Consider the following 508,875-nt stretch of genomic DNA (forward strand, 5'->3'; position numbering starts at 1 on the left):
ACTTGCCCACACCGGCCAACAATGTCCCATCTACATTAGTCATAGAGTGATACAGTGTGGAAACAGGCCCTTTGGCCCAACTTGCCCACACAGGCCGACAATGTCCCATCTACACTAGTCATAGCGTGATACAGTGTGGAAACAGGCCCTTCGGCCCAACTTGCCCACACAGGCCAACAATGTCCCATCTAAACTAGTCCCACCTGCCCGCGCTTGGTCCATATCCATCTAAACCTATCCTGTCCTATCCATGTACCTGTCCAACTGTTTCTTAAAATATTGGATAGTCCCAGCCTCAACTACCTCCCCTAGCAGCTTGTTCCATACACCCACCACCTATGTGTGAAAATGTTACCCCTCGAATTCCTATTAAATCTTTCCCCTTCACCTTGAACCTATGTCCTGTGGTCCTCGATTCCCCTACTCTGGGTAAAAGACTCTGTGCATCTACCCGATCTATTCCTCTCATGTTTTTGTACACCTCTATCAGATCTCCCCTCATCCTCCTGCGCTCCATGGAATAGAGACCCAGCCTACTCAACCTCTCCCTATAGCTCACACCCTCTAGTCCTGGCAACATCCTCGTAAATCTTTTCTGAAGATTCTCAAGCTTGACAATATATTTCCTATAACCTGGTGGCCAGAACTGAACACAATATTCTAAATGCGGTTTCACCAACGTCTTATACAACTGCAAGTTCTGTACTCAATACTCTGACTGATGAAGGCCAAAGAGCCAAAAGCCTTTTTGACCACCTTATGTACCTGCGACTCGACCTTCAACAAGGGATTATCCTTATTGATTCCTTAAATAATTATGTTTCCAATTATTTGAATTGACCCGCAGGTGAATTTCTCGTTATTGTACCGGGCGATGGTTTTGTAGCCACTGTAGGTGGAGATGTGGTGTTGGAATGTCAGCTTGTACCAGATATATTGACCAGCAACATGGTCGTGCAGTGGAGGAAGACAGGTCTCATCTCGCCAGTCCTTGTGTACAGACATGGACACAATGACACCCTCGCTCAACACCAGGATTACAGAGCAAGGGCCGAACTGTTTAAAGATGAAGTGACCAAAGGGAACATTTCCCTCAGAATAAAGAACGTAAGAAGGTTTGATGAAGGGGAATATACATGTTCAGTTACAGAGGGAACCGAGTATGAAGGTTCTCAGACTCAACTACAAGTTCGAGGTGAGTAAGTAAAACATCGATGATTGACGATAAATGTAAAACGAACAGATTGTAAAGAGCGTTCACTCAACAATGTTGATTTATAATTACATAATTAAGAACTTGCTGCTGTTGTAATGTTTATATTGAGATGTAACTTGAGTAAATGGAGAAAGGGTTTCATCCCGAAACGTTGCCTGTTTCCTTCGCTCCATAGATGCTGCCTCACCCGCTGTTTCTCCAGCATTTTTGTCTACCTTTGAGTAAATGAAGGGCAGCCATGGGAATGTATTTAACTGGAGTTCCATCACATCTGTCCCAGTGTTTTTCATTGAGGGGAATGGAGAATGGATGTAGGGAAGATGCATCACAGTTGTACAGGATGTTGTTGAGATCTCACCTGGGGCACAGTGTACAGTCTTTGTCTCCTTACTGAAGGAAAAATGTACTTGCCATATGCAGCATATATGTACACACATATATATATATATCCATATATATACTCTCCCTTTGAAACTCCACCTCGTTGCGCTCATTTCCCAAATCAAGGTCAAGTATAATCCCACCGAGCGATGTATTAACTGCCTAGTGTGTCAGGAAACCCTTCTAGATGTATCAAACAAATGCTGCCACATCTAAGTCCTTCCCCAGAGGCATTCAAGGTGAATATTGGTTGGTTGTGGAAGATGACTTCAAATTTCCCAATATTGACCATGAGTGCTACTTCCAGGTGGCCAGATACTTGGATCCCCAGATACCTCCGTTCCACCTCACTATCCAGGTTCCAGCCGTTTACCCTGTCACTTCAGCCTGGATTTAATTACCGAAATGATGAAAACATTCTGCAGGTCAGGCAGCATCTGGGGAGAGAGAAGCAGAGTTGACATTTCTGCTCAATGACTTTCCATTGGAACTAGAAATAATTAGAAATTGTATAAGTATTTTTGCAAGAGGTCAGAACTGCTGTAGCTTTGGGAGCAACAACAGCAGCAGCATAGGGAGATTAGCAAGATATACGACTGATTGGCTCTAGCCCAAGTGGGAGGAGAGAAGTGAAAACAGTTTAAGTACAGGTCAAGGACAGGCAGACTTGACTCAGAACTGCTGTAGCTTTGGGAGCAACAACAGCAGCAGCAGGAGGAGTTAGCAGAAGATACGACTGATTGGCTCTAGCCCAAGTGGGAGGAGAGAAGTGAGTCAGTGCTGGGAAAACAGCTGAACACTGAGGAATTTGGTTGTAAATTGGTAAATCAGGCAATTTATCAGTCAATTTAAGTAAGACTGCTCTTAGGGAGCGGCAGTGAGTGAGCGGCCTTGTGAGGGAAGTGCCCTGTGAGAAAAGTGTGAGTCTTTGGCTCGAGAGTCCCTGTGAGAAAAGTGTGAGTCTTTGGCTCGAGAGTCTTCGGAGAGGAGGCTGAGGAGAGGAGACTACGCAAAACACTGCAGAGGGAGAGACGAAAGAAGGAGATGTCAGGCAAGCTGATTCAGTGTGATGCTTGCAGTATGTGGGAGGTCAAGGACACCGCTAGTGCCTCTGGCTGCTACAAATGCGAAAAGTGCATCCAGGTAGAGCTCCTGAAGGGCCGTGTTGGGGAACTGGAGAAGCAAGTGGATGACCTCCGGTTCGTCCGAGAAACGGAGTCGTTCCTCGACAAGTCCTACAGTACGATTGTTACACCTAAGGTGTAGGTGGGAGACAGTGAGAACAGGAGGGAAGCATGGAATGCCAACGTCCCCGGGGGTTGTACCTCTTGTGAACAGGTTCACCCACTTAGAAGCTGTCGGGACAGAAGAGGTGTTTACACTGGGCGGCGGACTGGCTTGTGATGCGAATAGGGCTGTTGAGCCAAAACCAAAAAGGCCTAAGGCAGGCAACGCCATTGTAGTAGGAGACTCCATTGTGAGAGGTACGGACAGGGGTTTCTGCGGCAACAGACGGGATGCGAGGATGGTGTGCTGCCTTCCTGGTGCCAGGATCCAGGATGTCACGGACAGAGTGCAGAAAATCCTCAAGGGCGAAGGTGAACATCCGGAAGTGGTAGTGCATGTCGGCACAAACGATGTCGGAAAGAAGGGGATGAATATTCTGCAGCGTGACTTTAGAGAGCTCGGAAAAATGCTGAAAAGCAGGACCTCCAGGGTTGTTATCTCCGGTTTGCTTCCAGTTCCTCGTGCTGGCGAGAGCAGGAACAGGGAGATACGGGACCTGAACGTGTGGCTGAGGAACTGGTGCACGGGGCAGGGATTTAGATTCTTAGATCACTGGGATCTGTTTTGGGGTAAGGGGGAACTGTACAAAAGGGACGGATTGCATCTTAACAGGTGTGGGACCAGCATTCTGGCAGGCAGGTTTGCCACTGCTACACGGGTGGTTTTAAACTGAATAAGGGGGGTGGGGTGTCGAATGGGCTAGTGGAGGATGGAGTTAAAGGGAAAGGGTTTCTTAAATGTGTGAGCGTAGAGACAGAGGGGTGTAAAATGAGGGTAGAAGCAATAGGTAGCAAGGTGAAAAGTAAAAGTGGCAGGCCGGAAACTCCAGGGCAAAAATCAAAAAGGGCCACTTTTCAACAAAATTGTATAAGGGGTAAGAGTGTTGTAAAAACAAGCCTGAAGGCTTTGTGTCTCAATGCAAGGAGCATTCGTAATAAGGTGGATGAGTTGAATGTTCAGATAGCTATTAATGACTATGATATAGTTGGGATCACGGAGACGTGGCTCCAGGGAGACCAAGGCTGGGAGCTGAACATCCAGGGATATTCAATATTCAGGAGGGATAGAGAGAAAGGAAAAGGAGGTGGGGTAGCGTTGCTGATTAGAGAGGAGATTAACGCAATGGAAAGGAAGGACATTAGTTTGCAGGATGTGGAATCGGTATGGGTAGAGCTGCGAAACACTAAGGGGCAGAAAACGCTGGTGGGTGTTGTGTACAGGCCACCTAACAGTAGTAGTGAAGTTGGAGATGGTATCAAACAGGAAATTAGAAATGCGTGCGACAAAGGCAAAACCGTTATAATGGGTGACTTCAATCTACATATAGATTGGGTGAATCAAATTGGCAGGGGTGCTGAGGAAGAGGATTTTTTGGAATGTATGCGGGATAGTTATCTAAATCAACATGTAGAGGAACCAACGAGAGAGCAGGCTATTTTAGACTGGGTATTGAGTAATGAGGAAGGGTTAGTTAGCAGTCTTGTTGTACGTGCCCCCTTGGGCAAGAGTGACCATAATATGGTTGAGTTCTTCATTAGGATGGAGAGTGACATTGTTAATTCAGAAACAATGGTTCTGAACTTAAAGAAAGGTAACTTTGAGGGTATGAGACGTGAATTGGCCAAGATTGACTGGCAATTAATTCTAAAAGGGTTGACGGTGGATATGCAATGGAAGACATTTAAAGACTGCATGGATGAACTACAAAAATTGTTCATCCCAGTTTGGCAAAAGAATAAATCAGGGAAGGTAGTGCATCCGTGGATAACAAGGGAAATCAGGGATAGTATCAAAGCGAAGGATGATGCGTACAAATTAGCCAGAAAAAGCAGCATACCGGAGGACTGGGAGAAATTCAGAGACCAGCAGAGGAGGACAAAGGGCTTAATTAGGAAAGGAAAAATAGATTATGAAAGAAAACTGTCAGGGAACATAAAAACTGACTGCAAAAGTTTTTATAGATATGTGAAAAGAAAGAGATTAGTTAAAACAAATGTAGGTCCCTTGCAGTCAGAAACGGGTGAGTTGATCATGGGGAACAAGGATATGGCGGACCAATTGAATAACTACTTTGGTTCCGTCTTCACTAAGGAAGACATAAATAATCTGCCGGAAATAGCAGGGGACCGCGGGTCAAAGGAGTTTGAGGAATTGAGTGAAATCCAGGTTAGCCGGGAAATGGTGTTGGGTAAATTAAATGGATTAAAGGCCGATAAATCCCCAGGGCCAGATAGGCTGCATCCCAGAGTACTTAAGGAAGTAGCTCCAGAAATAGTGGATGCATTAGTAATAATCTTTCAAAACTCTTTAGATTCTGGAGTAGTTCCTGAGGATTGGCGGGTAGCAAACGTAACTCCACTTTTTAAGAAGGGAGGGTGAGAGAAAACGGGGAATTACAGACCAGTTAGTCTAACATCGGTAGTGGGGAAACTGCTAGAGTCAGTTATTAAAGATGGGATAGCAGCACATTTGGAAAGTGGTGAAATCATTGGACAAAGTCAGCATGGATTTACAAAAGGTAAATCATGTCTGACGAATCTTATAGAATTTTTCGAGGATGTAACTAGTAGCGTGGATAGGGGAGAACCAGTGGATGTGGTGTATCTGGGCTTCCAGAAGGCTTTCGACAAGGTCCCACATAAGAGATTAGTTTACAAACTTAAAGCACACGGCATTGGGGGTTCAGTATTGATGTGGATAGAGAACTGGCTGGCAAACAGGAAGCAAAGAGTGGGAGTAAACGGGTCCTTTTCACAATGGCAGGCAGTGACTAGTGGGGTACCGCAAGGCTCAGTGCTGGGACCCCAGCTATTTACAATATATATTAATGATCTGGATGAGGGAATTGAAGGCAATATCTCCAAGTTTGCGGATGACACTAAGCTGGGGGGCAGTGTTAGCTGTGAGGAGGATGCTAGGAGACTGCAAGGTGACTTGGATAGGCTGGGTGAGTGGGCAAATGTTTGGCAGATGCAGTATAATGTGGATAAATGTGAGGTTATCCATTTTGGTGGCAAAAACAGGAAAGCAGACTATTATCTAAATGGTGGCCGACTAGGAAAAGGGGAGATGCAGCGAGACCTGGGTGTCATGGTACACCAGTCATTGAAAGTGGGCATGCAGGTGCAGCAGGCAGTGAAGAAAGCGAATGGTATGTTAGCTTTCATAGCAAAAGGATTTGAGTATAGGAGCAGGGAGGTTCTACTGCAGTTGTATAGGGTCTTGGTGAGACCACACCTGGAGTATTGCGTACAGTTTTGGTCTCCAAATCTGAGGAAGGACATTATTGCCATAGAGGGAGTGCAGAGAAGGTTCACCAGACTGATTCCTGGGATGTCAGGACTGTCTTATGAAGAAAGACTGGATAGACTTGGTTTATACTCTCTAGAATTTAGGAGATTGAGAGGGGATCTTATAGAAACTTACAAAATTCTTAAGGGGTTCGACAGGCTAGATGCAGGAAGATTGCTCCCGATGTTGGGGAAGTCCAGGACAAGGGGTCACAGCTTAAGGACAAGGGGGAAATCCTTTAAAATCGAGATGAGAAGAACTTTTTTCACACAGAGAGTGGTGAACCTCTGGAACTCCCTGCCACAGAGGGTAGTCGAGGCCAGTTCATTGGCTATATTTAAGAGGGAGTTAGATGTGGCCCTTGTGGCTAAGGGGATCAGAGGGTATGGAGAGAAGGCAGGTACGGGATACTGAGTTGGATGATCAGCCATGATCATATTGAATGGCGGTGCAGGCTCGAAGGGCCGAATGGCCTACTCCTGCACCTAATTTCTATGTTTCTATGTTTCTAATCACTCTGACGGGCCCTGGTGCGAAAGTCGATGGCGAAGTCAGCGACCCTCTGGTTCCCCTGGCTCAACCCCAGCAGACCTCCCGCAGCGTCCGGACCCATCGAAACCTCACCGAACACCTTGCGAAGCTGCGCGGCGAAGGCCTGGAGAGAGGAGCAAGCTGGCGTGCGTCGCTCCCATTCAGCCGTTCCCCACAGCCGAGCACTGCCAGTCAGGTGATTAATGGTAAACGCCACTCTCACCGCTTCCTGGGCGAAGGTGTAGGGCTGTAGGGCGAAGAGAATGCAACAGTTCGTGATGAATGGGTTGCAGCCCTCCGGGTCTCCAGCGTAGCGCTCCGGGGTTCCCACCCGGGGCTCAGGTGATGGTCCTGGCGGACCGGGTGCTGGTGCTGTTGGAGCCGGAGGCAAAGCATGGGGTGTAGCCTGGGCGAGGGTGGTCGTCAGCTGTTGGACCTGGGTGGCTAGTGCAACCAATGCTTGCTCTTGGTTTGACACAGCCTGTCGAACCTCGGAGTTGGAGGCAGTGAGCATAGCTTCGTGCTGCAGGAGCGTGTGCTCAATCCTCTCGAAGCGGTTTGACGGAGACGTTGTGTGCGCTGAGTCCATTGTTGGCCAGATTGTACTGTAACGGGTATAGCTTGGACCCAATAGCAGCACAGAATCAGGCAGGTATAGTTGGTAATGAACTTAATTACGACACTGTAACACAGAGTAGTAACACAGGAATGGGTACACCGTACTCACACAGAGGCTCAGGATTGAGCGAGGGTTCCGAAGGGGGGCAGGCAGGAGAGGTAGTCGAGGTAGCGGAAGGTCCGGTAACCAGGAGATCCCACACACGATGCAAACAAACCAGCGAGGGACAGACGAAAGGAGAGTCGATGCCAGGCAGGAAGTCGAGGAGCCGTTGCAGGGATACACCAAACAGCCCAGGAAAGAGGCAGACAGAAACCAGGAGGTCGGGGACAGAAGGCCATGGTCGGGGACAGAAGGCTGAGGTGATATCCGGGAAGACGACAGGACGGAATGGTCAGGGGCAGGCAGGTTCGAATCCGTGTAGTCAGTCTGGAAATCGCTGGAGAGTCTTGCATGAATGCTGAGAACAATCTGGCACTGTGTGAACGGTGAGGAGAGTCTATATACCGGGTTAATAGGTGATCAGAGGCAACTGAGTGCAACAGGTGAGGAGAGTTGGGCTGGTGAGAGGGGAGTGGCAGGCAGGCAGGTGAGGATAAGGAGGGACCGGTGGAAAAGTACTGGGAGGTGAAGTGGATGAGAATGAGGAGAGGGCAGACTGTGACAGCTATAAAACCCTGGATGCAACATAACTTCCTCAAACTCAACAGCGATAAAACAGAATTCCTCCTCATAGGCTCCAAATCCACACTCAGCAAAATCAATAACCCCACTCTCACCATCGACGGCAGCACTGTCTCCCCATCTCCCCAGGTCCGCAACCTTGGCGTGATCTTTGATTCCACCCTCTCCCTTGAGCCTCACATCCGCCATGTCATTAAAACCCCCTTCTTTCATCTCCACAACATTGCCAAACTCAGACCCTCTCTCACACCTCCCGCTGCTGAAAGACTCATCCATGCCTTCATCTCCTCCCGACTGGACTATTGCAACTCACTTCTCCTTGGCATCAGCTCCATCTACATCAACCGACTCCAACTGGTCCAGAACGCAGCCGCCCGACTCATCACCCACACCAAATCCTGGCATCACATCACTCCAGTCCTCAAACAACTTCACTGGCTTCCCATCTCCCACCGGATTACCTACAAAATCCTGGTCCTCACCTACAAAGCCCTCCACCATCTGGCCCACCCATATCTCACTGACCTCCTCTCCCCATACCAACCCTCACGGTCCCTCAGATCCACATCAGCCGGTCTCCTCTCCATCCACAAGTCCAACCTCCGCAGTTTTGGGGACAGAGCCTTCTCCAGGGCAGCTCCCAGGCTGTGGAACTCCCTCCCCCAACTGATCCGCAATTCCGTGTCCCTCAGCATCTTCCAGTCCCGCCTCAAGACCCATCTCTTCACCTTTGCCTATCCTTAGCCCCACGTCCCCCTCCCTTTTCATCTGTGATTGAATTGCCTCATATTGTGTTTTGAATTGAATTCTGTCTTTAATTTGTGTACTAGTCATGTCACTACTATTTATTTCATTCCGCTTACATGTTGTTCCTCTACTTGCTAAATATTTGTAAGGTGTCCTTGAGACTCTTGAAAGTCGCCCGTAAATAAAATGTATTATTATTATTATTACTTTGTATATGTTGGCTCTGTACATAACAATATATGCTTAATAGCATTTTAAATGTTGTAGAAATACAATATGTAAAGATAATTTTTGAAGGTTAACAGAGAACAGGTTTGCAACATTCTGCGATTAGTCCGTGCAATGTCTTTAGTTCCCAGCTCTCAAAACCAGGAATGTTTCGATCTTAAATCCCAAAGTAAAGGCTGAGCTGTTGACTATACTTGGAAATGGTTGAGTTTCTGTTTAAAGCATTAACATGGTTGTAATGTGCATTAATCCAATATACATAAATGTATATTACAAACATATTAATGCTTTAACTGTTATAACTGGATGTACTGTTCACTTGGCTACTTTTTAATCTAATTAACGAGAAGTAGAATTGGGTAGATAATTGAATTTGATTTTAATGTAGATGGGTACAATTGCCAACATAATTTTAATTTTTTAATGGTTCATTTATTATCACGAGGTGGCATTTTCCATTTTATATGATTCACTCTATAATTGTTCAGTATGCACCTTCGGAAAAAGAGAGGACCCGCCTGGAAAAACCTAAGAAAACGCAAGAGCAAAAAGAAGAAAGAATCCTGAAACTGGCGGAAGAGAAAAAACAAAAATGCGAAGAGCTCAAAACGTAAGCACGTGCAAATCTAAATGCAATATTCAAATCTGACGCTCGACGAGCAACAGAATACATTTTGATTTTAAAAAAATGTCTAGATCGTGAATCTAATTATGGACATTTTTTCCCCCGTGTTGCTATTTTACCCTCAGAAATAGCTTATCTTCATCTGTTGGTTAGTTATGACCACACAAATTGTTGTCCTTGCTAATTTTCTTTGACTAAAACAAATCAATAATTCACATTTCTTGCTGGAATCACTACCTTTTGTATGTGGAGTATCTGAATTGTTTAAATGCTTAATTTAAGTTATAAAGTAGGAATTATGTTGCTGCTTCTGGTTCACTCTGTGCACGCTTTTCCACAAAGTTCTGAGTTCAATATGTCCTCCCCTCAGAGAGCGGAAGTTACGGCTGACACCTGTTTTAGAAGCTTGTCCTCCAGTTGAGCAGCAAGAAGCAAAGAAGAAAATAAAATTGAACCAAGTCATGAAAAGGTATTTTATAATCCCAGAGGCCTGCCTGTAGGTAGTTTAATTTGCAATGATAGTATTTCATAGTGTAGGTGGTAGAAGAATTGTGTTGGAATTGATGAGCATGAGAAATGCTGAACAGGTGGGCCAGTACAATTGTATTCTTCTGTTGAATTTTAGTCACCTCAAGGAGCTGGTGTGACATTTTATATCTTGTTGCAGTTGCATGAGGAAAAAATTGCTGACGAGAGTGCAATAAAGATACAAACTGTTAAGAAGGTAACCAGAGATTGCAACAGGTAACCAAAAAAGCTGGAGAAACTCAGCGGGTGCAGCAGCATCTATGGAGCGAAGGAAATGGGCAACGTTTCGGGCCGAACCCCTTCTTCAGACTGATAGGGGGTGGCGGGGAGAAGGAAGGAAAAAGGAGGAGGAGGAGCCCGGGGGCTGGGAGATGGGATGAGACAGCCCGAGGGCTGAGGAAGGGGAGGAGACAGCAAGGGCTAACAAAATTGGGAGAATTCAATGTTCATGCCCGCAGGCTGCAGACTCCCCAAGCGGAATACAAGGCGCTGTTCCTCCAATTTCCGGTGTTGCTCGCTCTGGCCATGGAGGAGACCCAGGACAGAGAGGTCGGATTCGGAGTGGGAGGGGGAGTTGAAGTGCTGAGCCACCGGGAAGTCAGGTAGGTTCTTGCGGACCGAGCGGAGGTGATCGGTGAAACGATCGCCCAACCTCCGCTTGGTCTCACCGATGTAGATCAGCTGACACCTAGAGCAGCGGATGCAATAGATGAGGTTGGAGGAGATGCAGGTGAACCTCTGTCGCACCTGGAACGACTGCTTGGGTCCTTGAATGGAGTCGAGGGGGGAGGTAAAGGGACAGGTGTTGCATTTCTTGCGGTTGCAACGGAAAGTGCCCGGGGATGGGGTGGTACGGGAGGGAAGGGAAGAATTGACAAGGGAGTTGCGGAGGGAGCGGTCTTTGAGGAAGGCAGACATGGGGGGAGATGGGAAGATGTGGCGAGTGGTGGGGTCACGTTGGAGTTGGCGAAATTGACGGAGGATTATTTGTTGTATGTGACGGCTGGTGGGGTGAAAGTTGAGGACTAGGGGGACTCTGCCCTTGTTGCAACAGGTAATATTGCTTTGCTAACCCTTTATGTTCACTGATTAATTTCTCTTTGTATGACTTGCAGATGACACAAATTGATAGAATTGTGGAGCTCCTGAATTGGCTCAATCTGTTTAAAAGGAAGAACACTGGTGTGCCTTCTTGGGTCGCCATAGCCCCTGGTGGCATGGTTATCTCAGTCACTGAGGCCAACGCCTGCAGAGACCCTTCAGGATGGTGAACCTTTGAAAAGGGTCATGTCCTGATATTTTACCTGGCCATTTTCTCAAATGCTGCGTAGACCAACTCCATCGGTCTGAAGAAGGGTTTTGTCCCGAAACGTTGCCTATTTCCTTCGCTCCATAGATGCTGCTGCACCCGCTGAATTTCTCCAGCATTTTTGTCTACCTTAGACCAACTGAAGTCTTTGTGAAATCTTCCATGCTCTCATTTATTTCCTGCCATCAGAAAGGAGGAGTATGATTCTGAAAACCATGACCACCAGGTTTAAGAATAGCTTCTTCCAAAAACCACCAGGCTCTTGAATATTACAAAAGCACCAACGAGACTATGATCTAGAACAGTCTTGGTCACACTAAGGACTTTGGGCTTTTTTGCACTGATATTGTTTTTATTTATTTTTAAATTTTTTGTTTGGTATCCATGAGTACATGGTTTTACAGGCCTGTCCGCTGCTGCAATTAAGAATTTTATTGTTCTGTTGTCGGTACACATGGAAATGAAACACACTTGACACTCTTAACTTTTGAAAGTGGCCACATTCAGGGTAAAAAGACATACGACATTCTGGTTTTAATCGGTTTGCGTCTTCTGTTGCAACTGTGTAAATATTTGGTTCAGCCATATTTGGAATATAGTGTGCAGTTCTGATTACTACATTACTGGAAGGATGCGGAGAAGGTGCTGAAGAGATTCACCAGGACGCTACCTGGATTGAATGAGATGATATATGGAAAGGCAAAAAACTGCAGTTGGTAACATGGATGCAGTTGGTAACATCAGTGAAACATGGTTGCAGGAGGGCTGTGATTGGAAACTAAATATTCCAGTATTTCGTTGCTTCAGGTGTGATAGAATTGGAGGGGCAAGGTGTGGAGGTGTTGCATTGCTAGTCTCGGGCAGATGGGGCTCGTCTGCCTGGGAAGGCAGTCCATCTAGGAGAGGGAAAACCCTGATTTAAAACCTCTACTGCCTTGTGGCCATATGCAGTCATGGAAAAGGCTCCAGGAGTGTAAAATGTGTGCAGGATAGTTTTTTGCAGCAATACATAGAGGTACCTACTAGAGGAGGGGCAGTGCTGGACCTCCTGTTAGGAAATGAGACGGGACAGGTGGCGGAGGTATGCGTTGGGGAGCACCTCGGGTCCAGTGATCACAATACCATTAGTTTCAATATAATTATGAAGAAGGTCAGAACTGGACCTAGGGTTGAGATTTTTGATTGGAGAAAGGCTAACTTTGATGAGATGCGAGATGATTTAAAAGAAGTGAACTGGGACATTTTGTTTTATGGGAAAGATGTAGAAGAGAAATGGAGGACATTTAAAGGGGAAATTTTAAGAGTACAGAATCTTTATGTTCCTGTTCGGTTGAAAGGAAACAGTAAAAATTGGAAAGAGCCCTGGTTTTAAAGAGAAATTGGACATCTTGTTCGGAAAAGAGGGAGATCTATAATAATTATAGGCAGCATGAAGTAAATGAGGTGCTTGAGGAGTATAAGGAATGTAAAAAGAATCTTAAGAAATAAATTAGAAAAGCTAAAAGAAGATATGAGGTTGCTTTGGCAAGTAAGGTGAAAGTAAATCCAAAGGGTTTCTACAGCTATAATAGCAAAAGGAAAACGAGGGATAAAATTGGTCCATTGGAGAGACAGAGTGGACAGCTATCTGCAGAGCCAAAAGAGATGGGGGAGATATTGAACAATTTATTTTCTTCGGTATTCACCAAGGAGAAGGATATTGAATTATGTGAGGTAAGGGAAACTAGTAGAGTAGCTATGGATACTATGAGTTTCAAAGTAAAAGAAGTACTGACACTTTTGAAAAATATAAAAGTGGATAAGTCTCCAGGTCCTGACAGGATATTCCCTAGGACATTGAGGGAAGTTAGTGTAGAAATAGCCGGGGCTATGACAGAAATATTTCAAATGTCATTAGAAACGGGAATAGTCCCCGAGGATTGGCGTACTGTGCATGTTGTTCCATTGTTTAAAAAGGGTTTTAAGAGTAAACCTAGCAATTATAGACCTGTTAGTTTGACTTCAGTGGTGGGCAAATTAATGGAAAAGATACTTAGAGATAATATATATAAGCATCTGGATAAACAGGGTCTGATTAGGAACAGTCAACGTGGATTTGTGCCTGGAAGGTCATGTTTGACTAATCTTCTTGAATTTTTTGAAGAGGTTACTAGGGAAATTGACGAGGATAAAGCAGTGGATGTTGTCTATATGGACTTTAGTAATGCCTTTGACAAGGTTCCTCATGGAAGGTTGGTTAAGAAGGTTCAACTGTTAGGTATAAATGCAGGAATAGCAAGATGGATTCAACAGTGGCTGAATGGGAGAAGCCAGAGGGTAATGGTGGATGGCTGTTTGTCGGGTTGGAGGCAGGTGACTAGTGGGGTGCCTCGGGGATCTGTGTTGGGTCCTTTGTTGTTTGTCATGTACATCGATGATCTGGATGAAGGTGTGGTAAATTGGATTAGTAAGTATGCAGATGATACCAAGATAGGTGGTGTTGTGGATAATGAAGAGGATTTCCAAAGTCTACAGAGTGATTTAGGCCATTTGGAAAAATGGGCTGAAAGATGGTAGATGGAGTTTAATGCTGATAAATGTGAGGTGCTACACCTTGGCAGGACAAATCAAAATAGGACGTACATGGTAAATGGTAGGGAATTGAAGAATACAGTTGAACAGAGGGATCTGGGAATAACCGTGCATAGTTCCTTGAAGGTGGAATCTCATATAGATAGGGTGGTAAAGAAAGCTTTTGGTATGCTAGCCTTTATAAATCAGAGCATTGAGTATATAAGCTGGGGTGTAATGTTAAAATTGTACAAGGCATTGGTGAGACCAAAATCTGGAGTATGGGGTACAATTTTGGTCGCCCAATTATAGGAAGGGTGTCAACAAAATAGAGAGAGTACAGAGGAGATTTACTAGAATGTTGCCTGGGTTTCAACAACTAAGTTACAGAGATAGGTTGAATAAGTTAGGTCTTTATTCTCTGGAGCGCAGAAGGTTAAGGGGGGACTTGATATAGGTCTTAAAAATGATGAGAGGGATAGACAGAGTTGATGTGGACAAGCTTTTCCCTTTGAGAAAAGGGAAGATTCAAACAAGAGGACATGACTTGAGAATTAAGGGACAGATGTTTAGGGGTAACATGAGGGGGAACTTCTTTACTCAGAGAGCGGTAGCGGTGTGGAATGAGCTTCCAGTGGAAGTGGTGGAGGCAGGTTCGTTGGTATAATTTAAAAATAAATTGGATAGGCATATGGATGAGAAGGGAATGGAGGGTTATGGTATGAGTGCAGGCAGGTGGGACTAAGGGAAAAAAGTTGTTCGGCACGGACTTGTAGGGCCGAGATGGCCTGTTTCCGTGCTGTAATTGTTATATGGTTATATGGTAAAAAGTCTGAAATAAATGCAACATTGTGGGAATCGAATGCAACAACTCCAAGTTTGCGGATGACACGAAGCTGGGGGGCAGTGTTAGCTGTGAGGAGGCTGCAAGGTGACTTGGATAGGTTGGGTGAGTGGGCAAATGCATGGCAGATGCAGTATATTGTGGATAAATGTGAGGTTATCCACTTGGGTGTCAAAAACAGGAAAGTAGACTATTATCTGAATGGTGGCCAATTAGGAAAAGGGGAGATGCAACGAGACCTGGGTGTCATGGTACACCAGTCATTGAAAGTAGGCATGCAGGTGCAGCAGGCAGTGAAGAAAGCGAATGGTATGTTAGCATTCATAGCAAAAGGATTTGAGTATAGGAGCAGGGAGATTCTACTGCAGTTGTACAGGGTCTTGGTGAGACCACACCTGGAGTATTGCGTACAGTTTTGGTCTCCAAATCTGAGGAAAGACATTCTTGCCATAGAGGGAGTACAGAGAAGGTTCACCAGACTGATTCCTGGGATGTCAGGACTTTCATATGAAGAAAGACTGGATAGACTCGGCTTGTACTCGCTAGAATTTATAAGATTGATGGGGGATCTTATAGAAACTTACAAGATTCTTACGGGGTTGGACAGGCTAGATGCAGGAATATTGTTCCCGATGTTGGGGAAGTCCAAAACAAGGGATCACAGTTTAAGGATGAGGGGGAAATCTTTTAGGACCGAGATGAGAAAAACATTTTTCACACAGAGAGTGGTGAATCTGTGGAATTATCTGCCACAGAAGGTAGTTGAGGCCAGTTCATTGGCTATATTTAAGAGGGAGTTAGATGTGTCCCTTGTGGCTAAAGGGATCAGGGGGTATGGAGAGAAGGCAGGTACAGGATACTGAGTTGGATGATCAGCCATGATTACATTGAATGGCGGTGCTGGCTCGAAGGGCCGAATGGCCTCCTCCTGCACCTATTTTCTATGTCTCCAAAATACTGAAAATATTGAACAGGTCTAACAGCAATAGAAATGTTTATCCTGATGAAAGATTTAACTTATTTCATTTTAATCTTATGAAGCAAAAATGTTATTTAGCCCCCATACGAATCGGCCATGTCGTGCCTGCCGATATGGGCTTATATTTATGGCAACGGCAACATTCCGATCGATCACATTCCAGAAATAATCAAATTCATTATTTTTTGCAAATTCATGTCATAAGTACATCTAAATCTATATTTTGTGTTATTGTCTATCCATGATCAATATTTACATACTAAATATCCAGACTCCAGTTTTAGTCAGATGTATTGTGCCTAAAGGTATCATTTCTACCTTTTTTCGAAAACTGCAAATAATAACTTGTTTCTGTTAATGCTGTTCAGTGTTTTTTTTTTCTTTACATTTTAAACAGATGTCTCCAAAGAAGAAATGCAAAATTGTCAATCCAAATGTCCAGCAAAAGAGACTGATTGAGACAGCATTCGCAGAGTTGATCTGAATTTGGACTACTCCAAATGTGATGATCTACAAGACATTCTTAATGGGAAAGTAGTGGGCAGAAAGGCATGTCATGTGTGGTTTGAAGAGCAAAAACTTGTAGTTTACAATGCCAACATTGAAAAGTTGAGGAAAAACAAGGTGTTCAGAGTTACAATCTGAGGAGTATGATGATGCTACTGATGATGATATGCCAATGTACCAGCTAGCAACTGATCTTCTCCATAAAGACTTGGTCTTTTGCTAGATATTGCAATTTATTTAACTATCTGTTACAGACTTACAGCATATAATACAATAATATTAAAGTTCTGATCTTGAGAATATTACCTGTTCAACTCATCTGCCATTTCCTTGTTCCCCGTAATAAATTCACTTTTTTCAGTCTTCAAGGGTCCAACTATGGTCTTAACTAATATTTACCTCTTCACATACCTAAAGAAGCTTTTACTATCCTGCTGTGCCATGCTGGGAAAACAGAGGATGAGAAGGAGTTTCTTCCCAGAGGCCATTAGGACAGTAAACTCCTGTGTCACCAGGGACTAACTTACTGTCCCAATTTACTGTTGTGTGGTGTCTTTTTAACATTGCTGATTTTTTCTTTATTTCTCCCACAAATATGCAACTGATTCTGTTCCATTGTGTTTGTAGTTTGTTTTTGAACAAAGTCCGCGAGCATTTGCCACTTATCATATTATTGCACATCTCGTGTGTGTATGTGACGAATAGACTTGACTTGACTTGACTTGATGAGGTGTTTGCGCAGCCCGTGATCAACAAGAACCAGCAAGACTCCGGCCCGCATTGAGGAAGCCTCACCCTGTTTCACTTTCTCCATTTCTGGCTTCCATTTGATGAAAACTTGAGAGGATTTCAACCTCTCTCTGTCTCTGTCTCTGTCTCCCCCGGCGGCCGCTGTTCCCCTGCGGGAGTCCCGGACTCCAGGCTGAAGAAAGCGCTCTGTCTGACGCCGGTTACTTTACTCCGCGCTGTTGCTGGGCGCCGGTGACAGACTCGGTCCCCGGGGGTAAGGAGGGTCCCGGCCGGAGGGAGGGAGGGAGGGGAAGCGGCCGCGCCGGCCGGGGATTGATCAGGTGAGTGGGGTCTCCGGGACAACTCACGGCGCCGGAGCCGCTGGGACAAAGCGATCGATCACTCACCCGTTTGCCAGCGGCATTCGGTGAAAGGGAATCCCCGCTGTCCCGGCCCGGCCCGGCCCACTGCCCCCGGGGCACGGCTCGGTCCCAGGGCCCGGTAGGTTTCCGGGCACGGCTCGGTCCCAGGCCCCGGTAGGTTTCCGGGCACGGCTCGGTCCCAGGCCCCGGTAGGTTTCCGGGCACGGCTCGGTCCCAGGCCGCGGTAGGTTTCCGAAGTCTGGTCGCTCGGGAGCCGGTGCGGGTCAGGGAGGGAGGGAGGGAGGGAGGGAGGGAGGGAGGGAGGGAGGGAGGGAGGGAGGGAGGGAGGGAGGGAGGGAGGGGGCTGTCGGTGACACATCGGGAGAGCTGGCCGGTCACCGGGATTTGTTTAATCCCAGTGGTCACATTCTGTATGTGACGGGCGGGCGGGCGGGATGTGGCCGCGATTGCAAGAAGGGAACTTGATGCTCCACTGTGTGAAACTCTGGGCCGGCGGCGAACACCCGAACACCGAGCGCGGCCGGAGATGCGAGAGTGGGAAGAAACAGATCTGATTTTTAAACTCCTGCCGAAACCGTAAAAGCTGTATAGGTGGGGAAAGGAGGAGCTTCCTCTACATCGGCGGCACGGTAGAGTTGCTGCCTCACGGCGCCAGAGACCCGGGTTCGATCCTGACTACGGGTACAGGGTCTTGGTGAGACTACACCTGGAGTCTTGCGTACAGTTTTGGTCTCCTAATCTGAGGAAAGACATTCTTGCCATAGAGGGATTACAGAGAAGGTTCACCAGACTGATTCCTGGGATGTCAGGACTTTCATATGAAGAAAGACTGGATAGACTCGGTTTGTACTGATTGATGGGGGATCTTATAGAAACTTACAACATTCTTAAGGGGTTGGACAGGCTAGATGCAGGAAGATTGTTCCCGATGTTGGGGAAGTCCAGAACAAGCGGTTTAAGGATAACCATATAACCATATAACAATTACAGCACGGAAACAGGCCATCTCGACCCCTCTAGTCCGTGCCGAACACATAGTCTCCCCTAGTCCCATATACCTGCGCTCAGACCATAACCCTCCATTCCTTTCCCATCCATATAACTATCCAATTTATTTTTAAATGATAAAAACGAACCTGCCTCCACCACCTTCACTGGAAGCTCATTCCACACAGCTACCACTCTCTGCGTAAAGAAGTTCCCCCTCATGTTACCCCTAAACTTCAGTCCCTTAATTCTCAAGTCATGTCCCCTTGTTTGAATCTTCCCTACTCTCAGTGGGAAAAGCTTTTCCACGTCAACTCTGTCTATCCCTCTCATCATTTTAAAAACCTCTATCAAGTCCCCCCTTAACCTTCTGCGCTCCAAAGAATAAAGCCCTAACTTGTTCAACCTTTCTCTGTAACTTAGTAACTAAGAGGGAAATCTTTTAGGACCGCGACGAGGAAAACATTTTTTTACACAGTGAGTAGTGAATCTCTGGAATTCTCTGCCGCAGAAGGTAGGTGAGGCCAGTTCGTTGGCTATATTTAAGAGGGAGTTAGATGTGGCCCTTGTGGCTAAAGGGATCAGGGGGTATGGAGAGAAGGCAGGTACAGGATACTGAGTTGGATGATCAGCCATGATCATATTGAATGGCGGTGCAGGCTGGAAGGGCCGAATGGCCTACTCCTGCACCTATTTTCTATGTTACTGTCTGTACGGAGTTTGTACCTTCTCCCCGTGACCACGTGGGGTTTCACCGAGATCCACACTCCAAAATCGTTGTTGGTTAATAGTCTTGGTATAAGTGTAAATTGTCCATTGGATGTAGGATAGTGCAATGAGAACTAGAGAGGCAACACCTCGTTGTCCAAGAAAGAACAGTAGATGTGGGTAAAATCGAAGGTAGACACAAAATGCTGGAGAAACTCAGCGGGTGAGGCAGCATCTATGGAGAGAAGGAATTGGCGACGTTTCTGCTCGAGACCCTTCTTCAGTCTGAATTGTTCCTCTCCATAGATGCTGCCTCATCCGCTGAGTTTCTCCAGCATGTTGTGTTGACCTCGTTGACCATGCGTTGCCCACAGTGGAATGGACATCCACATTCTAATATCAGGTAACCCTCACAGCAGTGTTTCCGACCTCCATCCTAACCACCTCCCTTCATTCCATTTATATCGCCTTTCCCGAAACTGCCCCTCCATTTCCTCATCACCCAGTTTAATTTCCTCCCCTCCTGATTCCATCTGCCAACTTCCCACATTTCACCCACCGAATCCTCTCCCCCAGCTGCTACTATCAGCCCTTCCTTCACCTCTCCATATGAGTGCCCTTCTGTAACACATTCCGGCACTGGTTCCTCTGTGTTCCTGCTGATCACCGTCCAGTGATGTCACTCTCCCCTCCCCATCTGCTCATCAACTTTCACCTCTTCTCAGCCCACTAAGGGGGTCCTGTCTCACCCCTCCCTCTTTCCTATGCACATCGGCTATCTTCCCTTCCACTCTTTGTTTTAATGTTTGTCTCGACTTGAACCATGGACAATTCTTCTCCCCTTTACCCCCCCCCCCCCCCAACAGATTGTTGTTGCTCCTGATTCGAGTATCTGCAGTCTCCCCTCTGTACCTTGACTTCTCACTGCAGCTCAACACAATGGAGATATTACAGCATTGTCCACTGCTATCCCCCCCGCTCCCTCTCTGGCTCTCTCCTCACCCCCCCAGCTCTCTCCTCAACTCCCCCCCCCAGCTCTCTCCTCAACCCCCCACCCCCAGCTCTCTCCTCAACCCCCCCCCCCACCAGCTCTCTCCTCACCCCCCGCAGCTCTCTCCTCACCCCCCCAGCTCTCTCCTCACCCCCCCCCCCCAGCTCTCCCCACACCCCCCAGCTCTCTCCTCACCCCCCCCAGCTCTCTCCTCACCCCCCCCGCTCTCTCCTCACCCCCCCCCCAGCTCTCTCCTCACCCCCCCAGTTCTCTCCTCACCCCCCAGCTCTCTCCTCACCCCCCCCCAGCTCTCTCCTCACCCCCCCCAGCTCTCTCCTCACCCGCCCCAGCTCTCTCCTCACCCACCCCCCAGCTCTCTCCACCCCCCGCCCCCAGCTCTCTCCTCACTAAAATGTCAGTCCTGGAATTAAGCAGTGCAATTTTCGTGAGTGAAATTTCAGTTTGTGTATGTTTTTGCTAATCTCGATAACTGATTTCTTGTGAATGGATGTACCAGTTAAAATAACAGCAAATTAAATCCTTACTATGAATAATATTCATGTCAATACTCTAGTGAAGCTCCTTTTATTCAATGTTAATCGGCTTTCTCCCTTCAAGACAAACTGTGCCGTGATTTCATCCCAAGATGAAGGGAAGACACAGGATTGTACTGATCCTACTTCTCCAGACAGCAATGATGGGTAAGCTGTGGAATAGTCACTGCAAGAGTCAATCGTGCCATGTTCAGTAGTTTGCACACTCGGTCTAGTCTTGCATGAGTTGAGACTGGGCGGAAACTGGACAGTCAGCAGCCGCGTGGGTCAAGTCGGACATGGTAGTTTCAAAGCCCTTTCTGAGCCATGAGCACAGCTTTAGGCTGATGATGCTGCTCTGTTTTAGCTACTGTCTTTAGTTGTGATGAAACTGTTGACCTGAAGAGCATGTCCCCTGAAGAGGAACGTGTTCGGCTGCCTGAATATTGTTTGTCCTTCAGCAGTGTCACTGAAAGCAAATATCTTGTTGCTATCACGTTGCTGCCTGTGTGAGCTTGTACATTTGGCTTCCTGCATCACAACCGTGATGACACTTCCCTTGGCACCAAATGTCTACTGACGCCTGTTGGGATGTGCTCAGGTTGGCAAATACTCTTCAATTTCTATATTCTTACCTGGATAGATCAGGTGTGGTACATGGATAGGCCAGATGTGGTACATGGATAGGACAGGTGTGTTACATGGATAGAGCAGGTGCGTTACATGGATAGAGCAGGTGTGTTACATCTATAGGACAGGTGTGTTACATGGATAGGACAGGTGTGTTACATGGATAGGACAGGTGTGTTACATGGATAGGACAGGTGTGTTACATGGATAGGACAGGTGTGGTACATGGATAGGACAGGTGTGTTACATGGATTGGACAGGTGTGTTACATGGATAGGACAGGTGTGTTACATGGATAGGACAAGTGTGTTACATGGATAGGACAGGTGTGGTACATGGATAGGGTAGGTGTGGTACATGGATAGGACAGGTGTGGTACATGGATAGGACAGGTGTGGTACATGGATAGGACAGGTGTGGTACATGGATTGGACAGGTTTGGAGGGATATTGACCAAAGGCGGGCAGGTGAGACTAGTGTAGCTGGGACATGTTGGCCAGTGTGGGCAAGTTGGGGTGAATGACCTATTTCCACACAGTATCACTCTACGACTATGACTCTAATTATATGCTGGCCATTTCCAATTGAACAGTCGCACCAACCATTTTCCTACCTCTCCCAATCTGCTCTCTCCATGAAGGATCTATTTACATTATTATACTGTCTGTTTCCATGGCATTCAGCAGCCTCTACTACACAGCTCCATGTGGCGTGTGTTACTGTAGAGTCTGGACACATCAGGCCTGTACTTGCCATTCACACACTAGCTGGCATTTCCCGTTTCCGATTTCCACCATCCACAGGGTTCTTTCCTCTCATTATCACACAGTTCCAGCACTTAAAGCTGGGAAGAGACTGCATGCTTCCCAATTCACCATTTCTCTCCTAAATATTTAAACCTCACATCACACTGATGATCAGTTCTTATCTGGGTTACCCAGTTCTCAATATCCTGCGTGAATCTTCAGTTAACAGATTCAAATTGACTTCAAGGAAAGATAATCCAACTGTCCATGCAAACCTGTCTGCCATTTGTACTCAGTCATGTGTAGAGAGTCTGTATCTTGGTGGGGGAATGTTGGCCGGGACCCTGGGAGAACTCCTTGCTCATTAAATAATGTTCTGAGCTGTTCCATTCCACCACAAGTGCTGGATTCAGAGTATCTTGAACCAGACCCCACCTGCAACGGTCACTGAAGTGTCAGCTCATATTGTGAGCTCTGCTACTGAAGTGACTCTCAAGTGGAGGAGAAGTCAGGCTTTCATTGGGTTTACAAAGTCATGAATGATTTGAAGTGAATCCAGAAACATTTCTTGTTCAGTGTTTGTGGCTGCATTCGAATCACAATTGTGTTTAAATGTGAATCTGTGTTTAAACAATTTCCACTCTGAAATGGCATTAATTTACAAGACATGGGCATTACTGACAATGCCAGCATTTAATGCCCATCTCCATTTGCCTCTGAACCAAGTTGACGGAGGGGGGGGGGGGGGGGCATTTCAGATTATGGATCAAAGTGTACAACATTGCTGCGTGTCTGGGGAATACATACAGTCACAGACTGGGGAAGGGCAGCAGATTTGTTCTTTAAAGGACATTTTTCAACCTGCTTGATTCCTTGGTGTGTGGGAGAGTGAAGGCAGTGTATTCTGTGTACCCCTGACCTGTTTAATTGGTGGGAAAGGAAAGTACACAAGAATATATGGCTATTGAACTGCAGAGGCGAGTTTATACCGAAGGCAGACACAAAATGCTGGAACAACTCACTGGGTCAGGCAGAGGAATAGTTGAGGTTTCAGGTGTAAAATATATGGCAGCAGGTTTCATTATGTATTGATTCTTTCATATGAGCAATATGTCCAGACCAATGATATTTGGAAGAGTTCCAAACTATAACAAAATAATCACATTTACTTTCTTGAAATCGCCAGAACGAAAGATTCTACAAATATTCTGAAGTTTAACCATTGTATTTTCTAGAGGAGTTCTATGTGATTGTGCCGGACTATCCGGTGGTGGCCATGGTGGGTGAAGATGCCCTATTGGAATGTCAGAAGGTACCGGATACATCACTGGACGCTCTGGAGGTCCGATGGTTTACAACGAGCCCGGAGTCACCGGTACATTTATACACCAGCGGCCAGGACAGAGCTGAGGTGCAGGACGAGGCTTATCGAGGGAGGACGGAACTCTTTCGGGAAGAGTTTCCCCATGGAAACGCCTCGCTTAAACTGAAGAGGGTCAAAGTATCAGATGCTGGAATGTACACGTGTTCCATCAGCACCCCCACGTCCCGTCAGCAGGAGGCGCTGCGGCTGCAGGTTGAAGGTGAGTCCCTCTGGTTTACATCAAGGTTTACACCGGGAATGTCAGTAAGCAGCCCCTCACACTGGCATTTTACTGGGAAGTTCAAGGATTGACAGTGCCCGGAACGGAATGGCAACGGTGAGGTTGTGTGTAGGAAGGAACTGCAGATGCAGGTTTACACCGAATGTAGACACAAAATGCTGGAGTAACTCAGCAGGACAGGCAGCATGTGTAGAGAGAAGGAATGGGTGACGTTTCGGGTCGAGACCCTTCTTCAGTCTGGGAATCATGGGAGAGGGAGTGTAGAGATATGGAAGGGTAAGGTGTGAAAAATATAAATCAAAGGGGACGCGGTTCAAGGAGAGAATGTAGAACGGATGATTGTTAGCTGAAGGGGAAGGTGACAACGAGGTGATGGGGCGGTAACGTGGGGGTACCCGGTGACCTATCCGTTGGTGTTCCCACCGCTGCTGTTTCTGTGGCTCTTCATGCCCCGGCATCATCTGCTGCTCACTGACCCAGCACACGGACGGAAAGCCCTTTCGTGGCGAGATACATGTGTACAATACAATACAATACAATACAATACAATACAATACAATACAATTTTATTGTCATTTGAGCCTCAGTGAGGCTCAAACGAAATTCTGTTTCCACAGCCATACAAACAAAGACAATTCCTAGACATACACACAATTTAGTTCACACAAACATCCATCACAGTGGACCCACTGTGATGGAAGGCAAAGTATTTTCTCTCCCCTGTTCTCCATGTCTCTCCCGATGTCGAAGCCCCAGGCGGGCGATGATAAGTCCCATGGCCATTTTAGGCCGTGCCGGGCGATTTACGGCCCTGCTCCTGGTCTAGAAGTCTCGAAGTTGGAGCCCCCGGCGGGCGCTGGAATGTCCCACGGCCATGAAGCCGCGCCGGGCGATGTATGACCCCGCTCCAGGTCGTTCCAAACCCCGCGACACGGGCTGGAGAAGTCGCGTTGCGGGAGCTCCGGGAAGCGGTCTCTCTCTCCCCCCGGACCCGTGAGCTCCCGATGTCCCGGTCCACCGGACCTGCGGCTGCGTTGCTGGAGCCTCCGAGCCCCAGGAGTCGAGTCTCAGCAGCGAGTCACCACCGCTCCCCACGTTCCGAGGCCGGCCAGCCCCAGGATGGTGATTAGTACGCAGCTCCGCAGTCTCCCGAGCCCCCGGGTCGTTCAGGCTGGAGGCCGCTCCACGGTGCTAGGCCCCAACGACAACGGAGACCCGACAGGGAAAAGGTCGGGTCTCCCGGACAGGGAAGAGATTTAAACAGTTTCCCCCCGCCCCCCACATATACACATTTAAAACCAGTATTAAAAAACACCAAACACTACATTTACCTAGACAAAAAATAAAAAAAAGACAGACAGGCTGTAGGGGCCGCTGCAACGGGTGAGTCGCGCCGCCAAGTTGTAACAATCGTGTTTACCGATTACATTTCGATTGCAGGATTTGGACTCCGGCCCTGGATCCGCTTGGAGGAAAGCACCACACAAGGAGTACGTGTGGTGTGTAAGTCGGATGGATGGTTTCCCAAGCCGGACATATGGTGGCTGGATGGGAGTGGACAAGATGTGACAGAACGGTCTGACACATTGTTTACTGAGGACCCCAGCGGGATGTTCACTGTCCACAGTCACATCGATGTCACAAGTGATTCTGTGAACAGGTATTCCTGTTACATATGGAGTAAAACACTGGGGAAAACACGAGAGGCCCATCTCCAGATATCAGATATGTGGGAACCTGGGAAACATTTGACAAAAGCGAGTTCTGAACGACCTTTCACTGCGCTAAAGGCATTAACGTTTGCGTGGACCCACCAGCACTGTACTGCTCTGGGTCTCATTCCCATGGCGCAGCTTTTCTTGTTTGTGCCCAGAGGGTCTCTCACTGCAGAACTATCTGAGACCACAAATAGACACAAAGTGCTGGAATTATTCAGCGGGTCAGGGAGCATCTCTGGCAAAAAAGGATGGGTGATGTTTCGGGTTGGAACCCTTCTTCAGAGATGCTGCTTGACCCGCTGAGATACTCCAGCATTTTGTGAATAAACCAGCATATGCAGTTCCTTCCTACACATTTTATCTGTGGCCACACCTGTCCACTGTCTCCTCTCCACCCTCCACCATCACATCTGTGTCCAGATCTTTGGCCTCTTCTCCGCTTTGCGCTGCCACTGATATCTAACTGTCCATACACCAAACACATTAACATGACCAGACACATTGACCACTTTGCAAAGTGCATCCCTTCTTTCGCAAGGCACGACATCAGTATAAACACTCATAGCCGATGATTTAATTCACCCGTGTAATCTCCATTAGATCGGCATTGAGTTTACTGTGTATAAATGAGATTTATATGTTTAGAATAACAGCCCCGTGTCTGCGGTGCAGTAGTAGCAGGCATGAAAAATCTGAATCTGACTTTCTTCCCTCTGGAGATGCTGCATGACCCACTGAGTTACTCCAGCATTTTGTGTTTGTCTTCGGTTTAAACCAGCATCTGCAGTTCCTTCCTGTTGCTGTTACTAATCTATTTTCATTCACCTGTGTAGATGAGTTCTTTCCTAAAACCAACCCTTGGCTGCTGGTTTTCTGGTTGTTTGTGGCCCTCGTGGTTACGGCTGCTGCTTTCAATATAATGTTGCACAGAAAAGAAGATAAAATGATTAAAGGTGAGAGCCAAGATATGGTGCCGTGTTATTGCATTCAGAAGGTTTATAAAATGTTTATATTTTGTACACAATTTAACATTCACATAAACGTTACATTTGATCACAGCTCCGTAGTTTGACACATCCCGCATGGTAGCTGCTCTGGAATGTTAGATCGCATGGGATCCAAGGAGCGATAGTGGAATGGATAACAAATTGGCTACATGGAAGGAAGCAGAGGGTGATGGTGGAAGGTTGCTTCTTAGACTGGAGACCTGTGACTAGTGGTGTGCCTCAGGGTTCGGTGCTGGGTCCGTTACTGTTTGTCATCTACATCAATGAGATGAGAACATACAGGACAAGATTTACAAGTTTGCTGATGATACACAGTGATTTTGAAGATGGTTGTGAAAAATTGCAGGATCTGGATCGATTGGCCAGGTACCGTGGGATGCAGACCATCCGGCCCCTCCCCCCCCCCACCTTCCGAGTTCTCCAACCAGTCTGACTGTCCCCCTGATTAAACCTTATCTCCGTATGGTTCATTGTCACATTCTCCTGGTTAACAATTATCTGGTATAGTAGTGGCCAGAGGATCTGGGGTGACGGAGGAACTGAAGGAAATCCACATTAGGCAGGAAATGGTGTTGGATAGACTGATGGGACTGAAGGCTGATAAATCCCCAGGGCCTGATGGTCTGCATCCCAGGGTACTTAAGGAAGTGGCTCTAGAAATCGTGGATGCATTGGTGACAATTTTCCAATGTTCTATAGGCTCAGGATCTGTTCCTGTGGATTGGAGGGTAGCTAATGTTATCCCACTTTTTAAGAAAGGCGGGAGAGAGAAAACAGGGAATTAAGGACATTAGCGTGACATCGGTGGTGGGGAAGAAGCTGGAGTGAATTATAAAAGATGAAATAGCCGCACATTTGGATAGCAGTAACACGATCGGTCCGAGTCAGCATGGATTAACAAAGCGGAAATCATGTTTGATTAACCTTCTGGAAATTTTTTGAGGATGTAACTAGGAAAATGGACAAGGGAGAGCCAGTGGATGTAGTGTACCTAGACTTTCAGAAAGCATTTGATAATGTCCCATATTGGGGATTAGTGGGCAAAATTAAGGCACATGGTATTGTGGGTAGAGTGCTGACATGGATAGAAAATTGGTAGACAGGAAACAAAGAGTAGGGATTAACGGGTCCCTTTCAGAATGGCAGGCAGTGATTAGTGGGGTACCGCAAGGCTCGGTGCTGGGGCCAGCAGTGCATAGAGGGGTACCACAAGGCTTGGTGCTGGGACCGCAGCTGTTTACAATATACATCAATGATTTGGATGAAGGGATTCAAAGTAACATCAGCAAATTTGCAGATGACACAAAGCTGGGTGGCAGTGTAAACTGTGAGGAGGATGCTATGAGAATGCAGGGTGACTCGGACAGGTTGGGGGAGCGGGCAGATGCATGGCAGATGCAGTTTAATGTGGATAAATATGAGGTTATCCACTTTGGTAGCAAAAACAGGAAGGCAGATTATTATCTGAATGTGTCAAGTTGGGAAAAGGGGAAGTACAACAGGATCTGGGGGTCCTTGTTCATCAGTCCCTGAAAGTAAGCATGCAGGTACAGCAGGCAGTGAAGAAAACGAATGACATGTTGGCCTATATAACAAGAGGAGTCGAGTATAGGAGCAAAGAGGTATTTCTGCAGTTGTACAAGGCCCTAGTGAGACCACACTTGGCGTATTGTGTGCAGTTTTGGTCCCTTAATTTGAGGAAGGACATTCTTGCTATTGAGGGAGTGCAGCGTAGGTTCACCAGGTTAATTCCCGGGATGGCGCGACTGTCATATGCTGAGAGAATGGAGCGGCTGGGCTTGTATACTCTGGGGTTTAGAAGGATGAGAGAGGATCTCATTGAAACATATAAGATTGTTAAGGATTTGGACACGCTAGAGGCAGGAAACATGTTCCCGATGTTGGGGGAGTCCAGAATCAAGGGCCACAGTTTAAGAATAAGGAGTAAGCCATTTAGAATGGAGACGATGAAACACTTTTTCTCACAGAGAGTAGTGAGTCTGTGGAATTCTCTGCCTCAGAGGGCAGTGGAGGCAGGTTCTCTGGATACTTTCAAGAGAGAGCTAGTTAGGCCTCTTCAAGATAGCGGAGTCGGGGGATATGGGGAGAATGCAGGAACGGGGCACTGATTGGGGATGATCAGCCATGATCATATTGAATGGCAGTGCAGGCTCGAAGGGCCAAATGGCCTACTCCTGCACCTATTGTCATTGTCTATTGTCTATTCTACATTTTCCTTGAACTGCATCTCATTTTATCTCTCGTTTTCACACCTCACCCTTCCTTATCTCTCATTTCCTTGTCCCCTGACTCGCAGTTGGAAGAAGGGTCTCCAATGTTCGCTCAAATCTGGATCAGTTCCGGTGGACTGGAGGGGAGACACTTTTTAAGAAAGGAAGGAGAGAGAAAATGGGGAATTATAGCCCAGTTAGCCTTACATCGGTAGTGGGGAAGTTGCTGGAGTCGATTGTTAAAGATGTTATAGCAACGCTTTTGGAAAGCTGTGACTGGGTCAGTCAAAGTCAGCATGGATTTATGAAGGGGAAATCATGCTTGACTAATCTTCTGGTATTTTTTGAGGATGTAACAAGTAGAATGGATAAGGGAGAGCCAGTAGATGTGGTGTATCTGGACTTTCACAAAGCTTTTGACAAGATCCCACACAAGCGATTAGTGCAAAATTAGAGCACATGGTATTGGGGGTAGGGTATTGACATGGATAGAGAACTGGTTGGCAGACAGGAAGTAAAGAGTAGGAATTAATGGGTCCTTTTCAGAATGGCAGGCACTGACTAATGGGGTGCCGCAAGGCTCGGTGCTGGGACCCCAGTTATTTACAATGTATATAAATGATTTAGACAAGGGAATTAAATGTGACGCCTCCAAGTTTACAGATGACACAAAGCTGGGTGGCAGTGCGAGCTGCGATGAGGATGATATTAGGGTGCAGGGTGACTTGGATAGGTTGAGTGAGTGGGCAGACGCATGGCAGATGCAGTACAATGTGGATAAATGTGAGGTTATTCACTTTGGTGGCAATAACAGGAAGGCAGAATATTGTCAGTATGATGTCAGATTATAAAAAAGGGGAGGTGCAATGAGGCACAGCAGGCAGTGAAGAAAATTAATTGCATGTTGCCCTTCATTGCAAGAGGATTTGAGTTTAGGAGCAAGGAGATCCTACTGTTGTTGTACAGGGCCCTGGTGAGACCACACCTGGAGTATTGTGTGCAGTTTTGGTCTCCAAATTTGAGGAAGGACATTATTCCTATTGTGAGAGTGCAGCGTAGGTTCACCAGGTTAATTCCCGGGATGGCGGGACTGATGTATGATGAAAGAATGGGTCGACTGTTCAAGTTCAAGTGAGTTTATTGTCATGTGTCCCTGATAGGACAATGAAATTCTTGCTTTGCTTCAGCACAACAGAACATAGTAGGCATTTACTACAAAACAGATCAATGTGTCCATATACCATAATATAAATATATACACACATGAATAAATGATGGGCTTGTATTCACTGGAATTTAGTAGGATGGGAGGTGATCTTATCGAAACATATAACATTCTTAAAAGATTGGACAGGCTAGATGCAGGAATTTTTTTCTCGATGTTGGGGGTGTCCAGAACCAGGCGTCACAGTTTAAGAATAAGGGGTGGGCCGTTTAGAACTGAAATGAGGAAAATAATTTACCCGGAGAGTTGTGAATCTGTGTAATTCTCTCCCACAGAAGGCAGTTGAGGCCAATTCATTGGATATTTTCAAGACAGTCGGGTTTAGCTATTAGGGCTAAAGGAGTTAAGGGATATGGGGAAAAAGCTGGAACTGCGTACAGATGTTAGATGATCAGCCATGATCATATTGAATGGCAGTGCTGGCTCAAAGGGCCAAATATCCTATTCCTGCACCTAATTTGCTATGTTTCAATGACCCGAAACGTCACCCATTCCTTCTCTCCAGAGATGCTGCCGGTCCCGCATTTACTCCAGCATTCTTTTTTTAAAATGTTTTTAAAAATTAGAATTACGGTAAGTTACACTAATACACAACACATATGTCTTAATACATTTTTTTTGTACCGCTTCATTTTTTAAGCTTTAAGAAAAAGATAGAAGTAAAGAAAGTAAGGAAAGTGCGCAAGAGTCGTGAAGGTGCAAGAGAGTGTTGAGAAAAAAAAGCCCCTTAGAAAAGAAGTTAGAGAAGGAAGTAAAGAAAGAAAGAAAGTAGACCTTAGAAAAGAAGGAAAAGGAAAAGAGAGACAATCGCTCTATTATAACATTAAACTCCGCAGAAAGGGAACTACCAACCAAGTCTGTTTTTGTTGTTGTTTTTGTTGCCAGATCCTGGTACCATTTATTTATTTATTTATTTATTTATTTTTAAAATTACTATTGCACCTCATGCTTGTAATAGTTCAAAAACGTACACCACGTCTTTTGGAATTGGTCTGCTTTGCCTGCTAAGAGGAATCTCATCTCTTCCAGATGTAGTGTTTCAAACATATCTGATATCCACATTTTTATTGTTCGTGTGGGCGCATTTTTCCAAAATTTAAGTATAAGCTTTTTTCCCATTATTAGCCCATTTACTCCAGCATTCTGTGTCTATCTTGAATCATGGAGGTGTCTTTGAAGTACAATGGCCGGTCATGGTCAGAAGAGACAAGCTCTCTCCGAGCAACGACCAGGTCTTGTTGTTTGAGAAAGGGCTGATCAAGTATAAACATTAGCGTCAGAGCCCAAATGGCACTGTTGTGTATTCCACATCGGTGTGACAAAACCCACAGGTATACGACTGGGCCAACTGAAGGCTCCTCTGGTGGTTTCCTCAGCTCTGCACCACATGGACAGCTGGAGTTACGACTCGAGTTGTTGAACCTCAACATTGAGAACGAGGCGAGAGGAGAAAACCTCAATGAGCCACAGCAGATGGTGCAGAAAGGAAGTAGGGAAATCCCTTTCACACAACCCATGTGAAGGCTGTGGGATTCACTGCCTAAAGGGTGGAGGAAGAGCAAGCCTCGGCACATGGGGAAGGTTATTGGAGGAAGTCTCGGTGTGTAGTGTCCTTGCGGACAGTTGCAGGTAGAGTTTATCTTCATCACCGTCTCCTCTAGCCCTGGTGAATGTGGGGTCCTTGTGCCCCACCTCCCAGCTCAGTGTCTCAATCCAGAGGGCACCGTGTGAATTGTACACTGTTTATGCACAACGTGGAACCTGCTGCCGGCCTCACTCACTGTCATGTTCCTGCTTCTTGTTTTTTCAGAACTGCAGCTGTTTCTCTCTATGGAAGGTAAGATATTTCGGAGACAGCAGAGGAACGGGCCATTCGGCCCAAACTGTCTGATTATGAGAAGCAATGATAGGATAGGTCAACACCTTATTTCCTGCGTTAGGTATCAAAAGTAAGAGGTGATGAGGTGAGAGGGCGATGTTTGCAGAGATCTGAGCATTGATGTTTTAACACAGAGAATGGTTTTGTTATCTGAATCATGTTATCAGAGAACGTGGTGAATCCAGGCAGAGTGACTACACACAGAACAAAACATAGAACATGGAACAGTACAGGAACAGATCCGTCAGACCACGGATAGACACAAAAAGCTGGAGTTACTCAGCGGGACAGGCAGCATCTCTGGAGAGAATGAACCCATTCCTTTTCTCCAGAGACGCAGCCTGTCCACTGAGTTACTTCAGCTTTTTGTGTCTATCCTAGAATCTCCCACTAGTGGAAACATCCTCTCCACATCCACTCTATCCAGGCCTTTCACTATTCTGTACGTTTCAATGAGGTCCCCCCTCATTCTTCTAAACTCCAGCGAGTACAGGCCCAGTGCGGACAAACGCTCATCATAGGTTAACCCACTCATTCCTGGGATCATTCTAGTAAACCTCCTCTGTACCCTCTCCAGATCCAGCACATCCTCCCTCAGATATGGTGCCCAGAATTGCTCCAAATGCAGCCTGTCCAGTGCCTTATAGACCCTCAGCATCACATCCCTAATGTTGTATTCTAGCCCTCTTGAGATAAATGTTATCATTGCTTTTGCTTTCTTCACTACCGATTTGACTTGCAGAGTAACTTTGAGGGAATCCTGCACCAGCTCCCAACTTGCTTTGCACCTCCCATTTCTGGATTCTCTCCCCATTTAGAAAATAGTCTGCGTCTTTATTCCTGCTACCAAAATGCATGACTCCACACTTTGCTACACCGCATTGCATCTGCCACTTCTCTGCCCACTCTCCCAACCTGTCCAGGTTCTTCTGCAGAGTATCTACTTTCTCTACACTACCAGCCCCTCCACCTATTACCGTATCATCCACAAACTTGGCCACAAAGCCTTCAATCCCCTCATCCAAATCAGTAATACACAACGTGAAGAGTATCGGCCCCATCACCGACCCCTGTGGAACTCTGCTAGTCACTGGCAACCAACCAGAAATACCCCCTTTATTGCCACTCTTTGCCTTCTGCCATCCAGCCAACCTGCTATCCATGTTGGTATCTGCCCTTTGATACCATTGGCTCTCATCTTCCTGAGCAGCTTCACGTGTGGCACCTTATCAAAGGCTTTCTGAAAATCTAGTTAAATAACATCCACAAACTCTCCTTTGTCTGTCCTGATGTTTACTTCTACAAAGTATTCCTGCAGATTCGTCAGACAAGACCTCCCCTTCACAAAGCAGTGCTGACTTTGACCTATTTTATCATGAACCAAGTTCTCCGTAAACTCAGCCTTTATAATGGACTCTAAAATCTTACCAACCACCGTAGTCAGACTAACCGGCCTATAGTTCCCAATATTCTGCTTTGTTTCCTTCTTGTACAGTGGGGGTAATATTGGCAAATTTCCAATTGTCTGGAGAACCACTCCTGACTCTAGTGATTCTTGAAATATCACAGATGCTATGTATTATCTATCTATGTATTAATGCCTCCACAATCTCTAAAGCTACCTCTTTCAGAACCCTGGGGTACAGTCTATCCAGTCCAGGTGACTTATCCACCTTCAGCCCTTTCAGCTTCCCAAACACCTCCAGCTTAGTAATAGCCACTGCACTAACTTCCACCCCCTGACTCTCTTGTATTTCAGGCACATTGCTGATGTCTTCCACTGTGAAGACTGTTGCAGAAAGTTCTTTAACTCCTCTGTCATTTCTTTATTCTCCATTATCACGTCTCCTGCATCGTTTTCTAGCTGTCCAACACACACTCTTACATCTTTCTCACTGTTTGTATAACTGAAGAAACTCTTGCTATGCTCTTTTATATTAGTGTCTAACTTACCTTCCTATTTCATCTTTCCTGATCGTATTGACATTTTAGTTACATTCTGTTGTTCTTTAAAAGCTTCCCAATCCTCTGGCTTCCCACTAATCTTTGCAAAGTTATACACCTTCTCTTGTAGTTTTATACATTCCTTAACTTCCCTTGTCAGCCACGGTCACCTCATTCTCCCCCTGGAATCTTTCTTCTTCTTTGGAATGAAAAGATCCTGCATCTTCCAGATTATTCCCTGAAATTCCAGCCATTACTGTTCAACTTACATCCCTGCTCGTGTCCTTTTCCATTCAACTTTGGCCAGCTTCTCCCTCATGCCTCCATAGTCCCTTTTGCCCAACTGCAATACCGACACATCTGATTTCACCTTCTCGCTCTCAAATTGCAGGATGAATCTTATCATATTGTGATCGCTACCTCCTAGTGGTTCCATTACCTCGAGTTCCCTTGTCAAATCCGGTTCATTACACAACACCAAATCCAGAGTTTCATTTTTTGATGGTGGGCTTTATCACAAGCTGCTGTAAGAATCCATCTCGGAGGCATTCTAGAAATTCCCTTTCTTGGGGTCAAGTACCAACCTTCCTGCATATTGAAATCTCCCATCACCACCGTAGTAATGCCTTTCTTACATGCCAATTGTATATTCTAATGTAACTTGTACCCTATATCCTGGTTACTGTTTGGGGTCAGTAGATATCTCTCATTAGAGTCTTTTTACCCTTATAATTACTCAACTCTATCCATAATGAGTCTACATCTACTGATCCCATGCCACCCATCGCAAAGGACTGAATTTCATTCCTTACCAACAGAGCTGCCTCACCCGCCTTGTCCACCTGTCTGTCTGTCTTTCCCATACGACGTATAACCCTGAATATTCAGCTCCCAGCTCCAATCCCCTTGCAGCCACATCTCTGTAATTCCCACAACATCATGCCTACCAATCTGTAACTGTGCTACAAGCTCATCCACTTTATTTCTTATCCTGCACACATTGAAATACAACACCTTTAATTCTGTATTCACCTCCCCTCCTCTCAAACCAATCCCAAAGTTACCTGACCTTACCTTACCTTACTCTCTTATCCCTTCTTTAACTTTCCGTCCTGGATAGGTACAGGAGTAGGCCATTTGGCCCATCGAGCCAGCACCGCCATTCAATGTGATCATGGCTGATCATCCACAATCAGTACCCTGTTCCTGCCTTCTCCCCATATCCCCTGACTCCACTATCATTAAGAGCTCTATCTAACTCTCTCTTGAAAGCATCCAGAGAATTGGCCTCCACTGCCTTCCGTGGCAGAGAATTCCACATTCACAACTCTCTGGGTGAAAACGTTTTTCCTCATCTCCGTTCTAAATAGCCTACCCCTTATTCTTAAACTGTGGCCCTTGGTTCTGGACTCCCCCAACATCGGGAACATGTTTTCTGCCTCTAGCGTGTCCAATCCCTTATTATAATGTTTCAATAAGATATCCTCTCATCCTTCTAAATTCCAGTGAATACAAGCCCAGCCGCTCCATTCTCTCAGCATATGACAGTCCTGCCATCCCGGGAATTAACCTGGTGAACCTACGCTGCACTCCCTCAATAGCAAGAATGTCCTTCCTCAAATTTGGAGACCAAAACTGCACACAATACTCCAGGTGTGGTGTCACCAGGGCTCTGTACCACTGACATAGTGAGAGAGTAGCTACATGATTTATGAAGAAAAATAATAAAATTTGAATTCTATAAATGTCTCCTCTTTATGAAACATTCTAGATAATTGCTTTAGGAGTGGGTTATTTTATTTTCACTGTTGACTTCATTATCTTGGAAGTGACGTGAATGAGAGTTTTTCCTGTTCAATTAAAACTGAAAGGACATAAAAAAGCTGTAAGATACCATTGGTTTAAATATATATGTTTTGCTTATTCAGTAAGACTGTACACATTGGGTAATCTGTGTGGAACAGCTGAATATTATTATGCCTGTACATAATGAAACAGTTCACTGTTCATTAGATTGGCCACTCGCTAATCTCTTTGTACCAATATTGTCAGAACAGATTATTTTATAAAATGCTGCACGTTCATATTGGATGTGACTAATGTAGTAACTTGTGATCAAAATCCAGCTCCAGGCCATTTATTCTACAATGGGTATTATTGCTCTTGTATAACAGATATCATGTAGTGATGTATACAGTTTGCCTGCAGTCTGGTCCCAGCCGGGTTCAAGTGGAGTCTGGTCCCAGCCGGGTACAAGTGGAGTCTGGTCCCAGCCGGGTTCAGGTTGAGTCTGGTCCCAGCCGGGTTCAAGTGGAGTCTGGTCCCAGCCGGGTTCAGGTGGAGTCTGGTCCCAGCCGGGTTCAGGTGGAGTCTGGTCCCAGCCGGGTTCAGGTGGAGTCTGGTCCCAGCCGGGTTCAAGTGGAGTCTGGTCCCAGCCGGGTTCAGGTGGAGTCTGGTCCCAGCCGGGTTCAAGTGGAGTCTGGTCCCAGCCGGGTTCAAGTGGAGTCTGGTCCCAGCCGGGTTCAAGTGGAGTCTGGTCCCAGCCGGGTTCAGGTGGAGTCTGGTCCCAGCCGGGTTCAGGTGGAGTCTGGTCCCAGCCGGGTTCAGGTGGAGTCTGGTCCCAGCCGGGTTCAGGTGGAGTCTGGTCCCAGCCGGGTACAAGTGGAGTCTGGTCCGTCGGAACAGTTCCCTCCTTCCCCAATACTGGGGCCAACATCCCACAGATTCAAATCCACATCTTCCACATCAGTCTTTGATCCATGCGAACAACTCTCTAATCCTCTCAACTCTGTGCCAATTTGCTCTCGGCTCAAGTAGCAACCCAGAGATTATGACCTTCTTGGTTCTGCTGTACAATTTGGTATCTAGCTGATGAAATTCAAGATTGAACCCAGGTCCCTGGAGCTGTGAAGAGCTGCGTCACTGTGCCCCCCTCTCTTTGTTCCTTGCTCCCCGTTGTCATTATTATATTTCCAATTTTATTTGCAGTGTAAATGTGAAATATTTCTGCTTTGTGCAGGATACGGGGTTGAGGAACTAGATTATGGTAAGTACAGGCTGATGTACAATTCAATAAAACCCTCTGCTGTGTGTTATGTCAGCTAAAGCACAGATCATGAATGGTTCAATATAACGTAGAACTGTACAGCACAAGAACAGTCCATTCGGCCCACAATGTCTGTGCAGAACATGGTGCGAAGACCAGCTCTTATCTGCCTGCACATGTTCCACATCCCTCCATTCCCTGTATATCCAGGTGTCTGTCTAAAATGCCACTATGGTATCTGCCTCCACCACTACATCCCAGGTACTGCCCACACTGTGAAAAACAACTTGCCCCACACACATCCATTAACCTTTGCCCCTCTCACCTTAAAGTTATGTCCTCGAGTCTTTGATTATTTTCACCCTGGGAAAAAGATTCTGACTGTCCACCTGTTCTATGCCTGTCATAATTTTATACACTTCTGCCTCAACTACCTCTTCCGACAGCTCGTTCCATAATCCCATCACCCTTTGTGTAAAAGAGTTCCCTCTCAGGTTCCTATTGAATCTCCCCCCCCCCCCCTTACATTAAACCTATCGTTGTTGATTCCCCTACTCTGGGGACGAGACTCTGTGCGTTTACCCGATCTATTCCTCTCACAATACTGCACACCTCTATACGATCACCCCTCATCCTCCTGCGCTATGAGGAATAAAGTCCTAGCCTGCTCAACCTCTCCCTATAGCTCAGGCCCTCGAGTCCTGGCAACATCCTCGTCAATCTGATCTGTACCCTTGTTTAAGAAAGAACTGCAGATGCTGGAAAAATCGAAGGTAGACCAAAATACTGGAGAGATTCAGCGGGTGAGGCTGCATCTATGGAGCGAAGGAATAGGCGACCTTTCAGTGGCGACGTACCTGAAGAGTTGCCTATTGCCTTCGCTCCATAGATGCTGTCTCACCCGCTGAGTTTCTCCAGCAGTTTTGTCTACCTTATCTGTACCCTTTACAGCTTGACAACGTATTTCCTCTAACATGGTGCCCAGAACTGAACACAACTATCCAAATGTGACATCACCAACGTCTTATATATCCGCAGCGTGACCTCCCAACTTATATACTCAATACTGTGACTGATGAAGGCCAATGTGCTGAAACACTTTATGATCACACTATCTACCTGTGACGCCACTTTCAAGGAACTCTGTTACTGAACTCCTACATTAAGTTTGTATTTAATCCTGTATTAAATACCATCAATCATTCCTCAGCCCATCTGCCCAACCGATCAAGATCCTGCTGCAATTTTTGACGACCATCTTCACTATCCACAATACCACCCACTTTTGTGTCATCTACAAACTTGCTAATCATGCCATGTACATTCTCACCCAGATCATTGATATAAGCACAGAACCGTGAGGCTCACCACTAGTCACAGGCCTCCAGTCCGGAAAACAACCTTCCCTCATCACCCTCTGCTTCCCTCCATGAAACCAATGTTCTATCCAATTCGCTATCTCTTCTTGGATCCAATGCGCTCCAACCTCCCTCTGGTTCTACGTTTCTCGCCCCAACTTCAATTATTATCAGATCCATCATTCTCATCCCTTTGTCTTCAGCTCATCACCTCCAGCCTCGGTTCCTGTCTCCACCCTTCTCTCCCACACCTGGTCGTTCTACCAATCACCCCCCCCCACCTGAACCCACCTGACTTGCTCCACCACCTCCCCTCTACTGAACCCACCTGTCTTGCTCCACCCCCTCCCCTCTACTGAACCCACCTGTCTTGCTCCACCCCCTCCCCTCACCTGAACCCACCTGTCTTGCTCCACCCCCTCCCCTCACCTGAACCCACCTGTCTTGCTCCACCCCCCCCCCCTCACCTGAACCCACCTGTCTTGCTCCACCCCCCCTCACCTGAACCCACCTGTCTTGCTCCACCCCCCCCTCACCTGAACCCACCTGTCTTGCTCTACCACCTCCCCTCACCTGAACCCACCTGTCTTGCTCCACCCGCTCCCCTCACCTGAACCCACCTGTCTTGCTCCACCCCCCCCCCCCCTCACCTGAACCCACCTGTCTTGCTCTACCACCTCCCCTCACCTCTACACAGATGCTGCTCTGCCCAATTTATACACACACTGAGAGAGCATTACCAGTGTTGCCCGGTAAATATGTGTATGTTTGTGTGTATGTACACACACTCACACTCTTATACACCCACACACTCTCTCACACACAAGGTCACCGACAAACTCACTCACACTCACGCCCATGCTCATACACACTCACAGACACACTCACACACAAACACAGTCTCACACACACACACACCACATACACACACACACACACAGACACACTCACACAGACACACTCACACAGACACACTCACACAGACACACACACACACACAGACACACTCACTCACTCACCCACACACACTCTGACACACTCACACACTCACACACACACAACATACCCACACACACTCTAATACACACTCACACTCTCTTACTCACAGACACACACACTCACACACTCATAGATGAACAGAGTAAAGTATTTTGCTGTACCCCTTCCCCTGTCTCTTTCTACGGATGGAGCAGAGGGAAGCATGAGAATGAAGAAGTGTCCAGACCCTAGACGTGATCTGTCATTTCCTTACACATGTGTTGCCTGACCCACGGACTTCCTCCAGCTGTTTGTTTTTATTTCTCACCGTTCACCCGCTTCCCGTCCACTTCCACCCCAATTAGGAAACTCCGTGAAACATGTTTTAGTCTATGGGATGTTGGTGGGCGGGAAAACGCCGGGATATCGTCCAGTTGTCCGCCCGCCTGTGCCTGAGGCCGAGCGGCCTCTCCCCCGGTCCCGGGGCCGCGCTGCCCGAGTCTCCCCCCGACCCCCGGGGACTCTCTGATTCTCTGCTTCTCCCCCCAGTCTCCGTCACCCTGGATGTGGAAACAGCGCATGCGCGGCTCGAGGTGTCTGAGGATCGGAAGAGGGTGAGACTGACCGGGACCGTGAGGCGTCTGCCTGACACCGGGAAGAGGTTTACATACTGGGAGTGTGTGCTGGGATCGGAGGGATTCACATCGGGGAGACATTACTGGGAGGTGGAGGTGGCGGGGAGTCGGTGGTGGAGGCTGGGAGTCGCCGCAGAGTCTGTGGAGAGGAAGAGACTGGTCACACTGACCCCGGAGACTGGAGTCTGGAGCATCAGGCGGCTGGATGACGAGTTTGATGCATTCACCTCCCCTCCATCCCCTCTCCCCGCCCGTCCCATCCCCGGGAGGGTGGGAGTTTATCTCAGTTACGAGTCCGGGACAGTTTCATTTTACGACGCGGACACCAAGTCCCATCTCCACACCTTCACTGGGAATAAATTCACGGAGAAACTTTATCCTTTCTTTGAGCCTTGGGATGGCAACTGGCTGAGAATCTGCTCCGGTTCCGCTCCGGGTGTGTAAAAGGGTCGGGTCCCGGGACCGGCGTCAGGAGCGGGGCTCAGGGGCTGTGGGGCAGAAACCCGGTGGACAACAGGTCGGCGCTGAACGAACGGCTCCCATTTAATCCCCAAATTCCGCGTCGTGAAACAAACCCCAGTGAGCGCGGAAATAAAACCAGGGGGAATGTAAATGTGGCCTTGCCGAGGCAGCATGAAGTGTAGACGTGTACAAAATCACGAGAGGAATAGATCGGGTAGATGCACAGAGTCTCTTGCCCAGAGTAGGGGAATCGAGGACCAGAGGACATAGGTTCAAGGTGAAGAGGATAAGATATCTGAGGGGTAACTTTTTCACACAGGTGTATGGTGGGTGTATGGAACAAGCTGCCAGAGGAGGTAGTTGAGGCTGGGACTATCCAATCGTTTATGCAACATTTAGACAGGTACATGGATAGGACAGATTTGGAGGGATATGGATCAAGCGCAGGCAAGTGGGACTAGTGTAGTTGGGACATGTTGGCCGGTGTGGGCAAGTTGGGCCGAAGGGACTGTTTCCATACTGTATCACTCTATGACCAAGAGTCAATGGAAGGGGAGGTTGGTTTGCGCGATGGTCTGGGCTGTGTGCACAGCTCTCAACTGTCACCCATTCCTCCTCTCCATGGATGCTGCCTGTCCCGCTGAGTTACTCCAGCATTCTGTGTCCTTCTTCAGTGTAAACCAGCATCTGCAGTTCCTTCCTACAGATAAAATGCTTTCTGCGGCGCATAGAGTACTAGTGTGATACAGTGTGGAAACAGGCCCTTCGGCCCAACTTGCCCATACTAGCCAACATGCCCCTACTACACTAGTCTTAGAGTGATACAGTGTGGAAACAGGCCCTTCAGCCCAACTTGCCCACACCGGCCAACATGTCCCAGCTACACTGGTCACAGTGTGATACAGTGTGGAAACAGGCCCTTCAGCCCAACTTGCCCACACCGGCCAACAATGTCCCAGCAACACTAGTCACAGAGTGATACAGTGTGGAAACAGGCCCTTCGGCCCAACTTGCCCACACCGGCCAACATGTCCCAGCTACACTAGTCACAGAGTGATACAGTGTGGAAACAGGCCATTCAGCCCAACTTGCCCACACCGGCCAACAATGTCCCAGCTACTCTAGTTACAGAGTGATAGAGCGTGGAAACAGGCCCTTCGGCCCTACTTGCCCATACTAGCCAACAATGTCCCATCTACCTTAGTCATAGAGTGATACAGTGTGGAAACAGGCCCTTCGGCCCTACTTGCCCACACCGGCCAACAATGTCCCATCCACACTAGTCTCAACAAAGCTCTTGTGGCGTCCCCTGGTGGTGAGCCACGCACTGTACATAACCTTCGGCTCTGGATAGACAATAGACAACAGGTGGAGGACTAGGCCATTCGGCCCTTCATGTCCTGGTGACCAGAGCTGGTGGTCACGGGTGCCCCTGGGGATATTTAAGGTGGTAATCACGCACGCGCGCACGGGTTGGTGGGTTTTGTTATATATTTTGATTTTTTATTACACAAATACTTTTATTCAAAAACTAAAAATAAAGATACAGTATTAACACAATCAAAGGCTGCCTATGTTGACAGTTCATCAAATTAATATGACGCCAACTTTATCAACAAACACTCAACCTCCCGCGGCGACCAGCATTCACGGACGGTCTCCAGAGTCCCCGTGGACACCTCGTGTGTGTTCCCTCTCCACACACTGATGGTAACAACAGCGAGGTGAAGCTGCATCCTCCACTCTGCAACTGTGCTCTCTGCCAGCTTCCATCCGTGGCTGTATCCTCAGCCACTGGTCCCCCTCCCCGGGGAACACACACACATATATATACACACGCACATATACACATATATAGTCAAGTCAAGAGAGTTTGTTGTCATGTCTCCCAGATACGACAATGAAATTCTTGCTTGCTGCAGCACAACAGCATATAGTAAGCATAAATACAGAACAGTTCAGTGTGTCTACATAGCATAGACCATATATATACAAATAAATAAACAGATAAAGTGCAATAGGCTGTTATATCATCGGCTGTTACATCAATAGCACATCATCGGCGCCCCGCTCCCTGCCATGGATGCCCTCCACCGAAAACGGTGTCTGAAACGAGCTGGGAAGATCATTAAAGACCCCTCCCACCCCAATCATGGACTGTTTGCCCTCCTCCCATCAGGGAGGCGGTACAGGAGCCTCAGGTCTCGTACCAGTAGGATGAGGAACAGCTTCTACAATCATACCGTCGCATTGCTGAACTCGGAGTCCCGCCGATAGATTCCTCCGGCCGTCCCCATTGTTTAATTATTGTGCATTTTCTATTGTTCTGTATCCTCTTTTTTTTAAATTTCTATATTGCACTACTACGGACTGACGCAAAACTGCATTTCGTTGTACCGATACTCAGTATTTGTGCAATGACATTAAAGTTGAATTGAATTGAATTGAATAGTTCAGAGTTTGTTTAATGGCGAGTTTAATAGCCTGGTGGCTGTGGGGAAGAAGCTGTTCATGAACATGGATGTACCAGATTTCAGGCTCCTGTACCTTCTACCTGATGGCAGTGGAGAGATGGCCAGGATGGCCATAGATGTGGCCCTGGTGGCTAAGGGATCAGAGGGTATGGAGAGAAGGCAGGTACGGGATACTGAGTTGGATGATCAGCCATGATCATATTGAATGGGCCGAATGGCCTACTCCTGCACCTAATTTCTATGTTTCTATGGTGTGTGCCCTTGATGATGCTGGCAGCCTTTTTGAGGCAGCAACTGCGATAGATCCCTTCGATGGTGGGGAGGTCAGAGCCGATGATGGACTGGGCAGTGGTCACAACTTTCTGCATTCTTTTCCGCTCCTAGACGCTGAAGTTGCCGAACCAAGCCACGATGCAACCGGTCAGCATGCTCTCTACTGTGCACCAGTAGAAGTTCGAGAGTGTCCTCTTTGACAAACCAACTCTCCGTAATCTTCTCAGGAAGTAGAGGCGCTGATGTGCTTTCTTTACAATTGCATCAATGTGCTGGGACCAGGAAAGATCTTCGGAAACATGCACGCCCAGGAATTTCTTGACTCATTCCACCATATAAACGGGATTGTGGGTCCCTATCCTAACGCTTCCAAAGTCCACAATCAGTTCCTCGGTGTTGCTGATTTTGAGAGCCAGGTTATAGTGCTGGCACCATTTGGTCAACAGGTTGATCTCACTTCTATACTCTGACTCGTCCCCATCAGTGATTCGTCCCACAACAATGGTGTCCTCGGTGAACTTGATGATGGAGTTCGCACTTTGACCGTCTACATAGTCATGAGTATAGAGCGAGTACAGCAGGGGGCTGAGCACGCAGCCTTGAGGTGCTCCCGTGTGTGTATACACACGCACACGCATATATAAGCACACACACGTACACACATACAGTGGCTTGCAAAAGTATTCATACCCCTTGAACTTTTCCACATTTTGTCACGTTACAACCACAAACGTAAATGTATTTTATTGGGATTTTATGTGATAGACCAACACAAAGTGGCGCATAATTGTGAAGTGGAAGGAAAATGATACATGGTTTTCACATTTTTTTACAAATAAAAAACTGAAAAGTGTGGTGTGCAAAAGTATTTAGCCCCCCCTGAGTCTATACTTTGTTGAACCACCTTTCGCTCCAATTACAGCTACAAGTCTTTTGGGGTATGTCTCTACCAGCTTTGCACATCTGGAGACTGAATTTTTTGCCCATGAATGACTGGGCCATTCTAACACATGAATATGCTTTGATCTAAACCATTCCATTGTAGCTCTGGCTTTATGTTTAGGATCGTTGTCCTGCTGGAAGGTGAACCTCCGCCCCACTCTCAAGTCTTTTGCAGACTCTAACAGGTTTTCTTCCAAGATTGCCCTGTATTTGGCTCCATCCATCTTCCCATCAACTCTGACCAGCTTCCCTGTCCCTGCTGAAGAAAAGCATCCCCACAGCATGATGCTGCCACCACCATGTTTCACAGTGGGGATGGTGTGTTCAGGGTGATGTGCAGTGTTAGTTTTCCGCCACACATAGCGTTTTGCATTTAGGCCAAAAACTTCAATTTTGGTCTCATCTGACCAGAGCATCTTCCTCCACATGTTTGCTGTGTCCTCCATATTGCTTGTGGCAAACTGCAAACGGGACTTCTTACGGCTTTTTTTCAACAATGGCTTTCTTCTTGCCACTCTTCCATAAAGGCCCGATTTGTTGAGTGCACGACTAATAGTTATCCTGTGGACAGATTCTCCCACCTGAGCTGTGGTTCTCTGCAGCTCCTCCATAGTTACCATGGGCCTCTTGGCTGCTTCTCTGATCAATGCTCTCCTTGCCCGGCCTGTCAGTTTAGGTAGACGGCCAGTCTAGGTAGGTTTGCAGTTGTGCCATACTCTTTCCATTTTCGGATGATGAATTGAACAGTGCTCCGTGAGATGTTCAAAGCTTGGGATATTTTTTATAACCTAACCCTGCTTTAAACTTCTCCACAACTTTATCCCTTACCTGTCTGGTGTGTTCCTTGGGCTTCATGATGCTGTTTCTTCACTAATGTTCTCTGACAAACCTCTGAGGCCTTCACAGAACAGCTGTATTTATACTGAGATTAGATTACACACAAGTGGACTACTTTTACTAATTAGATGACTTCAGAAGGCAATTGGATGCACTGGATTTTATTTAGGGGTATCAGAGTAAAGGGGGCTGAATACTTTTGCACGCCACACTTTTCAGTTTTTTATTTGTAAAAAAATTTGAAAACCATGTAGCATTTTCCTTCCACTTCACAATTATGCACCACTTTGTGTTGGTCTATCACATAAAATCCCAATAAAATACATTTACGTTTGTGGTTGTAACGTGACAAAATGTGGAAAAGTTGAAGGGGTATGAACACTTTTGCAAGCCACTGTATATATAAATACACATGCATACACACACACATTTATACACACACACATATATACACACACACATATATATATTCACTCACACATATATATATATATACACACACACACATATATATATATATATACACACACGTGTATGCACACACATTTATAGAAACACGAGTAAATACATATATATATACGCACATATATGTCTGTGAGTGTGTGTGTCTGTGAGTGTGTGTGTCTGTATGTGTGTCTGAGTGAGAGAGTGTGTGTGTGTCTGTGAGTGTGTGTGGCTGTGTGTGTCTGTGAGTGTGTGTGTCTGTAAGTGTGTGTGTGTGTGTGTGTCTGTATGTGTGTCTGTGTGAGAGAGTGTGTGTGTGTGTCTGTGAGTGTGTGTGGCTGTGAGTGTGTGTCTGTGTGTGTGTCTGTGTGTGTGTGTGTGAGTGAGTGTGTGTCTGTGAATGTGTGTGTCTGTGAGTGTGTGTCTGAGTGTGTGAGCGTGTATGAGTGTGTGTGTGTCTGTGTGTGTGTCTGTAAGTGTGTGTGTGTCTGTGTGTGTGAGTGTGTGTGTCTGTGAGTGTGTGTGTGTGTCTGTGAGTGTGTGTCTGTGAGTGTGTGTGTGGGTGTCTGTGAGTGTGTGTGTGTGTGTCTGTGAGTGTGTGTGTGTGGCTGTGTGTGTGTGTCTGTGAGTGTATGTGTGTGAGTGTGTCTGTGAGTGAGTGTGTGAGTGTCTGTTTGTGTGTGCGAGTGTGTGTGTGAGTGAGTGTGTGTGTGAGTGTGTCTGTGAGTGAGTGTGTGTGTATGTTTGTGTGAGTGTGTGTGAGTGAGTGTGTTTGTGAGTGTGTGTGTGAGAGTGAGTGTCTGTGTGAGTGTTTGCGTGTGTCTGTGAGTGTGTGTGAGTGTGTGAGAGTGTGTGTGCGTGTGTGTGTCTGTGAGTGTATGTGTGTGAGTGTGTATGTGAGTGAGTGTGTGTCTGTTTGTGTGTGTGAGTGTGTGTGAGTGTGTGTGTCTGTGAGTGTGTGTCTGTGAGTGTGTGTGTCCGTGAGTGTGTGTCTGTGAGTGTGTGTGTGTGTGTGTTGTTGTGTGTGTGTGTGTGTCTGTGAGTGTGTCTGTGAGTGAGTGTGTGTGTGTGTATGTTTGTGTGTGTGTGTGTATGTGTTTATGTGTGTGTGTGTGAGTGTGTGTGTGAATGTGTGTGTGTGTGAGTGTGTATGTGAGTGAGTTTGTGTGTGTGTGTGTGTCGGGTTGAGGCGTGTTGCTAGGCAACAGTGGGTGGTTGGGCTTCAACTCTCGCGTGGACCGGTCACGTGGTCAGGGGACGACGGTTGGGCGGTTGGAATTCAAACGGTTGGCAGTTGGACCCGGGGACGTGAGGTCTGATGCCGTGTGTGTGTGTGTGTGTGTGACGTGTGTGTGTGTGACGTTGTGTGTGTGTGTGTGTGTGTGACGTATGTGTGTGTGTGACGTGTGTGTGTGTGTGACGTGTGTGACGTGTGTGACGTGTGTGTGTGTGTGACGTGTGTGTGTGTGGTAGAGAGTACAGACGCTGTGAGGGCTGATGCAGAGTTAGCTAGCCATCTATCTATCAAAGATTATAGAGCGGATTATAGATTATAGATCACAAAACGGCGTCGGGAATCACACACGTCATACTAGGCTGTTTTCCGCAGATTGGTGCATCTTGAATCTTGCTCTGTTCTATAGGGAGGTTTCACGGCAGTGGGGTCACGACCCATGACCCGTCCTGTTGCTACGCTACACCAAGTGGATTACACGCGATGAACTGCAGGTAGGCATTTACCATTGTTTCCAACATAGCCGACCCGTTAAAACCCGCCCAAATTGTCAATGTTTGCGCTGTAAATAATTATGGAAATCGGGATTAGCGTGAGAGACATTTATCCCACTTCAGAATTCCAAAAGTGAGGAGAAATGACGGTAGATAGAAGTGAGAGCTGAAGGGACAACAACAGCCAGAGTGCTTGGCGAACATTGGCCGTTTGCTCACTGCATTTCATCAACTAAGGCAATATTTGTGTTTTTTCTTCATTCCTTTGGCATCTAAAAAGTTTCAGAAGTGATAAATCTGGCTGTAATTTTTTTTAATCGCCCATGGTTCTCAAGTGAGGTTTTACATACAAAATGAAAACGCATCTGAAGCAAAATTTACAGCCAGATTTATCACTTCTGAGCCTTATTAGATGCCAAAGGAATCAAGAAAAAACACAAATAATGCCTTACTGTTGATGAAATGCAGCGAGCAAACGCGATAATTCCCAATATTTTCAATGTTTACCAAGCACTTTAGCTGCTGTTGTCCCTTCAGCTCTCGCTTCTATTTACCTTCATTTCGCTTCACGTTTGGAATGCTAAAGTTGGGTACGATGTCTCTCACACTTACCCCGACTCACACAATTTTTTCAGCGCAAAAATGCAACATTTTGGCGGTTTTTAAACGGGTAGGAAAGTACGCGTTTCTAGCATTAATAACATGTACCGGAAGTGCCGGATGTCTTCCAGTTGGATTTAGCTGCTCCGTGCCTCGAGCCCTATGACCCAGTGACCTTTCGTGCAATCACCCTATAATCTGTGCTATCTATCCTCTCTCTCCCACTCTGTCTCTCTCCCCCTCCCCTCTCTATCTCCCTCTCACTCTCTCATTCCTCTCTCTCCCCCACTCTCTATCATTCGTCTCTCTCTCTCCCTCTCATTTCTATCTGTCTCTCATTCCCCTCCCACTCTCTCCCTCCCCCCCCCCCTCTCCCCTCTCTCTCACCAAAAATAATAATATATATATATATATATATTGTACACACACAGAGACATACTGATATATATACTGATATATATATATGTATTTTAAATACACACGCACATATATATAGAAAAATATATGCTGATATATATACAGATGTATATCTGATATATATGCTGATGTCACAGCAGGAGGTTGCTGGGTCAGCTGCGATGTGTGTGCGTGTCTGTGTGCATCTGTGTGAGTGCATTTTTGTGTGTGTGTGTCTGTGTGTGTGAAACATAGAAAATAGGTGCAGGAGGAGGCCATTCGGCCCTTCGAGCCAGCACCGCCATTCATTGTGATCATGGCTGATCGTCCCCAATCAATAACCCGTGCCAGCCTTCTACCCATATCCCTTGATTCCACTGGCCCCTAGAGCTCTATCTAACTCTCTCTTAAATCCATCCAATGATTTGGCCTCCATTACCCTCTGTGGCAGGGAATTCCATAAATTCACAACTCTCTGGGTGAAAAAGTTTTTTCTCACCTCAGTCTTCAATGGCCTCCCCTTTTGTTTAAGTGTGGCCCCTGCTTCTGGACTCGCCCAACATTGGGAACATTTTTCCTGCATCTAGCTTGTCCAGTCCTTTTATAATTTTATATGTTTCTATAAGACCTTCCCCTCATCCTTCTAAACTCCAGTGAATACAAGCCCAGTCTTTTCAATCTTTCCTCGTATGACAGTCCCGCCATCCCAGGGATCAAGCTTGTGAACCAACTCTGCACTGCCTCAATCAAGTTTCAAGTTTCAAGTGAGTTTATTGTCATGTGTCCCTGTATAGGACAATGGAATTCTTGCTTTGCTTAAGCACACAGAACATAGTAGGCATTTACTACAAAACAGATAAGTGTGTCCATATACCATAATATAAATATATACACACATGAATAAATAAACTGTTAAAGTGCAAATAACAGATAATGGGTTATTAATAATCAGAGTTTTGTCCGAGCCAGTTTAATAGCCCGATGGCTGTGGGGAAGTAGCTATTCCTGAACCTGGTTGTTGCAGTCTTCAGGCTCCTGTACCTTCTACCTGAAGGTAGCAGGGAGATGAGTGTGTGGCCAGGATGGTGTGGGTCTTTGATGATACTGCCAGCCTTTTTGAGGCGGCGAATGCGATAGACCCTCTCGATGGAAGGAAGGTCAGAGCCGATGATGGACTGGGCAGTGTTTACTATTTTTTGTAGTCTTTTCCTCTCCAGGGAGCTCAATTTGCCGAACCAAGCCACGATGCAACCGGTCAGCATGCTCTCTACTGTGCACCTGTAGACGTTAGAGAGACTACTCCTTGACAAACCGACTCTCCGTAATCTTCTCAGGAAGTAGAGGCGCTGATGAGCTTTCTTGATAATTATATTAGTGTTCTCGGAACTGTGACTGGCTACGCTGTCATGAGTATAGAGTGAGTACAGCAGGGGGCTGAGCACGCAGCCTTGAGGTGCTCCCGTGCTGATTGTTATCGAGGCTGACACATTTCCACCAATACGAACAGACTGTGATCTGTGAATGAGGAAGTCGAGGATCCAATTGCAGAGACCCAGTTCTGCGAGTTTGGTAACCAGCTTGGAGGGGATGATTGTGTTAAATGCCGAGCTGTAATCGATGAATAACAGCCTGACATATGAGTTTTGTTGTCCAAGTGGTCCAGAGCGGAGTGGAGGGCCAGCGAGATCGCATCCACCGTTGATTTGTTGTGGCAGTAAGCCACAAGGATGTCCTTCCTCAAATTAGGAGACCAAAACTGTACGCAATACTCCAGATGTGGTTTCATCAGAGCCCTATACAACTGCAAAAGAACCTCTTTACTCCTATACTGAAATACTGTTGTTATGAAGGCCAACATTCCATTAGCTTTCTTCACTGCCTGCTGTACCTGCATGCCAACTTTCAGTCACTGGTGTACAAGGACACCCAGGTCTCACTGTACCTCCCCCCTTACACTGTCACTGTCTGATTCACTGTCTTCACTCTGCAGATGATATCTTTCCTGCTGGAGTTCCTGACTGGGTCCTGCCGCTGGTCCTCACCATTTGTCTTCTCATTGCCGCCCACGGTGCTGTGTTTTATTGGAACGTGAAACAAAACAGATGCATTAAAGGTACGTTTGGTTAAACAACAGCGTAAGATGCAGGTCAGGAAATCCGGGCGGGATTCTCCCAGATTCCCACTGTAACTTCAGCGGAAAACCAGAGCACTCTCCGCAGGGCTTCCTCCTTCCAGCAGCCCCTGGGGTAACATTGTGCATGTGTGAGCGGGCGATCGGCGTGGACACGATGGGCCGAAGGGCCTGTTTCCATGCTGTATCTCTGAACTGAAGAAAAGTAAACATTACCAAAGTCGTGTAAATCTTCTCAACGCTGGGTTGTCAGGGTTCCAGTGAATGGCCATCACAGTTGTGTTTCACTTTGGTGTGAAATCCATCCTCAGACTCTGAAGGTGAAACAAAAGGCTTTAGCTGGGGTTGACTAGACAGGGCGAGGGCAGCTTCCAGACACTTATGGTAACTCCAGCCGGGAACAACAGCGAGGTGAAGCTGCATCCTCCATTCTGCAACTGTGCTCTCTGCCAGCTTCATCCATGGCTGTATCCTCAGCCACTGGTCCCCCTCCCCATATACACATATATGTATACACACACACATATATACATATACACACACATTCTGAAGAATGGTCTTGACCCAAAACATCACCCATTGCTTCTCTCCTGCGATGTTGCCTGACCTGCTCAGTTACTCCAGCATTTTGTGTCTACTTCACATACATATATACACCCACACAAACACATATATGCACACACATATATATATATTTACATGTATATGTGTGTGTGAGGATATGCATGTGTGACTATGTCTAAGTGTGGGTATATATACATATACACACATACCCACACTTAGACATACAGTCACACATGCATATCCTCACACACACATATACATGTAAATATATATACACACATATATATGTACACACAGGTATATACAGACACACCACATACACATTTGTGGGTGTATGTACATATATGTGTATATGTATATATGTCTGTATATATAAGTGCGTGTGTGCATATATATACACATGCACACATACACATGCATATTTATATACCCATACACACATATATACATACACACATGTGTGCTTATGTGTGTGTGTGTGTGTGTGTGTGTGTGTGTGTGTGTGTGTCTGTGTGTGTGCGCGCATATATAGAAACAAAAATAGGTGCAGGAGGAGGGCATTCGGCCCTTCGAGCCAGCACCGCCATTCATTTAGGCTGTGGGCCGAGGAGCTTTATTCCAGTGTTTCGTGACCCAAGTCACAGAACTACATGAAATTTTCACATATTGTGTAAAAAAATTATATAAATCACCCCTGAAACTCGTCATGAACAAGACTTGCACATTTTTATTAAATTAGAGAAAAAACGGTGAATATTTCGGGTGTTTTTAGTCCAATCAAAGCACGTTTAACATTGAGTTGTCTGCCAGTTGGCCAATCACGCGCTTTGTTTCAGGCTAGCACACATCATAGCTGAGAGGGCTTCACTGATGCCTGTTTTACTGGAGATTCCGATTAAGGTTCTTTGTCGTGGAAACTTGCAGCAGGGTAATTGAATTTAGTGAGAAAAGCATTAAGAAGTCTGAAAATGTGCAGCTAAGTGGATAGAAGTAGAAGAAAGTCTTGAAAGCAAAGTCCCTGCTGAGATGCTGCAACACAAAGTTGTGAAACTTTGTGAATCAACTCAAACTGAAAGGTAAGATCTAAAGTCTGAATTTATGAAAATTAATCTGTATGGACTTTAATTAATTTAATTACATCGTTTATAATGTGAAAAAAATGAGATTTGGAGGCTGTACATTCACTCATTAATTCACTCATTAATTCCAGGAAAATGGAAGAATATATCTATTTGGAATATATAATAATATATTATATTATATTATTATACCTATATTACTATCTGGAATATTTAATTGAATCCTTTATTTGTCATTCAGACCTTTCGGTCTGAACGAAATGTCGTTGCCTGCAGCCATACATGTAATAATAACAACACACAATAAACACAAATTAACATCCACCACTGAGTTCACCAAGCACCTCCTCACTGTGAGGCAAAAGTCTTAGGGTTACTGTCTCTTCCCTCCTCTTCTCCTTCTGCGCTGAGGCGATACCCCACCGGGGCATGGTAAATCAGTCCCGCGGTTCAATCAACGCGGCCCGGGGGGTGGTCAAAGCTGCCGCCCTCCAGTCCAGCGGACGCAGTTGTTGCCACGGGAGCTCCGGAAAATGGGCACCAGCCTGTGACCTGCGAGCTCCCGATGATGTCGTCCACTGGCCCATGGCCGAGCCCCGGATTCAGGTCGCCGCCGCCTCAGCCACCAGAGCACCGTCTCCGCCCCACGCCGCCCCCATGGGAGCGCCTTCCAGCCCCGCACCGGGCCGCCCACACGGGAGCGCCTTCCAGGTGGGAGCCGGGCCGCCCTCACGGGAGTGTCTCAGCCCCGCGCCGTCCACCCTCACCGGAGCGCCGAGTCGTGCCGCTGCCCGAACGCCGCCGCAGCTCGAAGACGGCCAGCCTCGCGTTGGTAATTCCTGGCTGGCTCTACCTCCGGATCCTCGAGGTCGGTCGCAGGTTGGAGGCCGACAGCTCCGCCATTAGGCCTCAGCTCACGGGGGAAGAGAAGGGGGATACGACAAGAAAGTCGCATTCCCCCGAAGGGAGAGACAGAAAGCCGTGTTTCACCCCCCCCCCCCCCACACATAACACAACCTAATAACCAAAAGTTTAACTGAACAAGACCAAAAAAACACCACAAAAAAGTAAAAACAGACAGACTGCAGGCGAGCCGCAGCCGTTTCACAGCGCCGCCACCTATATATATAGGTATAATAATATATTATATTATTATACCTATATTACTATCTGGAATATATATAGGTATAATGATATATAGTTTAAATGAACTGCAACACGGAAATAGACTGCCCATCGTTACTTTCCCGATCTCATTTTATAATTAGTTTAATTAATTAATGTGCATCTTTTGGCAATGACGAGTTATGACTTCCTTCTCAATTATATTTCATCTAAATCTGTGGAAAATTTCATGTAGTTTGGTGACAAAAGCTGATTTCTAGACACATTTTTGATGCTCGGCCGACAGCCTAATTGTGATCATGGCTGATCGTCCCCAATCAATAACCCGTGCCTGCCTTCTCCCCATATCCCTTGATTTCACTAGCCCCTTAAATCCATCCAGTGAATTGGCCTCCTCTGCCCTCTGTGGCAGGGAATTCCACAAATTCACAACGCTCTGGGTGAAAATGTTTTTTCTCACCTCAGTCTTAAATGACCTCCCCTTTATTCTAAGACTGTGGCCCCTGGTTCTGGACTCGCCCAACATTGGGAACATTTTGCCTGTATCTAGCTTGTCCAGTCTTTTATAATTTTATATGTTTATCTAAGATACCCCCTCATCCTTCTAAACTCAAATGAATAAAAGCCTAGTCTTTTCAATCTTTCCTCATGTGACAGTCCCTCCATCCCAGGGATCAATCTCGTGAACCTATGCTGCACTGCCTCATTCACAAGGATGTCGTTCCTCAAATTAATAGACAATAGGTGCAGTAGTAGGCCATTTGGCACTTTGAGCCAGCACCGCCATTCAATGTGATCATGGCTGATCATCCCCAATCAGTACCCCGTTCCTACCTTCTTCCCATATTCCCTGACTCCGCTATTTTTAAGAGCCCTATCTAGCTCCCTCTTGAAAGCATCCAGAGAGCCTTCCTCCACCACCCTCTGAGGCAGAGAATTCCACAGACTCACCACTCTCTGAGAAAAAGTGGTTCCTGGTCTCCGTTCTAAATGGCTTACTCCTTATTCTTATTAAGAGACCAAAATTACACAAAACTCCAGATGTGGTCTTATCAGAACCCCATACAACTGCAGAAAAACCTCTTTACTCCTATACTGAAATCCTCTTGTTATGAAGGCCAAAATTCCATTAGCTTTCTTCACTGCCTGCTGTACCTGCACGGCAACTTTCAGCGACTGGTGTACAAGGACACCCAGGTCTCACTGCACCTCCCCCTTACCTAACCCCATTGAGATAATAATCTACCCCCTTGTTTTTGCCACCGAAGCGGATAACCTCACATTTATCTACATTATACTGCCTCTGTCACGCATCTGCCCACTCACTCAACCTGTCCAGGTCACCCTGCAACCTCCTAACATCCTCTTCACAATTCACATTGCAACCCAGCTTTGTGTCATCCACAAATTTCCTAGTGTTGCTCCTGATTCCCTCTTCCAAATCATTAATATATATGGTAAACAGTTGCGGCCCCAACACCGAGCTTTGCGGCACTCCGCTCGCCACTGCCTGACATTCTGAAAAGGACCCATTCACTCCTACTCTTTGCTTCCGGTCTGCCAACCAATTTTCTATCCACGTCAACACCCTACCCACAATGCCATGTGCTCTAATTTTAGTCACCAGACTCCCGTGCGGGACCTTATCAAAGGCTTTCTGAATGTTTAGATACACTACATCCACTGGCTCCCCTTCATCGATTTTACTTGTCACACCCTCAAAAAATTCCAGATTAGTCAAGCATGATTTCCCTTTCATAAATCCATGCTGACATGGACTAATCCTTTTACTGCTATCCAAATGCCCCATTATTACCTCTTTAATAATTGACTCCAGCATCTTTCCCACCACCGAATGCAGGCTAATTGGTCTGTAATTCCCTTTTTTCTCTCTCGCTCCTTTATTATCTGAATGGTGGCCGATTAGGAAAGGGGGAGATGCAACGAGACCTGGGTGTCATGGTACACCAGTCATTGAAAGTAGGCATGCAGGTGCAGCAGGCAGTGAAGAAATTGAATGGTATGTTAGCATTCATAGCAAAAGGATTTATGTATAGGAGCAGGGAGGTTCTACTGCAGTTGTACAGGGTCTTGGTGAGACCACACCTGGAGTATTGCGTACAGTTTTGGTCTCCTAATCTGAGGAAGGACATTCTTGCCATAGAGGGAGTACAGAGAAGGTTCACCAGACTGATTCCTGGGATGTCAGGACTTTCATATGAAGAAAGACTGGATAGACTCGGTTTGTACTCGCTAGAATTTAGAAGATTGAGGGGGGATCTTATAGAAACTTACAAAATTCTTAAGGGGTTGGACAGGCTAGATGCAGGAAGATTGTTCCCGATATTGGGGAAGTCCAGAACAAGGGGTCACAGTTTAAGGATAAGGGGGAAATCTTTTAGGACCGAGGTGAGGAAAACATTTTTCACACAGAGAGTGGTGAATCTCTGGAATTCTCTGCCACAGAAGGTAGTTGAGGCCAGTTCATTGGCTATATTTAAGAGGGAGTTAGATGTGGCCCTTGTGGCTAAAGGGATCAGGGGGTATGGAGAGAAGGCAGGTACAGGATACTGAGTTGGATGATCAGCCATGATCATATTGAATGGCGGTGCAGGCTCGAAGGGCCGAATGGCCTACTCCTGCACCTATTTTCTATGTTTCTTGAAAAGTGGGATAACATTAGCTATCTTCCAATCCACAGGAATTGATCCTGAATCTTTTAAACATTGGAAAATGATCACCAATGCGTCCACTATTTCTAGAGCCACCTCCCTGAAGACCCTGGGATGTAGACCATCAGGCCCAGGGGATTCAGTCCAATTAGCCTACCCAATACTATTTCTCGCCGAATGAAAATTTATTTCAGTTCCTCTACCCCCTTAGATCCTCTGTCCGCCAGTACATCTGGGAGATTGTTTGTGTCTTCCTTAGTGAAGACATATCCGAAGTACCTGTTCAACTCCTCTGCCATTTCCTTGTTACCCATAATAATTTCACCCGTGTCTGCCTTCAAGGGACCCACATTTGACTTTGCTATTCTTTTTCCCTTAACATATCTAAATAAGCTTTTACAGTCCTTCTTTATATTCCTGGCCAGCTTTCCCTCGTACTTCATCTTTTCAGCCCGTATTGCCCGTTTTGTTTCCTTCTGTTGTCCAATGAAAGTTTCCCAATCCTCTGGCTTCCGGCTACTCTTTGCTGTGTTATACATCTTTTCTTTTAGTTTTATTCTATCCCTAAATTCTCTTGTCAGCCACGGTTGCCTCCTACTCTCCTTAGAATCTTTCTTCCTTTTTGGAATGAAATGATCCTGCGTCTTCCGGATTATGCCCAGAAATTCCTGCCATTGCTGTTTCACCGTCATTCCTGCTAGGATCCCTTTCCAGTCTACCTTAGCCAGCTCCCCTCTCATGCCTTCATAGTCCCCTTTGTTCAACTACATCACTGACACTTCCAATTTAACCTTCTCCTTCTCAAATTGCAGATTAAAACTAATCATATTATGATCACTACCTCCAAGCGGTTCCTTTACCTCGAGTTCTCTTATCATATCTGGTTTATTGGACAACACTAAATCCAGAATTGCCTTTTCTCTGGTCGGCTCCATTACAAGCTGCTCTAAGAATCCATCTCGGAGTAAATTTTGCTTCAGAGGCGTTTTCTTTTTGTATGTAAAAACCCACTTGAGAACCATGGGCGATTTCAAAATTTTATAGCCAGATTTATCACTTCTGAAACTTTTTAGATGCCAAAGGAATCAAGAAAAAACACAAATAATGCCTTAGTTGATGAAATGCAGCGAGCAAACGGCCAATGTTTGCCAAGCACTCTGTCTGTTGTTGTCCCTTCAGCTCTCGCTTCTATCTACCGTCATTTCTCCTCACTTTTGGAATTCTGAAGTAGGATAAATGTCTTTCACGCTTATCCCGATTTCCATAATTATTTACAGCGCAAAAATTGACAATTTCGGCGGGTTTTAACGGGCCCACTACGCTGGAAACAATGGTCAGCGCCTACCTGCAGTTCATCGCGTGTACTCCATTTGGAGTAGCCTAGCAACAGTATGGGTCATGGGTCGACTGCCGTGAAACCTCCATATATATATATATATATCCAATTCCAATCCCAGCATACACGGCCCGTCTATAAACCTCTTCCCGGTGTCAGGCAGACTCCTCCGGGTCCAGGTCAGTCTCACCCTCTTACGACCCTCAGACACCTCGAGCTGCGGACCAGCTGTTTCCACATCCAGGGTGACGGAGACTGGGGGGGAAAAGCAGAGACTCAGCGTGGACCCGGGACTGAGAGAGGGCGAGGGGGGGGGGGGTGAAGATGGGCTAAACTGAATACTGGGCCACTCTGTCAGAGTTGTCCAAGACTCCGGCCTGCATTGAGGAAACCTGTTCGCAATAACCAACCTGATCTCCCAGTGGCTCAGCACTTCAACTTTCCCTCCCATTCCGAATCCGAGAACACTATGCAATTATCAAGAAAGCTCATCAGCGCCTCTACTACCTGAGAAGATTACGGAGAGTCAGTTTGTCAAGGAAGACTCCCTCTAACTTCTACAGGTGCACAGTAGAGAGCATGCTGACCGGTTGCATCGTGGCTTGGTTCAGCAATTTGAGCGGCCTGGAGAGGAAAAGACTACAAAAAGTAGTAAACACTGCCCAGTCCATCATCGGCTCTGACCTTCCTTCCATCGAGGGGATTTATCGCAGTCGCTGCCTCAAAAAGGCTGGCAGTATCATCAAAGACCCATACCATCCTGGCCACACACTCATCTTCCTGCTACCTTCAGGTAGAAGGTACAGGAGCCTGAAGACTGCAACAACCAGGTTCAGGAATAGCTACTTCCCCACAGCCATCAGGCTATTAAAACTGGCTCGGACAAAACTCTGATTATTATGAACCCGTTTTCTGTTATTTGCACTTTATCAGTTTATTTATTCATGTGTGTATATATTTATATTATGGTATATGGACACATTTATCTGTTTTATAGTAAATGCCTACTATGTTCTGTGTCCTTAAGCAAAGCAAGAATTTCATTGCCCTATACAGGGACACATGACAATAAACTCACTTGAATCTGACCTTTCTGTCCTGAGCCTCCTCCATGGCCAGAGTGAGGCCCAGTGCAAATTGGAGGAGCAGCACCTCATATTTCACTTGGGCAGTTTACACCCCAGCGGTATGAACATTGACTTCTCTAATTTCCCCTTCTCAGCTCTCCCTCAGCCCTCTGGCTCCACCTCTTCCTTTCTTCTTCCCCCCGCCCCCACTTGTCTAGCTTTGAGGAAACTTCGCCCGGTTTCACTTTCTTCACCGCGCCCATTTCTGGCTTCCATTTGATGAAAACTTGAGAGGATTTCAACCTCTCTCTGTCTCTGTCTCTGTCTCCCCCGGCGGCCGCTGTTCCCCTGCGGGAGTCCCGGACTCCAGGCTGAAGAAAGCGCTCTGTCTGACGCCGGTTACTTTACTCCGCGCTGTTGCTGGGCGCCGGTGACAGACTCGGCCCCCGGGGGTAAGGAGGGTCCCGGCCGGAGGGAGGGAGGGAGGGAGGGGAAGCGGCCGCGCCGGCCGGGGATTGATCAGGTGAGTGGGGTCTCCGGGACAACTCACGGCGCCGGAGCCGCTGGGACAAAGCGATCGATCACTCACCCGTTTGCAGCGGCATTCGGTGAAAGGGAATCCCCGCTGTCCCGGCCCGGCCCGGCCCACTGCCCCCGGGGCACGACTCGGTCCCAGGCCCCGGTAGGTTTCCGGGCACGGCTCGGTCCCAGGCCCCGGTAGGTTTCCGGGCACGGCTCGGTCCCAGGCCCCGGTAGGTTTCCGAAGTCTGGTCGCTCGGGAGCCGGTGCGGGTCAGGGAGGGAGGGAGGGAGGGAGGGAGGGAGGGAGGCGGCTGTCGGTGACACATCGGGAGAGCTGGCCGGTCACCGGGATTTGTTTAATCCCAGTGGTCACATTCTGTATGTGACGGGCGGGCGGGCGGGATGTGGCCGCGATTGCAAGAAGGGAACTTGCTGCTCCACTGTGTGAAACTCTGGGCCGGCGGCGGCGACAAACTACGCTGAAACAGTCAATGTGTTACTGCTGAGAACATATTAATGTAACAACCAGAATTTCACAGCGACTGCCTCCTCTGTAACCCCCTTCCTCACTTCCTACTTACCGCACTCCCCCAAGCCCGGCGCGGTCTCCCTGAGGAACCCCGGTCTCAGAGCAGCTCCTCGGCTTTCTTATATAGGGGGGTTGCACGTATGGTCACTGGGTCATAGGGCTTGACGCACGGAGCCGCTAAATCCATCTGGAGGACAACCGGAACTTCCAGGATATGTTATTAATGCAAGAAACGCGTACTTTCCTACCTGTTAAAAACCGCCAAAATGTAGAATGTTTGCGCTGAAAAAAATTGTGGGAGTTGGGGTAAGTGTGAGAGACATCGTACCCAACTTTAGAATTCCAAACGTGAAGCGAAATGAAGGTAAATAGAAGCGAGAGCTGAAGGGACAACAACAGTTAAAGTGCTTGGTAAACATTGGCCGTGCAGATATCCGAATTGAAAATATTGGGAATTATCGCGTTTGCTCACTGCATTTCATCAACAGTAAGGCATTATTTGTGTTTTTTCTGGATTCCTTTGGTATCTAAAAATTCTCAGAAGCGATAAATCTGGCTGTAAATTTTTCTTCAGATGCGTTTTCATTTTGTATGTAAAACCCCACTTGGGAACCATGGGCGATTAAAAAAATTTACAGCCAGATTTATCATTTCTGAAACTTTTTAGATGCCATGACCCGTCCTGTTGCTACGCTACACCAAGTGGATTACACGCGATGAACTGCAGGTAGGCACTTACCATTGTTTCCAACATAGCCGACCCGTTAAAACCCGCCGAAAATGTCAATTTTTAGCTGTAAATGATTATGGAAATCGGGATAAGCGTGAGAGACATTTATCCTACTTCAGAATTCCAAAAGTGAGGAGAAATTACGGTAGATAGAAGCGAGAGCTGAAGGGACAACAACAGCCGGAGTGCTTGGTGAACATTGGCCGTTTGCTCACTGCATTTCATCAACTAAGGCAATATTTGTATTTTTTCTTGATTCCTTTGGCATCTAAAAAGTTTCAGAAGTGATAAATCTGGCTGTAATTTTTTTAATCCCCCATGGTTCCCAAGTGGGTTTTTACAGAAAAATGAAAACGCCTTTGAAGAAAAATTTACAGCCAGATTTATCACTTCTGAGCCTTATTAGATACCAAAGGTATCAAGAAAAAACACAAATGATGCCTTACTGTTGATGAAATGCAGTGAGCAAACGCAATAATTCCCAATATTTTCAATTCCGATATCTGCACGGCCAATGTTTTCCAAGCACTTTAGCTGTTGTTGTCCCTTCAGCTCTCGCTTCTATTTACCTTCACTTCGCTTCACGTTTGGAATTCTAAAGTTGGGTACATGTCTCTCACACTTTCCCCAACTTCCACAATTTTTATTCAGCGCATAAATTCAACATTTTGGCGTTTTTTAACAGGTAGGAAAGTACGTTTCTTGCATTAATAATATATACCGGAAGTTACGGCTGTCCTCCAGATGGATTGAGCGGCTCCGTGCGTCAAGCCCTATGGCCCAGTGACCTTACGTGCAACCCCCCTATTGTGTGTAGTTTTGGTCTCCAAACTTGAGGAAGGACATTCTTGCTATTGAGGCAGTGCGGAGTAGGTTCACAAGGTTAATTCCAGGGATGGCGGGACTGTCAAATGTTGATAGAATGGACCGGCTGGGCTTGTATATTCTGGAATTTAAAAGGATGAGAGGAGATCTTATTGAAACATAAAAGACTACTAAGGGTTTGAACACGCTAGAGGTAGGAAACATGTTCCCGATGTTGGGGAAGTCCAGGACCAGGGGCCACAGTTTAAGAATAAGGAGTAAGCCTTGAGAACGGAGATGAGGAAACATTTTTTCTCACAGAGAGTTGTGAGTCTGTGGAATTCTCTGCCTCAGAGGGCGGTGGAGGTCGGTTCTCTGGATGCTTTAAAGAGAGAGCTTAAAGATAGCGGAGTCAGGGGATATGGGGAGAAGGCAGGAACGGGGTACTGATTGGGGATGATCAGCCATGATCATATTGAATGGTGGTGCTGGCTGGAAGGGCTGAATGGCCTCCTCCTGCACCTATTGTCTGTTCTATATTGTCTATTGACAGGGCGAAACTGAGACTTGAAATTCCCGGGAGAGGTTTGTCCCAGACCCGGCCTCCGTGACGGGAGACTCAAGGAGCAGATTGTAAAGGGAGCCGGGGTCCCGGTGCGGAGCCTGGAGTCCTTTGGCCACCGGTTGCCCTCGGCCACCCCGCACAAGGTGTGACCTTTCACCCCGCACAAGGTGTGACCTTTCACCCTGCACAAGGTGTGACCTTTCACCCCCTGGTCAACAGTGAGTGGGGGTGGTGGACATCAGCAGCGGGGATGGAGGGGGAGGGGGGGGGGTGACAGCTTCGTGCCCATCACGGGTCTGTCTAACACTTCTCTCTCTCTCTCTCTCTCCCTCAGGCACTGACCCCTCCACTGGGATGGGAGTGGTTCACTGCGCTGTGTTGTTACTGAATGGGATCCTCAGCTCAGCCCACGGTAATGACCACAACATCTGGTCTGATTTCTATTTATTTATCTCATGGAGGGGGCTTCATGGAGTCAGAAGATTCATATTTTAAAATCATTCATTTTAATGCTGTTGTCCACATCACTTAATACGATCAGGTAGGAGGTGCTTCCTCCCTCTGTGAGCGATGATGGGAACTGCAGGCGTAGGAGGCAACTTCATTTTTGTGGATAATCAGGATAGCAGGAAGCAGAGAGTGGATGCTGATCATTTTTCTCTCTGGGTGGCAAGATGGAAGGAGTGGTGTCCCACGGGGATTGGTGTTGAGGCCCCAATGTTATGTAAAAAAATAATCGTGGACAACCAGTGAAAATGTTCATATCCTGGCTTCATCCCTGAATTATAAGGTTATTAGTGATAGGAGCAGATTAAGGCCATTCCACCCAAGTCTACTCCGCCATTCAATCATGGCTGATCTATCTCTCCCTCCCTAACCCCATTAGAGACATAGTCATAGAGTGATACAGCATGGAAACAGGCCATTCGGCCCAATTCGCCCACACAGGCCAACAATGTCCCATCTAAGGTACACAAAATCGCTGGAGAAACTCAGCGGGTGCAGCAGCATCTATGGAGCGAAGGAAATAGGCGATGTTTCGGGCCGAAACCCTTCTTCAGACCTATGTCCTGTGGTCCTCGATTCCCCTACTCTGAGTAAAAGACTCTGTGCATCTACCCAATCTATTCCTCTCATGATTTTGTACACCTCTATAAGATCTCCCCTCATCCTCCTGCGCTCCATGGAATAGAGACCCAGTCTACTCAACCTCTCCCTGTAGCTCACACCCTCTAGTCCTGGCAACATCCTCGTAAATCTTTTCTGAAGTTTCTCAAGCTTGACAATATCTTTCCTATAACCTGGTGGCCAGAACTGAACACAATATTCTAAATGCGGTTTCACCAATGTCTTATACAAATGCAAGTTCTGTACTCAATACTCTGACTGATGAAGGCCAAAGAGCCAAAAGCCTTTTTGACCACCTTATGTACCATCTACACTAGTCATAGAGTGATACAGTGTGGAAACAGGCCCTTTGGCCCAACTTGTCCACACCGGCCAACAATGTCCCATCTACACTAGTCCCACCTGCCTGCGCTTGGTCCATATCCCTCTAAACCTATCCTGTCCTATCCATGTACCTGTCGAACTGTTTCTTAAAAGGTTTGATAGTCCCAGGCTCAACTACCTCCTCTAGCAGCTTGTTCCATACATCCACCACCCTCTGTGTGAAAATGTTACCCCTCGAATTCCTATTAAATCTTTTCCCCTTCACCTTGAACCTATGTCCTGTGGTCTGCGATTCCCCTACTCTGGGTAAAAGACTCTGTGCGTCTACCCGATCTATTCTTCTCATGATTTTGTACACCTCTATAAGATCTCCCCTCATCCTGCTGCGCTCCATGGAATAGAGACCTAGCTTACTCAACCTCTCCCTATAGCTCACACCCTCTAGTCCTGGCAACATCCTCGTAAATCTTTTCTGAAGATTCTCAAGCTTGACAATATATTTCCTATAACCTGGTGACCAGAACTGAACACAATATTCTAAATGCGGTTTCACCAACGTCTTATACAACTGCAAGTTCTGTACTCAATACTCTGACTGATGAAGGCCAAAGAGCCAAAAGCCTTTTTGACCACCTTATGTACCTGCGACTCGACCTTCAATAAGGGATTATCTTTATTGATTCCTTAAATAATTATATTTCCAATTATTTGAATTGACCCGCAGGTGAATTTCTCGTTATTGTACCTGTGTACGGTTCTGTAGCCACTGTAGGTGGAGATGTGGTGTTGGAATGTCAGCTTGTACCAGATATATTGACCAGCGACATGGTCCTGCAGTGGAGGAAGACAGGTCTCATCTCGCCCGTCCTTGTGTACAGACATGGACACAATGACACCCTCGCTCAACACCAGGATTACAGAGCAAGGGCCGAACTGTTTAAAGATGAAGTGACCAAAGGGAACATTTCCCTCAGAATAAAGAACGTAAGAAGGTTTGATGAAGGGGAATATACATGTTCAGTTACAGTGGGAACCGAGTATGAAGGTTCTCCAGCTCAACTACAAGTTCGAGGTGAGTAAGTAAAACACCGATGATTGACGATAAATGTAAAACGAAGAGATTGTAAAGAGCGTTCACTCAACAATGTTGATTTATAATTACATAATTAAGAACTTGCTGCTGTTGTAATGTTTATATTGAGAAGTAACTTGAGTAAATGGAGAAAGGGTTTCATCCCGAAACGTTGCCTGTTTCCTTCGCTCCATAGATGCTGCCTCACCCGCTGTTTCTCCAGCATTTTTATCTACCTTTGAGTAAATGAAGGGCAGCCATGGGAATGTATTTAACTGGAGTTCCATCACATCTGTCCCAGTGTTTTTCATTGAGGGGAATGGAGAATGGATGTCGGGAAGATGCATCACAGTTGTACAGGATGTTGTTGAGATCTCACCTGGGGCACAGTGTACAGTCTTTGTCTCCTTACTGAAGGAAAAATGTACTTGCCATATGCAGCATATATGTACACACATATATATATATATATACATATATATACTCTCCCTTTGAAACTCCACCTCGTTGCGCTCATTTCCCAAATCAAGGTCAAGTATAATCCCACCGAGCGATGTATTAACTGCCTAGTGTGTCAGGAAACCCTTCCTAGATGTATCAAACAAATGCTGCCACATCTAAGTCCTTGCCCCAGAGGCATTCAAGGTGAATATTGGTTGGTTGTGGAGGATGACTTCAAATTTCCCAATATTGACCATGAGTGCTACTTCCAGGTGGCCAGATACTTGGACCCCCAGATACCTCCGTTCCACCTCACTATCCAGGTTCCAGCCGTTTACCCTGTCACTTCAGCCTGGATTTAATTACCGAAATGATGAAAACATTCTGCAGGTCAGGCAGCATCTGGGGAGAGAGAAGCAGAGTTGGCATTTCTGCTCAATGACTTTCCATTGGAACTAGAAATAATTAGAAATTGTATAAGTATTGTTGCAAGAGGTTTGAGTACTTGAACAAAATGCTGTATGGTCCAAGTTGCTATTCTTCCTGACTATTGTTATTTCTACATCTGTCACTGATGCAGCTTTGGGGAGTTTGATCCGTATTCGGTTGCAGGGATACCAGGGAGATGGAATCCAGCTCGTGTGTAAGTCCAGTGGATGGTATCCTGGACCAGAGATGCTGTGGATCGGTGAGGATGGACAGGTTTTACCACAAGCTGAAACAACGTACCATGAAGATACGGAAGGTCTTGTAAATGTGGAGCGCAACGTGACAGTAATGAGGCAATCAACAAACAAGTTCAAGTGTGTTGTCCGGAGCAGACGATTAAACATACAACGTGAGGCAATTGTTAAAATATCAGGTTTGTAAATGTTGCTGTTTGATCATTGAAGTATAAAGGTGATTTACATTCCATTGAAACCCCGACTGTCCAGAATGCTCACTGAGGTGCTCACATGTTTCCCAGTGATGATTTATCCACATCTCACTTCTGTGGGGAAATGATCACTGATTTTTAAAGACAGTTTACTATATGCGCCGTTCACTGTCTTCATTCTGCAGATGATATCTTCCCTGGAGTTCCTGACTGGGTCCTGCCGCTGGTCCTCACCATTTGTCTTCTCATTGCCGCCCACGTTGCTGTGATTTACTGGAACGTGAAACAAAACAGACGCATTAAAGGTACGTTAAACAACAGCGTAAGATGTAGGTCAGGAAATCCGGGCGGGATTCTCCCAGATTCCCACTGTAACTTCAGTGGAAAACCAGAGCACTCTGCGCGGGGCTTCCACCTTCCAGCGGTAACTGTTGCCCCTGGACAGAGTATCAGTGTCCCGGGAGGTGGGGATAATGGGGTAAAGGGGCAGATGTGACGTGTGTGTGTGTGTGTGTGTGTGTGACGTGTGTGTGTGTGTGTGTGTGTGTGTGTGTGTGTGACGTGTGTGTGTGTGTGTGCGTGTGTGTGTGTGTGCGTGTGTGCGTGTGTGTTTGTGTGTGTGCGTGCGTGTGTGTGCGTGTGTGTGTGTGTGTGCGTGTGTGTGTGCGTGTGTGTGTGTGTGTGCGTGTGTGTGTGTGTGTGTGTGTGTGTGTGTGCGTGTGTGTGTATGTGTGTGTGTGTGTGTGTGTATGAGGCGGTGCCGTGGGAGGAGATGTAACCAGACACAGAGACACTTGGACGTGTCTCTGTTTCCTGTATTTGATCTCCACTGTGGAGAGACGGATCACAGATGAGGTGATCATTTGGATCAACATCTCTGTTCACTTCCCCGTTGTCAACCTGAGCTTTCACTCACTTGTCACTTTCATTGTGTGTCCCGTCCCAGTGTGAGCTCTCCCTCGCTCTCCTGCACTGATCTAATGAGGCTGAGCAGAGGCTGGGGGACTGCCTGCCGTTGAACCCGGCATCTCGCAGCTTCCCGATTCAACATTGTCCACAACCGTTACACACAATAATCACCGTTCACATTTACCTACAACAACTGTTGGTCGTGGGTGAATGATTGAAACGTCCCCGGATCCACAGTGTATTTATTCACCTGATCCGTTCCTCGTCATTCCCCTCTCCTGCCATTCATATCTTACACAACATTTGTTTTCCCGCTACACTTGTGTCACACCTGTCACCATCTGACATTGTCCAGGCCTGATGAGACCCTGTCAATGTGAACCAGGAATTCTGTTCCTCACTGTAGCTGCCTGACCCGCGCGGAACTTCCCTCATTGTTCTGCACTTATTTCCAGCCTTGTTGGATTGACCTGTGACTCTGATAGTCATTGTCTCTGATGCTCATTGTTCAAATGTAACACTGGTTTCTCCTTCCAGAGCTGGAACGGCGCAAATCCATCGTAGAAAATGGTAAGAATTTAGTCTAGAAATATTCACAAATGAGAATGAATGGCCACACAGTGGCGCTGCTGGGAGAATTGATATCTCACAGTGCCAGAGACGAGGGTTCGATCCTGACCTCGGGTGCTGTCTGTGTGGAGTTTGCATGTTCTCCCTGTGACGGGTTTCCTCCGGGTGCTCCGGTTTCCTCCCACATCCTGAAGGCGTGCGTGTCTGTGCGTTAATTTCAGGAATGCCGCTGGTGTACAAGCCCCAATCAGCATCAATGTTGCCGAAGTACAAGTGGGTGAGAGCCTCATGTATCTCGGTGTTAATATTCACAGTGATCTGTTGTGGACCAAGATCAGAGAATCAACAGCCAATATGTCACCCAATGTCTCCACTTGCTTAGGAGACTGAGGAGATTCAGCCTGTCTAGCCGAGATCGTAATTACTGAAAGATATAGATGTAGCCCAGTCCCACACACACCACACTCCCCACACATTGTAGATGTAGCCCAGTCCCACCACACCACACTCCCCACCATTGTAGATTAAGCCCAGTCCCACACACACCACACTCCCCACCATTGTAGATGTAGCCCAGTCCCACACACACCACACCTCCCCACCATTGTAGATGTAGCCCAGTCCCACACACACACACTCCCCCCATTGTAGATGTATCCCATCCCACACACACACACCACCCACCATTGTAGATGTAGCCCAGTCCCACACACATCCACACGTACCCCCACTCATTGTAGATGTAGCCCAGTCCCCACACACCACACTCCCCCACCATTGTAGATGTCGCCCAGTCCCCACACACACCACACCCCCACCATTGTAGATGTAGCCCAGTCCCACACACACCACACTCCCCACCATTGTAGATGTAGCCCAGTCCCACACACACCACACACCCCACCATTGTAGATGTAGCCCAGTCCCACACACACCACACTCCCCACCATTGTAGATGTAGCCCAGTCCCACACACACCACACTCCCCACCATTGTAGATGTAGCCCTGTCCCACACACACCACACTCCCCACCATTGATTCCATCTACACTTCACGCTGCCTTGGAAAAGCTGCCAACATAATCAAAGATTTGTCCGACTCTGATCATTCCTTCTTCTCCCTGCTCCCGTCCGGCAGAAGGTACAGAAGCGTGAAAGCGCGCACCACCAGACTCAGGAACAGCTTCTTTCCCTCTGTTATCAGACATCTAAATGGCCCTTCCATAAGCTAGGGTACTGTCCGATTCACCTCTACCCCATTGTGGACATTGGACTTTGTCTGTGGAACTGATGTGCTACAATGCTGAGAACTATATTCTGCACTCTGCATCTTCCCCTTAGCTCTACCTAATCCATCTAAACCCCTATTTGGAATAAGGGTCTCGAACCTAAACGTCACCCATTTCTTCTCCCCAGAGATGCTGTCTGTTCCTCTGAGTTACTCCAGCATGTTGTGTCGATCATTGGTTTATTATTGCCCCTTGTACTCAGGCACAGTGAGAATATGTTGGCTGTGTCACCATATTATACATGAGTCAGATCAAGCCATATACGTCCAACATGTAGAGTACAGGGAAGAATCCCAGAATGCAGAATGTGGTCCCAGCTGTGGGACCAGGATACATATATCCCCCTCCTCAGTGACTTCCCCACTGGGTCACAGCTGTCAGTGGGTACATTAGGGACCGGAGCACAGTGATGGGCACGGGATGTACCTACACCGTGACACAGCACGGCAACACACGGAGGGATTCACACAGTGGGAGATTAAACACAGTCTAGCGACTTTAATCTGTTGCTGGAGTCCTGAATGGTGTCCCTGAAGCAAACTGTGCCTTTGATCACTGATGCGTGTTCTGATGTACTTTATTCATGGCTTATCTTTCCTGTTTCTTTATAGGACAATGGGCAACCTTTGTTCAGTCAGGTATGTTACTCACACACACTCACACACACTCACACCCACTCACTAACACACACACGCACACACACACACACACACACACACACACACACACACACACACACACACACACACACACACACGCACACACACGCACACACACACACACTCGTTAACACACACACACACACACTCACGAACACATGCACACACACACACTCACACTCACACTAACACATGCACATACACACGACCACACACTCACTAACACACACACACACTCGCACATACACACGCACATACTCACGCTCACACACACTCGCGCTCACACACACGCGCACACACGCTCACACGCACACACACTCACGCACGCACACACACGCTCACACACACGCACACACACACACACACACTCGCGCGCACACACACACGCACACACACTCGCGCGCACACACACACGCTCACGCACACGCACGCACACACACACACACACACACACACACACACACATACACACACACACACACAAGTGCAACATTCACTTGCAGCACAATTATCACCTATGGACCAGTGACGTGCGGTGAGGTCAATGACTGGGGAGGCACTGGATAGTGTCAGTGGCCCGGCCCTGCTTGTATTGGTCACCGCATCTCCCCGAGGAGAGAGAGGGGTGGAGGGAGGGAGAGAGAAGAGAAGGGAGAGAGAGAGAGAAGGGAGAGAGGAACGATGGCACGTTATAACCCACAGCTTCCCCATTCTGACAGCCGCCGCTGAACCCCGCACCATTGCCGCTTCTTCATGGCGGCCCAGTGATGTCTTGGCTCTGATAATTCGAGGGATCTAATCGGTAACAACACCAAGAGCAGCCCCGGGCCGCCACGTTCCCCGACTGCTGAAGCTCGCTAACGTGGAGGGAGACACGCCCCCTTGTGAGGCAGATGTGATCCCTGCCTCCCCTGGTGCTTTTATTACAGTTTTATGTGAGAGCAGCGAGCACAAATGTAATATATTTATACGTGAAATAAGGTACCTGGACTATGGAAGGTGAGGACATGTAATAGTAAGATTAAACGAGAACTTACCAGTTTGAAGTTTGATCTGTATTTTATGAGGAGTTACGATGAGGGATTACGTGAAGAGCCCGCTCAGCACGCATGCGCGCCATACTTCAAAGCAGCGGTGTGGAATCGCAGACAGACACAGTTATTGAAATAAACATAGTAAAGAAAAGGAGATCAGTTATCAGTTTGACCCATATTATTGAGGGTGGGAGCAGAGGGCACGTAATCCCTCATCGTAACTCCTCATAAAATACAGATCAAACTTCAACTGGTAAGTTCTCGTTTAATCTTACTATTTTACTTCGGAGTCACGTGAGTGACTACGTGAAGATTTTAAAGCTCTGTGATTTCAAACCGTGTAACAGTTATTACTTCACTCACTGCCGAAGTCCTTGAGGGAGGAAGTGTGTTATCGTAATCAACCAATGAATCTGTTTGTAGAAAAACACAACGGTATTTATTAACAATAACAAGAAAGAAATTAAATTGCTCCCCTTGGCTTAAATTAAATATTTGCAGTCTGTAAAAAAATTTCTGCAAATAAAGTAGGTTTTGCCAACGGCTTATTATAAAAGTTCGGAACGTACTTTCTTCCGACCATCCTGCTGTAGCCAGGATGTGGTCTATAGGCACGTCCATTCTTTTGGCCATCAACGTGGATGCTGCCCTGGTGGAGTGAGATTTGTACATGTTAGTGTTTATCCCAGCAGATTTTAGCACCTGCTTGAGCCATCTCGAAATGGTTTGGCTCATCACCCGACCATAAGGTTTTTTATGACTGACCCATAAGGCTTTTTCACTCCCTCGAATATTTTTGGTTGTGTCTATGTAGGACATTAGGTGGGTCATGGCACATAACCGTGGTTCTGGCGGGTTCAACGACTGGATTAGGTGTTCCTGGTCTGCTCTGTTTGATCAGTCCCTGGATAATGAAAGCGATCTGGTCTGGAGCTGTGATCATGTTGTCCAGTCGCAATAGGTGTAGTGACTGGACCCTCTGTGCAGATACAAATGCCATCAACATGAGTGTTTTGAGCGTAGATTGTTCCAGGTTGAGGGATCTGGCTGGTGGCCATCCCCTGAGGTATGTCAGGACCACACTGACATCCCATATATGGGTGTACCTGGTCTAGGGGGTTAAAGTTGTAAATACCCTTCATTAGTTTGATCACCAGCAGGTAGGACCCCATGGCCTGTTGTCCTGGAGCTTGTTTTAAGTAGGCAGACAGGGCACTTCTAGCTGTGTTGATGGCACTGTAGCTGAGTCCTTCATCGTGGTGAAGGCTCGCCAGGAATTCCAGTACGTTGGTGACTGTAGCGGTTGATTAGGTGGTCACTGTATCCAAGCAGTACTTCTCCCACTTTTTGATGCTGGACAAGTACTGTTTTCTTGTGGATGTTCGGAGGGATGCTGACATGGTGTTGACGGTTTTTTCTGACAATCCCAGTCCCAGTAACGGTCTTTTCAAAATCTGCAACCCAGGAGTTTGATTGTTTCCCTGGCACGGGTGGCTTATGCCAGACACTGGGTGTGTTAATAATTCTGGGTTACTGGGAAATATCATCGGGGTTTCAACAACCATGTCGTGGAGTAATGGGAACCATGGCTGTGTAGGCCAGTCGGGTACTATCAAATACCTGAAGCAGAGTCCATTTGTATTTCGTGTAGTACCCGGCTGATGAGGCAGAAGGGAGGAAATGCATAGAAGAAGAAATTTCCCCAATCCAGCGCGAACGCATCTACCGCTGCTGCCTCAGGGTCTGGTTCCCAAGCGACATACATAGGTACCTGGTGATTGAGCCTTGATGCAAATAGGTCGATATCTGGCGTGCCATATTGCTTAATAATTTTTGCAAACACTTTGGGGTTTAACATCCATTCGGTGTTGTCATTAAATTTGCGTGACCTGGTGTCTGCCACTGTATTTAGCTTACCTGGCAGGTAAGTTGCTGATAGCCAAATATGTCTTTCAACACACCATTGCCAAATTGTGTTGACCAATTTGTCGCATGATATCGATTTTATGCCGCCCATATGGTTAATGTAGGCCACCACCGTAGTATTGTCTATTTGTAACCAAACATGCAAGTGATGCATATTGGATGCATATGCTTTAAACCATAAAAGGCACCCAACATCTCTAGATAGTTAATGCCCAGTGTAAGTAGTAATGATGACTCTAGGTTAGTCCATCTACCACCTGTGCTGGATATGGAGTTAGTCGCTCCCCAGCCTTGAGCACTGGCATCTGTTTGGATAACTAAAGTAGGGTTAATGATGATGATAGGGCTGAAACTATGCCAACGTTTTCTGCCCACCACTGTAGTTCTGATATTGCTTCAGTGGGTAATTTCATGATACGATCATAATGACCTGCATGTCGTTTTAGTGCCTGTACCTTTGCTCTTTGTAAGTTTTGATAGTGCAAAGGTTCAAATTGTGTAGCCGGAAATGCTGCTACCATTTTCCCCAATTACTCTTGCTACTTGTCGAATCGTTGGTCGCTCGTTGACCATTAAATTGTTGCATGATTATGCCAATTCAGTTGTTTTGTCTTTTGGCAAAGTTACAGACATGTGGGCTGAGTTAATTGTGAAGCCCAAGTAGTCCATGGTTGTGGATGGCTTCAACTTAGATTTATCTGGATGTAAGACAAATCCCAAGGTTTCGAACAACTGTTTGGTAGCTGATATAGCCAATTCCATGGTCTTGCCTACTAGTAAGATATCATCAAGATATGCCATGACAATATGTTTTTGTCTTCTTAATATTGCCAGGGCTGGTTTTAGTATCTTGGTGAATAATCTTGTGGCTGATGTTAACCCATTGGGTAATGCTTTAAACTGCCATTGCTGCCCCATCCAGGTAAATTTCAGGTATCTGCGATGATCCTTGTGAATGGGTACTGAATAGTAAGCATCTTTGAGGTCAATGCTTGCCATGAAGTATCCTTTGGAAATCAGTTGTTTGGCAGTAAGAAACGTTTCCATTTTGAAATGTACATATTTAACAAACATATTAGTGAAGTTAAGTCAATGATGATGCGACACCCACCATCTTTTTTAGTTTTAGTGAATATATTGACACAAATTCCAAGGGTTCATGTTTGTTTTTTCAACGATACCCTTAGTGATTAGTCTCACCAATTCAGCTTGTCCCTCTCGTTATCTTTAACTGAGAGGGAAAAGACCCTCTGGGGTGAATGTTGAACTGGTGGCAATTTTTCTAGTATAAATTGTAATTTGTATCCACTAATGCTATTGAGTATATACTTGTCACTCGTGACAGACTCCCATGCTTCCTTAAACAGGTGTAATCTCCCCCCTGTTAATATTGCGCCCCTACTTTCTATATGCTGGTTGGAACCAGACCCACCTACCTCCATGGTCATGGGTGTTTCTTCTGTCTCTGCCCAGACCAGCGAGTCTTGCGCGTTGTCTGGCGTGGCGGGTGATGTTTGCGGGTGGTTGCATTTTCCATGTGGTCCGCTCTGAGCCTTGGTCTAAAAAAGACTTCGGTGGTGATATGCGGACCCCGAGCTTTCACCAGTCCCATAGGGTAGACAACGGACTGGTGGACGCGATGGGGCTCTGCCGCTTGGGTATTGTTGTTTTGGGTTTGCTCGTCCCGGGGCCTGCCCTCATGAGACCGAAGTTTTAGAGGCCTCTTCCATATCCTTGACTTTTCTGTATTGTCCACAGAACGAGCAAATGATGTGATGGCTGACGTCAGGAGCCTGAGGATCTGCTGCAGTTTCAGCTCCTGATTTTGAATATTTGTCCCAACGTGCCCCCAGATTTGGCTGTTGACAGCCGGCACTTTGAGTGATTCACAATTTTCAGGAGCTGTGTATAATTCTAAGACCTCATTAACCACCTGCTCCTGTAGGGGCCTGTTGGAAAGGTGGTTAATGCTGGCCGCTAGTTTAGGCTCTAATGGCCTTCCTGCACGTGGGGCTGCCGCGTAGCAGTCCACCACACCCAGCAGCTCTTCCTGTTCCTGCACCCCTGGCATACTCCCGACTTCTTCAGCCAGCATCCCCTCTTCCTGACCAGCCCAGCCCTGGTCGCCAAAGCTGCCCTCGGATGAGGGGGAAGCGATGGCCAGTGCACAAGGCACTGTGGAGGGAGTGCCTGAACTCCCCCTACGAGAGCGCCCCTCACGCAGCGATTCTCGCTGGAGCACCTGCTCCAGGAGCCGCTCCAAGCGGCTCAAGCGGCTGTCTCTCCCCCGAGCGGGTGGTGAGACGTCCCCGTCCGACGAATCGGAAACCACCGGCCGGATGGTCTTCCTGGTGGCTTTGCATCTAGTCCGCTGCTCAGGCGCTAGCGGGACTGGGCTCGGCCCGGTGTCGGGGATGGCGGAGCGCCCGGTTAGCGGTCCTACCGCCTCCTGCCCCCCACTGATGGAACGCTCCTCCGTTGGAGTCGAGCGGGGAACGGATTTCTTCAAGAGCCTTTTCTTGTTCATATTCATGCTGTGGAAACAAAGCAGAAGGCTCTCCTTGCCAAAAGAAAACCGACCTCAGAGTAACTTACCTGACAGTCCGTCTTTTAAACTGTAGCGGGAGCGGCTGACTCCCGCTGCGGCCGCTGTTGCACTGCTGAACGTAAAATGGCGCGCATGCGTGCTGAGCGGGCTCTTCACGTAGTCACTCACGTGACTCCGAAGTAAAATGAAGGGGTTTTACACGCATTACATTGGTGACAGACATAGAGATAGTAACAGGCACATGCTTATTGCCCGCGCTCCATACAGTTTCTGAGTGGTGGCGCAATCAGAGGAGGCTCAGCTCGTCGTGATGTTGACTATAAAAAATGATTCGATTCATATAGAAATGACATTTTTAACACAGATCAGTGAAAAAATATTTATATTTTATTTTGTTATTATTTTCTTACTTTTCTTAACAGCTATTTTCATTGGGAGTGTGACAGGTACGGGTCTGCCTCCCTTGACCACACGTCCCTGCTATGGACTGTATGTAGTGATACTGCACGGGGTCTATCAGGAGCTTCTTGCTATAAAATTAATTGGAGATTAGATTACAGACAGTTCTCTTCATATCAGCCTGAAGAAGGGTTTCGGCCCGAAACGTCGCATATTTCCTTCGCTCCATAGATGCTGCTGCACCCGCTGAATTTCCCCAGCAATTTTGTGTACCCTCTTCATATCAGTCTTGTTTGTTGTTTCTGTTTTCAGGGTGGAAAAGGATACGAGGCCACCAAGGTAAGATCTTGGTTTGTGTGTGTGCGTATGTGCTGTGTGTGTGTGCGTGTTCGCATGTGAGTGTGGTGTGTATGTGTGTGTAGTGTGTATATGTGTGCGTCTGTGTGTGTAGTGAGCATGTTTGAGTGAGTGTGCGTGCGTGTATGAATGTGAGTGTGTGCGTGAGCTTGTGTTGTGTATATATGTGGGTGTGCGTGAGTGTTTGGTGTGTATATGTGCGTGTGTGAGTGTGTATATGTGCGTGTGTGTGCGTGCGTCTGAGTGTATGTGTGTGGTGTGTATGTGTGTGGTGTGTGTGTGGTGTGTATGTGTGGTGTGTGAGTGTATGTGTGTGGTGTGTGTGCGTATATGTGTGTGTGTTGTGTGTGCGTGAGCTTGTGTTGTGTGTGTATGTGGGTGTGTGTGTGTATGTGGGTGTGTGTGTGTTGTGTGCGCGAGCGTGTTTGAGCGAGTGTCTGTGTGTGTGTGTGTGCGCTTGTGTTGTGTATATATGTGGGTGTGTGTGTGGGTGTTTGTGTGAGCTTGTGTTGTGTATATATGTGGGTGTGTGTGTGTGAGCTTGTGTTGTGTATATATGTGGGTGTGTGTGTGTGAGCTTGTGTTGTGTATATATGTGGGTGTGTGTGAATGTGTGTGGTGTGTATATGTGTGAATGTGCGTGTGTGTGTGTGAATGGGTGTGCGTGAGCTTGTGTTGTGTATATATGTGTGTGAGTGTGTGTGGTGTGCATGTGTGTGCGTGAGTGTGTTTTTATGTGGGTGAGTGTGTGTGAATGTGTGTGAGTGTGTATGTGTGGGTGTGCGTGAGTGTGTATGTGTGGTGTGCACGAGCGCGTTTGAGCGAGTCTGTGTGAGTGTGTGTGCGTGAGTGTGTGTGTTGTGTATATACAGTGGCTTCCAAAAGTATTCATACCCCTTGAACTTTTCCACATTTTGTCACGTTACAACCACAAACGTAAATGTATTTTATTGGGATTTTATGTGATAGACCAACACAAAGTGGCACATAATTGTGAAGTGGAAGGGAAATGATACATGGTTTTCTCATTTTTTTAAAAGTACTCAACCCCCTTTACTTTGATACCCCTAAATAAATCCAGTGCAACCAATTGCCTTCAGAAGTCACCTAATTAGTAAATAGAGTCCACTTGTGTGTAATCTAATCTCAGTATAAATACAGCTGTTCTGTGAAGGCCTCAGAGGTTTGTTAGAGAACATTAGTGAACAAGTAGCATCATGAAGCCCAGGGAACCACCAAACAGGTCAGGGATAAAGTTGTGGAGAAGTTTAAAGCAGGGTTAGGTTATAAAAAAAATCCCAAGCTTTGAACATCTCACGGAGCACTGTTCAATCCATCATCCGAAAATGGAAAGAGTATGGCACAACTGCAAACTTACCAAGACTGGCCGTCCACTTAAACTGACAGGCCGGGCAAGGAGAGCATTGATCAGAGAAGCAGCCAAGAGGCCATGGTAACTGGAGGAGCTGCAGAGATCCACAGCTCAGGTGGGAGAATCTGTCCACAGGACACCTATTAGTCGTGCACTCCACAAATCGGGCCTTTATGGAAGAGTGGCAAGAAGAAAGCCATTGTTGAAAAAAACCATAAGAAGTCCCGTTTGCAGTTTGCCACAAGCCATGTGGGGCACGCAGCAAACATGTGGAGGAAGGTGCTCTGGTCAGATGAGACCAAATTGAAATTGTTGGCCTAAATGCAAAACGCTATGTGTGGCGGAAAACTAACACAGCACATCACCCTGAACACACCATCCCCACTGTGAAACATGGTGGTGGCAGCATCATGCTGTGGGGATGCTTTTCTTCAGCAGGGACAGGGAAGCTGGTCAGAGTTGATGGGAAGATGGATGGAGCCAAATACAGAGCAATCTTGGAAGAAAACCTGTTAGAGTCTGCAAAAGACTTGAGACTGGGGCGGAGGTTTACCTTCCAGCAGGACAACGGCCCTAAACATACAGCCAGAGCTACAATGGAATGGTTTAGATCAAAGCATATTCATGTGTTAGAATGGCCCAGTCAAAGTCCAGACCTAAATCCAATTGAGAATCTCTGGCAAGACTTGAAAATTGCTGTTCACAGACGCTCTCCATCCAATCTGACTGAGCTTGAGCTATTTTGCAAAGAAGAATGGGCAAAAATGTTAGTCTCTAGAAGTGCAAAGCTGGTAGAGACATACCCCAAAAGACTTGCAGCTGTAATTGCAGCGAAAGGTGGTTCTACAAAGTATTGACTCAGGGGGGCTGAATACTTTTGCACGCCACACTTTTCAGTTTTTTATTTGTAAAAAAATGTGAAAACCATGTATCATTTTCCTTCCACTTCACAATTATGCACCACTTTGTGTTGGTCTATCACATAAAATCCCAATAAAATACATTTACGTTTGTGGTTGTAACATGACAAAATGTGGAAAAGTTCAAGGGGTATGAAAACTTTTGCAAGCCACTGTATGAGGATGTACGTGAGTGTATGAATGTGTGTGTGTGTGAGCGTGTGTGGGTGAGTGTGTGTGTGGGGTGATGATATTGAGATTTCCCGTCCGAGAGCCGAAACTTAAGTCAAGACTTTGTCTTATAAGTATCTACAAGTACTCTCATGATAAGAGGATTATACTGTGCCAACCTATATCTCAAAGACTACTTCACTAATCTAGTCACAGCTGAAGGGGGGTCAAATGATACTTGATAGACAGGCAAATGATACTTAAAGGGTTGACCGTGGAGATGGAATGGCAAAGATTTAAGGATCGCATGGATGAACTACAAAAATTGTTCATCCCTGTCTGGCGAAAAAATAAAATGGGGCAGGTGACTCTTCCGTAGCTAACGAGGGAAATGAAGGATAGTGTTAAATCCAAGGAAGAGGCATATAAATTGGCCAGCGGAAGCAGCAAACCAGAGGACTGGGGGACATTTAGAATTCTACAGAGGACAAAGGGGTTAATTAAGATGGGGAAATAGAACATGAAAGAAAGCTTGCGGGAAATATAAAAACTGTCTGTAAAAGCTTCTTCAGGTACGTGAGGAGGAAAAGATTAGTGAACACAAATGTAGGCCCCTTACAGTCAGAAACTGGTGAATTTATAATGCGAAACAAGGAAATGGCAGAACAGTTAAACAGGTACATTGGTTTGTCTTCACTAAGGAAGACACAAACAATCTCCCAGAAATACATGCGGACCAAGGATCTAATGGGAGCGGGGAACTGAAGGGAATCCACATTATTCAGGAAATGGTGTTAGGTAAACTGTTGGGACTGAAGATAGATAAATCCCCAGGACCTGATGGTCTGCATCCCAGAGTACTCAAGGAGGTGGCCTTAGAAATCGTGGATGCATTGGTGATCATTTTCCACACCAACCAGCGATCCCCACATACTAATACTATCCTACACCCACTAGGGACAATTTACACATACACCAATTCAATTAAACTACATTCCTGCACGTATTTGAAGTGTGGAAGGAAGGAGAAAACCCCACGCGGGTCACGGGGGAGAACGTACAAACTCCACACAGACAGCACCCATAGTCGGGATTGAACCAGGGTCTGCGGCGGGTCAAGCGATGTAAAGCAGCACCACCGTGGCCGCCCTGGCATTTAGGAGGTCCTACTGCAGTTGTCCTGGTGGGACCACATCTGGAGTATTGTGTGCAGTTTTGTTCTCCTAATTTGAGGAACGACATCCTTGCTATTGAGGGAGTGCAGCGTAGGTTCACCAGGTTAATTCCCGGGATGGTGGGACTGTCATATGATGAAAGAATGGGTCGACTAGGGTTGTATTTACTGGAATTTAGAAGGATGAGAGGATATCTTGTAGAAACATTTTAAAAGTCTTAAAGGATTGGACAGGGTAGATGCAGAAAAAAATGTTCCCGATGTTGGGGGAGTCCAGAACCAGGAGTCACAGTTTAAGAATAATGGGTAGGCCATTTAAGACTGAGATGAGGAAAAACGTTTTCACGCAGAGAGTTGTGAATCTGTGAAATACTCTGCCCCAGAAGGCAGTGGAGGCCAATTCACTGGATGCTTTCGGGAGAGAGTTAGATTTAGCTCTTAGGGCTAACGGAATCAATGGATATGGGGGAGAAGGCAGGAACGGGGTACTGATTTTGGATGATCAGCCATGATCACATTGAATGGTGGTGCTGGCTCGAAGGGCCGAATGGCCTACTCCTGCACCTACTGTCTACGTTTCTATGCAACAATCTGAGTTTAGCAAAAAGCATTTGTGCCCGTGAAGTGAACAAGCCTGTGTGTGTGTGTGTGTATGTGTGTGTGTGTATGTGATTCTGTGTGTGTGTGTGATTCTGTGTGTGTGTGATTCTGTGTGTGTGTGTGTGCGTGTATGTACACAACACACATATGAATATGTATATTACGAGTAAAGTATTTTGCTGTACCCCTTCCCCTGTCTCTACGGAGGGAGTAGAGGGAAGCATGAGAATGAAGAAGTGTCCACGTGTGTTGCCTGACCCACGGACTTCCTCCAGCTGTTTGTTTTTATTTCTCACCGTTCTCCCGCTTCCCGTCCACTTCCACCCCAATTAGGAAACTCCGTGAAACATGTTTTAATCCATGGGATGTTGGTGGGTGGGAAAACGTCGGGATATCGTCCAGTTATCCGCCCGCCTGTGCCTGAGGCCGAGCGGCCTCTCCCCCGGTCCCGGGGCCCCGCTGCCCGAGTCTCCCCCCGACCCCCGGGGACTCTCTGATTCTCTGCTTCTCCCCCCCCAGTCTCCGTCACCCTGGATGTGGAAACAGCGCATCCGTGGCTAGAGGTGTCTGAGGATCGGAAGTGGGTGAGACGGATCCGGACCGTGAGGAGTCTCCCTGACACCGGGAAGAGGTTTACAGGCTTGTGGTGGGTGCTGGGATCGGAGGGATTCACATCGGGGAGACATTACTGGGAGGTGGAGGTGGCGGGGAGTCGAGTCTGGAGTCTGGGAGTCGCCGCAGAGTCTGTGGAGGAGAGGAAGAGAGTGGTCACACTGACCCCGGAGACTGGAGTCTGGAGCATCGAGCTGTGGGATGGCGGGTTTGATGCAGTCACATCCCCTCCATCCCCTCTCCCCGCCCGTCCCATCCCCGGGAGGGTGGGAGTTTATCTCAGTTACAAGTCCGGGACAGTTTCATTTTACGACGCGGACACCAATTCACCAATTCCCATCTCCACACCTTCACTGGGAATAAATTCACGAAGAAACTTTATCCTTTCTTTGGGCCTTGGATGAAAACCAGTGGCTGAGAATCTGCTCCAGTTCAGCTCCGGGCGTGTAAAAGGGTCGGGTCCCGGGACCGGCGTCAGGAGCGGGCTCAGGGGCTGTGGGGCAGAAACCCGGTGGACAACAGGTCGGCGCTGAACGAACGGCTCCTATTTAATCCCCAAATTCCGTGTCGTGAAAACCCCAGTGAGCGCGGAAATAAAACCAGGGGGAATGTAAATGTGGCCTTGCCGAGGCAGCATGAAGTGTAGATGTGTACAAAATCATGAGAGGAACAGATCGGGTAGATGCACAGAGTCTCTTGCCCAGAGTAGGGGAATCGAGGACCATAGGACATAGGTTCAAGGTGAAGGGGAAAAGATATCTGAGGGGTAACCTTTTCACACATGGTGGGTGTATGGAACAAGCTGCCAGAGGAGGTAGTTGAGGCTGGGACTATTCAATCGTTTATGCAACAGTTAGACAGGTACATGGATAGGACAGATTTGGAGGGATATGGACCAAGCGCAGGCAAGTGGGACTAGTGTAGAAGGGACATGTTGCCCGGTGTGGGCAAGTTGGGCCGAAGGGACTGTTTCCATACTGTATCACTCTATGACTAAGGCAAGGCAAGTTTATTTGTATAGCACCTTTCAACAACAAGGTAATTCAAAGTGCTTTACATAAAACATTATAAGCATTGGAAAGAAACACATATAAAATGACATTTAGATGTAAAACGATTATTAGATTATTCAGTTAAAATAATTACTAAATTAAAAGCAATCAAATAAAATATTTAAAATTGAATAAAACCAGGAATAGAAGTTACAGTGCTATATAGGTAATTAATAAATTGTATTGTTTACTGAAAGGCAGCGGCAAACAGAAAAGTCTTCAGTCTAGATTTAAAAGAGCTGAGAGTTGCAGCAGACCTGCAGTTTACTGGGAGTTTGTTCCAGATATGTGGTGCATAAAAACTAAATGCTAAGAGTCAATGGAAGTGGAGGTTGGTTTGCGCGATGGTCTGGGCTGTGTGCACAGCTCTCAACTGTCACTCATTCCTCCTCTCCATAGATGCTGCCTGTCCCGCTGAGTTACTCCAGCATTCTGTGTCCTTCTTCAGTGTAAACCTGCATCTGCAGTTCCTTCCTACAGATAAAATGCTTTCTGCGGCGCATAGAGTACTAGTGTGATACAGTGTGGAAACAGGCCCTTCGGCCCTACTTGCCCATACTAGCCAACATGCCCCATCTACACTAGTCACAGAGTGATAGTGTGGAAACAGGCCCTTCTGCCCAACTTGCCAACATGCCCCATCTACACTAGTCACAGAGTGATACAGTGTGGAAACAGGCCCTTCGGCCCAACTTGCCCACACCGGCCAACATGTCCCAGCTACACTAGTCACAGAGTGATACAGTGTGGAAACAGGCCCTTCGGCCCTACTTGCCCACACCAGCCAACATGTCCCACCTACACCAGTCTCAACAAAGCTCTTGTGGCGGCCCCTAGTGGTGAGCCACGCACTGTACATAACCTTCGGCTCTGGGTAGACAATAGACAACAGGTGCAGGTCCAGGCCATTCGGCCCTTCATGTCCTGGTGACCAGAGGTGGTGGTCACGGGTACCCCTGGGGTTATTTAAGGTGATAATCACGCGCGCGCGCACGGGTTGGTGAGTTTTGTTACATATTTAAATTTTTTATTACACAAATACTTTTATTCAAAAACTAAAAATAAAGATACAATATTAACACAATCAAAGGCTGCCTATGTTGACAGTTCATCAAATTAATATGACGCCAACTTTATCAACAAACACTCGACCTCCCGCGGCGACCAGCATTCACGGACGGTCTCCAGAGTCCCCGTGGACACCTCGTGTGTGTTCCCTCTCCACACACTGATGGTAACAACAGCGAGGTGAAGCTGCATCCTCCACTCTGCAACTGTGCTCTCTGCCAGCTTCCATCCGTGGCTGTATCCTCAGCCACTGGTCCCCCTCCCCGGGGAACACACACACATATATATACACACACTCACATATATAGTCAAGTCAAGAGAGTTTGTTGTCATGTCTCCCAGATAGGACAATGAAATTCTTGCTTGCTGCAGCACAACAGCATATAGTAAGCATAAATACAGAACAGTTCAGTGTGTCTACATAGCATAGACCATATATATACACACACATAAATAAACAGATAAAGTGCAATAGGCTGTTATAGTTCAGAGTTTGTTTGAGTTGAGTTTAATAGCCTGGTGGCTGTGGGGAAGCAGCTGTTCATGAACCTGGATGTACCAGATTTCAGGCTCCTGTACCTTCTACCTGATGGCAGTGGAGAGATGAGTGTGTGGCCAGGATGGTGTGGGTCCTTGATGATGCTGGCAGCCTTTTTGAGGCAGTGACTGCAATAGATCCCTTCGATGGTGGGGAGGTCAGAGCCAATGATGTACTGGGCAGTGGTCACAACTTTCTGCATTCTTTTCCGCTCCTGGACGTTGAAGTTGCCGAACCAAGCCACGATGCAACCGGTCAGCATGCTCTCTACTGTGCACCTGTAGAAGTTCGAGAGAGTCCTCCTTGACAAACCGACTCTCCGTAATCTTCTCAGGAAGTAGAGGCGCTGATGTGCTTTCTTTACAATTGCATCAGTGTGCTGGGACCAGGAAAGATCTTCAGAAATATGCACGCCCAGGAATTTCTTGACTCTTTCCACCATATAAACGGGATTGTGGGTCCCTATCCTACCCCTTCCAAAGTCCACAATCAGTTCCATGGTTTAGCTGGTGTTGAGGGCCAGGTTATTGTGCTGGCACCATTTGGTCAATAGGTCGATCTCACTTCTATACTCTGACTCGTCCCCATCAGGGATTCGTCCCACAACAGTAGTGTCGTCGACGAACTTGATGATGGAGTTTGCACTATGTCCGGCTATGCAGTCATGAGTATAGAGTGAGTACAGCAGGGGGCTGAGCACGCAGCCTTGAGGTGCTCCCGTGTGTGTATACACACGCACACGAATATATATGCACACATACGTACACAAATATATATAAATATACATACACACACACATTTATACACACACATATATGCACACACACATATATATATACACACACATATATATATATACACACACACACACATATATATATATATATGCACACACATTTATAGAAACACAAGTAAATACATATATATATATACGCACACACACAGTCGCACAAACACATATCCACACACACACAACTCTATATACACACACAAATATATACGCATGACTCGCTCTCATATTCCTTTCGCTTGCATTTGTCTTTCGCGTGGTTGAAGTGGAAAGGCTGAGCGCCCTCAGAGCCACAACTCCCTGTCCTGAATCCACTGTTTCAATTTAAAGATTTAATGGGAATCTGAGAGACAGCTTTTCCACACAGGTGGGTGTATGGAACAAGCTGCCGGAGGAGGTCCCTGAAGCAGGTACTATAACAACATGTAAAATATATTTGGACAGATACATGGATTGGAAATGTTTAGCGGGACATGGGGCGAACACAGGCAAACGGGACCAGTGGAGGTGGGCAGGCAGGGGCAAGTTGGGCCGAAGGGCCTGTTTCTGTGCTGTGTGACTCTATGACTCGGATTCAGTGTGAGGTTGTGGATTCTGAGATGAGGATCATGAATGTAAATAAACAACGGGGTGAAAGAAAGAGGGTGAGAGGAATTGGTTAATAGATTAGCAAAAGCTGACACTGACGGAGAGCGTGGACAAACGACAACTGTTGTACACTTTTGTTTGGGAATATTCTAGACAATAGGTGCAGGAGGAGGCCATTCAGCCCTTCGAGCCAGCACCGCCATTCAATGCGATCGTGGCTGATCATCCCCAATCAGTACCCCGTTCCTGCCTTCTCCCCAGACTCCGCTATCTTTAAGAGCCCTATCTAACTCTCTCTTTAAAGTATCCAGAGAACCGGCCTCCACCGCCCTCTGAGGCAGAGAATTCCACAGACTCACAACTCTCTGTGAGAAAAAGTGTTTCCTCGTCTCCGTTCTAAATGGGTTACTCCTTATTCTTAAACCGTGGCCCCTGGTTCTGGACTCCACCAACATCGGGAACATTCTCTCCCCCCCCCCCCCAATACCGTGACAGCACTCGGACAATCCTCAGTCGCGGGTTTATTTTAAATATAAGACTTTATTAAACGTTAAGTTAAAAGTCACAAACTGGAGCGGAGCCACAGAGGGGGGGGGGGAGGCGATTGATGCTGACACTCCCTGAGGAGGGGGTGGAAGGGAGAGGGAGGTCTGTGTAGGGGAGGGTGGGACAGAGGGGGTGTGTGTAGGGGAGGGTGGGGTGGGAGGAGGGGAGAGGGGGGGGGGATGGGTGGGTTAGAGGACACCCCCATTTGAAGGCCACTATCTTCCACCGCTTCTATCCAGTGTTTGGTACCTGCTTCCAGCAGCCACTGGTTGTCCTCCAGGATGAACCGAGCCACAGCCTGGTCTATGCCGGTCACTAGGGCGAATTGGGCGCAGAGACTCTCACGGCAGCGGCACAAGGCCTCAGACGGCCCGGGACTCTTGCACTGAGGCTGCTCCGTGGCCGGAGCTGCAGCGAGCGACTCGCCAGCCCGGCAAACACTCGCCAGCCCCAGAACCCCGTCCACATCTGCCCCCCGCCGCTGCTTCTGCTTCCATCCCTCCCTCATCCTCGGCTCTCCAACACCCACGACCAGGTTGTTCACAGCACAGCAGCTGCAGCCCCCGGTTCCGCGGCCCGTGTCCATTTCTCTGGACTCCATCTGCCATGATTCTCAGTCTGAAATAGGATCTCGACCCGAAACGTCACTCTGTAGCGGGACCTATTGGCTAAACTGTGTATTAGAGAAATTAGTGTCTGAAGAAGGGGTTCGGCCCGAAACGTTGCCTTTTTCCTTCGCTCCATAGATGCTGCTGCACCCGCTGAGTTTCTCCAGCATTTTTGTCTACCTGTGTATTAGAAAACCCTCGTCAGAGGCCGGGTCTGTCACGTGACAGGGTTGGCGCGCGGGCTTTTGACAGTTGATGGTTGGCGGTTGGCAGTTGGCGGTTGGTGTTTGACAGTTGACGGTTGGTGTTTGACGGTTGGCAGTTGACGGTTGACGGTTGGCGATTGGTGTTTGACAGTTGATGGTTGACAGTTGATGGTTGGCGGTTGGTGTTTGACAGTTGACGGTTGGTGTTTGACGGTTGACGGTTGGCGGTTGGTGTTTGACGGTTGACGGTTGGTGTTTAACGGTTGACGGTTGGTGTTTGACAGTTGACGGTTGACGGTTGGCGGTTGGTGTTTGACGGTTGACGGTTGACCAGCTGGTGCTCTTCGCGTTAACAAGAGCTCAGAAACGGTTTTCCCTCGACCAGATACCCGTGCAGTTTAAATGTTGTTTTTACAATAAAACTATTTGACTCTACCCGTGTGGTCTCGCTACAACCTATTCCTTCTCTCCAACACATGCTGCCTGTCCCGCTACATTGGTCACCCCGTCGGTCCTAACGTTTCCGGACCCGCTGTTATGGACGCAGCCGATGACCTCGACGCCAACCCGGCCCAGCAAAACGTCACGGCCTCAAGCCTGGTTCCTGCAAATCGAGGCCCAGTTTCAGCTCCGACACAGTTACATTGCCGCCGGTTTAACCAGGTATTTCTACATGGATCAAGGAACCTCTCCTTACCTCTAACAAGCGCCGGCCGAAGGCAAGTACGAGGGCCTCCAGGATCCTGCACATGGACGGCCTCGGCGTGAACTGATGAGGGAAATGTTGTCGCTGATGGACGGTGACCGGCCTCGGCTTCTCTTTGACCAGGCGTTCGGCAGCGACTACACCGGCCCCCCTGCAAGTCGCCGAGGGAGCGGACGAGCTGTGACAAGACAAGCAGCAACATGGCGGCGCTTCCATCAGCCGGGTATCTATCTGCGGCTCCACCATTCCACCGACAACACAACGACGCAACCGGCAGCAGCGGATACCGGTTAATTAAGTGGCTTTTTCACGGGGCGACTTGACTCAAGAGTGAACCGGAGTTTAACATCGTGGGAACCTCGTGCGATAACAGTACGGCATTCGTGGACCACCGTGGCGCTAACGGCAGGTAGTCGTGTATCTTGGTCACTCCGGAGAAAATTCAAGAAAGTTTGAATTTCTCCAAGAGTGACTTGAGCAGCATTGCAACATTGTATGAACATAGTGGCCAGTGCGATATCCGTAATAACTCTTGCGGGTACCGTGGGAACTCCTGCGAACGGTGAGTAACTGAGCAGTTTGATTGTCAGTGCTTGTTTTACCTCATTGTTAAATAAATATATTTTTTACTATCAGATTGATGTCTGCAATTCTTCATTAACACATCACTACAAGATGAATGTCTCTAATGTTATAATCCCTCTCATGCTGAAACACAAAATAGTTCAAGGGAGGTGAAATAATCACATTTTCATTCTTTTTCATTTTTGAGTGTTCAGGTACCTCACTTGCTGAGCTATTTTACTCCAGCAGTTTGTGTCTCTTTTTGTCTAAAGCAGTTTCTAAGACTGTAGGAACTCCGCGGGCCAGGCAGCATCTACGGAGGGAAATGGACAGGCGACCCTTTCTTCAGGCTGCCTTAACTCTCCCCCCCCCCCCCCCCCCTACTCCCACCCACACACACAAATGCTGGAGAAACTCAGTGGGTGCAGCAGCATCTATGGAACGAAGGAAATAGGCAACGTTTCGGCCCGAAACGTTGCCTACTTCCTTCGCTCCATAGATGCTGCTGCACCCGCTGAGTTTCTCCAGCATTATTGTGTACCTTCGATTTTCCAGCATCTGCAGTTCCTTCTTAAACACAAATGCACCGAGGTCCTCCAGCATTTCGTGTTTTGCTCAGTATTCCAGCATCCGCTGTCTCCCGCGTCTCCAATAAAACAAAACTACTGTCAAAAGGGTGAAGAATAGTGGCAGAGATGGATACATTCCTGATTAGTGCGGCTGTCAGGAGGTTATGGGGAGGAGGCAAGAGAATGTGGTTGAGAGGGAGAGATAGATCAGCCGCGATTGAATGGCGGAGTGGACTTAATGGACCGAATGGCCTAATTTTGCTCCTATAACTAACAAAGATAGTAATTGTTAGGGAAATGTAGTTATTAAAGACGAGGGGGAGCAGAAATGGGCAGTCTGGGATGGCTCGCGAGATACTTGCATAGAGGCACAAAAGTTAAAGAAAGGGCAGATAAACAGTGAGGGGGGGGGGGACTTCCCTCAGTGCCCATCTGTTACCATTAATTGGACAGTTCGGTCTGTGAAACGCAACACGCCAGCCCCGACATCCAGCCCGGTGGTCAGTCCTTTGAAGATAGGCACCAGTTGCTTGGAGCAATTCAGCCGGACAGGCAGCAACTCTGGAGAGAAGGAACGGGTGGCGTTTCGGGTCGAGAGCCTTCTTCAGACTGAGGTCAATCCCCTGCATGGATAACAGGAGTCCCAGCCAACACGACAATCGCCCGCTGCACAGTCTCGGAGCTTCCATTGCAAAAACGGTGCCTACATTTGAGCACTTATGTAACTGAACCATCCTAACACCAACCACAGTGCATTCCTGAACTACTACCTACCGCATTCGAGGCCCTCGGACTATCTTAGATCGTATACTCACTGGCTTTATCGAGTTACTGTGTGGAAACCGGCCCTTCGGCTCAACTTGCCCATACCGGCCAAAATGTCCCATCGAAACTAGTCCCATCTGCCTGCGTCTGGTCCATATCCCTCCCAACCTGTCTTATCCATGTACCTGTCTAAATGTTTCTTAAATGTAGGGATGGACCCAGCCTCAACTACCTCCTCTGGCAGCTTGTTCCATACACCCACCACCCTTTGTGCGAAAATGTTACCCCTCACTCAGATTCCTATCAGATCTTCCCCCCTCACCTTGAACCTATGCCCTCTGGTCCTCGAATCCCCTCTGTGGGCAAAGGACATATATTACCCTGGACTCTGTCTATTTCCCTGCCTGTTCGTCTCGTGGTTTTGTACACCTCTCAGCCTCTGTCCCCAGTGTGGAGTTAAGGGCTTGTTTATGGGCGCCCTGGGCTGAGAACTCTGGAGGATGGGTTTTAGACTTTATCGGGAATCGAGATAGACCCCATAATGCAGGAGCAAAGAATCGCAGACGCTAATCTGCATTGGAAAGAGACAATATGCGGGAGTAACTCAGCGCTGAAGAAGAGTCCCGACCCGAAACATCATCTATCCATGTTGTCTAGCGATGCTGCCTGACCCGCTGAGTTGCTCCAGCGCTTGTGTCTTTCCACTAGACCTGAATAAGTCTCGGCTGGGTGTTTACTGGGATCTCTGGTGTTTAATAGACGTCCTGGTGTTGTTTTTGATCGGGTTTACTACTGACAGTATTTAATCAGATCCATATTAAATCATTTCCCCTTCACCTTAAACCTATGTAATCTGGTCCTCGATTCGCCTACTCTGGGCAAGAGACTGTGCATCTACCCGATCGATTCCTCGCATTTTAAACATTATCTTGCACACAGCGTTGTTCCCTTCACCTTGTATACACCATTTATGGCTCGATTGTTACTATTTATTGTCTGTCTACTGACTGGTTAAAGGTTTGAAAGTTTCACCTCTCAGTAGATAATAAAATAAGACAACCATCACGGTCAATGTGAGACAAAGTCTTTATTCCTATTTGACAAAATAAAAAGACGAATTCTTGCACATATTGAGAGAAGGTGCATCACACCAAACAACATTTGTCTAAAAAAAAAACAGATTATTCTTCAGCTCATTAAAGAGCTCGGGTGAAATTCTGACAAAGTTTGTGAATGCACTTTTATCCTCTTCGCACAGCACATTAAGCAGCTGATCATATTGTCCAAATTGAGGTCTCCGTTGAAAGATGGGCTTCACCCAGTGAGACTTCCTCTTAATTCTCTTTTTAATTAATCTCAACCTTCTGCCTTCACGCAAGCGTTCTCGATGCACATAGTGGGCTGCTGCATACAGCGCGTCAATGAAAATAACCACCATCCTGTACTCGAAAATACTTAGTATAGGCATGTCTCCAAATGAGCCAATTCAACCAAGGGAGGAATATAGTGTGTGAAAAAACCCCAATATAGTGTGTGAAAACAAAGTGACATCATTTGTGCCACGTGATTAACAACACTACAGTTCACGATGTTCATTCAAGATTAACGGGAAAGCTCGGGAGACGGACAAGTCACTCGCACAAATAACAGAAATGCCGAGTACCGTGGGAACTCTTTATCTACCACCCGTTATATCGTGCGAGACTCGTGCTGGACCACGACCACTTCACTCTGGTGACATCTTGCGTCAATTAACATCTTGTCCCATATTGCTTTTCCATTGACTTAACACAAAAGCTGTGATCGAGGACAGTCAAAAGCCCATAACTTTCTTAAAAATTAAAAGAACTGAGTGAAATGTTCAGTTATTATAGATTGAAGCATTCTGGAAACAAGCATCCTTACTTGGATGGCCTGAAATTAAAGTATATAATTAGTTAATTACCTAATTAAGTAGCTTGTAGCGGCGCCTGCAAGCGCACGCATATAACGAACCTGGCGTTCGGAAACCGCGGTCACATGATTCGGGAGGGGCTGCTTGTTTTGCGCGGTTTTTCACTTGGTTCAGCGCTGACCACCGTTGTGGGCAGATGTGTCTGGAGAACCTGTATACTGGATATCCAACTTTTGAATAAAGATGTTGAAAACTCCGGTAGTCGTTTCTCAGACCACTAAAAGCTAATTACAAAATTACCCGTTGTGACGGAAATAGTAATAAACGCCCAGACTGCCTTGAAAATTGAAAAATGTGATATTCTCAAGATCAGAACTTTAATATTATTGTAACATTAAACCGAATAGTAAATACCCAACAAAAAAATCATATTCATCAGTCATCAAATCAATTAAATTCATCTAAATTAAATTACTAGATCTAAACTGTAACGGGTATAGCTTGGACCCAATAGCAGCACAGAATCAGGCTGGTACAATTGGTAATGAACTTTATTACGATACTGTAACACAGAGTAGTAACACAGGAATGGGTACACCGTACTCACACAGAGGCTCAGGATTGAGCGAGGGTTCCGAAGAGGGGCAGGCAGGAGACATAGTCGGGGTAGCGGAAGGTCCGGTAACCAGGAGATCCAACACACGATGCAAACAAACCAGCGAGGGACAGACGAAAGGAGAGTCGAAGCCAGGCAGGTAGTCGAGGAGCTGTTGCAGGGATACACCAAACAGCCCAGGAGAGAGGCAGACAGAAACCAGGAGGTCGGGGACAGAAGCCTGAGGTGCTATCCGGGAAGACGACAGGACGGAATGGTCAGGGGCAGGCAGGTTCGAATCCGTGTAGGCAGTCGGGAAATCGCTGGAGAGTCTTGCATGAATGCTGAGAACAATCTGGCACTGTGTGAACGGTGAGGAGAGTCTATATACCGGGTTAATTGGTGATCAAAGGCAACTGAGTGCAACAGGTGAGGAGAGTTGGGCTGATGAGAGGGGAGTGGCAGGCAGGCAGGTGAGGAAAAGTACAGGGAGGTGAAGTGGATGAGAATGAGGAGAGGGCAGACTGTGACAGAACCCCACCCCCCTCAAGGGACGGCTCCTGACGTCCCAAAACAACAAAAAACAATAAAAAAAATAAACCCAATCCCACGCAGAGTTGGGTGGGAGGAGGGGGACCGGAGGAGGGCTAATATGCGTCCGAGACATCCATGTCCGCATCCTCCTCCATGGCATCAGAGGAAAGCACCGTCTCGTCGTCACTGGGCGCCTCAGACGGAAGAGGGGACAGAGTCTCAGGGGTGGCGACCCCTCTAGGAGTGGCGGACTTGGACGGCTGGTCTGGATGACGCCGGTGAAACTCCCTGATGAGGGAGGCGTCCAGGATGTGTCGAGCAGGAACACAGGACCTCTCCTCTGGACCGTAACCCTCCCAATCGACCAGGTATTGGAGACCCCTCCCGCGACGGCGGGAGCGCAGGAGGCGGTGCACCGTAAAGGCGGGGCCTCTGTCGATGAGACGAGGAAGTGGAGGAGGAGGCACTGCGGGGACCAGGGAGCTCTCCCGGACTGACTTTACTCTGGACACGTGGAACGTAGGATGGACCCGCATGGAACGAGGCAACTTGAGCCTCACAGCCGCTGGGTTGATGACCTTCTGGATCTCAAAGGGACCGATGAACTTAGGTGCCAACTTCTTGGACTCCACCCTCAAGGGAAGGTCCCGGGTCGACAGCCACACCTTCTGGCCCGCGAGGTAGGTGGGGGCCTGGGTGCGCTGACGGTTGGCAGCCGTGGCGTAACGGTCCACGGGGCGGGGAAGGGCCGCCCTGGCTTGGGTCCACGTCCTGCGGCAGTGACGAATGGAGCCTGTAGACGTGGAGTAACTTGAGCTCGGCAATTTCCTTGGCTGATGGAAGCTTGGGCAGGGGCACGAAGTGAGCCATCTTGCTAAATCTATCGACCACGGTCAGGATGGTGGTGTGACCACTGGATGGGGGCAGGCCGGTAACGAAGTCCAGGGAGATGTGGGACCATGGTCGATGGGGTAAAGGCAGTGGAAGCAGATGACCCGCAGGAGCTTGGTGTGAGACCTTGTGCTGGTTGCAAACGGGACAGGCGTTGACAAACTCCCGAGTGTCCTCCTCCAGCGATGCCCACCAGAACCTTCGTAGCACCATCTCCTTGGTCCGCTGAATGCCGGGATGACAGGTGAGTCGAGAGCTGTGGGCCCACTGAAGGACGTCGGACCGCAGGGCAGAAACCACAAACAGGCGATCAGGAGGGCATGCGCTGGGTCCCGGCTGGTTCTCCAAGGCCGCCTTGACCTTCTCCTCCACCTCCCAGGTGAGGGAGGCAAACCTGGGCGAGGACGGGAGGATGGTCTTGGGGCCAGAGGCAGGCTCCTCCTTCGCCAAGAATTGTGGAGAGAGGGCATCGGGCTTCACGTTGCGGGACCCAGGTCGGTAGGAGAGGGAGAAGTTGAAGCGGGTGAGGAAGAGAGACCAGCGGGCCTGACGAGAGTTGAGCCTCTTGGCGGACTGGAGGTATTCAAGGTTCTTGTGGTCAGTCCAAACCAAGAAAGGCTGCTCGGTTCCCTCCAACCAGTGACGCCATTCCTCCAACGCCAACTTAACCGCCAACAGTTCTCGGTTGCCAATGTTATAATTCCTCTCAGCAGGGGTCAGGCGGCGGGAGAAGAAGGCGCATGGATGGAGCTTCTGGTCCCCGGCAGCCCGCTGGGACAGACAGCTCCCACCCCCACGTCGGAGGCGTCCACCTCCACCACGAACTGTCTCTCTGAGTCCGGAACTTGGAGGATGGGGGCCGATGTAAACCGTGTCTTGAGTGTCTGAAAAGCTTCGTCGGCCGCGGCAGACCACCGGAACGGAACCCTGGAGGACGTGAGTGCCGTGAGGGGTGCGGCCACAGTACTGTAGCCACGGATGAACCGTCGGTAAAAATTGGCGAACCCCAGGAACCTTTGGAGCTGCTTGCGGGAGTCAGGAACAGGCCAGGTGGTGACAGCAGAGACCTTGGCGGGGTCCATCTTGATGTTCCCTTGGCCAACGATGTATCCTAGGAAGGAGACTGACGGGGAGTGAGACTCGCACTTCTCAGCTTTAACGAAGAGCGAGTTCTCCAGGAGCCGATGTAGAACTGCCTGGACGTGGTGTAGGTGTTCCTCCTTGGTCCGTGAAAAGACGAGGATGTCATCAATATAGACGAACACGTACTTGTTCAACATGTCTCTGAGAACGTCATGGACCAAAGCTTGGAAGACGGCCGCGGCATTGGTGAGGCCAAAGGTCATCACCAGGTATTCATAATGTCCCGTGGGAGTGTTGAAGGCGGTCTTCCACTCATCTCCCTCTTTGATGCGGACCAAGTGGTAGGCGTTGCGTAGATCCAACTTCGGAAAGATGGTGGCCCCCTCCAGGAGCTCGAAAGCAGAGGAGATGAGTGGGAGAGGGTAGCGATTCTTCACCGTGATGCCGTTGAGTCCCTCCTGGTAATCTATGCAGGGACGCAGAGATTTGTCCTTCTTCTCCACGAAGAAGAACCCAGCCCCAGCAGGAGACGAGGAGGGATGGATGAGACCAGCAGCCAAGGAGTCGTTTCTGTATTTCTCCATGGCGCCTCACTCAGGGGCGGACAGGGAGTAAAGGCGACCCCTAGGAGGAGCGGAACCAGGCAGGAAGTCTATGGCGCAGTCATAGGGCCGATGAGGAGGAAAGGAGGTGGCCCTAGACTTGCTAAAAACCTCCCCAAAGTCATGGTACTCGGCTGGGACCCCCGTCAGATCTGGAGCAGAACTGGAGCAGGTGGCCGGTTGAGGAGCTGAGGCTTGCTTCAGGCACACTTGGTGGCAGGAAGGGCTCCAACCCAAGATGACCCCCGTCCTCCAGTCGATGTTGGGGTTGTGTCGCCGAAGCCAGGGGTAACCCAGGATGAGGGGAAGACGGGGAGACTGCAGGATGTGGAACTGGATGGCCTCATGGTGATTACCAGACAGGAGCATGCGCACTGGGACCGTCTGGTGAGAAACAGTCCCCAGGAGATGGCCGTCGAGGGCGTTGGCGGGAACAGGTTCAGGCATGGGAACACAACTGATGCCTAGCTGGCGGGCTAGTTCCTTGTCCATAAGATTAATGTCACAACCAGAGTCTATGAAGGTGGCGAGGGTGTGAGAACCATCAGACAACAGCAGACGGGCATGACAAAGAGGGCGTCGGGCAGCGGAAAGTTCAGAGGTTCGACTCACCAGTAATTCCTCCGCTACTGGTGAGTCTGGCCTTTTACTGGACACTTGGAGATGTAATGACCCGCCAGGCCACAGTAGAGACAGAGGTTCCCCCGATGCCGACATTCCCGTTCCTCGGGGGTGAGACTGGTGCGACCCACCTTCATGGGTTCGGGTTGCCTCGACGGTTGCCCCGACGAGGGTAGTCCAGTCTCCGGAGGAAAACGAGCTTGGGTGGATAGCTGGCGGTCCGCCTGTCCCTGTCGCCTCTCCCGACGTCTCGCCAGGATGCGTCGGTCCAGACGGGTCGTTAGCTCGATAAGCCCATCCAGAGAAGAAGGAAGGTCGTGGGACACCAAGTCATCCTTGATATAGTCATTCAAGCCCAGCAAGAAAGCGTCACACTGGGCCGGGGCGTTCCAATCACTCTGACGGGCCCAGGTGCGAAAGTCGATGGCGAAGTCAGCGACGCTCTGGTTCCCCTGGCTCAACCCCAGCAGACTTCCCGCAGCGTCCGGACCCATCGAAACCTCACCGAACACCTTGCGAAGCTCCGCAGCGAAGGCCTGGAAAGAGGAGCAAGCCGGCGTGCGTCGCTCCCATTCAGCCGTTCCCCATAGCCGAGCACTGCCAGTCAGGTGATTAATGGTAAATGCCACTCTCGCCGCTTCCTGGGCGAAGGTGTAGGGCTGTAGGGCGAAGAGAATGGAACAGTTCGTGATGAATGGGTTGCAGCCCTCCGGGTCTCCAGCGTAGCGCTCCGGGGTTCCCATCCGGGGCTCAGGTGATGGTCCTGGCGGACCGGGAGCTGGTGCTGTCGGAGCCGGAGGCGAAGCATGGGGTGTAGCCTGGGCGAGGGTGGTCGTCAGCTGTTGGACCTGGGTGGCTAGTGCAACCAATGCTTGCTCTTGGTTTGACACAGCCTGTCGAACCTCGGAGTTGGAGGCAGTGAGCATAGCTCCGTGCTGCAGGAGCGTGTGCTCAATCCTCTCGAAGCGGTTTGACGGAGACGTTGTGTGCGCTGAGTCCATTGTTGGCTAGATTGTACTGTAACGGGTATAGCTTGGACCCAATAGCAGCACAGAATCAGGCAGGTATATTTGGTAATGAACTTTATTACGATACTGTAACACAGAGTAGTAACACAGGAATGGGTACACCGTACTCACACAGAGGCTCAGGATTGAGCGAGGGTTCCGAAGAGGGGCAGGCAGGTTCGAATCCGTGTAGGCAGTCGGGAAGTCGCTGGAGAGTCTTGCATGAATGCTGAGAACAATCTGGCACTGTGTGAACGGTGAGGAGAGTCTATATACCGGGTTAATTGGTGATCAGAGGCAACTGAGTGCAACAGGTGAGGAGAGTTGGGCTGATGAGAGGGGAGTGTGCCCTGCAGTATTGTGGCCATCTGTCCCAATATGGTTACTGAACATCCCAAAAGTTGATCTGGAGATATGGGAGGCAAAAAGGAGGGAAAAAAATTCGGACCTAAAAACAGAATACCATAACCATATATATAATAGATACAGGGAACACCTCTTAATTTTCACAGATGGATCAAAGGACCCAGTAGCTGAAACAACAGGGGCAGCTGTGGTAGTGCAAGGGATGAATGTTGAGATTTGCAAAAGAACAAATAACTATTTGGCAGTATATACAGTGGAACTGTACGCTATTTTGATGGCAGTTCGGTGGATAGAACAGGTGCAACCATGCAAAGTATTAATATGTAGCGACTCATTGTCTGCAATCCAGAGTATTGGGTCTGGTGCATCCCATAGGCGGCCTGACCTAGTGTATGAAATTCTACTACTATTAAGCCAAGTAACAAGGAAGGGCTGTGACGTGACTTTGTTGTGGGTCCCAGCACACATTGGTGTGCTAGGAAATGAAAAAGTGGTTAAATTAGCAAAAGAGGCCGTTAAAAAAGAGAACATAGAGGTAAACTTACAATTATCCAAATCTGAAGGAAAACACATTGTGTGGAAGAAAATAAATCAGGAATGGCAACAATACTGGGAACAGGAGACAAAGGGGAGACACCTCTATTCGCTACAAAATAGAGTGGGCATTACAGCAAGAAGAGGGGGGAACAGGAGAGAACAGGTAGTGTTAGCAAGATTGAGGATAGGACACACTCACCTGAACAGCACATTAAAAATGTTGGGAAAACACCCTACTGGGATGTGTGAGTAATGCCATCAGCCGGAAACAGTTCAGCATGCCCTAGTTGCATGTAGAAGATATGAAACAGAAAGAAGAGTTTTGATCAGTGAAATGAAGAAAATTGGAATGACAGATATATCAGTAAAGAACATTCTAGAGTATGGAGGGGAAGGAAAAGGAGTAAAGGTGTTGTTTAATTTCTTGAGGGCCTCTGGCTTTATAAAAAGGATATAATGTAAAGACATGAGGACTGTGGAGTGAAGTCAGAAGGTGGCAGCAATGCAACATTGTGGATGCCGGCTGCCGTAAAACGAAGAAGAAGAAGAAGAAGAAGAAGAAGAAGAAGAAGAAGAAGAAGAAGAAGAAGAAGAAGAAGAAGAAGAAGAAGAAGAAGAAGAAGAAGAAGAAGAAGAAGAAGAAGAAGAAGAAGAAGAAGAAGAAGAAGAAGAAGAAGAAGAAAGTGGCAGGCAGGCAGGTGAGGAGAAGGAGGGACCGGTGGAAAAGTACTGGGGGTGAAGTGGATGAGAATGAGGAGAGGGCAGACTGTGACATACACGTGTTCCATCAGCACCCACCTCAGCGGGACAGGCAGCATGTGTAGAGAGAAGGAATGGGTTGTAGCGAGTTCAAATGGGTAGAGTAAAATAGTTATTGTAATAACAACATTTAAACCACACGTTTAAGAAGGAACTGCAGATGCTGGAAAATCAAAGGTAGACAAAAATGCTGGAGAAACTTAGCGGGTGAGGCAGCATCATCTATGGAGCGAAGGAAACAGGCAACGTTTCGGGTCGAGACCCTTCCTCAGATTGATGTGAGGGCGGGAATAAGAAAGGAAGAGGCGGGGACAGTGGGCTGAGGGAGAGCTGTGAAGAGGAGGAGAAAGCAGGGCCTACCTGAAATTGGAGAAGTCAATGTTCATACCGCTGGGGTGCAAACTGCCCAAGCGAAATATGAGGTGCTGCTCCTCCAATTTATGGTGGGCCTCACTCTGGCCATGGAGGAGGCCCAGGACACAAAGGTCAGGGATTGGGAATGGGAGGGGGAGTTGAAGTGCTGAGCCACCAGGACATCAGGTTTCGTTATTGCGAACTGAGCGGAGGTATTGGGCAAAGTGATCGCCAAGCCTACACTTGGTCTCACCGATGTAGAGCAGCTGACATCTATAGTAGAGGATGCACCAGATGAGGTTGAGGAGGTGCAGGTGAACCTCTGTCTCACCTGGAAAGACTGCTTGGGTCCTTGAATGGAGTCAAGGGGGGAGGTAAAGTGATAAGTGTAGCATTTCCTGCGGTTGCAAGGGAAAGTGCCAGGAGAGGCGGTGGTTCGGGTGGGAAGGGACGAATTGACCAGGGAGTTAGGGAGGGAGCGGTCTCTGCGAAAAGCAGACAGGGGAGGAGATGGGAAGATGTGGCCAGTGGTGGGATCCTGTTGGAGATGGCGAAAATGTCGAGGATTATTTGTCCTCACCTTCCACCCTACCATCCGTCACATACAACAAATAATCCTCCGACATGTGCAAAAAATAATTATTTTGATTATCCCGAGAGTGGATGTTTCTGGATTTTGAACAAATGTCTATAAAATGGCCCCTGCCTGCTGCAGTGAGAAAGAGTAAAATTTATGAGAATTAAACATTCAATTCCTTACATTTGGCATAGAAATTCATGACAAAGTGAGATTTAAACATCAGTTTATATTGAGAATTCTTGTGTGAATGGGATTAGTTTGTTGTTTGGACACTTTGGCTATTTAAAAATAATTTTTAGCCTTTTCTTAAGAATGGGATAGATGTTTAGATCTAGTAATTTAATTTAGATGAATTTAATTGATTTGATGACTGATGAATATGATTTTTTGTTGGGTATTTACTATTCGTTTTAATGTTACAATAATATTACAGCTCTGATCTTGAGAATATCACATTTTTCAATTTTCAAGGCAGTCTGGGCGTTTATTATTATTTCCGTCACAACGGGTAATTTTGTAATTAGCTTTTAGTGGTCTGAGAAACGACTACTGGAGTTTTCAACAGATCTTTATTCAAAAGTTGGATATCCAGTATACAGGTTCTCCAGACACATCTGCCCACAACGGTGGTCAGCGCTGAACCAAGTGAAAAACCGCGCAAAACAAGCAGCCCCTCCCGAATCATGCTACTTAATTAGGTAATTAACTAATTATATACTTTAATTTCAGGCCATCCAAGTAAGAATGCTTGTTTCCAGAATGCTTCAATCTATAATAACTGAAAATTTCACTCAGTTCTTTTAATTTTTAATAAAGTTATGGGCTTTTGACTGTCCTCGATCACAGCTTTTGTGTTAAGTCAATGGAAAAGCAATAGGGGACAAGATGCTAATTTCCGAGTATGAAAATGGCCATAACTTTTTTAATACTTAAAATATGAAAGTGAATTAGGTGTCAAATTAAAGTCCTTTTTAAACTTTATATGATGGAATAAATGACAGGCTTGGTTTTTTTAAATCTTAAAATGTTGTAACATTCCTAATCTTTTTTTATATATTTTTTTTGATCAAAAATATTTATTCAAATATGAAAATAGTATTTACAATACAGTAAAACAAAACACCACCATAATACAAGACAAACAAATATGCTAAGCAAGTGCTAAACAACTATATTGCAATCCTTGTCCAGGATACATTCAACCCCCCCTCGGTGCCCAGCGGTGGCGGGAACTCCCTCAGGGTGAACATTCCTAATGTGTGGTAGGAATGAGGCCCAAGACTGTCAGACACTGACCGGTATCCGCTGCTGCCGGTTGCGTCGTTGTGTTGTCGGTGGAATGGTGGAGCCGCAGATAGATACCCGGCTGATGGAAGCGCCGCCATGTTGCTGCTTGTCTTGTCACAGCTCGTCCGCTCCCTCGGCGACTTGCAGGGGGGCCGGTGTAGTCGCTGCCGAACGCCTGGTCAAAGAGAAGCCGAGGCCGGTCACCGTCCATCAGCGACAACATTTCCCTCATCAGTTCACGCCGAGGCCGTCCATGTGCAGGATCCTGGAGGCCCTCGTACTTGCCTTCGGCCGGCGCTTGTTAGAGGTAAGGAGAGGTTCCTTGATCCATGTAGAAATACCTGGTTAAACCGGCGGCAATGTAACTGTGTCGGACCTGAAACTGGGCCTCGATTTGCAGGAACCAGGCTTGAGGCCGTGACGTTTTGCTGGGCCGGGTTGGCGTCGAGGTCATCGGCTGCGTCCATAACAGCGGGTCCGGAAACGTTAGGACCGACGGGGTGACCAATGTAGCGGGACAGGCAGCATGTGTTGGAGAGAAGGAATAGGTTGTAGCGAGACCACACGGGTAGAGTCAAATAGTTTTATTGTAAAAACAACATTTAAACTGCACGGGTATCTGGTCGAGGGAAAACCGTTTCTGAGCTCTTGTTAACGCGAAGAGCATCAGCTGGTCAACCGTCAACCGTCAAACACCAACCGTCAACCGTCAACCGTCAAACACCAACCGCCAACCGTCAAACACCAACCGTCAACCGTCAACCGTCAAACACCAACCGTCAACCGTCAACTGTCAAACACCAACCGCCAACCGTCAACTGTCAACCGTCAACCGTCAAACACCAACCGTCAACCGTCAACTGTCAAACACCAACCGCCAACCGCCAACTGTCAGGGGGCCCCCGGTGGGGGTCCCTCTACGCAGGGATTCTCCCCCTCTACATTGGGGACCTGGGGTGGAGGGTATTGCGCCGAGGTGTTCCCTGCAACCTGTTTCTCTCGCGGTTCACAGACTCGCCAGCCGCCTGCCACTGTTGCGGGCTGGAAGAGTCTGTGTACCACGTGTACATGGAGTGCGTGAGGCTGCAGCCACTGTTTGAATATCTAAAGGGGCTGCTCCTTGCCTTCTGGCTGCATTTCTCACCCACCATCCTCATCTTTGGACACCCTGTGCGTAGGGGTGAGGGTAGGGCTGAAGATGTCCTGGTTGGGTTGCTCCTGGGCCTGGCCAAGCTGGCCATCCGCGAGTCACGGCGCCAGACGGTGGAGGGCTCTACCCGAGCCGGCTGCCTGCCCCTTTTCCGGGGTTACGTCCGTGCCCGGGTGGGGTTAGAAAAGGAATACGCCCTGTCTGCGGGCACCCTGAGGGAGTTCCGGGACCGCTGGGCTCCGCAGGGTGTTGAATGTATCCTCAATAAGGATTGTAACATAGTTGTATAGTAGTTATTATGGATACATGTTTGTATTGTATTATGGTGGTGGGTTTTGGCTTGTTTTATTGTAGTGTCAATATTATTTTTAATAATTGAATAAATTTTTTGATTAAAAAAAACAAAAACTGTCAACTGTCAAACACTAACCGCCAGCCGTCAACTGTCAAACACCAACCGTCAACTGTCAAACACCAACCGTCAACTGTCTAACACCAACCGTCAACTGTCTAACACCAACCGTCAACTGTCTAACACCAACCGTCAACTGTGTAACACCAACCGCCAAGTGTCAACCGTCAACCGCCAACTGTCAACCATCAACTGTCAAACACCAACCGCCAAGTGTCAACCGCCAACTGTCAACCATCAACTGTCAAGTGTCAACTGTCAAACACCAACCGCCAACTGCCAACCGTCAACCATCAACTGTCAAAAGCCCGCGCGCCAACCCTGTCACGTGACAGACCCGGCCTCTGACGAGGGTTTTCTAATACACAGGTAGACAAAAAAGCTGGAGAAACTCAGCGGGTGCAGCAGCATCTATGGAGCGAAGGAAAAGGGCAACGTTTCGGGCCGAACCCCTTCTTCAGACACTAATTTCTCTAATACACAGTTTAGCCAATAGGTCCCGCTACAGAGTGACGTTTCGGGTCGAGATCCTATTTCAGACTGAGAATCATGGCAGATGGAGTCCAGAGAAATGGACACGGGCCGCGGAACCGGGGGCTGCAGCTGCTGTGCTGTGAACAACCTGGTCGTGGGTGTTGGAGAGCCGAGGATGAGGGAGGGAGGGATGGAAGCAGAAGCAGCGGCGGGGGGCAGATGCGGACGGGGATCTGGGGCTGGTGAGTGTTTGCCGGGCTGGCGAGTCGCTCGCTGCAGCTCCGGCCATGGAGCAGCCTCAGTGCAAGAGTCCCGGGCCGTCTGAGGCCTTGTGCCGCTGCCGTGAGAGTCTCTGCGCCCAATTCGCCCTGGTGACCGGCATAGACCAGGCTGTGGCTCGGTTCATCCTGGAGGACAACCAGTGGCTGCTGGAAGTAGGTACCAAACACTGGATAGAAGCGGTGGAAGATAGTGGCCTTCAAATGGGGGTGGTTGGAGAAGGCATCCTGCTTGCCTGCAGGATTTTCACTTACTGTAACTGCAGGAAACATGTTCCCGATGTTGGGGGAGTCCAGAACCATGGGTCACAGTTTAAGAATAAGGGGTAGGCCATGTTGGACTGAGATGAGGACAAACATTCTTCACCCAGAGAGTTGTGAATCTGTGGAATTCTCTGCCACAGAAGGCAGTGGAGGCCAATTCACTGGATGTTTTCCAGAGAGAGTTACATTTAGCTCATGCAGCTAGCAAAATCAGGGGATATGGGGAAAAACAGGAAAGGGGTACTGCTTTTAGATGAATAGCCATGATCATATTGAATGGCAGTGCTGGCTCGATAGGGCACAAGGCCTATTCCTGCACCTATTTTCTATATTTCTATTCTTGAGTATATATGGCAATAAAACTCGACCACTTGATTTTGAAGCATTGAGGGGAGGTTGTAGGACGGGGGAGCTCCCCCTCCCACGGTTGGGACTTTTTGAAATTTGATGTATTAAAATCATGTTTTAGTGCATTGTAAAGTATGATTTCAATGTTTTTTGTTTGAAGTATTTTTAAGATAATGCAGAGCCCTCATGAGAGATAGGAGCAGGTGATTATTATTTTTGTTATTGCTTGACCTCCAAAAACTGGGGAATAATAATACAGGCCATCCCCCCTCCCCCCCCCCCCCCCCCCCCCCCCAGATCGACGCCAGTGCCTTCCACAGTACAGACAATTTGACTTTTAATTGTGTTATAATTTCAAGTGCTTTTTTTTTGTTTGTAGTTGTAAAAAGGGAGAAGAAATAATCATAACATTTCCTGACTTTGCAAAGTTATACAAATTATGTGTTGCACGGGGGGGGGGGGGGGGGGGGGGGGGGGGGGGGGGGGGATTGAATTGAGAATCATCAAACCATGACATTAATAAAGTTGTATGTTTGTGTAAACGTTACTTTTTTTAAAGTAACACTTTCGAGAAATCTAAAATGCATTAGATAGATCCATTTCAATGCCCCGAGTAGGTGAATCGAGGAACAGAGGACAGTTTTAAGGTGAAGGGGAAAAGATTTCATAGGAATCATAGGAACATAGAAAATAGATGCAGGAGTAGGCCATTCGGCCCTTCGAGCCTGCACCGTCATTCAATATGATCATGGCTGATCATTCAACTCAGTATCCTGTACCTGCCTTCTCTCTATACCCCTGATTCTTCTAGCCACAAGGGCCACATCTAACTCCCTCTTAAATATAGCCAATGAACTGGCCTCAACTACTTTCTGTGGCAGAGAATTCCACAGATTCACCACTCTCTGTGTGAAAATCTTTTTTCTCATCTCGGTCCTAAAAGACATCCCCCTTATCCTAAACTGCGACCCCTTGTTCTGGACTTCCCCAACATCGGGAACAATCTTCTTGCATCTAGCTTGTTCAACCCCTTAAGAATTTTGTAAGTTTCTATAAGATCCCCCCTCAATCTTCTAAATTCTAGCGAGAACAAGCCGAGTCTATCCAGTCTTTCTTCATATGAAAGTCCTGCCATCCCAGCAATCAGTCTGGTGAACCTTATCTGTACTCACTCAATGGCAAGAATGTCTTTCCTCAGATTAGGAGACCAAAAACTACACAATACTCCAGGTGTGGTCTCACCAAGGCCCTGTACAACTGCAGTAGAACCTCCCTGCTCCTATACTCAAATCCTTTTGCTATGACTGCTAACATACCATTTGCTTTCTTCACTGCCTGCTGCACCTGCATGCCTAATTTCAATGACTGATGTACCATGACACCCAGGTCTCGTTGCATCTCCCTCCTTCCTAATCGGCCACCATTCAGATAATAGTCTGTTTTCCTGTTTTTGCCACCAAAGTGGATAACCTCACATTTATCCACATTATACTGCATCTGCCATGCATTTGCCCACTCACCCAGCCTATCGAAGTCACATTGCAGCCTCCTAGCATCCTCCTCACAGCTAACACTGCCCCCCAGCTTCGTGTCATCCGCAAACCTGGAGATGTTGCATTCAATTCCCTCGTCCAAATCATTAATATATATTGTAAATAGCTGGAGTCCCAGCACTGAGCCTTTTGGTACCCCACTAGTCACTGCCTGCCATTCTGAAAAGGACCCGTTTACTCCTACTCTTTGTTTCCTGTCTGCCAGCCAGTTCTCTATCCACATCAATACTGAACCCCCAATACCGTGTGCTTTAAGTTTGCATACTAATCTCTTATGTGGGACCTTGTCGAAAGCCTTCTGAAAGTCCAGATATAACACATCCACTGGTTCTCCCTTATCCACTCCACTAGCTACATCCTCAAAAAACTCTATAAGATTCGTCAGACATGATTTACCTTTCTTAAATCCATGCTGACTTTGTCCAATGATTTCACCACTTTCCAAATGTGCTGCTATCCCATCTTTATTAACTGACTCTAACAGTTTCCCCACTACCGATGTTAGACTAACTGGTCTGTAATTCCCCGTTTTCTCTCTCCCTCCCTTTTTAAAAAGTGGGGTTACATTAGCTACCCTCCAATCCTCAGGAACTACTCCATCATCTAAAGAATTTTGAAAAATTATCACTAACGCATCCACTATTTCTGGGGCTACTTCTTTAAGCACTCTGGATGCAGCCTATCTGTGCCTGGGGATGTATTGGCCTTTAATCCATTCAATTTACCTTACACCACTTCCCGACTAACCTGGATTTCACTCAGTTCCTCCATCTCATTTGACCCCCGGTCCCCTGCTATTTCCGGCAGATTATTTATGTCTTCCTTAGTGAAGACAGAACCAAAGTAGTTACTCAATTGGTCTGCCATGTCCTTGTTCCCCATGATCAATTCACCTGTTTCTGACTGCAAGGGGCCTACATTTGTTTTAACTAATCTTTTTCTCTCCACATATCTATAAAAGCTTTTGCAGTCAGTTTTTATGTACCCTGCCATGAAATATGTTTTCTTTCATAACCTATTTTCCCTTTCCTAATTAAGCCCTTTGTCCTCCTCTGCTGGACTCTGAATTTCTCCCAGTCCTCTGGTCGGCTGCTTTTTCTGGCTAGTTTGTATGCTTCTTCTTTTGTTTTGATTCTATCCCCGATTTCCCTTGTTATCCACGGATGTACTACCTTCCCTGATTTATTATTTTGCCAAACTGGGATGAACAATTGTTGTAGTTCATTCATGCGGTCTTTAAATGCCTTCCATTGCATGCCCACCATCAACCCTTCAAGAATCAATTGCCAGTCTATCTTGGCCAATTCACATCTCATACCCTCAAAGTTACCTTTCTTTAAGTTCAGAACCCTTGTTTCTGAATTAACTATGTCACTCTCCATCCAAATGAAGAACTCAACCATATTATGGTCACTCTTGCCCAAGGGGCCACGCATAACAAGACTGCTAACTAACCCTTCCTCATTACTCAATACCCAGTCTAGAATAGCCTGCTCTCTTGTTGGTTCCTCTACATGTTGGTTTTGAAAACTATCCCGCATACATTCCAAGAAATCCTTTTCTTCAGCACTGCCAATTTGATTCACCCAATCTATATGTAGATGGAAGTCACCCATTATAACTGTTTTACCTTTGTTGCACGCATTTCTAATTTCCTGTTTGATGCCATCCCCAACTCCACTACTACTGTTAGGTGGCCTGTACACAACTCCCACTAGCGTTTTCTGCCCCTTAGTGTTTCGCAGCTCTACCCACATCAATTCCACATCCACCAAGCTAATGTCCTTCCTTTCTATTGCGTTAATCTCCTCTCTAACCAGCAACGCTACCCCACCTCCTTTTCCTTTCTGTCTATCCCTCCTGAATATTGAATATCCCTGGATGTTCAGCTCCCAGCCTTGGTCACCCTGGAGCCATGTCTCCGTGATCCCAAATATATCATAGTCATTAGTAGCTAACTGCACATTCAACTCATCCACCTTATTACGATTGCTCCTTGCATTGAGACACAAAGCCTTCAGGCTTGTTTTTACAACACTCTTACCCCTTATTCAATTATGTCATAAAGTGGCCCTTTTAGATTTTGCCCTGGATTTGTCTGCCTGCCACTTTTACTTTTCACTGCTACCTTTTGCTTCTACCCTCATTTTACACCCCTCTGTCTCTCTGCTCATGCTCCCATCCCCCCCACCACATTAGTTTAAATCCTCCCCGACAGCACTAGCAAACACTCCCCCAAGGACATTGGTTCCATTCCAGCCCAGGTGCAGACCGTCCTGTTTGTACTGGTCCCACCTCCCACAGAACTGGTTCCAATGCCCTAGAAATTTGAATCCCTCCCCCTTGCACCATTTTTCAAGCCACTTATTTATCTGAGGGGTAGCTTTTTCCACACAAAGGGTGGTAGGTGTATGGAACAAGCTGCCAGAGGAGGTAGTTCAGGCAGGGACTATCCCAACATTTAAGAAACAGTTAGACTGATACATGGATAGGACAGGTTTGAAGGGATATGGACCAAAAGCAGGTAAATGTAGCTGCGACATGTTGGTGGGTGTAGACAAGTTGGGCCGAAGGGCCTGTTTTCACACTATATCACTCCATGACTACATTATACCTCCACCACTCTTGAAAACATCCAGTGAATATCATCCACTGCCTTCTGTGCCAGAGAATTCGACAGATTCTTATTCTTAAACTGTGACGCCTGGTTCTGGCCTCCCCCAACATCTGGAACATTTTTTCCTGCAGTTACAGTAAATGAAAATCTAGCAGGCAAGCAGAATGCTTTTTCCAACCACCCCCACTATGATATGAATTCGCCCTGGTGACTGGCATGGACCAGGCTGCGGCTCAGTGCATCTTGGAGTACCAAACACTGGGTAGAAGCAGTGGTAGATAGAGCTGCAGGCAGGTCCATGCCGGTCACCAGGGCGAATTGGGCGCAGAGACTCTCACGGCAGCGGCACAATGCCTCAGACGGCCCGGGACTCTTGCACTGAGACTGCTCCATGGTCAGAGCTGCAGCGAGCGACTCGCCAGCCCGGCAAACACTCGCCAGCCCCGGCTCCCCGTCCGCATCTGCCCCCCCCCCCGCTGCTTCTGCTTCCATCCATCCCTCCCTCCATCCGCCCCGGCTCTCCAACACCCATGACCAGGTTGCTCAGAGCACAGCAGCGTCTCGTCCAAAGACAGAGACATTGAAACATGTCTAGCCAAAAAAGTGGGAGGCTGCAGCACCCGGTTCCGTGGCCCATGTTATGAATGAATGAATGAATAAGTTTATTGGGCAAGTATTCACATACAAGGAATTTGCCTTGGTGCTCTGACTGCAAGTGACAACATGACATACATTGATAGTTACCAATGACACATAAAACATAAAACATTAATCATTAAACATTATTGATTAAACATGTGAATTAAATAAAATACCGGAGCAAAAGGAGGCTACAGATTTTTGGTTATTGAGTAGATCAACTACTCGTGGAAAAAAACTTTTTATATCTGGCTGTGGCAGCTTTGACAGTCCGCAGTCGCCTTCCAGAGGGAGATGATTCAAAGAGTTTGTGGCCAGAGTTAGAGGGGTCAGAGATAATCTTACCCGCTCGTTTCCTGGCCCTTGCAGTGTACAGTTCGCCAAATCAATTAATATATATATGTAATGATAGACCGATATATGTGTGAGTGTGTGTGTGTCTGTGTGTGAGTGTGTGTGTGTGTCTGTGTGTGAGTGTGTGTGTGTGTCTGTGAGTGTGTGTGTGTGTGTGTCTGTGTGTGATTGTGTGTGTGTCTGTGTGTGTGTGTCTGTGTGTGTGTGTGTGATTGTGTGTGTGTGTCTGTGTGTGTATGAGTGTGAGTGTGAGTGTGTGTGAGTGTGTGTGTGTCTGTGTGTGAGTGTGTGAGTGTGTGTGAGTGTGTGTCTGAGAGTGTGTGTGTGTGTGGAGGTTGGTGTCGAGGTCAGAAGCCAATCACACCTAATACCCAGCGGGTTGTCAACACTGGTCTGATGCCGTGTGTGTGTGTGTGGTAGAGAGTACAGACACTGGTCTGATGCCGTGTGTGTGTGGTAGAGAGTACAGACACTGGTCTGATGCCGTGTGTGTGTGTGTGTGTGGTAGAGAGTACAGACACTGATCTGATGCCGTGTGTACGTGTGTGGTAGAGAGTACAGACACTGGTCTGATGCCGTGTGTACGTGTGTGGTAGAGAGTACAGACACTGTGAGGGCTGATGCAGAGTTAGCTAGCTATCTATCTATCTATCAAAGATTATAGAGCGGATTATAGATTATAGATCACAAAATGGCGTCGAGAATCACACACGTCATACTACGCTTTTTTTCGCAGAGTGGTGCATCCTGCATCTATCCTCTCTCTCTCCCACTCTGTCTCTCTCTCTCCCCCTCCCCTCTCTACCTCCCTCCCTCTCTCATTCCTCTCTCTCCCCCACTCTCTATCATTCGCCTCACTCTCTCGCTCCCTCTCATTTCTATCTGTCTCTCATTCCTCTCCCACTCTCTCCCCCCCCCTCTCTCTCCCCTCTCTCACCAAATTTTTAATATATATATATATATATATGTATATATATATATATATATTGTACACACACAGACATACTGATATATATACTGATATATATATATATATATGTATTTTAAATACACACGCACATATATATAGAAAAATATATGCTGATATATATACAGATATTTATCCTGATATATATGCTGACGTCACAGCAGGAGGTTGCTGGGGCAGCTGCGATGTGTGTGTGCGCATGTGTGTGCATCTGTGTGAGTGCGTTTTTGTGTGTCTGTGTGTGTGCCTGTGAGTGTGTGAAACATAGAAAATAGGTGCAGGAGGAGGCCATACGGCCCTTCGAGCCAGCACCACCATTCATTGTGATCATGGCTGATCGTCCCCAATCAATAACCCGTGTCTGCCTTCTCCTCATATCCCTTGATTCCACTGGCCCCTAGAGCTCTATCTAACTCTCTCTTAAATCCATTCAATGATTTGGCCTCCACTGCCCTCTGTGGCAGGGAATTCCACAAATTCACAACTCTCTGGGTGAAAACGTTTTTTCTCACCTCAGTCTTCAATGGCCTCCCCTTTTTTTTAGGTGTGGCCCCTGTTTCTGGATTCGCCCAACATTGGGAACATTTTTCCTGCATCTAGCTTGTCCAGTCCTTTTATAATTTTATATGTTTCTATAAGAAGCCCCCCGCTCATCCTTCTAAACTCCGGTGAATACAAGCCCAGTCTTTTCAATCTTTCCTCGTATGACAGTCCCGCCATCCCAGGGATCAATCTTGTGAACCTACTCTGCACTGCCTCAATCAAGTTTCAAGTGAGTTTATTGTCATGTGTCCCTGTATAGGACAATGAAATTCTTGCTTTGCTTCAGCACACAGAAGGCATTCACTACCAAACAGATAAGTGTGTCCATATACCATAATATAAATATATACACACACATGAATAAATAAACTGATAAAGTGCAAATAACAGATAATGGGTTATTAATAATCAGAGTTTTGTCCGAGCCGGGTCCTCCTCCTACTCCTTCCAAAGTCCACAATCAGTTCCTTGGTTTTGCTGGTGTTGAGGGCCAGGTTATTGCGCTGGCACCATATGGACAGTTGCTCGATCTCTCTTCTATACTCTGACTTGTCCCCATCAGTGATACGTCCCACAACAGTGGTGTCATCAGCGAACTTGATGATGGAGTTCGCAATGTGACTGGCTACGCCGTCATGAGTATAGAGTGAGTACAGCAGGGGGCTGAGCACGCAGCCTTGAGGTGCTCCTGTGCTGATTGTTATCAGCTGACACATTTCCACCAATACGAATAAACTGGCCTGTGAATGAGGAAATCGAGGATCCAATTGCAGAGGGATGCGCAGAGACCCAGTTCTGCGAGTTTGGTAACCAGCTTGGAGGGGATGATTGTGTTAAATGCCGAGCTGTAATCGATGAATAACAGCCTGACATACGAGTTTTTGTTGTCCAAGTGGTCCAGAGCGGAGTGGAGGGCCAGCGAGATCGCATCCAACGTTGATCTGTTGTGGCAGTAAGCCACAAGGATGTCCTTCCTCAAATTAGGAGACCAAAACTGTACGCAATACTCCAGATGTTGTCTCACCAGAGCCCTATACAACTGCAGAAAAACCTCTTTACTCCTATACTGAAATACTGTTGTTGTGAAGGCCAACATTCCGTTAGCTTTCTTCACTGCCTGCTGTACCTGCACGCCAACTTTCAGTCACTGGTGTACAAGGACACCCAGGTCTCACTGTACCTCCCCCCTTACACTGTCACTGTCTGATTCACTGTCTTCACTCTGCAGATGATATCTTTCCTGCTGGAGTTCCTGACTGGGTCCTGCCGCTGGTCCTCGCCATTTGTCTTCTCATTGCCGCCCACGGTGCTGTGTTTTATTGGAACGTGAAACAAAACAGATGCATTAAAGGTATGTTTGGTTAAACAACAGCGTAAGATGCAAGTCAGGAAATCCGGGCGGGATTCTCCCAGATTCCCACTGTAACTTCAGCGGAAAACCAGAGCACTCTCCGCAGGGCTTCCACCTTCCAGCAGCCCCTGGGGTAACATTGTGCATGTTTGAACGGGCGATCGGCGAGGACACGATGGGCCGAAGGGCCTGTTTCCATGCTGTATCTCTGAACTAAAGAAAAGTAAACATTACCAAAGTTGGGTAAAGCTTCTCAACGCTGGGTTGTCAGGGTTCCAGTGAATGGCCATCACAGCTGTGTTTCACTTTGGTGTGAAATCCATCCTCAGACCCGGGGACTCTCTACCACCCCCCCCCCCCCCCCCCCCCCCCCCTCTGTGGCACCGCTCCAGTTTGTGACTTTTCACTTTTAACTTAACGTTTAATAAAGTCTTATATTTAAAATAAACCCGCGACTGAGGATTGTCCGAGTGCTGTCACGGTATTGGGGGGGGGAGGGAGGGGGGGGGGGGGGTGGATGTTCCCGATGTTGGTGGAGTCCAGAACCAGGGGCCACAGTTTAAGAATAAGGAGTAACCCATTTAGAACGGAGACAAGGAAACACTTTTTCACACAGAGAGTTGTGAGTCTGTGGAATTCTCTACCTCAGTGGGCGGTGGAGGCCGGTTCTCTGGATACTTTCAAGAGAGAGTTAGACAGGGCTCTTAAAAATAGCGGGGCCAGGGGATATGGGGAGAAGGCAGGAACGGGGTACTGATTGGGGATGATCAGCCATGATCACATTGAATGGCGGTGCTGGATCGAAGGGCTGAATGGCCTCCTCCTGCACCTATTGTCTAGAATATACCCAAACAGAAGTGTACAACAGTTGTCGTTTGTCCACGCTCTCCGTCGGTGTCAGCTTTTGCTAATCTATCAACCAATTCCTCTCACCCTCTTTCTTTCACCCCGTTGTTTATTTAGATTCATGATCCTCATCTCAGAATCCACAACCTCACACAGAATCTGAGAGTCATAGGGTCACACAGCACGGAAACAGGCCCTTCGGCCCAACTTGCCCCTGCCTGCCCATCTCCACTGGTCCCGTTTGCCTGTGTTCGCCCCATGTCCCGCTAAACATTTCCAATCCATGTATCTGTCCAAATATATTTTACATGTTGTTATAGTACCTGCTTCAGGGACCTCCTCCGGCAGCTTGTTCCATACACCCACCACCCTGTGTGGAAAAGTTGTCTCTCAGATTCCCATTAAATCTTTAAATTGAAACAGTGGATTCAGGACAGGGAGTTGTGGCTCTGAGGGCGCTCAGCCTTTCCACTTCAACCAAGCGAAAGACAAATGCAAGCGAAAGGAATATGAGAGCGAGGCATGCGTATATATAGTTACGTGTGTGTGTGGATATGTGTTTGTGCGACTGTGTGTGTGCATATATATATATGTATTTACTTGTGTTTCTATAAATGTGTGTGCATATACGTGTGTGTATATATATATATATATGTGTGTGTGTGTATATATATGTGTGTGTGTATAAATGTGTGTGTGTATGTGTTAGGCGCTTCCCCCTCCTGGTGAATGCTATGTACTTACCTTTCTCTGTTTCTATCCCAAGTACAGGCCTCGTGGCTGTGAGTCTGGAATCGAGGGGTTAAAGGCTGCTGTACCCGATTGGCCCAGCTGCGTCAGGTGACGGGTGACTCATCTGGAGTATAAATACGAGAGCTTCCCAGGATTCTCTTCTCTTCGTCGTGGACTCTGACTGATGAGCAGACTGTTGGTGGGGGCCGAGGCAGCCTGACCACATGGCATAGAACTTTGTGTATTTTCACCATTCCTTGTTAACAGAGATTGTATTGGGACGGATAAGGGCTGACCTTAGAGTTTTCGTGTATTTTGGTTTCAAGGTTGTATCTCTTTGGGCAGGTTTTGGAATCTCCGGTTCGACGGCCCATGGTGTGGCTGGCTGGAGCATTGTTAAATTGTTTGTCGGTTTATCCATATCCCTGACTGGGTTGTTTAAATCAGGTTTGAGTTTTGTGTTCCAATGAATAATTAAAACTGTTTTTTGAACCTGAACCTGGTTTTTGACTTGTGTTACGTGGCTCTGAAGTACTTGCATTCGGGAGTCGTAACAAAATGGGGGCTCGTCCTAAGTTTTGAGGACCCTAGACGTTTTTAGGGATTATTTTTGGTAGGCTTCTGGACTGAGGAAGTCTGTGTGTTGAGAGGGAATTTTTTCTTCCCTGTTTGTGGTAGCATTAAGGCCCAAGTTTTAGCTGGTGGTTTGGGGCTACATTAGAAAATGGAATTTAAGGTGAAAGAATTTGTTGAGGCTCCTAGTCGGGAGTTGTTTGATAGATGTACGAAGGAGCATTTGATTTTGCTGGCTGAGAACTATGCCGTGACTATTGACAAGCATTCAAAGAAACACTCCATTAAATCGGAGTTGTGGGCTGCGTTGGTGGAGGCTGAGGTTTTGCCTGGTGGTGCAGACAGTCCCCCACCTTCTGTTCAGCCAGTTCAGAACATGGAGGTCATCATTAAACTGAAGGAGATGGAGCTTGAGTCACAGAGAATTGCCTCTTTGTTAAAAGAGAAAGAGCTCATGCATGTTCTTGAAATGAAGGCTTGAGCTTGAGGAGGAAACCAAAAGGGCTGAATTTCAGCTGCGGGAAAAAGAAATAGATAATTCCCGGGTTTCTTCTAGGGAACGGGAGTTTGATATGAGCAAGAACATCCGCCTGGTTCCCCCGTTTCGTGAGAGGGATGTGGACAAGTATTTCACAGTGTTTGAACGGGTGGCTTTGTCCTTGAAGTGGCCTAGGGACGTGTGGACCTTGCTATTGCAGTGTGTCCTTGTGGGTAAAGCACGGGAGGTGTACTCGTCTTTATCTGTTGAATGCAGTCTGGACTATGAGTGTGTGAAGTCTACAGTATTAAGGGCTTATGAATTAGTTCCAGAGGCGTACCGGCAGAAGTTCCGGCACTTTAGGAAGTTTGATAGTCAGACTTATGTGGAGTTTGCTAGGGAGAAGGAGGCACTTTTTGACAGGTGGTGCGCTTCTCAAGGAGTGAAGGATTTTGAGCTACTGCGGGCTTTGATGATTATGGAAGACTTTAAGAACTGTCTCCCTGAGAGGGTTACTACTTACCTTAATGAGCAGAAGGTGAATGAGGTGTCTAAGGCTGCGGTGTTGGCAGATGAGTATGTATTGACTCATAAATCTGATTTTGTTGGGCGATCCTATAGTTTTGGTGCACGGCCGGTTGATCGTGGTGGTGTCGCCGGTGGCAGTGTCAAAGCTGTTTCTGTGCCTGCAAGTGGCAGCACGTTGATACAGGGGGAGGTCAGAGCTGATAGGGTTAACGGAAATGTAAGGACTGATGAAGGTCCTGTGTGCTACTATTGTAGAAGGAGAGGGCACATGTTAAAGTCGTGTCCCGTTCTGAAGCAGAAAAATGCAAAGCCTGTGGCTTTGGTGGGTGCACAGAAGGCACCTGTCGTACCTGAGGTGCCTGAGTCTGATGAGTGTAGGAATTATTCTGCGTTCATCATGAATGGTTTTGTTTCTCTAGAGGATGGGGGTGATAGAGTTCCAGTATCCATCTTGCGTGATACTGGTGCTACTCAGTCCTTTATATTGGATGGTGTACTGCCGTTTTCTGGGGAATCATCGGTTGGGTCAAGTGTCCCAGTGGTAGGATTCGGGATGGATGACATGGTAGTGCCTTTGCATACCGTGCGTCTCGAGTCCGAGTTGGTTTCAGGCCGGGTAACTGTTGGGTTACGGCCGTGTTTTCCCGTTGGGGGAGTTTCTGTGATTTTGGGGAATGACTTGGCAGGAGGTAGAGTTTTAGTCACTCCTGAGGTGACGGCTGTTCCGATGGTGCAGAGTCCTGATAGATTGGCTATGCAGCATCCAAAGGTCTTCGCTGCTTGTGCTGTCACGAGGGCTATGGCTAAGAGCCAAGCGAAGTTTGAGGATGTGGTGGACCTGAGTGAGAGCATTTTTGGGGATCAGGATGATAGATCCTGTGTTGTGAAGGGTGTTTCTCCATCTCAAGATGGGATAGTGTCTGGAAATGTGCCGGTGTCACTGTCACGTGACCGGCTGGTTGAGGAGCAAAAGAGTGATCCAGGTTTATCTGATCTGTGCGACTGCGCAGTGCCTGAGGGGGATATGGATTCCACAGCAAAGGGGTATTTTCTAAGGGATGGCTTACTGATGCGAAAGTGGTCTCCCTTGGATGTATCTGGGCATGATGATTGGAGCGTGGTTGATCAGATTGTGATGCCTCGTCGGTATAGGGACGAGATACTCTGTTTGGCTCATGATGGTCCTCTGGGTGGACATTTGGGGGTCAATAAGACGTATGACCGCATCTTACGGAATTTGTTTTGGCCAGGGTTGAAAAAGGACGTGAAACAGCACTGCAGGTGTTGTCACATTTGCCAGGTGGCAGGAAAGCCGAACCAATCGATTGTTCCTGCGCCTTTATATCCAATCCCTGTGGTCGGTGAGCCGTTTGAGCGGATTCTAGTTGATTGTGTGGGCCCTCTACCTCGGACAAGGGTGGGCAACAAGTTTTTATTAACAATTATGTGTGCGACTACCCGCTTTCCGGAGGTGGTCCCTTTGCGTAGAATTACTGCCTCTGCAATTGTTAAGTCTCTCACTAAGTTTTTTTCGTTGTTCGGTTTGCCCAAGGTTGTGCAGAGTGACCAAGGTACCAACTTCATGTCGAAGGTTTTTGGTCAGGTACTGAAATTGTTAGATATTAAGCATGTTTTGGCTGCAGTGGTGCTGCCCCCTGACACGGGTGGTGATGTGGGGGAGGCACGGTTGTCTGTGGCAGTAACGCAGGGAAAGCTGAGTAACTCTGAGGCTTTGGAGACGCTTCCCTTGCGGTTGTCTCATTTGACTGGCATATCCGTGGCAAGGATAATGTATTGGCTGATGCATTGTCGCGCCAGTGATGTCTGTGTTACTGAATAGTTGCTGAAATTTGGTGGTGTTTTTTTTAGTTCATTTTCAGAAACTTATTCAGTATCTTTGGGTGGGGGTGTTAGGCGCTTCCCCCTCCTGGTGAATGCTATGTACTTACCTTTCTCTGTTTCTATCCCAAGTACAGGCCTCGTGGCTGTGAGTCTGGAATCGAGGGGTTAAAGGCTGCTGTACCCGATTGGCCCAGCTGCGTCAGGTGACGGGTGACTCATGTGGAGTATAAATACGAGAGCTTCCCAGGATTATCTTCTCTTCGTCGTGGACTCTGACTGATGAGCAGTCTGTTGGTGGGGGCCGAGGCAGCCTGACCACATGGCATAGAACTTTGTGTATTTTCACCATTCCTTGTTAACAGAGATTGTATTGGGACGGATAAGGGCTGACCTTAGAGTTTTCGTGTATTTTGGTTTCAAGGTTGTATCTCTTTGGGCAGGTTTTGGAATCTCCGGTTCGACGGCCCATGGTGTGGCTGGCTGGAGCATTGTTAAATTGTTTGTCGGTTTATCCATATCCCTGACTGGGTTGTTTAAATCAGGTTTGAGTTTTGTGTTCCAATGAATAATTAAAACTGTTTTTTGAACCTGAACCTGGTTTTTGACTTGTGTTACGTGGCTCTGAAGTACTTGCATTCGGGAGTCGTAACAGTATGTATGTGTATTTATATATATTTGTGTACGTGTGTGTGCATATATATGCGTGTGCGTGTGTATACACACACGGGAGCACCTCAAGGCTGCGTGCTCAGCCCCCTGCTGTACTCACTCTAAACTCATGACTGTGTAGCCGGACATATTACAAACTCCATCATCAAGTTCGCCGACGACACTACTGTTGTGGGACGCATCACTGATGGGGACGAGTCAGAGTATAGAAGTGAGATCGACCTATTGACCAAATGGTGCTAGCACAATAACCTGGCTCTCAACACCAGGAACTGATTGTGGACTTTGGAAGGTGTAGGATAGGGACCCACAATCCCGTTTATATGGGGGAAGAGTCAAGAAGTTCCTGGGCGTGCATGTTTCCGAAGATCTTTCCTCGTCCCAGCACACTGATGCAATTGTAAAGAAAGCACATCAGCGCCTCTACTTCCTGAGAAGATTCCGGAGAGTCGGTTTGTCAAGGAGGACTCTCTCGAACTTATAATGGTGCACAGTAGAGAGCATGCTGACCGGTTGCATCGTGCCTTGGTTCGGCAACTTCATCGTCCAGGAGCGGAAAAGAATGCAGAAAGTTGTGACCACTGCCCAGTACATCATCGGCTCTGACCTCCCCACCATCGAAGGGATCTATCGCAGTTGCTGCCTCAAGAAGGGTGCCAGCATCATCAAGGGCCCCACACCATCCTGGCCACACTCATCTCTCCACTGCCATCAGCTAGAAGGTACAGGAGCCTGCAATCTGGTACATCCAGGTTCATGAACAGCTTCTTTCCCACAGCCATCAGGCTATTACACTCAACTCAAACAAACTATAACAGCCTATTGCACTTTATCTGTTTATTTATGTGTATATATATGGTCTATGCTATGTAGACACACTGAACTGTTCTGTATTTATGCTTACTATATTCTGTTGTGCTACAGCAAGCAAGAATTTCATTGTCCTATCTGGGAGACATGACAACAAACTCTCTTGACATGACTCTATATGTATATATGTGAGTGTGTATATATATGTGTGTGTGTTCCCCGGGGAGGGGGACCAGTGGCTGAGGATACAGCCGCGGATGGAAGCTGGCAGAGAGCACGGTTGCAGAGTGGAGGATGCAGCTTCACCTCGCTGTTGTTACCATCAGTGTGTGGAGAGGGAACACACACGAGGTGTCCACGGGGACTCTGGAGACCGTCCGTGAATGCTGGTCGCCGCGGGAGGTCGAGTGTTTGTTGATAAAGTTGGCGTCATATTAATACAATACAATTACAATTCAAATACAATACAATTTATTGTCATTTGGACCCCTTGAGGTCCAAACGAAATGTCTATTGTCTAATTTGATGAACTGTCAACATAGGCAGCCTTTGATTGTGTTAATACTGTATCTTTATTTTTAGTTTTTGAATAAAAGTATTTGTGTAATAAAAATGTAAAATATATAACAAAACCCACCAACCCGTGCGCGCACACGGGATTACCACCTTAAATAACCCCAGGGGCACCCGTGACCACCACCTCTGGTCACCAGGACATGAAGGGCCGAATGGCCTAGTCCTGCACCTGTTGTCTATTGTCTATCCAGAGCCGAAGGTTATGTACAGTGCGTGGCTCACCACCAGGGGCCGCCACAAGAGCTTTGTTGAGACTGGTGTAGATGGGACATGTTGGTTGGTGTGGGCAAGTAGGGCCGAAGGGCCTGTTTCCACACTATCACTCTGTGACTAGTGTAGTTGGGACATGTTGGTTGGTGTGGGCAAGTAGGGCCGAAGGGCCTGTTTCCACACTGTATCACTCTGTGACTAGTGTAGATGGGACATTGTTGGCCGGTGTGGGCAAGTAGGGTCGAAGGGCCTGTTTCCACACTGTATCACTGTATGACTAGGTAGATGGGTCATTGTTGGCTAGTATGGGCAAGTAGGGCCGAAGGGCCTGTTTCCACGCTGTATCACTCTGTAACTAGTGTAGCTGGGACATTGTTGGCCGGTGTGGGCAAGTTGGGCCGAAGGGCCTGTTTCCACACTGTATCACTCTATGACTAGTGTAGCTGGGACATTGCTGGCTAGTATGGGCAAGTTGGGCCGAAGGGCCTGTTTCCACACTGTATCACACTAGTACTCTATGCGCCGCAGAAAGCATTTTATCTGTAGGAAGGAACTGCAGATGCAGGTTTACACTGAAGAAGGACACAGAATGCTGGAGTAACTCAGCGGGACAGGCAGCATCCATGGAGAGGAGGAATGGGTGACAGTTGAGAGCTGTGCACACAGCCCAGACCATCGCGCAAACCAACCTCCCCTTCCATTGACTCTTGGTCATAGAGTGATACAGTATGGAAACAGGCCCTTCGGCCCAACTTGCCCACACCGGCCCACATGTCCCATCTACACTAGTCCCACTTGCATGCGCTTGGTCCATATCCCTCCAAATCTGTCCTATCCATGTACCTGTCTAACTGTTGCATAAACGATTGGATAGTCCCAGCCTCAACTACCTCCTCTGGCAGCTTGTTCCATACACCCACCACCCTCTGTGTGAAAAAGTTACCCCTCAGATGTCTTATCACCTTCACCTTGAACCTATGTCCTCTGGTCCTCGATTCCCCTACTCTGGGCAAGAGATTCTGTGCATCTACCCGATCTGTTCCTCTCGTGATTTTGTACACATCTACACTTCATGCTGCCTCGGCAAGGCCACATTTACATTCCCCCTGGTTTTATTTCCGCGTTCACTGGGGTTTGTTTCACGACACCGAATTTGGGAATTAAATGGGAGCCGTTCGTTCAGCGCCGACCTGTTGTCCACCGGGTTTCTGCCCCACAGCCCCTGAGCCCCGCTCCTGACGCCGGTCCCGGGACCCGACCCTTTTACACACCCGGAGCGGAACCGGAGCAGATTCTCAGCCACTGGTCTTCATACCAAGTCTCGAAGAAAGGATAAAGTTTCTCCGTGAATTTATTCCCAGTGAAGGTGTGGAGATGGGACTTGGTGTCCGCGTCGTAAAATGAAACTGTCCCGGACTCGTAACTGAGATAAACTCCCACCCTCCCGGGGATGGGACGGGCGGGGAGAGGGGATGGAGGGGAGGTGAATGCAACACACTCGTCATCCTGCCGCCTGATGCTCCAGACTCCAGTCTCCGGGGTCAGGTCGTCATCTCCCTTCCCATCTCCCTTCCTCTCCACAGACTCTGCGGCGACTCCCAGCCTCCACCACTCACTCCCCGCCACCTCCACCTCCCAGTAATGTCTCCCCGATGTGAATCCCTCCGATCCCAGCACACACGCCCAGACTGTAAACCTCTTCCCGGTGTCAGGGAGACTCCTCACGGGCTCGGTCCGTCTCACCCTCTTCCGATCCTCAGACACCTCGAGCCACGGATTCGCTGTTTCCACATCCAGGGTGACGGAGACTGGGGGGAGAAGCAGAGAATCAGAGAGTCCCCGGGGGTCGGGGGGAGACTCGGGCAGCGCGGCCCCGGGACCGGGGGAGAGGCCGCTCGGCCTCAGGCACAGGCGGGCGGACAACTGGACGATATCCCGGCGTTTTCCCGCCCACCAACATCCCATGGACTAAAACATGTTTCACGGAGTTTCCTAATTGGGGTGGAAGTGGACGGGAAGCGGGTGAATGGCGAGAAATAAAAACAAACTGCTGGAGGAAGTCCGTGGGTCAGGCAACACATGTGTAAGGAAATGACAGAACACGTCTAGGGTCTGGACACTTCTTCATTCTCATGCTTCCCTCTGCTCCCTCCGTAGAAAGAGACAGGGGAAGGGGTACAGCAAAATACTTTACTCATACACGTATACACACGTACACACACACACACACACACACACACACACACACACACACAGAATCACACACACACAGAATCACACACACACACACACACACACACAGAATCACACACACACACACACACATACACACACACACAGAATCACACACACATACACACACACACACAGAATCACACACACACACACACACACACAGAATCACACACACACCGAATCACACACACACACAGAATCACACACACACACACACACACACACACACACAGAATCACACACACAGAATCACACACACACACACACACACACACACACAGAATCACACACATACACACACACACAGAATCACACACACACAGAATCACACACACACAGTATCACATACACGCACACACACACACACACACAGAATCACACACACATACATTCACACACACACGCACACAGAATCACACACACACACACACACACAGAATCACACACACACAGAAGCACATACACGCACACACAGAATCACACACACACAGAATCACATACACGCACACACACACACACAGAATCACACACACATACACACACACACAGAATCACACACACACACACAGAATCACACACACACACACACATACACACATACAGAATCACTCACATACACACACACACAGAATCACACACACACACAGAATCACACACACACACACACACAGAATCACACACACACACAGAATCACACACACACACACAGAATCACATACACGCACACACACACACAGAATCACACGCACACAGAATCACACACACAGAATCACACACACACACACAGAATCTCACACACACACACACAGAATCACATACACACACACACACACACACACACACAATCACACGCGCACACACAGAATCACACACGCACACACACACAGAATCACACACACACAGAATCACACACACACACACACACACACACATACACACAGGCTTGTTCACTTCTCGGGCACAAATGCTTTTTGCTAAACTCAGATTGTTACATAGAAACGTAGACAGTAGGTGCAGGAGTAGGCCATTCGGCCCTTCGAGCCAGCACCACCATTCAATGTGATCATGGCTGATCATCCAAAATCAGTACCCCGTTCCTGCCTTCTCCCCCATATCCATTGATTCCGTTAGCCCTAAAGAGCTAAATCTAACTCTCTCCCGAAAGCATCCAGTGAATTGGCCTCCACTGCCTTCTGGGGCAGAGTATTTCACAGATTCACAACTCTCTGAGTGAAAACGTTTTTCCTCATCTCAGTCTTAAATGGCCTACCCGTTATTCTTAAACTGTAACTCCTGGTTCTGGACTCCCCCAACATCGGGAAAGAAGGGGATGAATATTCTGCAGCGTGACTTTAGAGAGCTCGGAAAAATGCTGAAAAGCAGGACCTCCAGGGTTGTTATCTCCGGTTTGCTTCCAGTTCCTCGTGCTGGCGAGAGCAGGAACAGGGAGATACGGGACCGGAACGTGTGGCTGAGGAACTGGTGCGCGGGGCAGGGATTTAGATTCTTAGATCACTGGGATCTGTTTTGGGGTAAGGGGGAACTGTACAAAAGGGACGGATTGCATCTTAACAGGTGTGGGACCAGCATTCTGGCAGGCAGGTTTGCCACTGCTACACGGGTGGTTTTAAACTGAATAAGGGGGGTGGGGTGTCGAATGGGCTAGTGGAGGATGGAGTTAAATGGAAACGGTTTCTTAAATGTGTGAGCGTAGAGACAGAGGGGTGTAAAATGAGGGTAGAAGCAATAGGTAGCAAGGTGAAAAGTAAAAGTGGCAGGCCGGAAAATCCAGGGCAAAAATCAAAAAGGGCCACTTTTCAACAAAATTGTATAAGGGGTAAGAGTGTTGTAAAAACAAGCCTGAAGGCTTTGTGTCTCAATGTGTCTCAATGCAAGGAGCAATCGTAATAAGGTGGATGAGTTGAATGTGCAGATAGCTATTAATGACTATGATATAGTTGGGATCACGGATCACGGAGACATGATGAAACAAAATACAGAGCGGAGGTGCAGAACCTGGCGGACTGGTGCGCCAATAACAACTTGGCACAAAACACCTCCAAGACCAAGGAGCTGATCATTGACTTCAGGAGGTCCCATTCTGGAGAATACGACCCAATCTCCATTTATGGGGAAAGTGTGGAGAGAGTGTCCAGCTTTAAGTTTCTGGGCACTCACATTTCAGAAGACCTCACATGGTCCACAAACACCGCCGCGCTGGTCAAGAAGGCACAGCAACGACTGTTCTTCCTGAGGACATTAAAAAAGACTGGTCTGCCCCAACAGCTGCTGACAACGTTCTACCGCTGCACCACAGAGAGCATACTAACGTATGGCATCTCTGTGTGGTATCTCAGCTGCACGGAGGCGGAGAGGAGAGCTCTTCAGCGCGTCGTCAACAGAGCGCAGAGGATCATCGGGACAGAGCTACCAGCCTTGGAGGGCATCTACCACACGCGGTGCCTCAGGAAGGCCCTCAGCATCCATAAGGACTCATCACACCCCTGCCACGGTCTGTTTCAACTACTTCCCTCCGGCAGACGTTACAAGGCCTTCTACGCCCGAACCTCCAGACTCAGGAACAGTTTCATCCCAAGAGCTATAGCGGCTCTGAACCGGCCCTAATGAGTGCCCCCCCACCCACCCCCTTTGGACAGTCTCCCTCAGATGGTCACGTCAATCAATTCAGCTTGTTTATTTATGTATTGTATTTATTTACCTTTCCTGGACATCAGTGGAGCTGCACACTAAATCTCGTTGCACTGACGTGCAATGACAATAAAAGATATATTATTATTATTATTATTATGGCTCCAGGGTGACCAAGGCTGGGAGCTGAACATCCAGGGATATTCAATATTCAGGAGGGATAGAGAGAAAGGAAAAGGAGGTGGGGTAGCGTTGCTGATTAGAGAGGAGATTAACGCAATGGAAAGGAAGGACATTAGTTTGCAGGATGTGGAATCGGTATGGGTAGAGCTGCGAAACACTAAGGGGCAGAAAACGCTGGTGGGTGTTGTATACAGGCCACCTAACAGTAGTAGTGAAGTTGGAGATTGTATCAAACAGGAAATTAGAAATGCGTGCGACAAAGGCAAAACCGTTATAATGGGTGACTTCAATCTACATATAGATTGGGTGAATCAAATTGGCAGGGGTGCTGAGGAAGAGGATTTTTTGGAATATATGCGGGATAGTTATCTAAATCAACATGTAGAGGAACCAACGAGAGAGCAGGCTATTTTAGACTGGGTATTGAGTAATGAGGAAGGGTTAGTTAGCAGTCTTGTTGTACGTGCCCCCTTGGGCAAGAGTGACCATAATATGGTTGAGTTCTTTATTAGGATGGAGAGTGACATTGTTAATTCAGAAACAATGGTTCTGAACTTAAAGAAAGGTAACTTTGAGGGTATGAGACGTGAATTGGCCAAGATTGACTGGCAATTAATTCTAAAAGGGTTGACGGTGGATATGCAATGGAAGACATTTAAAGACTGCATGGATGAACTACAAAAATTGTTCATCCCAGTTTGGCAAAAGAATAAATCAGGGAAGGTAGTGCATCCGTGGATAACAAGGGAAATCAGGGATAGTATCAAAGCGAAGGATGATGCGTACAAATTAGCCAGAAAAAGCAGCATACCGGAGGACTGGGAGAAATTCAGAGACCAGCAGAGGAGGACAAACGGCTTAATTAGGAAAGGAAAAATAGATTATGAAAGAAAACTGGCAGGGAACATAAAAACTGACTGCAAAAGTTTTTACAGATATGTGAAAAGAAAGAGATTAGTTAAAACAAATGTAGGTCCCTTGCAGTCAGAAACAGGTGAGTTGATCATGGGGAACAAGGATATGGCGGACCAATTGAATAACTACTTTGGTTCCGTCTTCACTAAGGAAGACATAAAGAATCTGCCGGAAATAGCAGGGGACCGCGGGTCAAAGGAGTTGGAGGAATTGAGTGAAATCCAGGTTAGCCGGGAAGTGGTGTTGGGTAAATTAAATGGATTAAAGGCCGATAAATCCCCAGGGCCAGATAGGCTGCATCCCAGAGTACTTAAGGAAGTAGCTCCAGAAATAGTGGATGCATTAGTAATAATCTTTCAAAACTCTTTAGATTCTGGAGTAGTTCCTGAGGATTGGCGGGTAGCAAACGTAACCCCACTTTTTAAGAAGGGAGGGAGAGAGAAAACGGGGAATTACAGACCAGCTAGTCTAACATCGGTAGTGGGGAAACTGCTAGAGTCAGTTATTAAAGATGGGATAGCAGCACATTTGGAAAGTGGTGAAATCATTGGACAAAGTCAGCATGGATTTACAAAAGGTAAATCATGTCTGACGAATCTTATAGAATTCTTCGAGGATGTAACTAGTAGCGTGGATAGGGGAGAACCAGTGGATGTGGTGTATCTGGACTTCCAGAAGGCTTTCGACAAGGTCCCACATAAGAGATTAGTTTACAACCTTAAAGCACACGGCATTGGGGGTTCAGTATTGATGTGGATAGAGAACTGGCTGGCAAACAGGAAGCAAAGAGTAGGAGTAAACGGGTCCTTTTCACAATGGCAGGCAGTGACTAGTGGGGTACCGCAAGGCTCAGTGCTGGGACCCCAGCTATTTACAATATATATTAATGATCTGGATGAGGGAATTGAAGGCAATATCTCCAAGTTTGCGGATGACACTAAGCTGGGGGGCAGTGTTAGCTGTGAGGAGGATGCTAGGAGACTGCAAGGTGACTTGGATAGGCTGGGTGAGTGGGCAAATGTTTGGCAGATGCAGTATAATGTGGATAAATGTGAGGTTCTCCATTTTGGTGGCAAAAACAGGAAAGCAGACTATTATCTAAATGGTGGCCGACTAGGAAAAGGGGAGATGCAGCGAGACCTGGGTGTCATGGTACACCAGTCATTGAAAGTGGGCATGCAGGTGCAGCAGGCAGTGAAGAAAGCGAATGGTATGTTAGCTTTCATAGCAAAAGGATTTGAGTATAGGAGCAGGGAGGTTCTACTGCAGTTGTACAGGGTCTTGGTGAGACCACACCTGGAGTATTGCGTACAGTTTTGGTCTCCAAATCTGAGGAAGGACATTATTGCCATAGAGGGAGTGCAGAGAAGGTTCACCAGACTGATTCCTGGTAGAGCTCCTGAAAGGCCGTGTTGGGGAACTGGAGAAGCAAGTGGATGACCTCCGGTTCGTCCGAGAAACGGAGTCGTTCCTCGACAAGTCCTACAGTACGATTGTTACACCTAAGGTACTGGAAGAGAGAAGGTGGGAGACAGTGAGAACGGGAGGGAAGCATGGAATGCCAACGTCCCCGGGTGTTGTACCTCTTGTGAACAGGTTCACCCACTTAGAAGCTGTCGGGACAGAAGAGGTGTTTACACTGGGCGGCGGACTGGCTTGTGATGCGAATAGGGCTGTTGAGCCAAAACCAAAAAGGCCTAAGGCAGGCAACGCCATTGTAGTGGGAGACTCCATTGTGAGAGGTACGGACAGGGGTTTCTGCGGCAACAGACGGGATGCGAGGGTGGTGTGCTGCCTTCCTGGTGCCAGGATCCAGGATGTCACGGACAGAGTGCAGAAAATCCTCAAGGGCGAAGGTGAACATCCGGAAGTGGTAGTGCATGTCGGCACAAACGATGTCGGAAAGAAGGGGATGAATATTCTGCAGCGTGACTTTAGAGAGCTCGGAAAAATGCTGAAAAGCAGGACCTCCAGGGTTGTTATCTCCGGTTTGCTTCCAGTTCCTCGTGCTGGCGAGAGCAGGAACAGGGAGATACGGGACCTGAACGTGTGGCTGAGGAACTGGTGCACGGGGCAGGGATTTAGGTTCTTAGATCACTGGGATCTGTTTTGGGGTAAGGGGGAACTGTACAAAAGGGACGGATTGCATCTTAACAGGTGCGGGACCAGCATTCTGGCAGGCAGGTTTGCCACTGCTACACGGGTGGTTTTAAACTGAATAAGGGGGGTGGGGTGTCGAATGGGCTAGTGGAGGATGGAGTTAAAGGGAAAGGGTTTCTTAAATGTGTGAGCGTAGAGACAGAGGGGTGTAAAATGAGGGTAGAAGCAATAGGTAGCAAGGTGAAAAGTAAAAGTGGCAGGCCGGAAAATCCAGGGCAAAAATCAAAAAGGGCCACTTTTCAACAAAATTGTATAAGGGGTAAGAGTGTTGTAAAAACAAGCCTGAAGGCTTTGTGTCTCAATGCAAGGAGCATTCGTAATAAGGTGGATGAGTTGAATGTGCAGATAGCTATTAATGACTATGATATAGTTGGGATCACGGAGACATGGCTCCAGGGTGACCAAGGCTGGGAGCTGAACATCCAGGGATATTCAATATTCAGGAGGGATAGAGAGAAAGGAAAAGGAGGTGGGGTAGCGTTGCTGATTAGAGAGGAGATTAACGCAATGGAAAGGAAGGACATTAGTTTGCAGGATGTGGAATCGGTATGGGTAGAGCTGCGAAACACTAAGGGGCAGAAAACGCTGGTGGATGTTGTGTACAGGCCACCTAACAGTAGTAGTGAAGTTGGAGATGGTATCAAACAGGAAATTAGAAATGCGTGCGACAAAGGCAAAACCGTTATAATGGGTGACTTCAATCTACATATAGATTGGGTGAATCAAATTGGCAGGGGTGCTGAGGAAGAGGATTTTTTGGAATGTATGCGGGATAGTTATCTAAATCAACATGTAGAGGAACCAACGAGAGAGCAGGCTATTTTAGACTGGGTATTAAGTAATGAGGAAGGGTTAGTTAGCAGTCTTGTTGTACGTGCCCCCTTGGGCAAGAGTGACCATAATATGGTTGAGTTCTTCATTAGGATGGAGAGTGACATTGTTAATTCAGAAACAATGGTTCTGAACTTAAAGAAAGGTAACTTTGAGGGTATGAGACGTGAATTGGCCAAGATTGACTGGCAATTAATTCTAAAAGGGTTGACGGTGGATATGCAATGGAAGACATTTAAAGACTGCATGGATGAACTACAAAAACTGTTCATCCCAGTTTGGCAAAAGAATAAATCAGGGAAGGTAGTGCATCCGTGGATAACAAGGGAAATCATGGATAGTATCAAAGCGAAGGATGATGCGTACAAATTAGCCAGAAAAAGCAGCATACCGGAGGACTGGGAGAAATTCAGAGACCAGCAGCGGAGGACAAAGGGCTTAATTAGGAAAGGAAAAATAGATTATGAAAGAAAACTGTCAGGGAACATAAAAACTGACTGCAAAAGTTTTTATAGATATGTGAAAAGAAAGAGATTAGTTAAAACAAATGTAGGTCCCTTGCAGTCAGAAACAGGTGAGTTGATCATGGGGAACAAGGATATGGCGGACCAATTGAATAACTACTTTGGTTCCGTCTTCACTAAGGAAGACATAAATAATCTGCCGGAAATAGCAGGGGTCAAAGGAGTTGGAGGAATTGAGTGAAATCCAGGTTAGCCGGGAAGTGGTGTTGGGTAAATTAAATGGATTAAAGGCCGATAAATCCCCAGGGCCAGATAGGCTGCATCCCAGAGTACTTAAGGAAGTAGCTCCAGAAATAGTGGATGCATTAGTAATAATCTTTCAAAACTCTTTAGATTCTGGAGTAGTTCCTGAGGATTGGCGGGTAGCAAACGTAACCCCACTTTTTAAGAAGGGAGGGAGAGACAAAACGGGGAATTACAGACCAGTTAGTCTAACATCGGTAGTGGGGAAACTGCTAGAGTCAGTTATTAAAGATGGGATAGCAGTACATTTGGAAAGTGGTGAAATCATTGGACAAAGTCAGCATGGATTTACAAAAGGTAAATCATGTCTGACGAATCTTATAGAATTTTTCGAGGATGTAACTAGTAGCGTGGATAGGGGAGAACCAGTGGATGTGGTGTATCTGGACTTCCAGAAGGCTTTCGACAAGGTCCCACATAAGAGATTAGTTTACAAACTTAAAGCACACGGCATTGGGGGTTCAGTATTGATGTGGATAGAGAACTGGCTGGCAAACAGGAAGCAAAGAGTAGGAGTAAACGGGTCCTTTTCACAATGGCAGGCAGTGACTAGTGGGGTACCGCAAGGCTCAGTGCTGGGACCCCAGCTATTTACAATATATATTAATGATCTGGATGAGGGAATTGAAGGCAACATCTCCAAGTTTGCGGATGACACTAAGCTGGGGGGCAGTGTTAGCTGTGAGGAGGATGCTAGGAGACTGCAAGGTGACTTGGATAGGCTGGGTGAGTGGGCAAATGTTTGGCAGATGCAGTATAATGTGGATAAATGTGAGGTTATCCATTTTGGTGGCAAAAACAGGAAAGCAGACTATTATCTAAATGGTGGCCGACTAGGAAAAGGGGAGATGCAGCGAGACCTGGGTGTCATGGTACATCAGTCATTGAAAGTGGGCATGCAGGTGCAGCAGGCAGTGAAGAAAGCGAATGGTATGTTAGCTTTCATAGCAAAAGGATTTGAGTATAGGAGCAGGGAGGTTCTACTGCAGTTGTACAGGGTCTTGGTGAGACCACACCTGGAGTATTGCGTACAGTTTTGGTCTCCAAATCTGAGGAAGGACATTATTGCCATAGAGGGAGTGCAGAGAAGGTTCACCAGACTGATTCCTGGGATGTCAGGACTGTCTTATGAAGAAAGACTGGATAGACTTGGTTTATACTCTCTAGAATTTAGGAGATTGAGAGGGGATCTTATAGAAACTTACAAAATTCTTAAGGGGTTGGACAGGCTAGATGCAGGAAGATTGCTCCCGATGTTGGGGAAGTCCAGGACAAGGGGTCACAGCTTAAGGATAAGGGGGTAATCCGTTAAAACCGAGATGAGAATAACTTTTTTCACACAGAGAGTGGTGAATCTCTGGAACTCCCTGCCACAGAGGGTAGTCGAGGCCAGTTCATTGGCTATATTTAAGAGGGAGTTAGATGTGGCCCTTGTGGCTAAGGGGATCAGAGGGTATGGAGACAAGGCAGGTACGGGATACTGAGTTGGATGATCAGCCATGATCATATTGAATGGCGGTGCAGGCTCGAAGGGCCGAATGGCCTACTCCTGCACCTAATTTCTATGTTTCTATATGACAGTCCCACCATCCCGGGAATTAACCTGGTGAACCTACGCTGCACTCCCTCAATAGCAAGGATGTCGTTCCTCAAATTAGGAGACCAAAACTGCACACAATACTCCAGATGTGGTCCCACCAGGACAACTGCAGTAGGACCCCCTAAACGCCAGGGCGGCCACGGTGGTGCTGCCTTACATCGCTTGAGCCGCCGGAGACCCTGGTTCAATCCCGACTACGGGTGCTGTCTGTGTGGAGTTTATACGTTCTCCCCGTGACCGCGTGGGGTTTCTCCTTCCTTCCACACTTCAAATACGTGCAGGAATGTAGTTTAATTGAATTGGCGTATGTGTAAATTGTCCCTAGTGGGTGTAGGATAGTGTTAGTATGTGGGGATCGCTGGTTGGTGTGGAAAATGATCACCAATGCATCCACGATTTCTAAGGCCACCTCCTTGAGTACTCTGGGATGCAGACCATCAGGTCCTGGGGATTTATCTATCTTCAGTCCCAACAGTTTACCTAACACCATTTCCTGAATAAAGTGGATTCCCTTCAGTTCCTCCCTCCCATTAGATCCTTGGTCCGCATGTATTTCTGGGAGATTGTTTGTGTCTTCCTTAGTGACGACAAACCAAAGTACTTGTTTAACTGTTCTGCCATTTCCTTGTTTCCCATTATAAATTCACCAGTTTCTGACTGTAAGGGACCTACATTTGTGTTCACTAATCTTTTCCTCTTCACGTACCTGAAGAAGCTTTTACAGACAGTTTTTATATTTCCCGCAAGCTTTCTTTCATGTTCTATTTCCCCATCTTAATTAACCCCTTTGTCCTCTGTAGAATTCTAAATGTCCCCCAGTCCTCTGGTTTGCTGCTTCCTCTGGCCAATTTATATGCCTCTTCCTTGGATTTAACACTATCCTTAATTTCCCTCGTTAGCTACGGAAGAGTCACCTGCGCCATTTTATTTTTTCGCCAGACAGGGATGAACAATTTTTGTAGTTCATCCATGCGATCCTTAAATCTTTGCCATTCCATCTCCACAGTCAACCCTTTAAGTATCATTTGCCTGTCTATCAAGTATCATTTGACCCCCCTTCAGCTGTGACTAGATTAGTGAAGTAATCTTTGAGAAATAGGTTGGTACAGTATAATCCTCTTATCAGGAGAGTACTTGTAGATACTTATAAGACAAAGTCTTGACTTAAATTTCGGCTCTCGGACGGGAAATCTCAATATCATCACCCCACACACACACGCACCCACACACGCTCACACATTCACACACTCACGCACACCCACATACAGTGGCTTGCAAAAGTTTTCATACCCCTTGAACTTTTCCACATTTTGTCACGTTACAACCACAAACGTAAATGTATTTTATTGGGATTTTATGTGATAGACCAACACAAAGTGGTGCATAATTGTGAAGTGGAAGGATAAGGATACATGGTTTTCACAATTTTTTACAAATAAAAAACTGACAAGTGTGGCGTGCAAAAGTATTCAGCCCCCCTGAGTCAATACTTTGTATAACCACCTTTTCGCTGCAATTACAGCTGCAAGTCTTTTGGGGTATGTCTCTACCAGCTTTGCACATCTAGAGACTGAAATTTTTGCCCATTCCTCTTTGCAAAATAGCTCAAGCTCAGTCAAATTGGATGGAGAGCGTCTGTGAACAGCAATTCTCGAGTCTTGCCAGAGATTCTCAATTGGATTTAGGTCTGGAATTTGACTGGGCCATTCTAACACATGAATATGCTTTGATCTAAACCATTCCATTGTAGCTCTGGCTGTATGTTTAGGGTCGTTGTCCTGCTGGAAGGTGAACCTCCGCCCCAGTCTCAAGTCTTTTGCAGACTCTAACAGGTTTTCTTCCAAGATTGCCCTGTATTTGACTCCATCCATCTTCCCATCAACCCTGACCAGCTTCCCTGTCCCTGCTGAAGAAAAGCATCCCCACAGCATGATGCTGCCACCACCATGTTTCACAGTGGGGATGGTGTGTTCAGGGTGATGTGCAGTGTTAGTTTTCCGCCACACATAGCGTTTTGCATTTAGGCCAAAAACTTCAATTTTGGTCTCATCTGACCAGAGCACCTTCCTCCACATGTTTGCTGTGTCCCCTACATGGCTTGTGGCAAACTGCAAACGGAACTTCTTATGGTTTTTTTCAACAATGGCTTTCTTCTTCCCCCTCCCATTGGAATTGTGTAATATGGTGCATACTGCAGCCAGTCTTTTAACTTACACTTGAATACAATATATATGCTTTAAATTGGATAGGAACGTTTTTGAAAGGGGGGAAGCTGTGCGATCACTGACCACTGGTCTTGGGGGTACCCGGTGAGGGAGTGGACCAACCGAGTGGGGAAAGGGTGTGGAAGAAAGATGTCCCCCCTCCAAGGGTAGGAACTTTTTGAAATTTGATGTATTAAAATCATGTTTTAGTGCACTGTAGAAGTATGATTTCAATGTTTTTTGTATGAAGTATTTTTAAGAGGTAACTTTTTAAGGGGTAACTTTATCCACACAAAGGGTGATGGGTGTATGGAACAAGCTGCCAGAGGAGGTAGTTGAGGCAGGGACCATCCCAACATTTAAGAAAAAGTTAGACTAATCCATGGATAGGACAGGTTTGGAGGTATGGACCAAAAGCAGGTAGCGTAGCTGGGACATGTTTGCGGGTGTGGGCATGTTGGGCCGAAGGGCCTGTTATCACACTGTATCACTCTATGACTACATTATACCTCCACCATGCATGAATGATTCAAAATCAAGTGATCGAGTTTTATTGCCATATACTCTAGCATAGAAACATAGAAAATAGTTGCAGGAATAGGCCATCGGCCCTTCGAGCCAGCACTGCCATTCAATATGATCATGGCTATTCATCTAAAATCAGTACCCCTTTCCTGTTTTTTCCCCATATCCCTTGATGTTGTTAGCCCCAAGAATTAAATGTAACTCTCTCTTGAAAACATCCAGTGAATTGGCCTGCACTGCCTTCTGTGGCAGAGAATTCCACAGATTCACGTCTCTGCGTGAAGAAAGTTTGTTCTCATCTCAGTCCTAACTGGCCCCCCCCTTTATTCTTAAACTGTGACCCATGGTTCTGAACGCCCCCAACATCGGAAACATTTTTCCTGCAGTTACAGTAAGTGAAAATCTAGCAGGCAAGCAGGATGCTTTCACCAACCACCCCCATTTGAAGTCAACTATCTTCCACCGTTTCTACCCAGTGCTTGGTACTTACTTCCAGCAGCCACTGGTTGTCCTCCAGGATGCACTCTCTCTCCTCTCAACCCCCCTCTCTCCCCTCCATCTTTCTTTCCCCTCTCTCTCTCTCTCTCCTCTCTCCCTCTCTGTTTCTCCTCTCACCCCTCTCTCCCCCCCCCCTCTCTCCGCCCCTTTCTCTCTCCCCCTCTCTCTCTCCCCCTCCCTCTCCCCCTCTCTCTCCCCCTCTCTCCTCTCCCCCCTTTCCCCTAACTCTCTCTCCCCTTCTCTCCCCCCCTCTCTCTCTCTCCCTCACGTCCCCCTCTCTCTCTCTCTCTCTCCCTCCCTATCCCCCCCTCTCCCTCTCCACACACTCTCCCCTCTCTGTCTCCCCTCTCTCTCTCTCTCTCCTCTCTCCCTCTCCACACACTCTCCCCTCTCTCTCTCTCATCTCTCTTTCCTCCTCTCTCCTCCTCTCTCTCCCTCTCTCTCCCCCATATCTCCCCCCCACCTCACTCTTCCCCTGGCTCTCTCTTCCCTCTCTCTCTATCTCCTCTTTCTCTTTGCTCCCCCCATCTCTCTCTCTTTCCCCTGTTTCTCTCCTTCCCCCTCTCTCCCTCTTCCCCCTCTCTCTTTTACCACCCCTCTCTCTCCCATTCTCTCCAACCCTCTCCACCCCCTCTCTCTCTTCCCTTTCACCCCTCCCTCTCTCCCCTCCCACCTCACTCTCCCCCCTTTCTCCCCTACCTCTTTCCCATCTCCCTCTTCTCTCTCTCCATTCACTCACCCCCCTGTCTCTCTCCTCCCCCCCCCCTCTCTCTCCCCCCTGTCTCCCTGTCTCCTTCTGCCCTCTATCTCTCTCTCTCTCCACCTCCCTTTAAGAGTCTGTCCCTTCGGCACAGAGACTCTCGCGGCAGCGGCGTTTCAGACGCCCCCGACGGCCCGGGACACTCGCACTGTCCGCAGTTCTCAGGTCGGCTCGCCTGCCCCGACCCCGCAAAAACGAATTGAAAAAGAAAAATGCGGTTTTTCGGGTTACGGGCCGAAAACCCGTATATTGCATATTGGGAACAGTTTGCAAAAGATCTAAACACACTACTGAGGACTCCTCATATTTATACTTAACTTATGGCCATTCCGAAACACCCGTCCCCCCCCCCCCAGATTTGACAACTGATTCACCTGGTTAGTTCCATCTCCGGCTGCTTGGTTGGATCTACAGTCGGCGGCTGCACATCCAACCAAGAGAAGAGGCGCAACGTTACTTACAGCCGCCAACTGACGAGCTTCCCCGGACCGCACAGATCCCTGGCACGTGGCGCTAAAGGACAAATTGCGCAGGGACTGAACTCAGCGTGAGAACTCGGTCGTGAGCGTGAGGGCGTGAGAAATTGCTCCAGGGCGTGATTCTCACGCTGAAAGCGTGAGAGTTGGCAGCCCTGCCGGCCTGTCAGTTTAGGTGGACGGCCATGTCTTGGTAGGTTTGCAGTTGTGCCATACTCTTTCCATTTTCGGACGATGGATTGAACAGTGCTCCGTGAGATGTTCAAAGCTTGGGATATTTCTTTATAACCTAACCCTGCTTTAAACTTCTCCACAACTTTATCCCTGACCTCTCTGGTGTGTTCCTTGGGCTTCATGGTGCTGTTTGTTCACTAATGTTCTCTACCAAACATCTGAGGCCTTCACAGAACAGCTGTATTTATACTGAGATTAGATTACACACAAGTGGACTCTATTTACTAATTAGGTGACTTCTGAAGGCAATTGGTTGCACTGGATTTTATTTAGGGGTATCAGAGTAAAGGGGGCTGAATACATTTGCACTCCACACTTTTCAGTTTTTTATTTGTAAAAAAATTTGAAAACCATGTATCAATTTCCTTCCACTTCACAATTATGCACCACTTTGTGTTGGTCTATCACATAAAATCCCAATAAAATACATTTACGTTTGTGGTTGTAACGTGACAAAATGTGGAAAAGTTCAAGGGGTATGAATACTTTTGCAAGCCACTGTATATACATAACACACACACTCACGCACACACATTCACACAGACTCGCTCAAACACGCTCGCGCACACCACACACACACACACTCACGTACACCCACACATACACACTCACACACACACACTCACTCACTCACTCACGCACACCCACATAAAAACACACACTCAAGCACACACATGCACACATACACACCATACACACACACCTACATATATACACAACACAAGCTCACGCACACCCATTCACACACTCACACACACACACATGCATTACACATATACACACCACACACATTCACACACCCACATATATACACAACACACCCACACACACATATATACACAACACAAGCTCTCTCACAAACACATATATACACAACACAAGCGCTCTCACATACACACACATACACACACATCCCAGAGAACTTAAGGAATAGCTCCAGAAATAGTGGATGCATTAGTGATAATTTTTCAAAACTCTTTAGATTCTGGAGTAGTTCCTGAGGATTGGAGAGTAGCTAATGTAACCCCTCTTTTTAAAAAGGAAGGGAGAGAGAAAACGGGGAATTACAGACCAGTTAGTCTAACATCGGTAGTGGGGAAACTGCTGGAGTCAGTTATTAAAGATGGGATAGCAGCACATTTGGAAAGTGGTGAAATCATTGGACAAAGTCAGCATGGATTTACGAAAGGTAAATCATGTCTGACGAATCTTATAGAATTTTTCGAGGATGTAACTAGTAGAGTGGACAGGGGAGAACCAGTGGATGTGTTATATCTGGACATTCAGAAGGCTTTCGACAAGGTCCCACATAAGAGATTAGTATACAAACTTAAAGCACGTGGTATTGGGGGTTCAGTATTGATGTGGATAGAGAACTGGCTGGCAAACAGGAAGCAAAGAGTAGGAGTAAACGGGTCCTTTTCACAATGGCAGGCAGTGACTAGTGGGGTACCGCAAGGCTCAGTGCTGGGACCCCAGCTATTTACAATTTATATTTTGAAGATGTTACTCGGGAAATTGATGAGGGTAAAGCAGTGGATGTTGTGTATATGGACTTCAGTAAGGCCTTTGACAAGGTTCCTCATGGAAGGTTGGTTAAGAAGGTTCAATGGTTGGGTATTAATGGTGGAGTAGCAAGATGGATTCAACAGTGCCTGAATGGGAGATGCCAGTGAGTAATGGTGGATGGTTGTTTGTCAGGTTGGAGGCCAGTGACGAGTGGGGTGCCACAGGGATCTGTGTTGGGTCCACTGTTGTTTGTCATGTACATCAATGATCTGGACGATGGTGTGGTAAATTGGATTAGTAAGTATGCAGATGATACTAAGATAGGTGGGGTTGCGGGTAATGAAGTAGAGTTTCAAAGTCTACAGAGAGATTTATGCCAGTTGGAAGAGTGGGCTGAAAGATGGCAGATGGAGTTTAATGCTGATAAGTGTGAGGTGCTACATCTTGGCAGGACAAATCAAAATAGGACGTACATGGTAAATGGTAGGGAATTGAAGAATGTAGGTGAACAGAGGGATCTGGGAATAACTGTGCACAGTTCCCTGAAAGTGGAATCTCATGTAGATAGGGTGGTAAAGAAAGCTTTTGGTGTGCTGGCCTTTATAAATCAGAGCATTGAGTATAGAAGTTGGGATGTAATGTTAAAATTGTACAAGGCATTGGTGAGGCCAATTCTGGAGTATGGTGTACAATTTTGGTCGCCTAATTATAGGAAGGATGTCAACAAAATAGAGAGAGTACAGAGGAGATTTACTAGAATGTTGCCTGGGTTTCAGCAGCTAAGTTACAGAGAAAGGTTGAACAAGTTAGGGCTTTATTCTTTGGAGCGCAGAAGGTTAAGGGGGGACTTGATAGAGGTTTTTAAAATGATGAGAGGGATAGACAGAGTTGACGTGGAAAAGCTTTTCCCACTGAGAGTAGGGAAGATTCAAACAAGGGGACATGACTTGAGAATTAAGGGACTGAAGTTTAGGGGTAACATGAGGGGGAACTTCTTTACTCAGAGAGTGGTAGCTGTGTGGATCTTATAGAAACTTACACAATTCTTATGGGGTTGGACAGGCTTGATGCAGGAAGATTGTTTCCGATGTTGGGGAAGTCCAGGACAAGGGGTCACAGCTTAAGGATAAGGGGGAAATCCTTTAAGACCGAGATGAGAAAAACATTTTTCACACAGAGAGTGGTGAATCTCTGGAACTCTCTGCCACAGAGGGTAGTTGAGGCCAGTTCATTGGCTATATTTAAGAGGGAGTTAGATGTGGCCCTTGTGGTTAAAGGGATCAGGGGGTATAGCGAGAAGGCAGGAACAGGATACTGAGTTGGATGTGATCAGCCATGATCATATTGAATGGTGGTGCAGGCTCGAAGGGCCGAATGGCCTACTCCTGCACCTATTTTCTATGTATCTATGTATCTATATACGCACACACACAAACCAAGATCTTACCTTGGTGGCCTCGTATCCTTTTCCACTCTGAAAACAGAAACAACAAACAAGACTGATATGAAGAGAACTGTCTGAAATCTAATCTCCAATTAATTTTATAGCAAGAAGCTCCTGATAGACCCCGTGCAGTATCACTACATACAGTCCATAGCAGGGACATGTGGTCAAGGGAGGCAGACCCGTACCTGTCACACTCCCAATGAAAATAGCTGTTAAGAAAAGTAAAGAAAATAATAACAAAATAATATAAATATTTTTCCACTGATCTGTGTTAATAATGTCATTTCTATATGAAGCGAATCATTTTTTATAGTCAACATCATGACGAGCTGAGCCTCCGCTCTGATTGCGCCACCACTTAGAAACTGTATGGAGCGCGGGCAATAAGCGTGTGCCTGTTACTGTCTCTATGTCTGTCACCAATGTAATGTGTGTAAAACCCCTTCATTACATGTCCTCACCTTCCATAGTCCAGTTAACTTATTTCACGTATAAATATATTACACTTGTGCTCACTGCTCTCACATAAAACTGTAATAAAAAGCACCAGGGGAGGCAGGGATCACGTCTGCCTCACAAGGGGGCGTGTCTCCCTCCACGTTAGCGAGCTTCAGCAGTCGGGGAACGTGGCGGCCCGGGGCTGCTCTTGGTGTTGTTACCGATTAGATCCCTCGAATTGTCAGAGCCGAGACATCACTGGGCCGCCATGAAGAAGTGGGGAGTGTAGTGTGTGTGGGACTGGGCTACATCTACAATGGTGGGGAGTGTGGTCTGTGTGATGGACTGGGCTACATCTTCAATGGTGGTAAGTGTGGTGTGTGTGGGACTGGGCTACATCTACAATGGTGGGGAGTGTTGTCTGTGTGATGGACTGGGCTACATCTACAATAGTGGGGAGTGTGGTGTGTGTGTGATGGACTGGGCTACATCTACAATGGTGGGAGTGTGGTGTGTGGGACTGGGCTACATCTACAATGGTGGGGAGTGTGGTGTGTGTGGGACTGGGCTACATCTACAATGGTGGGGAGTGTGGTGTGTGTGTGGGACTGGGCTACATCTACAATGGGTGGGGAGTGTGGTGTGTGTGGGACTGGGCTACATCTACAATGGTGGGGGGGGGGTGTGGTGTGTGTGGGACTGGGCTACATCTACAATGGTGGGGAGTGTGGTGTGTGTGGGACTGGGCTACATCTACAATGGTGGGGAGTGTGGTCTGTGTGGGACTGGGCTACATCTACAATGGTGGGGAGTGTGGTATTTGTGGGACTGGGCTACATCTACAATGGTGGGGAGTGTGGTATGTGTGGGACTGGGCTACATCTACAATGGTGGGGAGTGTGGTGTGTGTGGGACTGGGCTACATCTACAATGGTGGGGAGTGTGGTGTGTGTGGGACTGGGCTACATCTACAATGGTGGGGAGTGTGGTGTGTGTGGGACTGGGCTACATCTATATCTTTCAGTAATTACGATCTCGGCTAGACAGGCTGAATCTCCTCAGTCTCCTAAGCAAGTGGAGACATTGGGTGACATATTGGCTGTTGATTCTCTGATCTTGGTCCACAACAGATCACTGTGAATATTAACACCGAGATACATGAGGCTCTCACCCACTTGTACTTCGGCAACATTGATGCTGATTGGGGCTTGTACATCAGCGGCATTCCTGAAATTAACGCACAGACACGCACGCCTTCAGGATGTGGGAGGAAACCGGAGCACCCGGAGGAAACCCGTCACAGGGAAAACATGCAAACTCCACACAGACAGCACCCGAGGTCAGGATCGAACCCTCGTCTCTGGCACTGTGAGATATCAATTCTCCCAGCAGCACCACTGTGTGGCCATTGATTCTCATTTGTGAATATTTCTATACTAAATTCTTACCATTTTCTACGATGGATTTGCGCCGTTCCAGCTCTGGAAGGAGAAACCAGTGTTACATTTGAACAATGAGCATCAGAGACAATGACTATCAGAGTCACAGGTCAATCCAAACAAGGCTGGAAATAAGTGCAGAACAATGAGGGAAGTTCCGCGCGGGTCAGGCAGCTACAGTGAGGAACAGAATTCCTGGTTCACATTGACAGGGTCTCATCAGGCCTGAACAATGTCAGATGGTGACAGGTGTGACACAAGTGTAGCGGGAAAACAAATGTTGTGTAAGATGTGAAGGGCAGGAGAGGGGAATGACGAGGAACGGATCAGGTGAATAAATACACTGTGGATCCGGGGACGTTTCAATCATTCACCCACGACCAACAGTTGTTGTAAGAAACATAGAAATTAGGTGCAGGAGTAGGCCATTCGGCCCTTCGAGCCTGCACCGCCATTCAATATGATCATGGCTGATCATCCAACTCAGTATCCTGTACCTGCCTTCTCTCCATACCCTCTGATCCCTTTAGCCACAAGGGCCACATCTAACTCCCTCTTAAATATAGCCAATGAACTGGCCTCGACTACCCTCTGTGGCAGAGAGTTCCACAGATTCACCACTCTCTGTGTGAAAAAAGTTCTTCTCATCTCGGTTTTAAAGGTTTTCCCCCTGATCCTTAAGCTGTGACCCCTTGTCCTGGACTTCCCCAACATCGGGAACAATCTTCCTGCATCTATCCTGTCCAACCCCTTAAGAATTTTGTAAGTTTCTATAAGATACCCTCTCATTCTCCTAAATTCTAGAGAGTATAAACCAAGTCTATCCAGTCTTTCTTCATAAGACAGTCCTGACATCCCAGGAATCAGTCTGGTGAACCTTCTCTGTACTCCCTCTATGGCAAGAATGTCCTTCCTCAGATTTCGAGACCAAAACTGTATGCAATACTCCAGGTGTGGTCTCACCAAGACCCTTTACAACTGCAGTAGAACCTCCCTGCTCCTATACTCAAATCCTTTTGCTATGAAAGCTAACATACCATTCGCTTTCTTCACTGCCTGCTGCACCTGCATGCCTACTTTCAATGACTGGTGTACCATGACACCCAGGTCTCGCTGCATCTCCCCTTTTCCTAATCGGCCACCATTTAGATAATAGTCTGCTTTCCTGTTTTTGCCACCAAAATGGATAACCTCACCTCACAAATGGATAACCTCACCTCACAATTGTGAAGACGGTGATTATTGTGTGTAACGGTTGTGGACAATGTTGAATCGGGAAGCTGCGAGATGCCGGGTTCAAAGGCAGGCGGTCCCCCAGCCTCTGCTCAGCCTCATTAGATCAGTGTAGGAGAGCGAGGGAGGGCTCACACTGGGACGGGACACACAATGAAAGTGACAAGTGAGCAAAAGCTCAGGTTGACAACGGGGAAGTGAACAGAGATGTTAAGCATTGCAAGGGGAGGGGCGCCGTCCTATGGCTGCCTAGCCTGCAGCTGTCTGTTTTTTTTCGTTTCTTTTTCTTATTTTTAGTTAGTTTAGTGATTTGGTTTGAGTAGTTCTAGCTTTTTATGTGTGGGGGAGGGGCGAGGGGAGGGGGAAACTAATTTTCAGGGTCCCTACCTGGTCGGAGATGCAGCTTTTCTCCGGCCGGCAGCTTCGACCTGTCCCCGCGGCCTAACAGCGGGCCTGGAGCGGCGTCTCCTGAGGGGACCGCCTGGAGCTTCAGCATCGGCGGCACCGGCTCAGCAGCGGCGGCGGCGGCGGCACCGGCTCAGCAGCGGCGGCGGAGCTGCGGGTCGGAGGACGGCGGTGCAGTGCTGGAGCGCCATTACGGGGCTGGCGGTGACTTCGCTGAACTGGAGCTGGGTCCGTTGCGGAGCTGCGGGTCTGTGGAGCGGCTGCGGGCGGCGGCACTGAACTTTCCATTCGGCGCGGCCCTGTCGGGTCCGGAAGCCACGGTCTCGAGTAAGGAGGCCCGACTATGGGTGGACATGGGGATGGAACTGGACTTTGTGACTTTTGATGTTGAAACTATCTTTTATTGTTATGTTGTATACTTTTTTATGTGCTGCATGGCAAAATAATTTCACTACACCGAAAGGTGTATGTGACCAAAATAAAATTTGAACTTTGAACTTAATCGAAATGATGACCCCATCTGTGATCGGTCTCTCCACAGTGGAGATCAAATACAGGAAACAGAGAGAGGTCCATGTCGCGGGACGGACGGTAACACACACACACACACACGTCACACACACACACACACGTCACACACACACGTCACACACACGTCACACACACGTCACACACTCACACACGTCACACACACACATGTCACACACACACGTCACACACACACACACACACGTCACACACACACACACGTCACATACACACACACACGTCACACACACACGTCACACACACACACACACGCACACGTCACACACACACACACGTCACACACACACACACACACGTCACACACACACACATGTCACACACACACACGTCACACACACGTCACACACACACACGCCACACACACACACACACGTCACACACACACGTCACACTCACACACACACGTCCCACACACACACACACACGTCACACACACACACACACGTCACAGACACACACACACACAGTCACAGACACACACACACACGTCACACACACACACGTCACACACACACACACGTGACACACACACACACACACGCACACACACGTCACACACACACACGTCACACACACACACGTCACACACACACACGTCACACACACACACACACATGTCACACACACACACACACACACATGTCACACACACACGTCACACACACACACATCACATACACACACACGTCACACACACACACGTCTCACACACACACACACACGTCTCGGGCACACACACACACGTCTCTCACACACACACACACACACACACACACACACACGTCACATCTGCCCCTTTACCCCATTATCCCCACCTCCCGGGACACTGATATTCTCTCCAGGGGCGACAGTTACCGCTGGAAGGTGGAAGCCCCGCGGAGAGTGCTCTGGTTTTCCACTGAAGTTACAGTGGGAATCTGGGAGAATCCCACCCGGATTTCCTCACCTGCATCTTACGCTGTTGTTTAACGTACCTTTAATGCGTCTGTTTTGTTTCACGTTCCAATAAAACACAGCACCGTGGGCGGCAATGAGAAGACAAATGGTGAGGACCAGCGGCAGGACCCAGTCAGGAACTCCAGCAGGAAAGATATCATCTGCAGAGTGAAGACAGTGAACGGCGCATATAGTAAACTGTCTTTAAAAATCAGTGATCATTTCCCCACAGAAGTGAGATGTGGATAAATCATCACTGGGAAACATGTGAGCACCTCAGTGAGCATTCTGGACAGTCGGGGTTTCAATGGAATGTAAATCACCTTTATACTTCAATGATCAAACAGCAACATTTACAAACCTGATATTTTAACAATTGCCTCACGTTGTATGTTTAACCATCTGTACTGAACAACACACTTGAACTTGTTTGTTGATTGCCTCATTACTGTCACGTTGCGCTCCACATTTACAAGACCTTCCGTATCTTCATGGTACATTGTTTCAGCTTGTGGTAAAACCTGTCCATCCTCACCGATCCACAGCATCTCTGGTCCAGGATACCATCCACTGGACTTACACACGAGCTGGATTCCATCTCCCTGGTACCCCGTCAACCGAATCCGGATCAAACTCCCCAAAGCTGCATCAGTGACAGGTGTAGAAATAACAATAGTCAGGAAGAATAGCAACTTGGACCATACAGCATTTTGTTCAAGTACTCAAACCTCTTGCAACAATACTTATACAATTTCTAATTATTTCTAGTTCCAATGGAAAGTCATTGAGCAGAAATGTCAACTCTGCTTCTCTCTCCCCAGATGCTGCCTGACCTGCAGAATGTTTTCAGCATCGCGGTGAATTAAATCCAGGCTGAAGTGACAGGGTAAATGGCTGGAACCTGGATAGTGAGGTGGAACGGAGGTATCTGGGGGTCCAAGTATCTGGCCACCTGGAAGTAGCACTCATGGTCAATATTGGGAAATTTGAAGTCAACCTCCACAACCAACCAATATTCACCTTGAATGCCTCTGGGGCAAGGACTTAGATGTGGCAGCATTTGTTTGATACATCTAGAAGGGTTTCCTGACACACTAGGCAGTTAATACATCGCTCGGTGGGATTATACTTGACCTTGATTTGGGAAATGAGCGCAACGAGGTGGAGTTTCAAAGGGAGAGTATATATATGTATATGTATATATATATGTGTACATATATGCTGCATATGGCAAGTACATTTTTCCTTCAGTAAGGAGACAAAGACTGTACACTGTGCCCCAGGTGAGATCTCAACAACATCCTGTACAACTGTGATGCATCTTCCCTACATCCATTCTCCATTCCCCTCAATGAAAAACACTGGGACAGATGTGATGGAACTCCAGTTAAATACATTCCCATGGCTGCCCTTCATTTACTCAAAGGTAGACAAAAATGCTGGAGAAAGTGGGTGAGGCAGCATCTATGGAGCGAAGGAAACAGGCAACGTTTCGGGATGAAACCCTTTCTCCATTTACTCAAGTTACTTCTCAATATAAACATTACAACAGCAGCAAGTTCTTAATTATGTAATTATAAATCAACATTGTTGAGTGAACGCTCTTTACAATCTGTTCGTTTTACATTTATCGTCAATCATCGGTGTTTTACTTACTCACCTCGAACTTGTAGATGAGCTGGAGAACCTTCATACTCGGTTCCCTCTGTAACTGAACATGTATATTCCCCTTCATCAAACCTTCTTACGTTCTTTATTCTGAGGGAAATGTTCCCTTTGGTCACTTCATCTTTAAACAGTTCGGCCCTTGCTCTGTAATCCTGGTGTTGAGCGAGGGCGTCATTGTGTCCATGTCTGTACACAAGGACTGGCGAGATGAGACCTGTCTTCCTCCACTGCACGACCATGTCGCTGGTCAATATATCTGGTACAAGCTGACATTCCAACACCACATCTCCACCTACAGTGGCTACAAAACCATCGCCCGGTACAATAACGAGAAATTCACCTGCGGGTCAATTCAAATAATTGGAAATATAATTATTTAAGGAATCAATAAAGATAATCCCTTATTGAAGGTCGAGTCGCAGGTACATAAGGTGGTCAAAAAGGCTTTTGGCTCTTTGGCCTTGATCAGTCAGAGTATTGAGTACAGAACTTGCAGTTGTATAAGACGTTGGTGAAACCGCATTTAGAATATTGTGTTCAGTTCTTGTCACCAGGTTATAGGAAATATATTGTCAAGCTTGAGAATCTTCAGAAAAGATTTATGAGGATGTTGCCAGGACTAGAGGGTGTGAGCTACAGGGAGAGGTTGAGTAAGCTAGGTCTCTATTCCATGGAGCGCAGGAGGATGAGGGGAGATCTTATAGAGGTGTACAAAATCATGAGAGGAATAGATCGGGTAGACGCACAGAGTCTTTTACCCAGAGTAGGGGAATCGCAGACCACAGGACATAGGTTCAAGGTGAAGGGGAAAAGATTTAATGGGAATTCGAGGGGTAACATTTTCACACAGAGGGTGGTGGGTGTATGGAACAAGCTGCTAGAGGAGGTAGTTGAGCCTGGGACTATCCAATCTTTTAAGAAACAGTTCGACAGGTACATGGATAGGACAGGATAGGTTTAGAGGGATATGGACCAAGCGCAGGCAGGTGGGACTAGTGTAGATGGGACATTGTTGGCCGGTGTGGACAAGTTGGGCCAAAGGGCCTGTTTCCACACTGTATCACTCTATGACTAGTGTAGATGGGACATTGTTGGCCGGTGTGGGCAAGTTGGGCCAAAGGGCCAGTTTCCACACTGTATCACTCCATGACTAGTGTAGATGGTACATAAGGTGGTCAAAAAGGCTTTTGGCTCTTTGGCCTTCATCAGTCAGAGTATTGAGTACAGAACTTGCATTTGTATAAGAAGTTGGTGAAACCGCATTTAGAATATTGTGTTCAGTTCTGGCCACCAGGTTATAGGAAATATATTGTCAAGCTTGAGAAACTTCAGAAAAGATTTACGAGGATGTTGCCAGGACTAGAGGGTGTGAGCTACAGGGAGAGGTTGAGTAGGCTGGGTCTCTATTCCATGGAGCGCAGGAGGATGAGGGGAGATGTTATAGAGGTGTACAAAATCATGAGAGGAATAGATCGGGTAGATGCACAGAGTCTTTTACCCAGAGTAGGGGAATCGAGGACCACAGGACATAGGTCTGAAGAAGGGTTTCGGCCCGAAACGTCGCCTATTTCCTTTGCTCCATAGATGCTGCTGCACCCGCTGAGTTTCTCCAGCGATTTTGTGTGCCTTAGATGGGACATTGTTGGCCGGTGTGGGCGAATTGGGCCGAAGGGCCTGTTTCCACACTGTATCACTCTATGACTAGTGTAGATGGGACATTGTTGGCCGGTGTGGGCAAGTAGGGCCGAAGGGCCTGTTTCCATGCTGTATCACTCTATGACTATGTCTCTAATGGGGTTAGGGAGGGAGAGATAGATCAGCCATGATTGAATGGCGGAGTAGACTTGATGGGTGGAATGACCTTAATCTGCTCCTATCACTAATAACCTTATAATCGCAGGCTCGAAGGGCCGAATGGCCTACTCCTGCACCTAATTTCTATAATCCAGGGATGAAGCCAGGATATGAACATTTTCACTGGTTGTCCACGATTATTTTTTTACATAACATTGGGGCCTCAACACCAATCCCCGTGGGACACCACTCCTTCCATCTTGCCACCCAGAGAGAAAAATGATCATCATCCACTCTCTGCTTCCTGCTATCCTGATTATCCACGAAAATGAAGTTGCCTCCTACTCCTGCAGTTCCCATCATCGCTCACAGAGGGAGGAAGAACCTCCTACCTGATCGTATTAAGTGATGTGGACAACAGCATTAAAATGAATGATTTTAAAATATGAATCTTCTGACTCCATGAAGCCCCCTCCATGAGATAAATAAATAGAAATCAGACCAGGTGTTGTGGTCATTACCGTGGGCTGAGCTGAGGATCCCATTCAGTAACAACACAGCGCAGTGAACCACTCCCATCCCAGTGGAGGGGTCAGTGCCTGAGGGAGGGAGAGAGAGAGAGAGAAGTGTTAGACAGACCCGTGATGGGCACGAAGCTGTCACCCCCCTCTCCCCCTCCATCCCCGCTGCCGATGTCCACCACCCCCACTCACTGTTGACCAGGGGGTGAAAGGTCACACCTTGTGCAGGGTGAAAGGTCACACCTTGTGCGGGGTGAAAGGTCACACCTTGTGCGGGGGTGAAAGGTCACACCATGTGCGGGGTGAAAGGTCACACCTTGTGCGGTGTGGCCAAGGGCAACCGGTGGCCAAAGGACTCCAGGCTCCGCACCGGGACCCCGGCTCCCTTTACAATCTGCTCCTTGAGTCTCCCGTCACGGGGGCCGGGTCTGGGACAAACCTCTCCCGGGAATTTCTACAGTCTCAGTTTCGCCATCAAACCTGTCAATAGACAATATAGAACAGACAATAGGTGCAGGAGTAGGCCATTCGGCCCTTCGAGCCTGCACCACCATTCAATGTGATCATGGCTGATCATCCCCAATCAGTACCCCGTTCCTGCCTTCTCCCCATATCCCCTGACTCCGCTATCTTTAAGAGCCCTATCTAGCTCTCTCTTGAAAGCATCCAGAGAACCGGCCTCCACCGCCCTCTGAGGGCAGAGAATTCCACAGACTCACAACTCTCTGGGTGAAAAAATGTTTCCTCATCTCCGTTTTCAAGGCTTACTCCTTATTCTTAAACTGTGGCCCCTGGTTCTGGACTCCCCCAACATCGGGAATATGTTTCCTGCCTCTAGCGTGTTCAAACCCTTAGTAGTCTTTTATGTTTCAATAAGATTCCCTCTCATCCTTTTAAATTCCAGAATATACAAGCACAGCCGGTCCATTCTATCAACATATGACAGTCCCGCCATCCCTGGAATTAACCTTGTGAACCTACTCCGCACTGCCTCAATAGCAAGAATGTCCTTCCTCAAGTTTGGAGACCAAAACTACACACAAAAGGGGGGTTGCATGTAAGGTCACTGGGCCATAGGGCTTGACGCACGGAGCCGCTCAATCCATCTGGAGGACATCCGTACCTTCCGGTATATGTTATTACTGCAAGAAACGTGTACTTTCCTACCTGTTAAAAACCGCCAAAATTTTGAATTTTGGCGCTGAAAATAATTGTGGATGTTGGGGAAAGTGTGAGAGACTTTGAAATGAAGGTAAAGAGAAGCGAGAGCTGAAGGGACAACAACAACTAAAGTGCTTGGTAAACATTGGCCGTGCAGATATCAGAATTGAAAATATTGGGAATTATCGCGTTTGCTCACTGCATTTCATCAACAGTAAGGCATTATTTGTGTTTTTTCTTGATTCCTTTGGCATCTAAAAATTATCAGAAGTGATAAATCTGGCTGTAAATTTTTCTTCAGAGGCGTTTTCATTTTGTATGCAAAAACCCACTTGGGAACCATGGGCGATTAAAAAAAATTACAGCCAGATTTATCACTTCTGAAACTTTTTAGATGCCAAAGGAATCAAGAAAAAACACAAATAATGCCTTAGTTGATGAAATGCAGTGAGCAAACGGCGAATGTTCGCCAAGCACTCTGGCTGTTGTTGTCCCTTCAGCTCTCACTTCTATCTACCGTCATTTCTCCTCACTTTTGGAATTCTGAAGTAGTATAAATGTCTCTCCCGCTTATCCCGATTTCCATAATTATTTACAGCGCAAACATTGACATTTTCGGCGGGTTTTAACGGGTCGGCTATGTTGGAAACAATGGTAAGTGCCTACCTGCAGTTCATCGCGTGTAATCCACTTGGTGTAGCGTAGCAACAGGACGGGTCATGGCATCTAAAACGTTTCAGAAGTGATAAATCTGGCTGTAATTTTTTTTAATCGCCCATGGTTCCCAAGTGGGCTTTTACATACAAAATGAAAACGCATCTGAAGAAAAATGTACAGCCAGATTTATCACTTCTGAGAATTTTTAGATACCAAAGGAATCAAGAAAAAACACAAATAATGCCTTACTGTTGATGAAATGCAGTGAGCAAACGCGATAATTCCCAATATTTTCAATTCGGATATCTGCATGGCCAATGTTTACCAAGCACTTTAGCTGTTGTTGTCCCTTCAGCTCTCGCTTCTATTTACCTTCATTTCGCTTCACGTTTGGAATTCTAAAGTTGGGTACGATGTCTCTCACACTTACCCCAACTCCCACAATTTTTTTCAGCGCAAAAATTCTACATTTTGGCGGTTTTTAACAGGTAGGAAAGTACGCGTTTCTTGCATTAATAACATATCCTGGAAGTTCCGGATGTCCTCCAGATGGATTGAGCGGTTCCGTGCGTCAAGCCCTATGACCCAGTGACCTTACGTGCAACCCCCCTATATAAGAAAGCCGAGGAGCTGCTCTGAGACCGGGGTTCCTCAGGGAGACCGCGCCGGGCTTGGGGGAGTGCGGTAAGTAGGAAGTGAGGAAGGGGGTTACAGAGGAGGCAGTCGCTGTGAAATTCTGGTTGTTACATTAATATGTTCTCAGCAGTAACACATTGACTGTTTCAGCGTAGTTTGTCGCCGCCGCCGGCCCAGAGTTTCACACAGTGGAGCAGCAAGTTCCCTTCTTGCAATCGCGGCCACATCCCGCCCGCCCGCCCGTCACATACAGAATGTGACCACTGGGATTAAACAAATCCCGGTGACCGGCCAGCTCTCCCGATGTGTCACCGACAGCCGCCTCCCTCCCTCCCTCCCTCCCTCCCTCCCTGACCCGCACCGGCTCCCGAGCGACCAGACTTCGGAAACCTACCGGGGCCTGGGACCGAGCCGTGCCCGGAAACCTACCGGGGCCTGGGACCGAGCCGTGCCCGGAAACCTACCGGGGCCTGGGACCGAGCCGTGCCCGGTAACCTACCGGGGCCTGGGACCGAGCCGTGCCCCGGGGGCAGTGGGCCGGGCCGGGCCGGGACAGCGGGGATTCCCTTTCACCGAATGCCGCTGGCAAACGGGTGAGTGATCGATCGCTTTGTCCCAGCGGCTCCGGCGCCGTGAGTTGTCCCGGAGACCCCACTCACCTGATCAATCCCCGGCCGGCGCGGCCGCTTCCCCTCCCTCCCTCCCTCCCTCCGGCCGGGACCCTCCTTACCCCCGGGGGCCGAGTCTGTCACCGGCGCCCAGCAACAGCGCGGAGTAAAGTAACCGGCGTCAGACAGAGCGCTTTCTTCAGCCTGGAGTCCGGGACTCCCGCAGGGGAACAGCGGCCGCCGGGGGAGACAGAGACAGAGACAGAGAGAGGTTGAAATCCTCTCAAGTTTTCATCTAACGGAAGCCAGAAATGGGCGCGGTGAAGAAAGTGAAACCGGGCGAAGTTTCCTCAAAGCTAGACAAGTGGGGGCGGGGGGAAGAAGAAAGGAAGTGGTGGAGCCAGATGGCTGAGGGAGAGCTGAGAAGGGGAAATTAGAGAAGTCAATGTTCATACCGCTGGGGTGTAAACTGCCCAAGTGAAATATGAGGTGCTGCTCCTCCAATATGCGGTGAGACTCACTCTGGCCATGGAGGAGGCTCAGGACAGAAATGTCAGATTCAAGTGGCCTCCTACTCCCCTTAGATTCAAGGAAACAAAATTTCGTTCAGACCGAAAGGTCTGAATGACAATAAAACGAATCTAATCTAAAGTGAGTTTATTGTCATGTGTCCCTGTATAGGACAATTAAATTCTTGCTTTGCTTAAGGACACAGAACATAGTAGGCATTTACTATAAAACAGATAAATGTGTCCATATACCATAATATAAATATATACACACATGAATAAATAAACTGATAAAGTGCAAATAACATAAAGTGGTTATTAATAATCAGAAGGTACACAAAATTGCTGGGGAAACTCAGCGGGTGCAGCAGCATCTATGGAGCGAAGGAAATAGGCGACGTTTCGGGCCGAAACCCTTCTTCAGACTGATGGGGGGTGGGGGAAAGAAAGAGGGAAAAGGGGAGGAGGAGGAGGAGCCCGAGGGCGGGCGGATGGGAGGGTGGGAGGAGACAGCTAGAGGGTTAAGGAAGGGGAGGAGACAGCAAGGGCTAGCCAAATTGGGAGAATTCTATGTTAATGCCATAAGGACGCAAGGTCCCCAGACGGAATATGAGGTGCTGTTCCTCCAATTTCCGCTGTTGCTCACTCTGGCAATGGAGGAGACCCAGGACAGAGAGGTCGGATTGGGAATGGGAGGGGGAGTTGAAGTGCTGAGCCACCGGGAGGTCAGGTAGGTTATTGCGGACTGAGCGGAGGTGTTCGGCGAAACGATCGCCCAACCTACGCTTGGTCTCACCGATGTAAATCAGCTGACATCTAGAGCAGCGGATGCAGTAGATGAGGTTGGAGGAGATACAGGTGAACCTTTGTCGCACCTGGAACGACTGCTTGGGACCTTGGATGGATGCAGTTCCCTTTTGAACACATTAATAATCAGAGTTTTGTCCGAGCGAGGTTTAATAGCCTGATGGCTGTGGGGAAGTAGCTATTCCTGAACCTGGTTGTTGCAGTCTTCAGGCTCCTGTACCTTCTACCTGTAGGTAGCAGGGAGATGAGTGTGTGGCCAGGATGGTGTGGGTCTTTGATGATACTGCCAGCCTTTTTGAGGCAGCGACTGCGATAAATCCCCTCGATGGAAGGAAGGTCAGAGCCGATGATGGACTGGGCAGTGTTTACTACTTTTTGTAGTCTTTTCCTCTCCAGGCCGCTCAAATTGCCGAACCAAGCCACGATGCAACCGGTCAGCATGCTCTCTATTGTGCACCTGTAGAAGTTAGAGAGAGTCTTCCTTGACAAACTGACTCTCCGTAATCTTCTCAGGTACTAGAGGCGCTGATGAGCTTTCTTGATAATTGCATAGTGTTCTTGGATTCGGAATGGGAGGGGGAGTTGAAGTGCTGAGCCACCGGGAGATCAGGTTGGTTATTGCGAACAGGTTTCCTCAATGTGGGCCGGAGTCTTGGACAACTCTGACAGAGTGGCCCAGTATTCAGTTCAGCCCATCTTCACACACCCCCCACCCCCTCGCCCTCTCTCAGTCCCGGGGCCGCGCTGAGTCTCTGCTTTTCCCCCCAGTCTCCGTCACCCTGGATGTGGAAACAGCTGGTCCGCAGCTCGAGGTGTCTGAGGGTCGTAAGAGGGTGAGACTGACCTGGACCCGGAGGAGTCTGCCTGACACCGGGAAGAGGTTTATAGACTGGCCGTGTGTGCTGGGATTGGAAGGATTCACACACACATACATATATATATATATATAGATGTATAGGGAGGTTTCACGGCAGTCGGGTCACGACCCATGACCCGTACTGTTGCTACGCTACACCAAGTGGAGTACACGCGATGAACTGCAGGTAGGCACTGACCATTGTTTCCAACATAGCCGACCCGTTAAAACCCGCCGAAATTGTCAATTTTTGCGCTGTAAATAATTATGGAAATTGGGATTAGCGTGAGAGACATTTATCCTACTTCAGAATTCCAAAAGTGAGGAGAAATGACGGTAGATAGAAGTGAGAGCTGAAGGGACAACAACAGCCAGAGTGCTTGGCAAACATTGGCCGTTTGCTCACTGCATTTCATCAACTAAGCCATTATTTGTGTATTTTCTTGATTCCTTTGGCATCTAAAAAGTTTCAGAAGTGATAAATCTGACTGTAAAATTTTGAAATCGCCCATGGTTCTCAAGTGGGTTTTTACACAAAATGAAAACGCCTCTGAAGCAAAATTTACTCCGAGATGGATTCTTAGAGCAGCTTGTAATGGAGCCGACCAGAGAAAAGGCAATTCTGGATTTAGTGTTATCCAATAAACCAGATATGATAAGAGAACTCGAGGTAAAGGAACCGCTTGGAGGTAGTGATCATAATATGATTAGTTTTAACCTGCAATTTGAGAAGGAGAAGGTTAAATTGGAAGTGTCAGTGATGTAGTTGAACAAAGGGGACTATGAAGGCATGAGAGGGGAGCTGGCCAAGGTAGACTGGAAAGGGATCGTAGCAGGAATGACGGTGGAACAGCAATGGCAGGAATTTCTGGGCATAATCCGGAAGACGCAGGATTATTTCATTCCAAAAAGGAAGAAAGATTCTAAGGGGAGTAGGAGGCAACCGTGGCTGACAAGAGAAGTTAGGGATAGAATAAAACTAAAAGAAAAGATTTATAACACAGCAAAGAGTAGCCGGAAGCCAGAGGATTGGGAAACTTTCATAGGACAACAGAAGGAAACAAAACGGGCAATACGGGCTGAAAAGATGAAGTACGAGGGGAAGCTGGCCAGGAATATAAAGAAGGACAGTAAAAGCTTCTTTAGATATGTTAAGGGAAAAAGAATAGCAAAGTCAAATGTGGGTCACTTGAAGGCAGACACGGATGAAATTATTATGGGCAACAAGGAAATGGCAGAAGAGTTGAACAGGTACTTCGGATATGTCTTCACTAAGGAAGACACAAACAATCTCCCAGATGTACTGGAGGACAGAGGATCTAAGGGGGTAGAGGAACTGAAAGAAATTTTCATTCGGCGAGAAATAGTATTGGGTAGGCTAATTGGACTGAATCCCCTGGGCCTGATGGTCTGCATCCCAGGGTCTTCAGGGAGGTGGCTCTAGAAATAGTGGATGCATTGGTGATCATTTTCCAATGTTTAATAGATTCAGGATCAATTCCTGTGGATTGGAAGATAGCTAATGTTATCCCACTTTTCAAGAAACATAGAAAATAGGTGCAGGAATAGGCCATTCGGCCCTTCGAGCCTGCACCGCCATTCAATATGATAATGGCTGATCATCCAACTCAGTATCCTGTACCTGCCTTCTCTCCATACCCCCTGGTCCCTTTAGCCACAAGGGCCACATCTAACTCCCTCTTAAATATAGCCAATGAACTGGCCTCAACTACCTTCTGTGGCAGAGAATTCCAGAGATTCACCACTCTCTGTGTGAAAAATGTTTTCCTCATCTCGGTCCTAAAAGATTTCCCCCTTATCCATAAACTGTGACCCCTTGTTCTGGACTTCCCCAACATCGGGAACAATCTTCCTGCATCTAGCCTGTCCAACCCCTTAAGAATTTTGTAAGTTTCTATAAGATCCCCCCTCAATCTTCTAAATTCTAGCGAGTACAAACCGAGTCTATCCAGTTTTTCTTCATATGAAAGTCCTGACATCCCAGTAATCAGTCTGGTGAACCTTCTCTGTACTCCCTCTATGGCAAGAATGTCCTTCCTCAGATTAGGAGACCAAAACTGTACGCAATACTCCAGGTGTGGTCTCACCAAGACCCTGTACAACTGCAGTAGAACCTCCCTGCTCCTATACTCAAATCCTTTTGCTATGAATGCTAACATACCATTCGTCTTCTTCACTGCCTGCTGCACCTGCATGCCTACTTTCAATGACTGGTGTACCATGACACCCAGGTCTCATTGCATCTCCCCCTTTCCTAATCGACCACCATTCAGATAATAAAGGAGCGAGAGAGAGAAACAGTGTATTATCGACCAATAGCCTGACTTCGGTGGTGGGAAAGATGCTGGAGTCAATTATTAAAGAGGTAATAATGGGGCATTTGGATAGCAGTAAAAGGATTAGTCCATGTCAGCATGGATTTATGAAAGGGAAATCATGCTTGACTAATCTGGAATTTTTTGAGGGTGTGACAAGTAAAATCGATGAAGGGGAGCCAGTGGATGTAGTGTATCTAAACTTTCAGAAAGCCTTTGATAAGGTCCCGCACGGGAGGTTGGTGACTAAAATTAGAGCACATGGTATTGGGGGTAGGGTGTTGACGTGGATAGAAAATTGGTTGGCAGACCGGAAGCAAAGAGTAGGAGTGAATGGGTCCTTTTCAGAATGTCAGGCAGTGGCGAGTGGAGTGCCGCAAGGCTCGGTGTTGGGGCCGCAATTGTTTACCATATATATTAATGATTTGGAAGAGGGAATCAGGAGCAACAGTAGGAAATTTTTGGATGACACAAAGCTGGGTGGCAATGTGAATTGTGAAGAGGATGTTAGGAGGTTGCAGGGTGACCTGGACAGGTTGAGTGAGTGGGCAGATGTGTGGCAGAGGCAGTATAATGTGGATAAATGTGAGGTTATCCACTTCGGTGGCAAAAACAAGGGGGTAGATTATTATCTCAATGGGGTTAGGTAAGGGGAAGGTGCAGTGAGACCTCGGTGTCCTTGTACACCAGTCGCTGAAAGTTGCCGTGCAGGTACAGCAGGCAGTGAAGAAAGCTAATGCAATGTTGGCCTTCATAACAAGAGGATTTCAGTATAGGAGTAAAGAGGTTTTTCTGCAGTTGTATAGGGCTCTGATAAGACCACATCTGGAGTTTTGTGTAGTTTTGGTCTCTTAATAAGAATAAGGAGTAAGCCATTTAGAACGGAGACGAGGAACCACTTTTTCTCAGATAGTGGTGAGTCTGTGGAATTCTCTGCCTCAGAGGGTGGTGGAGGAAGGTTCTCTGGATGCTTTCAAGAGGGAGCTAGATAGGGCTCTTAAAAATAGCGGAGTCAGGGAATATGAGAAGAAGGTAGGAACGGGGTACTGATTGGGGATGATCAGCCATGATCACATTGAATGGCGGTGCTGGCTCAAAGGGCCAAATGGCCTACTACTGCACCTATTGTCTATTAATTTGAGGAACGGCATCCTTGTGATTGAGGCAGTGCAGCGAGGCTGGCCGTCTTCGAGCTGCGGCGGCGTTCGGGCAGCGGCACGACTCGGCGCTCCGGTGAGGGTGGACGGCGCGGGGCTGAGACAATCCCGTGTGGGCGGCCCGGCTCCCACCTGGAAGGCGCTCCAGTGTGGGCGGCCCGGTGCGGGGCTGGAAGGCGCTCCCGTGTGGGCGGCCCGGTGCGGGGCTGAGGCGCTCCCGTGAGGGCGGCCCGGCTCCCGGCTGGAAGGTGCTCCCGTGTGGGCGGCCCGGTGCGGGGCTGGAAGGCACTCCCATGGGGGCGGCCCGGTGCGGGACTGAGACGCTCCCGTGAGGCCGGCGTGGGGCGGAGACGGTGCTCTGGTGGCTGAGGCGGCGGCGACCTGAATCTGGGGCTCGGCCGCGGGCCAGTGGACGACATCGTCGGGAGCTCGCAGGTCACAGGCTGTGCCTGTTTTCCGGAGCTCCCGTGGCAACAACTGCGTCCGCTGGACTGGAGGGCGGCAGCTTCGACCACCCCCCGGGCCGCGGAGCTTGAACCTCGGGACTGACTTACCATCGCCCGGTGGGGTATCGCCTCAGCGCAGAAGGAGAAGAGGAGGGAAAAGACAGCAACCCTAAGACTTTTGCCTCCATCACAGTGAGGAGGTGCTTGGTGAACTCAGTGGTGGATGTTAATTTGTGTTTATTGTGTGTTGTTATTATTACATGTATGGCTGCAGGCAACGACATTTCGTTCAGACCGAAAGATCTGAATGACAAATAAAGGATTCAATTCAATATTCCAGATAGTAATATAGGTATAATAATATAATATAATATATTATTATATATTCCAAATAGATATATTCTTCCATTTTCCTGGAAACTGCCGCTACTGACGGCACTATGTACACCCCCCCACCCCCGGCGGAGAAACTCCGCGGCTCCGCGTTCGCGGATCGGCCGCTTTTTAATTGAGACCAGGGCTTCACTATGTTAAATACATAGGCCCCGCGATCGGAGCACCTTTTCCCGGTAAGTTATCGCAGGCAGCTCCGAGATTAGATGATTAAGACTTATTACTCTACAACAAGCTGGCATTAGTGAAAATGTTTAATTTACCTTGTTATTGATACATAGTTTAGGCCCTCAACTTCATGAATGAATGAATAAGTGAATGAGTGAGTGAATGCATGAGTGAATTAATGAGTGGAATGTACAGCCTCCAAATCTCATTTTTTCACATTATAAAGGGTGCAATAAAATTAATTAAAGTCCATACAGATTAATTTTCATAAATTCAGGCTTTAGATCTTACCTTTCAGTTTGAGTTGATTCACAAAGTTTCACAACTTTGTGTTGCAGCATCTCAGCAGGGACTTTGCTTTCAAGACTTTCTTCCACTTCTATCCACTTAGCTGCACATTTTCAGACTTCTTAATGCTTTTCTCACTAAATTCAATTACCCTGCTGCAAGTTTCCACGACAAAGAACCTTCATCGGAATCTCCAGTAAAACAGGCATCAGTGAAGCCCTCTCAGCTATGATGTGTGCTAGCCTGAAACAAAGCGCGTGATTGGACAACTAGCGGACAAGTCTTGTTCATGACGAGTTTCAGGGGTGATTTATATAATTTTTTTACACAATATGTGAAAATTTCATGTAGTTCTGTGACTTGGGTCACGAAACACTGGAATAAAGCTCCTCGGCCCACAGCCTAAATGAATGGCGGTGCTGGCTCGAAGGGCCGAATGCCCTCCTCCTGCACCTATTTTCTGTTTCTATATATGCACACACACACACATACATAAGCACACATGTGTGTATGTATATATGTGTGTAAGGGTATATAAATATGCATGTGTATGTGTGCATGTATATACATTGGTGTATATATATATATATATATATACACACACATATATACATATGCACATATATGTACATACACCCACAAATGTGTGTGTGGTGTGTCTGTATATACCTGTGTGTACATATATATGTGTGCGTGTATATACTTGTGGGTATATATATATGTATATATACCCACACTTAGACATAGTCACACATGCATATCCTCACACACACATATACATGTAAATATATATATGTGTGTGCATATATGTGTTTATGTGGGTGTATATATGTATGTGAAGTAGACACAAAATGCTGGAGTAAATGAGCAGGTCAGGCAGCATCGCAGGAGAGAAGCAATGGGTGATGTTATGGGTCAAGACCATTCTTCAGAATGTATGTGTGTATGTATATATGTGTGTGTGTATACATATATGTGTGTGTTCCCCGGGGAGGGGGACCAGTGGTTGAGGATACAGCCACGGATGAAGCTGGCAGAGAGCACAGTTGCAGAGTGGAGGATGCAGCTTCACCTCGCTGTTGTTCCCGGCTGGAGTTACCATCAGTGTCTGGAAGCTGCCCTCGCCCTGTCTTCAGTCAACCCCAGCTAAAGCCTTTTGTTTCACCTTCAGAGTCTGAGGATGGATTTCACACCAAAGTGAAACACAGCTGTGATGGCCATTCACTGGAACCCTGACAACCCAGCGTTGATAAGGTTTACCCAACTTTGGTAATGTTTACTTTTCTTTAGTTCAGAGATACAGCATGGAAACAGACCCTTCGGCCCATTGTGTCCACGCCGATCACCCGTTCACACATGTACAATGTTACCCCAGGGGCTGCTGGAAGGTGGAAGCCCTGCGGAGAGTGCTCTGGTTTTCCGCTGAAGTTACAGTGGGAATCTGGGAGAATCCCGCCCGGATGTCCTGACCTGCATCTTACGCTGTTGTTTAACCAAACGTACCTTTAATGCATCTGTTTTGTTTCACGTTCCAATAAAACACAGCACCGTGGGCGGCAATGAGAAGACAAATGGTGAGGACCAGCGGCAGGACCCAGTCAGGAACTCCAGCAGGAAAGATATCATCTGCAGAGTGAAGACAGTGAATCAGACAGTGACAGTGTAAGGGGGGAGGTACAGTGAGACCTGGGTGTCCTTGTACACCAGTCACTGAAAGTTGGCGTGCAGGTACAGCAGGCAGTGAAGAAAGCTAATGGAATGTTGGCCTTCATAACAACAGTATTTCAGTATAGGAGTAAAGAGGTTCTTTTGCAGTTGTATAGGGCTCTGGTGAGACCACATCTGGAGTATTGCGTACAGTTTTGGTCTCCTAATTTGAGGAAGGACATCCTTGTGGCTTACTGCCACAACAGATCAACGGTGGATGCGATCTCGCTGGCCCTCCACTCCGCTCTGGACCACTTGGACAACAAAAACTCATATGTCAGGCTGTTATTCATCGATTACAGCTCGGCATTTAACACAATCATCCCCTCCAAGCTGGTTACCAAACTCGCAGAACTGGGTCCCTGCAATTGGATCCTCGACTTCCTCATTCACAGATCACAGTCTGTTCGTATTGGTGGAAATGTGTCAGCCTCGTAACAATCAGCACGGGAGCACCTCAAGGCTGCGTGCTCAGCCCCCTGCTGTACTCAACTCTATACTCATGACAGCGTAGCCAGTCACAGTTCCGAGAACACTAATATAATTATCAAGAAAGCTCATCAGCGCCTCTACTTCCTGAGAAGATTACGGAGGGTCGGTTTGTCAAAGAGTAGTCTCTCTAACGTCTACAGGTGCACAGTAGAGAGCATGCTGACCGGTTGCATCGTGGCTTGGTTCGGCAACTTGAGCGTCCTGGAGAGGAAAAGACTACAAAAAATAGTAAACACTGCCCAGTCCATCATCGGCTCTGACCTTCCTTCCATCGAGGGGATCTATCGCATTCGCCGCCTCAAAAAGGCTGGCAGTATCATCAAAGACCCACACCATCCTGGCCACACACTCATCTTCCTGCTACCTTCAGGTAGAAGGTACAGGAGCCTGAAGACTGCAACAACCAGGTTCAGGAATAGCTACTTCCCCACAGCCATCGGGCTATTAAACCTGGCTCGGACAAAACTCTGATTATTAATATCATTATTATCTGTTATTTGCACTTTATCAGTTTATTTATTCATGTGTGTATATATTTATATCATGGTATATGGACACATTTATCTGTTTTATAGTAAATGCCTACTATGTTCTGTGTGCTTAAGCAAAGCAAGAATTTCATTGTCCTATACAGGGACACATGACAATAAACTCACTTGAAACTTGATTGAGGCAGTGCAGAGTAGGTTCACAAGATTGATCCCTGGGATGGCGGGACTGTCATACGAGGAAAGATTGAAAAGACTGGGCTTGTATTCACTGGAGTTTAGAAGGATGAGGGGAAGGTCTTATAGAAACATATAAAATTATAAAAGGACTGGACAAGCTAGATGCAGGAAAAATGTTCCCAATGTTGGGCGAGTTCAGAAGCAGGGGCCACACTTAAAAAAAAAGGGGAGGCCATTGAAGACTGAGGTGAGAAAAAACTTTTTCACCCAGAGAGTTGTGAATTTGTGGAATTCCCTGCCACAGAGGGTAGTGGAGGCCAAATCATTGGATGGATTTAAGAGAGAGTTAGATAGAGCTCTAGGGGCTAGTGGAATCAAGGGATATGGGTAGAAGGCAGGCACGGGTTATTGATTGGGGACGATCAGCCATGATCACAATGAATGCCGGTGCTGGCTCGAAGGGCCGAATGGCCTCCTCCACCTATTTTCTATGTTTCACACACACAGACACACACAGACACACAAATGCACTCACACAGATGCACACAGACACGCACACACATCGCAGCTGCCCCAGCAACCTCCTGCTGTGACGTCAGCATATATATCAGGATATACATCTGTATATATATCAGCATATATTTTTCTATAATATGTGCGTGTGTATTTAAAATACATATATATATATCAGTATATATATCAGTATGTCTCTGTGTGTGTACAATTTATATATATATATATTATTTTATTTGGTGAGAGAGGGGATAGGGGGGGGGGGGGGGGGGGAGAGAGTGGGAGAGGAATGAGAGACAAATAGAAATGAGAGAGTGAGACGAATGATAGAGAGTGGGGGAGAGAGAGGAATGAGAGAGAGAGAGGGAGATAGAGAGGGGAGGGGGAGAGAGACAGAGTGGGAGAGAGAGGATAGATAGCACAGATTATAGGGTGATTGCACGAAAGGTCACTGGGTCATAGGGCTCGAGGCACGGAGCAGCTAAATCCAACTGGAAGACATCCGGCACTTCCGGTACATGTTATTAATGCTAGAAACGCGTACTTTCCTACCCGTTTAAAAACCGCCAAAATGTTGCATTTTTGCGCTGAAAAAAATTGTGTGAGTCGGGGTAAGTGTGAGAGACATCGTACCCAACTTTAGCATTCCAAACGTGAAGCGAAATGAAGGTAAATAGAAGCGAGAGCTGAAGGGACAACAGCAGCTAAAGTGCTTGGTAAACATTGAAAATATTGGGAATTATCGCGTTTGCTCACTGCATTTCATCAACAGTAAGGCATCATTTGTGTTTTTTCTTGATTCCTTTGGTATCTAAAATGTATCAGAAGCGATAAATCTGGCTGTAAATTTTTCTTCAGATGCGTTTTCATTTTGTATGTAAAACCCCACTTGGGAACCATGGGCGATTAAAAAAATTACAGCCAAATTTATCACTTCTGAAACTTTTTAGATGCCAAAGGAATCAAGAAAAAATACAAATATTGCCTTAGTTGATGAAATGCAGTGAGCAAACGGCCAATGTTCACCAAGCACTCTGGCTGTTGTTGTCCCTTCAGCTCTCACTTCTATCTACCGTCATTTCTCCTCACTTTTGGAATTCTGAAGTAGGATAAATGTCTCTCACGCTTATCCCGGTTTCCATAATTATTTACAGCGCAAACATTGACATTTTGGGCGGGTTTTAACGGGTCGGCTATGTTGGAAACAATGGTAAATGCCTACCTGCAGTTCATCGCGTGTAATCCACTTGGTGTAGCGTAGCAACAGGACGGGTCATGGGTCGTGACCCCACTGCCGTGAAACCTCCCTATAGAACAGAGCAAGATTCAAGATGCACCAATCTGCGGAAAACAGCCTAGTATGACGTGTGTGATTCTCGACGCCGTTTTGTGATCTATAATCTATAATCCGCTCTATAATCTTTGATAGATAGATGGCTAGCTAACTCTGCATCAGCCGTCACAGCGTCTGTACTCTCTACCACACACACACGTCACACACACACACACACGTCACACACACACACACACGTCACACACACACACACACGGCATCAGACCTCACGTCCCCGGGTCCAACTGCCAACCGTTTGAATTCCAACCGCCCAACCGTCGCCCCCTGACCACGTGACCGGTCCACGCGAGAGTTGCAGCCCAACCACCCACTGTTGCCTAGCAACACGCCTCAACCCGACACACTCACACACACACACACACACACACTCACACACTCACACACACACACACAGACACACACACACACACAGACACACACACACACACACTCACACTCACATACACACTCACACACACACACACTCACACATACAGACACACACTCACTCACAGACACACTCACAGACACACTCACACTCGCACACACAAACAGACACACGCACACTCACTCACAGACATACACTCACAGACACACACACAGCCACACACTCACAGCCACACACACACACACCGACAGACACACACTCACAGACACACACACTTTCTCACACACACACATAGACACACACACACACTTACAGACACACACACACTCACAGACACACACATACACTCACACCCACTCACACACTCAGACACACACACACTCACAGACATATATGTGCGTATATATATGTATTTACTCGTGTTTCTATAAAGTGTGTGCATACACGTGTGTATATATATATATGTGTGTGTGTGTGTGTGTATATATATATGTGTGAGTGAATATATATATGTGTGTGTGTATATATGTGTGTGTGTATAAATGTGTGTGTGTATGCATGTGTATTTATATATACAGTGGCTTGCAAAAGTGTTCATACCCCTTGAACTTTTCCACATTTTGTCACGTTACAACCACAAACGTAAATGTATTTTATTGCGATTTTATGTGATAGACCAACACAAAGTGGCACATAATTGTGAAGTGGAAGGAAAATGATACATGGTTTTCACATTTTTTTACAAATAAAAAACTGAAAAGTGTGGTGTGCAAAAGTATTCAGCCCCCTTTACTCTGATACCCCTAAATAAAATCCAGTGCAACCAATTGCCTTCTGAAGTCATCTAATTAGTAAATAGAGTCCACTTGTGTGTAATCTAATCTCAGTATAAATACAGCTGTTCTGTGAAGGCCTCAGAGGTTTGCTAGAGAACATTAGTGAACAAACAGCACCATGAAGCCCAAGGAACACACCAGACAGGTCAGGGATAAAGTTGTGGAGAAGTTTAAAGCAGGGTTAGGTTATAAAAAATATCACAAGCTTTGAACATCTCACGGAGCACTGTTCAATCCATCATCCGAAAATGGAAAGAGTATGGCACAACTGCAAACCTACCAAGACATGGCCGTCCACCTAAACTGACAGGCCGGGCAAGGAGAGCATTGATCAGAGAAGCAGCCAAGAGGCCCATGGTAACTCTGGAGGAGCTGCAGAGATCCACAGCTCAGGTGGTAGAATCTGTCCACAGGACAATAATTAGTCGTGCACTCAACGAATCGGGCCTTTATGGAAGAGTGGCAAGAAGAAAGCCATTGTTGAAAAAAAGCCATAAGAAGTCCCGTTTGCAATTTGCCACAAGCAATATGGAGGACACAGCAAACATGTGGAGGAAGGTGCTCTGGTCAGATGAGACCAAAATTGAAGTTTTTGGCCTAAATGCAAAACGCTATGTGTGGCGGAAAACTAACACTGCACATCACCCTGAACACACCATCCCCACTGTGAAACATGGTGGTGGCAGCATCATGCTGTGGGGATGCTTTTCTTCAGCAGGGACAGGGAAGCTGGTCAGAGTTGATGGGAAGATGGATGGAGCCAAATACAGGGCAATCTTGGAAGAAAACCTGTTAGAGTCTGCAAAAGACTTGAGAGTGGGGCGGAGGTTCACCTTCCAGCAGGACAACGATCCTAAACATAAAGCCATGAGCTACAATGGAATGGTTTAGATCAAAGCATATTCATGTGTTAGAATGGCCCAGTCATTCATGGGCAAAAAATTCAGTCTCCAGATGTGCAAAGCTGGTAGAGACATACCCCAAAAGACTTGTAGCTGTAATTGGAGCGAAAGGTGGTTCAACAAAGTATTGACTCAGGGGGGGCTGAACACTTTTGCACACCACACTTTTCAGTTTTTTATTTGTAAAAAATGTGAAAACCATGTATCATTTTCCTTCCACTTCACAATTATGCGCCACTTTGTGTTGGTCTATCACATAAAATCCCAATAAAATACATTTACGTTTGTGGTTGTAACGTGACAAAATGTGGAAAAGTTCAAGAGGTATGAATACTTTTGCAAGCCACTGTATGTGTGTACGTGTGTGTGCTTATATATGCGTGTGCGTGTGTATACACACACGGGAGCACCTCAAGGCTGCGTGCTCAGCCCCCTGCTGTACTCACTCTATATTCATGACTGTGTAGACGGTCAAAGTGCGAACTCCATCATCAAGTTCACCGAGGACACCACTGTTGTGGGACGAATCACTGATGGGGACGAGTCAGAGTATAGAAGTGAGATCAACCTGTTGACCAAGTGGTGCCAGCACTATAACCTGGCTCTCAACACCAGCAACACTGAGGAACTGATTGTGGACTTTGGAAGGGATAGGGACCCACAATCCCGTTTATATGGTGGAATGAGTCAAGAAATTCCTGGGCGTGCATGTTTCCGAAGATCTTTCCTGGTCCCAGCACATTGATGCAATTGTAAAGAAAGCACATCAGCGCCTCTACTTCCTGAGAAGATTACGGAGAGTTGGTTTGTCAAAGAGGACACTCTCGAACTTCTACTGGTGCACAGTAGAGAGCATGCTGACCGGTTGCATCGTGGCTTGGTTCGGCAACTTCAGCGTCCAGGAGCGGAAAAGAATGCAGAAAGTTGTGACCACTGCCCAGTACATCATCGGCTCTGACCTCCCCACCATCGAAGGGATCTATCGCAGTTGCTGCCTCAAAAAGACTGCCAGCATCATCAAGGGCACACACCATCCTGGCCACACACTCACCTCTCCACTGCCATCAGGTAGAAGGTACAGGAGCCTGAAATCTGGTACATCCAGGTTCATGAACAGCTTCTTCCCCACAGCCACCAGGCTATTAAACTCGCCATTAAACAAACTCTGAACTATAACAGCCTATTGCACTTTATCTGTTTATTTATGTGTATATATATGGTCTATGCTATGTAGACACACTGAACTGTTCTGTATTTATGCTTACTATATGCTGTTGTGCTGCAGAAAGCAAGAATTTAATTGTCCTATCTGGGAGACATGACAACAAACTCTCTTGACTTGACTATATATGTAAATATGTGAGTGTGTGTGTATATATATGTGTGTGTGTTCCCCGGGGAGGGGGACCAGTGGCTGAGGATACAGCCACGGATGGAAGCTGGCAGAGAGCACAGTTGCAGAGTGGAGGATGCAGCTTCACCTCGCTGTTGTTACCATCAGTGTGTGGAGAGGGAACACACACGAGGTGTCCACGGGGACTCTGGAGACCGTCCGTGAATGCTGGTCGCCGCGGGAGGTCGAGTGTTTGTTGATAAAGTTGGCGTCATATTAATTTGATGAACTGTCAACATAGGCAGCCTTTGATTGTGTTAATATTGTATCTTTATTTTTAGTTTTTGAATAAAAGTATTTGTGTAATAAAAAATCAAAATATATAACAAAACCCACCAACCCGTGCGCGCGCGCGTGATTACCACCTTAAATAACCCCAGGGGCACCCGTGACCACCAGCTCTGGTCACCAGGACATGAAGGGCCGAATGGCCTAGTCCTGCACCTGTTGTCTATTGTCTATCCAGAGCCGAAGGTTATGTACAGTGCGTGGCTCACCACCAGGGGCCGCCACAAGAGCTTTGTTGAGACTAGTGTAGATGGGACATGTTGGTTGGTGTGGGCAAGTAGGGCCGAAGGGCCTGTTTCCACACTGTATCACTCTGTGACTAGTGTAGATGGGACATTGTTGGCCGGTGTGGGCAAGTAGGGTCGAAGGGCCTGTTTCCACACTGTATCACTCTATGACTAGGGTAGATGGGACATTGTTGGCTAGTATGGGCAAGTAGGGCCGAAGGGCCTGTTTCCACGCTGTATCACTCTGTGACTAGGGTAGCTGGGACATTGTTGGCCGGTGTGGGCAAGTTGGGCCGAAGGGCCTGTTTCCACACTGTATCACTCTGTGACTAGTGTAGCTGGGACATGTTGGCCGGTGTGGGCAAGTTGGGCCGAAGGGCCTGTTTCCACACTGTATCACTCTATGACTAGTGTAGATGGGGCATGTTGGCTAGTATGGGCAAGTTGGGCCGAAGGGCCTGTTTCCACACTGTATCACACTAGTACTCTATGCGCCGCAGAAAGCATTTTATCTGTAGGAAGGAACTGCAGATGCAGGTTTACACTGAAGAAGGACACAGAATGCTGGAGTAACTCAGCGGGACAGGCAGCATCTATGGAGAGGAGGAATGGGTGACAGTTGAGAACTGTGCACACAGCCCAGACCATCGCGCAAACCAACCTCCCCTTCCATTGACTCTTGGTCATAGAGTGATACAGTATGGAAACAGTCCCTTCGGCCCAACTTGCCCACACCGGCCAACATGTCCCTTCTACACTAGTCCCACTTGCCTGCGCTTGGTCCATATCCCTCCAAATCTGTCCTATCCATGTACCTGTCTAAATGTTGCATAAACGATTGGCTAGTCCCAGCCTCAACTACCTCCTCTGGCAGCTTGTTCCATACACCCACCACCCTCTGTGTGAAAAAGTTACCCCTCAGATATCTTATCCCCTTCACCTTGAACCTATGTCCTGTGGTCCTCGATTCCCCTACTCTGGGCAAGAGACTCTGTGCATCTACCCGATCTGTTCCTCTCGTGATTTTGTACACATCTACACTTCATGCTGCCTCGGCAAGGCCACATTTACATTCCCCCTGGATTTATTTCCGCGCTCACTGGGGTTTGTTTCACGACGCGGAATTTGGGGATTAAATGGGAGCCGTTCGTTCAGCGCCGACCTGTTGTCCACCGGGTTTCTGCCCCACAGCCCCTGAGCCCCGCTCCTGACGCCGGTCCCGGGACCCGACCCTTTTACACACCCGGAGCGGAACCGGAGCAGATTCTCAGCCAGTTGTCATCGCAAGGCCCAAAGAAAGGATAAAGTTTCTCCGTGAATTTATTCCCAGTGAAGGTGTGGAGATGGGACTTGGTGTCCGCGTCGTAAAATGAAACTGTCCCGGACTCGTAACTGAGATAAACTCCCACCCTCCCGGGGATGGGACGGGCGGGGAGAGGGGATAGAGGGTCGGTATATGCATCAAACTCGTCACCATGCCGCCTGATGATCCAGACTCCAGCCTCCGGGGTCAGTCTGATCCATCTCTTCCTGTCCACAGACTCTGCGGCGACTCCCAGACTCCAGCGCCGACTCCCCGCCACCTCCACCTCCCAGTAATGTCTCCCCGATGTGAATCCCTCCGATCCCAGCACACACCGCCAGACTGTAAACCTCTTCCCGGTGTCAGGGAGACTCCTCACGGTCAGGGTCCATCTCACCCTCTTCCGATCCTCAGACACCTCGAGCCGCGGATGCGCTGTTTCCACATCCAGGGTGACGGAGACTGGGGGGAGAAGCAGATAATTAGAGAGTCCCCGGGGGTCGGGGGGAGACTCGGGCAGCGCGGCCCCGGGACCGGGGGAGAGGCCGCTCGGCCTCAGGCACAGGCGGGCGGACAACTGGACGATATCCCGGCGTTTTCCCGCCCACCAACATCCCATGGACTAAAACATGTTTCACGGAGTTTCCTAATTGGGGTGGAAGTGGACGGGAAGCGGGTGAACGGTGAGAAATAAAAACAAACTGCTGGAGGAAGTCCGTGGGTCAGGCAACACATGTGTAAGGAAATGACAGAACACGTCTAGGGTCTGGACACTTCTTCATTCTCATGCTTCCCTCTGCTCCCTCCGTAGAAAGAGACAGGGGAAGGGGTACAGCAAAATACTTTACGCATACACGTACACACACACACACACACAGAATCACACACACACAGAATCACACACACACACACAGAATCACACACACATAGAATCACACACACACACAGAATCACACACACACACACACACACAGAATCACACACACACACACACACACACACACACACAGAATCACACACACACACACAGAATCACACACACACAGACTCACATACACGCACACACACACACACACACACACACAGAATCACACACGCACACAGAATCACACACACACACACACACACAGAATCACACACACATATACACACACACGCACACACAGAATCACACACACACACACAGAATCACACACACACACACATACAGAATCACACACACACAGAATCACATACACACACACACAGAATCACACACACACAGAATCACACACACACACAGAATCACACACACACACAGAATCACACACACACACACACACAGAATCACATACACGCACACACACACAGAATCACACGCACACAGAATCACACACACACACACAGAATCACACACACACACAGAATCTCACACACACACACAGAATCACATACACACACACACGCACACACACACACAATCACACACACGCACACACACAGAATCACACACGCACACACACACACACAGAATCACACACACACACACACACACACACACACACACACACACACACACACACACACACGCACACACACACACACACAGGCTTGTTCACTTCTCGGGCACAAATGCTTTTTGCTAAACTCAGATTGTTACATAGAAACGTAGACAGTAGGTGCAGGAGTAGGCCATTCGGCCCTTCGAGCCAGCACTACCATTCAATGTGATCATGGCTGATCATCCAAAATCAGTACCCCGTTCCTGCCTTCTCCCCCATATCCATTGATTCCGTTAGCCCTAAGAGCTAAATCTAACTCTCTCCCGAAAGCATCCAGTGAATTGGCCTCCACTGCCTTCTGGGGCAGAGTATTTCACAGATTCACAACTCTGCGTGAAAACGTTTTTCCTCATCTCAGTCTTAAATGGCCTACCCGTTATTCTTAAACTGTGACTCCTGGTTCTGGACTCCCCCAACATCGGGAACATTTTTTCCTGCATCTACCCTGTCCAATCCTTTAAGGCTTTATAAATGTTTCTACAAGATATCCTCTCATCCTTATAAATTCCAGTAAATACAACCCTAGTCGACCCATTCTTTCATCATATGACAGTCCCACCATCCTGGGAATTAACCTGGTGAACCTACGCTGCACTCCCTCAATAGCAAGGATGTCGTTCCTCAAATTAGGAGACCAAAACTGCACACAATACTCCAGATGTGGTCCCACCAGGACAACTGCAGTAGGACCTCCTAAACGCCAGGGCGGCCACGGTGGTGCTGCCTTACATCGCTTGAGCCGCTGGAGACCCTGGTTCAATCCCGACTACGGGTGCTGTCTGTGTGGAGTTTGTACGGTCTCCCCGTGACCGCGTGGGTTTCTCCTTCCTTCCACACTTCAAATACGTGCAGGAATGTAGTTTAATTGAATTGGTGTATGTGTAAATTGTCCCTAGTGGGTGCAGGATAGTGTTATTATGTGGGGATCGCTGGTTGGTGTGGAAAATGATCACCAATGCATCCACGATTTCTAAGGCCACCTCCTTGAGTACTCTGGGATGCAGACCATCAGGTCCTGGGGATTTATCTATCTTCAGTCCCAACAGTTTACCTAACACCATTTCCTGAATAATGTGGATTCCCTTCAGTTCCTCCCTCCCATTAGATCCTTGGTCCGCATGTATTTCTGGGAGATTGTTTGTGTCTTCCTTAGTGACGACAAACCAAAGTACTTGTGTAACTGTTCTGCCATTTCCTTGTTTCCCATTATAAATTCACCAGTTTCTGACTGTAAGGGACCTACATTTGTGTTCACTAATCTTTTCCTCTTCACGTACCTGAAGAAGCTTTTACCGACAGTTTTTATATTTCCCGCAAGCTTTCTTTCATGTTCTATTTCCCCATCTTAATTAACCCCTTTGTCCTCTGTAGAATTCTAAATGTCCCCCAGTCCTCTGGTTTGCTGCTTCCTCTGGCCAATTTATATGCCTCTTCCTTGGATTTAACACTATCCTTCATTTCCCTCGTTAGCTACGGAAGAGTCACCTGCCCCATTTTATTTTTTCGCCAGACAGGGATGAACAATTTTTGTAGTTCATCCATGCGATCCTTAAATCTTTGCCATTCCATCTCCACAGTCAACCCTTTAAGTATCATTTGCCTGTCTATCAAGTATCATTTGACCCCCCTTCAGCTGTGACTAGATTAGTGAAGTAGTCTTTGAGATATAGGTTGGTACAGTATAATCCTTATCATGAGAGTACTTGTAAATACTTATAAGACAAAGTTTTGACTTAAGTTTCGGCTTTCGGACGGGAAATCTCAATATCATCACCCCACACACACACTCACCCACACACGCTCACACACACACATTCACACTCACGCACACCCTCATACAGTGGCTTGCAAAAGTTATCATACCCCTTGAACTTTTCCACATTTTGTCATGTTAAAACCACAAACGTAATGTATTTTATTGGGATTTCATGTGATAGACCAACACAAAGTGGTGCATAATTGTGAAGTGGAAGGAAAATGATACATGGTTTTCACATTTTTTTACAAATAAAAAACTGAAAAGTGTGGCGTGCAAAAGTATTCAGCCCCCCTGAGTCAATACTTTGTAGAACCACCTTTTCTCTGCAATTACAGCTGCAAGTCTTTTGGGGTATGTCTCTACCAGCTTTGCACATCTAGAGACTGAAATTTTTGCCCATTCTTCTTTGCAAAATAGCTCAAGCTCAGTCAGATTGGATGGAGAGCGTCTGTGAACAGCAATTTTCAAGTCTTGCCAGAGATTCTCAATTGGATTTAGGTCTGGACTTTGACTGGGCCATTCTAACACATGAATATGCTTTGATCTAAACCATTCCATTGTAGCTCTGGCTGTATGTTTAGGGTCGTTGTCCTGCTGGAAGGTGAACCTCCGCCCCAGTCTCAAGTCTTTTGCAGACTCTAACAGGTTTTCTTCCAAGATTGCCCTGTATTTGGCTCCATCCATCTTCCCATCAACTCTGACCAGCTTCCCTGTCCCTGCTGAAGAAAAGCATCCCCACAGCACGATGCTGCCACCACCATGTTTCACAGTGGGGATGGTGTGTTCAGGGTGATGTGCAGTGTTAGTTTTCCGCCACACATAGCGATTTGCATTTAGGCCAAACACTTCAATTTTGGTCTCATCTGACCAGAGCACCTTCCTCCACATGTTTGCTGTGTCCCCCACATGGCTTGTGGCAAACTGCAAACGGAACTTCTTATGGTTTTTTTCAACAAGGGCTTTCTTCTTCCCCCTCCCATTGGAATTGTGCAATATGGTGCATACTGCAGCCAGTCTTTTAACTTACACTTGAATACAATATATATGCTTTAAATTGGATTGGAGCGTTTTTGAAAGAGGGGAGGCTGTGCGATCACTGACCACTGGTCTTGGGGATACCCGGTGAGGGAGTGGACCAACCGAGTGGGGAAAGGGTGTGGAAGAAAGATGTCCCCCCTCCAAGGGTAGGAACTTTTTGAAATTTGATGTATTAAAATCATGTTTTAGTGCACTGTAGAAGTATGATTTCAATGTTTTTTGTATGAAGTATTTTTATGAGGTAACTTTTTAAGGGGTAACTTTATCCACACAAAGGGTGATGGGTGTATGGAACAGGCTGCCAGAGGAGGTAGTTGAGGCAGGGACCATCCCAACATTTAAGAAAAAGTTAGACTGATCCATGGATAGGACAGGTTTGGAGGTATGGACCAAAAGCAGATCGTGTAGCTGGGACATGTTTGCGGGTGTGGGCATGTTGGGCCGAAGGGCCTGTTTTCACACTGTATCACTCTATGACTACATTATACCTCCACCATGCATGAATGATTCAAAATCAAGTGATTGAGTTTTATTGCCATATACTCAAGCATAGAAACATAGAAAACAGGTGCAGGAATAGGCCATCGGCCCTTCGAGCCAGCACTGCCATTCAACATGATCATGGCTATTCATCTAAAATCAGTACCCCTTTCCTGTTTTTCCCCCATATCCCTTGATGTTGTTAGCCCCAAGAATTAAATGTAACTCTCTCTTGAAAACATCCAGTGAATTGGCCTGCACTGCCTTCTGTGGCAGAGAATTCCACAGATTCACGTCTCTGCGTGAAGAAAGTTTGTTCTCATCTCAGTCCTAACTGGCCCCCCCTTTATTCTAAAACTGTGACCCATGGTTCTGAACGTCCCCAACATCGGAAACATTTTTCCTGCAGTTACAGTAAGTGAAAATCAGCAGGCAAGCAGGATGTTTTCACCAACCACCCCCATTTGAAGTCCACAATCTTCCACCGTTTCTACCCAGTGCTTGGTACTTACTTCCAGCAGCCACTGGTTGTCCTCCAGGATGCACTCTCTCTCCTCTCACCCCCCTCTCTCCTCCCTCCATCTCTCGTTCCCGTCGCTCTCTCTCCTATCTGTGTCTCCTCTTCACCCTCTCCTCTCCCGCCTTCTTCCCCTCCACTCGCCCCCTCTCTCTCTCCCCCTCCTCGCTCTGCCCCCTCTCTCTCTCCCCCTCTCTCTCTGCCCCCTCTCTCTCTCTCCCCCTCTCTCCCATCTCTCTCCCCCCTCTATCCATCCCACCTCACTCTCCCCATCCCACCTCACTCTCCCACCCTCCTCAACGTCCTCTCCTCCTCCCCCCCTGCCGCTCTCTTTCTTTCTCCTCTCTCCCCCCTTCTCTCCCCCACTCTCTCTCTCCTCTCAGTCCCCCTCACGTCCCCTTCTCTGCCCCCCCCCCCTCTCTCTCCCTCCCTATCTCCCCCTCTCCCTCTCCACACACTCTCCCCTCTCTCTCTCTCCTCTCACCTCTCTCCTCCCCCCCCCTCTCTCTCTCTCTCCCTCTCTCTCCCCCATATCTCCCTCCCACCTCACTCTCCCCCTGGCTCTCTCTTCCCTCTCTCTCTATCTCCTCTTTCTCTTTGCTCCCCCCATCTCTCTCTCTTTCCCCTGTTTCTCTCCTTCCCCCTCTCTCCCTCTTCCCCCTCTCTCTTTTACCACCCCTCTCTCTCCAACCCTCTCCACCCCCTCTCTCTCTTCCCTCTTTCTTCCCTCTCACCCCCCCTCACTCACCCCCCTCCCACCTCACTCTCCCACCCCTCCCACCTCACTCTCCTCCCCCTCCCACCTCACTCTCCCCCCTTTCTCCCCTACCTCTTTCCCCTCTCCCTCTTCTCTCTCTGCATTCACTCACCCCCTTGTCTCTCTCCTCTCCCCCCCCCCTCTCTCACCCCCCTCTCTCCTTGTCTCCTTCTCCCCTCTCTCTCTCTCTCCACCTCCCTTTGAGAGTCTGTCCCTTCGGCACAGAGACTCTCGCGGCAGCGGCGTTTCAGACGCCTCCGACGGCCCGGGACACTCGCACTGTCCACAGTTCTCAGGTCGGCTCGCCTGCCCCGACCCCGCAAAAACGAATTGAAAATAAAAAATGCGGTTTTTCAGGTTACGGGCCGAAAACCCGTATATTGCATATTGGGAACAGTTTGCAAAAGATCTAAACACACTACTGAGGACTCCTCATATTTATACTTAATTTATGGCCATTCCGAAACACCCGCCCCCCTCCAGATTTTACAACTGATTCACCTGGTTAGTTCCTACTCCGGCTGCTTGGTTGGATCTACAGTCGGCGGCTGCACATCCAACCAAGAGAAGAGGCGCAACGTCACTCACAGCCGCCAACTGACGCGCTTCCCCGGACCGCATAGATCCCTGGCACGTGGCGCTAAGGGACACGTTGCGCAGGGAGTGAACTCAGCGTGAGAACTCAGTCGTGAGCGTGAGGGCGTGAGAAATTGCTCCAGGGCGTGATTCTCACGCCGAAAGCGTGAGAGTTGGCAGCCCTGCCGGCCTGTCAGTTTAGGTGGACGGCCATGTCTTGGTAGGTTTGCAGTTGTGCCATACTCTTTCCATTTTCGGACGATGGATTGAACAGTGCTCTGTGAGATGTTCAAAGCTTGGGATATTTTTTTATAACCTAACCCTGCTTTAAACTTCTCCACAACTTTATCCCTGACCTGTCTGGTGTGTTCCTTGGGCTTCATGATGCTGTTTGTTCACTAATGTTCTCTAACAAACCTCTGAGGCCTTCACAGAACAGCTGTATTTATACTGAGATTAGATTACACACAAGTGGACTCTATTTACTAATTAGGTGACTTCTGAAGGCAATTGGTTGCACTGGATTTTATTTAGGGGTATCAGAGTAAAGGGGGCTGAATACTTTTGCATGCCACACTTTTCAGATTTTTATTTGTAAAAAAATGTGAAAACCATGTATCATTTTCCTTCCACTTCACAATTATGCACCACTTTGTGTTGGTCTATCACATAAAATCCCAATAAAATACATTTACGTTTGTGGTTGTAACGTGACAAAATGTGGAAATGTTCAAGGGGTATGAATACTTTTGCAAGCCACTGTATATACACAACACACACACTCACGCACACACACTCACACAGACTCGCTCAAACACGCTCGCGCACACCACACACATACACACTCACGCACACCCACACATACACACTCACACACACCCACTCACTCACGCACACCCACATAAAAACACACACTCACGCACACACACACACCACACCCACATATATACACAACACAAGCTCACGCACACCCATTCACACACTCACACACACACGCACATTCACACATATACACACCACACACATTCACACACCCACATATATACACAACACACCCACACACATATATATACACAACACAAGCTCTCACACACACACACAACACAAGCCCACACACACACATACGCACACACACCACACACATACACTCACGCACGCACACCTCACACACATACACACTCACATACGCACGCACACACACTCACATATACACACACTCACACGCACACACACGCACATATACACACCACACACACTCACGCACACACTCACATTCACACACGCACTCATTCAAACACGCTCACTACACACACAGACGCACACATACACGCACATATACACACTACACACACACTCACACCACACTCACATGCGAACACGCACACAAACACAGCACATACGGGAAGTAGTGTTGGGTAAATTGAATGGATTGAAGGCCAATAAATTCCCAAGGCCAGATAGGCTGCATCCCAGAGTACTTAAGGAAGTAGCTCCAGAAATAGTGGATGCATTAGTGATAATTTTTCAAAATTCTTTTGATTCTGGAGTAGTTCCTGAGGATTGGAGAGTAGCTAATGTAACCCCACTTTTTAAAAAGGGAGGGAGAGAGAAAACGGGGAATTACAGACCAGTTAGTCTAACGTCGGTAGTGGGGAAACTGCTAGAGTCAGTTATTAAAGATGGGATAGCAGCTCATTTGGAAAGTGGTGAAATCATTGGACAAAGTCAGCATGGATTTACGAAAGGTAAATCATGTCTGACGAATCTTATAGAATTTTACGAGGATGTAACTAGTAGAGTGGACAGGGGAGAACAATTGGATGTGGTGTATCTGGACTTCCAGAAGGCTTTCGACAAGGTCCCCACATAAAAGATTAGTATACAAACTTAAAGCACACGGTATTGGGGGTTCAGTATTGATGTGGATAGAGAACTGGCTGGCAAACAGGAAGCAAAGAGTAGGAGTAAACGGGTCCTTTTCACAATGGCAGGCAGTGACTAGTGGGGTACCGCAAGGCTCAGTGCTGGGACCCCAGCTATTTACAATTTATATTAATGATCTGGATGAGGGAATTGAAGGCAATATCTCCATGTTTGCGGATGACACTAAGCTGGGGGGCAGTGTTAGCTGTGAGGAGGATGCTAGGAGACTGCAAGGTGACTTGGATAGGCTGGGTGAGTGGGCAAATGTTTGGCAGATGCAGTATAATGTGGATAAATGTGAGGTTATCCACTTTGGTGGCAAAAACAGGAAAGCAGACTATTATCTAAATGGTGGCCGATTAGGAAAAGGGGAGATGCAGCGAGACCTGGGTGTCATGGTACACCAGTCATTGAAAGTAGGCATGCAGGTGCAGCAGGCAGTGAAGAAAGCGAATGGTATGTTAGCTTTCATAGCAAAAGGATTTGAGTATAGGAGCAGGGAGGTTCTACTGCAGTTGTACAGGGTCTTGGTGAGACCACACCTGGAGTATTGCGTACAGTTTTGGTCTCCAAATCTGAGGAAGGACATTATTGCCATAGAGGGAGTGCAGAGAAGGTTCACCAGACTGATTCCTGGGATGTCAGGACTTTCATATGAAGAAAGACTGGATAGACTCGACTTGTACTCGCTAGAATTTAGGAGATTGAGAGGGGATCTTATAGAAACTTACAAAATTCTTATGGGGTTGGACAGACTAGATGCAGGAAGATTGTTCCCGATGTTGGGGAAGTCCAGGACAAGGGGTCACAGCTTAAGAATAAGGGGGACATCCTTTAAGACCGAGATGAGAAAAACATTTTTCACACAGAGAGTGGTGAATCTCTGGAACTCTCTGCCACAGAGGGTAGTTGAGGCCAGTTCATTGGCTATATTTAAGAGGGAGTTAGATGTGGCCCTTGTGGCTAAAGGGATCAGGGGGTATAGAGAGAAGGCAGGAACAGGATACTGAGTTGGATGATCAGCCATGATCATATTGAATGGCGGTGCAGGCTCGAAGGGCCGAATGGCCTACTCCTGCACCTATTTTCTATGTATCTATGTATCTATATACGCACACACACAAACCAAGATCTTACCTTGGTGGCCTCGTATCCTTTTCCACTCTGAAAACAGAAAGAACAAACAAGACTGATATGAAGAGAACTGTCTGGAATCTAATCTCCAATTAATTTTATAGCAAGAAGCTCCTGATAGACCCCGTGCAGTATCACTACATACAGTCCATAGCAGGGACGTGTGGTCAAGGGAGGCAGACCCGTACCTGTCACACTCCCAATGAAAATAGCTGTTAAGAAAAGTAAAGAAAATAATAACAAAATAAAATATAAATATTTTTCCACTGATCTGTGTTAATAATGTCATTTCTATATGAATCGAATCATTTTTTATAGTCAACATCACGACGAGCTGAGCCTCCGCTCTGATTGCGCCACCACTTAGAAACTGTATGGGGCGCGGGCAATAAGCGTGTGCCTGTTACTATCTCTATGTCTGTCACCAATGTAATGCGTGTAAAACCCCTTCATTACATTCCTCACCTTCCATAGTCCAGTTAACTTATTTCACGTATAAATATATTACATTTGTGCTCGCTGCTCTCACATAAAACTGTAATAAAAAGCACCAGGGGAGGCAGCGATCATATCTGCCTCACAAGGGGGCGTGTCTCCCTCCACGTTAGCGAGCTTCAGCAGTCGGGGAACGTGGCGGCCCGGGGCTGCTCTTGGTGTTGTTACCGATTAGATCCCTCGAATTGTCAGAGCCGAGACATCACTGGGCCGCCATGAAGAAGTGGGGAGTGTAGTGTGTGTGGGACTGGGATACATCTACAATGGTGGGGAGTGTAGTGTGTGTGATGGACTGGGTTACATCTACAATGGTGGGGAGTGTGGTCTGTGTGGGACTGGGCTATATCTACAATGGTGGGGAGTGTGGTGTGTGTGTGACTGGGCTGCATCTTCAATGGTGGTAAGTGTGGTGTGTGTTGGACTGGGCTACATCTACAATGGTGGGGAGTGTGGTGTGTGTGTGGGACTGGGCTACATCTACAATGGTGGGGAGTGTGGTGTGTGTGGGACTGGGCTACATCTACAATGGTGGGGTGTGCGTGTGTGTGGGACTGGGCTACATCTACAATGGTGGGGAGTGTGGTGTGTGTGGGACTGGGCTACATCTACAATGGTGGGTGGTGTGGGTGTGATGGACTGGGCTACATCTACAATGGTGGGGAGTTGTGGTGTGTGTGGGACTGGGCTACATCTACAATGGTGGGGAGTGTGGTGTGTGTGGGACTGGGCTACATCTACAATGGTGGGGAGTGTGGTGTGTGTGGGACTGGGCTACATCTACAATGGTGGGGAGTGTGGTGTGGGTGTGGGACTGGGCTACATCTACAATGGTGGGGTGTGCGTGTGTGTGGGACTGGGCTACATCTACAATGGTGGGGAGTGTGGTGTGTGTGGGACTGGGGCTCCATATACAATGGGTGGGGTGTGGTGGTGTGTGATGGACCTGGGCTACATCTACAATGGTGGGAGTGTGGTGTGTGTGGGACTGGGCTACACTACAATGGTGGGGGAGTGTGGTGTGTGTGGGACTGGGCTACATCTACAATGGTGGGGAGTGTGGTGTGTGTGGGACTGGGCTACATCTACAATGGTGGGGAGTGTGGTGTGTGTGGGACTGGGCTACATCTACAATGGTGGGGAGTGTGGTCTGTGTGGGACTGGGCTACATCTACAATGGTGGGGAGTGTGTGTGTGTGGGACTGGGCTACATCTATATCTTTCAGTAATTACGATCTCGGCTAGACAGGCTGAATCTCCTCAGTCTCCTAAGCAAGTGGAGACATTGGGTGACATATTGGCTGTTGATTCTCTGATCTTGGTCCACAACAGATCACTGTGAATATTAACACCGAGATACATGAGGCTCTCACCCACTTGTACTTCGGCAACATTGATGCTGATTGGGGCTTGTACACCAGCTGCATTCCTGAAATTAACGCACAGACACGCACGCCTTCGGGATGTGGGAGGAAACCGGAGCACCCGGAGGAAACCCGTCACAGGGAGAACATGCAAACTCCACACAGACAGCACCCGAGGTCAGGATCGAACCCTCGTCTCTGGCACTGTGAGATATCAATTCTCCCAGCAGCGCCACTGTGTGGCCATTCATTCTCATTTGTGAATATTTCTAGACTAAATTCTTACCATTTTCTACGATGGATTTGCGCCGTTCCAGCTCTGGAAGGAGAAACCAGTGTTACATTTGAACAATGAGCATCAGAGACAATGACTATCAGAGTCACAGGTCAATCCAAACAAGGCTGGAAATAAGTGCAGAACAATGAGGGAAGTTCCGCGCGGGTCAGGCAGCTACAGTGAGGAACAGAATTCCTGGTTCACATTGACAGGGTCTCATCAGGCCTGGACAATGTCAGATGGTGACAGGTGTGGGACAAGTGTAGCGGGAAAACAAATGTTGTGTAAGATGTGAAGGGCAGGAGAGGGGAATGACGAGGAACGGATCAGGTGAATAAATACACTGTGGATCCGGGGACGTTTCAATCATTCACCCACGACCAACAGTTGTTGTAAGAAACATAGAAACATAGAAATTAGGTGCAGGAGTAGGCCATTCGGCCCTTCGAGCCTGCACCGCTATTCATTATGATCATGGCTGATCATCCAACTCAGTATCCCGTACCTGCCTTCTCTCCATACCCTCTGATCCCTTTAGCCACAAGGGCCACATCTAACTCCCTCTTAAATATAGCCAATGAACTGGCCTCGACTACCCTCTGTGGCAGAGAGTTCCAGAGATTCACCACCCGCTGTGTGAAAAAAGTTCTTCTCATCTCGGTTTTAAAGGATTTCCCCCTGATCCTTAAGCTGTGACCCCTTGTCCTGGACTTCCCCAACATCGGGAACAATCTTCCTGCATCTAGCCTGTCCAACCCCTTAAGAATTTTGTAAGTTTCTATAAGATCCCCTCTCAATCTCCTAAATTCTAGAGAGTATAAACCAAGTCTATCCAGTCTTTCTTCATAAGACAGTCCTGACATCCCAGGAATCAGTCTGGAGAACCTTCTCTGCACTCCCGCTATGGCAAGAATGTCCTTCCTCAGATTTGGAGACCAAAACTGTACGCAATGCTCCAGGTGTGGTCTCACCAAGACCCTGTACAACTGCAGTAGAACCTCCCTGCTCCTATACTCAAATCCTTTTGCTATGAAAGCTAACATACCATTCGCTTTCTTCACTGCCTGCTGCACCTGCATGCCTACTTTCAATGACTGGTGTACCATGACACCCAGGTCTCGCTGCATCTCCCCTTTTCCTAATCGGCCACCATTTAGATAATAGTCTGCTTTCCTGTTTTTGCCACCAAAATGGATAACCTCACCTCACAAATGGATAACCTCACCTCACAATTGTGAACACGGTGATTATTGTGTGTAACGGTTGTGGACAATGTTGAATGGGGAAGCTGCGAGATGCCGGGTTCAAAGGCAGGCGGTCCCCCAGCCTCTGCTCAGCCTCATTAGATCAGTGTAGGAGAGCGAGGGAGAGTTCACACTGGGACGGGACACACAATGAAAGTGACAAGGGAGTGAAAGCTCAGGTTGACAACGGGGAAGTGAACAGAGATGTTAAGCATTGCAAGGGAGGGGCGCCGTCCTATGGCTGCCTAGCCTGCAGCTGTCTGTTTTTTTTCGTTTCTTTTTCTTATTTTTAGTTAGTTTAGTGATTTGGTTTGAGTAGTTCTAGCTTTTTATGTGTGGGGGAGGGGCGAGGAGAGGGGGAAACTAATTTTCAGAGTCCCTACCTGGTCGGAGATGCAGCTTTTCTCCGGGCTGCAGCTTCGACCCGTCCCCGTGGCCAAACAGCGGGCCTGGAGCGGCGTCTCCTGAGGGGACCGCCTGGAGCTTCGGCATCGGCGGCACCGGCTCAGCAGCGGCGGCACCGGCTCAGCAGCGGCACCGGCTCAGCGGCGGCGGCACCGGCTCAGCGGCGGCGGCACCGGCTCAGCGGCCGCGGCACCGGCTCAGCAGCGGCGGCGGCGGCGGCGGAGCTGCGGGTCGGAGGACGGCGGTGCAGCGCTGGAGCGCCATTGCGGGGCTGGCGGTGACTTCGCTGAACTGGAGCTGGGTCCGTTGCGGATCTGCGGGTCTGTGGAGCGGCAGCGGGCGGCGGCGCTGAACTTTCCATTCGGCGCGGCCCTGTCGGCTCCGGAAGCCACGGTCTCGAGTAAGGAGGCCCGACTATGGGTGGACATGGGGATGGAACTGGACTTTGTGCCTTTCCCCACAATGGGAACCATTGTGGGGGGATGATTTGATGTTGAAACTATCTTTTATTGTTATGTTGTATTCTTTTTTTATGTGCTGCATGGCAAAAGAATTTCACTACACCGAAAGGTGTATGTGACCAAAATAAAATTTGAACTTTGAACTTAATCGAAATGATGACCCCATCTGTGATCGGTCTCTCCACAGTGGAGATCAAATACAGGAAACAGAGAGAGGTCCATGTCGCAGGACGGACGGACACACACACACACGTCACACACACACACACACGTCACACACACACACACACGTCACACACACACACTCACACACGTCACACACACACACGTCACACACATACACGTCACACACACACACACTCACACACGTCACACACACACGTCACACGCACACACACACACACACACACACACACACATCACACACACGTCACACACACACACACACACACACACGTCACACACACACACACACACACATACACGTCACACACACACACACACACAATGTCACACACACACACACACGTCACACACACACACACACGTCACACACACACACATCACACACACACACGTCACACACACATCACACACACGTCACACACACACGTCACACACACACACGTCACACACACACACACGTCACACACACACACACGTCACACACACACACACACACGTCACACACACACGTCACACACACACACGTCACACGCACACACACGTCACACACACACACACACGTCACACGCACACACACGTCACACGCACACACACGTCACACACACACACACACACGTCACACACACACGTCACACACACACACACGTCACACACACACGTCACACACACACACACGTCACACACACACACGTCACACACACACACACACACACACACACACACCTCACACACACACACCCACACACACACACACACACGTCACATCTGCCCCTTTACCCCATTATCCCCACCTCCCGGGACACTGATATTCTGTCCAGGGGCGACAGTTACCGCTGGAAGGTGGAAGCCCCGCGGAGAGTGCTCTGGTTTTCCACTGAAGTTACAGTGGGAATCTGGGAGAATCCTGCCCGGTTTCCTCACCTGCATCTTATGCTGTTGTTTAGCGTACCTTTAATGTGTCTGTTTTGTTTCACGTTCCAGTAAATCACAGCACCGTGGGCGGCAATGAGAAGACAAATGGTGAGGACCAGCGGCAGGGCCCAGTCAGGAACTCCAGGGAAGATATCATCTGCAGAGTGAAGACAGTGAACGGCGCATATAGTAAACTGTCTTTAAAAATCAGTGATCATTTCCCCACAGAAGTGAGATGTGGATAAATCATCACTGGGAAACATGTGAGCACCTCAGTGAGCATTCTGGACAGTCGGGGTTTCAATGGAATGTAAATCACCTTTATACTTCAATGATCAAACAGCAACATTTACAAACCTGATATTTTAACAATTGCCTCACGTTGTATGTTTAACCGTCTGCTCCGGACAACACACTTGAACTTGTTTGTTGATTGCCTCATTACTGTCACGTTGCGCTCCACATTTACAAGACCTTCCGTATCTTCATGGTACATTGTTTCAGCTTGTGGTAAAACCTGTCCATCCTCACCGATCCACAGCATCTCTGGTCCAGGATACCATCCACTGGACTTACACACGAGCTGGATTCCATCTCCCTGGTATCCCTGCAACCGAATCCGGATCAAACTCCCCAAAGCTGCATCAGTGACAGATGTAGAAATAACAATAGTCAGGAAGAATAGCAACTTGGACCATACAGCATTTTGTTCAAGTACTCAAACCTCTTGCAACAATACTTATACAATTTCTAATTATTTCTAGTTCCAATGGAGAGTCATTGAGCAGAAATGTCAACTCTGCTTCTCTCTCCCCAGATGCTGCCTGACCTGCTGAATGTTTTCAGCGTCGCGGTGAATTAAATCCAGGCTGAAGTGACAGGGTAAACGGCTGGAACCTGGATAGTGAGGTGGAACGGAGGTATCTGGGGGTCCAAGTATCTGGCCACCTGGAAGTAGCACTCATGGTCAATATTGGGAAATTTGAAGTCATCCTCCACAACCAACCAATATTCACCTTGAATGCCTCTGGGGCAAGGACTTAGATGTGGCAGCATTTGTTTGATACATCTAGAAGGATTTCCTGACACACTAGGCAGTTAATACATCGCTCGGTGGGATTATACTTGACCTTGATTTGGGAAATGAGCGCAACGAGGTGGAGTTTCAAAGGGAGAGTATATATATGTATATATATATGTGTGTACATATATGCTGCATATGGCAAGTACATTTTTCCTTCAGTAAGGAGACAAAGACTGTACACTGTGCCCCAGGTGAGATCTCAACAACATCCTGTACAACTGTGATGCATCTTCCCTACATCCATTCTCCATTCCCCTCAATGAAAAATACTGGGACAGATGTGATGGAACTCCAGTTAAATACATTCCCATGGCTGCCCTTCATTTACTCAAAGGTAGATAAAAATGCTGGAGAAACAGCGGGTGAGGCAGCATCTATGGAGGGAAGGAAACAGGCAACGTTTCGGGATGAAGCCCTTTCTCCATTTACTCAAGTTACTTCTCAATATAATCATTACAACAGCAGCAAGTTCTTAATTATGTAATTATAAATCAACATTGTTGAGCGAACGCCTTTACAATCTGTTCGTTTTACATTTATCGTCAATCATCGGTGTTTTACTTACTCACCTCGAACTTGTAGTTGAGCTGGAGAACCTTCATACTCGGTTCCCTCTGTAACTGAACATGTATATTCCCCTTCATCAAACCTTCTTACGTTCTTTATTCTGAGGGAAATGTTCCCTTTGGTCACTTCATCTTTAAACAGTTCGGCCCTTGCTCTGTAATCCTGGTGTTGAGCGAGGGTGTCATTGTGTCCATGTCTGTACACAAGGACTGGCGAGATGAGACCTGTCTTCCTCCACTGCACGACCATGTCGCTGGTCAATATATCTGGTACAAGCTGACATTCCAACACCACATCTCCACCTACAGTGGCTACAGAACCGTACACAGGTACAATAACGAGAAATTCACCTGCGGGTCAATTCAAATAATTGGAAATATAATTATTTAAGGAATCAATAAAGATAATCCCTTATTGAAGGTCGAGTCGCAGGTACATAAGGTGGTCAAAAAGGCTTTTGGCTCTTTGGCCTTCATCAGTCAGAGTATTGAGTACAGAACTTGCAGTTGTATAAGACGTTGGTGAAACCGCATTTAGAATATTGTGTTCAGTTCTGGTCACCAGGTTATAGGAAATATATTGTCAAGCTTGAGAATCTTCAGAAAAGATTTACGAGGATGTTGCCAGGACTAGAGGGTGTGAGCTACAGGGAGAGGTTGAGTAAGCTAGGTCTCTATTCCATGGAGCGCAGGAGGATGAGGGGAGATCTTATAGAGGTGTACAAAATCATGAGAGGAATAGATCGGGTAGACGCACAGAGTCTTTTACCCAGAGTAGGGGAATCGCAGACCACAGGACATAGGTTCAAGGTGAAGGGGAAAAGATTTAATGGGAATTCGAGGGGTAACATTTTCACACAGAGGGTGGTGGGTGTATGGAACAAGCTGCTAGAGGAGGTAGTTGAGCCTGGGACTATCCAATCTTTTAAGAAACAGTTCGACAGGTACATGGATAGGACAGGATAGGTTTAGAGGGATATGGACCAAGCGCAGGCAGGTGGGACTAGTGTAGATGGGACATTGTTGGCCGGTGTGGACAAGTTGGGCCAAAGGGCCTGTTTCCACACTGTATCACTCTATGACTAGTGTAGATGGGACATTGTTGGCCGGTGTGGGCAAGTAGGGCCGAAGGGCCTGTTTCCATGCTGTATCACTCTATGACTATGTCTCTAATGGGGTTAGGGAGGGAGAGATAGATCAGCCATGATTGAATGGCGGAGTAGACTTGATGGGTGGAATGACCTTAATCTGCTCCTATCACTAATAACCTTATAATCGCAGGCTCGAAGGGCCGAATGGCCTACTCCTGCATCTAATTTCTATAATCCAGGGATGAAGCCAGGATATGAACATTTTCACTGGTTGTCCACGATTATTTTTTTACATAACATTGGGGCCTCAACACCAATGCCCGTGGGACACCACTCCTTCCATCTTGCCACCCAGAGAGAAAAATGATCAGCATCCACTCTCTGCTTCCTGCTATCCTGATTATCCACGAAAATGAAGTTGCCTCCTACTCCTGCAGTTCCCATCATCGCTCACAGAGGGAGGAAGAACCTCCTACCTGATCGTATTAAGTGATGTGGACAACAGCATTAAAATGAGTGATTTTAAAATATGAATCTTCTGACTCCATGAAGCCCCCTCCATGAGATAAATAAATAGAAATCAGACCAGGTGTTGTGGTCATTACCGTGGGCTGAGCTGAGGATCCAGTTTAGTAACAACACAGCGCAGTGAACCACTCCCATCCCAGTGGAGGGGTCAGTGCCTGAGGGAGAGAGAGAGAGAGAGAAGTGTTAGACAGACCCGTGATGGGCACGAAGCTGTCACCCCACCCTACCCCTCCCCCTCCATCCCCGCTGCCGATGTCCACCACCCCCACTCACTGTTGACCAGGGGGTGAAAGGTCACACCTTGTGCGGGGTGAAAGGTCACACCTTGTGCGGGGTGAAAGGTCACACCTTGTGCGGGGTGAAAGGTCACACCTTGTGCGGGGTGAAAGGTCACACCATGTGCGGGGTGAAAGGTCACACCTTGTGCGGGGTGGCCAAGGGCAACCGGTGGCCAAAGGACTCCAGGCTCCGCACCGGGACCCCGGCTCCCTTTACAATCTGCTCCTTGAGTCTCCCGTCACGGGGGCCGGGTCTGGGACAAACCTCTCCCGGGAATTTCTACAGTTTCACCATCAAACCTGTCAATAGACAATATAGATACAGACAATGGGTGCAGGAGTAGGCCATTCGGCCCCTTCCAGCCAGCACCCCCATTCGCTGTGACCATCCCCAATCAGTACCCCGTTCCTGCCTTCTCCCCATATCCCCTGACTCCACTATCTTTAAGAGCCCTATCTAGCTCTCTCTTGAAAGCATCCAGAGAACCGGCCTCCACCGCCTTCTGAGGGCAAAGAATTCCACAGACTCACAACTCTCTGGGTGAAAAAATGTTTCCTCATCTCCGTTCTCAAGGCTTACTCCTTATTCTTAAACTGTGGCCCCTGGTTCTGGACTCCCCCAACATCGGGAACATGTTTCCTACCTCTAGCGTGTTCAAACCCTTAATAGTCTTTTATGTTTCAATTAGATCTCCTCTCATCCTTTTAAATTCCAGAATATACAAGCCCAGCCGGTCCATTCTATCAACATATGACAGTCCCGCCATCCCTGGAATTAACCTTGTGAACCTACTCCGCACTGCCTCAATAGCAAGAATGTCCTTCCTCAAGTTTGGAGACCAAAACTACACACAATAGGGGGGTTGCACGTAAGGTCACTGGGCCATAGGGCTTGACGCACGGAGCCGCTCAATCCATCTGGAGGACAGCCGTAACTTCCGGTATATGTTATTATTGCAAGAAACTTGTACTTTCCTACCTGTTAAAAACCGCCAAAATGTTGAATTTATGCGCTGAATAAAAATTGTGGAAATCGGGGAAAGTGTGAGAGACATCGTACCCAACTTTAGAATTCCAAACGTGAAGCGAAGTGAAGGTAAATAGAAGCGAGAGCTGAAGGGACAACAACAGCTAAAGTGCTTGGTGAACATTGGCCGTGCAGATATCGGAATTGAAAATATTGGGAATTATCGCGTTTGCTCACTGCATTTCATCAACAGTAAGGCATCATTTGTGTTTTTTCTTGATACCTTTGGTATCTAATAAGGCTCAGAAGTGATAAATCTGGCTGTAAATTTTTCTTCAAAGGCGTTTTCATTTTTCTGTAAAAACCCACTTGGGAACCATGGGGGATTAAAAAAATTACAGCCAGGTTTATCACTTCTGAAACTTTTTAGATGCCAAAGGAATCAAGAAAAAATACAAATATTGCCTTAGTTGATGAAATGCAGTGAGCAAACGGCCAATGTTCGCCAAGCACTCTGGCTGCTGTTGTCCCTTCAGCTCTCGCTTCTATCTACCGTCATTTCTCCTCACTTTTGGAATTCTGAAGTAGGATAAATGTCTCTCACGCTTATCCCGATTTCCATAATCATTTACAGCTAAAAATTGACCTTTTCGGCGGGTTTTAACGGGTCGGCTATGTTGGAAACAATGGTAAGTGCCTACCTGCAGTTCATCGCGTGTAATCCACTTGGTGTAGCGTAGCAACAGGACGGGTCATGGCATCTAAAAAGTTTCAGAAGTGATAAATCTGGCTGTAATTTTTTTAATCGCCCATGGTTCCCAAGTGGGGTTTTACATACAAAATGAAAACGCATCTGAAGAAAAATTTACAGCCAGATTTATCACTTCTGAGAATTTTTAGATACCAAAGGAATCAAGAAAAAACACAAATAATGCCTTACTGTTGATGAAATGCAGTGAGCAAACGAGATAATTCCCAATATTTTCAATTCCGATATCTGCACGGCCAATGTTTACCAAGCACTTTAGCTGTTGTTGTCCCTTCAGCTCTCGCTTCTATTTACCTACATTTCGCTTCACGTTTGGAATTCTAAAGTTGGGTACGATGTCTCTCACGCTTACCCCAACTCCCACAATTTTTTTCAGCGCAACAATTCTACATTTCGGCGGTTTTTAACAGGTAGGAAAGTACGCGTTTCTTGCTTTAATAACAAATACGGAAGTTTCGGATGTCCTCCAGATGGATTGAGCGGCTCCGTGCGTCAAGCCCTATGACCCAGTGACCATACGTGCAACCCCCCTATATAAGAAAGCCGAGGAGCTGCTCTGAGACCGGGGTTCCTCAGGGAGACCGCGCCGGGCTTGGGGGAGTGCGGTAAGTAGGAAGTGAGGAAGGGGGTTACAGAGGAGGCAGTCGCTGTGAAATTCTGGTTGTTACATTAATATGTTCTCAGCAGTTACACATTGACTGTTTCAGCGTAGTTTGTCGCCGCCGCCGGCCCAGAGTTTCACACAGTGGAGCAGCAAGTTCCCTTCTTGCAATCGCGGCCACATCCCGCCCGCCCGCCCGTCACATACAGAATGTGACCACTGGGATTAAACAAATCCCGGTGACCGGCCAGCTCTCCCGATGTGTGACCGACAGCCGCCTCCCTCCCTCCCACCCTCCCTCCCTCCCTGACCCGCACCGGCTCCCAAGCGACCAAACTTCGGAAACCTACCGGGGCCTGGGACCGAGCCGTGCCCGGAAACCTACCGGGGCCTGGGACCGAGCCGTGCCCGGAAACCTACCGGGGCCTGGGACCGAGCCGTGCCCGGAAACCTACCGGGGCCTGGGACCGAGCCGTGCCCCGGGGGCAGTGGGCCGGGCCGGGCCGGGACAGCGGGGATTCCCTTTCACCGAATGCCGCTGGCAAACGGGCGAGTGATCGATCGCTTTGTCCCAGCGGCTCCGGCGCCGTGAGTTGTCCCGGAGACCCCACTCACCTGATCAATCCCCGGCCGGCGCGGCCGCTTCCCCTCCCTCCCTCCCTCCCTCCGGCCGGGACCCTCCTTACCCCCGGGGGCCGAGTCTGTCACCGGCGCCCAGCAACAGCGCGGAGTAAAGTAACCGGCGTCAGACAGAGCGCTTTCTTCAGCCTGGAGTCGGGGACTCCCGCAGGGGAACAGCGGCCGCCGGGGGAGACAGAGACAGAGACAGAGAGAGGTTGAAATCCTCTCAAGTTTTCATCAAATGGAAGCCAGAAATGGAGAAAGTGAAACAGGGTGAGGCTTCCTCAATGCGGGCCGGAGTCTTGCTGGTTCTTGTTGATCACTGGCTGCGCAAACACCTCATCAAGTCAAGTCAAGTCAAGTCTATTCGTCACATACACACACGAGATGTGCAATAATATGATAAGTGGCAAATGCTCGCGGACTTTGTTCAAAAACAAACTACAAACACAATGGAACAGAATCAGTCATTGCATATTTGCGGGAGAAAAAAAGAAAAAAAGAGCAATTTTAAAAATACACCACAACACAGTAAATTGGGACAGTAAGTTAGTCCCTGGTGACACAGGAGTTTACTGTCCTAATGGCCTCTGGGAAGAAACTCCTTCTCATCCTCTGTTTTCCCAGCATGGCACAGCAGGATAGTAAAAGCTTCTTTAGGTATGTGAAGAGGTAAATATTAGTTAAGACCATAGTTGGACCCTTGAAGACTGAAAAAGGTGAATTTATTACGGGGAACAAGGAAATGGCAGATGAGTTGAACAGGTAATATTCTCAAGATCAGAACTTTAATATTATTGTATTATATGCTGTAAGTCTGTAACAGATAGGTAAAGAAATTACAATATCTAGCAAAAGACCAAGTCTTTATGGAGAAGATCAGTTGCTAGCTGGTACATTGGCATATCATCATCAGTAGCATCATCATACTCCTCAGATTGTAACTCTGTACACCTTGTTTTTCCTCAACTTTTCAATGTTGGCATTGTAAACTACAAGTTTTTGCTCTTCAAACCGCACATGACATGCCTTTCTGCCCACTACTTTCCCATTAAGAATGTCTTGTAGATCATCACATTTGGAATTGTCCAAATTCAGATAATCTCTGCGAATGCTGTCTTAGCCTGTCTAAATCAGTCTCTTTTGCTGGGCATTTGGATTGACAATTTTGCATTTCTTCTTCGAAGACATCTGTTTAAAATGTAAAGAAAAAAAAACACTGAACAGCATTAACAGAAACAAGTTATTATTTGCAGTTTTCGAAAAAAGGTAGAAATGATACCTTTAGGCACAATACATCTGACTAAAACTGGAGTCTGGATATTTAGTATGAAAATATTGATCATGGATAGACAATAACACAAAATATAGATTTAGATGTACTTATGACATGAATTTGCAAAAAAATAATGGATTTGATTATTTCTGGAATGTGATCGATTGGAATGTTGCCGTTGCCATAAATATAAGCCCATATCGGCAGGCACGACATGGCCGATTCGTATGGGGGCTAAATAACATTTTTGCTTCATAAGATTAAAATGAAATAAGTTAAATCTTTCATCAGGATAAACATTTCTATTGCTGTTAGACCTGTTCAATATTTTCAGTATTTTGGAGACATAGAAAATAGGTGCAGGAGGAGGCCATTGAGCCCTTCGAGCCAGCACCTCCATTCAATGTAATCATGGCTGATCATCCAACTCAGTATCCTGTACCTGCCTTCTCTCCATACCCCCTGATCCCCTTTAGCCACAAGGGACACATCTAACTCCCTCTTAAATATAGCCAATGAACTGGCCTCAACTACCTTCTGTGGCAGAGAATTCCACAGATTCACCACTCTCTGTGTGAAAAATGTTTTTCTCATCTCGGTCCTAAAAGATTTCCCTTGTCTTGGACTTCCCCAACATCGGGAACAATCTTCCTGCATCTGGCCTGTCCAACCCCGTAGGAATCTTGTAAGTTTTTATAAGATCCCCCATCAATCTTCTAAATTCTAGCGAGTACAAGCCGAGTCTATCCAGTCTTTCTTCATATGAAAGTCCTGACATCCCAGGAATCAGTCTGGTGAACCTTCTCTGTACTCCCTCTATGGCAAGAATGTCTTTCCTCAGATTTGGAGACCAAAACTGTACGCAATACTCCAGGTGTGGTCTCACCAAGACCCTGTACAACTGCAGTAGAATCTCCCTGCTCCTATACTCAAATCCTTTTGCTATGAATGCTAACATTCTTCACTGCCTGCTGCAACTGCATGCCTACTTTCAATGACTGGTGTACCATGACACCCAGGTCTCGTTGCATCTCCCCTTTTCCTAATTGGCCACCATTCAGATATAAGTCTACTTTCCTGTTTTTGCCACCAAAGTGGATAACCTCACATTTATCCACATTTTACTGCATCTGCCATGCATTTGCCCACTCACCCAACCTATCCAAGTCACCTTGCAGCCTCCTCACAGCTAACACTGCCCCCCAGCTTCGTGTCATCCGCAAACTTGGAGATGTTGCATTCAATTCCCACAATTTTGCATTTTAATTTCAGACTTTTTACCAACTGCAGTTTTTTGCCTTTCCATATATCATCTCATTCAATCCAGGTAGCATCCTGGTGAATCTCTTCAGCACCTTCTCCACATCCTTCCAGTAATGTAGTAATTAGAACTGCACACTATATTCCAAATGTGGCTGAACCAAATATTTACACAGTTGCAATATGATTTCTATACAGAAGACGTAAACCGATTAAAACCAGAATGTCGTATGTCTTTTTACCCTGAATGTGGCCACTTCCATAAGTTAAGAGTGTCAAGTGTGTTTCATTTCCATGTGTACCGACAACAGAACAATAAAATTCTTAATTGCAGCAGCGGACAGGCCTGTAAAACCCTGTACTCATGGATACCAAACAAAAAGTTAAAAAAATAAATAAATAAAAACAATATCAGTGCAAAAAAGCCCAAAGTCCTTAGTGTGACCAAGACTGTTCTATATCATAGTCTCGTTGGTGCTTTTGTAATATTCAAGAGCCTGGTGGTTTTGGGAAGAAGCTATTCTTAAACCTGGTGGTCATGGTTTTCAGAATCATACTCCTCCTTTCTGATGGCAGGAAATAAATGAGAGCATGGAAGATTTCCACAAAGACTTCAGTTGGTCTAAGGTAGACAAAAATGCTGGAGAAACTCAGCGGGTGCAGCAGCATCTATGGAGCGAAGGAAATAGGCAACGTTTCGGGACGAAACCCTTCTTCAGACTGATGGAGTTGGTCTACGCAGCATTTGAGAAAATGGCCAGGTACAATATCAGGACATGACACTTTTCAAAGGTTCACCATCCTGAAGGGTCTCTGCAGGCGTTGGCCTCAGTGACTGAGATAACCATGCCACCAGGGGCTATGGCGACCCAAGAAGGCACATCAGTGTTCTTCCTTTTGAACAGATTGAGCCAATTCAGGAGCTCCACAATTCCATCAATTTGTGTCATCTGCAAGTCATACGAAGAGAAATTAATCAGTGAACATAAAGGGTTAGCAAAGCAATATTACCTGTTGCAACAAGGGCAGAGTCCCCCTAGTCCTCACCTTTCACCCCACCAGCCTTCACATACAACAAATAATCCTCCGTCAATTTCGCCAACTCCAACGTGACCCCACCACTCGCCACATCTTCCCATTTCCCCCATGTCTGCCTTCCTCAAAGACCGCTCCCTCCGCAACTCCCTTGTCAATTCTTCCCTTCCCTCCAGTACCACCCCCTCCCCGGGCACTTTCTGTTGCAACCGCAAGAGATGCTACGGGGAGGGGGTGGTACACTTGTTGCTTTACCTCCCCCCTCGACTCCATTCAAGGACCCAAGCAGTCGTTCCAGGTGCGACAGAGTTTCACCTGCATCTCCTTCAACCTCATCTACTGCATCCGCTGCTCTAGATGTCAGCTGCTCTACATCGGTGAGACCAAGCGGAAGTTGGGCCATCGTTTCGCCGAACACCTTCGCTCAGTCCGCAAGAACCTACCTGACCTCCCGGTGGCTCAGCACTTCAAATCCCCCTCCCACTCCGAATCCAACCTCTCTGTCCTGGGTCTCCTCCATGGCCAGAGCGAGCAACACCGGAAATTGGAGGAGCAACACCTCATATTCCGCTTGGGGAGTCTGCAGCCAGCGGGCATGAACATTGAATTCTCCCAATTTTGTTAGCCCTTGCTGTCTCCTCCCCTTCCTCAGCCCTCGAGCTGTCTCCTCCCATCCCCCAGCTTTAGGGCTCCACCTCCTCCCTTTTCCTTCCTTCTCCCCACCACCCCCTATCAGTCTGAAGAAGGGTTTCGGCCCGAAACATTGCCCATTTCCTTCGCTCCATAGATGCTGCTGCACCCGCTGAGTTTCTCCAACTTTTTTGGTTACCTGTTGCAATCTCTGGTTTCTGTCTTCTTGCCACCTTTGAGACTCTCCTGTTACCTTCTTAACAGTTTGTATCTTTATTGCACTCTCTTCAGCAATTTTTTCCTCATGCAACTGCAACAAGATATAAAATGTCACACCAGCTCCTTGAGGTGACTAAAATTCAACAGAAGAATACAATTGTACTGGCCCACCTGTTCAGCATTTGGATTACTTGCAAAATACTAAGTTTAGACAGAACCATATTTTCCCCCGAACTTTCTTCTTCACATCTAACTTTCTCATGCTCATCAATTCCAACACAATTCTTCTACCACCTACACTATGAAATACTATCATTGCAAATTAAACTACCTACAGGCAGGCCTCTGGGATTATAAAATACCTTTTCACGACTTGGTTCAATTTGACTTTTCTTCTTTGCTTCTTGCTGCTCAACTGGAGGACAAGCTTCTACAACAGGTGTCAGCCGTAACTTCCGCTCTCTGAGGGGAGGAAATATTGAAATCAGGACTGTGGAAAAGCGTGCACAGAGTGAACCAGAAGCAGCAACACAATTCCTACTTTATAACTTAAATTAAGCCTTTAAACAATTCAGATACTCCACATACAAAAGGTAGCGATTCCAGCAAGAAATGTGAATTATTGATTTGTTTTAGTCAAAGAAAATTAGCAAGGACAACAATTTGTTTGGTCATAACTAACCAACAGATGAAGATAAGCTATTTCTGAGGGTAAAATAGCAACACGGGGGGGAAAAAATGTCCATAATTAGAATCACGATCAAGACATTTAAAAAAAATCAAAATGTATTCTGTTGCTCGTCGAGCGTCAGATTTGAATATTGCATTTAGATTTGCACGTGCTTACGTTTTAAGCTCTTCGCATTTTTGTTTTTTCTCTTCCGCCAGTTTCTGGATTCTTTCTTCTTTTTGCTCTTGCGTTTTCTTAGGTTTTTCCAGGCGGGTCCTCTCTTTTTCCGAAGGAACATACTGAACAATTATAAAGTGAATCATATAAAATGGAAAATGCCACCTTGTGGCGGTCCCTGTGGAGGTGAGCTTCAGTTGGTGTTGTTTCCAATGGGGTGACGCTGGTTAGGAAGCTCTTCAGTAGAGTTTTGATTATTATATTTCAATTCTTGCTGTTACATTGTGCCTGTCCATTTCCTTGCTTTTTTGCCGTCAATATTGCATTATGTATAACTGTTTTGCTTCAATAATCTGTCTATCTTATTCATAGACCATGGCTCCACTGAGAAAATTAAAGAAAGCGTGGAAAATGAATGGTAAGATTTTCTTTCCAGTTGCCAACTGAAATATAAACTGAAATTAGTTTTGATGCTTTAAGTATTTTGGTCAAATAGGACCTATTGGATTAAGGTGAAGGGGAAAAAATTAATAACAATTTGATGGGTAACTTTTTCACACAAAGCATGGTGGGGTATAGAACAAGGTGACAGAGGAGGTACTATTGAGGCAGGAACTATCCCAATGATTAGACAGGTTCATGGATAAGACAGGTTTGGAGGGATATGGGCCAAATGCGGGCAGGTGTGACTAGTGTGTAGGAAGAAACTGCAGATACTGATTTAAACTGAAGATAGACACAACAAGCTGGAGTAACTCAGTGGGACAGGCAGCATCGCTGGAGAGAAGGAATGGTTGACGTTTCGGGTCGAGACTCTTCTTCAGAGTCTGAAGAATGGTCTCGACCTGAAACATCACTCATTCCTTCTCTCCAGAGATGCTGCCTGTCCTGCTAGGTCCCACCAGTTTTTTGTGTCTATCTTCAGGTGGGACTAGTGTAGCTGGGACATGTTGGCAGGTCTGGGAAAGTTGAGCCAAAGAGCCTGTTTCCACACTGTATCACTCTATGACTATAGCAGTGCGGAAAGCCATTTGTGTATAATATATAGGTTGAAACTAGAATTGCCAGCGACAGGTTTTCTTATCACACCTGCACTTTACCATTGAGGAGTGCAGCGTAGGTTTAGCAGAATAATTCCCGGGATGGCAGGACTGTCATATGCCGAGAGAATGGAGCAGCTGGGATTGTACACTCTGGAGTTTGGAAGGATGAGAAGGGATCTCATTGAAACATATAAGATTGTTAAGGGCTTGGACACACTAGAGGTAGGAATCATGTTCCCGATGTTGGGGGAGTCCAGAACCAGGGCCACAGTTTAAGAATAAGGAGTAAGCCATTTAGAACGGAGGCGAGGAAACACTTTTTCTCACAGAGAGTGACGAGTCTGTAGAATTCTCTGCCTCAGAGGGCGGCGGAGGCCGGTTCTCTGGATGCTTTCAAGAGGCAGCTAGAAGGGTGTTGGCCCGAAACATTGCCTACTTCCTTTGCTCCATAGATGCTGCTGCACCCGCTGAGTTTCTCCAGCATTTTTTGTGTACCTTTGTTGCACTGGAATAGCTCGTTCTTTATCTTGCCCCTTTGTGTTTCTTTGTGCAACAATGATTTTCCACCCTGCATATTTTGCAACGCAATTACCATAAAACAAAATCCTTTAATACCATGCCCATGGCAACAAGACCCTGGAGGAAAGAGAATAAGGTTTGAACAATAATTTGCAATGTTTAAGATCATTAGACACAGGAGCAGAATTAGGTCATTTGGTTCATCAAGTCTGATGGAAAGACATTCTTGCCATAGAGGGAGTACAGAGAAGGTTCACCAGACTGATTCCTGGGATGTCAGGTCTTTCATATGAAGAAAGACTGGATAGACTCGGCTTGTACTCGCTAGAATTTAGAAGATTGAGGGGGGATCTTATAGCAACTTACAAAATTCTTAAGGGGTTGGGCAGGCTAGATGCAGGATGATTGTTCCCAATGTTGGGGAAGTCCAGAACAAGGGGTCACAGTTTAAGGATAAGGGGGAAATCTTTTAGGACCGAGATGAGAATTTTTTTTTCACACAGAGAGTGGTGAATCTGTGGAATTCTCTGCCACAGAAGGTAGTTGAGGCCAGTTCATTGGCTATATTTAAGAGGGAGTTAGATGTGGCCCTTGTGGCTAAAGGGATCAGGGGGTATGGAGAGAAAGCAGGTACAGGATACTGAGTTGCATGAGCAGCCATGATCATATTGAATGGCGGTGCAGGTTCGAAGGGCCGAATGGCCTACTCCTGCACCTCATTTCTATGTTTCTATGTTTCTATGTTTCTATGTCTGCTCTGCCATTTGATGATGACTGATATGTTTCCGCCTCAATCCCATTCTCCTGCCTTCTCCCCATAACCTTTGACATAAATCATATTTGGGAAGGCTGTTATTACAGTATCTTGTGGATGAAATTAAATGTCATAAATCAAGGATGATGCTATGCTTATCAGATTTGAATGATCATTAACTTCCTATGTTGCTTTGTCTTCGATCCAACTAGTCTTCAACATGGAGTGGAAAGTATTCGAGTGGTTCTGGTGTATTGGATAATGAGGATTCACCTCCGAAAGGGACAGTGTCACCATCATCTTCTGCTCAAAAGGTAATTCAAAGAAAATTATTTTTTGATTTACTTAAATGTTTCTGTTGAGTGAATGAAACAGACTCACTGATCCGGTACAACAGTATTTATTGAGCAATACATACATCACACTACAGCATGTAACTTCTACTGTACAGCAGTACTGACTGTCAGCATATGTCGGGTTGCGAGAATATGAATGGTGTGGTAGTTGGCGGAGCTAATAGTAATAAAACACTACATTGGTTAGTCAGTAAAGTAACCAATCTACAGTTTCATTGTATAATTTTCCTATAGATAATAAGTGAGATAGAAGGATGCTAACATTGTCACATTTTCTTGTACCTTTTCTATTTTGAGAACACGGTTAGATAATTTATCCCATTGACCATGTGCGATTTCTCCCTCCCTTCCCTCTTTCAATGCACCTTTTTATGTTTCAAGTGTTGATCATCTTTTCATTTGAATTGTGAACTTTGATTCCCAAACCGTTAGTGGAGCATTCATTACTCCCTTATTATTTTTAGGTACATGTGTTTTCTCAAGCACTCATCTAAATAAACGTTAAGGTTTGTGTATGCTAAATTTGTATTTAAGCAATGAGCAATCATTTTATCTTGTTCCCCATCAATTCTCCTCTTTCTGAACAGAAGCAAAGCTTTCTTCTTTCTAAACTTTTATTCCATTGTGGAAAATAACTAGCTTTGCCTTGCAGCTGCGGCTCGCCTGCAGTCCGTTTGTCTTTTCTTTTTTTGTTTTCTTTTGTCCCGTTTTTACAGTGTATTTCGGTTTATTTAGTTGTGTATGTGTGTGTGTGGGGGGGGGGGGGTGGGTATAACATGTTTTTTGACTCTTCCTTCGGGGGGGGATGCGACCTTTCTTGCCGTATCCCCCGTCTCCGTGTCCGTCTGCGCTGAGGCCTATCGCGGAGCTGGCGGCCTCCAACTGCGACCGACCTCGAGGCTGCGGAGGCAGAGCCAGGACTTACCAACGCGAAGCTGGTCGACTTCGGGGCTGTGGTTGCGACCCGACTTTGGAGCCTCGGAGGCTCGGCCGAGGGCCAGTGGACGACATCGTTGCGAGCTCACAGGTGGTGACCTGTTTTTCCGGAGCTCCCGCAACAACAGCTGCGTCCGCTGGACTGGAGGGCGGCAGCTTCGACCGCCCCGGGCCTCGGAGTTTCAACCGGCCCGTTTGCGGAGCACGGATTCAGCCACGGGACTTGCTCACCATCACCCGGCGGGGTCACAACATCGGAGGCTTGGATTGCCTCAGCGCAGAGGGAGAGCAAGGAGGGAAGAGACCATGACTTTGGGACTTTAAACTGTGTTGAGTGTTTGTTTTGTTGTTATTCTATGTTATGACTGCAGGCTAAACCATTTCGTTGCACTGAAAAGTGCAATGAGAATAACATTGAATCCAATCCAATCCAGTCCAAACTAGGCTCATTTTGTTGAGCTTTGATTCTATCCCATTCTATACAACGACGATTGCCTCACTGTATTCACCCTCTGCTGTTTAAACATATCTTGGATTGGCTTCCTTGAACAACTCTGCTAGAAATGTTCTTGTTGGTGCCGTACTTACAACACATCTTCACCCTGGTACACACCTGCACTTCGTAAGCTGAAACAGACTGGTCGACGACTTGAACGACTCACAAAGAAATCATCTCTCACTGTCCACCATGAAGCTTACAAACTCCACCTCACTGACTACAAAGATGCCCTCATTGCTGCAAAATCTGCCTACCTCTCCTCCATATTCACCGACCCCTGCCTAAACCACAGAACCCTCTTCTCCACAGTGGGCAACCTCCTCAAGCCTTGAGCCAACACTCTCCCTACCTCTACTCCGGGTCTCTGCAACTCATTCCTCAACTTTTTCGCTGATAAAATCAGCACCATCTATCAATTGTTATCCCCTGTACCCGACTCCCCAGCATCTACTCCACCACCTACCAAGGCCCCTCCTTTCAACATCTCCACTGACCTCCTTACCCCTCCTCCACGCTGCTTCCTCTCCCAGTTTGACCTGGTCACCCCTACTGAAATCTCCAAACTCATCAGCTCTTCCAAACCCACTACATGCTCCCTCGACCCTCTGCCCACTCCCCTGTTGAAGTCCTGCCTCCCCGTTCTCTGCCCCTACCTCACTAATCTCTTCAACTCCTCATTGTCCCAAGGAATTGTCCCCTCCGCTTTCAAAACTGCTGCTGTCACACCAATCTTAAAGAAACCTGGTCTTGATCCCTCCTCTCTCATTACCTACCGCCCAATCTCAAACCTCCCCTTTCTTTCAAAATCCCTGGAGCGTATCGTTGCGTCACAACTTCATTCCCACCTCCTTGCGTATAACCTATTTGAACCCCTCCAATCTGGCTTTCGCCCCCTCCATAGCACAGAAACTGATGTCCTGGCCTTATATTATATTGTCTCCTGGGCCTGTGCAATTTACAATGCAATCGACACTTTTTATATAGGGTTTGTGTAATTTACAATGCTCTCACCTTCCCTTTATATAGGGTTTTAGGCACTTTCTTTCTTTTTTTTTTTAGCTCTAGAGAAGTATATGTTTTTATAGATTATGTGTCTTTCTGTGTGTCTTTTTAACTTGACTTGACTCTCTGAACAACCGCACAAGAGTTCCTATGTGTGTAAGCACAAATGGCAAATAAAGTTTTTGACCTTTGACCTCAAAGTCCTCAACGACCTCCTCACCTCTGCTGACACTGGTTCCCTCAACATCCTCATCCTCCTCGACCTGAGCGCAGCCTTCGATACAGTGAACCATAACATCCTGCTCACCAGACTCAAAGACCTCGGCATTGAAGGCTCTGCACTCAGCTGGCTCCGTTCCTACCTTTCCAACAGATCCCACTTCATCTCTCTCCACAACCACACCTCTGCTACAGCCACAATCACTCAAGGCGTTCCCCAAGGCTCCGTACTCGGCCCCCTCCTCTTCATCATCTACATCCTCCCCCTTGGTCAGATACTCCGCCACTTCAACCTGGACTTCCACTGTTACGCGGATGACACCCAGATCTACCTCGGCACCAAATCCCCCCACAACCCCCCCCCCCCCCCTCTCCCATATCAAGTCCTGTTTGTCAGCTATAAAAATCTGGATGCAACATAACTTCCTCAAACTCAACAGCGATAAAACAGAATTCCTCCTCATAGGCTCCAAATCCACACTCAGCAAAATCAATAACCCCACTCTCACCATCGACGGCACCACTGTCTCCCCATCTCCCCAGCCCCGCAACCTTGGCGTGATCTTTTATTCCACCCTCTCCCTTGAGCCTCACATCCGCCATGTCATTAAAGCCTCCTTCTTTCACCTCCGCAACATCGCCAAAATCAGGCACTCTCTCACACCTCCCGCTGCTGAAAGACTCATCCATGCCTTCATCTCCTCCCGACTGGACTACTGCAACTCACTTCTCCTTGGCATCAGTTCCACCTACATCAACTGACTCCAACTGGTCCAGAACGCAGCAGCTCGACTCATCACCCACACCAAATCCTGGCATCACATCACTCCAGTCCTCAAACAACTTCACTGGCTTCCCATCTCCCACCGGATCACCCTCAAAATCGTGGTCCTCACTTACAAAGCCCTCCACCATCTGGCCGCCCCATATCTCACTGACCTCCTCTCCCCCTACCAACCCTCACGGTCCCTCAGATCCACATCAGCCGGTCTCCTCTCCATCCACAAGTCCAACCTCCGCAGTTTTGGGGACAGAGCCTTCTCCAGGGCAGCTCCCAGGCTCTGGAACTCCCTCCCCCAACTGATCCGCAATTCCGTGACCCTCACCATCTTCCAGTCCCGCCTCAAGACCCATCTCTTCACCTTTGCCTATCCTTAGCCCCACGTCCCCCTCCCTTTTCATCTGTGCTTGAATTGCCTCATATTGTGTTTTGAATTGAATTATGTCTTTAATTTGTGTACTAGTCATGTCTCTACTATTTATTTCATTCCGCTTACATGTTTTTCCTCTACTTGCTAAATTTTTGTAAGGTGTCCTTGAGACTCTTGAAAGGCACCCATAAATAAAATGTATTATTATTATTATTACTTTGTATATGTTAGCTCTGTACATAACAATATATGCTTAATAGCATTTTAAATGTTGTAGAAATACAATATGTAAAGATAATTTTTGAAGGTTAACAGAGAACAGGTTTGCAACATTCTGCGATTAGTCCGTGCAATATCTTTAGTTCCCAGCTCTCAAAACCAGGAATGTTTCAATGCATTTGCCAGAAAGAATCTTAAATCCCAAAGTAAAGGTTGAGCTGATGAATATACTTGGAAATGGTTGAGTTTCTGTTTAAAGCATTAACATGGTTGTAATGTGCATTAATCCAATATATATAAATGTATATTACAACCATTTTAATGGTATAACTGTTATAACTGGATGTACTCTTCACTTGGCTACTTTTTAATCTAATTAACGAGAAGTAGAATTGGGTAGATAATTGAATTTAATTTTAATGTAGATGGGTACAATTGACACCATTATTTTAATTTTTTAATGGTTCATTTATTACACGAGGTGGCATTTTCCATTTTATATGATTCACTTTATAATTGTTCAGTATGTTCCTTCGGAAAAAGAGAGGACCCGCCTGGAAAAACCTAAGAAAACGCAAGAGCAAAAAGAAGATGGGGCTCGAGGTAGATCTGGGTGTCACTGGGGCTCAAATGACAATAAATTTGTGTTGTATAAGAAAGAATCCAGAAACTGGCGGAAGAGAAAAAACAAAAATGCGAAGAGCTTAAAACGTAAGCACGTGCAAATCTAAATGCAATATTCAAATCTGACGCTCGACGAGCAACAGAATACATTTTGATTTAAAAAAAATGTCTAGATCGTGAATCTAATTATGGACATTTTTTCCCCCGTGTTGCTATTTTACCCTCAGAAATAGCTTATCTTCATCTGTTGGTTATTTATGACCACACAAATTGTTGTCCTTGCTAATTTTCTTTGACTAAAACAAATCAATAATTCACATTTCTTGCTGGAATCACTACCTTTTGTATGTGGAGTATCTTAATTGTTTAAAGGCTTAATTTAAGTTATAAAGTAGGAACTGTATTGCTGCTTCTGGTTCATTCTGTGCACGCTTTTCCACAAAGTTCTGAGTTCAATATTTCCCCCCCTCAGAGAGCGGAAGTTACGGCTGACACCTGTTTTAGAAGCTTGTCCTCCAGTTGAGCAGCAAGAAGCAAAGAAGAAAAGTCAAATTGAACCAAGTCGTGAAAAGGTATTTTATAATCCCAGAGGCCTGCCTGTAGGTAGTTTAATTTGCAATGATAGTATTTCATAGTGTAGGTGGTAGAAGAATTGTGTTGGAATTGATGAGCATGAGAAAGTTAGATGTGAAGAAGAAAGTTCGGGGGGAAATATGGTTCTGTCTAAACTTAGTATTTTGCAAGTAATCCAAATGCTGAACAGGTGGGCCAGTACAATTGTATTCTTCTGTTGAATTTTAGTCACCTCAAGGAGCTGGTGTGACATTTTATATCTTGTTGCAGTTGCATGAGGAAAAAATTGCTGAAGAGAGTGCAATAAAGATACAAACTGTTAAGAAGGTAACAGGAGAGTCTCAGAGGTGGCAAGATGACAGAAACCAGAGATTGCAACAGGTAACCAAAAAAGTTGGAGAAACTCAGCGGGTGCAGCAGCATCTATGGAGCGAAGGAAATGGGCAATGTTTCGGGCCGAAACCCTTCTTCAGACTGATAGGGGGTGGTGGGGAGAAGGAAGGAAAAGGGAGGAGGTGGAGCCCGAAGGCTGGGGGATGGGAGGAGACAGCTCGAGGGCTGAGGAAGGGGAGGAGACAGCAAGGGCTAACAAAATTGGGAGAATTCAATGTTCATGCCCGCTGGCTGCAGACCCCCCAAGCGGAATATGAGGTGTTGCTCCTCCAATTTCCGGTGTTGCTCGCTCTGGCCATGGAGGAGACCCAGGACAGAGAGGTTGGATTCGGAGTGGGAGGGGGATTTGAAGTGCTGAGCCACCGGGAGGTCAGGTAGGTTCTTGCGGACTGAGCGAAGGTGTTCGGCGAAACGATGGCCCAACTTCCGCTTGGTCTCACCGATGTAGAGCAGCTGACATCTAGAGCAGCGGATGCAGTAGATGAGGTTGGAGGAGATGCAGGTGAACCTCTGTCGCACCTGGAACGACTGCTTGGGTCCTTGAATGGAGTCGAGGGGGGAGGTAAAGCAACAAGTGTACCACCCCCTCCCCGTAGCATCTCTTGCGGTTGCAACAGAAAGTGCCCGGGGAGGGGGTGGTACGGGAGGGAAGGGAAGAATTGACAAGGGAGTTGTGGAGGGAGCGGTCTTTGAGGAAGGCAGACATGGGGGAAATGGGAAGATGTGGCGAGTGGTGGGGTCACGTTGGAGTTGGCGAAATTGACGGAGGATTATTTGTTGTATGTGAAGGCTGGTGGGGTGAAAGTTGAGGACTAGAGGGACTCTGCCCTTGTTGCAACAGGTAATATTGCTTTGCTAACCCTTTATGTTCACTGATTAATTTCTCTTCGTATGACTTGCAGATGACACAAATTGATGGAATTGTGGAGCTCCTGAATTGGCTCAATCTGTTCAAAAGGAAGAACACTGATGTGCCTTCTTGGGTCGCCATAGCCCCTGGTGGCATGGTTATCTCAGTCACTGAGGCCAACACCTGCAGAGACCCTTCAGGATGGTGAAACTTTGAAAAGTGTCATGTCCTGATATTGTACCTGGCCATTTTCTCAAATGCTGCGTAGACCAACTCCATCAGTCTGAAGAAGGGTTTCGTCCCGAAACGTTGCCTATTTCCTTCGCTCCATAGATGCTGCTGCACCCGCTGAGTTTCTCCAGCATTTTTGTCTACCTTAGACCAACTGAAGTCTTTGTGGAAATCTTCCATGCTCTCATTTATTTCCTGCCATCAGAAAGGAGGAGTATGATTCTGAAAACCATGACCACCAGGTTTAAGAATAGCTTCTTCCGAAAACCACCAGGCTCTTGAATATTACAAAAGCACCAACGAGACTATGATCTAGAACAGTCTTGGTCACACTAAGGACTTTGGGCTTTTTTGCACTGATATTGTTTTTATTTATTTATTTAACTTTTTGTTTGGTATCCATGAGTACAGGGTTTTACAGGCCTGTCCGCTGCTGCAATTAAGAATTTTATTGTTCTGTTGTCGGTACACATGGAAATGAAACACACTTGACACTCTTAACTTATGGAAGTGGCCACATTCAGGGTAAAAAGACATACGACATTCTGGTTTTAATCGGTTTGCATCCCCTCTATAGACATCGTGTTGCAACTGTGTAAATATTTGGTTCAGCCACATTTGGAATATAGTGTGCAGTTCTAATTACTACATTACTGGAAGGATGTGGAGAAGGTGCTGAAGAGATTCACCAGGATGCTACCTGGATTGAATGAGATGATATATGGAAAGGCAAAAAACTGCAGTTGGTAAAAAATCTGAAATAAAAATGCAAAATTGTGGGAATTGAATGCAACATCACCAAGTTTGCGGATGACACGAAGCTGGGGGGCAGTGTTAGCTGTGAGGAGGCTGCAAGGTGACTTGGATAGGCTGGGTGAGTGGGCAAATGCATGGCAGATGCAGTAAAATGTGGATAAATGTGAGGTTATCCACTTTGGTGGCAAAAACAGGAAAGTAGACTTATATCTGAATGGTGGCCAATTAGGAAAAGGGGAGATGCAACGAGACCTGGGTGTCATGGTACACCAGTCATTGAAAGTAGGCATGCAGTTGCAGCAGGCAGTGAAGAATGTTAGCATTCATAGCAAAAGGATTTGAGTATAGGAGCAGGGAGATTCTACTGCAGTTGTACAGGGTCTTGGTGAGACCACACCTGGAGTATTGCGTACAGTTTTGGTCTCCAAATCTGAGGAAAGACATTCTTGCCATAGAGGGAGTACAGAGAAGGTTCACCAGACTGATTCCTGGGATGTCAGGACTTTCATATGAAGAAAGACTGGATAGACTCGGCTTGTACTCGCTAGAATTTAGAAGATTGATGGGGGATCTTATAAAAACTTACAAGATTCCTACGGGGTTGGACAGGCTAGATGCAGGAAGATTGTTCCCGATGTTGGGGAAGTCCAAGACAAGGGAAATCTTTTAGGACCGAGATGAGAAAAACATTTTTCACACAGAGAGTGGTGAATCTGTGGAATTCTCTGCCACAGAAGGTAGTTGAGGCCAGTTCATTGGCTATATTTAAGAGGGAGTTAGATGAGTCCCTTGTGGCTAAAGGGGATCAGGGGGTATGGAGAGAAGGCAGGTACAGGATACTGAGTTGGATGATCAGCCATGATTACATTGAATGGCGGTGCTGGCTCGAAGGGCTCAATGGCCTCCTCCTGCACCTATTTTCTATGTCTCCAAAATACTGAAAATATTGAACAGGTCTAACAGCAATAGAAATGTTTATCCTGATGAAAGATTTAACTTATTTCATTTAATCTTATGAAGCAAAAATGTTATTTAGCCCCCATACGAATCGGCCATGTCGTGCCTGCCGATATGGGCTTATATTTATGGCAACGGCAACATTCCAATCGATCACATTCCAGAAATAATCAAATCCATTATTTTTTTGCAAATTCATGTCATAAGTACATCTAAATCTATATTTTGTGTTATTGTCTATCCATGATCAATATTTCATACTAAATATCCAGACTCCAGTTTTAGTCAGATGTATTGTGCCTAAAGGTATAATTTCTACCTTTTTTCGAAAACTGCAAATAATAACTTGTTTCTGTTAATGCTGTTCAGTGTTTTTTTTTCTTTACATTTTAAACAGATGTCTCCGAAGAAGAAATGCAAAATTGTCAATCCAAATGCCCAGCAAAAGAGACTGATTTAGACAGCATTCGCAGAGATTATCTGAATTTGGACAATTCCAAATGTGATGATCTACAAGACATTCTTAATGGGAAAGTAGTGGGCAGAAAGGCATGTCATGTGCGGTTTGAAGAGCAAAAACTTGTAGTTTACAATGCCAACATTGAAAAGTTGAGGAAAAACAAGGTGTACAGAGTTACAATCTGAGGAGTATGATGATGCTACTGATGATGATATGCCAATGTACCAGCTAGCAACTGATCTTCTCCATAAAGACTTGGTCTTTTGCTAGATATTGTAATTTCTTTACCTATCTGTTACAGACTTACAGCATATAATACAATAATATTAAAGTTCTGATCTTGAGAATATTACCTGTTCAACTCATCTGCCATTTCCTTGTTCCCCGTAATAAATTCACCTTTTTCAGTCTTCAAGGGTCCAACTATGGTCTTAACTAATATTTACCTCTTCACATACCTAAAGAAGCTTTTACTATCCTGCTGTGCCATGCTGGGAAAACAGAGGATGAGAAGGAGTTTCTTCCCAGAGGCCATTAGGACAGTAAACCCCTGTGTCACCAGGGACTAACTTACTGTCCCAATTTACTGTGTTGTGGTGTCTTTTTAAAATTGCTGATTTTTTCTTTTTTTCTCCCACAAATATGCAATGACTGATTCTGTTCCATTCTGTTTGTAGTTTGTGTTTGAACAAAGTCCGCGAGCATTTGCCACTTATCATATTATTGCACATCTCGTGTGTGTATGTGACGAATAGACTTGACTTGACTTGACTTGATGAGGTGTTTGCGCAGCCAGTGATCAACAAGAACCAGTTGAGCAAGATTCCGGCCCGCATTGAGGAAGCCTCACCCTGTTTCACTTTCTCAATTTCTGGCTTCCATTTGATGAAAACTTGAGAGGATTTCAACCTCTCTCTGTCTCTGTCTCTGTCTCCCCCGGCGGCCGCTGTTCCCCTAGCGGGAGTCCCGGACTCCAGGCTGAAGAAAGCGCTCTGTCTGACGCCGGTTACTTTACTCCGCGCTGTTGCTGGGCGCCGGTGACAGACTCGGTCCCCGGGGGTAAGGAGGGTCCCGGCCGGAGGGAGGGAGGGAGGGAGGGGAAGCGGCCGCGCCGGCCGGGGATTGATCAGGTGAGTGGGGTCTCCGGGACAACTCACGGCGCCGGAGCCGCTGGGACAAAGCGATCGATCACTCGCCTGTTTGCAGCGGCATTCGGTGAAAGGGAATCCCCGCTGTCCCGGCCCGGCCCGGCCCACTGCCCCCGGGGCACGGCTCGGTCCCAGGCCCCGGTAGGTTTCCGGGCACGGCTCGGTCCCAGGCCCCGGTAGGTTTCCGAAGTCTGGTCGCTCGGGAGCCGGTGCGGGTCAGGGAGGGAGGGAGGGAGGGAGGGAGGGAGGGAGGGAGGCGGCTGTCGGTGACACATCGGGGGAGCTGGCCGGTCACCGGGATTTGTTTAATCCCAGTGGTCACATTCTGTATGTGACGGGCGGGCGGGCGGGATGTGGCCGCGATTGCAAGAAGGGAACTTGCTGCTCCACTGTGTGAAACTCTGGGCCGGCGGCGAACACCCGAACACCGAGCGCGGCCGGAGATGCGAGAGTGGGAAGAAACGGATCTGATTTTTAAACTCCTGCCGAAACCGTAAAAGCTGGATAGGTGGGAAAAGGAGGAGCTTCCTCTACATCGGCGGCACGGTAGAGTTGCTGTCTCACGGCGCCAGAGACCCGGGTTCGATCCTGACTACGGGTACAGGGTCTTGGTGAGACCACACCTGGAGTATTGTATACAGTTTTGGTCTCCTAATCTGAGGAAAGACATTCTTGCCATAGAGGGAGTACAGAGAAGGTTCACCAGACTGATTACTGGGATGTCAGGACTTTCATATGAAGAAAGACTGGATAGACTCGGTTTGTACTGATTGAGGGGGGATCTTATAGAAACTTACAAAATTCTTAAGGGGTTGGACAGGCTAGATGCAGGAAGATTGTTCCCGATGTTGGGGAAGTCCAGAACAAGCGGTTTAAGGATAAGAGGGAAATCTTTTAGGACCGAGACGAGGAAAACATTTTTTACACAGAGAGTAGTGAATCTCTGGAATTCTCTGCCGCAGAAGGTAGTTGAGGCCAGTTCGTTGGCTATATTTAAGAGGGAGTTAGATGTGGCCCTTGTGGCTAAAGGGATCAGGGGGTATGGAGAGAAGGCAGGTACAGGATACTGAGTTGGATGATCAGCCATGATCATATTGAATGGCGGTGCAGGCTCGAAGGGCCGAATGGCCTACTCCTGCACCTATTTTCTATGTTACTGTCTGTACGGAGTTTGTACCTTCTCCCCGTGACCACGTGGGGTTTCACCGAGATCCACACTCCAAAAGCGTTGTTGGTTAATAGTCTTGGTATAAGTGTAAATTGTCCATTGGATGTAGGATAGTGCAATGAGAACTAGAGAGGCAACACCTCGTTGTCCAAGAAAGAACAGCAGATGTGGGTAAAATCGAAGGTAGACACAAAATGCTGGAGAAACTCAGCGGGTGAGGCAGCATCTATGGAGAGAAGGAATTGGCGACGTTTCTGCTCGAGACCCTTCTTCAGTCTGAATTGTTCCTCTCCATAGATGCTGCCTCATCCGCTGAGTTTCTCCAGCATGTTGTGTTGACCTCGTTGACCATGCGTTGCCCACAGTGGAATGGACATCCACATTCTAATATCAGGTAACCCTCACAACAGTGTTTCCGACCTCCATCCTAACCACCTCCCTTAATTCCATTTATATCGCCTTTCCCGAAACTGCCCCTCCATTTCCTCATCACCCAGTTTAATTTCCTCCCCTCCTGATTCCATCTGCCAACTTCCCACATTTCACCCACCGAATCCTCTCCCCCAGCTGCTACTATCTGCCCTTCCTTCACCTCTCCATATGAGTGCCCTTCTGTAACACATTCCGGCACTGGTTCCTCTGTGTTCCTGCTGATCACCGTCCAGTGATGTCACTCTCCCCTCCCCATCTGCTCATCAACTTTCACCTCTTCTCAGCCCACCAAGGGGGTCCTGTCTCACCCCTCTCTCTTTCCTCTGAACATCGGCTATCTTCCCTTCCACTTTGTTTTAATGTTCGTCTCGACTTGAACCATGGACAATTCATCTCCCCTTTACCCCCCCCCACCAGCTCTTTCCTCACCCCCCCCCACCAGCTCTTTCCTCACCCCCCCCCTCTCTCCTCCTCACCCCCCCCCGCTCTCTCCTCCCCCCCCCCGCTCTCTCCTCACCCCCCCCGCTCTCTCCTCACCCCCCCCGCTCTCTCCTCACCCCCCCCCGCTCTCTCCTCACCCCCACCGCTCTCTCCTCACCCCCCCACTCTCTCCTCACCCCCCCTCTCTCTCCTCACCCCCCCCCCCGCTCTCTTCCTCACCCCCACCGCTCTCTCCTCACACCCCCCCTCATCCTCACCCCCCCAGCTCTCTCCTCACCCCCCCCGCTCTCTCCTCACCCCCCCCCGCTCTCTCCTCACCCCCCCCCGCTCTCTCCTCCCCCCCTCCCGCTCTCTCCTCCCCCCCTCCCGCTCTCTCCTCACCCCCCCCGAGCTCTCTCCACAACCCCCCCAGCTCTCTCCTCACCCCCCCGCTCTCTCCTCACCCCCCGCTCTCTCCTCACCCCCCGCTCTCTCCTCACCCCCCCCCCGCTCTCTCCTCACCCCCCCCCCGCTCTCTCCTCACCACCCCAGCTCTCTCCTCACCCCCCAGCTCTCTCCTCACCCCCCAGCTCTTTCCTCACCTCCCCCCAGCTCTCTCCTCACCCCCCCCCCGCTCTCCCCTCACCCCCCCCCGCTCTCCCCTCACCCCCCCGCTCTCTCCTCACCCCCCCCAGCTCTCTCCTCCCCCCCCCCCCCCCACAGCTCTTTCCTCACCCCCCAGTTCTTTCCTCACCCCCCCCAGCTCTCTCCTCACCCCCCGCCCCCAGCTCTCTCCTCACTAAAATGTCAGTCCTGGAATTAAGCAGTGCAATTTTCGTGAGTGAAATTTCAGTTTGTGTATGTTTTTGCTAATCTCGATAACTGATTTATTGTGAATGGATGTACCAGTTAAAATAACAGCAAATTAAATCCTTACTATGAATAATATTCATGTCAATACTTTAGTGATGCTCCTTTTATTCAATGTTAATCGGCTTTCTCCCTTCAAGTCAAACTGTGCCGTGATTTCATCCCAAGATGAAGGGAAGACACAGGATTGTACTGATCCTACTTCTCCAGACAGCAATGATGGGTAAGCTGTGGAATAGTCACTGCAAGAGTCAATCGTGCCATGTTCAGTAGTTTGCACACTCGGTCTAGTCTTGCGTGAGTTGAGACTGGGCGGAAACGGGACAGTCAGCAGCCGCATGGGTCAAGTCGGACATGGTAGATTCAAAGCCCTTGCTGAGCCATGAGCACAGCTTTAGGCTGATGATGCTGCTCTGTTTTAGCTACTGTCTTTAGTTGTGATGAAACTGTTGACCTGAAGAGCATGTCCCCTGAAGAGGAACGTGTTCGGCTGCCTGAATATTGTTTGTCCTTCAGCAATGTCACTGAAAGCAAATATCTTGTTGCTATCACGTTGCTGCCTGTGTGAGCTTGTACATTTGGCTTCCTGCATCACAACCGCGATGACACTTCCCTTGGCACCAAATGTCTACTGACGCCTGTTGGGATGTGCTCAGGTTGGCAAATACTCTTCAATTTCTATATTCTTACCTGGATAGATCAGGTGTGGTACATGGATAGGACAGGTGTGTTACATGGATAGAGCAGGTGTGTTACATGGATAGAGTAGGTGTGTTACATGTATAGGACAGGTGTGTTACATGGATAGGACAGGTGTGTTACATGGATAGGACAGGTGTGTTACATGGATAGGACAGGTGTGTTACATGGATAGGACAGGTGTGGTACATGGATAAGACAGGTGTGTTACATGGATAGGACAGGTGTGTTACATGGATAGGACAGGTGTGTTACATGGATAGGACAAGTGTGTTACATGGATAGGACTGGTGTGGTACATGGATAGGGAAGGTGTGGTACATGGATAGGACAGGTGTGGTACATGGATAGGACAGGTGTGGTACATGGATTGGACAGGTTTGGAGGGATATTGACCAAAGACGGGCAGGTGAGACTAGTGTAGCTGGGACATGTTGGCCAGTGTGGGCAAGTTGGGGTGAATGACCTATTTCCACACAGTATCACTCTACGACTCTATGACTCTAATTATATGCTGGCCATTTCCAATTGAACAGTCGCACCAACCATTTTCCTACTTCTCCCAATCTGCTCTCTCCATGAAGGATCTATTTGCATTATTATGCTGTCTGTTTCCATGGCATTCAGCAGCCTCTACTACACAGCTCCATGTGGCGTGTGTTACTGCAGAGTGTGGACACATCAGGCCTGTACTTGCCATTCACACACTAGCTGGCATTTCCCGTTTCCGATTTCCACCATCCACAGGGTTCTTTCCTCATTATCACCACAGTTCCAGCACTTAAAGCTGGGAAGAGACTGCATGCCTCCCAATTCACCATTTCTCTCCTAAATATTTAAACCTCACATCACACTGATGATCAGTTCTTATCTGGGTTACCCAGTTCTCAATATCCTGCGTGAATCTTCAGTTAACAGATTCAAATTGACTTCAAGGAAAGATAATCCAACTGTCCATGCAAACCTCTCTGCCATTTGTACTCAGTCATGTGTAGAGAGTCTGTATCTTGGTGGGGGAATGTTGGCCGGGACCCTGGGAGAACTCCTTGCTCATTAAATAATGTTCTGAGCTGTTCCATTCCACCACAAGTGCTGGATTCAGAGTATCTTGAACCAGACCCCACCTGCAACGGTCACTGAAGTGTCAGCTCATATTGTGAGCTCTGCTACTGGTGACTCAAGTGGAGGAGAAGTCAGGCTTTCATTGGGTTTACAAAGTCATGAATGATTTGAAGTTAATCCAGAAACATTTCTTGTTCAGTGTTTGTGGCTGCATTCGAATCACAATTGTGTTTAAATGTGAATCTGTGTTTAAACAATTTCCACTCTGAAATGGCATTAATTTACAAGACATGGGCATTACTGACAATGCCAGCATTTAATGCCCATCTCCATTTGCCTCTGAACCAAGTTGACGGAGGGGGGGGGGGGGGGGGGGGGGGAGGGCATTTCAGATTATGGATCAAAGTGTACAACATTGCTGCGTGTCTGGGGAATACATGCAGTCACAGACTGGGGAAGGGCAGCAGATTTGTTCTTTAAAGGACATTTTTCAACCTGCTTGATTCCTTGGTGTGTGGGAGAGTGAAGGCAGTGTATTCTGTGTACCCCTGACCTGTTTAATTGGTGGAAAAGGAAAGTACACAAGAATATATGGCTATTGAACTGCAGAGGCGAGTTTATACCGAAGGCAGACACAAAATGCTGAAACAACTCACTGGGTCAGGCAGAGGAATAGTTGAGGTTTCAGGTGGAAAATATATGGCAGCAGCTTTCATTATGTATTGATTCTTTCATATGAGCAATATGTCCAGACCAATGATATTTGGAAGAGTTCCAAACTATAACAAAATAATCACATTTACTTTCTTGAAATCGCCAGAACGAAAGATTCTACAAATATTCTGAAGTTTAACCATTGTATTTTCTAGGGGAGTTCTATGTGATTGTGCCGGACTATCCGGTGGTGGCCATGGTGGGTGAAGATGCCCTATTGGAATGTCAGAAGGTACCGGATACATCACTGGATGCTCTGGAGGTCCGATGGTTTACAACGAGCCCGGAGTCACCGGTACATTTATACACCAGCGGCCAGGACAGAGCTGAGGTGCAGGACGAGGCTTATCGAGGGAGGACGGAACTCTTTCGGGAAGAGTTTCCCCATGGAAACGCATCGCTTAAACTGAAGAGGGTCAAAGTATCAGATGCCGGAATGTACACGTGTTCCATCAGCACCCCCACGTCCCGTCAGCAGGAGGCGCTGCGGCTGCAGGTTGAAGGTGAGTCCCTCTGGTTTACATCAAGGTTTACACTGGGAATGTCAGTAAGCGGCCCCTCACACTGGCATTTTACTGGGAAGTTCGAGGATTGACAGTGCCCGGAACGGAATGGCAACGGTGAGGTTGTGTGTAGGTAGGAACTGCAGATGCAGGTTTACACCGAATGTAGACACAAAATGCTGGAGTAACTCAGCGGGACAGGCAGCATGTGTAGAGAGAAGGAATGGGTGACGTTTCGGGTCGAGACCCTTCTTCAGTCTGGGAATCATGGGAGAGGGAGTGTAGAGATATGGAAGGGTAAGGTGTGAAAAAGATAAATCAAAGGGGACGCGGTTCAAGGAGAATGTAGAACGGATGATTGTTAGCTGAAGGGGAAGGTGACAACGAGGTGATGGGGCGGTAACGTGGGGGTACCCGGTGACCCATCCGTTGGTGTTCCCACCGCTGCTGTTTCTGTGGCTCTTCATGCCCCGGCATCATCTGCTGCTCACTGACCCAGCACACGGACGGAAAGCCCTTTCGTGGCGAGATACATGTGTACAATACAATACAATACAATACAATACAATTTTATTGTCATTTGAGCCTCAGTGAGGCTCAAACGAAATTCTGTTTCCACAGCCATACAAACAAAGACAATGCCTAGACATACACACAATTTAGTTCACACAAACATCCATCACAGTGGACCCACTGTGATGGAAGGCAATGTCTTTTCTCTCCCCTGTTCTCCATGTCTCTCCCGATGTCGAAGCCCCAGGCGGGCGATGATAAGTCCCATGGCCATTTTAGGCCGTGCCGGGCAATTTACGGCCATGCTCCCGGTCTAGAAGTCTCGAAGTTGGAGCCCCCGGCGGGCGCTGGAATGACCCACGGCCATGAAGCCGCGCCGGGCGATGTATGACCCCGCTCCAGGTCGTTCCAACCCTGCGACACGGGCTGGAGAAGTCGCGTTGTAGGAGCTCCGGGAAGCGGTCTCTCTCGCCCCCCGGACCCGTGAGCTCCCGATGTTCCGGTCCACCGGACCTGCGGCTGCCTTGCTGGAGCCTCCGAGCCCCAGGAGTCGAGTCGCAGCAGCGAGTCACCACCGCTCCCCACGTTCTGAGGCCGGCCAGCCCCACGATGGTGAGTAGTCCGCAGCTCCGCAGTCTCCCGAGCCCCCGGGTCGTTCAGGTTGGAGGCCGCTCCACGGTGCTAGGCCCCAACGACAACGGAGACCCGACAGGGAAAAGGTCGGGTCTCCCAGACAGAGAAGAGATTTAAACAGTTTCCCCCTGCCCCCGCCCCCCACATATACACATTTAAAACCAGTATTAAAAAACACCAAACTACATTTAACTAGACAAAAAATAAAAAAAAGACAGACAGGCTGTAGGGGCCGCTGCAACGGGTGAGTCGCGCCGCCAAGTTGTAACAATTGTGTTTACCGATTACATTTCGATTGCAGGATTTGGACTCCAGCCCTGGATCCGCTTGGAGGAAAGTACCACACAAGGAGTACGTGTGGTGTGTAAGTCGGATGGATGGTTTCCCAAGCCGGAGATACGGTGGCTGGATGGGAGTGGACAAGATGTAACAGAACGGTCTGACCCATTGTTTACTGAGGACCCCAGCGGGATGTTCACTGCCCACAGTCACATCGATGTCACAAGTGATTCTGTGAACAGGTATTCCTGTTACATACGGAGTAAAATGCTGGGGAAAACACGAGAGGCCCATCTCCAGATATCAGGTATGTGGGAACCTGGGAAACATTCGACAAAAGCGAGTTCTGAACGAACTTTCACTGCGCTAAAGGCATTAACGTTTGCGTGGACCCACCAGCACTGTACTGCTCTGGGTCTCATTCCCATGGCGCAGCTTTTCTTGTTTGAGCCCAGAGGGTCTCTCACTGCAGAACTATCTGAGACCACAAATAGACACAAAGTGCTGGAATTATTCAGCGGGTCAGGGAGCATCTCTGGCGAAAAAGGATGGGTGACGTTTCGGGTCGGAACCCTTCTTCAGAGATGCTGCTTGACCCGCTGAGATACTCCAGCATTTTGTGAATAAACCAACATCTGCAGTTCCTTCCTACACATTTTATCTGTGGCCACACCTGTCCACTGTCTCCTCTCCACCCTCCACCATCACATCTGTGCCCAGATCTTTGGCCACTTCTCCACTTTGCGCTGCCACTGATATCTAACTGTCCATACACCAAACACATTAACATGACCAGACACATTGACCACTTTGCAAAGTGCATGCCTTCTTTCGCAAGGCACGACATCAGTATAAACACTCATAGCCGATGATTTAATTCACCCGTGTAATCTCCATTAGATCGGCATTGAGTTTACTGTGTATAAACGAGATTTAAATGTTTAGAATAACAGCCCTGTGTCTGCGGTGCTGTAGTAGCAGGCATGAACAATCTGAATCTGACTTTCTTCCCTCTGGAGATGCTGCCTGACCCACTGAGTTACTCCAGCATTTTGTGTTTGTCTTCGGTTTAAACCAGCATCTGCAGTTCCTTCCTGTTGCTGTTACTAATCTATTTTCATTCACCTGTGTAGATGAGTTATTTCCTAAAACCAACCCTTGGCCGCTGGTTTTCTGGTTGTTTGTGGCGCTTGTGGTTACGGCTGCTGCTTTCAATATAATGTTGCACAGAAAAGAAGATAAAATGATTAAAGGTGAGAGCCAAGATATGGTGCCGTGTTATTGCATTCAGAAGGTTTATAAAACGTTTATATTTTGTACACAATGTAGCATTCACATAAACGTTAGATTTGATCTCAGCTCCGTAGTTTGACACATCCCGCATGGTAGGCTGCTCTGGAATGTTAGATCGCATGGGTTCCAAGGAGCGATAGCAGAATGGATAACAAATTGGCTACTTAGACTGGAGGCCTGTGACTAGTGGTGTGCCTCAGGGTTCGGTGCTGGGCCCGTTACTGTTTGTCATCTACATCAATGAGATGAGAACATACAGGACAAGATTTACAAGTTTGCTGATGATACACAGTGATTTTGAAGATGGTTGTGAAAAATTGCAGGATCTGGATCGATTGGCCAGGTACCCTGGGATGCAGACCATCAGGCGCCCCCCCCCCCCCCCCCCCCCCCCCCCCCCCACCTTCCGAGTTGTCCAACCAGTCTGACTGTCCCCCTGATTAAACCTTACCTCCGTATGGTTCGTTGTCACATTTTCCTGGTTAACAATTATCTGATATAGTAGAGGGTCTGGGGTGACGGAGGAACTGAAGGAAATCCACATTCGGCAGGAAATGGTGTTGGATAGACTTCTGGGACTGAAGGCTGATAAATCCCCAGGGCCTGATGGTCTGCATCCCAGGGTACTTAAGGAAGTGGCTCTAGAAATCGTGGATGCATTGGTGACAATTTTCCAATGTTCTATAGGCTCAGGATCTGTTCCTGTGGATTGGAGGGTAGCTAATGTTATCCCACTTTTTAAGAAAGGCGGGAGAGAGAAAACAGGGAATTATAGACCAGTTAGCCTGACATCGGTGGTGGGGAAGAAGCTGGAGTGAATTATAAAAGATGAAATAGCCGCACATTTGGATAGCAGTAACACGATCGGTCCGAGTCAGCATGGATTAACAAAGCGGAAATAATGTTTGATTAACCTTCTGGAAATTTTTTGAGGATGCAACTAGGAAAATGGACAAGGGAGAGCCAGTGGATGTAGTGTACCTAGACTTTCAGAAAGCATTTGATAATGTCCCATATAGGGGATTAGTGGGCAAAATTAGGGCACATGGTATTGGGGGTAGAGTGCTGACATGGATAGAACATTGGTAGACAGGAAACAAAGAGTAGGGATTAACGGGTCCCTTTCAGAATGGCATGCAGTGATTAGTGGGGTACCGCAAGGCTCGGTGCTGGGGCCAGCAGTGACTAGTGGGGTACCGCAAGGCTCAGTGCTGGGACCGCAGCTTTTTACAATATACATCAATGATTTGGATGAAGGGATTCAAAGTAACATTAGCAAATTTGCAGATGACACAAAGCTGGGTGGCAGTGTAAACTGTGAGGAGAATGCTATGAGAATGCAGGGTGACTCGGACAGGTTGATGGAGTGGGCAGAGTTAGTGCAGCCATTCGGCCCAAACTGTCTGATTATGAGAAGCAATGATAGGATAGGTCAACACCTTATTTCCTGCGTTAGGTATCAAAAGTAAGAGGTGATGAGGTGAGAGGGCGATGTTTGCAGAGATCTGAGCAGTGATGTTTTAACACAGAGATGGTTTTGTTATCTGAATCATGTTATCAGAGAACGTGGTGAATCCAGGCAGAGTGACTACACACAGAACAAAACATAGAAAATGGAACAGTACAGGAACAGATCCGTCAGACCACGGATAGACACAAAAAGCTGGAGTTACTCAGCGGGACAGGCAGCATCTCTGGAGAGAATGAACCCATTCCTTTTCTCCAGAGATGCAGCCTGTCCACTGAGTTACTTCAGCTTTTTGTGTCTATCCTAGAATCTCCCACTAGTGGAAACATCCTCTCCACATCCACTCTATCCAGGCCTTTCACTATTCTGTACGTTTCAATGAGGTCCCCCCTCATTCTTCTGAACTCCAGCGAGTACAGGCCCAGTGCCGACAAACGCTCATCATAGGTTAACCCACTCATTCCTCGGATCATTCTTGTAAACCTCCTCTGGACCCTCTCCAGATCCAGCACATCCTCCCTCAGATATGGTGCCCAGAATTGCTCCAAATGCAGCCTGTCCAGTGCCCTATAGACCCTCAGCATCACATCCCTAATGTTGTATTCTAGCCCTCTCGAGATAAATGTTAGCATTGCGTTTGCTTTCTTCACTACCGATTTGACTTGCAGAGTAACTTTGAGGGAATCCTGCACCAGCTCCCAACTTGCTTTGCACCTCCCATTTCTGGATTCTCTCCCCATTTAGAAAATAGTCTGCGTCTTTATTCCTGCTACCAAAATGCATGACTCCACACTTTGCTACACCACATTGCATCTGCCACTTCTCTGCCCACGCTCCCAACCTGTCCAGGTTCTTCTGCAGAGTATCTACTTTCTCTACACTACCTGCCCCTCCACCTATTACCGTATCATCCACAAACTTGGCCACAAAGCCTTCAATCCCCTCATCCCAATCAGTAATACACAAGGTGAAGAGTATCGGCCCCAGCACCGACCCCTGTGGAACTCTGCTAGTCACTGGCAGCCAACCAGAAATACCCCCTTTATTGCCACTCTTTGCCTTCTGCCATCCAGCCAACCTGCTATCCATGTTGGTATCTGCCCTTTGATACCATTGGCTCTCATCTTCCTGAGCAGCTTCACGTGTGGCACCTTATCAAAGGCTTTCTGAAAATCTAGATAAATAACATCCACAAACTCTCCTTTGTCTGTCCTGCTGTTTACTTCTACAAAGTATTCCTGCAGATTCGTCAGACAAGACCTCCCCTTCACAAAACAGTGCTGACTTTGACCTATTTTATCATGAACCAAGTTCTCTGTAAACTCAGCCTTTATAATGGACTCTAAAATCTTACCAACCACCGTAGTCAGACTAACCGGCCTACAGTTCCCAATATTCTGCTTTGTTCCCTTCTTGTACAGTGGGGGTAATATTGGCAAATTTCCAATTGTCTGGAACCACTCCCGACTCTAGTGATTCTTGAAATATCACAGATGCTATGTATTATCTATCTATGTATTAATGCCTCCACAATCTCTAAAGCTACCTCTTTCAGAACCCTGGGGTACAGTCGATCCAGTCCAGGTGACTTATCCACCTTCAGCCCTTTCAGCTTCCCAAACACCTCCACCTTAGTAATAGCCACTGCACTAACTTCCACCCCCTGACTCTCTTGTATTTCAGGCACATTGCTGATGTCTTCCACTGTGAAGACTGTTGCAGAAAGTTCTTTAACTCCTCTGTCATTTCTTTATTCTCCATTATCACGTCTCCTGCATCGTTTTCTAGCTGTCCAACACACACTCTTACATCTTTCTCACTGTTTGTATAACTGAAGAAACTCTTGCTATCCTCTTTTATATTAGTGTCTAACTTACCTTCCTATTTCATCTTTCCTCATCGTATTGACATTTTAGTTACATTCTGTTGTTCTTTAAAAGCTTCCCAATCCTCTGGCTTCCCACTAATCTTTGCAATGTTATACACCTTCTCTTGTAGTTTTATACAGTCCTTCACTTCCCTTGTCAGCCACGGTCACCTTATTCTCCCCCTGGAATTTTTCTTCTTCTTTGAAATGAAAAGATCCTGCATCTTCCAGATTATTCCCAGAAATTCCAGCCATTACTGTTCAACTTACATCCCTGCTCGTGTCCTTTTCCATTCAACTTTGGCCAGCTTCTCCCTCATGCCTCCATAGTCCCCTTTGCCCAACTGCAATACCGACACATCTGATTTCACCTTCTCCCTCTCAAATTGCAGGTTGAATCTTATCATATTGTGGTCGCTACCTCCTAGTGGTTCCATTACCTCGAGTTCCCTTGTCAAATCCGGTTCATTACACAACACCAAATCCAGAGTTTCATTTTTTGATGGTGGGCTTCATCACAAGCTGCTGTAAGAATCCATCTCGGAGGCATTCTAGAAATTCCCTTTCTTGGGGTCAAGTATCAACCTTCCTGCATATTGAAATCTCCCATCACCACCGTAGTAATGCCTTTCTTACATGCCAATTGTATATTCTGATGTAACTTGTACCCTATATCCTGGTTACTGTTTGGGGGTCAGTAGATATCTCCCATTAGAGTCTTTTTACCCTTATAATTACTCAACTCTATCCATAATGAGTCTACATCTACTGATCCCATGCCACCCATCGCAAGGGACTGAATTTCATTCCTTACCAACAGAGCTGCCTCACCCGCCTTGTCCACTTGTCTGTCTGTCTTTCCCATAGGACGTATAACCCTGAATATTCAGCTCCCAGCTCCAATCCCCTTGCAGCCACATCTCTGTAATTCCCACAACATCATGCCTACCAATCTGTAACTGTGCTACAAGCTCATCCACTTTATTTCTTATCCTACACACATTGAAATACAACACCTTTAATTCTGTATTCACCTCCCCTCCTCTCAAACCAATCCCAAGGTTACCTGACCTTACACTCTTATCCCTTCTTTAACTTTCCGTCCTGTTATTTCTGGAGACTTCTGTAGCTTTTCTGCACTGTCTTTCCCTTTAACTCCACCCTTACACTTCCAATTTGTTACTCTCCACATCCCACTATTTGGTTTGAACCTCTATCTACAGCCCTAGTTATAGACAATAGGTACAGGTGTAGGCTATTCGGCCCTTCGAGCCAGCACCGCCATTCACTGTGATCATGGCTGATCATTCACAATCAGTACCCTGTTCCTGCCTTCTCCCCATATCCCCTGACTCTGCTATCATTAAGAGCTCTATCTAACTCTCTCTTGAAAGCATCCAGAGAATTGGCCTCCACTGCCTTCCGTGGCAGAGAATTCCACATTCACAACTCTCTGGGTGAAAACGTTTTTCCTCATCTCCGTTCTAAATGGCCTACCCCTTATTCTTAAACTGTGGCCCTTGGTTCTGGACTCCCCCAACATCGGGAACATGTTTTCTGCCTCCAGCGTGTCCAATCCCTTATTATAATGTTTCAATAAGATAACCTCTCATCCTTCTAAATTCCAGTGAATACAAGCCCAGCCGCTCCATTCTCTCAGCATATGACAGTCCCGCCATCCCGGGAATTAATCTGGTGAACATACGCTGCACTCCCTCAATAGCAAGAATGTCCTTCCTCAAATTTGGAGACCAAAACTGCACACAATACTCCAGGTGTGGTGTCACCAGGGCTCTGTACAACTGACATAGTGAGAGAGTAGCTACATGATTTATGAAGAAAAGTAATAACATTTGGATTCTATAAATGTCTCTTTATGAAACATTCTAGATAATTGCTTTAGGAGTGGGTTATTTTATTTTCACTGTTGACTTCATTATCTTGGAAGTGACGTGAATGAGAGTTTTTCCTGTTCAATTAAAACTGAAAGGACATAAAAAAGCTGTAAGATACCATTGGTTTAAATATATATGTTTTGCTTATTCAGTAAGACTGTACACATTGGGTAATCTGTGTGGAACAGCTGAATATTATTATGCCTGTACATAATGAAACAGTTCACTGTTCATTAGATTGGCCACTCGCTAATCTCTTTGTACCAATATTGTCAGAACAGATTATTTTATAAAATGCTGCACGTTCATATTGGATGTGACTAATGTAGTAACTTGTGATCAAAATCCAGCTCCAGGCCATTTATTCTACAATGGGTATTATTGCTCTTGTATAACAGATATCATGTAGTGATGTATACAGTTTGCCTGGAGTCTGGTCCCAGCCGGGTTCAGGTGGAGTCTGGTCCCAGCCGGGTTCAAGTGGAGTCTGGTCCCAGCCGGGTTCAGGTGGAGTCTGGTCCCAGCCGGGTTCAGGTTGAGTCTGGTCCCAGCCGGGTTCAAGTGGAGTCTGGTCCCAGCCGGGTTCAAGTGGAGTCTGGTCCCAGCCGGGTTCAGGTGGAGTCTGTCCCAGCCGGGTACAGGTGGAGTCTGGTCCCAGCCGGGTTCAAGTGGAGTCTGGTCCCAGTCGGGTTCAAGTGGAGTCTGGTCCCAGCCGGGTTCAAGTGGAGTCTGGTCCCAGCCGGGTTCAAGTGGAGTCTGGTCCCAGCCGGGTTCAAGTGGAGTCTGGTCCCAGCCGGGTACAAGTGGAGTCTGGTCCGTCGGAACAGTTCCTTCCTTCCCCAATACTGGGGCCAACGTCCCACAGATTCAAATCCACAACTTCCACATCAGTCTTTGATCCATGCGAACAACTCTCTAATCCTCTCAACTCTGTGCCAATTTGCTCTCGGCTCAAGTAGCAATCCAGAGATTATGACCTTCTTGGTTCTGCTGTACAATTTGGTATCTAGCTGATGAAATTCAAGATTGAACCCAGGTCCCTGGAGCTGTGAAGAGCTGCGTCACTGTGCCCCCCTCTCTTTGTTCCTTGCTCCCCGTTGTCATTATTATATTTCCAATTTTATTTGCAGTGTAAATGTGAAATATTTCTGTTTTGTGCAGGATACGAGGATGTGGAACGAGATTATGGTAAGTACAGGCTGATGTACAATTCAATAAAACTCTCTGGTGTGTGTTATGTCAGCTAAAGCACAGATCACGAATGGTTCAATATAACGTAGAACTGTACAGCACAAGAACAGGCCATTCGGCCCACAATGTCTGTGCAGAACATGGTGCGAAGACCAGCTCTTATCTGCCTGCACATGTTCCATATCCCTCCATTCCCTGTATATCCAGGTGTCTGTCTAAAATGCCACTATGGTATCTGCCTCCACCACTACATCCCAGGTACTGCCCACACTGTGAAAAACAACTTGCCCCACACACATCCTTTAACCTTTGCCCCTCTCACCTTAAAGTTATGTCCTCGAGTCTTTGATTATTTTCACCCTAGGAAAAAGATTCTGACTGTCCACCCGTTCTATGCCTGTCATAATTTTATACACTTCTGCCTCAACTACCTCTTCCGACAGCTCGTTCCATAGTCCCATCACCCTTTGTGTAAAAGAGTTCCCTCTCAGGTTCCTATTGAATCCCCCCCCCGCCCCCCCCCCTTACATTAAACCTATCGTTGTTGATTCCCCTACTCTGTGGACGAGACTCTGTGCGTTTACCGATCTATTCCTCTCACAATACTGCACACCTCTATACGATCACCCCTCATCCTCCTGCGCTATGAGGAATAAAGTCCTAGCCTGCTCAACCTCTCCCTATAGCTCAGGCCCTCGAGTCCTGGCAACATCCTCGTCAATCTTATCTGTACTCTTTACAGCTTGACAACGTATTTCCTCTAACATGGTGCCTAGAACTGAACACAACTCTCCAAATGTGGCATCACCAACGTCTTATATATCCGCAGCGTGACCTCCCAACTTCTATACTCAATACTGTGACTGATGAAGGCCAATGTGCTGAAGCACTTTATGACCACACTATCTACCTGTGACGCCACTTTCAAGGAACTATGTAACTGAACTCCTACATTAAATTTGTATTTATTCCTGTATTAAATACCATCAATCATTCCTCAGCCCATCTGCCCAACCAATCAAGATCCTGCTGCAATTTTTGACGGCCATCTTCACTATCCACAATACCACCCACTTTTGTGTCATCTACAAACTTGCTAATCATGCCATGTACATTCTCACCCAGATCATTGATATAAGCACAGAACCGTGAGGCTCACCACTAGTGACAGGCCTCCAGTCCGGAAAACAACCTTCCCTCATCACCCTCAGCTTCCCTCCATGAAACCAATGTTCTATCCAATTCGCTATCTCTTCTTGGATCCAATGCGCTCCAAACTCCCTCTGGTTCTACGTTTCTCGCCCCACCTTCAATTCTTATCAGATCCATCATTCTCATCCCTTTGTCTTCAGCTCATCACCTCCAGCCTCGGTTCCTGTCTCCACCCTTCTCTCCCACACCTGGTCGTTCTACCAATCACCCCCCCCTCACCTGAACCCACCTGTCTTGCTCCACCCCCCCCCTCACCTGAACCCACCTGTCTTGCTCCACCCCCCCCCCTCACCTGAACCCACCTGTCTTGCTCACCCCCTCCCCTCACCTGTACCCACCTGTCTTGCTCCACCACCCCCCCTCACCTGAACCCACCTGTCTTGCTCCACCACCTCCCCTCACCTGAACCCACCTGTCTTGCTCACCCCCTCCCCTCACCTGTACCCACCTGTCTTGCTCCACCACCTCCCCTCCCCTCTACACAGATGCTGCTCTGCCCAATTTATACACACACTGAGAGAGCATTACCAGTTTTGCCCGGTAAATATGTGTATGTTTGTGTGTATGTACACACACTCACACTCTTATACACCCACACACTCTCATACACCCACACACTGTCTCACACACAAGGTCACCGACAAACTCACTCACCCTTCCATTCTGATACACACTCACACACATACACACACACATACACACACTCACACTCTCTTACTCACAGACACACTCACACACACACACATACTCACACACACACTCTAATACACACACTCACACACTCTCTTACTCACACACACTCTCTCACACTCACACTCTCTCACTCACACAAACACACACACACACACACTCACGCACAAGGTCACCGACAAACTCACTCACACTCACACCCATGCTCAGACACACTCACACACACTCACACATACCAACACACACATACACGCACACACACACACACACTCACACAGACACACACACACACACACACTCACCCACCCACACACACACACACACACACACACACACACACTCTGACACACACACACACACACACACTCTGACACACACACACACACACACACTCTTACACACACACAAACACACACACACACACACTCTAATACACACACTCACACTCTCTTACTCACAGACACACACACTCACACACTCATAGATAAACAGAGTAAAGTATTTTGCTGTACCCCTTCCCCTGTCTCTTTCTACGAAGGGAGCAGAGGGAAGCATGAGAATGAAGAAGTGTCCAGACCCTAGGCGTGTTCTGTCATTTCCTTACACATGCGTTGCCTGACCCGCGGACTTCCTCCAGCAGTTTGTTTTTATTTCTCACCGTTCACCCGCTTCCCGTCCACTTCCACCCCAATTAGGAAACTCTGTGAAACATGTTTTATTCCATGGGATGTTGGTGGGCGGGAAAACGCCGGGATATCGCCCAGTTATCCGCCCGCCTGTGCCTGAGGCCGAGCGGCCTCTCCCCCGGTCCCGGGGCCGCGCTGCCCGAGTCTCCCCCCGACCCCCGGGGACTCTCTGATTCTCTGCTTCTCCCCCCAGTCTCCGTCACCCTGGATGTGGAAACAGCGAATGCGCGGCTCGAGGTGTCTGAGGATCGGAAGTGGGTGAGACGGACCGGGACTGAGAGGAGTCTCCCTGACACCAGGAAGAGGTTTACAGTCTGGCCGTGTGTGCTGGGATCGGAGGGATTCACATCGGGGAGACATTACTGGGAGGTGGAGGTGGCGGATAGTCGGGGCTGGTGTCTGGGAGTCGCCGCAGTGTCTGTGGAGAGGAAGGGACAGGTCACACCGTGCCCGGAGACTGGGTTCTGGAGCATCAGGCGGTGCCTGGGTGACGGGTTTGATGCAGTCACCTCCCCTCCATCCCCTCTCCCAGCCCGTCCCATCCCATGGAGGGTGGGAGTTTATCTCAGTTACGAGTCCGGGACAGTTACATTTTACGACGCGGACACCAAGTCCCATCTCCACACCTTCACTGGGAATAAATTCACGGAGAAACTTTATCCTTTCTTTGGGCCTTGGGATGAAGACCAGTGGCTGAGAATCTGCTCCGGTTCCGCTCCGGGTGTGTAAAAGGGTCGGGTCCCGGGACCGGAGTCAGGAGCGGGGCTCAGGGGCTGTGGGGCAGAAACCCGGTGGACAACAGGTCGGCGCTGAACGAACGGCCCCCATTTAATTCCCAAATTCCGCGTCGTGAAACAAACCCCAGTGAGCGCGGAAATAAAACCAGGGGGAATGTAAATGTGGCCTTGCCGAGGTGGCATGAAGTGTAGATGTGTGCAAAATCATGAGAGGAACAGATCGGGTAGATGCACAGAGTCTCTTGCCCAGAGTAGGGGAATCGAGGACCAGAGGACATAGGTTCAAGGTGAAAGGGATAAGATATCTGAGGGGTAACTTTTTCACACAGAGGGTGGTGGGTGTATGGAACAAGCTGCCAGAGAAGGTAGTTGAGGCTAAAACTATTCAATCGTTTATGCAACATTTAGACAGGTACATGGATAGGACAGATTTGGAGGGATATGGACCAAGCGCAGGCAAGTGGGACTAGTGTAGATGGGACATGTTGGCCGGTGTGGGCAAGTTGGGCCGAAGGGCCTGTTTCCATACTGTATCACTCTATGACCAAGAGTCAATGGAAGGGGAGGTTGGTTTGCGCGATGGTCTGGGCTGTGTGCACAGTTCTCAACTGTCACTCATTCCTCCTCTCAATGGATGCTGCCTGTCCCGCTGAGTTACTCCAGCATTCTGTGTCCTTCTTCAGTGTAAACCTGCATCTGCAGTTCCTTCCTACAGACAAAATGCTTTCTGCGGCGCATAGAGTACTAGTGTGATACAGTGTGGAAACAGGCCCTTCGGCCCAACTTGCCCATACTAGCCAACATGCCCCAGCTACACTAGTCACAGAGTGATACAGTGTGGAAACAGGCCTTTGGGCCCAACTTGCCCACACCGGCCAACATGTCCCAGCTATACTAGTCACAGAGTGATACAGTGTGGAAACAGGCCATTCGGCCCAACTTTCCCACACCGGCCAACAATGTCCCAGCTACTCTAGTTACAGAGTGATACAGCGTGGAAACAGGCCCTTCGGCCCTACTTGCCCATACTAGCCAACAATGTCCCATCTACCCTAGTCATAGAGTGATACAGTGTGGAAACAGGCCCTTCGACCCTACTTGCCCACACCGGCCAACAATGTCCCATCTACACTAGTCACAGAGTGATACAGTGTGGAAACAGGCCCTTCGGCCCAACTTGCCCACACCAGCCAACATGTCCCAACTACACTAGTCTCAACAAAGCTCTTGTGGCGTCCCCTGGTGGTGAGCCACGCACTGTACATAACCTTCGGCTCTGGATAGACAATAGACAACAGGTGCAGGACTAGGCCATTCGGCCCTTCATGTCCTGGTGACCAGAGGTGGTGGTCACGGGTGCCCCTGGGGTTATTTAAGGTGGTAATCACGCGCGCGCACAAGGGTTGGTGGGTTTTTATATATTTTTATTTTTTATTACACAAATACTTTTATTCAAAAACTAAAAATAAAGATACAGTATTAACACAATCAAAGGCTGCCTATGTTGACAGTTCATCAAATTAATATGACGCCAACTTTATCAACAAACACTCAACCTCCCGCGGCGACCAGCATTCACGGACGGTCTCCAGAGTCCCCGTGGACACCTCGTGTGTGTTCCCTCTCCACACACTGATGGTAACAACAGCGAGGTGAAGCTGCATCCTCCACTCTGCAACTGTGCTCTCTGCCAGCTTCCATCCGTGGCTGTATCCTCAGCCACTGGTCCCCCTCCCCGGGGAACACACACACATATATATACACACACTCACATATATACATATATAGTCAAGTCAAGAGAGTTTGTTGTCATGTCTCCCAGATAGGACAATGAAATTCTTGCTTTCTGCAGCACAACAGCATATAGTAAGCATAAATACAGAACAGTTCAGTGTGTCTACATAGCATAGACCATATATATACACATAAATAAACAGATAAAGTGCAATAGGCTGTTTTAGTTCAGAGTTTGTTTGAGTTGAGTTTAATAGCCTGATGGCAGTGGAGAGATGAGTGTGTGGCCAGGATGGTGTGGGCCCTTGATGATGCTGGCAGCCTTTTTGAGGCAGCGACTGCAATAGATCCCTTCGATGGTGGGGAGGTCAGAGCCGATGATGTACTGGGCAGTGGTCACAACTTTCTGCATTCTTTTCCGCTCCTGGACGCTGAAGTTGCCGAACCAAGCCACGATGCAACAGGTCAGCATGCTCTCTACTGTGCACCTGTAGAAGTTCGAGAGAGTCCTCCTTGACAAACCGACTCTCCGTAATCTTCTCAGGAAGTAGAGGCGCTGATGTACTTTCTTTACAATTGCATCAGGAAAGATCTTCGGAAATATGCATGCCCAGGTATTTCTTGACTCTTTCCACCATATAAACGAGATTGTGGGTCCCTATCCTACCCCTTCCAAAGTTCACAATCAGTTCCTTGGTGTTGAGAGCCAGGTTATTGTGCTGGCACCATTTGGTCAACAGGTTGATCTCACTTCTATACTCTGACTCGTCCCCATCAGTGATTCGTCCCACAACAGTGGTGTCCTCGGTGAACTTGATGATGGAGATCGCACTATGACCGGTCATGAGTATAGAGTGAGTACAGCAGGGGGCTGAGCACGCAGCCTTGAGGTGCTCCCGTGTGTGTATACACACGCACACGCATATATATATGCAAACACACGTACACACATATATATAAATACACATGCATACACACACACATTTATACACACACACATATATATATATACACTCACACAGATATATATATACATACACACACACATATATATATATATATATACACATACATGTGTATGCACACACATTTATAGAAACACAAGTAAATATATATATATATACGCACACACACAGTCGCACAAACACATATCCACACACACACATAACTATATACACACACAAATATATACGCATGCCTCGCTCTCATATTCCTTTCGCTTGCATTTGTCTTTCGCTTGGTTGAAGTGGAAAGGCTGAGCGCCCTCAGAGCCACAGCTCCCTGTCCTGAATCCGCTGTTTCAATTTAAAGATTTAATGGGAATCTGAGAGACAACTTTTCCACACAGAGGGTGGTGGGTGGGTGTATGGAACAAGCTGCCGGAGGAGGTCCCTGAAGCAGGTACTATAACAACATGTAAAATATATTTGGACAGATACATGGATTGGAAATGTTTAGCGGGACATGGGGCGAACACAGGCAAACGGGACCAGTGGAGATGGGCAGTCAGGGGCAGGTTGGGCCGAAGGGCCTGTTTCCGTGCTGTGTGACTCTACGACTCTCAGATTCAGTGTGAGGTTGTGGATTCTGAGATGAGGATCATGAATCTAAATAAACAACGGGGTGAAAGAAAGAGGGTGAGAGGAATTGGTTGATAGATTAGCAAAAGCTGACAATGACGGAGAGCGTGGACAAACGACAACTGTTGTACACTTCTGTTTGGGAATATTCTAGACAATAGGTGCAGGAGGAGGCCATTCAGCCCTTCGAGCCAGCACCGCCATTCAATGTGATCATGGCTGATCATCCCCAATCAGTACCCCGTTCCTGCCTTCTCCCCATATCCCCTGACTCCGCTATCTTTAAAAGCCCTATCTAGCTCTCTCTTGAAAGTATCCAGAGAACCGGCCTCCACCGCCCTCTGAGGCAGAGAATTCCACAGACTCACAACTCTCTGTGAGAAAAAGTGTTTCCTCGTCTCCGTTCTAAATGGGTTACTCCTTATTCTTAAACTGTGGCCCCTGGTTCTGGACTCCCCCAACATCGGGAACATCCCCCCCCCCCCCCCCCCCCCCCCAATACCGTGACAGCACTCGGACAATCCTCAGTCGCGGGTTTATTTTAAATATAAGACTTTATTAAACGTTAAGTTAAAAGTGAAAAGTCACAAACTGGAGCGGAGCCACAGAGGGGGGGGGGGGGGTAGAGAGTCCCCGGGGCACAGGGGGGGGCGATTGTTGCTGACACTCCCTGAGGAGGGAGAGGGTGGGGGATGGGAGGAGGGGAGAGGGGGTGGGGGGGGGGACACCCCCATTTGAAGGCCACTATCTTCCACCACTTCTATCCAGTGTTTGGTACCTACTTCCAGCAGCCACTGGTTGTCCTCCAGGATGAACCGAGCCGCAGCCTGGTCTATGCCGGTCACCAGGGCGAATTGGGCGCAGAGACTCTCACGGCAGCGGCACAAGGCCGCAGACGGCCCGGGACTCTTGCACTGAGGCTGCTCCATGGCCGGAGCTGCAGCGAGCGACTCGCCAGCCCGGTAAACACTCGCCAGCCCCAGATCCCCGTCCGCATCTGCCCCCCGCCGCTGCTTCTGCTTCCATCCCTCCCTCATCCTCGGCTCTCCAACACCCACGACCAGGTTGTTCACAGCACAGCAGCTGCAGCCCCCGGTTCCGCGGCCCGTGTCCATTTCTCTGGACTCCATCTGCCATGATTCTCAGTCTGAAATAGGATCTCGACCCGAAACGTCACTCTGTAGCGGGACCTATTGGCTAAACTGTGTATTAGAGAAATTAGTGTCTGAAGAAGGGTTTCGGCCCGAAACGTTGCCTTTTTCCTTCGCTCCATAGATGCTGCTGCACCCGCTGAGTTTCTCCAGCTTTTTTGTCTACCTGTGTATTAGAAAACCCTCGTTAGAGGCCGGGTCTGTCACGTGACAGGGTTGGCGCGCGGGCTTTTAACAGTTGATGGTTGACGGTTGGCGGTTGGTGTTTGACGGTTGGTGTTTGACAGTTGACAGTTGACGGTTGGCGGTTGGTGTTTGACGGTTGGTGTTTGACGGTTGGTGTTTGATAGTTGACAGTTGGCGGTTGGTGTTTGACGGTTGGCGGTTGGTGTTTGACAGTTGACAGTTGACGGTTGACGGTTGGTGTTTGACAGTTGACGGTTGGTGTTTGACAGTTGACAGTTGGCGGTTGGTGTTTGACGGTTGACGGTTGACGGTTGGTGTTTGACGGTTGACGGTTGGCAGTTGACGGTTGACGGTTGACGGTTGGCGGTTGGTGTTTGACGGTTGACGGTTGACCAGCTGGTGCTCTTCGCGTTAACAAGAGCTCAGAAACGGTTTTCCCTCGACCAGATACCCGTGCAGTTTAAATGTTGTTTTTACAATAAAACTATTTGACTCTACCCGTGTGGTCTCGCTACAACCTATTCCTTCTCTCCAACACATGCTGCCTGTCCCGCTACATTGGTCACCCCGTCGGTCCTAACGTTTCCGGACCCGCTGTTATGGACGCAGCCGATGACCTCGACGCCAACCCGGCCCAGCAAAACGTCACGGCCTCAAGCCTGGTTCCTGCAAATCGAGGCCCAGTTTCAGGTCCGACACAGTTACATTGCCGCCGGTTTAACCAGGTATTTCTACATGGATCAAGGAACCTCTCCTTACCTCTAACAAGCGCCGGCCGAAGGCAAGTACGAGGGCCTCCAGGATCCTGCACATGGACGGCCTCGGCGTGAACTGATGAGGGAAATGTTGTCGCTGATGGACGGTGACCGGCCTCGGCTTCTCTTTGACCAGGCGTTCGGCAGCGACTACACCGGCCCCCCTGCAAGTCGCCGAGGGAGCGGACGAGCTGTGACAAGACAAGCAGCAACATGGCGGCGCTTCCATCAGCCGGGTATCTATCTGCGGCTCCACGATTCCACCGACAACACAACGACGCAACCGGCAGCAGCGGATACCGGTTAATTAAGTGGCTTTTTCACGGGGCGACTTGACTCAAGAGTGAACCAGAGTTTAACATCGTGGGAACCTCGTGCGATAACAGTACGGCATTCGTGGACCACCGTGGCGCTAACGGCAGGTAATCGTGTAACTTGGTCACTCCGGAGAAAATTCAAGAAAGTTTGAATTTCTCCAAGAGTGACTTGTACACTTGTGGTTGAGCATTGCAACATTGTATGAACATAGTGGCCAGTGCGATATCCGTAATAACTCTTGCGGGTACCGTGGGAACTCCTGCGAACGGTGAGTAACTGAGCAGTTTGATTGTCAGTGCTTGTTTTACCTCATTGTTAAATAAATATATTTTTTACTATCAGATTGATGTCTGCAATTCTTCATTAACACATCACTACAAGATGAATGCCTCTAATGTTACAATCCCTCTCATGCTGAAACACAAAATAGTTCAAGGGAGGTGAAATAATCACATTTTCATTCTTTTTCATTTTTGAGTGTTCAGGTACCTCACTTGCTGAGCTATTTTAATCCAGCAGTTGGTGTCTCTTTTTGTCTAAAGCAGTTTCTAAGACTGTAGGAACTCCGCGGGCCAGGCAGCATCTACGGAGGGAAATGGACAGGCGACCCTTTCTTCAGGCTGCCTTATCTCCCCCCCCCCCCTACTCCCACCCACACACACAAATGCTGGAGAAACTCAGTGGGTGCAGCAGCATCTATGGAACGAAGGAAATAGGCAATGTTTCGGCCCGAAACGTTGCCTACTTCCTTCGCTCCATAGATGCTGCTGCACCCGCTGAGTTTCTCCAGCATTATTGTGTACCTTCGATTTTCCAGCATCTGCAGTTCCTTCTTAAACACAAATGCACCGAGTTCCTCCAGCATTTCGTGTTTTGTTCAGTATTCCAGCATCCGCTGTCTCCCGCGTCTCCAATAAAACAAAACTACTGTCAAAAGGGTGAAGAATAGGGGCAGAGATGGATACATTCCTGATTAGTGCGGCTGTCAGGAGGTTATGGGGAGGAGGCACGAGAATGTGGTTGAGAGGGAGAGATAGATCAGCCGCGATTGAATGGCGGAGTGGACTTAATGGACCGAATGGCCTAATTTTGCTCCTATAACTAACAAAGATAGTAATTGTTAGGGAAATGTAGTTATTAAAGACGAGGGGGAGCAGAAATGGGCAGTCTGGGATGGCTCGCGAGATACTTGCATAGAGGCACAAAAGTTAAAGAATGGGCAGATAAACAGTGAGGGGGGGGGACTTCCCTCAGTGCCCAATTACCATTAATTGAACAGTTCGGTCTGTGAAACGCAACACGCCAGCCCCGACATCCAGCCCGGTGGTCAGTCCTTTGAAGATAGACACCAGTTACTTGGAGCAATTCAGCCGGACAGGCAGCAACTCTGGAGAGAAGGAACGGGTGGCGTTTCGGGTCGAGAGCCTTCTTCAGACTGAGGTCAATCCCCTGCATGGATAACAGGAGTCCCAGCCAACACGACAATCGCCCGCTGCACAGTCTCGGAGCTTCCATTGCGAAAACGGTGCCTACATTTGAGCACTTATGTAACTGAAGCATCCTAACACCAACCACAGAGCATTCCTGAACTACTACCTACCCCATTCGAGACCCTCGGACTATCTTAGATCGTATACTCACTGGCTTTATCGAGTTACAGTGTGGAAACCGGCCCTTCGGCACAACTTGCCCATACCGGCCAAAATGTCCCATCGAAACTAGTCCCATCTGCCTGCGTCTGGTCCATATCCCTCCCAACCTGTCTTATCCATGTACCTGTCTAAATGTTTCTTAAATGTAGGGATGGACCCAGCCTCAACTACCTCCTCTGGCAGCTTGTTTCATACACCCACCACACTTTGTGCGAAAATGTTACCCCTCACTCAGATTCCTATCAGATCTTCCCCCCTCACCTTGAACCTATGCCCTCTGGTCCTCGAATCCCCTCTGTGGGCAAAGGACATATATTACCCTGGACTCTGTCTATTTCCCTGCCTGTTCGTCTCGTGGTTTTGTACACCTCTCAGCCTCTGTCCCCAGTGTGGAGTTAAGGGCTTGTTTATGGGCGCCCTGGGCTGAGAACTCTGGAGGATGGGTTTTAGACTTTATCGGGAATCGAGATAGACCCCGTAATGCAGGAGCAAAGAATCGCAGACGCTAATCTGCATTGGAAAGAGACAATATGCGGGAGTAACTCAGCGCTGAAGAAGAGTCCAAACCCGAAACATCATCTAGCCATGTTGTCTAGCGATGCTGCCTGACCCGCTGAGTTGCTCCAGCGCTTGTGTCTTTCCACTAGACCTGTAATAAGTCTCGGCTGGGTGTTTACTGGGATCTCTGGTGTTTAATAGACGTCCTGGTGTTGTTTTTGATCGGGTTTACTACTGACAGTATTTAATCAGATCCATATTAAATCATTCCCCCTTCACCTTAAACCTATGTAATCTGGTCCTCGATTCGCCTACTCTGGGCAAGAGACTGTGCATCTACCCGATCGATTCCTCGCATTTTAAACATTATCTTGCACACAGCGTTGTTCCCTTCACCTTGTATACACCATTTATGGCTCGATTGTTACTATTTATTGTCTGTCTACTGACTGGTTAAAGGTTTGAAAGTTTCACCTCTCAGTAGATAATAAAATAAGACAACCATCACGGTCAATGTGAGACAAAGTCTTTATTCCTATTTGACAAAATAAAAAGACGAATTCTTGCACATATTGAGAGAAGGTGCATCACACCAAACAACATTTGTCTAAAAAAAAAACAGATTATTCTTCAGCTCATTAAAGAGCTCGGGTGAAATTCTGACAAAGTTTGTGAATGCACTTTTATCCTCTTCGCACAGCACATTAAGCAGCTGATCATATTGTCCAAATTGAGGTCTCCGTTGAAAGATGGGCTTCACCCAGTGAGACTTCCTCTTAATTCTCTTTTTAATTAATCTCACCCTTCTGCCTTCACGCAAGCGTTCTCGATGCACATAGTGGGCTGCTGCATACAGCGCGTCAATGAAAATAACCACCATCCTGTACTCGAAAATACTTAGTATAGGCATGTCTCCAAATGAGCCAATTCAACCAAGGGAGGAATATAGTGTGTGAAAAAAAACAATATAGTGTGTGAAAACAAAGTAACATCATTTGTGCCACGTGATTAACAACACTACAGTTCACGGTGTTCATTCAAGATTAACGGGAAAGCTCGGGAGACGGACAAGTCACTCGCACAAATAACAGAAATGCCGAGTACCGTGGGAACTCTTTATCTACCCACCCGTTATATCGTGCGAGACTCGTGCTTGACCACGACCACTTCACTCTGGTGACATCTTGCGTCAATTAACATCTTGTCCCCTATTGCTTTCCATTGACTTAACACAAAAGCTGTGATCGAGGACAGTCAAAAGCCCATAACTTTCTTAAAAATTAAAAGAACTGTGTGAAATGTTCAGTTATTATAGATTGAAGCATTCTGGAAACAAGCATCCTTACTTGGATGGCCTGAAATTAAAGTATATAATTAGTTAATTACCTAATTAAGTAGCTTGTAGCGGCGCCTGCAAGCGCACGCATATAACGAACCTGGCGTTCGGAAACCGCGGTCACATGATTCGGGAGGGGCTGCTTGTTTTGCGCGGTTTTTCACTTGGTTCAGCGCTGACCACCGTTGTGGGCAGATGTGACTGGAGAACCTGTATACTGGATATCCAACTTTTGAATAAAGATCTGTTGAAAACTCCGGTAGTCGTTTCTCAGACCACTAAAAGCTAATTACAAAATTACCCGTTGTGACGGAAATAGTAATAAACGCCCAGACTGCCTTGAAAATTGAAAAATGTGATATTTTCAAGATCAGAACTTTAATATTATTGTAACATTAAAACGAATAGTAAATACCCAACAAAAAAAAATCATATTCATCAGTCATCAAATCAATTAAATTCATCTAAATTAAATTACTAGATCTAAACTGTAACGGGTATAGCTTGGACCCAATAGCAGCACAGAATCAGGCAGGTACAATTGGTAATGAACCTTATTACGATACTGTAACACAGAGTAGTAACACAGGAATGGGTACACCGTACTCACACAGAGGCTCAGGATTGAGCGAGGGTTCCGAAGAGGGGCAGGCAGGAGACATAGTCGGGGTAGCGGAAGGTCCGGTAACCAGGAGATCCAACACACGATGCAAACAAACCAGCGAGGGACAGACGAAAGGAGAGTCGAAGCCAGGCAGGTAGTCGAGGCGCTGTTGCAGGGATACACCAAACAGCCCAGGAGAGAGGCAGACAGAAACCAGGAGGTCGGGGACAGAAGGCGGAGGTGCTATCCGGGAAGACGACAGGACGGAATGGTCAGGGGCAGGCAGGTTCGAATCCCTGTAGGCAGTCGGGAAATCGTTGGAGAGTCTTGCATGAATGCTGAGAACAATCTGGCACTGTGTGAACGGTGAGGAGAGTCTATATACCGGGTTAATTGGTGATCAGAGGCAACTGAGTGCAACAGGTGAGGAGAGTTGGGCTGATGAGAGGGGAGTGGCAGGCAGGCAGGTGAGGAAAAGTACAGGGAGGTGAAGTGGATGAGAATGAGGAGAGGGCAGACTGTGACAGAACCCCACCCCCCTCAAGGGACGGCTCCTGACGTCCCAAAACAACAAAAAACAATAAAGAAAATAAACCCAATCCCACGCAGAGTTGGGTGGGAGGAGGGGGACCGGAGGAGGGCTAATATTCGTCCGAGACATCCATGTCCGCATCCTCCTCCATGGCATCAGAGGAAAGCACCGTCTCGTCGTCACTGGGCGCCTCAGACGGAAGAGGGGACAGAGTCTCAGGGGCGGCGACCCCTCTAGGAGTGGCGGACTTGGACGGCTGGTCTGGATGACGCCGGTGAAACTCCCTGATGAGGGAGGCGTCCAGGATGTGTCGAGCAGGAACCCAGGACCTCTCCTCTGGACCGTAACCCTCCCAATCGACCAGGTATTGGAGACCCCTCCCGCGACGGCGGGAGCGCAGGAGGCGGTGCACCGTAAAGGCGGGGCCTCTGTCGATGAGACGAGGAAGTGGAGGAGGAGGGACTGCGGGGACCAGGGAGCTCTCCCGGACTGGCTTTACTCTGGACACGTGGAACGTAGGATGGACCCGCATGGAACGAGGCAACTTGAGCCTCACAGCCGCTGGGTTGATGACCTTCTGGATCTCAAAGGGACCGATGAACTTAGGTGCCAACTTCTTGGACTCCACCCTCAAGGGACGGTCCCGGGTCGACAGCCACACCTTCTGGCCCGCGAGGTAGGTGGGGGCCTGGGTGCGCTGACGGTTGGCAGCCGTGGCGTAACGGTCCACGGAGCGGCGAAGAGCCGCCCTGGCTTGTGTCCACGTCCTGCGGCAGTGACGAATGAAGGCCTGGACGGACGGGCAGGAAACCTCTTTCTCCAGCGCCGGGAACAGTGGAGGCTGGAACCCGTAGGCACACTGGAAAGGGGAGAGCCCAGTGGCCGAGCTTGTCAGGGTGTTGTGGGCGTACTCCACCCACAACAACTGCTGGGACCAGGAGGAGGGATGCTTGGACACCATACACCGCAGCGCCGTCTCCATCTCCTGATTCTTCCTTTCAGTTTGGCCGTTGGACTGGGGATGAAATCCGGACGTCAGACTCGCGGTGGCCCCCACAAGCGTGCAGAACTCCCTCCAGAACACAGAGGCAAACTGGGGTCCCCGGTCGGAGACCACATCGACGGGGAGACCATGGAGCCTGTAGACGTGGAGTAACATGAGCTCGGCAATTTCCTTGGCTGATGGAAGCTTGGGCAGGGGCACGAAGTGAGCCATCTTGCTAAATCTATCGACCACGGTCAGGATGGTGGTGTGACCACTGGATGGGGGCAGGCCGGTAACGAAGTCCAGGGAGATGTGGGACCAAGGGGTAAAGGCAGTGGAAGCAGATGACCCGCAGGAGCTTGGTGTGAGACCTTGTGCTGGTTGCAAACGGGACAGGCGTTGACAAACTCCCGAGTGTCCCCCTCCAGCGATGCCCACCAGAACATCCGTAGCACCATCTCCTTGGTCCGCTGAATGCCGATATGACAGGTGAGTCGAGAGCTGTGGGCCCACTGAAGGACGTCGGACCGCAGGGCAGAAACCACAAACAGGCGATCAGGAGGGCATGCGCTGGGTCCCGGCTGGTTCTCCAAGGCCGCCTTGACCTTCTCCTCCACTTCCCCGGTGAGGGAGGCAACCCTGTGCGAGGACGGGAGGATGGTCTTGGGGCCAGAGGCAGGCTCCTCCTTCGCCAAGAACTGTCGAGAGAGGGCATCGGGCTTCACGCTGCGGGACCCAGGTCGGTAGGAGAGGGAGAAGTTGAAGCGGGTGAGGAAGAGAGACCAGCGCGCCTGACGCGAGTTGAGCCTCTTGGCTGACTGGAGGTATTCAAGGTTCTTGTGGTCAGTCCAAACCAAGAACGGCTGCTCGGTTCCCTCCAGCCAGTGACGCCATTCCTCCAACGCCAACTTAACCGCCAACATTTCTCGGTTGCCAATGTCATAATTCCTCTCAGCAGGGGTCAGGCGTCGGGAGAAGGCGGCGCATGGATGGAGCTTCTGGTCCCCGGCAGCCCGCTGGGACAGAACAGCTCCCAACCCCACGTCGGAGGTGTCCACCAGCACCATGAACTGTCTCTCTGAGTCCGGAACTTGGAGGATGGGGGCCGATGTAAACCGTGTCTTGAGTGTCTGAAAAGCTTCGTCGGCCGCGGCAGACCACCGGAACGGAACCTTGGAGGAGGTGAGTGCCGTGAGGGGTGCGGCCACAGTACTGTAGCCACGGATGAACCGTCGGTAAAAATTGGCGAACCCCAGGAACCTTTGGAGCTGCTTGCGGGAGTCAGGAACAGGCCAGGTGGTGACAGCAGAGACCTTGGCGGGGTCCACCTTGGCCAACGATGTATCCTAGGAAGGAGACTGACGGGGAGTGAAACTCGCACTTCTCAGCTTTAACGAAGAGCGAGTTCTCCAGGAGCAGATGTAGAACTGCCTGGACGTGGTGTAGGTGTTCCTCCTTGGTCCGTGAAAAGATGAGGATGTCATCAATATAGACGATCACGTACTTGTTCAACATGTCTCTGAGAACGTCATTGACCAAAGCCTGGAAGACGGCCGGGGCATTGGTGAGGCCAAAGGTCATCACCAGGTATTCATAATGTCCCGTGGGAGTGTTGAAGGCGGTCTTCCACTCATCTCCCTCTTTGATGCGGACCAAGTGGTAGGCGTTGCGTAGCTCCAACTTCGAAAAGATGGTGGCCCCCTCCAGGAGCTCGAAAGCAGAGGAGATGAGTGGGAGAGGGCAATGATTCTTCACCGTGATGCCGTTGAGCCCCTGGTAATCTATGCAGGGACGCAGAGATTTGTCCTTCTTCTCCACGAAGAAGAACCCAGCCCCAGCAGGAGACGAGGAGGGACGGATGAGACCAGCAGCCAAGGAGTCGTTTATGTATTTCTCCATGGCGCCTCTCTCAAGGGCGGACAGGGAGTAAAGTCGACCCCTAGGAGGAGCGGAACCAGGCAGGAGGTCTATGGCGCAGTCACAGGGCCGATGAGGAGGAAAGGAGGTGGCCCTAGACTTGCTAAAAACCTCCCCAAAGTCATGGTACTCGGCTGGGACCCCCGTCAGATCTGGAGCAGAACTGGAGCAGGTGGCCGGTTGAGGAGCTGAGGCTTGCTTCAGGCACACTTGGTGGCAGGAAGGGCCAGACTTCCCGCAGCGTCCGGACCCATCGAAACCCCATTGAACACCTTGCGAAGCTCCGCGGCGAAGGCCTGGAAAGAGGAACAAGCCGGCGTGCGTCGCTCCCATTCAGCCGTTCCCCACAGCCGAGCTCTGCCAGTCAGGTGATTAATGGTAAATGCCACTCTCGCCGCTTCCTGGGCGAAGGTGTAGGGCTGTAGGGCGAAGAGAATGGAACAGTTCGTGATGAATGGGTTGCAGCCCTCCGGGTCTCCAGCGTAGCGCTCCGGGGTTCCCACCCGGGGCTCAGGTGATGGTCCTGGCGGACCGGGAGCTGGTGCTGTCGGAGCCGGAGGCGAAGCATGGAGTGTAGCCTGGGCGAGGGTGGTCGTCAGCTGTGGGACCTGGGTGGCTAGTGCAACCAATGCTTGCTCTTGGTTTGACACAGCCTGTCGAACCTCGGAGTTGGAGGCAGTGAGCATAGCTTCGTGCTGCAGGAGCGTGTGCTCAATCCTCTCGAAGCGGTTTGACGGAGACGTTGTGTGCGCTGAGTCCATTGTTGGCCAGATTATACTGTAACGGGTATAGCTTGGACCCAATAGCAGCACAGAATCAGGCAGGTATAGTTGGTAATGAACTTTATTACGATACTGTAACACAGAGTAGTAACACAGGAATGGGTACACCGTACTCACACAGAGGCTCAGGATTGAGCGAGGGTTCCGAAGAGGGGCAGGCAGGTTCGAATCAGTGTAGGCAGTCGGGAAGTCGCTGGAGAGTCTTACATGAATGCTGAGAACAATCTGGCACTGTGTGAACGGTGAGGAGAGTCTATATACCGGGTTAATTGGTGATCAGAGGCAACTGAGTGCAACAGATGAGGAGAGTTGGGCTGATGAGAGGGGAGTGTGCCCTGCAGTAATGTGGCCATCTATCCCAATATGGTTACTGAACATCCCAAAAGTTGATCTGGAGATATGGGAGGCAAAAAGGAGGGGAAAAAATTCGGGCCTAAAAACAGAATACCATAACCATATAATTAATAGATACAGGGAACACCTCTTAATTTTCACAGATGGATCAAAGGACCCAGTAGCTGAAACAACAGGGGCAGCTGTGGTAGTGCAAGGGATGAATGTTGAGATTTGCAAAAGAACAAATAACTATTTGGCAGTGTATACAGTGGAACTGTACGCTATTTTGATGGCAGTTCGGTGGATAGAACAGGTGCAACCATGCAAAGTATTAATATGTAGCGACTCGGTGTCTGCAATCCAGAGTATTGGGTCTGGTGCATCCCATAGGCGGCCTGACCTAGTGTATGAAATTCTACTACTATTAAGCCAAGTAACAAGGAAGGGCAGTGACGTGACTTTGTTGTGGGTCCCAGCACACATTGGTGTGTTAGGAAATGAAAAAGTGGTTAAATTAGCAAAAGAGGCCGTTAAAAAAGAGAGCATAGAGGTAAACTTACAATTATCCAAATCTGAAGGAAAACACATTGTGTGGAAGAAAATAAATCAGGAATGGCAACAATACTGGGAACAGGAGACAAAGGGGAGACACCTCTATTCGTTACAAAATAGAGTGGGCATTACAGCAAGAAGAGGGGGGAACAGGAGAGAACAGGTAGTATTAGCAAGATTGAGGATAGGACACACTCACCTGAACAGCACATTAAAAATGTTGGGAAAACACCCTAATGGGATGTGTGAGGAATGCCATCAGCCGGAAACAGTTCAACATGCTCTAGTTGCATGTAGAAGATATGAAACAGAAAGAAGAGTTTTGATCAGTGAAATGAAGAAAATTGGAATGACAGATATATCAGAAAAGAACATTCTAGAGTATGGAGGGAAAGGAAAAGGAGTAAAGGTGTTGTTTAATTTCTTGAGAGCCTCTGGCCTTATAAAAACGATATAATGTAAAGACATGAGGACTGTGGAGTGAAGTCAGAAGGTGGCAGCAATGCAACATTGTGGATGCCGGCTGCCGTAAAACGAAGAAGAAGAAGAAGAAGAAGAAGAAGAAGAAGAAGAAGAAGAAGAAGAAGAAGAAGAAGAAGAAGAAGAAGAAGAAGAAGAAGAAGAAGAAGAAGAAGAAGAAGAAGAAGAAGAAGAAGAAGAAGAAGAAGAAGAAGAAGAAGAAGGGAGTGGCAGGCAGGCAGGTGAGGAGAAGGAGGGACCGTTGGAAAAGTACTGGGGGTGAAGTGGATGAGAATGAGGAGAAGGCAGACTGTGACATACCCGTGTTCCATCAGCACCCACCTCAGCGGGACAGGCAGCATGTGTAGAGAGAAGGAATGGGTTGTAGCGAGTTCAAATGGGTAGAGTAAAATAGTTATTGTAATAACAACATTTAAACCACACGTTTAAGAAGGAACTGCAGATGCTGGAAAATCAAAGGTAGACAAAAATGCTGGAGAAACTTAGCGGGTGAGGCAGCAGCATCTATGGAGCGAAGGAAACAGGCAACGTTTCGGGTCGAGACCCTTCCTCAGATTGATGTGAGGGCGGGAATAAGAAAGGAAGAGGCGGGGACAGTGGGCTGAGGGAGAGCTGTGAAGAGGAGGAGAAAGCAGGGACTACCTGAAATTGGAGAAGTCAATGTTCATACCGCTGGGGTGCAAACTGCCCAAGCGAAATATGAGGTGCTGCTCCTCCAATTTATGGTGGGCCTCACTCTGGCCATGGAGGAGGCCCAGGACACAAAGGTCAGGGATTGGGAATGGGAGGGGGAGTTGAAGTGCTGAGCCACCAGGACATCAGGTTTCGTTATTGCAAACTGAGCGGAGGTATTGGGCAAAGCGATCGCCAAGCCTACACTTGGTCTCACCGATGTAGAGCAGCTGACATCTATAGCAGAGGATGCAACAGATGAGGTTGAGGAGGTGCAGGTGAACCTCTGTCTCACCTGGAAAGACTGCTTGGGTCCTTGAATGGAGTCAAGGGGGGAGGTAAAGTGATAAGTGTAGCATTTCCTGCGGGTGCAAGGGAAAGTGCCAGGAGAGGCGGTGGTTCGGGTGGGAAGGGACGAATTGACCAGGGAGTTAGGGAGGGAGCGGTCTCTGCGAAAAGCAGACAGGGGAGGAGATGGGAAGTTGTGGCCAGTGGTGGGATCCTGTTGGAGATGGCGAAAATGTCGGAGGATTATTTGTCCTCACCTTCCACCCTACCATCCGTCACATACAACAAATAATCCTCCGACATGTGCAAAAAATAATTATTTTGATTATCCCGAGAGTGGATGTTTCTGGATTTTGAACAAATGTCTATAAAACGGCCCCTGCCTGCTGCAGTGAGAAAGAGTAAAATTTATGAGAATTAAACATTCAATTCCTTACATTTGGCATAGAAATTCATGACAAAGTGAGATTTAAACATCAGTTTATATTGTGAATTCTTGTGTGAATGGGATTAGTTTGTTGTTTGGACACTTTGGCTATTTAAAAATAATTTTTAGCCTTTTCTTAAGAATGGGATAGATGTTTAGATCTAGTAATTTAATTTAGATGAATTTAATTGATTTGATGACTGATGAATATGATTTTTTGTTGGGTATCTACTATTCGTTTTAATGTTACAATAATACTACAGTTCTGATCTTGAGAATATCACATTTTTCAATTTTCAAGGCAGTCTGGGCGTTTATTATTATTTCCGTCACAACGGGTAATTTTGTAATTAGCTTTTAGTGGTCTGAGAAACGACTACTGGAGTTTTCAACAGATCTTTATTCAAAAGTTGGATATCCAGTATACAGGTTCTCCAGACACGTCTGCCCACAACGGTGGTCAGCGCTGAACCAAGTGAAAAACCGCGCAAAACAAGCAGCCCCTCCCGAATCATGCCAATTAATTAGGTAATTAACTAATTATATACTTTAATTTCAGGCCATCCAAGTAAGAATGCTTGTTTCCAGAATGCTTCAATCTATAATAACTGAAAATTTCACTCAGTTCTTTTAATTTTTAAGAAAGTTATGGGCTTTTGACTGTCCTCGATCACAGCTTTTGTGTTAAGTCAATGGAAAAGCAATAGGGGACAAGATGCTAATTTCCGAGTATGAAAATGGCCATAACTTTTTTAATACTTAAAATATGAAAGTGAATTAGGTGTCAAATTAAAGTCCTTTTTAAACTTTATATGATGGAATAAATGACAGGCTTGGTTTTTTAAAATCTTAAAATGTTGTAACATTCCTAATCTTTTTTTTATATATTTTTTTTTAATCAAAAGTATTTATTCAAATATGAAAATAGTATTTACAATACAGTAAAACAAAACACCACCATAATACAAGACAAACAAATATGCTAAGCAAGTGCTAAACAACTATATTGCAATCCTTGTCCAGGATACATTCAACCCCCCCTCGGTGCCCAGCGGTGGCGGGAACTCCCTCAGGGTGAACATTCCTAATGTGTGGTAGGAATGAGGCCCAAGACTGTCACACACTGACCGGTATCCGCTGCTGCCGGTTGCGTCGTTGTGTTGTCGGTGGAATCGTGGAGCCGCAGATAGATACCCGGCTGATGGAAGCGCCGCCATGTTGCTGCTTGTCTTGTCACAGCTCGTCCGCTCCCTCGGCGACTTGCAGGGGGGCCGGTGTAGTCGCTGCCGAACGCCTTGTCAAAGAGAAGCCGAGGCCGGTCACCGTCCATCAGCGACAACATTTCCCTCATCAGTTCACGCCGAGGCCGTCCATGTGCAGGATCCTGGAGGCCCTCGTACTTGCCTTCGACCGGCGCTTGTTAGAGGTAAGGAGAGATTCCTTGATCCATGTAGAAATACCTGGTTAAACCGGCGGCAATGTAACTGTGTCGGACCTGAAACTGGGCCTCGATTTGCAGGAACCAGGCTTGAGGCCGTGACGTTTTGCTGGGCCGGGTTGGCGTCGAGGTCATCGGCTGCGTCCATAACAGCGGGTCCGGAAACGTTAGGACCGACGGGGTGACCAATGTAGCGGGACAGGCAGCATGTGTTGGAGAGAAGGAATAGGTTGTAGCGAGACCACACGGGTAGAGTCAAATAGTTTTATTGTAAAAACAACATTTAAACTGCACGGGTATCTGGTCGAGGGAAAACCGTTTCTGAGCTCTTGTTAACGCGAAGAGCACCAGCTGGTCAACCGTCAACCGTCAAACACCAACCGCCAACCGTCAACTGTCAACCGTCAACTGTCAAACACCAACCGCCAACCGTCAACTGTCAAACACCAATCGCCAACTGTCAACCGTCAACTGTCAACCGTCAAACACCAACCGTCAACTGTCAAACACCAACCGTCAACTGTCAACCGTCAACTGTCAACTGTCAACTGTCAAACACCAACTGTCAAACACCAACCGCCAACTGCCAACTGCCAACCATCAACTGTCAACTGTTAAAAGCCCGCGCGCCAACCCTGTCACGTGACAGACCCGGCCTCTGACGAGGATTTTCTAATACACAGGTAGACAAAAAAGCTGGAGAAACTCAGCGGGTGCAGCAGCATCTATGGAGCGAAGGAAAAAGGCAACGTTTCGGGCCGAGCCCCTTCTTCAGACACTAATTTCTCTAATACACAGTTTAGCCAATAGGTCCCGCTACAGAGTGACGTTTCGGGTCGAGATCCTTTTTCAGACTGAGAATCATGGCAGATGGAGGCCAGAGAAATGGACACGGGCCGCGGAACCGGGGGCTGCAGCTGCTGTGCTCTGAACAACCTGGTCGTGGGTGTTGGAGAGCCGAGGATGAGGGAGGGATGGAAGCAGAAGCAGCGGCGGGGGGCAGATGTGGACGGGGATCTGGGGCTGGCGAGTGTTTGCCGGGCTGGCGAGTCGCTCGCTGCAGCTCCGGCCATGGAGCAGCCTCAGTGCAAGAGTCCCGGGCCGCCTGAGGCCTTGTGCCGCTGCCGTGAGAGTCTCTGCGCCCAATTCGCCCTGGTGACCGGCATGGACCAGGCTGTGGCTCGGTTCATCCTGGAGGACAACCAGTGGCTGCTGGAAGTAGGTACCAAACACTGGATAGAAGTGGTGGAACATAGTGGCCTTCAAATGGGGGTGTCCTCTAACCCCCCCCCCCCCCATCCATCCACAAACTCCTCCCCTACTCCCTCCCTCCCCCACCCATCCACATCCACCCTTCCCCTACTATCCCCTCCCCTGCCCAACCCCCCCTATCCCCTCCACCACAGTCCCCCTTTATCCTCCACCCCTTCCCCACACCCATCCCCTTCCCCACCCTCACCCCCTCTCGCTCGCTGGGAACCCAGGCTTGTCTGCGGAGTGCCCCATCCCATCCTCAACTCACCCCACCCCCCCCTATTCCCCCCCTAGCCCCCACGCCCCATCCACCCACCCCTCCCCCTACCCTCCCCTACACACACCCCCTCTGTCTCACCCTCCCCTACACAGCCCTCCCTCTCCCTTCTACCCCCTCCTCAGGGAGTGTCAGCAACAATCGCCTCCCCCCCCCTGTGCCCCGGGGACTCTCTCTACCCCCCTCCCCCTCCCCCCCCCCCCCCCCCCCGCCGGTTCCCCAGGGAGTGTCCGGGGCGCGACGCCAAAGCCGGTATTGTGTACATCCCGGGCTTCAGTCTGTGACCCGACGGCGGTGCAGATATTTTCTCCCCCCCCCCCCCCCCCTCTGTGGCTCCGCTCCAGTTTGTGACTTTTCACTTTTAACTTAACGTTTAATAAAGTCTTATATTTAAAATAACCCGCGACTGAGGATTGTCCGAGTGCTGTCACGGTATTGGGGGGGAGGGGGGGGGGGATGTTCCCGGTGTCGGGGGGGGGGGGGGGGGGGGGGGGGGGGGGGGGGGGTCCAGAACCAGGGGCCACGGTTTAAGAATAAGGAGTAACCCATTTAGAACGGAGACGAGAAAACACTTTTTCACACAGAGAGTTGTGAGTCTGTGGAATTCTCTGCCTCAGTGGAGGCCGGTTCTCTGGATACTTTCAAGAGAGAGTTAGATAGGGCTCTTAAAGATAGCGGAGTCAGGGGATATGGGGAGAAGGCAGGAACGGGGTACTGATTGGGGATGATCAGCCACGATCACATTGAATGGCGGTGCTGGCTCGAAGGGCTGAATGGCCTCCTCCTGCACCTATTGTCTAGAATATTCCCAAACAGAAGTGTACAACAGTTGTCGTTTGTCCACGCTCTCCGTCAGTGTCAGCTTTTGCTAATCTATCAACCAATTCCTCTCACCCTCTTTCTTTCACCCCGTTGTTTATTTACATTCATGATCCTTATCTCAGAATCCACAACCTCACACTGAATCCGAGTCATAGAGTCACACAGCACAGAAACAGGCCCTTCGGCCCAACTTGCCCCTGCCTGCCCATCTCCACTGGTCCCGTTTGCCTGTGTTCGCCCCATGTCCCGCTAAACATTTCCAATCCATGTATCTGTCCAAATATATTTTACATGTTGTTATAGTACCTGCTTCAGGGACCTCCTCCGGCAGCTTGTTCCATACACCCACCCACCACCCTCTGTGTGGAAAAGTTGTCTCTCAGATTCCCATTAAATCTTTAAATTGAAACAACGGATTCAGGACAGGGAGCTGTGGCTCTGAGGGCGCTCAGCCTTTCCACTTCAACCAAGCGAAAGACAAATGCAAGCGAAAGGAATATGAGAGCGAGGCATGCGTATATATTTGTGTGTGTATATAGTTATGTGTGTGTGTGGATATGTTTGTGCGACTGTGTGTGTGCGTATATATATATATGTATTTACTTGTGTTTCTATAAATGTGTGTGCATACACGTGGGTGTATATATATATATATATATATATATGCGTGTGTGTGTGTATATATATATATGTGTGTGTATATATATATGTGTGTGTGCATATATGTGTGTGTGTATAAATGTGTGTGTGTATGTATATTTATATATATTTGTGTACGCATGTGTGCATATCTATTCGTGTGCGTGTGTATACACACACGGGAGCACCTCAAGGCTGCGTGCTCAGCCCCCTGCTGTACTCACTCTATACTCATGACTGCATAGCCGGACATAGTGCAAACTCCATCATCAAGTTCGTCGACGACACTACTGTTGTGGGACGAATCACTGATGGGGACGAGTCAGAGTATAGAATTGAGATCGACCTATTGACCAAATGGTGCCAGCACAATAACCTGGCCCTCAACACCAGCAAAACCATGGAACTGATTGTGGACTTTGGAAGGGGTAGGATAGCGACCCACAATCCCGTTTATATGGTGGAAAGAGTCAAGAAATTCCTGGGCGTGCATATTTCTGAAGATCTTTCCTGGTCCCAGCATACTGATGCAATTGTAAAGAAAGCACATCAGCGCCTCTACTTCCTGAGAAGATTACGGAGAGTCGGTTTGTCAAGGAGGACTCTCTCGAACTTATAATGGTGCACAGTAGAGAGCATGTTGACCGGTTGCATTGTGGCTTGGTTCGGCAACTTCGGCGTCCAGGAGCGGAAAAGACTACAGAAAGTTGTGACCACTGCCCAGTACATCATTGGCTCTGACCTCCCCACCATCGAAGGGATCTATCGCAGTTGCTGCCTCAAAAAGGCTGGCAGCATCATCAAGGACCCACACCATCCTGGCCACACACTCATCTCTCCACTGCCATCAGGTAGAAGGTACAGGAGCCTGCAATCTGGTACATCCAGGTTCATGAACAGCTGCTTCCCCACAGCCACCAGGCTATTAAACTCAACTCAAACAAACTCTGAACTATAACAGCCTATTGCACTTTATTTGTTTATTTATGTGTGTATATATATGGTCTATGCTATGTAGACACACTGAACGGTTCTGTATTTATGCTTACTATATTCTGTTGTGCTGCAGCAAGCAAGAATTTCATTGTCCTATCTGGGAGACATGACAACAAACTCTCTTGACTTGACTATATATGTGAGTGTGTGTATATATATGTGTGTGTGTTCCCCGGGGAGGAGGACCAGTGGCTGAGGATACAGCCACGGATGGAAGCTGGCAGAGAGCACAGTTGCAGAGTGGAGGATGCAGGTTCACCTCGCTGTTGTTACCATCAGTGTGTGGAGAGGGAACACACACGAGGTGTCCACGGGGACTCTGGAGACCGTCCGTGAATGCTGGTCGCCGCGGGAGGTCGAGTGTTTGTTGATAAAGTTGGCGTCATATTAATTTGATGAACTGTCAACATAGGCAGCCTTTGATTGTGTTAATATTGTATCTTTATTTTTAGTTTTTGAATAAAAGTATTTGTGTAATAAAAAATTTAAATATGTAACAAAACTCACCAACCCGTGCGCGCGCACGTGATTATCACCTTAAATAACCCCAGGGGCACCCGTGACCACCACCTCTGGTCACCAGGACATGAAGGGCCTGGACCTGCACCTGTTGTCTATTGTCTACCCAGAGCCGAAGGTTATGTACAGTGCGTGGCTCACCACTAGGGGCCGCCACAAGAACTTTGTTGAGACTGGTGTAGGTGGGACATGTTGGCTGGTGTGGGCAAGTAGGGCCGAAGGGCCTGTTTCCACACTGTATCACTCTGTGACTAGTGTAGCTGGGACATGTTGGCCGGTGTGGGCAAGTTGGGCCGAAGGGCCTGTTTCCACACTGTATCACTCTGTGACTAGTGTAGATGGGGGCATGTTGGCAAGTTGGGCAGAAGGGCCTGTTTCCAAACTATCAATCTGTGACTAGTGTAGATAGGGCATGTTGGCTAGTATGGGCAAGTAGGGCCGAAGGGCCTGTTTCCACACTGTATCACACTAGTACTCTATGCGCCGCAGAAAGCATTTTATCTGTAGGAAGGAACTGCAGATGCAGGTTTACACTGAAGAAGGACACAGAATGCTGGAGTAACTCAGCGGGACAGGCAGCATCTATGGAGAGGAGGAATGAGTGACAGTTGAGAGCTGTGCACACTGCCCAGACCATCGCGCAAACCAACCTCCACTTCCATTGACTCTTAGCATTTAGTTTTTATGCACCACATATCTGGAACAAACTCCCAGTAAACTACAGGTCTGCTGCAACTCTCAGCTCTTTTAAATCTAGACTGAAGACTTTTCTGTTTGCCGCTGCCTTTCAGTAAACAATACAATTTATTAATTACCTATATAGCACTGTAACTTCTATTCCTGGTTTTATTCAATTTTAAATATTTTATTTTATTGCTTTTAATTTAGTAATTATTTTATCTGAATAATCTAATAATCGTTTTACATCTAAATGTCATTTTATATGTGTTTCTTTCCAATGCTTATAATGTTTTATGTAAAGCACTTTTAATTACCTTGTTGTTGAAAGGTGCTATACAAATAAACTTGCCTTGCCTTAGTCATAGAGTGATACAGTATGGAAACAGTCCCTTCGGCACAACTTGCCCACACCGGCCAACATGTCCCTTCTACACTAGTCCCACTTGCCTGCGCTTGATCCATATCCCTCCAAATCTGTCCTATACATGCACCTGTCTAACTGTTGCATAAACGATTGAATAGTCCCAGCCTCAACTACCTCCTCCGGCAACTTGTTCCATACACCCAGCACCCTCTGTGTGAAAAAGTTACCCCTCAGATATCTTTTCCCCTTCACCTTGAACCTATGTCCTCTGGTCCTCGATTCCCCTACTCTGGGGAGAGACTCTGTGCATCTACCCGATCTGTTCCTCTCGTGATTTTATACACATCTACACTTCATGCTGCATCGGCAAGGCCACATTTACATTCCCCCTGGTTTTATTTCCGCGCTCACTGGCGTTTTCACAACACGGAATTTGGGGATTAAATGGGAGCCGTTCGTTCAGCGCCGACCTGTTGTCCACCGGGTTTCTGCCCCACAGCCCCTGAGCCCCGCTGCTGACGCCGGTCCCGGGACCCGACCCTTTTACACACCCGGAGCGGAACTGGAGCAGATTCTCAGCCACTGATTTTCATCCCAAGGCCCAAAGAAAGGATAAAGTTTCTTCGTGAATTTATTCCCAGTGAAGGTGTGGAGATGGGAATTGGTGTCCGCGTCGTAAAATGAAACTGTCCCGGACTTGTAACTGAGATAAACACCCACCCTCCCGGGGATGGGACGGGCGGGGAGAGGGGATGGAGGGGATGTGACTGCATCAAACCCGCCATCCCACAGCTCGATGCTCCAGACTCCAGTCTCCGGGGTCAGTGTGACCACTCTCTTCCTCTCCACAGACTCTGCGGCGACTCCCAGACTCCAGACCCGACTCCCCGCCACCTCCACCTCCCAGTAATGTCTCCCCGATGTGAATCCCTCCGATCCCAGCACCCACCACAAGCCTGTAAACATCTTCCCGGTGTCAGGGAGACTCCTCACGGTCCGGATCCGTCTCACCCACTTCCGATCCTCAGACACCTCGAGCCACGGATGCGCTGTTTCCACATCCAGGGTGACGGAGACTGGGGGGAGAAGCAGAGAATCAGAGAGTCCCCGGGGGTCGGGGGGAGACTCGGGCAGCGGGGCCCCGGGACCGGGGGAGAGGCCGCTCGGCCTCAGGCACAGACGGGCGGACAACTGGACGATATCCCGACGTTTTCCCACCCACCAACATCCCATGGATTTCACGGAGTTTCCTAATTGGGGTGGAAGTGGACGGGAAGCGGGTGAATGGTGAGAAATAAAAACAAACAGCTGGAGGAAGTCCGTGGGTCAGGCAACACACGTAAAACACACGTGGACACTTCTTCATTCTCATCCTTCCCTCTACTCCCTCCGTAGAAAGAGACAGGGGAAGGGGTACAGCAAAATACTTTACTCGTAATATACATATACATATGTGTGTTGTGTACATACACGCACACACACAGAATCACACACACACACATAATCACACACACACACACACAGAATCACACACACACACACACACACAGAATCACACACACACACACACACACACACATAATCACACACACACACAGAATCACATACACACACACACACACAGAATCACACACACACACACACACAGGCTTGTTCACTTCTCGGGCACAAATGCTTTTTGCTAAACTCAGATTGTTGCATAGAAACGTAGACAGTAGGTGCAGGAGTAGGCCATTCGGCCCTTCGAGCCAGCACCACCATTCAATGTGATCATGGCTGATCATCCAAAATCAGTACCCCGTTCCTGCCTTCTCCCCCATATCCATTAATTCCGTTAGCCCTAAGAGCTAAATCTAACTCTCTCCCGAAAGCATCCAGTGAATTGGCCTCCACTGCCTTCTGGGGCAGAGTATTTCACAGATTCACAACTCTCTGCGTGAAAACGTTTTTCCTCATCTCAGTCTTAAATGGCCTACCCGTTATTCTTAAACTGTGACTCCTGGTTCTGGACTCCCCCAACATCGGGAACATTTTTTCCTGCATCTACCCTGTCCAATCCTTTAAGACTTTTAAAATGTTTCTACAAGATATCCTCTCATCCTTCTAAATTCCAGTAAATACAACCCTAGTCGACCCATTCTTTCATCATATGACAGTCCCACCATCCCGGGAATTAACCTGGTGAACCTACGCTGCACTCCCTCAATAGCAAGGATATCGTTCCTCAAATTAGGAGACCAAAACTGCACACAATACTCCAGATGTGGTCCCACCAGGACAACTGCAGTAGGACCTCCTAAACGCCAGGGCGGCCACGGTGGTGCTGCCTTACATCGCTTGAGCCGCCGGAGACCCTGGTTCAATCCCGACTACAGGTGCTGTCTGTGTGGAGTTTGTACGTTCTCCCCGTGACCGCGTGGGGTTTCTCCTTCGTTCCACACTTCAAATACGTGCAGGAATGTAGTTTAATTGAATTGGTGTATGTGTAAATTGTCCCTAGTGGGTACAGGATAGTGTTAGTATGTGGGGATCGCTGGTTGGTGTGGAAAATGATCACCAATGCATCCACGATTTCTAAGGCCACCTCCTTGAGTACTCGGGGATGCAGACCATCAGGTCCTGGGGATTTATCTATCTTCAGTCCCAACAGTTTACCTAACACCATTTCCTGAATAATGTGGATTCCCTTCAGTTCCTCCCTCCCATTAGATCCTTGGTCCGCATGTATTTCTGGGAGATTGTTTGTGTCTTCCTTAGTGACGACAAACCAAAGTACTTGTTTAACTGTTCTGCCATTTCTTTGTTTCCCATTATAAATTCACCAGTTTCTGACTGTAAGGGACCTACATTTGTGTTCACTAATCTTTTCCTCTTCACGTACCTGAAGAAGCTTTTACAGACAGTTTTTATATTTCCCGCAAGCTTTCTTTCATGTTCTATTTCCCCATCTTAATTAATCCCTTTGTCCTCTGTAGAATTCTAAATGTCCCCCAGTCCTCTGGTTTGCTGCTTCCTCTGGCCAATTTATATGCCTCTTCCTTGGATTTAACACTATCCTTCATTTCCCTCGTTAGCTACGGAAGAGTCACCTGCCCCATTTTATTTTTTCGCCAGACAGGGATGAACAATTTTTGTAGTTCATCCATGCGATCCTTAAATCTTTGCCATTCCATCTCCACAGTCAACCCTTTAAGTATCATTTGCCTGTCTATCAAGTATCATTTGACCCCCCTTCAGCTGTGACTAGATTAGTGAAGTAGTCTTTGAGATATAGGTTGGTACAGTATAATCCTCTTATCATGAGAGTACTTGTAGATACTTATAAGACAAAGTCTTGACTTAAGTTTCAGCTCTCGGACGGGAAATCTCAATATCATCACCCCACACACACACTCACCCACACACGCTCACACACACACATTCACACACTCACGCACACCCTCATACAGTGGCTTGCAAAAGTTTTCATACCCCTTGAACTTTTCCACATTTTGTCACGTTACAACCACAAACGTAAATGTATTTTATTGGGATTTTATGTGATAGACCAACACAAAGTGGTGCATAATTGTGAAGTGGAAGGAAAATGATACATGGTTTTCACATTTTTTTACAAATAAGAAACTGAAAAGTGTGGCGTGCAAAAGTATTCAGCCCTCCTGAGTCAACACTTTGTAGAACCACCTTTCGCTGCAATTACAGCTGCAAGTCTTTTGGGGTATGTCTCTACCAGCTTTGCACATCTAGAGACTGAAATCTTTGCCCATTCTTCTTTGCAAAATAGCTCAAGCTCAGTCAGATTGGATGGAGAGCGTCTGTGAACAGCAATTTTCAAGTCTTGCCAGAGATTCTCAATTGGATTTAGGTCTGGACTTTGACTGGGCCATTCTAACACATGAATATGCTTTGATCTAAACCATTCCATTGTAGCTCTGGCTGTATGTTTAGGGTCGTTGTCCTGCTGGAAGGTAAACCTCCGCCCCAGTCTCAAGTCTTTTGCAGTCTCTAACAGGTTTTCTTCCAAGATTGCTCTGTATTTGGCTCCATCCATCTTCCCATCAACTCTGACCAGTTTCCCTGTCCCTGCTGAAGAAAAGCATCCCCACAGCATGATGCTGCCACCACCATGTTTCACAGTGGGGATGGTGTGTTCAGGGTAATGTGCAGTGTCAGTTTTCCGCCACACATAGTGTTTTGCATTTAGGCCAAAAACTTCAATTTTGGTCTCATCTGACCAGAGCACCTTCCTCCAAATGTTTACTGTGTCCTCCACATGGCTTGTGGCAAACTGCAAACGGGACTTCTTATGGTTTTTTTCAACAATGGCTTTCTTCTTGCCACTCTTCCATAAAGGCCCGATTTGTGGAGTGCACGACTAATAGTTGTCCTGTGGACAGATTCTCCCACCTGAGCTGTGGATCTCTGCAGCTCCTCCAGAGTTACCATGGGCCTCTTGGCTGCTTCTCTGATCAATGCTCTCCTTGCCCGGCCTGTCAGTTTAGGTGGACGGCCATGTCTTGGTAGGTTTGCAGTTGTGCCATACTCTTTCCATTTTCGGATGATGGATTGAACAGTGCTCCGTGAGATGTTCAAAGCTTGGGATATTTTTTTATAACCTAACCCTGCCTTAAACTTCTCCACAACTTTATCCCTGACCTGTCTGGTGTGTTCCTTGGGCTTCATGATGCTGTTTGTTCACTAATGTTCTCTAACAAACCTCTGAGGCCTTCACAGAACAGCTGTATTTATACTGAGATTAGATTACACACAAGTGGACTCTATTTACTAATTAGGTGACTTCTGAAGGCAATTGGTTGCACTGGATTTTATTTAGGGGTATCAAAGTAAAGGGGGCTGAATACTTTTGCACGCCACACTTTTCAGTTTTTTATTTGTAAAAATATGTGAAAACCATGTATCATTTTCCTTCCACTTCACAATTATGTGCCACTTTGTGTTGGTCTATCACATAAAATCCCAATAAAATACATTTACGTTTGTGGTTGTAACGTGACAAAATGTGGAAAAGTTCAAGGGGTATGAAAACGTTTGCAAGCCACAACACACACACTCACGCACACACATTCACACAGACTCGCTCAAACACGCTCGTGCACACCACACATACACACTCACGCACACCCACACATACACACTCACACACATTCACACACTCACTCACACCCACATAAAAACACACTCACGCACACACACGCACACCACACACACTCACACACATATATACACAACACAAGCTCACGCACACCCATTCACACAAACACACACTCACACACACACGCACATTCACACATATACACACCACACACATTCACACACACCCACATATATACACAACACAAGTTCACACACACACACCCACATATATACACACAACACAAGCTCACACACACACCCACATATATACACAACACAAGCTCACACACACACCCATATATACACAGCACAAGCTCACACACACACCCACACATATATACACAACACAAGCTCACACACACACCCACATATATACACAACACAAGCTCACACACACACACCCACATATATACACAACACAAGCTCACACACACACACCCTCATATATACACAACACAAGCTCACACACACACACCCACATATATACACAACACAAGCTCACACAAACACCCAAACACACACCCACATATATACTCAACACAAGCGCACACACACACACACAGACACTCGCTCAAACAAGCTCGCGCACACAACACACACACACCCACATACACCCACACATACACAACACAAGCTTACGCACACACAACACACACACACATATACACACCACACACATACACTCACGCACACCACACATACACACCACACACATACACTCAGACGCACGCACACACACGCACATATACACACTCACACACGCACATATACACACCAAACACTCATGCACACCCACATATATACACAACACAAGCTCACGCACACACACTCACATTCATACACGCACGCACACTCACTCAAACATGCTCACTACACACACAGCCGCACACATACACGCACATATACACACTACACACACATACACACCACACATGCAAACACGCACACACACACAGCACATACGCACACACACAAACCAAGATCTTACCTTGGTGGCCTCGTATCCTTTTCCACCCTGAAAACAGAAACAACAAACAAGAAGAGAACTGTCTGGAATCTAATCTCCAATTAATTTTATAGCAAGAAGCTCCTGATAGACCCCCTGCAGTATCACTACATACAGTCCATAGCAGGGACGTGTGGTCAAGGGAGGCAGACCCGGACCTGTCACTCTCCCAATGAAAATAGCTGTTAAGAAAAGTAAAGAAAATAATAACAAAATAAAATATAAATATTTTTCCACTGATCTGAGTTAATAATGTCATTTCTATATGAATCGAATCATTTTTTATAGTCAACATCACGACGAGCTGAGCCTCCTCTGATTGCGCCACCACTTAGAAACTGTATGGAGCGCGGGCAATAAGCATGTGCCTGTTACTATCGCTATGTCTGTCACCAATGTAATGCTTGTAAAACCCCTTCATTTTACTTCGGAGTCACGTGAGTGACTACGTGAAGAGCCCGCTCAGCACGCATGCGCGGCATTTTACGTTCAGCAGTGCAACAGCGGCCGCAGCGGGAGTCAGGCGCTCCCGCTACAGTTTAAAAGACGGACAGTCAGGTAAGTTACTCTGAGGTCGGTTTTCTTTTGGCAAGGAGAGCCTTCTGCTTTGTTTCCACAGCATGAATATGAACAAGAAAAGGCTCTTGAAGAAATCTGTTCCCCGCTCGACTCCAACGGAGGAGCGTTCCATCAGTGGGGGGCAGGAGGAGGTAGGACCGCTTACCCGGCGCTCCGCCATCCCCGACACCGGGCCGAGCCCAGTCCCTCTAGCGCCTGAGCAGCGGACTGGATGCAAAGCCACCAGTAAGACCATCCGGCCGGTGGTTTCCGATTCGTCGGACGGGGACGTCTCACCACCCATTCGGGAGAGAGACAGCCGCTTGAGCCGCTTGGAGCGGCTCCTGGAGCAGGTGCTCCAGCGAGACTCGCTGCGTGAGGAGCAGTCTCGCAGGGGAAGTTCAGGCACTCCCTCCACAGTGCCTTGTGCACTGGCCATCGCTTCCCCCTCATCCGAGGGCAGCTTTGGCGACCAGGGCTGGGCTGGTCAGGAAGAGGGGATGCTGGCTGAAGAAGTCGGGAGTATGCCAGGGGTGCAGGAACAGGAAGAGCTGCTGGGTGTGGTGGACCGCTACGTGGCAGCCCCACATGCAGGAAGGCCATTAGAGCCTAAACTAGCGGCCAGCATTAACCACCTTTCCAACAGGCCCCTACAGGAGCAGGTGGTTAATGAGGTCTTAGAATTATACACAGCTCCTGAAAATTGTGAATCACTCAAAGTGCCGGCTGTCAACAGCCAAATCTGGGGGCACGTTGGGACAAATATTCAAAATCAGGAGCTGAAACTGCAGCGGATCCTCAGGCTCCTGACGTCAGCCATCACATCATTTGCTCGTTCTGTGGACAATACAGAAAAAGTCAAGGATATGGAAGAGGCCTCTAAAACATTTGGTCTCATGAGGGCAGGCCCCGGGACGAGCAAACCCAAAACAACAATACCCAAGCGGCAGCACCCCATCGCGTCCACCAGTCGACGTCTACCCTATGGGACTGGTGAAAGCTCGGGGTCCGCATATCACCACCGGAAGTCTTTTTTAGACCAAGGCCCAGAGCGGACCCCATGGAAAATACGCCACCCCCAAACATCACCGCCACGTCAGACAACGCGCAAGACTCGCTGGTCTGGGAAGAGACAGAAGAAACACCCATGACCATGGAGGTAGGTGGGTCTGGTTCCAACCACATATAGAAAGTAGGGGTGCAATACTAACAGGGGGGAGATTACACCTGTTTAAGGAAGCATGGGAGTCTATCACGAGTGACAAGTATATACTCAATAACATTAGTGGATACAAAATACAATTTATACTAGAAAAATTGCCACCAGTTCAACATTCACCCCAGAGGGTCTTTTCCCTCTCAGTTAAAGAGAAACGAGAGGGACAAGCTGAATTGGTGAGACTAATCACTAAGGGTATCGTTGAAAAAACAAAACATGAACCCTTGGAATTTGTGTCAAATATATTCACTAAAACTAAAAAAGATGGTGGGTGTCGCATCATCATTGACTTAACTTCACTAAATATGTTTGTTAAATATTTACATTTCAAAATGGAAACGTTTGTTACTGCCAAACAACTGATTTCCAATGGATACTTCATGGCAAGCATTGACCTCAAAGATGCTTACTATTCAGTACCCATTCACAAGGATCATCGCAGATACCTGAAATTTACCTGGATGGGGCAGCAATGGCAGTTTAAAGCATTACCCAATGGGTTAACATCAGCCACAAGATTATTCACCAAGATACTAAAACCAGCCCTGGCAATATTAAGAAGACAAAAACATATTGTCATGGCATATCTTGATGATATCTTACTAGTAGGCAAGACCATGGAATTGGCTATATCAGCTACCAAACAGTTGTTCGAAACCTTGGGATTTGTCTTACATCCAGATTCATCTAAGTTGAAGCCATCCACAACCATGGACTACTTGGGCTTCACAATTAACTCAGCCCACATGTCTGTAACTTTGCGAAAAGACAAAACAACTGAATTAGCACAATCATGCAACAATTTAATGGTCAACGAGCGACCAACGATTCGACAAGTAGCAAGAGTAATTGGGAAAATGGTAGCAGCATTTCCGGCTACACAATTTGAACCTTTGCACTATCAAAACTTACAAAGAGCAAAGGTACAGGCACTAAAACGACATGCGGGTCATTATGATTGTATCATGAAATTACCCACTGAAGCAATATCAGAACTACAGTGGTGGGCAGAAAACGTTTGGCATAGTTTCAGCCCTATCATCATCATTAACCCTACTTTAGTTATCCAAACAGATGCCAGTGCTCAAGGCTGGGGAGCGACTAACTCCATATCCAGCACAGGTGGTAGATGGACTAACCTAGAGTCATCATTACTACTTACACTGGGCATTAACTATCTAGAGATGTTGGGTGCCTTTTCTGGTTTAAAAGCATATGCATCCAATATGCATCACTTGCATGTTTGGTTACAAATAGACAATACTACGGTGGTGGCCTACATTAACCATATGGGCGGCATAAAATCGATATCATGCGACAAATTGGTCAACACAATTTGGCAATGGTGTGTTGAAAGACATATTTGGCTATCAGCAACTTACCTGCCAGGTAAGCTAAATACAGTGGCAGACACCAGGTCACGCAAATTTAATGACAACACAGAATGGATGATAAACCCCAAAGTGTTTGCAAAAATTATTAAGCAATATGGCACGTCAGATATCAACCTATTTGCATCAAGGCTCAATCACCAGGTACCTATGTATGTCGCTTGGGAATCAGACCCTGAGGCAGCAGCGGTAGATGCGTTCGCGCTGGATTGGGGAAATTTCTTCTTCTATGCATTTCCTCCCTTCTGCCTCATCAGCCGGGTACTACACAAAATACAAATGGACTCTGCTTCAGGTATTTTGATAGTACCCGACTGGCCTACACAGCCATGGTTCCCATTACTCCACGACATGGTTGTTGAAACCCCGATTATATTTCCCAGTAACCCAGAATTATTAACACACCCAGTGTCTGGCATAAGCCACCCGTGCCATGGAAACAATCAAACTCCTGGGTTGCAGATTTTGAAAAGACCGTTACTGGGACTGGGATTGTCAGAAAAAACCGTCAACACCATGTCAGCATCCCTCCGAACATCCACAAGAAAAGAGTACTTGTCCAGCATCAAAAAGTGGGAGAAGTACTGCTTGGATACAGGGACCACCTACTCAACCGCTACAGTCACCAACGTACTGGAATTCCTGGCGAACCTTCACCACGATGAAGGACTCAGCTACAGTGCCATCAACACAGCTAGAAGTGCCCTGTCTGCCTATTTAAAACAAGCTCCAGGACAACAGGCCATGGGGTCCCACCCGCTGGTGATCAAACTAATGAAGGGTATTTATAACTCTAACCCCCCTAGACCAAGGTACACCCATATATGGGATGTCAGTGTGGTCCTGACATACCTCAGGGGATGGCCACCAGCCAGATCCCTCAACCTGGAACAATCTACGCTCAAAACACTCATGTTGATGGCATTTGTATCTGCACAGAGGGTCCAGTCACTACACCTATTGCGACTGGACAACATGATCACAGCTCCAGACCAGATCGCTTTCATTATCCAGCGACTGATCAAACAGAGCAGACCAGGAACACCTAATCCAGTCGTTGAATTCCAGGCTTACCCGCCAGAACCACGGTTATGTGCCATGACCCACCTAATGTCCTACATAGACACAACCAAAAATATTCGAGGGAGTGAAAAAGCCTTATGGGTCAGTCATAAAAAACCTTATGGTCGGGTGACGAGCCAAACCATTTCGAGATGGCTCAAGCAGGTGCTAAAAGCTGCTGGGATAAACACTAACATGTACAAATCTCACTCCACCAGGGCAGCATCCACGTTGACGGCCAAAAGAATGGACGTGCCTATAGACCACATCCTGGCTACAGCAGGATGGTCGGGGGAAAGAACGTTCCGAACTTTTATAATAAGCCGTTGGCAAAACCTGCTTTATTTGCAGAATTTTTTTTACAGACTGCAAATATTTAATTTAAGCCCAGGGGAGCAATTTAATTTCTTTCTTGTTATTGTTAATAAATACCGTTGTGTTTTTCTACAAACAGATTCATTGGTTGATTATGATAACGCACTTCCTCCCTCAAGGACTTCGGCCGTGAGTGAAGTAATAACTGTTACACGGTTTGAAATCACAGAGGTTTAAAATCTTCACGTAGTCACTCACGTGACTCCGAAGTAAAATAGTAAGATTAAACGAGAACTTACCAGTTTGAAGTTTGATCTGTATTTTATGAGGAGTTACGATGAGGGATTACGTGCCCTCCGCTCCCACCCTCAATAATATGGGTCAAACTGATAACTGATCTCCTTTTCTTTACTATGTTTATTTCAATAACTGTGTCTGTCTGCGATTCCACACCGCTGCTTTGAAGTATGACGCGCATGCGTGCTGAGCGGGCTCTTCACGTAATCCCTCATCGTAACTCCTCATAAAATACAGATCAAACTTCAAACTGGTAAGTTCTCGTTGAATCTTACTATTACATGTCCTCACCTTCCATAGTCCAGGTAACTTATTTCACGTATAAATATATTACATTTGTGCTCACTGCTCACATAAAACTGTAATAAAAAGCACCAGGGGAGGCAGGGATCACATCTCCCTCACAAGGGGGCGTGTCTCCCTCCACATTAGCGAGCTTCAGCAGTCGGGGAACGTGGCGGCCCGGGGCTGCTCTTGGTGTTGTTACCGATTAGATCCCTCGAATTGTCAGAGCCAAGACATCACTGGGCCGCCATGAAGAAGCGGCAATGGTGCGGTGGGGGGTTCAGCGGCGGCTGTCAGAATGGGGAAGCTGTGGGTTATAACGTGCCATCGTTCCTCTCTCCCTTCTCTCTCCCCCTTCTCTCTCTCTCTCTCTCTCTCTCTCTCTCCCTTCTCTTCTCTCTCCCTCCCTCCACCCCTCTCTCTCCTCGGGGAGACGCGGTGACCAATACAGGGAGGGCCGGGCCACTGATACTATCCAGTGCCTCCCCAGTCATTGACCTCACCGCACGTCACTGGTCCATAGGTGATAATTGTGCTGCAAGTGGATGTTGCACGTGTGTGTGTGTGTGTGTGTGTGTGTGTGTGTGTGTTAGTGAGTGTGTGTGTGTGTGTGTGTGTGTGTGTGTGTGTGTGTGTGTGTGTGTGTGTGTGTGTGTGTGTGTGTGTGTGTGTGTGTGTGTGTGTGTGTGTGTGTGTGTGTGTGTGTGCGTGAATTAGTGTGTGTGAGTGTGTGTGAGGAACATACCTGATTGAACAAAGGTTGCCCATTGTCCTATAAAGAAACAGGAAAGATAAGCCATGAATAAAGTACATCAGAACACGCATCAGTGATCAAAGGCACAGTTTGCTTCAGGGACACCATTCAGGACTCCAGCAACAGATTAAAGTCGCTAGACTGTGTTTAATCTCCCACTGTGTGAATCCCTCCGTGTGTTGCCGTGCTGCGTCACGGTGTAGGTACATCCCGTGCCCATCACTGTGCTCCGGTCCCTAATGTACCCACTGACAGCTGTGACCCAGTGGGGAAGTCACTGAGGAGGGGGATGTATGTATCCTGGTCCCACAGCTGGGACCACATTCTGCATTCTGGGATTCTTCCCTGTACTCTACATGTTGGACGTATATGGCTTGATCTGACTCATGTATAATATGGTGACACAGCCAACATATTCTCACTGTGCCTGAGTACAAGGGGCAATAATAAACCAATGATCGACACAACATGCTGGAGTAACTCAGCGGGACAGACAGCATCTCTGGGGAGAAGAAATGGGTGACGTTTAGGTTCGAGACCCTTATTCCTAATAGGGGTTTAGATGGATTAGGTAGAGCCAAGGGGAAGATGCAGAGTGCAGAATATAGTTCTCAGCATTGTAGCGCATCAGTTCCACAGACAAAGTCCAATGTCCACAATGGGGTAGAGGTGAATCGGACAGTACCTTAGCTTATGGAAGGGCCATTTAGATGTCTGATAACAGAGGGAAAGAAGCTGTTCCTGAGTCTAGTGCTGCGCGCTTTCAAGCTTCTGTGCCTTCTGCCGGACGGGAGCGGGGAGAAGAAGGAAAGATCAGAGTCGGACAAATCTTTGATTATGTTGGCAGCTTTTCCAAGGCAGCGTGAAGTGTAGATGGAATCAATGGTGGGGAGTGTGGTGTGTGTGGGACTGGGCTACATCTACAATGGTGGGGAGTGTGGTCTGTGTGGGACTGGGCTACATCTACAATGGTGGGGAGTGTGGTGTGTGTGGGACTGGGCTTCATCTACAATGGTGGGGAGTGTGGTGTGTGGGACTGGGCTACATCTACAATGGTGGGGAGTGTGGTGTGTGTGGGACTGGGCTACATCTACAATGGTGGGGAGTGTGGTGTGTGTGGGACTGGGCTATATCTACAATGGTGGGGAGTGTGGTGTGTGTGGGACTGGGCTACATCTACAATGGTGGGGAGTGTGTGTGTGTGGGACTGGGCTACATCTATACCTTTCAGTAATTACGATCTCGGCTAGACAGGCTGAATCTCCTCAGTCTCCTAAGCAAGTGGAGACATTGGGTGACATATTGGCTGTTGATTCTCTGATCTTGGTCCACAACAGATCACTGTGAATATTAACACCGAGATACATGAGGCTCTCACCCACTTGTACTTCGGCAACATTGGTGCTGATTGGGGCTAGTACACCATCGGCATTCCTGAAATTAACGCACAGACACACACGCCTTCAGGATGTGGGAGGAAACCGGAGCACCCGGAGGAAACCCGTCACAGGGAGAACATGCAAACTCCAAACAGACAGCACCCGACGTCAGGATCGAACCCTCGTCTCTGGCACTGTGAGATATCAATTCTCCCAGCAGCGCCATTGTGTGGCCATTCATTCTCATTTGTGAATATTTCTAGACTAAATTCTTACCATTTTCTACGATGGATTTGCGCCGTTCCAGCTCTGGAAGGAGAAACCAGTGTTACATTTGTACAATGAGCATCAGAGACAATGACTATCAGAGTCACAGGTCAATCCAAACAAGGCTGGAAATAAGTGCAGAACAATGAGGGAAGTTCCGCTCGGGTCAGGCAGCTACAGTGAGGAACAGAATTCCTGGTTCACATTGACAGGGTCTCATCAGGCCTGGACAATGTCAGATGGTGACAGGTGTGAGACAAGTGTAGCGGGAAAACAAATGTTGTGTAAGATGTGAAGGGCAGGAGAGGGTAATGACGAGGAACGGATCAGGTGAATAAATACACTGTGGATCCGGGGACGTTTCAATCATTCACCCACGACCAACAGTTGTTGTAGGTAAATGTGAACACGGTGATTATTGTGTGTAACGGTTGTGGACAATGTTGAATCGGGAAGCTGCCAGATGCCGGGTTCAAAGGCAGGCGGTCCCCCAGCCTCTGCTCAGCCTCATTAGATCAGTGTAGGAGAGCGAGGGAGAGCTCACACTGGGACGGGACACACAATGAATGTGACAAGTGAGTGAAAGCTCAGGTTGACAACGGGGAAGTGAACAGAGATGTTGATCCAAATGATCACCTCATCTGTGATCCGTCTCTCCACAGTGGAGATCAAATACAGGAAACAGAGACAAGTCCAAGTGACCATGTGTCCGGTTACATCTCCTCCCACGGCACCGACTCATACACACACACACACACACACACGTCACACACACGCACACACAGACACACACACACACGCACACACGCACACACACACACGCACGCACGCACACACGCACGCACGCCACACACGTCGCACACACACGTCACACACACACGTCACACACACGTCACACACACACACAGTCACACACACACACGCACACACACACACACACACACACGTCACACACACACACACACACACACACGTCACACACACACACACACACACACGTCATATCTGCCCTTGACCCCATTATCCCCATCTCCCGGGACACTGATACTCTCTCCAGGGGCGACAGTTACCGCTGGAAGGTGGAAGCCCCGCGGAGAGTGCTCTGGTTTTCCACTGAAGTTACAGTGGGAATCTGGGAGAATCCCGCCCGGATTTCCTGACCTGCATCTTACGCTGTTGTTTAACGTACCTTTAATGCGTCTGTTTTGTTTCACGTTCCAGTAAATCACAGCAACGTGGGCGGCAATGAGAAGACAAATGGTGGGGACCAGCGGCAGGACCCAGTCAGGAACTCCAGGGAAGATATAATCTGCAGAGTGAAGACAGTGAACGGCGCATATAGTAAACTGTCTTTAAAAATCAGTGATCATTTCCCCACAGAAGTGAGATGTGGATAAATCATCACTGGGAAACATGTGAGCACCTCAGTGAGCATTCTGGGCAGTCGGGGTTTCAATGGAATGTAAATCACCTTTATACTTCAATGATCAAACAGCAACATTTACAAACCTGATATTTTAACAATTGCCTCACGTTGTATGTTTAACCATCTGTACTGAACAACACACTTGAACTTGTTTGTTGATTGCCTCATTACTGTCACGTTGCGCTCCACATTTACAAGACCTTCCGTATCTTCATGGTACATTGTTTCAGCTTGTGGTAAAACCAGTCCATCCTCACCGATCCACAGCATCTCTGGTCCAGGATACCATCCACTGGACTTACACACGAGCTGGATTCCATCTCCCTGGTACCCCTGCAACCGAATCCGGATCAAACTCCCCAAAGCTGCATCAGTGACAGATGTAGAAATAACAATAGTCAGGAAGAATAGCAACTTGGACCATACAGCATTTTGTTCAAGTACTCAAACCTCTTGCAACAATACTTATACAATTTCTAATTATTTCTAGTTCCAATGGAAAGTCATTGAGCAGAAATGTCAACTCTGCTTCTCTCTCCCCAGATGCTGCCTGACCTGCAGAATGTTTTCAGCGTCGCGGTGAATTAAATCCAGGCTGAAGTGACAGGGTAAACGGCTGGAACCTGGATAGTGAGGTGGAACGGAGGTATCTGGGGATCCAAGTATCTGGCCACCTGGAAGTAGCATTCATGGTCAATATTGGGAAATTTGAAGTCATCCTCCACAACCAACCAATATTCACCTTGAATGCCTCTGGGGCAAGGACTTAGATGTGGCAGCATTTGTTTGATACATCTAGAAGGGTTTCCTGACACACTAGGCAATTAATACATCGCTCAGTGGGATTATACTTGACCTTGATTTGGGAAATGAGCGCAACGAGGTGGAGTTTCAAAGGGAGAGTATATATATGTATATATATATATGTGTGTACATATATGCTGCATATGGCAAGTACATTTTTCCTCCAGTAAGGAGACAAAGACTGTACACTGTGCCCCAGGTGAGATCTCAACAACATCCTGTACAACTGTGATGCATCTTCCCTACATCCATTCTCCATTCCCCTCAATGAAAAACACTGGGACAGATGTGATGGAACTCCAGTTAAATATATTCCCATGGCTGCCCTTCATTTACTCAAAGGTAGATAAAAATGCTGGAGAAACAGCGGGTGAGGCAGCATCTATGGAGGGAAGGAAACAGGCAACGTTTCGGGATGAAACCCTTTCTCCATTTAGTCAAGTTACTTCTCAATATAAACATTACAACAGCAGCAAGTTCTTAATTATGTAATTATAAATCAACATTGTTGAGCGAACGCTCTTTACAATCTCTTCGTTTTACATTTATCGTCAATCATCGGTGTTTTACTTACTCACCTCGAACTTGTAGTTGAGCTGCAGAACTTTCATACTCTGTTCCCTCTGTAACTGAACATGTATATTCCCCTTCATCAAACCTTCTTACGTTCTTTATTCTGAGGGAAATGTTCCCTTTGGTCACTTCATCTTTAAACAGTTCGGCCCTTGCTCTGTAATCCTGGTGTTGAGCGAGGGTGTCATCGTGTCCATGTCTGTACACAAGGACTGGCGAGATGAGACCTGTCTTCCTCCACTGCACGACCATGTCGCTGGTCAATATATCTGGTACAAGCTGACATTCCAACACCACATCTCCACCTACAGTGGCTACAAAACCATCGCCCGGTACAATAACGAGAAATTCACCTGCGGGTCAATTCAAATAATTGGAAATATAATTATTTAAGGAATCAATAAAGATAATCCCTTATTGAAGGTCGAGTCGCAGGCACATAAGGTGGTCAAAAAGGCTTTTGGCTCTTTGGCCTTCATCAGTCAGAGTATTGAGTACAGAATTTGCAGTTGTATAAGACGTTGGTGAAACCGCATTTAGAATATTGTGTTCAGTTCTGGTCACCAGGTTATAGGAAATATATTGTCAAGCTTGAGAATCTTCAGAAAAGATTTACGAGGATGTTGCCAGGACTAGAGGGTGTGAGCTATAGGGAGAGGTTGAGTAAGCTAGGTCTCTATTCCATGGAGCGCAGGAGGATGAGGGGAGATCTTATAGAGGTGTACAAAATCATGAGAGGAATAGATCGGGTAGATGCACAGAGTCTTTTACCCAGAGTAGGGGAATCGCAGACCACAGGACATAGGTTCAAGGTGAAGGGGAAAAGATTTAATAGGAATTCGAGGGGTAACATTTTCACACAGAGGGTGGTGGGTGTATGGAACAAGCTGCTAGAGGAGGTAGTTGAGCCTGGGACTATCCAATCTTTTAAGAAACAGTTCGACAGGTACATGGATAGGACAGGATAGGTTTAGAGGGATATGGACCAAGCGCAGGCAGGTGGGACTAGTGTAGATGGGACATTGTTGGCCGGTGTGGACAAGTTGGGCCAAAGGGCCTGTTTCCACACTGTATCACTCTGTGACTAGTGTAGATGGTACATAAGGTGGTCAAAAAGGCTTTCGGCTCTTTGGCCTTCATCAGTCAGAGTATTGAGTACAGAACTTGCATTTGTATAAGACGTTGGTGAAACCGCATTTAGAATATTGTGTTCAGTTCTGGCCACCAGGTTATAGGAAAGATATTGTCAAGCTTGAGAAACTTCAGAAAAGATTTACGAGGATGTTGCCAGGACTAGAGGGCGTGAGCTACAGGGAGAGGTTGAGTAGACTGGGTCTCTATTCCATGGAGCGCAGGAGGATGAGGGGAGATCTTATAGAGGTGTACAAAATCATGAGAGGAATAGATTGGGTAGATGCACAGAGTCTTTTACCCAGAGTAGGGGAATCGAGGACCACGGGACATAGGTCTGAAGAAGGGTTTCGGCCCGAAACGTTGCCTATTTCCTTCGCTCCATAGATGCTGCTGCACCCGCTGAGTTTCTCCAGCGATTTTGTGTACCTTAGATGGGACATTGTTGGCCTATGTGGGCGAATTGGGCCGAAGGGCCTGTTTCCATGCTGTATCACTCTATTACTATGTCTCTAATGGGGTTAGGGAGGAAGAGATAGATCAGCCATGATTGAATGGCGGAGTAGACTTGGGTGGAATGGCCTTAATCTGCTCCTATCACTAATAACCTTATAATTCAGGGATGAAGCCAGGATATGAACATTTTCACTGGTTGTCCACGATTATTTTTTTACATAACATTGGGGCCTCAACACCAATCCCCGTGGGACACCACTCCTTCCATCTTGCCACCCAGAGAGAAAAATGATCAGCATCCACTCTCTGCTTCCTGCTATCCTGATTATCCACGAAAATGAAGTTGCCTCCTACTCATGCAGTTCCCATCATCGCTCACAGAGGGAGGAAGAACCTCCTACCTGATCGTATTAAGTGATGTGGACAACTGCATTAAAATGAGTGATTTTAAAATATGAATCTTCTGACTCCATGAAGCCCCCTCCATGAGATAAATAAATAGAAATCAGACCAGGTGTTGTGGTCATTACCGTGGGCTGAGCTGAGGATCCAGTTCAGTAACAACACAGCGCAGTGAACCACTCCCATCCCAGTGGAGGGGTCAGTGCCTGAGGGAGAGAGAGAAAGAGAGAGAGAAGTGTTAGACAGACCCGTGATGGGCACGAAGCTGTCACCCCCCCCTCCCCCTCCATCCCCGCTGCCGATGTCCACCACCCCCACTCACTGTTGACCAGAGGGTGAAAGGTCACACCTTGTGCAGGGTGAAAGGTCACACCTTGTGCGGGGTGAAAGGTCACACCTTGTGCGGGGTGAAAGGTCACACCTTGTGCGGGGTGAAAGGTCACACCTTGTGCGGGGTGAAAGGTCACACCTTGTGCGGGGTGAAAGGTCACACCTTGTGCGGGGTGGCCAAGGGCAACCGGTGGCCAAAGGACTCCAGGCTCCGCACCGGGACCCCTGCTCCCTTTACAATCTGCTCCTTGAGTCTCCCGTCACGGAGGCCGGGTCTGGGACAAACCTCTCCCGGGAATTTCTAGTCCCAGTTTCGCCATCAAACCTGTCAATAGACAATATGGAACAGACAATAGGTGCATGAGTAGACCATTCGCCCCTTCGAGCCAGCACCACCATTCAATATGATCATGGCTGATCATCCCCAATCGGTACCCCGTTCCTGCCTTCTCCCCATATCCCCTGACTCCGCTATCTTTAAGAGCCCTATCTAGCTCTCTCTTGAAAGCATCCAGAGAACCGGCCTCCACCGCCTTCTGAGGGAAAAGAATTCCACAGACTCACAACTCTCTGGGTGAAAAAATGTTTCCTCATCTCCGTTCTCAAGGCTTATTCTTATTCTTAAACTGTGGCCCCTGGTCCTGGACTCCCCCAACATCGGGAATATGTTTCCTACCTCTAGCGTGTTCAAACCCTTAGTAGTCTTTTATGTTTCAATAAGATCTCCTCTCACCCTGTTAAATTCCAGAATATACAAGCACAGCCGGTCCATTCTATCAACATATGACAGTCCCGCCATCCCTGGAATTAACATTGTGAACCTACTCCGCACTGCCTCAATAGCAAGAATGTCCTTCCTCAAGTTTGGAGACCAAAACTACACACAATAGGGGGGTTGCACGTAAGGTCACTGGGCCATAGGGCTTGACGCATGGAGCCGCTCAATCCATCTGGAGGACATCCGTAACTTCCGGTATATGTTATTACTGCAAGAAACGTACTTTCCTGCCTGTTAAAAACCGCCAAAATGTTGAATTTATGCGCTGAATAAAAATTGTGGAAGTTGGGGAAAGTGTGAGAGACATCGTACCCAACTTTAGAATTCCAAACGTGAAGCGAAGTGAAGGTAAATAGAAGCGAGAGCTGAAGGGACAACAACAGCTAAAGTGCTTGGTGAACATTGGCCGTGCAGATATCGGAATTGAAAATATTGGGAATTATCGCGTTTGCTCACTGCATTTCATCAACAGTAAGGCATTATTTGTGTTTTTTCTTGATACCTTTGGTATCTAATAAGGCTCAGAAGTGATAAATCCGGCTGTAAATTTTTCTTCAGAGGCGTTTTCATTTTGTATGTAAAAACCCACTTGGGAACCATGGGCGATTAAAAAAATTACAGCCAGATTTATCACTTCTGAAACTTTTTAGATGCCAAAGGAATCAAGAAAAAACACAAATATTGCCTTAGTTGATGAAATGCAGTGAGCAAACGGCCAATGTTCGCCAAGCACTCTGGCTGTTGTTGTCCCTTCAGCTCTCACTTCTATCTACCGTCATTTCTCCTCACTTTTGGAATTCTGAAGGAGGATAAATGTCTCTCACGCTTATCCCGATTTCCATAATTATTTACAGCGCAAAAATTGACATTTTCGGCGGGTTTTAACGGGTCGGCTATGTTGGAAACAATGGTAAGTGCCTACCTGCAGTTCATCGCGTGTAATCCACTTGGTGTAGCGGAGCAACAGGATGGGTCATGGCATCTAAAAAGTTTCAGAAGTGATAAATCTGGCTGTAAATTTTTTTAATCGCCCATGGTTCCCAAGTGGGGTTTTACATACAAAATGAAAACGCATCTGAAGAAAAATTTACAGCCAGATTTATCACTTTTGAGAATTTTTAGATACTAAAGGAATCAAGAAAAAACACAAATAATGCCTTACTGTTGATGAAATGCAGTGAGCAAACGCGATAATTCCCAATATTTTCAATTCCGATATCTGCACGGCCAATGTTTACCAAGCACTTTAGCTGTTGTTGTCCCTTCAGCTCTCGCTTCTATTTACCTTCATTTCGCTTCACGTTTGGAATTCTAAAGTTGGGTACGATGTCTCTCACACTTATCCCGACTTCCACGATTTTTTTCAGCGCAAAAATTCAACATTTTGGCGGTTTTTAACAGGTAGGAAAGTACGCGTTTCTTGCATTAATAACATATCCTGGAAGTTCCGGATGTCCTCCAGATGGATTGAGCGGCTCCGTGCGTCAAGCCCTATGGCCCAGTGACCTTACGTGCAACCCCCCTATATAAGAAAGCCGAGGAGCTGCTCTGAGACCGGGGTTCCTCAGGGAGACCGCGCCGGGCTTGGGGGAGTGCGGTAAGTAGGAAGTGAGGAAGGGGGTTACAGAGGATGCAGTCGCTGTGAAATTCTGGTTGTTACATTAATATGTTCTCAGCAGTTACACATTGACTGTTTCAGCGTAGTTTGTCGCCGCCGCCGGCCCAGAGTTTCACACAGTGGAGCAGCAAGTTCCCTTCTTGCAATCGCGGCCACATCCCGCCCGCCCGCCCGTCACATACAGAATGTGACCACTGGGATTAAACAAATCCCGGTGACCGGCCAGCTCTCCCGATGTGTCACCGACAGCCGCCTCCCTCCCTCCCTCCCTCCCTCCCTGACCCGCACCGGCTCCCGAGCGACCAGACTTCGGAAACCTACCGGGGCCTGGGACCGAGCCGTGCCCGGAAACCTACCGGGGCCTGGGACCGAGCCGTGCCCCGGGGGCAGTGGGCCGGGCCGGGCCGGGACAGCGGGGATTCCCTTTCACCGAATGCCGCTGGCAAACGGGTGAGTGATCGATCGCTTTGTCCCAGCGGCTCCGGCGCCGTGAGTTGTCCCGGAGACCCCACTCACCTGATCAATCCCCGGCCGGCGCGGCCGCTTCCCCTCCCTCCCTCCCTCCCTCCGGCCGGGACCCTCCTTACCCCCGGGGGCCGAGTCTGTCACCGGCGCCCAGCAACAGCGCGGAGTAAAGTAACCGGCGTCAGACAGAGCGCTTTCTTCAGCCTGGAGTCCGGGACTCCCGCAGGGGAACAGCGGCCGCCGGGGGAGACAGAGACAGAGACAGAGCGAGGTTGAAATCCTCTCAAGTTTTCATCTAACGGAAGCCAGAAATGGGCGGGTTGAAGAAAGTGAAACCGGGCGAAGTTTCCTCAAAGCTAGACAAGTGCGGGCGGGGGGAAGAAGAAAGGAAGAGGTGGAGCCAGAGGGCTGAGGGAGGACCCAGTAGCTGAAACAACAGGGGCAGCTGTGGTAGTGCAAGGGATGAATGTTGAGATTTGCAAAAGAACAAATAACTATTTGGCAGTATATACAGTGGAACTGTACGCTATTTTGATGGCAGTTCGGTGGATAGAACAGGTGCAACCATGCAAAATATTAATATGTAGCGACTCATTGTCTGCAATCCAGAGTATTGGGTCTGGTGCATCCCATAGGCGGCCTGACCTAGTGTATGAAATTCTACTACTATTAAGCCAAGTAACAAGGAAGGGCAGTGACGTGACTTTGTTGTGGGTCCCAGCACACATTGGTGTGCTAGGAAATGAAAAAGTGGATCAATTAGCAAAAGAGGCCGTTAAAAAAGAGAACATAGAGGTAAACCTACAATTATCCAAATCTGAAGAAAGACACATTGTGTGGAAGAAAATAAATCAGGAATGGCAACAATACTGGGAACAGGAGACAGAGGGGAGACACCTCTATTCCCTACAAAACAGAGTGGGCATTACAGCAAGAAGAGGGGGGAACAGGAGAGAACAGGTAGTATTAGCAAGATTGCGGATAGGACACACTCACCTGAACAGCACATTAAAAATGTTGGGAAAACACCCTACTGGGATGTGTGAGGAATGCCATCAGCCGGAAACAGTTCAGCATGCTCTAGTTGCATGTAGGAGATATGAAACAGAAAGAAGAGTTTTGATCAATGAAATGAAGAAAATTGGAATGACAGATATATCAGTAAAGAACATTCTAGAGTGTGGAGGGAAAGGACAAGGAGTAAAGGTGTTGTTTAATTTCTTGAGGGCCTCTGGCCTTATAAAAAGGATCTAATGTAAAGACATGAGGACTGTGGAGTGAAGCCAGAAGGTGGCAGCAATGCAACATTGCGGATGCCGGCTGCCGTAAACTCCAAAGAAGAAGAAGCAGCAGTAGAAGAGGGCTGAGGGAGAGCTGAGAAGGGGAAATTAGAGAAGTCAATGTTCATACCGCTGGGGTGTAAACTGCCCAAGTGAAATATGAGGTGCTGCTCCTCCAATATGCGGTGGGACTCACTCTGGCCATGGAGGAGGCTCAGGACAGAAATGTCGGGTTCGGAATGGGAGGGGGAGTTGAAGTGCTGAGCCACCGGGAGATCAGGTTGGTTATTGCGAACAGGTTTCCTTAATGCGGGCCGGAGTCTTGGACAACTCTGACAGTGGCCCAGTATTCAGTTCAGCCCATTTTCACAGCCGCTCACTCCACCCCCCACCCCCCCCCGACCTCTTTCAGTCCCAGGGCCGCGCTGAGTCTCTGCTTTTCCCCCCCAGTCTCCCTCACCCTGGATGTGGAAACAGCTGGTCCGCAGCTCGAGGTGTCTGAGGGTCGTAAGAGGGTGAGACTGACCTGGACCCGGAGGAGTCTTCCTGGTTTATAGGTTAAGAGGTTTATAGACTCGCCGTGTGTGCTGGGATTGGAAGGATTCACACACACATACATACATATATATATATATATAGCTATATATATAGATAGATATAGTACGATAGATATAGATATATAGATATAGATATATATAGATGTGTATATATATATATATATATATATACATAGATGTATATATATAGATGTATAGGGAGGTTTCATGGCAGTCGGGTCACGACCCATGACCCATACTGTTGCTAGGCTAAACCAAGTGGAGTACACGCGATGAACTGCAGGTTGGCACGGACCATTTTTTCCAGCGTAGCGGGCCCGTTAAAACTCGCCGAAATTGTCAATGTTTGCGCTGTAAATCATTATGGAAATCGGGATAAGCGTGTGAGACATTTATCCTACTTCAGAATTCCAAAAGTGAGGAGAAATGACGGTAGATAGAAGTGAGAGCTGAAGGGACAACAACAGCCAGAGTGCTTGGCGAACATTGGCCGTTTGCTCACTGCATTTCATCAACTAAGGCATTATTTGTGTTTTTTCTTGATTCCTTTGGCATCTAGAAAGTTTCAGAAGTGATAAATCTGGCTGTAAAATTTTTAAATCGCCCATGGTTCTCAAGTGGATTTATACATACAAAAAGAAAACGCATCTGTAGCAAAAATTTACAGCCAGATTTATCACTTCTGAGACTTTTTAGATACCAAAGGAATCAAGAAAATACACAAATAATGCCTTACTGTTGATGAAATGCAGTGAGCAAACGCGATAATTCCCAATATTTTCAATTCCGATATCTGCACGGCCAATGTTTACCAAGCACTTTAGCTGCTGTTGTCCCTTCAGCTCTCGCTTCTATTTACCTTCATTTCGCTTCACGTTTGGAATTCTAAAGTTGGGTACGATGTCTCTCACACTTACCCCGACTTCCACAATTTTTTTCAGCGCAAAAATACATCATTTTGGCGGTTTTTAACAGGTAGGAAAGTACGTTTCTTGCATTAATAACATATACCGGAAGTTACGGATGTCCTCCAGATGGATTGAGCGCTTCCGTGCGTCAAGCCCTATGGCCCAGTGACCTTACGTGCAACCCCCCTATAACCCTGAACTTAATATTCAGGGTTATACATCCTATTGAAAGGACAGGCAGAGGGAGGAGAGAGGGGGGGGAGGGGGGGAGGGGTAGCTCTGCTGGTGAGGGATGAAATTCAGTCCCTTGCGAGGGGAGACATAGGGACTGACGAGCTAGAGTCACTGTGGATTGAGTTGAGGAATTGTAAAGGCAAGAAGACACTAATTGGTGTTATCTACAGACCCCCAAATAGTAGCCCGGATGTAGGGTGTAAATTGCAGCAGGAATTAAAACTGGCATGTAACAAAGGTAATGCCACTATGGTGATGGGGGATTTCAATATGCAGGTAGACTGGGGAAATCAGGTTGGTTCAGGACCTCAACAAAGAGAGTTTGGAGAATGCCTCCGAGATGGATTCTTAGAGCAGCATGTAATGGAGCCGACCAGAGAAAAGGCAATTCTGGATTTAGTGTTGTCCAATGAGCCAGATATGATAAGAGAACTCGAGGTAAAGGAACCGCTTGGAGGTAGTGATCATAATATGATTAGTTTTAATCTGCAATTTGAGAAGTAGAAGGTTAAATCGGAAGTGTCAGTGATGCAGTTGAACAAAGGGGTCTATGAAGGCATGAGAGGGGAGCTGGCCAAGGTAGACTGGAAAGGGATACTAGCAGGAACAACGGTGGAACAGCAATGTGCCAGGATAACAGCCTCCTCTTGAACATCAAAAAAACGAAGGAGCTGATCGTGGACTTTAGGAGGGCACATCATCCGAGGACGTACACACCATTGAGGATAAATGGGGATACTGTGGATAGGGTGAGCTGTTTTAAATATCTGGGAGTCGACATCTCTGAGGATATGACATAGACATCACACGCCGCAGCACTCGTGAGTAAGGCAAGGCAGCGCCTTTACCACCTCAAGCAATTGAGGAAATTCAGAGTGTTTCCGAGGATCCTCCAGTGCTTCTACGCAGCGGCTGTGGAAAGCATCTTGTCCGGAAATATTACCATCTGGTTTGGGAATTGCTCTGCCCAGGACAAGAAGGCTCTGCAGAAAGTAGTGCGTTCGGCCGAACGCACTACGGGAACTTCACTCGCCCCCCTGCAGGAACTATACATCAGGAGGCGCAACTCCAGAGCCAACAAAATCATGGGAGACCCCTTCCACCCCTGCAACGGACTGTTCCAGCTGCTACGGTCAGGCAAACGCCTCCGTTGCCATGCTGTGAGAACGGAGAGGTTGAGAAGGAGTTTCTTCCTAGAGGCCATTCGGACTGTAAATCTCACCAGGGACTAACTTTACTGACCGTTTTTCCTTCCAATATTTAATATGTAAAGGTATAAGTGTGTGTTTATGATTGTGTTTATAGTTTGTTTGGTTGTTTGTCTTTTTGCACATAGTCCGCGAGCATTTGCCACTTTTCATTTCACTGCACATCTCGTATGTGTATGTGACAAATAAACTTGACTTGACTTGACTTGCAATGGCAGGAATTTCTGGGCATAATCCGGAAGATGCAGGATCATTTCATTCCAAAAAGGAAGAAAGATTCTAAGGGGAGTAGGAGGCAACCGTGGCTGACAAGAGAAGTTAGGGATAGAATAAAACTAAAAGAAAAGATGTATAACACAGCAAAGAGTAGCCGGAAGCCAGAGGATTGGGAAACTTTCGTAGGACAACAGAAGGAAACAAAACGGGCAATACGGGCTGAAAAGATGAAGTACGAGGGGAAGCTGGCCAGGAATATAAAGAAGGACAGTAAAAGCTTCTTTAGATATGTTAAGGGAAAAAGAATAGCAAAGTCAAATGTGGGTCCCTTGAAGGCAGACACGGGTGAAATTATTATGGGGAACAAGGAAATGGCAGAAGAGTTGAATAGGTACTTCGGATCTGTCTTCACTAAGGAAGACACAAACAATCTCCCAGATGTACTGGAGGATAGAGGATCTAAGGGGGTAGAGGAACTGAAAGAAATTTTCATTCGGCGAGAAATATTATTGGGTAGGCTAATGGGACTGAAGGATGATAAATCCCCTGGGCCTGATGGTCTACATCCCAGGGTCCTCAGGGAGGTGGCTCTAGAAATAGTGGATGCATTGGTGATCATTTTCCAATGTTCAATAGATTTAGGATCAATTCCTGTGGATTGGAGGATAGCTAATGTTATCCCACTTTTCAAGAAAGGAGCGAGAGAGAAAATAGGGAATTACAGACCAATTAGCCTGAATTCGGTGGTGGGAAAGATGCTGGAGTCAATTATTAAAGAGGTAATAATGGGGCATTTGGATAGCAGTAAAAGAATTAGTCCATGTCAGCATGGATTTATGAAAGGAAAATCATGCTTGACTAATCTGGAATTTTTTGAGGGTGTGACAAGTAAAATCGATGAAGAGGAGCCAGTGGATGTAGTGTATCTAAACTTTCAGAAAGCCTTTGATAAGGTCCCGCACGGGAGACTGGTGACTAAAATTAGAGCACATGGTATTGGGGGTAGGGTGTTGACGTGGATAGAAAATTGGTTGGCAGACCGGAAGCAACGAGTAGGAGTGAACGGGTCCTTTTCAGAATGGCAGGCAGTGGCGAGCGGAGTGCCGCAAGGCTCGGTGTTGCGGCCACAACTGTTTACCATATATATTAATGATTTGGAAGAGGGAATCAGGAGCAACACTAGGAAGTTTGTGGATGACACAAAGCTGGGTGGCAATGTGAACTGTGAAGAGGATGTTAGGAGGTTGCAGGGTGACCATGACATGTTGAGTGAGTGGGCAGATGCGTGGCAGAGGCAGTATAATATAGATAAATGTGAGGTTATCCACTTCGATGGCAAAAACAAGGGGGCAGATTATTATCTCAATGCGGTTAGGTAAGGGGGAGGTGCAGTGAGACCTCGGTGTCCTTGTACACCAGTCGCTGAAAGTTGACGTGCAGGTACAGCAGGCAGTGAAGAAAGCTAATGGAATGTTGGCCTTCATAACAAGAGGATTTCAGTATAGGAGAAAAGAGGTTCTTCTGCAGTTGTATAGGGTTCTGATAAGACCACATCTGGAGTTTTGTGTACAGTTTTGGTCTCTTAATAAGAATAAGGAATAAGCCATTTAGAATGGAGACGAGGAAACACTTTTTCTCAGAGAGTGGTGAGTCTGTGGAATTCCCTGCCTCAAAGGGCGATGGAGGAAGGTTCTCTGGATGCTTTCAAGAGGGAGCTAGATAGGGCTCTTAAAAATAGCGGAGTCAGGGCATATGGGAAGAATTTAGGAACGGAGTACTGATTGGGGATGATCAGCCATGATCACATTGAATGGCGGTGCTGGCTCAAAGGGCCAAATGGCCTACTACTGCACCTATTAATTTGAGGAAGGACATCCTTGTGATTGAGGCAGTGCAGCATAGGTTCACAAGATTGATCCCTGGGATGGAGGGACTGTCATATGAGGAAAGATTGAAAAGACTAGGCTTGTATTCACTGGAGTTTAGAAGGATGAGGGCGCATCTTAGAGAAACATATAAAATTATAAAAGACTGGACAAGCTATATACAGGAAAAATGTTCCCAATGTTGGGCGAGTCCAGAACCAGGGGCCACAGTCTTAGAATAAAGGGGAGGTCATTTAAGACTGAGGTGAGAAAAAACGTTTTCACCCAGAGCGTTGTGAATTTGTGGAATTCCCTGCCACAGAGGGCAGAGGAGGCCAATTCACTGGATGGATTTAAGGGGCTAGTGGAATCAAGGGATATGGGGAGAAGGCAGGCACGGGTTATTGATTGGGGACGATCAGCCATGATCACAATTAGGCTGTGGGCCGAGCATCAAAAATGTGTCTAGAAATCAGTTTTAGTGACCCAAGTCACCAAACTACATGAAACTTTCCACATATTTAGATGAAATATAATTGAGAAGCAAGTCATAACTCATCATTGCCGAAAGTTGCACATTAATTAAACTAATTAGAAAATGAGATCGGGAAAGTAACGATGGGCAGCCTATTTCCGTGTTGCAGTCCATTTAAACTATATATCAGTATACCTATATATATATTCCAGATAGTAATATAGGCATAATAATATAATATATATATATATATATATTATATAATAATATATTATTATAACTATATATATTCCAGATAGTAATATAGGTATAATAATATAATATATTATTATACCTATTATTATATATTACAGATAGATATATTCTTCCGTTTTCCTGGAAACTGCCGCTACAGATGGCACTCATTACCGCCCCCCCCACCCCAACCCACCCCCGCGGAGAAGATCCGCGTTTGCGAATCGGCCGCTTTTTAATTGAGACCACGGCTTCACTATGTTAAATACATAGGCCCCGCGATCAAAGCACCTTTTCCCGGTAAGTTATCGCAGGCAGCTCCGAGATTAGATGATTAAGACTTATTACTCTACAACAAGCTGGCATTAGTGAAAATGTTTAATTTACCTTGTTATTGATACTTATAGTTTAGGCCCTCAACTTCATGAATGAATGAATAAGTGAACGAGTGAGTGAATTAATGAGTGAATTAATGAGTGAATGTACAGCCTCCAAATCTCATTTTTTCACATTATAAACGGTGCAATTAAATTAATTAAAGTCCATACAGATTAATTTTCATAAATTCAGACTTTAGATCTTACCTTTCAGTTTGAGTTGATTCACAAAGTTTCACAACTTTGTGTTGCAGCATCTCAGCAGGGACTTTGCTTTCAAGACTTTCTTCCACTTCTATCCACTTAGCTGCACATTTTCAGACTTCTTAATGCTTTTCTCACTAAATTCAATTACCCTGCTGCAAGTTTCCACGACAAAGAACCTTCATCGGAATCTCCAGTAAAACAGGCATCAGTGAAGCCCTCTCAGCTATGATGTGTGCTAGCCTGAAACAAAGCGCGTGATTGGCCAACTGGCAGACAACTCAATGTTAAACGTGCTTTGATTGGACTAAAAATACCCGAAATATTTCCGTTTTTTCTCTAATTTAATAAAAAATGTGCAAGTCTTGTTCATGACGAGTTTCAGGGGTGATTTATATAATTATTTTACACAATATGTGAAAATTTCATGTAGTTCTGTGACTTGGGTCACGAAACACTGGAATAAAGCTCCTCGGCCCACAGCCTAAATGAATGGCGGTGCTGGCTCGAAGGGCCGAATGCCCTCCTCCTGCACCTATTTTCTGTTTCTATATATGCACACACACACACATACATAAGCACACATGTGTGTATGTATATATGTGTGTAAGGGTATATAAATATGCATGTGTATGTGTGCATGTATATACATTGGTGTATATATATATATATATATATATATATATTCACACACATATATACATATACACATATATGTACATACACCCACAAATGTGTGTGTGGTGTGTCTGTATATACCTGTGTGTACATATATATGTGTGCGTGTATATACTTGTGGGTATATATATATGTATATATACCCACACTTAGACATAGTCACACATGCATATCCTCACACACACATATACATGTAAATATATATATGTGTGTGCATATATGTGTTTATGTGGGTGTATATATGTATGTGAAGTAGACACAAAATGCTGGAGTAAATGAGCAGGTCAGGCAGCATCGCAGGAGAGAAGCAATGGGTGATGTTATGGGTCAAGACCATTCTTCAGAATGTATGTGTGTATGTATATATGTGTGTGTGTGTATACATATATGTGTGTGTTCCCCGGGGAGGGGGACCAGTGGTTGAGGATACAGCCACGGATGAAGCTGGCAGAGAGCACAGTTGCAGAGTGGAGGATGCAGCTTCACCTCGCTGTTGTTCCCGGCTGGAGTTACCATCAGTGTCTGGAAGCTGCCCTCGCCCTGTCTAGTCAACCCCAGCTAAAGCCTTTTCTTTCACCTTCAGAGTCTGAGGATGGATTTCACACCAAAGTGAAACACAGCTGTGATGGCCATTCACTGGAACCCTGACAACCCAGCGTTACCCAACTTTGGTAATGTTTACTTTTCTTTAGTTCAGAGATACAGCATGGAAACAGGCCCTTCGGCCCATCGTGTCCACGCCGATCGCCCGTTCACACATGTACAATGTTACCCCAGGGGCTGCTGGAAGGTGGAAGCCCAGCGGAGAGTGCTCTGGTTTTCCGCTGCAGTTACAGTGGGAATCTGGGAGAACCCACCCGGATTTCCTGACCTGCATCTTACGCTGTTGTTTAACCAAACGTACTTTTAATGCATTGTGTTCAAGAAGGAACTGCAGATGCTGGAAGATCGAAGGTACACAAAATTGCTGGAGAAACTCAGCGGGTGCAGCAGCATCTATGGAGCAAAGGAAATAGGCGACGTTTCGGGCCGAAACCCTTCTTAAGACTGATGGGGGGTGGGGGGGAGAAGGAAGGAAAAGGGGAGGAGGAGGAGCCCGAGGGCGGGCGGATGGGAGGAGACAGCTAGAGGGTTAAGGAATGGGAGGAGACAGCAAGGGCTAGCAAAATTGGGAGAATTCAATGTTAATGCCATCCGGACGCAAGGTCCCCAGGCGGAATATGAGGTGCTGTTCCTCTAATTTCCGCTGTTGCTCACTCTGGCAATGGAGGAGGCCCAGGACAGAGAGGCCGGATTGGGAATGGGAGGGGGAGTTGAAGTGCTGAGCCACCGGGAGGTCAGATTGGTTATTGCGGACTGAGCGGAGGTGTTCGGCGAAACGATCGCCCAACCTCCGTTTAGTCTCCCCGATGTAAATCAGCTGACATCTAGAGCAGCGGATGCAGTAGATGAGGTTGGAGGAGGTACAGGTGAACCTTTGTCGCACCTGGAACGACTGCTTGGGTCCTTGAATGGAGTCGAGGGGGGAGGTGATGGGACAGGTGTTGCATTTCTTGCGGTTGCAACGGAAAGTGCCCGGGGAGGGGGTGGTACGGGAAGAATTGACGAGGGAGTTGCGGAGGGAGCGGTCTTAGCGGAAGGCGGACATGGGGGGAGATGGGAAGATGTGGCGAGTGGTGGGGTCACGTTGGAGGTGGCGGAAATGGTGGAGGATTATGTGTTGTATTTGCCGGCTGGTGGGGTGAAAGGTGAGGACCAGAGGGACTCTGCCCTTGTTGCGAGTGCGGGGATGGGGAGAGAGGGCAGTGTTGCGGGGTATGGATGAGACCCTGGTGTGAGCTTCATCTATGGTGGCGGAGGGGAATCCCCGTTCCCTGAAGAACGAGGACATTTTTCCGATGCCCTGGTATGGAATGTCTCATCCTGGGAACAGATGCGGCGTAGGCGGAGGAATTGGGAGTAGGGGATGGAGTCTTTACAGGGGGCAGGGTGGGAAGACGTGTAGTCCAGGTAGCCATGTGAGTCAGTGGGTTTGTAATGTATGTCGGTCAGGAGTCTGTCCCCTGCGATGGAGATGGTGAGGTCAAGGAATGGTAGGGAAGTGTGGGAAATGGTCCAGGTGTATTGGAGTGCCGGATGGAAGTTGGTGGTGAAGTGGATGAAGTCAGTGAGTTGTGTGTAGGTGCAGGAGGTGGCCCCAAAGCAGTCGTCAATGTAACGGAGGTAGAGGTCGGGGATGGGGCCCTGGTACGTCTTGAACAAGGATTGTTCAACGTACCCGACAAAGAGGCAGGCGTAGCTGGGGCCCATGCGTGTGCCCATAGCTACGCCTTGTGTTTGGAGGAAATGGGAGGAGTCAAATGTAAAGTTGTTGAGGGTGAGGACCAACTCCGCTAAGCGGAGGAGAGTGTCAGTGGCTGGGTATAGGTTGCTCCTCTGGTCGAGGGAGAACCGGAGGGCTCCGAGGCCATCCTGGTGGGGGATGGAGGTGTAGAGTGACTGGACATCCATGGTGAAGATGAGGGGGTGAGGGCCTAGAGAGTGGAATGCGTGGAGGCGGCGGAGAGTGTCTGAGGTGTCTAGAACATAGGTGGGAAGGGATTTGACCAAGGGGGATAAGATGGAGTCAAGGTATGTGGAGATGAGTTCGGTGGGGCACGAACACGCAGAGACAATGGGTCTGCCGGGAGAGCCGGGTTTGTGGATTTTGGGGAGAAGGTAAAAACGGGCTGTGCGGGGCTGGGGAACGATGAGGTTGGAAGCTTGGTCGGGCAGGGCGTGGGAATTGATGAAGTCGGTGATGGTGCTAGAAATGGTGGCCTGGTGCTCGTCAGTGGGGTCATGGTCCACGGGTAAGTAGGAGGAGGTGTCCGAGAGTTGGCGCGTGGCCTCAGCTTTGTAGAGATCGACGCGCCAGACTACCACGGCACCTCCCTTGTCGGCTGGTTTGATGACCCAATCTGGGTTTTTGCGGAGTGATTCAATGCATCTGTTTTGTTTCAAGTTCCAATAAAACACAGCACCGTGGGCGGCAATGAGAAGACAAATGGTGAGGACCAGCGGCAGGACCCAGTCAGGAACTCCAGCAGGAAAGATATCATCTGCAGAATGAAGACAGTGAATCAGACAGTGACAGTGCAAGGGGGGAGGTACAGCGAGACCTGGGTGTCCTTGTACACCAGTTACTGAAAGTTGGCATGCAGGTACAGCAGGCAGTGAAGAAAGCTAATGGAATGTTGGCCTTCATAACAACAGTATTTCAGTATAGGAGTAAAGAGGTTCTTTTGCAGTTGTATAGGGCTCTGGTGAGACCACATCTGGTGTATTGCGTACAGTTTTGGTTTCCTAATTTGAGGAAGGACATCCTTGTGGCTTACTGCCACAACAGATCAACGGTGGATGCGATCTCGCTGGCCCTCCACTCCGCTCTGGACCACTTGGACAACAAAAACTCGTATGTCAGGCTGTTATTCATCGATTACAGCTCGGCATTTAACACAATCATCCCCTCCAAGCTGGTTACCAAACTCGCAGAACTGGGTCTCTGCGCATCCCTTTGCAATTGGATCCTCGACTTCCTCAATCACAGGCCACAGTCTGTTCGTATTGGTGGAAATGTGTCAGCCTCGATAACAATCAGCACGGGAGCACCTCAAGGCTGCGTGCTCAGCCCCCTGCTGTACTCACTCTATACTCATGACTGCGTAGCCAGTCACAGTTCCGAGAACACTAATATAATTATCAAGAAAGCTCATCAGCGCCTCTACTTCCTGAGAAGATTACGGAGAGTCGGTTTGTCAAGGAGGAGTCTCTCTAACTTCAACAGGTGCACAGTAGAGAGCATGCTGACCGGTTGCAACGTGGCTTGGTTCGGCAACTTGAGCGCCCTGGAGAGGAAAAGACTACAAAAAATAGTAAACACTGCCCAGTCCATCATCGGCTCTGACCTTCCTTCCATCGAGGGGATCTATCGCATTCGCCGCCTCAAAAAGGCTGGCAGTATCATCAAAGACCCACACCATCCTGGCCACACACTCATCTCCCTGCTACCTTCAGGTAGAAGGTACAGGAGCCTGAAGACTGCAACAACCAGGTTCAGGAATAGCTACCTTCCCCACAGCCATCGGGCTATTAAACCTGGCTCGGACAAAACTCTGATTATTAATAACCCATTATCTGTTATTTGCACTTTATCAGTTTATTTATTCATGTGCGTATATATTTATATTATGGTATATGGACACACTTATCTGTTTTGTAGTAAATGCCTACTATGTTCTGTGTGCTTAAGCAAAGCAAGAATTTCATTGTCCTATACAGGGACACATGACAATAAACTCACTTGAAACTTGAAACTTGATTGAGGCAGTGCAGAGTTGGTTCACAAGATTGATCCCTGGGATGGCGGGACTGTCATACGAGGAAAGATTGAAAAGACTGGGCTTGTATTCACTGGAGTTTAGAAGGATGAGGGGAAGGTCTTATAGAAACATATAAAATTATAAAAGGACTGGACAAGCTAGATGCAGGAAAAATGTTCCCAATGTTGGGCGAGTCCAGAAGCAGGGGCCACACTTAAAAGAAAATGGGAGGCCATTGAAGACTGAGGTGAGAAAAAACTTTTTCACCCAGAGAGTTGTGAATTTATGGAATTCCCTGCCACAGAGGGTAATGGAGGCCAAATCATTGGATGGATTTAAGAGAGAGTTAGATAGAGCTCTAGGGGCCAGTGGAATCAAGGGATATGGGTAGAAGGCTGGCACGGGTTATTGATTGGGGACGATCAGCCATGATCACAATGAATGGCGGTGCTGGCTCGAAGGGCCGAATAGCCTCCTCCTGCACCTATTTTCTATGTTTCACACACACAGACACACACACACACACACAGATGCACACAGACACGCACACACATCGCAGCTGCCCCAGCAACCTCCTGCTGTGACGTCAGCATATATATCAGGATATACATCTGTATATATATCAGCATATATTTTTCTATATATGTGTGCGTGTGTATTTAAAATACATATATATATCAGTATATATATCAGTATGTCTGTGTGTGTGTACAATATATATATATTATTTTTTTTGGTGAGAGAGAGGGGAGAGGGGGAGAGGAATGAGAGACAGATAGAAATGAGAGGGAGAGAGAGAGACGAATGATAGAGAGTGGGGGAGAGAGAGGAATGAGAGAGTGAGAGGGAGATAGAGAGGGGAGGGGGAGAGAGACAGAGTGGGAGAGAGAGGATAGATAGCACAGATTATAGGGTGATTGCACGAAAGGTCACTGGGTCATAGGGCTCGAGGCACGGAGCAGCTAAATCCAACTGGAAGACATCCGGCAATTCCGGTATATGTTATTAATGCTAGAAGCGCGTACTTTCCTACCCGTTTAAAAACCGCCAAAATGTTGCATTTTTGCGCTGTAAAAAATTGTGTGAGTCGGGGTAAGTGTGAGAGACATCGTACCCAACTTTAGCATTCCAAACGTGAAGCGAAATGAAGGTAAATAGAAGCGAGAGCTGAAGGGACAACAGCAGCTAAAGTGCTTGGTAAACATTGAAAATATTGGGAATTATCGCGTTTGCTCACTGCATTTCATCAACAGTAAGGCATTATTTGTGTTTTTTCTTGATTCCTTTGGCATCTAAAAATTCTCAGAAGTGATAAATCCGGCTGTAAATTTTTCTTCAGAGGCGTTTTCATTTTGTATGTAAAACCCACTTGGGAACCATGGGCGATTAAAAAAATTTACAGCCAGATTTATCACTTCTGAAACTTTTTAGATGCCAAAGGAATGAAGAAAAAACACAAATATTGCCTTAGTTGATGAAATGCAGTGAGCAAACGGCCAATGTTCGCCAAGCACTCTGGCTGTTGTTGTCCCTTCAGCTCTCGCTTCTATCTACCGTCATTTCTCCTCACTTTTGGAATTCTGAAGTAGGATAAATGTCTCTCACGCTTATCCCGGTTTCCATAATTATTTACAGCGCAAACATTGACATTTTGGGCGGGTTTTAACGGGTCGGCTATGTTGGAAACAATGGTAAATGCCTACCTGCAGTTCATCGCGTGTAATCCACTTGGTGTAGCGTAGCAACAGAACGGGTCATGGGTCGTGACCCCACCGCCGTGAAACCTCCCTATAGAACAGAGCAAGATTCAAGATGCACCAATCTGCGGAAAACTGCCTAGTATGACGTGTGTGATTCTCGACGCCGTTTTGTGATCTATAATCTATAATCCGCTCTATAATCTTTGATAGATAGATGGCTAGCTAACTCTGCATCAGCCCTCACAGCGTCTGTACTCTCTACCACACACACACGTCACACACACACACGTCACACACACACACGTCACACACACACACAAAACGTCACACACACACACACGTCACACACACACACACACGGCATCAGACCTCACGTCCCCGGGTCCAACTGCCAACCATTTGAATTCCAACCGCCCAACCGTCGCCCCCTGACCACGTGACCGGTCCACGCGAGAGTTGCAGCCCAACCACCCACTGTTGCCTAGCAACACGCCTCAACCCGACACACACACACACACACACACACACACACACACACACACACTCACACACACACACACACACACACACAGACACACACACACAGACACACACACACACACACTCACAGACACACACACACACACACACACACACACACACACACACACACACACACACACACAGACACACACACACACACACACACACACACACACACACAGACACACACACACACACACACAGACACACACACACACACACACACACACACAGACACACACACACACTCACAGACACACGCTCACCCATACAACACAGACCACACACTCACTCACAGACACACTCACACACACACACACACACTCACACACACACACACACACACACACACACACACACACACTCACACTTGCACACACAAACAGACACACGCACACTCACTCACAGACATACACTCACAGACACACACACTCACACACACACACACACTCTCTCACACAGACACACATACACACACACACACTTACAGACACACACACACAGACACACACACACACAGACACACATACACTCACACCCACACACACGCTCACACACACTCACAGACACACACACTCACAGACATATATGTGCGTATATATATATGTATTTACTCGTGTTTCTATAAATGTGTGTGCATACACGTGTGTATATATATATATGTGTGTGTGTATATATGTGTGTGTGTATAAATGTGTGTGTGTGTCTGCATGTGTATTTATATATACAGTGGCTTGCAAAAGTGTTCATACACCTTGAACTTTTCCACATTTTGTCGCGTTACAACCACAAACGTAAATGTATTTTATTGTGAAGTGGAAGGAAAATGATACATGGTTTTCACATTTTTTTACAAATAAAAAACTGAAAAGTGTGGTGTGCAAAAGTATTCAGCCCCCTTTACTCTGATACCCCTAAATAAAATCCAGTGCAACCAATTGCCTTCTGAAGTCATCTAATTAGTAAATAGAGTCCACTTGTGTGTAATCTAATCTCAGTATAAATACAGCTGTTCTGTGAAGGCCTCAGAGGTTTGCTAGAGAACATTAGTGAACAAACAGCACCATGAAGCCCAAGGAACACACCAGACAGGTCAGGGATAAAGTTGTGGAGAAGTTTAAAGCAGGGTTAGGTTATAAAAAATATCCCAAGCTTTGAACATCTCACGGAGCACTGTTCAATGCATCATCCGAAAATGGAAAGAGTATGGCACAACTGCAAACCTACCAAGACTGGCCGTCCACCTAAACTGACAGGCCGGGCAAGGAGAGCATTGATCAGCGAAGCAGCCAAGAGGCCCATGGTAACTCTGGAGGAGCTGCAGAGATCCATAGCTCAGGTGGGAGAATCTGTCCACAGGACAACTATTAGTCGTGCACTCAACAAATCGGGCCTTTATGGAAGAGTGGCAAGAAGAAAGCCATTGTTGAAAAAAAGCCATAAGAAGTCCCGTTTGCAGTTTGCCACAAGCAATGTGGAGGACACAGCAAACATGTGGAGGAAGGTGCTCTGGTCAGATGAGACCAAAATTGAAGTTTTTGGCCTAAATGCAAAACGCTATGTGTGGCGGAAAACTAACACTGCACATCACCCTGAACACACCATCCCCACTGTGAAACATGGTGGTGGCAGCATCATGCTGTGGGGATGCTTTTCTTCAGCACGGACAGGGAAGCTGGTCAGAGTTGATGGGAAGATGGATGGAGCCAAATACAGGGCAATCTTGGAAGAAAACCTGTTAGAGTCTGCTAAAGACTTGAGAGTGGGGCGGAGGTTCACCTTCCAGCAGGACAACGATCCTAAACATAAAGCCAGAGCTACAATGGAATGGTTTAGATCAAAGCATATTCATGTGTTAGAATGGCCCAGTCATTCATGGGCAAAAAATTCAGTCTCCAGATGTGCAAAGCTGGTAGAGACATACCCCAAATGACTTGTAGCTGTAATTGGAGCGAAAGGTGGTTCAACAAAGTATTGACTCAGGGGGGGCTGAACACTTTTGCACACCACACTTTTCAGTTTTTTATTTGTAAAAAAATGTGAAAACCATGTATCATTTTCCTTCCACTTCACAATTATGCGCCACTTTGTGTTGGTCTATCACATAAAATCCCAATAAAATACATTTACGTTTGTGGTTGTAACGTGACAAAATGTGGAAAAGTTCAAGAGGTATGAATACTTTTGCAAGCCACTGTATGTGTGTACGTGTGTGTGCTTATATATGCGTGTGCGTGTGTATACACACACGGGAGCACCTCAAGGCTGCGTGCTCAGCCCCCTGCTGTACTCACTCTATACTCATGACTGTGTAGATGGTCAAAGTGCGAACTCCATCATCAAGTTCACCGAGGACACCACTGTTGTGGGACGAATCACTGATGGGGACGAGTCAGAGTATAGAAGTGAGATCAACCTGTTGACCAAGTGGTGCCAGCACTGTAACCTGGCTCTCAACACCAGCAACACCGAGGAACTGATTGTGGACTTTGGAAGGGATAGGGACCCACAATCCCGTTTATATGGTGGAATGAGTCAAGAAATTCCTGGGCGTGCATGTTTCCGAAGATCTTTCCTGGTCCCAGCACATTGATGCAATTGTAAAGAAAGCACATCAGCGCCTCTACTTCCTGAGAAGATTACGGAGAGTTGGTTTGTCAAAGAGGACACTCTCGAACTTCTACTGGTGCACAGTAGAGAGCATGCTGACCGGTTGCATCGTGGCTTGGTTCGGCAACTTCAGCGTCCAGGAGCGGAAAAGAATGCAGAAAGTTGTGACCACTGCCCAGTCCATCATCGGCTCTGACCTCCCCACCATCGAAGGGATCTATCGCAGTTGCTGCCTCAAAAAGGCTGCCAGCATCATCAAGGGCACACACCATCCTGGCCACACACTCACCTCTCCACTGCCATCAGGTAGAAGGTACAGGAGCCTGAAATCTGGTACATCCAGGTTCATGAACAGCTTCTTCCCCACAGCCACCAGGCTATTAAACTCGCCATTAAACAAACTCTGAACTATAACAGCCTATTGCACTTTATCTGTTTATTTATGTGTATATATATGGTCTATGCTATGTAGACACACTGAACTGTTCTGTATTTATGCTTACTATATGCTGTTGTGCTGCAGAAAGCAAGAATTTAATTGTCCTATCTGGGAGACATGACAACAAACTCTCTTGACTTGACTATATATGTATATATGTGAGTGTGTGTATATATATGTGTGTGTGTTCCCCGGGGAGGGGGACCAGTGGCTGAGGATACAGCCACGGATGGAAGCTGGCAGAGAGCACAGTTGCAGAGTGGAGGATGCAGCTTCACCTCGCTGTTGTTACCATCAGTGTGTGGGGAGGGAACACACACGAGGTGTCCACGGGGACTCTGGAGACCGTCCGTGAATGCTGGTCGCCGCGGGAGGTCGAGTGTTTGTTGATAAAGTTGGCGTCATATTAATTTGATGAACTGTCAACATAGGCAGCCTTTGATTGTGTTAATATTGTATCTTTATTTTTAGTTTTTGAATAAAAGTATTTGTGTAATAAAAAATCAAAATATATAACAAAACCCACCAACCCGTGCGCGCGCGCGTGATTACCACCTTAAATAACCCCAGGGGCACCCGTGACCACCAGCTCTGGTCACCAGGACATGAAGGGCCGAATGGCCTAGTCCTGCACCTGTTGTCTATTGTCTACCCAGAGCCGAAGGTTATGTACAGTGCGTGGCTCACCACCAGGGGCCGCCACAAGAGCTTTGTTGAGACTAGTGTAGATGGGACATGTTGGCTGGTGTGGGCAAGTAGGGCCGAAGGGCCTGTTTCCACACTGTATCACTCTGTAACTAGAGTAGCTGGGACATTGTTGGCCGGTGTGGGCAAGTTTGGCCGAATGGCCTGTTTCCACGCTGTATCACTCTGTGACTAGTGTAGCTGGGGCATGTTGGCCGGTGTGGGCACGTTGGGCCGAAGGGCCTGTTTCCACACTGTATCACTCTGTGACTAGTGTAGCTGGGACATGTTGGCCGGTGTGGGCAAGTTGGGCCGAAGGGCCTGTTTCCATACTGTATCACTCTATGACTAGTGTAGATGGGGCATGTTGGCTAGTATGGGCAAGTTGGGCCGAAGGGCCTGTTTCCACACTGTATCACACTAGTACTCTATGCGCCGCAGAAAGCATTTTATCTGTAGGAAGGAACTGCAGATGCAAGTTTACACTGAAGAAGGACACAGAATGCTGGAGTAACTCAGCGGGACAGGCAGCATCCATGGAGAGGAGGAATGGGTGACAGTTGAGAACTGTGCACACAGCCCAGACCATCGCGCAAACCAACCTCCCTTTCCATTGACTCTTGGTCATAGAGTGATACAGTATGGAAACAGTCCCTTCGGCCCAACTTGCCCACACCGGCCAACATGTCCCATCTACACTAGTCCCACTTGCCTGCGCTTGGTCCATATCCCTCCAAATCTGTCCTATCCATGTACCTGTCTAAATGTTGCATAAACGATTGGCTACTCCCAGCCTCAACTACCGCCTCTGGCAGCTTGTTCCATACACCCAGCACCCTCTGTGTGAAAAAGTTACCCCTCAGATATCTTATCCCCTTCACCTTGAACCTATGTCCTCTGGTCCTCGATTCCCCTACTCTGGGCAAGAGACTCTGTGCATCTACCCGATCTATTCCTCTCGTGATTTTGTACACATCTACACTTCATGCTGCCTCGGCAAGGCCACATTTACATTCCCCCTGGTTTTATTTCCGCGCTCACTGGGGTTTGTTTCACGACGCGGAATTTGGGGATTAAATGGGAGCCGTTCGTTCAGCGCCGACCTGTTGTCCACCGGGTTTCTGCCCCACAGCCCCTGAGCCCCGCTCCTGACGCCGGTCCCGGGACCCGACCCTTTTACACACCCGGAGCGGAACCGGAGCAGATTCTCAGCCACTGGTCTCCATGCCAAGGCCAGAAGAAAGGATAAAGTTTCTCCGTGAATTTATTCCCAGTGAAGGTGTGGAGATGGGACTTGGTGTCCGCGTCGTAAAATGAAACTGTCCCGGACTCGTAACTGAGATAAACTCCCACCCTCCCGGGGATGGGACGGGCGGGGAGAGGGGATAGAGGGTCGGTATATGCAACAAACTGGTCATCCGACCGCCTGATGATCCAGACTCCATTCTCCGGGGTCGGTGTGACCCATCCCTTCCTGTCCACAGACTCTGCGGCGACTCCCAGCCTCCACCACTCACTCCCCGCCACCTCCACCTCCCAGTAATGTCTCCCCGATGTGAATCCCTCCGATCCCAGCACACACTCCCAGTCTGTAAACCTCTTCCCGGTGTCAGGGAGACTCCTCTCGGTCCGGGTCCATCTCACCCTCTTCCGATCCTCAGACACCTCGAGCTGCGGATGCGCTGTTTCCACATCCAGGGTGACGGAGCCTGGGGGGAGAAGCAGAGAATCAGAGAGTCCCCGGGGGTCGGGGGGAGACTCGGGCAGCGCGGCCCCGGGACCGGGGGAGAGGCCGCTCGGCCTCAGGCACAGGCGGGCGGACAACTGGACGATATCCCGGCGTTTTCCCACCCACCAACATCCCATGGACTAAAACATGTTTCACGGAGTTTCCTAATTGGGGTGGAAGTGGACGGGAAGCGGGTGAACGGTGAGAAATAAAAACAAACAGCTGGAGGAAGTCCGTGGGTCAGGCAACACATGTGTAAGGAAATGACAGAACACGTCTAGGGTCTGGACACTTCTTCATTCTCATGCTTCCCTCTGCTCCCTCCGTAGAAAGAGACAGGGGAAGGGGTACAGCAAAATACTTTACTCATACACGTATACACACACACACACACGCACACACACACACACAGAATCACACACACACAGAATCACACACACACATTCACATACACACATTCACACACACACGCACACAGAATCACACACACATACACACACACACACACACAGAATCACGCACACACACACACACATACACACACACACAGAATCACACGCACACACACACACACACACAAACACACACACACACACACACACACACAGAATCACACACACACAGAATCACATACACGCACACACACACACAGAATCACACACACACACAGAATCACACACACACACAGAATCACACACACACACACACACACACACAGAATCACATACACGCACACACACACAGAATCACATACACGCACACACAGAATCACACACACAGAATCACACACACACACACAGAATCACACACACAGAATCACATACACGCACACACACACACACAGATAATCACACACACACAGAATCACACACACACACACACACACACACACACACACACACACACACACACACACACACAGGCTTGTTCACTTCTCGGGCACAAATGCTTTTTGCTAAACTCAGATTGTTACATAGAAACGTAGACAGTAGGTGCAGGAGTAGGCCATTCGGCCCTTCGAGCCATCACCACCATTCAATGTGATCATGGCTGATCATCCAAAATCAGTACCCCGTTCCTGCCTTCTCCCCCATATCCATTGATTCCGTTAGCCCTAAGAGCTAAATCTAACTCTCTCCCGAAAGCCTCCAGTGAATTGGCCTCCACTGCCTTCTGGGGCAGAGTATTTCACAGATTCACAACTCTCTGCGTGAAAACGTTTTTCCTCATCTCAGTCTTAAATGGCCTACCCGTTATTCTTAAACTGTGACTCCTGGTTCTGGACTCCCCCAACATCGGGAACATTTTTTCCTGCATCTACCCTGTCCAATCCTTTAAGACTTTTTAAATGTTTCTACAAGATATCCTCTCATCCTTCTAAATTCCAGTAAATATAACCCTAGTCGACCCATTCTTTCATCATATGACAGTCCCACCATCCCGGGAATTAACCTGGTGAACCTACGCTGCACTCCCTCAATAGCAAGGATGTCGTTCCTCAAATTAGGAGACCAAAACTGCACACAATACTCCAGATGTGGTCCCACCAGGACAACTGCAGTAGGACCTCCTAAACGCCAGGGCGGCCACGGTGGTGCTGCCTTACATCGCTTGAGCCGCCGGAGACCCTGGTTCAATCCCAACTACGGGTGCTGTCTGTGTGGAGTTTGTACGTTCTCCCCGTGACCGCGTGGGTTTCTCCTTCCTTCCACACTTCAAATACGTGCAGGAATGTAGTTTAATTGAATTGGTGTATGTGTAAATTGTCCCTAGTGGGTACAGGATAGTGTTAGTATGTGGGGATCGCTGGTTGGTGTGGAAAATGATCACCAATGCATCCACGATTTCTAAGGCCACCTCCTTGAGTACTTTGGGATGCAGACCATCAGGTCCTGGGGATTTATCTATCTTCAGTCCCAACAGTTTACCTAACACCATTTCCTGAATAATGTGGATTCCCTTCAGTTCCTCCCTCCCATTAGATCCTTGGTCCGCATGTATTTCTGGGAGATTGTTTGTGTCTTCCTTAGTGAAGACAAACCAAAGTACTTGTTTAACTGTTCTGCCATTTCCTTGTTTCCCATTATAAATTCACCAGTTTCTGACTGTAAGGGACCTACATTTGTGTTCACTAATCTTTTCCTCTTCACGTACCTGAAGAAGCTTTTACAGACAGTTTTTATATTTCCCGCAAGCTTTCTTTCATGTTCTATTTCCCCATCTTAATTAACCCCTTTGTCCTCTGTAGAATTCTAAATGTCCCCCAGTCCTCTGGTTTGCTGCTTCCTCTGGCCAATTTATATGCCTCTTCCTTGGATTTAACACTATCCTTCATTTCCCTCGTTAGCTACGGAAGAGTCACCTGCCCCATTTTATTTTTTCGCCAGACAGGGATGAACAATTTTTGTAGTTCATCCATGCGATCCTTAAATCTTTGCCATTCCATCTCCACAGTCAACCCTTTAAGTATCATTTGCCTGTCTATCATTTGCCTGTCAATCATTTGACCCCCCTTCAGCTGTGACTAGATTAGTGAAGTAGTCTTTGAGATATAGGTCGGTGCAGTATAATCCTCTTATCGTGAGAGTACTTGTAGATACTTATAAGACAAAGTCTTGACTTAAGTTTCGGCTCTCGGACGGGAAATCTCAATATCATCACCCCACACACACACACTCACACACACTCACGCACACACATTCACACACACGCATACACATTCACACACTCACTCACACACACTCACTCACACACACTCACGCACACACATTCACACACTCACGCACACCCACATATACACACAACACACACTCACGCACACCCACACACACTCACCACACACACTCACTCACACACACACATTCACACACACCCACACACACTCACTCGCTCAAACACGCTCGCGCACACCACACACATACACACTCACAGGCGCACGCAATATACACACCACACACACTCACGCACACTCACGCACACCCACATATATACACAACACAAGCTCACACACACACACTCACATTCACACACACACACACACACTCACTCAAACACGCTCACTACACACAGACGCACGCATACACTCACATATAAACACACATACACACACAAACACAGCACATACGCGCACACACAAACCAAGATCTTACCTTGGTGGCCTCGTATCCTTTTCCACTCTGAAAACAGAAACAACAAACAAGACTGATATGAAGAGAACTGTCTGGAATCTAATCTCCAATTAATTTTATAGCAAGAAGCTCCTGATAGACCCCGTGCAGTATCACTACATACAGTCCATAGCAGGGACATGTGGTCAAGGGAGGCAGACCCGTACCTGTCACACTCCCAATGAAAATAGCTGTTAAGAAAAGTAAAGAAAATAATAACAAAATAATATAAATATTTTTCCACTGATCTGTGTTAATAATGTCATTTCTATATGAATCGAATCATTTTTTATAGTCAACATCACGACGAGCTGAGACTCCTCTGATTGCGCCACCACTTAGAAACTGTATGGGGCGCGGGCAATAAGCGTGTGCCTGTTACTATCTCTATATCTGTCACCAATGTAATGCGTGTAAAACCCCTTCATTACATGTCCTCACCTTCCATAGTCCAGGTAACTTATTTCACGTATATATATATTACATTTGTGCTCACTGCTCTCACATAAAACTGTAATAAAAAGCACCAGGGGAGGCAGGGATCACATCTGCCTCACAAGGGGCGTGTCTCCCTCCACGTTAGCGAGCTTCAGCAGTCGGGGAACGTGGCGGCCCGGGGCTGCTCTTGGTGTTGTTACCGATTAGATCCCTCGAATTGTCAGAGCCAAGACATCACTGGGCTGCCATGAAGAAGCGGGGAGTGTGGTGGGGGGTTCAGCGGCGGCTGTCAGAATGGGGAAGCTGTGGGTTATAACGTGCCATCGTTCCTCTCTCCCTTCTCTCTCTCTCTCCCTTCTCTTCTCTCTCCCTCCCTCCATCCCAGCCACGGCTCCACCCCTCTCTCTCCTCGGGGAGACGCGGTGACCAATACAGGGAGGGCCGGGCCACAGATACTATCCAGTGCCTCCCCAGTCATTGACCTCACCACACGTCACTGGTCCATAGGTGATAATTGTGCTGCAAGTGAATGTTGCACGTGTGTGTGTGTGTGTGTGTGTGTGTGTGTGTGTGTGTGTGTGTGTGTGTGTGTGTGTGTGTGTGTGTTAGTGTATGTGTGTGTGTGTTAGTGTGTGCGTGTGTGCGTTAGTGTGTGTGTGTGTGTGTGTGTGTGTGTGTGTGTGTGTGTGTGTGTGTGTGTGTATGTGTGAGTGTGAGTGTGAGTGTGTGTTAGTGTGTGTGTGTGTGTTAGTGAGTGTGTGTGTGGGTGTGTGCGTGTGTGTGTGAGGAACATACCTGACTGAACAAGGGGTGCCCATTGTCCTGTAAAGAAACAGGAAAGATAAGCCATGAATAAAGTACACCAGAACACGCATCAGTGATCAAAGGCACAGTTTGCTTCAGGGACACCATTCAGGACTCCAGCAACAGATTAAAGTGGCTAGACTGTGTTTAATCTCCCACTGTGTGAATCCCTCCGTGTGTTGCCGTGCTGTGTCACGGTGTAGGTACATCCCGTGCCCATCACTGTGCTCCGGTCCCTAATGTACCCACTGACAGCTGTGACCCAGTGGGGAAGTCACTGAGGAGGGGGATGTATGTATCCTGGTCCCACAGCTGGGACCACATTCTGCATTCTGGGATTCTTCCCTGTACTCTACATGTTGGACGTATATGGCTTGATCTGACTCATGTATAATATGGTGACACAGCCAACATATTCTCACTGTGCCTGAGTACAAGGGGCAATAATAAACCAATGATCGACACAACATGCTGGAGTAACTCAGCGGGACGGACAGCATCTCTGGGGAGAAGAAATGGGTGACGTTTAGGTTCGAGACCCTTATTCCTAATAGGGGTTTAGATGGATTAAGTAGAGCTAAGGGGAAGATACAGAGTGCAGAATATAGTTCTCAGCATTGTAGCGCATCAGTTCAACAGACAAAGTCCAATGTCCACAATGGGGTAGAGGTGAATCGGACAGTACCCTAGCTTATGGAAGGGCCATTTAGATGTCTGATAACAGAGGGAAAGATGCTGTTCCTGAGTCTGGTGCTGCGCGCTTTCAAGCTTCTGTACCTTCTGCCGTACGGGAGCGGGGAGAAGAAGGAATGACCGGGGTGGGACAAGTCTTTGATTATGTTGGCAGCTTTTCCAAGGCAGCGTGAAGTGTAGATGGAGTCAACGCTGGGGAGTGTGGGGTGTGTGGGACAGGGCTACATCTACAATGGTGGGGAGTGTGGTGTGTGTGGGACTGGGCTACATCTACAATGGTGGGGAGTGTGGTGTGTGTGATGGACTGGGCTACATCTACAATGGTGGGGAGTGTGGTGTGTGTGGGACGGGGCTACATCTACAATGGTGGGGTGTGTGTGTGTGTGGGACTGGGCTACATCTACAATGGTGGGGAGTGTGGTGTGTGTGGGACTGGGCTACATCTACAATGGTGGGGAGTGTGGTGTGTGTGGGACTGGGCTACATCTACAATGGTGGGGAGTGTGGTGTGTGTGGGACTGGGCTACATCTATACCTTTCAGTAATTACGGCTAGACAGGCTGAATCTCCTCAGTCTCCTAAGCAAGTGGAGACATTGGGTGACATATTGGCTGTTGATTCTCTGATCTTGGTCCACAACAGATCACTGTGAATATTAACACCGAGATACATGAGGCTCTCACCCACTTGTACTTCGGCAACATTGATGCTGATTGGGGCTTGTACACCAGCGGCATTCCTGAAATTAACGCACAGACACGCACGCCTTCAGGATGTGGGAGGAAACCGGAGCACCCGGAGGAAACCCGTCACAGGGAGAACATGCAAACTCCACACAGACAGCACCCGAGGTCAGGATCGAACCCTCGTCTCTGGCACTGTGAGATATCAATTCTCCCAGCAGCGCCAGTGTGTCACCATTCATTCTCATTTGTGAATATTTCTATACTAAATTCTTACCATTTTCTATGATGGATTTGCGCCGTTCCAGCTCTGGAAGGAGAAACCAGTGTTACATTTGAACAATGAGCATCAGAGACAATGACTATCAGAGTCACAGGTCAATCCAAACAAGGCTGGAAATAAGTGCAGAACAATGAGGGAAGTTCCGCGCGGGTCAGGCAGCTACAGTGAGGAACAGAATTCCTGGTTCACATTGACAGGGTCTCATCAGGCCTGGACAATGTCAGATGGTGACAGGTGTGACACAAGTGTAGCGGGAAAACAAATGTTGTGTAAGATGTGAAGGGCAGGAGAGGGGAATGACGAGGAACGGATCAGGTGAATAAATACACTGTGGATCCGGGGACGTTTCAATCATTCACCCACGACCAACAGTTGTTGTAGGAAAATGTGAACACGGTGATTATTGTGTGTAACGGTTGTGGACAATGTTGAATCGGGAAGCTGCGAGATGCCGGGTTCAAAGGCAGGCGGTCCCCCAGCCTCTGCTCAGCCTCGTTAGATCAGTGTAGGAGAGCGAGGGAGAGCTCACACTGGGACGGGACACACAATGAAAGTGACAAGTGAGCGAAAGCGCAGGGTGACACCGGGGAAGTGAACAGAGATGAGGTCCATGTCTATGTGGCGGGGGACACGCACGCACGCACGCACGCACGCATGCACTCTCACACACACACACACACACACACACACACACACACACACACACACACACACACACACACACACACACACACACACACACACACACACACACACACACAGACAGACAGACAGACAGACACACACACACACACACACACACACACACACACACACACACACACACACACACACACACACACACACACACACACACACACACACACACACACACGTCACATCTGCCCCTTGACCCCATTATCCCCACCTCCCCGGACACTGATACTCTGTCCAGGGGCGACAGTTACCGCTGGAAGGTGGAAGCCCCGCGGAGAGTGCTCTGGTTTTCCACTGAAGTTACAGTGGGAATCTGAGAGAATTCCGCCCGGATTTCCTGACCTGCATCTTACGCTGTTGTTTAACGTACCTTTAATGCGTCTGTTTTGTTTCACGTTCCAGTAAATCACAGCAACGTGGGCGGCAATGAGAAGACAAATGGTGAGGACCAGCGGCAGGACCCAGTCAGGAACTCCAGGAAATATATCATCTGCAGAGTGAAGACAGTGAACAGCGCATATAGTAAACTGTCTTTAAAAATCAGTGATCATTTCCCCACAGAAGTGAGATGTGGATAAATCATCACTGGGAACATGTGAGCACCTCAGTGAACATTCTGGGCAGTCGGGGTTTCAATGGAATGTAAATCACCTTTATACTTCAATGATCAAACAGCAACATTTACAAACCTGATATTTTAACAATTGCCTCACGTTGTATGTTTAACCATCTGTACTGAACAACACACTTGAACTTGTTTGTTGATTGCCTCATTACTGTCACGTTGCGCTCCACATTTACAAGACCTTCCGTATCTTCATGGTACATTGTTTCAGCTTGTGGTAAAACCTGTCCATCCTCACCGATCCACAGCATCTCTGGTCCAGGATACCATCCACTGGACTTACACACGAGCTGGATTCCATCTCCCTGGTATCCCTGCAACCGAATCCGGATCAAACTCCCCAAAGCTGCATCAGTGACAGATGTAGAAATAACAATAGTCAGGAAGAATAGCAACTTGGACCATACAGCATTTTGTTCAAGTACTCAAACCTCTTGCAACAATACTTATACAATTTCTAATTATTTCTAGTTCCAATGGAAAGTCATTGAGCAGAAATGTCAACTCTGCTTCTCTCTCCCCAGATGCTGCCTGACCTGCTGAATGTTTTCATAATTTCGGTAATGAAATCCAGGCTGAAGTGACAGGGTAAACGGCTGGAACCTGGATAGTGAGGTGGAACGGAGGTATCTGGGGATCCAAGTATCTGGCCACCTGGAAGTAGCACTCATGGTCAATATTGGGAAATTTGAAGTCATCTTCCACAACCAACCAATATTCACCTTGAATACCTATGGGGCAAGGACTTAGATGTGGCAGCATTTGTTTGATACATCTAGGAAGGGTTTCCTGACACACTAGGCAGTTAATACATCGCTCGGTGGGATTATACTTGACCTTGATTTGGGAAATGAGCGCAACGAGGTGGAGTTTCAAAGGGAGAGTATATATATGTATATATATATATATGTGTGTACATATATGCTGCATATGGCAAGTACATTTTTCCTTCAGTAAGGAGACAAATACTGTACACTGTGCCCCAGGTGAGATCTCAACAACATCCTGTACAACTGTGATGCATCTTCCCTACATCCATTCTCCATTCCCCTCAATGAAAAACACTGGGACAGATGTGATGGAACTCCAGTTAAATACATTCCCATGGCTGCCCTTCATTTACTCAAAGGTAGACAAAAATGCTGGAGAAACAGCGGGTGAGGCAGCATCTATGGAGCGAAGGAAACAGGCAACGTTTCGGGATGAAACCCTTTCTCCATTTACTCAAGTTACTTCTCAATATAAACATTACAACAGCAGCAAGTTCTTAATTATGTAATTATAAATCAACATTGTTGAGTGAACGCTCTTTACAATCTGTCCGTTTTACATTTATCGTCAATCATCGGTGTTTTACTTACTCACCTCGAACTTGTAGTTGAGCTGGAGAACTTTCATACTCGGTTCCCTCTGTAACTGAACATGTATATTCCCCTTCATCAAACCTTCTTACGTTCTTTATTCTGAGGGAAATGTTCCCTTTGGTCACTTCATCTTTAAACAGTTCGGCCCTTGCTCTGTAATCCTGGTGTTGAGCGAGGGTGTCATTGTGTCCATGTCTGTACACAAGGACTGGCGAGATGAGACCTGTCTTCCTCCACTGCACGACCATGTCGCTGGTCAATATATCTGGTACAAGCTGACATTCCAACACCACATCTCCACCTACAGTGGCTACAAAACCATCGCCCGGTACAATAACGAGAAATTCACCTGCGGGTCAATTCAAATAATTGGAAATATAATTATTTAAGGAATCAATAAGGATAATCCCTTATTGAAGGTCGAGTCGCAGGTACATAAGGTGGTCCAAAAGGCTTTTGGCTCTTTGGCCTTCATCAGTCAGAGTATTGAGTACAGAACTTGCAGTTGTATAAGACGTTGGTGAAACCGCATTTAGAATATTGTGTTCAGTTCTGGTCACCAGGTTATAGGAAATATATTGTCAAGCTTGAGAATTTTCAGAAAAGATTTACGAGGATGTTGCCAGGACTAGAGTGTGTGAGCTACAGGGAGAGGTTGAGTAGGCTGGGTCTCTATTCCATGGAGCGCATGAGGATGAGGGGAGATCTTATAGAGGTGTACAAAATCATGAGAGGAATAGATCGGGTAGATGCACAGAGTCTTTTACCCAGAGTAGGGGAATCGAGGACCACAGGACATAGGTTCAAGGTGAAGGGGAAAATATTTAATAGGAATTCGAGGGGTAACATTTTCACACAGATGGTGGGTGTATGGAACAAGCTGCTAGAGGAGGTAGTTGAGGCTGGGACTATCCAATCTTTTAAGAAATAGTTGGACAGGTACATGGATAGGACAGGATAGGTTTAGAGGGATATGCGGGCAGGTGGGACTAGTGTAGATGGGACATTGTTGGCCGTTGTGGGCAAGTTGGGCCGAAGGGCCTGTTTCCATACTGTATCACTCTATGACTAGTGTAGATGGGACATTGTTGGCCGGTGTGGGCAAGTTGGGCCGAAGGGCCTGTTTCCATGCTGTATCACTCTATGACTATGTCTCTAATGGGGTTAGGGAGGGAGAGATAGATCAGCCATGATTGAATGGCGAAGTAGACTTGGGTGGAATGACCTTAATCTGCTCCTATCACTAATAACCTTATAATTCAGGGATGAAGCCAGGATATGAACATTTTCACTGGTTGTCCACGATTATTTTTTTACATAACATTGGGGCCTCAACACCAATCCCCGTGGGACACCACTCCTTCCATCTTGCCACCCAGAGAGAAAAATGATCAGCATCCACTCTCTGCTTCCTGCTATCATGATTATCCACGAAAATGAAGTTGCCTCCTACTCCTGCAGTTCCCATCATCGCTCACAGAGGGAGGAAGAACCTCCTACCTGATCGTATTAAGTGATGAGGACAACTGCATTAAAATGAATGATTTTAAAATATGAATCTTCTGACTCCGTGAAGCCCCCTCCATGAGATAAATAAATAGAAATCAGACCAGGTGTTGTGGTCATTACCGTGGGCTGAGCTGAGGATCCAGTTCAGTAACAACACAGCGCAGTGAACCACTCCCATCCCAGTGGAGGGGTCAGTGCCTGAGGGAGAGAGAGAGAGAGAGAGACGTGTTAGACAGACCCGTGATGGGCACGAAGCTGTCACCCCCCCCCCCTCCCCCTCCATCCCCGCTGCTGATGTCCACCACCCCCACTCACTGTTGACCAGGGGGTGAAAGGTCACACCTTGTGCGGGGTGAAAGGTCACACCTTGTGCGGGGTGAAAGGTCACACCATGTGCGGGGTGAAAGGTCACACCTTGTGCGGGGTGAAAGGTCACACCATGTGCGGGGTGAAAGGTCACACCTTGTGCGGGGTGAAAGGTCACACCTTGTGCGGGGTGAAAGGTCACACCTTGTGCGGGGTGAAAGGTCACACCTTGTGCGGGGTGAAAGGTCACACCATGTGCGGGGTGAAAGGTCACACCTTGTGCGGGGTGGCCAAGGGCAACCGGTGGCCAAAGGACTCCAGGCTCCGCACCGGGACCCCGGCTCCCTTTACAATCTGCTCCTTGAGTCTCCCGTCACGGGGGCCGGGTCTGGGACGAACCTCTCCCGGGATATTTCTACAGTTTCACCATCAAACCTGTCAATAGACAATATAGAACAGACAATAGGTGCAGGAGTAGGCCATTCGGCCCTTCGAGCCAGCACCACCATTCAATGTGATCATGGCTGATCATCCACAATCAGTACCTCGTTCCTGCCTTCTCCCCATATCCCCTGACTCCGCTATTTTTAAGAGCCCCATCTCGCCCTCTCTTGAAAGCATCCAGAGAACCGTCCTCCACCGCCCTCTGAGGCAGAGAATTCCACAGACTCCCAACTCTCTGGGTGAAAAAATGTTTCCTCATCTCCGTTCTCAAGGCTTACTCCTTATTCTTAAACTGTGGCCCCTGGTTCTGGACTCCCCCAACATCGGGGACATGTTTCCTGCCTCTAGCGTGTTCAAACCCTTAATAGTCTTTTATGTTTCAATAAGATGCCCTATCATCCTTTTAAATTCCAGAATATACAAGCCCAGCCGGTCCATTCTATCAACATATGACAGTCCCGCCATCCCTGGAATTAACCTTGTGAACCTACTCCGCACTGCCTCAATAGCAAGAATGTCCTTCCTCAAGTTTGGAGACCAAAACTACACACAAAAGGGGGGTTGCACGTAAGGTCACTGGGCCATAGGGCTTGACGCACGGAGCCGCTCAATCCATCTGGAGGACATCCGTGTCTTCCGGTATATGTTATTATTGCAAGAAACGCGTACTTTCCTACCTGTTAAAAACCGCCAAAAATTTGAATTTTTGCGCTGAAAAAATTTGTGGAAATCGGGGTAAGTGTGAGAGACACGTACCTAACTTTAGAATTCCAAACGTGAAGCGAAGTGAAGGTAAATAGAAGCGAGAGCTGAAGGGACAACAGCAGCTAAAGTGCTTGGTGAACATTGGCCGTGCAGATATCGGAATTGAAAATGTTGGGAATTATCGCGTTTGCTCACTGCATTTCATCAACAGTAAGGCATTATTTGTGTTTTTTCTTGATTCCTTTGGTAATAAGGCTCAGAAGTGATAAATCTGGCTGTACATTTTTCTTCAGGTGCGTTTTCATTTTGTATGTAAAAACCCACTTGGGAACCATGGGCGATTAAAAAAATTACAGCCAGATTTATCACTTCTGAAACTTTTTAGATGCCAAAGGAATCAAGAAAAAACACAAATAATGCCTTAGTTGATGAAATGCAGTGAGCAAACGGCCAATGTTTGCCAAGCACTCTGGCTGTTGTTGTCCCTTCAGCTCTCACTTCTATCTACCGTAATTTCTCCTCACCTTTGGAATTCTGAAGTAGGATAAATGTCTCTCCCGCTTATCCCGATTTCCATAATTATTTACAGCGCAAACATTGACAATTTCGGCGGGTTTTAACGGGTCGGCTATGTTGGAAACAATGGTAAGTGCCTACCTGCAGTTCATCGCGTGTAATCCACTTGGTGTAGCGTAGCAACAGGACGGGTCATGCCTTCTAAAAAGTTTCAGAAGTGATAAATCTGGCTGTAATTTTTTTTAATCGCCTGTGGTTCCCAAGTGGGTTTTACATTCAAAATGAAAACGCATCTGAAGAAAAATTTACAGCCAGATTTATCACCTGAGAATTTTTAGATACCAAAGGTATCAAGAAAAAACACAAATAATGCCTTACTGTTGATGAAATGCAGTGAGCAAACGCGATAATTCCCAATATTTTCAATTCGGATATCTGCACAGCCAATGTTTACCAAGCACTTTAGCTGTTGTTGTCCCTTCAGCTCTCGCTTCTATTTACCTTCATTTCGCTTCACGTTTGGAATTCTAAAGTTGGGTACGATGTCTCTCACACTTACCCCGACTTCCACAATTTTTTTCAGCGCAAAAATGCAACATTTTGGCGGTTTTTAACAGGTAGGAAAGTACGCGTTTCTTGCATTAATAACAAATACGGAAGTTTCGGATGTCCTCCAGATGGATTGAGCGGCTCCGTGCGTCAAGCCCTATGACCCAGTGACCTTACGTGCAACCCCCCTATATAAGAAAGCCGAGGAGCTGCTCTGAGACCGGGGTTCCTCAGGGAGACCGCGCCGGGTTTGGGGGAATGCGGTAAGTAGGAAGTGAGGAAGGGGGTTACAGAGGAGGCAGTCGCTGTGAAATTCTGGTTGTTACATTAATATGTTCTCAGCAGTAACACATTGACTGTTTCAGCGTAGTTTGTCGCCGCCGCCGGCCCAGAGTTTCACACAGTGGAGCAGCAAGTTCCCTTCTTGCAATCGCGGCCACATCCCGCCCGCCCGCCCGTCACATACAGAATGTGACCACTGGGATTAAACAAATCCCGGTGACCGGCCAGCTCTCCCGATGTGTCACCGACAGCCGCCTCCCTCCCTCCCTCCCTCCCTCCCTGACCCGCACCGGCTCCCGAGCGACCAGACTTCGGAAACCTACCGGGGCCTGGGACCGAGCCGTGCCCGGAAACCTACCGGGGCCTGGGACCGAGCCGTGCCCCGGGGACAGTGGGCCGGGCCGGGCCGGGACAGCGGGGATTCCCTTTCACCGAATGCCGCTGGCAAACGGGTGAGTGATCGATCGCTTTGTCCCAGCGGCTCCGGCGCCGTGAGTTGTCCCGGAGACCCCACTCACCTGATCAATCCCCGGCCGGCGCGGCCGCTTCCCCTCCCTCCCTCCCTCCCTCCCTCCGGCCGGGACCCTCCTTACCCCCGGGGGCCGAGTCTGTCACCGGCGCCCAGCAACAGCGCGGAGTAAAGTAACCGGCGTCAGACAGAGCGCTTTCTTCAGCCTGGAGTCCGGGACTCCCGCAGGGGAACAGCGGCCGCCGGGGGAGACAGAGACAGAGACAGAGAGAGGTTGAAATCCTCTCAAGTTTTCATCAAATGGAAGCCAGAAATGGAGAATGTGAAACAGGGTGAGGCTTCCTCAATGCGGGCCGGAATCTTGCTAAACTGGTTCTTGTTGATCACGGGCTGCGCAAATACCTCATCAAGTCAAGTCAAGTCAAGTCTATTCGTCACATACACACACGAGATGTGCAATAATATGATCAGTGGCAAATGCTCGCGGACTTTGTTCAAACACAAACTACAAACACAATGGAACAGAATCAGTCATTGCATATTTGTGGGAGAAAAAAAGAAAAAATCAGCAATTTTAAAAAGACACCACACAACAGTAAATTGGGACAGTAAGTTAGTCCCTGGTGACACAGGAGTTTACTGTCCTAATGGCCTCTGGGAAGAAACTCCTTCCCATCCTCTGTTTTCCCAGCATGGCACAGCAGGATAGTAAAAGCTTCTTTAGGTATGTGAAGAGGTAAATATTAGTTAAGACCATAGTTGGACCCTTGAAGACTGAAAAAGGTGAATTTATTACGGGGAACAAGGAAATGGCAGATGAGTTGAACAGGTAATATTCTCAAGATCAGAACTTTAATATTATTGTATTATATGCTGTAAGTCTGTAACAGATAGGTAAAGAAATTACAATATCTAGCAAAAGACCAAGTCTTTATGGAGAAGATCAGTTGCTAGCTGGTACATTGGCATATCATCATCAGTAGCATCATCATACTCCTCAGATTGTAACTCTGTACACCTTGTTTTTCCTCAACTTTTCAATGTTGGCATTGTAAACTACAAGTTTTTGCTCTTCAAACCGCACATGACATGCCTTTCTGCCCACTACTTTCCCATTAAGAATGTCTTGTAGATCATCACATTTGGAATAGTCTAAATTCAGATAATCTCTGCGAATGCTGTCTAAATCAGTCTCTTTTGCTGGGCATTTGGATTGACAATTTTGCATTTCTTCTTCGGAGACATCTGTTTAAAATGTAAAGAAAAAAAACCGCTGAACAGCATTAACAGAAACAAGTTATTATTTGCAGTTTTCGAAAAAAGGTAGAAATGATACCTTTAGGCACAATACATCTGACTAAAACTGGAGTCTGGATATTTAGTATGAAAATATTGATCATGGATAGACAATAACACAAAATATAGATTTAGATGTACTTATGACATGAATTTGATTATTTCTGGAATGTGATCGATTGGAATGTTGCCGTTGCCATAAATATAAGCCCATATCGGCAGGCACGACATGGCTGATTCGTATGGGGGCTAAATAACATTTTTGCTTCATAAGATTAAAATGAAATAAGTTAAATCTTTCATCAGGATAAACATTTCTATTGCTGTTAGACCTGTTCAATATTTTCAGTATTTTGGAGACATAGAAAATAGGTGCAGGCGGAGGCCATTCGGCCCTTCAAGCCAGCACCGCCATTCAATGTAATCATGGCTGATCATCCAACTCAGTATCCTGTACCTGCCTTCTCTCCATACCCCCTGATCCCTTTAGCCACAAGGGACACATCTAACTCCCTCTTAAATATAGCCAATGAACTGGTCTCAACTATCTTCTGTGGCAGAGAATTCCAGAGATTCACCACTCTCTGTGTGAAAAATGTTTTTCTCATCTCGGTCCTAAAAGATATCCCCCTCATCCTTAAACTGTGATCCCTTGTTTTGGACTTCCCCAACATCGGGAACAATCTTCCTGCATCTAGCCTGTCCAACCCCTTAAGAATCTTGTAAGTTTCTATAAGATCCCCCATCAATCTTCTAAATTCTAGCGAGTACAAGCCGAGTCTATCCAGTCTTTCTTCATATGAAAGTCCTGACATCCCAGGAATCAGTCTGGTGAACCTTCTCTGTACTCCCTCTATGGCAAGAATGTCTTTCCTCAGATTTGAAGACCAAAACTGTACGCAATACTCCAGGTGTGGTCTCACCAAGACCCTGTACAACTGCAGTAGAATCTCCCTGCTCCTATACTCAAATCTTTTTGCTATGAATGCTAACATACCATTTGCTTTCTTTACTGCCTGCTGCACCTGCATGCCTACTTTCAATGACTGGTGTACCATGACACCCAGGTCTCGTTGCATCTCCCCTTTTCCTAATCGGCCACCATTCAGATAATAGCCTACTTTGCTGTTTTTGCCACCAAAGTGGATAACCTCACATTTATCCTCATTTTACTTCGGAGTCACGTGATTGACTACGTGAAGAAGCCCGCCAGGACGCATGCGTGTCATTGCGCTACACGCATTGCAACTCTTCATTGTCGGGAGGAAGGACGTTCCTCCCAAATGGCAGGATTTTTGAACCTGCAACAGTAGGTAAGGGAACGTCGTTTTCTTACTTACTTTTTTTCTACAGAAGGCTGTTGAAAGCTGGCGGGGGAGAAAGTGTGCAGGGGGTGCAGGAACAAGAGAACCTACTGGAACCTAGCACCCCCACGCACCCACCAGCAAAACTGGTGAAAGCTCGAAGGACCGGTACTCAAAAACATGAGTCTTTTAGGCCATGGCCCAGACCGGCCTTCTCGGAAGATGCGGGACCTCCAACGCCAACCAAACCGAAAATCCAGACCCCAGCGCTACAACAACAGCGAAGAACCTACGAAAAGTAAACCTGCCACTGGTAACTATAGAGGTAGGTGGGTCTGGTTCCCTACAATATACAGTGGGTACGGAGATTGGGTGGAGATGACACTCTTTTCTGAATGCATGAAGCATGATTAAGCCGTATCCAGGGATATACAATAGAGTTTATACACAAGTACAGCCCTCCAGTTCAACATATACTGAGCCGAATATTCGTGCTTTTGATAAAGGGATATCAAAAGCGCAAGCTGAACTGAAGCGGCTTCACATAAAAGGTGTAATTGAGAAAACTCAACACGAACCATTAGAATTCGTGTCCAATATATTTATCAGAACAAAAAAGACGATGGTCATCGCATCATCATAGATCTGACAAAATAGATACCTTTGTTACTGCTTAACAATTAATTCCCTAAGGTTACTTCAATGGCCAGCACTGATTTAAAAGATGCTTACCATTCAGTGCCTATATGAGGTGACCACAGATGTTACTCAAAAATTTAACCGGATGGGACAACTCAGACAGTATAAAGTATTGCCAAATGGGTTATCATCAGCCCAGGCTGTTCACAAAAAAATTGAAACCAGCCCAAGCGTTTCTACGGAAACGTATACACATGGGCATGGCATATTTAGATGACATACTCATTATGGGCATAACTTTGGAATTGGCCAAACAAACTGTAACAGCCACAAAAAGGTTATTTGGAAAACTGGAATTCATTTTTCATCCAGTTAAATCTAAACTAACGTCTTCCACTACTATGGACTACCTGGGGTTTCACCATTGACTCAGTTCACATGTCGGTGACTCTGCCTAAGGGAAAGGCTACAGATTTAATAGAGGCTTGCAATAACCTCACTGACATCAGCAAACCGTCCATCAGATCGGTAGCTAAAGTAATTGGCATAATGATGGCTGCCTTACCAGCCACACAATTTGGACCTCTACATTACCAAAACATACAGAGAGCAAAATACAAGCACACTAAATTATGCAGGTCACTTTGACAGATATGTGAAACTGCCAATCAAGCTAAAATGGAACTAAAATGGTGGATAGACAACATCTGGCCTTGTTCCTATCCATGCATTGTCAGTAACCTTTCCATGGTACTACAAACTGATGCCAGTACACTTGGGTGCGGAGCCACCAATACCATACCACCGTGGTAGCATACATTAATCACAGGGTGGAAACAAATCGACGTCATGTGACAATCTGGCTATACAAATCGGCAATGGTGTATCCAGAGAGATATTTGGATACCAGCCACTTACCTACCAGGAAGACTAAATTCATTGGCAAACACCAGGTCACGCAAATTTAATGAACAGCACAGTGAGGTTATTGCATGGTTCCCAGCATGGTTCCCAGTGGTATCAAACACGGAATCAGAGACATGAACATCCAATCCGTTCTGGAATATCTGGCAGGCCTCCACTATGATGAGGGGCTCAGTTATAGTGCCATCAACTGCGCCAGAAGTGCCCTATCGACTTACCTATGGCAGGGGACAGACCATTACACTGTTGGGACTCACCCACTGGTACAAAACCCATGAGGGGAACCAGAAACTCCCTAATATGGGATGTGAGAATAATCCTGAAGATGCTCAGGAATTGATCTCCAGCAACAGTTCTGTCCCTACACAGACTGACATTAAACAGTCATGCTAATGGTATTGGTCACGGCACAAAGGATACAGTCACTGCAAACACCAGACTGGACAACATGACTTTCTCAACAGAAAATATTACGTTTCATATTTATGAGATAGTAAGCAGAATAGACAGGGATCAGCAGGCCTCAATATACAATTAGGTCATACCCAACAGATGACCGTCTGTGTATAACAAGACATCTGTCGTTATACATGAAGAAAACTAATATCCTAAAAGGCAATGAAAAGGCATTTTTTGGTCAGCCACTAACAACCACACCAAGAGTGACGGTCCAGACCATCTCAAGATGGCTGAAACAGTTGCTAACACAGGCTGGGGTGGATACTAAATTTTTAAAAATCTTTTTCCACCAGGGCTGCAGCTACATCGGCAGCATACAGTTGGAGGTACCAATGGACCAAATCCTCAAGGCAGCAGGATGGTCTGGAGGGGAAACATTTCAATTATTTTGTAATAAACCAGTAATGAAACCTGGAACGTTTGCAGAAACAATTTAAGTTCTGTAAATTAATTTAAACCCATAAAAGGGGTTATAAACTTGTGTTAAACATTTTTATGATTTCAAAGTCGAATTCATGTCCAAATTACGTTAACACAATTCCTCCCACAGTCAAGGCAGACGTGATGTATGGACTCGTTCCACGGCATGAAATCACAGAGCTTTAAAATCTTCACGTAGTCACTCACGTGACTCCGAAGTAAAATAGTAAGATAAAACGAGAACCTACCAGTTTGAAGTTTTATCTGTATTTTATGAGGAGTTACGATGAGGGATTACGTGCCCTCCGCTCCCACCCTGATCATATACTTAACTGGTACCTCTTCTCTAATCTTACTATGTTTAGTCATTACAGTTATCTGTGATTTCACACCGCTGCTTTGAAGAATACACATGCGTCCTGGCGGGCTTCTTCACGTAATCCCTCATCGTAACTCCTCATAAAATACAGATCAAACTTCAAACTGGTAAGTTCTCGTTTAATCTTACTATTATACTGCATCTGCCATGCATTTGCCCACTCACCCAGCCTATCCAAGTCACCTTGCAGCCTCCTCACAGCTAACACTGCCCCCCAGCTTCGTGTCATCCGCAAACTTGGAGATGTTGCATTCAATTCCCACCATTTTGCATTTTAATTTCAGACTTTTTACCAACTGCAGTTTTTTGCCTTTCCATATATCATCTCATTCAATCCAGGTAGCATCCTGGTGAATCTCTTCAGCACCTTCTCCGCATCCTTCCAGTAATGTAGTAATCAGAACTGCACACTATATTCCAAATGTGGCTGAACCAAATATTTACACAGTTGCAATATGATTTCTATACAGAAGACGTAAACCGATTAAAACCAGAATGTCGTATGTCTTTTTACCCTGAATGTGGCCACTTTCAAAAGTTAAGAATGTCAAGATTCAAGATTCAAGATTCAAAATGTTTATTGCCATGTCAACAAGTTGATAGGAATGTGTCTTGGTTCGCTCTCAGACAGATACAATACAGTACAATACAACCACCACATACACCACAATAAATAATACAGACAATACCGTATGAAGGACAATATATACAGGAAGGACAGTACCCAGCAGCGTCATGTTAAGCGTAAGTGCAAGTGCAAAAGAAAGTGCAAAGTGATTAGTGCAAATTCAAATATCTGATGGCTTGGAGGTAGGTGCTGTCTCTGAAGCGAGATGTTTTACTTTTAATGCTTCTATATCTCCTTCCTGATGGGAGGAGATTAAAGAGGTAATGTGCCGGGTGAAAGTGGTCTGCTATGATTTTTTTGGCCTTTCTGGTGAGTCTTGTTGAGTGAAGTGATGTCACTGAGGGAAGTCTGCTGCAACCGATGATCTTAGAAGCTCGGCGCACTATTCTCTCCAGCCGAATCTTATCCTGCGAGGTTGTGTGACCATACCAGACAAGCATGGAGAATGTGAGTATGCTTTCTATGGTAGACCTATAGAAGTGGGTCATGGCTGGTCGACTGACCCTGAATTTTTTGAGCTGCCGCAGGAAGTAGAGTCGCTGGTGGCATTTACTGATTATGAGACTGGTGTTGAGCTCCCATGATAGGGATTGATGTATGGTGGTCCCGAGGAACTTAAAGGAGGTGACCCTCTCAACCACCTCTCCATTGATGAAGAGAGGGAGGAGGGGGGTGGCCTTCTTTCTGAAATCAACAACCAGCTCCTTAGTTTTTGAGATGTTAAGTATGAGGTTGTTGTTCTCACACCACCTTACTAGCTCCTCTACTTCACTACGGTAAACGGTTTCGATGTTATTGGTAATAAGACCTACCACAGATGTGTCATCTGCAAATTTAAATAACAAGACAGAGTCAGAGTGTGAACAGCAAAAATGTGTGTATACAGAGTACAGAAGAGGTGATAAAACGCAACCCTGGGGGGCGCCGATGTTCAGGAACCTAGCCAGTGAGACATGATTACCAATTTTTACCACCTGTTTTCTGTCACATAGAAAGCTATAGATCCATTTACATAGAGATGAGTTGACCCCCAGTTCCTGTAAAGTGTGTATCAACTTTACAGGAACGATGGTGTTGAATGCGGAGCTAAAATCCACAAAAAGAATGCGAGCATATGTGGATCTGGATTCCAGGTGTTGGAGGATGGAGTGCACACAGAGGGACACTGCATCATCTACACTTCTGTTGGCTCTGTAGGCGAATTGATAGGGATCAAGTGTAATGCTGGAAAGATGTTTGCATACCAGTCTCTCAAGAACCTTCATGATGACTGAAGTTAAGGCAACAGGCCTATAGTCGTTAAGACAAGTGATGTTATTTTTCTTGGGGACTGGTACGATCACAGCTGACTTGAAACAAGCAGGCACAATTGAGAGTTGAAGTGACCAGATGAAAATGGAGATGAGGACGGGTGTCAGTTCATTAGAGCAGTGTGTTAATGTAGCAGGCGCCACACCGTCAGGCCCTGCTGCCTTCCTGGTGTTAAGCTGGCGGAGCAGGGTTCTGACGTCATGTTCTGAGACAGTAGGAGTAGTGTCGCCCAGCTCTATGGTTAAAGAGGGGGACTGATGGTCGCCCTTGTCAAAACGACAGTAAAAGTCATTGAGCCTCCCAGGGAGGGAGAGGTCGCTGTCTAGAACATGGTGCTTGGTTTTATAGTCTGTGATAGCCTGCAGACATTGCCACACCCCTTTGATGTCATTAGCTTGTAATTTGTTTTCTAGCTTTACTCTGTAGGAAGCTGTGTGTTTCATTTCCATGTGTACCGACAACAGAACAATAAAATTCTTAATTGCAGCAGCGGACAGGCCTGTAAAACCCGGTACTCATGGATACCAAACAAAAAGTTAAAAAAATAAATAAAAACAATATCAGTGCAAAAAAGCCCAAAGTCCTTAGTGTGACCAAGACTGTTCTAGATCATAGTCTCGTTGGTGCTTTTGTAATATTCAAGAGCCTGGTGGTTTTGGGAAGAAGCTATTCTTAAACCTGGTGGTCATGGTTTTTAGAATCATACTCCTCCTTTCTGATGGCAGGAAATAAATGAGAGCATGGAAGATTTCCACAAAGACTTCAGTTGGTCTAAGGTAGACAAAAATGCTGGAGAAACTCAGCGGGTGCAGCAGCATCTATGGAGCGAAGGAAATAGGCAACGTTTCGGGACAAAACCCTTCTTCAGACTGATGGAGTTGGTCTACGCAGCATTTGAGAAAATGGCCAGGTACAATATCAGGATTTGACACTTTTCAAAGGTTCACCATCCTGAAGGGTCTCTGCAGGCGTTGGCCTCAATGACTGAGATAACCATGCCACCAGGGGCTATGGCGACCCAAGAAGGCACATCAGTGTTCTTCCTTTTAAACAGATTGAGCCAATTCAGGAGCTCCACAACTCCATCAATTTGTGTCATCTGCAAGTCATACAAAGAGAAATTAATCAGTGAACATAAAGGGTTAGCAAAGCAATATTACCTGTTGCAACAAGGGCAGAGTCCCCCTAGTCCTCAACTTTCACCCCACCAGCCGTCACATACAACAAATAATTCTCCGTCAATTTCGCCTCCTCCAACGTGACCCCACCACTCGCCACATCTTCCCATCTCCCCCCATGTCTGCCTTCCGCAAAGACCGCTCCCTCCGCAACTCCCTTGTCAATTCTTCCCTTCCCTCCCGTACCACCCCCTCCCCGGGCACTTTCTGTTGCAACCGCAAGAAATGCAACACCTGTCCCTTTACCTCCCCCCTCGACTCCATTCAAGGACCCAAGCAGTCGTTCCAGGTGCGACAGAGGTTCACCTGCATCTCCTTCAACCTCAACTACTGCATCCGCTGCTCTAGATGTCAGCTGCTCTACATCGGTGAGACCAAGCGGAGGTTGGGCCATCGTTTCGCCGAACACCTTCGCTCAGTCCGCAAGAACCTACCTGACCTCCCGGTGGCTCAGCACTTCAAATCCCCCTCCCACTCCGAATCCGACCTCTCTGTCCTGGGTCTCCTCCATGGCCAGAGCGAGCAACACCGGAAATTGGAGGAGCAACACCTCATATTCCGCTTGGGGGGTCTGCAGCCAGCGGGCATGAACATTGAATTCTCCCAATTTTGTTAGCCCTTGCTGTCTCCTCCCCTTCCTCAGCCCTCGAGCTGTCTCCTCCCATCCCCCAGCCTTCGGGCTCCACCTCCTCCCTTTTCCTTCCTTCTCCCCACCACCCCCTATCAGTCTGAAGAAGGGTTTCGGCCCGAAACATTGCGCATTTCCTTCGCTCCATAGATGCTGCTGCACCCACTGAGTTTCTCCAGCATTTTTGGTTACCTGTTGCAATCTCTGGTTTCTGTCATCTTGCCACCTTTGAGACTCTCCTGTTACCTTCTTAACTGTTTGTATCTTTATTGCACTCTCTTCAGCAATTTTTTCCTCATGCAACTGCAACAAGATATAAAATGTCACACCAGCTCCTTGAGGTGACTAAAATTCAACAGAAGAATACAATTGTACTGGCCCACCTGTTCAGCATTTGGATTACTTGCAAAATACTAAGTTTAGACCGAACCATATTGTCCCCCGAACTTTCTTCTTCACCTCTAACTTTCTCATGCTCATCAATTCCAACACAATTCTTCTACCACCTACACTATGAAATACTATCATTGCAAATTAAACTACCTACAGGCAGGCCTCTGGGATTATAACGACTTTTCACGACTTGGTTCAATTTGACTTTTCTTCTTTGCTTTTTGCTGTTCAACTGGAAGACAAGCTTCTACAACAGGTGTCAGCCGTAACTTCCGCTCTCTGAGGGGGGGGAAATATTGAACTCAGAACTGTGGAAAAGCGTGCACAGAATGAACCAGAAGCAGCAATACAGTTCCTACTTTATAACTTAAATTAAGCATTTAAACAATTAAGATACTCCACATACAAAAGGTAGCGATTCCAGCAAGAAATGTGAATTATTGATTTGTTTTAGTCAAAGAAAATTAGCAAGGACAACAATTTGTGTGGTTATAAATAACCAACAGATGAAGAGAAGGGTTTCGGCCCGAAACGTCGCCTATTTCTTTCGCTCCATAGATGCTGCTGCACCCGCTGAGTTTCCCCAGCAATTTTGTGTACCAACAGATGAAGATAAGCTATTTCTGAGGGTAAAATAGCAACACGGGGAAATTTTTTTTGTCCATAATTAGATTCACGATCTGGACATTTTTTTAAAATCAAAATGTATTCTGTTGCTCGTCGAGCGTCAGATTTGAATATTGCATTTAGATTTGCACGTGCTTACGTTTTAAGCTCTTCGCATTTTTGTTTTTTCTCTTCCGCCAGTTTCTGGATTCTTTCTTCTTTTTGCTCTTGCGTTTTCTTAGGTTTTTCCAGGCGGGTCCTCTCTTTTTCCGAAGGTGCATACTGAACAATTATAAAGTGAATCATATAAAATGGAAAATGCCACCTCGTGTAATAAATGAACCATTAAAAAATTAAAATAATGGTGTCAATTGTACCCATCTACATTAAAATTAAATTCAATTATCTACCCAATTCTACTTCTCGTTAATTAGATTAAAAAGTAGCCAAGTGAACAGTACATCCAGTTATAACAGTTAAAGCATTAATATGGTTGTAATATACATTTATATATATTGGATAAGCACATTATACCCATGTTTTTTTTATTTTTTTTTAATTTTTATTTTTTATTTATTTATTAGAAGTAGACATATTATAAAATGTAGTTACATATTATAGTAAAAAAAAACTTTTCATATACATCAGTCATACATTATTAAAATTTTCCATTATCAATTACTTCTGCTTCTAGTATTTTTATTTTTTATAGAAAGCGAGAAAAAGAGAGGGTAGAAAGTTACAGATAAAAAAGAAAGCAAAAAAACACAACAGGAAAACAAGGGAGGTGGAATGGGTTACCTGTAATACATCAATGGAGATAGGTTCGTAGGTTATAAAGTATAGAGTATAGTTTTTCATCTGTTCCTGAGTTCAAGTTTCAGCTGGGTCCTAGTGCTGTGCCAATCTATCCCTTCAGATAGTTAATGAATGGAGCCCAAATTTTATGGAAAAGATCTTGTTTGTCCATTAAGACAAGTCTAATTCTTTCTAAGTATAGGGTCTCCGACATTTCCGTAATCCACATTTTAATTGTGGGGGTTGTAGGGCCTTTCCAAAATTTTAATATTAATTTTTTCCGGTTATTATACTGTAATTGAGGAAGTTTCTTTGGTTTGGTGTGAGTGTTAAGCTTTGTTCTGATATTCCAAGTATTATTAATTTTGTGTCTGGGTCCAGTTTTGTATTAATAACTTCTGAAGTTATTTCAAAAATATCTGTCCAGAAATGTTTAAGTTTTATACAGTTTGCATACGTATGTGTTAAATTAGCCTCTAAATGTAGACATTTATCACAAATAGGAGAGATTTGTGGGAAGATTCTATTTAGTTTTATTTTAGAGAAGTGTAGTCTATGTAAGACCTTGAATTGTATTAAAGTATGTCTGGCATTTAATGAACATTGATGTATTTGTTGTAAACTTTCGTCCCACATATCTTTCGTGATAGGATGACCTATTTCATTTTCCCATTTGTATCTATATGGTTCGGTCGGTGGTACCTCGTTATTTAGTAAGGTGTTATAAATATAAGCTATTAGTTTTTCAGTATTAGGATGCTTGTTCAGACATTCATCAAGAATTTCTGATTCCCTATTCCTGTAAACTTGTGTATTAGATTTAACATAATCTCTAATTTGTAGATATCTGAAGAAATTATTTGAGTGCAGTCCATAATTCAGTTGTAACTCTTGGAATGAAAGAAAAGTACCTTTCCCATAAAGATGTCCTATATTTTTGATTCCATGATTTTTCCATTGTGTGAAACCTTTGTCCATAAAGGATGATTTGAATAAAGGATTATTTACAATGGGAAGGCAGAGTGGTATATTATTCAATTTTAAATCTTTTTTTATTTGTTTCCAAATTCGTATTCCACTATGTATTATGGGGTTTTCTTTATAGGTTTTTTTGTGCAGTTTTGTGGGGGCAAATATGATCGGTCCAATTTCAAAAGGTAGACAGTCTTCCTTTTCCATCATTAGCCAATCTGGTTGTTGGTCCATCTCTTCCAGCCAAAAATTCATGTTTTTAATATGGACTGCCCAAAAATAAAATAAGAAATTTGGCAAAGCCAGACCTCCATTTATCTTTGATTTACATAAATGTTTTTTACTTATTCTATGATTCTTATAATCCCAGACAAAACTTGTAACAATGGAGTCGACTTTTTTGAAAAAAGTTTTTGGGATATATATCGGAATTAATTGAAGTAGGTACAGCAGTTGCGGTAAAAAAATCATTTTTATAGCATTAATTCTCCCAAGCATTGAAATGGGGAGTGTTTTCCAGTATTGAATATTCTTATGTAGTTTATTCAGTAAGGGTGGGAAATTTAGTTTAAATAAAGAGGTATATGTCTTAGTTAAATTTATCTTTAACTATTTTAAAAGGGGATTGTTGTATTGTATGTAAATTGAATTTTGTTATTGGCATGATTTCGCTTTTATTCCAATTGATTCTATATCCCGAAAACTGACCAAATTGAGTTATTAGATTTAATAGGTTTGGAATACTAGTTTCTAATTTTGTAATATATATTAGTATATCATCTGCATATAAGGAGATTTTATTCCTTGTGTCTCTAGTATTGTATCCAAATATTCCTGGATGGTTTCTAACGCTTTCTGCTAGGGGTTCGATTGCAAGAGCAAATAATAGTGGGGATAGTGAGCATCCTTGTCTACAGCCTCTAGAGAGATTAAATTTAGTTGATAACATTTTGTTTGTTAATATTCTAGCTGTTGGGTTAGAATATAACAATTTAACCCATGTACAGTACTTCTCTCCTAGTTGAAATTTTTCCATCACCGAAAATAAATATGGCCATTCTACCTGGTCAAATGCTTTTTCAGCATCTAACGAGATAATTGCTAGCTCTGCGTTAGGGATTCTATTGGAATATATAATATTAAATAATCTTCTCAGATTAAAAAATGAATACCGTTTGGGGATAAACCCTGTTTGGTCAGGATGTATTAATTTACTGATCACTAAGCTCAATCTATTAGATAGAATCTTAGTTAATATTTTCTGATCAGTATTTAAGAGGGCTATAGCTCTGTATGAACCTGGGTCTTCAAGATCCTTGTCCGTTTTTGGTATAAGTATGATTGTTGATTCATTTAGAGTTTCTGGGAGTTTCTGTTGAGTATAAGCATATTTGTACATTGTCTGTAGGCGTGGGGAAAGCAAATCATAATTTTTTTTATAAAATTCCGAATTTAGACCATCGGGTCCTGCCGCCTTTCCGTTTTTTAAGGACTTTATTGATTCTTCAATGTCTTTTATCGTAATTTCAGCCCCTAGCAATTCTCTCTCTTTCTGATCTAGACCCGCAAACTTACAATTCTGTAAAAATGTTTCCATTCCCGTTGATTGTTCTGTTATTTTAGATGAATACAATTTTTGGTAGTATTGTAGAAATCTATCATTAATATCTTTAGGCAGTGTTAATGTTTCTCCCTTGTCTGTTCTAATTTTGTATATTGTTTTTTCCCCGTCCAATTTGCGAAGTTGACGCGCTAATAGTTTTTGTGGTTTGACACCAAATTCAAAATTTAATTGTTTTGTATGTTGATAAAGTTTTATAACTTGGTCTGAATAAATCTTGTTTAATTTATATTTCAATACTGCAATTTTATTGTGTTTTATCGTGGATGGTGCTGCTGCATTTTCTGTGTCTAATTGCTTTATTTCCATTTCCAGTTTCTGTTGTTTGGCCCTATTCTCTTTATTAAAAAATGATTGGGAAGAAATTAATGCTCCTCGTACAAATGCTTTAAATGTCTCCCAAAGAAGGGAGGCAGAGATTTCAGGGCTATCGTTAGCCTCAAAAAACATTTTAATCTGTTTTACTAGATATTCATTACATGACTTATCTTTTAAGATTTGGGGATTAAATCTCCACATTATACCCATGTTAATGCTTTAAACAGAAACTCAACCATTTCCAAGTATATTCAACATATTGTATTTCTACAACATTTAAAATGCTATTAAGCATATATTGTTATGTACAGAGCCAACATATACAAAGTACAGCACCAACAAGAACATTTCAAGCAGAGTTGTTCAAGGAAACCAATCCATGATATGTTTAAACAGCAGAGGGTGAATACAGTGAGGCAATCATCGTTGTATAGAATGGGATAGAATCAAAGCTCAACAAAATGAGCCTAGTTTTGGCCAAAGCTAGTTATTTTCCACAATGGAATAAAAGTTTAAAAATAAAAAGCTTTGCTTCTGTTCAGAAAGAGGAGAATTGATGGGGAACAAGATAAAATGATTGCTCATTGCTTAAATACAAATTTAGCATACAAAAACCTTAACGTTTATTTAGATGAGTGCTTGAGAAAACACATGTACCTAAAAATAATAAGGGAGTAATGAATGCTCCACTAACGGTTTTGGAATCAAAGTTCACAATTCAAATGAAAAAATGATCAACACTTGAAACATAAAAAGGTGCATTGAAAGAGGGAAGGGAGGGAGAAATCGCACATGGTCAATGGGATAAATTATCTAACCGTGTTCTCAAAATAGAAAAGGTACAAGAAAATGTGACAATGTTAGAATCCTTCTATCTCACTTATTATCTATAGGAAAATTATACAATGAAACTGTAGATTGGTTACTTTACTGACTAACCAATGTAGTGTTTTATTACTATTAGCTCTGCCAACTACCACACCATTCATATTCTCGCAACCCGACATATGCTGACAGTCAGTACTGCTGTACAGTAGAAGTTACATGCTGTAGTGTGATGTATGTATTGCTCAATAAATACTGTTGTACCGGATCAGTGAGTCTGTTTCATTCACTCAACAGAAACATTTAAGTAAATCAAAAATGATGGAAAATAATTTTCTTTGAATTACCTTTTGAGCAGAAGATGATGGTGACACTGTCCCTTTCGGAGGTGAATCCTCATTATCCAATACACCAGAACCACTCGAATACTTTCCACTCCATGTTGAAGACTAGTTGGATCGAAGACAAAGCAACATAGGAAGTTAATGATCATTCAAATCTGATAAGCATAGCATCATCCTTGATTTATGACATTTAATTTCATCCACAAGATACTGTAATAACAGCCTTCCCAAATTTGATTTATGTCAAAGGTTATGGGGAGAAGGCAGGAGAAGGGGATTGAGGCGGAAACATATCAGTCATCATCAAATGGCAGAGCAGACATAGAAACATAGAAACATAGAAATTAGGTGCAGGAGTAGGCCATTCGGCCCTTCGAACCTGCACCGCCATTCAATATGATCATGGCTGATCATCCAACTCAGTATCCTGTACCTGCTTTCTCTCCATACCCCCTGATCCCTTTAGCCACAAAGGGCACATCTAACTCCCTCTTAAATATAGCCAATGAACTGGCCTCAACTACCTTCTGTGGCAGAGAATTCCACAGATTCACCACTCTCTGTGTGAAAAAAAAAATTCTCATCTCGGTCCTAAAAGATTTCCCCCTTATCCTTAAACTGTGACCCCTTGTTCTGGACTTCCCCAACATCGGGAACAATCTTCCTGCATCTAGCCTGCCCAACCCCTTAAGAATTTTGTAAGTTGCTATAAGATCCCCCTCAATCTTCTAAATTCTAGCGAGTACAAGCCGAGTCTATCCAGTCTTTCTTCATATGAAAGACCTGACATCCCAGGAATCAGTCTGGTGAACCTTCTCTGTACTCCCTCTATGGCAAGAATGTCTTTCCATCAGACTTGATGAACCAAATGGCCTAATTCTGCTCCTGTGTCTAATGATCTTAAACATTGCAAATTATTGTTCAAACCTTATTCTCTTTCCTCCAGGGTCTTGTTGCCATGGGCATGGTATTAAAGGATTTTGTTTTATGGTAATTGCGTTGCAAAATATGCAGGGTGGAAAATCATTGTTGCACAAAGAAACACAAAGGGGCAAGATAAAGAACGAGCTATTCCAGTGCAACAAAGGTACACAAAAAATGCTGGAGAAACTCAGTGGGTGCAGCAGCATTTATGGAGCAAAGGAAGTAGGCAATGTTTCGGGCCAACACCCTTCTAGCTGCCTCTTGAAAGCATCCAGAGAACCTGCCTCCGCCACCCTCTGAGGCAGAGAATTCTACAGACTCGTCACTCTCTGTGAGAAAAAGTGTTTCCTCGCCTCCGTTCTAAATGGCTTACTCCTTATTCTTAAACTGTGGCCCTGGTTCTGGACTCCCCCAACATCGGGAACATGATTCCTACTTCTAGTGTGTCCAAGCCCTTAACAATCTTATATGTTTCAATGAGATCCCTTCTCATCCTTCCAAACTCCAGAGTGTACAATCCCAGCTGCTCCATTCTCTCGGCATATGACAGTCCTGCCATCCCGGGAATTATTCTGGTAAACCTACGCTGCACTCCTCAATGGTAAAGTGCAGGTGTGATAAGAAAACCTGTCGCTGGCAATTCTAGTTTCAACCTATATATTATACACAAATGGCTTTCTGCACTGCTATAGTCATAGAGTGATACAGTGTGGAAACAGGCTCTTTGGCTCAACTTTCCTAGACCTGCCAACATGTCCCAGCTACACTAGTCCCACCTGAAGATAGACACAAAAAACTGGCGGGACCTAGCAGGACAGGCAGCATCTCTGGAGAGAAGGAATGAGTGATGTTTCAGGTCGAGACCATTCTTCAGACTCTGAAGAAGAGTCTTGACCCGAAACGTCAACCATTCCTTCTCTCCAGCGATGCTGCCTGTCCCACTGAGTTACTCCAGCTTGTTGTGTCTATCTTCAGTTTAAATCAGTATCTGCAGTTTCTTCCTACACAATAGTCACACCTGCCCGCATTTGGCCCATATCCCTCCAAACCTGTCTTATCCATGAACCTGTCTAATCATTGGGATAGTTCCTGCCTCAATAGTACCTCCTCTGTCACCTTGTTCTATACCCCACCATGCTTTGTGTGAAAAAGTTACCCATCAAATTGTTATTAATTTTTTCCCCTTCACCTTAATCCAATAGGTCCTATTTGACCAAAATACTTAAAGCATCAAAACTAATTTCAGTTTATATTTCAGTTGGCAACTGGAAAGAAAATCTTACCATTTATTTTCCACGCTTTCTTTAATTTTCTCAGTGGAGCCATGGTCTATGAATAAGATAGACAGATTATTGAAGCAAAACAGTTATACATAATGCAATATTGACGGCAAAAAAGCAAGGAAGTGGACAGGCACAATGTAACAGCAAAAATTGAAATATAATAATCAAAACTCTACTGAAGAGCTTCCTAACCAGCGTCACCCCATTGGAAACAACACCAACTGAAGCTCACCTCCAGATGTGGAAGAACAGGCTAGCCACTGTCCCTATTTCCACCAAGATGGGCACATACCAGCAGCCAGCAGAGCACTTACCACCAGGTGCTGATGAACGAACACTGGCTGAACCGGAGATGTCTCAACCGACTGCGAACCGGGGTCGGGCGGTCAAGGGTGAAAATGCACAAACGGGGCCACATCGGGTGTAGTGGCCATTTGGCCTGTTTTGCATGTCATTGTGGATGGCATGTGCCTTTAAATTTTAGACTGCCCGTTATAATGTGGGTGGGATTTATGACGTGTCTTTGGGCGTGTTTGCAGCTTAATTGCTTGCGCAGAAGTTTAGTTTTTAGATTAGTTTTGGAGAGACGATGGAGAAGGTTAATCCTTCGAACATGTCATTGTTACGGAGACACGAGGAGCTTTCTAATATCTGAAGTAATGAGCTGGAGTTCGAAGAAGATTGCCGTAACAAGTCGGAAAAACCTTGGATGTATCTTACTGTTTTCTATCTACAATAGAGAAAATATTCATCAAAAGACTGTGTGCTGAAGCCTAATGAATGGAGAAGCTCTGAGAGGTTTTAGCCAGAAGAAAGTGGTTGCAGGAAGAACTAGATCTTGGCCAGAGAAGGTCTTTGAGGTCTATCAACAGCATCGGGACGTATCTGAAGACGTATCACTGGATTTGTGAGTACAAATCGATTATTACACTTTGAATTAAAACCACGGCATTAAACAAAAGACTTCTGTAACAGAACTCAGAAAGTGTTTTCTCCAGCTTGTCTGGGGGAAAGCAGACCGACCTTGGATTGTTTTGAGTTGCTCCTGATAAGTGCATTCCATTGAATAGAGCTACATTTTGTACCTGGTGTTCGAGAGATGTTCTCTACATTATCAGTATGTTTTACTTTTGAAAATAAATTGTTGACATAATAGAGTCACTGAGAAGCAGAGACTTGTTCAATTAATTTAAAGACTTGGCAATCTGCCAAGACCTCTTTTAAATCATGAATTTAGAAGATGAAGGCAGAGCGATGCCAATAGAACCACGTGGTGGTGAAGAAAGACCAAGACAACTTGAAGAAACAGATATTTCACATGCTGCCTGTTTGAGGGAAACCGAGAAAGAGAGAAATGAATTATGGTTGCAGGTGACCAGATTAATTGATACACAGAAAAAACTAATGGAATCAGAACAGAACGTGATCAAGGTGAAATCTAATATGAACCAACTATGGAACGTCTACAAGGAGGTTGGCAAGAAACAGAATGTACTGCTGTGTTCAGTGCTGTCTTGGGAAGAACGCAGAAGACATACCCAGTGGGATGAATACACGAAGAAGATATTCAATGGTTTCAAGAAAAAGGCAAAGAAGTGGTTATCTGAAATTATGTCACGTTATGAGTGAAGGAGCTAGAAGCTTGATGCTTGAAGGAGCACATGGTGAAGAAAGACCAGCCAGACAAGTTAAACTCACTGAGAAAGGTCAAATTCATGTTCTCAAGGAGACTGAATAGGAACAAGTTGTGGAAGAGGATTAGAAGGCTATTTGAAAGCGTGAAGATACTCATGGAATCAGAAGCTAACCAGGATAAGGTGGAAGATATACTACGCCTGATACGTAGCCTTAGCCAGGAGCTGAAAGAGAAGCAGGACACACTGCTGGAAGCAGAGCGTTCTCAAGAGGAACGTGAAAGACATTATGTGGGATTCAGAGCTTCTCCATTCATAAAGCTTCAGTCTTTTGATGAATATTTTCTTTATTGTAGATAGAAAACAGTAAGGTTTTTCCGACTTGTTACGGCAATCTTCTTCGAACTCCAGCTCATTGCTTCAGATATTAGAAAGCTCCTCGTGTCTCCGTAACAATGACATGTTCGAAGGATTAACCTTCTCCATCGTCTCTCCAAAACTAATCTAAGCTGGTATGTGCCCATCTTGGTGGAAATAGGGACAGTGGCTAGTCTGTTCTTCCACAACTGGAGGTGAGCTTCAGTTGGTGTTGTTTCCAATGGGGTGACGCTGGTTAGGAAGCTCTTCAGTAGAGTTTTGATTATTATATTTCAATTTTTGCTGTTACATTGTGCCTGTCCATTTCCTTGCTTTTTTGCCGTCAATATTGCATTATGTATAACTGTTTTGCTTCAATAATCTGTCTATCTTATTCATAGACCATGGCTCCACTGAGAAAATTAAAGAAAGCGTGGAAAATAAATGGTAAAATTTTCTTTCCAGTTGCCAACTGAAATATAAACTGAAATTAGTTTTGATGCTTTAAGTATTTTGGTCAAATAGGACCTATTGGATTAAGGTGAAGGGGAAAAAATTAATAACAATTTGATGGGTAACTTTTTCACACAAAGCATGGTGGGGTATAGAATAAGGTGACAGAGGAGGTACTATTGAGGCAGGAACTATCCCAATGATTAGACAGGTTCATGGATAAGACAGGTTTGGAGGGATATGGGCCAAATGCGGGCAGGTGTGACTAGTGTGTAGGAAGAAACTGCAGATACTGATTTAAACTGAAGATAGACACAACAAGCTGGAGTAACTCAGTGGGACAGGCAGCATCGCTGGAGAGAAGGAATGGTTGACGTTTCGGGTCGAGACTCTTCTTCAGAGTCTGAAGAATGGTCTCGACCTGAAACATCACTCATTCCTTCTCTCCAGAGATGCTGCCTGTCCTGCTAGGTCCCTCCAGTTTTTTGTGTCTATCTTCAGGTGGGACTAGTGTAGCTGGGACATGTTGGCAGGTCTGGGAAAGTTGAGCCAAAGAGCCTGTTTCCACACTGTATCACTCTATGACTATAGCAGTGCAGAAAGCCATTTGTGTATAATATATAGGTTGAAACTAGAATTGCCAGCGACAGGTTTTCTTATCACACCTGCACTTTACCATTGAGGGAGTGCAGCGTAGGTTTACCAGGTTAATTCCCGGGATGGCAGGACTGTCATATGCCGAGAGAATGGAGCAGCTGGGCTTGTACACTCTGGAGTTTGGAAGGATGAGAAGGGATCTCATTGAAACATATAAGATTGTTAAGGGCTTGGACACACTAGAGGTAGGAATCATGTTCCCGATGTTGGGGGAGTCCAGAACCAGGGCCACAGTTTAAGAATAAGGAGTAAGCCATTTAGAACGGAGGCGAGGAAACACTTTTTCTCACAGAGAGTGACGAGTCTGTAGAATTCTCTGCCTCAGAGGGCGGTGGAGGCCGGTTCTCTGGATGCTTTCAAGAGGCAGCTAGAAGGGTGTTGGCCCGAAACATTGCCTACTTCCTTTGCTCCATAGATGCTGCTGCACCCGCTGAGTTTCTCCAGCATTTTTTGTGTACCTTTGTTGCACTGGAATAGCTCGTTCTTTATCTTGCCCCTTTGTGTTTCTTTGTGCAACAATGATTTTCCACCCTGCATATTTTGCAACGCAATTACCATAAAACAAAATCCTTTAATACCATGCCCATGGCAACAAGACCCTGGAGGAAAGAGAATAAGGTTTGAACAATAATTTGCAATGTTTAAGATCATTAGACACAGGAGCAGAATTAGGCCATTTGGTTCATCAAGTCTGATGGAAAGACATCCTTGCCATAGAGGGAGTACAGAGAAGGTTCACCAGACTGATTCCTGGGATGTCAGGACTTTCATATGAAGAAAGACTGGATAGATTCGGCTTGTACTCGCTAGAATTTAGAAGATTGAGGGGGGATCTTATAGCAACTTACAAAATTCTTAAGCGGTTGGGCAGGCTAGATGCAGGAAGATTGTTCCCGATGTTGGGGAAGTCCAGAACAAGAGGTCACAGTTTAAGGATAAGGGGGAAATCTTTTAGGACCGAGATGAGAATATCTTTTTTCACACAGAGAGTGGTGAGTCTGTGGAATTCTCTGCCACAGAAGGTAGTTGAGGCCAGTTCATTGGCTATATTTAAGAGGGAGTTAGATGTGGCCCTTGTGGCTAAAGGGATCAGGGGGTATGGAGAGAAAGCAGGTACAGGATACTGAGTTGGATGATCAGCCATGATCATATTGAATGGCGGTGCAGGTTCGAAGGGCCGAATGGCCTAATCCTGCACCTAATTTCTATGTTTCTATGCTTCTATGTCTGCTCTGCCATTTGATGATGACTGATATGTTTCCGCCTCAATCCCCTTCTCCGGCCTTCTCCCCATAACCTTTGACATAAATCAAATTTGGGAAGGCTGTTATTACAGTATCTTGTGGATGAAATTAAATGTCATAAATCAAGGATGATGCTATGCTTATCAGATTTGAATGATCATTAACTTCCTATGTTGCTTTGTCTTCGATCCAACTAGTCTTCAACATGGAGTGGAAAGTATTCGAGTGGTTCTGGTGTATTGGATAATGAGGATTCACCTCCGAAAGGGACAGTGTCACCATCATCTTCTGCTCAAAAGGTAATTCAAAGAAAATTATTTTTTGATTTACTTAAAGGTTTCTGTTGAGTGAATGAAACAGACTCACTGATCCGGTACAACAGTATTTATTGAGCAATACATACATCACACTACAGCATGTAACTTCTACTGTACAGCAGTACTGACTGTCAGCATATGTCGGGTTGCGAGAATATGAATGGTGTGGTAGTTGGCAGAGCTAATAGTAATAAAACACTACATTGGTTAGTCAGTAAAGTAACCAATCTACAGTTTCATTGTATAATTTTCCTATAGATAATAAGTGAGATAGAAGGATGCTAACATTGTCACATTTTCTTGTACCTTTTCTATTTTGAGAACACGGTTAGATAATTTATCCCATTGACCATGTGCGATTTCTCGCTCCCTTCCCTCTTTCAATGCACCTTTTTATGTTTCAAGTGTTGATCATTTTTTCATTTGAATTGTGAACTTTGATTCCAAAACCGTTAGTGGAGCATTCATTACTCCCTTATTATTTTTATTACATGTGTTTTCTCAAGCACTCATCTAAATAAACGTTAAGGTTTTTGTATGCTAAATTTGTATTTAAGCAATGAGCAATCATTTTATCTTGTTCCCCATCAATTCTCCTCTCTCTGAACAGAAGCAAAGCTTTCTTCTTTCTAAACTTTTATTCCATTGAGGAAAATAACTAGCTTTGTCCAAAACTAGGCTCATTTTGTTGAGCTTTGATTCTATCCCATTCTATACAACGATGATTGCCTCACTGTATTCACCCTCTGCTGTTTAAACATATCTTGGATTGGTTTCCTTGAACAACTCTGCTTGAAATGTTCTTGTTGGTGCTGTACTTTGTATATGTTGGCTCTGTACATAACAATATATGCTCCAACAGGAAGACCGGGGGCTCTGGTGCCGACTACTCACCTCACCGTCGCGGAGCTGGCCGAGTCCAGATCGGGTGGAGCGGTGGTGGACGCTGCTGCGACCCGACCCCCGGAGTTTCGGAGGCTGCAACTGCGCGTCTGGCGGACGGCGGCACCGGGAGCCCGCGGGTCCCTGGAGGGAGACCGCTTTTCGGGGCTTCCGCAACGGCGACTTCTCCCGCCCGAGTTGCGAGGTTGAAGAGCTCCTGGAGCGGGGCCTTACAGCACCGCCCCGCGCGGCTTGGAATGGCCGCGGGACTGCGAGCTCTTGCCGGGGGCTCTAACAACAAGACCCGGTGCGCGACCTTGCATCACCCGGCGCGGCTTTAATGGCCGCGGGACAATCGCCATCGCCAGCCGGGGGCTTTGACTTTGACTCTGACATCGGGGGGGAGAGTGCAGTGGAGAGATAAGTTTTTTTGGCCTTCCATCACAGCAATGTGATGGATGTTTATGTAAATTATGTTGTGTCTTGGGTCTATTTGTTTGTTATGTATGGCTGCAGAAACGACATTTCGTTTGGACCTCAAGGGGTCCAAATGACAATAAATTGAATTGAATTGTATTGTATTGTATTAATAGCATTTTAAATGTTGTAGAAATACAATATGTTGAATATACTTGGAAATGGTTGAGTTTCTGTTTAAAGCATTAACATGGTTATAAGTTCAAGTTCAAGTTCAAGTGAGTTTATTGTCATGTGTCCCTGTATAGGACAATGAAATTCTTGCTTTGCTTAAGCACACAGAAAATAGTAGGCATTTACTACAAAACAGATAAATGTGTCCATATACCATGATATAAATATATACACACATGAATAAATAAACTGGTAGTGCAAATAACAGAAAGTGGTTGCTAATAATCAGAGTTTTGTCCGAGCCAGGTTTAACAGCCTGATGGCTGAGGGGAAGTAGCTATTCCTGAACCTGGTTGTTGCAGTCTTCAGGCTCCTGTACCTTCTACCTGAAGGTAGCAGGGAGATCAGTGTGTGGCCAGGATGGTGTGGGTCTTTGATGATACTGCCAGCCTTTTTGAGGCAGCGACGGCGATAAATCCCCTCGATGGAAGGAAGGTCAGAGCCGATGATGGACTGGGCAGTGTTTACTACTTTTTGTAGTCTTTTCCTCTCCAGGGCGCTCAAATTTCCGAACCAAGCCACGATGCAACCGGTCAGCGTGCTCTCGACTGTGCACCTGTAGAAGTTAGAGAGAGTCTTCCTTGACAATCCGACTCTCCGTAATCTTCTCAGGAAGTAGAGGCGCTGATGAGCTTTTTTGATAATTGCGTTCGTGTTCTCGGACCAGGAAAGATCTTCAGAGATGTGCACCCCCAGGAATTTGAAGTTCTTGACCCTTTCAACCATCGACCCGTTGATATAAATGGGGCTGTGGGTCCCCCTCCTACTCCTTCCAAAGTCCACAATCAGTTCCTTGGTTTTGCTGGTGTTCAGGGCCAGGTTATTGCGCTGGCACCATATGGACAGTTGCTCGATCTCTCTTCTGTACTCTGACTCATCCCCATCAGTGATACGCCCCACAATAGTGGTGTCGTCAGCGAACTTGATGATGGAGTTCGCACTGTGGTTCGCTACGCAGTCATGGGTATAGAGTGAGTACAGCAGGGGGCTGAGCACGCAGCCTTGAGGTGCTCCCGTGCTGATTGTTATTGAGGCTGACACATTTCCACCAATACGAACAGACTGTGGTCTGTGGACGAGGAAGTCGAGGATCCAGTTGCAGAGGGATGCGCAGAGACCCAGTTTTGCGAGTTTGGTAACCAGTTTGGAGGGGATGATTGTGTTAAATGCCGAGCTGTAATCAATGAATAACAGCCTGACATATGAGTTTTTGTTGTCCAAGTGGTCCAGTGCGGAGTGGAGGGCCAGCGAGATCGCATCCACCGTTGATCTGTTGTGGCGGTACGCGAACTGCAGTGGGTCCAGGTTTTTGTCAATGTAGGAGTTGATTTGCTCCATGATCAACCTCTCAAAGCACTTCATCACCACCGGCGTTAGTGCCACTGGTCGATAGTCATTGAGGCACGTCACCTTACTCTTCTTGGGCACCGGTATAATTGATGCCCTTTTAAAGCAGGTGGGGACCTCAGACCTCAAAGTGAGAGGTTGAAAATGTCCGTAAAAACTCCCGCCAGTTGGTCCGCACAGGTTTTTAGAACACGGCCGGGTATACCATCAGGTCCAGGTGCTTTTCGGGGGTTCACCCCTCTGAAGGATTTCCTGACATCGGCCTCTGTGACTGAGACTGAAATGCCATCACAGCGAATGGGGGATCGGGAAGGCACATCAGTATTCTCCCTGTCAAAGCGTGCGTAAAACGCATTGAGCTCGTCAGGGAGTGATGTTACACCGGCATTCGAGCTGCCTCCTGGTTTTGCCTTGTAGGAGGTGATTGCATTCAGACCCTGCCACAGCTGCCGAACATCTGTCTCGTCCTCCAGTTTGGAGCAGAAGTCCCTTTTGGCCTTTTTGATGGCCTTACCAAGGTCGTATCTGGTCTTCATGTAGGCCACTGTATCGTTGGATGTGAATGCCCTGTGTCTGGACTTCAGGAGAGTGCGGATCTCAAAGTTCATCCAAGGTTTCTGATTGGGAAACACTCGGAAGGTTTTTGTAGGGATGCAGTCCTCCACACATTTCTTTATGAAGTCTGTAACGACTGTGGCATATTCGTTCAAGTCCGTTGCCGAGTCCTTGAACATTGCCCAGTCTACAGACTCCAAACAGTCCTGGAGTTGTTCTTCTGCCCCCCCCGACCAGCTCTGTGCTGTCCTCACTTCTGGGGGTGCGCTCTTTAATTGCTGCTTGTAGGCAGGAAGAAGCAGCACCGCGGTATGGTCGGACTTACCGAAGTGAGGGCGAGGGATAGAACGATAGGCATTCTTAATGGTGGTGTAGCAGTGGTCGAGGGTGTTAGGTCCTCTGGTGCAGCAGGAGACATGTTGGTGGAAGTTAGGGAGTGATTTCTTGAGGTTCGCCTTATTGAAGTCCCCAGCAATGGTGGTAAATGCCTCGGGGTAAGACGTCTGGTGTTTGTTGACCACGGCATGCAGCTCCTCCAGTGCCAGACGGACGTCTGCCTGGGGTGGGATGTAGACCGCGGTCAGGATAACGGAGGTGAATTCTCTCGGGAGGTAGAAGGGACGGCACTTCACCGCCAGATGTTCGAGGTGTGGAGAGCAGGAGTTGGACAGGACTGCCACGTCGGAACACCACGCAGAGTTGACCATGAGGCAGACGCCCCCTCCTCTCCCTTTCCCAGATGCCAGGGTACGGTCCATGCGGTGGATGGAGAACCCTTCAGGCTGGACCGCTGAGTCTGGGGAGCTGGGGGTGAGCCATGTCTCTGTGAAACAGAACACAGAGCATTCCCTCAGCTCCCTTTGATAAAGCAGTCTTGCCCTTAAGTCCTCCACTTTGTTTTCAAGGGACTGTACATTGGCCAGTTAGATAGTTGGGAGAGGGGGCCGGAGGCCCCTGCGCTTCATTCTGACCTGAAGTCCAGCCCGACGGCCACGTTTCCGGACACAATGGAGGCTTCCCCTTTGTTTCCAGGTGCTGTACTTGCTGTACCTGCTGTTTCTGCGGACCTGCGCTGGAACGGGGATTCCCTCACAGACGGCAGCTCCAGCTCCGTAACGAACAGGGGTTCCCTCAAAGTCGGCAACTGCAGCTCCGTTGTTGCTGGGAGATCCAGCCCGTCGGCTCTGGGAGTCATCCCGGGGTTTCAAGGTACAGTACCTGTGATCCGCAGTCGGGTCGGGAGTTCCACAGCCAGCGTGGGAAAGTTTAAAGTCCGGGGCTCCCACAGCTGCGGGAAATCGCGAAATTGCGAGAGCCTTGAGGATCTCAAGCAGGTTGACCGAAACGGCACCGATTTCTGCCGTTTTTCTGATCCAGGTAAGTTGTTGGAAGTTGTAGTTGAGCCTTTTATTTTCCGGAGCTCCGCAAAAGTCGCCGCAGGCAGGCGCCATCTTGCTTATCCAATATATATAAATGTATATTACAAACATATTAATGCTTTAACTGTTATAACTGGATGTACTGTTCACTTGGCTACTTTTTAATCTAATTAACGAGAAGTAGAATTGGGTAGATAATTGAATTTGATTTTAATGTAGATGGGTGCAATTGACACCATTATTTTAATTTTTTAATGGTTCATTTATTACACGAGGTGGCATTTTCCATTTTATATGATTCACTTTATAATTGTTCAGTATGCACCTTCGGAAAAAGAGAGGACCCGCCTGGAAAAACCTAAGAAAACGCAAGAGCAAAAAGAAGAAAGAATCCAGAAACTGGTGGAAGAGAAAAAACAAAAATGTGAAGAGCTTAAAACGTAAGCACGTGCAAATCTAAATGCAATATTCAAATCTGACGCTCGACGAGCAACAGAATACATTTTGATTTTAAAAAAATGTCTTGATCGTGAATCTAATTATGGACATTTTTTTCCCCCGTGTTGCTATTTTACCCTCAGATATAGCTTATCATCATCTGTTGGTTATTTATGACCACACAAATTGTTGTCCTTGCTAATTTTCTTTGACTAAAACAAATCAATAATTCACATTTCTTGCTGGAATCACTACCTTTTGTATGTGGAGTATCTGAATTGTTTAAAGGCTTAATTTAAGTTATAAAGTAGGAACTGTATTGCTGCTTCTGGTTCACTCTGTGCACGCTTTTGCACAAAGTTCTGAGTTCAATATTTCCCCCCCTCAGAGAGCGGAAGTTACGGCTGACACCTGTTTTAGAAGCTTGTCCTCCAGTTGAGCAGCAAGAAGCAAAGAAGAAAAGTCAAATTGAACCAAGTCGTGAAAAGGTATTTTATAATCCCAGAGGCCTGCCTGTAGGTAGTTTAATTTGCAATGATAGTATTTCATAGTGCAGGTGGTAGAAGAATTGTGTTGGAATTGATGAGCATGAGAAAGTTAGATGTGAAGAAGAAAGTTCGGGGGAAAATATGGTTCTGTCTAAACTTAGTATTTTGCAAGTAATCCAAATGCTGAACAGGTGGGTCAGTACAATTGTATTCTTCTGTTGAATTTTAGTCACCTCAAGGAGCTGGTGTGACATTTTATATCTTGTTGCAGTTGCATGAGGAAAAAATTGCTGACGAGAGTGCAATAAAGATACAAACTGTTAAGAAGGTAACAGGAGAGTCTCAAAGGTGGCAAGAAGATGACAGAAACCAGAGATTGCAACAGGTAACCAAAAATGCTGGAGAAACTCAGCGGGTGCAGCAGCATCTATGGAGCGAAGGAAATGGGCAATGTTTCGGGCCGAAACCCTTCTTCAGACTGATAGAGGGTGGCGGGGAGAAGGAAGGAAACAAAGGAGGAGGAGGAGCCCAAGGGCTGGGGGATGGGAGGAGACAGCTCGAGGGCTAAGGAAGGGGAGGAGACAGCAAGGGCTAACAAAATTGGGAGAATTCAATGTTCATGCCCCCCGGATGCAGACTCCCCAAGCGGAATATGAGGTGCTGTTCCTCCAATTTCCGGTGTTGCTCGCTCTGGCCATGGAGGAGGCCCAGGGCAGAGAGTTCGGATTCGGAGTGGGAGGGGGAGTTGAAGTGCTGAGCCACCAGGAGGTCAGGTTGGTTATTGCGGACCGAGCGGAGGTGTTCGGCGAAACGATCGCCCAACCTCTGCTTGGTCTCACCGATGTAGATCAGCTGACATCTAGAGCAGCAGATGCAATAGATGAGGTTGGAGGAGATGCAGGTGAACCTGTGTCGCACCTGGAACGACTGCTTGGGTCCTTGAATGGAGTCGAGGGGGGAGGTAAAGGGACAGGTGTTGCATTTCTTGCGGTTGCAACGGAAAGTGTCCGGGGAGGGGGTGGTACGGGAGGGAAGGGAAGAATTGACAAGGGAGTTGCGGAGGGAGCGGTCTTTGAGGAAGGCAGACATGGGGGGAGATGGGAAGATGTGGCGAGTGGTGGGGTAACGTTGGAGTTGGCGAAATTGACGGAGGATTATTTGTTGTATGTGAAGGCTGGTGGGGTGAAGGTTGAGGACTAGGGGGACTCTGCCCTTGTTGCAACAGGTAATATTGCTTTGCTAACCCTTTATGTTCAGTGATTAATTTATCTTCGTATGACTTGCAGATGACACAAATTGATGGAATTGTGGAGCTCCTGAATTGGCTCAATCTGTTCAAAAGGAAGAACACTGATGTGCCTTCTTGGGTCGCCATAGCCCCTGGTGGCATGGTTATCTCAGTCACTGAGGCCAACGCCTGCAGAGACCCTTCAGGATGGTGAACCTTTGAAAAGTGTCATGTCCTGATATTGTACCTGGCCATTTTCGCAAAGGCAAGGCAAAGGCAAGTTTATTTGTATAGTACCATTCGTGCAAACAGCAATTCAAGGTGCTTTACAGGAAAGAAAAAATAAAATAGCCAATAATTAAAAATTGCAAAATAAGCAATACGACAAATGTATGAATAATAAAACAACGTCAATGAAACAATAAAACGATTTTATAAAGCACATAAAAGGGTTAAAATTAGACGGTTAAGATTACCTGCATGTCGGGTTATGGACAAGCTATAGTAAACAACAGTGTTTTTCGGCCTGATTTAAATGCGCTTACAGTCTGTGCACACCTCAGGTGTTCAGGGAGCTTGTTCCACAGGTGTGGAGCATAAAAACCCAATGCTGCTTCAACCTTTTTAGTTCTGACCCTGGGAACCCAGAGTAAACCTGTCCCTGAAGACCTGAGGAGTCTAGGCGCCTCATATACAACAAGTAGGTCAGAGATGTATTTTGGACCTAGACCATTCAGTGCCTTGTAGGTCAGTAACAGAATTTTAAAATCTATCCTCTTACACACAGGGAGCCAGTGCAAAGATTTAAGGACAGGTGTAATGTGGTCCATTTTCTTGGTGTTGGTCAAGACTCTGGCAGCGGCATTTTGGATAAGCTGCAGTTGTTTAATTGAATTTTTATTGAGACCTGTAAAGATGCCATTACAATAATCTAACCTACTAAAAATATATGCTTGAACAAGTTTTTCAGTGTCTTCTTTGGACAGAAATCCCTTGATTCTTGCAATATTTTTTAGATGATAATAGGCAGATCTGGTAATGGTCTTTATATGGCTGTTAAAATTCAAATCCGAGTCCATAACTACACCAAGGTTTCTGGCTTTGTCTGTGGTTTTCAGTGCAATTGAGTCGAGTTGAGCACTCACCTCTAGCCTTGTTTTTTTGGGACCAAAGACAATAATTTCTGTCTTATTTGCATTGAGCTGGAGGAAGTTTTGGTTCATCCACTCATTGATATGTTTGACACACTGGCTCAGTGAGTGTAGGGGACTATGGTCATGTGGTGACACTGCAATATATAGTTGTGTGTCATCGGCATAAATGTGTTGGGATATGTTAAAATCCTCTATGATCTGAGCTAGGGGGAGCATATAAATGTTGAACAAAATGGGTCCAAGAATGGAGCCCTGAGGAACCCCGCATGTGAGTTTTGTACGTTCTGATTCAAAATTACCAAGGGAAACAAAATAATCCCGATCTTTCAAGTAAGATTTGAACCAGTCCAGCACAGAACCAGAGAGTCCCACCCACTTCTCCAGTCTGTCAAGCAGTATGTTGTGGTCCACCGTATCAAAAGCAGCACTGAGATCTAGAAGTACCAAAACTGAAGCTTTTGATGCATCACTGTTTAGATGTATGTCGTTTAGGACCTTAGTGGGTGCAGTCTCGGTGCTGTGATGTGGCCGAAATCCCGACTGGAAAACATTAAAAATATTGTTTTGGGTCATAAAGCAGTAAATTTGTTGGTAAACTACCCTTTCAATAATCTTTGCCAAAAATGCTAAATTAGATATGGGCCTGTAGTTGCTCATAGCTGAGGCATCCAAATTAGGCTTCTTCAATAGGGGCTTGATCACTGCTGTTTTTAAGGCTTCGGGAAAATGCCCCGATTGAAGGGAAGTGTTTACTATGTTCAGTACTTCTGGTGCAACACTGTTAAAAATATTTTTAAGGAAGCTTGTGGGCAGCAGATCAAGACAGCAGGTAGTGGACTTTAGCTGTTGAACAGTTTCAGTCAGAGATGCACAATCTAAAAGTTTAAAATGTTGTAGATTCATTAGTGAATGTTCCCTGAGGTGGAGCTAGACATTGTTTGTCTTATCTTCAGAATTTTATCGGTGAAGAAATCTGCAAAGTCATTGCACGACTTGCTGGACCGGAGCTCAGGAGGGACTGATGATGAGGGGTTTGTCAGTCTATCGACAACGGCAAACAGGGTGCGGGAATTATTATTTTTGTTGATAACCTCTGAGAAAAAGGACTGCCTTGCCCCTTTCAATTCCTGATTATAGATACGGAGGTTGTCTTTGTAGATGTCGTAGTGGACCTGTAGTTTGGTTTTTCGCCACCTACGTTCGGCCTGTCTACACTTTGTTCTTTGGGATCTCACTGCTGTGGCATTTCTCCATGGTGACTTTTGCCTCCCAGATAAAACCTTGGTCTTTAGTGGTGCAATAGAATCCATAAGAGTCATAACATTGGAGCTAAAACCATCCACAAGGTCATCGACAGTGGCCGAGGGCAGAGTTGGTGGTGGTGTATAGGCCTGAGTAAACAATGCGCTGGTGTTTTCATTGATACAGCGCCTTTCGATCACCTCTGGTTCTTTTCTGATACTGCTAGCAGAGATGGTCGTTTTAAAAAATACACAGTGGTGATCGGAAAGAGCAACATCAGTCACCAAAACATCAGAAATGTCGAGACCCTTGGAAATAATCAGATCCAATATATGCCCCCTATTGTGAGTTGGCTCTGTTACGTGCTAATTAAGTCCAAAGTTGTCCAAAATGTTCAGGAGCTCTTTTGTACCTCCATCCTCTGCATTATCTATGTGAATATTAAAATCACCCACTAAGACAACACAATCGAAATCAATGCATACAATGGACAGTAATTTGGCAATCTCATCAAAAAACTGTGCATCATATTTTGGTGGCCTGTAAATAGTTAAAAGTATTGTTCGCTGGGGAGAACTCAGCTGAGCAGCGACATATTCGAAGGAGTTGAAATTTCCACAGGACATTTTCTTGCATTGTAAAGTCTCTTTATATAAAATGGCGACTCCACCTCCTTTTCTGTGTATTCTGGCTTCATTTATAAAAATAAAACCGGGAGGTGCTGATTCAATCAAAACTGTGTCACTATTATTTACACTTAACCATGTTTCTGTTAAAAAGATAAAGTCAAGATTGTGCTTAATAATAAAATCATTGATTAAAAATGACTTGTCTACTAGTGATCTAATGTTCAATAATGCCATACTTGTATTAAAAGCATGATTTGCAACAGTTGGTAGAGGTGTGTAGTCCACCGACCGCAGATTGTCCACACAGACTCCAACGCCCCTGTTCCTCCTCTCTCGGGTACAGTCCAGCTGGAACGCCGGGCAAACTCGGTCAGGGACGGCCAGCTGACGCGACAGGTCTGGGAAGAGTAGGTGTGAGGTGCCCCGGGGAGCCAGCCGGAGGAATGACAGCCCCGCACCGGGAGTAGCCGGCAGCCAGAGTGGAGGCGAAGGGTCTGGGTAAACCAAAGGCACGACGGCCTCGCAGCGGGCCCAGGAAGCGCTAACAGCCACGGTGCAGGAGGTGTGCATGCCGAGATCGAGCAGGAGTGAGAGCGGGCGAGCCTTCTCGTCCTCACCGAGACACCTGCCCGTTTACCACGTTTTCCCCGACTCCTGGTTCGCCTGCGCCTGCGGGGACAGCTGCAGCACGCATTCACGGCTCCCTCAGGAAATCTCCGATGCACGGCACGATGGAAAGTCCTCGCCCGGGGCCTCGAGAGCACGCCACCGAGGCACCAATGTCCAGTAGCGCCTGGCTTCTTCCACCAATGTCCAGCAGTGTCCGACGGTCGTAGGAAATAAATGACTGTGCACTATGCACACACAGCGACACGAACAGGGACAGAGACAGAACAAACACAAGTGGCAGTGAGCAGAGATGCTGCGTAGACCAACTCCATCAGTCTGAAGATGGGTTACGTCCCGAAACGTTGCCTATTTCCTTCGCTCCATAGATGCTGCTGCACCCGCTGAGTTTCTCCAGCATTTTTGTCTACCTTAGACCAACTGAAGTCTTTGTGGAAATCTTCCATGCTCTCATTTATTTCCTGCCATCAGAAAGGAGGAGTATGATTCTGAAAACCATGACCACCAGGTTTAAGAATAGCTTCTTCCCAAAACCATCAGGCTCTTGAATATTACAAAAGCACCAACGAGACTATGATCTAGAACAGTCTTGGTCACACTAAGGACTTTGGGCTTTTTTGCACTGATATTGTTTTTATTTATTTATTTTTTTAACTTTTTGTTTGTTATCCATGAGTACAGGGTTTTACAGGCCTGTCCGCTGCAGCAATTAAGAATTTTATTGTTCTGTTATCGGTACACATGGAAATGAAACACACTTGACACTCTTAACTTTTGAAAGTGGCCACATTCAGGGTAAAAAGACATACGACATTCTGGTTTTAATCGGTTTACGTCTTCTGTATAGACATCGTGTTGCAACTGTGTAAATATTTGGTTCAGCCACATTTGGAATATAGTGTGCAGTTCTGATTACTACATTACTGGAAGGATGCGGAGAAGGTGCTGAAGAGATTCACCAGGATGCTACCTGGATTGAATAAGATGATATATGGAAAGGCAAAAAACTGCAGTTGGTAAAAAGTCTGAAATAAAAATGCAAAATTGTGGGAATTGAATGCAACATCTCCAAGTTTGCGGATGACACGAAGCTGGGGGGCAGTGTTAGCTGTGAGGAGGCTGCAAGGTGACTTGGATAGGTTGGGTGAGTGGGCAAATGCATGGCAGATGCAGTAAAATGTGGATAAATGTGAGGTTATCCACTTTGGTGGCAAAAACAGGAAAGTAGACTTATATCTGAATGGTGGCCAATTAGGAAAAGGGGAGATGCAACGAGACCTGGGTGTCATGGTACACCAGTCATTGAAAGTAGGCATGCAGTTGCAGCAGGCAGTGAAGAATGTTAGCATTCATAGCAAAAGGATTTGAGTATAGGAGCAGGGAGATTCTACTGCAGTTGTACAGGGTCTTGGTGAGACCACACCTGGAGTATTGCGTACAGTTTTGGTCTCCAAATCTGAGGAAAGACATTCTTGCCATAGAGGGAGTACAGAGAAGGTTCACCAGACTGATTCCTGGGATGTCAGGACTTTCATATGAAGAAAGACTGGATAGACTCGGCTTGTACTCGCTAGAATTTAGAAGATTGATGGGGGATCTTATAAAAACTTACAAGATTCCTACGGGGTTGGACAGGCTAGATGCAGGAAGATTGTTCCCGATGTTGGGGAAGTCCAAGACAAGGGAAATCTTTTAGGACCGAGATGAGAAAAACATTTTTCACACAGAGAGTGGTGAATCTGTGGAATTCTCTGCCACAGAAGGTAGTTGAGGCCAGTTCATTGGCTATATTTAAGAGGGAGTTAGATGTGTCCCTTGTGGCTAAAGGGGATCAGGGGGTATGGAGAGAAGGCAGGTACAGGATACTGAGTTGGATGATCAGCCATGATTACATTGAATGGCGGTGCTGGCTCGAAGGGCTCAATGGCCTCCTCCTGCACCTATTTTCTATGTCTCCAAAATAATGAAAATATTGAACAGGTCTAACAGCAATAGAAATGTTTATCCTGATGAAAGATTTAACTTATTTCATTCTAATCTTATGAAGCAAAAATGTTATTTAGCCCCCATACGAATCGGCCATGTCGTGCCTGCCGATATGGGCTTATATTTATGGCAACGGCAACATTCCAATCGATCACATTCCAGAAATAATCAAATCCATTATTTTTTTGCAAATTCATGTCATAAGTACATCTAAATCTATATTTTGTGTTATTGTCTATCCATGATCAATATTTTCATACTAAATATCCAGACTCCAGTTTTAGTCAGATGTATTGTGCCTAAAGGTATAATTTCTACCTTTTTTCGAAAACTGCAAATAATAACTTGTTTCTGTTAATGCTGTTCAGTGTTTTTTTTTCTTTACATTTTAAACAGATGTCTCCGAAGAAGAAATGCAAAATTGTCAATCCAAATGCCCAGCAAAAGAGACTGATTTAGACAGCATTCGCAGAGATTATCTGAATTTGGACAATTCCAAATGTGATGATCTACAAGACATTCTTAATGGGAAAGTAGTGGGCAGAAAGGCATGTCATGTGCGGTTTGAAGAGCAAAAACTTGTAGTTTACAATGCCAACATTGAAAAGTTGAGGAAAAACAAGTTGTACAGAGTTACAATCTGAGGAGTATGATGATGCTACTGATGATGATATGCCAATGTACCAGCTAGCAACTGATCTTCTCCATAAAGACTTGGTCTTTTGCTAGATATTGTAATTTCTTTACCTATCTGTTACAGACTTACAGCATATAATACAATAATATTAAAGTTCTGATCTTGAGAATATTACCTGTTCAACTCATCTGCCATTTCCTTGTTCCCCGTAATAAATTCACCCTTTTCAGTCTTCAAGGGTCCAACTATGGTCTTAACTAATATTTACCTCTTCACATACCTAAAGAAGCTTTTACTATCCTGCTGTGCCATGCTGGGAAAACAGAGGATGAGAAGGAGTTTCTTCCCAGAGGCCATTAGGACAGTAAACTCCTGTGTCACCAGGGACTAACTTACTGTCCCAATTTACTGTGTTGTGGTGTATTTTTAAAATTGCTGATTTTTTCTTTTTTTCTCCCACAAATATGCAATGACTGATTCTGTTCCATTGTGTTTGTAGTTTGTTTTTGAACAAAGTCCGCGAGCATTTGCCACTTATCATATTATTGCACATCTCGTGTGTGTATGTGACGAATAGACTTGACTTGACTTGACTTGATGAGGTGTTTGCGCAGCCAGTGATCAACAAGAACCAGTTTAGCAAGATTCCGGCCCGCATTGAGGAAGCCTCACCCTGTTTCACATTCTCCATTTCTGGCTTCCATTTGATGAAAACTTGAGGGGATTTCAACCTCTCCCTGTCTCTGTCTCTGTCTCCCCCGGCGGCCGCTGTTCCCCTGCGGGAGTCCCGGACTCCAGGCTGAAGAAAGCGCTCTGTCTGACGCCGGTTACTTTACTCCGCGCTGTTGCTGGGCGCCGGTGACAGACTCGGCCCCCGGGGGTAAGGAGGGTCCCGGCCGGAGGGAGGGAGGGAGGGAGGCGGCTGTCGGTGACACATCGGGAGAGCTGGCCGGTCACCGGGACTTGTTTAATCCCAGTGGTCACATTCTGTATGTGACGGGCGGGCGGGCGGGATGTGGCCGCGATTGCAAGAAGGGAACTTGCTGCTCCACTGTGTGAAACTCTGGGCCGGCGGCGAACACCCGAACACCGAGCGCGGCCGGAGATGCGAGAGTGGGAAGAAACGGATCTGATTTTTAAACTCCTGCCGAAACCGTAAAAGCTGGATAGGTGGGAAAAGGAGGAGCTTCCTCTACATCGGCGGCACGGTAGAGTTGCTGCCTCACGGCGCCAGAGACCCGGGTTCGATCCTGACTACGGGTACAGGGTCTTGGTGAGACCACACCTGGAGTATTGTATACAGTTTTGGTCTCCTAACCTGAGGAAAGACATTCTTGCCATAGAGGGAGTACAGAGAAGGTTCACCAGACTGATTCCTGGGATGTCAGGACTTTCATATGAAGAAAGACTGGATAGATCTGTTTCTACTGATTGAGGGGGGATCTTATAGAAACTTACAAAATTCTTAAGGGGTTGGACAGGCTAGATGCAGGAAGATTGTTTCCGATGTTGGGGAAGTCCAGAACAAGCGGTTTAAGGATAAGGGGGAAATCTTTTAGGACCGAGATGAGGAAAACATTTTTTAAACAGAGAGTGGTGAATCTCTGGAATTCTCTGCCGCAAAAGGTAGTTGAGGCCAGTTCGTTGGCTATATTTAGGAGGGAGTTAGATGTGGCCCTTGTGGCTAAAGGGATCAGGGGGTATGGAGAGAAGGCAGGTACAGGATACTGAGTTGGATGATCAGCCATGATCATATTGAATGGCGATGCAGGCTTGAAGGGCCGAATGGCCTACTCCTGCACCTATTTTCTATGTTACTGTCTGTACGGAGTTTGTACCTTCTCCCCGTGACCGCGTGGGGTTTCACCGAGATACACACTCCAAAAGCGTTGTTGGTTAATTGTCTTGGTATAAGTGTAAATTGTCCATTGGATGTAGGATAGTGCAATGAGAACTAGAGAGGCAACACGTCGTTGTCCAAGAAAGAACATCAGATGTGGGTAAAATCGAAGGTAGACACAAAGTGCTGGAGAAACTCAGCGGGTGAGGCAGCATCTATGGAGAGAAGGAATTGGCGACGTTTCCGCTCGAGACCCTCCTTCAGTCTGAATTGTACCTCTCCATAGATGCTGCCTCATCCGCTGAGTTTCTCCAGCATGTTGTGTCTACCTCGTTGACCATGCGTTGCCCACAGTGGAATGGACAGCCACATTATAATATCAGGTAACCCTCACAGCAGTGTTTCCGACCTCCATCCTAACCACCTCCCTTCATTCCATTTATATCGCCTTTCCCGAAACTGCCCCTCCATTTCCTCATCACCCAGTTTAATTTCCTCCCCTCCTGATTCCATCTGCCAACTTCCCACATTTCACCCACCGAATCCTCTCCCCCAGCTGCTACTATCAGCCCTTCCTTCACCTCTCCATATGATTGCCCTTCTGTAACACATTCCGGCACTGGTTCCTCTGTGTTCCTGCTGATCACCGTCCAGTGATGTCACTCTCCCCTCCCCATCTGATCATCAACTTTCACCTCTTCTCAGCCCACCAAGGGGGTCCTGTCTCACCCCTCTCTCTTTCCTCTGCACATCGGCTATCTTCCCTTCCACTCTTTGTTTTAATGTTCGTCTCCACTTGAACCATGGACAATTCATCTCCCCTTTACCCCCCCCCCCCCCACCCCCAACAGATTGTTGTTGCTCCTGATTCAAGTATCTGCAGTCTCCCCTCTATACCTTGACTTCTCACTGCAGCTCAACACAATGGAGATATTACAGCATTGTCCACTGCTATCCCCCCCCCTCCCTCTCTCCTCACCCCCAGCTCTCTCCTCACCCCCCCCCCCCCAGCTCTCTCCTCACCCCCCCCAACTCTCTCCTCAACCCCCCCCCCACCATCTCTCTCCTCACCCCCCCCCAGCTCTCTCCTCACCCCCAGCTCTCTCCTCACCCCCCACCAGCTCTCTCCTCACCCCCCCCCAGCTCTCTCCTCACCCCCCAACTCTCTCCTCACCCCCCCCCCCCCAGCTCTCTCCTCACCCCCAGCTCTCTCCCCAACCCCCCCCCAGCTCTCTCCTCAACCCCCCCCCAGCTCTCTCCCCACCCCCCCCCCAGCTCTCTCCTTAACCCCCCCCCCCCAGCTCTCTCCCCACCCCCCCCAGCTCTTTCCTCACCCCCCCCCCCCCCCCCGCCAGCTCTTTCCTCACCCCCCCCACCCCAGCTCTCTCCTCACCCCCCCCCCCCCCCCCCAGCTCTCTCCTCACCCCCCCCCCCCTCCGTCTCTCCTCCCCGGCTGTTTCCTGGCAGGAACGGTGAAAATTGGCTCAATGATCTGCGTTTGCTGAAACAAATTGTAAAGTCCATTTACGTGAAATATCTTTGCAAACTCCTACCAAAGCTAATAATGACACCAATGCACATGGAACAAATCCCAGGTAAAATGTCAGTCCTGGAGTTAAGCAGTGCAATTTTGGTGAGTGAAATTTCAGTTTGTGTATGTTTTTGCTAATCTCGATAACTGATTTATTGTGAATGGATGTACAAGTTAAAATAACAGCAAATTAAATCCTTACTATGAACAATATTCATGTCAATACTCTAGTGATGCTCCTTTTATTCAATGTTAATCGGCTTTCTCCCTTCAAGACAAACTGTGCCGTGATTTCATCCCAAGATGAAGGGAAGACACAGGATTGTACTGATCCTACTTCTCCAGACAGCAATGATGGGTAAGCTGTGGAATAGTCACTGCAAGAGTCAATCGTGCCTTGTTCAGTAGTTTGCACACTCGGTCTAGTCTTGCATGAGTTGAGACTGGGCGGAAACGGGACAGTCAGCAGCCGCGTGGGTCAAGTCGGACATGGTGGATTCAAAGCCCTTGCTGAGCCATGAGCACAGCTTTAGGCTGATGATGCTGCTCTGTTTTAGCTACTGTCTTTAGTTGTGATGAAACTGTTGACCTGAAGAGCATGTCCCCTGAAGAGGAACGTGTTCGGCTGCCTGAATATTGTTTGTCCTTCAGCAGTGTCACCGAAAGCAAATATCTTGTTGCTATCACGTTGCTGCCTGTGTGAGCTTGTACATTTGGCTTCCTGCATCACAACCGTGATGACACTTCCCTTGGCACCAAATGTCTACTGATGCCTGTTGGGATGTGCTCAGGTTGGCAAATACTCTTCAATTTCTATATTCTTACCTGGACAGATCAGGTGTGGCACATGGATAGGACAGGTGTGTTACATGGATAGAGCAGGTGTGTTACATGGATAGGACAGGTGTGGTACATGGATAGAGCAGGTGTGTTACATGGATAGGACAGGTGTGGTACATGGATAGGACAGGTGTGGTACATGGATAGAGCAGGTGTGTTACATGGATAGAGCAGGTGTGTTCCATGGATAGGACAGGTGTGTTACATGGATAGGACAGGTGTGTTACATGGATAGGACAAGTGAGTTACATGGATAGGACAGGTGTGGTACATGGATATGACAGGTGTGTTACTTGGATAGAGCAAGTGTGTTACATGGTTAGGCCACGTGTGTTACATGGATAGAGCAGGTGCGTTACATGGATAGGACAGGTGTGTTACATGGATAGGACAGGTGTGGTACATTGATAGGACAGGTGTGGCACATGGATAGGACAGGTGTGTTACATGGATAGGACAGGTGTGTTACATTGATAGGGCAGGTGTGGTACATGGATTGGACAGGTGTGGTACATTGATAGGACAGGTGTGGCACATGGATAGGACAGGTGTGTTACATGGATAGGACAGGTGTGTTACATTGATAGGGCAGGTGTGGTACATGGATTGGACAGGTTTGGAGGGATATTGACCAAAGGCGGGCAGGTGAGACTAGTGTAGCTGGGACATGTTGGCCAGTGTGGGCAAGTTGGGGTGAATGACCTGTTTCCACACAGGATCACTCTATGACTCTATGACTCTAATTATATGCTGGCCATTTCCAATTGAACAGTCGCACCAACCATTTTCCTACCTCTCCCAATCTGCTCTCTCCATGAAGGATCTATTTACATTATTATACTGTCTGTTTCCATGGCATTCAGCAGCCTCTACTACACAGCTCCATGTGGCGTGTGTTACTGCAGAGTGTGGACACATCAGGCCTGTACTTGCCATTCACACACTAGCTGGCATTTCCCGTTTCTGATTTCCACCATCCACAGGGTTCTTTCCTCTCATTATCACCACAGTTCCAGCACTTAAAGCTGGGAAGAGACTGCATGCCTCCCAATTCACCATTTATCTCCGAAATATTTAAACCTCACATCACACTGATGATCAGTTCTTATCTGGGTTACCCAGTTCTCAATATCCTGCGTGAATCTTCAGTTAACAGATTCAAATTGACTTCAAGGAAAGATAATCCAACTGTCCATGCAAACCTGTCTGCCATTTGTACTCAGTCATGTGTAGAGAGTCTGTATCTTGGTGGGGGGATGTTGGCCGGGACCCTGGGAGAACTCCTTGCTCATTAAATAATGTTCTGAGCTGTTCCATTCCACCACAAGTGCTGGATTCAGAGTATCTTGAACCAGACCCCACCTGCAACGGTCACTGAAGTGTCAGCTCATATTGTGAGCTCTGCTACTGAAGTGACTCTCAAGTGGAGGAGAAGTCAGGCTTTCATTGGGTTTACAAAGTCATGAATGATTTGAAGTGAATCCAGAAACATTTCTTGTTCAGTGTTTGTGGCTGCATTTGAATCACAATTGTGTTTAAATGTGAATCTGTGTTTAAACAATTTCCACTCTGAAATGGCATTAATTTACAAGACATGGGCATTACTGACAATGCCAGCATTTAATGCCCATCTCCATTTGCCTCTGAACCAAGTTGACGGAGGGGGGGGGGGGGGGGGGGGGGGGGGGTGGGAGGGGCATTTCAGATTATGGATCAAAGTGTACACCATTGCTGCGTGTCTGGGGAATACATGCAGTCACAGACTGGGGAAGGGCAGCAGATTTGTTCTTTAAAGGACATTTTTCAACCTGCTTGATTCCTTGGTGTGTGGGAGAGTGAAGGCAGTGTATTCTGTGTACCCCTGACCTGTTTAATTGGTGGGAATGGAAAGTACACAAGAATATATGGCTATTGAACTGCAGAGGCGAGTTTATACCGAAGGCAGACACAAAATGCTGGAACAACTCACTGGGTCAGGCAGAGGAATAGTTGAGGTTTCAGGTTAAAAATATATGGCAGCAGCTTTCATTATGTATTGATTCTTTCATATTAGCAATATGTCCAGACCAATGATATTTGGAAGAGGTCCAAACTATAACAAAATAATCACATTTACTTTCTTGAAATCGCCAAAACGAAAGATTCTACAAATATTCTGAAGTTTAACCATTGTATTTTCTAGAGGAGTTCTATGTGATTGTGCCGGACTATCCGGTGGTGGCCATGGTGGGTGAAGATGCCCTATTGGAATGTCAGAAGGTACCGGATACATCACTGGACGCTCTGGAGGTCCGATGGTTTACAACGAGCCCGGAGTCAATGGTACATTTATACACCAACGGCCAGGACAGAGCTGAGGTGCAGGACGAGGCTTATCGAGGGAGGACGGAACTCTTTCGGGAAGAGTTTCCCCATGGAAACGCCTCGCTTAAACTGAAGAGGGTCAAAGTATCAGATGCTGGAATGTACACGTGTTCCATCAGCACCCCCACGTCCCATCAGCAGGAGGCGCTGCGGCTGCAGGTTGAAGGTGAGTCCCTCTGGTTTACATCAAGGTTTACACCAGGAATGTCAGTAAGCAGCCCATCACACTGGCATTTTACTGGGAAGTTCAAGGGTTATTGACAGTGTAGATCGCTGCCTCGGCACAGGCTGTGAGTGACAGTGCCCGGAACGGAATGGCAACGGTGAGGTTGTGTGTAGGAAGGAACTGCAGATGCAGGTTTACACCGAATGTAGACACAAAATGCTGGAGTAACTCAGCAGGACAGGCAGCATGTGTAGAGAGAATGAATGGCTGACGTTTCGGGTCGAGATAAATCAAAGGGGACGCGGTTCAAGGAGAATGTAGAACGGATGATTGTTAGCTGAAGGGGAAGGTGACGACGAGGTGATGGTGCGGTAACGTGGGGGTACCCGGTGACCCATCCGTTGGTGTTCCCACCGTTGCTGTTTCTGTGGCTCTTCAGGCCCCGGCATCATCTGCTGCTCACTGACCCAGCACACGGACGGAAAGCCCTTTCGTGGCGAGATACATGTGTAACAATCGTGTTTACCGATTACATTTCGATTGCAGGATTTGGACTCCGGCCCTGGATCCGCTTGGAGGAAAGCACCACACAAGGAGTACGTGTGGTGTGTAAGTCGGATGGATGGTTTCCCAAGCCGGAGATACGGTGGCTGGATGGGAGTGGACAAGATGTAACAGAACGGTCTGACACATTGTTTACTGAGAATCCCAGCGGGATGTTCACTGTCCACAGTCACATCGATGTCACAAGTGATTCTGTGAACAGGTATTCCTGTTACATATGGAGTAAAATGCTGGGGAAAACACGAGAGACCCATCTCCAGATATCAGGTATGTGGGAACCTGGGAAATATTCGACAAAAGCGAGTTCTGAACGACCTTTCACTGCGCTAAAGGCATTAACGTTTGCGTGGACCCACCAGCACTGTACTGCTCTGGGTCTCATTCCCATGGCGCAGCTTTTCTTGTTTGAGCCCAGAGGGTCTCTCACTGCAGAACTATCTGAGACCACAAATAGACACAAAGTGCTGGAATTATTCAGCGGGTCAGGGAGCATCTCTGGCGAAAAAGGACGGGTGACGTTTCGGGTTGGAACCCTTCTTCAGATATGCTGCTTGACCCGCTGAGATACTCCAGCATTTTGTGAATAAACCAGCATCTGCAGTTCCTTCCTACACATTTTATCTGTGGCCACACCTGTCCACTGTCTCCTCTCCACCCTCCACCATCACATCTGTGTCCAGATCTTTGGCCACTTCTCCACTTTGCGCTGCCACTGATATCTAACTGTCCATACACCAAACACATTAACATGACCAGACACATTGACCACTTTGCAAAGTGCATGCCTTCTTTCGCAAGGCACGACATCAATATAAACACTCATAGCCGATGATTTAATTCACCCGTGTAATCTCCATTAGATCGGCATTGAGTTTACTGTGTATAAACGAGATGTAAATGTTTAGAATAGCAGCCCCGTGTCTGCGGTGCTGTAGTAGCGGGCATGAAACATCTGAATCTGACTTTCTTCCCTCTGGAGATGCTGCCTGACCAACTGAGTTACTCCAGCATTTTGTGTTTGACTTCGGTTTAAACCAGCATCTGCAGTTCCTTCATGTTGCTGTTACTAATCTATTTTCATTCACCTGTGTAGATGAGTTATTTCCTAAAACCAACCCTTGGCTGCTGGTTTTCTGGTTGTTTGTGGCCCTCGTGGTTACGGCTGCTGCTTTCAATATAATGTTGCACAGAAAAGAAGATAGAATGATTAAAGGTGAGAGCCAAGATATGGTGCCGTGTTATTGCATTCAGAAGGTTTATAAAACGTTTATATTTTGCACACAATTTAGCATTCACATAAAACGTTAGATTTGATCACAGCTCCGTAGTTTGACACATCCCGCATGGTAGGCTGCTCTGGAATGTTAGATCGCATGGGATCCAAGGAGCGATAGCAGAATGGATAACAAATTGGCTACATGGAAGGAAGCAGAGGGTGATGGTGGAATGTTGCTTCTTAGACTGGAGGCCTGTGACTAGTGGTGTGCCTCAGGGTTCGGTGCTGGGCCCGTTACTGTTTGTCATCTACATCAATGAGATGAGAACATACAGGACAAGATTTACAAGTTTGCTGATGATACACAGTAATTTTGAAGATGGTTGTGAACAATTGCAGAATCTGGATCGATTGGCCAGGTACCCTGGGATGCAGACCATCAGGCCCCCCCCACCTTCCCCCCCCCCCCCCCCCCCCCCCACCTTCCGAGTTCTCCAACCAGTCTGACTGTCCCCCTGATTAAACCTTATCTCCGTATGGTTCGTTGTCACATTTTCCTGGTTAACAATTATCTGATATAGTAGTGGCCAGAGGATCTGGGGTGACGGAGGAACTGAAGGAAATCCACATTAGGCAGGAAATGGTGTTGGATAGACTGATGGGACTGAAGGCTGATAAATCCCCAGGGCCTGATGGTCTGCATCCCAGGGTACTTAAGGAAGTGGCTCTAGAAATCGTGGATGCATTGGTGACAATTTTCCAATGTTCTATAGGCTCAGGATCTGTTCCTGTGGATTAGAGGGTAGCTGATGTTATCCCACTTTTTAAGAAAGGCGGGAGAGAGAAAACAGGGAATTAAGGACATTAGCCTGACATCGGTGGTGGGGAAGAAGCTGGAGTGAATTATAAAAGATGAAATAGCCGCACATTTGGATAGCAGTAACACGATCGGTCCGAGTCAGCATGGATTAACAAAGCGGAAATCATGCGTGATTAACCTTCTGGAAAAATTTTGAGGATGTAACTAGGAAAATGGACAAGGGAGAGCCAGTGGATGTAGTGTACCTAGACTTTCAGAAAGCATTTGATAATGTCCCATATTGGGGATTAGTGGGCAAAATTAAGGCACATGGTATTGGGGGTAGAGTGCTGACATGGATAGAAAATTGGTAGACAGGAAACAAAGAGTAGGGATTAACGGGTCCCTTTCAGAATGGCAGGCAGTGATTAGTGGGGTACCGCAAGGCTCGGCGCTGGGGCCAGCAGTGACCAGTGGGGTACCACAAGGCTCGGTGCTGGGACTGCAGCTGTTTACAATATACATCAATGATTTGGATGAAGGGATTCAAAGTAACATTAGCAAATTTGCAGATGACACAAAGCTGGGTGGCAGTGTAAACTGTGAGGAGGATGCTATGAGAATGCAGGGTGACTCGGACAGGTTGGGGGAGTGGGCAGATGCATGGCAGATGCAGTTTAATGTGGATAAATGTGAGGTTATCCACTTTGGTAGCAAAAACAGGAAGGCAGATTATTATCTGAATTGTGTCAAGTTGGGAAAAGGGGAAGTACAACAGGATCTGGGGGTCCTTGTTCATCAGTCCCTGAAAGTAAGCATGCAGGTACAGCAGGCAGTGAAGAAAACGAATGACATGTTGGCCTATATAACAAGAGGAGTCGAGTATAGGAGCAAAGAGGTCTTTCTGCAGTTGTACAGGGCCCTAGTGAGACCACACTTGGCGTATTGTGTGCAGTTTTGGTCCCTTAATTTGAGGAAGGACATTCTTGCTAGTGAGGTAGTGCAGCGTAGGTTCACCAGGTTAATTCCCGGGATGGCGCGACTGTCATATGCTGAGAGAATGGAGCGGCTGGGCTTGTACACTCTGGGGTTTAGAAGGATGAGAGGGTATCTCATTGAAACATATAAGATTGTTAAGGATTTGGACACACTGGAGGCAGGAAACATGTTCCCGATGTTGGGGGAGTCCCGAACCAGGGGCCACAGTTTAAGAATAAGGCGTCGGCCATTTAGAATGGAGACGATGAAACACTTTTTCTCACAGAGAGTGGTGAGTCTGTGGAATTCTCTGCCTCAGAGGGCAGTGGAGGCCGGTTCTCTGGATACTTTCAAGAGAGAGCTAGTTAGGCCTCTTCAAGATAGCGGAGTCGGGGGATTTGGGGAGAATGCAGGAACGGGGTAATGATTGGGTATGATCAGCCATGATCATATTGAATGGCGGTGCAGGCTCGAAGGGCCAAATGGCCTACTACTGCACCTATTGTCATTGTCTATTGTCTATTCTACATTTTCCTTGAACTGCATCTCATTTTATCTCTCGTTTTCACACCCCACCCTTCCTTATCTCTCATTTCCTTCTCCCCTGACTCGCAGTTGGAAGAAGGGTCTCCAATGTTCGCTCAAATCTGGATCAGTTCCGGTGGACTGGAGGGGAGCCACTTTTTAAGAAAGGAGGGAGAGTGAAAATGGGGAATTATAGCCCAGTTAGCCTTACATCGGTAGTGGGGAAGATGCTGGAGTCGATTGTTAAAGATGTTATAGCAACGCTTTTGGAAAGCAGTGACTGGATCAGTCAAAGTCAGCATGGATTTATGAAGGGGAAATCATGCTTGACTAATCTTCTGGTATTTTTTGAGGATGTAACAAGTAGAATGGATAAGGGAGAGCCAGTAGATGTGGTGTATCTGGACTTTCACAAAGCTTTTGACAAGATCCCACACAAGAGATTTGTGCAAAATTAGAGCACATGGTATTGGGGGTAGAGTATTGACATGGATAGAGAACTGATAAGTAAGACAGGAAGTAAAGAGTAGGAATTAATGGGTTATTTTCAGAATGGCAGGCACTGACTAATGGGGTGCCGCAAGGCTCGGTGCTGGGACCCCAGTTATTTACAATGTATATAAATGATTTAGACGAGGGAATTAAATGTGACATCTCCAAGTTTACAGATGACACAAAGCTGGGTGGCAGTGCGAGCTGCGATGAGGATGATATGAGGGTGCAGGGTGACTTGGATAGGTTGTGTGAGTGGGCAGACGCATGGCAGATGCAGTACAATGTGGATAAATGTGAGGTTATTCACTTTGGTGGCAATAACAGGAAGGCAGATTATTGTCAGTATGATGTCAGATTATAAAAAAAAGGGGAGGTGCAACGAGACCTGGATGTGCTTGTACATCAGTCACTGAAAGTAAGCATGCAGGCACAGCAGGCAGTGAAGAAAATTAATTGCATCTTGCCCTTCATTGCAAGAGGATTTGAGTTTAGGAGCAAGGAGATCCTACTGTTGTTGTACAGGGCCCTGGTGAGACCACACCTGGAGTATTGTGTGCAGTTTTGGTCTCCAAATTTGAGGAAGGACATTATTCCTATTGTGAGAGTGCAGCGTAGGTTCACCAGATTAATTCCCGGGATGGCGGGACTGATGTATGATGACAGAATGGGTTGACTGTTCAAGTTCAAGTGAGTTTATTGTCATGTGTCCCTGATAGGACAATGAAATTCTTGCTTTGCTTCAGCACAACAGAACATAGTAGGCATTTACTGCAAAACAGATCAATGTGTCCATAGACCATAATATAAATATATACACACATGAATAAATGATGGGCTTGTATTCACTGGAATTTAGTAGGATGGGAGGTGATCTTATCGAAACATATAACATTCTTAAAAGATTGGACAGGCTAGATGCAGGCATTTTTTTCTCGATGTTGGGGGTGTCCAGAACCAGGCGTCACAGTTTAAGAATAAGGGGTGGGCCATTTAGAACTGAAATGAGGAAAATAATTTACCCGGAGAGTTGTGAATCTGTGTAATTCTCTCCCACAGAAGGCAGTGGAGGCCAATTCATTGGGTATTTTCAAGACAGTCGGATTTAGCTATTAGGGCTAAAGGAGTTAAGGGATATGGGGAAAAAGCTGGAACTGCGTACAGATGTTAGATGATCAGCCATGATCATATTGAATGGCAGTGCTGGCTCAAAGGGCCGAATATCCTATTCCTGCACCTAATTTGCTATGTTTCTATGACCCGAAACGTCAGCCATTCCTTCTCTCCAGAGATGCTGCCGGTCCCGCATTTACTCCAGCATTCTGTGTCTATCTTGAATCATGGAGGTGTCTTTGAAGTACAATGGCCGGTCATGGTCAGAAGAGACAACCTCTCTCCGAGCAACGACCAGGTCTTGTTGTTTGAGAAAGGGCTGATCAAGTATAAACATTAGCGTGAGAGCCCAAATGGCACTGTTGTGTATTCCACATCGGTGTGACAAAACCCACAGGTTTACGACTGGGCCAACTGAAGGCTCCTCTGGTGGTTTCCTCAGCTCTGCACCACAGGGACAGCTGGAGTTACGACTCGAGTTGTTGAACCTCAACATTGAGAACGAGGCGAGAGGAGAAAACCTCAATGAGCCACAGCAGATGGTGCAGAAAGGAAGTAGGGAAATCCCTTTCACACAACCCATGTGAAGGCTGTGGGATTCACTGCCTAAAGGGTGGAGGAAGAGCAAGCCTCGGCACATGGGGAAGGTTATTGGAGGAAGTCTCGGTGTGCAGTGTCCTTGCGGACAGTTGCAGGTAGAGTTTATCTTCATCACCATCTCCTCTAGCTCTGGTGAATGTGGGGTCCTTGTGCCCCACCTCCCAGCTCAGTATCTCAATCCAGAGGGCACCGTGTGAATTGTACACTGTTTATGCACAACGTGGAACCTGCTGCCGGCCTCACTCACTGTCATGTTCCTGCTTCTTGTTTTTTCAGAACTGCAGCTGTTTCTCTCTATGGAAGGTAAGATATTTCGGAGACAGCAGAGGAACGGGCCATTCGGCCCAAACTGTCTGATTATGAGAAGCAATGATAGGATAGGTCAACACCTTATTTCCTGCGTTAGGTATCAAAAGTAAGAGGTGATGAGGTGAGAGGGCGATGTTTGCAGAGATCTGAGTAGTGATGTTTTAACACAGAGAATGGTTTTGTTATCTGAATCATGTTATCAGAGAACGTGGTGAATCCAGGCAGAGTGACTACACACAAAACAAAACATAGAACATGGAACAGTACAGGAACATATCCGTCAGACCACGGATAGACACAAAAAGCTGGAGTTACTCAGCGGGACAGGCAGCATCTCTGGAGAGAATGAACCCATTCCTTTTTTCCAGAGATGCAGCCTGTCCACTGAGTTACTTCAGCTTTTTGTGTCTATCCTAGAATCTCCCACTAGTGGAAACATCCTCTCCACATCCACTCTATCCAGGCCTTTCACTATTCTGTACGTTTCAATGAGGTCCCCCCTCATTCTTCTAAACTCCAGCGAGTACAGGCCCAGTGCCGACAAACGCTCATCATAGGTTAACCCACTCATTCCTGGGATCATTCTTGTAAACCTCCTCTGGACCCTCTCCAGATCCAGCACATCCTCCCTCAGATATGGTGCCCAGAATTGCTCCAAATGCAGCCTGTCCAGTGCCTTATAGACCCTCAGCATCACATCCCTAATGTTGTATTCTAGCTCTCTTGAGATAAATGTTAGCATTGCTTTTGCTTTCTTCACTACCGATTTGACTTGCAGAGTAACTTTGAGGGAATCCTGCACCAGCTCCCAACTTGCTTTGCACCTCCCATTTCTGGATTCTCTCCCCATTTAGAAAATAGTCTGCGTCTTTATTCCTGCTACCAAAATGCATGACTCCACACTTTGCTACACCACATTGCATCTGCCACTTCTCTGCCCACTCTCCCAACCTGTCCAGGTTCTTCTGCAGAGTATCTACTTTCTCTACACTACCTGCCCCTCCACCTATTACCGTATCATCCACAAACTAGGCCACAAAGCCTTCAATCCCCTCATCCAAATCAGTAATACACAACGTGAAGAGTATCGGCCCCAGCACCGACCCCTGTGGAACTCTGCTAGTCACTGGCAACCAACCAGAAATACCCCCTTTATTGCCACTCTTTGCCTTCTGCCATCCAGCCAACCTGCTATCCATGTTGGTATCTGCCCTTTGATACCATTGGCTCTCATCTTCCTGAGCAGCTTCACGTGTGGCACCTTATCAAAGGCTTTCTGAAAATCTAGATAAATAACATCCACAAACTCTCCTTTGTCTGTCCTGCTGTTTACTTCTACAAAGTATTCCTGCAGATTCGTCAGACAAGACCTCCCCTTCACAAAGCAGTGCTGACTTTGACCTATTTTATCATGAACCAAGTTCTCCGTAAACTCAGCCTTTATAATGGACTCTAAAATCTTACCAACCACCGTAGTCAGACTAACCGGCCTATAGTTCCCAATATTCTGCTTTGTTCCCTTCTTGTACAGTGGGGTAATATTGGCAAATTTCCAATTATCTGGAGAACCACTCCCGACTCTAGTGATTCCTGAAATATCACAGATGCTATGTATTATCTATCTATGTATTAATGCCTCCACAATCTCTAAAGCTACCTCTTTCAGAACCCTGGGGTACAGTCTATCCAGTCCAGGTGACTTATCCACCTTCTGCCCTTTCAGCTTCCCAAACACCTCCAGCTTAGTAATAGCCACTGCACTAACTTCCACTTCCTGACTCTCTTGTATTTCAGGCACATTGCTGATGTATTCCACTGTGAAGACTGTTGCAGAAAGTTCTTTAACTCCTCTGTCATTTCTTTATTCTCCATTATCACGTCTCCTGCATCGTTTTCTAGCTGTCCAACACACACTCTTACATCTTTCTCACTGTTTGTATAACTGAAGAAACTCTTGCTATCCTCTTTTATATTAGTGTCTAACTTACCTTCCTATTTCATCTTTCCTCATTGTATTGACATTTTAGTTACATTCTGTTGTTCTTTAAAAGCTTCCCAATCCTCTGGCTTCCCACTAATCTTTGCAATGTTATACACCTTCTCTTGTAGTTTTATACATTCCTTCACTTCCCTTGTCAGCCACAGTCACCTCATTCTCCCCCTGGAATTTTTCTTCTTCTTTGGAATGAAAAGATCCTGCATCTTCCAGATAATTCCCTGAAATTCCAGCCATTACTGTTCAACTTACATCCCTGCTCGGGTCCTTTTCCATTCAACTTTGGCCAGCTTCTCCCTCATGCCTCCATAGTCCCCTTTGCCCAACTGCAATACCGACACATCTGATTTCACCTTCTCGCTCTCAAATTGCAGGATGAATCTTATCATATTGTGATCGCTACCTCCTAGTGGTTCCATTACCTCGAGTTCCCTTGTCAAATCCGGTTTATTACACAACACTAAATCCAGAGTTTCATTTTTTGATGGTGGGCTTCACCACAAGCTGCTGTAAGAATCCATCTCGGAGGCATTCTAGAAATTACCTTTCTTGGGGTCAAGTATCAACCTTCCTGCATATTGAAATCGCCCATCACCACCGTAGTAATGCCTTTCTTACATGCCAATTGTATATTCTGATGTAACTTGTACCCTATATCCTGGTTACTGTTTGGGGGTCAGTAGATATCTCCCATTAGAGTCTTTTTACCCTTATAATTACTCAACTCTATCCATAATGAGTCTACATCTACTGATCCCATGCCACCCATCGCAAGGGACTGAATTTCATTCCTTACCAACAGAGCTGCCTCACCCGCCTTGCCCACTTGTCTGTCTGTCTTTCCCATAGGACGTATAACCCTGAATATTCAGCTCCCAGCTCCAATCCCCTTGCAGCCACATCTCTGTAATTCCCACAACATCATGCCTACCAATCTGTAACTGTGCTACAAGCTCATCCACTTTATTTCTTATCCTGCACACATTGAAATACAACACCTTTAATTCTGTATTCACCTCCCCTCATCTCAAACCAATCCCAAAGTTACCTGACCTTACTCTCTTATCCCTTCTTTAACTTTCCGTCCTGTTATTCCTGGAGACTTCTGTAGCTTTTCTGCACTGTCTTTCCCTTTAACTCCACCCTTACACTTCCAATTTGTTACTCTCCACACCCCACTATTTGGTTTGAAGCTCTATCTACAGCCCTAGTTATAGACAATAGGTACAGGAGTAGGCTATTCGGCCCTTCGAGCCAGCACCGCCATTCAATGTGATCATGGCTGATCATCCACAATCAGTGCCCTGTTCCTGCCTTCTCCCCATATCCCCTGACTCCGCTCTCATTAAGAGCTCTATCTAACTCTCTCTTGAAAGCATCCAGAGAATTGGCCTCCACTGCCTTCCGTGGCAGAGAATTCCACATTCACAACTCTCTGGGTGAAAACGTTTTTCCTCATCTCCGTTCTAAATGGCCGACCCCTTATTCTTAAACTGTGGCCCTTGGTTCTGGACTCCCGCAACATCGGGAACATGTTTTCTGCCTCTAGCGTGTCCAATCCCTTATTATAATGTTTCAATAAGAACCCCTCTCATCCTTCTAAATTCCAGTGAATACAAGCCCAGCCGCTCCATTCTCTCAGCATATGACAGTCCCGCCATCCCGGGACTAACCTGGTGAACCTACGCTGCACTCCCTCAATAGCAAGAATGTCCTTCCTCAAATTTGGAGACCAAAACTGCACACAATACTCCAGCTGTGGTGTCACCAGGGCTCTGTACAACTGACATAGTGAGAGAGTAGCTACATGATTTATGAAGAAAAATAATAAAATTTGAATTCTATAAATGTCTCCTCTTTATGAAACATTCTAGATAATTGCTTTAGGAGTGGGTTATTTTATTTTCACTGTTGACTTCATTATCTTGGAAGTGACGTGAATGAGAGTTTTTCCTGTTCAATTAAAACTGAAAGGACATAAAAAAGCTGTAAGATACCATTGGTTTAAATATATATGTTTTGCTTATTCAGTAAGACTGTACACATTGGGTAATCTGTGTGGAACAGCTGAATATTATTATGCCTGTACATAATGAAACAGTTCACTGTTCATTAGATTGGCCACTCGCTAATCTCTTTGTACCAATATTGTCAGAACAGATTATTTTATAAAATGCTGCACGTTCATATTGGATGTGACTAATGTAGTAACTTGTGATCAAAATCCAGCACCAGGCCATTTATTCTACAATGGGTATTATTGCTCTTGTATAACAGATATCATGTAGTGATGTATACAGTTTGACTGCAGTCTGGTCCCAGCCGGGTTCAAGTGGAGTCTGGTCCCAGCCGGGTTCAAGTGGAGTCTGGTCCCAGCCGGGTTCAAGTGGAGTCTGGTCCCAGCCGGGTTCAAGTGGAGTCTGGTCCCAGCCGGGTTCAGGTGGAGTCTGGTCCCAGCCGGGTACAAGTGGAGTCTGGTCCCAGCCGGGTTCAGGTGGAGTGTGGTCCCAGCCGGGTACAAGTGGAGTCTGGTCCCAGCCGGGTTCAGGTGGAGTGTGGTCCCAGCCGGGTTCAAGTGGAGTCTGGTCCGTCGGAACAGTTCCCTCCTTCCCTAATGCTGGGGCCAACGTCTCACAGATTCAAATCCACATCTTTCACGTCATTCTTTGATCCATGCGAACAACTCTCTAATCCTCTCAACTCTGTGCCAATTTGCTCTCGGCTCAAGTAGCAATCCAGAGATTATGACCTTCTTGGTTCTGCTGTACAATTTGGTATCTAGCTGATGAAATTCAAGATTGAACCCAGGTCCCTGGAGCTGTGAAGAGCTGCGTCACTGTGCCCCCCTCTCTTTGTTCCTTGCTTCCCGTTGTCATTATTATATTTCCAATTTTATTTGCAGTGTAAATGTGAAATATTTCTGTTTTGTGCAGGATACGAGGATGTGGAACGAGATTGTGGTAAGTACAGGCTGATGTACAATTCAATAAAACTCTCTGGTGTGTGTTATGTCAGCTAAAGCACAGATCATGAATGGTTCAATATAACGTAGAACTGTACAGCACAAGAACAGGCCATTCGGCCCACAATGTTTGTGCAAAACAGGGTGCGAAGACCAGCTCTTATCTGCCTGCACATGTTCCATATCCCTCCATTCCCTGTATATCCCGGTGTCTGTCTAAAATGCCACTATGGTATCTGCCTCCACCACTACATCCCAGGTACTCCCCACACTGTGAAAAACAACTTGCCCCACACACATCCTTTAACCTTTGCCCCTCTCACCTTAAAGTTATGTCCTCGAGTCTTTGATTATTTTGACCCTGGGAAAAAGATTCTGACTGTCCACCCGTTCTATGCCTGTCATAATTTTATACACTTCTGCCTCAACTACCTCTTCCGACAGCTCGTTCCATAATCCCATCACCCTTTGTGTAAAAGAGTTCCCTCTCAGGTTCCTATTGAATCTCCCCCCCCCCCCTTATCCCTTTATTTAATCCTATCGTTGTTGATTCCCCTACTCTGGGGACGAGACTCTGTGCGTTTACTCGATCTATTCCTCTCACAATACTGCACACCTCTATACGATCACCCCTCATCCTCCTGCGCTATGAGGAATAAAGTCCTAGCCTGCTCAACCTCTCCCTATAGCTCAGGCCCTCGAGTCCTGGCAACATCCTCGTCAATCTTATCTGTACTCTTTACAGCTTGACAACGTATTTCCTCTAACATGGTGCCCAGAACTGAACACAACTATCCAAATGTGGCATCACCAACGTCTTATATATCCGCAGCGTGACCTCCCAACTTCTATACTCAATACTGTGACTGATGAAGGCCAATGTGCTGAAACACTTTATGACCACACTATCTACCCGTGACACCACTTTCAAGGAACTATGTAACTGAACTCCTACATTAAGTTTGTATTTAATCCTGTATTAAATACCATCAATCATTCCTCAGCCCATCTGCCCAACCAATCAAGATCCTGCTGCAATTTTTGACGGCCATCTTCACTATCCACAATACCACCCACTTTTGTGTCATCTACAAACTTGCTAATCATGCCATGTACATTCTCACCCAGATCATTGATATAAGCACAGAACCGTGAGGCTCACCACTAGTGACAGGCCTCCAGTCCGGAAAACAACCTTCCCTCATCGCCCTCAGCTTCCCTCCATGAAGCCAATGTTCTATCCAATTCGCTATCTCTTCTTGGATCCAATGCGCTCCAACCTCCCTCTGGTTCTACGTTTCTCGCCCCAACTTCAATTCTTATCAGATCCATCATTCTCATCCCTTTGTCTTCAGCTCATCACCTCCAGCCTCGGTTCCTGTCTCCACCCTTCTCTCCCACACCTGGTCGTTCTACCAATCACCCCCCCCCCCCCTCACCTAAACCCACCTGTCCTGCTCCACCCCCCCTCACCTGAACCCACCTGTCTTGCTCCACCCCCCCTCACCTGAACCCACCTGTCTTGCTCCACCCCCCCTCACCTGAACCCACCTGTCTTGCTCCACCCCCCCTCACCTGAACCTACCTGTCTTGCTCCACCGGTTCCCCTCACCTGAACCCACCTGTCCTGCTCCACCCCCCCTCACCTGAACCCACCTGTCTTGCTCCACCCCCCCTCACCTGAACCTACCTGTCTTGCTCCACCCCCTCCCCTCACCTGAACCCACCTGTCTTGCTCCACCCCCCCTCACCTGAACCCACCTGTCTTGCTCCACCCCCCCCCCCCCCTCACCTGAAACCACCTGTCTTGCTCCACCACCTCCCCTCACCTCTACACAGATGCTGCTCTGCCCAATTTATACACACACTGAGAGAGCATTACCAGTTTTGCCTGGTAAATATGTGTATGTTTGTGTGTATCTATAAACACTCACACTCTTATACACCCACACACTCTCTCACACACAAGGTCACCGACAAACTCACTCACACTCACGCCCATGCTCATACACACTCACAGACACACTCACACACACGCGCACACACACACACACACACACACACTCACACAGACACACACACACAGACACACACAGACACACTCACTCACTCACCCACACACACTCTGACACACACTCTGACACACTCACACACACACACACACACACACAACATACCCACACACATTCTAATACACACTCACACTCTCTTACTCACAGACACACACACTCACACACTCATAGATGAACAGAGTAAAGTATTTTGCTGTACCCCTTCCCCTGTCTCTTTCTACGGAGGGAGCAGAGGGAAGAATGAGAATGAAGAAATGTCCAGACCCTAGACGTGTTCTGTCATTTCCTTACACATGTGTTGCCTGACCCACGGACATCCTCCAGCTGTTTGTTTTTATTTCTCACCGTTCACCCGCTTCCCGTCCACTTCCACCCCAATTAGGAAACTCCGTGAAACATGTTTTAGTCCATGGGATGTTGGTGGGTGGGAAAACGCCGGGATATCGTCCAGTTGTCCGCCCGCCTGTGCCTGAGGCCGAGCGGCCTCTCCCCCGGTCCCGGGGCCGCGCTGCCCGAGTCTCCCCCCGACCCCCGGGGACTCTCTGATTCTCTGCTTCTCCCCCCAGTCTCCGTCACCCTGGATGTGGAAACAGCGCATCCGGAGCTCGAGGTGTCTGAGGATCGGAAGAGGGTGAGATGGACCGGGACCGTGAGGCGTCTCCCTGACACCTGGAAGAGGTTTACACACTGGGCGTGTGTGCTGGGATCGGAGGGATTCACATCGGGGAGACATTACTGGGAGGTGGAGGTGGCGGGGAGTCGGGACTGGAGACTGGGAGTCGCCGCAGAGTCTGTGGAGAGGAAGAGGTGGATCACACTGAGCCCGGAGACTGGAGTCTGGAGCATCGAGCTGTGGGATGCATTCACATCCCCTCTATCCTGTCTCCCCGCCCGTCCCATCCCCAGGAGGGTGGGAGTTTATCTCAGTTACGAGTCCGGGACAGTTTCATTTTACGACGCGGACACCAAGTCCATTCTCCACACCTTCACTGGGAATAAATTCACGGAGAAACTTTATCCTTTCTTCGAGCCTTGCGATGACAACTGGCTGAGAATCTGCTCCGGTTCCGCTCCGGGTGTGTAAAAGGGTCGGGTCCCGGGACCGGCGTCAGGAGCGGGGCTCAGGGGCTGTGGGGCAGAAACCCGGTGGACAACAGGTCGGCGCTGAACGAACGGCTCCCATTTAATCCCCAAATTCCGCGTCGTGAAACAAACCCCAGTGAGCGCGGAAATAAATGCAGGGGGAATGTAAATGTGGCCTTGCCGAGGCAGCATGAAGTGTAGATGTGTACAAAATCACGAGAGGAATAGATCGGGTAGATGCATAGAGTCTCTTGCCCAGGGTAGGGGAATCGAGGACCAGAGGACATAGGTTCAAGGTGAAGGGGAAAAGATATCTGAGGGGCAACTTTTTCACACAGAGGGTGGTGGGTGTATGGAACAAGCTGCCAGAGGAGGTAGTTGAGGCTGGGACTATCCAATCGTTTATGCAACATTTAGACAGGTACATGGATAGGACATATTTGGAGGGATATGGACCAAGCGCAGGCAAATGGGACTAGTGTAGATGGGACATGTTGGCCGGTGTGGGCAAGTTGGGCCGAAGGGACTGTTTCCATACTGTATCACTCTATGACCAAGAGTCAATGGAAGGGGAGGTTGGTTTGCGCGATGGTCTGGGCTGTGTGCACAGTTCTCAACTGTCACCCATTCCTCCTCTCCATAGATGCTGCCTGTCCCGCTGAGTTACTCCAGCATTCTGTGTCCTTCTTCAGTGTAAACCTGCATCTGCAGTTCCTTCCTACAGATAAAATGCTTTCTGCGGCGCATAGAGTACTAGTGTGATACAGTGTGGAAACAGGCCCTTCAGCCCAACTTGCCCCATCTACACTAGTCATAGAGTGATACAGTGCGGAAACAGGCCCTTCGGCCCAACTTGCCCACACCGGCCAACATGTCCCAGCTACACTAGTCACAGAGTGATACAGTGTGGAAACAGGCCCTTCGGCCCAACGTGCCCACACCGGCCAACATGTCCCAGCTACACTAGTCACAGAGTGATACAGTGTGGAAACAGGCCATTCGGCCCAACTTGCCCACACCGGCCAACAATGTCCCAGCTACTCTAGTTACAGAGTGATACGGCGTGGAAACAGGCCCTTCGGCCCTACTTGCCCACACCGGCCAACAATGTCCCATCTACACTAGTCACAGAGTGATACAGTGTGGAAACAGGCCCTTCGGCCCTACTTGCCCACACCAACCAACATGTCCCAACTACACGAGTCTCAACAAAGCTCTTGTGGCGTCCCCTGGTGGTGAGCCACGCACTGTACATAACCTTCGGCTCTGGATAGACAATAGACAACAGGTGCAGGACTAGGCCATTCGGCCCTTCATGTCCTGGTGACCAGAGGTGGTGGTCACGGGTGCCCCTGGGGTTATTTAAGGTGGTAATCACGCGCGCGCGCACGGGTTGGTGGGTTTTGTTATATATTTTGATTTTTTATTACACAAATACTTTTATTCAAAAACTAAAAATAAAGATACAATATTAACACAATCAAAGGCTGCCTATGTTGACAGTTCATCAAATTAATATGACGCCAACTTTATCAACAAACACTCGACCTCCCGCGGCGACCAGCATTCACGGACGGTCTCCAGAGTCCCCGTGGACACCTCGTGTGTGTTCCCTCTCCACACACTGATGGTAACAACAGCGAGGTGAAGCTGCATCCTCCACTCTGCAACTGTGCTCTCTGCCAGCTTCCATCCGTGGCTGTATCCTCAGCCACTGGTCCCCCTCCCCGGGGAACACACACACATATATATACACACACTCACATATATACATATATAGTCAAGTCAAGAGAGTTTGTTGTCATGTCTCCCAGATAGGACAATGAAATTCTTGCATTCTGCAGCACAACAGAATATAGTAAGCATAAATACAGAACAGTTCAGTGTGTCTACATAGCATAGACCATATATATACACATAAATAAACAGATAAAGTGCAATAGGCTGTTATAGTTAAGAGTTTGTTTCAGTTGAGTTTAATAGCCTGGTGGCTGTGGGGAAGCAGCTGTTCATGAACCTGGATGTACCAGATTTCAGGCTCCTGTACCTTCTAGCTGATGGCAGTGGAGAGGTGAGTGTGTGGCCAGGATGGTGTGGGTCCTTGATGATGCTGCCAGCCTTTTTGAGGCAGCAACTGCGATAGATCCCTTCGATGGTGGGGAGGTCAGAGCCGATGATGTACTGGGCAGTGGTCACAACTTTCTGTAGTCTTTTCCGCTCCTGGACGCTGAAGTTGCCGAACCAAGCCACAATGCAACCGGTCAGCATGCTCTCTACTGTGCACCATTATAAGTTCGAGAGAGTCCTCCTTGACAAACCGACTCTTCGTAATCTTCTCAGGAAGTAGAGGTGCTGATGTGCTTTCTTTACAATTGCATCAGTGTGCTGGGACCAGGAAAGATCTTCAGAAATATGCACGCCCAGGAATTTCTTGACTCTTTCCACCATATAAACGGGATTGTGGGTCCCTATCCTACCCCTTCCAAAGTCCACAATCAGTTCCATGGTTTTGCTGGTGTTGAGGGCCAGGTTATTGTGCTGGCACCATTTGGTCAATAGGTCGATCTCAATTCTATACTCTGACTCGTCCCCATCAGTGATTCGTCCCACAACAGTAGTGTCGTCGACGAACTTGATGATGGAGTTTGCACTATGTCCGGCTATGCATTCATGAGTATAGAGTGAGTACAGCAGGGGGCTGAGCACGCAGCCTTGAGGTGCTCCCGTGTGTGTATACACACGCACACGAATATATATGCACACATACGTACACAAATACATATAAATATACATACACACACACATTTATACACACACACATATATGCACACACACATATATATATACACACACATATATATATATACACACACACACGCATATATATATATATATATACACCCACGTGTATGCACACACATTTATAGAAACACAAGTAAATACATATATATATATACGCACACACACAGTCGCACAAACATATCCACACACACACATAACTATATACACACACAAATATATACGCATGCCTCGCTCTCATATTCCTTTCGCTTGCATTTGTCTTTCGCTTGGTTGAAGTGGAAAGGCTGAGCGCCCTCAGAGCCACAGCTCCCTGTCCTGAATCCGTTGTTTCAATTTAAAGATTTAATGGGAATCTGAGAGACAACTTTTCCACACAGGTGGGTGTATGGAACAAGCTGCCGGAGGAGGTCCCTGAAGCAGGTACTATAACAACATGTAAAATATATTTGGACAGATACATGGATTGGAAATGTTTAGCGGGACATGGGGCGAACACAGGCAAACGGGACCAGTGGAGATGGGCAGGCAGGGGCAAGTTGGGCCGAAGGGCCTGTTTCTGTGCTGTGTGACTCTATGACTCGGATTCAGTGTGAGGTTGTGGATTCTGAGATGAGGATCATGAATGTAAATAAACAACGGAGCGAAAGAAAGAGGGTGAGAGGAATTGGTTGATAGATTAGCAAAAGCTGACACTGACGGAGAGCGTGGACAAACGACAACTGTTGTACACTTCTGTTTGGGAATATTCTAGACAATAGGTGCAGGAGGAGGCCATTCAGCCCTTCGAGCCAGCACCGCCATTCAATGTGATCATGGCTGATCATCCCCAATCAGTACCCCGTTCCTGCCTTCTCCCCATATCCCCTGACTCCGCTATTTTTAAGAGCTCTATCTGACTCTCTCTTGAAAGTATCCAGAGAACCGGCCTCCACCGCCCACTGAGGCAGAGAATTCCACAGACTCACCACTCTCTGTGAGAAAAAGTGTTTCCTCGTCTCCGTTCTAAATGGGTTACTCCTTATTCTTAAACTGTGGCCCCTGGTTCTGGACTCCTCCAACACCGGGAACATCCCCCCCCCCCGGGGTGTACAAATTACCGGCTTGGGCGTCGGGCCCCGGACACTCCCTGGGGAACCGGCGGGGGGGGGGGGGGGTAGATTGATGCTGACACTCCCTGAGGAGGGGGTGGAAGGGAGAGGGAGGGCTGTGTAGGGGAGGGTGGGGGATGGGAGGAGGGGAGAGGGGGTGGGGGATGGGTGAGGGAGGGGTGGGGGGGGGGCACCCCCATTTGAAGGGTTCCCAGCGAGCAAGAGGGGGTGAGGGTGGGTCGGGGATGGGTGTGGGGAAGGGGTGGAGGATAAAGGGGGCCACTATCTTCCACCGCTTCTATCCAGTGTTTGGTACCTACTTCCAGCAGCCACTGGTTGTCCTCCAGGATGAACCGAGCCACAGCCTGGTCTATGCCGGTCACCAGGGCGAATTGGGCGCAGAGGCTCTCACGGCAGCGGCACAAGGCCTCAGACGGCCCGGGACTCTTGCACTGAGGCTGCTCCATGGCCGGAGCTGCAGCGAGCGACTCGCCAGCCCGGCAAACACTCGCCAGCCCCAGATCCCCGTCCACATCTGCCCCCCGCCGCTGCTTCTGCTTCCATCCCTCCATCATCCTCGGCTCTCCAACACCCACGACCAGGTTGTTCACAGCACAGCAGCTGCAGCCCCCGGTTCCGCGGCCCGTGTCCATTTCTCTGGACTCCATCTGCCATGATTCTCAGTCTGAAATAGGATCTCGACCCGAAACGTCTCTGTAGCGGGACCTATTGGCTAAACTGTGTATTAGAGAAATTAGTGTCTGAAGAAGGGTTTCGGCCCGAAACGTCGCCTTTTTCCTTCGCTCCATAGATGCTGCTGCACCCGCTGAGTTTCTCCAGCTTTTTTGTCTACCTGTGTATTAGAAAACCCTCGTCAGAGGCCGGGTCTGTCACGTGACAGGGTTGGCGCGCGGGCTTTTGACAGTTGGCGGTTTACAGTTGACACTTGGCGGTTGGTGTTTGACGGTTGGCAGTTGGTGTTTGACAGTTGACGGTTGAATGTATCCTGGACAAGGATTGCAATATAGTTGTTTAGCACTTGCTTAGCATATTTGTTTGTCTTGTATTATGCTGGTGTTTTGTTTTACTGTATTGTAAATACTATTTTCATATTTGAATAAATATTTTTGATTAAAAAAAATATTAAAAAAAGATTAGGAATGTTACAACATTTTAAGATTTAAAAAAACCGAGCCTGTCATTTATTCCATCATATAAAGTTTTAAAAGGACTTTAATTTGACACCTAATTCACTTTCATATTTTAAGTATTAAAAAAGTTATGTCCGTTTTCATATTCGGAAATTAGCATCTTGTCCCCTATTGCTTTTCCATTGACTTAACACAAAAGCTGTGATCGAGGACAGTCAAAAGCCCATAACTTTATTAAAAATTAAAAGAACTGAGTGAAATGTTCAGTTATTATAGATTGAAGCATTCTGGAAACAAGCATCCTTACTTGGATGGCCTGAAATTAAAGTATATAATTAGTTAATTACCTAATTAAGTAGCTTGTAGCGGCGCCTGCAAGCGCACGCATATAACGAACCTGGCGTTCGGAAACCGCGGTCACATGATTCGGGAGGGGCTGCTTGTTTTGCGCGGTTTTTCACTTGGTTCAGCGCTGACCACCGTTGTGGGCAGATGTGACTGGAGAACCTGTATACTGGATATCCAACTTTTGAATAAAGATCTGTTGAAAACTCCGGTAGTCGTTTCTCAGACCACTAAAAGCTAATTACAAAATTACCCGTTGTGACGGAAATAGTAACAAACGCCCAGACTGCCTTGAAAATTGAAAATGTGGTATTCTCAACATAGAAACATAGAAACATATAAATTAGGTGCAGGAGTAGGCCATTCGGCCCTTCGAGCCTGCACCGCCATTCAATATGATCATGGCTGATCATCCAACTCAGTATCCCGTACTTGCCTTCTCTCCATACCCTCTGATCCCCTTAGCCACAAGGGCCACATCTAACTCCCTCTTAAATGTAGCCAATGAACTGGCCTCGACTACCCTCTGTGGCAGAAAGTTCCAGAGATTCACCACTCTCTGTGTGAAAAAAGTTCTTCTCATCTCGGTTTTAAAGGATTTTCCCCTTATCCTTAAGCTGTGACCCCTTGTCCTGGACTTCCCCAACATCGGGAGCAATCTTCCTGCATCTAGCCTGTCCAACCCCTTAAGAATTTTGTAAGTTTATATAAGACCCCCTCTCAATCTCCTAAATTCTTGAGAGTATAAACCAAGTCTATCCAGTCTTTCTTCATAAGACAGTCCTCAAGATCAGAACTTTAATATTATTGTAACATTAAAACGAATAGTAAATACCCAACAAAAAATCATATTCATCAGTCATCAAATCAATTAAATTCATCTAAATTAAATTACTAGATCTAAACTGTAACGGGTATAGCTTGGACCCAATAGCAGCACAGAATCAGGCAGGTACAATTGGTAATGAACTTTATTACGATACTGTAACACAGAGTAGTAACACAGGAATGGGTACACCGTACTCACACAGAGGCTCAGGATTGAGCGAGGGTTCCGAAGAGGGGCAGGCAGGAGACATAGTCGGGGTAGCGGAAGGTCCGGTAACCAGGAGATCCAACACACGATGCAAACAAACCAGCGAGGGACAGACGAAAGGAGAGTCGAAGCCAGGCAGGTAGTCGAGGAGCTGTTGCAGGGATACACCAAACAGCCCAGGAGAGAGGCAGACAGAAACCAGGAGGTCGGGGACAGAAGGCTGAGGTGATATCCGGGAAGACGACAGGACGGAATGGTCAGGGGCAGGCAGGTTCGAATCCGTGTAGGCAGTCGGAAAATCGCTGGAGAGTCTTGCATGAATGCTGAGAACAATCTGGCACTGTGTGAACGGTGAGGAGAGTCTATATACCGGGTTAATAGGTGATCAGAGGCAACTGAGTGCAACAGGTGAGGAGAGTTGGGCTGATGAGAGGGGAGTGGCAGGCAGGCAGGTGAGGAGAAGGAGGGACCGGTGGAAAAGTACTGGGGGTGAAGTGGATGAGAATGAGGAGAGGGCAGACTGTGACAGAACCCCACCCCCCTCAAGGGACGGCTCCTGACGTCCCAAAACAACAAAAAACAATAAAGAAAATAAACCCAATCCCACGCAGAGTTGGGTGGGAGGAGGGGGACCGGAGGAAGGCTAATATTCGTCCGAGACACCCATGTCCGCATCCTCCTCCATGGCATCAGAGGAAAGCTCCGTCTCGTCGTCACTGGGCGCCTCAGACGGAAGAGGGGACAGCGTCTCAGGGGCGGCGACCCCTCTAGGAGTGGCGGACTTGGACGGCTGGTCTGGATGACGCCGGTGAAACTCCCTGATGAGGGAGGCGTCCAGGATTTGTCGAGCAGGAACCCAGGACCTCTCCTCTGGACCGTAACCCTCCCAATCGACCAGGTATTGGAGACCCCTCCCGCGACGGCGGGAGCGCAGGAGGCGGTGCACCGTAAAGGCGGGGCCTCCGTCGATGAGACGAGGAGGTGGAGGAGGAGGGACTGCGGGGACCAGGGAGCTCTCCCGGACTGGCTTTACTCTGGACACGTGGAACGTAGGATGGACCCGCATGGAACGAGGCAACTTGAGCCTCACAGCCGCTGGGTTGATGACCTTCTGGATCTCAAAGGGACCGATGAACTTGGGTGCCAACTGCTTGGACTCCACCCTCAAGGGAAGGTCCCGGGTCGACAGCCACACCTTCTGGCCCGCGAGGTAGGTGGGGGCCTGGGTGCGCTGACGGTTGGCAGCCGTGGCGTAACGGTCCACGGGGCGGGGAAGGGCCGCCCTGGCTTGGGTCCACGTCCTGCGGCAGTGACGAATGGAGCCTGTAGACGTGGAGTAACATGAGCTCGGCAATTTCCTTGGCTGATGGAAGCTTGGGCAGGGGCACGAAGTGAGCCATCTTGCTAAATCTATCGACCACGGTCAGGATGGTGGTGTGACCACTGGATGGGGGCAGGCCGGTAACGAAGTCCAGGGAGATGTGGGACCATGGTCGATGGGGTAAAGGCAGTGGAAGCAGATGACCCGCAGGAGCTTGGTGTGAGACCTTGTGCTGGTTGCAAACGGGACAGGCGTTGACAAACTCCCGAGTGTCCTCCTCCAGCGATGCCCACCAGAACCTCCGTAGCACCGTCTCCTTGGTCCGCTGAATGCCGGGATGACAGGTGAGTCGAGAGCTGTGGGCCCACTGAAGGACGTCGGACCGCAGAGCAGAAACCACAAACAGGCGATCAGGAGGGCATGCGCTGGGTCCCGGCTGGTTCTCCAAGGCCGCCTTGACCTTCTCCTCCACCTCCCAGGTGAGGGAGGCAAACCTGGGCGAGGACGGGAGGATGGCCTTGGGGCCAGAGGCAGGCTCCTTCGCCAAGAACTGTCGAGAGAGGGCATCGGGCTTCACGTTGCGCGACCCAGGTCGGTAGGAGAGGGAGAAGTTGAAGCGGGTGAGGAAGTGAGACCAGCGGGCCTGACGAGAGTTGAGCCTCTTGGCTGACTGGAGGTATTCAAGGTTCTTGTGGTCAGTCCAAACCAAGAAAGGCTGCTCGGTTCCCTCCAACCAGTGACGCCATTCCTCCAACGCCAACTTAACCGCCAACAGTTCTCGGTTGCCAATGTCATAATTCCTCTCAGCAGGGGTCAGGCGTCGGGAGAAGAAGGCGCATGGATGGAGCTTCTGGTCCCCGGCAGCCCGCTGGGACAGAACAGCTCCCACCCCCACGTCGGAGGCGTCCACCTCCACCATGAACTGTCTCTCTGAGTCCGGAACTTGGAGGATGGGGGCCGATGTAAACTGTGTCTTGAGTGTCTGAAAAGCTTCGTCGGCCGCGGCAGACCACCGGAACGGAACCTTGGAGGAGGTGAGTGCCGTGAGGGGTGCGGCCACAGTACTGTAGCCACGGATGAACCGTCGGTAAAAATTGGCGGACCCCAGGAATCTTTGGAGCTGCTTGCGGGAGTCAGGAACAGGCCAGGTGGTGACAGCAGAGACCTTGGCGGGGTCCATCTTGATGTTCCCTTGGCCAACGATGTATCCTAGTAAGGAGACTGACGGGGAGTGAAACTCGCACTTCTCAGCTTTAACGAAGAGCGAGTTCTCCAGGAGCCGATGTAGAACTGCCTGGGCGTGGTGTACGTGTTCCTCCTTGGTCCGTGAAAAGATGAGGATGTCATCAATATAGACGAACACGTACTTGTTCAACATGTCTCTGAGAACGTCATTGACCAAAGTCTGGAAGACGGCCGGGGCATTGGTGAGGCCAAAGGTCATCACCAGGTATTCATAATGTCCCGTGGGAGTGTTGAAGGCGGTCTTCCACTCATCTCCCTCTTTGATGCGGACCAAGTGGTAGGCGTTGCGTAGCTCCAACTTCGAAAAGATGGTGGCCCCCTCCAGGAGCTCGAAAGCAGAGGAGATGAGTGGGAGAGGGTAATGATTCTTCACCGTGATGCCGTTGAGCCCCTGGTAATCTATGCAGGGACGCAGAGATTTGTCCTTCTTCTCCACGAAGAAGAACCCAGCCCCAGCAGGAGACGAGGAGGGATGGATGAGACCAGCAGCCAAGGAGTCGTTTATGTATTTCTCCATGGCGCCTCTCTCAGGGGCGGACAGGGAGTAAAGGCGACCCCTAGGAGGAGCGGAACCAGGCAGGAAGTCTATGGAGCAGTCATAGGGCCGACGAGGAGGAAAGGAGGTGGCCCTAGACTTGCTAAAAACCTCCCCAAAGTCATGGTACTCGGCTGGGACCCCCGTCAGATCTGGAGCAGAACTGGAGCAGGTGGCCGGTTGAGGAGCTGAGGCTTGCTTCAGGCACACCTGGTGGCAGGAAGGGCTCCAACCCAAGATGACCCCCGTCCTCCAGTCGATGTTGGGGTTGTGTCACCGAAGCCAGGGGTAACCCAGGATGAGGGGAAGACGGGGAGACTGCAGGATGTGGAACTGGATGGTCTCATGGTGATTACCAGACAGGAGCATGCGCACTGGGACGGTCTGGTGAGAAACAGTCCCCAGGAGATGGCCGTCGAGGGCGTTGGCGGGAACAGGTTCAGGCAGGGGAACACAACTGATGCCTAGCTGGCGGGCTAGTTCCTTGTCCATAAGATTAATGTCACAACCAGAGTCTATGAAGGTGGTGAGGGTGTGAGAACCATCAGACAACAGCAGACGGGCATGACAAAGAGGGCGTCGGGCAGAGGACAGTTCAGAGGTTCGACTCACCAGTAATTCCTCCGCTACTGGTGAGTCTGGCCTTTTACTGGACACTTGGAGATGTAATGACCCGCCAGGCCACAGTAGAGACAGAGGTTCCCCCGACGCCGACGTTCCCGTTCCTCGGGGGTGAGACTGGTGCGACCCACCTGCATGGGTTCGGGTTGCCTCGACGGTTGCCCCGACGAGGGTAGTCCAGTCTCCGGAGGAAAACGAGCTTGGGTGGATAGCTGGCGGTCCGCCTGTCCCTGTCGCCTCTCCCGACGTCTCGCCAGGATGCGTCGGTCCAGACGGGTCGTTAGCTCGATAAGCCCATCCAGAGAAGAAGGACGGTCGTGGGACACCAACTCATCCTTGATATAGTCATTCAAGCCCAGCAAGAAAGCGTCACACTGGGCCGGGGCCTTCCAATCACTCTGACGGGCCCTGGTGCGAAAGTCGATGGCGAAGTCAGCGACACTGGTTCCCCTGGCTCAACCCCAGCAGACTTCCCGCAGCGTCCGGACCCATCGAAACCCCACCGAACACCTTGCGAAGCTCCGCGGCGAAGGCCTGGAAAGAGGAGCAACACGGCGTGCGTCGCTCCCATTCAGCCGTTCCCCACAGCCGAGCTCTGCCAGTCAGGTGATTAATGGTAAATGCCACTCTCGCCGCTTCCTGGGCGAAGGTGTAGGGCTGTAGGGCGAAGAGAATGGAACAGTTCGTGATGAATGGGTTGCAGCCCTCCGGGTCTCCAGCGTAGCGCTCCGGGGTTCCCACCCGGGGCTCAGGTGATGGTCCTGGCGGACCGGGAGCTGGTGCTGTCGGAGCCGGAGGCGAAGCATGGGGTGTAGCCTGGGCGAGGGTGGTCGTCAGCTGTTGGACCTGGGTGGCTAGTGCAACCAATGCTTGCTCTTGGTTTGACACAGACTGTCGAACCTCGGAGTTGGAGGCAGTGAGCATCGCTTCGTGCTGCAGGAGCGTGTGCTCAATCCTCTCGAAGCGGTTTGACGGAGACGTTGTGTGCGCTGAGTCCATTGTTGGCTAGATTGTACTGTAACGGGTATAGCTTGGACCCAATAGCAGCACAGAATCAGGCAGGTATATTTGGTAATGAACGTTATTACGATACTGTAACACAGAGTAGTAACACAGGAATGGGTACACCGTACTCACACAGAGGCTCAGGATTGAGCGAGGGTTCCGAAGAGGGGCAGGCAGGTTCGAATCCGTGTAGGCAGTCGGGAAGTCGCTGGAGAGTCTTGCATGAATGCTGAGAACAGTCTGGCACTGTGTGAACGGTGAGGAGAGTCTATATACCGGGTTAATTGGTGATCAGAGGCAACTGAGTGCAACAGGTGCGGAGAGTTGGGCTGGTGAGAGGTTAGTGTGCCCTGCAGTATTGTGACCATCTGTCCCAATATGGTTACTGAACATCCCAAAAGTTGATCTGGAGATATGGGAGGCAAAAAGGAGGGGAAAAAATTCGGACCTAAAAACAGAATACCATAACCATATATATAATAGATACAGGGAACACCTCTTAATTTTCACAGATGGATCAAAGGACCCAGTAGCTGAAACAACAGGGGCAGCTGTGGTAGTGCAAGGGATGAATGTTGAGATTTGCAAAAGAACAAATAACTATTTGGCAGTGTATACAGTGGAACTGTACGCTATTTTGATGGCAGGTTCGGTGGATAGAACAGGTGCAACCATGCAAAGTATTAATATGTAGCGACTCATTGTCTGCAATCCAGAGTATTGGGTCTGGTGCATCCATAGGCGGCCTGACCTAGTGTATGAAATTCTACTACTATTAAGCCAAGTAACAAGGAAGGGGCAGTGACGTGACTTTGTTGTGGGTCCCAGCACACATTGGTGTGCTAGGAAATGAAAAAGTGGTTAAATTAGCAAAAGAGGCCGTTAAAAAAGAGAACATAGAGGTAAACTTACAATTATCCAAATCTGAAGGAAAACACATTGTGTGGAAGAAAATAAATCAGGAATGGCAAACAATACTGGGAACAGGAGACAAAGGGGAGACACCTCTATTCGCTACAAAATAGAGTGGGCATTACAGCAAGAAGAGGGGGGAACAGGAGAGAACAGGTAATAATTAGCAAGATTGAGGATAGGACACACTCACCTGAACAGCACTAAAAATGTTGGGAAAAACACCCTAATGGATGTGTGAGGAATGCCATCAGCCGGAACAGTTCAGCATGCTCTAGTTGCATGTAGAAGATATGAAACAGAAAGAAGAGTTTTGATCAGTGAAATGAAGAAATTGGAATGACAGATATATCAGTAAAGAACAGTCTAGAGTATGGAGGGGAGAGGAAAAAGGAGTAAAGGTGTTGTTTAATTTCTTGAGGGCCTCTGGCCTTATAAAAAGGATATAATGTAAAGACATGAGGACTTGGAGTGAAGTCAGAAGGTGGCAGCAATGCAACATTGTGGATTCCGGCTGCCGTAAAAAGAAGAATGAAGAAGAAGAATAAGAAGAAGAAGAAGAGCAGAAAGAAGAAGAAGAAGAAGAAGAAAGAAGAAGAAGAAAGAAGAAAGAAAGAAGAAGAAGAAAGAAGAATAAGAAGAAGAAGAGAAGAATGAAGAATACCAGAAGAAGAAGAAGGAAGAAGAATAAGAAGTGGAGTGGCAATGCAGAGGCAGGTAGCGAGAAGGAGGGACCGGTGGAAAAGTACTGGGGGTGAAGTGGATGAGAATGAGGAGAGGGCAGACTGTGACATACACGGGGTTCCATCAGCACCCACCTCAGCGGGACAGGCAGCATGTGTAGAGAGAAGGAATGGGTTGTAGCGAGTTCAAATGGGTAGAGTAAAATAGTTATTGTAATAACAACATTTAAACCACACGTTTAAGAAGGAACTGCAGATGCTGGAAAATCAAAGGTAGACAAAAATGCTGGAGAAACTTAGCGGGTGAGGCAGCATCATCTATGGAGCGAAGGAAACAGGCAACGTTTCGGGTCGAGACCCTTCCTCAGATTGATGTGAGGGCGGGAATAAGAAAGGAAGAGGCGGGGACAGTGGGCTGAGGGAGAGCTGTGAAGAGGAGGAGAAAGCAGGGACTACCTGAAATTGGAGAAGTCAATGTTCATACCGCTGGGGTGCAAACTGCCCAAGCGAAATATGAGGTGCTGCTCCTCCAATTTATGGTGGGCCTCACTCTGGCCATGGAGGAGGCCCAGGACACAAAGGTCAGGGATTGGGAATGGGAGGGGGAGTTGAAGTGCTGAGCCACCAGGACATCAGGTTTCGTTATTGCGAACTGAGCGGAGGTATTGGGCAAAGTGATCGCCAAGCCTACACTTGGTCTCACCGATGTAGAGCAGCTGACATCTATAGCATAGGATGCACCAGATGAGGTTGAGGAGGTGCAGGTGAACCTCTGTCTCACCTGGAAAGACTGCTTGGGTCCTTGAATGGAGTCAAGGGGGGAGGTAAAGTGATAAGTGTAGCATTTCCTGCGGTTGCAAGGGAAAGTGCCAGGAGAGGCGGTGGTTCGGGTGGGAAGGGACGAATTGACCAGGGAGTTAGGGAGGGAGCGGTCTCTGCGAAAGGCAGACAGGGGAGGAGATGGGAAGATGTGGCCAGTGGTGGGATCCTGTTGGAGATGGCGAAAATGTCGAGGATTATTTGTCCTCACCTTCCACCCTACCATCCGTCACATACAACAAATAATCCTCCGACATGTGCAAAAAATAATTATTTTGATTATCCCGAGAGTGGATGTTTCTGGATTTTGAACAAATGTCTATAAAATGGCCCCTGCCTGCTGCAGTGAGAAAGAGTAAAATTTATGAGAATTAAACATTCAATTCCTTACATTTGGCATAGAAATTCATGACAAAGTGAGATTTAAACATCAGTTTATATTGAAAATTCTTGTGTGAATGGGATTAGTTTGTTGTTTGGACACTTTGGCTATTTAAAAATAATTTTTAGCCTTTTCTTAAGAATGGGATAGATGTTTAGATCTAGTAATTTAATTTAGATGAATTTAATTGATTTGATGACTGATGAATATGATTTTTTGTTGGGTATTTACTATTCGTTTTAATGTTACAATAATATTACAGTTCTGATCTTGAGAATATCACATTTTTCAATTTTCAAGGCAGTCTGGGCGTTTATTATATTTCCGTCACAACGGGTAATTTTGTAATTAGCTTTTAGTGGTCTGAGAACGACTAACTGGAGTTTTCAACAGATCTTTATTCAAAAGTTGGATATCCAGTATACAGGTTCTCCAGACACAGTCTGCCCACAACGGTGGTCAGCGCTGAACCAAGTGAAAAACCGCGCAAAACAAGCAGCCCCTCCCGAATCATGCTACTTAATTAGGTAATTAACTAATTATATACTTTAATTTCAGGCCATCCAAGTAAGGATGCTTGTTTCCAGAATGCTTCAATCTATAATAACTGAAAATTTCACTCAGTTCTTTTAATTTTTAAGAAAGTTATGGGCTTTTGACTGTCCTCGATCACAGCTTTTGTGTTAAATCAATGGAAAGCAATAGGGGACAAGATGTTAATTGACGCAAGATGTCACCAGAGTGAAGTGGTCGTGGTCCAGCACGAGTCTCGCACGATATAACGGGGGTAGATAAAGAGTTCCCACGGTACTCGGCATTTCTGTTATTTGTGCGAGTGACTTGTCCGTCTCCCGAGCTTTCCCGTTAATCTTGAATGAACATCGTGAACTGTAGTGTTGTTAATCACGTGGCACAAATGATGTTACTTTGTTTTCACACACTATATTGGGTTTTTTTCACACACTATATTCCTCCCTTGGTTGAATTGGCTCATTTGGAGACATGCCTATACTAAGTATTTTCGAGTACAGGATGGTGGTTATTTTCATTGACGCGCTGTATGCAGCAGCCCACTATGTGCATCGAGAACGCTTGCGTGAAGGCAGAAGGGTGAGATTAATTAAAAAGAGAATTAAGAGGAAGTCTCACTGGGTGAAGCCCATCTTTCAACGGAGACCTCAATTTGGACAATATGATCAGCTGCTTAATGTGCTGTGCGAAGAGGATAAAAGTGCATTCACAAACTTTGTCAGAATTTCACCCGAGCTCTTTAATGAACTGAAGAATAATCTGTTTTTTTTTAGACAAATGTTGTTTGGTGTGATGCACCTTCTCTCAATATGTGCAAGAAGTCGTCTTTTTATTTTGTCAAATAGGAATAAAGACTTTGTCTCACATTGACCGTGATGGTTGTCTTATTTTATTATCTACTGAGAGGTGAAACTTTCAAACCTTTAACCAGTCAGTAGACAGACAATAAATAGTAACAATCGAGCCATAAATGGTGTATACAAGGTGAAGGGAACAACGCTGTGTGCAAGATAATGTTTAAAATATGCGAGGAATCGATCGGGTAGATGCACAGTCTCTTGCCCAGAGTAGGCGAATCGAGGACCAGATTACATAGGTTTAAGGTGAAGGGGAAATGATTTAATATGGATCTGATTAAATACTGTCAGTAGTAAACCCGATCAAAAACAACACCAGGACGTCTATTAAACACCAGAGATCCCAGTAAACACCCAGCCGAGACTTATTACAGGTCTAGTGGAAAGACACAAAGCGCTGGAGCAACTCAGCGGGTCAGGCAGCATCGCTAGACAACATGGATAGATGATGTTTCGGGTCGGGACTCTTCTTCAGCGCTGAGTTACTCCCGCATATTGTGTCTTTCCAATGCAGATTAGCGTCTGCGATTCTTTGCTCCTGCATACGGGGTCTATCTCGATTCCCGATAAAGTCTAAAACCCATCCTCCAGAGTTCTCAGCCCAGGGCGCCATAAACAAGCCCTTAACTCCACACTGGGGACAGAGCTGAGAGGTGTACAAAACCATGAGACGAACAGGCAGGGAAATAGACAGAGTCCAGGGTAATATATGTCCTTTTGCCCACAGAGGGGATTCGAGGACCAGAGGGCATAGGTTCAAGGTGAGGGGGGGAAGATCTGATAGGAATCTGAGGAGGGTAACAGTTTCGCACAAAGGGTGGTGGGTGTATGGAACAAAGCTGCCAGAGGAGGTAGTTGAGGCTGGGTCCATCCCTACATTTAGAACATTAGACAGTACATGGATAAGACAGGTTGGGAGGGATATGGACCAGACGCAGGCAGATGGGACTAGTTTCGATGGGACATTTTGGCCGGTATGGGCAAGTTGAGCCGAAGGGCCGGTTTCCACACTGTAACTCGATAAAGCCAGTGAGTATACGATCTAAGATAGTCCGAGGGTCTCGAATGGGGTAGGTAGTAGTTCAGGAATGCTCTGTGTTTGGTGTTAGGATGGTTCAGTTACATAAATGCTCAAATGTAGGCACCGTTTTCGCAATGGAAGCTCCGAGACTGTGCAGCGGGCGATTGTCGTGTTGGCTGGGACTCCTGTTATCCATGCAGGGGATTGACCTCAGTCTGAAGAAGGCTCTCGACCCGAAACGCCACCCGTTCCTTCTCTCCAGAGTTGCTGCCTGTCCGGCTGAGTTGCTCCAAGCAACTGGTGTCTATCTTCAAAGGACTGACCACCGGGCTGGATGTCGGGGCTGGCGTGTTGCGTTTCACAGACCGAACTGTCCAATTAATGGTAACAGATGGGCACCGAGGGAAGTCCCCCCCCCCCCTCTCTGTTTATCTGCCCTTTCTTTAACTTTTGTACCTCTATGCAAGTATCTCGCGAGCCATCCCAGACTGCCCATTTCTGCTCCCCCTCGTCTTTAATAACTACATTTCCCTAACAATTACTATCTTTGTTAGTTATAGGAGCAAAATTAGGCCATTCGGTCCATTAAGTCCACTCCGCCATTCAATCGCGGCTGATCTATCTCTCCCTCTCAACCACATTCTCTTGCCTCCTCCCCATAACCTCCTGACAGCCGCACTAATCAGGAATGTATCCATCTCTGCCCCTATTCTTCACCCTTTTGACAGTAGTTTTGTTTTATTGGAGACGCGGGAGACAGCGGATGCTGGAATACTGAGCAAAACACGAAATGCTGGAGGAACTCGGTGCATTTGTGTTTAAGAAGGAACTGCAGATGCTGGAAAATCGAAGGCACACAATAATCCTGGAGAAACTCAGCGGGTGCAGCAGCATCTATGGAGCGAAGGAAGTAGGCAACGTTTCGGGCCGAAACATTACCTATTTCCTTCGTTCCATAGATGCTGCTGCACCCACTGAGTTTCTCCAGCATTTGTGTGTGTGGGTGGGAGTAGGGGGAGAGAGATAAGGCAGCCTGAAGAAAGGGTCGCCTGTCCATTTCCCTCCGTATGTGCTGCCTGGCCCGCGGAGTTCCTACAGTCTTAGAAACTGCTTTAGACAAAAAGAGACACAAACTGCTGGAGTAAAATAGCTCAGCAAGTGAGGTACCTGAACACTCAAAAATGAAAAAGAATGAAAATGTGATTATTTCACCTCCCTTGAACTATTTTGTGTTTCAGCATGAGAGGGATTGTAACATTAGAGGCATTCATCTTGTAGTGATGTGTTAATGAAGAATTGCAGACATCAATCTGATAGTAAAAAATATATTTATTTAACAATGAGGTAAAACAAGCACTGGCAATCAAACTGCTCAGTTACTCACCGTTCGCAGGAGTTCCCACGGTACCCGCAAGAGTTATTACGGATATCGCACTGGCCACTATGTTCATACAATGTTGCAATGCTCAACCACAAGTGTACAAGTCACTCTTGGAGAAATTCAAACTTTCTTGAATTTTCTCCGGAGTGACCAAGATACACGACTACCTGCCGTTAGCGCCACGGTGGTCCACGAATGCCGTACTGTTATCGCACGAGGTTCCCACGATGTTAAACTCTGGTTCACTCTTGCGTCAAGTCGCCCCGTGAAAAAGCCACTTAACCGGTTTCCGCTGCTGCCGGTTGCGTCGTTGTGTTGTCGGTGGAATCGTGGAGATTTAAACATCAGTTTATATTGAGAATTCTTGTGTGAATGGGATTAGTTTGTTGTTTGGACACTTTGGCTATTTAAAAATAATTTTTAGCCTTTTCTTAAGAATGGGATAGATGTTTAGATCTAGTAATTTAATTTAGATGAATTTAATTGATTTGATGACTGATAAATATGATTTTTTGTTGGGTATTTACTATTCGTTTTAATGTTACAATAATATTACAGTTCTGACCTTGACAATATCACATTTTTCAATTTTCAAGGCAGTCTGGGCGTTTATTACTATTTCCGTCACAACGGGTAATTTTGTTATTAGCTTTTAGTGGTCTGAGAAACGATTACTGGAGTTTTCAACAGATCTTTATTCAAAAGTTGGATATCCAGTATACAGGTTCTCCAGTCACGTCTGCCCACAACGGTGGTCAGCGCTGAACCAAGTGAAAAACCGCGCAAAACATGTCGCCCCTCCCGAATCATGCTACTTAATTAGGTAATTAACTAATTATATACTTTAATTTCAGGCCATCCAAGTAAGGATGCTTGTTTCCAGAATGCTTCAATCTATAATAACTGAAAATTTCACTCAGTTCTTTTAATTTTTAAGAAAGTTATGGGCTTTTGACTGTCCTCGATCACAGCTTTTGTGTTAAGTCAATGGAAAAGCAATAGGGGACAAGATGCTAATTTCCGAATATGAAAACGGCCATAACTTTTTTAATACTTAAAATATGAAAGTGAATTAGGTGTCAAATTAAAGTCCTTTTTCAACTTTATATGATGGAATAAATGACAGGATTGGTTTTTTTAAATCTTAAAATGTTGTAACATTCCTAATCTTTTTTTATATATTTTTTTTAATCAAAAATATTTATTTCAAATATGAAAATAGTATTTACAATACTGTAAAACAAAACACCAGCATAATACAAGACAAACAAATATGCTAAGCAAGTGCTAAACAACTATATTGCAATCCTTGTCCAGGATACATTCAACCCCCCCTCGGTGCCCAGCGGTGGCGGGAACTCCCTCAGGGTGAACATTCCTAATGTGTGGTAGGAATGAGGCCCAAGACTGTCAGACACTGACCGGTATCCGCTGCTGCCGGTTGCGTCGTTGTGTTGTCGGTGGAATCGTGGAGCCGCAGATAGATACCCGGCTGATGGAAGCGCCGCCATGTTGCTGCTTGTCTTGTCACAGCTCGTCCGCTCCCTCGGCGACTTGCAGGGGGGCCGGTGTAGTCGCTGCCGAACGCCTGGTCAAAGAGAAGCCGAGGCCGGTCACCGTCCATCAGCGACAACATTTCCCTCATCAGTTCACGCCGAGGCCGTCCATGTGCAGGATCCTGGAGGCCCTCGTACTTGCCTTCGGCCGGCGCTTGTTAGAGGTAAGGAGAGGTTCCTTGATCCATGTAGAAATACCTGGTTAAACCGGCGGCAATGTAACTGTGTCGGACCTGAAACTGGGCCTCGATTTGCAGGAACCAGGCTTGAGGCCGTGACGTTTTGCTGGGCCGGGTTGGCGTCGAGGTCATCGGCTGCGTCCATAACAGCGGGTCCGGAAACGTTAGGACCGACGGGGTGACCAATGTAGCGGGACAGGCAGCATGTGTTGGAGAGAAGGAATAGGTTGTAGCGAGACCACACGGGTAGAGTCAAATAGTTTTATTGTAAAAACAACATTTAAACTGCACGGGTATCTGGTCGAGGGAAAACCGTTTCTGAGCTCTTGTTAACGCGAAGAGCACCAGCTGGTCAACCGCCAACCGTCAAACACCAACCGCCAACCGTCAACCGTCAAACACCAACCGCCAACCGTCAACCGTCAACCGTCAACTGTCAAACACCAACCGTCAACCGTCAGGCCAAGCCTTGCCTTCTGGCTGCATTTTTCACCCACCATCCTCATCTGTGGACACCCTGTGCGTAGGGGAGAGGGTAGGGCTGAAGATGTCCTGGTTGGGTTGCTCCTGGGCCTGGCCAAGCTGGCCATCCGCGAGTCACGGCGCCAGACGGTGGAGGGCTCTACCCGAGCCGGCTGCCTGCCCCTTTTCCGGGGTTACGTCCGTGCCCGGGTGCGGATGGAAAGAGAATACGCCCTGTCTGCGGGCACCCTGAGGGAGTTCCGGGACCGCTGGGCACCGAGGGGGGTTGAATGTATCCTCAATAAGGATTGTAACATAGTTGTATAGTAGTTTATTATGGATACATGTTTGTATTGTATCATGGTGGTGGGTTCTGGCTTGTTTTATTGTAGTGTAAATATTATTTTTAATAATTGAATACATTTTTTGATTAAAAAAAACAAAAACTGTCAACTGTCAACTGTCAAACACCAACCGTCAACTGTCAAACACCAACTGTCTAACACCAACCGCCAAGTGTCAACCGTCAACCGTCAACCATCAACTGTCAAACACCAACCGCCAACTGTCAACCATCAACTGTCAAGTGTCAACTGTCAAACACCAACCGCCAACCATCAACTGTCAAAAGTCCGCGCGCCAACCCTGTCACGTGACAGACCCGGCCTCTGACGAGGGTTTTCTAATACACAGGTAGACAAAAAAGCTGGAGAAACTCAGCGGGTGCAGCAGCATCTATGGAGCGAAGGAAAAAGGCAACGTTTCGGGCCGAACCCCTTCTTCAGACACTAATTTCTCTAATACACAGTTTAGCCAATAGGTCCCGCTACAGAGTGACGTTTCGGGTCGAGATCCTATTTCAGACTGAGAATCATGGCAGATGGAGTCCAGAGAAATGGACACGGGCCGCGGAACCGGGGGCTGCAGCTGCTGTGCTGTGAACAACCTGGTCGTGGGTGTTGGAGAGCCGAGGATGAGGGAGGGCGGGATGGAAGCAGAAGCAGCGGCGGGGGGCAGATGTGGACGGGGATCTGGGGCTGGCGAGTGTTTGCCGGGCTGGCGAGTCGCTCGCTGCAGCTCCGGCCACGGAGCAGCCTCAGTGCAAGAGTCCCGGGCCGTCTGAGGCCTTGTGCCGCTGCCGTGAGAGCCTCTGCGCCCAATTCGCCCTGGTGACCAGCATAGACCAGGCTGTGGCTCGGTTCATCCTGGAGGACAACCAGTGGCTGCTGGAAGCAGGTACCAAACACTGGATAGAAGTGGTGGAAGATAGTGGCCTTCAAATGGGGATGCCCCCCCCACCCCTCCCTCACCCATCCCCACCCCCTCTCCCCTCCTCCCAACCCCCACCCTCCCGTCACACACCCCCTCTGTCCCACCCTCCCCTACACAGACCTCCCTCTCCCTTCCACCCCCTCCTCAGGGAGTGTCAGCAACAATCCCCCCCCCCTGTGCCCCGGGGACTCTCTACCCCCCCCCCCCCCCCCCGCCGGTTCCCCAGGGAGTGTCCGGGGCCCGACGCCAAAGCCGGTAATTTGTACATCCCGGGCTTCAGTCTGTGACCCGACGGCGGTGCAGATATTCTCCCCCCCCCCCCCCCCCCCTCTGTGGCTCCGCTCCAGTTTGTGACTTTTCACTTTTAACTTAACGTTTAATAAAGTATTATATTTAAAATAACCCGCGACTGAGGATTGTCCGAGTGCTGTCACGGTATTGGGGGGGGGGGGGGGGGGTGTTCCCGGTGTTGGGGGAGTCCAGAACCAGGGGCCACAGTTTAAGAATAAGGAGAAACCCATTTAGAACGGAGACGAGAAAACACTTTTTCACACAGAGAGTGGTGAGTCTCTGGAATTCTCTGCCTCAGAGGGCGGTGGAGGCAGGTTCTCTGGATACTTTCAAGAGAGAGCTAGATAGGGCTCTTAAAGATAGCGGAGTCAGGGGATATGGGGAGAAGGCAGGAACGGGGTACTGATTGTGGATGATCAGCCATGATCACATTGAATGGCGGTGCTGGCTCGAAGGGCTGAATGGCCTCCTCCTGCACCTATTGTCTAGAATATTCCCAAACAGAAGTGTACAACAGTTGTCGTTTGTACACGCTCTCCGTCAGTGTCAGCTTTTGCTAATCTATCAACCAATTCCTCTCACCCTCTTTCTTTCACCCCCGTTGTTTATTTACATTCATGATCCTCATCTCAGAATCCACAACCTCACACTGAATCTGAGTCATAGGGTCACACAGCACGGAAACAGGCCCTTCGGCCCAACTTGCCCCTGACTGCCCATCTCCACTGGTCCCGTTTGCCTGTGTTCGCCCCATGTCCCGCTAAACATTTCCAATCCATGTATCTGTCCAAATATATTTTACATGTTGTTATAGTACCTGCTTCAGGGACCTCCTCCGGCAGCTTGTTCCATACACCCACCTGTGTGGAAAAGTTGTCTCTCAGATTCCCATTAAATCTTTAAATTGAAACAGCGGATTCAGGACAGGGAGCTGTGGCTCTGAGGGCGCTCAGCCTTTCCACTTCAACCAAGCGAAAGACAAATGCAAGCGAAAGGAATATGAGAGCGAGGCATGCGTATATATTTGTGTGTGTATATAGTTATGTGTGTGTGTGGATATGTGTTTGTGCGACTGTGTGTGTGCGTATATATATATATGTATTTACTTGTGTTTCTATAAATGTGTGTGCATACACGTGGGTGTATATATATATATATATATATATATATGCTTGTGTGTGTGTATATATATATATATATGTGTATATATATATGTGTGTGTGCATATATGTGTGTGTGTATAAATATGTGTGTGTATGTATATTTATATATATTTGTGTACGTATGTGTGCATATATATTCGTGTGCGTGTGTATACACACACGGGAGCACCTCAAGGCTGCGTGATCAGCCCCCTACTGTACTCACTCTATACTCATGACTGCATAGCCGGACATAGTGCAAACTCCATCATCAAGTTCGTCGACGACACTACTGTTGTGGGACGAATCACTGATGGGGACGAGTCAGAGTATAGAAGTGAGATCGACCTATTGACCAAATGGTGCCAGCACAATAACCTGGCCCTCAACACCAGCAAAACCATGGAACTGATTGTGGACTTTGGAAGGGGTAGGATAGGGACCCACTCAGCGGGTGCAGCAGCATCTATGGAGCGAAGGAAAAAGGCAACGTTTCAGGCCGAAACCCTTCTTCAGACACTAATTTCTCTAATACACAGTTTAGCCAATAGGTCCCGCTACAGAGTGACGTTTCGGGTCGAGGTCCTATTTCAGACTGAGAATCATGGCAGATGGAGTCCAGAGAAATGGACACGGGCCGCGGAACCGGGGGCTGCAGCTGCTGTGCTGTGAACAACCTGGTCGTGGGTGTTGGAGAGCCGAGGATGAAGGAGGGATGGAAGCAGAAGCAGCGGCGGGGGGCAGATGCGGACGGGGATCTGGGGCTGGCGAGTGTTTGCCGGGCTGGCGAGTCGCTCGCTGCAGATCCGGACATGGAGCAGCCTCAGTGCGAGAGTCCCGGGCCGTCTGAGGCCTTGTGCCGCTGCCGTGAGAGTCTCTGCGCCCAATTCGCCCTGGTGACCGGCATAGACCAGGCTGTGGCTCGGTTCATCCTGGAGGACAACCAGTGGCTGCTGGAAGTAGGTACCAAACACTGGATAGAAGCGGTGGAAGATAGTGGCCCCCTTTATCCTCCACCCCTTCCCCACACCCTCCCCGACACACACCCTCTGTCCCACCCTCCCCTACACAGACCTCCCTCTCCCTTCCACCCCCTCCTCAGGGAGTGTCAGCAACAATCGCCCCCCCCCCTGTGCCCCGGGGACTCTCTCCCCCCCCCCCCCCCCCCCCCCCCCCCCCCCCCGCCGGTTCCCCAGGGAGTGTCCGGGGCGCGACGACAAAGCCGGTAATGTGTACATCCCGGGCTTCAGTCTGTGACCCGACGGCGGTGCAGATATTCTCCCCCCCCCCCCCCCCCCCCCCACCTCTGTGGCTCCGCTCCAGTTTGTGACTTTTCACTTTTAACTTAACGTTTAATAAAGTATTATATTTAAAATAAACCCGCGACTGAGGATTGTCCGAGTGCTGTCACGGTATTGGGGGGGGGGGGGGGGGGGGGGGGGGGATGTTCCCGCTGTTGGGGGAGTCCAGAACCAGGGGACACAGTTTAAGAATAAGGAGTAACCCATTTAGAACGGAGACGAGTTGTGAGTCTGTGGAATTCTCTGCCTCAGACCGGTTCTCTGGATACTTTCAAGAGAGAGTTAGATATGGCTCTTAAAATAGCGGAGTCAGGGGATATGGGGAGAAGGCAGGAACGGGGTACTGATTGGGGATGATCAGCCACGATCGCATTGAATGGCGGTGCTGGCTCGAAGGGCTGAATGGCCTACTCCTGCACCTATTGTCTAGAATATTCCCAACCAGAAGTGTACAACAGTTGTCGTTTGTCCACGCTCTCCGTCAGTGTCAGCTTTTGCTAATCTATCAACCAATTCCTCTCACCCTCTTTCTTTCACCCCGTTGTTTATTTAGATTCATGATCCTCATCTCAGAATCCACAACCTCACACTGAATCTGAGAGTCGTAGAGTCACACAGCACGGAAACAGGCCCTACGGCCCAACTTGCCCCTGCCTGCCCATCTCCACTGGTCCCGTTTGCCTGTGTTCGCCCCATGTCCCGCTAAACATTTCCAATCCATGTATCTGTCCAAATATATTTTACATGTTGTTATAGTACCTGCTTCAGGGACCTCCTCCGGCAGCTTGTTTCATACACCCACCCACCACCCTCTGGGTGGAAATGTTGTCTCTCAGATTCCCATTAAATCTTTAAATTGAAACAGCGGATTCAGGACAGGGAGCTGTGGCTCTGAGGGCGCTCAGCCTTTCCACTTCAACCAAGCGAAAGACAAATGCAAGCGAAAGGAATATGAGAGCGAGGCATGCGTATATATTTGTGTGTATATATAGTTATGTGTGTGTGTGGATATGTGTTTGTGCGACTGTGTGTGTGCGTATATATATATATTTACTTGTGTTTCTATAAATGTGTGTGCATACACGTGTGTGTGTGTATATATATATGTGTGTGTGTGTGTGTGTATGTATATATATATCTGTGTGAGTGTATATATATATATGTGTGTGTGTATAAATGTGTGTGTGTATGCATGTGTATTTATATATATGTGTGTACGTGTGTCTGCATATATATATGCGTGTGCGTGTGTATACACACACGGGAGCACCTCAAGGCTGCGTGCTCAGCCCCCTGCTGTACTCACTCTATACTCATGACCGGTCATAGTGCGATCTCCATCATCAAGTTCACCGAGGACACCACTGTTGTGGGACGAATCACTGATGGCGACGAGTCAGAGTATAGAAGTGAGATCAACCTGTTGACCAAATGGTGCCAGCACAATAACCTGGCTCTCAACACCAAGGAACTGATTGTGGACTTTGGAACGGGTAGGATAGGGACCCACAATCCCGTTTATATGGTGGAAAGAGTCAAGAAATTCCTGGGCGTGCATATTTCCGAAAATCTTTCCTGGTCCCAGCACATTGATGCAATTGTAAAGAAAGCACGTCAGCGCCTCTACTTCCTGAGAAGATTACGGAGAGTCGGTTTGTCAAGGAGGACTCTCTCGAACTTCTACAGGTGCTAAGTAGAGAGCATGCTGACCGGTTGCATCGCGGCTTGATTCGGCAACTTCAGCGTCCAGGAGCGGAAAAGAATGCAGAAAGTTGTGACCACTGCCCAGTCCATCATCGGCTCTGACCTCCCCACCATCGAAGGGATCTATCGCAGTTGCTGCCTCAAAAAGGCTGGCAGCATCATCAAGGACCCACACCATCCTGGCCACACACTCATCTCTCCACAGCCATCAGGCTATTAAACTCAACTCAAACAAACTCTGAACTATAACAGCCTATTGCACTGTATCTGTTTATTTATGTGTATATATATGGTCTATGCTATGTAGACACACTGAACTGTTCTGTATTTATGCTTACTATATTCTGTTGTGCTACAGCAAGCAAGAATTTCATTGTCCTATCTGGGAGACATGACAACAAACTCTCTTGACTTGACTATATATGTGTATGTGTGCGTGTCTAGGAGTGGGACCAGTGGCTGAGGATACTGTTACCATCAGTGTGTGGAGAGGGAACACACACGAGGTGTCCACGGGGACTCTGGAGACCGTCCGTGAATGCTGGTCGCCGCGGGAGGTCGAGTGTTTGTTGATACAGATGGCGTCATATTAATTTGATGAACTGTCAACATAGGCAGCCTTTGATTGTGTTAATACTGTATCTTTATTTTTAGTTTTTGAATAAAAGTATTTGTGTAATAAAAAATCAAAATATATAACAAAACCCACCAACCCGTGCGCGCGCGCGTGATTACCACCTTAAATAACCCCAGGGGCACCCGTGACCACCACCTCTGGTCACCAGGACATGAAGGGCCGAATGGCCTAGTCCTGCACCTGTTGTCTATTGTCTATCCAGAGCCGAAGGTTATGTACAGTGCGTGGCTCACCACCAGGGGCCGCCACAAGAGCTTTGTTGAGACTAGTGTAGCTGGGACATGTTGGCTGGTGTGGGCAAGTAGGGTCGAAGGGCCTGTTTCCACACTGTATCACTCTGTGACTAGTGTAGATGGGACATTGTTGGCCGGTGTGGGCAAGTAGGGCCGAAGGGCCTGTTTCCACGCTGTATCACTCTGTAACTAGAGTAGATGGGACATTGTTGGCTAGTATGGGCAAGTAGGGCCGAAGGGCCTGTTTCCACACTGTATCACTCTGTGACTAGTGTAGCTGGGACATTGTTGGCTAGTATGGGCAAGTAGGGCCGAAGGGCCTGTTTCCACACTGTATCACTCTGTGACTAGTGTAGATGGGGCATGTTGGCCAGTATGGGCAAGTAGGGCCGAAGGGCCTGTTTCCACACTGTATCACACTAGTATATGCGCCGCAGAAAGCATTTTATCTGTAGGAAGGAACTGCAGATGCAGGTTTACACTGGAGAAGGACACAGAATGCTGGAGTAACTCAGCGGGACAGGCAGCATCTATGGAGAGGAGGAATGAGTGACAGTTGAGAACTGTGCACACAGCCCAGACCATCGCGCAAACCAACCTCCCCTTCCATTGACTCTTGGTCATAGAGTGATACAGTATGGAAACAGTCCCTTCGGCCCAACTTGCCCACACCGGCCAACATGTCCCATCTACACTAGTCCCACTTGCCTGCGCTTGGTGCATATCCCTCCAAATCTGTCCTATCCATGTACCTGTCTAAATGTTGCATAAACGATTGGATAGTCCCAGCCTCAACTACCTCCTCTGGCAGCTTGTTCCATACACCCACCACCCACCTGTGTGAAAAAGTTACCCCTCAGATATCTTATCCCCTTCACCTTGAACCTATGTCCTCTGGTCCTCGATTCCCCTACTCTGGGCAAGAGACTCTGTGCATCTACGCGATCTATTCCTCTCGTGATTTTATACACATCTACACTTCATGCTGCCTCGGCAAGGCCACATTTACATTCCCCCTGGTTTTATTTCCGCGCTCACTGGGGTTTGTTTCACGACGCGGAATTTGGGGATTAAATGGGAGCCGTTCGTTCTGCGCCGACCTGTTGTCCTCCGGGTTTCTGCCCCACAGCCCCTGAGCCCCGCTCCTGACGCCGGTCCCGGGACCCGACCCTTTTACACACCCGGAGCGGAACCGGAGCAGATTCTCAGCCACTTGTTTTCATCCCAAGTCCGAAAGAAAGGATAAAGTTTCTCCGTGAATTTATTCCTAGTGAAGGTGTAGAGATGGGACTTGGTGTCCGCGTCGTAAAATGAAACTGTCCCGGACTCGTAACTGAGATAAACTCCCACCCTCCTGGGGATGGGACGGGCGGGGAGAGGGGATCGAGGGGAGGTGAGTGCAACAAACCCGTCAGCCCACCGCCAGATGCTCCAGACTCCAGTCACCGGGGTCAGTGTAACCCGACTCTTCCTCTCCACAGACTCTGCGGCGACTCCCAGACTCCAGCCCCGACTCCCCGCCACCTCCACCTCCCAGTAATGTCTCCCCGATGTGAATCCCTCCGATCCCAGCACACACCACAATCCTGTAAACCTCTTCCCGGTGTCAGGGAGACTCCTCACGGTCCCGGTCCATCTCACCCTCTTCCGATCCTCAGACACCTCGAGCTCCGGATGCGCTGTTTCCACATCCAGGGTGACGGAGACTGGGGGGAGAAGCAGAGAATCAGAGAGTCCCCGGGGGCCGGGGGGAGACTCGGGCAGCGCGGCCCCGGGACCGGGGGAGAGGCCGCTCGGCCTCAGGCACAGGCGGGCGGACAACTGGACGATATCCCGGCGTTTTCCCACCCACCAACATCCCATGGACTAAAACATGTTTCACGGAGTTTCCTAATTGGGGTGGAAGTGGACGGGAAGCGGGTGAACGGTGAGAAATAAAAACAAACAGCTGGAGGAAGTCCGCGGGTCAGGCAACACATGTGTAAGGAAATGACAGAACACGTCTAGAGTCTGGACACTTCTTCATTCTCATTCTTCCCTCTGCTCCCTCCGTAGAAAGAGACAGGGGAAGGGGTACAGCAAAATACTTTACTCTGTTCATCTATGAGTGTGTGAGTGTGTGTGTCTGTGAGTAAGAGAGTGTGAGTGTGTATTAGAGTGTGTGTGGGTATGTGTGTGTGTGTGTGTGAGTGTGTCAGAGTGTGTGTCAGAGTGTGTGTGGGTGAGTGAGTGAGTGTGTCTGTGTGTGTGTGTGTGTGTGTCTGTGTGAGTGTCTGTGTGAGTGTGTGTGTGTGTGTGTGTGTGTGTGCGTGTGTGTGAGTGTGTCTGTGAGTGTGTATGAGCATGGGCGTGAGTGTGAGTGAGTTTGTCGGTGACCTTGTGTGTGAGAGAGTGTGTGGGTGTATAAGAGTGTGAGTGTTTATAGATACACACAAACATACACATATTTACCAGGCAAAACTGGTAATGCTCTCTCAGTGTGTGAATAAATTGGGCAGAGCAGCATCTGTGTAGAGGTGAGGGGAGGTGGTGGAGCAAGACAGGTGGGTTCAGGTGAGGGGGGGGTGGAGCAAGACAGGTGGGTTCAGGTGAGGGGAGTGGGTGGAGCAAGACAGGTGGGTTCAGGTGAGGGGAGGGGGTGGAGCAAGACAGGTGGGTTCAGGTGAGGGGGGGGTGGAGCAAGACAGGTGGGTTCAGGTGAGGGGAGTGGGTGGAGCAAGACAGGTGGGTTCAGGTGAGGGGGGGTGGAGCAAGACAGGTGGGTTCAGGTGAGGGGGGGGGGTGGAGCAAGACAGGTGGGTTCAGGTGAGGGTGGGTGGAGCAGGACAGGTGGGTTCAGGTGAGGGGGGTGGAGCAAGACAGGTGGGTTCAGGTGAGGGTGGGTGGAGCAGGACAGGTGGGTTCAGGTGGGGGGGGGGGTGATTGGTAGAACGACCAGGTGTGGGAGAGAAGGGTGGAGACAGGAACCGGGGCTGGAGGTGATGAGCTGAAGACAAAGGGATGAGAATGATGGATCTGATAAGAATTGAAGTTGGGGCGAGAAACGTAGAACCAGAGGGCGGTTGGAGCGCATTGGATCCAAGAAGAGATAGCGAATTGGATAGAACATTGGCTTCATGGAGGGAAGCAGAGGGTGATGAGGGAAGGTTGTTTTCCGGACTGGAGGCCTGTGAATAGTGGTGAGCCTCACGGTTCTGTGCTTATATCAATGATCTGGGTGAGAATGTACATGGCATGATTAGCAAGTTTGTAGATGACACAAAAGTGGGTGGTATTGTGGATAGTGAAGATGGTCGTCAAAAATTGCAGCAGGATCTTGATCGGTTGGGCAGATGGGCTGAGGAATGATTGATGGTATTTAATACAGGATTAAATACAAACTTAATGTAGGAGTTCAGTTACATAGTACCTTGAAAGTGGTGTCACAGGTAGAAAGTGTGATCATAAAGTGTTTCAGCACATTGGCCTTCATCAGTCACAGTATTGAGTATATAAGTTGAGAGGTCACGCTGCGGATATATAAGACGTTGGTGATGCCACATTTGGAGAGTTGTGTTCAGTTCTAGGCACCATGTTAGAGGAAATACGTTGTCAAGCTGTAAAGGGTACAGATAAGATTGACGAGGCTGTTGCCAGGACTCGAGGGCCTGAGCTATAGGGAGAGGTTGAGCAGGCTAGGACTTTATTCCTCATAGCGCAGGAGGATGAGGGGTGATCGTATAGAGGTGTGCAGTATTGTGAGAGGAATAGATCGTGTAAACGCACAGAGTCTCGTCCCCAGAGTAGGGGAATCAACAACGATAGGTTTAATGTAAGGGGGGGGGGGGGGGGGGGGGGGTGAGATTCAATAGGAACCTGAGAGGGAACTCTTTTACACAAAGGGTGATGGGATTATGGGACGAGCTGTCGGAAGAGGTAGTTGAGGCAGAAGTGTATAAAATTATGACAGACATAGAACAGATGGACAGTCAGAATCTTTTTCCCAGGGTGAAAATAATCAAAGACTCGAGGACATAACTTTAAGGTGAGAGGGGCAAAGGTTAAAGGATGTGTGTGGGGCAAGTTGTTTTTCACAGTGTGGGGAGTACCTGGGATGTAGTGGTGGAGGCAGATATCATAGTGGCATTTTAGACAGACACCTGGATATACAGGGAATGGAGGGATATGGAACATGTGCAGGCAGATAAGAGCTGGTCTTCGCACCATGTTCTGCACAGACATTGTGGGCTGAATGGCCTGTTCTTGTGCTGTACAGTTCTACGTTATATTGAACCATTCATGATCTGTGCTTTAGCTGACATAACACACACCAGAGAGTTTTATTGAATTGTACATCAGCCTGTACTTACCATAATCTAGTTCCTCAACCCCGTATCCTGCACAAAACAGAAATATTTCACATTTACACTGCAAATAAAATTGGAAATATAATAATGACAACGGGGAGCAAGGAACAAAGAGAGGGGGGCACAGTGACGCAGCTCTTCACAGCTCCAGGGACCTGGGTTCAATCTTGAATTTCATCAGCTAGATACCAAATTGTACAGCAGAACCAAGAAGGTCATAATCTCTGGGTTGCTACTTGAGCCGAGAGCAAATTGGCACAGAGTTGAGAGGATTAGAGAGTTGTTCGCATGGATCAAAGACTGATGTGGAAGATGTGGATTTGAATCTGTAGGACGTTGGCCCCAGTATTGGGGAAGGAGGGAACTGTTCCGACGGACCAGACCCCACTTGAACCCGGCTGGGACCAGACTCCACTTGAACCCGGCTGGGACCAGACTCCACTTGAACCCGGCTGGGACCAGACTCCACTTGAACCCGGCTGGGACAGACTCAACCTGAACCCGGCTGGGACCAGACCCCACTTGTACCCGGCTGGGACCAGACTCCACTTGAACCCGGCTGGGACCAGACTCCACTTGAACCCGGCTGGGACCAGACTCCACTTGAACCCGGCTGGGACCAGACTCCACTTGAACCCGGCTGGGACCAGACCCCACTTGAACCCGGCTGGGACCAGACTCCACTTGAACCCGGCTGGGACCAGACTCCACCTGAACCCGGCTGGGACCAGACTCCAGGCAAACTGTATACATCACTACATGATATCTGTTATACAAGAGCAATAATACCCATTGTAAAATAAATGGCCTGGAGCTGGATTTTGATCACAAGTTACTACATTAGTCACATCCAATATGAACGTGCAGCATTTTATAAAATAATCTGTTCTGACAATATTGGTACAAAGAGATTAGCGAGTGGCCAATCTAATGAACAGTGAACTGTTTCATTATGTACAGGCATAATAATATTCAGCTGTTCCACACACATTACCCAATGTGTACAGTCTTACTGAATAAGCAAAACATATATATTTAAACCAATGGTATCTTACAGCTTTTTTATGTCCTTTCAGTTTTAATTGAACAGGAAAAACTCACATTCACGTCACTTCCAAGATAATGAAGTCAACAGTGAAAATAAAATAACCCACTCCTAAAGCAATTATCTAGAATGTTTCATAAAGAGGAGACATTTATAGAATTCAAATTTTATTATTTTTCTTCATAAATCATGTAGCTACTCTCTCATTATGTCAGTTGTACAGAGCCCTGGTGACACCACACCTGGAGTATTGTGTGCAGTTTTGGTCTCCAAATTTGAGGAAGGACATTCTTGCTATTGAGGGAGTGCAGCGTAGGTTCACCAGGTTAATTCCCGGGATGGCGGGACTGTCATATGCTGAGAGAATGGAGCGGCTGGGCTTGTATTCACTGGAATTTAGAAGGATGAGAGGATATCTTATTGAAACATTATAATAAGGGATTGGACACGCTAGAGGCCGAAAACATGTTCCCGATGTTGGGGGAGTCCAGAACCAAGGGCCACAGTTTAAGAATAAGGGGTAGGCTATTTAGAACGGAGATGAGGAAAAACGTTTTCACCCAGAGAGTTGTGAATGTGGAATTCTCTGCCACGGAGGGCAGTGGAGGCCAATTCTCTGGATGCTTTCAAGAGAGAGTTAGATAGAGCTCTTAATGATAGTGGAGTCAGGGGATATGGGGAGAAGGCAGGAACAGGGTACTGATTGTGGATGATCAGCCATGATCACATTGAATGGCGGTGCTGGCTCGATGGGCCGAATGGCCTACTCCTGTACCTATCCAGGACGGAAAGTTAAAGAAGGGATAAGAGAGTAAGGTAAGGTAAGGTCAGGTAACTTTGGGATTGGTTTGAGAGGAGGGGAGGTGAATACAGAATTAAAGGTGTTGTATTTCAATGTGTGCAGGATAAGAAATAAAGTGGATGAGCTTGTAGCACAGTTACAGATGGGTAGGCATGATGTTGTGGGAATTACAGAGATGTGGCTGCAAGAGGATTGGAACTGGGAGCTGAATATTCAGGGTTATACGTCGTATGGGAAAGACAGACAGAAAAGTGGACAAGGCGGGTGAGGCAGATCTGTTGGTAAGGAATGAAATTCAGTCCTTTGCGATGGGTGGCATGGGATCAGTAGATGTAGACTCATTATGGATAGAGTTGAGTAATTATAAGGGTAAAAAGACTCTAATGGGAGATATCTACTGACCCCCAAACAGTAACCAGGATATAGGGTACAAGTTACATTAGAATATACAATTGGCATGTAAGAAAGGCATTACTACGGTGGTGATGGGAGATTTCAATATGCAGGAAGGTTGGTACTTGACCCCAAGAAAGGGAATTTCTAGAATGCCTCCGAGATGGATTCTTACAGCAGCTTGTGATAAAGCCCACCATCAAAAAATGAAACTCTGGATTTAATGTTGTGTAATGAACCGGATTTGACAAGGGAACTCGAGGTAATGGAACCACTAGGAGGTAGCGATCACAATATGATAAGATTCATCCTGCAATTTGAGAGCGAGAAGGTGAAATCAGATGTGTCGGTATTGCAGTTGGGCAAAGGGGACTATGGAGGCATGAGGGAGAAGCTGGCCAAAGTTGAATGGAAAAGGACACGAGCAGGGATGTAAATTGAACAGTAATGGCTGGAATTTCAGGGAATAATCTGGAAGATGCAGGATCTTTTCATTCCAAAGAAGAAGAAAGATTCCAGGGGGAGAATGAGGTGACCGTGGCTGACAAGGGATGTTAAGGAATGTATAAAACTACAAGAGAAGGTGTATAACTTTGCAAAGATTAGTGGGAAGCCAGAGGATTGGGAAGCTTTTAAAGAACAACAGAATGTAACTAAAATGTCAATACGATGAGGAAAGATGAAATAGGAAGGTAAGTTAGACACTAATATAAAAGAGGATAGCAAGAGTTTCTTCAGTTATACAAACAGTGAGAAAGATGTAAGAGTGTGTGTTGGACAGCTAGAAAACGATGCAGGAGACGTGATAATGGAGAATAAAGAAATGACAGAGGAGTTAAAGAACTTTCTGCAACAGTCTTCACAGTGGAAGGCATCAGCAATGTGCCTGAAATACAAGAGAGTCAGGGGGTGGAAGTTAGTGCAGTGGCTATTACTAAGCTGGAGGTGTTTGGGAAGCTGAAAGGGCAGAAGGTGGATAAGTCACCTGGACTGGATAGACTGTACCCCAGGGTTCTGAAAGAGGTGACTTTAGAGATTGTGGAGGCATTAATACATAGATAGATAATACATAGCATCTGTGATATTTCAAGAATCACTAGAGTCAGGAGTGGTTCCAGACAATTGGAAATTTGCCAATATTACCCCACTGTACAAGAAGGGAACAAAGCAGAATATTGGGAACTATAGGCCGGTTAGTCTGACTACGGTGGTTGGTAAGATTTTAGAGTCCATTATAAAGGCTGAGTTTACGGAGGTTCATGATAAAATAGGTCAAAGTCAGCGCTGTTTTGTGAAGGGGAGGTCTTGTCTGACGAATCTGCAGGAATACTTTGTAGAAGTAAACAGCAGGACAGACAAAGGAGAGTTTGTGGATGTTATTTATCTAGATTTTCAGAAAGCCTTTGATAAGGTGCCACACGTGAAGCTGCTCAGGAAGATGAGAGCCAATGGTATCAAAGGGCAGATACCAACATGGATAGCAGGTTGGCTGGATGGCAGAAGGCAAAGAGTGGCAATAAAGGGGGTATTTCTGGTTGGCTGCCAGTGACTAGCAGGGTTCCACAGGGGTCGGTGCTGGGGCCGATACTCTTCACCTTGTGTATTACTGATTTGGATGAGGGGATTGAAGGCTTTGTGGCCAAGTTTGTGGATGATACGGTAATAGGTGGAGGGGCAGGTAGTGTAGAGAAAGTAGATACTCTGCAGAAGAACCTGGACAGGTTGGGAGAGTGGGCAGAGAAGTGGCAGATGCAATGTGGTGTAGCAAAGTGTGGAGTCATGCATTTTGGTAGCAGGAATAAAGCCGCAGACTATTTTCTAAATGTGGAGAGAATCCAGAAATGGGAGGTGCAAAGCAAGTTGGGAGCTGGTGCAGGATTCCCTCAAAGTTACTCTGCAAGTCAAATCGGTAGTGAAGAAAGCAAACGCAATGCTAACATTTATCTCAAGAGGGCTAGAATACAACATTAGGGATGTGATGCTGAGGGTCTATAAGGCACTGGACAGGCTGCATTTGGAGCAATTCTGGGCACCATATCTGAGGGAGGATGTGCTGGATCTGGAGAGGGTCCAGAGGAGGTTTACAAGAATGATCCCAGGAATGAGTGGGTTAACCTATGATGAGCGTTTGTCCGCACTGGGCCTGTACTCGCTGGAGTTTAGAAGAATGAGGGGGGACCTCATTGAAACGTACAGAATAGTGAAAGGCCTGGATAGAGTGGATGTGGAGAGGATGTTTCCACTAGTGGGAGATTCTAGGATAGACACAAAAAGCTGAAGTAACTCAGTGGACAGGCTGCGTCTCTGGAGAAAAGGAATGGGTTCATTCTCTCCAGAGATGCTGCCTGTCCCGCTGAGTAACTCCAGCTTTTTGTGTCTATCCGTGGTCTGACGGATCTGTTCCTGTACTGTTCCATGTTCTATGCTTTGTTCTGTGTGTAGTCACTCTGCCTGGATTCACCACGTTCTCTGATAACATGATTCAGATAACAAAACCATTCTCTGTGTTAAAACATCACTGCTCAGATCTCTGCAAACATCGCCCTCTCACCTCATCACCTCTTACTTTTGATACCTAACGCAGGAAATAAGGTGTTGACCTATCCTATCATTGCTTCTCATAATCAGACAGTTTGGGCCGAATGGCCCGTTCCTCTGCTGTCTCCGAAATATCTTACCTTCCATAGAGAGAAACAGCTGCAGTTCTGAAAAAACAAGAAGCAGGAACATGACAGTGAGTGAGGCCGGCAGCAGGTTCCACGTTGTGCATAAACAGTGTACAATTCACACGGTGCCCTCTGGATTGAGATACTGAGCTGGGAGGTGGGGCACAAGGACCCCACATTCACCAGAGCTAGAGGAGATGGTGATGAAGATAAACTCTACCTGCAACTGTCCGCAAGGACACTGCACACCGAGACTTCCTCCAATAACCTTCCCCATGTGCCGAGGCTTGCTCTTCCTCCACCCTTTAGGCAGTGAATCCCACAGCCTTCACATGGGTTGTGTGAAAGGGATTTCCCTACTTCCTTTCTGCACCATCTGCTGTGGCTCATTGAGGTTTTCTCCTCTCGCCTCGTTCTCAATGTTGAGGTTCAAGAACTCGAGTCGTAACTCCAGCTGTCCCTGTGGTGCAGAGCTGAGGAAACCACCAGAGGAGCCTTCATTTGGCCCAGTCGTAAACCTGTGGGTTTTGTCACACCGATGTGGAATACACAACAGTGCCATTTGGGCTCTCACGCTAATGTTTATACTTGATCAGCCCTTTCTCAAACAACAAGACCTGGTCGTTGCTCGGAGAGAGCTTGTCTCTTCTGACCATGACCGGCCATTGTACTTCAAAGACACCTCCATGATTCAAGATAGACACAGAATGCTGGAGTAAAAGCGGGACAAGCAGCATCTCTGGAGAGAAGGAATGGGTGACGTTTCGGGTCATAGAAACATAGCAAATTAGGTGCAGGAATAGGATATTCGGCCCTTTGAGCCAGCACTGCCATTCAATATGATCATGGCTGATCATCTAACATCTGTACGCAGTTCCAGCTTTTTCCCCATATCCCTTAACTCCTTTAGCCCTAATAGCTAAATCCGACTGTCTTGAAAATATCCAATGAATTGGCCTCCACTGCCTTCTGTGGGAGAGTATTACACAGATTCACAACTCTCCGGGTAAATTATTTTCCTCATTTCAGTTCTAAATGGCCCACCCCTTATTCTTAAACTGTGACGCCTGGTTCTGGACACCCCCAACATCGAGAAAAAAATGCCTGCATCTAGCCTGTCCAATCTTTTAAGAATGTTATATGTTTCGATAAGATCACCTCCCATCCTACTAAATTCCAGTGAATACAAGCCCATCATTTATTCATGTGTGTATATATTTGTATTATGGTATATGGACACATTGATCTGTTTTGTAGTAAATGCCTACTATGTTCTGTTGTGCTGAAGCAAAGCAAGAATTTCATTGTCCTATCAGGGACACATGACAATAAACTCACTTGAACTTGAACAGTCGACCCATTCTTTCATCATACATCAGTCCCGCCATCCCGGGAATTAATCTGGTGAACCTACGCTGCACTCTCACAATAGGAATAATGTCCTTCCTCAAATTTGGAGACCAAAACTGCACACAATACTCCAGGTGTGGTCTCACCAGGGCCCTGTACAACAACAGTAGGATCTCCTTGCTCCTAAACTCAAATCCTCTTGCAATGAAGGGCAACATGCAATTCATTTTCTTCACTGCCTGCTGTGCCTGCATGCTTACTTTCAGTGACTGATGTACAAGCACATCCAGGTCTCGTTGCACCTCCCCTTTTTTATAATCTGACATCATACTGACAATAATCTGCCTTCATGTTATTGCCACCAAAGTGAATAACCTCACATTTATCCACATTGTACTGCATCTGCCATGCGTCTGCCCACTCACTCAACCTATCCAAGTCACCCTGCACCCTCATATCATCCTCATCGCAGCTCGCACTGCCACCCAGCTTTGTGTCGTCTGTAAACTTGGAGATGTCATATTTAATTCCCTCGTCTAAATCATTTATATACATTGTAAATAACTGGGGTCCCAGCACCGAGCCTTGCGGCACCCCATTAGTCAGTGCCTGCCATTCTGAAAAGGACCCATTAATTCTTACTCTTTACTTCCTGTCTGCCAACCAGTTCTCTATCCATGTCAATACCCTACCCCCAATACCATGTGCTCTAATTTTGCACTAATCTCTTGTGTGGGATCTTGTCAAAAGCTTTGTGAAAGTCCAGATACACCACATCTACTGGCTCTCCCTTATCCATTCTACTTGTTACATCCTCAAAAAATACCAGAAGATTAGTCAAGCATGATTTCCCCTTCATAAATCCATGCTGACTTTGACTGATCCAGTCACTGCTTTCCAAAAGCGTTGCTATAACATCTTTAACAATCGACTCCAGCAGCTTCCCCACTACCGATGTAAGGCTAACTGGGCTATAATTCCCCATTTTCTCTCTCCTTCCTTTCTTAAAAAGTGGCTCCCCTCCAGTCCACCGGAACTGATCCAGATTTGAGCGAACATTGGAGACCCTTCTTCCAACTGCGAGTCAGGGGAGAAGGAAATGAGAGATAAGGAAGGGTGAGGTGTGAAAACGAGAGATAAAATGAGATGCAGTTCAAGGAAAATGTAGAATAGACAATAGACAATGACAATAGGTGCAGGAGTAGGCCATTTGGCCCTTCGAGCCTGCACCGCCATTCACTGTGATCATGGCTGATCATCCCCAATCAGTACCCCGTTCCTGCATTCCCTGTTTTCTCTCTCCCGCCTTTCTTAAAAAGTGGGATAACATTAGCTACCCTCTAATCCACATTAACTGATCCTGAGCCTATAGAACATTGGAAAATTGTCACCAATGCATCCACGATTTCTAGAGCCACTTCCTTAAGTACCCTGGGATGCAGACCATCAGGCCCTGGGGATTTATCAGCCTTCAGTCCCAGAATTCTATCCAACACCATTTCCTGCCTAATGTGGATTTCCTTCAGTTCCTCCGTCCCCCCAGACCCTCTACTATATCAGATAATTGTTAACCAGGAAAATGTGACAACGAACCATACGGAGGTAAGGTTTAATCAGGGGGACAGTCAGACTGGTTGGAGAACTCGGAAGGTGGGGGGGGGGGGGGGGGGGGGGGGGGCCTGATGGTCTGCATCCCAGGGTACCTGGCCAATCGATCCAGATCCTGCAATTTTTCACAACCATCTTCAAAATCACTGTGTATCATCAGCAAGCTTGTAAATCTTGTCCTGTATGTTCTCATCTCATTGATGTAGATGACAAACAGTAACGGGCCCAGCACCGAACCCTGAGGCACACCACTAGTCACAGGTCTCCAGTCTAAGAAGCAACATTCCACCATCACCCTCTGCTTCCTTCCATGTAGCCAATTTGTTATCCATTCTGCTATCGCTCCTTGGATCCCATGCGATCTAACATTCCAGAGCAGCCTACCATGCGGGATGTGTCAAACTACGGAGCTGTGATCAAATGTAACGTTTATGTGAATGTTAAATTGTGTACAAAATATAAACGTTTTATAAACCTTCTGAATGCAATAACACGGCACCATATCTTGGCTCTCACCTTTAATCATTTTATCTTCTTTTCTGTGCAACATTATATTGAAAGCAGCAGCCGTAACCACGAGGGCCACAAACAACCAGAAAACCAGCAGCCAAGGGTTGGTTTTAGGAAAGAACTCATCTACACAGGTGAATGAAAATAGATTAGTAACAGCAACAGGAAGGAACTGCAGATGCTGGTTTAAACCGAAGACAAACACAAAATGCTGGAGTAACTCAGTGGGTCAGGCAGCATCTCTAGAGGGAAGAAAGTCAGATTCAGATTTGTCATGCCCGCTACTACAGCACTGCAGACACGGGGCTGTTATTCTAAACATATAAATCTCGTTTATACACAGTAAACTCAATGCCGATCTAATGGAGATTACACGGGCGAATTAAATCATCGGCTATGAGTGTTTATAGATTAGATTAGATTCGTTTATTGTCATTCAGACCTTTCGGTCTGAACGAAATTTTGTTTCCCTGCAGTCATACATATAATTTTTTTTAAATGACAAAAACACACAATCAACACAAATTTAACATCCACCACAGTGAGTTCACCAAACACCTCCTCACTGTGGTGGAAGGCAAAATCTTAAATCTTATACTGATGTCGTGCCTTGCGAAAGAAGGCATGCACTTTGCAAAGTGGTCAATGTGTCTGGTCATGTTAATGTGTTTGGTGTATGGACAGTTAGATATCAGTGGCAGCGCAAAGTGGAGAAGAGGCCAAAGATCTGGACACAGATGTGATGGTGGAGGGTGGAGAGGAGACAGTGGACAGGTGTGGCCACAGATAAATGTGTAGGAAGAAACTGCAGATGCTGGTTTATTCACAAAATGCTGGAGTATCTCAGCGGGTCAAGCAGATCTCTGAAGAAGGGTTCCAACCCGAAACGTCACCCATCCTTTTTCGCCAGAGATGCTCCCTGACCCGCTGAATAATTCCAGCACTTTGTGTCTATTTGTGGTCTCAGATAGTTCTGCAGTGAGAGACCCTCTGGGCTCAAACAAGAAAAGCTGCACCATGGGAATGAGACCCAGAGCAGTACAGTGCTGGTGGGTCCACGCAAACGTTAATGCCTTTAGCGCAGTGAAAGTTCGTTCAGAACTCGCTTTTGTCGAATGTTTCCCAGGTTCCCACATACCTGATATCTGGAGATGGGCCTCTCGTGTTTTCCCCAGTATTTTACTCCGTATGTAACAGGAATACCTGTTCACAGAATCACTTGTGACATCGATGTGACTGTGGACAATGAACATCCCGCTGGGATTCTCAGTAAACAATGTGTCAGACCGTTCTGTTACATCTTGTCCACTCCCATCCAGCCACCGTATCTCCGGCTTGGGAAACCATCCATCCGACTTACACACCACACGTACTCCTTGTGTGGTGCTTTCCTCCAAGCGGATCCAGGGCCGGAGTCCAAATCCTGCAATCGAAATGTAAACATGATTGTTACACATGTATCTCACCACGAAAGGGCTTTCCGTCCGTGTGCTGGGTCAGTGAGCAGCAGATGATGCCGGGGCCTGAAGAGCCACAGAAACAGCAGCGGTGGGAACACCAACGGATGGGTCACCGGGTACCCCCACGTTACCGCCCCATCACCTCGTTGTCACCTTCCCCTTCAGCTAACAATCATCCGTTCTACATTCTCCTTGAACCGCGTCCCCTTTGATTTATCTTTTTCACACCTTACCCTTCCATATCTCTACACTCCCTCTCCCATGATTCCCAGACTGAAGAAGGGTCTCGACCGGAAACGTCAGCCATTCCTTCTCTCTACACATGCTGCCTGTCCTGCTGAGTTACTCCAGCATTTTGTGTCTACATTCGGTGTAAACCTGCATCTGCAGTTCCTTCCTACACACAACCTCACCGTTGCCATTCCGTTCCGGGCACTGTCACTCACAGCCTGTGCCGAGGCAGAGATCTACATTGTCAATAACCCTTGAACTTCCCAGTAAAATGCCAGTGTGAGGGGCTGCTTACTGACATTCCCGGTGTAAACCTTGATGTAAACCAGAGGGACTCACCTTCAACCTGCAGCCGCAGCGCCTCCTGCTGATGGGACGTGGGGGTGCCGATGGAACACGTGTACATTCCAGCATCTGATACTTTGACCCTCTTCAGTTTAAGCGAGGCGTTTCCATGGCGAAACTCTTCACGAAAGAGTTCTGTCCTCCCTCGATAAGCCTCGTCCTGCACCTCAGCTCTGTCCTGGCCGCTGGTGTATAAATGTACCGGTGACTCCGGGCTCGTTGTAAACCATCGGACCTCCAGAGCGTCCAGTGATGTATCCGGTACCTTCTGACATTCCAATAGGGCATCTTCACCCACCATGGCCACCACCGGATAGTCCGGCACAATCACATAGAACTCCTCTAGAAAATACAATGGTTAAACTTCAGAATATTTGTAGAATCTTTCGTTCTGGCGATTTCAAGAAAGTAAATGTGATTATTTTGTTATAGTTTGGAACTATTCCAAATATCATTGGTCTGGACATATTGCTCATATGAAAGAATCAATACATAATGAAAGCTGCTGCCATATATTTTACACCTGAAACCTCAACTATTTTGTGTCTGCCTTCGGTATAAACTCGCCTCTGCAGTTCAATAGCCATATATTCTTGTGTACTTTCCTTTCCCACTAATTAAACAGGTCAGGGGTACACAGAATACACTGCCTTCACTTTGTTGTGCACTTTACTCCTTGTGTGGTCCTTTCCTCCAAGCGGATCCAGGGCCGGAGTCCAAATCCTGCAATCAGGATGTAATCGGTAGACACAATTGTTACACATGTATCTCGCCACGAAAGGGCTTTCCGTCCGTGTGCTGGGTCAGTGAGCAGCAGATGATGCCGGGGCCTAGGGCCGGATTTAGATGAAGAGAGGCCCTAAGCTGTTCCACTTGTGAGGCCCCTCCCAATCCCCCACCCCCACGACTAGAGGAAGATGGTCCACCAGATTGACACTGATTTGCAGCCAAGCGTGGCCAATGAGATAAAGGGTTGGAAAAGCGCGCTATTTATTTATTTATTTATTTATTTGTTTATTGCCAGTGCTTGTGTTGAGTTATCGGATTAAAACACTATTATTCTGAAATGGAGGGCAAGGAAAATTACTGAAGGGTTGTTTACAGACTACAGTGCGTTGTGACAGCATATGTAAGAAAGGCCTATGACAGTGTCAAAAATATTATACACCTTGCAGGGCTCTCACTTAATCTTTTTTCTCTGTTGTCAGCCGGGCAACCTTGGCAGCTTTTTAAGTTGCCAAATGACAGTTTAGGACGGTGGTCATTTAAGACGGCTTGGATGACGCCTGCGATAATGTGCTTGGACAAAGTGAGTAGTTGAACAGAAAATAATATGAAGGTTGAAACTGTCTACCTTCATTGAAAGATATCTCCTTGGATCTAAGAAGTGGTCAGTTATCCCAGAGTCATTCAGTGTCTCTTTCTCATAGAAATGAACATTTTATTGTTATGAGACTCTGGCTTTTAATCTTGAGCCAAAAAGTGTTGGAAGTTCTCAAAGTCAAAATCATTTTAATGACAACTTTATGATTCCCTTTCGATAGACACAAAATGCTGGAGTAACTCAGCGGGTCAAGGCAGCATCTCTGGATAAAATGTGGAGGTGATGTTTTAGGTCGGAACCCTTGTTCTGATTGAAATTCCTTTAGGTGTAGTTCCCTTTAAGTTTGATGGGAATTATCATGTTCTATATGTGGCCATTTACCTTTCAAAGGATTCAAAGCTTATAATATTTATTTGTCGTCTACCATCACATATTATGTTCTTTGCAGGTTTGCAGATGGCAGACTGTGTGAGTAAGGATGAATCTACATCAACAATGACTGGTGCACCAACCACACTGCAATAGAGAGCTACTGTTCCCCAGACCTGGAATACCTACTGCTTAAATGTAGACCGTTTTACCTGCCTCGGGAGTTTACTGTGGTTATCATCATGGCCATATACATCCCACCACAGGCTAATGCTAACCTAGCACTAGCACAGCTGCACTCGGCCATCAGTAAGCAGCAGGATGCTCACCCCGACGGTGCCTTCATTGTTGCAGGGGACTTTAACCAGGTCGACCTACGTGCCACACTCCGCAAATTCCACCAGCATGTGCAGTGCCCTACCAGGGGCTCAAACACGTTGGATAAAGTGTACACCAACATCAAGGACGCATACAGAGCTCTCCCCTGCCCATCCCTGGGACAATCCGATCACCTCTCACTGTTTCTACTGCCTGCATACAGACCCCTCATCCGCAAGACCAAACCTGCAATAAGGACGGTCAAAATATGGCCCGAAGACGCAACCCTACAACTCCAGGACTGCTTTGATCGCACCGACTGGGACCTGTTTGCACAACAGGCTACCAGTGGCACAGAGGTAGACTTGGAGGAGTACACATCCACTGTGCTCTCCTACATCAACTGCTGTGTGGAGACTGTCACATTGGACAAGCAAATAAAGATGTTCCCAAACCGGAAACCCTGGATGAACAAGGAGGTTCAGAAACTGCTAAGGGCACGCAACAATGCCTTTAAATCCAGGGACACTTCTGCCTACAGTGCGGCCAGGTCGAACCTGAACAAAGGCATAAAAAAGGCCAAAGTCATCCACAGGCAAAGGGTAGAAGACCACTTCAATACCGCGGACACCAGAAGCATGTGGCAGGGTGTCAGGGACATCACTGACTACAAGAGCAGCCCCGCCTGCCCCCACGGTGATATCACACTGGCCAACGAACTAAACACCTTCTTTGCCCGGTTCGATACTGGCAACACCACCAGGGGTGGAATAACCCCGGCCATAGCAGAGGGACAGGCCTTAACACTGAGCACTCAGGAGGTACAGTGCGCTCTGCGTAGGATCAATCCACGCAAGGCTGCAGGCCCGGATGGTGTACAGGGAAAAGTATTAAAGGACTGTGCAGGACAGCTGGCGGAGGTATTCACGAGAATCTTCAATCTCTCTCTATCTCTGGCAACGGTCCCCAAGTGCCTGAAAACAGCCACCATAGTGCCGGTGCCGAAAAAGTCCAAAATCACCAACCTCAACGACTACCGGCCGGTTGCCCTGACTCCAATCCCCATGAAGTGCTTCGAAAGGCTGGTCCTCTCCCATATTAAATCCAGCATCCCTGCCTCACTGGACTCCCATCAATTTGCATACAGGGCAAATAGATCGACAGAGGATGCCATCTCTCTGGCCCTTCACACTGTCCTGACTCACCTGGACAGACAGGGCACGTATGTGAGGATGCTCTTCATTGACTATAGCTCTGCATTCAATACGGTCATCCCCACCAAGCTCACCACCAAACTCCACCAGCTAGGCCTCAGCTCACCGATATGCGCTTGGATCCTGAACTTTCTCACGGAGCGACCGCAGGCAGTGAGACTGGGCCCGCACCTGTCCTCCACCATCACCCTGAGCACCGGCACACCACAGGGTTGTGTACTAAGCCCCATGCTCTACTCCCTCTTCACTCACGACTGTGTCCCTGCATTCGACACCAACACCATCGTGAAGTTTGCAGACGACACAACAGTGATTGGGCTGATCACCAACGGTGATGAAACAAAATACAGAGCGGAGGTGCAGAACCTGGCGGACTGGTGCGCCAATAACAACTTGGCACTAAACACCTCCAAGACCAAGGAGCTGATTATTGACTTCAGAAGGACCCATTCTGGAGAATACGCCCCAATCTCCATTTATGGGGAAAGTGTGGAGAGAGTGTCCAGCTTTAAGTTTCTGGGCACTCACATTTCAGAAGACCTCACATGGTCCACAAACACCGCCGCGCTGGTCAAGAAGGCACAGCAACGACTGTTCTTTCTGAGGACATTAAAAAAGACTGGTCTGCCCCAACAGCTGCTGACAACGTTCTACCGCTGCACCACAGAGAGCATACTAACGTATGGCATCTCTGTGTGGTATCTCAGCTGCACGGAGGCGGAGAGGAGAGCTCTTCAGCGCGTCGTCAACAGAGCGCAGAGGATCATCGGGACAGAGCTACCAGCCTTGGAGGGCATCTACCACACGCGGTGCCTCAGGAAGGCCCTCAGCATCCATAAGGACTCATCACACCCCTGCCACGGTCTGTTTCAACTACTTCCCTCCGGCAGACGTTACAAGGCCTTCTACGCCCGAACCTCCAGACTCAGGAACAGTTTCATCCCAAGAGCTATAGCGGCTCTGAACCGGCCCTAATGAGTGCCCCCCCCACCCACCCCCTTTGGACAGTCTCCCTCAGATGGTCACGTCAATCAATTCAGCTTGTTTATTTATGTATTGTATTTATTTACCTTTCTTGTACATCAGTGGAGCTGCACACTAAATCTCGTTGCACCGACGTGCAATGACAATAAAAGATATATTATTATTATTATATTATTATTAAGCATCTCATGTGTAAATCTATTGGATAAAGATGTTTTCTCTAAATCTGATCCACTTTGTGCACTCCTTCTAAATACTGGTGGAAATCAATGGGTTGAGGTAAAGAATATGGCTGCACATCTTTCTCAGTGAAAGGGGACTATTGGCATTCACCCCAATGAAAAAAATGTTTATATGGATTGCTAACTGCATAAAAATGATGTGGTCTTAGCTTTAAACTGCTGCCAATTCATTTTGCACTACAATGGAAGAAAATGGTAGATCTCATGGATTGATTATTTGCTTCAGGTTGGAAATGAAAATATATAGAAATATGCATGAAATGTAGAAACTACTGCAGGGCTCTCACTTAACTTTTTTCCCTGTTGCCAGCCGGGCAACCTCGGCAGCTTTTTAGGTTGCCAAATGACAGTTTAGGTGGTCAATTAAGACGGTTTGCATGACGCGTGCGATAATGTGCTCGGACGAAGTGCGTAGTTACCAGTCGGAATTATGGTCAATGAAGCATTCACATATTATTTCTGCTTCAAACTAAACATAAACATAACTAAACTAAAGCAGAAATCTTGTATATGAAGGAGACAAGATTAGTGTATTCAGAGATTACCCTGTGGAAGTTGCTAAGAAAAGAGCGTTGTTCACAGAAACAAGAAGAATACTGAAGAACATAAAGAATCTGAGATATGGACTGTTATACCCCGCAACACTAAGAGTCGGTTACGAGAAGAAGGAATACTTCTTCATCAAGCACACGGAAGCATTTGAATTTGCCAAGAACATCGAGGACAAGATCGAAGATTGAAAAATATTCAACTCTTAACACCTACCTGGATACTGCTATCTCGCAGAGAAGATATGGAACTCTAAACTTTAAACTATTATATTTAAGAGTTGCCTAAAATTCGCAATAAGAATTGGGTATATTTCCTGCAACGGATATATAATACTAACATTCTAGTACTAACCTCTAACAACTATTAATAATCAAGAATATAAACTAACACTAACTAATGATAATAAGATTATTTAGATTATTTAAGAATTAACTAAAAGTATGAAATATAAGTAAAGTATGATTCAGGTATTTTATAATGAGAAATGTTTGGTGGCTCTCTCTCTGATGTTTTCGTTTTTTATTATTATTCTTTGATAAATGTTTATATTATACAAAACTAACATTTCAATTTGAGACTACTAATTATACCATTAATGGAATATAATCAATATTTCTTTCCCCCCCACAAATTGTATGCATCGAATTGGAAACTTTCCTTTCAAGGAAAGTACGGAGCTAGTATTTTTATAAACCATAAGCTACGGAAGTCCATAGATGCTTAGCCACATTAGGGTGGCTATCACTAACTGCACTAATTGTAGTTGTAGTTGCTTTTCTTTTTTACTTTCCACACTTTACTAACCCTATTTGCTATCACCTTTTTTATCTTATATCATATTATATTTTGTATTTGGAATGGAATTGCAAATTTTATTTAAGGAGATATGTTCGGATGGAAAACAGACGTGACCTAAAATTCATCTACCTGAAGTTCAAGTATAAGGTAGGGTTGAGTGTGCTGAATCATCTGCTCTACCACTTTATCACAAGATGCAAGACATGAATATAAAAATTGGGGGTGAGGGAATTAAATTCTGTAGTTGGAATGTTAAGGGAATTAATGAACCTATCAAGAGAGGCAAAGTGTTAGCTCATTTAAAATCATTGAAAACAGATATAATATTTCTCCAGGAGACACATCTTAAAAAGGAAGCACAACACAGATTGAAAGCAAAATGGATTGCTAAAGCGTACCACTCTTCATTCTCACATAAATCAAGAGGTGTTGCAATATTAATTCGTAAAGGTATACCCTTTAAACATATATCAACGATAGAAGACATTGAAGGCAGATATATTGTAATAATAGGGGAGTTATACTTAAAAAAGGTGACTCTCCTCAATGTGTATGGACCAAATTTTGATAGCCCTCTGTTTTTTAAGAGAATTCTTAACAATATCCCGGAAGGTACACAACAAAACTTAATAATCGGTGGAGATTTAAATTGCACTTTGGATGCTTGTTTGGATAGAGCATCAACTCAAAGAAAACTAAAATCTCGATCAAGTGAATTTTTAAATTCATACATTAATACTACTAATATTAAGGACGTTTGGAGAATTGAAAATCCATCGGGCCGAGAATATTCATTTTAGGCAAGGCAAGGCAAGGCAACTTTATTTATATAGCACATTTCATACACGAGGCAGACTCAAAGTGCTTCACATAAAAACATATCATACAATAAATGAAATAATAAAATGAAATAAAATAGAAGAACTAAAAGAAAAGAAAAACAAAATTAAAAATGCATTATAAAAAGTGCAAAAGTTAAAAGTGCAATGTAGTTAAGATTTAGCTGAATGCTAAAGTAAACATAAAAGTTTTCAGTCTTGTTTTAAAAGTGGTCAAAGTTGAGGCAAGTCTTAAATCTTCAGGAAGTTTATTCCAGCTATTTTACTCACCAGTACATAAAACTTACTCAAGGATAGACTATTTTTTAGTAGATTCAAAACTTATCCCATTTACCTATAACTCACAATATCATAACATCATAATCTCAGACCACGCTCCATTAACATTTATGATCAAAGTAAACGGAATGGCAGAGACACAGTCACAATGGAGATTTAATCCCCAAATCTTAAAAGATAAGTCATGTAATGAATACCTAGTAAAACAGATTTAAATGTTTTTTGAGGCTAACGATAGCCCTGAAATCTCTGCCTCCCTTCTTTGGGAAACATTTAAAGCATTTGTACGAGGAGCATTAATTTCTTCCCAATCATTTTTTAATAAAGAGAATAGGGCCAAACAACAGAAACTGGAAATGGAAATAAAGCAATTAGACACAGAAAATGCAGCAGCACCATCCACGATAAAACACAATAAAATTGCAGTATTGAAATATAAATTAAACAAGATTTATTCAGACCAAGTTATAAAACTTTATCAACATACAAAACAATTAAATTTTGAATTTGGTGACAAACCACAAAAACTATTAGCGTGTCAACTTCGCAAATTGGATGGGGAAAAAACAATATACAAAATTAGAACAGACAAGGGAGAAACATTAACACTGCCTAAAGATATTAATGATAGATTTCTACAATACTACCAAAAATTGTATTCATCTAAAATAACAGAACAATCAACGGGAATGGAAACATTTTTACAGAATTGTAAGTTTGCGGGTCTAGATCAGAAAGAGAGAGAATTGCTAGGGGCTGAAATTACGATAAAAGACATTGAAGAATCAATAAAGTCCTTAAAAAACGGAAAGTCGGCAGGACCCGATGGTCTAAATTCGGAATTTTATAAAAAAAATTATGACTTGCTTTCCCCACGCCTACAGACAATGTACAAATACGCTATTACTCAACAGAAACTCTAAATGAATCTACAATCATACTTATACCAAACACGGACAAGGATCTTGAAGACCCAGGTTCATACAGAGCTATAGCCCTCTTAAATACTGATCAGAAAATATTAACTAAGATTCTATCTAATAGATTGAGCTTAGTGATCAGCAAATTAATACATCCCGACCAAACAGGGTTTATCCCCAAACGGTATTCATTTTATAATCTGAGAAGATTATTTAATATTATATACTCCAATAGAATCCCTAACGCAGAGCTAGCAATTATCTCGTTAGATGCTGAAAAAGCATTTGACCAGGTAGAATGGCCATATTTATTTTCGGTGATGGAAAAATTTCAACTAGGAGAGAAGTACTGTACATGGGTTAAATTGTTATATTCTAATCCAACAGCTAGAATATTAACAAACAAAATGTTATCAACTAAATTTAATCTCTCTAGAGGCTGTAGACAAGGATGCTCACTATCCCCACTATTATTTGCTCTTGCAATCGAACCCCTAGCAGAAAGCGTTAGAAACCATCCAGGAATATTTGGATACAATACTAGAGACACAAGGAATAAAATCTCCTTATATGCAGATGATATACTAGTATATATTACAAAATTAGAAACTAGTATTCCAAACCTATTAAATCTAATAACTCAATTTGGTCAGTTTTCGGGATATAGAATCAATTGGAATAAAAGCGAAATCATGCCAATAACAAAATTCAATTTACATACAATACAACAATCCCCTTTTAAAATAGTTAAAGATAAATTTAAATACTTAGGAATCTATGTAACTAAGACATATACCTCTTTATTTAAACTAAATTTCCCACCCTTACTGAATAAACTACATAAGAATATTCAATACTGGAAAACACTCCCCATTTCTATGCTTGGGAGAATTAATGCTATGAAAATGATTTTTTTACCGCAACTGCTATACCTACTTCAATTAATTCCGATATATATCCCAAAAACTTTTTTCAAAAAAGTCGACTCTATTGTTACAAGTTTTGTCTGGGATTATAAGAATCATAGAATAAGTAAAAAACATTTATGTAAATCAAAGATAAATGGAGGTCTGGCTTTGCCAAATTTCTTATTTTATTTTTGGGCAGTCCATATTAAAAACATGAATTTCTGGCTGGAAGAAATGGATCAACAACCAGATTGGCTAATGATGGAAAAGGAAGACTGTCTACCTTTTGAAATTGGACCGATCATATTTGCCCCCACAAAACTGCACAAAAAAACCTATAAAGAAAACCCCATAATACATAGTGGAATACGAATTTGGAAACAAATAAAAAAGATTTAAAATTGAATAATATACCACTCTGCCTTCCCATTGTAAATAATCCTTTATTCAAATCATCCTTTATGGACAAAGGTTTCACATAATGGAAAAATTATGGAATCAAAAATATAGGACATCTTTATGGGAAAGGTACTTTTCTTTCATTTCAAGAGTTACAACAGAATTATGGACTGCACTCAAATAATTTCTTCAGATATCTACAAATTAGAGATTATGTTAAATCTAATACACAAGTCTACAGGAATAGGGAATCAGAAATTCTTGATGAATGTCTGAACAAGCATCCTAATACTGAAAAACTAATAGCTTATATTTATAACACCCTACTAAATAACGAGGTACCACCGACCGAACCATATAGATACAAATGGGAAAATGAAATAGGTCATCCTATCACGAAAGATATGTGGGACGAAAGTTTACAACAAATACATCAATGTTCATTAAATGCCAGACATACTTTAATACAATTCAAGGTCTTACATAGACTACACTTCTCTAAAATAAAACTAAATAGAATCTTCCCACAAATCTCTCCTATTTGTGATAAATGTCTACATTTAGAGGCTAATTTAACACATACGTTTGCAAACTGTATAAAACTTAAATATTTCTGGACTGATATTTTTGAAATAACTTCAGAAGTTATTAATACAAAACTGGACCCAGACACAAAATTAATAATACTTGGAATATCAGAACAAAGCTTAACACTCACAACAAACCAAAGAAATTTCCTCAACTACAGTATAATAACCGGGAAAAAATTAATATTAACATTTTGGAAAGGCCCTACAACCCCCACAATTAAAATGTGGATTACGGAAATGTCGTAGACCCTATACTTAGAAAGAATTAGACTTGTCTTAATGGACAAACATGATCTTTTCCATAAAATTTGGGCTCCATTCATTAACTATCTGAAGGGATAGATTGGCACAGCACGAGGACCCAACTGAAACTTGAACTCAGGAATAGATGAAAAGCTATACTTTATAACCTACGAACCTATCTCCATTGATGTATTACAGGTAACCCATTCCACCTCCCTTGTTTTTCTGTTGTGTTTTTTTTTTGCTTTCTTTTTTATTTGTAACTTTCTACCCTCTCTTTTTCCCTCTTTCTATAAAAAATAAAAACACTAGAAGCAGAAGTAATTGATAATGGAAAATTTTAATAATGTATGACTGATGTATATGAAAAGTTTTTTACTATAATATGTAACTACATTTTATAATATGTCTACTCCTAATAAATAAATTTTAAAAAAAACCAAAAAAAAACTAAAAAAAAAAAACTAAACATATTCACCAATCAAGACATGATATATACCACAATGACATGCAGCAAAATTATAATACAGTATCTCAACTATTTTTACACGTTGCAATGAATGCAATTTCTATTATCTCTTTCCACTTCCAAACAAAAATGTGGTTGGATTATTCAGCGTATGATCAACCTCGGTGAGACCAAGCGCAGGCTTGGCGATCGCTTCGCACAACACCTCCACTCAGTTCGCAATAACCAACCTGATCTCCCGGTGGCTCAGCACTTCAACTCCCCCTCCCATTCCTAATCCGACCTTTCTGTCCTGGGCCTCCTCCATGTCCAGAGTGAGGCCCACCGCAAATTGTAGGGACAGCACCTCATATTTTGCATGGGTAGTTTACACCCCAGCGGTATGAACATTGACCTCCAATTTCAGGTAGTCCTTGCTTTCTCCTCCCCTTCCCAGCTCTCCCTCAGCCCACTGTCCCCGCCTCTTCCTTTCTTCTTCCCGCCCCCCCTCGCACCCTCAGAAGTCTGAAGAAGGGTCTCAACCCAAAACGTCACCTATTTCCTTCGCTCCATAGATGCTGCCTCACCTGCTGAGTTTCTCCAGCATTTTTGTCTACCCATTTGTCTACCCATCCCACTTTCCTCACCCACTCCCTACACATTAGGGGCAATTTTACAGAGACAAGTTAACCTACAAAGCCAATGCGTCTTTGGGATGTGGGAGGAAACCCACACGTTTACAGGGAGAATGTGCAAATGCAACACAGACAGTGCCAGAGGACAGGATCGAACACAGATCTCTGGTGTGTAAAGCAGCAAGTCCACCAGCTGTGCCACTATATTTTATTTTCCAACACACAAAAAATTATACGTTGATAACTTTGGTTACTAAGAAAAATAAACTATCCATTTTCAGTCTTAAATCTCTAAGTGATGCTATGTCCCCCTTTACAGCTAATGTATGTTTTAATTCAGTTCAAGACTATTGGGGCAGTACATTGGCCACAAAGTTGCTGCCTAAAAGTGCCAGAGACCCGGAATTGATCCTGAATATGGGTGCTGTCTGTATGGAGTTTGCTCCTTTTCCCTTTGATCACATGGGTTTTCTCCGTGTGTTCTTGTTTCCTTCCCCATTCCATAGGTGTGCAGGAACCTATTTCAGACCCAACCCAAAACGTAATATTTTCCTTTTGTCCAGAGATTCTGTCTGACCTGTTGAGTTATTCCAGCTTTTTGTGTCTATCTTCAGTTTAAACCGGCATCTGCAGTTCCTTCCTACACACACGATACTATATGATAGAACTGTATTAATCCCAGGAGGGGGGACACACACATGCACACACACACGCACACACACACACACACACTTTCCCTCCTGGGATTAATCAAGTTCTATCGTATAGTATCGTGTGTGTGGGAAAGAACTAGAGTACGGGTGATCAGTGGTCAGCGTGGACTCGGTGGGCTGTATCTTTAAATTAAACTAAAAACACTAAAACCAGAGGGTGTCTAAAGAAGGGTTTCTATACGAAATGTCACCCAATTTCTTCTATCCAGAGTTGCTGGCTGCTCCATGGAATTCCCCCGCACAATTAAAGCATGGAGTAGTCTTCACCCTACCATAGTTACCCAACCAGACGCAACTAAATTTAAGGTAGCTCTTTTTTCCCCAACAATCCTTTTTTGCTTAAGTCCAAGTCAAGAGTCAAGAGAGTTTAGAGGACTTCCGGTGGCGCCATGGAGCACTAAGGCGCTGCATTGAGCTCCTCTCCTGCAAAAAAACGCTAAAAAGCCGTTTGTTAAGTCAGCACCGATGTTATAAAACTCACCGGAGCTACTTTGCGTCTCGTAAGGGTGACGTCATCAGAAGGCGATGTGAAAATCTGGAGTTTAACGGTAAATTCGGGGGTTTTAAATGAGCAGAGAAAATAGCTCACGAGCACCTAAGAAGAGCACCATAAGTCTCCAGCTCGAGAAAGTTTTGGATACTCTGCAAATGACAGAAGAAGGCAAGGAAGAAGAAGGCAAGGAAGAAGATTGAACTTTTTAATTTTTATGATAGAGTTTTGAACTGGTTAAGATGACGGAACTTTCCAGACAGTTACCAAGCTTATCTGTCTGGAATGTGTTTATGAGAGTACTGCCATGTTTCACCTTGAATGAAAAGCCCAAAGATAAACAAAGGACGTTGAAGATACAGAATTAATGAGGGAATGTATAATGGACATGGAACGAGATAATACTAATTGGAATATAAATACTGTTGATTTAAGAAGATCTCTAATCATTATACTTTAATTATAAATAACCAACGATTTTAACAAATTTTACACCTAATTATTTGTGAATGTATGTAGTAAATATGAATAAATCATGAATAAATCATGAATAAATCATGAGACGGGGGAGGAGATAATGGGAGTGTATATAATTATGATTTTATATATTTAATAAGGGAAATGAATTAATATTAATGATATATACTAAAAATGATATATGCTAACTAACTAACTAACTAAAATGTTTATAACATTACTAACCTACTTTTTTTTTGTGTGGGAAGGAGTTAGGCGCAGCATAAACCTGAAAAAGATCCAGAAGTGAGGTTTTGTTTATTCCCTTGGTACCTGCTTGTATGGTAGTTAAAGAATGGGATATTACGTAAGAATCTTGGGTGGATATATATGGTAAAGCTTAGATTAGATGAAGGTTAGATAAATTGGAAAGGCTTATATACTGATAGAACTGAGCATATGTTGTGTTTTATATTTGTTTTTTTCCTTCTTATGTCTCTTCCTGAGTTCTTTCGGTTTTCACTGGCGCTGGTTCGATACATTTATATAAGAAAAGACAAGATATGAAACGGTCTGTAGCTTTTTATGAGGCTCTACTAAGGGGTTGGAGCTCAATGTATAACAACATCAACGGAAGTTTTTAAATTTTTCTCCACCTTAGGTGGCTATTCGTCTTTAAGGTATCTTTTCTTAGATACCTTAATATCACTTTTTTGAATGGCGGTGCTGGCTCCAAGGGCCGAATGGCCTACTCCTGCACCTATTTTCTATGTTTCTATGTTTCTATGTATTTGGTTGCACCATATGATGCAGGAATACCATTTTGATTTATAATGCAAGACGATAGACAAATAAAGAATGGAGGAATTACATTTTGTAGTTGGAATATAAGTGGTGCCAACGAACCAATTAAGAGGGGTAAAATTTTTGCTCAACTAAAATCTTTGAAAAGCGACATAATGTTTTTGCAGGAAACTCACATGAAACAACAAACACAAATGAGATTAAAGGCGAAGTGGATAGGTCAAACATACTACTCCTCATTTACTTCTAAACCTAGAGGTACGGCTTTTCTTATTCGAAAAGGTATACATTTTAAATTAAAGAATACTATATCAGATAAAGAGGGAAGGTATATTATAGTTTCGGGAGAAATTTATGCAACCCCACTAACTATGATAAATATTTATGCTCCGAATTTTGACAACCCCCAATTTTTTGATAAAATTATTGACATAATATCAGAGTTTAATTACCAAAATGTGATAATAGGGGGGGGGGGACTTCAACTATGTTTTAGATTCATATCTAGACAAATCAGCAAAACAAAGGAGGAGTAATTTAAAATCTAAGACTAGTGAAATTCTAAATACATATATAAAAAATACTAATATAACAGATGTATGGAGATCTGCTAATCCAGTTGGAAGGGAATACTCGTTTTACTCTTCGGTACATAAAACTTATTCAAGAATTGATTATTTTTTAGTGGATATGAAATTAATGCCATATACAAACAACCCAACATACCACATTAGTAGTATCTCAGATCAATCTCCGTTGACATTTTCAGTAAAATTTGAGGGAATGCCGGGTAAAAAAATGTTTTGGACGTTTAATACACATATTTTAAATGACGTGCAAGGCTATCAATATTTAAAACAACAAATGAAACTTTTTTTCGATACAAATGATATACCAAGTACTTTGCCTTCTTTATTATGGGAAATTATTAAGGCATTTATGAAAGGAATTATAATTTCATATCAAAGTTTTCAAAATAAAAAGAATAAGACAGAACAAATGTTGTTAGAACAAGAAATCAGGGAGTTAGAGTTAGATAATGCCAAAGATTCCACGACAGATAAACATAATAAGATAATATTACTGAAATTTAAACTTAATTGAATTTTATCGGCAAGAGTAATAAGACTATTTCAAATTACAAAACAGGAACATTTTGAGTTGGGTGACAAACCACATAAGCTTTTTGCTCGCCAATTCAAAAAAACAAGAAAAGGAAAATACTATAACCAAAATTAAATCAGAGAAAGGTGAATTACTAATACTACCTAAAGATATTAATAATAGATTTGCTCAAATTTACCAAAACTTATATACATCTAAAATTAAAATAGAAGATAATAAAATTTTAAAAATTCTAGATAACTGTAATCTTCCAATACTGAACCTTTTGGAACAAGAGGAACTAGGAGCTCAAATTACAATCAAAGAAATAGGTGAAACAATAAAATCGCTGAAAAATGGTAAGACACCGGGACCAGATGGTTTTAATTATGGGTTTTATAAATAAATTCATGAGATAACGACCCCTTATTTATTTAATTTATACTCCCATGCTTTTAAAGAAAACAAACTACCTGAAACACTAACAGAATCAACTATTACGCTTATTCCAAAAAAAGATAAAGATTTAGAAGATCCGGGCTCATACAGAGCTATAATCAGTGGAATCAGTGGACCAGACAGGAAGAGCGGACGGAATTACCACTAGACAGCCAAACCAGTAGGTAATTTACGGCTGGGGTGAGTACTTTCCCATTTATAGGAGGTAGGATTATATAAATAAGGGGTGTATCAATACAGTAATCCGGGTAGGGGATTCTTAAATAGGACCAGTTAATTACTTATATAAGATGGGCGGCCAGGAGATGTGCCAATACTGTGAGATGTGGGAATTTGTCGACACCATTGATGTAGAAGATCCCTACAGCTGCAGTAAGTGTTTGAGGCTAGCGGAACTCGAGCTCCGCATTGATGAGCTGGAGACCCAACTTCATACGCTGCGGTACATCAGGGAGGGGGAGTATTACCTGGATGTTTCGTGCCAGGGGATGGTCACACCGACCAGTTTAACTAATTCAGTAGCCAGTGAGCAAGGAAAGGAAGGTGTGGCCATAAGCGAGGCAGGTAGGGGGAACCAGGAGGAGATGCGGCAGGAGCCACAGCCCTTGTCCCTGACGAGCATGACCGAGGCTCTTACTCAATGTGAGGACGGGATCAGGGGCTGTGGGAGGGATGAGCAACCTGGCTGCAGCACCGTGGATCAGGGGGCCATTCAAGAGGGGGGAGTTAGAAGAAATGCCGTTGTGATAGGGGATAGTATTATTCGGGGGGTAGATAAGGTTCTCTGCGGCCAGCAGAACATGTCCCGAAGGCTGTGTTGCCTACCCGGTGCTAGGGTTAAGGATATCTCTGCGATGCTGGAGAGAAATTTGCAGAGGGAGGGGGAGGATCCAGTGGTCGTGGTCCATGTGGGGACCAATGACATAGGAAGGACGAGGAAGGAGGATCTGCTGAAGGAGTTTGAGCAGTTAGGGAATAAATTAAAAAGCAGAACCTCGAGGGTACTGATCTCCGGATTGCTACCTGAGCCACGAGCCAAATCGGCGAGGGTACGTAAAATTAAAAAGCTGAATGCGTGGCTCAAAGACTGGTGTGGGAAAAATGGGTTTGGTTTCTTGGGCCACTGGCACCAGTACTGGGACAGGGGGTATCTGTTCTGTAAGGACAGACTTCACCTGAACGGTGCTGGGACTGGGGTCCTGGCAAATCATATAACTAGGGCAGTAGAGAGGTCTTTAAACTAAGTAGCGGGGGGGAGGTATCAAGGGGGGTAATAACGGCAGGGGTAGAGGAAATAGAGCAGGGTATCAGTGGGGAAGCGGAAAATCAAAATGTGACAGGAGGATCCAGAATGTGTGAAGATAAAGCTCTAGATGTAAAAGGGGCAAAAACGGAAAGGAAGGGTAGTAAAAATCATTTGAAAGTGCTTTATCTAAATGCACGGAGTATTCGAAATAAGATAAATGAATTAACGGTGCAATTAAGTATATATAGTTATGATATCGTGGCCATTACGGAGACATGGCTGCAAGGGGATCAGGACTGGGAGTTAAATATAGAGGGGTACTCGACAATTAGAAAAGATAGACAGGAAAGAAAGGGAGGAGGGCTGGCCCTTTTAATAAGGGAGGGAATAACGGCAATAGAGAGGAAGGATATTGCGTTGAAGGATCAGGATAGTGAAACAGCTTGGGTACAGATAGAGAATAACAAGGGGAAAAAAACACTAGTGGGTGTAATTTATAGACCTCCAAATAGCTGTGACGCTGTTAGTCAGAACATAAATCTGCAAATAGTTGACGCATGTAAAAAGGGAACTGCTGTAATCATGGGGGACTTCAATTTTCATATTAATTGGGCAAACCAAACTGGGCAGGGTAGACTAGAGGAAGAGTTTATAGAATGTATTAGAGACGGGTTCCTAGAACAGTATGTCACAGAACCGACAAGGGGGGAGGCAATCTTGGATCTGGTCCTGTGTAATGAAGCAGGATTAATTAAAAATGTCATAGTTAGGGACTCGTTGGGAACAAGTGACCACAATATGGTCGAATTCCATATTCAAATAGAAGGGGAGCAGGTTGAAACTCAGGCTAGGGTGCTTAGTCTAAATAAGGGGGATTATGAAGGTATGAGGACTGAGCTGATCAAAGTTGACTGGGATAGCAGACTCAAGAATAAGACGGTACATGAGCAGTGGTGTACGTTTAAGGATCTACTGTATAACCTTCAAGAAAAATTTATTCCTATGAAGAAAAAAAGGGGTAAGGGTAAGAACAGTCAGCCATGGCTCAGTAAAACTATAAAGGATAGTATTCGGCTGAAGGCAAGGGCATATAAGGTAGCCAGAGATAGTGGGAGGGTAGAGGATTGGGAAGCATTTAAAGGTCAGCAAAAAATAACTAAGAGATTAATTAAGACGGGGAAAATAGACTATGAAAGGAATTTAGCGAACAACATAAAAACTAATAGTAAGAGTTTTTATAGCTATATAAAAAGAAAAAGGGTGGCTAAGGTGAACGTTGGTCCATTGGAGGGTGAGACTGGAGAGTTGTTGGTGGGGAACATGGAAATGGCAAAGGCATTAAACGAGTATTTTGTATCAGTCTTCACCATAGAAGACACAAAAAATATTCCAACGCTGGATAAACAGGGGGCGGTAGGAATGGAGGAGCTAAATACTATTAAGATCACCAAGGAGGTGGTATTAGGGAAATTAATGAGACTGAAGGAGGATAAATCCCCTGGGCCTGATGGATTACATCCAAGGGTCTTGAGGGAGATAGCGGTGGGGATTGTGGATGCATTGGTGATAATTTTCCAAAACTCCCTGGAGGCAGGAACGGTCCCAGTGGATTGGAAAATGGCCAATGTAACACCTATATTTAAAAAAGGAAGTAAACAGAAGGCGGGTAACTATAGACCGGTTAGTCTAACATCGGTGGTGGGTAAAATGTTAGAGACAATTATTAAAGAAACACTAACGGGGCACTTGGATAAACATGACTTCATCGGACAGAACCAGCATGGTTTTGTGAAGGGGAAGTCCTGTTTAACGAATCTGCTCGAATTCTTTGAGGAAGTAACAACCCGGGTGGATAAAGGGGAACCGGTGGATATGGTATACTTGGACTTCCAAAAGGCTTTTGACAAGGTGCCACATAAGAGACTATTGCTAAAAATAAAAAATTATGGGATTGGGGGTAATATATTAGCATGGGTAGAGGATTGGCTAACAAATAGGAAGCAGAGAGTGGGGATAAATGGTTCATACTCGGGATGGCAACCGGTAACTAGCGGGGTTCCGCAAGGGTCGGTGCTGGGACCCCAGTTGTTCACAATTTATATAAATGATTTGGAGGAGGGAACCAAGTGTAATATATCAAAATTTGCGGACGATACAAAAATGGGAGGAAATGTAGGGGATGAGGAGGATAGGAAGAGTCTGCAAAAGGATATAGATAAGCTAGTTGAGTGGGCAACAACTTGGCAGATGAAATTTAATACTAATAAATGTGAAGTCATTCACTTTGGGAAAAAAAATGATAGGGCAAGTTATTTTCTAAATGAGGAGGAGCTGCGTTGTAATGCAACGCAAAGGGATCTAGGGGTATTAGTACATGAATCACTAAAAGTTAGTATGCAGGTGCAGCAAGCAATCAGGAAGGCCAATGGAGTTTTGGCCTTTATTGCTAGGGGGATTGAGTATAAAAACACGGTGGTCTTGCTGCAGCTGTACACAGTATTAGTGAGACCACATTTGGAATACTGTGTACAGTTCTGGGGTCCATACTTAAGAAAGGATGTACTAGCCCTGGAGGCAGTGCAGCGAAGGTTTACAAGATTAATTCCTGCAATGAGGGGATTGACATATGAGGAAAGGTTAAGTAGGCTGGAACTCTACTCTTTGGAGTTTAGAAGAATGAGAGGCGATCTCATTGAAACATATAAGATCGTGAGGGGCCTTGATCGGGTGGATGCACCGAGGATGTTCCCAATGATCGGGGAAACTAGAACTAGGGGACATAGTTGCAGAATAAGGGGCGGCTCTTTTAAAACTGAGATGAGGAAGAACTTCTTCACCCAGAGGGTGGTTAATTTATGGAATTCACTGCCCCAGGGAGCAGTGGAAGCAGAAACGTTAAATATATTTAAGTCTAAAATAGATGGTTTTTTAGCTGCCAAGGGGATAAGGGGCTACGGGGAGAGGGCAGGGATATGGACCTAGGTATGGTTAGTATAGTAAGACCTGAGTGATCTCCTGGACAAGTGTCGATCGCCTGGATTGGGGTCGGAGAGGAATTTCCCGGATTTTTTTTCCCGAATTGGACCTGGGTTTTTATCCGGTTTTTTGCCTCCCCCAGGAGATCACGAGGTTCTTGGGGTGGAGAGGGGTGATAGCGGTATAAAGGGGAGGGTAGTGTCTTGTGTTCTGTGTCTTGTGTCTACTGTTTGTGGGTAAGTGTGTCTGTTTAGTGTTCAGCCATGAGCGAATGGCGGTGCGGGCTCGACGGACCTGGTGGTCTACTCTCGCACCTACATTCTATGATTCTATGATTCTATATCACTTTTAAATACAGATCAGACAATTTTAGCAAAGATTTTAGCAAGAAGATTAAGCAAATATATTAGTAAATTGATAAACCCTGATCAAACGGGGTTTATACCCAAAAGATACTCATTTAATAATCTGAGACGCCTGTTTAATATAGTGTACTCGCATAAAGTAGAGGAAGAAGATATATCAATTATTTCTTTGGATGCAGAGAAAGCATTTGATCAGGTAGAGTGGCAATACCTGTACTTATATAAAGTACTACAAACATTTAATATGGGAGAGAATTTTATAACATGGGTAAAATTATTATATGATAAACCGATGGCAAGAATTTTAACTAATAACATGTTATCTCAAAAATTTCAACTGTCAAGGGGTAATAGGCAGGGATGTGCACTATCACCCCTGCTATTTGCCCTTATGATAGAACCCCTGGCTGAAAGTATAAGAATTCATCCGAATATTCAGGGCTATAATACCAGGGACTCCAAGAATAAAATCTCATTATATGCAGACGATATACTTTTATATATTACAAAGTCACAAACGAGCATACCAAATTTATTAAATTTAATAGAGGAATTTGGGTCTTTTTCTGGATATAGAATAAACTGGAATAAAAGTGAAATCATGACATTAAAACCTCAAGAACCTACACACTTATTGAAGTTCCCCTTTAAAATCGCAACAGAAAAATTTAAATATTTGGGTATTCAGATTACTAGAAAATATAAAGCATTATTCAACGCTAATTTCATACCTTTATTAAATAAACTTAATACGCTGATTAAATTTTGGAAAACACTTCCCTTATCATTATTAGGTAGAATAAATGCAATAAAAATGATCTTCCTACCACAATTACTATACCTATTTCAGTCTATACCGGTATATATACCAAAATATATATTTTTTAAAATTAGACTCTAATATTACTAATTATATTTGGGACTATAGATCACATAGAATCACAAAAAAACACTTATGTAAACCAAAAGAGGTCGGGGGACTTTCACTTCCGAATTTTATGTATTATTACTGGGCAGTGCATATTAAGAATATGATTTATTGGTTGGATAGTTCTACCCAACAGACAGAATGGATAAAAATGGAGAAGGAGGATTGCCATCCTTGTAATATAGGAACGATCCTCTTCACCCCAAAAAAACTGAATAACACAATATATAAGAAGAACCCAATTATATATGGTGCAATAAGAATTTGGAAACAAATAAAATTATCTTTAAAATTAAGAAATCTATCAATGCCAATAGCGAATAACCCTTTATTTAAACCATCTCTTATGGATAAGACATATAACCAATGGGAAAGTCTCGGAATTAGAAGGATCGGGGATATGTACAAAATGGGAAATCTACTATCATTCCAACAATTACAATTAAAATTTAAATTGAAAAACAACCAATATTTTAAATATCTTCAGATTTGCGATTTCATGAAAAAATACATACAAGGATATCAAAAAATAAACTCTTAAGTATTGGAAGAAGCAATGAATATTGAAGCTGACTCACAAAAATTAATATCATATTTATATAATAGTATTTTAAATATAGACCTACCATCGACAGAGGTACTTAGAGAAGAGTGGGAACGGGAACTAATGATAAAAATCACGAAGGTTACATGGGAAAAATACTTGATATATATTCACAAATGTTCGATTAATGCAAGACATAATCTAATTCAATTTAAAATTTTACATAGATTATATTATTCAAAAACAAGATTGAATAAATTCTATCCAAATATATCCCCCATTTGTGATAAAATGTTATCCCAAAACGCAACTATAACACACTCTTTTGCTTCCTGCATAAAACTTTATAGATTGTGGAATGATATTTTTGAAATATTTACAAAATTATTTAAGATAAGAATGGAACCTAATACTGAAATGATTATATTTGGAGTAATGGAAGATGGGAATAAATTGAACTCATCTCAAAATTTATTTTTTAATTATGGTTTAATAATAGCAAAGAAATTAATACTTAAATTTTGGAAAAATTTAAACAATACCAACGCTTAAAATGTGGATCGCAAGCATGTTGGACACCGCACATCTTGAGGAAATGCGATTCCTTCTAATAGATAAATCAGACCAATTCATAACGAGTTGGTCTCCATTTTTCGTCTTTTTGGAATCATATGGTGCAACACAATTGTAAAAACTAACTGTTTCAGGACTGGATGAGGGATGGTCAAGATTATAAATAATGATCTCCTTACTTCTTTTTTTTTAAATTTCTTACTCTCTTTTTCCTATTTTCTTTAACTTTCTTCTTTCATTCTTTTTTTCTCCTTTTTCACACACTATATATCTCACGTTTTTCTATCCTTTATTATCTAATTTCTTTTTCTTATTCTTCTTTATTATAATAACAAAAAATAAGAAGCTGTACATAAAATGTATTATGAAAATATATATTAGGCACTTTGGTGCCATACTACTAATAAAATAAAAAAATAAAAAAAGTCAAGAGAGTTTTATTGTCATGTGTCCCAGATAGGACAATGAAATTCTTACTTGCTGCAGCACAAGTGAATATGTAAACATAATACAGAACAGGAGATAAAAGTTCAGTGTCTATACCATATCTATACACAATAAATAAACAGATAAAATGCAATAGGCTGTTATTGTTCAGCCCGCTACCACCACCAGTTTAAATTCCATTTAGAATATTTATGGAGGACCAGGAAACCAAAAGCAAGAGTTACTCCAGGGAGTGATTCTGCGTTGGTTTTCAGCACTGGCAGCGAGGCAGCGAACGGTCAGCAATGGCGGCCAAATCTCCCACAATTCAAAGCGAGGTAGAAAGTGCCCAGCGCCAACCAGTTGCCATGGCAGTGCGCATGCGCAGAGCAGCCGATGATGTGCTGGCCATGGTTGTGCGCATGTGCAGGGGGGGAGGACGTGATGGCCGCAGCAATGCGCATGTGCAAGGCGGGCTGCCCTGCCGGCGGATGAGGAGCGAGCGGAGAGCGGGACCCGGACACGGATAGGGATGGCGGGCGGAGACGGAGAATGATAGAGAGGGGGACCCGCCCAGAGTTGAACGGCAGGTGGCCTGCCTTGGCCGGAGGTCCCCTAGATATCGAGGCCCAAGGCTTCAGCCTATGAAGCCTAGTGGTGAATCCGGCTCTGCGAGGCCTCGCTAGATCTCCAGGCCCGAAGATGAAGCTTGTCCAGCTTATAGGTAAATCCTGCCCTGCTGGGGCTTGAAGCGGTGGGAACACCCACGATTGTTGGTTGGGTCACCGGGTACCGCCACGTTACCACCCCATAATCTCGTTGTTACCTTCCCCTTCAGCTAACAATGATCCGCTCCACGTTTTACTTGAACCGCGTCCTCTTTGATTTATCGTTTTCACACCTTATACTTCCATATCTCTACACTCCTTCTCCCATGATTCTGAAGAAGAGTCTCGACCCGAAACGTCACCCATTCCTTCTCTCTACACATGCTGCCTGTCCCGCTGAGTAACTCCAGCAATGTTACAAAATTTTGAGATTTTAAAAATCAAGTCTGCAATTTATCCCATCAGATAAAGCATAAAAATAAGTTTAATTTGACACCTAATTCACTTTCATATCTCAAGTATTAAAAAAGTTATGGCCATTTTCATACTGGGAAATGAGCATCTTGTTCCCTATTGATTTTCTATGGACATAACAAAAAAGCTGTGATCGTGAACAGTCAAAAGCCCATAACTTTCTTAAAAATTAAGAGAACTGAATGAAATTTTCAGTTATCATAGATTGAAGCATTCTGAAACAAATATAAAATAATCTTACTTGGATGACCTGAAATTAAAGCATATAATTAGTTAGTTACCTAATTGTAGCTAATTTCAGACTTCAATTACTAGATCTAAACATCTATCCATTTCTTAATAAATGATTAACATTTTTAAATAGCCTAAATGTCCAAATAATATTCACAAATAATTCACAATAAAACATGATTTTTAAATCTCATTTACATTAATTTATAGACCAAATGGAAGGAATTTAGTGTTCAATTGCTGTAAATTAAAGTCCATTTTAAATCAGCTTTCCAGTGGGTCCCTGTGGAACGCGCTGGTTTAGAACGTTCACATTGCGGTAGATTTGTGCCTCAAATGCCCAGAAAAATACTGCGGGATATAATGGGGCCAAATTGAGCTACTCGCAATATTAAACTTTGTATAAAGGGATCTTTAGAAGCCCTTTTTAATGTAAAAATATACAGCCCACCTTCTGCTATTTGCTTTATGAGACCCTGCGGGTGCGGGTGTTTGCGGGTTCAGAGATTGATTTTTAAACTACTATAACTATTTTACGAGGCCTTTAAAACTAATAATAGCTTTTGCGACGGGGTCTTTCAGCGATTTTTCGTTAATAATTAACTAGGCTGAACATCTTCGATTTGAACAGCCTAGAGAAAATCGCGTTTTAAACCCGCCCCCTCTAAACGGCGCCAAAATCGCGCACACCCGTAGCGGGAGATATTCAACGACGCTTCAGGTAGGCTTTGCAACATACCTAGTTACTCCAGCATTTTGTGTCTACATTCGGTGTAAACCTATATCTGCAGTTCCTTCCTACACACAACCTCACCGTTGCCATTCCGTTCCAGGCACTGTCAACCCTTGAACTTCCCAGTAAAATGCCAGTGTGAGGGGCTGCTTACTGACATTCCCGGTGTAAACCTTGATGTAAACCAGAGGGACTCACCTTCAACCTGCAGCCGCAGCGCCTCCTGCTGACGGGACGTGGGGGTGCTGATGGAACACGTGTACATTCCAGCATCTGATACTTTCACCCTCTTCAGTTTAAGCGAGGCGTTTCCATGAGGAAACTCTTCCCGAAAGAGTTCCGTCCTCCCTCGATAAGCCTCGTCCTGCACCTCAGCTCTGTCCTGGCCGCTGGTGTATAAATGTACCGGTGACCCCGGGCTCGTTGTAAACCATCGGACCTCCAGAGCGTCCAGTGATGTATCCGGTACCTTCTGACATTCCAATAGGGCATCTTCACCCACCATGGCCACCACCGGATAGTCCGGCACAATCACATAGAACTCCTCTAGAAAATACAATGGTTAAACTTCAGAATATTTGTAGAATCAAGAAAGTAAATGTGATTATTTTGTTATAGTTTGGAACTCTTCCAAATATCATTGGTCTGGACATATTGCTCATATGAAAGAATCAATACATAATGAAATCTGCTGCCATATATTTTACACCTGAAACCTCAACTATTCCTCTGCCTGACCCAGTGAGTTGTTCCAGCATTTTGTGTCTGCCTTCGGTATAAACTCGCCTCTGCAGTTCAATAGCCATATATTCTTGTGTACTTTCCTTTCCCACCAATTAAACAGGTCAGGGGAACACAGAATACACTGCTTTCACTCTCCCACACACCAAGGAATCAAGCAGGTTGAAAAATGTCCTTTAAAGAACAAATCTGCTGCCCTTCCCCAGTCTGTGACTGCATGTATTCCCCAGACACGCAGCAATGTTGTACACTTTGATCCATAATCTGAAATGCCCCTCCCCCCCCTCCCCTCCGTCAACTTGGTTCAGAGGCAAATGGAGATGGGCATTAAATGCTGGCATTGTCAGTAATGCCCATGTCTTGTAAATTAATGCCATTTCAGAGTGGAAATTGTTTAAACACAGATTCACATTTAAACACAATTGTGATTCGAATGCAGCCACAAACACTGAACAAGAAATGTTTCTGGATTCACTTCAAATCATTCATGACTTTGTAAACCCAATGAAAGCCTGACTTCTCCTCTACTTGAGTCACTTCAGTAGCAGAGCTCACAATATGAGCTGACACTTCAGTGACCGTTGCAGGTGGGGTCTGGTTCAAGATACTCTGAATCCAGCACTTGTGGTGGAATGGAACAGCTCAGAACATTATTTAATGAGCAAGGAGTTCTCCCAGGGTCCCGGCCAACATCCCCCCACCAAGATACAGACTCTCTACACATGACTGAGTACAAATGGCAGACAGGTTTGCATGGACAGTTGGATTATCTTTCCTTGAAGTCAATTTGAATCTGTTAACTGAAGATTCACGCAGGATATTGAGAACTGGGTAACCCAGATAAGAACTGATCATCAGTGTGATGTGAGGTTTAAATATTTAGGAGAGAAATGGTGAATTGGGAGGCATGCAGTCTCTTCCCAGCTTTAAGTGCTGGAACTGTGGTGATAATGAGAGGAAAGAACCCTGTGGATGGTGGAAATCGGAAACGGGAAATGCCAGCTAGTGTGTGAATGGCAAGTACAGGCCTGATGTGTCCACACTCTGCAGTAACACACGCCACGTGGAGCTGTGTAGTAGAGGCTGCTGAATGCCATGGAAACAGACAGTATAATAATGCAAATAGATCCTTCATGGAGAGAGCAGATTGGGAGAGGTAGGAAAATGGTTGGTGCGACTGTTCAATTGGAAATGGCCAGCATATAATTAGAGTCATAGAGTCGTAGAGTGATACTGTGTGGAAATAGGTCATTCACCCCAACTTGCCCACACTGGTCAACATGTCCCAGCTACACTAGTCTCACCTGCCCGCCTTTGGTCAATATCCCTCCAAACCTGTCCAATCCATGTGCCACACCTGTCCTATCAATGTAACACAGCTGTCCTATCCATGTACCACACCTGTCCTATCCATGTAACACACCTGTCCTATCCATGTACCACACCTGTCCTATCCATGTACCACACCTGTCCTATCCATGTAACACACCTGTCCTATCCATGTAACACACCTGTCCTATCCATGTAACACACCTGTCCTATCCATGTAACACACCTGTTCTATCCATGTAACACACCTGCTCTATCCATGTAACACACCTGGCCTATCCATGTACCACACCTGACCTATCCAGGTAAGAATATAGAAATTGAAGAGTATTTGCCAACCTGAGCACATCCCAACAGGCGTCAGTAGACATTTGGTGCCAAGGGAAGTGTCATCACGGTTGTGATGCAGGAAGCCAAATGTACAAGTTCACACATGCAGCAACGTGATAGCAACAAGATATTTGCTTTCAGTGACACTGCTGAAGGACAAACAATATTCAGGCAGCCGAACACGTTCCTCTTCAGGGGACATGCTCTTCGGGTCAACAGTTTCATCACAACTAAAGACAGTAGCTAAAACAGAGCAGCATCATCAGCCTAAAGCTGTGCTCATGGCTCAGCAAGGGCTTTGAATCTACCATGTCCGACTTGACCCATGCGGCTGCTGACTGTCCCGTTTCCGCCCAGTCTCAACTCATGCAAGACTAGACCGAGTGTGCAAACTACTGAACAAGGCACGATTGACTCTTGCAGTGACTATTCCACAGCTTACCCATCATTGCTGTCTGGAGAAGTAGGATCAGTACAATCCTGTGTCTTCCCTTCATCTTGGGATGAAATCACGGCACAGTTTGTCTTGAAGGGAGAAAGCCGATTAACATTGAATAAAAGGAGCATCACTAGAGTATTGACATGAATATTATTCATAGTAAGGATTTAATTTGCTGTTATTTTAACTGGTACATCCATTCACAAGAAATCAGTTATCGAGATTAGCAAAAACATACACAAACTGAAATTTCACTCACCAAAATTGCACTGCTTAATTCCTGGACTGACAGTTTACCTGGGATTTGTTCCATGTGCATTGGTATCATTATTAGCTTTGGTAGGAGTTTGCAAAGATATTTTACGTAAATGGACTTTACAATTTGTTTCAGCAAAGGCAGATAATTGAGCCAATTTTCACCGTTCCTGCTAGGAAACAGCCGGGGAGGAGGGACGGGGACGGGGGGGTGAGGAAAGAGCTGGGGGGGGGAGGGGGGTGGGTGTGAGGATGAGAGCTGGGGGTGGGGGGTGAGGAAAGAGCTGGTGGGGGGTAGGGGGTGAGGAAAAGAGCTGGGGGGGGTGAGAGAGAGAGCTGGGGGGGGGGGTGAGGAGGAAGCTTGGGGGGTTGAGGAGAGAGCTGGAGGGGGTGAGGAGAGAGCTGGGGGGGTTGAGGAGAGAGCTGGGGGGGGGGTGTTAGAGGAGAGCGAACCTGGGGGGGGGGGGTTGAGAAGAGAGCTGGGGGGGGTGTTGAGGATGAGAGCTGGGTGGGGGGGTGTGAGGAGAGAGCCGGGGGGTGTGTGAAGGAGAGCTTGAGAGGGAGGGGGGATAGCAGTGGACAATGGCTGAAAATATTCTCCATTGTGTGAGCGCAGTGAGAAGTCAGAGGTACAGAGGGGAGACTGCAAGATACTCGAATCAGGTGCAACAACAATCTGTTGGGGGGGGAGGGGGAGGGGGGGGTAAAGGGGAGAAGATTGTCCATGGTTCAAGTCGAGACGAACATTAAAACGAAGTGGAAGGGAAGATAGCCGATGTTCAGAGGAAAGAGAGAGGGGTGAGACAGGACCCCCTTAGTGGGCTGAGAAGAGGTGCAAGTTGATGAGCAGATGGGGAGGGGAGAGTGACATCACTGGACGGTGATCAGCAGGAACACAGAGGAACCAGTGCCGGAATGTGTTACAGAAGGGCAATCATATGGAGAGGTGAAGGAAGGGCAGATAGTAGCAGCTGGGGGAGAGGATTCGGTGGGTGAAATGTGGGAAGTTGGCAGATGGAATCAGGAGGGGAGGAAATTAAACTGGGTGATGAGGAAATGGAGGGGCAGTTTCGGGAAAGGCGATATAAATGGAATGAAGGGAGGTGGTTAGGATGGAGGTCGGAAACACTGCTGTGAGGGTTACCTGATATTAGAATGTGGATGTCCATTCCACTGTGGGCAACGCAATGGTCAATGAGGTAGACACAACATGCTGGAGAAACTCAGCGGATGAGGCAGCATCTATGGAGAGGAACAATTCAGACTGAAGAAGGGTCTCGAGCGGAAACGTCGCCAATTCCTTCTCTCCATAGATGCTGCCTCACCCGCTGAGTTTCTCCAGCATTTTGTGTCTACCTTCGATTTTACCCACATCTGCTGTTCTTTCTTGGACAACGAGGTGTTGCCTCTCTAGTTCTCATTGCACTATCCTACATCCAATGGACAATTTACACTTATACCAAGACAATTAACCAACAACGCTTTTGGAGTGTGGATCTCGGTGAAACCCCACGCGGTCACGGGGAGAAGGTACAAACTCCGTACAGACAGTAATATAGAAAATAGGTGCAGGAGTAGGCCATTCGGCCCTTCGAGCCTGCACCGCCATTCAATATGATCATGGCTGATCATCCAACTCAGTATCCTGTACCTGCCTTCTCTCCATACCCCCTGATCCCTTTAGCCACAAGGGCCACATCTAACTCCCTCTTAAATATAGCCAACGAACTGGCCTCAACTACCTTGTGCGGCAGAGAATTCCAGAGATTCACCACTCTCTGTGTAAAAAATGTTTTCCTCATCTCGGTCCTAAAAGATTTCCCCCTTATCCTTAAACCGCTTGTTCTGGACTTCCCCAACATCGGAAACAATCTTCCTTCATCTAGCCTGTCCAACCCCTTAAGAATTTTGTAAGTTTCTATAAGATCCCCCCTCAATCAGTACAAACCGAGTCTATCCAATCTTTCTTCATATGAAAGTCCTGCCATCTCAGGAATCAGTCTGGTGAACCTTCTCTGTACTCCCTCTATGGCAAGAATGTCTTTCCTCAGATTAGGAGACCAAAACTGTACACAATACTCCAGGTGTGGTCTCACCAAGACCCTGTACCCGTAGTCAGGATCGAACCCGGGTCTCTGGCGCCGTGAGGCAGCAACTCTACCGTGCCGCCGATGTAGAGGAAGCTCCTCCTTTTCCCACCTATCCAGCTTTTACGGTTTCGGCAGGAGTTTAAAAATCAGATCCGTTTCTTCCCACTCTCGCATCTCCGGCCGCGCTCGGTGTTCGGGTGTTCGCCGCCGGCCCAGAGTTTCACACAGTGGAGCAGCAAGTTCCCTTCTTGCAATCGCGGCCACATCCCGCCCGCCCGCCCGTCACATACAGAATGTGACCACTGGGATTAAACAAATCCCGGTGACCGGCCAGCTCTCCCGATGTGTCACCGACAGCCGCCTCCCTCCCTCCCTGACCCGCACCGGCTCCCGAGCGACCAGACTTCGGAAACCTACCGGGGCCTGGGACCGAGCCGTGCCCGGAAACCTACCGGGGCCTGGGACCGAGCCGTGCCCGGAAACCTACCGGGGCCTGGGACCGAGACGTGCCCCGGGGGCAGTGGGCCGGGCCGGGCCGGGACAGCGGGGATTCCCTTTCACCGAATGCCGCTGGCAAACGGGTGAGTGATCGATCGCTTTGTCCCAGCGGCTCCGGCGCCGTGAGTTGTCCCGGAGACCCCACTCACCTGATCAATCCCCGGCCGGCGCGGCCGCTTCCCCTCCCTCCCTCCCTCCGGCCGGGACCCTCCTTACCCCCGGGGGCCGAGTCTGTCACCGGCGCCCAGCAACAGCGCGGAGTAAAGGAACCGGCGTCAGACAGAGCGCTTTCTTCAGCCTGGAGTCCGGGACTCCCGCAGGGGAACAGCGGCCGCCGGGGGAGACAGAGACAGAGACAGAGAGAGGTTGAAATCCTCGCAAGTTTTCATCTAATGGAAGCCAGAAATGGAGAATGTGAAACAGGGTGAGGCTTCCTCAATGCGGGCCGGAATCTTGCTAAACTGGTTCTTGTTGATCACTGGCTGCGCAAACACCTCATCAAGTCAAGTCAAGTCAAGTCAAGTCAAGTCAAGTCTATTCGTCACATACACATAGAAACATAGAAACATAGAAATTAGGTGCAGGAGTAGGCCATTCGGCCCTTCGAGCCTGCACCGCCATTCAATATGATCATGGCTGATCATCCAACTCAGTATCCCGTACCTGCCTTCTCTCCATACCCTCTGATCCCCTTAGCCACAAGGGCCACATCTAACTCCTTCTTAAATATAGCCAATGAACTGGCCTCGACTACCCTCTGTGGCAGGGAGTTCCAGAGATTCACCACTCTCTGTGTGAAAAAAGTTCTTCTCATCTCGGTTTTAAAGGATTTCCCCCCTTATCCTTAAGCTGTGACCCCTTGTCCTGGACTTCCCCAACATCGGGAGCAATCTTCCTGCATCTAGCCTGTCCAACCCCTTAAGAATTTTGTAAGTTTCTATAAGATCCCCTCTCAATCTCCTAAATTCTAGAGAGTATAAACCAAGTCTATCCAGTCTTTCTTCATAAGACAGTCCTGACATCCCAGGAATCAGTCTGGTGAACCTTCTCTGCACTCCCTCTATGGCAATAATGTCCTTCCTCAGATTTGGAGACCAAAACTGTACGCAATACTCAGGTGTGGTCTCACCAAGACCCTGTACAACTGCAGTAGAACCTCCCTGCTCCTATACTCAAATCCTTTTGCTATGAAAGCTAACATACCATTCGCTTTCTTCACTGCCTGCTGCACCTGCATGCCCACTTTCAATGACTGGTGTACCATGACACCCAGGTCTCGCTGCATCTCCCCTTTTCCCTAGTCGGCCACCATTTAGATAATAGTCTGCTTTCCTGTTTTTGCCACCAAAATGGATAACCTCACATTTATCCACATTATACTGCATCTGCCAAACATTTGCCCACTCACCCAGCCTATCCAAGTCACCTTGCAGTCTCCAAGCATCCTCCTCACAGCTAACACTGCCCCCCAGCTTCGTGTCATCCGCAAACTTGGAGATATTGCCTTCAATTCCCTCATCCAGATCATTAATATATATTGTAAATAGCTGGGGTCCCAGCACTGAGCCTTGCGGTACCCCACTAGTCACTGCCTGCCATTGTGAAAAGGACCCGTTTACTCCTACTCTTTGCTTCCTGTTTGCCAGCCAGTTCTCTATCCACATCAATACTGAACCCCCAATGCCGTGTGCTTTAAGTTTGTAAACTAATCTCTTATGTGGGACCTTGTCGAAAGCCTTCTGGAAGTCCAGATACACCACATCCACTGGTTCTCCCCTATCCACGCTACTAGTTACATCCTCGAAAAATTCTATAAGATTCGTCAGACATGATTTACCTTTTGTAAATCCATGCTGACTTTGTCCAATGATTTCACCACTTTCCAAATGTGCTGCTATCCATCTTTAATAACTGACTCTAGCAGTTTCCCCACTACCGATGTTAGACTAACTGGTCTGTAATTCCCCGTTTTCTCTCTCCCTCCCTTCTTAAAAAGTGGGGTTACGTTTGCTACCCGCCAATCCTCAGGAACTACTCCAGAATCTAAAGAGTTTTGAAAGATTATTACTAATGCATCCACTATTACACACACGAGATGTGCAATAATATGATGAGTGGCAAATGCTCGCGGACTTTGTTCAAAAACAAACTACAAACACAATGGAACAGAATCAGTCATTGCATATTTGTGGGAGAAAAAAAGAAAAAAACAGCAATGTTAAAAAGACACCACACAACAGTAAATTGGGACAGTAAGTTAGTCCCTGGTGACACAGGAGTTTACTGTCCTAATGGCCTCTGGGAAGAAACTCCTTCCCATCCTCTGTTTTCCCAGCATGGCACAGCAGGATAGTAAAAGCTTCTTTAGGTATGTGAAGAGGTGAATATTAGTTAAGACCATAGTTGGACCCTTGAAGACTGAAAAAGGTGAATTTATTACGGGGAACAAGGAAATGGCAGATGAGTTGAACAGGTAATATTCTCAAGATCAGAACTTTAATATTATTGTATTATATGCTGTAAGTCTGTAACAGATAGGTAAAGAAATTACAATATCTAGCAAAAGACCAAGTCTTTATGGAGAAGATCAGTTGCTAGCTGGTACATTGGCATATCATCATCAGTAGCATCATCATACTCCTCAGATTGTAACTCTGTACACCTTGTTTTTCCTCAACTTTTCAATGTTGGCATTGTAAACTACAAGTTTTTGCTCTTCAAACCGCACATGACATGCCTTTCTGCCCACTACTTTCCCATTAAGAATGTCTTGTAGATCATCACATTTGGAATTGTCCAAATTCAGATAATCTCTGCGAATGCTGTCTAAATCAGTCTCTTTTGCTGGGCATTTGGATTGACAATTTTGCATTTCTTCTTCGGAGACATCTGTTTAAAATGTAAAGAAAAAAACCCACTGAACAGCATTAACAGAAACAAGTTATTATTTGCAGTTTTCGAAAAAAGGTAGAAATTATACCTTTAGGCACAATACATCTGACTAAAACTGGAGTCTGGATATTTAGTATGAAAATATTGATCATGGATAGACAATAACACTAAATATAGATTTAGATGTACTTATGACATGAATTTGCAAAAAAATAATGGATTTGATTGTTTCTGGAATGTGATCGATTGGAATGTTGCCGTTGCCATAAATATAAGCCCATATCGGCAGGCACGACATGGCCGATTCGTATGGGGGCTAAATAACATTTTTGCTTCATAAGATTAAAATGAAATAAGTTAAATCTTTCATCAGGATAAACATTTCTATTGCTGTTAGACCTGTTCAATATTTTCAGTATTTTGGAGACATAGAAAATAGGTGCAGGAGGAGGCCATTGAGCCCTTCGAGCCAGCACCGCCATTCAATGTAATTATGGCTGATCATCCAACTCAGTATCCTGTACCTGCCTTCTCTCCATACCCCCTGACCCCCTTTAGCCACAAGGGACACATCTAACTCCCTCTTAAATATAGCCAATGAACTGGTCTCAACTATCTTCTGTGGCAGAGAATTCCACAGATTCACCACTCTCTGTGTGAAAAATGTTTTTCTCATCTCGGTCCTAAAAGATTTCCCTTGTCTTGGACTTCCCCAACATCGGGAACAATCTTCCTGCATCTAGCCTGTCCAACCCCGTAGGAATCTTGTAAGTTTTTATAATATCCCCCATCAATCTTCTAAATTCTAGCGAGTACAAGCCGAGTCTATCCAGTCTTTCTTCATATGAAAGTCCTGACATCCCAGGAATCAGTCTGGTGAACCTTCTCTGTACTCCCTCTATGGCAGGAATGTCTTTCCTCAGATTTGGAGACCAAAACTGTATGCAATACTCCAGGTGTGGTCTCACCAAGACCCTGTACAACTGCAGTAGAATCTCCCTGCTCCTATACTCAAATCCTTTTGCTATGAATGCTAACATTCTTCACTGCCTGCTGCAACTGCATGCCTACTTTCAATGACTGGTGTACCATGACACCCAGGTCTCGTTGCATCTCCCCTTTTCCTAATTGGCCACCATTCAGATATAAGTCTACTTTCCTGTTTTTGCCACCAAAGTGGATAACCTCACATTTATCCACATTATACTGCATCTGCCATGCATTTGCCCACTCACCCAACCTATCCAAGTCACCTTGCAGCCTCCTCACAGCTAACACTGCCCCCCAGCTTCGTGTCATCCGCAAACTTGGAGATGTTGCATTCAATTCCCACAATTTTGCATTTTTATTTCAGACTTTTTACCAACTGCAGTTTTTTGCCTTTCCATATATCATCTCATTCAATCCAGGTAGCATCCTGGTGAATCTCTTCAGCACCTTCTCCACATCCTTCCAGTAATGTAGTAATTAGAACTGCACACTATATTCCAAATGTGGCTGAACCAAATATTTACACAGTTGCAACACGATGTCTATACAGAAGACGCAAACCGATTAAAACCAGAATGTCGTATGTCTTTTTACCCTGAATGTGGCCACTTTCAAAAGTTAAGAGTGTCAAGTGTGTTTCATTTCCATGTGTACCGATAACAGAACAATAAAATTCTTAATTGCAGCAGCGGACAGGCCTGTAAAACCCTGTACTCATGGATACCAAACCAAAAGTTAAATAAATAAATAAAAACAATATCAGTGCAAAAAAGCCCAAAGTCCTTAGTGTGACCAAGACTGTTCTAGATCATAGTCTCGTTGGTGCTTTTGTAATATTCAAGAGCCTGGTGGTTTTGGGAAGAAGCTATTCTTAAACCTGGTGGTCATGGTTTTCAGAATCATACTCCTCCTTTCTGATGGCAGGAAATAAATGAGAGCATGGAAGATTTCCACAAAGACTTCAGTTGGTCTAAGGTAGACAAAAATGCTGGAGAAACTCAGCGGGTGCAGCAGCATCTATGGAGCGAAGGAAATAGGCAACGTTTCGGGACGAAACCCTTGTTCAGACTGATGGAGTTGGTCTACGCAGCATTTGAGAAAATGGCCAGGTACAATATCAGGACTTGACACTTTTCAAAGGTTCACCATCCTGAAGGGTCTCTGCAGGCGTTGGCCTCAGTGACTGAGATAACCATGCCACCAGGGGCTATGGCGACCCAAGAAGGCACATCAGTGTTCTTCCTTTTGAACAGATTGAGCCAATTCAGGAGCTCCACAATTCCATCAATTTGTGTCATCTGCAAGTCATACGAAGAGAAATTAATCAGTGAACATAAAGGGTTAGCAAAGCGATATTACCTGTTGCAACAAGGGCAGAGTCCCCCTAGTCCTCACCTTTCACCCCACCAGCCTTCACATACAACAAATAATCCTCCGTCAATTTCGCCAACTCCAACGTGACCCCACCACTCGCCACATCTTCCCATTTCCCCCATGTCTGCCTTCCTCAAAGACCGCTCCCTCCGCAACTCCCTTGTCAATTCTTCCCTTCCCTCCCGTACCACCCCCTCCCCGGGCACTTTCTGTTGCAACCGCAAGAGATGCTACGGGGAGGGGGTGGTACACTTGTTGCTTTACCTCCCCCCTCGACTCCATTCAAGGACCCAAGCAGTCGTTCCAGGTGCGACAGAGTTTCACCTGCATCTCCTCCAACCTCATCTACTGCATCCGCTGCTCTAGATGTCCGCTGCTCTACATCAGTGAGACCAAGCGGAAGTTGGGCCATCGTTTCGCCGAACACCTTCGCTCAGTCCGCAAGAACCTACCTGACCTCCCGGTGGCTCAGCACTTTAAATCCCCCTCCCACTCCGAATCCGACCTCTCTGTCCTGGGTCTCCTCCATGGCTAGAGCGAGCAACACCGGAAATTGGAGGAGCAACACCTCATATTCCGCTTGGGGGGTCTGCAGCCAGCGGGCATGAACATTGAATTCTCCCAATTTTGTTAGCCCTTGCTGTCTCCTCCCCTTCCTCAGCCCTCGAGCTGTCTCCTCCCATCCCCCAGCCTTCGGGCTCCACCTCCTCCCTTTTCCTTCCTTCTCCCCACCACCCCCTATCAGTCTGAAGAAGGGTTTCGGCCCGAAACATTGCCCATTTCCTTCGCTCCATAGATGCTGCTGCACCCGCTGAGTTTCTCCAACTTTTTTGGTTACCTGTTGCAATCTCTGGTTTCTGTCATCTTGCCACCTCTGAGACTCTCCTGTTACCTTCTTAACAGTTTGTATCTTTATTGCACTCTCTTCAGCAATTTTTTCCTCATGCAACTGCAACAAGATATAAAATGTCACACCAGCTCCTTGAGGTGACTAAAATTCAACAGAAGAATACAATTGTACTGGCCCACCTGTTCAGCATTTGGATTACTTGCAAAATACTAAGTTTAGACAGAACCATATTTTCCCCCGAACTTTCTTCTTCACATCTAACTTTCTCATGTGCATCAATTCCAACACAATTCTTCTACCACCTACACTATGAAATACTATCATTGCAAATTAAACTACCTACAGGCAGGCCTCTGGGATTATAAAATACCTTTTCACGACTTGGTTCAATTTGACTTTTCTTCTTTGCTTCTTGCTGCTCAACTGGAGGACAAGCTTCTAAAACAGGTGTCAGCCGTAACTTCCGCTCTCTGAGGGGGGGAAATATTGAACTCAGAACTTTGTGGAAAAGCGTGCACAGAATGAACCAGAAGCAGTAATACAATTCCTACTTTATAACTTAAATTAAGCCTTTAAACAATTAAGATACTCCACATACAAAAGGTAGTGATTCCAGCAAGAAATGTGAATTATTGATTTGTTTTAGTCAAAGAAAATTTGCAAGGACAACAATTTGTGTGGTCATAACTAACCAACAGATGAAGAGAAGCTATTTCTGAGGGTAAAATAGCAACACGGGGAAAAAAAATGTCCATAATTAGATTCACGATCAAGACATTTTTTTAAAATCAAAATCTATTCTGTTGCTCGTCGAGCGTCAGATTTGAATATTGCATTTAGATTTGCACGTGCTTACGTTTTAAGCTCTTCGCATTTTTGTTTTTTCTCTTCCACCAGTTTCTGGATTCTTTCTTCTTTTGCTCTTGCGTTTTCTTAGGTTTTTCCAGGCGGGTCCTCTCTTTTTCCGAAGGAGCATAATGAACAATTAAAAAGTGAATCATATAAAATGGAAAATGCCACCTCGTGTAATAAATGAACCATTAAAAAATTAAAATAATGGTGTCAATTGTACCCATCTACATTAAAATTAAATTCAATTATCTACCCAATTCTACTTCTCGTTAATTAGATTAAAAAGTAGCCAAGTGAACAGTACATCCAGTTATAACAGTTATACCATTAAAATGGTTGTAATATACATTTATGTATATTGGATTAATGCACATTACAACCATGTTAATGCTTTAAAAACTCAACCATTTCCAAGTATATTCATCAGCTCAACCTTTACTTTGGGATTTAAGATTCTTTCTGGCAAATGCATCGAAACATTCCTGGTTTTGAGAGCTGGGAACTAAAGATATTGCACGGACTAATCGCAGAATGTTGCAAACCTGTTCTCTGTTAACCTTCAAAAATTATCTTTACATATTGTATTTCTACAACATTTAAAATGCTATTAAGCATATATTGTTATGTACAGAGCCAACATATACAAAGTAATAATAATAATAATACATTTTATTTATGGGTGCCTTTCAAGAGTCTCAAGGACACCTTACAAAAATTTAGCAAGTAGAGGAAAAACATGTAAGCGGAATGAAATAAATAGTAGAGACATGACTAGTACACAAATTAAAGACAGAATTCAATTCAAAACACAATATGAGGCAATTCAAGCACAGATGAAAAGGGAGGGGGACGTGGGGCTAAGGATAGGCAAAGGTGAAGAGATGGGTCTTGAGGCGGGACTGGAAGATGGTGAGGGTCACGGAATTGCGGATCAGTTGGGGGAGGGAGTTCCAGAGCCTGGGAGCTGCCCTGGAGAAGGCTCTGTCCCCAAAACTGCGGAGGTTGGACTTGTGGATGGAGAGGAGACCGGCTGATGTGGATCTGAGGGACCGTGAGGGTTGGTAGGGGGAGAGGAGGTCAGTGAGATATGGGGGGGGGGGCCAGATGGTGGAGGGCTTTGTAAGTGAGGACCACGATTTTGAGGGTGATCCGGTGGGAGATGGGAAGCCAGTGAAGTTGTTTGAGGACTGGAGTGATGTGATGCCAGGATTTGGTGTGGGTGATGAGTCGAGCTGCTGCGTTCTGGACCAGTTGGAGTCAGTTGATATCGCCTCGGCGCAGAGGGAGAAGAGGAGGGAAGAGACAGTAACTCTAAGACTTTTGCCTCCATCACAGTGAGGAGGTGTTTGGTGAACTCACTGTGGTGGATGTTAATTTGTGTTTATTGTGTTTTGTTATTATTACATGTATGGCTGCAGGCAACAGCATTTCGTTCAGACCGAAAGGTCTGAATGACAAATAAAGGATTCAATTCAATTCAATTGATGTAGGTGGAACTGATGCCAAGGAGAAGTGAGTTGCAGTAGTCCAGTCGGGAGGAGATGAAGGCATGGATGAGTCTTTCAGCAGCGGGAGGTGTGAGAGAGGGTCTGATTTTGGCGATGTTGCGGAGGTGAAAGAAGGAGGCTTTAATGACATGGCGGATGTGAGGCTCAAGGGAGAGGGTGGAATAAAAGATCACGCCAAGGTTGCGGGGCTGGGGAGATGGGGAGACAGTGGTGCCGTCGATGGTGAGAGTGGGGTTATTGATTTTGCTGAGTGTGGATTTGGAGCCTATGAGGAGGAATTCTGTTTTATCGCTGTTGAGTTTGAGGAAGTTATGTTGCATCCAGATTTTTATAGCTGACAAACAGGACTTGATATGGGAGAGGGGGGGGGGGGGTTGTGGGGGGATTTGGTGCCGAGGTAGATCTGGGTGTCATCCGCGTAACAGTGGAAGTCCAGGTTGAAGTGGCGGAGTATCTGACCAAGGGGGAGGATGTAGATGATGAAGAGGAGGGGGCCGAGTACGGAGCCTTGGGGAACGCCTTGAGTGATTGTGGCTGTAGCAGAGGTGTGGTTGTGGAGAGAGATGAAGTGGGATCTGTTGGAAAGGTAGGAACGGAGCCAGCTGAGTGCAGAGCCTTCAATGCCGAGGTCTTTGAGTCTGGTGAGCAGGATGTTATGGTTCACTGTATCGAAGGCTGCGCTCAGGTCGAGGAGGATGAGGATGTTGAGGGAACCAATGTCAGCAGAGGTGAGGAGGTCGTTGAGGACTTTGAGGTCAAAGGTCAAAAACTTTATTTGCCATTTGTGCTTACACACATACATAGAAACATAGAAAGTAGGTGCGAGAGTAGACCACCAGGTCCGTCGAGCCCGCACCGCCATTCGCTCATGGCTGAACACTAAACAGACACACTTACCCACAAACAGTAGACACAAGACACAGAACACAAGACACTATCCTCCCCTTTATACCGCTATCACCCCTCTCCACCCCAAGAACCTCGTGATCTCCCGGGGGAGGCAAAAAAACGGATAAAAACCCAGGTCCAATTCGGGAAAAAAACCGGGAAATTCCTCTCCGACCCCAATCCAGGCGATCGACACTTGTCCAGGAGATCACTCAGGTCTTACTATACTAACCATACCTAGGTCCATATCCCTGCCCTCTCCCCGTAGCCCCTTATCCCCTTGGCAGCTAAAAAACCATCTATTTTAGTCTTAAATATATTTAAAGTTTCTGCTTCCACTGCTCCCTGGGGCAGTGAATTCCATAAATTAACCACCCTCTGGGTGAAGAAGTTCTTCCTCATCTCAGTTTTAAAAGAGCCCCCCCTTATTCTGCAACTATGTCCTCTAGTTCTAGTTTCCCCGATCATTGGGAACATCCTCGGTGCATCCACCCGATCAAGGCCCCTCACGATCTTATATGTTTCAATGAGATCGCCTCTCATTCTTCTAAACTCCAAAGAGTAGAGTTCCAGCCTACTTAACCTTTCCTCATATGTCAATCCCCTCATTGCAGGAATTAATCTTGTAAACCTTCGCTGCACTGCCTCCAGGGCTAGTACATCCTTTCTTAAGTATGGACCCCAGAACTGTACACAGTATTCCAAATGTGGTCTCACTAATACTGTGTACAGCTGCAGCAAGACCTCCGTGTTTTTATACTCAATCCCCCTAGCAATAAAGGCCAAAACTCCATTGGCCTTCCTGATTGCTTGCTGCACCTGCATACTAACTTTTAGTGATTCATGTACTAATACCCCTAGATCCCTTTGCGTTGCATTACAACGCAGCTCCTCCTCATTTAGAAAATAACTTGCCCTATCATTTTTTTTCCCAAAGTGAATGACTTCACATTTATTAGTATTAAATTTCATCTGCCAAGTTGTTGCCCACTCACCTAGCTTATCTATATCCTTTTGCAGACTCTTCCTATCCTCCTCATCCCCTACTTTTCCTCCCATTTTTGTATCGTCCGCAAATTTTGATATATTACACTTGGTTCCCTCCTCCAAATCATTTATATAAATTGTGAACAACTGGGGTCCCAGCACCGACCCTTGCGGAACCCCGCTAGTTACCGGTTGCCATCCCGAGTATGAACCATTTATCCCCACTCTCTGCTTCCTATTTGTTAGCCAATCCTCAACCCATGCTAATATATTACCCCCAATCCCATAATTTTTTATTTTTAGCAATAGTCTCTTATGTGGCACCTTGTCAAAAGCCTTTTGGAAGTCCAAGTATACCACATCCACCGGTTCCCCTTTATCCACCCGGGTTGTTACTTCCTCAAAGAATTCGAGCAGATTCGTTAAACAGGACTTCCCCTTCACAAAACCATGCTGGTTCTGTCCGATGAAGTCATGTTTATCCAAGTGCCCCGTTAGTGTTTCTTTAATAATTGTCTCTAACATTTTACCCACCACCGATGTTAGACTAACCGGTCTATAGTTACCCGCCTTCTGTTTACTTCCTTTTTTAAATATAGGTGTTACATTGGCCATTTTCCAATCCACTGGGACCGTTCCTGCCTCCAGGGAGTTTTGGAAAATTATCACCAATGCATCCACAATCCCCACCGCTATCTCCCTCAAGACCCTTGGATGTAATCCATCAGGCCCAGGGGATTTATCCTCCTTCAGTCTCATTAATTTCCCTAATACCACCTCCTTGGTGATCTTAATAGTATTTAGCTCCTCCATTCCTACCGCCCCCTGTTTATCCAGCGTTGGAATATTTTTTGTGTCTTCTATGGTGAAGACTGATACAAAATACTCGTTTAATGCCTTTGCCATTTCCATGTTCCCCACCAACAACTCTCCAGTCTCACCCTCCAATGGACCAACGTTCACCTTAGCCACCCTTTTTCTTTTTATATAGCTATAAAAACTCTTACTATTAGTTTTTATGTTGTTCGCTAAATTCCTTTCATAGTCTATTTTCCCCGTCTTAATTAATCTCTTAGTTATTTTTTGCTGACCTTTAAATGCTTCCCAATCCTCTACCCTCCCACTATCTCTGGCTACCTTATATGCCCTTGCCTTCAGCCGAATACTATCCTTTATAGTTTTACTGAGCCATGGCTGACTGTTCTTACCCTTACCCCTTTTTTTCTTCATAGGAATAAATTTTTCTTGAAGGTTATACAGTATACCCTTAAACGTACACCACTGCTCATGTACCGTCTTATTCTTGAGTCTGCTATCCCAGTCAACTTTGATCAGCTCAGTCCTCATACCTTCATAATCCCCCTTATTTAGACATAGGAACTCTTGTGCGGTTGTTCAGAGAGTCAAGTCAAGTTAAAAAGACACACAGATAGACACATAATCTATAAAAACATATACTTCTCTAGAGCTAAAAAAAAAAGAAAGAAAGTGCCTAAAACCCTATATAAAGGGAAGGTGAGAGCATTGTAAATTACACAAACCCTATATAAAAAGTGTCGATTGCATTGTAAATTGCACAGGCCCAGGAGACAATATAATATAAGGCCAGGACATCAGTTTCTGTGCTATGGAGGGGGCGAAAGCCAGATTGGAGGGGTTCAAATAGGTTATGCGCAAGGAGGTGGGAATGAAGTTGTGACGCAACGATACGCTCCAGGGATTTTGAAAGAAAGGGGAGGTTTGAGATTGGGCGGTAGGTAATGAGAGAGGAGGGATCAAGACCAGGTTTCTTTAAGATTGGTGTGACAGCAGCAGTTTTGAAAGCGGAGGGGACAATTCCTTGGGACAATGAGGAGTTGAAGAGATTAGTGAGGTAGGGGCAGAGAACGGGGAGGCAGGACTTCAGCAGGGGAGTGGGCAGAGGGTCGAGGGAGCATGTAGTGGGTTTGGAAGAGCTGATGAGTTTGGAGATTTCAGTAGGGGTGACCAGGGGTCGGTGAATATGGAGGAGAGGTAGGCAGATTTTGCAGCAATGAGGGCATCTTTGTAGTCAGTGAGGTGGAGTTTGTAAGCTTCATGGTGGACAGTGAGAGATGATTTCTTTGTGAGTCGTTCAAGTCGGCGACCAGTCTGTTTCAGCTTACGAAGTGCAGGTGTGTACCAGGGTGAAGATGTGTTGAAAGTACAGCACCAACAAGAACATTTCAAGCAGAGTTGTTCAAGGAAGCCAATCCAAGATATGTTTAAACAGCAGAGGGTGAATACAGTGAGGCAATCATCGTTGTATAGAATGGGATAGAATCAAAGCACAACAAAATGAGCCTAGTTTGGACTGGATTGGATTGGATTCAATGTTATTCTCATTGCACTTTTCAGTGCAACGAAATGGTTTAGCCTGCAGTCATAACATAGAATAACAACAAAACAAACACTCAACACAGTTTAAAGTCCCAAAGTCATGGTCTCTTCCCTCCCTGCTCTCCCTCTGCGCTGAGGCAATCCAAGCCTCCGATGTTGTGACCCCGCCGGGTGATGGTGAGCAAGTCCCGTGGCTGAATCCGTGCTCCGCAAACGGGCCGGTTGAAACTCCGAGGCCCGGGGCGGTCGAAGCTGCCGCCCTCCAGTCCAGCGGACGCAGCTGTTGTTGCGGGAGCTCCGGAAAAACAGGTCACCACCTGTGAGCTCCCAACGATGTCGTCCACTGGCCCTCGGCCGAGCCTCCGAGGCTCCAAAGTCGGGTCGCAACCACAGCCCCGAAGTCGACCAGCTTCGCGTTGGTAAGTCCTGGCTCTGCTCCACAGCCTCCGCAGCCTCGAGGTCGGTCGCAGTTGGAGGCCGCCAGCTCCGCGATAGGCCTCAGCGCAGACGGACACGGAGACGGGGGTTACGGCAAGAAAGGTCGCAACCCCCCCGAAGGAAGAGTCAAAAAACATGTTACACCCACCCCCCCCCCACACACACATACACACATACACAACTAAATAAACCGAAATACACTGTAAAAACGGGACAAAAGAAAACAAAAAAAGAAAAGACAAACGGACTGCAGGCGAGCTGCAGCTGCAAGGCAAAGCTAGTTATTTTCCACAATGGAATAAAAGTTTAGAAAGAAGAAAGCTTTGCTTCTGTTCAGAAAGAGGAGAATTGATGGGGAACAAGATAAAATGATTGCTCATTGCTTAAATACAAATTTAGCATACAAAAACCTTAACGTTTATTTAGATGAGTGCTTGAGAAAACACATGTACCTAAAAATAATAAGGGAGTAATGAATGCTCCACTAACGGTTTTGGAATCAAAGTTCACAATTCAAATGAAAAAATGATCAACACTTGAAACATAAAAAGGTGCATTGAAAGAGGGAAGGGAGGGAGAAATCGCACATGGTCAATGGGATAAATTATCTAACCGTGTTCTCAAAATAGAAAAGGTACAAGAAAATGTGACAATGTTAGCATCCTTCTATCTCACTTATTATCTATAGGAAAATTATACAATGAAACTGTAGATTGGTTACTTTACTGACTAACCAATGTAGTGTTTTATTACTATTAGCTCTGCCAACTACCACACCATTCATATTCTCGCAACCCGACATATGCTGACAGTCAGTACTGCTGTACAGTAGAAGTTACATGCTGTAGTGTGATGTATGTATTGCTCAATAAATACTGTTGTACCGGATCAGTGAGTCTGTTTCATTCACTCAACAGAAACCTTTAAGTAAATCAAAATGATGGAAAATAATTTTCTTTGAATTACCTTTTGAGCAGAAGATGATGGTGACACTGTTCCTTTCGGAGGTGAATCCTCATTATCCAATACACCAGAACCACTCGAATACTTTCCACTCCATGTTGAAGACTAGTTGGATCGAAGACAAAGCAACATCGGAAGTTAATGATCATTCAAATCTGATAAGCATAGCATCATCCTTGATTTATGACATTTAATTTCATCCACAAGATACTGTAATAACAGCCTTCCCAAATTTGATTGATGTCAAAGGTTATGGGGAGAAGGCAGGAGAATGTGATTGAGGCGGAAAAATATCAGTCATCATCAAATGGCAGAGCAGACATAGAAACATAGAAACATAGAAATTAGGTGCAGGAGTAGGCCATTCGGCTCTTCGAACCTGCACCGCCATTCAATATGATCATGGCTGATCATCCAACTCAGTATCCTGTACCTGCCTTCTCTCCATACCCCCTGATCCCTTTAGCCACAAGGGCCACATCTAACTCCCTCTTAAATATAGCCAATGAACTGGCCTCAACTACCTTCTGTGGCAGAGAATTCCACAGATTCACCACTCTCTGTGTGAAAAGAAAATTCTCATCTCGGTCCTAAAAGATTGCCCCCTTATCCTTAAACTGTGACCCCTTGTTCTGGACTTCCCCAACATCGGGAACAATCATCCTGCATCTAGCCTGCCCAACCCCTTAAGAATTTTGTAAGTTTCTATAAGATCCCCCCTCAATCTTCTAAATTCTAGCGAGTACAAGCCGAGTCTATCCAGTCTTTCTTCATATGAAAGACCTGACATCCCAGGAATCAGTCTGGTGAACCTTCTCTGTACTCCCTCTATGGCAAGAATGTCTTTCCATCAGACTTGATGAACCAAATGACCTAATTCTGCTCCTGTGTCTTATGATCTCAAACATTGCAAATTATTGTTCAAACCTTATTCTCTTTCCTTCAGGGTATTTATTATTGGTCTTGTTGCCATGGGCATGGTATTAAAGGATTTTGTTTTATGGTAATTGCGTTGCAAAAAATGCAGGGTGTAAAATCATTGTTGCACAAAGAAACACAAAGGGGCAAGATAAAGAACGAGCTATTCCAGTGCAACAAAGGTACACAAAAAATGCTGGAGAAACTCAGCGGGTGCAGCAGCATCTATGGAGCAAAGGAAGTAGGCAATGTTTCAGGCCGAAACCCTTCTAGCTCCCTCTTGAAAGCATCCAGAGAACTGGCCTCCACCGCCCTCTGAGGCAGAGAATTCTACAGACTCGTCACTCTCTGTGAGAAAAAGTGTTTCCTCGCCTCCGTTCTAAATGGCTTACTCCTTATTCTTAAACTGTGGCCCTGGTTCTGGACTCCCCCAACATCGGGAACATGATTCCTACCTCTAGTGTGTCCAAGCCCTTAACAATCTTATATGTTTCAATGAGATGCCCTCTCATCCTTCCAAACTCCAGAGTGTACAAGCCCAGCTGCTCCATTCTCTCAGCATATGACAGTCCTCCCATCCCGGGAATTAACCAGGTAAACCTACGCTGCACTCCCTCAATGGTAAAGTGCAGGTGTGATAAGAAAACCCGTCGCTGGCAATTCTAGTTTCAACCTATATATTATACACAAATGGCTTTCTGCACTGCTATAGTCATAGAGTGATACAGTGTGGAAACAGGCTCTTTGGCCCAACTTTCCCAGACCTGCCAACATGTCCCAGCTACACTAGTCCCACCTGAAGATAGACACAAAAAACTGGAGGGACTTAGCCGGACAGGCAGCATCTCTGGAGAGAAGGAATGAGTGATGTTTCAGGTCGAGACCATTCTTCAGACTCTGAAGAAGAGTCTCGACCCGAAACGTCAACCATTCCTTCTCTCCAGCGATGCTGCCTGTCCCACTGAGTTACTCCAGCTTGTTGTGTCTATCTTCAGTTTAAATCAGTATCTGCAGTTTCTTCCTACACACTAGTCACACCTGCCCGCATTTGGCCCATATCCCTCCAAACCTGTCTTATCCATGAACCTGTCTAACAATTGGGATAGTTCCTGCCTCAATAGTACCTCCTCTGTCACCTTGTTCTATACCCCACCATGCTTTGTGTGAAAAAGTTACCCCTCAAATTCTTATTAATTTTTTCCCCTTCACCTTAATCCAATAGGTCCTATTTGACCAAAATACTTAAAGCATCAAAATTAATTTCAGTTTATATTTCATTTGGCAACTGGAAAGAAAGTCTTACCATTCATTTTCCACGCATTCTTTAATTTTCTCAGTGGAGCCATAGTCTATGAATAAGATAGACAGATTATTGAAGCAAAACAGTTATACATAATGCAATATTGACGGCAAAAAAGCAAGGAAATGGACAGGCACAATGTAACAGCAAAAATTGAAATATAATAATCAAAACTCTACTGAAGAGCTTCCTAACCAGCGTCACCACATTGGAAACAACACCAACTGAAGCTCACCTCCAGATGTGGAAGAACAGACTAGCCACTGTCCCTATTTCCACCAAGATGGGCACATACCAGCTTAGATTAGTTTTGGAGAGACGATGGAGAAGGTTAATCCTTCGAACATGTCATTGTTACGGAGACACGAGGAGCTTTCTAATATCTGAACCAATGAGCTGGAGTTCGAAGAAGATTGCCGTAACAAGTCGGAAAAACCTTACTGTTTTCTATCTACAGTAAAGAAAATATTCATCAAAAGACTGAAGCTTTATGAATGGAGAAGCTCTGAATCCCACATAATGTCTTTCACGTTCCTCTTGAGAACGCTCTGCTTCCAGCAGTGTGTCCTGCTTCTCTTTCAGCTCCTGGCTAAGGCTACGTATCAGGCGTAGTATATCTTCCACCTTCTCCTGGTTAGCTTCTGATTCCATGAGTATCTTCACGCTTTCAAATAGCCTTCTAATCCTCTTCCACAACTTGTTCCTATTCAGTCTCCTTGAGAACATGAATTTGACCTTTCTCAGTGAGTTTAACTTGTCTGGCTGGTCTTTCTTCACCATGTGCTCCTTCAAGCATCAAGCTTCTAGCTCCTTCGCTCATAACGTGACATAATTTCAGATAACCACTTCTTTGCCTTTTTCTTGAAACCATTGAATATCGTCTTCGTGTATTCATCCCACTGGGTATGTCTTCTGCGTTCTTCCCAAGACAGCACTGAACACAGCAGTACATTCTGTTTCTTGCCAACCTCCTTGTAGACGTTCCATAGTTGGTTCATATTAGATTTCACCTTGATCACGTTCTGTTCTGATTCCATTAGTTTTTTCTGTGTATCAATTAATCTGGTCGCCTGCAACCATAATTCATTTCTCTCTTTCTCGGTTTCCCTCAAACAGGCAGCATGTGAAATATCTGTTTCTTCAAGTTGTCTTGGTCTTTCTTCACCACCACGTGGTTCTATTGGCAATTATCTGCCTTCATCTTCTAAATTCATGATTTAAAAGAGGTCTTGGCAGATTGCCAAGTCTTTAAATTAATTGGACAAGTCTCTGCTTCTCAGTGACTCTATTATGTGAACAATTTATTTTCAAAAGTAAAACATACTGATAATGTAGAGAACATCTCTCGAACACCAGGTACAAAATGTAGCTCTATTCAATGGAATGCACTTATCAGGAGCAACTCAAAACAATCCAAGGTCGGTCTGCTTTCCCCCAGACAAGCTGGAGAAAACACTTTCTGAGTTCTGTTACAGAAGTCTTTTGTTTAATGCCGTGGTTTTAATTCAAAGTGTAATAATTGATTTGTACTCACAAATCCAGTGATACGTCTTCAGATACGTCCCGATGCTGTTGATAGACCTCAAAGACCTTCTCTGGCCAAGATCTAGTTCTTCCTGGAACCACTTTCTTCTGGCTAAAACCTCTCAGAGCTTCTCCATTCATTAGGCTTCAGCACACAGTCTTTTGATGAATATTTTCTCTATTGTAGATAGAAAACAGTAAGATACATCCAAGGTTTTTCCGACTTGTTACGGCAATCTTCTTCGAACTCCAGCTCATTACTTCAGATATTAGAAAGCTCCTCGTGTCTCCGTAACAATGACATGTTCGAAGGATTAACCTTCTCCATCGTCTCTCCAAAACTAATCTAAAAACTAAACTTCTGCGCAAGCAATTAAGCTGCAAACACGCCCAAAGACACGTCATAAATCCCACCCACATTATAACGGGCAGTCTAAAATTTAAAGGCACATGCCATCCACAATGACATGCAAAACAGGCCAAATGGCCACTACACCCGATGTGGCCCCGTTTGTGCATTTTCACCCTTGACCGCCCGACCCCGGTTCGCAGTCGGTTGAGACATCTCCGGTTCAGCCAGTGTTCGTTCATCAGCACCTGGTGGTAAGTGCTCTGCTGGCTGCTGGTATGTGCCCATCTTGGTGGAAATAGGGACAGTGGCTAGCCTGTTCTTCCACATCTGGAGGTGAGCTTCAGTTGGTGTTGTTTCCAATGGGGTGAGGCTGGTTAGGAAGCTCTTCAGTAGAGTTTTGATTATTATATTTCAATTTTTGCTGTTACATTGTGCCTGTCCACTTCCTTGCTTTTTTGCCAGTAATCTTGCATTATGTATAACTGTTTTGCTTCAATAATCTGTCTATCTTATTCATAGACCATGGCTCCACTGAGAAAATTAAAGAATGCGTGGAAAATGAATGGTAAGATTTTCTTTCCAGTTGCCAAATGAAATATAAACTGAAATTAATTTTAATGCTTTAAGTATTTTGGTAAAATAGGACCTATTGGATTAAGGTGAAGGGGAAAAAATTAATAAGAATTTGAGGGGTAACTTTTTCACACAAAGCATGGTGGGGTATAGAACAAGGTGACAGAGGAGGCACTATTGAGGCAGGAACTATCCCAATTGTTAGACAGGTTCATGGATAAGACAGGTTTGGAGGGATATGGGCCAAATGCGGGCAGGTGTGACTAGTGTGTAGGAAGAAACTGCAGATACTGATTTAAACTGAAGATAGACACAACAAGCTGGAGTAACTCAGTGGGACAGGCAGCATCGCTGGAGAGAAGGAATGGTTGACGTTTCGGGTCGAGACTCTTCTTCAGAGTCTGAAGAATGGTCTCGACCTGAAACATCACTCATTCCTTCTCTCCAGAGATGCTGCCTGTCCTGCTAGGTCCCTCCAGTTTTTTGTGTCTATCTTCAGGTGGGACTAGTGTAGCTGGGACATGTTGGCAGGTCTGGGAAAGTTGGGCCAAAGAGCCTGTTTCCACACTGTATCACTCTATGACTATAGCAGTGCAGAAAGCCATTTGTGTATAATATATAGGTTGAAACTAGAATTGCCAGCGACGGGTTTTCTTATCACACCTGCACTTTACCATTGAGGGAATGCAGCGTAGGTTTACCAGGTTAATTCCCGGGATGGCAGGACTGTCATATGCCGAGAGAATGGAGCAGCTGGACTTGTACACTCTGGAGTTTGGAAGGATGAGAAGGGATCTCATTGAAACATATAAGATTGTTAAGGGCTTGGACACACTAGAGGTAGGAATCATGTTCCCGATGTTGGGGGAATCCAGAACCAGGGCCACAGTTTAAGAATAAGGAGTAAGCCATTTAGAACGGAGGCGAGGAAACACTTTTTCTCACAGAGAGTGACGAGTCTGTAGAATTCTCTGCCTCAGAGGTGGAGGCCGGTTCTCTGGATGCTTTCAAGAGGGAGCTAGAAGGGTTTTGGCCTGAAACATTGCATACTTCCTTTGCTCCATAGATGCTGCTGCACCCGCTGAGTTTCTCCAGCATTTTTTGTGTACCTTTGTTGCACTGGAATAGCTCGTTCTTTATCTTGCCCCTTTGTGTTTCTTTGTGCAACAATGATTTTACACCCTGCATATTTTGCAACGCAATTACCATAAAACAAAATCCTTTAATACCATGCCCATGGCAACAAGACCCTGGAGGAAAGAGAATAAGGTTTGAACAATAATTTGCAATGTTTAAGATCATAAGACACAGGAGCAGAATTAGGTCATTTGGTTCATCAAGTCTGATGGAAAGACATTCTTGCCATAGAGGGAGTACAGAGAAGGTTCACCAGACTGATTCCTGGGATGTCAGGTCTTTCATATGAAGAAAGACTGGATAGACTCGGCTTGTACTCGCTAGAATTTAGAAGATTGAGGGGGGATCTTATAGCAACTTACAAAATTCTTAAGGGGTTGGGCAGGCTAGATGCAGGATGATTGTTCCCGATGTTGGGGAAGTCCAGAACAAGGGGTCACAGTTTAAGGATAAGGGGGAAATCTTTTAGGACCGAGATGAGAATTTTTTTTTCACACAGAGAGTGGTGAATCTGTGGAATTCTCTGCCACAGAAGGTAATTGAGGCCAGTTCATTGGCTATATTTAAGAGGGAGTTAGATGTGGCCCTTGTGGCTAAAGGGATCAGGGGGTATGGAGAGAAAGCAGGTACAGGATACTGAGTTGGATGAGCAGCCATGATCATATTGAATGGCGGTGCAGGTTCGAAGGGCCGAATGGCCTACTCCTGCACCTAATTTCTATGTTTCTATGTTTCTATGTCTGCTCTGCCATTTGATGATGACTGATATGTTTCCGCCTCAATCCCATTCTCCTGCCTTCTCCCCATAACCTTTGACATAAATCATATTTGGGAAGGCTGTTATTACAGTATCTTGTGGATGAAATTAAATGTCATAAATCAAGGATGATGCTATGCTTATCAGATTTGAATGATCATTAACTTCCTATGTTGCTTTGTCTTCGATCCAACTAGTCTTCAACATGGAGTGGAAAGTATTCGAGTGGTTCTGGTATATTGGATAATGAGGATTCACCTCCGAAAGGGACAGTGTCACCATCATCTTCTGCTCAAAAGGTAATTCAAAGAAAATTATTTTTTGATTTACTTAAAGGTTTCTGTTGAGTGAATGAAACAGACTCACTGATCCGGTACAACAGTATTTATTGAGCAATACATACATCACACTACAGCATGTAACTTCTACTGTACAGCAGTACTGACTGTCAGCATATGTCGGGTTGCGAGAATATGAATGGTGTGGTAGTTGGCAGAGCTAATAGTAATAAAACACTACATTGGTTAGTCAGTAAAGTAACCAATCTACAGTTTCATGTATAATTTTCCTATAGATAATAAGTGGGATAGAAGGATGCTAACATTGTCACATTTTCTTGTACCTTTTCTATTTTGAGAACACGGTTAGATAATTTATCCCATTGACCATGTGCGATTTCTCCCTCCCTTCCCTCTTTCAATGCACCTTTTTATGTTTCAAGTGTTGATCATTTTTTCATTTGAATTGTGAACTTTGATTCCCAAACCGTTAGTGGAGCATTCATTACTCCCTTATTATTTTTAGGTACATGTGTTTTTTCAAGCACTCATCTAAATAAGCGTTAAGGTTTTTGTATGCTAAATTTGTATTTAAGCAATGAGCAATCATTTTATCTTGTTCCCCTTCAATTCTCCTCTTTCTGAACAGAAGCAAAGCTTTTTATTTTTAAACTTTTATTCCATTGTGGAAAATAACTAGCTTTGGCCAAAACTAGGCTCATTTTGTTGAGCTTTGATTCTATCCCATTCTATACAACGATTGCCTCACTGTATTCACCCTCTGCTGTTTAAACATATCATGGATTGGTTTCCTTGAACAACTCTGCTTGAAATGTTCTTGTTGGTGCTGTACTTTGTATATGTTGGCTCTGTACATAACAATATATGCTTAATAGCATTTTAAATGTTGTAGAAATACAATATGTTGAATATACTTGGAAATGGTTGAGTTTCTGTTTAAAGCATTAACATGGGTATAATGTGGAGATTTAATCCCCAAATCTTAAAAGATAAGTCATGTAATGAATATCTAGTAAAACAGATTAAAATGTTTTTTGAGGCTAACGATAGCCCTGAAATCTCTGCCTCCCTTCTTTGGGAGACATTTAAAGCATTTGTACGAGGAGCATTAATTTCTTCCCAATCATTTTTTAATAAAGAGAATAGGGCCAAACAACAGAAACTGGAAATGGAAATAAAGCAATTAGACACAGAAAATGCAGCAGCACCATCCACGATAAAACACAATAAAATTGCAGTATTGAAATATAAATTAAACAAGATTTATTCAGACCAAGTTATAACACTTTATCAACATGCAAAACAATTAAATTTTGAATTTGGTGACAAACCACAAAAACTATTAGCGCGTCAACTTCGCAAATTGGACGGGGAAAAAACAATATACAAAATTAGAACAGATAAGGGAGAAACATTAACACTGCCTAAAGATATTAATGATAGATTTCTACAATACTACCAAAAATTGTATTCATCTAAAATAACAGAACAATCAACGGGAATGGAAACATTTTTACAGAATTGTAAGTTTGCGGGTCTAGATCAGACAGAGAGAGAATTGCTAGGGGCTGAAATTACGATAAAAGACATTGAAGAATCAATAAAGTCCTTAAAAAACGGAAAGGCGGCAGGACCCGATGGTCTAAATTCGGAATTTTATAAAAAAAATTATGATTTGCTTTCCCCACGCCTACAGACAATGTACAAATATGCTTATACTCAACAGAAACTCCCAGAAACTCTAAATGAATCAACAATCATACTTATACCAAAAACGGACAAGGATCTTGAAGACCCAGGTTCATACAGAGCTATAGCCCTCTTAAATACTGATCAGAAAATATTAACTAAGATTCTATCTAATAGATTGAGCTTAGTGATCAGTAAATTAATACATCCTGACCAAACAGGGTTTATCCCCAAACGGTATTCATTTTTTAATCTGAGAAGATTATTTAATATTATATATTCCAATAGAATCCCTAACGCAGAGCTAGCAATTATCTCGATAGATGCTGAAAAAGCATTTGACCAGGTAGAATGGCCATATTAATTTTCGGTGATGGAAAAATTTCAACTAGGAGAGAAGTACTGTACATGGGTTAAATTGTTATATTCTAACCCAACAGCTAGAATATTAACAAACAAAATGTTATCAACTAAATTTAATCTCTCTAGAGGCTGTAGACAAGGATGCTCACTATCCCCACTATTATTTGCTCTTGCAATCGAACCCCTAGCAGAAAGCGTTAGAAACCATCCAGGAATATTTGGATACAATACTAGAGACACAAGGAATAAAATCTCCTTATATGCAGATGATATACTAATATATATTACAAAATTAGAAACTAGTATTCCAAACCTATTAAATCTAATAACTCAATTTGGTCAGTTTTCGGGATATAGAATCAATTGGAATAAAAGCGAAATCATGCCAATAACAAAATTCAATTTACATACAATACAACAATCCCCTTTTAAAATAGTTAAAGATAAATTTAAATACTTAGGAATCTATGTAACTAAGACATATACCTCTTTATTTAAACTAAATTTCCCACCCTTACTGAATAAACTACATAAGAATATTCAATACTGGAAAACACTCCCCATTTCAATGCTTGGGAGAATTAATGCTATAAAAATGATTTTTTTACCGCAACTGCTGTACCTACTTCAATTAATTCCGATATATATCCCAAAAACTTTTTTCAAAAAAGTCGACTCCATTGTTACAAGTTTTGTCTGGGATTATAAGAATCATAGAATAAGTAAAAAACATTTATGTAAATCAAAGATAAATGGAGGTCTGGCTTTGCCAAATTTCTTATTTTATTTTTGGGCAGTCCATATTAAAAACATGAATTTTTGGCTGGAAGAGATGGACCAACAACCAGATTGGCTAATGATGGAAAAGGAAGACTGTCTACCTTTTGAAATTGGACCGATCATATTTGCCCCCACAAAACTGCACAAAAAAACCTATAAAGAAAACCCCATAATACATAGTGGAATACGAATTTGGAAACAAATTAAAAAAGATTTAAAATTGAATAATATACCACTCTGCCTTCCCATTGTAAATAATCCTTTATTCAAATCATCCTTTATGGACAAAGGTTTCACACAATGGAAAAATCATGGAATCAAAAATATAGGACATCTTTATGGGAAAGGTACTTTTCTTTCATTCCAAGAGTTACAACTGAATTATGGACTGCACTCAAATAATTTCTTCAGATATCTACAAATTAGAGATTATGTTAAATCTAATACACAAGTTTACAGGAATAGGGAATCAGAAATTCTTGATGAATGTCTGAACAAGCATCCTAATACTGAAAAACTAATAGCTTATATTTATAACACCTTACTAAATAACGAGGTACCACCGACCGAACCATATAGATACAAATGGGAAAATGAAATAGGTCATCCTATCACGAAAGATATGTGGGACGAAAGTTTACAACAAATACATCAATGTTCATTAAATGCCAGACATACTTTAATACAATTCAAGGTCTTACATAGACTACACTTCTCTAAAATAAAACTAAATAGAATCTTCCCACAAATCTCTCCTATTTGTGATAAATGTCTACATTTAGAGGCTAATTTAACACATACGTATGCAAACTGTATAAAACTTAAACATTTCTGGACAGATATTTTTGAAATAACTTCAGAAGTTATTAATACAAAACTGGACCCAGACACAAAATTAATAATACTTGGAATATCAGAACAAAGCTTAACACTCACACCAAACCAAAGAAACTTCCTCAATTACAGTATAATAACCGGAAAAAAATTAATATTAAAATTTTGGAAAGGCCCTACAACCCCCACAATTAAAATGTGGATTACGGAAATGTCGGAGACCCTATACTTAGAAAGAATTAGACTTGTCTTAATGGACAAACAAGATCTTTTCCATAAAATTTGGGCTCCATTCATTAACTATCTGAAGGGATAGATTGGCACAGCACGAGGACCCAGCTGAAACTTGAACTCGGGAACAGATGAAAAACTATACTCTATACTTTATAACCTACGAACCTATCTCCATTGATGTATTACAGGTAACCCATTCCACCTCCCTTGTTTTTCTGTTGTGTTTTTTTGCTTTCTTTTTTATCTGTAACTTTCTACCCTCTCTTTTTCTCGCTTTCTATAAAAAATAAAAATACTAGAAGCAGAAGTAATTGATAATGGAAAATTTTAATAATGTATGACTGATGTATAAGAAAAGTTTTTTTTTACTATAATATGTAACTACATTTTATAATATGTCTACTTCTAATAAATAAATAAAAAATAAAAAATAAAAAATAAATAAAAAAAACATGGGTATAATGTGCTTATCCAATATATATAAATGTATATTACAACCATATTAATGCTTTAACTGTTATAACTGGATGTACTGTTCACTTGGCTACTTTTTAATCTAATTAACGAGAAGTAGGATTGGGTAGATAATTGAATTTAATTTTAATGTAGATGGGTACAATTGACACCATTATTTTAATTTTTTAATGGTTCATTTATTATCACGAGGTGGCATTTTCCATTTTATATGATTCACTTTATAATTGTTCAGTATGCACCTTCGGAAAAAGAGAGGACCCGCCTGGAAAAACCTAAGAAAACGCAAGAGCAAAAAGAAGAAAGAATCCAGAAACTGGCGGAAGAGAAAAAACAAAAATGCGAAGAGCTTAAAACGTAAGCACGTGCAAATCTAAATGCAATATTCAAATCTGACGCTCGACGAGCAACAGAATACATTTTGATTTTTAAAAAATGTCTAGATCGTGAATCTAATTATGGACATTTTTTTCCCCGTGTTGCTATTTTACCCTCAGAAATAGCTTATCTTCATCTGTCGGTTAGTTATGACCACACAAATTGTTGTCCTTGCTAATTTTCTTTGACTAAAACAAATCAATAATTCACATTTCTTGCTGGAATCGCTACCTTTTGTATGTGGAGTATCTTAATTGTTTAAAGGCTTAATTTAAGTTATAAAGTAGGAATTGTATTGCTGCTTCTGGTTCACTCTGTGCACGCTTTTCCACAAAGTTCTGAGTTCAATATTTCCCCCCCTCAGAGAGCGGAAGTTACGGCTGACACCTGTTTTAGAAGCTTGTCCTCCAGTTGAGCAGCAAGAAGCAAAGAAGAAAAGTAAAATTGAACCAAGTCGTGAAAAGGTATTTATAATCCCAGAGGCCTGCCTGTAGGTAGTTTAATTTGCAATGATAGTATTTCATAGTGTAGGTGGTAGAAGAATTGTGTTGGAATTGATGCACATGAGAAAGTTAGATGTGAAGAAGAAAGTTCGGGGGAAAATATGGTTCTGTCTAAACTTAGTATTTTGCAAGTAATCCAAATGCTGAACAGGTGGGCCAGTACAATTGTATTCTTCTGTTGAATTTTAGTCACCTCAAAGAGCTGGTGTGACATTTTATATCTTGTTGCAGTTGCATGAGGAAAACATTGCTGAAGAGAGTGCAATAAAGATACAAACTGTTAAGAAGGTAACAGGAGAGTCTCAGAGGTGGCAAGATGACAGAAACCAGAGATTGCAACAGGTAACCAAAAAAGTTGGAGAAACTCAGCGGGTGCAGCAGCATCTATGGAGCGAAGGAAATGGGCAATGTTTCGGGCCGAAACCCTTCTTCAGACTGATAGGGAGTGGTGGGGAGAAGGAAGGAAAAGGGAGGAGGTGGAGCCCGAAGGCTGGGGGATGGGAGGAGACAGCTCGAGGGCTGAGGAAGGGGAGGAGACAGCAAGGGCTAACAAAATTGGGAGAATTCAATGTTCATGCCCGCTGGCTGCAGACCCCCCAAGCGGAATATGAGGTGTTGCTCCTCCAATTTCCGGTGTTGCTCGCTCTGGCCATGGAGGAGACCCAGGACAGAGAGGTTGGATTCGGAGTGGGAGGGGGATTTGAAGTGCTGAGCCACCGGGAGGTCAGGTAGGTTCTTGCGGACTGAGCGAAGGTGTTCGGCGAAACGATGGCCCAACCTCCGCTTGGTCTCACCGATGTAGAGCAGCTGACATCTAGAGCAGCGGATGCAGTAGATGAGGTTGGAGGAGATGCAGGTGAACCTCTGTCGCACCTGGAACGACTGCTTGGGTCCTTGAATGGAGTCGAGGGGGGAAGTAAAGCAACAAGTGTACCACCCCCTCCCCGTAGCATCTCTTGCGGTTGCAACAGAAAGTGCCCGGGGAGGGGGTGGTACGGGAGGGAAGGGAAGAATTGACAAGGGAGTTGCGGAGGGAGCGGTCTTTGAGGAAGGCAGACATGGGGGAAATGGGAAGATGTGGCGAGTGGTGGGGTCACGTTGGAGTTGGCGAAATTGACGGAGGATTATTTGTTGTATGTGAAGGCTGGTGGGGTGAAAGGTGAGGACTAGGGGGACTCTGCCCTTGTTGCAACAGGTAATATTGCTTTGCTAACCCTTTATGTTCACTGATTAATTTCTCTTCGTATGACTTGCAGATGACACAAATTGATGGAATTGTGGAGCTCCTGAATTGGCTCAATCTGTTCAAAAGGAAGAACACTGATGTGCCTTCTTGGGTCGCCATAGCCCCTGGTGGCATGGTTATCTCAGTCACTGAGGCCAACGCCTGCAGAGACCCTTCAGGATGGGGAACCTTTGAAAAGTGTCATGTCCTGATATTGTACCTGGCCATTTTCTCAAATGCTGCGTAGACCAACTCCATCAGTCTGAAGAAGGGTTTCGTCCCGAAACGTTGCCTATTTCCTTCGCTCCATAGATGCTGCTGCACCCGCTGAGTTTCTCTAGCATTTTTGTCTACCTTAGACCAACTGAAGTCTTCGTGGAAATCTTCCATGCTCTCATTTATTTCCTGCCATCAGAAAGGAGGAGTATGATTCTGAAAACCATGACCACCAGGTTTAAGAATAGCTTCTTCCCAAAACCACCAGGCTCTTGAATATTACAAAAGCACCAACGAGACTATGATCTAGAACAGTCTTGGTCACACTAAGGACTTGGGCTTTTTTGCACTGATATTGTTTTTATTTATTTATTTAACTTTTTGTTTGGTATCCATGAGTACAGGGTTTTACAGGCCTGTCCGCAGCAGCAATTAAGAATTTTATTGTTCTATTATCGGTACACATGGAAATGAAACACACTTGACACTCTTAACTTATGGAAGTGGCCACATTCAGGGTAAAAAGACATACGACATTCTGGTTTTAATCGGTTTACGTCTTCTGTATAGAAATCGTGTTGCAACTGTGTAAATATTTGGTTCAGCCACATTTGGAATATAGTGTGCAGTGCTGATTACTACATTACTGGAAGGATGTGGAGAAGGTGCTGAAGAGATTCACCAGGATGCTACCTGGATTGAATGAGATGATATATGGAAAGGCAAAAAACTGCAGTTGGTAAAAAGTCTGAAATTAAAATGCAAAATTGTGGGAATTGAATGCAACATCACCAAGTTTGCGGATGACACGAAGCTGGGGGGAAGTGTTAGCTGTGAGGAGGCTGCAAGGTGACTTGGATAGGTTGGGTGAGTGGGCAAATGCATGGCAGATGCAGTAAAATGTGGATAAATGTGAGGTTATCCACTTTGGTGGCAAAAACAGGAAAGTAGACTTATATCTGAATGGTGGCCAATTAGGAAAAGGGGAGATGCAACGAGACCTGGGTATCATGGTACACCAGTCATTGAAAGTAGGCATGCAGGTGCAGCAGGCAGTGAAGAAAGCGAATGGTATGTTAGCATTCATAGCAAAAGGATTTGAGTATAGGAGCAGGGAGATTCTACTGCAGTTGTACAGGGTCTTGGTGAGACCACACCTGGAGTATTGCGTACAGTTTTGGTCTCCAAATCTGAGGAAAGACATTCTTGCCATAGAGGGAGTACAGAGAAGGTTCACCAGACTGATTCCTGGGATGTCAGGACTTTCATATGAAGAAAGACTGGATAGACTCGGCTTGTACTCACTAGAATTTAGAAGATTGATGGGGGATCTTATAGAAACTTACAAGATTCCTACGGGGTTGGACAGGCTAGATGCAGGAAGATTGTTCCCGATGTTGGGGAAGTCCAAGACAAGGGAAATCTTTTAGGACCGAGATGAGAAAAACATTTTTCACACAGAGAGTGGTTGAATCTGTGGAATTCTCTGCCACAGAAGGTAGTTGAGGCCAGTTCATTGGCTATATTTAAGAGGGAGTTAGATGTGTCCCTTGTGGCTAAAGGGGATCAGGGGGTATGGAGAGAAGGCAGGTACAGGATACTGAGTTGGATGATCAGCCATGATTACATTGAATGGCGGTGCTGGCTCGAAGGGCTCAATGGCCTCCTCCTGCACCTATTTTCTATGTCTCCAAAATACTGAAAATATTGAACAGGTCTAACAGCAATAGAAATGTTTATCCTGATGAAAGATTTAACTTATTTCATTTTAATCTTATGAAGCAAAAATGTTATTTAGCCCCCATACGAATCGGCCATGTCGTGCCTGCCGATATGGGCTTATATTTATGGCAACGGCAACATTCCAATCGATCACATTCCAGAAATAATCAAATCCATTATTTTTTTGCAAATTCATGTCATAAGTACATCTAAATCTATATTTTGTGTTATTGTCTATCCATGATCAATATTTTCATACTAAATATCCAGACTCCAGTTTTAGTCAGATGTATTGTGCCTAAAGGTATAATTTCTACCTTTTTTCGAAAACTGCAAATAATAACTTGTTTCTGTTAATGCTGTTCAGTGTTTTTTTTTCTTTACATTTTAAACAGATGTCTCCGAAGAAGAAATGCAAAATTGTCAATCCAAATGCCCAGCAAAAGAGACTGATTTAGACAGCATTCGCAGAGATTATCTGAATTTGGACAATTCCAAATGTGATGATCTACAAGACATTCTTAATGGGAAAGTAGTGGGCAGAAAGGCATGTCATGTGCGGTTTGAAGAGCAAAAACTTGTAGTTTACAATGCCAACATTGAAAAGTTGAGGAAAAACAAGGTGTACAGAGTTACAATCTGAGGAGTATGATGATGCTACTGATGATGATATGCCAATGTACCAGCTAGCAACTGATCTTCTCCATAAAGACTTGGTCTTTTGCTAGATATTGTAATTTCTTTACCTATCTGTTACAGACTTACAGCATATAATACAATAATATTAAAGTTCTGATCTTGAGAATATTACCTGTTCAACTCATCTGCCATTTCCTTGTTCCCCGTAATAAATTCACCTTTTTCAGTCTTCAAGGGTCCAACTATGGTCTTAACTAATATTTACCTCTTCACATACCTAAAGAAGCTTTTACTATCCTGCTGTGCCATGCTGGGAAAACAGAGGATGAGAAGGAGTTTCTTCCCAGAGGCCATTAGGACAGTAAACTCCTGTGTCACCAGGGACTAACTTACTGTCCCAATTTACTGTTGTGTGGTGTATTTTTAAAATTGCTCTTTTTTTCTTTTTTTCTCCCACAAATATGCAATGACTGATTCTGTTCCATTGTGTTTGTAGTTTGTTTTTGAACAAAGTCCGCGAGCATTTGCCACTTATCATATTATTGCACATCTCGTGTGTGTATGTGACGAATAGACTTGACTTGACTTGACTTGATGAGGTGTTTGCGCAGCCAGTGATCAACAAGAACCAGTTTAGCAAGATTCCGGCCCGCATTGAGGAAGCCTCACCCTGTTTCACTTTCTCCATTTCTGGCTTCCATTTGATGAAAACTTGAGAGGATTTCAACCTCTCTCTGTCTCTGTCTCTGTCTCCCCCGGCGGCCGCTGTTCCCCTGCGGGAGTCCCGGACTCCAGGCTGAAGAAAGCGCTCTGTCTGACGCCGGTTACTTTACTCCGCGCTGTTGCTGGGCGCCGGTGACAGACTCGGCCCCCGGGGGTAAGGAGGGTCCCGGCCGGAGGGAGGGAGGGAGGGAGGGAGGGGAAGCGGCCGCGCCGGCCGGGGATTGATCAGGTGAGTGGGGTCTCCGGGACAACTCACGGCGCCGGAGCCGCTGGGACAAAGCGATCGATCACTCACCCGTTTGCAGCGGCATTCGGTGAAAGGGAATCCCCGCTGTCCCGGCCCGGCCCGGCCCACTGCCCCCGGGGCACGGCTCGGTCCCAGGCCCCGGTAGGTTTCCGGGCACGGCTCGGTCCCAGGCCCCGGTAGGTTTCCGGGCACGGCTCGGTCCCAGGCCCCGGTAGGTTTCCGAAGTCTGGTCGCTCGGGAGCCGGTGCGGGGTCAGGGAGGGAGGGGAGGGAGGGAGGCGGCTGTCGGTACACATCGGGAGAGCTGGCCGGTCACCGGGATTTGTTTAATCCCAGTGGTCACATTCTGTATGTGACGGGCGGGCGGGCGGGATGTGGCCGCGATTGCAAGAAGGGAACTTGCTGCTCCACTGTGTGAAACTCTGGGCCGGCGGCGGCGACAAACTACGCTGAAACAGTCAATGTGTTACTGCTGAGAACATATTAATGTAACAACCAGAATTTCACAGCGACTGCCTCCTCTGTAACCCCCTTCCTCACTTCCTACTTACCGCACTCCCCCAAGCCCGGCGCGGTCTCCCTGAGGAACCCCGGTCTCAGAGCAGCTCCTCGGCTTTCTTATATAGGGGGGTTGCACGTAAGGTCACTGGGTCATAGGGCTTGACGCACGGAGCCGCTCAATCCATCTGGAGGACATCCGAAACTTCCGTATTTGTTATTAATGCAAGAAACGCGTACTTTCCTACCTGTTAAAAACCGCCAAAATGTTGCATTTTTGCGCTGAAAAAAATTGTGGAAGTCGGGGTAAGTGTGAGAGACATCGTACCCAACTTTAGAATTCCAAACGTGAAGCGAAATGAAGGTAAATAGAAGCGAGAGCTGAAGGGACAACAACAGCTAAAGTGCTTGGTGAACATTGGCTGTGCAGATATCGGAATTGAAAATATTGGGAATTATCGCGTTTGCTCACTGCATTTCATCAACAGTAAGGCATTATTTGTGTTTTTTCTTGATACCTTTGGTATCTAAAAATTCTCAGGTGATAAATCTGGCTGTAAATTTTTCTTCAGATGCGTTTTCATTTTGAATGTAAAACCCACTTGGGAACCACGGGCGATTAAAAAAAATTACAGCCAGCTTTATCACTTCTGAAACGTTTTAGATGGCATGACCCGTCCTGTTGCTACGCTACACCAAGTGGATTACACGCGATGAACTGCAGGTAGGCACTTACCATTGTTTCCAACATAGCCGACCCGTTAAAACCCGCCGAAATTGTCAATGTTTGCGCTGTAAATAATTATGGAAATCGGGATAAGCGTGAGAGACATTTATCCTACTTCAGAATTCCAAAAGTGAGGAGAAATGACGGTAGATAGAAGTGAGAGCTGAAGGGACAACAACAGCCAGAGTGCTTGGCAAACATTGGCCGTTTGCTCACTGCATTTCATCAACTAAGGCATTATTTGTGTTTTTTCTTGATTCCTTTGGCATCTAAAAAGTTTCAGAAGTGATAAATCTGGCTGTAATTTTTTTAATCGCCCATGGTTCCCAAGTGGGTTTTTACATACAAAATGAAAACGCACCTGAAGAAAAATGTACAGCCAGATTTATCACTTCTGAGCCTTATTACCAAAGGAATCAAGAAAAAACACAAATAATGCCTTACTGTTGATGAAATGCAGTGAGCAAACGCGATAATTCCCAACATTTTCAATTCCGATATCTGCACGGCCAATGTTCACCAAGCACTTTAGCTGCTGTTGTCCCTTCAGCTCTCGCTTCTATTTACCTTCACTTCGCTTCACGTTTGGAATTCTAAAGTTGGGTACGATGTCTCTCACACTTACCCCGATTTCCACAATTTTTTTCAGCGCAAAAATTCAAAATTTTGGCGGTTTTTAACAGGTAGGAAAGTACGCGTTTCTTGCAATAATAACATATACCGGAAGACACGGATGTCCTCCAGATGGATTGAGCGGCTCCGTGCGTCAAGCCCTATGGCCCAGTGACCTTACGTGCAACCCCCCTTTTGTGTGTAGTTTTGGTCTCCAAACTTGAGGAAGGACATTCTTGCTATTGAGGCAGTGCGGAGTAGGTTCACAAGGTTAATACCAGGGATGGCGGGACTGTCATATGTTGATAGAATGGACCGGCTGTGCTTGTATATTCTGGAATTTAAAAGGATGAGAGGAGATCTTATTGAAACATAAAAGACTATTAAGGGTTTGAACACGCTAGAGGCAGGAAACATGTTCCCGATGTTGGGGGAGTCCAGGACTAGGGGCCACAGTTTAAGAATAAGGAGTAAGCCTTGAGAACGGAGATGAGGAAACATTTTTTCACCCAGAGAGTTGTGAGTCTGTGGAATTCTCTGCCTCAGAGGGCGGTGGAGGCCGGTTCTCTGGATGCTTTCAAGAGAGAGCTAGATAGGGCTCTTAAAGATAGTGGAGTCAGGGGATATGGGGAGAAGGCAGGAACGGGGTACTGATTGGGGATGATCAGCCATGATCACATTGAATGGTGGTGCTGGCTTGAAGGGCCGAATGGCCTACTCCTGCACCTATTGTCTGTTCTATATTGTCTATTGACAGGTTTGATGGTGAAACTGTAGAAATTCCCGGGAGAGGTTTGTCCCAGACCCGGCCCCCGTGACGGGAGACTCAAGGAGCAGATTGTAAAGGGAGCCGGGGTCCCGGTGCGGAGCCAGGAGTCCTTTGGCCAACGGTGGCCCTTGGCCACCCCGCACAAGGTGTGACCTTTCACCCCGCACATGGTGTGACCTTTCACCCCGCACAAGGTGTTACCTTTCACCCTGCACAAGGTGTGACCTTTCACCCCGCACAAGGTGTTACCTTTCACCCCGCACAAGGTGTGACCTTTCACCCCGCACATGGTGTGACCTTTCACCCCGCACAAGGTGTTACCTTTCACCCTGCACAAGGTGTGACCTTTCACCCCGCACAAGGTGTTACCTTTCACCCCGCACAAGGTGTGACCTATCACCCGCACAAGGTGTGACCTTTCACCCCGCACAAGGTGCGACCTTTCACCCCCTGGTCAACAGTGAGTGGGGGTGGTGGACATCGGCAGCGGGGATGGAGGGGGGGGGGGTAACAGCTTTGTGCCCATCACGGGTCTGTCTAACACTTCTCTCTCTCTCTCTCTCTCTTCCTCAGGCACTGACCCCTCCACTGGGATGGGAGTGGTTCACTGCGCTGTGTTGTTACTGAATGGGATCCTCAGCTCAGCCCACGGTAATGACCACAACATCTGGTCTGATTTCTATTTATTTATCTCATGGAGGGGGCTTCATGGAGTCAGAAGATTCATATTTTAAAATCATTCATTTTAATGCTGTTGTCCACATCACTTAATACGATCAGGTAGGAGGTTCTTCCTCCCTCTGTGAGCGATGATGGGAACTGCAGGAGTAGGAGGCAACTTCATTTTCGTGGATAATCAGGATAGCAGGAAGCAGAGAGTGGATGCTGATCATTTTTCTCTCTGGGTGGCAAGATGGAAGGAGTGGTGTCCCACGGGCATTGGTGTTGAGGCCCCAATGTTATGTAAAAAAATAATCGTGGACAACCAGTGAAAATGTTCATATCCTGGCTTCATCCCTGGATTATAGAAATTAGGTGCAGGAGTAGGCCATTCGGCCCTTCGAGCCTGCGATTATAAGGTTATTAGTGATAGGAGCAGATTAAGGTCATTCCACCCATCAAGTCTACTCCGCCATTCAATCATGGCTGATCTATCTCTCCCTCCCTAACCCCATTAGAGACATAGTCATAGAGTGATACAGCATGGAAACAGGCCCTTCGGCCCTACTTGCCCACACCGGCCAACAATGTCCCATCTACACTAGTCATAGAGTGATACAGTGTGGAAACAGGCCCTTTGGCCCAATTCGCCCACACCGGCCAACAATGTCCCATCTAAGGTACACAAAATCGCTGGAGAAACTCAGCGGGTGCAGCAGCATCTATGGAGCGAAGGAAATAGGCGACGTTTCGGGCCGAAACCCTTCTTCAGACCTATGTCCTGTGGTCTGCGATTCCCCTACTCTGGGTAAAAGACTCTGTGCATCTACCCGATCTATTCCTCTCATGATTTTGTACACCTCTATAAGATCTCCCCTCATCCTCCTGCGCTCCATGGAATAGAGACCCAGCCTACTCAACCTCTCCCTGTAGCTCACACCCTCTAGTCCTGGCAACATCCTCGTAAATCTTTTCTGAAGTTTCTCAAGCTTGACAATATCTTTCCTATAACCTGGTGGCCAGAACTGAACACAATATTCTAAATGCGGTTTCACCAACGCCTTATACAAATGCAAGTTCTGTACTCAATACTCTGACTGATGAAGGCCAAAGAGCCAAAAGCCTTTTTGACCACCTTATGTACCATCTACACTAGTCATAGAGTGATACAGTGTGGAAACAGGCCCTTTGGCCCAACTTGTCCACACCGGCCAACAATGTCCCATCTACACTAGTCCCACCTGCCTGCGCTTGGTCCATATCCCTCTAAACCTATCCTGTCCTATCCATGTACCTGTCGAACTGTTTCTTAAAAGATTGGATAGTCCCCTCAACTACCTCCTCTAGCAGCTTGTTCCATACACCCACCACCCTCTGTGTGAAAATGTTACCCCTCGAATTCCTATTAAATCTTTTCCCCTTCACCTTGAACCTATGTCCTGTGGTCTGCGATTCCCCTACTCTGGGTAAAAGACTCTGTGCATCTACCCGATCTATTCCTCTCATGATTTTGTACACCTCTATAAGATCTCCCCTCATCCTCCTGCGCTCCATGGAATAGAGACCTAGCTTACTCAACCTCTCCCTGTAGCTCACACCCTCTAGTCCTGGCAACATCCTCGTAAATCTTTTCTGAAGATTCTCAAGCTTGACAATATATTTCCTATAACCTGGTGACCAGAACTGAACACAATATTCTAAATGCGGTTTCACCAACGTCTTATACAACTGCAAGTTCTGTACTCAATACTCTGACTGATGAAGGCCAAAGAGCCAAAAGCCTTTTTGACCACCTTATGTACCTGCGACTCGACCTTCAATAAGGGATTATCCTTATTGATTCCTTAAATAATTATGTTTCCAATATTTGAATTGACCCGCAGGTGAATTTCTCGTTATTGTACCTGTGTACGGTTCTGTAGCCACTGTAGGTGGAGATGTGGTGTTGGAATGTCAGCTTGTACCAGATATATTGACCAGCGACATGGTCGTGCAGTGGAGGAAGACAGGTCTCATCTCGCCAGTCCTTGTGTACAGACATGGACACAATGACACCCTCGCTCAACACCAGGATTACAGAGCAAGGGCCGAACTGTTTAAAGATGAAGTGACCAAAGGGAACATTTCCCTCAGAATAAAGAACGTAAGAAGGTTTGATGAAGGGGAATATACATGTTCAGTTACAGAGGGAACCGAGTATGAAGGTTCTGCCAGCTCAACTACAAGTTCGAGGTGAGTAAGTAAAACACCGATGATTGACGATAAATGTAAAACGAAGCAGATTGTAAAGGCGTTCAGCTCAACAATGTTGATTTATAATTACATAATTAAGAACTTGCTGCTGTTGTAATGTTTATATTGAGAAGTAACTTGAGTAAATGGAGAAAGGGTTTCATCCCGAAACGTTGCCTGTTTCCTTCCCTCCATAGATGCTGCCTCACCCGCTGTTTCTCCAGCATTTTTATCTACCTTTGAGTAAATGAAGGGCAGCCATGGGAATGTATTTAACTGGAGTTCCATCACATCTGTCCCAGTGTTTTTCATTGAGGGGAATGGAGAATGGATGTAGGGAAGATGCATCACAGTTGTACAGGATGTTGTTGAGATCTCACCTGGGGCACAGTGTACAGTCTTTGTCTCCTTACTGAAGGAAAAATGTACTTGCCATATGCAGCATATATGTACACACATATATATACATATACATATATATACTCTCCCTTTGAAACTCCACCTCGTTGCGCTCATTTCCCAAATCAAGGTCAAGTATAATCCCACCGAGCGATGTATTAACTGCCTAGTGTGTCAGGAAATCCTTCTAGATGTATCAAACAAATGCTGCCACATCTAAGTCCTTGCCCCAGAGGCATTCAAGGTGAATATTGGTTGGTTGTGGAAGATGACTTCAAATTTCCCAATATTGACCATGAGTGCTACTTCCAGGTGGCCAGATACTTGGATCCCCAGATACCTCCGTTCCACCTCACTATCCAGGTTCCAGCCGTTTACCCTGTCACTTCAGCCTGGATTTAATTCACCGCGACGCTGAAAACATTCAGCAGGTCAGGCAGCATCTGGGGAGAGAGAAGCAGAGTTGACATTTCTGCTCAATGACTTTCCATTGGAACTAGAAATAATTGGAAATTGTATAAGTATTGTTGCAAGAGGTTTGAGTACTTGAACAAAATGCTGTATGGTCCAAGTTGCTATTCTTCCTGACTATTGTTATTTCTACATCTGTCACTGATGCAGCTTTGGGGAGTTTGATCCGGATTCGGTTGCAGGGATACCAGGGAGATGGAATCCAGCTCGTGTGTAAGTCCAGTGGATGGTATCCTGGACCAGAGATGCTGTGGATCGGTGAGGATGGACAGGTTTTACCACAAGCTGAAACAATGTACCATGAAGATACGGAAGGTCTTGTAAATGTGGAGCGCAACGTGACAGTAATGAGGCAATCAACAAACAAGTTCAAGTGTGTTGTCCGGAGCAGACGGTTAAACATACAACGTGAGGCAATTGTTAAAATATCAGGTTTGTAAATGTTGCTGTTTGATCATTGAAGTATAAAGGTGATTTACATTCCATTGAAACCCCGACTGCCCAGAATGCTCACTGAGGTGCTCACATGTTTCCCAGTGATGATTTATCCACATCTCACTTCTGTGGGGAAATGATCACTGATTTTTAAAGACAGTTTACTATATGCGCCGTTCACTGTCTTCACTCTGCAGATGATATCTTCCCTGGAGTTCCTGACTAGGCCCTGCCGCTGGTCCTCACCATTTGTCTTCTCATTGCCGCCCACGGTGCTGTGATTTACTGGAACGTGAAACAAAACAGACACATTAAAGGTACGCTAAACAACAGCATAAGATGCAGGTGAGGAAATCCGGGCAGGATTCTCCCAGATTCCCACTGTAACTTCAGTGGAAAACCAGAGCACTCTCCGCGGGGCTTCCACCTTCCAGCGGTAACTGTCGCCCCTGGACAGAATATCAGTGTCCCGGGAGGTGGGGATAATGGGGTAAAGGGGCAGATGTGACGTGTGTGTGTGTGTGTGTGTGTGTGTGTGTGGGTGTGTGTGTGTGAGGTGTGTGTGTGTGTGTGTGTGTGTGTGACGTGTGTGTGTGTGACGTGTGTGTGTGTGTGACGTGTGTGTGTGACGTGTGTGTGTGTGTGACGTGTGTGTGTGACGTGTGTGTGTGTGTGTGTGACGTGTGTGTGTGTGTGACGTGTGTGTGCGTGTGACGTGTGTGTGTGTGTGTGACGTGTGTGTGCGTGTGACGTGTGTGTGTGTGACGTGTGTGTGTGACGTGTGTGTGTGTGTGTGTGACGTGTGTGTGTGTGTGACGTGTGTGACGTGTGTGTGTGTGACGTGTGTGTGTGTGTGACGTGTGTGTGATGTGTGTGTGACGTGTGTGTGTGTGTGACGTGTGTGTGTGTGACGTGTGTGTGTGTGTGTGACGTGTGTGCGTGTGTGTGACGTGTGTGTGTGTGTGTGTGTGTGTGTGACGTGTGTGTGTGTGTGTGATGTGTGTGTGTGTGTGTGTGCGTGTGACGTGTGTGTGTGTGACGTGTGTGAGTGTGTGTGTGTGTGACGTGTATGTGTGTGACGTGTGTGTGTGTGACGTGTGTGTGTGTGTGACGTGTGTGTGACGTGTGTGTGTGTGTGTGTGTGTCCGTCCGTCCTGCGACATGGACCTCTCTCTGTTTCCTGTATTTGATCTCCACTTTGGAGAGACCGATCACAGATGGGGTCATCATTTCGATTAAGTTCAAAGTTCAAATTTTATTTTGGTCACATACACCTTTCGGTGTAGTGAAATTCCTTTGCCATGCAGCACATAAAAAAAGAATACAACATAACAATAAAAGATAGTTTCAACATCAAAACATCCCCCCACAATGGTTCCCATTGTGGGGAAAGGCACAAAGTCCAGTTCCATCCCCATGTCCACCCATAGTCGGGCCTCCTTACTCGAGACCGTGGCTTCCGGAGCCGACAGGGCCGCGCCGAATGGAAAGTTCAGCGCCGCCGCCCGCTGCCGCTCCACAGACCCGCAGATCCGCAACGGACCCAGCTCCAGTTCAGCGAAGTCACCGCCAGCCCCGCAATGGCCCTCCAGGGCTGCACCACCGTCCTCCGACCCGCAGCTCCGCCGGTGCCGCCGCTGCTGAGCCGGTGCCGCCGCCGCCGCCGCTGAGCCGGTGCCGCCGCCGCCGCTGCTGAGCCGGTGCCGCCGCCGCTGAGCCGGTGCCGCCGCCGCTGAGCCGGTGCCACCGCCGCTGAGCCGGTGCCGCCGCCGCTGAGCCGGTGCCGCCGCTGCTGAGCCGGTGCCGCCGATGCCGAAGCTCCAGGCGGTCCCCTCAGGAGACGCCGCTCCAGGCCCGCTGTTTGGCCACGGGGACGGGTCGAAGCTGCAGCCCGGAGAAAAGCTGCATCTCCGACCAGGTAGGGACTCTGAAAATTAGTTTCCCCCTCTCCTCGCCCCTCCCCCACACATAAAAAGCTAGAACTACTCAAACCAAATCACTAAACTAACTAAAAATAAGAAAAAGAAACGAAAAAAAACAGACAGCTGCAGGCTAGGCAGCCATAGGACGGCGCCCCTCCCCTTGCAATGCTTAACATCTCTGTTCACTTCCCCGTTGTCAACCTGAGCTTTCACTCCCTTGTCACTTTCATTGTGTGTCCCGTCCCAGTGTGAACTCTCCCTCGCTCTCCTACACTGATCTAATGAGGCTGAGCAGAGGCTGGGGGACCGCTTGCCTTTGAACCCGGCATCTCGCAGCTTCCCCATTCAACATTGTCCACAACCGTTACACACAATAATCACCGTGTTCACAATTGTGAGGTGAGGTTATCCATTTGTGAGGTGAGGTTATCCATTTTGGTGGCAAAAACAGGAAAGCAGACTATTATCTAAATGGTGGCCGATTAGGAAAAGGGGAGATGCAGCGAGACCTGGGTGTCATGGTACACCAGTCATTGAAAGTAGGCATGCAGGTGCAGCAGGCAGTGAAGAAAGCGAATGGTATGTTAGCTTTCATAGCAAAAGGATTTGAGTATAGGAGCAGGGAGGTTCTACTGCAGTTGTACAGGGTCTTGGTGAGACCACACCTGGAGCATTGCGTACAGTTTTGGTCTCCAAATCTGAGGAAGGACATTCTTGCCATAGAGGGAGTGCAGAGAAGGTTCACCAGACTGATTCCTGGGATGTCAGGACTGTCTTATGAAGAAAGACTGGATAGACTTGGTTTATACTCTCTAGAATTTAAAAGATTGAGAGGGGATCTTATAGAAACTTACAAAATTCTTAAGGGGTTGGACAGGCTAGATGCAGGAAGATTGTTCCCGATGTTGGGGAAGTCCAGGACAAGGGGTCACAGCGTAAGGATCAGGTGGAAGTCCTTTATAACCGAGATGAGAAGAACTTTTTTCACACAGAGAGTGGTGAATCTCTGGAACTCTCTGCCACAGAGGGTAGTCGAGGCCAGTTCATTGGCTATATTTAAGAGGGAGTTAGATGTGGCCCTTGTGGCCAAAGGGATCAGAGGGTATGGAGAGAAGGCATGTACGGGATACTGAGTTGGATGATCAGCCATGATCATATTGAATGGCGGTGCAGGCTCGAAGGGCCGAATGGCCTACTTCTGCACCTAATTTCTATGTTTCTATGTTTCTTACAACAACTGTTGGTCGTGGGTGAATGATTGAAACATCCCCGGATCCACAGTGTATTTATTCACCTGATCCGTTCCTCGTCATTCCCCTCTCCTGCCCTTCACATCTCACACAACATTTGTTTTCCCGCTACACTTGTGTCACACCTGTCACCATCTGACATTGTCCAGGCCTGATGAGACCCTGTCAATGTGAACCAGGAATTCTGTTCCTCTCTGTAGCTGCCTGACCCGCGCGGAACTTCCCTCATTGTTCTGCACTTATTTCCAGCCTTGTTTGGATTGACCTGTGACTCTGATAGTCATTGTCTCTGATGCTCATTGTTCAAATGTAACACTGGTTTCTCCTTCCAGAGCTGGAACGGCGCAAATCCATCGTAGAAAATGGTAAGAATTTAGTCTAGAAATATTCACAAATGAGAATGAATGGCCACACAGTGGCGCTGCTGGGAGAATTGATATCTCACAGTGCCAGAGACGAGGGTTCGATCCTGACCTCGGGTGCTGTCTGTGTGGAGTTTGCATGTTCTCCCTGTGACGGGTTTCCTCCGGGTGCTCCGGTTTCCTCCCACATCCTGAAGGCGTGCGTGTCTGTGCGTTAATTTCAGGAATGCAGCTGGTGTACAAGCCCCAATCAGCATCAATGTTGCCGAAGTACAAGTGGGTGAGACCCTCATGTATCTCGGTGTTAATATTCACAGTGATCTGTTGTGGACCAAGATCAGAGAATCAACAGCCAATATGTCACCCAATGTCTCCACTTGCTTAGGAGACTGAGGAGATTCAGCCTGTCTAGCCGAGATCGTAATTACTGAAAGATATAGATGTAGCCCAGTCCCACACAGACCACACTCCCCACCATTGTAGATGTAGCCCAGTCCCACACACACCACACTCCCCACCATTGTAGATGTAGCCCAGTCCCACACACACCACACTCCCCACCATTGTAGATGTAGCCCAGTCCCACACACACAGACCACACTCCCCACTATTGTAGATGTAGCCCAGTCCCACACCCACACCACACTCCCCACCATTGTAGATGTAGCCCAGTCCCACACACACCACACTCCCCACCATTGTAGATGTAGCCCAGTCCCACACACACCACACTCCCCACCATTGTAGATATAGCCCAGTCCCACACACACCACACTCCCCACCATTGTAGATGTAGCCCAGTCCATCACACACCACACACCCCACCATTGTAGATGTAGCCCAGTCCCACACACACCACACTCCCCACCATTGTAGATGTAGCCCAGTCCCACACACACGCACACCCCACCATTGTAGATGTAGCCCAGTCCCACACACACCACACTCCCCACCATTGTAGATGTAGCCCAGTCCCACACACACACCACACTCCCCACCATTGTAGATGTAGCCCAGTCCAACACACACCACACTTACCACCATTGAAGATGCAGCCCAGTCACACACACACCACACTCCCCACCATTGTAGATATAGCCCAGTCCCACACAGACCACACTCCCCACCATTGTAGATGTAACCCAGTCCATCACACACACTACACTCCCCACCATTGTAGATGTATCCCAGTCCCACACACACTACACTCCCCACTTCTTCATGGCGGCCCAGTGATGTCTCGGCTCTGAAAATTCGAGGGATCTAATCGGTAACAACACCAAGAGCAGCCCCGGGCCGCCACGTTCCCCGACTGCTGAAGCTCGCTAACGTGGAGGGAGACACGCCCCCTTGTGAGGCAGATATGATCGCTGCCTCCCCTGGTGCTTTTTATTACAGTTTTATGTGAGAGCAGTGAGCACAAATGTAATATATTTATACGTGAAATAAGTTACCTGGACTATGGAAGGTGAGGACATATAATGAAGGGGTTTTACACACATTACATTGGTGACAGACATAGAGATAGTAACAGGCACACGCTTATTGCCCGCGCCCCATACAGTTTCTAAGTTGTGGCGCAATCAGAGCGGAGGCTCAGCTCGTCGTGAGGTTGACCTTAAAAAATGATTCGATTCATATAGAAATGACATTATTAACACAGATCAGTGGAAAAATATTTATTATTATTATTTTCTTTACTTTTCTTAACAGCTATTTTCATTGGGAGTGTGACAGGTACGGGTCTGCCTCCCTTGACCACATGTCCCTGCTATGGACTGTATGTAGTGATACTGCACGGGGTCTATCAGGAGCTTCTTGCTATAAAATTAATTGGAGATTAGATTCCAGACAGTTCTCTTCATATCAGTCTTGTTTGTTGTTTCTGTTTTCAGAGTGGAAAAGGATACGAGGCCACCAAGGTAAGATCTTGGTTTGTGTGTGTGCGTATATAGATACATAGATACATAGAAAATAGGTGCAGGAGTAGGCCATTCGGCCCTTCGAGCCTGCACCGCCATTCAATATGATCATGGCTGATCACATCCAACTCAGTATCCTGTTCCTGCCTTCTCTCTATAGCCCCTGATCCCTTTAGCCACAAGGGCCACATCTAACTCCCTCTTAAATATAGCCAATAAACTGGCCTCAACTACCCTCTGTGGCAGAGAGTTCCAGAGATTCACCACTCTCTGTGTGAAAAATGTTTTTCTCATCTCGGTCTTAAAGGATTTCCCCCCTATCCTTAAGCTGTGACCCCTTGTCCTGGACTTCCCCAACATCGGAAACAATCATCCTGCATCTAGCCTGTCCAACCCCATAAGAATTTTGTAAGTTTCTATAAGATCCCCTCTCAATCTCCTAAATTCTAGCGAGTACAAGCCGAGTCTATCCAGTCTTTCTTCATATGAAAGTCCTGACATCCCAGGAATCAGTCTGGTGAACCTTCTCTGCACTCCCTCTATGGCAATAATGTCCTTCCTCAGATTTGGAGACCAAAACTGTACGCAATACTCCAGGTGTGGTCTCACCAAGACCCTGTACAACTGCAGAAGAACCTCCCTGCTCCTATACTCAAATCCTTTTGCTATGAAAGCTAACATACCATTGGCTTTCTTCACTGCCTGCTGCACCTGCATGCCTACTTTCAATGACTGGTGTATCATGACACCCAGATCTCGCTGCATCTCCCCTTTTCCTAATCGGCCACCATTTAGATAATAGTCTGCTTTCCTGTTTTTGCCACCAAAGTGGATAACCTCACATTTATCCACATTATACTGCATCTGCCAAACATTTGCCCACTCACCCAGCCTATCCAAGTCACCTTGCAGTCTCCTAGCATCCTCCTCACAGCTAACACTGCCCCCCAGCTTAGTGTCATCTGCAAACTTGGAGATGTTGCCTTCAATTCCCTCATCCAGATCATTAATATAAATTGTAAATAGCTGGGGTCCCAGCACTGAGCCTTGCGGTACCCCACTAGTCACTGCCTGCCATTGTGAAAAGGACCCGTTTACTCCTACTCTTTGCTTCCTGTTTGCCAGCCAGTTCTCTATCCACATCAATACTGAACCCCCAATACCACGTGCTTTAAGTTTGTATACTAACCTCTTAAGTGGGACCTTGTCGAAAGCCTTCTGAAAGTCCAGATATAACACATCCACTGGTTCTCCCCTGTCCACTCTACTAGTTACATCCTCGAAAAATTCTATAAGATTCGTCAGACATGATTTACCTTTCGTAAATCCATGCTGACTTTGTCCAATGATTTCACCACTTTCCAAATGTGCTGCTATCCCATCTTTAATAACTGACTCCAGCAGTTTCCCCACTACCGATGTTAGACTAACTGGTCTGTAATTCCCCGTTTTCTCTCTCCCTTCCTTTTTAAAAAGAGGGGTTACATTAGCTACTCTCCAATCCTCAGGAACTACTCCAGAATCTAAAGAGTTTTGAAAAATTATCACTAATGCATCCACTATTTCTGGAGCTATTCCTTAAGTACTCTGGGATGCAGCCTATCTGGCCCTGGGGATTTATCGGCCTTCAATCCATTCAATTTACGTCTGTGTGTGTAGTGAGCGTGTTTGAGTGAGTGCGTGTGTGTGATGTGAGTGCGTGCGTGAGCTTGTGTTGTGTATATATGTGGGTGTGCGTGAGTGTGTGTGGTGTGTATATGTGCGTGTGTGAGTGTGTGTATATGTGCGTGTGTGTGCGTGCGTCTGAGTGTGTATGTGTGTGAGGTGTGCGTGCGTGAGTGTATGTGTGTGGTGTGTGTGCGTATGTGTGTGTATGTGTGTGTGTGTGAGCTTGTGTCGTGTGTGTATGTGTGTGTGTGTGTGAGAGAGCTTGTGTTGTGTATATATGTGTGTGTGGGTGTGTTGTGTATATATGTGGGTGTGTGAATGTGTGTGGTGTGTATATGTGTGAATGTGCGTGTGTGTGTGTGTGTGAGTGTGTGAATGGGTGTACGTGATCTTGTGTTGTGTATATATGTGGGTGTGTGTGTGTGGTGTGTATGTGTGCATGTGTGTGCTTGAGTGTGTGTTTTTATGTGGGTGTGAGTGAGTGTGTGTGTGTGAGTGTGTATGTGTGGGTGTACGTGAGTGTGTATGTGTGTGGTGTGCGCGAGTGTGTTTGAGCGAGTCTGTGTGAATGTGTGTGCGTGAGTGTGTGTGTTGTGTATATACAGTGGCTTGCAAAAGTATTCATACCCCTTGAACTTTTCCACATTTTGTCACGTTACAACCACAAACGTAAATGTATTTTATTGGGATTTTATGTGATAGACCAACACAAAATGGCGCATAATTGTGAAGTGGAAGGAAATTGATACATGGTTTTCAAATTTTTTTACAAATAAAAAACTGAAAAGTGTGGCGTGCAAATGTATTCAGCCCCCTTTACTCTGATACCCCTAAATAAAATCCAGTGCAACCAATTGCCTTCAGAAGTCACCTAATTAGTAAATAGAGTCCACTTGTGTGTAATCTAATCTCAGTATAAATACAGCTGTTCTGTGAAGGCCTCAGAGGTTTGTTAGAGAACATTAGTGAACAAGCAGCATCATGAAGCCCAAGGAACACACCAGAGAGGTCAGGGATAAAGTTGTGGAGAAGTTTAAAGCAGGGTTAGGTTATAAAAAAATATCCCAGGCTTTGAACATCTCACGGAGCACTGTTCAATCCATCGTCCGAAAATGGAAAGAGTATGGCACAACTGCAAACATACCAAGACATGGCCGTCCACCTAAACTGACAGGCCGGCAGGGCTTCCAACTCTCACGCTTTCGGCGTGAGAATCACGCCCTGGTGCAATATCTCACGCCCTCACGCTCACGTCTGAGTTCTCACGCTGAGTTCACTCCCTGCGCAACGTGTCCCTTAGCGCCACGTGCCAGGGTTCTGTGCGGTCAGGGGAAGCGCGTCAGTTGGCGGCTGTGAGTGACGTTGCGCCTCTTCTCTTGGTTGGATGTGCAGCCGCCGACTGCAGATCCAACCAAGCAGCCGGAGTAGGAACTAACCAGGTGAATCAGTTGTAAAACCTGGGGGGGGGGGGGGCGGGTGTTTCAGAATGGCCATAAATTAAGTATAAATATGAGGAGTCCTCAGTAGTGTGTTTAGATCTTTTGCAAACTGTTCCCAATATGCAATATATGGGTTTTCGACCCGTAACCCGAAAAACCGCATTTTTCAATTCGTTTTTGCGGGGTCGGGGCAGGCGAGCCGACCAGAGAACTGCGGCCAGTGCGAGTGTCCCGGGCCGTCGGAGGCGTCTGAAACGCCGCTGCCGTGAGAGTCTCTGTGCCGAAGGGACAGACTCTCAAAGGGAGGTGGAGAGAGAGAGAGAGGGGAGAAGGAGACAAGGAGAGAGGGGGGTGAGAGGAGAGAGACAGGGGAGAGACAGGGGGTGAGTGAATGCAGAGAGAGAAGAGGGAGAGGGGAAAGAGGTAGGGGAGAAAGGGGGGAGAAAGGGGGGAGAGTGAGGTGGGGGGGGGGGAGAGAGGGAGGGGTGAGAGGGAAGAGAGAGAGGGGGTGGAGAGGGTTGGCGAGAATGGGAGAGAGAGGGGTGGTAAAAGAGAGAGGGGGAAGAGGGAGAGAGGGGGAAGGAGAGAAACAGGGGAAAGAGAGAGAGATGGGGGGGCAAAGAGAAAGAGGAGAGAGAGAGAGGGAAGAGAGAGCCAGGGGGAGAGTGAGGTGGGAGGGAGATATGGGGGAGAGAGAGGGAGAGAGAGAGGGGGGGGGAGGTGAGAGGAGAGAGAGAGAGGGGAGTGCGTGTGGAGAGGGAGAGGGGGAGATAGGGAGGGAGAGAGAGGGACCTCAAGGGGTCCAAATTACAATAAATTGAATTGTATTGTATATCCAGCACAGGTGGTAGATGGACTAACCTAGAGTCATCATTACTACTGACACTGGGCATTAACTATCTAGAGATGTTGGGTGCCTTTTATGGTTTAAAAGCATATGCATCCAATATGCATCACTTGCATGTTCGGTTACAAATAGATAATACTACGGTGGTGGCCTACATTAACCATATGGGCGGCATAAAATCGATATCATGCGACAAATTGGTCAACACAATTTGACAATGGTGTGTCGAAAGACATATTTGGCTATCAGCAACTTACCTGCCAGGTAAGCTAAATACAGTGGCAGACACCAGGTCACGCAAATTTAATGACAACACCGAATGGATGTTAAACCCCAAAGTGTTTGCAAAAATTATTAAGCAATATGGCACGCCAGATATCGACCTATTTGCATCAAGGCTAAATCACCAGGTACCTATATATGTCGCTTGGGAACCAGACCCTGAGGCAGCAGCGGTAGATGCGTTCGCGCTGGATTGGGGAAATTTCTTCTTCTATGCATTTCCTCCCTTCTGCCTCATCAGCCGGGTACTACACGAAATACAAATGGACTCTGCTTCAGGTATTTTGATAGTACCCGACTGGCCTACACAGCCATGGTTCCCATTACTCCACGACATGGTTGTTGAAACCCCGATGATATTTCCCAGTAACCCAGAATTATTAACACACCCAGTGTCTGGCATAAGCCACCCGTGCCATGAAAACAATCAAACTCCTGGGTTGCAGATTTTGAAAAGACCGTTACTGGGACTGGGATTGTCAGAAAAAACCGTCAACACCATGTCAGCATCCCTCCGAACATCCACAAGAAAACAGTACTTGTCCAGCATCAAAAAGTGGGAGAAGTACTGCTTGGATACAGGGACCACCTACTCAACCGCTACAGTCACCAACGTACTGGAATTCCTGGCGAACCTTCACCACGATGAAGGACTCAGCTACAGTGCCATCAACACAGCTAGAAGTGCCCTGTCTGCCTACTTAAAACAAGCTCCAGGACAACAGGCCATGGGGTCCCACCCGCTGGTGATCAAACTAATGAAGGGTATTTACAACTCTAACCCCCCTAGACCAAGGTACACCCATATATGGGATGTCAGTGTGGTCCTGACATACCTCAGGGGATGGCCACCAGCCAGATCCCTCAACCTGGAACAATCTACGCTCAAAACACTCATGTTGATGGCATTTGTATCTGCACAGAGGGTCCAGTCACTACACCTATTGCGACTGGACAACATGATCACAGCTCCAGACCAGATCGCTTTCATTATCCAGGGACTGATCAAACAGAGCAGACCAGGAACACCTAATCCAGTCATGGAATTCCGGGCTTACCCGCCAGAACCACGGTTATGTGCCATGACCCACCTAATGTCCTACATAGACACAACCAAAAATATTCGAAGGGAGTGAAAAAGCCTTTTGGGTCAGTCATAAAAAACCTTATGGTCGGGTGACGAGCCAAACCATTTCGAGATGGCTCAAGCAGGTGCTAAAAGCTGCTGGGATAAACACTAACATGTACAAATCTCACTCCACCAGGGCAGCATCCACGTTGACGGCCAAAAGAATGGACGTGCCTATAGACCACATCCTGGCTACAGCAGGATGGTCGGGGGAAAGAACGTTCCGAACTTTTATAATAAGCCGTTGGCAAAACCTGCTTTATTTGCAGAATTTTTTTTACAGACTGCAAATATTTAATTTAAGCCCAGGGGAGCAATTTAATTTCTTTCTTGTTTTGTTAATAAATACCGTTGTGTTTTTCTACAAACAGATTCATTGGTTGATTATGATAACACACTTCCTCCCTCAAGGACTTCGGCCGTGAGTGAAGTAATAACTGTTACACGGTTTGAAATCACAGAGCTTTAAATTCTTCACGTAGTCACTCACGTGACTCCGAAGTAAAATAGTATGATTAAACGAGAACTTACCAGTTTGAAGTTTGATCTGTATTTTATGAGGAGTTACGATGAGGGATTACGTGCCCTCCGCTCCCACCCTCAATAATATGGGTCAAACTGATAACTGATGTCTCCTTTTCTTTACTATGTTTATTTCAATAACTGTGTCTGTCTGCGATTCCACACCGCTGCTTTGAAGTATGGCGCGCATGCGTGCTGAGCGGGCTCTTCACGTAATCCCTCATCGTAACTCCTCATAAAATACAGATCAAACTTCAAACTGGTAAGTTCTCATTTAATCTTACTATTACATGTCCTCACCTTCCATAGTCCAGGTAACTTATTTCACGTATAAATATATTACATTTGTGCTCACTGCTCTCACATAAAACTGTAATAAAAAGCACCAGGGGAGGCAGGGATCACATCTGCCTCACAAGGGGGCGTGTCTCCCTCCACGTTAGCGAGCTCCAACAGTCGGGGAATGTGGCGGCCCGGGGCTGCTCTTGGTGTTGTTACCGATTAGATCCCTCGAATTGTCAGAGCCAAGACATCACTGGGCCGCCATGAAGAAGCGGCAATGGTGCGGTGGGGGGTTCAGCGGCGGCTGTCAGAATGGGGAAGCTGTGGGTTATAACGTGCCATCGTTCCTCTCTCCCTTCTCTCTCCCCCTTCTCTCTCTCTCTCTCTCTCTCTCCCTTCTCTTCTCTCTCCCTCCCTCGATCCCTCTCTCTCCTCGGGGAGACGTGGTGACCAATACAGGGAGGGCCGGCCCACTGATACTATCCAGTGCCTCCCCAATCATTGACCTCACCGCACGTCACTGGTCCATAGGTGATAATTGTGCTGCAAGTGAATGTTGCTCGTGTGTGTGTGTGTGTGTGTGTGTGTGTGTGTGTGTGTGTGTGTGTGTGTGTGCGTGTGCGTGTGCGTGTGTGTGCGCGTGTGAGCGCGTGTGTGTGAGCGCGTGTGTGTGCGAGCGTGAGTATGTGCTTGTGTGTATGTGTGTGTGTGTGCATGTGTGTGTATGTGCGTGTGTGTGTGTGTGTTAGTGAGTGTGTGGGCGTGTGTATGTGCATGTGTTAGTGTGAGTGAGAGTGTGTATTAGTGAGTGAGTGTGTGTGTGTGTGTGTATGTGCGTGTGTTAGTGAGTGTGTGTCTGTGTGTGTGTGTTAATGAGTGTGCGTGTGTTAGTGAGTGTGTGTGTGTGTGTGTGTGTGTGTGTGTGTGTGAGAGAGTGCGTGTGTGTGTTAGTGAGTGTGTGTGAGTGTGTGTGAGGAACATACCTGATTGAACAAAGGTTGCCCATTGTCCTATAAAGAAACAGGAAAGATAAGCCATGAATAAAGTACATCAGAACACGCATCAGTGATCAAAGGCACAGTTTGCTTCAGGGACACCATTCAGGACTCCAGCAACAGATTAAAGTGGCTAGACTGTGTTTAATCTCCCACTGTGTGAATCCCTCCGTGTGTTGCCGTGCTGCGTCACGGTGTAGGTACATCCCGTGCCCATCACTGTGCTCCGGTCCCTAATATACCCACTGACAGCTGTGACCCAGTGGGGAAGTCACTGAGGAGGGGGATGTATGTATCCTGGTCCCACAGCTGGGACCACATTCTGCATTCTGGGATTCTTCCCTGTACTCTACATGTTGGACGTATATGGCTTGATCTGACTCATGTATAATATGGTGACACAGCCAACATATTCTCACTGTGCCTGAGTACAAGGGGCAATAATAAACCAATGATCGACACAACATGCTGGAGTAACTCAGAGGGACAGACAGCATCTCTGGGGAGAAGAAATGGGTGACGTTTAGGTTCGAGACCCTTATTCCAAATAGGGGTTTAGATGGATTAGGTTGAGCTAAGGGGAAGATACAGAGTGCAGAATATAGTTCTCAGCATTGTAGCGCATCTGTTCAACAGACAAAGTCCAATGTCCACAATGGGGTAGAGGTAAATCGGACAGTACCCTAGCTTATGGAAGGGCCATTTAGATGTCTGATAACAGAGGGAAAGAAGCTGTTCCTGAGTCTGGTGCTGCGCGCTTTCAAGCTTCTGTGCCTTCTGCCGGACGGGAGCGGGGAGAAGAAGGAATGATCAGAGTCGGACAAATCTTTGATTATGTTGGCAGCTTTTCCAAGGCAGCGTGAAGTGTAGATGGAGTCAATGGTGGGGAGTGTGGGGAGTGTGGGACAGGGCTACATCTACAATGGTGGGGAGTGTGTGTGTGTGTGTGTGGGACTGGGCTACATCTACAATGGTGGGGTGTGTGGTGTGTGTGGGACTGGGCTACATCTACAATGGTGGGGAGTGTGGTGTGTGTGGGACTGGGCTACATCTACAATGGTGGGGAGTGTGGTCCGTGTGGGACTGGGCTACATCTACAATGGTGGGGAGTGTGGTGTGTGTGGGGGACTGGGCTACATCTACAATGGTGGGGAGTGTGGTCTGTGTGGGACTGGGCTACATCTATATCTTTCAGTAATTACGATCTCGGCTAGACAGGCTGAATCTCCTCAGTCTCCTAAGCAAGTGGAGACATTGGGTGACATATTGGCTGTTGATTCTCTGATCTTGGTCCACAACAGATCACTGTGAATATTAACACCGAGATACATGAGGCTCTCACCCACTTGTACTTCGGCAACATTGGTGCTGATTGGGGCTCGTACACCAGCGGCATTCCTGAAATTAACGCACAGACACGCACGCCTTCAGGATGTGGGAGGAAACCGGAGCACCCGGAGGAAACCCGTCACAGGGAGAACATGCAAACTCCACACAGACAGCACCCAAGGTCAGGATCGAACCCTCGTCTCTGGCACTGTGAGATATCAATTCTCCCAGCAGCGCCACTGTGTGGCCATTCATTCTCATTTGTGAATATTTCTAGACTAAATTCTTACCATTTTCTACGATGGATTTGCGCCGTTCCAGCTCTGGAAGGAGAAACCAGTGTTACATTTGAACAATGAGCATCAGAGACAATGACTATCAGAGTCACAGGTCAATCCAAACAAGGCTGGAAATAACTGCAGAACAATGAGGGAAGTTCCGCGCGGGTCAGGCAGCTACAGTGAGGAACAGAATTCCTGGTTCACATTGACAGGGTCTCATCAGGCCTGGACAATGTCAGATGGTGACAGGTGTGACACAAGTGTAGCGGGAAAACAAATGTTGTGTAAGATGTGAAGGGCAGGAGAGGGGAATGACGAGGAACGGATCAGGTGAATAAATACACTGTGGATCCGGGGACGTTTCAATCATTCACCCACGGCCATCAGTTGTTGTAGGTAAATGTGAACACGGTGATTATTGTGTGTAACGGTTGTGGACAATGTTGAATGGGGAAGCTGCGAGATGCCGGGTTCAAAGGCAGGCGGTCCCCCAGCCTCTGCTCAGCCTCATTAGATCAGTGTAGGAGAGCGAGGGAGAGCGCGCGCACGCACGCGCGCGCGTGCGCGCACACACACGCACGCACACACACACACACACGCACACGCGCGCACACGCGCACGCACACACACACACACACACACACACACACACACACACACACACACACACACACACACACACACACACACGTCACATCTGCCCTTGACCCCATTATCCCCACCTCCTGGGACACTGATACTCTCTCCAGGTGCGACAGTTACCGCTGGAAGGTGGAAGCCCCGCGGAGAGTGCTCTGGATCTCCACTGAAGTTACAGTGGGAATCTGGGAGAATCCCGCCCGGATTTCCTGACCTACATCTTACGCTGTTGTTTAACGTACCTTTAATGCGTCTGTTTTGTTTCACGTTCCAGTAAATCACAGCAACGTGGGCAGCAATGAGAAGACAAATGGTGAGGACCAGCGCCAGGGCCCAGTCAGGAACTCCAGGGAAGATATCATCTGCAGAGTGAAGACAGTGAACAGCGCATATAGTAAACTGTCTTTAAAAATCAGTGATCATTTCCCCACAGAAGTGAGATGTGGATAAATCATCACTGGGAAACATGTGAGCACCTCAGTGAACATTCTGGACAGTCGGGTTTCAATGGAATGTAAATCACCTTTATACTTCAATGATCAAACAGCAACATTTACAAACCTGATATTTTAACAATTGCCTCACGTTGTATGTTTAACCATCTGTACTGAACAACACACTTGAACTTGTTTGTTGATTGCCTCATTACTGTCACGTTGCGCTCCACATTTACAAGACCTTCCGTATCTTCATGGTACGTTGTTTCAGCTTGTGGCAAAACCTGTCCATCCTCACCGATCCACAGCATCTCTGGTCCAGGATACCATCCACTGGACTTACACACAAGCTGGATTCCATCTCCTTGGTATCCCTGCAACCGAATCCAGATCAAACTCCCCAAAGCTGCATCAGTGACAGGTGTAGAAATAACAATAGTCAGGAAGAATAGCAACTTGGACCATACAGCATTTTGTTCAAGTACTCAAACCTCTTGCAACAATACTTATACAATTTCTAATTATTTCTAGTTCCAATGGAAAGTCATTGAGCAGAAATGTCAACTCTGCTTCTCTCTCCCCAGATGCTGCCTGACCTGCAGAATGTTTTCAGCGTCGCGGTGAATTAAATCCAGGCTGAAGTGACAGGGTAAACGGCTGGAACCTGGATAGTGAGGTGGAACGGAGGTATCTGGGGGTCCAAGTATCTGGCCACCTGGAAGTAGCACTCATGGTCAATATTGGGAAATTTGAAGTCAACCTCCACAACCAACCAATATTCATCTTGAATGCCTCTGGGGCAAGGACTTAGATGTGGCAGCATTTTGTTTGATACATCTAGAAGGATTTCCTGACACACTAGGCAGTTAATACATCGCTCGGTGGGATTATACTTGACCTTGATTTGGGAAATGAGCGCAACGAGGTGCAGTTTCAAAGGGAGAGTATATATATGTATATATATATATATGTGTGTACATATATGCTGCATATGGCAAGTACATTTTCCCTTCAGTAAGGAGACAAAGACTGTACACTGTGCCCCAGGTGAGATCTCAACAACATCCTGTACAACTGTGATGCATCTTCCCTACATCCATTCTCCATTCCCCTCAATGAAAAACACTGGGACAGATGTGATGGAACTCCAGTTAAATACATTCCCATGGCTGCCCTTCATTTACTCAAAGGTAGACAAAAATGCTGGAGAAACAGCGGGTGAGGCAGCATCTATGGAGGGAAGGAAACAGGCAACGTTTCGGGATGAAACCCTTTCTCCATTTACTCAAGTTACTTCTCAATATAAACATTACAACAGCAGCAAGTTCTTAATTATGTAATTATAAATCAACATTGTTGAGCGAACGCTCTTTACAATCTGTTCGTTTTACATTTATCGTCAATCATCGATGTTTTACTTACTCACCTCGAACTTGTAGTTGAGCTGGAGAACCTTCATACTCGGTTCCCACTGTAACTGAACATGTATATTCCCCTTCATCAAACCTTCTTACGTTCTTTATTCTTAGGGAAATGTTCCCTTTGGTCACTTCATCTTTAAACAGTTCGGCCCTTGCTCTGTAATCCTGGTGTTGAGCGAGGGCGTCATTGTGTCCATGTCTGTACACAAGGACTGGCGAGATGAGACCTGTCTTCCTCCACTGCACGACCATGTCGCTGGTCAATATATCTGGTACAAGCTGACATTCCAACACCACATCTCCACCTACAGTGGCTACAGAACCGTACACAGGTACAATAACGAGAAATTCACCTGCGGGTCAATTCAAATATTTGGAAACATAATTATTTAAGGAATCAATAAGGATAATCCCTTATTGAAGGTCGAGTCGCAGGTACATAAGGTGGTCAAAAAGGCTTTTGGCTCTTTGGCCTTCATCAGTCAGAGTATTGAGTACAGAACTTGCAGTTGTATAAGACGTTGGTGAAACCGCATTTAGAATATTGTGTTCAGTTCTGGCCACCAGGTTATAGGAAATATATTGTCAAGCTTGAGAATCTTCAGAAAAGATTTACGAGGATGTTGCCAGGACTAGAGGGTGTGAGCTACAGGGAGAGGTTGAGTAAGCTAGGTCTCTATTCCATGGAGCGCAGGAGGATGAGGGGAGATCTTATAGAGGTGTACAAAATCATGAGAGGAATAGATCGGGTAGATGCACAGAGTCTTTTACCCAGAGTAGGGGAATCGCAGACCACAGGACATAGGTTCAAGGTGAAGGGGAAAAGATTTAATAGGAATTCGAGGGGTAACATTTTCACACAGAGGGTGGTGGGTGTATGGAACAAGCTGCTAGAGGAGGTAGTTGAGCCTGGGCCTATCCAATCTTTTAAGAAAGAGTTGGACAGGTACATGGATAGGACAGGATAGGTTTAGAGGGATATGGACCAAACGCGGGCAGGTGGGACTAGTGTAGATGGGACATTGTTGGCCTGTGTGGGCAAGTTGGGCCAAAGGGCCTGTTTCCACACTGTATCACTCTATGGCTAGTGTAGATGGGACATTGTTGGCCGGTGTGGGCAAGTTGGGCCGAAGGGCCTGTTTCCACACTGTATCACTCTATGTCTCTAATGGGGTTAGGGAGGGAGAGATGTGTCTCTAATGGGGTTAGGGAGGGAGAGATAGATCAGCCATGATAGAATGGCGGAGTAGACTTGGGTGGAATGACCTTAATCTGCTCCTATCACTAATAACCTTATAATTCAGGGATGAAGCCAGGATATGAACATTTTCACTGGTTGTCCACGATTATTTTTTTACATAACATTGGGGCCTCAACACCAATCCCCGTGGGACACCACTCCTTCCACCTTGCCACCCAGAGAGAAAAATGATCAGCATCCACTCTCTGCTTCCTGCTATCCTGATTATCCACGAAAATGAAGTTGCCTCCTACTCCTGCAGTTCCCATCATCGCTCACAGAGGGAGGAAGAACCTCCTACCTGATCGTATTAAGTGATGTGGACAACTGCATTAAAATTAGTGATTTTAAAATATGAATCTTCTGACTCCATGAAGCCCCCTCCATGAGATAAATGAATAGAAATCAGACCAGGTGTTGTGGTCATTACCGTGGGCTGAGCTGAGGATCCCGTTCAGTAACAACACAGCGCAGTGAACCACTCCCATCCCAGTGGAGGGGTCAGTGCCTGAGGGAGAGAGAGAGAGAGAGAGAAGTGTTAGACAGACCCGTGATGGGCACGAAGCTGTCCCCCCCCCCCTCCCCCTCCATCCCCGCTGCCGATGTCCACCACCCCCACTCACTGTTGACCAGGGGGTGAAAGGTCACACCTTGTGCGGGGTGAAAGGTCACACCTTGTGCGGGACGAAAGGTCACACCATGTGCGGGGTGAAAGGTCACACCTTGTGCGGGGTGAAAGGTCACACCTTGTGCGGGGTGGCCAAGGGCAACCGGTGGCCAAAGGACTCCAGGCTCCGCACCGGGACCCCTGCTCCCTTTACAATCTGCTCCTTGAGTCTCCCGTCACGGGGGCCGGGTCTGGGACAAACCTTCTCTCGGGAATTTCTAGTCTCAGTTTCACCATCAAACCTGTCAATAGACAATATAGAACAGACAATAGGTACAGGAGTAGGCCATTCGGATCTTCGAGCCAGCACCACCATTCAATATGATCATGGCTGATCATCCACAATCAGTACCCCGTTCCTGCCTTCTCCCCATATCCCCTGACTCTGCTATCTTTAAGAGCCCTATCTAGCTCTCTCTTGAAAGCATCCAGAGAACCGGCCTCCACCACCTTCTGAGGGCAGAGAATTCCACAGACTCACAACTCTCTGGGTGAAAAAATGTTTCCTCATCTCCGTTCTCAAGGCTTACTCCTTATTCTTAAACTGTGGCCCCTGGTTCTGGACTCCCCCAACATCGGGAACATGTTTCCTACCTCTAGCGTGTTCAAACCCTTAGTAGTCTTTTATGTTTCAATAAGATCTCCTCTCATCCTTTTAAATTCCAGAATATACAAGCCCAGCCGGTCCATTCTATCAACATTTGACAGTCCCGCCATCCCTGGAATTAACCTTGTGAACCTACTCCGCACTGCCTCAATAGCAAGAATGTCCTTCCTCAAGTTTGGAGACCAAAACTACACACAATAGGGGGGTTGCACGTAAGGTCACTGGGCCATAGGGCTTGACGCACGGAGCCGCTCAATCCATCTGGAGGACAGCCGTAACTTCCGGTATATATTATTAATGCAAGAAACGTACTTTCCTACCTGTTAAAAACCGCCAAAATGTTGAATTTATGCGCTGAATAAAAATTGTGGAAGTTGGGGAAAGTGTGAGAGACATGTACCCAACTTTAGAATTCCAAACGTGAAGCGAAGTGAAGGTAAATAGAAGCGAGAGCTGAAGGGACAACAACAGCTAAAGTGCTTGGAAAACATTGGCCGTGCAGATATCGGAATTGAAAATATTGGGAATTATCGCGTTTGCTCACTGCATTTCATCAACAGTAAGGCATCATTTGTGTTTTTTCTTGATACCTTTGGTATCTAATAAGGCTCAGAAGTGATAAATCTGGCTGTAAATGTTTCTTCAAAGGCGTTTTCATTTTTCTGTAAAAACCCACTTGGGAACCATGGGGGATTAAAAAAATTACAGCCAGATTTATCACTTCTGAAACTTTTTAGATGCCAAAGGAATCAAGAAAAAATACAAATATTGCCTTAGTTGATGAAATGCAGTGAGCAAACGGCCAATGTTCGCCAAGCACTCTGGCTGTTGTTGTCCCTTCAGCTCTCGCTTCTATCTGAAGTAGGATAAATGTCTCTCACACTTATCCCGATTTCCATAATCATTTACAGCTAAAAATTGACATTTTCGGCGGGTTTTAACGGGTCGGCTATGTTGGAAACAATGGTAAGTGCCTACCTGCAGTTCATCGCGTGTAATCCACTTGGTGTAGCGTAGCAACAGGACAGGTCATGGCATCAAAAAGTTTCAGAAGTGATAAATCTGGCTGTAAATTTTTTTAATCGCCCATGGTTCCCAAGTGAGTTTTTACAAACAAAATGAAAACGCATCTGAAGAAAAATTTACATCCAGATTTATCACTTCTGAGAATTTTTAGATACCAAAGGACCTTACGTGCAACCCCCCTATATAAGAAAGCCGAGGAGCTGCTCTGAGACCGGGGTTCCTCAGGGAGACCGCGCCGGGCTTGGGGGAGTGCGGTAAGTAGGAAGTGAGGAAGGGGGTTACAGAGGAGGCAGTCGCTGTGAAATTCTGGTTGTTACATTAATATGTTCTCAGCAGTAACACATTGACTGTTTCAGCGTAGTTTGTCGCCGCCGCCGGCCCAGAGTTTCACACAGTGGAGCAGCAAGTTCCCTTCTTGCAATCGCGGCCACATCCCGCCCGCCCGCCCGTCACAAACAGAATGTGACCACTGGGATTAAACAAATCCCGGTGACCGGCCAGCTCTCCCGATGTGTCACCGACAGCCGCCTCCCTCCCTCCCTCCCTCCCTGACCCGCACCGGCTCCCGAGCGACCAGACTTCGGAAACCTACCGGGGCCTGGGACCGAGCCGTGCCCGGAAACCTACCGGGGCCTGGGACCGAGCCGTGCCCGGAAACCTACCGGGGCCTGGGACCGAGCCGTGCCCCGGGGGCAGTGGGCCGGGCCGGGCCGGGACAGCGGGGATTCCCTTTCACCGAATGCCGCTGCAAACGGGCGAGTGATCGATCGCTTTGTCCCAGCGGCTCCGGCGCCGTGAGTTGTCCCGGAGACCCCACTCACCTGATCAATCCCCGGCCGGCGCGGCCGCTTCCCCTCCCTCCCTCCCTCCCTCCGGCCGGGACCCTCCTTACCCCCGGGGGCCGAGTCTGTCACCGGCGCCCAGCAACAGCGCGGAGTAAAGTAACCGGCGTCAGACAGAGCGCTTTCTTCAGCCTGGAGTCCGGGACTCCCGCAGGGGAACAGCGGCCGCCGGGGGAGTCAGAGACAGAGATAGAGAGAGGTTGAAATCCTCTCAAGTTTTCATCTAACGGAAGCCAGAAATGGGCGGGTTGAAGAAAGTGAAACCGGGCGAAGTTTCCTCAAAGCTAAACAAGTGGGGGCGGGGGGAAGAAGAAAGGAAGAGGTGGAGCCAGAGGGCTGAGGGAGAGCTGAGAAGGGGAAATTAGAGAAGTCAATGTTCATAGCAAAGATACTAGAGGAGCAAGATAGGCCACTCCTCCGGAATCCAATGGGCTGACGTGTAGTAGGTAACGGAACGTCTCGGCCGCCAATTGTCCGATTTGCCTCCCGCTGTGTAATCCGCTCTATCATCAGTGTAATCAGTGTTGTCGGGAAGTGTTTGATAGAGCGCACCTATCACCTCACATATTTTAGTTAATTTTATTGTAAATGTTTTCCCCCTGTTCCCCCATTTCCCTCCCATCTTTCCTCCCCAGCCGCCACCTTTACGTAGTTTCCCTTGCATTGTGTTGTGCAGCTTCCCTTGTATTGCTTTAACACACACTGTGCACAAAATTAAATTTAACTTATATATATATTTATATCAATGTGTGTTTGTGCGTGCCTGTGTGTGAGAGGCAAGTTAAGGACCTGTCCCCACCAGCATGCGATTGCATGCGTCTAGCGCGACCAAACGTGGTCGCTTGAAAAATCTTACAATGCCTGCAGGCGCATTGAGGGCGTACGCAGCGTCTCGACGGGCGTGAGCAGCGTCTCGGCCGGCGTACGCAGCGTTTTGACGGGCGTGCGCAGCGTCTTGACGGCGTACGCAGCGTCTCGGCGGGCGTACGCAGCGTCTCGGCCGGAGTACGCAGCGTCTTGACGGCGTACACCTAGCGCGTGGCGTGCGAGATGTTTTTTAAATGTGTTATGTGACTTGACATATTTCTAGTTTCTTTATTCAGATTTCCTCTAATTTGTTTAGCAACCTTTTTCTTTCAATCTCTGTGTAACATAGAAACATAGAAACATAGAAAGTAGGTGCGAGAGTAGACCACCAGGTCCGTCGAGCCCGCACCGCCATTCGCTCATGGCTGAACACTAAACAGACACACTTACCCACAAACAGTAGACACAAGACACAGAACACAAGACACTACCCTCCCCTTTATACCGCTATCACCCCTCTCCACCCCAAGAACCGCGTGATCTCCTGGGGGAGGCAAAAAACCGGATAAAAACCCAGGTCCAATTCGGGAAAAAAATCCGGGAAATTCCTCTCCGACCCCAATCCAGGCGATCGACACTTGTCCAGGAGATCACTCAGGTCTTGCTATACTAACCATACCTAGGTCCATATCCCTGCCCTCTCCCCGTAGCCCCTTATCCCCTTGGCAGCTAAAAAACATCTATTTTAGACTTAAATATATTTAACGTTTCTGCTTCCACTGCTCCCTGGGGCAGTGAATTCCATAAATTAACCACCCTCTGGGTGAAGAAGTTCTTCCTCATCTCAGTTTTAAAAGAGCCCCCCCTTATTCTGCGACTATGTCCCCTAGTTCTAGTTTCCCCGATCATTGGGAACATCCTCGGTGCATCCACCCGATCAAGGCCCCTCACGATTTTATATGTTTCAATGAGATCGCCTCTCATTCTTCTAAACTCCAAAGAGTAGAGTTCCAGCCTACTTAACCTTTCCTCATATGTCAATCCCCTCATTGCAGGAATTAATCTTGTAAACCTTCGCTGCACTGCCTCCAGGGCTAGTACATCCTTTCTTAAGTATGGACCCCAGAACTGTACACAGTATTCCAAATGTGGTCTCACTAATACTGTGTACAGCTGCAGCAAGACCTCCGTGTTTTTATACTCAATCCCCCTAGCAATAAAGGCCAAAACTCCATTGGCCTTCCTGATTGCTTGCTGCACCTGCATACTAACTTTTAGTGATTCATGTACTAATACCCCTAGATCCCTTTGCGTTGCATTACAACGCAGCTCCTCCTCATTTAGAAAATAACTTGCCCTATCATTTTTTTCCCCAAAGTGAATGACTTCACATTTATTAGTATTAAATTTCATCTGCCAAGTTGTTGCCCACTCACCTAGCTTATCTATATCCTTTTGCAGACTCTTCCTATCCTCCTCATCCCCTACTTTTCCTCCCATTTTTGTATCGTCCGCAAATTTTGATATATTACACTTGGTTCCCTCCTCCAAATCATTTATATAAATTGTGAACAACTGGGGTCCCAGCACCGACCCTTGCGGAACCCCGCTAGTTACCGGTTGCCATCCCGAGTATGAACCATTTATCCCCACTCTCTGCTTCCTATTTGTTAGCCAATCCTCTACCCATGCTAATATATTACCCCCAATCCCATAATTTTTTATTTTTAGCAATAGTCTCTTATGTGGCACCTTGTCAAAAGCCTTTTGGAAGTCCAAGTATACCACATCCACCGGTTCCCCTTTATCCACCCGGGTTGTTACTTCCTCAAAGAATTCGAGCAGATTCGTTAAACAGGACTTCCCCTTCACAAAACCATGCTGGTTCTGTCCGATGAAGTCATGTTTATCCAAGTGCCCCGTTAGTGTTTCTTTAATAATTGTCTCTAACATTTTACCCACCACCGATGTTAGACTAACCGGTCTATAGTTACCCGCCTTCTGTTTACTTCCTTTTTTAAATATAGGTGTTACATTGGCCATTTTCCAATCCACTGGGACCGTTCCTGCCTCCAGGGAGTTTTGGAAAATTATCACCAATGCATCCACAATCCCCACCGCTATCTCCCTCAAGACCCTTGGATGTAATCCATCAGGCCCAGGGGATTTATCCTCCTTCAGTCTCATTAATTTCCCTAATACCACCTCCTTGGTGATCTTAATAGTATTTAGCTCCTCCATTCCTATATATATATACACACACAAAAATATATATATATATCACAATATATAGCATTTAAGTGCAATTGATCGGTTGTGGGGAGAGACCTGTATATTGAAGATGCATTTTGCCACTAATATGTCAATTTACCTTCAATGTAGAAGAGCTTATTTAAAACTTCTTACTTAGACCATTTAAAGTATTTTCTTTCTATCCTCCTTTGGACCTAGGACACTAGCAGGGCTGCCAACTCTCAGGCAGAGAGAGAGGGGGGAGGAAGAGAGAGAAAGGCAGATGGGGGAGAGAGAGAAACGATGGCACGTTATAACGCACAGCCGCCCCTCTCTCTCCCCATCTCACTCTGCCCTTCTTTCTCTCTCTCCCTATGACGCATTGTGAGAATTTCTTAAAACTTTCCCTCTCTCCCTCTGTCTCCCGCTCCCCATCTCGTCGCTCTCTCTCCCACTCCCTTCCTCTCTCTCCCCCTCCCTTTTCGCTGAGTGGCGCATCTTGCTCCTCTAGTATCTTTGGTTCATACCGTTGGGGTGTAAACTGCCCAAGTGAAATATGAGGTGCTGCTCCTCCAATTTGCACTGGGCCTCACTCTGGCCATGGAGGAGGCTCAGGACAGAAAGGTCAGATTCACGTGAGTTTAATGTCATGTGTCCCTGTATAGGACAATGAAATTCTTGCTTTGCTTAAGGACGCAGAACATAGTAGGCATTTACTATAAAACAGATAAATGTGTCCATATACCATAATATAAATACAGTGGCTTGCAAAAGTATTCATACCCCTTGAACATTTCCACATTTTGTCACGTTACAACCACAAACGTAAATGTATTTTATTGGGATTTTATGTGATAGACCAACACAAAGTGGCGCATAATTGTGAAGTGGAAGGAAAATGATACATGGTTTTCAAATGTTTTTACAAATAAAAAACTGAAAAGTGTGGCGTGCAAAAGTATTCAGCCCCCTTTACTCTGATACCCCTAAATAAAATCCAGTGCAACCAATTGCCTTCAGAAGTCACCTAATTAGTAAATAGAGTCCACTTGTGTGTAATCTAATCTCAGTATAAATACAGCTGTTCTGTGAAGGCCTCAGAGGCTTGTTAGAGAACATTAGTGAACAAACAGCATCATGAAGCCCAAGGAACACACCAGACAGGTCAGGGATAAAGTTGTGGAGAAGTTTAAAGCAGGGTTAGGTTATAAAAAAATATCCCAAGCTTTGAACATCTCACGGAGCACTGTTCAGTCCATCATCTGAAAATGGAAAGAGTATGGCACAACTGCAAACCTACCAAGACATGGCCGTCCACCTAAACTGACAGGCCGGGCAAGGAGAGCATTGATCAGAGAAGCAGCCAAGAGGCCCATGGTAACTCTGGAGGAGCTGCAGAGATCCACAGCTCAGGTGGGAGAATCTGTCCACAGGACAACTATTAGTCGTGCACTCCACAAATCAGGCCTTTATGGAAGAGTGGCAAGAAGAAAACCATTGTTGAAAAAAAGCCATAAGAAGTCCCGTTTGCAGTTTGCCACAAGCCATGTGGGGGACACAGCAAACATGTGGAGGAACGTGATCTGGTCAGATGGGACCAGATTGAAGTTTTTGGCCTAAATACAAAACGCTATGTGTGGCGGAAAACTAACACTGCACATCACCCTGAACACACCATCCCCACTGTGAAACATGGTGGTGGCAGCATCATGCTGTGGGGATGCTTTTCTTCAGCAGGGACAGGGAAGCTGGTCAGAGTTGATGGGAAGATGGATGGAGCCAAATACAGGGCAATCTTGGAAGAAAACCTGTTAGAGTCTGCAAAAGACTTGAGACTGGGGCGGAGGTTCACCTTCCAGCAGGACAACGAACCTAAACATACAGCCAGAGCTACAATGGAATGGTTCAGATCAAAGCATATTCATGTGTTAGAATGGCCCAGACAAAGTCCAGACCTAAATCCAATTGAGAATCTCTGGCAAGACTTGAACATTGCAGTTCACAGACGCTCTCCATCCAATCTGACTGAGCTTGAGCTATTTTGCAAAGAAGAATGGGCAAAAATTTCAGTCTCTAGATGTGCAAAGCTGGTAGAGACATACCCCAAAAGACTTGCAGCTGTAATTGCAGCGAAAGATGGTTCTACAAAGTATTGACTCAGGGGGGCTGAATACTTTTGCACGCCACACTTTTCAGTTTTTTATTTTTTAAAAAATGTGAAAACCACGTATCATTTTCCTTCCACTTCACAATTATGCACCACTTTGTGTTGGTCTATCACATAAAATCCCAATAAAATACATTTACGTTTGTGGTTGTAACGTGACAAAATGTGGAAAAGTTCAAGGGGTATGAATACTTTTGCAAGCCACTATATATACACACATGAATAAATAAATTGATAAAGTGCAAATAGCAGAAAATGGGTTCATAATAATCAGAGTTTTGTCCGAGCCAGATTTAATAGCCTGATGGGTGTGGGGTAGTAGCTATTCCTGAACCTGGTTGTTGCAGTCTTCCGGCTCCTGTACCTTCTACCTGAAGATGAGTGTGTGGCCAGGATGGCGTGGGTCTTTGATGATACTGCCAGCCTTTTTGAGGAAGCGCAGCGATAAATCCCCTCGATGGAAGGAAGGTCAGAGCCGATGATGGACTGGGCAGTGTTTACTACTTTTGTAGTCTTTTCCTCTCCAGGCCGCTCAAATTGCCGAACCAAGCCACGATGCAACCGGTCAGCATGCTCTCCATTGTGCACCTGTAGAAGTTAGAGAGAGTCCTCCTTGACAAACCGACTCTCCGTAATCTTCTCAGGTAGTAGAGGCACTGATGAGCTTTCTTGATAATTGCATAGTGTTCTCAGATTCGGAATGGGAGGGGGAGTTGAAGTGCTGAGCCACCGGGAGATCAGGTTGGTTATTGCGAACAGGTTTCCTCAATGCCGGCCGGAGTCTTGGACAACTCTGACAGAGTGGCCCAGTATTCAGTTTAGCCCATCTTCACCCCCCCCCGCCCTCTCTCAGTCCCGGGGCCGCGCTGAGTCTCTGCTTTTCCCCCCAGTCTCCGTCACCCTGGATGTGGAAACAGCTGGTCTGCAGCTCGAGGTGTCTGAGGGTCGTAAGAGGGTGAGACTGACCTGGACCCGGAGGAGTCTGCCTGACACCGGGAAGAGGTTTATAGACTGGCCGTGTGTGCTGGGATTGGAAGGATTCACACACACATACATACATATATATAAGGTACACAAAATTGCTGGGGAAACTCAGCGGGTGCAGCAGCATCTATGGAGCGAAGGAAATAGGCGACGTTTCGGGCCGAAACCCTTCTTCAGACTGTATATATATATATATATATATATAGATAGATGTATAGGGAGGTTTCACGGCAGTCGGGCCACGACCCATGACCCATACTGTTGCTAGGCTAAACCAAGTGGAGTACACGCGATGAACTGCAGGTAGGCACTTACCATTGTTTCCAGCGTAGTGGGCCCGTTAAAACCCGCCGAAATTGTCAATTTTTGCGCTGTAAATAATTATGGAAACCGGGATAAGCGTGAGAGACATTTATCCTACTTCAGAATTCCAAAAGTGAGGAGAAATGACGGTAGATAGAAGTGAGAGCTGAAGGGACAACAACAGCCAGAGTGCTTGGCGAACATTGGCCGTTTGCTCACTGCATTTCATCAACTAAGGCATTATTTGTGTATTTTCTTGATTCCTTTGGCATCTAAAAAGTTTCAGAAGTGATAAATCTGGCTATAAATATTTGAAATCGCCCATGGTTCTCAAGTGGGTTTTTACACAAAATGAAAACGCCTCTGAAGCAAAATTTACTCCGAGATGGATTCTTAGAGCAGCTTGTAATGGAGCCGACCAGAAAAAAAGCAATTCTGGATTTAGTGTTGTCCAATAAACCAGATATGATAAGAGAACTCGAGGTAAAGGAACCGCTTGGAGGTAGTGATCATAATATGATTAGTTTTAATCTGCAATTTGAGAAGGAGAAGGTTAAATTGGAAGTGTCAGTGATGTAGTTGAACAAAGGGGACTATGAAGGCATGAGAGGGGAGCTGGCCAAGGTAGACTGGAAAGGGATCGTAGCAGGAATGACGGTGGAACAGCAATGGCAGGAATTTCTGGGCATAATCCGGAAGACGCAGGATTATTTCATTCCAAAAAGGAAGAAAGATTCTAAGGGGAGTAGGAGGCAACCGTGGCTGACAAGAGAAGTTAGGGATAGAATAAAACTAAAAGAAAAGATGTATAACACAGCAAAGAGTAGCCGGAAGCCAGAGGTTTGGGAAACTTTCATAGGACAACAGAAGGAAACAAAACGGGCAAAACGGGCTGAAAAGATGAAGTACGAGGGGAAGCTGGCCAGGAATATAAAGAAGGACAGTAAAAGCTTCTTTAGATATGTTAAGGGAAAAAGAATAGCAAAGTCAAATGTGGGTCCCTGAAGGCAGACACGGGTGAAATTATTATGGGCAACAAGGAAATGGCAGAAGAGTTGAACAGGTACTTCGGATCTGTCTTCACTAACGAAGACACAAACAATCTCCCAGATGTACTGGAGGACAGAGGATCTAAGGGGGTAGAGGAACTGAAAGAAATTTTCATTCGGCGAGAAATAGTATTGGGTAGGCTAATTGGACTGAATCCCCTGGGCCTGATGGTCTGCATCCCAGGGTCTTCAGGGAGGTGGCTCTAGAAATAGTGGATGCATTGGTGATCATTTTCCAATGTTTAATAGATTCAGGATCAATTCCTGTGGATTGGAAGATAGCTAATGTTATACCACTTTTCAAGAAACATAGAAAATAGGTGCAGGAGTAGGCCATTCGGCCCTTCGAGCCTGCACCGCCATTCAATATGATCATGGCTGATCATCCAACTCAGTATCATGTACCTGCCTTCTCTCCATACCCCCTGGACCCTTTAGCCACAAGGGCCACATCTAACTCCCTCTTAAATATAGCCAATGAACTGGCCTCAACTACCTTCTGTGGCAGAGAATTCCAGAGGTTCACCACTCTCTGTGTGAAAAATGTTTTTCTCACCTCGGGCCTAAAAGATTTCCCCCTTATCCTTAAACTGTGACCCCTTGTTCTGGACTTCCCCAACATCGGGAACAATCTTCCTGCATCTAGCCTGTCCAACCCCTTAAGAATTTTGTAAGTTTCTATAAGATCCCCCCTCAATCTTCTAAATTCTAGCGAGTACAAACCGAGTCTATCCAGTCTTTCTTCATATGAAAGTCCTGACATCCCAGGAATCAGTCTGGTGAACCTTCTCTGTACTCCCTCTATGGCAAGAATGTCCTTCCTCAGATTAGGAGACAAAAACTGTACGCAATACTCCAGGTGTGGTCTCACCAAGACCCTGTACAACTGCAGTAGAACCTCCCTGCTCCTATACTCAAATCCTTTTGCTATGAATGCTAACATACCATTCGCCTTCTTCACTGCCTGCTGCACCTGCATGCCTACTTTCAATGACTGGTGTACCATGACACCCACGTCTCGTTGCATCTCCCCCTTTCCTAATCGGCCACCATTCAGATAATAAAGGAGCGAGAGAGAGAAAACAGTGTATTATCGACCAATTAGCCTGACTTCGGTGGTGGGAAAGATGCTGGAGTCAATTATTAAAGAGGTAATAATGGGGCATTTGGATAGCAGTAAAAGGATTAGTCCATGTCAGCATGGATTTATGAAAGGGAAATCATGCTTGACTAATCTGGAATTTTTTGAGGGTGTGACAAGTAAAATCGATGAAGGGGAGCCAGTGGATGTAGTGTATCTAAACTTTCAGAAAGCCTTTGATAAGGTCCCGCACGGGAGACTGGTGACTAAAATTAGAGCACATGGCATTGGGGGTAGGGTGTTGACGTGGATAGAAAATTGGTTGGCAGACCGGAAGCAAAGAGTAGGAGTGAATGGTTCCTTTTCCGAATGTCAGGCAGTGGCGAGCGGAGTGCCGCAAGACTCGGTGTTGGGGCCGCAACTGTTTACCATATATATTATTGATTTGGAAGAGGGAATCAGGAGCAACACTAGGAAATTTGTGGATGACACAAAGCTGGGTGGCAATGTGAACTGTGAAGAGGATGTTAGGAGGTTGCAGGGTGACCTGGACAGGTTGAGTGAGTGGGCAGATGCGTGGCAGAGGCAGTATAATGTAGATAACTGTGAGGTTATCCACTTCGGTGGCAAAAACAAGGGGGCAGATTATTATCTCAATGGGGTTAGGTAAGGGGAAGGTGCAGTGAGACCTGGGTGTCCTTGTACACCCAGGAGGAGGAGCTGCGTTGTAATGCAACGCAAAGGGATCTAGGGGTATTAGTACATGAATCACTAAAAGTTAGTATGCAGGTGCAGCAAGCAATCAGGAAGGCCAATGGAGTTTTGGCCTTTATTGCTAGGGGGATTGAGTATAAAAACACGGAGGTCTTGCTGCAGCTGTACACAGTATTAGTGAGACCACATTTGGAATACTGTGTACAGTTCTGGGGTCCATACTTAAGAAAGGATGTACTAGCCCTGGAGGCAGTGCAGCGAAGGTTTACAAGATTAATTCCTGCAATGAGGGGATTGACATATGAGGAAAGGTTAAGTAGGCTGGAACTCTACTCTTTGGAGTTTAGAAGAATGAGAGGCGATCTCATTGAAACATATAAGATCGTGAGGGGCCTTGATCGGGTGGATGCACCGAGGATGTTCCCAATGATCGGGGAAACTAGAACTAGGGGACATAGTTGCAGAATAAGGGGGGGCTCTTTTAAAACGGAGATGAGGAAGAACTTCTTCACCCAGAGGGTGGTTAATTTATGGAATTCACTGCCCCAGGGAGCAGTGGAAGCAGAAACTTTAAATATATTTAAGACTAAAATAGATGGTTTTTTAGCTGCCAAGGGGATAAGGGGCTACGGGGAGAGGGCAGGGATATGGACCTAGGTATGGTTAGTATAGTAAGACCTGAGTGATCTCCTGGACAAGTGTCGATCGCCTGGATTGGGGTCGGAGAGGAATTTCCCGGATTTTTTTCCCGAATTGGACCTGGGTTTTTATCCGGTTTTTTGCCTCTCCCAGGAGATCACGAGGTTTTTGGGGTGGAGAGGGGTGATAGCGGTATAAAGGGGAGGGTAGTGTCTTGTGTTCTGTGTCTTGTGTCTATTGTTTGTGGGTAAGTGTGTCTGTTTAGTGTTCAGCCATGAGCGAATGGCGGTGCGGGCTCGACGGACCTGGTGGTCTACTCTCGCACCTACTTTCTATGTTTCTATGTTTTTACACCAGTCGCTGAAAGTTGCCGTGCAGGTACAGCAGGCAGTGAAGAAAGCTAATGGAATGTTGGCCTTCATAACAAGAGGATTTCAGTACAGGAGTAAAGAGGTTCTTCTGCAGTTGTATAGGGCTCTGATAAGACCACATCTGGAGTTTTGTGTAGTTTTGGTCTCTTAATAAGAATAAGGAGTAAGCCATTTAGAACGGAGACGAGGAAACACTTTTTCTCAGATAGTGGTGAGTGTGGAATTCTCTGCCTCAGAGGGTGGTGGAGGAAGGTTCTCTGGATGCTTTCAAGAGGGAGCTAGATAGGGCTCTTAAAAATAGCGGAGTCAGGGAATATGGGAAGAAGGTAGGAACGGGGTACTGATTGGGGATGATCAGCCATGATCACATTGAATGGCGGTGCTGGCTCAAAGGGCCAAATGGCCTACTACTGCACCTATTGTCTATTAATTTGAGGAACGGCATCCTTGTGATTGAGGCAGTGCAGCATAGGTTCACGAGATTGATCCCTGGGATGGAGGGACTGTCATATGAGGAAAGATTGAAAAGACTAGGGTTTGATTCACTGGAGTTTAGAAGGATCAGGGGGGATCTTAGAGAAACATATAAAATTATAAAAGACTGGACAAGCTAGATACAGGAAAAATGTTCCCAATGTTGGGTGAGTCCAGAACCAGGGGCCACAGTCTTAGAATAAAGGGGAGGTCATTTAAGACTGAGGTGAGAAAAAACGTTTTCACCCAGAGCGTTGTGAATTTGTGGAATTCCCTGCCACAGAGTGGCAGAGGAGGCCAATTCACTGGATGGATTTAAGGGGCTAGTGGAATCAAGGGATATGGGGAGAAGGCAGGCACGGGTTATTAATTGGGGACGATCAGCCATGATCACAATTAGGCTGTCGGCCGAGCATCAAAAATGTGTCTAGAAATCAGTTTTTGTCACCAAACTACATGAAATTTTCCACAGATTTAGATGAAATATAATTGAGAAGGAAGTCATAACTCGTCATTGCCAAAATTTGCACATTAATTAATTAAACTAATTAGAAAATGAGATCGGGAAAGTAACAAGGGGCAGTCTATTTCCGTGTTGCAGTCCATTTAAACTATATATCATTATACCTATATATATTCCAGATAGTAATATAGGTATAATAATATAATATATTATTATACCTATATATATAGGTGGCGGCGCTGTGAAACGGCTGCGGCTCGCCTGCAGTCTGTCTGTTTTTACTTTTTTGTGTTGTTTTTTTGGTCTTGTTCAGTTAAACTTTTGGTTATTAGGTTGTGTTATGTGTGTGGGGGGGGGGGTGAAACAGGGCTTTCTGTCTCTCCCTTCGGGGGAATGCGACTTTCTTGTCGTATCCCCCTTCTCTTCCCCCGTGAGTTGAGGCCTAATGGCGGAGCTGGCGGCCTCCAACCAGCGACCGACCTCGAGGATCCGGAAGTAGAGCCACCCAGGACTTACCAACGCGAGGCTGGCCGTCTTCGAGCTGCGGCGGCGTTCGGGCAGCGGCACGACTCGGCGCTCCGGTGAGGGTGGACGGCGCGGGGCTGAGACACTCCCGTGAGGGCGGCCCGGCTCCCGGCTGGAAGGCGCTCCCGTGTGGGCGGCCCGGTGCGGGGCTGGAAGGCGCTCCCGTGAGGGCGGCCCGGCTCCCACCTGGAAGGCGCTCCCGTGTGGGCGGCCCGGTGCGGGGCTGTAAGGCGCTCCCGTGGGGGCGGCACGATGTGGGGCTGAGACGCTCCCGTGTGGGCGGCCCGGAGACGGTGCTCTGGTGGCTGAGGCGGCGTTCTGGCGGCGGCGACCTGAATCTGGGGCTCGGCCGCGGGCCAGTGGACGACATCGTCGGGAGCTCGCAGGTCACAGGCTGGTGCCTGTTTTCCGGAGCTCCCGTGGCAACAACTGCGTCCGCTGGACTGGAGGGCGGCAGCTTCGACCACCCCCCGGGCCGCGGAGCTTGAACCGCGGGACTTACTTACCATCCCCCGGTGGGGTATCGCCTCAGCGCAGAATGAGAAGAGGAGGGAAGAGACAGCAACCCTAAGACTTTTGCCTCCATCACAGTGAAGTGGTGCTTGGTGAACTCAGTGGTGGATGTTAATTTGTGTTTATTGTGTGTTGTTATTATTACATGTATGGCTGCAGGCAACGACATTTCGTTCAGACCGAAAGGTCTGAATGACAAATAAAGGATTCAATTCAATATTCCAGATAGTAATATAGGTATAATAATATAATATAATATATTATTATATATTCCAAATAGATATATTCTTCCATTTTCCTGGAAACTGCCGCTACTGACGGCACTATGTACACCCCCCCACCCCCGCGGAGAAGTTCCGCGGCTCCGCTTTCGCGAATCGGCCGCTTTTTAATTGAGACTGCGGCTTCACTATGTTAAATACATAGGCCCCGCGATCAAAGCACCTTTTCCCGGTAAGTTATCGCAGGCAGCTCCGAGATTAGATGATTAAGACTTATTACTCTACAACAAGATGGCATTAGTGAAAATGTTTAATTTACCTTGTTATTGATACTTATAGTTTAGGCCCTCAACTTCATGAATGAATGAATAAGTGAATGAGTGAGTGAATGAATGAATGAATGAAGGAATGAATGAATGAGTGAGTGAATGAGTGAATGTACAGCCTCCAAATCTCACTTTTTCACATTATAAAGGGTGCAATTAAATTAATTAAAGTCCATACAGATTAATTTTCATAAATTCAGGCTTTAGATCTTACCTTTCAGTTTGAGTTGATTCACAAAGTTTCACAACTTTGTGTTGCAGCATCTCAGCAGGGACTTTGCTTTCAAGACTTTCTTCTACTTCTATCCACTTAGCTGCACATTTTCAGACTTCTTAATGCTTTTCTCACTAAATTCAATTACCCTGCTGCAAGTTTCCACGACAAAGAACCTTAATCGGAATCTCCAGTAAAACAGGCATCAGTGAAGCCCTCTCAGCTATGATGTGTGCTAGCCTGAAACAAAGCGCGTGATTGGACAACTGGCGGACAACTCAATGTTAAACGTGCTTTGATTGGACTAAAAACACCCGAAATATTCACCGTTTTTTCTCTAATTTAATAAAAAATGTGCAAGTCTTGTTCATGACGAGTTTCAGGGGTGATTTATATAATTTTTTTACACAATATGTGAAAATTTCATGTAGTTCTGTGACTTGGGTCACGAAACACTGGAATAAAGCTCCTCGGCCCACAGCCTAAATGAATGGCGGTGCTGGCTCGAAGGGCCGAATGCCCTCCTCCTGCACCTATTTTCTGTTTCTATATATGCACATATATTCACATATATGTACATACACCCACAAATGTGTGTGTGGTGTGTCTGTATATACCTGTGTGTACATATATATGTGTGCGTGTATATACTTGTGGGTATATATATATGTATATATACCCACACTTACAGACATAGTCACACATGCATATCCTCACACACACATATACATGTAAATATATATATATGTGTGTGCATATATGTGTTTGTGTGTGTATATATATGTATGTGAAGTAGACACAAAATGCTGGAGTAACTGAGCAGGTCAGGCAGCATCGCAGGAGAGAAGCAATGGGTGACGTTTTGGGTCAAGACCATTCTTCAGAATGTGTGTGTGTATGTATATATGTGTGTGTGTGTATACATATATGTGTGTGTTCCCCGGGGAGGGGGACCAGTGGCTGAGGATACAGCCACGGATGGAAGCTGGCAGAGAGCACAGTTGCAGAGTGGAGGATGCAGCTTCACCTCGCTGTTGTTCCCGGCTGGAGTTACCATCAGTGTCTGGAAGCTGCCCTCGCCCTGTCTACAGTCAACCCCAGCTAAAGCCTTTTGTTTCACCTTCAGAGTCTGAGGATGGATTTCACACCAAAGTGGAACACAGTTGTGATGGCCATTCACTGGAACCCTGACAACCCAGCGTTGAGAAGATTTACCCAACTTTGGTAATGTTTACTTTTCTTTAGTTCAGAGATACAGCATGGAAACAGGTCCTTCGGCCCATCGTGCCCACGCCGATCGCCCGTTCACACATGTACAATGTTACCCCAGGGGCTGCTCGAAGGAGGAAGCCCTGCGGAGAGTGCTCTGGTTTTCCGCTGAAGTTACAGTGGGAATCTGGGAGAATCCCGCCCGGATTTCCTGACCTGCATCTTACGCTGTTGTTTAACCAAACGTACCTTTAATGCATCTGTTTTGTTTCACGTTCCAATAAAACACAGCACCGTGGGCGGCAATGAGAAGACAAATGGTGAGGACCAGCGGCAGGACCCAGTCAGGAACTCCAGCAGGAAAGATATCATCTGCAGAGTGAAGACAGTGAATCAGACAGTGACAGTGCAAGGGGGGAGGTACAGTGAGACCTGGGTGTCCTTGTACACCAGTCGCTGAAAGTTGGCGTGCAGGTACAGCAGGCAGTGAAGAAAGCTAATGGAATGTTGGCCTTCATAACAACAGTATTTCAGTATAGGAGTAAAGAGGTTCTTTTGCAGTTGTATAGGGCTCTGGTGAGACAACATCTGGAGTATTGCGTACAGTTTTGGTCTCCTAATTTGAGGAAGGACATCCTTGTGGCTTACTGCCACAACAGATCAACGGTGGATGCGATCTCGCTGGCCCTCCACTCCGCTCTGGACCACTTGGACAACAAAAACTCGTATGTCAGGCTGTTATTCAGCGATTACAGCTCGGCATTTAACACAATCATCCCCTCCAAGCTGGTTACCAAACTCGCAGAACTGGGTCTCTGCGCATCCCTCTGCAATTGGATCCTCGACTTCCTCTATCACAGGCCACAGTCTGTTCGTATTGGTGGAAATGTGTCAGTCTCGATAACAATCAGCACGGGAGCACCTCAAGGCTGCGTGCTCAGCCTCCTGCTGTACTCACTCTATACTCATGACAGCATAGCCAGTCACAGTTCCGAGAACACTAATATAATTATCAAGAAAGCTCATCAGCGCCTCTACTTCCTGAGAAGATTACGGAGAGTCGGTTTGTCAAGGAGGAGTCTCTCTAACGTCTACAGGTGCACAGTAGAGAGCATGCTGACCGGTTGCAACGTGGCTTGGTTCGGCAACTTGAGCGCCCTGGAGAGGAAAAGACTACAAAAAATAGTAAACACTGCCCAGTCCATCATCGGCTCTGACCTTCCTTCCATCGAGGGGATCTATCGCATTCGCCGCCTCAAAAAGGCTGGCAGTATCATCAAAGACCCACACCATCCTGGCCACACACTCATCTCCCTGCTACCTTCAGGTAGAAGGTACAGGAGCCTGAAGACTGCAACAACCAGGTTCAGGAATAGCTACCTTCCCCACAGCCATCGGGCTATTAAACCTGGCTCGGACAAAACTCTGATTATTAATAACCCATTATCTGTTATTTGCACGTTATCAGTTTATTTATTCATGTGCGTATATATTTATATTATGGTATATGGACACACTTATCTGTTTTGTAGTAAATGCCTACTATGTTCTGTGTGCTTAAGCAAAGCAAGAATTTCATTGTCCTATACAGGGACACATGACAATAAACTCACTTGAAACTTGAAACTTGATTGAGGCAGTGCAGAGTTGGTTCACAAGATTGATCCCTGGGATGGCGGGACTGTCATACGAGGAAAGATTGAAAAGACTGGGCTTGTATTCACTGGAGTTTAGAAGGATGAGGGGAAGGTCTTATAGAAACATATAAAATTATAAAAGGACTGGACAAGCTAGATGCAGGAAAAATGTTCCCAATGTTGGGCGAGTCCAGAAGCAGGGGCCACACTAAAAAAAAAGGGGAGGCCATTGAAGACAGAGGTGAGAAAAAACTTTTTCACCCAGAGAGTTGTGAATTTGTGGAATTCCCTGCCACAGAGGGCAGTGGAGGCCAAATCATTGGATGGATTTAAGAGAGAGTTAGATAGAGCTCTAGGGGCTAGTGGATTCAAGGGATATGGGTAGAAGGCAGGCACGGGTTATTGATTGGGGACGATCAGCCATGATCACAATGAATGGCGGTGCTGGCTCGAAGGGCCAAATGGCCTCCTCCTGCACCTATTTTCTATGTTTCAGACACACAGACACACACAGGCACACAAAAATGCACTCACACAGATGCACACAGACACGCACACACATCGCAGCTGCCCCAGCAACCTCCTGCTGTGACGTCAGCATATATATCAGGATATACATCTGTATATATATCAGCATATATTTTTCTATATATATGTGCGTGTGTATTTAAAATACATATATATATATCAGTATATATATCAGTATGTCTCTGTGTGTGTACAATATATATATATATATATATATTATTTTTTTTGGTGAGAGAGAGGGGAGAGGGGGGGGGGGAGAGTGGGAGAGGAATGAGAGACAAATAGAAATGAGAGAGAGAGACGAATGATAGAGAGTGGGGGAGAGAGAGGAATGAGAGAGAGAGAGGGAGATAGAGAGGGGAGGGGGAGAGAGACAGAGTGGGAGAGAGAGGATAGATAGCACAGATTATAGGGTGATTGCACGAAAGGTCACTGGGTCATAGGGCTCGAGGCACGGAGCCGCTAAATCCAACTGGAAGACATCCGTCACTTCCGGTACATGTTATTAATGCTAGAAGCGCGTACTTTCCTACCCGTTTAAAAACCGCCAAAATATTGCATTTTTGCGCTGAAAAAAATTGTGTGAGTCAGGGTAAGTGTGAGAGACATCGTACCCAACTTTAGCATTCCAAACGTGAAGCGAAATGAAGGTAAATAGAAGCGAGAGCTGAAGGGACAACAGCAGCTAAAGTGCTTGGTAAACATTGAAAATATTGGGAATTATCGCGTTTGCTCACTGCATTTCATCAACAGTAAGGCATTATTTGTGTTTTTTCTTGATTCCTTTGGCATCTAAAAAGTCTCAGAAGTGATAAATCCGGCTGTAAATTTTTCTTCAGATGCGTTTTCATTTTGTATGTAAAAACCCACTTGGGAACCATGGGCGATTTAAAAAATTTACAGCCAGATTTATCACTTCTGAAACTTTTTAGATGCCAAAGGAATCAAGAAAAAATACAAATATTGCCTTAGTTGATGAAATGCAGTGAGCAAACGGCCAATGTTCACCAAGCACTCTGGCTGTTGTTGTCCCTTCAGCTCTCACTTCTATCTACCGTCATTTCTCCTCACTTTTGGAATTCTGAAGTGGGATAAATGTCTCTCACGCTTATCCCGATTTCCATAATTATTTACAGCGCAAACATTGACATTTTGGGCGGGTTTTAACGGGTCGGCTATGTTGGAAACAATGGTAAATGCCTACCTGCAGTTCATCGCGTGTAATCCACTTGGTGTAGCGTAGCAACAGGACAGGTCATGGGTCGTGACCCCACCGCCGTGAAACCTCCCTATAGAACAGAGCAAGATTCAAGATGCACCAATCTGCGGAAAACAGCCTAGTATGACGTGTGTGATTCTCGACGCCGTTTTGTGATCTATCTATTAATATATAAAACTCTCGCCCAAAATTCCGAAACGGAACTCCGTCCGGCTGTCACATTTCTTCCATTGATTCCCTGCAACTCCGAAACTGGACGCAGAATCGCCGACATCTTTTCCATTTCGGTAGAGATTTCACTTTTCTTTCTAAGTATCCGCTCCTCATTACATTCCGTCGTGTTTAAGTACACGTTTTTAATCAAATCCTTCCCCCCCCCCCCCCAATATTTCAAAACTAAACTGGCTTCACACCCACAGAACCTTCACCAGCCCCAGCCCCTGCTGAACGTTCCATCGTGTGATGTCACAATGCCCAATCTTCACATATGTCCAATCGGAATGGATCCATTTACATATGCCTATGCAGGAGCCCAAGCCAATGGTGAACGTTCCATCGTGTGATGTCACAATGCCCAATGCTCAAAGACATCGTTGCCATAGAGAGGGAGTACAGAGAAGGTTCACCAGGCTGATTCCTGTTATGTCAGAACTTTCATATGAAGAAAGACTGGATAGACTCGCCTTGTAATCGCTAGATTTTAGAAGATTGAGGGGGTATCTTATAGAGACGTTTAAAATTCTTAAGGGGTTGGACAGGCTAGATGCAGGAAGATTGTTCCGGATGTTGGGGAAGACCAGAACAAGGGGTCAAAGTTTAAGGATAAGGGGGAACGCTGAATCGCCGACATCTTTTCCATTTTGGTAGAGATTTCTCTTTTCTTTCTAAGTATCCGTTCCTCATTACATTTCGACGTGTTTAAGTGTACGTTTTTAATCAAATCCTAACCCCCCCCCCCCCCCCCAATATTTCAAAACTAAACTGGCTTCACACCCACAGAACCTTCACCAGCACCAGCCCCTGCTGAGCGTTCCATCGTGTGATGTCACAATGCCCAATCTTCACATATGTCCAATCGGAATGGATTCATTTACATATGCCTATGCAGGAGCCCAAGCCAATGGTGAACGTTCCATCGTGTGATGTCACAATGCCCAGTGCTCATAGACATCGTTGCCATAGTGACAGTACAGAGAGTCAGATGTGGGCCGAGGAGCCTTCAAGACAACATGAGATGTTCCCATATTGTGTGAAAATATTTACGTCATTCACCCCTGAACCTCGATAAGAACACCACCTGCACATCTTAATTAAATTAGAGAAAAACGGAAAAGAGGTCGGGCATTTACACTTTTAAGGCTCTGTGTGTGTCGAAGCTTCGTGTGTGTGATGCCGCACCGCTAACCCCCCCACCACCCCCCCCACGCGTTGCCGAGACGGACCCGACTTCGACGACTTCAAGATACGATATTTTAAGACGGCAGGGACCCGACTTCGACGACCAAATCTCCCCTGGGGGCTACAGGTAGGGAACGGTCTTTATGCACTTTTCCAACTCTGTGTGTGGGGGTGGTTAGTGTGTGTGAGGCGCCCGCCCCCCACCCCCCCCCCCCAGTGGGGGCTACGGGTAGGGAACGGCTGCGTTGGGGGATCAGACCCAACGGGTTTGCCATTGGTCGTCGTGTTTAAGTGCACGTTTTTAATCAAATCCTAACCCACCCCCCCCCCCCCAATATTTCACAACTAAACTGGCTTCTCACCCATAGAAGCAGCACCAGCCCCAGCCCCTGGTGAACGTTCCATCGTGTGATGTCACAATGCCCAATGTTCAAATACATCGTTGCCATAGAGGGAGTACAGAGAAGGTTCACCAGACTGATTCCTGGGATGTCAGGACTTTCATATGACGAAAGACTGGATAGACTCGGCTTGTACATGCTAGAATTTAAAAGATTGAGGGGGTATCTTATAGAAACTTACAAAATTCTTAAGGGGTTGGACAGGCTAGATGCAGGAAGATTGTTCCAGATGTTGGGGAAGTCCAGAACAAGGGGTCACAGTTTAAGGATAAGGGGTAAATCTTTTAGGACCGAGATGAGAAAAACATTTTTAACACAGAGAGTGGTGAATCTCTGGAATTCACTGGCACAGAAGGTAGTTGAGGCCTGTTCATTGGCTGTATTTAAGAGGGAGTTAGATGTGGTCCTTGTGGCTAAAGGGATCAGGGGGTATGGAGAGAAGGCAGGTACAGGATACTGAGTTGGATGATCAGCCACGATCATATTGAATGGTGGTGCAGGCTCGAAGGGCCGAATGGCCTACTCCTGCACTTAATTTCAATGGTTCTATGTTTCCCTCTCCGAAACCCCTCTCCCACCCATCCCTCTCTCCCCCACCCCCCTTCCCTCTCTACGCCACCCCCTTCCTCCTACCCCTCTGTCCCTCTTCCATCACTCCCCCTACCCCTCTCCACCTCCCTCTCCCCTCTTTCCCCTCTCTCCCCCACCCCTCTCCCCCTCCCTCCCTCCTTCCTACCTCCCCATCCTCCCCCTCCACCACATCTATCTCCCCATCCCCCTCTCTCACCCCCTACCCCGCTCTCCTTTCCCTCCCAAATCTGTCCCATTTCCTCCACCTCCTCTCCCCTCCCTCCCCTCTTCACATCCCCCCTCCCTCCCCCCACCTGTGTGTTTGGGGTTGGTTAATATGAGTTTGATGCCGCAGCCCCCCCTCCCCCCCCCCCCCCTGCAAAACGCCGTTGGTGT

General features: G+C 46.6%; 2 protein-coding genes and 5 long non-coding RNA genes across 7 annotated transcripts in view; 3 read left to right on the forward strand and 4 right to left on the reverse strand.

Annotated features, from left to right (window-relative positions):
* Window positions 1–1,168, forward strand: part of LOC116990080 — a 2,134-nt gene extending 966 nt beyond the window's left edge. The window contains exon 3 of the long non-coding RNA XR_004416401.1: window positions 848–1,168. This is a non-coding gene — a long non-coding RNA (uncharacterized LOC116990080). The remainder of the gene's footprint in view (window positions 1–847) is intronic.
* An 18,294-nt stretch (window positions 1,169–19,462) lies between these two features.
* LOC116990070 (butyrophilin subfamily 1 member A1-like) lies at window positions 19,463–358,314 on the forward strand (the record flags this gene model as incomplete). The annotated part of the gene is made up of 10 exons (XM_033047603.1): window positions 19,463–19,536; window positions 20,743–20,825; window positions 23,269–23,616; window positions 209,719–210,066; window positions 343,338–343,685; window positions 344,232–344,516; window positions 345,343–345,462; window positions 350,249–350,275; window positions 355,211–355,237; window positions 357,878–358,314. Coding segments are annotated over exons 2-10 (1,995 nt in total), but the record flags the coding sequence as incomplete, so codon positions are not given.
* Window positions 49,774–79,215, forward strand: LOC116990086. The gene is made up of 4 exons (XR_004416406.1): window positions 49,774–49,927; window positions 66,226–66,258; window positions 74,426–74,452; window positions 79,206–79,215. It is a non-coding gene; the product is annotated as an uncharacterized LOC116990086 (long non-coding RNA).
* Window positions 129,813–148,019, reverse strand: LOC116990081. Its single transcript, XR_004416402.1, has 5 exons — window positions 147,712–148,019; window positions 144,915–145,078; window positions 144,599–144,676; window positions 142,272–142,623; window positions 129,813–129,823 (listed from the first exon to the last, which is right to left on the reverse strand). It is a non-coding gene; the product is annotated as an uncharacterized LOC116990081 (long non-coding RNA).
* On the reverse strand, window positions 183,102–186,410 carry LOC116990082. Its single transcript, XR_004416403.1, has 3 exons — window positions 186,307–186,410; window positions 183,426–183,583; window positions 183,102–183,160 (listed from the first exon to the last, which is right to left on the reverse strand). It is a non-coding gene; the product is annotated as an uncharacterized LOC116990082 (long non-coding RNA).
* LOC116990079 lies at window positions 262,825–265,380 on the reverse strand. The gene is made up of 3 exons (XR_004416400.1): window positions 265,278–265,380; window positions 264,913–264,990; window positions 262,825–263,148 (listed from the first exon to the last, which is right to left on the reverse strand). It is a non-coding gene; the product is annotated as an uncharacterized LOC116990079 (long non-coding RNA).
* A 35,627-nt stretch (window positions 358,315–393,941) lies between the features above and the next one.
* On the reverse strand, window positions 393,942–430,036 carry LOC116990075 (butyrophilin-like protein 1). Its single transcript, XM_033047612.1, has 7 exons — window positions 429,686–430,036; window positions 428,093–428,190; window positions 426,697–426,779; window positions 424,053–424,400; window positions 398,765–399,049; window positions 397,633–397,752; window positions 393,942–394,197 (listed from the first exon to the last, which is right to left on the reverse strand). Exons 3-7 carry the CDS (start codon window positions 426,749–426,751, stop codon window positions 394,055–394,057), a joined length of 951 nt encoding a protein of 316 aa, XP_032903503.1. The 5' UTR covers window positions 426,752–426,779; window positions 428,093–428,190; window positions 429,686–430,036; the 3' UTR covers window positions 393,942–394,054.
* Between the last annotated feature and the right edge of the window lie 78,839 nt (window positions 430,037–508,875).

The sequence above is a fragment of the Amblyraja radiata genome, chromosome 30 (genome assembly GCF_010909765.2).
Source record: "Amblyraja radiata isolate CabotCenter1 chromosome 30, sAmbRad1.1.pri, whole genome shotgun sequence".
NCBI lineage: Eukaryota > Metazoa > Chordata > Chondrichthyes > Rajiformes > Rajidae > Amblyraja > Amblyraja radiata.

Bases quoted from the DNA above. Each gene is read 5' to 3' on its own strand.
- LOC116990075 (XM_033047612.1), bottom strand. From the start codon at position 426,751: ATGAAGGGAAGACACAGGATTGTACTGATCCTACTTCTCCAGACAGCA. The intron at 397,753-398,764 runs GTATGTGGGAAC...TCACCTGTGTAG, and splicing joins GGCCCATCTCCAGATATCAG to ATGAGTTCTTTCCTAAAACC. The intron at 394,198-397,632 runs GTGAGAGCCAAG...TTGTTTTTTCAG, and splicing joins AGAAGATAAAATGATTAAAG to AACTGCAGCTGTTTCTCTCT.